The 482,938-nt window shown below is 38.1% G+C and overlaps 21 protein-coding genes, 1 long non-coding RNA gene and 1 pseudogene across 82 annotated transcripts; 12 read left to right on the forward strand and 11 right to left on the reverse strand.

Annotated features, from left to right (window-relative positions):
* Positions 1–3,347: 3,347 nt before the first annotated feature.
* Positions 3,348–19,723, reverse strand: pdcd6ip (programmed cell death 6 interacting protein). Of its 2 annotated transcripts, none has more exons than XM_067425298.1 (18): positions 19,427–19,723; positions 15,957–16,005; positions 15,779–15,848; positions 14,017–14,144; positions 13,771–13,924; positions 13,592–13,692; positions 11,539–11,655; positions 11,195–11,417; positions 10,917–11,040; positions 9,951–10,128; positions 8,851–8,962; positions 8,485–8,654; positions 7,389–7,637; positions 6,531–6,665; positions 6,353–6,447; positions 6,150–6,270; positions 5,170–5,354; positions 3,348–4,075 (listed from the first exon to the last, which is right to left on the reverse strand). In XM_067425298.1, exons 1-18 carry the CDS (start codon positions 19,630–19,632, stop codon positions 3,901–3,903), a joined length of 2,592 nt encoding a protein of 863 aa, XP_067281399.1. In that variant the 5' UTR covers positions 19,633–19,723; the 3' UTR covers positions 3,348–3,900. The 2 variants fall into 2 exon arrangements, with proteins under 2 accessions (XP_067281399.1, XP_067281398.1); XM_067425297.1 differs by having other exon boundaries at positions 11,539–11,670.
* Positions 19,724–21,136: 1,413 nt separating this feature from the next.
* On the reverse strand, positions 21,137–67,290 carry ubp1 (upstream binding protein 1). Its single transcript, XM_067425344.1, has 16 exons — positions 66,564–67,290; positions 47,114–47,265; positions 46,943–47,016; positions 45,065–45,170; positions 44,830–44,936; positions 43,131–43,283; positions 42,823–42,933; positions 41,560–41,673; positions 31,701–31,807; positions 31,556–31,610; positions 27,768–27,861; positions 27,193–27,283; positions 26,975–27,096; positions 24,877–25,019; positions 22,859–22,910; positions 21,137–22,761 (listed from the first exon to the last, which is right to left on the reverse strand). Exons 1-16 carry the CDS (start codon positions 66,677–66,679, stop codon positions 22,724–22,726), a joined length of 1,635 nt encoding a protein of 544 aa, XP_067281445.1. The 5' UTR covers positions 66,680–67,290; the 3' UTR covers positions 21,137–22,723.
* Positions 67,291–72,942: 5,652 nt separating this feature from the next.
* Positions 72,943–134,020, reverse strand: clasp2 (cytoplasmic linker associated protein 2). 48 transcript variants are annotated; one of them, XM_067425139.1, is made up of 43 exons: positions 133,156–134,019; positions 131,136–131,214; positions 127,971–128,074; positions 127,646–127,737; positions 125,953–126,028; positions 123,797–123,894; positions 114,374–114,444; positions 108,306–108,452; positions 106,327–106,403; positions 106,073–106,165; positions 103,893–104,038; positions 103,495–103,630; positions 103,343–103,413; positions 102,187–102,246; positions 102,029–102,106; positions 101,779–101,946; positions 101,652–101,689; positions 100,781–100,945; positions 99,178–99,198; positions 98,479–98,583; positions 97,559–97,585; positions 96,986–97,012; positions 95,030–95,197; positions 94,779–94,820; positions 93,936–94,043; positions 92,438–92,500; positions 91,813–91,919; positions 91,051–91,074; positions 90,671–90,915; positions 90,501–90,564; positions 87,948–88,004; positions 85,575–85,738; positions 85,378–85,456; positions 82,451–82,594; positions 82,184–82,327; positions 81,412–81,521; positions 81,128–81,287; positions 80,215–80,416; positions 79,932–80,125; positions 79,707–79,835; positions 78,729–78,935; positions 74,105–74,221; positions 72,943–74,004 (listed from the first exon to the last, which is right to left on the reverse strand). In XM_067425139.1, exons 1-43 carry the CDS (start codon positions 133,351–133,353, stop codon positions 73,915–73,917), a joined length of 4,695 nt encoding a protein of 1,564 aa, XP_067281240.1. In that variant the 5' UTR covers positions 133,354–134,019; the 3' UTR covers positions 72,943–73,914. The 48 variants fall into 48 exon arrangements, with proteins under 48 accessions (XP_067281240.1, XP_067281239.1, XP_067281242.1 ...); XM_067425138.1 differs by having other exon boundaries at positions 90,671–90,918; XM_067425141.1 differs by having other exon boundaries at positions 81,137–81,287; positions 133,156–134,017.
* A 1,749-nt stretch (positions 134,021–135,769) lies between these two features.
* fbxl2 (F-box and leucine-rich repeat protein 2) lies at positions 135,770–151,790 on the reverse strand. Its single transcript, XM_067426572.1, has 14 exons — positions 151,349–151,790; positions 150,731–150,792; positions 150,263–150,317; positions 150,093–150,167; positions 149,731–149,825; positions 147,674–147,838; positions 145,992–146,118; positions 144,239–144,313; positions 144,012–144,142; positions 143,864–143,924; positions 143,714–143,758; positions 141,347–141,403; positions 140,967–141,179; positions 135,770–137,949 (listed from the first exon to the last, which is right to left on the reverse strand). The coding sequence occupies exons 1-14, from the start codon at positions 151,376–151,378 to the stop codon at positions 137,842–137,844; spliced, it is 1,299 nt and encodes a 432-aa protein (XP_067282673.1). The 5' UTR covers positions 151,379–151,790; the 3' UTR covers positions 135,770–137,841.
* A 6,955-nt stretch (positions 151,791–158,745) lies between these two features.
* On the forward strand, positions 158,746–178,628 carry susd5 (sushi domain containing 5). Its single transcript, XM_067426571.1, has 5 exons — positions 158,746–159,263; positions 164,528–164,726; positions 173,118–173,227; positions 174,217–174,405; positions 174,562–178,628. The coding sequence occupies exons 1-5, from the start codon at positions 159,182–159,184 to the stop codon at positions 175,980–175,982; spliced, it is 2,001 nt and encodes a 666-aa protein (XP_067282672.1). The 5' UTR covers positions 158,746–159,181; the 3' UTR covers positions 175,983–178,628.
* Positions 178,629–180,677: 2,049 nt separating this feature from the next.
* Positions 180,678–198,672, reverse strand: crtap (cartilage associated protein). Its single transcript, XM_067425599.1, has 7 exons — positions 198,155–198,672; positions 196,804–196,953; positions 196,009–196,180; positions 195,793–195,921; positions 182,107–182,252; positions 181,939–182,022; positions 180,678–181,005 (listed from the first exon to the last, which is right to left on the reverse strand). Exons 1-7 carry the CDS (start codon positions 198,611–198,613, stop codon positions 180,958–180,960), a joined length of 1,188 nt encoding a protein of 395 aa, XP_067281700.1. The 5' UTR covers positions 198,614–198,672; the 3' UTR covers positions 180,678–180,957.
* A 915-nt stretch (positions 198,673–199,587) lies between these two features.
* fkbp9 (FKBP prolyl isomerase 9) lies at positions 199,588–211,085 on the forward strand. Of its 2 annotated transcripts, XM_067425597.1 has the most exons (11): positions 199,588–200,151; positions 201,390–201,535; positions 205,039–205,228; positions 206,712–206,857; positions 206,948–207,137; positions 207,211–207,356; positions 208,046–208,232; positions 208,842–208,987; positions 209,246–209,269; positions 210,372–210,535; positions 210,627–211,085. In XM_067425597.1, the coding sequence occupies exons 1-11, from the start codon at positions 199,949–199,951 to the stop codon at positions 210,801–210,803; spliced, it is 1,719 nt and encodes a 572-aa protein (XP_067281698.1). In that variant the 5' UTR covers positions 199,588–199,948; the 3' UTR covers positions 210,804–211,085. The 2 variants fall into 2 exon arrangements, with proteins under 2 accessions (XP_067281698.1, XP_067281699.1); XM_067425598.1 differs by lacking the exon at positions 209,246–209,269 and having other exon boundaries at positions 199,597–200,151.
* A 1,848-nt stretch (positions 211,086–212,933) lies between these two features.
* Positions 212,934–225,199, forward strand: sytl1 (synaptotagmin-like 1). Its single transcript, XM_067426130.1, has 16 exons — positions 212,934–213,097; positions 213,841–213,894; positions 214,056–214,192; positions 214,274–214,416; positions 214,507–214,675; positions 216,242–216,296; positions 216,389–216,419; positions 216,514–216,578; positions 216,665–216,754; positions 216,836–217,002; positions 217,857–217,959; positions 218,086–218,247; positions 219,700–219,778; positions 223,060–223,159; positions 223,242–223,441; positions 224,319–225,199. Exons 3-16 carry the CDS (start codon positions 214,083–214,085, stop codon positions 224,459–224,461), a joined length of 1,617 nt encoding a protein of 538 aa, XP_067282231.1. The 5' UTR covers positions 212,934–213,097; positions 213,841–213,894; positions 214,056–214,082; the 3' UTR covers positions 224,462–225,199.
* Positions 225,200–226,049: 850 nt separating this feature from the next.
* Positions 226,050–227,028, forward strand: LOC137048377 (uncharacterized; annotated as a pseudogene).
* Positions 227,029–228,551: 1,523 nt separating this feature from the next.
* On the forward strand, positions 228,552–230,282 carry LOC137047544 (counting factor associated protein D-like). Its single transcript, XM_067425303.1, has 7 exons — positions 228,552–228,649; positions 228,821–228,880; positions 228,958–229,050; positions 229,127–229,299; positions 229,431–229,680; positions 229,782–229,977; positions 230,078–230,282. Exons 1-7 carry the CDS (start codon positions 228,604–228,606, stop codon positions 230,193–230,195), a joined length of 936 nt encoding a protein of 311 aa, XP_067281404.1. The 5' UTR covers positions 228,552–228,603; the 3' UTR covers positions 230,196–230,282.
* Positions 230,283–235,939: 5,657 nt separating this feature from the next.
* Positions 235,940–245,507, forward strand: zgc:110239 (uncharacterized protein LOC550326 homolog). Its single transcript, XM_067425229.1, has 11 exons — positions 235,940–236,127; positions 237,064–237,120; positions 237,188–237,280; positions 237,367–237,539; positions 237,983–238,232; positions 238,319–238,514; positions 240,107–240,297; positions 240,419–240,510; positions 241,930–242,091; positions 242,169–242,358; positions 243,219–245,507. The coding sequence occupies exons 1-11, from the start codon at positions 236,082–236,084 to the stop codon at positions 243,404–243,406; spliced, it is 1,638 nt and encodes a 545-aa protein (XP_067281330.1). The 5' UTR covers positions 235,940–236,081; the 3' UTR covers positions 243,407–245,507.
* On the reverse strand, positions 243,452–260,195 carry si:dkey-166k12.1 (solute carrier family 22 member 13). Of its 2 annotated transcripts, none has more exons than XM_067425227.1 (11): positions 259,771–260,195; positions 259,195–259,620; positions 258,164–258,267; positions 254,518–254,672; positions 253,859–254,027; positions 251,471–251,585; positions 249,710–249,813; positions 248,355–248,566; positions 248,101–248,209; positions 246,404–246,604; positions 243,452–246,313 (listed from the first exon to the last, which is right to left on the reverse strand). In XM_067425227.1, exons 2-11 carry the CDS (start codon positions 259,582–259,584, stop codon positions 246,211–246,213), a joined length of 1,662 nt encoding a protein of 553 aa, XP_067281328.1. In that variant the 5' UTR covers positions 259,585–259,620; positions 259,771–260,195; the 3' UTR covers positions 243,452–246,210. The 2 variants fall into 2 exon arrangements, with proteins under 2 accessions (XP_067281328.1, XP_067281329.1); XM_067425228.1 differs by having other exon boundaries at positions 259,195–259,452; positions 259,771–260,192.
* Positions 260,196–263,380: 3,185 nt separating this feature from the next.
* On the forward strand, positions 263,381–268,756 carry psmb4 (proteasome 20S subunit beta 4). Its single transcript, XM_067424818.1, has 7 exons — positions 263,381–263,540; positions 264,879–265,085; positions 266,102–266,248; positions 267,577–267,658; positions 267,735–267,851; positions 267,963–268,051; positions 268,604–268,756. The coding sequence occupies exons 1-7, from the start codon at positions 263,422–263,424 to the stop codon at positions 268,614–268,616; spliced, it is 774 nt and encodes a 257-aa protein (XP_067280919.1). The 5' UTR covers positions 263,381–263,421; the 3' UTR covers positions 268,617–268,756.
* A 455-nt stretch (positions 268,757–269,211) lies between these two features.
* On the reverse strand, positions 269,212–288,321 carry pogza (pogo transposable element derived with ZNF domain a). Of its 3 annotated transcripts, none has more exons than XM_067424814.1 (19): positions 288,099–288,321; positions 286,409–286,506; positions 283,875–283,988; positions 283,656–283,738; positions 283,465–283,558; positions 282,651–282,857; positions 282,355–282,567; positions 277,998–278,086; positions 277,529–277,878; positions 277,289–277,443; positions 276,086–276,186; positions 275,848–275,994; positions 274,543–274,677; positions 274,275–274,462; positions 274,023–274,163; positions 272,082–272,141; positions 271,886–271,998; positions 271,756–271,780; positions 269,212–271,611 (listed from the first exon to the last, which is right to left on the reverse strand). In XM_067424814.1, exons 2-19 carry the CDS (start codon positions 286,500–286,502, stop codon positions 269,904–269,906), a joined length of 4,017 nt encoding a protein of 1,338 aa, XP_067280915.1. In that variant the 5' UTR covers positions 286,503–286,506; positions 288,099–288,321; the 3' UTR covers positions 269,212–269,903. The 3 variants fall into 3 exon arrangements, with proteins under 3 accessions (XP_067280915.1, XP_067280916.1, XP_067280914.1); XM_067424815.1 differs by lacking the exon at positions 288,099–288,321 and adding an exon at positions 287,660–287,840 and having other exon boundaries at positions 271,756–271,777; XM_067424813.1 differs by lacking the exon at positions 288,099–288,321 and adding an exon at positions 287,660–287,840.
* zgc:153441 (retinol-DH_like_SDR_c domain-containing protein) lies at positions 287,560–293,161 on the forward strand. 2 transcript variants are annotated; one of them, XM_067424817.1, is made up of 8 exons: positions 287,560–287,649; positions 290,070–290,144; positions 290,640–290,774; positions 291,045–291,236; positions 291,329–291,490; positions 291,931–292,050; positions 292,180–292,384; positions 293,000–293,161. In XM_067424817.1, the coding sequence occupies exons 2-8, from the start codon at positions 290,078–290,080 to the stop codon at positions 293,103–293,105; spliced, it is 987 nt and encodes a 328-aa protein (XP_067280918.1). In that variant the 5' UTR covers positions 287,560–287,649; positions 290,070–290,077; the 3' UTR covers positions 293,106–293,161. The 2 variants fall into 2 exon arrangements, with proteins under 2 accessions (XP_067280918.1, XP_067280917.1); XM_067424816.1 differs by lacking the exon at positions 287,560–287,649 and having other exon boundaries at positions 289,579–290,144.
* Positions 293,162–295,589: 2,428 nt separating this feature from the next.
* On the forward strand, positions 295,590–307,743 carry vps45 (vacuolar protein sorting 45 homolog). The gene is made up of 15 exons (XM_067426106.1): positions 295,590–295,852; positions 296,095–296,229; positions 296,703–296,763; positions 296,886–296,965; positions 297,051–297,119; positions 298,228–298,365; positions 298,505–298,615; positions 298,946–299,080; positions 299,468–299,581; positions 300,180–300,347; positions 301,583–301,741; positions 301,863–301,970; positions 303,041–303,162; positions 305,545–305,676; positions 306,317–307,743. The coding sequence occupies exons 1-15, from the start codon at positions 295,760–295,762 to the stop codon at positions 306,396–306,398; spliced, it is 1,707 nt and encodes a 568-aa protein (XP_067282207.1). The 5' UTR covers positions 295,590–295,759; the 3' UTR covers positions 306,399–307,743.
* Positions 307,744–310,285: 2,542 nt separating this feature from the next.
* Positions 310,286–328,964, forward strand: plekho1a (pleckstrin homology domain containing, family O member 1a). The gene is made up of 6 exons (XM_067425362.1): positions 310,286–310,639; positions 312,142–312,288; positions 319,468–319,608; positions 321,003–321,107; positions 323,412–323,513; positions 325,277–328,964. The coding sequence occupies exons 1-6, from the start codon at positions 310,613–310,615 to the stop codon at positions 326,387–326,389; spliced, it is 1,635 nt and encodes a 544-aa protein (XP_067281463.1). The 5' UTR covers positions 310,286–310,612; the 3' UTR covers positions 326,390–328,964.
* An 11,192-nt stretch (positions 328,965–340,156) lies between these two features.
* On the reverse strand, positions 340,157–345,972 carry anp32e (acidic (leucine-rich) nuclear phosphoprotein 32 family, member E). Of its 2 annotated transcripts, XM_067425509.1 has the most exons (7): positions 345,775–345,965; positions 342,579–342,728; positions 342,088–342,210; positions 341,388–341,550; positions 341,140–341,270; positions 341,000–341,051; positions 340,157–340,910 (listed from the first exon to the last, which is right to left on the reverse strand). In XM_067425509.1, exons 1-7 carry the CDS (start codon positions 345,826–345,828, stop codon positions 340,831–340,833), a joined length of 753 nt encoding a protein of 250 aa, XP_067281610.1. In that variant the 5' UTR covers positions 345,829–345,965; the 3' UTR covers positions 340,157–340,830. The 2 variants fall into 2 exon arrangements, with proteins under 2 accessions (XP_067281610.1, XP_067281609.1); XM_067425508.1 differs by having other exon boundaries at positions 341,140–341,550; positions 345,775–345,972.
* A 6,687-nt stretch (positions 345,973–352,659) lies between these two features.
* Positions 352,660–384,416, reverse strand: LOC137047748 (uncharacterized). 2 transcript variants are annotated; one of them, XR_010899239.1, is made up of 4 exons: positions 384,327–384,416; positions 383,699–383,766; positions 355,957–356,105; positions 352,660–353,519 (listed from the first exon to the last, which is right to left on the reverse strand). It is a non-coding gene; the product is annotated as an uncharacterized lncRNA (long non-coding RNA). The 2 variants fall into 2 exon arrangements; XR_010899238.1 differs by lacking the exon at positions 384,327–384,416 and having other exon boundaries at positions 383,699–383,819.
* si:ch211-191i18.2 (uncharacterized protein LOC564095 homolog) lies at positions 357,808–378,947 on the forward strand. Of its 3 annotated transcripts, XR_010899237.1 has the most exons (6): positions 357,808–357,951; positions 368,086–368,178; positions 373,520–373,662; positions 376,945–377,056; positions 378,108–378,154; positions 378,205–378,947. XR_010899237.1 is itself a non-coding variant. In XM_067425600.1 (5 exons), exons 1-4 carry the CDS (start codon positions 357,873–357,875, stop codon positions 377,017–377,019), a joined length of 390 nt encoding a protein of 129 aa, XP_067281701.1. In that variant the 5' UTR covers positions 357,808–357,872; the 3' UTR covers positions 377,020–377,056; positions 378,108–378,947. The 3 variants fall into 3 exon arrangements, 2 of the variants coding, with proteins under 2 accessions (XP_067281701.1, XP_067281702.1); XM_067425600.1 differs by having other exon boundaries at positions 378,108–378,947; XM_067425601.1 differs by having other exon boundaries at positions 378,111–378,947.
* Positions 384,417–386,986: 2,570 nt separating the features above from the next.
* cart4 (cocaine- and amphetamine-regulated transcript 4) lies at positions 386,987–388,367 on the forward strand. Its single transcript, XM_067426061.1, has 3 exons — positions 386,987–387,253; positions 387,778–387,858; positions 387,954–388,367. Exons 1-3 carry the CDS (start codon positions 387,128–387,130, stop codon positions 388,059–388,061), a joined length of 315 nt encoding a protein of 104 aa, XP_067282162.1. The 5' UTR covers positions 386,987–387,127; the 3' UTR covers positions 388,062–388,367.
* Positions 388,368–391,947: 3,580 nt separating this feature from the next.
* On the reverse strand, positions 391,948–398,376 carry jtb (jumping translocation breakpoint). Of its 3 annotated transcripts, none has more exons than XM_067426043.1 (6): positions 398,180–398,376; positions 396,765–396,955; positions 396,633–396,673; positions 396,450–396,541; positions 394,280–394,356; positions 391,948–393,272 (listed from the first exon to the last, which is right to left on the reverse strand). In XM_067426043.1, the coding sequence occupies exons 2-6, from the start codon at positions 396,866–396,868 to the stop codon at positions 393,116–393,118; spliced, it is 471 nt and encodes a 156-aa protein (XP_067282144.1). In that variant the 5' UTR covers positions 396,869–396,955; positions 398,180–398,376; the 3' UTR covers positions 391,948–393,115. The 3 variants fall into 3 exon arrangements, with proteins under 3 accessions (XP_067282144.1, XP_067282142.1, XP_067282143.1); XM_067426041.1 differs by having other exon boundaries at positions 394,280–394,359; positions 396,420–396,541; XM_067426042.1 differs by having other exon boundaries at positions 394,280–394,359; positions 398,180–398,375.
* A 4,955-nt stretch (positions 398,377–403,331) lies between these two features.
* On the reverse strand, positions 403,332–477,333 carry LOC137047924 (potassium voltage-gated channel subfamily KQT member 4). Of its 2 annotated transcripts, XM_067425856.1 has the most exons (15): positions 476,489–477,333; positions 475,750–476,053; positions 430,058–430,148; positions 423,734–423,860; positions 422,721–422,896; positions 421,914–422,039; positions 420,691–420,801; positions 420,507–420,602; positions 420,300–420,388; positions 419,143–419,268; positions 413,994–414,220; positions 411,260–411,359; positions 405,403–405,534; positions 405,186–405,324; positions 403,332–404,456 (listed from the first exon to the last, which is right to left on the reverse strand). In XM_067425856.1, exons 2-15 carry the CDS (start codon positions 476,049–476,051, stop codon positions 404,253–404,255), a joined length of 2,046 nt encoding a protein of 681 aa, XP_067281957.1. In that variant the 5' UTR covers positions 476,052–476,053; positions 476,489–477,333; the 3' UTR covers positions 403,332–404,252. The 2 variants fall into 2 exon arrangements, with proteins under 2 accessions (XP_067281957.1, XP_067281958.1); XM_067425857.1 differs by lacking the exon at positions 419,143–419,268.
* Between the last annotated feature and the right edge of the window lie 5,605 nt (positions 477,334–482,938).

Consider the following 482,938-nt stretch of genomic DNA (forward strand, 5'->3'; position numbering starts at 1 on the left):
TATTGTATTGTGAATAAAATTTAAGTTTATGAGATTTGTAAATTATTGCATTCCTTTTTATTCACAATTTGTACAGTGTACTAACTTTTTTGGAATTGGGTTTGTAAATGACCCCCTGTTGAAGACCACCGATTAAAAAGCAGGAAAGCAAAAACAATGTTATGACTTAAGTAAATATATTCATCAATCTATCTGAATAATTTAAATCTTATCCAGAAAAGAATATTCAGGCACTGTAAAAAAAAATAAAAAATACGTTCCTTCTCTTTTTATTGATGTATGTTTCACAAGAAAATACCATTCAGTATTTATTTTAATCAAATGCATTACTTGATTTCTTTATAATTGAGACATTTACAAGCAATTTCTGAGTGAAAAACATTTTTTCCCCCAGTGCAATACCTGAGAAAGTATTAATAACTACTTAGTATAAGTTTTAAGAAATACACATGAAGAATAGTGGCCAATGTTAATAACTGACAATGTTGTATGCTTTTTCCTGTATGCATTTGGTTAATGTAGTCAAAAATAACCTGTGGCTGTAGTTTGCCTTTTTTGCCAAACTATTTTGTCAGATAAATACCAAATTTAGTGTTTGATCTTCTCTATATTTAGGAAATCTAAAACATGTTGCTCGTATTTTGATGGTTCAATCGAAATTGCAGAGTCACTGAGTTTCTTGTGCTGTCTCTTCCTCCTTATATGAATAGTCTGCTTTCTAGTATGAGCTATTCTATTACATAAACACAATGTTTAAATAACTCTGCCATATTCACCGCACAGGAATCTTTGAGTCGGGCTCTTAAGGATGAGATGTCCTGCGTGCACCTGCTGGGAAGGGCCCGGGCCGTCATACACTTGTTCATAATGTCCCGGTATGTCTGGCTACAGCACGAGGTCAATCAATGCTGAGGCTCATCAAAGCATTCCGTGTTACTTAACACGAAATACAAAGATTACAGACATACATGCAAACAGAGTGAACCTATGGAGTGAACCACCTCTCGCTCGCTGATGTCTTCAATGACACTTCCTCTTGCGTCATCAGCCATGGATTCATCTCTACTGGTCAAAGGTCAGAAGATCTGGCGGGACGTCAACAATGCAGATACTGTCGACTCTTCTAAATACAACGATATTTATACACTTATATACACACACCTGTCTCGCTCAATACATCTCTCATCGTCGCCCTATAACATTTCTCTTACGGTAAACACTCACAGGGAGAATTTCACACCTGCTTTTTGTCAGGGCTTGATTGGTTGAGGTCAAAAGATTTGAATGAAGCTTCAACAGGAAATGGGCTTTCAGCAGGTTGGTCATGAATACAATGAAAAGCCATGATCCATATTAGGTTATTTTTGTCCCCTACACAAAAACAGCAGCCAGCTAACAATCTGACTAATAGAAAATGCATGCTGAATTAGTTGTAGTTCTCATGTGTGGATTATAAGAAGTAAAATATAGTTTCTTTTGCTGATTAGCCATCCTTATTTGAATGATATATATCTCAGTTTCTATAATTCCAAGATCAATCATATTTTTTCTAATTTCAGCTTTTGACATATCCAGCATTTATTAATCTACAGTCTAACAGCAAAACAAGTTGTATCTGAGACTGCAGTTCGAATTTAATTTGATATAAAAAGTCCAATTCATGAACTAAAGACTAAACTGGTTCTTATTAGTGAATCAGAAACACACATCACAACTAGCGTGATCTGATTCACAAACAGTTGGAGTATTTGTATTTTAATGACTCACAAGATCCGTGTGCTCTCGTGGAGGTTTATAAATAAAGTGTTTATGAGACTGAGTTATAATAATTTTTAATGTACAAAAACACGTTGTGCATTTGTACATCAAAAACACGTTGTATGTCGTAGCACATCACAAAAAAACAAAAACGTCGTAGCATCAAAAACACACGTGTTTTTGTGAGTTGTGGGGACTATAGGCGTAATGTACATCCTATCCCGCTACATTGCCCCTAAACCTACCTATCAAAGAAAACATTCTGCATTTTTACATTTTCAAAAAAACATAATTTAGTATGTTTGTTAATCCATTTACATTTTGGGATCTCTGGCTAGTTCCCACAATGTAGGTGATCTCAGGTTTATATTACATTGTGGTGACATTTTTGGTCCCCACAATGTAATATAATCAAGTATACACACTCCTGAACTGAAACTGATTAGCATTCTTCAGAAAAATCCCACAGCTTCTGCAAACTCTTCAGTTTTCAGCATCTTTTTCATATTTGAATCCTCTCCAGCAGTGACTGTATGATTCTGAGGTCCATCTCTTCACACTGAGGACAATTGAGAGACTCAAACACAACTATTAAAAAAGCTTTAAACATTCACTGATGCCCTAGAAAGTTAATCATACTTAAGTTGTCTTCTAGGGAAAATGTAAGTATCTTCTGAAGAGCAGTACTAAACAAAATCATTTGATATTTAAACAAAATAAGAAAAATGTTCATCCAAGTTTTCACCCCCGGCTCTTAATGCATCGAGTATGTGAACTTTTGAACAGGATAATTTTTTATTATAAAAAAACGGGGTAATTTTTGTCTTGTGTACTATATGTAAATATATCATATAACAACACTAAATAAAAAATAACATGCTATTTTTGTGACCCATTATTTTGCTAAAGTTTTTTTGTCTGCAGATTCTGCAAAAGTAAGATCACATTAAATCAAAATGAGAGCTTTTGATTTGGGATTGAAACAAATAGGGAAATCTCTATCAGTCCCTAGTCCTATTAGCAAGCAAGCATGTATTTCCGGATGTGAAGGGCATCTGAATGCTTGTCAGTAAGAGGCAACAGCTGAGGAGGAATGATGCCCGTGTGTTTAATTACATTATCTAATATGTTTATGAGGATTCTCCAGTTACAATGAAGTTGTTCGTTGTCCTAAAATACAGTGTTGAAGAGATAAGAATGTAAATACAACAATGCACAGCTCCAGCTCTATGTGTTGGTGCTATGGGCAAAAGAAAACATCCTTACATAATCCAAACACTGATACCTCGAGAAACATTCATCTATCTACACCCCCTCCAATAAAAAAATCCTCTTCCCTCTGTATCCATGGAGACAGTCGGTTCAGGCTCTTTCAAGACAAAAATAGCATGGGAATAATTATCGAACAAACACTTGAATTCATGTGTGGTGACACTCAGACGTTGAACTCAATCTGCTCAGCTGTTGGGTTTGGCACTGGATGATCACAAAACAATGCGGAGGAGAGCCACTGACAATGACCAAAAAATGCTGACAGTACGCCCACCGGTTTAGACTAGCATGCACCAAGAGGAAATAAAAACACAGCCTTTAATATCAGACCGTTTTTAATGACATGAAAACAATAGAAACACAAAAATGAATTATTATTAGTGACAAATCCATTCTCTAGCCTGTATAACTGTTACTTTCCCCAGGCGATGATTGTAGACCGAACAGAAGGAGGTATAACAAGGGTTACGCTAAGACCACGGTCTTTCTCCCAGCAATTAAATGATCATCATCATCAAGGTAAGAAATCAACAGCTCTTGCATTAGATTATATGTCAGTATTCATTACAAAAATAAGATATTAGCAGTGGCGTGCAGCCAGCAGCTTCACTTTGGGCTAGAGGGTAAGACAGAGAGAGAGAGAGAGACAGAGAGAGAGAGAGAGAGAGAGACAGAGATCAGATCTTCCCTCGACCAGCACAACAATGGCCTCTAAAGTCCACCCAGAGAGAGGGGAGGGGCCTGTGTTCTAAACCCCGCCCAGATCATGCCAGATGTTAAGCACAGAGCGAGTGTGAGTGCAGGGGTGTTAATAGTTAAGTGCAGTAAGAGGAGTGCTAGTTTACAGGAAGGAGTGTGGCTTGCGGCACTCTACTGTTGGGGGTAATAGGGCTGTTGCTGAGGTGGTTGTTGAGGGTAGGGGTAGGGCTGCTGTGTAGGAGGGGCTCCGGGGTATCCAGCCTGCCCCTGGGCTTGATAGGGCATGTAGGGCATATTATACTGCCCGTATGCATAGGGGTTATAGGCCATTGGCATCTGGTAATACCTAAAAGAGAGGCAAAATAACATTATATTTAAAGCTTCTCTAATATGTGCACATATGAGCCCTGTTCTAAAACCTAATGAGCTTTCTTGCAGCAAATGCACACGCAAACGCAAACTAAGTCATGATGAAGGTGTAACTCCAGCTGTAAAATGGTCCCAAACATAACTACGGCGTGCCTGCTTAATCTTTCCTCGTGTCTGTTTTGTGGTTGAGCGGCATGCACGTGCATTAGAGTCCTGCAACGGGTCGGGTACCTGCATAAAAGTGGCTAAAACGGGTAGATTGTGACATTCCTAAAATTCACGGGCGGAGATGCGGGTGGATAATTAACTCCTTGCGGGTGGGTAGTAGCGTGGATGAAAATATGTGCAATATTTCTATGTCTAAATTATCATAACATATGCAACAATGATATGCCATTTGACCCATCATGTCACCACCACTGCGACAGTGCAACTTTTGTTGATGCCTCTCGTAGACCCAGTTGGAGCGAGTGTTGCAGGAGTAGCAAGTAAAAGTAAAGTTGGTGAGTGGAGTATGTAAAATTGTTGAGTCTTTAAAGGCACTTTAGCCTGTTTCATTAGCCCATTCATGACACTGTTGTGTGATGTTGAGAGAGGTGCAAGATAAAAAATAAAGCATTTTGATTGGAATTATTTTAGTGTGTGTGATTTATCATGGGCACGGATCAGGTAATGGGCCAAATATTAACGTGTTTGGGCAGGTGCGGATTTAATTTTCATATTTTCAGATCTGGTCGGATCTGGTGCTGAATTTTGCAGGTACATGCAGGGCGGGTCTCCAAAAATGGACCCATGTAGGACTTTGACATGCATGACCCAGCTTAATTGATTAAAAGTCCTATCGACAAATAATAAACAAATCCTCGATTAATCGTTAACATCCCAAGTTCGGACCAAACAAACTGAACTACAAGTGAGAACACACCCTTAGTGTCTGGGCAGAATAAGGTACCTCAGAGGGTAGCATAAACAAGCTGCCTACCTTTTAGCACTGGGAACGCATAAAACGCCTAGATAGGCAGCTCACTAGGTTTCTGTCACATGCATGTACTTGAGAAAGTCTTTATTTACCCAGGGTAGCCTTGATAACTGGGGTAGGGTGGTCCTTGAGCCTGTGAGGGTCCAGTGGGTGCAACAGGTGGAGGATTATTGCTGCTGGGAGCCATCGGACTACTGACTGGAACTGAAGCACTGGCGGCCTGAGGAATGCTAGGGGGCGGCGGTCTCGCGGGGGGCTGGGGCTTAGCCTGAGGCTGCTGTTGGGCATTGAACAGAAATGCAAGTAAGACGGTTTCATGCAATCATCAACTGGATCTTTAAGCCTAAAGTATACTTCATTTTTTATGAGTACATTAGCATATGCAAATTCACACAGCTTTTCAAAGTATACTTCATTTTATAGCAAGCACAAACACAGGATTGCAACACGTGCACTAGAAAGATTTATTCTCGTCTAGTGTCTGTGCTTTTTCTCTCCTAAAGTTGTGAGTGATAAAAATGGCTTTGTACTCATAAAAGATTTGCTATAAGCTGTTAATCCCTTAACACAAGTGCTTGTCAACTTGGGTGTCTATTGTGTTTGCCATCTTCCGTAGTTTGTTGTTCTTGTTCAGTCTCCATTTCTTTTCTGACTGTGAAACTACGGCTTGGGCCAGTGTTGCCACCTTGTGGACAAACTAAATGGTGCAAATTCAAAACGCATGTGTACGCGTGGTTACGAAATGATGATATTCTAACATACCTGTAAAAACAAAGTATAATTAAAGGAATAGTTCACCCAAAAATGAAAATGTGATGTTTACCTGCTTACCACCAGTGCATCCAACATGTAGGTGTCTTTGTTTTTTCAGTAGAACACCAAAGAAGATTTTTAACTCCATAGATTTTTAACTTAATTTTTGGGTGAACTATCCCTTTTAGTATACTTCGGTTTTTACACGCATGTTAGATTTTCATAATTTCCTAACCACGTGTGCAACATTGAACATGTAATAGCAAATAGACATCACATTTTCATTTTTGTTAATGAAACTATCCCTTTAAGAACTCACAAACACGGTCCTGGGTGCAGGGGTTGGGCCTCCCGGGACAGGTGCAGGGGTGTTGGACTGGTATGATGGGACGTTGAATGAAGGAGCGCTCGGCTCACGAGCAATGCTCTGCTGCAGCTCCCTGTCAATCAAACGCAATCATAGAGTATAAGCCAATCACAGTCCTCCTAGAAGAAATAAGGTCTAGAAGATTTGTGACATACTTGAGCAGTTCATCCCTCTCAGTTTTGCGAGCGAAGACGATGTCGCTACACTTATTTTGAAACTTCAGCAAGATTTCTGTCAGATCATTGTAGAACTGAAAGAAGAGAGAGACAGCTGAGTGCCACCGTACAGACTGTGCATGTGTACAGAACTAATATTAGTGCATGTGATAGTTACTTTAGTGCCCTCTTTGATATTGGAGCTGATTTCTATGTAGCTATCATGGGCCGCGGCGAGCTTCTTTAACACATCCTCTCTGCTATTAGCCTCAGAGTTGGACTGCTTCAATGCTGAGAACTCCTGGTGAGACACCTGAGACAAGAAGGAAAGCAATTTTAAAATGGATGCAGCAGCAATTTTTTTTTTTTTGATTACATGAAATTTTAATTTAAAGTGCCCCTAGTATGCTAGAGGTCTTCTGGGTTTACATGCATCAAAAGGGGACAACATATTTTCCCTATAATATACATTGCATCATCACCTCTGATATGGTTTCTCTAAACCCCTCTATTCTGAGAGCCTACAATAGTCAGTAAGGATGGTGTTGGTTTTACTGTATCAACCAGAGCGCAAGTCCTCATACTTTGAAAGTGCATGCAAAATGGATTCTCATCACATAAAACAGTTTTTTTCGGCATGTCGACAACTTGAACAAACCAAGCTCTTCCAGGCCTCAGCTACAACTGCAACGTTTGAGGGCGGGTCAAAGACGACGTTACTCGCAGGCAGCCATTAAAGACCATAAGATGGAATTACTGGCAATTCGTTTCAGACAGTATTTTTAATTTATTTTTTCCAAGACGCCGTTTGTCATGCACTTTGATCTTTGAAGCTTTGCAGACCTTTTACACACACTCAAGATAGGTAATATATACGAAAAAGCATAATAGGGGCACTTTAAATGGACTTTAAATTAAATTGAATACACTCATTTTCAGGTCTTATTCCTGATGAAATCCGATAAGAATACCGTGACTATCACTTATGTAATGCCTTGCTGAAATATTGCTCATGCTTGAGTGTGTGTGTGTGTACCTGTATCTGTGACAGCAGTTCCTCCTGTCTGCGTAAATTCTGCTGAACACGTTGTGTGTGAGATCCGTAGCGTGTGTCCAGCTCACTGGTGGTCATGGCCTCCTCGTTAATGGCTCCATCTTGAGCTAGTGCGGTTAGGAACTTTGCTGTCAAGTCAAAGGTCACCGCCTTCACCTCTCCCTCCAGAACTTCCCGTTCTCTCTTCACCTCATCCAGCTGTGCCAGCTGAGCTCTCAGCACATTTACCACCTGCACAGGAGGAGGATAGCATTGGGGTTTGGTCAGGGTTAAGGCCTGTTCACACCAGGAATGCTAACGATACAGATGGTAGATATTAGTGTCCACACCAGCGGATGATATCGTTCTGTTTAATTTAATCGCACTGCAGATGTGTCGTCTGCTGCTTTAAACGCTTGAACTCTTTAAAGCAGGTTGGATTCTGATTGGCTTTTTCAATTGACTGATTTTATCATTCATCAGCTGGAAAAAGATTTGTTCTAAAAGTGATTCCAAACTTTCTCCAAGTTTCTCTGTGCAGTTATCATTATATTATACTACACTGTGGTGTGGACTTTTCTATTCTTTATATTTAGAACAATTTAAAACATGTATGTGTATAGGTGTTTGATGTATATTTCTGTTCACGTTCGTACACACACACACACACACACACACACACACACACACACACGGCTATTCATGGCAATCAGCAGTATTTAAATTTTAAAAAATAATTTGGACTACAATATCACTTCAATACATTGTTTATAATAATTTAACAATTTTGTCTGAAACAATCAATATACAAAAAAAATACATATAAACCAACAACAACAACAACAACAACAGTAATTTAGTATTATTTATAAACTATTCTAATTTTGACTATATTTTTACTACTTTTTGGTGTAAAAAAAAATTCTAAATAGTTAGAAGTACCTTATAGTATAATACCTTAATTTAAATTTATTTCAGTTAGTTTCAAAAGGCAACATTTTAATTTAATTGTCTAATTTTAACCTTTTACCAACCATTTATAACTTAAATAGTTTAAATTAAATATAGTTTTAGTTAATGAGAACGGTCCTGAGCTCACCTCACTGCCCTGCAGAGTCTTAGCAGGGTTGGCAGACGGTATGGCGGCACTGAGCTCATTCTCTGGCTTGCAGAGCAAAGCAATCATCTCACAATGTTCAGTGTAACGGCCTTTGACCACCTGATCAGCCTGCACTGCCTTGTCCAGTATATTGCAAAAATTATTTCCCTCTGCATGGGATGGAAAAAAAAGAGATAGTAAACAATTATGAGCAAAGTGATGGGTTCCTGTAGCTCAACTGGTAGAGCATGACACTCCAAGAGCAGGAAACACAAACTGATAATGTGTTTACCTAGAACGCACTTGTAAGACTCATTTGGTAAAAGCATCTGCTAAATGCATAAATGGGGGTGGAAGTGTATGTACCTGCTCTGAGTGACTTATACAGATCTCCAGAGGGAGTTCTGTTCCAGCGCTGATTGAATTTGCCTCGGAGTTCATTGTCTGTTGTTTCCTCCTCATCTAATATCTTCAAGGACTGTAACACCAAAACACAATGTTTTTGTTCATGATACAAATTGGCATGAAGTGCAAGTCCATACAGTCAGATGGTGTCCTACGCATACAGTGGCTCTACAGTTCAAGAGTTTAAAGCCGGTGCACACTGTACCATTTATTATAGTCCTTTACGGCTGTTGCTTGTCTGACTATCCGAACATGATCCTCGCTGTAAGCCATGTCACACTGAGATCTCAGCTGTCAGGCTGTACAGCAGTCAAGATGCGTTAAAACACAAGAACTCTCATCTGGAGATTTACATCAATTTGTGATAAATTCAGTGATGAGAGCTACATTTACATGCGGGATAGAAATGGTGACTAGCAAACAAATACAATCTCTTGCGCTAATTTAGATCATGGCTTCTCTTGAAAAGAAAACATGAAGGCGATGTGTATGGAGCAAGTGGTGGTGTGTTGTTGTCTCACTAATCGTGTCATCGGGTTCTATGTTCTTATTGGTTTTTGATTTGATGGCTGTCATATAATAAGCCACATTATTTAAATTTTGTCAGCAGTAAAATTATCGCAATGTTCATTAATCAGCTGTCGGTGAACATGTCAAACTAATGATCAAAGACTTCAGATTCTGGCTTAGGATCAGAGGAATCCGTCTGGCAAATTTGTAGTGTGAACCCAGCTTAAGACCACTTTTTTTTCTCCATTTAAACCTGGAAATAAACCATTGTAGGATTTTGAAAAATCAGGATGAAAAATGAAAATGACTGATATTTGCAGGTCACTTGACAAATGTACACAAATTTGTGTCACTGATCATGTGAACTCTTTTGTGTTTTTGCTTTCATCAAAGCCCAATAATCTCTTTGGTAATTTTCACTCAAATTGTTACACTGAAAATGTTAATAGGTATTAATAACATGCATTTAGTATTTTTTACTAGTGGTCTCAATCTCTAGGATCTTGCCATTTATAAAAGGGTATGAAACAAATGGTGAACGCGTGCATCACCTCATCCAGGATCTCACGGTTCCTCTGCAGTAGTTCAGGGAGATCTCTAATCAGCTGCTCGATGCTCTGCAGACCGCCTTGCTGAATTACAGCGCGGCTCTTCTCCAGGATGGACTGAGGGACGGCGTCGCCCGACAGATCTTCTAGTGCGGCCGGCAGGTTCAGAGACGCCAACACCCTAACCAATCAGCAACAACCAATCAATCACCGCTAAAAACCATATTTAGACATCCAAAACACTATCTAAATGTGTATACAAATTATTAATTAACATTTAGATGGCATATTCAAATTTAATCAAATGCGTTATGTGCAATATTTCATTAATGAATAATGAAACAATTAAATACAGACGAGAAGAAAAGACAGGGACTCCATGCACATGGAGAAAAGTCTTTTGACAGGACAAAATGAAAAGTGAAGGAATGTTTGCTTTGACGCATGTCCAGTTGTTTTGTAAACAAGGCACAGTGTAATGGAGTTTTTAACTAACGTAAGTTAGTTAACGATTAAGTAAACGATTTCATAATGCTTTGTCTGTACAGGACAGTTTTATATGGATAATGTTTGTTTTCACAACATGAAATCTCTTTCTTACGCAATGACGTTAGACAATCATAATAGTGGCCGTTTACTGACAAGCCTTAAAAACGGATCACTTCAGAGAAGAGGGTCACAAACAATGAAGGTTGACAAATTGTTATTCCGCATGTTTTTTGTGTGCAAAAAAACTTGATTTACTTTATAAGTGAACCTCAAGGACCATTAATATACTTAACCATGAGCACGTTGAATCAGTTAAACTATGTGACTTTTATTTGGCGGAAAACTGCATGGAAATCACAAATCCCACAAAGGACCTATTTGAGATTTAAGTTTGCATCCTCGAATAGTTCTCAATCTACATGTTAATGGGCTTTTAATGGTGTTTAAATTGACTTGTGTAATATATGCACAAACACTGACCCATTGCAGAGGTTTGTTGCTTCTCTCATGCTGCCAATCAGTCTGTTGACTGTGTCAGCCTTCCTGGAATTGGCTGCACTCACTGACTGCTGCACTGCCATCGGCACCATCTTCTCAAACAGATCTAAACAAAATTATTTGGATTATTATACATGGATTATTTGCATATCGTTTCATTGGATGATTTTTACACATAAGAAAAGGGGAAATACCCCCCCCCAAAAAAAAAATCAAACCAAAGAATTGAAGGTGGAATGAAAGTCATGCATCATTCTGACCTGTGTACTTCTGGCTGAGTGGCGTCTGCACAGCAGTTGCTTTGACCAGAGATGCTTTGCCGATGTGCTCCAGGTCTTTGACCTCCGGCACACGGTCATGGTAAATGAAGTCGTTGTCCTTCTTTGCAGCTGTGAGCGCACGATTGATCTTATCTGACAGATCTTTTACGTTAACATACTCGTCGTATCGGGAAGCCGCCGTCTTTACCAGCTCTGTGGCGTGCTGCAAGACACGCATGAGAAACCTTAACGCCAAAGTCCAATAAATGAAGCTCAAAACTGATTAAACAAATCAAGCAAATGGGCAATCAAAAAGAAACAGTGTGTCTCACAGACAAACACACCTGTAGCCGAGCAATCTCCTCTCCAAATTTTTTCTTCTGATTGGCTAAGGCTGACTGGTGCATCTCCGCAGTGGCCTGCATCATACAGTGCTTCGCGGCGAGGACAGGAAGCACTTCCTGGAAATAAAAATACTGACCAGGGAGAGGCAACCACAGCAATCACAAACGCCACGGCAACCACGAACCAACACCACGGGCAACCACAAACGAGCACAGACACACAGCACAGGGCGCAGGAAGAGAAAACAGAACAGCAAATCAGCACGCATCCTTCAGCGAACCCCAACCAAATCCTCACACAACGCTCATGCAGCGTTCACTCACAGATCATTGGGAGAAGAAAAGGGCTGGAGGCTTTGAATGTGTGTCTGGGTATGCTGGGGTGTGACTAGCAGTCATACGGTAATTCATGTAACACAGATGATTAAGGGTGCTCCGATTGATTGGGTGCCGATTGTTATCGGTTGTAATCCTTTTATTTTGAATCATAAATTGAATCATAAATTTGATTGGTGGCCTCTATAAAATTCTATGCACAGCTAAAATTGCTTCCCATTCACTCGTCTCATCTGACATTTCTACCAGATGTCTGAAAAGACAATACATTTGCAGCAACATTGCAACGACAGCAAGAAACTAGTGATTTTAGAGCATTTCTCTCCTTCCTAGTGCACTTTCATTCCTCCCTAAGAGCTCAAACTTAACATCCAAATCAGTGATTGTCATAAAATGCAGTCTATTTTTGCTAAACTGCAGGGCATACTCGATAATATATTTTTTTTTGAACACTGCATTACGCAGTGAAAGATCAAGACGGAGTTGGACACTGACAAGCAAAGTGAACTTTGAACTTCGGTTTGTGCCTAAACATTTAAATACACACAGAAATGTGTTAAAATGCCCGATTTGTTGAGTATTCACGTAAACATTCGGGAAATAAAAATCGCATGTGTAACAGTATATTGGATCCGTGCATTTAGTTTTAAAGTGACAGCCGTCCGAGGGTGTTTTCACACCTGAATATTTGTTTCGGAACCTGGAGCATTTTCCCCCTTGCTTCGGTTTGTTTAGGCTTATGTGAACACGGCAATCACGATCGGATCCGCACCAAAACAATCGCTCTAAGACCGCTTGAAGGAACTCTGGGACGGTTCGCTTGAGGTGTGAAAGCAATCCGACCCAACGGAACAAATGGTATTATAATTCATAATAGGATAGAGCGTGTATGAATATGCTGCAGTATTAATACAAATGTAGTGTATAATTTAACAGCAGGAATGACGGCTACATTCATATAGTGTTTACGTGTCTTGCCAGTTACAAATCTTGGAGGCAAAACTCTTGATGGATGACGCAGAGGAAACTGACCAATAAGAGGAGAGTTGTATTTGCATGTGACTTCCATGAACACATTTTGGTACGCTTTGAAAGGTTACCTTTTGAAAGCGAACTAAACCAATAAGTAAATGAAACATTGTAACAAATTAAGTGCCTGTTTCAGATCAAAAACGATCTATAGGTGTGAAAACGCCCTAATATACTCGCTGCCGTCTGTGATCCGTAATGTTTATCATACAACAAAAAGACAAAGAGAAAACTACTTACTCTTTAGAAGATTTAACAGGATTAATCTAGATTTCATTTATTCATTGATGACTGTGCATTGTTGCTTTACATTGGATTAGACTACTTTCTGTTGATTATACGCTGTTCCTAATCTCCTCTAAGAGAGGGAATGGAATATGCTGCACGCCAATAAATAAAGAGTTGTTAATTTATGATACTTTCTTTATCTTTTATCATTAGCATACATTGCTTGAATAACTCCCACTGGTCTATTTGAAACCTTCTATTTATCATGAAGTTAGTATTATTTATTTCTGTGATTGGTATCGAATGATACGTCTTTCAGTTATCCTGATCGGAGCACCCTTACAGGGAGTGATTGCTGCATGCAGTTTGTGGGGATCTTTGACTAACTGTCTCTAGTGACTCCTAGTGGACCACCTTAACCGCTTGTGTGTCTCATGTGTGTACTGGCAGCTGCACATACCTTGGGCAGATTCTCTTTGTATTGGCATTGCTTAAAAGCATCGCCGTAGTAATCTGCCGCCTGGTTGGCAAGTTTAGCGACGATGGCATCCTTCATCTTATCTGCGATATGAAGCAGCGGGCAATTAAAATTGTATCAACTACAAGCAGAAAAATGCACAAATATGAACACAGACGCACCAGCAGTGGCCTTGAGAACGAAGACCTCCTGTGCCTGGCTGAGCATGATCTGGCTGAGCGTGCCCACCGTCTCGGGGGAGATGTCCATGGTGGGCTCTCGATTCAGTGCAGACAGCACGGTGTCCTTTATATGAGCAAATGCACCACTCGCCAGCTGGAACGAGACCAACAAAAAGCTCATAAGATTTCTCTCTCTCGCTCTCTCATTTGTCTTTGTTGTTGGAGGATTTAAGGTCAAACTCAAACCTGGTAGTACTTGGCGGCAGTCTTCAATCCCTCGTCATTGTCGAGATTCTGCTCAGAAGCAATCTGACTCGCCAGCGCACCCACATTAAACAGCACGCATGTCTTCTCATAGCCCACACTTGCCAATGCTGAAACACACAAAAACAGGTAAACCACACAATGGATTAGGCGGAACATTCTTAATGCAAACCTTTTCATTATTTTTTATTAAAAGGGTCTTATTATGCTTTTAGTGTGTAATGTTGGTGTTTGAGCATGAAAAACTCTGTATCAGTGTCAGTGTTTCTGAAATCCCTGAAACACCTCCATTATGGAAACTTATGGGAACGAACATGTTACAGTATTCCTCTTTTAAATGAAAGCCCAAAGCATTTGCTAAATAAAGGGACTGGTCGAGTTAGTAGTAAGTTGAAACTGGCGTTTATGGTAAGGGGCGGGACATTTCCCAAACCCTTTTAAAGCACTTGACCAATCACAACGAACTTCACTAAGTTCTTCCCCTCGGGGGAATCCCTGCCACCATTTTGAAGTGCGTTCTACTTTGTGAAGTGGACGAGGGTTGCATATGGACAGACCCTCACTCCCTCAAATTTGACAGAGGGAGTCTACTTCATATGTACACTTCAGGTAGCTTCTTATACAACAATGCAACACGATTGTGATGTCACTGTATATTGTGTTTAATTTACCCCACCACAAACAACACTGATATTTTAATTTTTTTTAAAAAAACATTTAAAACAACCCATAGACAGACCTATATACATACATAGTGCTGCATTAAACAATTTCGTAAGAAAAAAAAAAAAAAAATCAACTCCATAGTGGATTGCAAGTGATCAAGGGCTTAGGACGTTCTAGTTTAGTCCAGGTTCTGCAAGTGAAGGGCATAATAAAAACGAACTGGAACGCACCATGGGAAGAGAGGAGCTGCAACAATGGAGAATATGTGGAGAATAATGTGTTTTTTTGAACATTCAAGCATGAAAACCTGTTCTTGTAGAGCTCAAAAACAAAATCAAGACCGAAGGTTTATCAGGTACTCTTCAACCTTTTGGAGTTAATGGATTGCATTAGCAAAACACTATGAAATGTGTGTGTAATTCTGCTATATAGTACATAAAATTGCCTCGCCAAAGCTTTTCAGTGATATCAGTATTACCACTTTATCAAGTGAATAACAAGTAACATTTTGATTATTAATTTAACAAGGATATACAAGGCATTTCTCATGATTTGTTAACATTTTACAGACCAAAAACACAAAAAAAAATGACCAACAATGTAAATGAAATTGCAAAAAAGAGCACATTTAAAAATTGAGAGGTAACATAGCAAGGAAATATGCAATAAAGTGTGCAATGAGTCATGTGTAGTAAGAGTAAGTAATGTTAGCTCTCGATAGCTGAGATATTATCTATGTGCAAACATCAATAAGCTTTTTATGTTAATAAGGGTTCCCAACCTGTGCTGCCCTCCCTTTTTACTGGATAAGGTGCCTGCCTTTTATTTCTAATGCTCTCCTTGAATATGGATAACAGTTAAATTTATAAATGCATAGTCCAAAGCCACTTAAATATAATTGTTTAAACTCTATATACAATTTCTTTCACGTGATATCTGAATCTGTCAATAGCTTAAATGTCTTATTAAAAATTATTCCTCCATGCAATCGAAAGTAAAGGTATCTAACAACAAACAGCACAAACAATTTAGTTTCACCAGTCATGCATTTGTTTGTGTGATGATCATATCAACTCACCAAGCTTGACTGAGCCTCCAAAAAGTGATCCTTTATCGAAAGCATCTTTCCATGTGAATGTCAGACATAACTGGGAGAAAAAAAACATTATTTAACATGCAAATAACTCCATATATAATCATTAATTAATATAGTAATTTAAAAAAAATATCTGTGATTGTAAATTTATAAATGATACCTCTGGAAAAGGAAATTTGGGTTCGATTGCACAGAGCTGATCGTAATATCTAGAGAGACGACACAATGAGAAAAGAACTGTTAAAATAGAAAGTCTGGAGAAAAACACTAATTTCACTGAAAGAATTTGGTGTAGAAAGCACTTTCATTTAGTAACTTAGTTTCACAAACAGTGAATTAAACATGAAATTCTGAAGTAGAAGGACTGAAATAGTAAACTATATTCTATAACACCCCAATAATCAATGTTTTATGTACAGTGCATAACAACAAAAATAACTGAGCTATGATAGCATTCTCATGTGACAGAGTCAGTCTGAACACAAGAACCGAATGACATAACTGAAGTTACTCAACACTATTGTTACAGAACTAATTAGTGACACTTGTCACAATAAGACTTCCTGGAAGGAAGGAAAGAGGAACGTTTCCCCACATCACTGCTCCATATTTTTATATATGCTATTCTTGCGAGTGTCAAGGAAAAGCTAGATATATAAAATATGTAGCAGTGAAAAAAGACCTATAAAAAGATGTCTGTTGACTCAAGAGGGAATACCGCCGAAGGGTGTCGTCACACAAACCAAACACCAGTCTAACTAGGAGCTACAAAGCAGGCCATTCATCTTGACCATTCAGCATTGCTACGAAGCAGCAAACAAAAAAAGTATTCCTATAGCAACACATGGCTCATTAACTTTCCAGATGGCGTAAGTCGGTCCCAGCTGATACATTAACCCAACTACATTAAAACCCACGAATGACATGCAGAACGTAACCACAGACTGGAAAAACAAGGCCTATTGTTTTAAAGGGATTGTTCACCCAAAAATTCAGATTTTGTCATTAATTACTACCAAGCTCGTACGACTTTCGTTCATCTTCAGAACACAAATGAAGATCTTTTTGATGAAACCTGAAAGCTTTTTGTCCCTCCATTGACAGCTGCACTGATGCTTCAAAAAGTGAATAAAGAGATTGTAAAACTAATCCATATGAATTGAGCGGTCTATCCAAATTTTCTGAAGACTTGATCGCTTTATATGAACAGATTGTAGGCTTTTATTCACACATTGATCAACTCACACATCAGTTGTGGTAAACAGAAGATCAAGCATGTTCAGTTGATGTGCTAGCCTGACAAGCCAGACCCACATCAAGATGTTTGGTCTGGAAACTCACCATGGACAGCTCAATCTGAGGGGCGGATAAACGGTTGTCTTTCAAACTCCCTCTGCACGGGATAGGATAGCGCTACACCAACCAGAGCAACGAAGGTGAAGCAGAGCTAGTTGATAGATTAAACATTCGCCGTATCCGGTCGGCTAAACTCCGAACACATCTTCCCTTTTAAAGAATGACTTCAGTGCCGTTCTTTGATCTTTTCTCAGAGAAAAGCTTAACTCCAAGTCTTCCAGAGTCGCAGTCAAAGCTGATTCGAAAGACCGCCGTTCGCCAGTTTTTGTGTTTACTAGAAGCACGCAAACGCAACTCGGCCGTCGTCATTATGGCTCCGCCCACCGACTCTATACACGATGTGATTGGCCCGGCAAGAGTTAGGCAAATACAGCTCAGAAGGGTATTGAGAGTTGCTAGACCACACTTGCAGGCAGATTAAATTTGCTGCCGCTAGGGTGCGTCTAGATTTCTAGGATATTGATGTGCGAGAACCAATGAGGTTTGTTCTCGTGTTACACATCACATTTGAGCTTCCTCAAGAATCAATGAGGTTTGTTTTATTCAGCTCAGATGGATTAGTTTTAGAATATCTTTATTCACTTTTAAAGCGTCAGTGGTAGTTTTGTATTTGTCAATGGAGGGACAGAAAGCTCTCAGATTTCATCAAAAAGATCTTTGTGTTCTGAAGATGAACTAAAGTCTCACGGGTTTGGAATGACATGAGGGAGAGTCATTAATGCTTAACTTTAATTTTTGGGTGAACTATTCTTTTAATATGAAGGAGGGTCTTCCAGAAAGCAAGGTTACATTATTAAGAACATATCCCATTGAGGAAAAAAATAAATAAAAATCAAACCTTTTGCACTCAGATCCACAATGTGAGGTGAGAATAAAATAAGATTACAAAAAATAAACATTCCTTTGTGTTATAATAGTGATTATATTATATATATATATCTCACTATTTTAACAAAAAGGAATGTTTTCTTTATTGTAATCTTATTTATACATATATATAAATAATTTTTGTTTTATTAGTACTTTTTGAAATGAAATTATCTATTTTTGACAACTTCCAAATTTATCTGCAATAAACATTTCTGTATAGGCCCCAAAAAGTGGATTTAAACGGTTTGGAGATTATATGTGAAATCACGAGGCAGCAAATCTGGTTTTGTTTAACAAATTAGCTCGCCATTTCCTATTCTCTTCCAAATCTCCAATGATCACCTGCTGATTTTCAGATAAAGTAAAAAAATCCTTTAAAAATCCTGTAACCAGGTTATACATATTTTCCAAAAATAAAACATGTACGTCACTCACTCACACACACCTGTATCCGCCCCAAACACTTCAGACGTAATGTAGTCTCGAGGCCGAGGATTACTGACTCGTTTGTCTAAACGATAGACTTAATTGCTTAAAAACCATACGAATATAATATAACCTACCAAAACGCACGTTCTTATTTCAGTTATTTGCGTCGAATTATGCATTATTAATTTGCAACGACAGCTTGACGAGGTCAGTCTGAATGACACACCTGAGTTACGCAGAACCAGGAAGCCGGTGACGTATGATAACTAGGTAGTTGACGCACGAATAACGTGACTTCTTACATTAAACTTGTATGCATTAGTATAAATTCTACACTAAAAATCTTCCATGTATATATAAGATGCTGTAAATCGTCGCCGTTTAAACGTTCCCCCCATATTAATAACCTTTTTTTGGGGGATACCTAGTTCATTTTGAATGGTCATTGGGTGTGACATAAATTAAGACAGTTTTTAGTAGCCTCTCAATTAATATTAGTATGTACACTTAAGCGTGTATACAAGGTGTTTTAAAAAGAGGGTAACGTTAGCATGCCCACACCATGGGAAGTCAACTTCCCCAAATTAATGTATTCTCAGCCCAAAACTGTAAAAGCACATACCGCCCTAAACCCAACATAACAGACGTCAACGCACCAATTTAAGCATCAAACTTGAGCAACACCACAAGTTTACGTTTTAGATGTCTATGAAGCAAATAAAAACAGATGAGGTACATGCTATAAGTCACCAACGGTAGTCATCACTTAGTTCTTGACGAAACTATTTCTGCTATTAAATGACATTAAAAAAATATATTGATTTAGCTAGGTGTAACTCAAGCTTCTTCTATCCGCTAACGTGATAATCAGCACTTCAGCAAATTATATAGATTAATGAACAATCTACGACAAAGGCAGCAAAAAATGAACACCCTGTGAAACTTCGTAATGAAGTTGTCTTGTCATGATCTCACCTCAGCAGGATTTCCAGCGAGCTCTCGTGTTTGTCCAGCGGCCTGCCCAGAGCACTTTTGCGGAGCTTGTTGAGCTCATCCACGGCACGGACATACTCCGCCTGCTCCTCACCGGGAGGATAGGTGGCAGTTACAAATTTCAACAATGGTTTCGCTAAGTCGACCTCTGAGGACTTTTTCAACGGGACAGAAATAAACGTCGCCATTTAGGCCCGCGGAAACGAAACAGTTCTAGTGGAAAATGAGAACACTGCAGACGGACAAAAACAAAGGCAGAGCACTTCCTGGTTCTCTCGCGTGCGTCATCGCGTCAGATGTACTGTCAAAGTCACGCATGCGCATTCCTGCGGGTGGAATCGTTACATAAATTCTGTAACGATTCCTTAAATGTAAAAGTAGCGTTTTTATATCCATGTTCTTGCACAGGTGGCTCTTGTGGAACTATATTTTAGTATTGGATAAATGATATGGATGGAAATTAAAAGGTTTGGATATTTTGCTGGGTCTAATTATTTGGTCTAACAAAAAACTAAACAGGATTTGAGTTCACTTTATTTTAAAGTGTCCATGTTACAGTGTAATATATTTCAGTACTGTGTAGTAATAATTTAAGGTTCAGTGTGTAATATTTAGGATGATCTATTAGCAGAAATGCAACATAATATACATAACTATGTTTTTAGTGGTGTATAAAGACATAATGAACCCATATATTTTTATTACCTTAGAATGAGCCATTTTTATCTACATACACCGCGGATCCCCTTACAGTGAAGTCGCCATTTTGTGCCACGTTTCTACAGTAGCCCTAAACGGACACACTTCTCTACAGAGTGTTAGCTTCTCTCTGCTGTCTCAGACGACGGCATCTTTGTCCCGTGTTGGCCACTGTAGCTTCTCTATGTGCTTCGAAAGTGAGGGGTGAGGGTTTGCAATTTTAAACCTCACTGCTAGTTGCCGCTAAAATTTACACTGTGCACCTTTAGCTACATGTACTTACTATAAGCTATTGAGATTAGGGTGTGGTGTAGGGTTAGTTGAACGTGATTATGCACAATTTATAGTTAACTACAATTTATAGTAACTACATGTAACAAAGACACTGTAATTAAAGTGTTAGCAAGTTGTTGTTTTTTACAGTAAGTACCTATGAATCACTTTTTATAATTTAAAATTTAGTTGAAATTTGACAATGGTCTCAGAATTTAAAGAAATTCAGTTTGATCCATATAGGATTTCACTGGTTCAAGGCTTTAACTATAGGGGGGAGAGTATAAGTTTACTCTGACACATCTTACCCCATGACTCATCAGTTTTAGTGATGTGGCCATATATTTATTACATGTATGTATATTTATTATAATAATAATAATTCCATACAGGTAACTGTAATTTAGAAACACTGCAAAATTGATAAGCATTTTCATTGTAAAACATGTCAGTTTGCACACAAAATGTATTTACCCAACAGGTCTAAAAATACACGTCACATACTCATAAATGTCGGTGAAAAACCACCAGTGTATTAAACCATTATAATTTACAATGGTTTTTGCCAAATTATTAAGCTTGAATTATTAGATGAAGCATTTTTGCCTGACGTTAGCTTTGCCTTTAAAGTTGTGTGCAAAAGAAATTGCAATGGTCTTTTCTTCCCTATTGTGACGTATATCCCTCTCAGTTCAATTATAGTAAACACACCAGAGAAAATATATGAAAATTATTTTTATTTTGGTACAGGCATTAATTGTGTACATCTCGGCACCCCTATGGAAGAGAGGCTTCTTTAGACAGACAGTGACGCGTGAGGTCACCATGATTATCATCACGGAAACGCAGAGGACAGTCCGATGATCCACAGCATTTGATCTGAGGAAGAGAACACACCTCTCCATGTATCTAGACTTTGATTATTTGTTCAACCTGGAAACGTCAAGTACACCAAAAGTCTAAGTGAGCATCCAACGATAGCAAGGTATCAAACGGCGTGACATTTTATTGTGGTTTCGGTTTCAGTGCAGACCTGGCCATTCCTTACAAATTTTTTTTTTGAGAATTATAAGGAGTCAACATTCTTACAACCATGCTCCTCTATAAAGTGGCAATAATAAGCACAGTGCATGCCAAAGCACAGCTGCCCCGTACATGCCTACTGAGATCAACGGTCTCTATTCAAAAAGGCTGGCTGGCGGCAGCCATGACGGCTATGTTTAACTGGAGCAGCTGACAGTAAACCACGTGTGCATTGAGAAAAGCACCGGTTCATGTCATATCCTAGGCCAAAAAGGTACAAGATAAAAGAATGCAAAGGCATTAAGGGAAATATCAATTATGGAGGCTTGTGATTGTGCTCGTTAATCAATAATCGTGTTAAAATCTGTGCCAGGAGCTACTATAAAGGGCAGTTTTAGTTACCAGGCACAGAAAGTATGAAGCACAATCTAAAAACAACAGAAAATCCAATTATTTAATTATAAACATGTGGAAATAGCTGACACTTAATTCATCTGGCTAAGCACAAAATAAACTAACAGAATATATTCAACAGAAGAAATGTTGGCACCAGAAACGATTGGTCTTGAGAGAGGAATTGGAAAAGGATATCAGCACTGACGAGATTAGGATACACGTCTCACAACCTCACAGAATTATTTCATCCAGACAGACATAAAGACGTCCTGCGCATGCCTAAGTCAGGACGCGTTTCCCTACATCTCAAAGAGAGGTCGTCCCTATCTCTCGAGGGGGTGCGATGGCATCTGTGGGCCAGTCCGAAGGGGCAGAAACGGTCGACAACTCACAGACAAAAGGCGAACAAACTCAAGTAAGTACTGTACGTTCATAACTAGCAAAGTGAGGACAGAGTCTGAGCGCGGCCGTAACGCGCCGCCGGATGCTCGGATTCTTCCACGAATTAAGTAAAAGTGGTCACAAATCTCCTCCACTTCCTCACGGTTTCCGCTCACCTCCATCCCCTCCCGATTCAACCATTAAAAACTCACTCTCACACATACTTAAAAGCCCACCGCTTGCACACACTGGCATCAGTTTAAGTGTTTTCAATATGAAACGATTTACACACTGAAGTCAGATTCTAACAGTTAGGAGGCCCTGCCCAACCCCGGCGATCGCTCTCCCTCACTCTCCCCGACGTCTGAGACGTGAAGAACGAGAGAGAGATCAGGAAAGGAAGAGAGAGGAGGATGGAGGGAACACGCTCGATGCTCAAGAGCGGCAGTATGGAGCCTTGTGATGTCGTCGCACTGTTCGTGATGTTCACGTGGTTTGGCAGCAGCTCTACTTCAGAACGAGGTGAAATCCATCACTGGTGTCATCTGAGGAGGAGCAAACGTCACAGAGGTGATGTGGAGAACAAGAGAAGCATCAGGGGTTTGAGCGAAACCTTTTTGGTGTTATTTGAAAATGTCTCACCTTGTATTGTGCTGACCATGAAACAGCTCTCATCGGGGAAGTTATAAACCATCTGTAAGCAGAAAAAGATGATCTTATATACATGAAGAGTTCAGATGCAATAGCTTCTAAAAGACACTTTGTTCAAAATGAGATAATACTGAGTGAATGCTCTCCACATATGGTATAAGTAAAATACTTTCACTTCAAACCCACTAAATCCCAGCCTCAGCCCATTCAGAAGTACTGGTACTTCGGTAGAAACCTGTACATAGAAGCCTGACAAAAATGCTCATTTTAAAGAAACACGTCAGACGGATTTAGAGTCTTTTGCATCTGAAGTCATCATATATATAAATATATATTAGGACTTATTTGAGTTACTAAGGTGATTTGTTTTTTCTTTAGAACTCACTGTCATTTTGTAAGTGATTCATTTACATCAGTTTGTTCAAACAATGTAGTCAATATCATTATTGCTTTATTGCATTATTGCATATAATTTGTAATTACTTTTATATTAAAATATAAAACAGTAGCTGTCAATATATATATATTATAAAAAAAACTATTATATATTATTATATATAACAATATATATATATATATATATATATATATATATATATATATATATATATATAATTTATTTATGTTTTATGGCAAAAATAAATAACTGCCTAAAAAGCTACACTGTGTAACTTTTTTAGTTTATTCTTAGCTAAAAACACTTAGTTCTTTCAAAAATATATGTGCTCATTAATGTATATTTACTTCTTTCAAGTAATAAAGTATTCTCGTAAGTTTATAATATGCCATTGAAAATACATACGGGTGAGGGGTTCGAATGCCGGTCGCCATGTTGCCCCTCCATCTTGAAAGTACATTAGCCAAAGAGGGACATACCCGTAAACTCAAGCTTCGCCTTTCGCGTTTTTACACTTGGCACTCATGGACGAGGTCGAACTAGAAGCCATGTTAATCTTGGACTAAACCGGTTTAAAGCTACACTGTGTGATATTTTCCCCCATCTAGCGGTGTAAAGGTATATGACCATCCAGTGAATAATAGTTTCTGTTCCTCCCAATTCTGATTTCGTTTTAACTCCTACGGTGGCCGATTTAGTCCAAGATTAACATGGCAATCCCCCTCTTCACATTCGACACGGTGCCATCGAGTGTTAAAACGTGAAAGGCGAAGCTTGAGTTTACGGGTATGTCCCTCTTTGGCTAATGTACTTTCAAGATGGAGGGTCAACATGGCGACCAGCATTCGAACCCCTCACCCGTATGTATTTTCAATGGCATATTATAAACTTACGAGAATACTTTATAACTTGAAAGAAGTAAATATACATTAATGAGCACATATATTTTTGAAAGAACTAAGTGATTTTAGCTAAGAATAAACTAAAAAAGTTACACAGTGTAGATTTAAAAGTGACTGTAATGTAATTTATAACAAAAGATTTCCATTTCAAATACCGGTAAATGTTGTTCTTTCGAAAAAGAAAAGAAAATATCACAGTTAGGCATTATTGATAATAATAACTAGAAATATTTCTTGAGGAGAAAATCATCATATTATAATGATTCCTGAAGGATCATGTGACACTGAAGACTGGAGTAATGATGCTGAAAATTTAGCTTTGATCACAGGAATACATTACAGTTTACAATATATTACAATAGAAAACAGAATTGTAATAATATTTTACAATATCGTACTTTTTACTGTGTTTTTGATCAAAGAAATGCAACCTTGAGCAGAAGAATCCTCTACATATTATGCCACTATTGCTTCATTCTGTTCTAACAATACATGATGTTCCCATTCACTAGACAAATCAGTCACATGATCCGGCATCTCACCGGCATGACCCATTTATTGATGGAAAATGATAACAGAACAAAACAAGTCCACAATGAAGTGCTTTTTATCTGTGGAATGATGCAAAACATTATTCAAATGAGCAGCCATGGTTGGCCAACTTATTAGCAGCAGCTGATAACAGGTAAAGAGAAGAGATGTGTGTTTACCTGGTCACTGAGCAGTATGTGTATCCCGGTGGGACCCTGTTTGTAGACTTGGTTGATGTGGACCAGCGGCAGCGCCAAGACACTGGAGATTTTCTTAGTAAGCTCACAAGCGGTCATCTCCTCAAGGTAAAGAGCGTGGTAAACTAAAACACAGACACGTTTAAAACTATTTCACAGGAGAAAACCTAAATTTAAAAAAAAAACACATCTGCAGAACCAAAAGCATACAGGAAGATTTTGACCTTGTTCATAAAAGACAAACAGGATTAACAATTTTGGACTTTATTTTAAGGTGTCCTTGTTACAGTGTAATTATAAAATCGAGTACTGAATAATATTACTCACTATAGAGTAAAGTTTGGTTTAGCTGTTTGTAATTATGCAAAATTAACCGTTATTATACAGACAGGTCCCGTTTTGCCCAGTTTTAGATTAGGCTGTGATGCATTGTGTGATAAAACAGTAGTAATAGTATTTTTCCAATCAACAAAACATTGTTCTGTAGAATTCATACTTTTAGACTTGAGTAACCTGATTATTTTCTTGGTGAATGAGTTCATGGTCTGACCAGAGAGGGTCAACTGTGCGCTGTTAGTCTGTTATTAGAAGTGGCTACAGAGAGAGCGCCGTCGGGTTTGAGTTGTGGTCTTGTTGCCGTCAAGTCACATTTATTTACATAGTACTTTATACAATACATGTCTATTGTATTTACGTGTACGTGTATTCATTTAATAAAAAAAATACAGTGGAACAGTAATATTGTGAAATGAAGAATTTAAGAATTTAAAATTACTTTCGAATAAAATAACTATAATTTTAAAATCTAATTTATTCCTGTGATTAAAGCTGAAATTCCAGCCTCATTACTCCAGTCTTCAGTGTCACATGATTTGATACTCAAGAAACATTTATGATTATTATCAAGGTTGAAAACAGTCGTGCTGCTCAATATTTTTGTGGAAACTGACTAATTTAATACTTAAATAAATGTATTAATTTCTTAATAAGAAAGAATGCTGTCTGATGTCTGTCCAACAATTTTCAAATACTGTAATATAATTATGCTTAAAGGGTTAGTTCACACAAAACTATTTCATGAATTACTCACCCTCATGTCGTTGGACACCCGTAAGACCTTTGTTTATCTTCAGAACACAAATGAAGATATTTTTGTTGAAAGCTGAGAAAGGCTTCAGAAAGGCCTCCATTAGCATTCAGTACATTCCCACTCACAAGACCCATAAAGGCACTAAAGACTTCGTTACAAAGTCCATCTCACTACAGTGACTGTACAATAATGTTACAATGCGACGAAAACAGTTTTTTGTGCGCAAAAAATAAATCAAAATAATGACTTTATCCGGCAAGTTATTGTCTTCCGTGTAGGTCTCTGACGTGAACTCACGTGATAGCGGCGGCTCCTCCTCTTCCGGGTCATGTATTGAACGGCGGATCTGCGTCATATTCTCGCGCATGCGTCGAGTTCACATCAATAACTTGGTGGATATCGTTAAGTCGTTATTTTGATTTTTGTGCACACAATAACCATTTTCGTCGCATTGTAACATTATTGTACAGCCACTGTAGTGAGATGGACTTTGTAATGTCTTCTTTAGTGCCTTTATGGGTCTTGTGAGTGGGAATGAATGCCAATGGAGGCCTTTCTGAAGCCTTTCTCAGCTCTCAACAAAAATATCTTCATTTGTGTTCTGAAGATGAACGAAGGTCTTACGGGTGTCCAACGACATGAGGGTGAGTAATTAATGAAATCATTTTCATTTTTGGGTGAACTAACCTATTTAATTTCCTTACTAAAATTCAGTAATCATTAGAAAAAGGTTCATTAATATGAATGCCATTTTATATCACCAATCATAAAAACAAAACCCTGTGAATTTTATATAGTCATTCACCTTATGATTTTCAGATCATGTGTTATAATAGTGCATCAGGAAAAATGAGAACACTTTTGATAGTACTTTGTTGAAAGTTCATTATTATATATCAATCAGTTTTGTGTTGCTGAATGACGCTGCACTGCATGTTTGGGCTATGTTAGGAACGTATGTGCATGTTTCTACGATTGACATTTACACACCAGGTATGGATGTGGGACTGCGGTGTTCGCCGTTTTTGCTGTGGCCACGTTTCTCCAGCAGAGGGCTCTCGCTCTGAGACGCCTCCAGAGACACATAGACCGTGAGTCGGGGACGCACTGCTCTGTACAGCGACACAAACACACAATCCTTCAGTTCACTCTTTCATTATGGTCAGAAAACAAGTCAATTATATTTAACATCACTTCTGTTATCCTACCGTGATTTAAGTGCATTGTAGAGTCTAATTCCATCAGCCGCACCACAAATTTGGACTAAATCCTCACGAGTTAATTTCAGTAGATCAGAACCTAGGATGGGAAAAGACTTATTATCAAATCGGTCTTATTATTAATTAGTTTAGTTTAATAATGAGTATGTGTTAGGGCTGGGTATCAACACAGATTTCACTATATGATTAGACTCAGAAATTCCCAATTCCCAGTAAATTTTGAATCTGATCCAGTCTGATTGTATAATTCTCTTGTACTGTCCATTTTGCTTACGCTTGAAAGACACTGTTAATTATACACATCTGTTTCAGACTGATTCCAACTGGCAACTCGTCTTTTTGAACCATTCATTTAAAGAGCCAGTTCATAAGAATCATTTCTTTGTGAATCAGAAAACACGGTATGTTTGTTTTAATGAGCAGCTCGTCAGCAGCACAACTGAGAATCGTATGCGGTTAATTCAAATTAAGACTGAGATTAATCAGAAACAGATATTTTTACCCAGCCCTAAAGGAGTAGTTTACATTTTGCACTAAAACTGATCATGTGAATGTTTAAATACCTGAGAAATGGGTGAAAACACGACTGTATGAGTTGAATCTGTTCTTAAGGAGCCACTTCTGTGTATCCTGTATAGAGGTTGTGGGACTCAGAGACTGCAGAGAGTTCATAGATTTAATTATTTTCATTTTCATCAATTTAAACAACACATCTTATTGCAACCATATCAATTCTGCATACGCACCTTAAAAGGTGCGGCTAAAGGTACTGTATGTAAGAATGACTAGTGAGTTAGTGGTTGAAATGGGTACTGCAGTCCAAACTCAAAATATGATTTGACCCGCCCCTCCTCCTCAGACTCGACGCTCACATGGGTTGCCAGTTTAAGGACACGCAATAGGAACGAACGCAATTGACAATGGAAGGCGAGGAGACTCACACACTGTAATGTGCTTCCGTTCATAGAGGTTTTTAGATGGATGCTGAGGCTTTTTAGGTTGGGTAGAATCTGTGATCTCTGACCCAGTTTGTCCGCTGGCAGCAATACACTGTGTTTTCCACCAACTGGCGACTTGTGGTGTCGAAATACTATTGGGTAAATTGGCAACGTGCGCCATCACACAGACCAAAACAAAAACAATCTGACACAGAACACACATTTTTAAAGTAGAATAACTGTAGAAATGCTGTAGCATTGTTTTTCGGAAAACTCAACATATGATGGTATTATTATGTTTTAGTACGGTCAAAAACTTACATACAGCACCTTTAATATCCCCCCACCCCTAAAAAATGTTTCATATACAAAGACATATTTAAAACTTTTTTTTACAATCTTGTAAATTCATGAGATTAAGGGCCAGATTTACTAACAGCTTTTTTTTTAGCCATTTATATAGCGCTTTCAGATGTACTACTGTACACCCAAAGCGCTTTACACTCATGTAGCGACTCAGGCGAATCAAACACACAATCGCCAGTTACCTTTAACAAATATGTTTTGAAAGTGTGCTGATGGACAGACCTTCCCCCAACACAACAGAGAAGGATTCTTCAGCTACCCTGGAAACCATCTGATAAGATCTTTTATGACCGGAAAGAATGTGGCCACATGAAGTCTTATACACAAAGACTTTAAGACACAGAGCTTTTGCCTCAAATTATAGACAAACCATCTATAAATGAACATGCACCCCAGGACATTATATGTAAACACATAACTGTTTTGTAAAATGTTTATTCTGTATGGTATTTTGCATATTTTTATCTTTGTCTTAACAAAGTACTAGTTCAGATAACCTCATATATGTCATGTCTCCTATCAAATTAATGCTCACTTCACGACTTACACTTCCATGTATATCACTTATTCAGAAAATGCAGTGTGTGTTTGTTGCATTAATTATAGTATGAAGACTCAGAGACCCACTGAGTCGAACTTTCAAACAAAGGGCAATAAATTCTGCTGAGGAATTTCCCGCCGGGAAATCCCAACACTCTCATTGGTTAAGTCTAACCCTGGAGGGTGGGACTATTTCCAGACCTTAAAAGACCAGTGAAGACAGGCCCCAACTCTTCTCTTCCTCTCGCTCTTCTCTCTCTGGCTGAACCAACACGTCATCGTGGCTGGCCCTTGAGCCAGGCCACCAATGCAGGCCCTCCAAGCAGGCCTCAGCCCTTCCAAAAATCTTCTCTTCTACAATCCGATCTTCAAGAACACGAAGCCTCGCTAAAGCAAACAGCCGCTTCCCTCCCAACCTCGGAAAGGACCGCCGGACACGCAGAGACACGCAGAGACACATACGCACACAAGTGAGAAGCCAAAACGAAACCAAAAAGAATGCAAGTATTCTTATTCTTACTGCTGTAAAGAGGATGTGTTATTCTCCCGTTGGGATAAATTAACTCCGTGAAGGTCGTATTTGGTTGAACTGAAGGAAAGCTGTTTCTTACCCTCCCCCACTCTCTTTGTCTCTCTCTCTCCCTCTCTCTTTGTCTCTCTCTCTCTCTTTTATCTCTCTCTAACTTCAGTCTATTCATTATTCTCTTTTATGTATTCTTTCGTTAATATCTATACTTCTACTCTCTTGATGCATATTTAGTATGTACTTTCTGTGTGAATTGTAGTGTTATTTTTAGTCTGTGTTTATTAAACCTTCAAAAGACATTTAATGAGTTGAATCTGTTATTCTGCCACATACACAAAGTCAATGAAACGTGCGATCTAAACGTTACCTAACTGCTTATGCTACTATGTTAGTAAAGTAAACTGTATGACCATTTGAAATATTGAACTTATCCTGATCAGTAAAGTTAATGTTTCTTATGCGCTCGTAAAGCAGTAATCCCTTTATTGAGAATTGATTTGAAAAGTCTATAACTAATTTGCAGGACAAACTTAGTAGGATAATTTCAAGCAATTCCGTAAAGGGTTACTTGTATTTAATTAAACAATTTTCCCTATCGGAAAATTTTAATACGTAATGAACAACTGGCAAATTATATTCATAAATTCATGAATATTGAATATTAAATCCCTTTTGAGTTAATTATTCCCCGAGACATTAAACTCATGAGTCGTTGTTGTTACACTCATGTCAGGGGTCTCTCCTCAGCCACCACCAGTGTGTAGCTCCACTCGGATGATGCAACGGCAGCCACAGTACAACGGCGCCAGCACGCTCACCACACACCAGCGATAGGTGGAGAGGAGAGAGGGTGATAGAGCCAATTCAGTGCATGGGGATTATTAGGAGGCCATGATTGGTAGGGGACAATCGAGGGATTTTAGCCAGGACATCAAGGGTTACACCCCTACTCTTTACCAGAAGTGCCATGGGATTTTTAATGACCACATGGAGTCTAGACCTCGGTTTAACGTCTCATCCGAAAGACGGTGCTCTCTGACAGTATAGTGTCCCCATCGCTATACTGGGGCGTTAGGACTCACACAGACCACAGGGTGAGCACCCCCTGCTGGCCTTACTAACACCTCTACCAGCAGCAACCTACTTTTCCCAGTTGGTCTCCCATCCAGGTACTGACCAGGCTCAGCCCTGCTTAGCTTCAGTGGGAAACCAGTCTTGGGCTACAGGGTAATATGGCTGCTGGCAGGGTGATTGAGCTTGCGCCAGCTCAAACCCTCTTTTGGCATTAAAAATCTACTGTCAGGATTTACTAAAGGCATGCAGTGAAAAATAGCACTTAAAAATGTGTGGACACCTCACCTTATTGCATATGCATTTGTAGGAGTTTCCCTTTTAGATGCAAAATTTATGCGAGGAGAGTATTTAAATAATCATGCAAGGTGATTTACTAAGGTTTGCACTCGTCAATTTACTGGTGTTTGCACCACTGGCATTTAACACCCAAAAAGAAAAGAGGAAGAAGGAGGAAAATAATTTTGTCCACTTGTGTTCATTTATTCGGAATGTCTAAGAAAGACATTATTTGAACACACCGCTTGCCAAGCCACATTATTAGTACTCACACATCCTTATCATCGGCTCTGCCTGTTTGTGGCCCTATGCTAGTTTTGTGTTTGTCATAACGGCAATGAGATGCTGCATCTGAATTCTTAATTTTGTGCATTGTAAGTAGATCATCTGCAGAACTATCCACTTCCATCAGTGCTTTTATGGGATTGCGGTCTCATGCTAATTAGCCCAGTTTAGTAAATCTGGCATTTAACCTTCAGTTATATCAGTAGCCTATATGGAGGCCATGACTCTAAATCATCTTGCCAGAGCTAAATCCGCAATAAAAGCTGATTTTGCTCTGGTAAGATGCATCATAATGTGCACCCTTAAAGCAAAATATTAAAAATAAGACATACAAACATATACTAACCTCCACAGATATGAGGCAACCAAGGTCCACTTGATGGTTAGGGGAAGATGACTCACTAAAAACAGAAGTAAAAGCATTAGCCAAAGAATAACTGAGGTTCATGGGACACTGTAAAAGAAACCAAGATCTTTCAGGGGAGCGTCACCTGTCTGGTACTGTGCTGCTAGTGCTGTAGGAGTTTGTGCTGGAGGTGAAGGTGGGTGTAGCTGCTGTATTGGGGTTGACGTATGCATTATCTGGCCATGGAGAGCACTACAATGGGAGAAAGAGAGATATGTCAGAAGTCAGAAGTGATGCTAAATAAAAGTGTTAGTGTGGAGCTCTAAAATATGATCTGACTAGGGCTTCCCCCGACAAAAGAGTTTTCTAGTTGACTGGTAGTCGTACATTTAAGTCACAAGTTTCATGTATATAATATTAATTCATATGCAATAATATATACATTATATGAACCATTGAGCCGTTGAAATATAAATTAAGCACTCAAGCGCACACATAAACTTGCTGCAAGGCACCGGTATTAATGTGTCAGACAAAACAGAAAAGAGACTGTCTGAACATTTTTATTTATTTATTTATTAATAAACTAGTGTCAGCTGCAAAGATGAAGTTAACGATGGTGACTCGTTATCTCCATAGTATATTAAGAGAGAAATGCACGTTAGGTTTAACATCATGCAGTAAGTGTGGTACTAATTTACCTTCCACACTCCGCCTGTGTTGAATATGCACCTAAAAATCAGTAAATAGTGTAGGCGAATTTGAGCACTGGTAAGTACAGTAGGGACCCTGGCTCAATACACATTGTGACACTGATGGTGACATGACAACGTCCTTGTTAAGATTGGACCCGGGGATGGAGGACAGAAGTGACAAGGAAAACCGCTGAGTAAGGTTTGAGGGTGATTTATTGGTGCCACTGCCACATGGTCCCACAACAAATGTGCAAGAAAAATTTAAAGAAACACTAACTGTAAAATATTTCCAATATATAACATGATCAGCTAAATTCAAAAATTGTATCTGCATATACAGTAAACTCAAACACCACTTCCTACTACTACTGTACTGTACCCCTGGACCATACCACTTCAATACACGCATATATATATATATATATATATATATATATATATATATATATATATATATATATATATATATATATATATATATATATATATATATATATATATATAATTAAACATACATACAATACCTTTAATCTGCAGTTCTATATCAGAGCACATAAATAACAAAAATAATTCAAACAAAAATAAATATAATTTACAGATACAGGCACAATCAACATGGAAGAGCTGATCTGACACGGCGAATAGGCTGTATAAATTAACTGGGTTTTTAACTGTACAAGTTTATAATAACAAGTTTGATAAAGACTCTTCAAAAGTGTTAAATGTATTTGTAACATATATGGCGCTGTATGGACCAAACAATATGGACCAGATGGGAATATGGCAATGTGATTGTGGCAAGGGGGGCGTGGTTCAGCGAGGTCTGCAGCGGGAGAGAGAGCCGCGGGACGAGCGGTAAGTGAGTGGGTTGGACGCAGATTAATAACACCTGTCTCTTGTTCCAGTAATGAGCGCGGAGAGGGTATAAAACCTCGGCGGAACCAGAGACCAGAAAGAGAGAGAGACGGACGGTTGATGCTGAAACACGGACTGAGAAACCGGAAGCCGGAAGTACCGACCCGGAAGTGATCGCGAGTGTTTGGAGTTGGAAAGAATCTCCACACTACTAAGTGTGCTTTTGATATTGAGTTGATAAATAAAAGAGCATCAACCGTCCAGCCGACCCCCGTGTCCTCTTCCTTCCTCACATTAAGAACTTTGTTACATTGGTGCCGAAACCCGGGAGGAAGTAGGACAGCGCCGCCGCCATGCAGACGCCCTCCGCCTCGCCATTTGCGGACATTATTACATCCCTCGCGGTCCTCCATCAGGACCAACACCAAGCCATGCTGGACCTTCGGGCAGACCAGGAGCGCCGCTTCGAGGCCATTGTCCGAGGCCAGCAAGAGGACCGCGAGAAGTTCCGGAGCTGGATCGACCGGGAGGCTCGCACCGAAGCCGCCGGGCTCGCCAGCGCACCGGTCCACGTGCCCCTGCACAAAATGGGGCCACAGGATGACCCAGAGGCGTTCGTTGACCTCTTTCAAAAGGCCGCGGAGGCCTGCGGGTGGCCCCGGGCACAGTGGCCGGTGCGCCTGATACCACTGCTGACAGGCGAGGCCCAGGCGGCTGCACAACAGCTACCGGTGGCGAACCTCCTGGACTATGATGACCTAAAGAAGGCCATCCTCCAGCGGGTCGGCCGCTCCCCGGAGCAACACCGACAGAGGTTCCGCTCCCTGGAGTGGGGGGAGGCCGGCCGACCCTTCGCGATGGCCCAATAGCTCCGGGACTCATGCCGCAGATGGCTCCTGGCCGGCGGAAGCGACGTGGACCACATCGTCGATCTGGTGGTACTGGAGCAGTTCATCGCTCGGCTCCCAAGGAAAACTGCCGAGTGGGTCCAGTGCCACCGGCCCACGTCGCTGGAGACGGCCATCCACCTGGCGGAGGACCACCTGGTGGCGTGCCCGGGGGTCGGCGCACCCCTTTTAACCTCTCGCTCTCTCTCTCCCCCCTCTGTGTCTCCCTCTCCTCCTATCCCTCTCCCTAGGTCACGCCCTCCGGGCCCTCCTCGGATTTCCCCCAGAGGCCGGGGTGGGATGGGCCCTGGACCGCTCGGGAGTTCGCGGGCTCCGCCCAGGGGGGCGGGGCTGCTGGGGATGGGGGGTGATAGTGGCTCTGGTTCCGCGCCCTCCCCGCGCTCATTGTCCAACCCACTCCCCGCCGCAGGGGTGGCGGGTAAGCCTGGGCTGGCCTGCTGGCGGTGCGGTGATCTGGATCATTTTGTGGACCGATGTCCGAGGATGGACATCGGGACAATGATCCGGATCCCGGACGTCCAGCGGACCACCCCCGATCAAGCAGGAGAGTACCAAATTCCTGTAAGTATCAAGGGGGGTACATATCAGGCCTTGGTGGATTCAGGATGTAACCAAACCTCGATCCATCAAAGCCTGATGCAGCCTGGGGCATTGGATACAAGCCGCATGGTTAAGGTACGGTGTGTGCACGGGGATGTGGTGGAATATCCGGTTGTCCCAGTCACGATACAATTTCGGGGGCAAAAGCATAGTATACACAAATCCGGCGAAACACGGAAGTAAAGCATCGCCGCCATTACTGCGTGCCTCGCTGCTAAGGACTTAGAGCAGTGCGTACACGAAAACACTTCTCAAATGAGGTTAATAGCTTAACAATGACTGATTCTCCCCTCATGTCATGTTATAATAGCCTACCTTTTTTTCCCTTATAAATTATTTTTATTTTTGTTACGAATGCATACTATTATTATTTTCCCCCCTGTTTGTATTCAGGATATTAAGAGCTGCTCCATCAGGCTATATCTTTTCTGTATCCTATTTCGAATTCGAAGAAGTTGATTTTATGCAGCGATATTTGTTTGTAAATCTTGATACTTTCAATAATAATACAATTAATTGATTAATATATAAATAAATAGCAGCGCGCGGCAGTAACGTTAATGCACGGCGCGCTGTGATGAACGTAAAGAAAACCACTTAAAGACAGAGAATAATTAAAGCATACGTGTCCATTACAAACGGACCTAGTCACAATTAACGTTAGACATATATGAAATGATCAGTTACAAAAAATATGGCCTTATTAAATCAGCACGTAAACTTGCGTGACCTACCGATGTGCTCATGCATATGTTCACAAGCTGCAATAAATAGCCACGACCAGTTGTAGCAATAGAATACATCTTCCTACAGGTATAAGATTATTTTATTAATCATCTGGCATGCGATGAGCGTCAGAACCTAAACTACAGGGCATGAGTTCGGGATGGATTGGCCAGATACTGCATCCTACATCACAGATCAGCCGCTGCGTATGAATCAGTGTCGTGAGGTTTTCAGGCAGTGGACTCGTACCATAATATGTCAGTAACAATAGAGAAAACTACGAAGTTACATTTGTGTAATTGTGACTTAAAGTCCCTTTGTAACAGGCACGTATGTTTTATTTATTTTCTGTTATCATTTACAGCGCGTCGTGCATTACTGCCACGCGCTGCTCTAAGTGCAGCATAAGTCCTCATAACTGTTCGTTATTTCATGTTCTCAAAACGTGTTTGTGTAAAACAATTCCATGATCACGGAAAGCAGGGCCCTAATATTAGCAACACAGCTCACAATGACATTGTTCAGTTTTATTGCTGTCTTATACATTACATTTGGCAGACGCATTTATACATTAATACATCCTGTTGTCAATAAATTACCTTTCTGTAAGTTTTGGCCAATGCCTGACATCATCTACCCAATGTTCCCTTTCACCAGACATTTTATTTAATGTGCAGGATCCGCTTTCATTGAAATGTCATTAGAGGACACCGGCAAGTGTCACACCGTCACGCACTTCGCAGGCACGCAGTAATGGCGGCAGGCAAGATGGCGGCGCCCATAAAGTTCGCGGCGGATTTGTGTATAGAGGTGGCGGTTAGTCCACACCTCCGGCATCCGCTAATTCTGGGGACGAATTGGCCCGCCTTTACGGCTTTATTGGGATCGTTGTGTGCGGATGCCGCTTGGGGGAAAAAGGCAAGGAAGGGGGCGGTGCGAGTACAGCTTGGGGAGACTGAACCGGGACCCTCGGAGACAACTCCAGAGGAACCGAGCGGGATTGAGAGACTAATTCTCTCGGACCGCGATGACTTTCCTCTGGAGCAGTCCCAGGACGACACCCTTAAGAACGCTTTCCAGCAGGTCCGATCGATCGACGGACAGTCTCTCCAACCTGCCTTGCCTGTCTCCTATCCTTATTTTGCCATAATAAAAGATCGGTTGTATCGAGTGACCCAAGACACTCAGACAAAGGTAGATACAACCCAGTTGTTAGTACCAAAGAGCCGCCGGGAAATGCTTTTCCAGGCGGCTCACTCTAACCCGATGGCGGGCCACCTGGGACAGGCGGCCACGCTGAATCGTTTAATGACCCGATTTTTTTGGCCAGGCATTCATGACAATGTGCGCAGGTGGTGCGCGTCTTGTCCTGAATGTCAGTTGGTGAATCCACTGGCCGCCCCAAAAGCGCCATTGCGCCCCCTTCCATTAATGCAGGTCCCCTTCGAGAGAATTGCGATGGACCTCATCGGGCCATTAGAGCGATCCGCACGCGGACATCGTTTTGCGCTAGTTATCGTGGACTACGCAACACGATATCCGGAAGCAGTGGCTCTCCGCAACATCTCTGCGAAGAGTGTTGCGGACGCACTGTTTCGTTTAATCTCCCGAGTGGGGATTCCGAAGGAAATCCTCACTGATCAAGGCACGGCGTTTATGTCACGCACGTTAAGCGAATTGTACGGATTATTGGGCATTAAATCCATTCGAACAAGCGTCTATCACCCACAAACAGACGGCTTGGTCGAACGATTTAATCGCACTCTTAAATCCATGATCCGTAAATTCGTACAGGAAGACGCCAAAAATTGGGATCGGTGGTTAGAACCCCTCTTATTTGCTGTGCGGGAGGTCCCGCAAGCCTCCACGGGGTTTTCCCCCTTCGAGCTTCTCTACGGACGGCAGCCCCGGGGGGTGCTGGACGTCCTACGAGAAACTTGGGAGGAGGGGCCTTCTTTGGCCAAGAACGAAATTCAGTATGTGCTGGACTTGCGAACAAAACTCCACACCTTGGGGCGGCTATCGAGGGAGAATTTGTTGCAAGCCCAGGACCGCCAGAGCCGGTCATGTAACAGGGGTACAAAACTACGCAAATTTACACCGGGAGAGAAAGTGCTCGTTCTACTCCCTACGTCGAGCTCAAAATTAATGTCAAAGTGGCAGGGGCCGTTTGAGGTCGCACGACAGGTAGGAGAGCTCGATTATGAAGTGATACGATCCGATAGGAACGGGGCACGTCAAATATACCACCTCAACCTGCTAAAAAAATGGAATGAGGTGGAATCAGTGTTGTTGGCAACGGTGATCGGGGGAGAGGATGATCTCGGGCCAGAGGCGAGCATTAAAGCACAATCAGTCGCGCTGGCCCCTGGGGGAGATCACCTCTCACCGTTACAACTCACTGATTTATCAAAATTACAGGCGGAGTTCGCTGACGTGTTCTCGCCCCTACCGGGACGTACCGACTTGATTCAGCACCATATCGAGACCGAGCCGGGCGTGGTAGTTCGCAGCCGGCCGTATCGCTTGCCTGAACACAAGAAAAAGGTAGTTCAGGAAGAATTAGGCGCAATGCTCGACATGGGAGTAATCGAGGAGTCCAACAGTGACTGGGCGAGCCCGATAGTTTTGGTCCCCAAAACAGACGGCTCGGTCAGGTTCTGTGTGGACTACCGCAAGGTGAACGCTGTGTCGAAATTCGACGCATATCCAATGCCGCGGGTTGACGAGTTGCTTGATCGGTTGGGCACGGCTCGATTTTATTCGACGCTGGACTTAACAAAGGGCTATTGGCAGATCCCCTTGTCTCCATTGTCCAAAGAAAAGACAGCTTTCACCACGCCGTTTGGATTGCACCAATTTGTCACGCTTCCTTTCGGGTTGTTCGGGGCGCCCGCTACCTTTCAGCGCCTCATGGACAGGATTTTGCGTCCCCATGCCGCATATGCTGCTGCCTATCTGGATGATATCGTGATTTACAGTCACGATTGGCAGCGGCATATGCAGCATGTCAGGGCGGTCTTGAGGTCGCTGAGGGGAGCGGGGCTCACGGCCAACCCAAAGAAGTGTGCGATTGGGCGGGTGGAAGTAAGGTATCTGGGCTTCCACTTGGGTCATGGACAAGTGCGTCCCCAAATTGATAAGACCGCAGCAATTGCAACCTGTCCGAGACCCAAGACCAAAAAGGAGGTTAGGCAGTTCTTGGGGCTGGCGGGATATTATAGACGGTTCATACCAAATTATTCGGACCTCACCAGCCCTTTGACTGACCTTACTAGAAAGGGGCTACCAGATACGGTCCAGTGGACGGAGCCGTGTCAACAGGCTTTTACCCGAGTGAAGGCTGCTCTATGTGGCGGGCCGCTCTTACACTCCCCTGACTTTTCTCTCCCTTTCTTGTTGCAGACTGACGCGTCGGACAGGGGGCTGGGCGCAGTCCTGGCCCAGGAGGTGGAGGGGGGAGAGCGGCCGGTGCTGTACATTAGCCGTAAGCTCTCCAAAAGGGAAGCTAAGTACAGCACCATAGAGAAGGAGTGTCTGGCCATCAGGTGGGCCGTTCTCACCCTCCGCTACTACCTCCTGGGGCGAGAGTTCACCCTCTGTTCGGACCACGCTCCTCTCCAATGGCTCCACCGCATGAAGGATACCAACGCGCGGATCACCCGTTGGTATCTAGCTCTTCAGCCGTTTAAATTCAAGGTGGTCCACAGGCCGGGTGCTCAGATGGCTGTGGCCGATTTCCTCTCCAGAAATGGGGGGGGGGGGCCTGCAGGCCGGACGGCTCCCCGGCCTGAGTCGGGCGGTGGGGGTATGTGGCAAGGGGGGCGTGGTTCAGCGAGGTCTGCAGCGGGAGAGAGAGCCGCGGGACGAGCGGTAAGTGAGTGGGTTGGACGCAGATTAATAACACCTGTCTCTTGTTCCAGTAATGAGCGCGGAGAGGGTATAAAACCTCGGCAGAGACCAGAAAGAGAGAGAGACGGACGGTTGATGCTGAAACACGGACTGAGAAACCGGAAGCCGGAAGTACCGACCCGGAAGTGATCGCGAGTGTTTGGAGTTGGAAAGAATCTCCACACTACTAAGTGTGCTTTTGATATTGAGTTGATAAATAAAAGAGCATCAACCGTCCAGCCGACCCCCGTGTCCTCTTCCTTCCTCACATTAAGAACTTTGTTACAGTGATTATTTCTGTTAGTAATAAAAAGATCAATGATTCAGTTATGATATAATATACGCTTATGTTGATTCATATTCTTAGACACAAAAGACACAAACCACATATCTGTACATAGACATTATAGAACATTATACACAACAACGCTCTGGAATATTAAACACACAATACACTCAAACGCTACACAGACCCGTGTATACATGATTGCTAGTGTCTGCAAACAGACCATGTTTACATGGCATCTGTGTATGTGTGTGTACTCAGACCATGCGTAGTCACAGGCTTACACTGTGACAGAACAGATATTTTTGACATGACTGAACTGAACTGAGTTCTCTTCCGTGTATTTTTGCACAGAAAAGACAAATACATACAAAAAAAGTGTCCAAATATCCCTGTAAACAAAGACGGTTGTCTTAAATAAATGCAAACCGACAAGAAAACGCATGTGTAAGAGTATATTGGATCTGTGCAGCTCTTAAAGTGACAGCAGCCTAATAAACCTGCTGCCTTCTCTATTATAATGTTAATCAAACAACAAAAGACAATGAGAAAATGCACTCGCTGTTCTTGACTGAATAACTTGTGTAATTATATTTGTAATGTATAGTTTATTTATGAAGTGCAGTGTTATTTTACATTTGATTATAGTTCCTGTACATTAATACTATCTTCAATTATAAAATCTTAAAACGCTGTTTATTTCAATCATATCTTTGTTCAGTTGTATTGATTTGTGCGATTGCTAATTTGTTTATTTATTATTTTTGAATGACTAAGGGAGGTTTCACACCTGTAATTTTGGTTCGTACCAAACTGAAAAGTCAGAAAATCCGGACCAAACAAGGTAGGTGTGAAAGCACCCTTAATGAAGTGGTCAAAATTATTTCTGACTCGATGTCTTTGACATATATTGCACATCTGTGCACGTTTCATAATCAATATAGTCTAGATGAAATTTAAAAATAACATTATAATATTTAAACATAACTATAAAATAAAATACATTGTTTGGCTAAAAAGCCTTTATCTTCTAGGAGCTCCTCCTTTTCTGTCGGCGCCGATAAAATGTTTGCACAATGAGGACGTTCATTTGGTGAATTTGCCTCGAGTATAGTTGGTGCTGCAGATAGTAATGCTATAATATTAACAGTATTGGCAACGATGCGTCTGTTCATTCATTCTTGTCAAAGTTAGCCGCTGAATTGACAACGCACTGACGTCAGACGCACGTCCGCCAACAAACCAATCAATGTTAAGATGCAGCCCACATAGATAATGACGACAGGACGCCAGTGCGTCATGTAAAGTTCTTTGGTGCGTTAACATAATTGCAATGTGAAAGCAAACCAAAAAGAACCAAATGTCCAAACACAAACTTTGGTTCGGACCTTGGTGCGGACTTTCAGGTGTGAAAACGCCCTAAGTGTTTACTTGTGTTTAATAATGCCTGAGATTTATATTAGTTAGGCTCGTTGTTTATGCTATTTTTAAACCACAGGCAAAAGTTCCTTGCTTGAGTGTTCTTTAGCCTGTTGATTTTTGTTCATGGTATTCAGCAGCAATTAAATGTTTTGCAAATAAGACTTAGAACAAATGTGAATGATATTGCTTCACTATTCCGAAATCGGAATAGTTATAAATTCAAAAAGATACCCAACCCTAGCCGTGACTACTGAACGAGGGAGCTGATTGAGATGCACCCTAGCTTAACATTAGAGCGAGCGGCCATGTAAAGTGGCGAAAGGTGTTTGCCCGTGACCTTTTTGTGGTCACCCTTTACCCTCTTGAAATAATCCTGCACTTGGAATTTCCTGTCCGACATAATTACCTCATGGACCGGACACAGTAAAAATCTGTCCATTACGGACTGTGTTAGAATCTGCGAACAACCCCAAATCTACCACCTAAATATTGGTCGACTATTAGGGGGCAGCCCTAGACCGGGCACACACTGATGAAGGAGACTGATCTACAAACAAATATGGACAAAGATTTGATGTCTGGAATGAGTGAACTGAACAGCGGAGGTGAGTGGGTGCTTACACTTCCTCTCTTGCTTTTGGCGATGGAATCTCCACAGTCTGCAGGAAGTGTCCGCTTGCTGGATTTCTTTAGCTCATGTTCTACAGCCTCCTCAATCACAGGCTCCAATCGTGTCTACACACACACACACACACACACACACACACACACACACACACACACACACACACACACACACACGAATACATTAGTCAAACAGACATATATTTGAATCAAGTTTAAGGTGCAGAATCTTATTTTTGTATTAAAAACCCAAATAAATTTATGTTTTGGTGTTCTTGCTACTGAAATGGGAAGTTTAGGAAAAACATTTTAAAGAGCTGGTCCTTTTTTTCTTTTATAAAGCCGATTTATGCGCCACAGACATGGTCTGTGATTTGCTTCTAGCTTAAAAAGCTTCAATCCTATAGAAATGAATAGTATTTAAACTATGTTAGAAATGATGTACTTTGACATTATGGATGTCACAGTGAGGACATTTTCACATTGGTAAATAAACCGGTATTACCGATAACACCCGGTGATTGGGGGTTGGGGGGAGGAGCTATTGTATATAATTTGTGTGCATCAGGGAGCCGCTATCAAAAAGCACTGTATTGAAATCGTTTTTGAATGCGCAATCGCTTTCGACTTCGTGATCACACGTGCTCTTGCACATTTTACAAGATAAGAGATTTGTCAATTACGCTCAGGATCTGTTACGCACCAAATCCTCTGTCCATCGTCCTGTCAGTCATCTCTTCATATGATACCTGACTCCTGCTGCACTGTGCTGCGACTCTGCAGCTCGTGCTGTATATGGAGCAGAGCAGACGCTTTCAGTTGATAACTGTAGTGTCGATTGTCCTACTGAACTAAATGATTTTTATTCCCATAAAACAGCAAAACGGCAGTGGGGAAGATGCCGGGGTGGGTAAGTAATGTAATTGGTGTACGAACACTGTGTAACAACAACTACCGCAGCAAGCCTATTTGACATGAGATGAAAACTCCATTCATAGATTATTTTAGGCCTCTGATATTAAATTCGACATAAGGTGATTTCCGCCATATGCTAGAAGTAACATGACCAGCGAATTAACATTCACTTTATATCAGCAACCCCTTATCATCAGACTAAATGAATCGCATACATCTATAAATAGGGCATTTCTAAAATCAGTAGCCAAACACTTTTTGTATGCGATGCTGTAAATCCAAGATCACCGACATATCATGTAAGAAAACAAACAAGCCAACAAAACGTTACTTAAATATTCTTGCCTCTGACAAAATAGTGGTATCATAAGAGGGCTGATATTTCTCCTTCTCCTGCGCAGACCTTTTCTCCATCTTCTCTCTGTCCGTTTTTTGTTTTCTGTCTGCTCCCTTTGGCTGTTCATAGCAAGATATGAGAAACACTTTAGTGCATCCTGAAGACGTACGTCACATTAATGATTGAAAACAAGCTTTTTAACAGCACAAGCATTCAGTATAGTAAAAATAAGGGGGGTATGAATTCAAACCTGAGGTCTTTAACCAAATATATATTTCCTTGCATTTGATGCATGCTTGCATGCATGTGACGTCACCTTAAAGACTTTGATCTGGCAGCTGGCGGAGTGCAGGTGCTCAGTATATTCTCCACTTTCATTTTGTTTAAAGGTGTCGATCTGGATCCGGAACGGAACTCCTTTCTCTCCGCCGTGTTTCCGCGGGGTGAACTCTGTACTGATGCAATGAACCTTCAGCGAGAGAAGGAAGGAAAGAAAGTTAATGAGCGTGGAGCAAATGATCGCTTCCCAGAGCTTCGTGCGTTACACGATTTCTGCACAGATTAAGATATGCCAGATCCATTTAATCAACTGGAATGATATTCATGTTTGAAACTTGATCGGACGCTTTCCTGGTCAAGAGATAATGTCAAAGAGTCAGTGGCCCAAATCAGACACTCTACAACATGTCTGGGACATTAAGATCATCTCAAACATGCCTGACTCTATTGGCACAACATCTGCATAGCTCCTTTGAGAGTGAGAGACAATTTATGGCCAATGAGATTGTGCTCCAGGCATGTAATGTTCATCAACTACACCAGCTGTGAGTATCTTGACAGCGAGCACTAAAATTGACCTGAAACAATATGCAGAGTATATTGCAATATTGTTTTCGTGCAATTTTGCACTATTTATTATGAATGATTTATCTGTGTAAATTTTTTTTTAATCATGTGCCCTCAAAATCTTTCATCAAAATAACTTCCCCTCCCTCTTCCAGCATCCCTTCTCTTCTCTGATGATGTGTTTAAAGGTGTGAGGGTGGGGCAACCTGTCACTCACATGATATCGACCAATAGCAAACCACAACCATCAAATAGACTGCTGCAGGGATGACGTCAAACCCAGAAGACTAATTTGACACCAGTTCCCTTGAGATTTTTCTATGGGGTTTAATAATAAGTATTAGTAGTAAAATGTGGTAAACTTAGCTTGACAATACTTAAACGCAACGGCTAAGTGCAAATAGTGACAGATGATATTTACACTAAGTACAAGTAGCAATAGATTCTATTTACACTAGGAAAAAATAGCAGTATTTCCACAGATACTATTTGCACCTCAGTGTTGTACATTACATGGTATGCAATATAATTATTTGTATTAAAATTATTAAATGGATGCCATCTTACTTGCACAATAAATCCCTCCCTAAACCTACCCATAAACACTTTTTTATTAAACACACGTTTGACACTTTATTTTATTTTATTCATTTTTACTAAAAAACAAAAAAAGGCCTTTCCGATCTGATATGTGATGGAAAAAGTGAGTAGAGTGAGCTCGGCAAATGGTGGCACGCTTTGTGTCAAAGCAGCATCTTCCATAATTTAATCTGGCCTAACCAGATATCAGTAGGCGGAGTTAGTGTAAAATTAGCATTTAAATATATACTTAAATCACACACACCCATATATCGATTTTAATAGGCAAATGAGTCTATGATTGGATCATTATTGCAGTGATTATTATGTTTCTAGCATGCTATGTTAGGCCACAGTTCTTGATGGGGTGTGTGCATCTCAAGGGAACCGGTGGAGAATGAGTCTTCTGGGGTTTGACGTCATACCGGCAGCACTCTATTGCCCACAAACAAAAAGGAAAAAAGAAAAGACTTGCGCAACTTCCGTTTCATGCTGATTTTAACCTTTAAACTACCTCAACATGACAGCGTGTTCATGGTTTGATCTTAAATACAGAGCAGAAGAGAAATCTTGTGAGTGCTAGTGTGTACCTGCACAAAAACAGAGGCTCGCTTGGAAAGATCCCACAGGAACTCTGCGGCGTTTAGCTGTGACGAGTGTGTGTGGGGCTCGGTGATGCCAACTGACATGGGGATATCTGTAACAGACATAACGCACAGTAAAAACTCCCTCTCGAGGCTTTACGCCGCTTGAAACGCTTATCCTGATGAAAGAAACAAAAAAATTATGACGGCAAACTAATATAATCACACGACAAGCTCTCACCGATGTCGAGGAGGCGGTCGCCAGGCCGATTCCATTTCCAACCTTCCAGCTGCTGATGCTCCATGTACTGAAGCCTTCGGTCATGGAAAACCACCCTAACTAAACTCTATAATTCACCCCAAACCAAACACACACAAACACAAAACCATCAGGACAAGCAGCACTCTTAAAGAGCCATACACCACACCAGTCCATCCTGCACCGCTGAATCTACAGCACCGCCGCAAAACAAATTAGATTTTTCCAGAGTTGTGAGCTTGTAGCTGGAATTTGATGACATAAAAACAGTGTAAACGTCCACTGCGTCTTCACTTGCTGCACTCCAGAACAAACATACAGCAGATGTGTGGTTGATTCAGTGAAGGATTCCTCAGGTTGATTCAAAACCATTTGTGATGTGATTCATTTAAAGAACTGACTGAATCAGATTAGACTGTTTAGGCTGTTTGCTTGTTTACATAGGAGGCAAGCAAAGACAACGCAAGAGAAATATTCTGTATTTACTGTTCAAAAGTTTGGGGTGAGTAAGATTTTGGTTCCAAAGAAACTAATACTTGTATTCGGCATTCACGCAATCATTTATGCATAAATGGATTAAAAATTGACAGTGAAGACATGCTACAAAAGATTTCTGCTTCAAGTAAATGCTGAACTTTCAACATTGATAATAATCAGAATTGTTTTTAGCATCAAATCATGATATTAGAATGACTTCTGAAGGATCATGTGACACTGAAGACTGGAGTAATAATGAATAAAGTAATTACATTTCAAAATATATTTAAATAGAAAAAATATATATATTTCACAATATTACTGTATTCTGATCAAATTTTAATTTTTCTAATTATTTTCTTGAGTAGCTTTGGTGAGCAGAAGAGACTTAGAGACAATGTATTCGTTTTTTCAATTCACCTTTTTCACTTAAAGGCACAATATATAATAATTTTTGATTAAAATATCCAAAACCCACTAGAGCAATGTTATAGATTTTGTTGACTTGTGTTCTTACATTATCCCAAATGTTTCCATGAATGTTTAAATCCAGAAAAAGCTATTTTGTCATTTGTCGACTATCAATGACATCATACCCACGTTCCCCTCGATTTCCAGTTTATTTTTATTTTGTAGAAACCATGGAAACACCAAAGACGCTTTAATATATGATGTGTTTTATTAGACAGGTGAGCAACTGTTTGGAGACATTCATCGACAGAAAACTAATTATTGTTATTTAACTTAACAGTCTTGTTTAAATCTTGTTTTCTTAATTTACCGAGAGCAGCATGTTTTACCATGTCTAACATCGATCTAGCTCACTAGCATAACTTTCAACACACTCAAATAATGTATCTAATATGATAAACAGCGCTGCGTTACCTAACATACACATGAGCAGAAGTGGAAGCGCTCGTCTGCGGCAGAATAAAAGCTCTGCGAAATCAAGGTTTCATCAAGCTACGCCTTTGTTTTCAATAAGCGACATCTAGCGGAGGAAAAATTACATGTTGTGGCTTTAATTGTTTAGCAGTTTTAAATGATCATATTTATAGATAAATTGCATCCAACAATGCCACCATGACACAACTGTGCCAGTGAACAATACTGTTCACAAATGAGTATTTTATTAAAATATCATAATCATATTGGTTAATCTTTATTTGCAGTATTCCCCAAAACATAATTTTTTTTACCAAATTCAAGTCGGTCAAAACTCTCAACCTAAGTTAAATATTACGTTGCTGTCCGGCGGAAACCTTGCATCTCGCGTCTTTAGCCACAGCGCTGTAGATTCACTGGTGCAGGAGTCGCCACACCACACCAAACCCCAAGCACACTGCGCTGACAAAACACACACACACACACACAATCTCCCACCTTCACAGTCTTGTTGAGTTCAGGCATCTCCCCTATTTTCCTGTTATCAAGCAATCGGATCTCATAAGACTGGCCTACATGGGAGAGGAAAGTGTGTTATTGAACACATTCTCTGTGTGTTCTTGCAGGCACAGAGAAAGAAACGACAGGTAATGGAAAGTGAAACCATACCTTGGTTTAGGTAGGTGAGCGTCTCCTCGTGTAGCTTCACAGCAGGGGAGGTGGCGGCACACAGCACGTACTGAAATGGAGGATTCTTGGTGTCAGACTCCACGGGAACGCTAACATCTTCCTGCTTAAAGATGGGCAGAGCCAACACATCACTGAGAAACAAAGACAGACACACAGAGAAACAGAAGTTATGAGACTGTGAATAATGTTGGTTAGGACCACAGACCCTCTTCAGTCAGCATGGAAATGGTTGTTATGGAAACAGGTATATGAGGAGCCCGGTTTCACCTATACACTCTTTAAAAACCACACGAGTCACGACACACTTCTGAACCACAAACATAGAGCATGTGTTCTCATCAGACTACTGGGAAATACAAATAAAGAAGGGTGGTCACAAATTAATGGATTTACAAACATATATTAATGCACTACTGTTAAAAAGTTTGGGGTCAGTACAGTTCAGTCAACAAGGTTAAAAAATTACCATATATAACAAAATATTTCTATTTCAGATCAAATGTTGTTCTTTCTATTCTATATCACGGTTCCCACATAAATATTAAGCGGCACAACTGTTTTCAACATTGATAATAATAAGAAAGGTTTCTTGAGCAACAAATTATTATTTCAAAATGATTTCTGAAGGATCATGTGACACTGAAGACTGGAGAAATGATGCTGAAAATTCAGCTTTGATCACAGGAATAAATTACATTTTACTATATTACACTAGAAAACTGTTATTTTTAAATAGTAATAATATAAAAAAATATTGCTGTTTTTATTGTATTTTTAATCAAATAAATGCAGCCACGGTGAGCATTGGAAACTTCTTTCTAAAACATTAAAACATCTTGCCGACCACAAATTTTGTGCATCACGAAACTGATAACATTTAAAGTGCCCCTATTATGCTATTTTAAAGCTTCATAATTTTGTTTTGGAGTCTTCTGGAATGTTTACATGCATTCAAGGTCAAAAAAACATATTCATGTTTCTCATAATATGTGACCCGTGCAGGCAAAATGAGTCGCAATTTGAGCTACCCCTGTTTGAAGTCGATAGTCAGCAAAGTCCATTCTGAGAGAAATCGAGATCAAGTTTTCTGAGGGTTCCCAAAGCAAAATCCAATAACACCAACGCTGACACACACCATGTCAACACCGAATCAAACCCAGAATAACTTTGCTTCATTTAATCCTTATTGGTGCAACTCACCCTATAGTGATTTTCCCGTTAAGCGTTTTAAAAACGCCCTGCTGTTTTTAGTGATTGCATAGCTGTATATGGATCTGTAGCGACTCAGGCGAATCAAACACACAATCGCCAGTTACCTTTAACAAATATGTTTTGAAAGTGTGCTGATGGACAGACCTTCCCCCAACACAACAGAGAAAGATTCTTCAGTCACCCTGGAAACCATCTGATAAGGGTTTTTATGGCCCCGAAAGGAATTTGGCCACATGAAGTTTCAGACACAAAGACACAGAGCTTTTGCCTCAAATTATAGACAAACCATCTATAAATGAACATGCACCCCAGGACATTATATGTAAACACATAACTGTTTTGTAAAATGTTTATTCTGTATGGTATTTTGCATATTTTTATCTTTGTCTTAACAAATTACTAGTTCAGATAACCTCATATATGTCATGTCTCCTATCAAATTAATGCTCACTTCACGACTTACACTTCCATGTATATCACTTATTCAGAAAATGCAGTGTGTGTTTGTTGCATTAATTATAGTATGAAGACTCAGAGACCCACTGAGTCGAACCTTCAAACAAAGAGCTATAAATTCTGCTGAGGAATTTCCCGCCGGGAAATCCCAACACTCTCATTGGTTAAGTCTAACCCTGGAGGGTGGGACTATTTCCAGACCTTAAAAGACCAGTGAAGACTTCCTCCTTCTCTCTCTTCTCTCTCTGGCTGAACCAACACGTTTTTGTGGCTGGCATTGAGCCAGGCCACCAATGCAGGCCCTCCAAGCAGGCCTCAGCTCTTCCAAAAATCTTCTCTTCTACAATCCGATCTTCAAGAACACGAAGCATCGCTAAAGCAAACAGCCGCTTCCCTCCCAACCTCGGAAAGGACCGCCGGACATGCAGGACATTTGAACACGCAGAGACACATACGCACACAAGCGAGAAGCCAAAACGAAACCAAAAAGAATGCAAGTATTCTATTTCTTACTGCTGTAAAGAGGGTGTGTTATTCTCCCGTTGGGATAAATTAACTCCGTGAAGGTCGTATTTGGTTGAACTGAAGGAAAGCATGCCTTGCTTACCCCCCCCCACTCTCTTTGTCTCTCTCTCCCCCTCACTCTCTTTGTCTCTCTCTCTCTCTTTTATCTCTCTCTAACTTCAGTCTATTCATTATTCTCTTTTATGTATTCTTTCGTTAATATCTATACTTCTACTCTCTTGATGCATATTTAGTATGTACTTTCTGTGTGAATTGTAGTGTTATTTTTAGTCTGTGTTTATTAAACCTCCGAAAGACATTTAATGAGTTGAATCTGTTATTCTGCCACATACACAAAGTCAATGAAACTTGCGATCTAAACGTTACCTAACTGCTTATGCTACTATGTTAGTAAAGTAAACTGTATGACCATTTGAAATATTAAACTTATCCTGATCAGTAAAGTTAATGTTTCTCATGCGCTCGTAAAGCAGTAATCCATTATTGAGAATTGATTTGGAAAGTCTATAACTAATTTGCAGGACAAACTTAGTAGGATAATTTCAAGCAATTTCATAAAGGGTTACTTGTATTTAATTAAACAATTTTCCCTATCGGAAAATTTTAATACGTAATGAACAACTGGCAAATCATATTCATAAATTCATGAATATTGAATATTAAATCCCTTTTGAGTTAATTATTCCCCGAGACATTAAACTCATGAGTCGTTGTTGTTACATTTATATGGTGGAGAAATATCGGGCAAGTTTCAAACGTTTGTGTATGTGTGAGTGATATTCATATTCTATTCATTGTGTATTTTTGGAGTATTAATAACCTGCACGCGCGTTTTTGTTTCGTTTTGTTTTGGTGTTGTTTTGTGAATTGAACGGTACGCGCAAGGCGAACCCAAGCATAAACAGATGCTGAGAAATGTTGAAGTAGCCGGATTATATTAATGAAAATATGAACGGTACAAAAATCCAATTTTGAAACGAAAAACTCTGCAGCCCGTAGGCGCAATAGGGTTATCCGCGTGATTTCCAAACGAATGTATTGTAGAAAATCCATACATTTGACTCGAGCAATATATTATGTGTTCCATCAAAATAATGAGATTTTGATGATGTCTGTAGACACGTACGTTGCGTTATCCCGCTTGATCTGAACTACAAAAGTTTCTATCTGTGCGGAAGATTGGGACAGGACGAGACTCTCCTGTACAATATAAGGGGCCTCAGAATAATTATTATATCGTTAAGATAAACGATAACTCCTGGTTTAAGTCTGGCTTAGCTAACCAAAGACCTGAGACCTAAAACATTTGAATCAGAGATGCTGAAAACCGTCAGCCATATTGATAAATGTCTATTGGAGTCCATGTAAAATGCGTGAATAGGCAGAAGATAAATTCCTGTTTTTCACCCGTTTCGTTGAGTCATTTGTAAATGATTTGCAAGAGCCAGTAAAGCGCAGAACGCCAGGGCGACCCAGAAATTGCAACGCCGCTTGCAAACCGCCAGAGGGCGACTCAAGAATTGCAACGCCGCTTGCAAAACGCGAAGGCGACTCAGAAATTGCAACGCCGCTTGCAAACCGCCAGAGGGCGACTCAAGAATTGCAACGCCGCTTGCAACCCGCCAGAGGGCGACTCTAGAACCAGACAAAGCCATCTGGTGAGCATTTCCGCCTAACTAACTCTAGTCTAGGGCGGGTGCAATAGCGCCATCGTGTGGATAAATTCGGATAGTTTCACTCTCCGTCATTTGATTCGGCCTTAACAAAATAAGTTTGAGCCTATAAATTGTTTATTGCTTACTGTTGTACACAGTTTCATTTATACAATTTTTCTAGCAACAACCAAATCTCCTTTCTCGCTGATTAAACACCCTTATTCGAATTTGAAGTTTAAAAAGAAACATAACTTCCTCTAACTCAAAGTGAAATTAGGTTTAAGTCACACAGTCCAATTGGAAGGAAGGACGCCACCGTGTGGTTATACCCTGTTAAGTCAGCGCAACACTAAATCACTACTCCCTTTCTGATTAATTCTTTTATTTGGATAACTCCCACTTAGAGATTAATCGTTATAGGATAAGATTTTTGATTGGCTTTCTTTTATTTGATTTTCCTTACAGGCTTATTTAAATTTCATTTAAACTTGCTTTGAATTTAATTTGAATTAAGTTGAGCTTCTAATTCTTTTATTTTATTTTATTTATAATTTTATTTTAATTTTTAATTTTAATTTTTAATTTTAATTAATTTTTTTTTTATTTATTAAAATTTTTATTTTTATTTTTATTTTTATTTTTCTCTGCAAAAGTTTTTCTGTTCCCCTCCCATTGGGAATAAAGCTCAGTCTGGTAATTACAAACGGTATCAAAAGTGCTTTTTGTTTTATCATTACTTGACAGAAACTTTTGCCTTTTTCTAAATTGCTCTTGATATTTAATCTTCCACGTAAGCGACCTCAATTCACCCCAGGATGAGCTAAATGGGACAACCCATAGTACAAGCCGAATTTTAGTATATCTTGAGCATTTAGCCAATTAATTTCCCTAACGCTCCCGGCGCGCACGCTGACATTCCTTTCATTACAGACCAATTCATCTTGTGTTTGTTTCCACTGTGCTCTTTCCTATCCTCACTGTTGGACTATCACGATTGTGTTTCTTTCAGTTCACCAAGAGACCCCAAGGAGAATTAAATAGTCCCGGGACGACCGAGCAGCAGTTCACCAAGTGACCCCCCAGGGCTACCGCCCACCTAATTGTCTGAATTGTCTAATTATCTAACTGTCTAGATCAGTTAGCCAAAATTCCCAGCTATCCGTACGATAGCTCGTTAGCTTAGAACAAGCTTGCATTGGCTCTCTCTCTGTGTGTGTGTGTGTGCTGTGTTTCTTTCGTCCGCAGTAATGTTCCGTGCACCCAGTTCCGCCGTCCCGTGGGACCGCCTAACGACATGGCTGGAAGCGCTAACGGCCACCAGTCAAGGAAGTCTGGGGCAGCTGAAACAGGAACAACTGGACACAGAGCTAGACCAGCTGATGACACACGACCCCACGCAGAGCTACTCCAACAAGGAAGTGGCCAAGATCCTCGGAAGCCTCGCCCACGTCCTCATCGCACAGGCACGGCTAAGCGAAGGGAGCTACGACAACCTGGAACAGGAGGCAGCAACGCTAAAGCTTCAAGCCAAGGAGGCCCGGAGAGACCAAGCCCTCACCCAGCTTCGTCTAGATCAGCTTCTAGACACAGAGAAAGACGACGAAACAGACAAAGAACAAAGAAAAGAAATAGAAAGACTTCAAAAGACCCTGAAGGAGCTCCGTCGTGACACCGACCGACGAATACAGTCAGAGAAAGACGCCAGGAAACACCTCGACGAAAAGCTTCGGCGTGGCGAATCCCTCCTGGAGAGAGCCACTGATGAACTTAAAAACAGAGACATTAAAGCTAAAGTCTATGCAAAACATTTGCAGTCGGCACAAGCCGAGATCGACGAGCTCATCCAGCAAAGACACGAGCTCAAAGATGAACTTGACATGGTGCAAAAAGAACTGAGACAATCATATATAGTGCAACGTTACCGGAAGGGGGAAACACACAACACACAGTTTCCCCTGACCAGTTACTCCGCACATTTTAGCCACGAAGCAAGAGCTACGAGGGGGGACGACAGCCCCCTGTTTAAAAGATCACCCGCCAGTCTCCACGAATCCCCGTCAGCAGCAAAGGAAAGGACGCCCTTCCAGGAAGTCAAGGTCAACAGCCACGAAGCTTCAAAGAACCTCGACAAGCTGGCCAGAAATATTCCTACCTTCAGCCCAGACCCGGCAGGAGGACACGACGTCCACGCATATTTAAAAGACATAGACTTTTACTTGCAAACTGTCGCTCACGCGAACAACTGGGACAGACTGTACCTGCTCAGGGCCACGTCTAATCGTGACGTACGCAGCTTTCTGGATCGACAACCAGAGGCCATCAAAGCAGACTACTGGCATCTACGACAAGCTCTAATTCGTGAGTACTCCGATCCCGAGTCAGACCAGGGGTTCATCACTGCCATGGACCTCAAGCAAGCTCGACGTGAGACCTCACAGAACTTTTATAACAGACTGCGACGTGCCTACTTCGGGGCACGTAACGACCCAGGCATGGAGGAGGACATCAACTTCAAAACTCTTTTCCTCCGAAACCTGCACCCTACCATCAGTTACCACCTGGGGGTGCTGGCGTGCCCGCGCAGCATGGGCACGCAACAGTTAAGAGACTTGGCTCACAAAGCTTACGTCAAACAGAAAACCATTTCTGAAAAGACTGTAAAACAGCCCACCATCTGCCCTGTCTCTGAGCACCACCCAGAGCTAACCCTAGAGGGCGCCAAACAGAACCACAGTTACCGACCCGTCAACAGAGAGTCCAAACCACTCCAAGCCAGCAGAAGGCAGCGGGGTCATAATGGCGACCGTCCACGGTACCAGAGCGATCGCTCTGAAGGATCCTGGGACCCGCCTCGCCCAGAAAGCCAGCGAAGAGGCCACTCTCGACGGGACAATGGTAGGCCCAGACCTGAACCCACGTCTGGCAAAGAAAGTGTAGCTGCTTCTGAAGTTACAGAGCTCATAAAGATCCTAAAAGAGCTCCTCCGACAGAAACCTCACAAGGAAGACAAGAAGGACGGACCAGGTACAGCACGACTAGACATGATACCTGAAATCAACCTTCCCGCCCTTCCTGCAACTGAATCATCCACCCTGAACACTGTTCCCCAATCACGGACTAGTGTACTAACTGTTGCACCCCCACATGTCAGCAGCACACCCACACGACAGCTGACAGCAACAGCCTCTAATCAAGACAGTATCATGGCGCAGCCCAATGTACCAAAAAGCGCTGTTTTGATTGTTTGCACGCATAATGAGACACTTGACACATATCCAGACGGCTTATCAAGCAACACACAGGTCCCCACACCAAGACTCCTGGGAAACCTAATCGAGAAGGGGATGGCTCGAAAACTCTATCTGACTATCACTATGGAAAGGGCATTTAAGCTCGAAGCCCTAGTGGACACTGGCTCCGACCTCACGCTTATATCCGCCCAACTGTTTGAAAGACTCAGATTTGAAGCACAGAGGAAAAATCGCACCCTTAACCTTCACACTTGTAAGCTAAATGTGCAGTCGTATAGCCAAAACGACATCCAGCTCAAGCACGTAGCTTCCATCCACCTGACAATTGGACCTATGAGGCTGATACACCCAGTCTATATCTCCCCTATGAACACTTATCCGTTTCTCATCGGAAAAGACCTGCTGGACCGCTTCGAACCCGTACTGGACTTCAAACAGCTGAAAGTCTGGGCTCAGGTGCGTGACCCTCTGCCCCTTCAGACACACACACCGTCTGAGCAAGACTGTCAAGTCACAGAGGTCACAGGAACTCCCACAGAGCCAAACTGCCAGGTCACAAAGGCCACGGGACCCCCTGCAGCACACTGTGACAACACAGCCTCAGCCCCAAAGCCAAGTTCAAGTTCGCTACTTTGCACATTTCAGCTATCCAAAGACTCTGATGCCGTCTGCCCCCAGGTCATGAATGACCTACAGCTGAATGACATTATCACAACGAACAGTATCCCTGCACTGTGGGCAGACAACTCAACCAAAAGTCTACCACTGTGCAATACAATCAGTAAAAACACACCACACGGCGACATGTGGGCACCCCCGCACCCCACATCCAGCCCCATTGTTGCAGTGCTAACTAACAGCAAGCGATCGACACCGGCTACAATGCCGGCCTTGCAGCTGCTACCGCTAACTCCGCAAATTTCCAACAACGATATTGCGGATATGCAAACCTCTGACACTGCAATAAAGACAATTCTTGACCACCTCTCAGACCCCTCCAACCACCCTATCACTGACTCTGAGCTCATTGATGACTCTAGCCACAAGCATCTACATAACTCCAGACACATGATGCGTCTTATGGACAACATTCTCTGGTGTGCACCCGATGGCAACACAGCGCCGCAGCTTGTAGTGCCACGGTCGCAAAGGGGGGTGATGCTAATGTACGCCCACAACACACCATGTGCTGGACACCACGGCACCAGAGCCACGTATGACACACTGAAACAGGTGGCATATGGGCCTGGGATGCATCAAGATGCAGCAGAGTATGTTAGAGAAGGGCTAGTTCGCTGCCAGTTCCAACCAGCAAACCCGAGCCACAGAGCCCCACTGCAACACAGAGGGACCACTTTCCCATGGTCAAACCTACAAATCGACCGGATAGAACCCCTGCCCAGGTCCACAAAAGGCAAAAAGTACTTTCTCACAGTGGTGTGCCAGTTTACCAAGTGGTTGGAGTGTCAACCAGCACCCAACGACACCGCCCAGACCACGGCATACCACCTGATGAATCACATCTTTTTCCTGTCAAGATTGCCACTGAGAATCAACTCAGACAGAGGCATCCACTTCACTACTGAGGCCATGCAACAGATCTGGAAATGCCTAAGAAACGCGGCCGTGATCATGCTCCTGTGCCTCCAGACAATCAGAGGCCAGCCATCACCAGACATCATCACACCGGGTCCAGCCTCGGGCATCGTACTGAGAGAGCAACCTGGACTACTGATCACCAACTGCAAATGAATCCTCAAAAGAAAGACGTACTCTCCGGAACTTCACATCAGCAGCGCAAGCTCCTCCAGCCCTGCACACAAACGCAAAAGGGGGGAGGAGCCCAAGCCCTCTGCCTAACCTTACACCAGCTTCAAGAACCTTCTCCTCCAACACCAGGTAGTCACCTTGTAGGCAATACTGCCAAGCCCCACACTATGTCATGCATGTGATTTGAGAAAGAAGGCCTTTAACGAACACAAGGCCGCCTCTGAAGGGATTCTCAAAACCCCAATGACTTTGAACTTTGAAACAGAGAAACCAAAGTGGATCACCAGAAGGCACCCAGCCTGGCCACAATGCGAGGCACCCTCTGGAAAAGTTCACAGTCAGCATAGGACATAAAAGTGTCAAGATGCACAGTCCATCTTCCTAGGCAGGAGACCTAAAGGACTGACTGGCCATTGCGAGGAACATGGTTCCACCCAGGGCTGCAGAAAGCCCACAGCACACCTGCACCACACAAACGGACTTCTGGATGACAGGTGACGCACCGTCAGGGCACCTGCTGCCTCGACACCTGCTGCACAAGCACAGAGACCTGAACTGGGCTACTGTCTGCCTTATCTGCCGTGGAACGACCATCACTTCAGGAGACACAAACAACTGGAGCCTAACATGGCTATGGTGTGTCTGATCTTCCTGAATCTTTGATATCGCTCGTTGTTGTCCATAGGAGGGACAACAACTAGCGAAAGGGGGGATTATGTAGCGACTCAGGCGAATCAAACACACAATCGCCAGTTACCTTTAACAAATATGTTTTGAAAGTGTGCTGATGGACAGACCTTCCCCCAACACAACAGAGAAAGATTCTTCAGTCACCCTGGAAACCATCTGATAAGGGTTTTTATGGCCCCGAAAGGAATTTGGCCACATGAAGTTTCAGACACAAAGACACAGAGCTTTTGCCTCAAATTATAGACAAACCATCTATAAATGAACATGCACCCCAGGACATTATATGTAAACACATAACTGTTTTGTAAAATGTTTATTCTGTATGGTATTTTGCATATTTTTATCTTTGTCTTAACAAATTACTAGTTCAGATAACCTCATATATGTCATGTCTCCTATCAAATTAATGCTCACTTCACGACTTACACTTCCATGTATATCACTTATTCAGAAAATGCAGTGTGTGTTTGTTGCATTAATTATAGTATGAAGACTCAGAGACCCACTGAGTCGAACCTTCAAACAAAGAGCTATAAATTCTGCTGAGGAATTTCCCGCCGGGAAATCCCAACACTCTCATTGGTTAAGTCTAACCCTGGAGGGTGGGACTATTTCCAGACCTTAAAAGACCAGTGAAGACTTCCTCCTTCTCTCTCTTCTCTCTCTGGCTGAACCAACACGTTTTTGTGGCTGGCATTGAGCCAGGCCACCAATGCAGGCCCTCCAAGCAGGCCTCAGCTCTTCCAAAAATCTTCTCTTCTACAATCCGATCTTCAAGAACACGAAGCATCGCTAAAGCAAACAGCCGCTTCCCTCCCAACCTCGGAAAGGACCGCCGGACATGCAGGACATTTGAACACGCAGAGACACATACGCACACAAGCGAGAAGCCAAAACGAAACCAAAAAGAATGCAAGTATTCTATTTCTTACTGCTGTAAAGAGGGTGTGTTATTCTCCCGTTGGGATAAATTAACTCCGTGAAGGTCGTATTTGGTTGAACTGAAGGAAAGCATGCCTTGCTTACCCCCCCCCACTCTCTTTGTCTCTCTCTCCCCCTCACTCTCTTTGTCTCTCTCTCTCTCTTTTATCTCTCTCTAACTTCAGTCTATTCATTATTCTCTTTTATGTATTCTTTCGTTAATATCTATACTTCTACTCTCTTGATGCATATTTAGTATGTACTTTCTGTGTGAATTGTAGTGTTATTTTTAGTCTGTGTTTATTAAACCTCCGAAAGACATTTAATGAGTTGAATCTGTTATTCTGCCACATACACAAAGTCAATGAAACTTGCGATCTAAACGTTACCTAACTGCTTATGCTACTATGTTAGTAAAGTAAACTGTATGACCATTTGAAATATTAAACTTATCCTGATCAGTAAAGTTAATGTTTCTCATGCGCTCGTAAAGCAGTAATCCATTATTGAGAATTGATTTGGAAAGTCTATAACTAATTTGCAGGACAAACTTAGTAGGATAATTTCAAGCAATTTCATAAAGGGTTACTTGTATTTAATTAAACAATTTTCCCTATCGGAAAATTTTAATACGTAATGAACAACTGGCAAATCATATTCATAAATTCATGAATATTGAATATTAAATCCCTTTTGAGTTAATTATTCCCCGAGACATTAAACTCATGAGTCGTTGTTGTTACAGATCATAAACGGCCAAAACGTGCATCTTGTTCACATATTTTTGTATTTTAAGATGGAAATTTGATAGGCTTGTGCTGCAGTTCTATGGAGTTCAATGGCGGTTTTGCTATGAAATACCATATGTTTCCTCAACACTTGATACCCAGTGATATGATATCAACCAGAACGATATAGTCGGTTTTACATGTCAATTCCAGCCCGAGTTCAACTCCTCATGCTTTGGAAGAGCATCAAAGTGGATTTGCAGTGGAAAAGCGCTTCTTCTAAACATGTCTACAACCTGAACCAAACACTTGCGGTCTCAACAACTGCAGTGTTTGAGGGCGGGGGCAAAGCGCAGACGCCGTTCACGAACAGCCAATGAAGACCACAGGCTGGAATTATGCAAATTTGTTAGTTACATTGTTGTGTAGGTATGCAACAGGAAGTGAGAGTGGAGTTGCTGACGACTCGTTTCAGACGGGTCAGATCTATTCTTTCTTTTAGTAGAAAATAACTATTTATCTTTAAAACTACTTTCACATTCACAAACAGCTTTCTTACACACTACACAAAAGGTAATATCCGAAATAGCATAATTGTGTCACTTTAACAACAAACAATTATTTTGCTCTGATATTAGGGGTAAGTGAATACTGCAGTGCCAGCTAAAGCTGCAGAGTCAGTCAGCTGGCAGTATGACGTGACGTTTGTAACAGTGTCGCCCGCAGGATCCCTCCAGCCCGCCAATCTGCAAGTGTTTTCTGAAACATGAGCAGCTCGCTGTAACATTCTGTTCCACAGCTGCTCATTCCACATGATCGCAAGACATGTCAGCAAGATAATCAGCATCTCACACCCTCACTCACCTCAGCACGAAAACATCACATTAGCGCCCTGTCACTGCACTGACCTACAGATACAGTGGGAAAATCATAAACATATCACCATGATATCTGTGTATTGACCCTATCTGACCCTGTTCATTAAAAACACCTGCAAATGTAGACGATGCAGCTGCAACTAACATTCCTGGACATATTTCCTAAACGCTCAATGGCTGATGCTATCAAAAGAAATAATGGCTGCTGACATTAAAAAAGCCATCTCCTGCAGTGGCAAGAGTTCATTTAAAACTCTTTTTGAATTGTGCATGCAGCTTTCAATACCTTATTATAGTGGAAACTAAACTGGATTATTTCTATTTGCTTTGTCATACCTTAGAACCACGTTAAATTTACTAGTGAATGCAAAAAGGTGACACACACACACAAAGTTGCAAGAAAAAGTATGTGAACCACTTGCAGCATAAGAGATGACACCAAATGCATGTTGTTTTTTTATTTATTGCTGTCCTGAATCAGATATTTTACCTACAAAATGTTTGCATATACTCCATCAAGACAAAAAAATAGCAGAATTTATAAAAACAAAAACAAAAAGAAAAAAAAGATTTTGTTTGTGTTTTGTGATGTTCTTGAGTCTCTTGTTTGTCCTGAGCAGTTAAACTGACCAACGTTCTTCAGACAAATCCTCCAGGTCCTGAAGTTCTGAACATTCTTCAGTTTTCAGCATATTTTGCACATTTAAAGTCTCTCCAGCAGTGACTGTATGATTCTGAGATTCATCTTTTCACATCGAGGATGATTGAGGGATTCAAACACAACTATTAAAAGAGCACCTAGAGGATATTTCTGAAGAATGTTAATCAGTTGAACTGCTCAGGACAAACAAGAGACTCAAGAACATCACAAAACACACACACACACACATTCATAAAGTTTTGAATGGGTAATTTTTATAAATTCAGCAATTTCTTGTCTTTTGGACTGCAAAAAAAATTAAATGTGAAGAATTTTAACAAGAGTTTTTTATTTAGTTCTGTCCTGAATGAGATTTTACTTTTTTTCCCCTACAGATTCTGCAAACAGTTCACATACTTTTTCTTGCAACTGTATATAGTTTTGCTCAAAAGTTTACATACCCCTTGTTTTAGCCTTAATTTTAACAAAATAAGCGGGATCATACAAAAGGCATGTTATTTATTTTTTATTTATTTAGTGCTGCCCTGAATTATATATTTACATAAAATAGTTTTAACATATAGTCCACAAGACCCATATTTGAAAGATTTTTAGAAGGGTTTAAAAAAAATCCAATTTAGAACTTTCTCTGTGTCAAACACTAGTGATATTAAGCAGGGCAGTCCCAAAAAATATACTAACAGACAATAAGTGTCTCCAAAATAAATAACAGCCACAGGATACTTTCCCTTATAATAATTGTGTAGGTTTAAACCTATAAGTCTGTTGACAGGCTGTGCCTGCACTAGCCATAAACACTGTCTGGTCGACTCTAATGCCAACAGAGCACAGTGTCAACTGCAGATCTGCAGGGTGCTGGAAGAGCAAGAAACCTGATATGACAGGGGGAGAGCATGTAAACAGCCTTCTCCCTGTCTCACACTACAGCACTCCCACCAACACCCAACAGAACGTCAACTCAAGCACTGACGCTACAGTCTCGCTCTGAGGATTTCAGACACTTGCATACACACACATGCAGAATAACGGAGAGCTCCAGGGAACATGCTGATGTTGCTCTTTCCACCACAACCTCCAGAAGGCCGCCACATCCCAGAGAAACTGTTCCATGGAACCTGACCTCAGGGGCATAATGTGTATTCCTATCACGAACTGACCATAAACTCCTCATGGCTAAATGGGAACAGCGAGAGATGCTAATGATTTGAAAAAGCTAGTTTAAATAAGCTCCAAAATCAGCATTAATAATCCAATGAAACTGACGCATGCAGGGGGATTGTGGTTTGCCTCTTCCAAAGCTGTGGATGCTGAAGCACAGCAAACTTTAATTCATGGAAAAACCAATGCATACCTATAAATAAAATTAACTCACTATGATGGGTTGGACAGCTTGATATTTAGTCGTATTCAACTGAATACCACAAACTTTATTGCTCTGCCATGACATCACGCTTTAAGCTTGGCGTGGACTAGTTGCTGGTCATGGCCTTTAGAGGGCGCAACAGGATAAGAAATCTTTGAAGTCCACTTTGACACTCTGTTTTCAACAGTTAAAATGACACACAAGTGCATACTCGGAGAGTGCTCTACACATAGGCATTTTTTGCGGGTGGGACATGTCCCCACCACTTTTTGAAACATTGAAACATCTTGTTGCACAGATGAACCTAACTAGTACAAACAAAACATCACTGGTTAACTAGAAGAGCATAATTTAATTTGTTTGTTATATAAGAGGCGATCTGGCACTCGTTGCCACTGTTATCAGTGACGCGTGCATGTGCAGTCTACACACAGACGAGCACTTTAATCGCTTAGCGCTGTTGCAGAGAAGAAGAAAAAAATCCAGAAACCACAATATATTATTTTTTAACTATTTATTTGTATGATACAGCTGCAAATAAGTATTTGAACATCTGTCTATCAGCTAGAATTGTGACCCTCAAAGACCTGTTAGTCTGCCTAAAACCTCCACTCCATTTATTATCCTAAATTAGATGCACCTTTTTGAGGTTATTTTTTTTGTTATTACAAAATTGTACACCTCCACAAGGCTGGAAAGGGCTACGGGGAAATTGCCAAGCAGCTTGGTGAAAAAAGGTCCACTGTTGGAGCAATCATTAGAAAATGGAAGAAGCTAAACATGACTGTCAATCTCCCTCGGACTGGGGCTCAATGCAAGATCTCACCTCGTGGGGTCTCAATGATCCTAAGAAAGGTGAGAAATCAGCCCAGAACTACACAGGAGGAGCTGGTCAATGACCTGAAAAGAGCTGGCACCACCGTTTCTAAGGTTACTATTGGTAATAGACTAAGACGTCATGGTTTGAAATCATGCATGGCACGGAAGGTTCCCCTGCTTAAACCAGCTCATGTCCAGGCCTGTCTTAAGTTTGCCAATGACCATTTGGATGATCCAGAGGAGTCATGGGATAGTCATGTGGTAACGAGACCAAAATAGAACTCTTTGGTCATAATTCCACTAAACCTGTTTGGAGGAAGAAGAATGAGCCCACCCTAAGAACACCATCCCTACTGTGAAGCATGGGGGTGGTAGCATCATGCTTTGTTGGTTTTTTTCCTGCACATGGGACAGAGCGACTGCACTGTATTAAGGAGAGGATGACTGGGCCATGTATTGCAAAATTTTGGGGAACAACCTCCTTCCCTCAGTTAGAGCATTGAAGATGGGTCGAGGCTGGGTCTTCCAACATGACAATGACCCGAAGCATAGGATAACCAAGGAGTGGCTCTGTAAGAAGCATATCAAGGTTCTGGCGTGGCCTAGCCCGTCTCCAGACCTAAACCCAATAAAGAATCTTTGGAGGGAGCTCAAACTCTGTGTTTCTCAGCGACAGGCCAGAAGCCTGACTGATCTAGAGAAGATCTGTGTGGAGGAGTGGACCTAAATCCCTCCTGCAGTGTGTGCAAACCCAGTGAAAAACTACAGGAAACGTTTGACTTCTGTTATTGTAAACAAAGGCTACTGTACCAAATATTAACATTGATTTTCTCAGGTGTTCAAATACTTATTTGCAGCTGTATCATACAAATAAATAGTTAAAAAATCATGCATTGTGATTTCTGGATTTTTTTTTTAGATTATGGCAGAAATGTAGTCAACACTGTTCTGTGATCAATAGCTTAGAAACTGAAAAGTTCTAGCACAGTCACTAAATCTTAGTAACTAAAATCCACAGCTTCACTAGTAGAGACGCACGCTGTCAGGTAGAATCAATTCACACACATTAATGCATTTATATAAATGTTATCTTTACTGTTCTGCTTTATCTGTATCTGATTTAAGGCCCGTTCACACCAAGGACGATAACTATAAAGATAACGATAAAGATATAGTTCTAAAAATCATTCTCAATATTAAAGAATAGCAGAGTTCACACCACAGCTAACGATAACGTCACAGAGAAACGATATCATTGGAATCACTTTCAGAATATTTTTTTCCAGGTGATGAACAATCAAAAAAAAATGACAACCAATCAGAATCCTTCTTGCTGTAACAAGCTTGAGCATTTAAAGGTGCCCTAGAATGAAAAATTTAATTAACTTTGCCATAGTGAAATAATAAGAGTTCAGTACATGGACATCACATACTGTGAGTCTCAAACACCATTGCCTCCTACTTCTTATGTATATCTCGTGCATGAAAAACACCACGAAAAATAAGTGATTCTCAACGTAAGGCCAACCGTGACGCAAGCGTTAGGGATCATTTATATGCACGGCACACCCCAACATTTGCATCTGTCCAAACATATTCATTGTCAGGCGGAACTTACGGAGCCGAATCGTCGGGACTGCAGGTAAACAAGCTTCACACGAGGATAGCAAAAACGGCAACTCATGGACACACGTCATTTTCCAGACTGTGCAGGGGACGTGAGGACTTTTCTACCCTTTCCACAGATAAAAAATGTCAACAGTCATGGTTGATGTTTATTATAATCAGATACCACAACAATTTAATTCAAGATCGTTCGTTTGCTCGGCCCATTTCAAGCAAGCTTCGCTCAGCGTTTTAAACTGAAGAAAGTGGCAATTACAACTGTATTCCTGCAAGCAGTAAGTAGCGATTTATCCACTTATTGACTGTTTAAACAATTTCTGATTAAATTGAAAGTTTCTTAGAGAGACTGGATTGTCTAGATAACGCAAGATGCAACTACAGTAACAATAGGAAACTCCAAGTCCCATACAAAACTAACTAGTGCGTATAATGACAAAGGTTAATTATTTTGTATTACAAAATACATTCGTAGATACCTTGCTTACAGATCGTTCACTCGATCCTTCTAGCAAAGGCTATTGATTTTGTAAATATATATATATATATATATATATATTTATATTTTTAAGAACTTAAGTATGATGTTTTATCATGCTTATATTAAGAGTACATCACAGTAATGCGTAGCCTACATTGTGACTAACGTTATATAAATATGCATTATCGTTGATGAAAAAAGACACGTCTCTCTGGATGAACTGAAAACACCAATAAACAAGTAGGCTGTATTTGAGCAATCTCCATTTGAGATGTTCTGCTTAAAGTGTCATTCAGTCTGTCTGTGTTCTGTCAGGACGGTCAGGACTCACGAGCTGAACTGCTGTGAGCTGCTGAAATAAGCCAATCAGAGCAGAGCTCAACATTAATATTCACGACTCTTCCAAATAAGGCAAAAACAGAGCATTACATCCTAGGGACAATTTATAGGGTTGTAAATGGACCTGTAAAACTGTATCTGGACAAGTTTTGCCCTTAAATAAGCCAAATACCCTCTATGTAGATATCAGAGAACAATTTAACATATTGTTTCAACTCATTGTAGTGCACCTTTAAAGCTGCAGACAAGACGATGCTTTGAATGAACAGAAAGATATTGTCCACTGGTTTGGATGCTAATATAGTTATTGTTCTTGATGTGACCGGGCCTTTAGATCAAGTGGAAATCTGTGAGAAATATAATGATCCAAAGATAAAAGTACTGATAATATATCAGTTTGTGGAGCAATTTAAACAAACAAAGATCAAAAAAATAAAATAAAAAACAATAATGTGGCATTTGTTTTGTTCCTCCTGGTGTTTGATGTTCTTTGTACTGTATTGATCTGTTCACCTAAAATGCTGCTGAAGGTGAAATATAATGTGGATAGCACTGAATTAATATATTTTTGTCAGGTTAAATACTAATAATTGATCACTCAAACCTTTATCTAAACCTCTCTACTTAACCGTCTGACTCGCACAACTGTCATGTTTGTAGTTTTTTTTGGATTTGTAGTTCTAATCGAATCCTCGTCCAACTCGCAATGGGTTGTGGGTAATATAAGCTGTTAGAGTGTGCGTCGATCCGCACTTCCAATTCTGATCCGAAATAGTAGACCACCCGGGTATCTTTGGAGTACTCCTTTCAGCATACTATGATTTGGAACATACTAATGCCGTCTTCACGTGCTATCAAAAATTTTATAATTCCCACTTCTGAAGCCGTGACTTCGAGCTCATCCCATTGAAATTTTGAAATGGAAGGGCGTTCATGTGCAATTTTTACCTAGGAAACTCATATTTACGATAATTCCGAGCACGTGAATGCAGCATAATTCTATTTTCGAATACTATTTAGTATGGGTAGTATGCGAACTGGGACGCAGTGTAGGTCCTATAAAGACATTGATTAGCTGGTTCAGGTGTGTTTGATTGGGGTTGGAGCTAAACTCTGCAGGACATCGGCTCTCTAGGACCGAGTTTGGGGACCTCTGCTTTATATCAAACAGGTTTCCTAAACCACTCCCCCATGCACCATTGGCCAGTCAAACAAATAGCCCCGCCCCCAGACTCATGCTATTGGTCAGGCCAGGGTTGTTGATATGGGCTGGTACTGAGCCACGATATTTACATTTTTCAGGGAATCAACTGTTGAATGGCTTACTTCACTGTCGTTGATGGAAATATTACACTTTAATTTACTTATGTTTAAGGCACATAGCAAAGCTGCAAACTATATGGAGAATATGGCCCTCATCCTAAATATTATATCAACTGTTTTAGCGTATCCCTAACCGTTAAGATGACGTAATCATAGACCGTCTGCTTCTATGCAGTATCATATGACGTAAGGGGGTTCAACGGTCGCCTCAATTTCAATTTAAACGTGATTTTCAGTAAACGTGATATTCATTAAACGCTCTTTAAACACACGCGAAGTGAACAAATGTAAACTAATTTCGAGTTTTAAGGATTAATTTCGTATCAGAACAGAGTTCAAAGAACACCCTGTTCCAGGAAGTAACGCTTGTTGTCGTTTCAGCACAACCACGTTATGGCTAGTCGGAGGATAATACTCGTTAATACTCTACAACTACTTTGAAACTAATCTAGTTGGCTCTCAAGATGGTCAGACAGGCATTAGGATGCAACTCGTTGTCTATTGTTTTGAGCTAGCTATGGCTACTCTCACATATAGGCATATTTAATCCACCAAACGACAAAACACTCTCGCGAATTGTCAATTTATAAATATAGGGAATCAAATTATGATTTTCTGCAACCTCTGAACACAAATCCCGAGGTTCGCTACATAAACATTGGGGGCAAGACAGCTAGCCAGCTAGCCGTCATGGGTGCATCGCCCCCCGGTTTAGGGGCTCTTGGAAAGCTAACCTCATGCTGTACGCGCCAGCCCCGAGCTCCTGGCCGATGCCAGACAAACTGGCATCGAAGTCGTGCACTAGCCCGGACTCGATGGTCGCATCGTCCATCTTCAGCACCCACGCCATGGCGCCCAGATCCTTCTCCTCCGACTCTAACCGGAGCGCCGCCAGCTTCGCCTCGTACAGACAGCACCTGCGCGGAGCTCGCGTTGCCGCAGGAGTCAGCTAGTCCTACTAGAGTCGGTTAGGTGGCCACCCGCGGAAGGCTAGCTGTTGAAAGCAGGGCGAACGGCTCTAGCCCTGACTGCCGTGTACCTCGCCATTGCTTCAGTTTCACAGTAACAGAGGCGAGAAATAACAGTCTCGGGATGAGCTGAGGCGTCGCGAATCAACACAAGCCTCCACGCAACGCCGTACGATCCGTTTCCAGCTCCCGTATGTTATCCCGTTTGCATCAGCACATCATATCTGTATGCGATCTTCCATTATATAAAAGCAGGGTGGGAGGACGCTGTTGACTGTCACCGCATTCACACGCAATGTCCGATGGGCTGGCAGAGCTCGCTCGCGCGCGCTCATCTAATCCTGTGTCTTTACGTTCGCTATCCTCCGAAAGCGCTCGCCCAGTTTCATCGCGCTGACCCGGCTGTTTGGTCTCTCGGAAGAAGCCAAAGATCACGACACATCGACACGGCCCTCCGTCTGCCACCATTCAAACCATTCAAACGCAAGATCGACACAGCTGCAGCAGGGATCCGGGTCGGGAATCTGACAGCCAATCACATTGCGCTGCGAGACGCGCTCAGCCAATCGGCTTCCCAGTATCTGTCGTCATAGTTGGCTCGCGCTCCGATACAGCTAAACAAAATGAGACTGTGGCAAAATATATGGATGTTGACAGTTCTTGCTCATTTTGTGGGAATAAGGTTGAAACACTGATCTATTTATTTTTCCAATGTGAAAAAACTCAACACTTTTGGAATTATTTGTATGTTTATTTAGGTAAAGCACTAATTCTTTCAGTTAAAATACTGTATATGTTACTATAAAGGTACAACTTTGCGAAAAATAAATTCTCCAACTCGCAGGCTACTCTTTCACATTTCTTAATTGAAATGTATGTATTTCTCAAATCTTTTAGGGTGGTTAAAAATAATAAAAGTGACAGATTATAATGATTTTTATTTTGTTTATCCATAATCGTTTCAACTATGTGTTTATTTCTATCATGGAAGTCAATGGCTACCGTTAACCGTCTGGTTACCAACATTCTTCAAAAGATCTTCTTCTTGTTCACCAGAAGTAATATCTTTCTTTTCTTTCTTTCTTGTTGTGTTTGTGAAACTTTACGTGATGATTTGATGTAATTTCATTCCTGTAGAAGTTCTATCTGTTCTGTCTTTTATGTCAGTTTTACTGTTTGATGCATTATAATAGTAAAAAAAAGATACAATATGCTGTCTTCATTCTTAAGCGCTAATTATTGATTTTTTGTGTTTATTCTTTACTTCTATTTAAATCGACACAATTGTATACATAGAAAATCTTTTAATTTTGTGTGTGTGTGTGTGTATGTATGTATGTGTATATATATATATATATATATATATATATATATATATGTATATATGTATATATGTATATGTATATATATATATATATATATATATATATATATATATATATATATATATATATATATATATATATATATATATATATATATATATGTATATATATATATATATATGTATATATATATGTATATATATATATATATATATGTATATATGTATATATATATATATATATATATATATATGTATATATATATATATATATATATATATATATATATGTGTATATATATATATATATATATATATATATATATATGTATGTATGTATGTATGTATGTATGTATGTATATGTATATATATATATATATATATATATATATATATATATATATATATATATATATATATATATAGTGGTGGTGGTGGTAAAAAATTGTTGGTACCCCTGGTAAATATGATCAAATATGGCTGTAAAAAATACAGCTACATTGATTATCCATTTTGATCTTTTATTAAAAACAAATCACAAAAATGTAACCTTTCATTGAAGTAAAAGAATTGAAAATGGGGGGTAAATCAAATTATGAAATAAATGCTTTTCTCCAAAACACGTTGGCCACAATTGTTGGTACCCTTTTATTAAATACTTTTTGAAACCTCCTTTTCCTAAGACAACAGCTCTGAGTCTTCTTCTATAATGCCTTATGAGTTTGGAGAACACCTGAGATCAGAGATCATTCCTCCAAACTGAACCTCTCAAGATCCTTCAGATTCCCAGATCCATGCTGAGCTTCTTCTCTTCAGTTCAGCCACACATCTTCTATAGGGTTCAGCTCAGGAAACTGGGATGGTCAAGAAGAAGCTTCATTTTGTGCTCAGTGACACATTTGTGTGTTGTTTTTGATGTTTGTTTTGGATCGTTGTCCTGATGGGAGATCCAACCACGGCCCATTATAAGATCTCTAGTAGAATCCATCAGGTTTTACATTTTTAACTTTTGGTATTTGCTAGAATCCATGATACAATGTATCTGAACAAGATGTCCAGGACCTCCAGCAAAAAAATAGGCCCACAACATTAAAGATCCAGTGGTATTTTTAGCCGTGGGCATGGGGTATTTTTTATCACTGTTTGCACCAAACCCATCTGGTAGATTTGCTGCGAAAAAGCTATTTTATAGTTTCATCTGACCACAGAACCAGGTCCCTTTTGACTTTCCAGTTGTGTCTGATAACTGAATGTGCTGGAGTTTGTTTCTGGATGAGCGAGGATGACTTTTCTTGAATCCCTCCCAAACAACATGTGGTGATGTAGGGGTCGTTTGATTTTTTTTTTTTTTAGGCTTTCTGACCCCAAGACTCAACTAATCTCTGTGATTCTCCATCTGTGATCCTTGGAGAGTCTTTGTGCACTCAAACGTTCCTCCTCACCTTGCGTTTGGAGAATATGCACACACACATCCTCTTTCAGCTTTAGCTACAGCCTCTTTCTATTTTGTAAAGCTCAACAATCTTTTGCTGCGCATCAGAACTATATTCTTTGGTTTCACTCATTGTTGATTAAGGGAATTTGGCTTTTATGCCTCCTTATATTTATACTCCTGTGAAACAAGACATCATAGCTGGACAATTTCTTGTTCCTTGTCACCCTGGTGTTCTAAAAAATGTAAATATACTTCAGAGATATTTTACTCATAATTCTAGGGGTACCAACAATTGTGGCCAACGTGTTTTAGAGAAAATAATTTATTTCATAATGTGATTTACCCCCCATTTTCAATTATTTTACTTAAATGAAAGGTTGGATTTTTGTGATTTTTTTGTTGTTGATAAAAGATCAAAAGGATAAAAAATGCAGTTAATTTTTTTACAGCCATATTTGATCATATTTACCAGGGGAACCAACAATTTTGACCACGACTGTATAAATGTGTGTGTGTGTGTGTGTGTGTGTGTGTGTGTGTGTGTGTGTGTGTGTGTGTGTGTGTGTGTGTATGTATGTATGTATGTATATATGTATATATGTATATATATATATATATATATATATATATATATATATATATATATATATATATATATATATATATATATATATATATATATATATATATATCTTCTAAAAATTCTCCTTTTTTTAAAACTAATAGAACCTAAATGCAAAAAAAGAGAAAAATCCGATCTTTCATTTACTTTGATGGTAAAAAAAAAAAAAAAAAAAATCACACATTAAGGGGAAAAATTAAATAAAATGTGCCTTTAAATCATGTGTCCCACAATTATTGACATCCCTAACATTTCCTCTGAAATTTTTTATTGATTTTTAAAAATATATATTTTTCTGTAGTTGCTAAAGTTGGTCAGGGTATCTAAGAACTTTTACTTAGTAATTCATGACTTCCTGTTTCCCTGGAGTATAAATATGAGTTGAGACACAGAGGACTAATTCTCTTACCCATTTGTCAACATGGCAAAGACAAGAGAACATACCATTCAAGTAAGGCAGATGTGTGTCGACTTTCGGAAGTCAGGCAATGGCTACAAGAAAATAGCCACTCGCCTTAACCAGTCTTCTGAAATGTTATAGGAGGAGATTAAGTGCGGTCTTGTTGGCAAAAGGGGATTGTACAAAGTATTAACATCAGGGGTGCCAATAATTGTGGGACACATGATTTCAAGTGCTTTTTGTTTGTTTGTTTTTTTTACAACCAAAGTAATGTACTTAAATGAAAGGTTGGATTTTTCTCTTTTTTTGCATTTGGGTTCTATGTTGTTTCTTAAAAAGGAGAATTTTTAGAAGTCTACGACCACATCTTAAACAGGGGTGCCCATAATTGTGGAGGGCACTGTATATTAATGTAGTATAAAACCAATATCCTTTTAGTTGAAAATAGGTTGGATGTCTTGTTATAGTTGAAAATGTTTATGCGTGTCTTTGTCCAAAAAATAAAAATTACAGCTAAACAAAATATAACTTCCAGATAATAAATTAAACGACATGGTCATGCATGACTTTGTAATATTAAATACGCTGTGTTTATTTTTCATAATTTTTTTTGATGCATTTTTGAGCAATGAGTAATTAAATTGAAAGGGATATGAAGATTAATATATGAAGATTGTCATCATTTACTCACCCTCAAGTTGTTCCATATCTGTACGAGTTGTTTTTTTTCTCCGTTGAACACAAAATAAAATATTTTGAAGAATGTTGATAATCAGTTGACATGTTAGGAAAAATATCATGGAAGTCAATGGCTACCGTTAACCGTCTGGTTACCAACATTCTTTAAAAGATCTTTTTGTTCAACAGAAGTAAATATTGACACAATTTTCATTTTTGGGTGAATTATCTATCCCTTTAAGTTCAAAACTGGATATGCAGCTGATAGCCGAAGTCCATACCAGCATGACTGTAAAATGACAAAAATATAGAGACAGAGCGATAGCAGTCAGCTGTCTAGAGACCAGCGTGATATATTCAGCTCCAACCCCAATGTTTTCCTGTGAAAATTCATTATGAAACAGGGATTGCCACTCAAGGACACACTCAGGGTGTTTTTACGGTGGTGGTCTGGATAGCAAGGCGCGCACACACACGCACGCACGCACACACACGCACGCACGCACACACGCCTTTGAACATGATTGGGTTCTCTTAAACAGACCACCAACTTATAAAGCAGCTTGGGTTTATGATGGGGATTTATTAGCAGCACAGTGGAAAAGAAACAAGCTCATTCTGCTTGAGAATGGCATTTACATGCAAAGCAAACGATCTCAGGAACTTACGGATGCATAATTCTATGATGGCTATTATGTTGTAAGTTTCTATTTAGCAGGAGAAACAGGACAATATGACACCCAGACCTATTTGTAAGGTTTGCAATGGCCAAATATGATTATTATACTATTTCTCTCATTGCTGTTGACTTTACTACACTTTAATTGTTTGTTATAGACAACTGACTTAAAAGGAGGAAAAACTAAAATTAGTCATTTTAAGCGTGTGCTTACAGCACTTTTACATATTACAAACCCCTCAAGTTGTTACAGTAACTATTCTTCATTGGGCCACTGAATCTGCATTAACAACAACAGTTGGGGCAATAGCCTTAGTCCTAATGGATTTTAATCATGGCTATCAAAATCCAGTGTTCTGTATTTTGCATACGTGAGTTTTTGTTGTAGGTGGCTATTGTAGATGGGTACTGTGCTAATTAATTGAGACGTCTTACAGCTCTTACAGGTTGTTGGCCTTGTTTGTTTCGTTGCTTCTATTGCTCTCCCCTTTTTTTGTAAGTCGCTTTGGATAAAAGCGTCTGCTAAATGATTAAATGTAAATGTAAACTAAAGTCGAGTCAAAAATAAAAATTCCACACGTGTTTTCTGCAGCAGTGTTTGTGTGTGTTGGTTTCAAACACAAAGTTCATCATCATACTTGTACTGTAGCTGTTGGGTAATAAGTGAACACAATAAAAGCACACTGCTATACATTCAGACACGGGTCATAGATATAATGATTTGCTGGTGTAAGCTTTAAGGACCACTGAAATATCTGAAATCATTTGGCGAAGTGCTGAAAACATTTTGTCCATAAAGAAAGTGAATGGGGTCAGGTGTTATTCAGATGGGAACTCAATTTTCTTTCTTCAGTTTAAAATTTCTTCTTTTAATAGAAGAAACCAAATCATACAGGTGAGAAAATGACGAGTTAGCATTTTGGGTTCAAGTTACCCTTTACCTTCATACACGTGTTGCCTTTAGTTTCAAGGGACAGAGAGGAAAAAAGTAATAATGAGACGATTAGTTAATTACTGTACATTTTCTTTATTTTAATTTCATCGTTAGCACAGGTCTAGAAATGCAGCGGGAAGAAAGAGAACTTCCTCACGGGGGAGAAAGACCGACACTACAGGAAAGAAGTGACGAGACAGTTGCGGGATTTAGATGCGTAAATACATTTCTACAAATTTCCCATCAGAGAAGAATGACACTATGCTACTCAAAAGAATCCACACACCCCTCAGGACATCACAAGATCTTCTTGAATATTCCTTTGTAAAGGTATATATACGTAGATACATATTGCCTATGCGGTGTGGCCGCGCCGCGACGAGAATCTCGAGTGTGTGGGTCGACTGATGCGTGGACTGTTGTACGCAACCAGATAAAAAGGTTCAGTTTAATTCATGACATGCATATAGCCAAGCAAAGTATGCCTTATAATAGAGCAAGCTGGACCAACCGCTCATTGTTATGAACTGATATGACCGTTAATAATCGATAGTGAGCAATTAGGAACGTTAATGACACGTCGCTCAGACCAAGAAGTTTTGAACTTCATCTTAAAAATCTGAGTTTCTCAAAAGCTCTTTGATAAAAAGAAATGATCTCCATGTTGCACAAAATGACACCCACGACTCTCTCTGCCGGGTTTCCACCCTCCCCCAATGTTTTGCCCCTGACGCACACACTCGTACACAGGATCTTCTCACTGACAAAGTGACAAAACAACAGCAGACCGCCATCCGGTCTCTCAGACATGAACACGGAGCGATGGTCATCCTAGTTGGGAAGGAGCGTTTCAATACGACGGCACTCCCACTGGGAGGTGATGTGGGGCCGGAGGAGGGTGTCCAGCAGTGGAGGTGGCATGCGGCTTTGCGTATCTGTAGGCAAGCGTATGTAGGTGTTTGTCTGTGTATGCATGTGAGTTAAAAAGCCAGCTAGGGTCCCCTGCACTAAGAGAGTGCTGTAGTTCTGAATAGTGACGGCACGGCTACAGGCCCTGCCCTCCCAGATCTGAAGACTGGTCACTTCCGCTGGAGCCGCTCTGCGCTCGCTTTATGTACAAATTCAACAGTTTCAGCTGGAAAGAGAGAAAAAGTGCATGTTATAGATTATATATAAAGACAGAATGAGGAAAGAGGATAAAAAAAAAAGACATTTAGCAAGAAGAAAGGGCTCACCTTGCTGCCGGACAGCTGGCTGAGGTGAGGTTTCAGATCCTCTCCAATGACAGCATAGATGGCCACGAGGCAAAATACACACGCCTTTCGCACACTGCTCTCAGAGTTATCATAACCCTGTGAATGAGAGGAAATTATAATCAAAACATGCAAAACCATCTTTAAAATGCCCTCATTATGCTGTTTTAAATATTCTCCTACAACAGATTAACATGCATCAAAGATCAAAAACACTAATTTTCTCATAATATATACATTGCAGCATCAGCTCTTTTCTCTCAGCATCTGAAACGGTTCAGTTACAGATTCGGTCTTGTTAAGCCCCTCCTTTCTAAGAGCCTGCTCTGCTCTGATTGGTTAGATGGCAAATTCTAGATATTGTTTATAGTGAGTTTCAGAAACTCACTCATCGCTATATCTGAATTTCAGCTTTGGATCTTCCTCAGCACTTGACACACAGTGATACGAACAGTAGCGATGGCCTCGGTTTTACTGTATCACGAGTCCTCATCCTTTGGAAGTGCATCAAAGAGGATTTGAGTCTTTTCGACATGTCAACAACAAAAAGCAAAATCTTCCAGCCTCAGATACAACTAAAGTGTTTGAGGGTGGGGAAAAGGGCGGCAGCCAATTAAGATCATGAATTACTGACGACTCATTTCAGGCAGTTCAGTATGGCTTCTTTCTTTTGGAATACCGTCACTCTATTTATCATCCAATTTTATCTTTAAAACTCAGTACGTCCATACGTTTAAATAACATATAAAGTGAACTATCAAAGTTTGTTGGCATGTTCTTTAAATCTGCATGTTTGATATTAACAGTGCTAAAAAGTCATTTGAATGATTGATTCTATATCAATAAAAGGAAACAATTAATCATTTGTTCAGAGTTGGATCACACCAGTTTGATTCAATAAAAAGAACCAGTGCATAGAGTCATTCATTCTGGAAACAAACTACACTGATCACGCAGTCCGTTTTGCGCTACAGATTGAACTGCGGAGTTGCTGCATGGTTGAATAAGTGTTTTTTAGTCATAAAAGTATGCACATGATCAAACATTCAACTCCAATATTTTTAAACAACAGTTCTGAAGGCCTGTCCACACCAAGAGTGATAACAATATTAGCATCCAAGCCAGTGCACAATAAAGTTCTGTTTCTTCTGATTGGCTGCCAATGCTTTTATCATTCATCTAATGGTATCTGCAAGGATTTCCAGTGAGGATTTAGACCATATCACATTACTGAGACTGCTCTCATTAGAGTTACAAATGATTTGCTCTTATCATCTGATCGTGGTTGAATCTTCCTATTAGTGTTACTGGATCTTAGTGAACTGCATTTGATACTATCGACCACAACACTCTTTTGAATAGACTTGAAAATTACATTGGCATTAGTGGAATTGCATTGGCAAGGTTCAAATTGTACTTATCTGACCGTTACCAACGTATAGCAGTTAAATTAAGAGTTCAAACAAGTTCAGTATGGAGTAACTCAAGGCTCAGAACTAGGACCGTTGCTTTTCACCTTGTGCATGCTACCCTTAGAAGATATCATTAGGAACCAATGATTAAATTTTGCTGATACTAAAGCTGAGTATTTTCTTCACGCCCTGACAATACATACCAATTTACAAAATTAATGGAATACATAATTGATACAAAAAAATGGGATGACTAGTAATTTCCTACTACTTCATTTGTACTGTACAAGCCACATTTTTACCATCTGTAAATAGTTATTTTACAAGATACTTCTTCTAAAATCGTAAAAATATATCTATATTACGACATATGGTCTCAATGACAAATGCAGAACAGTTAGTTCATGCATTCATGACCTAAAGGCTGGATTATTGTAATGCTCTACTGGGTGGTTGCCCTGCACACTTAATAAACAAACTCCAGCTGGTCCACCGGGAAGTATGACCATATTAGCCCGGTTCTGTCAACACTGCATTGGCTCCCTAATTAAGTATCACATACATTATAAAATGTTGCTAATTACTTACAAAGGATTAAATGGTTTAGCTCCTCTGTACTTGAGCGAGCTCGTAATGCATTATTATCCATCACGTCTGTAGAGGTTTGAAATCTTGAAATATGCAATGGCTTACACTAATAACTGTCTAACATTATTCCAGGCAGCTATTCCCAATCACAGTGTCCATTGTCAGCCCAGCAACACAGTTCAATTAATCCACTTCAGAAACGTTGTTGAAATAAAAGATGAAAATCTCCGGTTTTATTCCTTGGTTTCAGATTTACAAAAGAGAATGTGAGCTGACTAATACACTTCTTCTAGTTACTATAATGAAATAAAAGATTCCTAACAGAGAATTATCTAAAAGTTGGCAGTTATAAGGTAAGAAAACCGTTCGCTTCCACAGTTCTCAAGATCTGAATCACATAAAGAAAATCAACGCAACAAAGCCGGAGTTGATCTGTTCTTAAAGGGGGGGTGAAACACTCAGTTTCAGTCAGTGTCATGTCAATCTTGAGTACCTATAGAGTAGCATTGCATCCTGCATATCTCCGAAAAGTCTTTATTTTTTTTATAATTATATAAGAAAGATGCGCTGTTCCGAGTCTTTCCGAAAAAAGCCGAGCGGGTGGGGGCGTGTCATGTGAGCGGAGCTAAATAATGACGTGTGCAGCAGCGCGCTGCAGTGAGGAAAGTGATTCGCTCTGTGAGGAAAGTGATTCGCCCGCCGCGTGAGGAAAGTGAGTCGCTCTGTGAGGAAAGTGATTCGCTCAGTGAGGAAAGTGATTCGCCCGCCGCGTGAGGAAAGTGAGTCGCTCTGTGAGGAAAGTGAGTCGCTCTGTGAGGAAAGTGAGTCGCTCTGTGAGGAAAGTGATTCGCCCGCCGCGTGAGGAAAGTGAGTCGCTCTGTGAGGAAAGTGAGTCGCTCTGTGAGGAAAGTGATTCGCTCTGTGAGGAAAGTGATTCGCTCAGTGAGGAAAGTGATTCGCCCGCCGCGTGAGGAAAGTGAGTCGCTCTGTGAGGAAAGTGATTCGCCTGCCGCGTGAGGAAAGTGAGTCGCTCTGTGAGGAAAGTGATTCGCCCGTCGCGTGAGGAAAGTGCTAATACAGATCGACCGCCGGCCTATCAGTGGGTAAGTCAGTAGCTACTGGTTATATCACCTGTTTAGCATCCTACAAGCCAGCGCTTTGATGGGCGTAGGCTGTTGCTTTCGCTCTCTCCCTCGCTCTCTCTCACGCGCTTCCGGTAGAATTGTCCGTAAGGCCCATACAAGGAAATTCCGCCCCCACTAACGTCAATGGGGACGCATGATCTCAAAAAACTTGCCGAACCTTATGACTAACCGGAAGTAGTATTTTTGACAAAGAAATACTCCCATCAAACGTCCACCTTAACTTTTGAAACTTTGTCTATGTTTAGTATGGGATTCCAAGTCTTTAACAGTGTAAAAAGATCAGTATGCATGAAACAGCATTTCACCCCCCCTTTAAAGAGGCAGTACACTATTTTACCAATATGTACCAAATCCTAATAAACTCATGAATTTTAGTAAGCTTTTACCTTTTAAGTATCATTTAACATTTTAACCATTACATGAACTTCTAAATGAAATTATTTACCTTTTTAACATTAATTCTCATTCACATTACTATGAATTGTACTTTGGCCTCTACAACGTCTATTGCGGTATCAAAATTTTCGCCAGTTGATTATACCTAGAATATCAAAATCAACTGCAGGTGGTCGATCCTTTTCTTATTTAGCACCTAAACTCTGGACCAGTCTTCCTATCCTTGTTTAGGAAGCAGACACTCTGTCAGTTTAAATCTAGACTAAAAACAGATCTCTTTAACCTGGCATACACAACCCATTATCAATTTCTATTAGTCAAATGATTGTTAGGCTGCATAAATTAGGTCAACCGAAACCCAGATCACTTCCTATTACACCTAATGTACTGGTTACATCGTCTGTCTGTCTCATCCTTATCCTGAGGTTACCGTAGTCAGCCGGATCCAGTCCGTATCCACATCAGATGATGGACCTGCACCTAGACACGACCAAAACGCAGCCCTGAATGTCGGCAGGGACCGTGTCTAAGAGACAATCCCCTGAGAAGGCCTCGACGACATGACAGTCACCAGCACAGATCTTCAACAGAGACCAGACAGGTCCTCCACACAGACCCTATGACCAGTTACGGCTCCATACCGGCGCGATGAATTGATCTTCAAGCAAAAGGAACTGGATGAATATTCGAATGCTACCGATCCTGATCTGAACTCTGACTGGCAAGGTTTTTTTCTTCATTCTGTCACCTGATGGGGTTTGTGTTCCTTGCCACTGTCGACTCTGACTCTCTTAGCTGGGGACACTTAATATTCAACAATATTATTGATCTGACTGCACTGACGCTGTTGCATGAGAATTGAACTGGATGATTAAATTTTTGCAGAACTGCTTTATAGATTAAAAACTAATTTAGTAACTGACGATCTTCACAACAGAACTGAATCAACTCTGAACTGACTTCAGCTGAACAACTGAAATGCATAATTTCCCTGTTATCACTGTATCAGCTGCTTTGAAACAATCTGTACAATAGAAGGTAGAGTATATAAAGCACATTATTTACCTGAATGAGCCCAGGGACGATCTCTGGGAGCATTTGAATGAGCCCCTCTTTGGGCAGCCGGTCGATGACTTTGGTGAGCATCTTGATGGCAGCCAGGTTGATGGGGTAGTCTGCTGACTGGATGATAGGGCACAGCACCTTAATACACTGATCGGGACTTATTGAGGTCGCCAACATAGACGCTGCCTCTTCTGCAGCCCGCACCACCTGATACAGAGAGGAAAGGACATTTTGTTTAGGTTTAGATTTGCGCTTCAGATTGAGTTGTCTGTCTTGCATGCTTCACGTCTTTTTGAACTGTGATCTTGTGCATGTTAAAGGGAAATATCAAAAAATTTAAATGTCCTTACCTTCATGTAATTTCAAACTCACAAGACTTTTTACACTGCTTGTTACATGCAGTTACTGTAGTAATAATTATAAATTATGCATAATTACATGCAACTAACCATAAACCATGCTCTAACCTTAAAGTAAGCTCATGTTGTTAATTATTATTACTCAGTATTTAAAAGTATGATTACACTGTAACATCGACACCTAATAAAGCCTAACCGATTATCGATTAATTGCGTTATCACAAAATAAAACAATTGACTTAAAGCACAACTACGCAACGTGGTTACAAAATCTTTAACAAATTTTAAATATTTGAATAAAGGGTGAAGATGTCAATTTTCATAGGCTGGACATCACTTTTAGCCACTACCATAGGTGAATACAAGCCTAAATTAAATCTTTTCATCATATAAAGCTCAAAAATCGTCTCTTCAGAAGACTTGTACTTTTTTTTCTATCTCTTTAAGAATAATTCGGGGTGATTTTGGAGATGTTCAATGGAGGAAGAGAAAGCTCTTAGATATCATTCAAAAAATGTTTCCTAAGATGCACAAAAATCTTATGGGTTTAAAACAACATGAATGTGAGTAAATGACCATTTTCATTTTCGGGTGACCTATCCCTTTAGGGACGCCTGACCTCTTTGTGTGGGTCTTTATGTGCTTCCAGGGTCTTCATAATGGTGAGTTCCGCATAGTTTTTAAAGCGCCACGGCTGCCTGTTAAGTATTTCCTTCAACACCCGGAGTGCTAATGCCCGAATGACGTGCTAAGAGAGAAAAATAAAGATCAGTGACTAAATTTGGTTGTCCTCATGACTCACATTAGCCTGTGTTTTCAGAAGCAAGTGTGTGTTTGCATTCACCTCTCCATCCCCAAGTGTTTCCAGGAGCAGCAGGAGGATGGTTTTGAAGTGCTCGTCCCAAACATGCAGTTGCGTTTCTCTGATCAGCCGCATTAGCTCACACAGTGCGGCTTTCCTCTCTTCCACTCGTTCGCTGTGATTCGAGAGCTCCTTTAGTAGCTCCGAAACCACCTCAGACTGGTCCACACCACTGTCTGTAACACCATCAGTGGAAAGGAAGTCAGACCCCCACACAGGAGTTTACATGCAATCACTTTACCAAGCAGTTATCGAAGTGCATTACCATCAGTGAGGCATTCGGCATCCTGGTCTGCATCTTTCAGGCTTTTATTAAAAGGGGAGGAGCTGAAGGAGGAGTCAGAGTAGCTCACTGGCTGATATTCCCTTGTTGGGCGGGGACTCGACGAGAGGAGCGGCATAGTATTTAGCAGAGATGTCTTATTATCCAGCGCTGTGCGACCAGAGTCTGTGGTTTGATCACAACCCTGTAAAGAGACACATCCATAACACACTCAAACATCAGTGATATGGTTTTAAATTTCTGTGTATTTTATAATCTTATTACACGGCTGACGGCTCTCTGGATTGATTCTAATTGGTCCGCAGCAAAAAGTCAAACGTGCTTCATACGAGTGCTTATCTGTATTTTTCACCATTGCACATGGAAAAATGCCAGTGCTATCATATTACTCTGCTGTCTTTTTATATCAAGCCATCTCAAGTGTTATTTTAGCATTATTTATATACTATTATAGTATTTATTATAGTTTTATTTTAATTTTAGTTTATGTAATTATGTTGTGCTTTTGTAATTTTTTATTACTTATGTTACTTCTATTTAGATTTTTTTACAACTATAGATTTTAGTTATTACTAAAATAACTGAAATAAATTAAGATTAAGTTATGTTATGTAAGTTTTTCCATCTAATATTTATAATTTATTAAATTTAATCTTTATACAATTAATGAAAACTATTTATTAATGTGTTTTTTGTTAACAATACTGCAAAATGGTAATATTGCAACTGAAACATTATTACGTATGAATAGAAAGCCTATTATGCCTTTTTACAAAGTCTTGATTTTGTTTTTGGGCTCTACTACAATAGGTTTTCATGCTTGAACGTTCAAAAAAACCCCAATGTATTTTAAACTTAATCACCACTGGCTGACAATATCTCCTACTTAACTTGCCTTCCTTACCTCTTCTCCACCATCTCCATCTCTTTTCCGCGCTGGCTCTGTCATGTCCTCTTGGCTGCGGACGCTGAAGTTCTGGATGGCCTGACTGACTCCTCTTAGGGAGCTGTAGATCTCCTCAGAGTTCATGTTCTCGGTATCGTAATCAAATGCACTGTGACATTAAATGGAATGTTTAGTTACGTATAAATGCTGAGCAAACAACTACAAAACACAATTTACAGCATTTATGAAGTAAATCTATGTCAATGTTTGTAGTCTGTGACCCAGTGGCGTGCCTTGGTGAAGGTGTGTTGTGTTGTGATGTGTTGGTAGGGGATGTTAAAGGGCTCGACCAACTAGCTGGTGATCTTGGGGTGTGTCGGGTGAGTGGGCTTCCCATTGTAGCCTGCAAGAAAGAAAGAAAATTATGTCTTAGTGCTGACAAAAAAGTGGTTCAGAAACGGTTCTTACAGGCCCCGTTTACACCTGGTATTAAGATGTGTTTTGGTCTGATCTGACCGTAAGTGGACTGATCTGACTGTGAGTGGACAATGCTAAATACAAGCCTAAACGGGGCCTAAAACGAGTCGAATGTGTTTAAACAGCCACAAAAGACTCTCCGCCTACTGACCTAATTCATAAACATTATAGGAAGCACTCGAACTAGACAAGATTTAAACTTTGTCGTTTAAAGATTAAAGCGTACCAAGCACAATGTTCTCTTCCGATTCCTTATTTCTAACACACACTCACACAGGGTTGGGTGTGATCTTGTGGCTGTCAGAACAGAAATGAAAACTGATGCTCTGTCTCCGTGCACGTTCATATGTAAACTGAGCAAGCTAATTTTGTCCTTTAGATTGAAAGATCTGGAAAAAAAAACTCTTACAGTTACCCGCCCATAGACCCTCCCCTCGAAGAAATCAGTACAGAAGTGGTTGAAAGCAGATACAAGAGACAGATTTAAACAACATGTGTAAATGGGAATGTGACTTTTCTACTTCCGATCGATCAAAAATGCATCTTAATACCAGCTGTAAACGGGGCCAGAAATGTGATGTTAATCACCTGGGCAGCGTTGCCTGTGTTCCGTAGGTGGTTCTGCAACAATTTGGTGGCTCCGTCCTGAAATGTTTTAGGTAGTGCAGCAAGAAGCATTGTGAACTCTGGTGTGTTCAGCTGGAACAGCGAGATCAACACAGACTGCGCTGCCTGTAATCAAAGCACATAATTCAACCAATTAACATCAAACTATAAAAAAGAATGAGAGCTCATGATGTCAAGCAGAAAAAGTAGAAACATTAGAAACATCCTTAATGTAATAAGCAAATCTACCTTTCTGACATCCGAGCTCTTTGGTTCGGTGGTCCATGTAATGATACGGGACACTGCCAGTCGGGTTTCACTCGAGTTGACAAAATCCTGTGGCTCCATTTGTAGTGTCAGTGTTTCTATGTACTTCAATATGGCCACCTTCACCTGAAACATCATTCTTATGTTACATCTCTGCAACAAAATCATCTAAGGCATTTTATGTCATCCAAGACAACAGTAACATTCACTCCAAACATTTTACCTCAATCACAAACCCTCCTCCATTTAATCTTCTCCACATAAAGACCAATCAGAATCAAACATCAACGCTGCAGTCCATCCGTTACAGACAAGCACAAAAAAAAAATCACGTAATCACGGCTATTATTAAATCCGTGAAAAGAAGCAAGACAGCAGGGGGAAGTTGGGGTGAGCATGACGGGTGTGATTGGGCACAGCACAGCGTTTCAAAGGTAAAGGCTTGTGTATTTGTGTTGCGCCCTACTCTCGTTCACTGACGTCCCTCTCTCTCAAACATCAACCAAAGATGCAATAACTAGGCTGCCAAAAACACTTTCTACACAACCTTTCACATGTTTGGTGTTGGTTTTTTAGTCTTTAGTGCTCAGCAGGGCTGCATTTAGTTGATTTGAATTAAAAATACAGTAATACTGTGAAATATTATTACATTTAAAATAGCTGTTTTCTATTTGAATATATGTTGAAATGTAATTTATTTTTTAGTCAAATGAACCTTTAGAAATCATTCTAATATGCTGATGTACTGCTCCAGAAACATTTCTTATTATTATCAGTGTTGAAAACAGTCGTGGTGCTTTTGCTGAAACCATGATACTTTTTTCAAGATTCTTTGATGAAAAGAAATAGAAATCTGTTGCAACATTATACATTTCTATACTGTCAATTTGATCAATTTATCACATCCTTGCAGAATTAAAAGTATTAATCTCTAAACAACTCTAGAAGTTGTGAATTATGGATGTAATTTTGCGTATGAAGATTCTGTGAGTCGTTTATTTCTGAAACTGGATTTGGCGGGATAAAAGTCGAGCTAGCTCAGCTGAGGGGTTTTATTTGTTACAGAATTGCTTCCCCTGTGTCTCACTGACCTGGACTGCTTGGTTCCACAATTGGATATTTTCCTGCAGTGTGCAAGCATGCCGTCGCTTTCTGAGGGGAAGCAATTCTATAGCCCCGCCCCCGTACCAGCAACAGCGCCTTCTCCCCGGCTTCAGAGAGAGAGAGGGAGAGCACGTCAATGAAAGGGAGCCCTGACAGACACGCAGATAAGGGGGAGAAAACTGGACAGGGTGCGGTCATACTGCTGAAAAACGATGCCGAATATGAGGTAGATGAAAGGGAGGTGGTTTGGTTAGAGGGGATTTGGTCAAATGTGGTTATGGGATTGGTGTAGGGCAGTGTTTCCTACAGGATATTATTGTTGCAGCTGGAGATGTCGACATTAAAAGTAATAACATTTTTGGTAGCACGTTATTTTAGTGTCCTTGCAACATGTACTTATAGTAATAATAATTATAAATGATGAATGATTGCATGCAACTAACTAGGGGTGTTGAAATTAATCCTTGCATCGCAATGCGGACATGGGCGATTCTGCATCGATGCAGTAATAGACTAATCGATTATAGTCTACTGCCGTTTCTCTGACATTATTCTATAATATATTTTAATGTATAAAATGGTGGAGGGAGACGAAAAACAAAAGCAAATACTTAAAGAAATGCACCCACTATTTTAACATTTACAGCATGTGAGTGTGCGCGCGAGGCTGTATGCGTGTGCGGGTTATTATAACCTAAGCACACTTCTTGACAGTTTCATGCACTTTTAGTATTTATTTACTAGTGTTTGTTAGTTCTAAATGCACCGGTCATCTGCTGTGCTCATCTGTGTTGATGTTTGCTACATTCAGGAAGTGTTCTTAAAAAAATCATATATCTGACAGCTTATATTCAAAATGTAGCCATGTGCAGTAATAGTGAAAATTGAGGATGCAACGCATAATTGAATATCACGATAATCGTTATTGAATTGAATCGTGAGACCAGTGACGATTCATACCTCTCCAGCCAACCCAAACCCAAATCTCAGCCCAATTATAAGTATATGTAGTCAATTAATCGCACTTACTAATTAAAATGTATAATTACACTGTTAACTTAAGCAATTGTTTTTATTCAAATTAAATTAATTAAACTCTGAAACTCAGGTAGGAGTAAATTTTTAAAGATTTCTTTAACATATATCATTAGATTGTCATGTAATGCTCTCTGTTATTATTGAGAATTAAAACTATGATATTTGTGCCTTGCCAACAAACTGAAATAAATTAAGCTTAAGTTGAATCACTAAAACTACTAAATTAAAACTGAAATAAAAATAAAGCTATATAGAAATTAAAAAAAAACCTACTAAAATAAATGAAAATATAAAAATAAAAACTAATACAAAATGTTATTAACTGCTATTAAAATAACTTACCAATACAACCATATCAATACAACACAAACGTGCATTTATAGTATTGTAAAAAAAAAAAAAAAAAAAGTTCATTCATTAATAAGAATGGTAACAATTGGGTGATTGGTTCACAAATTTGCATTAGCAATGCAACAACTAAAACTCTTCATATTCAGCTGCGGTGCAGGAAACACTGAGGTAGAGGTTGGAGATTCTTATGCAAAACAATCTCCTTGTGGTTTGCATGAGCTTTTATGGAGGGGTACATTAAGCCAAAACATGACATCCTGTAGAAATGCCAAAGCAAGCACTTAAGCAAGACCTGACAGCCACAATCTGGGTTACTTTTACGTTCTCTGACACCAACATGTTGCATAACACTGTCAATCCGATTCACTCATCCATACAGTGAGAACATACAGTGTCACTAAAAAAAAAGCACTTACCTTTAAGTTTGGTGTCTGTGTTTGGTCAACTGTGAATCTCATCAGGATGGTGAACTGCAGATCATTCGGGAAAGATTCTCTGAGGACAGACACAAGAGAAATAAAGCAGTTGCAAAGTTACTTATAGTTGGTAGAATGACTAGAGTGGAATAATCGAAATAAAGTGTAACGGCTTCCAATTTTGTCATGCAACACACCTTGTGACGTCTAGGGCTTTCTGTACTTTGGCTTGTACTGAGCCGAGCAGGTCCGCTCCCATTTTCTTCAGCAGTTGTGTGAGCAGCACAAAGAGCCAGTCCTGCAGATCCTCCTTATGAACCACAATGAAGTCCACAAGTGTCTCCAGAAACATGCTGAACACCTGTGCAAACACCATCAGCAAAATAAACAGCAGAAGTTGTATATAACAAAAGTTAAATCAATAAGTAATTAAAAACACAAACATGTACATTTACACAAGTAATCAGTTTTGATTCATGCATCCATCTTGATCAGTCATTGTTTACTTGATAGAGATGGTTATGGCAAATATTAATGTTGCAATGACGCAAGAAAAAAACTTTTTTTCTCCAAGTTGGAAAATGTATAAGCAGAGCCAATGTCATCTTCATCTGAAACTGTGATAAGCAAGATATATAATTCCCAAAACTTGACAAATTCTAAAAAAAAACATCTCCAAGCATTTACACTTGTTTTCTATCAGATTTGAATGTTGCGTGATTGTACTGAAAGGTTTACTAGACATTGCCAAATCGTTGTCATTTCGGAATAAGTTCACGTGGGTGTTTGAATCAACATTGTGATTTTATCGATTAATTGTGTAGCTCTAATAGTCTTTATGTAATTATTAAAAATGATATTAATGGGGAAGTAATATAAAAATACAGAAATATAGGGAAACAAAGTACATGATCTTAATTAATCAATAAATTTCAATTTGTATGTAAGAGAATCATTTGGTTTTAAACGGCACACTATAATTTAAACATCTGTTTCTTTTAAACGATAAAGGCACTACTAAGTTATTTACCTACTTGAGAATTTGTTTCATAAATAACTAACCAATTTTTTGAAGCATTAATCATTCAGATTACTGATGGGATATTGAGGTTTACAATAGACACTTTTTAGATATACTTGATTAGTTAACAGCAAAGCCATAGATTAATAGCAGGATCAATAGCATTGTCATCTGTTAGACCACATATTCATCATCCTATTTTGTTACTGATTAGTATATTAGTAAAGTGGATTGCCCTGTTAGTGCTCAGTCCCAAACACAGCCAAAAACTGAATGAATGCTTTCCATCTATTTACTAGAGCAGCATCTCAGTTTCTGGATATAGACATGGCACAAAAAACAAGCAGTCAAATAAAATGGGGGAAAAAATGTGCACAAAAGTTAACCAAACTTACTCTCTACAGTTCCACCACAGGGAAAGGCATGAAAAGAAACAAACACACTGGTGAATTTCCATAAAAACATAAAAAGATAAAGATTCACCATCTGTGGGACCATTTTTGGAACATAAAATGTAAAAAATTAAAATGAAAAGGTACACTATGTAACTTTTTTTGTTTAAAAGTCAATACAGCATTAAATGTTTTTGTTTTTGTCTGATCGATTCACTATGGTAAGCCTATATAATAAGTGCTTATATTTTAGACCTGACGAGAGGGTTTTTAATGGGAAAATGCATACTTCACCCGCCCGTGTCTCTTGTCAGATCTGTAAATAGAGAGAAGTTGCTCTGGCTGATTTGACACGTGTCTGGTGTGGGAGTGGTCGAGGTTAGTTGTCACAACGAGCAAGAAATCTTAAACATCCGGGGAATTTAATCAAATGCCAAACAGAGGAGGGTCTGCTGGCAAAAAGAGAACGCGACAGAGCTCGTAATAAAAATAAATAAAAAATCGGCTTGGGCTGTTCGGAGACGGCGAGAACTGAGGGATTTGAAAAAGCGACGCGGAGATGATGTTTTAATTACTCAACAGGTGAGTGAGATATTTTACTAAACAGATAAACTGTCACATATAGCTCATGTAAAGCATCATCTATTGTGTAGGCTCATTTCATTATAGTTGTAGCAGTAACATCTTCAGCAAATCAGCTTTAGATCCTTTACAGCTAAACTGGTTATATCTCTAGTAGTGAATGTTTTATTAGCAGTAGAATAGCCATATTCATCGGCACAGTCTTGCAGAGCCAAAGCAAAACCAAAACAATGTCCTTTCACAAAATGTGTGCAGTTCTGTTGTTAACCGCTAGGGGTCCAAAAGTTACATAGTGTACCTTTAAAATGAGTAAATCATTTCATTTTAAAATTTAAACATGTTACTGCACCATACTATGGAAATAATTTTTGAAAACATAAAATAGAAAGAAAGAAAGAAAGAGAAATAATGCTCCCCAATAAAACAAGACCATAAGACATTTATATCACTTATATATCCATAGATTTACAATATCCACAAAAAAGGATCCAGGGTTTTCCAAACCATTGAAGAACAGATCTGGGGGCTGTAGAATATAATCATGTTGGACAGGATTGCGAGAATGACTTTTGTACCTTAAAAGAGGCAGAACTGATACCGGATTCTGCCGTGCCGAAGCCTCTGGAGTCACGCTGCAAATCAGAAAGAGTGGCGGGCCATGAGCCCTGCAATCAGATATATGGGGGGGAGCTACGGCCTACCCGACAAGATAGAGAATGCCAGAAGGAGGTTCCAGGGAAACGTTATAAGCCAGAGAAAGAGAGACACCTCAAACTCGAGTTAGTCTGTGTGCGTGCGTGTAGGACTGGGCTGTCAAAGTTGTGGTGGTGGCGTTTCTGCAATTTAGACTATCCTATTTAAAAAAAATTTAAAGATATAATTGTTTATATTTATTTAAAAAAAGACACTATGCCAACATGAAATCTGTCTATAACCAAGTGTGCCAAACACGTCCTGAAAAGTGAAGCCAAAGAGTATCGATTGCCCTCATCTGGTTGTTCCCAGTATAGCTTATAAACCCCACTCCTCCATGTATTCTAATGTGATGAAAGACAAACTAAACAATCAAATTACACTTCAAAACAAATTTTTAGGTCATTTTAGGTAGTTTTTATCATGCTAATGTAAGTTCAAGCGTTCGGTTTTTTTTTAAAATAAGTTTGGTTTTAGTTGTTTATTTGATGCTATAAAAACAGGGACTGATTATAAAAACATGATTGACAGCTTCTCTAAGCGAAGTTGTCATTGAAGCACAAACAGAGTTTTTTCCGGGATTTTCAGGAGAAGATTGGAGCTTTAGCTTTAATTTCCACATTTCCACAATTGTTTATTTTACACCAAAGTCATGAATTGCAGCTAACAGATACTGCAGGAGTGTAGGTGGTGTTTTGATATCTACTATACTTCCTCTACTTTTCATACTCCCTGCTCTTTACTGCGCAGACTTGGGTCCTGCGTTTTCTACTGCACAGACTCAGGTCCCAAATCAACGCAAAATGTCAGTGCCATATTCAGGCATTGGCGGCTTCACTTCTCTCCAATAGAAGTTTGTAAAGGGGTGTCGTCCATCCTTTTAACAGTCTATGGTCTATCTGTACTCAAACAATGCTATATTGAACTCATGTGTGAATTCCTCATGTCTTTCCTAATGTCCGATGATTTAAATAAAATTGATAATTAAAAGCGATAGTTCACCCAAAAATGAAAATTCTGTTATTAATTACTCACCCTCATGTCGTTCAAAACTCGTAAGTTTATCTTCGGAAAACATATTAAGACATTTTTGATGAAATCCAAGAGCTCTCTGACCCTTCCATAGACAGCAATTTAGTTAACAATTTCAAGGCACATACATGTAGGGAAGACATTGTTAAAACAGTCCATGTGACTCCACTGTAGTCACATGGACTATTTTAGCATCTTTTCTACCATTCTGGTAGCCTAGAAATCAAGACGCACCCCAGTGGCAGCAAATCTAATTTGCAGGCAGGCTTGTCTAGCAACTCTCCGTTGGCTTGCGAGCTGGAAAAACCCAACTCAGGTCAGGCCAATCACATTGTGTAGAGTTTGTGTTCCACATGCTACTTGAAAACCAAGAAACTGCCGATAAGGCGGTCTTCTGAACAGTCTTTGGCCGCCACTCTGGGAAACTCGGAGTTAAGTTTTTCTTTGAGAAAAGAACGGCACTTAAAGTCATTCTTAAAAAGGGAAGATGTGTTCTGAGTTTTGCCGACCGGATACGGCAAAAGTTTAATCTGTTAACTAGCTAGATTAGTTGGTTGTAGCGCTATCCTATAGCGTGCAGAGGGACTTTGAAAGACAACCGTTTTTCCCGCCCCCTGGATTAAGCCCTTCCAACTTCATCTTGATGTGGGTCTGGCTTGTCAGGCTACTTTTCTGGACCTATGGATGGTTCAGAGAGCTCTCAGATTTCATTAAAAATATCTTAATTTGTGTTGCGAAGATATTCGTAGGTCTTACAGCAGAAGTCTACAGCTGCTACCATGCTCCTGGGGACCCACTGTCCTGCAGAGTTTAGCTCCAACCCTAATTAAAAGACAGGTGAAGCTAATCAAGCTCTTCAGGAGCACATGGTGAAAAAACACAGGCAGGTGTGCTGAAGCAGGTTGGAAATAAACTTTGCAGGAGAGTGGGCCCCTAGGAGCAGGGTTGAAGACTTCTGTCTTACAGGTTTGGAACGACATGGGGTCGATTACTTAATGACAGAATTTAACTTTTTGGGTGAACCAACCCTTTAAATTTTTTCGTGAATTGTGACAGTCCCAGTATGTGTATGCGTGAGTGCAAGCATGAAAGAGAGGAAAGCTACGGAGGAAGTTTGGGCCGGCGTTGCAGTGATTGAAAAAAGACGAGCTTTTAATTTTTCTGTAATCAGAAATCCACTCAAACCAAACCATGCGATTAGCCACGGTTTTCAACCCGAGAGTTAGTGTACACTGCACATGCCCAAGAGTGTGGATCTGTGAGTCTGTGGCGAGAATATGGGCTGTGGGTGAGGCAGAATCCGATACAGTCAAGCAGTTTTGTGTGATGCAAGAGTTCATGCTTGTTTATGTCCGGAGGAGTGTGTGCTTGTGTGTGTGTTTGAAAGCGGCATGCGAAGGTACCTTGCTGTGTGGGTCTGCAAACATCCTGGTGAAAATTTCACATAACCTCTTCAGCTCAACACGGCTGAAATGGATAGAAAGAACAAATGAAACACATACTTGTATTGAACATGGAGTTTATTTACATATGAAACCAAACTCAGCCAATATGAGAAAAATGTGTGTGTTACCTGAGCGTTCGCTGGTTTTTTAACAACGCCTGTAATCCAATCAGCCCCTCTTTTCTCTCAGACCAGTTGGCAGAGGCACAGCGATTAAGCACTTCGGCCACGTCCTCAGTCTGCCGCATATATGTTGGAATGCTGCCATTTCGGGAGCTGTACGAACGCTCTGAACACGCGCTGGAGGCGTCGCTATTTGCATCATCATCCGAGTACATCCCATAGGTGTCATACCGCCGCCGGGCTGGTTTCTTCTGCTTGGAAAACAAAAACAAAAAAATCCAAATGATCATTTTAGGCATTAATTAAACTGAGACAAGACTGGTGAAATGTTAAGTTTAACATCAGCTTTAATGCAGAGAGACAGACAGAAAGCCAGACAGACTTACCTTTCCCCGCATATCTCCTAATAGCTGGCAGCATTGATAAAGCCAAAGGTTGAAGTTAAAGCATGATAGACGAGTTAAACACAGACATTTAGCGCATGATACAATGGTTATGTGAGTACAATGAGAACAGTTCTTTCCATAGATTTGCACAATGTGTTAGATATTTATAGTAAAAACAATTGTATGGATCAGTACTTTTGGACAAGAGCATGCATATACAGTATACAAACTACCATTCAAAAGTTTGGGTTTCAAATTTTATTTGAAAGAAGTTATGCTTATCAAGACTGCATTTATTTGATTAAAATAAAGTAAAACATCACTTTTGTGAAACATTGTGAACAAAATTGAATTTACAGCAGCCATTACTTTATGTCTTCAGTGTTACATGTTTCTTCAGAAATTATAATAATAATAATAAGCTGATTTGGTGGTCAAGAAACATTATTATTATGATCAAGGTAAAAAATTGTTATACTGCTTCACATTTTTGTGGAAACCTTGATCATTTTTTTTTCAGCATTCTTTGATTAATAGAAAGTTCAAAATAACAGCATTTACCAAATAAATGCATCCTTGCTGAACGAAAGTAATTTGTTTTAAAACAAAAAAACTTGCTTGCCTCAAACTTTTGAATGCTATATATAAACAAAACAATAATTGATCTTTTTTAAATGGCTAAGCATACAATTCTGGGCATGTAAACTTATATGTGAGTGTAGTGTAAGCAGAGTTCCTTTGTATGACTGTATGTATATGTACCAGAGCATCGGCCAGGGCTTCCTCTACATCTGATCCAGTGTTCAGCACTCTCATGGCACTGACTGAAGATGAGAGACGACTGGACTGAGACATACCCAAACCAGAACCTACAACACACATCACACATTTCACACACACATCCACAAATACAAATAACACCATGTCCAAAAAAAAACAAAAAAAAAACACATGCAGTGATTTTATCAATACTGAGGAGTCAATTAAAATAATACAACAATAAAACAGACTCCGAGATTAGAGAACTTAAAACAAAAATCAAAATAGAAAACATTTATGAAAAATAACCACAAAATGCCCAAACAGCAACAACAACAATTCCAAAAACAAAGACACATGGAAAAAAACACGTTAAATTCAGGAAAAAAAATCATAAGTGACACAGTGAAAGGTTTTCCACATGAATCTACTTGAATACGGTTGTTATCGAGATAATGGGAGGAACGGTTGTTATGACTAAGCTTAAACTTAAAGCATGCAGGTCCGATGGAGGCTAAACTGAAAGAAGCAGAAGGATGAGATGGAAAATCAAAAAGTGACAATGACTTTAAAAAAAAAAAAAAAAAGGTTTTGAAAAGAGTCCTGTGCCGCTGGGGTGACAGTTCACCTGCTGCCCCGAAGGCATCGGAGGCATGAAGAGCACCAGTTGAGCGCGAATAATGCCGGGATGCTGCAACACACACACAAGAATGCAAACAAGCACACACGCGTAAATAACCAGGCCAGTGTTAGAGCTCACCAGAGAAACTCCCAATTAGCAGTAATGTGAGAGTGTGCCATCACCAAACACACACATGCCCCGCTGTGACACACATTTCACACACTTCAAGTGTCAGTGCTGAAGGATATTAGTCCAGTTCTGCAGAACAGCAGGAATATTTTCACACTTTCATCTGGGCAGTGTTAAATGAGTCATACCTTACATCAAAAATATCACTGGAAATGGACAGTCTCCATCTTAAATGTTCTTATCTTTATTCAACTTTGTGCCACTCAAAATAAATGTGGGACCCACTTTATATTAGGTAGCCTTACCTACTATGTACAAACATTTTAATAAATAATTTGATACAATGCACTTTTTGTGTACATGCATGTTTTTACAATGTACTTGCATTTTTAAAATTACCTGAATGTAATTACACCTGTAATTTCTGTAGTTACATTTATAATTATTCTGTTGACATTTCCTTTACACCTACCCCTACCCTTAAACAGACCCACACCACCACACCTGTCCCTAACTTTACCTGTATCCCACCTCAATGTCAGCAAAAGTGTTTTTCAATACAATATGAACACAATAAGTACATTGTACTTATTTTTTATGTAAGTACATAGTAGTTAAGGCCGCCTAATATGAAGTGGGACCTAAATGTGAACTGAAAATAAAAGTATGTATAAAGTAACTTTACACATTTTTGGTAGACTGAGGAACATACTTGTCAGAAATCTTGCAGATATTTATGTCTGTCAAACGCAGTGCTTTATACTTATGTATTTGTCAATGAGAAATACAGTCACAAAGTATGTTTCTTCCTTATATAACATTTTTGTGCAAAACAGAATATTAAACAAGATAAAAACCAAGTATGGTAGGAATTGATGACGAATGTGCATTTTAAAAAAGCCTTAATTTCATGTTGACTATTAAGGCTATTCCTAATAATTCCTGAGGTTTTTCCTTTACGATAACTTTTCTCTGGTGTGCTGATTTTACAGACCATCTCAGAGAAACACTTGTGTCAGCATCCATCAGTAATGTTCACCATGTAAGATGAGGAGGAAAAAAAAAAAAATCAAGGGAAGAGGAAAACTACTTCCTGACCAAGCTGAACCATGTGAGGGATTTTAACACCACATTTCTTAAAACAATGTGTGCTAGCAGTGCAGTACAAACATTCATGTTTGGCAGCTGCAAAAATTTGAAGCCAACCGAGTCCAGCAAAGAGCAAAATGTGCAAAAGCTTGACTTTCATTTTCAAATGACGCAAAGGAGGACATATCACTTTTCAACATGCCATGATCTTGTCTAAATGTTTAGGCCCCTGCTGTGTTGAAGCTGATTGGTCCCGGTAGATGAAATGGTTGCCGTGGATACTCACCGAGCGGCGTGAAGGAGCGCACAGGGCTGGTGTCTCTGCTGCTCTCTCGACTGGCCTCACGACTGCAGCCCTGACTCACGCTAGGCCGTGGTATACGACTACCCCTCGCTGACCCACCCCCAAGAAAACACCAAGAAAAGAGCAGAGAAAAAAGATAAAGAAGAACAGAGACATTGGAGGGTATAACAGACAGACAACATAGGAGAAATATAGAAGGAATAGCAGTAACAATTACTGGAGTAATTGAATTAATGGAGTATTGTAAGCATTGAAATGACAATGGAGGTTGAACTTTTTGAGGAAAAAAAAAGAGGGCCCAATACAGAGCCATGAGGAACCTCACATAAAATAAGCAGGAAGACAGCATTTATAAAGTCAATATTTGAACTAATGTCTAAAGTCCATGCACAAATTCCACATTAAAGGAATAGAAAAGTAATTAGCAGACATTCACTGACAGGAAGAACAATTAAAAGGTTAGGAATTAAAGGGTGAATGTTATTATATGGGAGGTGGCAAGTCTGGATGTTTGTTTTTATATCCGGTCTCTTAGCCAAACGTTCATCTGCATTCATGAGATGGACTTTATTCAGTTCATTCATTTATTTAGCAAAGATTAGCACCAAGCTGTGGGGTTTAACATCACAGCAGACAAGGTAAGACCCAGCAGGTTAATGAGACGGCACGTCCTGCTTTCCCAAAGCAGTGTGTTACACTCAACACAGCACAACTTCCAGCATGAAACACCATTAGGAAGACAGCCCCAGCTTAGACAGGCAGATGGATTATCATTATGGGATGGCTGGCGGAAACCAAGGCACAAAAAAAAAAAAAAAGTCATACCTCCTTTTGATCCATTGTAGATGTGGGTGATGTTTGAAGGCGCTTTGATTGAAAGAAAATATTTCAGTTTTGGTAAGAACACGGACACCCGTTTATGTTAAGACCTACAGAAGTCTTGGGGCCAATAGCAACACTTTATGATCTTATATGCCAACAGATTCAACGGACACGCACCGATAAAGATTTTATTCATCCAAGAGAAAACATAGCTGAGGAGATTCTGACGGTCACAGACAGTAACCAGAGCTTACCAACAGACAGGCGGGTGGGGCTGGAGTCTCGACTGCAGCCTTGACTGCGCGGGATCCTGCTGCGGCGGTGGGAGCCCGGAGCCGCACTCACACGCTGAGCTCCCGTACTGAGCGTGCTCAGAGCCGTACTGGTCAAAACCCGGCCCGGGGAACCCGATCGAGAACCCGCTGTAAATATACAGAAAATGAAGAGACAAGATCTGTGAGACTGACAGACCACTAAAAATGTACCACATCCTACCAATAACTGTTTATTATATGCATACACAAACTGCTTTATCAACCCTCTACAATGAGAGTAAATCTTCACTCTGGGCAAATAAATAATATCTATCATCATTAGCCATTGGCTAATAAATGCTTAGATTTTAGTGGAGTTCTTTTGGATTATTAAGTGTTTAAGAAGAAGCAGAAGATATGTGGGTTTCCCCCAGTAGAGGGTGGGACTAATGTGCAAACGGCAATCTCATTGGCTGGTGCTCAACTATTACCGTCACTTTTTTGATTTCAGCAAATTAGTTCAAGCGAACACAGACAACGTGATTATTATTCATGAACCCAGCAGCTCATCAATATTATTTAGTAGTATTATCTTCTTAATAATTACTATTATCATTTTTTACAGAAACACAGAATGAGCAACAATATCTTAAGCACCACCACCAGTCCTAAATTGAGTTAAAATATCAAATATGCATTTATACATGCGTGTGCGAGTGTGTATTTATTTGGGCAGTCAAATAATTAATCTCAATATAATATGGATCTCAATATTGATGTATATAAATATAAAAAATTTATTAAATTTAGACATGCATGTGTGTGTATTTTTATACCCATAATACAGTACACAATACACACATATATTATGTAAACAAACTTTTATTTAGGATGTGGTTAATCCGGATTAATCAATTTGAGAGGACTAATATAAATAAAATAGTATCAGTCTGGCAAGGAAACAAAAAATGTACTAGCCAATGGCGATTCTATTGCCAAGGTGTGTGTAGAGGGTTGTTTATACATAATAAACAGCACAAATTACAGTACTGTTTACCAAAGCCAAATTCAAACGTCACCAACAACTAATCCTAATAGCTATGATATTTTGTTTATCCAGACAGCAATAATTCACACTACAGTAACAATCACAGATACAGATGACAGTTTGACATAGAAGTGCTTGTGCTGTGATTGTGTCAACAACACCAAAAGGGAAGAATGAGGTTTACCTAGTGAACAAGTGAAAATGTTTCTATGACTACAAAGACTACACAACCACAAATGAACATGCTCACGCTGAACTTTGACACACCAATTACCAAATCTTTAAGTTTGCTCACACAGTGACACTTAAAGCAGGGATGGGCGATATGACCAAATTCTTACATCACGCTAATGGCATAAATAAGACAATAGTTATTTTTGCTGGAAATTCAAGCAAATATATTTTGTCATTTAGTGACTTAAAAATTCTCTCATAATAACTGCATCACAAACCAAAAAGGTAAGATGATTCATGACAGATGAAAGAACCAATGCTGAAACAGCTTCACATTACATAAAACTTGAGTTTAAACAAAGCCTAATACACTTTGAAGTTTTCTGCTATTTTGTGGATGTTTTCCCCAAAGACATAGAGGATTCTGTGTAGCAGATTCACAGCAAAAGCAGAATCTGTATCAAGGAACGTCTTATACTGTCATACCGCCCAGCCTTATATAAAGTTCAAGTTATTCACACGTTTGAAGAGAGAGAAAGAGAAAAAACACCATCCAAAGTGAGCCAAGCGACACACCCTTCATGCAGTGAAGAGAGTGGGGGCTGATGGCAAAACCCATGTTTTTCCGTAAATCAGGACAAGGGAAGATGTAAGACTAGAGGGTGGAGTCCCACAGGATGGGAGTGACTGGACTAAGTGAATAAATGACAGGTGAAATATGTTGAAAATCTTACCACCAACAGGGGTAGCAGACTGTGATCCTGAGCCAATGAGGGGGGAGGATTAGGAAGCGGGGACGGGTCCAAGAGACCCATTGGGTGGGAGGAGGAACAGCATATTAAACGTATACAAATGCATTATGGGGCAAAAACATGCTGTCAATGTGTTGTTTTGACACACACATCGTACAAATGAATAAAACCATCAGCCTGCAAATGAAAACATCAGTATGAGACGCGCACATAGATTCAAAAAGCCCTGCGACTGACGTTACTCCACCACAACACCATGAAGGCACACAAAAGATGAAAAACATCATGGTTGTGTTGGCCACTGCTTTATTTCCATCAACACTCTTAAGATATGTTTAAGCAGCCTAGACTGCCCAACATACACTGCTAAACCAATGTGTCTGAGAGTTTGTGTTTCTACACGCCTGCAGGCAGAAATGGACTGATACCGTTACACTCAAGTGAAGACCACACAGCATGCAGGCCACGTCAAAACATACAAACGCACGCTCGCTCACGCACGCTCACACGTTTGCATGAACTAAACACACTCGCCCACATGTCAGACGAGGGTACCTGGCGTGCAATCAGAATCGTCCGAACCTAGAGGCACAGAAACAGTTGGAGGAGCTGTGGGTTACATCCTTAGAGCAGGATGACTCCTGATAATCTCTCACATACACACCGGCATGCAGATGACAATGTGTGTTACAGCACGTGGTATGAGGGAAGACTGTTTACGGTCATGTTTACCACATACTTGTTGTGTGTAAAATAAGCACAGGGTCATTTAAAAAAAAAAAAACAATACTTTTATTCAGCAGAGATGCATTAAACTGATCAAAAGCACCAGTACATATTTGTATAACGTTACAAAAGATTTTCCAATAAACTTTAAGCAGCACAACTTTTTTCATCGTTGTTAATGATAAATAATAATTCTTGAAGACCCGAGTATGAATTACAATACATTTCTATGTAAATATATTTTAAAACTGGTAACATTTTCTTTATTTTTGATCAGATAAATGCAGCCTTGATGAGCAATATAATTTAAAATGATATATTTTCGTAGTATGCCTTAAATATTAAAAAGCATGTATAAATACCCAACGTGTCTATATATATTTTATTGAAATAGTCAAAGTGTAAGTATCTAAAATAAAAACCAGCTATACCCTTTCCTCCTTAAATTGTAACTTCAAAAAATGAAATATTTAAAACGTGCTGCATAATAGGAATGAATAAGTATAATGTGTATGGATCATTTCTGGGAGTTTGAAATCAGTACATTCCTCTATTGGAAAATATTTTTCACTTACTGACAACTAAATTTACATGAGAGTCGTGTGATATTGATACAGTTTGTTTATGGTGAGGTGTGTGAGCAAAATAACAACATAAGATGTATGAGTAAATGCATATCATACTCATCTAGAATATTTGTGCTTGTTCACTGCAGGCAAAGAATGTGAATGAACATTGTAGGCACTTACGTTGTGATTGAGATGCCATCTTCGATCTGGTGCGCCCTCTCGAGTCGACTTGACTGCTGCCCATACTAGATGCCGTCGATAAAGCCTGTTTAGTCCGTAGTCGCCCTGGAAAGCAACAAACATGCTTTAAGTCATCAGATCAATCATAACACGCTATCTAAGTCAGAGATTTCCAGAGTGTCTCGCTGGCCCTCCACAACCACCCACTGGCCAGTCCTGTGATTGAGGGAACATATTAATGATTACGTTAAAGGAAAGATGATGGGATAGAATGGACAGAATAAGAGGAGCATGTCAGATCAGGAAAGGAGATTTTTAATGAAGCAATTCAACTTGGCACAACCACAAGCTGAAAGGCAGATGAGATATATATTCTTGCAATACCACACGCCACCAGCAGACCGCAGCAGCACTACATCACACACAATGAGCTTCACCCACTAAGTGTGAGAGGATCTGGTTCCCTATCATTACCTACAAAGCATTGAAATAACAACAAAAAGCAAACAACTTTTCTCCTAGCATAATTCATTTCAGACACATATATAAATCACCAAAATCCTGATCAATGATTCAAAAGACAAACAGTAGGAAAGCATGAGCCACATGAGAAGGAAGGAGAGCCAATAGGAAGGGGGAGGGGGCAAGTAAGAAAAGAGGAAGATGAAGACGGGATGAGCAAACGGCAGATGATCTTACCATCTTTATCAGAGGCATCATCTTAAGCCAAAGAAGAGAGAGAGGAGCACAGCAAACGAGTTAGAACAAAAAACACACACTCTCAACAGAATCACATGTCAACGACCGCATAGACACACACATGTAACCGTGAAGAATTAAAGAATTAATTCACTGATGGCAAAATAGGCTTTCATTAAAACTGGGCTGCCTATGCAGTAGAAAAGTTAAAAAAAAGTAAAATCTGTGATACCTGAAAAAATCTTCAACACCCATAATAACATGCACTGGGCATGTTGCTGTCCAAGGCCACTCCCAGTCTGCTTCTATTTGATAGGCTTGACCAGTCAAATTGAGTATACATGAGGTCAGAAACCGGAAGTCTAATTCGCCGCTGGTTCCTTTAAGATTTTCCTATGGGGTTTTCCGATTTGTGTATAAAATAAAGCCAGTGGTAAACATGACTTTGGCCTTTTGTTCTACAATTTAAATTACACACAGACATATCAAAAATGCTCATTTTGAAACAGTTATGTTTATTTTTGAAAATGTAAGTTTTTAATAAGTAACTAGTAAAGCAAAGTAAAGAACACATGTTGTTAACCCTAATCATTGTTAACAACATGCTCTTTAAGTCAATGAGCCCATTGTTTCTGCCTTGAATTATTACATTGCTTATTAATACATTGTTAGCAAACTGTGAGATTTGCATGTACTTTCTGAAATGCATAACTTGGACAGTCTTCTTTGATAACAAATCTATCTAAATTGTAATGTAGACACAATCATTTTCTGTAAAGCTGCTTTAAAATCATCTGTATTGTGAACAGATGTGACTTGAATTGAACTAGATAAGACAGCTTAGGTGTGAGTGTGTGCAGTGTACAATGTTCAACCAAGTTGTTTACCACAGGCTATATTTTACTTATAAATTGAAAAACCTTATATAAAACCCCATAGGAAAATCTCAAAAGAACCAGCGTCGAATCAGGCTTCGGCTTCTGACGTCACACCTGAACCCCTCTATGCCGCCTTGCATTAGTAGGAAATACTTCTTAGCAAACTTTGACATAATGAACTCGACTTATATATTTTTCCAGGGTGCTAGAATTCAAAGAGTGAAGGATCCAGCAAGTTGTAGAAGTGGCAAAAGGCTGCAAAGAATCATAAACATGAAGGGAACACTGTGATGGAAAATCTATTTGTAGTCAACATTTCAAACTGAATGACTACGAACACAGCGTTTTAGGCCAAACGCAGGGGAAAACTGGAGGAAACTGCCATTCCATCAGTTCTGCCTGAAGCAAAAACGGCGACACATAGAAGTAAGAAAGCCGTTCTATTTTTACCATAATGCTGTTTAAAGAGAAGACAAAAGTAGCGTCCGTGAGCGAAGACACAAAAATGCAGAAGTAAAATCTGTAGTTTCACGAAAGCCCTGGAACTAATAAACGACTCATTTACATATTTGTAACTATCCAAAGAGCTTTGAAAATTGTTGAAGTTACACTTCTAGGTTTCAGTTTCTATTGCGTGTGTTGAGAAGAGCAGAGAGCCTGCATATCTGCACATTCACATGCGGGACCTCTTGAGTTGACAAAACTGTGCAATATGCGAATCCTACCAAGAGATGCGTATGATCCGGGGGTCAGGCCTGCCGTGACTCGGCCGGCCCCTCCAGCCTGTCCGCTGTGTCTGGCTTTAGCACCGGCGGCTGCGTTAACATCCACATCACTGCGAGAACGCTGCAAAGATCCTGGAGAGCCTGATGATTTTGAACCCGCAGGCACTAAAGTAACAAACAAACGAATACAATGTGTAAGCTACATACATAAACATCTTTATAATGAAGCATGGAAGGTCTTTTTTTGTAATGGAAGATTTTTTTTTTTTTTTATATATTATTCAAATGTTTCTTTTTAATGTATTATTAAATTATACATTTTCATAATGCCCTTTTTTCATTTAAACTTTAGTTTACATTTTAGTCATTTTATTATGTTTTAATTATTTCTAATTAGCTTTAATTAATTTTTCTTTAAGTAATTTTAGAAACTTAATTTTTTAATTAATAAGTTTAACATTTTGTTTAAGATTAGAGCTAAAATTTACCATGTAATATTAATTTATTATTTCAGCTTTATTTCAATTAACATAAATTATTTCAATAGTTTTATTATTAATAACAACCCTGCTAAGAAAATGTGACATGGGTACTTTGAAAGTTAACATCCTGCAGTCTCCAGCCAAAATGCATACATCATTTTGATAACTATGCATTGAAGTGTTTAGAAAATATGGAATTTTTTGTACTTTTAAAAGCATTTTGTGTGATCTAGTAAAGGTAAAATGGTGTTTGGCCTATTTGTCACACCCTAAAAATATTCCTAAGGCATTTATACACAAAATAATGAGTTTTAATAGTGTATGAACACAACAGGTGTCAATTACAAATACACATATTCCAACACATGTACACACACTGAGGATCTCACCTCTGCCTGGAGCAGCTGACCACTTTGACAGCGGCCGACTGAAAAAGAAAAGTGGAAAAAATTGAGCTCTTATTCAATTTCATTGTTTACTGGAGAATTCGGATGCAGGCGAGTGAGATATTCTTACTTAAGGCTTTCTTGCGAGCTGGAGGACGAGCGATCCGACTGTGGGAGGGACGCCACGCTGCCCGAGCTCTTTAGATGCGGCTGAAGTGTCTTCTGATAGGACGGTTCTAAAGCGTTATACAGAGACTCCGCCTCCCCGGGGAAATGAGCCCGCAACCCACAGTATGCCCTTGAGAGAGAGCGCAACATAAGAAACAAAACACAACAGGAAACAGCAACACACATAAATGAAATGTGAGGACGGCACTCACTTCCTGGCCTCCACACGAGCCTCTGAGTCTGCATCTCTGATTCCCTTTTTAATACTCTCCACCAACACCGCCGCATGCCTGAGACACAGAAGAAAAAGAGAAAGAGGGGTTATGTAGTGCAGTGATGGCCTTTCAACACCAGTAGGCACTCTAGTTACCTCTCCAGAGAGTGAGTCTGCCATTCCTGCAGCAGAAGATCCAAGAACTCATAACAGCGCCTGACAGATAGAGGGAGGAAGAAAGAATTCAGAAATGAACTCACACAGGTCTGTAAACTTGGTAAGTGCAGGAGTAGCAATGAATTAAGTAAAAGTAAAGTTGTGAGTGGAGTATATGAAATTGTTGACAACGAGTCTTTAAAGGCTCTTTAGCCTCTTTCATTAGCTCATTCATGACGCTGTTGATGTTGAGAGGTGCAAGATAAAAAATAAAGCATTTTAATTTGAATGATTTTAGCGTGATTTATCGTGGGCATGGGTCGGGTAACGGGCCAAATATTAACGGGTCTGGGCGGGTGGGGATTTAATTTTGATATTTTCAAAATCGAATAGTTTTGAATCGAAAATCTTTTTGAATCGAAAATGAATCGAATCGTGGCCTCAATAATCGGAATCGAATTGAATCGTGAGATGGTAAAAGATTCCCACCCCTAGTAAATAGGTGTCTCACTGGTCTACTTGTGAACCGATCAACCAAAATGCATCATAATACCAGATGTAAACAGTGCCTTAAAGACTAAGCTAGCGCACTACATTCCTGACTCGCAAGTATAAACATGTTAAGACAGCTATTTTTAATAGGGTGTCTGGATTAATCCTTATTGGGAAAAGAGTTCCACAATAAATTATCAGATCTTTCAAAATGGCCATATAAATTCATTGAGCCGAAAATTGGTTTAGATATTTGTTTGCCATCACCCTCAAGAGATTTACGCTGTATGGGGACATATTTGTTTGGTTAACACTTGTTTGGTCCAACCTTGATCATTCACACTTAAAATAATTATCAATAGACAGACCAGCTTGTAGTTGGAAACACCTAGAATATAATATTCAGTTCTTTATTTTTAAAAGTGTCCTTGTTAAGGTGTAATTCTGTATTTAAGTACTGAGTAATATTAATTAATTACATGCACTTACTATAGAGCTGAGTTTAGGGGTAGTTGCATGTATTTATGCATAATTTATAGTTATTACAATAACTACATGTAACGTGTAAAAAGGACACTGTAAAATAGAGTGTTACCTAATATTCTTGCTGTATATTCTTTGCAGTGCTCCACTATAGTGTGTAAAAGCTGTTTTAAAATCTCACCTCCGGACTGCCACAGACTTTGATGTGCAGTTACTAGCGATGAGAGGAATTAGTCGAGGGACATGAGTGTGCTGAAAAAAACAAAAACAGTCAAAACATGCAGACACAGTGCAGTAAGACCGAATGAACTCCTGCACGCCACTGCTCCTCACCCGTATGATAATGCGTATGGCTGCTGTGCCAGATGTGGCCATCACTCTGGCACAGTTAGGGATGAGATTGAAGAGCACTGGAACGATGGCCTCCGCTCCATGATCAAACTTATTCCCTAATAGTGTGGAAAGATGCCTGCACAAAAAGAACACAATAAATTAGTGCTCTTTGCAATGAGCATAAAACAATACACAAGAATACACACATTTTTACAAATAAATAATTTAAAATTGCTGTATGCAAGAATACACAAATCAAAATCCAGTAGATTGCAAATTGGAATCACTTTTCTCTAAAAACTTGTAGCCCTTAAATAAGCAGTTGATGGAAAACAGATGCTTTCGGGTGCCAGAGATCTGAGCTAACATTGTTCAAGATGTTATTTAGACACACTTACGCCACAGTGATGCAAGCCTCCCGCACCACCTGAGAACGCAGGTCTTTTGCAGATAACTTAAATGCGCCATCCAATAGGCGCAGGTGCTGGTAGAAACAATCATAGTCTGTTGCCCCGGCAACCAGCAGAGATCGGATTTTCTTCAACTGTGACGGGAGAGGAAAACAAGACCACATCAAAGAGCGTTTTCCAGAAGTGAATGGAAATGCATAGACAAAACTACATAAAAGCCAGGAAACTCCTTATGTTTCCATTAATAAATGTTGAATAGAGATTTATAAAGTGTAAACAAACCCTGTGTATGGTCACAAAGAAAACTCTAGGTCTATTGCATCCATATGTCATCACCTCTTAAATGTGGACAGATTTTCGTGGGAACCACATTTCACCAAATAATTACTCAGCAAACAAGTTCAGCCACTTGTAAACACAATATGGACACAATGGTGACGTGCTTAAAGTCCATCCAATGTATTTTGTGAATGTATTTTATAGATCATATTGTGAACGATTCATCCACCCGTGCATTTTTTTTTTTTTTACTTTGGCCATTTAATCAAAATGTCATAACTTCTAGTAAAACGACTTCTCTGTGGTGATGTATGCAGGACTTCTCCAACCATTTAGTCTGCCTAAACTCCACCCCTCCACTATTGATTGCAAGTATATCAAGTTATGATATATCAGTATATTTTTTAAAAACTATCTAGAGTGAGACAATATCGTTTATTTCATTGCACACTAGACTGATATTATAAGTGCATCTAAAAAAAAAAAATTGCGGCAGTGAGCTGCTGCGGCACAGTGCATAAACCATGCTTTATAATAAGGGCTTCAAGATGCTCTGACAGACACTTGTTCAGTTTAATATGTTTGATATTTGGTGTTTTTCTCAGAGCATAACTAACATTTCACAGGTATATTCTCCATCTGTAAATGTTAGAAGGTCATGCAAATATTTCCATTTTGCTGTAAGGAGTGGACGAGCTTTATGCAAGCAAGTCTCCGCCAACTTCAGAGACTTTAGTGAACGAGCGCAGCCTTGAGCCAAACAGACACAATAGAATAGGAGTGCAATTATTCTGCTTAAAATACACGTCACTCCAGAGAACACATCTCCACTGCTCTAGAGTCCAATGGCGGCGTGCTTTACTCCACTGCATCTGACGCTTTGCATTGCACTTGGTGATGTAAGGCTTGGATGAGCTGCTTGGCCATGGAAAGCCATTTCATGAAGCTCTCTACGCACTGTTCTTGAGCTAATCTGAAGTTTGGAGGTCTGTAGTTACTGGCTCTGCAGAAAGTTTGCGACTGCACACCGTGCACCTCAGCATGCGCTGACCCCGCTCTGTGTATTTATGTGGCTTATCACTTTGTGGCCGAGTTGATGTAGTTCCAATTGCTTCCACTGTTATAATACCACTAACAGTTGAGCCTGGAATATTTAGAAGTGAAGACATTTCTCAAATGGACTCATTGCACAGGTGGCAACCAATCATGGTACCCCGCTAGAGTTCACTGAGCTCCTGAGAGCGACCCATTCTTTCACAAATGTTTGTAGAAGCGTCTGCATGTCTAGTGCTTGATTTATACACCTGTGGCCATGACGTGATTGGAACACCTCAGTTCAATTATTTGGAGGGGTATCCCAATACTTTTGGCAATATATCTGCAAAACATGAATTTCTCGTGCAAATAGGCCTTTTGAGTACAATGCCCACATCTCAAAATCCAATTAAGAAATAGTTTATAACAAGCCCAAGTCCTAAATTTTTTTCTTTGCATAATCTGCATAATCAAAAATCTGTTGCTACTTCCGTATCCAATGGTGAGCAGAAAGTTCTTGAGTTGGTCAGTTATTATTATGTTTTAAATATAAAAAAATTAAAAACAGTTGACTCCAGCACAATCAGTAAACTAATGAAAGCTGTTTTATCATACACGGAGAAGATCCCTTCATGGGGGCCACCATGTCAAAAATGACTTCCTTTATCCCATTGACCACCACACCATATAACTGAACATGTTAGTTCTCTTGATCAATTAATTATGGCTGACTGTAAAGTGAATTTTTTAAGCAGTGGCATTGGTAACTGAAAACATGGTTTGTCAACGATGTCAATTAGCATAACTTAGACAAAAATGCCAGCACATATTTAAATCCCGTATGCTGAACTCACCGCGCTTGTTCTATGGTCCCAGTCGTGTTTATCGTCAGATAGAATCTCACGGATCTTATTCAGATTATCCTCCAGGTCTCGTGTGGAGTAGATCTATGCAAGGAAAGAGACAAGTTTTAGATCAAACACTTCCAAGCCTTTGATCAAGCATCATAATGTGAACGTCATGAAGGCCTCAGGTGGATTTGTAGGTAGGTTCTGAGGGAATTCAGTGACACTTCTCTCACTTACACGCAAATGTGTGTGTGTCTCACCTGAACCGTGGGGACGTCTGTGAAAGCTTTGATAAAATCCTCCTCATCCACAGCTCCTGCCGCTTCCTTAGAGACTCCTGACACACACATGAATGACATCCATTAAAGCACAAACTCAAGACAACTAAGAAGTTTATGAAGGGGCAGATGCATCGGTCTAACACTGTTTAAGACATTTTTAATCTCAAACACACAGACAGGACACAACTGACAGTACCAGACACCACCATAGAAACGGAGCACAATGAGGTGTTACTATGGCAACCGTTGTATTGCTAGGGAAAAGGGAGGTGTTCTTTGTGTACTAAGCATGTGATGTATTATGTTTGTGATAGAAATAGGCAGAGGAGGAACTTGTAAACCACAGTATATTTTAACATGATTTTTTTAACTGCATACCATATTCAGTGAAATAACCCTTTGCAACCTATTATAGGAGGGAGGAAACTCATCCAACACATTAACAGCTCTCAATCCTAATGGACTTCCTGTCTTTCATGATGTCCGCCTGTAATTGAACGATCAATCATTAGGGGGTGTGGCCTGTGAGAACTCCCATCAGAGAGTCAGATCAACACATCACTATCAGTGAGCTGTCAGTCAGCCTTCAGGAAACCCCATTTTAGGGGTGGACCTTTTTTAAATCCCAAAGCTCGATAATGAGCCTCAGCAGAAACATCAATCCACTGTGAACTGCAATACAAGTGTTTGTAAAAAGGTATTTGTGCAAATTTCCAGTTAAGTAAAAGCATCAGTGCAAGTGGCTACAAAAATTACATGAATGAATGTGTGCTACTTGCATTAGAGCTGCACGATTCTCGATCAATTGAGTCACAATTTTGTGTTCACTATTCCCGAAAAGATTCTCAAAGGACAACTAACTAAAAAAAACAATGCAATTCACTGGAGGTTCTGACAAAATGATAACTGCTGCAGACTATTTATAATGTTTAAATCTAAAACGCATTTATATGAGCGATTCAATTGAGTCACTCATAAAGACTTCACTTGTTTCATTACTGGACGAATCAGCATTATTGAACGAATCTCTTGAATGAATGATTCAACAACACACTGTAGAACAGTCAGTCACTTGTTGCCACCCATTGATTAATTGATGAGATTGCGTGGGATTTTGAATTGAGAGAGCAATGTCTTTAATCGTGCAACTCTTACTTTCATTAAAATAATAAACAAACTAAATGCTCATTACTTTGTCTACTTTCCATTTTTGTAACCTTTCCTTGAATGATATTCAAACTTGTAGAACTGGGTGGTAAGAGATATAGTATAGTAATAAAAGAATAAGAGCAGGATGTATCCAAAACAAATCAAGTTATTAATTATGCAAAGCTAAATAAATGTAAGGCTCCCAAGCAATATTGCAACTTGCTGTAGAATTCAACTGATGAACCGGTACAAGCGTTTGTTTTACAACAGCTTTGAATGTGGTTCATCAAACCAGAATTTAGGAGAGGAATGATCTAATTTTTAAAAGTCCTTTGTCCTAACTGTTACATAATGTGAAGTTGCTTTCGCACTGATGCCAGAAATATTTTAGTTTGTGTCCATCAAGCTCCAAATAAAAAGAGAAAACCAAAGGAAATAGACAGTCACTTGAAGGTCTAAAAATAGGATTTACCACAATCTTATAATACTTTCCTGACAGCACAGACTAATTGAGTCAGTCATCAGTGGTTAGTTTGTTTAGTTAGTTTACTACTTCATTAATCCCAAAAGAGGTAATTACAGTAGGGATTCTAAACCACACAACAAACTAATTTCAGACAGAAATCATATTATAAAGCCAGTTACATATTACGCATTACAACATGCTTCAAAAGGTTCACTCATAATGACCTAGAAGTGCACTATTTAGACTTTTTAAAGTGCATAGCACATTCATTTTATCATTAAGGCTAAAGACTAAATTGTACTGGACCCCAAGATATATGAATGCAATCTCTCATGTGTCTCACCTGTCTTGGCAGCTCCAGTGGCACTGGGTCGTCTGGAACTGCTGGCAGAGTCTGCAGGTTTCTTGGGTACTTTGGGTACTTTGAACGCAGCCTGAGCCGATGACGGCCTGCTTCCATCCACAGAGTCATCATCGTCAAAACTACGATCTGAGAGAAACATCAAGAAGATGAATCAATTGGTTGTCAAAGTCAAGACATGCAGGCAGTACACCAATAGACCAGCTAATTTTAAATAGACTTACTGCACAATGACAAGCAAAAATGACTTAATTCTGTGCCAACTTGCTTAGTCTCATATTCTTGTTCCAATGCAGTTGGTTCAATAAAAAGCTAATTTGTCAAAATAATCAACAAACTAATCAATTTCCTCCGAAACCCAATAGGTTTTTGGATTATATCATCAAGTATGGCAAGTAGAAGGTCTGATTTCCTCGCCACCACAATATCATCTTAAGTAATCAATGAGCAGACCAGCCCATAACCAGGAACTATTAGGGGCCTATCAATTACTGAACAGCAAAACACAGGAAGTATAGGTGCCGTTAATCACTCACAAACAAAGAGAAATGCCTTCAAAACTCAAAGAGTCCACAAACCCACCCACACACAAGAACAGATTGGGCGCTTTCAGTTAGAACACAAACAGCGTTTCGTTTCATCTACCAGCTGTTAAAAACACCCCAAATCTCCACGGCACCTGGGCCACATCCAATTTCTGCACGGATTCGGACGTCAACGTTCATTTGAGACACCGGCAACATTTCAAAAAGGTAAATCTCAAGAAGACACTCACAGTCACAGATGCGTTTGCAGATGAGGCGCCTCATGCCTGGAGGCGGGCGTGGCTCTCTCTCGTATCCGAGGCAACGCCCAAGCTGCCGCTCACATGACAGTGGCTCTCACGGTGACAAAATATCCCCAGACGGATCGGCAAGGCACACACCACAGTTCGCAGAAACCACCACCCAAAAGCTGGTCGGCATCTTCCCTCTCTCAATTACTCTCTCGCTCCATCCCCCCTCTTCTCCTGCTCCATCACTCCCTCGCACTTTGCTGCACACCGTCCTCCCTCCTTCCCAGCTCCCGAAGAACCAATCAGGAGAGTGATGACATCATCTTTAAGCAGCCAGTGAGCTTTGAGATTCGAGGATGCTTCTTGCATGTCAATGGGGCTCATTTTGTCTGGAGCTCAAGCTAAGCTAATTAGCATCACGTCGGCGCATTATCACACATTCATGGTCAAACGCGCACAGGGGAATCGGGGTTGAGTAAAATGCATAATACAAATGGGAACGAAGGCCACACCCCTACAGCGGAGACATGGCCTTTGTTTGCATATGAAAGTGTGTGTGAGAGTGTGTGTAGGCAATCTGCATTGTGACCCTGTTACTAAAGCCAAGGGCTGACTGCACTGACACATTATGGATGCTGACCCAACTAGCAAGGCTGAAAGGGCTCTGTGTGCCTGCCTATGTGTGTAGCATTATTAGCATAGTAGCATAACCCGCCCTTTGTTCAGACAGGAGGGCGTAAACAACAATTCAACAAGGACGGGCCAATGACGACCGTAGAGAGAGAGAGATCAATCGAGAATGAGGCTGGCCAAAGGGAACAAAACAGCAACAGGAAGCAAGAGAAAGAGAAAAGTGGGGACAAGCTGATGGGAAAGAGGGGAAAAAGGGAGAAAAGGCAAGGACGAAGCCAGAGAGAGGGGGAGAGCTGGCCGTTTGCGAAAGGCTGTTGCCATGACAACAAGATCCACATCAGTGGATTTAAAAGATTGAAGAAAAGGAAAAAAAGGGCTGATTCACATCGGTCACCCCAAAATGGCTTGCTAAAATCAGAAAAATACTAAAATCAGTAGAAATATTGGTTACACTTTATTTTAAGGTGACTTAGTTACATTGTACTTACATAAGTACTGGAGTAATATTAATTAACTACATGTACTTACTAAAGAGTTAGGGTTAGTTAAATTACTTGATATTAATTTACTATAGTAAGTAAATGTAGTAATGTAACTATGCCACCTTAAAATAAAGCGTTACCTAAATGATTTTTTGGGGGGAAATGCCACCCCATAATAAAAGTCTGATAATTATTGTCCCCACAATTATTTATATTCGATAAAATTCCAATAAATAATATCTTAAAAGAGTTGTAATAATATTTTACTGTGATGTTATTGACAAAGTATTGCCACCATATTGCCAGTTATGAAGAATAGCAGCATTCAACACAGCAGCGGTCATTTAAAAATAAAAGCAACTGGCTACACACTAGTACAGAACACATATCTCAGTCAAAACTGACCTGGAAACACATACTGTCAGTCAGTCTAACACCATATTGCTTATTGCTGGGTGACCAAGTGAGTGTTGATGTCTGAGTCCTCACTGGTCAGTTCGTAACTTAACTGGCTATCTAATCTGGTTATCAGGATTACCAAGAGACGGATGTAAAGCTATTTACCCAGAAACAAACAGACAGGGTATGCCTGTAGTAGGCCCAGGAAAAAGTACAGCGACCAAGTACTTTAGAGTTTCATTTATAGTCAAGCGACACACAGCATCTCATAGAGTACTTCAAATTCAAGGGCAAGAACTGGAGAGTCTAATAATGGGTAGCAGCAGCAACAAAATGCCCTAGAAACCAGGTCACACTTGAACTCCCAAGCGATTAAACCCACTGATGCAGAAACCAGTATAACTAGTATGTCAAAGAGATATAATGCAATAAATTCTGATCAAACTTCCTTGCTTTAAAGACAAGCAGGTACAAACTTATTTCAACAGATAAGTGCAAATTATAAACTGAAAGAATAGCCATAGGAGACCTAACTATAGCATTTTTTATGATTATTCTTTAAGATTCGTACTTTCTTCCATGATCGATATTAATATTTTAATCCTGGCTCATCGACAAGGATGAGGAAAGTTACCTCGCAGCGCGATACGCGTTTTATTGGTGAGTATTACATAACGTCATATCTCTTGCTAGTGAATACGAGAAATTGAAAGAGATATCTACATATATTCAACATGTACCATCATGTGTAAGTGTATCATTCAACTTTCGCCCATGGTCAAGAGTTAAAAAGCAAACAAAAATCGCAATACATGGCAATTCAAATCGCCACTCAAGTATCGTATCGAGAGATCATCCCAGCCCTAGTATTTTCCGGACAATAACTCCTCATTTTTTCAAAGAAACTGACCGACTTGCATCCGATTGCATCCAAAATAAACAGAGAGAATGCATACCTAATGTACACACACAACAACACAACAGCCTACAGTAATTTCTATACTACCTATTAGATAAACGCACACTCACCGTCTCCATCGTCACCCACAGACATGGCTTTAATGCTTCTGAGAAGAGGCAGCTCTTTCACTCTCTCCTTCTCTCGTCCTTCTCTCTCTCTCTGTCACGCTGTGTCAGAGTAATGCCGTGACAGGCACAGCTCTCTCTCTATAACCCTCTCCTCACAGCGGCTCCATTGGCAAAGCCATTGGACAGAAAAAAGCTCTTTGAATGTCGTCCACTTTGTCTTCTGCCAAATTTAAAAAACGACTGGCGAGGATGTTGGCTGCATGGCGATCAAACTACTTCCTGTTCTTATACTGAAATCTGGCAAGATCTCAAGGCACATGGCCAGGTAAAACAAACAGTTTAAAGCTTCTGGAAGTTCACCAACACTTTTGAGGAGACATGTTGAAATGTGTAGTGTCTGAGAGATTAATATGAATCTGATTTTATCCATTTAATTGCCTAAAGCAGCAAAGGAAAAGTCTGAATCTGTTTTCCAGATTATAGGCAATGGGTCTGCTTTAGTGCTGTATTAACAAACAGAAAGTTGAGATATTAAGAAACTCAAGAGTTATTCGACAGATTAATGGGTACTCCATAGACCAAGGTCATGCAATATAGCTAACTGCCTCAAAACACACCAAGCACAATAATAAATAATTCAGGTAAGTCCAAAGCAGACGAGAAAGTAAGTGGTGACTTTGTACAGGCATGAACCAGCAGCTGCATACACTCAACGATTATACTGTAAAACTAAACATGCAACTAAATATTCAAGATCGGCACAACTAAAGGTAAAAATCAGAGATGCACATAGTGAAAATGTGATACATTTGATACAGATAAGCCAACAAATAACCAATAAGTGGCTGTTATAAAAAAATATGTTTTTTAATATTTACTTTCTTATTTATTAATATTATTTTAAAATAAAAATTAAAACCTTTACAGTTAATCTCTTAAATGCTTAAATGCTAAAGTTAATTAAGGTATTACTACATATGAATAACATGGAAAAAGGATATTTTTGAGATTTGCATTTAACTGTTATATATTTATATTATATTTATTAATATTATACTATATTTATTAATATACTAATATTTGTTATTAAATTATTTTTCACTGTTGAATCATTAAGATTTCATTTTAATAACTTGATGACAGCAAACACAACATAATGTGAACATGGGGGGTAAAGAGCACAATTAAGATTATTAAGTTAACATTGACAAGCTGCTTGGCTAAAGCTATAGGACTTTTTTTGGACCATACCTAATCCATTGCATTGATTGAAGACATTGAGTGCATTTCCTTCCACTATGATTATGCTTAAGTCGACAATGTATGTGATTATGTAAATGCATTAATCATTTTAACGTTTGCGTTTATCAGATAAGGTCATCAACAGCTTAGGCTTAATCCAATTGTCACAGCTAGATTTTTGCCCCTTACGCTGATTTCCACCATCATCTATAAGCATTTACCTGCTTTCTCTTGGCTTAATGAAGTGCACATGTATGTGATAGGCTCTCTCTGTCTGGATGTGCTTAAATCCACAGTAAGGATGCGTTTCCTTACTGTGGATTTAAGCACAACCAGACATAGCAAGCATTTTGCAGTAAGGGAGGAGGAAATATATCAAACTCAGACTCTCTCTTGACCCCAAAAAAGTAAAGGTATAGTCAAAATGTTGCATCTGTAACTGCATGACAGGATACTATATGAGCCATAAGCTTCCTATGCTGACATGATGCAAATGCAATAATCTTCTTTGGCTTTTAGTGCTTTATTTAACATCATTAATGAAATACCCAGAGTCAGATACACAAATGATTAAGTTTTGACGTCACTACCGGCAAATAAAATGATTTATCAAGTCTTGTAAACACGGTTTACTTGCATTGTTGGGTTACTGGTTTGCATGTAAACTTGTTGTCCAGGTTATAAGCTGATTTTTGTGAGTTATCAGTGAACTGATTTGCATGTGAACGTGCTAATGAATGCATTTAGGATATGTAACTGTGGTGCGCTTGCTTCATTTATCCTCTCGTCTGCTGCACGCAGTTTGCACATAAGCATTGAGCAACCTCAAAACTTGCTTATTTGAACATAAATAAGTTAACAATTTAATTATTATGGACAATTAAATCAATCATCGATTAAATGTTGGCATCCCCAGTACAGATATATTGTGCATGACTCAAGTCAAAGACACTGCTGAACCCACAAACACATGTTTACCCCCATAAAGTCAACAGCTAACCATGAAAAAGGCAAACATGGAATAGCTTAAGTCTGTAAAACACATTACTGCACCACAACAACTCTATACCACAACCAAATGTGAGCAGCACAGTGATCCGTCTGGAGATCCAGCTCTGCCATCACATGACACATGCCAAATACATCATGGAGATTTCCAAGGCCGTGGAAGTCTGACACCCTCTCCCGTTTTTAGATGCTAGCACTCACGTTAAAACTAACTTACTAGAGACAGAAGGGCAAAGCAGAAATCCAGCATTAAGATGTAGCCAATCGCTTTATGTTGATGTTAACCCTCTAGTAATGCTAATGCTAATGAAAAACATGAGGATTAGCATTTGGATGAAAGCAGCATTGCGATTAAAGCCGGGCTCAGATGTCAAAGGCTTATGTTCAGGACTGTGGTCAAAGACACTGACAAACACTAATATTAGCATTGTAACTGAAGCTAATGTTGCAAACAAAATTCAGCTAGTTAAAAGCTAACTTACCTTGACTCAGGCTGAGAGCCATGTTTCCCGAATTCAGCACTTCATCAAATCGGCTCAAAATGGTCTGTAATCTGAAACACAGAACAGAGGCGATTTGAGATTGAAGTTAAAATGATCTCACATAATTTTAAAGAAATAGCACACAACAATAAATATAAATATATAAACATAAATATTTTTGCTATCCTAACCAAGAAAACAAATCACAAAGTAGGGCATTATGGGGTGTATAGTTGGGTAATATCAAAGAGTCGCAAAAATTTAGCTGGCAACGTACACTACATTCAGCGTTTGGGATTGTTAAGATTTTTTAAAGACGTCTTTTATGCTCAGCAATGCTGCACTTATTTGATCAAAAATACAGTAAAACAGAAACTAAATGCATCCTGAATGCAAAACACACAGAACCCAAATTTATGCTTTTAACGCTTTTTTTGCCGTTAAGTTTCCTAAAACCGTGTCGTTAGTTTTGCAACCTTTCTTTCACCTGCAAGTATGCAAGCATGAAGACGGATGTTTCAGACGGATGTGACGGAAGTTCATTTAAATACACTTAATTTAATATATTTAAGTACACTTAAATATGTTTACAAGTAAATATGCAAATGTATACATTTATTTTAATGTGCAAATGTATACATTTATTTTATGGGATAAATGTTGTGCACATGAATATTCTTCATCGGGTTAATTTACAAAAAAAACAGTCTAGAAAGCAAGCCTATTTTTAATATTTTTAATTCGATTTTTACCATATTTTACTTCTGCATTAAATCATTTTATTCTACTTTGCCTCAATGGCTGTTTGATTGAAATTGAGAATTCACAGAGTAGGAAAGAAATATTGAATATCAACAAAAGGCTGTGTATTTTTTTTTGTAATATTGCACAGCAATAAATTGATGGTATGATGCAATGAAAATGCCATAAACAGCTTTACCGCATAAAAAAAACGCTTTCTGAAGACAGACACATCTTGCATACTTAAAAACTAAATAAAACTTGCAATGGCACCTAAGGCCTTTATCTCTCCATCACAATAAATGCTGCTTCTGACAAATACAGACAAGTCTGCCTTTCTACACGTCCATGCACTGCTGTCAGAACCCAACCAACATCACTCACAGAAAATGTTGAGCTAAGTAGCTTTAAAGGCCTTTACTTTTTAAATAGGGCTGCACGATTAATCGAAATCGAACCGCAATCGCGATTTGGCTTGTGTGCGATTATGAAAGCTCAAAGGCTGCGATTTTAATTAAATAAATAAATGTCCAGTGTTAGCGAAGAGCGGCTCTGTGATCAACGCTGCTCCGTCTTAAAGTAGCTTATAACGTGCGTTTGAAAAAGCAACACGAGTCAAACATCTTCACAAACTAGTGAAGCGTTCATAAACCTGTTCAACAAAAGACGTTTAATAACATGTTTTACCTCAGTTCATATCGTCAGTCGAGTGTGTGTGAGCTGATGTGGCTTCTCATCAGTGTAAGACAGACGATGCGTTCTTTTATAGTATTCTATGCCAATCAGCACTGCATTATAATACACTTTATTATTATGAAAATACCCTTGACGGCTTGAAGAACTCAAATACATCATATTTTGCTGCAGTCGTGTTAATTGTCATCATGCTTAATCAAAGCATCTCTATCTTCTGTTTACACAGCATTAGCTTCACATCTTGTGCTGCGTTCCACTCCACTTTAAGACACGCACTTGCAAACTTCCCTAAGCACTTCCCCTTGGGGGAATCCCTGCCGCCATTTTGAAGTGCGTTCCACTTCGTGAAGTGGACAAGGGAAGTTTGTATGGACAGACCCTTGCTCCCTTGATTTTGACCGAGTGAGCGAGTCTACTTCATATGTACACTTCAGGCAGCTTCATATACCACAATGCAACGCGATTGTGACGTCACCACATATCACGTTTAATTTACCCCACCACAAACAAATATAACTATTTTAAAAAACATTTAAAACAACCCAAACACATCCATATACATATAGAATGCTGCATTAAACAATTTCGTAAAGGTAAAAAATAAATAATATATAAACTCCATATGTGGATTCCAAGTGATCAAGGGCTTAGGGCGTTCCAGTTCAGTCCATTGCAGAGTTTCCGCCAGTAGTGGGCACTCATGCAACGTAGGCATGACGCACATCCGAGTGAACGAGACGGAGGGAAGTTTGCGAGTGAAGGGCATGATTAAAACGAACTGGAACGCAGCAATGGATTTCCTGAAAACTAACGTCAATTACTTCTCTGACGCAAATGTGGCGTTTTCCGCTCGAGGGCGCCCTCTGGCTTTCAGTATGAATTAAAAACGTTTGGCTAATCAATAATAAAAAATAATAATAATATATATATATATATATATATATATATATATATATATATATATATATATATATATATATATATATATATATATATATATATATATATATATTACAATAACTCTTTAGGCTTAGACCTTTCTAATGTTTTTTAGTCATAGGCTGTCTGCATATTAATAGGTAACCCAGCAGTTTTTTTTTTTTGTAAAATAAGTTCTCTTTAAAATATTACAAAATAATAATAATAATTAGCATTATATTGTTATATTTATTCTGACATACTCTTTTTTTATTTGTAATTATGAAAATTTTATTGTAATGGTAATATTTCTTATTTTTACAAATATTTTTAGCAGTAATAATAATCATAATAATTATTATTAGTCACATTAATATAAAAACATAAAATGTTATATACACACGCTTTTCATTTGTAAAAAATAATAATAACAATAATCACATTTTAAATCGCAATTGCAATTTTACCCAGAATAATCGCAATTATATATTTTCCCCAAATCGTGCAGCCCTATTTTTAAACTTAAAAAACGTTTCAGTTCTAAAATATGTATTAAAGGCTATACCACCCAGACAAACCACTATCAAAGTGATAACCACTGTAACTAATAGGAGCATTCATTTTTATCTTTTTTAAACAAATCACATCTGCAGTGTGCACTTACAAGTCAATGCTTAATTACTAGTCTTGAAGTGCCTGCCAAACTCAACAAGTCTATTTTCAGCACAAGGAACAATTAACAAGACACTGCAGCACAATTACTGTCCCTCAATGTATAGCAGATCGAACACAAAAGTGCAGCTACAAAATATCAAGAATGATGCTTAAACCCTGCATGAGACTAAACATTTTGGATAAATTTGCTGGCCCCGCAGGCCTCCAGTCATGAACCAATAACGTGCGCATTTACTTTCTCACATGCCATATGCATGTAAATGCACATTCAAGACCACATGTGAGATGTTGCGTGTGTGTGTGTGTGTGTGTGTGTGTGTGAGTGTGACTAACGCAGTACTTGCAGTCCAGACAAATCAGGTATGTTCTTACACAGGCAGAAACACAGCTCATCAATCCCTATTAACGCAACCGATCAAGGATCTCTGCTCTTTCTAACCAAAATGGTGTCGCTGAAGACGACACAGGGGCTAAAATGCAACGAGAAAGAGAGAAAGTGAATGAACAGCCAAGAACGAGAAGAAAGAGAGACCATGCGACAAGAGGAAGACTGAGAAAAGGGTAAAAGAGGACGGCATGCGAGGTCCCACCCACCTGCTCAGACATACTGCCCTTCATATACTGCCGAGGATTGCTGAAAAGACTCCACTGCCGTGTGTGCGTCTGTCGCAGAAAACTAAGAAACTGTTCACCGGTTTGTGTGTGTGTGTGTGCGCATATATGTGTGAGAGATAGACAGCACAAAGATTCTATTCCCCTTTACATAACCTCCTGTCTGGAACACACACCAGTGGGAGGGGCTAAAGCAGTGGAGCTCAGAGACAGGGCTCCCACCCCTCCCCCTCCAGGCACACACACACACACACACACACACACACACACACACACACACACACACACACACACACACACACACACACACACACACACACACACACACTTAAGCACCACTCGCAGTCCCCCTCTCCTCATTTATGCCCCCCCTGTGTCTTGCCTTGGCTCAGTCGGTTCATACTGTCCTCTTGCTCTCGTCCTTCCTGTTTTGACTGACACTGCCCTTAGCTCACGGCCCTGTCCTTTCAAACCGTATTCATGTCAACAACACACACGTCCTCTCTTATCCCCACTATCTCTTGGTCAGATGAGGGCAGCGAAGCCTCTGAATTACAGTATTTGTATGTACAGTAGCTTAGAGTGATTTTCAGACATGTGTGCCCAACCCTCGAGTGTGAGGGATCAGATCAGATCATATCAATATGAGGTGATGCAACAGGACTCCAAAGGCAAAGCATAAGACACAAACAACATCGACCCTCAAAGTTATACAGAAAAACGGGAGAAAAATGTGAACTCAAATATTCTCTACTAACTGATATACAATGATGTGCCCAGCCCCCCTAAAAAGTCCCTGTTTGGATTTAATTATGCACATTTTTAAGAGTCTATGACTGGATCATTATTGCAGTGATTGTTTTGTTTCTAGCATGTTATATGTTTGGCAACAGTTCTCCTAACCCTAATTGATGGAGTGTGTAGCTTTTCATTTCTTAAACAACTGTAGGAAGACACATCATGGCCATCTTCCAGGATGACAATGTCAAGATTCATCAGCTCACACTGTGAAAGAACGGTTGGGATTAAGCGTGAAGAATCCGTTCCACACATGAGTTGGCTGAGTCCAGAGCTTAAATTCATTGAAAGTCTTTGGGATGTGCTGGAGGAGACTTTACAGAGTGCTGGACTCTGGCATTGTCAATACAACATTTGGACCAAAAATGTATGCACCTTTTGAAGGAAATAAGGGTTGAGATGTTATTTCCATCAAGAGGTGCATACAATTTTTTTATTGGCCGATAATAGTGATTATTTTTAATTTAATTTATCAATACTGGATCCTCTTCAGAATACGATAATTAATAGGGATCAACTGGTCCACTAAAATCTGTCAAAATAATTTAAGAAGTTTACAGTTTCACAGTTTAGTAAATGTCCGTCTTTGGTGATAAATGCAAAATAACGAGATTCAAATTCTATACTAACTTACATGGGGGGGGGGGTCGTCTAATGCGATTTTATGAATTCTAATTTTACAACATTTCAGCAACCGTCAGTTCTTACCACAGTTTTGAAAAAAGCTATAAAAGTGGCCATGGTTAAGCTGCAGAGTAGAGGGGGATGAGGGGAGCAACAGCTTTTGATTCAGAGTTTTATTTCATGCTCAGTAAAAGCAGGAATAACACAAATACATAAAGTATATATTCTGTGACAGCTATCATTTATTCCAGAAAGAAATGCACAGCCATTCGCATGTAGACTGTGAAAAAGATGTAAACGCATTAACCTGCTTTCTGTTGGCTTATTGAAGAGCCCATATAAATGACAAAAATGCAAATTTAGAGCAGATTTAAATGCATCCAGACAGAGCAAGCTAGCGTTTTGCAGGAAATAAGGACATACATCACAAACGCAGACTCTTATACGACCCAGAAAATTGTAAATATGTGTTCTCTTCTCATGCAGCAGAAGTAGAAGAGGTTCATTTAAAACGCTGCATCTGTAACTGCATGTGATAATATGAGCCAGAAATCTCCCGCTGACACGCTGCACGCTTTATTTAACATCACAACTGACGTAACATTTGGAATACACACAGTCAGACACGGACATTATTTTTGAAGTCACTACCAGGAAATAACCCTTTTTATTAATAAAGTCATGAAAACGCTGTTTACTTGCATTGTCTGTTCACTGGTTTGCATGTAAACAGGGAAAACTGGTTATTTCAATAAGCTGATACTTTTGAGTTATCAGCTTACTGGTGTGCATGTAAACGCACCCATTGATAACTTTTGAGGCTTATTTTGCAGCGTTTTAAGAATGGGCCATTAAGAGCGGTTACACAGTGTGGATGAATCGCGTTTGTTTCGAAGACTCAGGATCTACTGAAGAGAACTTATGCCACGCAGAAACTCTTACAAAGCAAAAACAAACACTCATTTTTGATCCAATGCATCTCTCACTTACTGATTGTGATCTCATTCTTCGAAGTGCCTGTCAACCAATGTGTGCTGCTGTGTTAAGCAAGTCATCTTCTCATAGGATAAGGACACGCAGACTCATGAATAATTATGAGACACTAATGAATCATCAATGTACTATAGTACAAGAAAATGTCACATTCTGTGACGTTGATACAAAGATGAATTTAATCCCGGAAGTTGAATATAGAGCAAAAAGGTTTCAAATTAATTAAGTTTCTCCTACCATCAAAATTAACAGATGGTAACATTGACTTCTATGATGCTCAACACTCATAACTCAAGTTGAAATCTCAGAAAATTTGGTTTAAGGTTTCATGACCCTTTAAAGAGTTGATTCTCATGCTAACAGAGCCAACGTTTCAAAAACAAGTTGGACATATGACAGTATTTCTGTGCCAAATACACTTTCAGGATTCAAATAAGTTTCAGAAAGTGTTTTCCAAGTATGGTCCTGTATGAACTGCTTATATGGGATGAGCGTATGCGCACATTAACCGGAGCAGGAGCAAGAGCTGGGCATTTTGTTTTTAGACCACAAAATCACCAATGTCACTAAAGAAGTGTGTTTTTGGTGGAGGGAAAGATAACTTTTTTAAGCTTCCCATCAAATGTCTGTTTATCATTGGCAATTAGCGCGTAAGTGCATATATTATGTGAACAACACGAATGTATAGCGAATCGAACGTTATCCAGGGATAATGCCGTGCGTGCGTGTTTGACTCTTTAGCTCCGCCCACTGCACACCTGCACAAGCTCAGCTTTTTTCGGAAAAAATCGGAAAACATTTTGTGTGTATATATAGTATGATGCATTCCTGCACCGTGTCCTAACCAGACACAATGCCATAAGATTTCAGCGACAAGCAATTAGTCTGTCAACACCAGGCATAACAAAATTGAATCAAAAGAACCCACAGCCAATCAGAAGAGCCTGTGGAAGGAGTCCTTCTACAAGTGCACTGCACCAAAGTCCTTTTAAGGCAAGACATTTCACTCGGAGGCCATCTTTGAAACGCCTCTATCTTTGAAACAGCTCTTATCTCTTTGAATGAGGAAACATCAAACTCTCAAAAGCTAATGAATACATTTCATATTTTAAATCATTAATGAAATCTGACAACGGTCTCATAAGATTAAATAAGAATCTAAATACATACTGAGTGACTAAAACAATCTTTGTCAAAGAATACACTTGAGTAGACAGTTTGCGTTCATGTGTCACCTTCTTAGTATGCCTATAAAGGTCACGAAAATTATATTCAAACTCACAATCAATTCTTTTAACATTACAGCACATCATCAGTACCTAAGATTATCATTATCTTTGCATGTTGTTTTTCCAGCCGCAATGTCTAATAAATAGAAACTTCTCAAAAAAGAATTGTTGTGAATCCCCATCGCAGCTGGTTTGGACAAAAACCCTGATTAACATGGAAAAGGGTCTTAAAGTTGCGTTAGATTAGGACACGTGTGAGAAAAAGCAATGAAATGCACAAAATCCAAACCAATGCAGGCACAAGCACCTCTGTGTTCTTGACCAGCCGTATTGTCCAAGATAGCAATGCGTCAGAGTCATAACCATGTCACACACCAGACAATCCATCTGACACATCACACCATTGCTATTGAAACCAGGCATGTGGGTCATTCCAGACCCCATATAGTTCAGTTTGTAATGAAACATCTGGACTACACTAAACATGAACCACTCTGAACTTTAAATCCAACTCCAGGAAGAATTAATATAGTGCAACAGTGCCAAAATCGAGGACCATGAAACCATAAGAGGGGAAAAAGACAACAACATAGATTCCTCCAGAAATGAATCCATTATGTACAGAAAAAAAATTGATTCAGCAACATTCGCTGATCATGAAATGCTCAAGATGCGGCCAATGGAGTCTGTCCAAGCGCCTGAAGACTCTTACATCAGACTGAGAGGAATGCAGGAGTATTAGACAGTCTTTAAAAACTCAGTTTAATCAAAGATCAACAGCACACACACTGATGCCAGCCTGCAAGATTCTATCCGATTACAAGGAATCCTTTCGTAAACACAATGTAAATATATTTTCACCATTCTGTAACAGGAAACCCATGAAGTAATTTCTTAGTAAGTTTACAGTACACACATCACAAACACCCTTCTTTTGAGTCTCCAGGCTTTAATACAACATGTACTGAAATACTCTGCAATGACAGACTAATAAATAGAGTTCTATGATAATCTAAAGCCGTTTCAAAGCTCGCTGGTTTTTATTAAATAAATAGACTGATCTCAAGAAAAAATGGTCAAGTAATCCAGTCAAGTAAAACTAAAAATGTCCCCAGTGATCTACCGTAGTCTACCAAATTGCAAAATACAATTGAGTTTCGATGCAAACTGAACCCACAAAGTGATTTATCACGTAAAAAGTATTTATGCATTACAAATTAAATATTCAAAGATTTGATTTTCAAAATAATTTGAGCTACGTTTTAAATCCATGTTGGAATTACATAAATTAAAATGCATTTTCTTCTTTATTTGTGAATTCGGTATAGTCCACTTTAGACATTCTACTAATGTAATTAACTTTCAAAGTTCAAGTTGGCTTTGTCATTATGTGGAGACATACAAAGGAACAAAAAGTCCTGACATGTCACTACATGTCAACTTACTCTCATTAATTTGCAACTACAAGTCAACTAACTCATTTAGCGTATGAGTAGACTGCTAGTCAGTAGAATGTCTGTTGGGGAGCATCAAAATAAAGTGTTATCAGATATTAAGCAGACAGTCTAAAAATAATCTAATGACATGTACATGTAGTTGCAAAGTTCCTTTTAGTTAGTCAAATGTATAAAGTGGACTATCAAAATGCAAAGTGCAACCATGAACACAAGTGAAATCACTTTTATTTTGTTAAAATGCACTTATAGATAAATAGGCTATACTCTACATACTGTACATAGGCTATACAGTCATATTCAATGGTCATACCTCAAAATGCTGGTATTTAATAAAAGTCCCAAATGAGCTGCATTTCTAACTTACGCACAATTACCACACGCAAAAGGCTCCTTTAAATATGGGTGTGTCCAACCTATGTGCATGTGCTAATATTTGTACAATTCTTCATAATAAATCACCCACAATACGCCCACAAACAATCTGCTAGACTGAAGTCATTAAAACTGACTCATGTCAGAGTAATTATACCAATCCAGAAACACAACATAACTGTGCTGTGGGCACAACATGTGATTGGGTTTGGGACAGAATGATGCTCGTTGGCTTAGCGCAGTGTCATTAAGTTGGTAAAATAAGTAGTTCTAGAAAGCTTGTGGGTTCAACAGTAAATCACACTAACCGTGCAGATGGTAGATCTCTTTTGCTGAGGTCCACTCTCACTCTCTCTCCAACATGCCGATACACCTCCACTAGAGTTGACATAGAAGCCTCCCGTACCTGTGGAACACATTACACAAAGTTAACCTACAATTTTGCCACAATCAATTCAATTCAATTCAATTCAATCAATAGACATCAATACCATGAGGAAAAACTGCTATATAGATATTTTTAATATCATCTTATAATTTGGCAGCAGGAATATTAGGCTGCTGTCACTTTAAGACCTGATGCATGGATCCATTATACTGTTTTTTTTAATACTGTTTTTTTGTTTGTTTACGCGGGTTGATCCAAAATGAGCGGGGACCCGCGTTTACGAGTCATCCAAAAATATTTTGAAGGATATTCGGGTCGCGGGCGGTCGGGTCATTTGAAATAAAGATGACGCAGGAGAAAATACCAGATTTCCCAACACGTTGAACTGAGCAATTGTACCCATTTAATAGGCTATCCATTTTTTAAATGCATATAGCTAGGTAAGGTCCAACACGTCACATGGTAATGCGTATCAATAGTATGAGTGCAATCTCGTGGAATGTATACGCCAAAATGAGTTTTGGCGTGCATATGCAGTTTTTCACGTGCATATGATACGCACTTTACGGCGTGTATATGACACGCTCTTGGGTAGGATCATGGGGGTGGTTTGTGCATATAAAAACCGTACATAAAGCTCATTTTGGCGTATACATTCCAGTGTGGGATTTTTGTTGGGAAAGTCCGGGAAGAGATGCACTAGATAAAAACATGCAGCATCTTAATTGTTAAGAAAAACAAAAGAAAATAAATGAATAAATCAAGCCTTTATTACACAACACTCGGCTATATTATACAGCATTCAGAAAAAGAACAGTTTGCGACTTTGCGCTCCTAAGGGCTTTCACACTTTACTAGAAGTGAGCTTTCTCTCAGTTGACCTGCTGATGAATTCTCCAAGCAGGGTCGAAACAAAAACATTGCGTTCATCATCATCATTAATATGCATCTAGAGCTGAAACGGACAATGATGGACTGCCTTAAGAACTGCCGTCTCTTGCCGCCACACCTCTAAGCGCAGGTCAGGGCCTGAAACATTTCTCCTCCACAGGCTGGATTAATGGATATTACGCCAGGGAGCATTTGCGGTCCGAGTTGCGGGTGGTTTAGCTGAAAACGTCGGTCAGATGCAGGTTGTTTATACACTGACCCGCGCATCACTGATACTCACCAAGACCGGCATTTTGACATTATTTTGTGTGTATTTTTTGTGTGTGTTTAAGCGCAATAAGCAGCAAAAACAAAGTCAATTTAGTGCTGAGAGGCGGCTTTGTGTGTGCACACTTTAAGTGTGAGCACAAAATCTGCAGGAATGAGCAAAAATATGTGCAATATTCATCCGGAGCACATGAAGTGAGTAAGGCGAGGCGGGTTTGTGCGTCACTCGCTGTCAGAGAGATGAGAGAGAGACATCTAGGCAACTTGTATCATTTGTCTATTCTGTGAAAAATTCGTATTCGAAATATTTCAGATATTTCAGTATATAATTTTAGTTTTTTTTAAATACACCTGCATTGGCTGGTTGGCAGGTGTTAATGTCAAGTCCTGATGATTATTATCAATGTTGAAAACAGTTGCACTGCTAATATATTTTTTTCTGGAAACTGATACAATTTTTCAGGATACTTTGATGAATAGAGATGTCAAAAGAACAGCATTTATTTAAAATATAATTTGCTTTGATTATAAATGTATTTACTCTCATTTTTGAACAATTGAATGCATCTTTGCTGAATAAATATATTTATTTATTTTTCAGTCTATATACTGTATATCTGAATGGGACCATGAGATTGATCAACTCATTTTCTAGACTTCCCTTTTTAAATGTCTAAAAGATCTGTCCTTCTCCCATTTCTTCCATCTCAACCTCCACATCTAATGCTCATCTCTGTGAGTGGTCTATTTGCCCAGCAGGAGCTTGAATTCAGCTGTTCGTGTCTAGAAGCCTAACATTAGCGCGGACTGCCTCCCTCCTTCACACACAAAGGACCGAAACAGAGAGTGTGTCTAACTCACTTTACTTTTTCACACACATTCCGAGCATTACATACATACACAGACAAAGATTCATACCTGGGGGTTTTGGTCTCCTGTTAGCGAACAGAGATGTGGAACAAATTTACTCAAACTCAAGGGCTGAGCGCCAAAACTAAGAGAAAGAGAGAAACAAAGAAATACTGAGTGTGATTCAGTTTAGACTAAACAGTTCACAACAAGTTCAAATTCTACATTTATGTACAATGAAAAAAAAGGTGTAGGATTTACTTTGAAACAATTTTCATTTAGGCCCCGTTTACTCCTGGTATTAAGATGCACTTTGGTTGATTGGATCACAAGTGGATGATGCTAAATACAGGTGTAAACAGGGTCTAAAATGTTTTGAGCTTGTCCACTTTTGAGCACTTCCAGAGGGAGTCGAAAACATATTTAACCGGATTGCTTTCGTAGTGTAAACGCTCATGTGGTCGAATCCGTTCAAGCAGCTAAAAAATGCCATCTACTCTTCGCCAACTGACCTAATGCGGAAACATTACAGGAAGTGCACTAGCCAGATGAGATTTAAACTTTGACGGCTGAAGACCCAAGTTTGGTTTGAAGTTTGGTCTCGCACCATTCCTGATTTCTAACACACACTCACAGCATTCGGCTGGTCTTGCGTTTGTCAGAGCAGAAAGGAAAGCTGTTGCTCTCTGTATGTTTTTCCGTTGTCTCCAGTAGAGTTCATATGGAAATCGTGCGATATTATTTTGTCCATTAGAACAAAAGACCTGAAAACATCATACATTTACCCTCCCATAAGCCCTCCCTGTGAAGAAATCAGGACAGAAGTGTTTGAAAGTGGCCAAAACAGACACATCAAAATACCAGGTGTAAACCGGGCCTTAGAAAATGCTAGTAAAATCCACAATTACTTACAAAGAAACGGCAAATAAGACATTGAATTAAAAGCGAAATTGAGACTGAAATAGTATTTTCCTGTAAAAGCATCCTCCAATAATGTATTAATAGCTTTGAAAAATCATTTTATACAGTGTATACATACACAGTTGGATTCATTTTGCATTTTCCTTCTGTGGAACACAAAAGAAGATATTTTGAAGTATGTTGTCAATGAGCACCATTGACTTTCATTGAATGAAGAGAGAAAAAAAACAGACATTTCTCAAAATAAGTCCAAAAGGACAATGATGACAATGTTCATTTTAGGGTGAACTATCCCTTTAATGTAATACAAAGCCCCAAAACCTTGCTTTTAATTAAAGCAAACTTTATGGTACATAACATATTATTATTATAATAACAGTGTAGTATAAGGCTGAGTGTGTATGCAGTGTGGATAATGTGACAGTTCTTTGTCAACAATGAGGAGTAATTTTACTGAGAAACTAGTTTTGTTTGTGTATGAGCGTTTACGTAGCGCTTCAATGAGAATGTCTGTTAATCTGACCTTCCTGGAATCGATACAGGCAGGTAAGAGGATTACCTCAGTGGGCCAAGTTTGTTTACAGTGTGTGACAGACATGGTGTGAATGTCTGTAGATTACATTTTAATATCTGTGAATTTAGATGTCAACACAGATGGGGAATTCTTGAAGGCTGAACTAATAAAATTCAGTCCTATCTGTGTTAAAGCGAGGGGACATGATCGCATCAAAATACTGCAGTATGGAAGACCGGCGCCACCTGATGGACAGGATTCCCAGTACAAATGTGGAAGTGTTTACAAAGTAAGAATGTATGGGATTGGGAATGTATGAGAACTTACGCATTTAGTGTGGCAACCAAGCACAAGCAGAGGCCCTCTCTACTGCGGAAGTTTTTGTGTTTGAAGCCAGGAATCAGCCTCTCCCAAACGTTCTACAAACAGACAGAGGAAAAGAAAGTTACCGATTTGTTATATATCCATTACTGCAAAAGCAGAAGAAAAGGAGATGATGCGCTCTGAAGGAAAAGATGAATCGCTGGCAGTAATAACTAGCAAAAATGATCCAATGTGGTTCTATTCAGCCAGCAGCTTTATGATTATTTTTTAGTTTTCAGCATGAATGGGTGTAATAGTAATGATCATTTCTGCTGTAAGGTTAGCTCACCATGGGTGTTGTCGTCTGGTCCATCAGCTTCAAAATGAGCCCTTGTGCCTGTTCTCGAACCTGATCTTTTGCATCACCCAGGCGGTCAACTAATGCCGGCACCACTGAGGAAAAAAGGAGAAAGAAGGGTTTAACAGACAACGCAATGATGTAGGGCTGCACAATTTTTCTTATAACAATTAAGATTGCTATTTAAAATTTTGTTTTGTTTTTTACATAAAAGCTCCAGGTTGGCAGGTATGTTTGTAAAGCTGCACAATTTTGTAATTATACATCAATATTACTATAATAATAATCCTCATCATCATTATAAAGTTTCACTGTAAAATAAAATATTGAGTATTTAAGAAAAATATAATTAATAATACATTTTATTTTACAGTACAAATGTAAAATTGCAACACATATTTATGGCTGTCATAATTTCTTTATTTTCAAACATTAAACCAGGAAGCTTTTATTTTGGCGGGAGACCTTAAAGGGATAGTTCACCTAAAAATAAAAATTCTGTCATAATTACTCGCCCTCATGTCGTTCCAAACCCATAAGACTTTCATTCATCTTCTGAACACAAATGCAGATCTTTTTGATGAAATCTGAGAGTTTTCTGTCCCTCCATTGACAGCTGCACAACTACCACTGACACTTCAAAAAGTTCATAAAGAGATCCTAAAACTAATCCATATGAATTGAGCGGTTTAGTACAAAATTTTCGAAGAGACTCGATCGCTTTATGAACTGATTTTAAGCTTTTATTCACATATAAATGTCAAAGTGGTAGTTGTGTATCTGTCAATGGAGGGTCAGAAAGCTCTCAGATTTCATCAAAAAGATCTGCATTTGTGTTCTGAAGATGAACGAAAGTCTTACAGGTTTTGAACGACATGAGGGCAAGTTATTAATGACAAGTTTAATTTTTGGGTGAACTATCATTTATATTCAGTTTGAACCAGAAGTTTCGACCAAATTTTCTTCAGTATTGTGACGTATTTTTTCAAGTGAAACGGAATATTGAATGAGAAAAATAGAGGGAGTGGCTTGTTTTAGCCCTCTGGGATTTGATTGGCTCTAGAAAAATGGGCGTTTATCATTACTTCGACATTAAAATTAAAGAGAAAAAAAAAACTCAATGTTACCAAATAAGAGGAATGTTCTGAAGGAACACACACACATTCACTATTAACCTATTACTGTCATCTCTTTATCCTGTAGAAATGTCTTATTTATATTCAATTGCAAGCGGTTATCCCTTTACAGTTACTACTCTCATAAAATACTTCTATTACGTGTTGACCTTTAAACCTAAATTTAGCATTCAACAGCAGTTATTTCAGCTAAAGGAATGTTTTCACACTGAATATTAATTGTCTCCCTCTCTACTGTAGTGTTGTCAAAAATATCGATATTTCGATATATATCGATACTGGAATATCTGAAACGATACGATTCTCAGTTTTTACAGTATCGATATCAGCTGCGCTCTCCTCTCTGACCGTCAGCGAGTTGACACACACCGGCATATTCTCCCTCAGCCCGGTTAACCTCTGAGCACGGCGAAGCGGGCGAACGCGCGTTCTGCTGGACTTTTTCCTCATGACAGTGTGTTAGTGTTAGTGTGTGATCGGTCTGAATTTCGCGCGGGATTGCACATAAATTAATTCTACTAATCCCCGCAGATTTCGTGCTCCACATCTGAAGCGCACACACACATAGCCTACCGTAATAAAGCCGCCTCTGACATGATACAAGTGCAAACATTTGCTTCCTTTTCCAGCTTATTATTGGTCAAATACACTCAAAGAATTATCAGTGCACATCTGGAAGAGTATTAATGTAAGCACAGTCGCAAACAGTTCAGGAAGAACGAGTAACAGGAACAGTGTTTAGGATCCATGCGTCTGTTAGTCTTAAAGGGACCGCAGTCATTTGCTATTCAAACTACAAAAAGACACGATCAACTGCTCTTGACTGATCAACTTGTGTAACTTTAATAGTTTCATCTGTACGCTATTGAATTTTTTACAAAGAACATTATTCAATGTTGTTTTAAATGTAATTACTATGCATTTTTTTAATTCAGTTTCTTATCTGAATGTTAGACCTACCTGAAAAAATAAAGCAGTCTGTTTAATTTGTATCTTCTATTCTATTGCATTTATTTGTGCTATTGTTTGTAATCTGTTTATTTGTTCTTATTTTATTACTGTTTACTCGTCTTTTTTAATTCAATTTACCATTCGAAATCAAGCTTTCTTGTGCTGTGTGTAAGCTATTGCAACACTATTACCCCATTGTAAAAAATACATTGAGATAGCAAAAATTTGTGAGATAATTTTAATAGTAATTGATCAATTGATCAATAATTGATCAAATCAAAACGATGCCCAACCCTAAGGAACATGCTGGCCACATGAATTTTTAGTAATAAATAACAATGAATAATAACAAGTTCTGTTGTCAAATTAAGCATCTTATCTTATTTATTTATTTTTTTACTGTGGTATCGATTTAGTACCGATATATCGATATTTTAGTCTGATATCGTATCGAAGTCATAATTTTGGTATCGTGACAACACTACTCTACTGTGTCTTCCATGAGCAGAGGGCAGACCTGACTAATTGATAATGAGTATCGTTGATTTTCATTATCGATTAAATCGATTAGTGGTTCCAGCCCTACTCCAAATACATCGGCACAAATAATGGTGTGATTTAGGAGTGGGACTATGTTTGGCAGACAAATGAATGACAACTCCATTTAACAATGCAAGTGGCCCAGAAATGACCCTTCATCTTTAACTTTCAGCATTTTTGTATACCAGGCAGATTAAAACAGACTCTTTGTGTGAAGTCATCTCATTCCTTTCTCTCTACTCTGTTTGTTCCATGTTTTCAGATGAATGAGGTATGAAGAGTGAAGGGGGGGGGGGGGGGGGGGTCATCTGTTACAATCATAACAACCCGTCTCTGTAGTAACAGGAGAAGGCGGGGCTTGAACAGCTGAGAGACAAGCACTGAGTCTGTGGATTGTGTCATATACATGACAAGACGTCCTGGCATTCCCCTTTCTGCTGATTATGCAATGGAGAAGATCTTTAGCCAACGCCGCCTTTCTGATGTTGTGACTTCGGAACAAACAACCAGAATGCGCACACCCGCTTACCTGTGCTGATATAACCTCTGAAGCGATCAGTCAGCCGATCCACGAATGCGCTGACAATATCGATCCCCAGCAATGCAACCTGACACCAAACAAGAAAGAGACAAATCAGCTGAAAACGTCAAACCTCAGATTTCCTTTCATGAAGGCAAACTATAGGACAGCATTTTCAAACACATGATTCTGCAATTTCAGTATCTGACACAGAGCTTTCCATCAATGTGCACCATGTCTTTAAGAGTGACTATTGTTATTGTGTGCGAGTGGGTGAATGAAAATAAGAGATTGTGAGACGGGCTATATTTGAGGATTGCGGTGGGATCGCTGCAGTGTGTTTCTTGGCAGTGCAGGATGGAAGTTCACATTCCAGTGAAACAATCAAATATTCACTACATCCCAAGCTCCAGTTATGACCTATTTTAGGCAAAAGAGCCAGAGAGTCCTGAGTAAAGACGACAATGTGTGTGTGTGTGTGTGTGCACCTGGAAGGATAAACTGGAGAACACCTGGTAATTTCATTTTGGAAATCATTTAAATGTGTGTTTCAGTTGAACAGCATTTCGCTACACTGTCACATCTAGTAATGGGTTCAGCCACACTTTATGAATTAACTTATTTTCTTTAAGTTAATTCAATCAGCAAGTATTTCTGGTTTCTTCCCCTGTGTGACTTAAGGAGAAAACATTTTATGTGTAAATCAAGTTTATTCTTAGATCATTCCTCACTGAACATTGTCAGCACTTCCCTCTTTATGAAGCACTAATTCTCTTGTCTGAAGAGTCAACCTGTTCTTAATAAATAAATAAACCGACACTACTGCTCAAAAAAATACAATACAATCTAAAATGAAATTTCTTTGTGAAATATTTAAAAATGCTATTTATTGCTGTGATGCAAACTTGAATTTACTGCATCAAAAACATTTCATTATTCTTAATGTAGAAAACAGTTGTGCTGCTGTATTTTTTCAGGATGCTTTTATTAGAATGTTTAAAAGAACAGGTTTTATTTGAAAAAATAATGATATGCATGCTTCAATTTAATGCATCCTCCTTGCTAAAACAAAATTATAATTTCCTTCACATTACTAAACTCAAACTTTTGAACCATAGTGTATATTCAGTAGTAAGTTAAAAATAAATATTACAATTTTACACAAAAATATTTTAGCGGAGAGATGAAAACGGTCTACCAGATCTTCAACCAAAAGGCCAAAGAATTTGACACCCTGCATTTATCAAACCACATACATTTCTAGAAGGCAACAGCTGTGTCTCCAATTTATGAATCACCACCATCATTTCTAAAATCCAACCTCAATGAGTCTGATGTCATGGCCGTCCATTAACATCCGTCCCTGAAGACCTGACCCATCAGCTATTTAGATAAATGTCTAATGCTGCTTTTAAAACATCCTTAGATTCCCTACTCAATCATGTTTTGATCCACACAAACAGAAATGGGAAGTAAAGCATAAGTGACCATTTTTGAATATTAGCAGCAGTATGACCCAGCATAAAAGCTTCTGCTTGCATGTCCAGGCCATTTAAACATGACAAGCAAGCATCAAACACTTTTCTAAATATACCACACACAAAATAGCATATATATTTAATATGCATTGCAGTGACATGTGCCTTTACAGTCCCAGTGTATCAGAACAATACCCACGCCACCCTCCCCCATCCTCACAACACCCCCAAGCAGCAAATCCACTCCTAGACACAAATGAATATGTAATGCATGCACATTGACATTAATGTTACCCAAGACTGAATTGAAGCCTCTCACGAAAACAATTACTCTAGTATCAGTCTGATACACACATTAATGCACAACAAGCCTAATGCAATTGGTTATGTAAATGCAATAATAGATTATATGAGGATGAACTTGGGTTTGGCTCGAGACTGTCACTGCTGAACAATAAATGCATCCTTCCTTTATAACAACATACATGCTATATGACTTAAAACACATCTTTACATTTAAATATGCAAATTAAAGCAGGTCATTGCTGTACCTTGTAATTGCTGGAATTGACCCATCCCGTCAGCTCATCTATGGTTTTATCCAGGCGAGGTTTGTCCTGCTCCACGTCCCAGGACCTCTGCGGGTCGCTCAGGTAGTCTATGAGATCCGGGCCGACCTGCAGCCGCCGGGTCACGTCCTTCTGCAAAACCTGCTGGTAAAAATAGTCCATGTTGTCATTATCCTCCATCGGGACGCTTTGTGGTCAGTCCTCAGGTTGCGGCGAAACAATAACAACGGCAGAATGACTGCCAGAGTCGCGTAAACAACGCGAGAAAATGAAATGTGTACAAAGAGGAAGTCAAATACTGCGTTTAAAGACACTCTGGGGTCTGTCGTTAGTGCATTAAAGATGAACTAACGGAAAATAAACAACTTTAACAAAGTTTCCCAGGAACAAAACGGTTGGTCCCTCGAAAAAATTTAACTGTTTTGGCGACCACAGGCGCAAAGCGATGTAAAAGAAACACGAGGCGCGTATAAAAACAGTGGAAATGTATCCGACCGAGTGCAGACGGTCTCGGCTAACACTGTTAGCTTTAACCCTTATGGTCGAGTATCCTGGGGCCTGCCACCGGGGATCTCTTCCCTCCTGGCCACCATTTCAGAAAAGCCCGCTTCAAGCCGCTCGTGGAGATGAATGGACGAGCCACCGGTCCGCGCGCTGCTCTCACAGCTCTCGTGTTTGCACTTAGTCCAAAAATAATCCGCTGTTTGACAGCTGCCTTCTGAGCTCAGGACTCTCCCTTCGACCACGGCTACTGGACCGCCGGTAGCCGCAATACTGGAGTGTTGAATAGCAAACGATGCCGAGGAAGAGTGATTGGGCCGAGGCCTTGAGGTCCTTCAACGCCGCACAGATGTCCAGCATGATGCCTGAATGAAAATATGCTCATTCTGTGCATTATTCATCAGAGACTATGCAGTATGCCATTGTAGTAAAAAGTGCATGTTTAATATATAGTATAAGGATATACACATTACATGTTCATTATTATAATAATTATTATTTATTGGTTGTTGTTGTTCTTGTTGTTAATGTATCCTCCCTACTTCCTACATTTCTGGTAGTTTATAGTTATTCCAGTATATTTACTTATTTCCTTATGGTATTAATGATTGAATAAATAGTTTTAGGTTTGAATATATTACTAAATTAGTGTTATTATTATTATTATTTCTTAATTATAACACACCTCGTATTATTATAACATCTCATAAACGCAAACAGATAGTTTCAAAGAACCATCATTTTGTGCATTCATAAGCACCAAGCAGATTATACTTGCTTTTTGAATAATGTACACGCTTTTATACATACACATTATTTTCAATATACTCGTTCATTGCTCTTTTTCTTTGTCTTAGTCTCCCCCTGGTGGCATTTTACTGTTTTTTAAACTTAACTAAAGAATTAGTTCACCCAAAAAATGAACATTTTGTCATAGCTTACTCACCCCCAAGTTGTTTCAAATATGTATGCGTTTCTTTCTTCTGTTGAACACAAAAGAAGATATTTTAAAGTTGGTAATGAAACAGTTGATGGCAGCCATTGACTTCTAGTAGGGAAATGAATTACTTTGGTTTTCAATCGGTGCCGTCAACTGTTTCATTACCAACATTCTTTAAAATATCTTCTTTTGTTTAAATGTACACGGGTGTACATTAAAAAAAGAAAAAAGCTACTCTATAATAATTAAATTACATTACCATTGGTTACTTTTATTTACATGCCATTATTAAATGTTTTTTTAGGTGTTAACATCAAAATGGTAAATCATGCACTCTAAACCTGAATAAGTTGCCAAATTTTAAAATATTTGAGTAAACTAATTAATAAATTTAACTATTTTTAGTAGTAGAAATTGGCTATCTTTAACTAGCTAATTCAATAAATGATAGTGCTATTTGGTAACATGATAGCTTTAGCATAGCACTTGCTGAATGAGGACAGCAATATAAAACATTTCACATCTATCTGTTCTCAAACGAAGGCTCAGGCTCGACTCGTCACAATGATGGAAACCCTACAAAAACCAATATAACAGAAACTCTTCTAAACTAGCATAACAAAACAGTAAATACTACTAAATCTCCCACTTAACATTAATCTTGCACACACAAAAAAAACATTGGGCCATATTTTAATGGTCTAAAGCGGGTCCGAATCTACTTTTTAAGTTCAACGACGGTTAGCGCATGACATGGCATTGCACCGGGTCTATGATATATAACAATTATAGCATTTACTCTACCTTCTAAGTGCTATGGCAAAGCATGCTGGGAAATATAAATCCCAGCCCAGTTTTCAGTTAAATTTAAGTTTGTCTAAATTTCATGAAGTTCATGAAACTCAAAATTAAACAATTCAGATAACTTATAATGTGTCAGTTTTGTGAACTCAAAAGAAAAAAAGAAAGTTTGAAATACTCAAAAAAGTTCATTTGATTGAACTAATTAAATTTGAGTTGGCTCTACTCAACCCAATTATTTGTTTTGAGCATTAGGGTTTACAGTGACTATTATTATAATGGTTAATTAATAAATGATTCACATAATCAATGAATGGTGTATATGAAACCATAAGAACTAACCAATCCAGAATGTGACACACTGCTCAGATCTTTTATTTAAAGAAATGTCACATTAACAACCAGAACACAAGGACATTCAGGTAACTTGTTTCATCTTTGTCAAAAAAATATGGGAGAGAAGGAGGGGAACCGATTAGCTGTTACAGAACATTTCTAAAAAAAAAAAAAAACCTTCACTTACGCCGACAGGTTTAGCAATGCCTAAAGGTGGTTTCATGGTCGAGATAAAGAATACTGGAATCACTGATGTATGCATTGACAGGAAATTATGACATACTTCATCATCATCATATCCAATGGTAAAAAAAACAACTAAATATGGGGAAATACAAGAGAAAGAAAATGTGATGAACTACATCTCAGCCCTGAGTCGAGCATTTCTCTGGCTTTAACCCGCCCCTCCCTCCAGTCGCAAAATCAAAGGCACTCACACCGACAAAACACTTCCATTGATCAGCTCAGCTTTTTTTAAATATGCAATGTTATGCATCAAACACCCTGTTGAACATCAGTTTTATGCATGAGACAGTAAACTCAGAGAGATAGTTCCCTAAAAAATATAACTCACTTTGTACCAAAACACAAAAGAAGATTTCAGGCAGAATGAAACCTCCGATCATCACTCTTTTCCATCGCATCTTGATCCATACAATGAAAGTGAATGTTGACTAACATTTTGTTTTGCACACATAAAAGAGTCAAATGTACATTTTGGCTGAACTATCCCTTTAAATCATGATTGCATGGGTAAAGTTTGATATATTTGCCTTTTCCATTGTTGATTTTTTCATATTATGCTCAGATCTGATCTAATTTATGAACAAAAAATTAAAATTCTGTCATTTACTCATCCTCATGTTGTATCAAACCTGTATGACTGTGAACTACAACAGATGATGTTTTGAAGAACGGGGTCCAAACAACATTGGATGGACACACAGAGACTTTTTTTATAACTGCTTTTGTGTTCCACAGATCAAAGAAAAAGTCATACAGGTTTGGAACAACACGAGGTGAGTAAATACAGAGAGTGTTTTAATTTGTGGGTGGACTGTCCCTTTAATGATGTGTAATTGACATGATGTGATGAGAATACTTTGAGATATGGAGGAAATGGCTGAATAAGGAGTGCTCTAAATCCTGTCACATGGCCTGGGCTTTCAATATTGCACTGAAACATTGTGAAACTCAAATATTCCTGATGTAATACCCCCCCTCCTCCACCCTTAGCACATGTATGTTGTCTAAATTTGAACATTCACATCAATCGTGACGTACTGTAACTCCAAACTGGAGCAAAATCGACTTTCTCTCGCATGCACAATCTCAGTCCTTCTCTTCCCCTCGCCTGCTCACACTGATTTCAACTGCGATTTTTTTTCATCCTCTCCAAATCAGGGTGAGCACAAACAGAAAACAAAAAACATTTTACTCCAGTTTTAATATGGGTTGATTTGTTGTAGTGTTATATTTCCTTTTCTATATTTAAACATTCTCTCACACACACGTACACACGCAAAACCAGACAGAAACGCTCAAAGCATCCTGCTCTCAGGTTTGAGAAAGTCACATGATCAATCGGCGGTAGGCGTATCCTACAAAACTCCAGCGACTTGCATCCTGCTGCTCATTTTCTGTTTTGTTTTTTTCAATTTGTTCTCAGCATGTGTCCTATTGGATGAGGAAGAGGAGCAGGACGTAAACACTGTGTAGTCGTCGTAATGGCATGAAAATGCCTCAAACAAAGTTCTTTGCGTGTTCCTTCTATATTCAGTAGTTCCATAATGCTTTAAGTACTTTGTTTTCTATATATCCAAATATGAAATATTTTACAATGTAGCTCCTTGATTTTTCTCCTTGTACATATATGTACGTAGTATTTGTCACGTTGCATTGTATTTATTTTGTGTTTCTTGTTCAGGGCCATCCTGCTGCCAGGCAATCGCTCAGCGAACAAGCCATGCCTCCCGTAGCCACAGCCCCACACAGCGCCTCATAGCGGTGTGGAGCAGAGGCAGGGCGGAGTTTAGAGGTTGACTGACAGCTTGACTTTCTATGGCGTCTCCTAGAAGCCCCTCCTTCTGTCAGAGTATGACGCAGCAACGGCAGAGACGCTGGCCTCCTCCGTGGACTGATGGCGGGGGTGTGACAGGGGCAAAGTAAGCGTGGACTTTGATCTCAGGAAGGTGAGCCTGCAGGAGAAACAACAGCAAATCAGCCACAATGCAGAATGTGACATCATAATAACAACTAGTTTAAGCAATTTTTCTCTACAAAATGAAGGGACAAAAAGAAGAAAAAATTATCCAGAGCCAAAAAGTGTTACACAAAAATACACATTTCAGTAGTTCAACGATCACCCGTTTATTTAGCCTTCGTGCTCAGGGAAAAACAACAATAACAACCACACTCCCGGGGACTTCATAATTAGAGTTCCCTTTTCCTTTTGGTAAACGGTCAAGTGCAATCTTAAACAATATTCAGCACAGGGGTATACATATGCATGAATACATTTTTAATGACTTAAACTTAAAGGGTTAGTTCACCCAAAAATGCAATTTCTTTCATTAATGACTCCCCCTAATGTCGTTCCACACCCGTAAAACCTCCGTTCATCTTCAGAAAACAGTTTAAGATATTTTAGATTTAGTCCGAGGCCTTTCTGTCCTTTGAATGTAAGTGTATGCCCACTTGCTGTCCACGTCCAGAAGGTAATGAAAACATCATCAAAGTAGTCCATATGTGACATCTAGGGGTGTAACGATTCGTTTTAACAACGATTCGATTTGTATCATGATTTGAGGTTGTCGATACGATTTAAGGACGATATTGGTTCATTTAGAACGATATGATCCGAAACGATTCAGTGACTTGAAATCGATTCAGTAACTTTTTAGCCAAAAATTTAAATCAGTGTGACTGATCGAATCGTTGTTAAAACGAATCGTTACACCCCTAGTGACATCAGTTGGTTAGTTTGACTCGTTTGAAGCGTCGACAATACATTCTGGTCCAAAAATTACAAAAGCTATGACTTTATTCAGAATTGTCTGGTCCTCAATGAATTGTCCTCAAATAAAGATTCAAACGGTCGTGAATCAGTAGATTGAGTCGTGATTCGTCTCGCCAATGTCACGTGATTTCAGCAGTTTGCCAGTTTGATACGCAATCCGAATCATGATTCATGACCGTTTGAATCTTTATTTAAGGAACACAGAAGAGAAGACAATGCTGAATAAAGTTATTGTTATTTTTGGACCAAAATGTATTGTCGACGCTTTCCTAGGACCACATCCTAGAACAAGAATACATAATTGATGAACATACAACTATAGCCCTATTCGCACAGTAATTGTTTCTCTAGCAGGCGTAAGGTATTTTCATCATTTACAGGGGCTAGTCTGTGATTTTATTGCCGTCCGAATCCAGAATGTCAGTGTTTTTTTCCCACCACCTGCGTAAAAATTCCCGGCCGAATTACCTGCTGTTTTTAGACAAACACCAAGGCCATGTGGTGATTTAATAGCCATCCAAATCCACATCTCTGAGTTTACAAGAAGAGATCGCTTCAAAATTAACTGTTTATATCCTTTTTTAAACCACTGCAGTGCACCGTATTGTTGCGTTTCCCTGTAATTTGGATGCATTTTAAAGATCTAAAGCCTACACTTTTATTACTGCAATGCTGAAAATATTTACAAGAATAATCTTTCATCACTGCTCAAAAGAGAAAGAAAAAACAACAACACGTAAACATTTGAAATGAGGTGTTGTTACGGCAGTAATTAACATTATATAGCTTAAATTTGCAGCACTCTATTAACTTATTTCCGCTCACTTTCACATTTTTTAAATGACATCTTCCTATTTTTGACATTTATATTATATGACTATTATATGACATTCTTTTTTCAGATGAATAAAAGTTGAGTTACATTAAAAAAGTCCTGGCTAATCCAAGCTTTATAATGGCAGGGATTGTTGTTCTGTTAAGTCCATTAAAATGCATCTGTCCGTCATATAACTGGAGAATTCACATGGCTCCGGGAGGTTAATAAAGGCCTTCTGAAGCAAATCGTTGCATTTGTGTGAGAAAAATATCCACATTTAAAATTTTCTGAATTAAAGTTTTGATAAAGTTATGATCGCCATCCGTGGAAAAGTGTTGAAAGTGCCTTCTCGGAGTTTAAGATGCGGACGAGCATACCTGGTCACCCAAGCCTTTGAACTGCCAAAAAACATTCAACACTTTTTTTATAAACTGAATACAGAAGGCGATCGGCTGAAACTCAATAAAGTTTTAAATTTGGATATTTTTCTTACACAAATGCATCAATTCACTTCCAAAGGCATTTATTAACCTCGCGGAGCCGTGTGGAGCACGTTAATTGACAGACAGAAGCACTTTAATGGACTTCAAAAACAGAACAACAATCCCTGCCATTTGAAAGCTTGGGTTAGCCAGGTTTTTTTTTTAAATGTATAACAACTTGAATTCTATTCGTCTGAAAGAAGAATGTCATATACACCTAGGATGACTTGAGGGTGAGTAAATCATGGGCTAATTTTCATTTTTGGGTGAAACTATCCCTTTAATTGAATTAGCCATTCCTCCAGACTTCAGTGTCACATGATCCTTCATGAAAAAAAAAGAAACTAATTTACACACATACACATATATATTTATTTTATTTTATTTTAATGCATATTTCTCAATTAAGAATGAATGGATGTGATAACTTTAGAAAAATTACATTGTATTACTACTAAAGTCATGATTTAGGTAGGCTCAGAATTGAATAACCTCAAGCTGATTTACTAGAAAAATGTGCAAAAAAATATCAGCAAAACTGATTTTCAGTCTATCCTCTAATCTATAGTAAGAAGAATGTGTCCTGTATGAACACACCAAAACCTCTCCAGTATATGACGCTGACCCAGACTACAAGTCACCATGACTGCTAATGACAGGCCAGTTTACCCCTAATGACACTGTAACCAAGGACAAATTAAATGAGGCCCATTTGTAATAAATTGGAGATTGATCATTGCTCAGGGACTCAAGCCCATCCCTAGAATTTATACACTGTCTTTTTGCTGGCACTGTAGACAGACAGTGTACATTTGAGTTCTGCAAATAAATAACTTGAGTCTGTATATGGTTGGTACAGTTAAGACTGTGTGTGGGAGCGATTGTTTTTTGACCGACCCGGATTCGTTTGATGCCTGCGCGGGAGACCTGCTGGCAGTCATAGAGCTCGATGCGTTCCAGACGCTGGCAACTCTTGAGGTGCTCCAGTGTGATGTCTGTGATCAAGGGGCAGTTGTCCAACTCCACCACCTGCAGACGCTCCTGACCACACACACTGCTGCTCAGATGTCTGATTCCATCATCTGTTATCAACTCACAGTGTGACAGGCTCTAGAAAACACACAGACAAAGACACAGACACAGACAAACACACACACACAAGTGAGCAGGCGAAAACAAATGTATGCGCTCTATAATTCCTTTAAAGAATGCCATAAACAACAAGCATGGAAGCAATACTCCCACACATTCTCTCTCCAACACTTCTTGGCACTCACCAGCGCCTGCAGCCGAGGGCAGTGGATTGAGAGCTGAACCAGAGTGTTATCAGTCACCTGGTAGGGGAAAGTAACGGATGTACGGACACACAACATTAATTTTAGCACACCGACTAACCAGGATAAATAGCTTCAAGGAAAACGACACAGCTCAAAAGCAGTAAAAAAAAACACTGAATTTCTTAGAAACTGCACAAGTTAAAATATAATACATCAAAACAGAGGGATGAACAGAATTTTAAAAAAGTGCTACATTTTTTGTGGGTTTTTTTTATACACTACTGTTCAAATATTTAGGAAATTAATACTTTTATTCATCATGGATACATTAAAACTGATCAAAAGTGAAAGACATTTATAATGTTATAAATCAGAATGATTTCTGAAGGATCATGTGACACTGAAGACTGGAGTAATGATGCTGAAAATTCAGCTTTGCCAAAGGAATAAATTACATTTTAATATATACTGAGATTTTAAAGTTTTTAAACTGTAAAAACATTTCACAATATTTAGGGGTGGGGCAATATCTCGATATTTTAAATATATCGAGATATTTTTTAAACTCGATATGGATTTGGACATATCGTATATATCGATATATTGTTTATATTTAATTCTGATTCCGCCACTTTGCTTGTTTGCTTTCTCTGTGCTGTGCTCGCGCGCCTCCTGCCTCCTTGCTTTTGTTCCCCCTCCCCTCGTGTCTTGTCTCATTGAACACGGCGGCGTCCACAACCAGGTGAGGATTAGTTATCATGTTGACAAGCGCGTGCGTTGTTCAAGACTCAGTTTAGAGACCATGATTTTCCTTCTAACACCACTGCTTGCTAAAAGTCATAAAGAAATATTAATGTTCATCATAGTTCAAATCGCAAGTTTCACCCACAGTCAGGTGATTGACACTATTGGTGCGAAACGCAGTCGCAATCATGTCAGTTTATGATATGTGTCTAACTGATCGCATGGTTTTCGGTTAAAATTTCAAAATTTTCGCATTTTATTTAAAAACATTTAAAAATTATTGCAATATCATAATTATTATTATTTTGTCAGCTTTATCACGGGATTATGATGAATAGGTATACATGTTTTAATCAAGAGGGAAAAACGCGACATCCCGGGTGTCCTGAGACACAGTGCAGTACTCTTCTGTAAGTTGTACTGTATCATTTAGCCTACCTTCTGACGTTCATATTTCATTCTGTAACTGGAAAAGAAGGGAAGCTCACCTCACGTGTAGCCTACATGATCCGCATGATGAGGCGTTCACACTTTAGTTCAGAGTGCGACATCTAGCCTACTGTTTGAATTTTGATACAAATTTAACAGGAAGTGGTGTTATGACAAAATCAGTTTATTTATATCTCAGTCATGCTCCCATCTTTCTGCAAAATGCTTACTGTTTACTTTAACTGTAAAAAAGGGAGTCTTTGATTCATCTTTTGAAGGCATGAAATGAATGAAAAGAATTAAGGCTATATGTATTATTTCTTTTATTTTACAGTTAAATTATAATTATTTATGTAATCAGGGAGTATTTTTTTTTAATGTCAAAAGCACATTGTTCCTACATGAACTGACTACCTCTTTGCACTTCAATAAAAACATTATGACTATGATATTTGGCATATTTGTTTTTGCTGTAATTTTTAGGGGGTTATTTTTCCTGTAAAGATATCGAGATATATTTTTTGCTCCATATCGCCCAGCCCTAACAATATTAATATATTTTAATTAAATATTTGTAGCCTTGTTGAGCATAAAAGGCTTCTTTCAAAAACTTCTTAAAAATCTTAATGACCCCAAAACTTTGAACAGTAGTGTATATTTATTGATTTATTATTTTATATTAATATTTATATTATTAGCTATAATAAATATACAGCACATTATATAATATATTAACAGAAATAAATTATATATAGCAAGTTTATATATATTTATTTTTGTTAGTATATTATATAATGTGCTAGAGATTTATTATAGCTAATAATATTATAAGTATTATTATTAAAAAATATTAAATAATAATATTATTCAATATTGTTATTATTAAAATATATTTATTTATTTATTTATTAATTCAAAAAGCAGTTAAAAGAAAAAATTCTTTAAAAATGCATGTTCACTTATTTTAAACAATCATTCAATGACAAACCATACATTCTATTGCATATGTATCACATTTGAGGAAAAAAGTGCAATATTTGATGTGTTTTTTATATAAATACTATTCAAATATTATAGAAATTAATACTTTTATTCAGCATGGATGCATTAAATATTTTACTCTTTTATGTCCGCCCATGACGACTATGCAATATACATCAGCTTTTCTGAATTATGAATTTAATATAAACTCACCAAAATACATTCCTCTAAATCCATCTTCTCCAACTCATGACAATTCTACAACAGAAGCAATAGTTTGTTCAAGACTCCGGTCACATCAGCCCAAAGCATGCTCTCTGAATCCATGCGTTTATGTTTTGGGGTGTTTGTGTGATTACTTACTCTGGCAAGAACAGTAAAACCAGCATCAGTCACATGTGAGCAGCGAGCAGCCTCCAGGATCCTGAGGAAAACACACGCAATGTGAATGAATGACTCCGTGTGGGGTGTGTGTGTGTGCTTATATGCGTACAGATGAAGGAAGCTTTACTTGAGCCATTGGCAGTTGAGGCCGAGGGCGGTCAGAGAAGCGTCTGTGATGTTGCTGCAGCCAGACACACAGACCATCTGCAATTTGTGACAACCCCGGCACAAACTCACAAAGCCGTCATCTGTGATTTGCTGCAAGATGGATAAACCGTCTTAAGAGTTCTGTGTATTGTGCGATGGCTTTTTACATGCAATAATTAACTTCAGTATTGTAACAGTAAGTCTTACTGTGCATGATTGCATGTTGATTGTCATGAGCTCAGGACAGTGCTTTTGAAGGTGCTTCAGTGCAGTATCATCAAGCTGAAATGACATATTTACAGTCACCATGAAATCAAAATTGACCAATCGTGATTTTTATGTAATACAGCAGTAATGATGTATCCATGCACATCTTTTTTATTCATGCACCCTCATAATCTTTAATCAAAATAACTTCCCCCTCCCTCTTGCAGCGACATCTCTATGAGTGCGGGGCAACCTGTCACTCACATAAGATCGACCAATAGCAAACCACAACCATCCAAACAATTCCCCATGGATAAAATCAAGCCCGGCCCTACATTTTCTCCAATCGAGAAGCACTTCACTTGGATATACATCACAATAGGGAAGAAAAGACCATCTCAGCTTCCGTTTCATGCTGACTTCATCGATCATCATGAGCCCTATTTTAACAATCTAAGTGCACGGCACAGGTGCACTTAGGGTGTATCCAAATCCACATTTACAAATTTAAAGACGGGAAAATGGTCAGTGTGCCTCATCTCTTAAAGGATTACTTCAGCGATAAGCATATGGCTTTGTATCAGTAGAAACCCTGGAGTATATTCAAATGATTGTGCTTTCCCCCCTCATATCCCCCTGAGACAAGAGATTTATGCATTTTATTTCTGGAAAAATTCCTCCTATGACGCAAATTGACGATATTTGCATCATAGGAGGAATGTTTGGCCAGAGGCTAAAGACTACAGCCAGCAGAGGGAGCCACTTCCGCATGTTTTGAACCCGGGCATGGGGGATGGAGATCACACTCAGACCTCAGCTCGCAGCTACAGGCACTCATTTAAACGGAGCTATGGTGAACTCGCGTTGTGAATTATGCCGCGAGTGTAGTCGCGATTACCTCAGCTCTCATCATGAGAGCTCATTCAGCTCATTTATCTCACTCCTGCAGTTAGTGCTCAGTGCTGTGATACTCGCGCCCTGACTCACTCATTATATTGAACAGACACGTTCAGTTTTTAATTGTAGTGTCTTCTCCAACTCAGCCACCCAGTAGCGGTGGCTTTGGGAATGGCCTCACAGGGCAGCGAAGCATTCTGGGAATTGTAGTCTTTCATCCCCATGAGACAAAAATACCTTTTCTGTTTTTTCTCAGTCTAGAAGGCACCAAATTCTAAATAAAATTCCCATTTCTACTACATTGATGACCCAGTTTAAATACAGATTCATCTTCCCAGTGCTGAAGTACCCCTTTAATGAGTCATGGATGTATTTTAGGCGCACAATAAACCAATCAGAGTTTTATCTCGCATTCCCTTTAAGAGCCAGTTGCGCTCGCGGAAAGACTGAACGCTTCTCCAGAGAGGAATCCTTTTATTTTTAATATTTAAAAATGTCTGTGTGCTGCTACATGTCCCTGTGTGTGTACGCACATTGTGCACCCGCCTCAAACACGCCCTTTAAATAACACAAAAAATACTGCGCTATTGAGTTTAGAGCAGGTTTTTGTTGATCAATGGTGTTTTCAGTTCCTCAAAATACCAAAGCACCAACAATACATCTGAACACCCCTAGTTTTCAGACCAGCACACCCATGGGCGAAGAGATGGGTGCGAGTGCATTTGCTATTTAAACAACATGGCACTGGACGTGAAAATAACTGCGTCAGGGCGAAACTAGCAAAAAATGTGTCACGCCAGGTGTATGGATATGATAAGTGTTTTGTGTGAGTGTGTGTTTGTATATATGCATGTACCTGTGTGCAACCTCTCAGAAACAGAGCTCTGAGAGCTGTGCAGCCACGGCTGAGAGCCTCGATGCCATCACTCGTGATCTGATCACACCAGGACAGGTTCAGATTCTCCAACATCCGACAGCCCTCACTAGCAGACAGGAGGAGCAAATAAAGAGGGTAAGAAGCAACCAAAACATTTACAAAATTACTCAAACACTACTGCACTATTCAAACCTAAACACACACAAAAAAATGAATATCTTACACTATCGTTCAGGGTTACTAAGAATCTTTTTTTTTTTTTTCAGCAAAGATGCATTCAATTGATCAAAAGGGACAGTAAAGACATTTATAATGTTACGCAAGATTTATATTTAAAATTGATGCTGTTCTTTCTATTAACTTTTAATTAATCAAAGGATCCTGAAAGAAATGTCACAGTTTCAACAAACAAAATTAAGCAGCACAACTGTTTTCAACATTGGTATTAATAAAAACATTTCTAGAGCATCAACTCATCATATTAGATTAATTTGTGAAGGATCATGTGACACTGAAGACTGGAGTAATGATGATGAAAATGCAGCTTTGATCATTACATATAATGATTATTTTAAATTACATTTTAAAATATGTTAAAATAGAAGTTATTTTGAATCTTAATAATATTTCACAATATTACTGTTTTTCCAGTTTGTTTGTTTTTAATCAAAATAATGCAGCCTTGGTGAGCATTAGAGACTTCTTTCAAAAAACATTGAAAAAAATCTTAGTAACCCAAAACTTTTGAACAGTAGTGTAGTAATTTAAAAAACAAATATACTTTTGAACAGCTAACCAATAGAACAAAAACAATAAGTTAACAGGAAATACAATAAAAAGGCTTTTTTTCAGGTAATAAACCCTGTTATGAGGATATGAGTTTTCTTTATTTCAAACCCAGCCGGATCTCAGGAAAATGCATATAAACAGTAAAAAAAAAAAAAACTCATTTTGGCGTGCATAAACTACGCTGTTTTTGGTGTGCATATGATACGCACTTTATGGCGTATTATACGTACGAACCCCCCACCCTAATCCTGCCCAAGAGCATGTCATATACTCACTATAAAATGCGTATCATATGCACGCGAAAAACATCATAAGTTGCGCTGGTTAAGGAGTTTTTGTGTACACATTCCACGACATTGCACTCTCGTACTATTTATACGCATTTACATGTGATCGGGTGCTGTTAAAGCTGTGGGAATATAAACAGCAATTTTCTGAAATGTCCTATGAGTTAATAATTGCTCCTTAGTCACTGTTGAAATATTCCCTCTCAGAATGTCCTGTTTCACCAGCTCATACAGTATAATCCACTGCAACTGTGGAAAAGAATTATTAAGTGACAGACTTTACAATCATTAACAAAGTCAGTCTCTTGACACAATGAAATCCAATCTGAGCTTTAATTTAACACTTCCTGGTTTAGTTTTACAGACTCCATAATGTCAAGCGTTAAGCTTTGAGGTCATCTTCCTTAAAAATGAAAACAGGAAACAGAAGAAACAGGAGTTTACAAATTAACAAGTGTCTTACTCTCAAGGCAAAACATACTGATGTCCTATTTTGCACTTATGCATTTATGGCTTAACAATCAAAACAAAACAAATCACCCCGCTTAAATTTGGGCCCCCCTAGTCCTTATAACTTCCCCCCACCTTAAGGCCTTAAGTGCATGATTGGTGATGGACACGCAGGAGGTCAGGTCAAGGTGACGGAGTTTGGAGCAGAACTTGCTAAGGCTGATGCAGGTGGAGTCCGTGATCTTGGTACAGCCGTTGAGGTTCAGATGTTCAATGTTGCGACAGTTCTGAGCAAAGGTCCTGTCAAATCAAATTAAACCTCTGAAGTTAAACTGAAAAACTACACACTACAAAATGTGGTAAATATCACCATGGACAGTACAAAACAACAAATGATCCTTACAACATGTCCGAATCAGCTACAATATGACAGGTTTCCAGCCATTTGTCACAGCAAAAGCTAAACTGCTGCACAATCCAATCAACAGTTTTGATATATAATGTACAATTACAATAAAAAGGATTTGTAGGACCAATGAGATTTCATAGTGGGCGGGGCCAGTGTGAAATAGAAACCACTAAAATTCCATTCAAAACCAATCGTTCAACAAAATGCCCTATCGCTCTTCACAAATCAGCCAGTGAGAACAAAAACTACGTACTGAAATAATGCACTAATAATAATGCATGATTCATAATGTACATTATAATGCATTATTTCCATAAATAATTGTAGCCAAAGTTAAAATGCATTATAATATTTGCAGTTTTCTGTTCTGGGTTTTAATGCATTATGCTTTCTAAAAATGTATTATAACAGATATTACAATTATTGATGAGACCATACAATGCATTATAAAGTAGGCATAATTAATGCATTAAAATATTTTAAAATGCATGACATATGCATAAAGACTTTAAGTAAAGTGTTGGTGAAATAACTTTTATCACTTGCAACTCTGAGTTGCTTAAAGGTGCCATAGAATGCATTGATAAAATATTTTAAATTGTTCTTTGATATCTACAGAGAAGGTATGTGGCTTAGGTAAGGGGAAAAATTCTCCAGATGTTTTACATGTCCATTTACAACCCTAGGACTTGTCCCTAGAATGAAATGGGTGTTATTACCTTATTTGGAATAGTCATGAATAATAATGTTGAGGTCTGCTCTGATTGGCTGTTTCACAGCCAGGCTCTTTTCAGTAGCTCACACAAGTGCAGTTATTCAGCAAACACAATCGCAAACAGCACAAGCAACTCGTGAGTCGTGACAGAACACAGACCGACTGAATGACACCAAGCAGAACATCTCAAATGGAGATTGCTGAAATACAGCTTACTTGTTTATTTGTTTTTAAGAAAACAGCGGATTGAATGCATGTTCTTTTAACAGAAAAGCTCTTATTGGGGGATTTAAAGGATTGAAATCTGGCAACCACAAGCATGAACGCTCAAATCCTCCTACTTTTCCACCCGAGCAAAACCAAAGAGTGGGTTTTTATTTTTTAAACTACATTTTAATCTTGTTTTTTTCCTCAACGATATTGCATGTTTTTATAGTCACAGTTATCGTTTAAGGACGTTTGTGTCAACTCATCCTGTCTTAGTCATGGAAAAAAAGTCATTGACGAACATTTTTCATCCTATTTTCATTAACGAAATTGACACTAGTCAGAGGAAACTAACAACTTTGAATTAAATTGGTGCAGTATCCTTTTATAGATATATATCAACCATGCCTGTGAGAATGAAAAGTGCTCACATCCCCTACACAGCCTGAAACATAACACTTATATCCATGATCTGCCATTTTGGCTATATTGTCCTCATCTTCATAATACCTACAGAACTTCTGATGATTCGGCTGTGCAGGTGCACGTTAATACTGCCAGGCTTTGAACATGGGCTGGTATATGCAAATTTTGGGGGTGTAAATATTAATGATCCCGACTGTTACGTCACAGTTTTTCATTGGTCTTCTGCACGCACAAAATGTACATATGAAGGAGGAAACGTTCCATGTACATAAGTCTTATTTAACTATGCCAAGGTAAATACAGTTTTCCATTCTATGGCACCTCTAAATGCACCCGTGCTATTTTATATTTTGATTAGACAGGTTCATTAACTGCCTGAACTGTGCAATCCTTAATTTCCTTAATTTAATTAACAAAAAAAGTACTGCGGCTCACTTCATGGAGGCATCTCCCACACTGAGGCAACCCCGAAGACTGAGCTGCCTCAGAAAACCCCCACATCGCTTCGAGATGTTCTCCACCACACGTCCCTAATAGAGAGAGACACAAAGAGAGAGACAGACAGAGAGAGCTCAGGCACAGAGGATCAAGGATGACGTTACAGTCTATGGATTCAGTGGAAAAGCCTACTGACCCAGTGTTAATCCCACACACATTACGCCCACAGACGGACAATTTACAGCACATATAACATATTACAGATGAAACACTGGGACATACAAAGCAAAAACCAATAACACCCAAGATTGTGTCTGCAAACACAAACAAATACATTTACTTTACGCATGCTTTTTCACCTCAATATCTGTCTGAAAGTTGAAGAGATCGATCTTCTGCCAGTTGCTTCCATCTAATGCGAGGACATTCCAAGCCTGTTCATCCGCAGAGAAAAGGAGGAAGCATTGTTAGCAAACTACCTTAGTTCTAGACAGCTTTGTTTCATTTGAACTAAAGCAGTTGAACATACCTTGGATACTTGAGCACACCTGCACAATGTAACTACATCTAGGTAGGAGAAAATCCTGAAAGAGAGAGAGATTTTTGATTACTTGAGATCTTTGCCCTCTCTAGCCACTTCCTGTAATGCTTTGACAGTAGGCTATGTACAATATGTAAAGCCATCTGAATATGAAAAACAACTGACAGACAGACAGGATAGATAGATAGATAGATAGATAGATAGATAGATAGATAGATAGATAGATAGATAGATAGATAGATAGATAGATAGATAGATAGATAGATAGATAGATAGATAGATAGATAGCAGACATAGAGACAGACAAATTACAAATAAACAGAGCAATGATAGAATGACCAACAGAATGACGGATGGATGGATGGATGGATGGATGGATGGATGGATGGATATCCAAACTTATTACAATGTAATAAGCATCTATTGCAATAAAGTCCTTCATTCTGATTGGCTCACCTGAGCAGAAGCTCTTTGGGAAGTTTTTTGTTGATAAGGGCCTCATCACTGTTTGAGAACACCTGGACAACATGACATGAAGCAGATGCATTACATAAGCTCATACAGCTCCAGTTATGCTCATGCACAATCAATATGCCCAAAGACACGCCTCGCCCTGGTGCAACTAAACGCTTAACACTTGCACAAGAAGGACAAATAACATCAGCGAGTGTCTTAGATAACACAGCTGCTTTGTGAGATCTCCTCAAGCCCTCGCATTCAGGGCACGTAAGCAAACCAATCAGCTTGATCTAAACTCCAAGAACAGCAGCCAACTCCAACGTTAAACGGATTCATGCGCAACGCCCGCAGCTGACACGGTCAGCTGGTGCCGTTGTGTTAGAACGGGATTACCCTTGACGAACAAAAGCCTGAACACGGCACGTAAAAATAGAGACCCTGCTCGGTCCAAAACACGCACATACTCTCGCAGACATGCGCGCGCGCCCACCAACACAAACATACGCTTAAACACACTGTCATCGCCCAGACAGCCTGCCACCGCCCGTTTGCGTTTCCTCGGGCAAACTGTCACAGTTCAACGGCCACGTCCACGGTTCGCTCGATATGAGTTACCTCGAATCTGCCCTTGGTGATGCCGTTCATGTCTGTTGCAGTGTCAATAATAAAGACAGTCCTCGGCGAGCGCGTTTGCGCGTTTTGTCAACTCTGGCGATCAAACTATCGAGAGACAGACGCGCAGCTGTAACGTGTGGCCTCTGTTAGCCGTTCGTTTCCGCGCTGGTAACCGGAGAAATCCCGGGCTGGCCGCCGTCCGTGAACCATCACACAGCCAAAATAACAATAATAACATGGACGGAGCAGACTGCTGCTCTAACATCACTTCCGCCTCGCGAGCTGCCTCTCTGACTACATTTCCGCTCGAGTGCAAATTCCTGCCTGAAGTGAGTGCTGCTTAATCTTTAAACGACGCCAATACAATGCAAGACCTGTCTGGGAAAACAAACTTGAGAAATGTGTTTTTTTTTTTATTAGCACAGAAGCTACGTGCGCTCGTGCGCTCTAGGGGTTCAAAAATGCAGCTGCCGTGACGTCATTTTTGCGGGAAAAACACGCGTGGTGGGTTTGTTTTGATAATGATGCATGAGGTCACATAGGTGTGTCGTGGTTAATACACAAGTGAAAGTGTGGAGAATGAAGAACTGGCGTGTTGTTCAGACAGATAGTTCTGTCATAAACACTTTTTTGTTATTTAATCTTGCATCATCTAACCAACACATATACATTAAAGTAATACATTTCCACATTTAAAGGGATAGTTCACCCAATAATTATTTTGTCATCATTTACTATTGTTCCAAACCTGTATGAGTTTCTTTCTTCTGTTGAACATAAAAGAAGATACTCTAAAGCAGGGGTTTTCAAACTTCATGATGCCAGGGACCCCCAAATATGGGGAACCTTTATGGGGGACCCCCTTCTTAAAATACATCTATATTTGTGTATATATATATATATATATATATATATATATATATATATATATATATATATATATATATATACTTTTAAACTGTTAGATAAATAGTAAGTGTGACATTATAAATACAACATATTGTTTCCGAACTTAAATTAGCTATATTTAATGTTGTATGTATTAACCTGAAGAATAACATTTTCAATCAAATATACTTTTTTTTTTAGTTTAAGCAACTTTCATAATGATGGTCTATGTATTCTTAGTTTTTAATAAAGTTGGTCTATGCAAGCAGCTTACGTACCGTGTTAAGAACCCCAGTGAGCAAGATAAAGGGGACTATAGTGAGAAAAACTCACTAAAAAAAGATACGAAGCAAACATACAAATCTTGAAAGTATGTATACGGCAAACAAGGAGATAGTTAGAATTTAAACCATTAGATTGTTCGGTAGACTCCATTTTTGCTTTGTCTTTTAATTTTCTGAAATTTTCTGGGGACCCCTTAGAACCTTCTGGAGGACCCCTGGGGGTCCCCGGACCCCAGTTTGAAAACCCCTGCTCTAAAGGATGTTGGTAATCAAACATTTGATGGCACCCATTGTTTTCCATTGGATTGTTTTCAAAGTGTGCCGTCAACTGTCTGGTTACTGACATTTTTTTATTATCTTCAATTGTGTTCAACAGAAGAAAGAAACTCATACAGGTTTGGAACAACTTAAGGACAACATGTACTTTTTGGGGTGAACGATCCTTTTAAATATAGGCCTACGTACATTTGAAATGTAAAACTTTTTTTATTTTTTTTATTCCTGGTTTATAAGTCTCTATTACCAACATCAGATGTTAAACTGAAACCAGTTAGCTGAGATTGTCAAACATTAAATTCAGCTGCAGCTTTTACAGTTGTTTTGAGATTTGATAGGTTTATAGACAGATTCCTGTCTGTGTTTACACAAGTGTGTCCATCTTCAGCAATGCTGCAGGTCAAAGATCATTTAAATCATGATGACCAACTATGCACTTCAGAGGTCTAAATGCAATTGTAAAAGTAATGCATTGTTTTGTCAGCATAAAATACAACGGAGTAAAAGTACAGGTTCAGTAATACTTCCGTGAGGTACTGCACTATTCCTGCATTACAGCAGCAGAGGGCGAGAGAGAGCCGCATTGCAGGTGAGTTTTCCTCTTGCATGATTTTAAGTGTAAATGTTCTTAGATATTTTCCTTTTACAGTCATTATCCAGTTATCAGAACACGACGTGTTCAGTAGGCCAGACGATACTAAAGAGTACTCAATTAAAACGCTGCCATGCTTGCCAGGCTGGAAATTTTGCAGAAATATCAAAGCTTAAATTCTACCAAAGCTGATGATGTCCAAATGGAAGACATTTAACACCACTGCTACTCTTGCTAGGACCTATGCTATCCAACAAAGTCCCTCCATGATGTTTTCCAAAAGGTTACAAAGAACCTCAGAGTAATCTCAGAATCTACAGCCCGCTCTTGCATTGGCTAAGGTTAGTGTCCACCATCAGGGACTGAACAAGAATTGTGCATGGCAGGACAACAAGATGGAAGCCAAGAACTTTTGCCAAAGGCCATGTGAATGAGCCAGAAGACTATGAAAAGAATGTTTTGTTGAAATAAGTCAGAAATAGAACTGAATAGCAAAAAAAGTTGACAAAAAAAGAACCTCCCAGCTAACGTGGAACTATCATTTGGGCAAGATTCCACTGAAGTTGTGAACAAACATTTTTCCAGTAACATTCGTAGAATGTTCGTTTAATCTGGTCTTTAATAATGTCCACAAAAACGCTATTATTGCATCATTCATAGAATGTTTTTTTCTTTAAAACTATAATTATTTCGAAGTAACATTCCGATACTGTTTGCAAAATGATAAAATGGAACATTCTTAAAGGAACAGTTCATCCAAAAATAAAAATTCTGTAATCATTTACTCACTCCAAACCAGTGTAAATGTTTTGTTCTGTTGAACACAAAAGAAGATGTTTGGAAGAATGTCAGTAACCAAGCAGATCTCGGCCCCAATGACTACATTGTATTTTTCCCCCTACTATGGTAGTCAATGGGGGCCAAGATCTTGATTACTGACATTCTTCCAAACATCTTTTTTTCTTCTTTTTCAAAAGAACAAAGAAATTCATGGTGAGTAAATGGTGACAGAATTTTAATTTTGGGGTGACCTATCCCTTTTAAGCAGCACTTGGCTACTTTTGCTCTCGGGGTCCCCCCACAGTTTGGAAAAAATAATGTCCTCAACTACTGTCGTAAGATCTGTCATCCTACAACAGGGCATGCCATCGCGCGTGCATTTGTTGACATGACAACCCTGATAGCCCTGAACTAGTGATGCACGGGTCGTCTCATAACCCGCGGACCCCGTATGTCTATTTAATGGTCGTGGGTGCGGGGCGGGTTGTAAAAATATATACAGTGGTGCGGTGCGGGCCAAATAACTTCATAAAAGTGTCCCCGTGGGTTGGTGCAGCACTAACAGTTCCCCTGAACACTGCAGGAGGAGTTCAGATGCAGGTGTTCTTCTGGCGTCGCGTGTGAAATGTCTTCATCCCAGGTAACGTTACAGTCAGTGGCATATGCTTCAGCATGTCATATGAATATAATTGCATGGGTTTTATTTTTTTCAAACGTCAAATAATCACGATGCTCACGTTTACAAGCCAGCGTCATTATAGTAGTCTATTGGTTAGCGTTTTACAGAATCTATATGATACTTCAGTTCAATGTTTGAGTGGTAGCTCACCGTAACAAGCATGACAGCATCGGTCGGGCACGCCTCCTTCAGCTCACGCCGACGAGCAAACGCTGGTCACATGTTGATCCTCGTCCTGCCTTTAATCACATCACTTTTTCGTTTCCTCTTATTGCTTTCCTCCAACAAAACCTTTTCTTTCTTATTTGTCTCTGCTGCTTCGGACATGACTATATAATCCGACGAACAAAGTTGGGCTCACACGTCCGAATTTAAGGAAGTGTGTGTGTTGGTGTAAGTGACGTATATGCCGTAAAGCAGTCGAATTTTGTAGTTCTTTTTGTTCTCGGGTTACTACCCGAAACCCTAAGTTTAAAAGTACGATTAAAAACGATACAGACCCCGTCAAGCTATGGCAGACGTGTCATTCAACCTATTGTAAGTCGATTTATCATCGCAAGATTCTTAAAAAATATATTATGAAGGTTGAAAAGTTACCTAGTGCTGCTTTAAAGCCACAATATGTATTTTTTTGCCTCTAGAGGTCGCTTATTCAAAACAAAGGCGTAGCTTTTCACAGACGAGTGCTTCTGCTTCTTCTGCTCATGCCTGTGGGGAAACGCAATACTGTTTATCATATTAGATACATTTGAGTGTGTTGAAAGTTATGTTATAATAAAAACATAACTTTATAATAAAAAGATTTAAACAACAAGACTAACTGTGTTGAGCTATAACAGTGATTCGTTTTCTATTCGTTTTCTCGTTTTTTATTTGAACAGTTGCTTATCTGTGTAATAAAACACATCATATATTAAAGCGTCTTTGGTGTTTTCATAGTTTCTACAAAATAAAAAACAAAACAAAAACGGAAATCAAGGGTAACGCAGGTATGATGTCATCCATAAGAAATTTATAATTTCTCTGGATTTAAACATTCTTGGAAAAATTTTGGATAATGTAAGGACACAAGTCAAAATATATAACATTGTTCTAGTGGTTTTTGGATATTTTAATCATCATATTGTGCCTTTAACGGTTACCATCCCACTAGCAGAACGCTTGGTGCTTTTTATTTATTGGCTTTTTTCATATTGCATATTTTATAATCATAATAAATTAGGTTCTATTTGTTTCAATCATTTGTTGCGTTACCATGGAAACAGTACTTTAAATTATTTTAGCTGGCTCTTCCCCTAGTGGGCGGTTTAAGGTTTCATTTTAAAACATTTATTTCAACTACTTTATAATCAAAACCATTTCTAATTTAGACAAAACACATCTTCGGAAAGATCTGAGTCTCAAGGTTCCATATTTTGTGAAAGAAGTTGACCGAAATGTATTAATTTGCTACAGGAGAATAGACTGGGTAAACCCAGCCTGATCTGCTGGCGATTTGATTTTGCCCGTAGCTCATCCTGGAAACCTGTACATTCATTTCTACTGCTTTTCTGTTACACTTTTGCAAGAACCAATCACAGACCGGCTTTTCCACCTGGCACGCTATTGGCTGGTAGAGAAAGATGGATCAGTGCCCGTTTTTATCACGCCTCTTTTGGTCTGATTGGTTGAAGGACTATCCAATTGCGTACAGAGTCATTTGAATAATGCTTGTTTATCACGCCTCTTGTGCAGTAGAAAATACAGAGCAGACTGTCCAGACCAATGTTCAATCTTAAACGACTGAGCTTGGTCTGGTGATAGCCAGACATGCATCAAAACTAAATTCAACAGAAGCACCCGGTGGCTATTTTCGGTACAGCGCCCAAACAAAATCTCACAGGATCTTCAATCTGTGATATCAACTTCAAATTTGGCTTGTTAGACATATGGCTTTTATTTTATAGTAATTTTAGAGTAAAAAATTGTAAATGTAATCTTTTATAACTTTTTCATACTTGAATTTTTTTATCAGCTGTCTTCTTTAAAACAAGACCACATTTAGGTGTATATCTGCGGTGTCCCTCAAGGCTCAGTGCTCGGCCCCTTCCTGTTAATCCTCTACATGCTCCCTCTTGGCCGTCTCATCAGCCGGCATGGGGTTTCTTTTCACTGCTATGCTGATGACACTCAACTTTACATTAGAACAAGTTCATCTCCCTCTGCTGACCTCACACCATCCACTTCGATCACTTGCCTGGATGAGATAAAGGCGTGGATGAAGCAAAACTTTCTGCAGCTAAACAGCTCCAAGACTGAAGCTATCCTAGTCGGCACTCCACTTCAGGTCCGGAAATCTGTTATCACCAGCATTGCTTTCTCTGGTCAGGTCATTCCACTTCAGTAACCAATATGGGGGTCAGAATGGAATCGCAGCTTACTTTTGAAGCTCACTTCAAACACCTGTGCAAGACATCTTTCTTCCACATCAGAAACATTGCCAAACTTCGTCCCATTCTATCACCGGCAGATGAGGAGAAGCTTGTCCACGCCTTATCTCCTCCAGGCTGGACTACTGCAGTGCGCTCCTTATCGGCATCCCTAGCAAAAATCTCCAGAGGCTGCAGTGTATTCAGAACAGCGCTGCTAGGATCCTCATGAGGGTGGGTGTGCAAATACGACCACATCACCCCCATTCTCAAATCACTCCACTGGCTTCCTGTGACGTTCAGGATCGAGTACAAGATCTCTCTCCTTACCAACCAGTGCATCCATGGTGATGCTCCCTCCTATCTCAAGGAACTCCTCACCACACAAACAGCCACTCGCAACCTCGGCTCTGTTTCTCTATATCGTCTTAAAACTCCCACAACCAATCTCCGTACTATGTGAGATCGGGCCTTCTGCTCTGCAGCCCCCAGTCTGCGGAATGCTCTCCCTGACCACCTGCGGACCCCACAGACTGCAAATGCTGTTAAGCGTGGTCTTAAAACCCACCTTTTTAGCAGAGCATTTAATTGACTTTTTACTTCTTTATTTTTCAGTTTTATTTATTTAATTTTATTTAATTTATTTATTTATTGTTGTTGATTGTTTTTAATTCAGTAGCACTTTAAGATTTTGTTAAATATAAGTATATATAAATTTATATAAATAAAAATTATTATTATTATTATTATTATATTCCAAAGTCTTCTCGAATTACAAGCGTTTAGGTTTGGCTAGTGCATTTTCATGTTCTCAGAAAGGGGATGACATGTTTTCTCTAACATTCGGATAAACAAGAAGTGGACTGGATGTTTAAAATGCTGTGAGCACATTCAGAAAGAACATTCTTGTAGATGAATATGATCATTATCAAAACGTAAAGTAAAGTGGTGGCTTTGTGAGTCTGGACCATCACTGTTGAAGCTGTGATCATTTTGCTTAAGTCAGTGTTTTATTGAACTCTTTCTAGTTATAGGAATTTGTTAAAGGGCCGATCTCAGTGTAGGTCAAATTTATGCAGTTTCACGGTTTTATACGTGTGTGCCGGCTTTAAGCTGTAATTGTTCAGCTAAAGCCTTGACTAAATAATAAGGTAAGGAATTTAGGATCACACACAGCTCTGTTATTGAAGGAAATAACACTAGAAGCTGCTCAGCCTGCGCTGGCCACAATCCTGCCACTTACTCACTAAAAAACAAACATACTTGCTAATTCACACTCACTATCACTTTCTCCAGCATAAAAGCCTTTTCAATTTAATGAATGTGAGTGGGAGTGTGTGAGTGTGTGTGTGTTTGTGGGTGGTGGGCGAAAACACCCATTATGCTTTCACGTCACATATTGCCTGACAGCAGCTTCATCAAAGTTAATGTGTCCTGAGGTTGGCCCCAAGAATTTAGGACACAGGCACAGTTGGTTTTGTCCTGCTCGTTCTGAACTGACATGCAGCCAGGCGCTCTATGGTGACAAGACGCACCAAAATTAAGGGTCCTAAAAAAGAAAAACGCATTACACGGTCGCAAACTTTCCCCTGTGCCAGGGAAGCACAGACTCCCCACGGCACTGGAACAGCCCCAGTGCTTAGAGTCTCTGTTCTCATGCGGTACTGCACAGGTTCTGAGTCATGACGTATTTACTGACAACGCCATGCGAGTTTTCGCACGAGCGCACCAGCAGCTCGGTAATGCACTTCTTGGTCAGATAAACCTCCCCTTGCATCTCTGTCACTGCGTCTATTAGTTCTTTTCTCTCGGCTATCGGAATCATCGGACCTGTCCGTTTGGAGTGCTCAATTCAATTGGGATTTTTCACCTTTTCGGTCACATTTGGAAAAGTTTTGCCTCCGTTTTCCAGCATCTCTGTTCAGAATGGGGCGAGCCTGTCACCGGGAGCTCGCGCTCGCGCTCCTGCCGCTGCTGGGATACCTGGTTTGCCTGACGCGCGCGGAAGGTGAGTTTCTCTTGATGATCTGAACGCGGTAATTTGTTTCACGCGCCTCTGCAATACGCATTTACGCGAGGCGATGAATGGACGCATGCGTGTGTCCAGCTTACAAAGGCTTAAGCAGTGGCGTGAGTGTTATATTTGTTTTTGGCGTGTGTTTAGATGCATGTTTGTGTGTGAATGGGAGGGAAACGCTAAAAGTATAATAGCTAAAGCTGTAACTAATTCCTCTAAACAACAATTTAGTCAAGGTCAACGACGTGACGCACATTTTTGTGTTCGTTCTCTTAAGTTGTTTAAAATACTTGACTTGAATACATTCAAGTTCTTTTAATATTTTCCCAATGCATTTTAGAGTTGAGAAACATCTTAATTTGGTCTGGAAGCTCATTCAAAGAATTACATTTTTGAGTTCACTGTAAGAAAATATATATGATCAATAAGTTATGACAACGTATGTTTTTACATTGCTTTAGCTCATCAAAATAAGTTAGGCAATTTTCATCTTCTTTATCAGTTGAAATGACTTAAACACCCAAGTTGATTGTACTTAATTTAAGGCAGCAACTTTTTTTTTTACAGTAAATAAGTATTATTTATTAAAATAATCACATAAGCATTTGTTTTTAAAATAATAGGCCTATAAAACAAAACAAAAAACAAAAATTCCGCCAATTTCAAAATCAGTCTGGCCTATTCATGCAAGAAGCCATTTTGTTTGGTCATGCTTATCATTTGTGTTTTTTAAGAAAAAAAATAAAACAATGAAAAGTTTAGGTCAGGTCAAATGGTACAAATGTAAGAACTTGCTATATGACTCCAAATTCATGATATTTGAAAAAAAAAAAATCATGAACTTGGAATCATGAGTCATGAATTTGGAATATATATATATATTCATACTTGAATTATATATATATATATATATATATATATATATATATATATATATATATATATATATATATATATATATATATACAAATCTTCTTTAAACTTTTTTTTTAAGTAGTCACACTGCCTTACAATTTTAAGTTAAGTCAACTTGTGTGAAATGGGAATTTGTACTAAGTGATGACTTGGATATTTAAGTTGACTGAACTTAAAATTTTACGACACACTGTAAAAAGTAGCTATCTTTAACATTTGTTTTAATGTTTACATTTTTTATGTACAATCAATTTGGATGTTTAAGTCATTTCAACTTAAATTACATTTAACAGACTTAAAAACTGAGTTAAATATTTTATAACATAAAAAAGTTGAAAATTGCTAAGCTGTTAATGCAAAACATGTGGTCATTGGCTCGAAGTTGAAAACAAATTATTATTATTTTTAAATATATATAACAATCCAAACACAAAATAAATCCTCCACCCTGCCTTGTCCCATGCACTGTAAAAAATTATTTAGAAAAAAAGTTACCTGGTTGCCTTAAAATTTTTAGTTCATTGAAATTATAATTTTGAGTTAATACAATGAACATTTTTTGAGATTCGACAACCTTTATTAAAATATTATTAAAAGATTTTGTAAGCATATTGGGTAATTGAGTGTTTTATTTGTGATGACGCAGCCAAATAGTGCTTTTTCATGATTTATTACATTTTTTATACGGTTCAGATACAATAATATTTTGAGTTTCTATTTATTAAACAAATTTCCTTCATTGTATCAACTCAATTTTTTAATTTCAATAAACTCAAAATTTTAAGGCAACCAGGTTACTTACTTTTTTAAGTTAAACCAACAAAAACCAACACAATTTTTTTTACAGTGTGGTTTTGGAGTGAGAGATGCTCTGTGTAATGTTTGTTCCAAATTTGTTTCCCCTTTCTCACACGGTCTATTCATGTTTGATGTTTGAAGAGTTAAAGTCCTTTAACTAAAGCTCTAATTCACTTAATGAATTTCATTTTCATCCACCACAAAGCCCTGATATCTTCACATCAGCATAACAGACTCATCAATATGACACTAATGAATTTGTAGCAAACGATTGATAGATGGCAGGTTGTTTGTGGTTGGGTCAGCTTGATTAGTCAGACTTCTGAACAGGACTCAGACTGGATTTACCTCACTGACACCATCCTGCTAACCTGAACTCTTCCAGTTCAAATGCATCCCAAAGGATGATGTGTATTTATTAAACATGGACGTATGAAACGCTTCTAAAAAACACTGCACGTTTGGTGATGTGATCATATAACCTCGGTTTAGTTTTTATAGCATATGTCTAATACAATATCTCAAAGCTTGATGGAGACACTGAATCAGAGGCTCTGTGAAAGTTCAGAGAGTTTACATTGACTCACTTATTTCCTCTGTGTGAAACTGTGACAAACTAATGATGTAATGAAGAAGTTTCCTTATGAGAGATTTGTTAGGATGCTGCCTGTGATGCATCTTTACATCATAATATACAATATAGCCAGGGTGAGGCTTGTGGTAAAATATGTGGATATATGTGTGTTCACTTAAAAATAAAGGTCCCAAAATGTTTTTTTTTTGTTTGTTTGTTTTTTTTTGTGAAAAAACACAAAAAAACAAAAACCCCTTCCTTTCAGTGAAACATTTTTCTTTCTGTAAAGAACATTTTAATAATCTAAAACCATTTTTTAAAGAGCCATTTGTGCACTGTAAAGATGACTTTCATTGTAAATGATAGTATAAAGAAATACTACAAAAAAGTGATTTCTGAATAAATTATAAGTAATACGTTCAGGCAAGAATTAAAAAAAACAAAATAAATTAAAATTAATAAACTAAATGCGTAACTGAAAACAAATAATTATGAGGAATCGTCAGCTTTACATAACTTCATTTTTTCAATTACATGTTATTAAGCAGTTATTACTTAATTATTTAAAGGCAGTGGGTTTCCTCGCTTTTTTTAAGTTAAGCCAACTGATCACTTTATTACAGTGATGACAACTTTATCAGATTAAGTAAAACATATACTCAACTTTCTGGTACTGGTGTTCCCATCATGAACTGTCTGGGGCATGCATTTTTTGATAAATAAATAAAACCTAAGCTTAGTTTTGTGACATCTGGAGTTCATTTTCTACTCAAAAGCATACACTTTAAAAGCATGGCATAATGCAATGTTATGTTGTTTGAGTAAAATGTATTTGAAACAGGGTATTGCAAAGTAAACTTCAACTAAGTAGAAATTACTCAACAAACTTTAACTTGCAGTTACATTAACTTATTTTCTTAGTTATTTTACTTAACTTATTGATGTACTTAAAAAAAAAGCTTTTGCAGCTGGCAAAAGAACAATTAAACAACTCTTTTTCTTCTAGAAAATGTCATATTCACCCATTAATCAAAATGTATCATTTATTTAAAAAATGTCACAGATTTTGTATATTTTGTAGTAGGATCACAAAATATATCAGCCACCATATCGGTATCGGCATATGTTTATTTTTAATGTTATCGTTATCGACCAGATAAGAAAATGAGGCCGATATATTAAAGCCGATAAATAATGGATCCTTCAGCTGAGACACTTCAATCAATCAATCAATCAATTAACTTTATTTATATAGCGCTTTTACAATCACGATTGTGTCAAAGCAGCTTCACAGTGTCAAACAGGATAATATTGCGACAAAATTAGATTTAGCTTTACAGTCATATAGCGACAATGTTGGCAGATCAGTATTATAGTTTATAGAATTAAATAAGACCTAATTCATACATTTTATTTGTATAATAAGTTGAATAACTTGAATCATATTTTTAGTGTCCCCAACTGAGCAAGCCAAGCCAAAGGCGACAGTGGCAAGGAACCAAAATTCCATCGGGGCATGATGGAGAAAAATAAACCTTGGGAGAAACCAGACTCAGTCGGGGTGCCAGTTCTCCTCTGGCCTATTAACACACCGTGTAAGATTATTATTCTGGCAACCTTACAGGTCAGAAATCATATTAGATTGGAATATTCAAAATTTCAGGGTATCACGGAAGAGACGGATTTATTTAGGATGGGGCGTCGATTACACAAGAGTATGAATACATGAAAGATCGGAATTATTGCGCCGAAGACGGGTTTTGAGCATGTCGTGCCAGTGAGGCAAATTCGGAGGAGACACCATTTGACACGGCTCAGCAGACACTCCAGGATGAGCTGGTCATGTCCAGGCAGGTCCACCATCCGATCCGGACAGGGCCCAGATCCGGGATAAACCTCGGGATAAACAGAGAGACTAACATTAGCGTAGATGCCACTCTTTTTATGATGTAACGAGTACATCAGGTGTTATGGGAAGTGTTCCCGGTTTCCGGCTGACCTAGTTAATGCAGCCTAACAATCAGTCAATTGATTTGAATAATGAAAGTTAAAAATGTTCTGTGTGTATGCCATAGTAAAGAGATGTGTTTTTAGTCTAGATTTAAACTGACAGAGTGTGTCTGACTTCATATACACACAGTTCACCATGATGGTTTTGAATGGCTTGAAATATGATTGGAATCACTTAAAAAAAAAAGGAAAATACACGTAAATACAGTCATAGGCTACATAAAATTATAATAAGAACATCATAATTGTGTGCTTGGGACATGGCTTTTAATGGTGAGACTTTTCATTTTGTAATCAGGCTTTCAAAAATGAAATGAAAATTTGTATTTAGATTTATAGGCCATTATATATCAGTTATCTGCTTTCAAATATAAAGAATTGTCGTTATATCGCGGTATCGACCATAATATTCATATTGGTGCATCCCTATTGTGTAGTTAGTTTTGCTTGGTTTAATAAATCCTTTTATTTGTGACACAATGAATGCCAAATTGTGCGGATATAATTTGTGGCAGGCTTGTGCGGGCTGTTTTGTTCTTTCCTCATATTTGAAATATTTAAAAAATATAAAATACATTCCTCATATTTTAATAATCAAACTTGCAAAGTCATTAAAACAGATTTTGGCCTACTGTATGTGGATTAGTTTTAAAACTTATTTTTGTTCCTCTAATGCATTTCTTTAACCCTCAGTTGGAATAGCTTTAAACTGCCACAATGCCTAAAATACACCCCTCACTTGACCCTATTCAGGTTGTATCCTGCTCTTTAAAATGGCCTTTTGTCATACTAAGTTCTTTGGTGGTGTTATTCATGCCATTCATGCTTCCTTTGCTCTGGTGATATCCTTGAATTCTCCAAATGTCTTGATGTCCTTCTCATTTCCCCTGTTTGAGGTAATGTATTCTCAAATGTGCATTCTTAGGAGTAACACTTTAAACTGGTTTGTTTGTACCAGTCTCTCCATTAGGACGTGTGTTCTTACTGGAGTTGGAGAGTTTTTCAAAAGCTGGACAGGAGGAAGGGTTCGAGGCAGCGACGCACGCCTGCATTACTCAGGGGGCGCGGGTGGCATCTGGGGCCGACCTGCATCACGCAGTGCTGGAATGTGCCTTCTCGGCCTGCTCGCGGGGTTGGCTCTCCGGACCGAGCGTGGGGTAAGAACTTTCATTATCTGAAGAACTGCAGCTTATGCTGAATTGTTGGGGATAATGCATTATAACGTCAGTTACCTAATCGGATTACTTTTTTCAAGTAACTAACTTTTAAAACTAAATATCTTTTTCAAGTAATGCAAGTTACTTTGTTTCCCATTTAGTGACTGACACCTCTTCTGTCCACATGTTGAGAGAAATCGAGACGTTATGTGCACTTTGTGTGGTTATTGTAGTTCTAGCACTCTCAGAAAAAAAGTGCTGTCACTGGGGCGGTACCCTCTTAAAAACAAAGGTTCTTAAATGGTTCTCTGGCAGCGTGTATGTTCCATGAAGAACCTTTAATATCCAAAGCACAAATTGCACAATTGCACAAAAGTTTTTATGTAGTCCAAAAAAGGTTCTTTAGACTATAAAATAGTTAGATAATGAATAAAAATGAAAATTCTTTACACAACCGTTCACAAAAGTTTTTTTGGGCAACTAAAAATGGTTCTTCTGTGGCATCACTGTGAAAACCCATTTTTGGTTCTTCCTGGCACCTTTATTTTTAAGGGTTTACCCGAAGGTACAAAAGTGAAACCCCTAAATGGTATATATTGGTACCTTTAAAGGTACACATCAGTACTATAAGAGTGCATATTACTACCTTTTCTGTTTTGTACCTCAGGGTACCGCCCCAGTGACAGCAATGTACCTTTTTTTTTTGACAGTGTAGACTCAAAATTGACTCAGTCTTCTTCAAAATGAATAAAAACTGTGAAATACAAATACAAACACAGATTATTAAAAATAATACAAATATACTTTATGCACTTAATCTCACTTTATTAACTTTGTCTTTGACCTTCAATGATCCAATTCAATCGTACTAAGCAACAATTATTAAACATCTCATTTATGTTTCATTTTTTTATTTTATTCCTCAAGTAAGAGTGTTGGGCTGCATCCAAAATGATATACTCTCTAGGTACTTATTTTGAATAAATAATACATTTATGACAGCTAAAAAAGTACACTCTCAGAAAAAAAAAGGTACAGTGCTGTCACTGGGGCAGTACCCTAAGGTACAAAAGTGAAAAGGTACATCTTTGTACCTTACTAACCCCTAAATGGTACATATTAGTACCTTAAAGGGTACATATCAGTACTTTAAGAGTGCGTATAAGTACCGTAAAGGTACATAGTAGTACCTTTTCAGTTTTGTACCTTAGGGGAACCACCCCAGTGACATCAATGTACCTTTTTTTCTGACAGTGTATGTTCTATGAATGTAATCTGGATGTTCTACATTCTCCATGCTGTCAATGTCATGCGACCTGCCAGCATCATTTGCGTTGCTTTACTGTCATTCATAAATCCTCTCCTGTGGCCTCATGGGAGAGTAAAGTGTCCATCATATGCACACTTCAGAACCTCTCCAGAAGTAAAAGGTCATCCGGGGACTTTTTGCCTACTATTTTATGAGTGCTTTGACTTATTTGAACTGCTTTTGTGACATACTATTTTAGGGAAGTATGTGATTTCGGATGCAGCCTGTAACTTTCTTCTTATTCGTCCTATACTTCTGCGATCCAGAATGGCAGCACAGCTGAAAGGTTTGTTTGAGCTGTTGGTGTGTTTTTGATGTAAAAGGGCCTTTACATTTGCCAAAAACAGAACTTTTTTTGTTTACTTTACAAGACCAGCCCTTGAGGTGAGAAAAAGTAACTAAAAAGTAACACAACACATTACTTTCCATAAAAAGTAACTAAGTAACGCAGTTAGTTACTTTTTAGGGTGTAATGCCATATTGTGCCTAGTGATGTCAAAAGTAGTGTGTTAACGCATGCAATTTAGTTAGAAAATAGAAAATATTTAACGCAATTAATGCAGCATCCATTTTTCTGTCATCCTTTGGCTGTATTACATTATATGACCACGCTAAAGCATTCAAGTGCAACAATACAGAAGAGAACGTGCTGTCTGTGAATATCTTCGCAAACACACACAACACTCAGACATCGAAAAATCAAGTTCTCTTTAACGCTCGAACGAACAATAACACACAGAATTATGACAAAATGTACGTTTTGTCGAGTACTCTCATAAGAGCAGTTGAGTTAAATAATGTCCTAAATGAACTAACTGAGTTCTTAAAGTGACAGCAGTCACTAATGTTGTCTGTCATTAATGTTAATCAAAGAACAAAGCTAACAGAGACCATTGTAGCTTTAATAAGGATTAAAGGGGGGGTGAAACACTCAGTTTCAGTCAATCTCATGTCAATCTTGAGTACCTATAGAGTAGTATTGCATCCTTCATATCTCCGAAAAGTCTTTAGTTTTATTATATTTGTAAAAGAAATAAGGGCTGTACCGAGTCTTTCCGGAAAAAAACGAGCGCCTGGAGGCGTATCGTGTGGGCGGAGCTAAAGAATGACAAGCGCGCAAAGCGGTGACGTCCTCAAGCGTGGAGAAACTCTTGCTATCATCTCAGCTAATAGATATGATCCAGAATCTAATTCGGAGGCTGAAATAGAAACAGCAGCAGCAGGACGTCCGTCTCTGTGGTATGTACTGTATTTAGAGGCCTGTCAACATTTGTCTTTACTCTCAGTTTATGAGGACATGATTCGGTTTATGGACTAACAGTTATTGTATGCGACCAAACCTTAGTAGCAAGCAAAACGGTTTTGCACGTCAGACTAGTGTGACGTTATCGAACAGCAATGAAGTCCGTTAGCTCATTTGAATGACGAAGCACGCGATCGTGTCGTTTACTGATGTTTACTCACGCGACGATAGCCAACAGCACAGACATTTGAAGGAGTTTTACTCACCGGCTGCTTCCAAAGCAGGACCGAACCTTTATCGCTGGGACGGCTCCGTCAAAAACACACTTCTTGGAGTTTGGAGATCCACTTTGGGATGCGACTGAAGCATTTCTGCGTTCAAATCGGTTCAAATTCAGCGCTGCCTTCCTGGAATGCTGTGCTGAAGCGTTGAAGTCGCTTAATGTTAAAGTGGAGGAATGAAGTGGAGCGCGGCGCGGACTATAACCGACATTAGTGTTCACGGACGACTGGATCTGCACCTGAGCGAGTGTTTCCGGGCGTGCATTTCCTCTCTCGCTCTAATTGCGCGCGCGCGCACCCTACCGGGAGAAGAGCCCGTACAGCCCATACAAGGACCTTCCGCTCTATTAACGTCAAGCCGACCCATACTCGAAAAAAACTCTCCGAAACTTGTGAGAAACCGGAAGGAGTATTTTTAACACAGAAATACTCCATCAAACGTCCAACATTAGTTTTTGAAACTTTGTCTATGTTTAGGATGGGAATCCAAGTCTTTAACAGTGTAAAAAGCTCAGTATGCATGAAACAGCATTTCACCCCCCTTTAATCTATATTTCATTTATAATTTATGCAGTGCAGAATGTTTGATAACTTGGGTGGGGTAGGAAGACCACAGGTAAACATGACATTTATTATAATGGGTTTATGTGAATGCACCCCTCCTGTTTAAACCGCCCCGCTCCAAGCGGGACTCAAACTCGGGTCCGCCAGCATGAGAGTCGGACGCTCTAAGGAGGCTAAAGGCTGCAACCCCCTAGTGTCAGTATAGCCCCTAGCTGGTCTCCGTTACAAGATTGCTTTAAGTTCACTTATATTAAAAGTAATTTTTAAAAGACTAAGTATAAGTATCAGTGATACTGGCCTTCATTCATAAAAACATGTCATTACAACAAATATATTAAAAATACACTATCTTTAAGATTGCATGTTTGCTCTGTCTTGTGTTTTTGGTTAAGTCTCTGTGACCCAGTTTTCCCCAGTCTGTTATATCATTCACCTAAGCCTCGTCTATCACCCTGTTCTTCTTATTTTGCCTTGTATACTGAAGCCATCAGTTCTCCTTCAGTGTTTGTCGGTTCTCGTCTATGAGTCTATGCTTGTTGATATTTCCGTGAGTTTTATTATAAAGATCCTTTTCCTGTTTATCCTCGTCTTTGTGAGCTTCTATTCACGTTACGTGACAAAGATGTTTCTACATTCATTTGAGGAGTATACAAATAAATTAAAAACTCTGTTTTTAATCCAGATTAATTACAGAAAAAAAATCTATGATTAATTAGTTGTTTTTTTTAATTGATTGAAAACACTAATTGTAACGCATTACTTTTAAAAGTAACTTTCCCCAACTGTGATCGGGCATTTTGCTTTTTTGAGGCATGATAATGAGATGAGTTGCTCGCGTATATATATATATGTGTGTGTGTTTGTGTGTGATTGCATGACAGAGTGAATCCTACCTGTGAATTCAGCTAGAACATTCCTATTTACACCTCAGGGCCTGAGAGAAATGGACCTGAGGAACATATCAGCACCTTCCATGTGTTCACTTTCTGTGCTGCTCCATGTATTACTTTACCACTGAGCACAAATCCCAAAATAATTATCACGTTGAAAATGTGGCTCAAAACGACATATTCTATAGAGAAGAAAAAAAAGAAACATACAGTGGGCCCAAAAAGGACACTTAAGCAGACTGGCATCTGCAATTTCTTTTTTATATTCTATATTGTTAAAATATATTATAATTGGTCATTTAGTTTGATATTTTTTGATACTACATTTACTTCTTAAATATAAGTTTGGGGTCGGTATAATGTTTTCATATTCATATTTAAGTCTCTTATGGTCTCTGTATGCATTATTTAAAATACAGCAGTATTGTGAAATATTGTTGCAATTTAAATGAACAGTATTATTCCTGTGATGCAAAGCTGAATATTCGATATCATCATGATCCTTCAGAAATCACTCTAATATGCTGAACTGCTGCTTCAAGAAACAACTATTATAATCAATGTTCAAAAGTTGCGCTGCTTCATAATTTTGTGGAAACCATGAAAAAACAGCATTCAAAATACATCTTCGCTGATTAAAAGTATAATTGACCCCAACTTTTTTGACAAAATACATAAAGCAAACTATTTAGTTTAATTTTTGCTTACAAGAAAACATGGCGTAAGAAAAAAAAAGCTTGATTTAAGACAATATTGCTTGTTCTGAGCTTTACACATCTTTCTTTTAGGTCTGGACTGCAAAACTCAGAGCATTCTATTGTTATCAAGTATGAATTTATGCATGTCTGAGGCCTTTGTTGAATATCACTTGCATCTGTGAGTTTCGCCAAAAGGAGTGGCCTTCCCTTCAGAGCAACCTATAGATTACACATGGATTTTTTGGACGTGATGCATGCATTTCACGTAAATGACATACACATGGATTATATCTCCTTGCAATTTAACCTCAAGAAAATGTACCTCAGTTCAGCTCAGAGTCTTCATCACTAAACTTTGGCACAGGGTGTTTCCTAGTAACTTAACACTGTCCCAAGAGGGTCTGGTCTCATAAGGACTCGAGCAGTCTGGTTGTGCTTTGAGCCTCCCTCTGCTCTCACTCAGACATACCCACATGCTCATAATTCTGATTAAGACTTCACAGCTGACTGTTAAAAGGTGAGGTAAGCAACTTACTTCCCTCACAAACATTTGGAGGAATGTCTCTAAAAGAATCGGGATAAAACAGACAGACATTCTTGGGTGTATATGCACAGTATATTCATAAACCTTGACTGAACTCTTCGAAATAAGGTTCTCTTTAGGGTTCTTGACTCAATTTTATAGAACCCTTTCTGCCAAAAAGGTTCTATATGAGGAAAATATCACAGGTTATTGAATTTCTTTCTTGTAATGAAGTATGTTTATGAGCTGATAACATTTAAATGAAAAATATATTAATTCATCAGAGTATCATGCTATATTCAAGTTTATTCTGGAGTCTCCTTCAATAGGGTTTACATGTTTTCTAGGCATGGCTTGACATTAACACCCGACAAGTCACTTCTACTAGCCACTTTGGTGGGTTGAGTCTTATAAATAATATATACAATTTTTAATTGTAATCTTTTTAATAAGTACAATGTAGTGTTGTCAAAAAATATATTTTTACCAGGTGCGCTTTCTCACTCTCTCCTTTTTCTTGACAACGAGTGACACAGACAAACCCTCCTCCCCTCATTCACTCGTTTCATTTGCTCCAGATGAATATTCCTGGTGTTACGGGCTTGAATTTAGGCATGGGATTGTACATCATTTTACTCTTTCCCTCAGATTTTGTTCTCACACCAAAATGCACGCACATAAAGACGTCTCTCAGCACTGCTGTTTATTGAACTTCAACAGTCAAATACACACAAAATAATGTCAAAATGCCGGTCTTGGCTAACCTAACAAGCATACCCACATCAAGATGTTTGGTCTGGAAACTCACCATAGACAGGGCTCAATCTGAGAATAAACGGTTGTCTTTCAAACTCCCTCTGCACGCGATACGATAGCGCTACACCAACCAGAGCAACGAAGGTGAAACGGAGTTCGTTGACAGATTAAACATTCGCCGTATCCGGTCGGCAAAACCCAGAACACATCTTCCCTTTTTAAGAATGACTTCAGTGCCGCTCTTTGTTCTTTTCTCAGAGAAAAGCTTAACTCCAAGTCTTCCAGAGTCGCAGTCAAAGCTGATTCGAAAGACCGCCTTTCGCCAGTTTCTGTGTTTACTAGAAGCACGCAAACGCAACTCAGCCGTCATCATTATGGCCCCGCCCACCGACTCTATACACGATGTGATTGGCCCGACCAGAGTTTGCCGTTTACAGCTCAGACGTGTATTGAGAGTTCCTAGATGACACTCGCAGGCAGATTAGATTTGCTGCTGCTAGGGTGCGTCTAGATTTCTAGGCTAGGTCTTGGTGAGTATTCTCATAAAAACAGTCAGTTCTGTTTTAAGTAAAACAAATGATCCATGCGTCAGTTCTTAAAGTGACAGCAGCCTAATATTCCTGCTGCCAAATTATACGATAATATTAAACATATCGATATGGCAGTTTTTCCTCATAGTATTGATGTCAAAATTGTGGCCAGTGGAAATGCAGAGTGGCAAGTATCTTTGGAAAACCTTTCGCCACAGTGACTGCTGAGCAAGAAATATTACTGTCAAGCCCTGATCCTAGGTTAAAAAAACACTGCAATTCTGTCATAACACACATAATGCACATTCCCTCATTTCTCAAGATGTCTAAAAACAGTTTGTTCAAAGATTCAGTCTCTCTAAACCCTCTTCTGCTCTGATTGGTCAGATGGCCCAGTCTGTTGTGATTGGTTTGAACAATCTAGCGGCGAAAATGAAAACACCGAGCTATTAAACATACCTGAATTTGAGCTTTTCCTCACACACACAGACACAGTGATATGAACAATGGCGTTGGTTTTCCGTATTAATTCGAGCTCAATTCCTCATGCTTTGGAAGAGCATCAAAGTGGATTTGCAGCAGTAAAGCGCTTCTTCTCAACATGTCGACAACACGAACCAAACTCTTCCGGCCTCTACAACTGCAGTGTTTGAGGGCGGGGCAAAGCAGACGCTGTTCACGAGCAGCCAATAAAGACCATAGATTGGCATTATGCTAATTTGTTACATTGTTACATAGGTTTGTGCGGGAAGTGAGACTGGAGTTCATGACTCCATACTTTCTTGTAGGAGAAAATAACTTTTTTTGTCATGCAAAACTTTGCAGACTTTTTACATTCACAAACAGCTCTATTTCACACTGGTAATATCCAAAGGAAAACATAATGGGGTACTTTAAAACTAAATCCATAAAAGGATCCCGTGACGGGAACCCATAAAATGTCCTATATATATGAAGCATCAGACAGAACCTTTAAAGTTCGAGAACCTGAGAGTCACATTTTGAAGTCTTTATAAAACTTGATTGTTTTGTTTGGATGCAAACTATTGTAAAATAATCATAAATGCAAATGTCACATTCATTCTATGTTGATGTGTCACGGCACTACTATTTCAGTTTTCCATTTCAAAATTTCACATTTATTTTATTTGTCGTTATTTTTTAATTATTTGTGAAACTTAGAAGCAATTTCTGACTGAAAATAGCTTCAAAGATAATCCTATGCCAATTTCCAAGGGGTTTTCTAACTTTTTAATGCCAAGGACCTCCAAATATTACGAGTCTCTCGTGGCTTATTGCTTTTTTAAATCACTTTTTTTGACAGAAATGGTGGAAGACAAAAGCTTTGAAAACATGCACACATTACAGAAAACAGACCTGTGATGTGAATTTATACACACACTGGAGACATTAGCAATGTGACGGGGATATACTGCATAAAGTGTGTGTGTGTTTGTGTATGCGAGTTGAAGCTGCATATGTAAGCAGAATTTAACAGTGACATCATGTCTGTTGCCTTTATAAGGGAAAAGACCAAAAAAAAGAGAGAGAAAGATTTCTTCTAATTCACTTCCAACTTGCCAACGTGTGCTTTCAGGACCACGGTGTGCAGCGGCGTCCCGGGGAGCTTGAGGCCAGTTGACGTTCAGCTGGAGAATTTTACCGCCGACACTGAGAGACTGGGCGTATTCTGTGTGAAAGATAGCGGTCAGTTTTAAATCACTGGAACTAAGAAACTGGAGAAGGGGGCTGTGTTTTTTCACTTATGAGGGATCATGAGGGAATATTTCATGTAGCACATACCTAATTACTTTGGCCTGTTTCATATACCGCATGTGAAAGAAGCAGAGCAATAGCTTGAGAATAGAGGGGTTTTCAAACTTAATGACAAATGTGATGGTACTCCTCTCCTAAAAAATTAAAACAAAGATATAGGCTACACTAGAGTTCAGAAATTTTGGACCGGTAAGAATTTTTGTTTTTTTTTAAAGTCTCTTTGGCTCACCAAGGGTGCATTTATTTTATTAAAAATACAGCAAAAACAATAAAATTGTGAATGTTTTTATTTTTTATTTTATTTAAAAGAACTGTTTTATATGTGAATATATTTTAAAATGCAATTTATTAATGAAATAGTTTTCAACAGCCAGTATTTATTTGTTAATACGAAGCAGTTATAAACTACTGTTATAAACAGATTATATATTTTCGGTTAATTTCAATTCATATATAATTCTCTATATCTATCTATATACACATACACACACATTATTAAAGGTTTTTTTCTCAAGTTGTTTGAAAACCGCAGGAGCACTGCACTCTTACATATCAACACAAGTTTTCCAATGCATGATTTTAAGAAACAACAAAATCTTGCCTATTGTTTGGAAAAATGAAATCTGACTTAATCCAGATCATTTTAGCACTTTATCCTACAGTTTTACAGATGAGGCTTAAACTAGTCCCAAACTAAAATGCACATTTGAGCTGCTTTAACTGAAAGCAACTTGCTTAAAATGTCAGTATAGTAACCCAGAAATGACTCTTTCTGTATGTATGCTGTTGCATCTAGCTATCAGAGTGAAGGTGCAGTGTAAAACGGCCTTATATGTAATTTATCCTTTTTTTACTTATTACTTTTGATAAGCTCTTCTCCTTCATGACTGACCCTGTTCCACTTCTCCTTCGGCCATCAGATGCTCCATGTGGGCAGCCTCCTTCATTCCCACACTCACATCTGCAGGGGAAAACTGGGCTGGATCTGGGCGATGAACTCCTGTACGCCTGTGACCCGGGATACAAACTGCCCAATGGAGAAACGGCCTTCAGCCTGCTTTGCGACAGCTGTGGAGAATGGTACGGCCTGGTCCAGCACTGCGTCAAAGGTGAGCTGCAAACTCACTGGTGAGGTTTATGAACTAAAAGAGCCGTGCCAAACGTGAGAAAGAGGCTCCAAGATGCTCAATTCTCAAGGTTCAAAGGGTGTGTTTGCCTTTCGGGTGTAGCTGCGTTTAGTCTTCAGTATGTTTTATCTTTTGCAGATGATCCTGAAGGCCACATCGACTATGAGGATAAGTTCACAGATGGCCATCTGAGGGAGGAGCATCATATTTCCTTGATTCCAGGAGGAACGCAGTCAACTGATCGTGAATTAGAAGAATTCACTCCTGCGCCTGATTCAGTTGTGTCAGAAGAGGGGGAGGAGGAGAATGATGAAGATTCAAAAGCATCCGTCACTGAACCTCCAGTGTCTCAGCTCAGTCAGAAACACATGTTCTGGTTCCCTTCAGAGGCCTTCAATGAAGGGAAGGAGCATCCAGGTATCACTATGGATTCCTCCTCTGCTAAAAGCCCCAGTGAAGATGATAATCACATGAAGGTCAAAACATCCGACAGCCAATCGGATCCCGAAACGATCCCAGAGGAACATGACCATCCGACTGATCCTCCCACCAATGAGCCTGCCAGTCCTAGTGCCGGAGGCACAGATGAATCCTGGCTAGATGGATATCCTGTTTCTGAAGGTAAAGATGAAGATAAAGTTGGAGGCGAGTCCACAGGGGAGGCGGGGCCAGAACAGGGGGCGGAGTCAGAGAGCGTGACTGGTCGCTCAGAAGTGGAGGTGTTTGAGGATGAAACCAAAAACCCTGTGGAAGAAGAGACCGGAGGTTTAATTTACAGTCCTGATGAGGAAGAAGATGGAGAAATGAAAAAACCTGAGGAGAAGATCCACAGGAAAGGAGACGAGGAGGAGCTTGGCAAAGAGACAACCCGACTTGAAAAGGAAGAATCTGTTGAAACACAATATGAGGACACGACTGAAGAACCTGCAGAAGATAAAATGGAGAACCCAGAGGAAACAGACTCTAAAACATTGGGGATTGATGGTGTTACAGACAGTCCAAATGGTGTGGAGATGAAAACCACCACCTTCCTTACTCCGATCACACTCAGCCCAGATGATATTGCTCTGCACAAGCGGCCCATGTCGTACACACCGGCGTCCGCTCCTGAAAATGTGAGCACCAGTCAAGGGGGTTTGGGTCCCGAGAACATGTCCACACCTTCAGGGATGGTAAGTCTGGAGGATGAAATTACTAGCATTCCCACACCCGTCATTAAGGATCCATGGAAAACCATTGACAGCGGCCACTTCCTGGACCATATCCCTGATCATGTCCCGACTGAAATCCCTGAAAACCGGAGTGTGATGGAGCGAGGTGGAGATCCCAGCCTGGAGCAGCAGGAGCATGCCGGGGAGGGTTCTTGTGCGGAAGACCCCTGTCGCGGTTCAGGCCGCGGGCCGATGATCGCAGCTATTATAATTGGCGTGGTAGCGGCCGTGGTGGGTGTGGGCTTAGGGGTTTGGTTTTATAAAAAGAGGCAACAGAAGAGCTCGCACTACCAGCTCAATGGGACTAACAGGCAAACGCAGTGCATTGAATTACAACAGACTGTGTGAGAGTCGTACAGATCCTCATGAAGCCGCACAGCTTACACAAGCATCCATACAAAGCCATTCATGTGTGAACATTACAGTCAACATCCACCAGGGCTGAGCCAAATCTACAATCGAAAAATTGGCTCTCTTTTGATTCATAAATGTGAATTTGAAATCTATCTATCTATCTATCTATCTATCTATCTATCTATCTATCTATCTATCTATCTATCTATCTATCTATCTATCTATCTATCTATCTATCTATCTATCTATCTGATCTTCTGTCATCCATCCATCTGTCTGTCTATCCTTCTGTCATCTATCTATCCATCCATCCATCCATCCATCATTCATTCTATCAAACTTCACTTTTCCTCATTATGTAGTAAACTTACAGTTATATGTATTTCTTTGAATTTCAATTCACTTAAATTTGCCTCAAACTCAAGAATTGCATTCAAACTCATAAACCAATTCTCATTTAAATTCTGACACAAAACACAACACAGTCTGTTGGGTTGCATTGTTTAGTCCTTATTTGGGTAGTATTTCTGATTAGCCATGTTATCTTGTCATTGTATTGTGCATAATTGATGTGTCATGAATCCGAGGTCCTCTTACTTTGGACGGACTGCATTGGACTGCGGGTCGGTGCGTGTGTGTACATGGTGCCCATCTGTCCTTGTTAACAGTTTTATTTGTGTTTTATAGCTTTGTCCATTAGTGAGTGAGCGTGTGTGAAAGAATCATTGTTACTGTTTTTGTGTGTGTGTGTGAGAGAGCAGTCAGTCAAAAGAGAGTGTGGTTGAACTTAGCATTCTGTGTGCGCTATTGAAAAAGTTTCCAGCTCACAGACAGGTGAGACATTCTGGTCAGAGGAACTGAGGGTGGATTCTGATTGGCTCAGAATAAATAGCTTTCCTCCTTAAATTTAGAATACAATAAGCATTTGTTCATTTCAAACCCTTTACCTATAAATAAGTTAGTTTCTTGGGGTTGAGCTCGGGACTCAGAAAGAGTCACACTCACAGACAGGTGAGACATTCTGCTTAGAGGAACTGATGGCGGATTCTGATTGGCTTTCGACACATTTACAGCTTGCTGAGTTTCAGTTTCTTTCGGTTTTGTAGTGTTATAAAAGTTCAAGTATAGCAGATAATTTTATTTGTACAATTTCCCAAATGTCTCATTGATGTTCAGTCAAAACTCATTTATCATTTATGAGGCATATTTATATCACGTGTATTATAAATGTAAAAACTTTATTTTAGAAATAGTTAATTAAAACAAAACAAACACAAATCGGAAACAATAACTTTTTATTTCAGTTGTCTTACTGAAGTCAAACATATATATAGTACGCTGTATGCTATTTTTCCTTTTGCCAGTTCTCTTTTAGATGATAATATTAATTAATAAAATGTAGAAACGCCATTTATTTCTAGGTGTTGTTAGAGCAAGCATAGCGTTTTTTACGTTGTTTGATTTGATTATAAATGAAGTGGAGTAAATCTTTCTTTGAACTTTGCAGGATCATTTGCAAGTATCTGTTAATGATCAGATGACGAAATTAACATTATCTAACGGTTTGGGTATTTTTGAATGTTGATTGTTGCTTTTTTACATTTCCTTTCAGCTGATGTTAGCTTTTGTTGTAGAATGTACCCTCTCATTGGGTTCTGTGACATCTCTGTTAAGTACGATATGTACATTTAGTCATTTAGCGGATGTTTTTATCCAAAGATACTTACAAATGATGAACATTGCAGCAATTTCTCATACAGGAGCCAAAACACTTGCAGTACCCTTCTTATCTTTTTCCAGTCCTAATTCAAAGAAAGTTAAATTTTTAAAATCAAGATAAATCAGTTGTAGTTGGCTACTTAAGTTAAACCCAGATACATTTATATCTGTATGGTGGGAAAAGACCTGAACTGCTTACCAAATGTGTGAGGTAAATGCAGCCCTTGGAACTATTTTCTTTGCTCTGATGTTGTTTTTGTAGTGTTGTTTATTGTGATATGGAGCCATGAGATTTGTTCTGTTAATCTGTGATCATTTCAATTCTATATTGAAGCTAGAAACGCTTGGTAACATCAACATTACACTGTAATAATTAGATGTGATACGAGGGTATCTGACTGAACGTATAGCTGTGGAAAACTAACTGAACATTAACCAATAAATTACACTGGGGGGAAATGTCTGCTTTAGTGTCCCTTGGTGTCAACATTGCTGTGGGAGCTTAAAAAACATTTCCTAAAATAAGACTGCAAACATTTGCATAGTGTTGCCAGGTGTCTCTGTATGTGTGTAAGAGTAGAAAATATCACAAAAGAGGTTGTTTTTAGACCACGACGACACACTTAGAAACACTCCTGCATACAAACACTTACACAGCGGGAGAACAGAGACTTGTTTAAATGTGTTTGAACATGGAGTATCTGTGCAGTTTATCACACCATAGTAGGAAAAACCCACAGAGAAAAGAAAAAAAGGGGTGGGGGATGAGGAACGAGAGATGTGGAGGTAGGTTGGATTAAAAAAATAACCATCCAGATGCACTATTTTTTGCTGAAGGTCCAGTGTTTAGTCTTTTGCTATTAAATTTAGTCTGAATGTTTACAACTCTTTAAGGGCAGGCATTACTGGCTCAGCCTTTGAAAACAGGCAAGTCTGTTTGATTTCTTCTACACAACACCATTTTACACATATTTTGAAAAATAGCCAGGTGAACATTTGTGAAGATATCTACTACATATTAGTGTAACATTTGGTAAAGATTGTGTGAGGCTTGGCATAACCTTGCTAAGCTCAAGATCTTAAAGTTAGCTCTTCCAAACTCTTCACTTGAGGCAACAAAACATAACACCATATGTACCTTAATTAGCATTTGAATAAGTTAATACAGCATCAATCCTTCTCCCAAAACGTGTTTGTGTCTTGGCCTGATTCACTATGGTAATAAGTGTTTATATTTTATACCTGTCATGATGGTTTTCACAGTCACTCGCATGTGCGTGTTGTCCCTATGGTGTTGTCACTTCTGTAAACAGAGAAAATTTGCTCCGACTTCTTTGACGCAGTCTGGAGTAGGAGTGGCATATGTTAGTCACAACGAGCGAGAAAGGTTGAAATGGAGCAGGTTTATTCCCCGTTTTAAACCAAGGGTGCGTCTCAATTAGCTCCCCAGTTCAGTTGCCTGTCATTGATCAGGGAGTCAGCCCATTGACTTATGTCCTAATCATTGCCCTGACTAGTGAACTAGGGAGCGGGTTGAGACGCACCCCAAGTGTGCCGCACAACTCCTGAAAAGTGAAGCGCCGCCTAAGCGTCTCGATCGCCCCCGTGTGGTTGGTCTCAGTATAGCTCATAAACCCCACCCTCTCTATGTAGTTGAATGGGACACAAGACAAACAAAACAATCAAATTATACTTAAAATATTTTTTTCCAAAGAAGGATTCAGTCATTTTAGGTCTTTTTTATCATGCTGATGTAAGTTCAAGACTGTTCTTTTTTTCAAATAAGTTTGGTCTTAGTTTACGTTATAAAACCAGGGGTGTGCATCATGATTGAAAACTGAGATTGGCAGCTTCTCTGAGCTAAGAAGTCATCGAGGCACCAACATACTTTTGGGGGGATTTTCAGGAGGAGACTGGAGCTTTAATTTCTACATTTCCATAACTGTTTATTTGACCGAGACATAATGAGTTGTTCTGCAGTAAACTGTACTAACCGATTCTGAGGGAGTGTCGGCAGGACCTTGATATAGCAGCTCCACTTCATGCTCACTACTGCCTAGACTCGGGTCCCAATCAGGGCAAGATTTCAGCGCCATATTGGGACATTGGCTTCCCTTTTCTACAATAGAAGAGAGTGAAGATGTGTCCATCTTTTTACAGTCTATGTTTTAAACAAACTCCAAACAGAGGAGAGTCTGCTGGCAAAAAGAGAACGCAACAGACTCCTAATAAAATGGCCCAAAATTTGAAGCCCAAAAAAGTGCATCTATCCATTATAAAAGTGCTCCACACTGCTCCAGGGGGTTAATAAAAGCCTTCTAAAGTGAATCGATATGGTTATTTAAGATATTTTACATTATAACCTGTTAAATATGAATATATTTTTTACTTTACAAGGCCTTTACAATTCCCCTAGAGCCGTGTGGAGCACTTTTATAATGGATGAATGCACTTTTTTGGGCTTCAACATTTTGGGCTGCCATTATAAAGCTTGTAAGAGCCAGGACATTTCTTTATATATAACTCTGATTGTATTTGTCTGAAAGAAGAAAGTCAAATACAGCTATGGTGTGAGCGATTTTCATTTTTAGGTGAACTATCCCTTTAATGGGTAAAGCTACAGTAACGTCTTCAGCTAGTCAGCTTGAGATCCTTTCCATCTCAACTTATTATATCTCTTAAGCCTAGTACTGAATGTTTTATGAGCTGAAGGATAAACATATTCATCCCCACAGTCACGCAGAGCCAAAGCACAACCAAAAACAATGTTCTTCTGCAAAAATGCATGTAGTTTTCTTTAACCACTAGAAAAGGATTGATAAATGAACCGTTATTGCAAGGCATTACAAAAGTTTTCATTCTAAGCATTTTCTTCCATAACATCTGCATCTGTAATAATCAGTCCAAAAAAAGATTTCAGTGTTTAACTTGTGACTCAAGTCTGTCTTGATATCTTTACTTGATGTAATATTCAGATCAACATAAAACAATTTTTATTAAAACAATCCAACCAACAATATAAAAACAAAACATTCTCTGAGATACAGTAAGATGACAGGAACTGAGATTCAGATTTATTATTTTTTTGGCTTGTGGTGCATGTGTAAAATCTGTGCTTACATATTATTGCTGTAAAAAAATCAATTCCAATCACCAACCCCTAAATAAATACAAGAACCAAAATGCTACCGGATGGAGAATACCGTTATGGCCTTTTCACAATGTTTTTATTCAGTGCAATTACAGTCGTTTATACCTCGGCTTCAAGAAATTCATCAAGAAACTCTAAGACTTCACCCTGAAAGAAAGAAAGAAAAAGGGTTGGAGAAGAGATTAAAATCTAATAGGGTTCTTATTCTGCAATCACTGAACTAGTTTTGAAAGCCATAAACAGATACTTGAAATAAAATAAAATATGAAAAAACTTTGGTAACACTTCATGTATTATGTGTATTCATAATGTACCTTATAATACATTACATCTTTTCATAAATAATTGTAACCAAAGTTACAATGCATTATAATATGTAGCAGACTTCTGAAATAGGTTGTTTGTCATGTGTTTTAATGCATTATACTTCCTAAAAGCATAACAATAAGTATCATAATGTATTATAACAGTGAATACAATATGTATTCTTCACGAGTATGTATTCTCAATATGTATTCTTTATATAATTATTCATGAGATAATGCATTATAAAGTGGATTACAAGGTATAATTAATGCCTTAAAATACATTTATAATGCATTATTTGCAAAAGCCTTAAGTAAAGTGTTGCCAAAACTTTTTATTTTGATTTTAGCTAGTTGCTAAAGCAACATTTTTCATTTTCATTTAGTTCAATTTGATGTACTAAAATAGAATTGAAATAAAAAAGAATAAAATATATTAAAAAGTAACTAATACAAATGTCAAAAATACAAAATAACATTTTTTTAAATGTAACTAAAATGTTAAAAGAAAAAATAATAATTTTAAGTATTAAAAATACCCATAATAGTATCTCAATGACACTAAATAAAAAAACTCAAATTAGATAGGCATTTAAAGCCTTTCAGTGGTCAGCCACTAGAGGGCGGAGTGTCGCTGCTCAGGGTGAACAGTAAGCCTAGTGCGCACCCAAGAGGCCAAAACTAGCACTACACTCGGTCAGAATAATGAATATTTGTAAAACAGCTACATGCAGGTTAATAATCAACAAGCCAACCATATACTCTGAGCTCTCACCTCATCATCCGGCACAAACTTCTGTTTGGCGAATTCCAGCATCTGCAGCTGTAGCGTCGTCTGATTGTGGTACCGTACTGCTTCCTGTCAGGTGAGAGTGCATTATGAGTACAATTTCAGACATTAAAATGCAAATATTTATTAGTTATCGTGATGTGGAACACCTACTGCTCTAGGCAAGAAGTCTTCATCAATAAGGCCAAATTTTTCTCTGTGGTAACGATAATAATCCACATTATTCTTCATCACCTCATCACTAGGGTCAAAGAGCATATAGCTGGCCACACACGGTACAGCGTTCTTCAGATCATTCACTGGATCAGAATCAAGGAGAGAGGTGTTTTAGAGGGACATAAAGTACTGGTCAAAAGTTTGGAAACATTAGTATTTTTATCTTCTGCTCATCAAGCCTGCATTATTTGATCAACCATAAGCTACAGAAAAAAAAAACCCAGTAATATTGTGAAATATTATTACTATTTAAAATAATGGCTTTCTATTTTAATATACTTTAAATTATGATTTATTTCTGTGATCAAAGCTAAATTTTAAGCATCAATACTCCAGTCTTCAGTGTCACATGATCTTTCAGAGATCATTCTAATATGATGATCTATTATCAATGTTGGAAACAGTTGTGCTGCTTAAAATTTAGTTTGGAACCTGTGATAATTTTTAGGATACATTGATGAATAAAAAGTTAAAAAGAAAAGCATTTACTCGAAATAGAAATCTTTTCTAACTATAAAAATCTTTACTATTACCGTTTATCAATTTAACACATCATTGTTGAATAATTTTTTTTTTTTAAAACAGACCCCAAGCTTTTGAACGGTAGTGTATATTGAGTGTATATTGTTATTCATTGTCCAAAAATTGTTGTATTCATGAGTGAATTATGTTGCAACTACTACACTATATTGCCAAAAGTATTGGGACACCCCTCCAAATCACTGAATTGAGCTGTTCTAATCACTTCATGGCCACAGGTGTATAAATCAAGCACTAGGCATGAAGACACTTCTGCAAACATTTGTGAAAGAATGGGTCGCTCTCAGGATCTCAGTGAACTCAAGCGTGGTATCGTGATAGGTTGCCCCCTTCTATGTAAAGCGCTTTGAGTGCCTAGAAAAGCACTATATAAATGTAATTAATTATTAGGGGTTCAAGCATGAAATGCTGAAACCCTATTGTAATTGTACCGATTTTTATTATTATTATTATTATTCTGCCGTAAAACTCATCGTGCAGACCAAACCGTAAGGCCTAGAGACTTGAAACTTTGTCAATAGGTAGTCCAAAAATCGAGGAGAGGTTCTCAAATTATGAGCCAGATTGGCCAATAGGTGGCGCTATAGCGCAAAAAACAAAAAAAAGTCACTATTTTGCTTATATCTCAAAAACCCATTGTCACACAATCAAGTGTCTTACATCATTGGAATCCTTGGCTCAAGCCGAACAAAAAACATAGGAGGTATTTTATTTCCGGTATGCAAATTTTTCCGCCATTTTGAATTTTGTCAAAAACCTACTTTTGCGAACTAGTCCCTGGTTTTTTGACATATCAGAACCAAACCAGTGCCAAAATGTTCTGTCTGGTCTGAATATCAATAATTATCAAAAATATGTTGAAATTTTGACTCATGAACGAAAAGGGGCGTGGAAATGTACATTTAAGGCGGAGCCTATTTTACTAAAGAGGCTATAACTCAAGAAGGAAATGAGATATCTTCACCAAACTTGGTACACATGTGTATGGACTCATTTTGAGGTCAGGATAAAAAAAACGTGAAGATTGACCACTTGGTGGCGCTATAATGTGGAAAAAACATGATAATAGCTATAACCACACGACCGCTAGTCCGATTGACCTGAAAATTGGTATGCCGTGTCTTGGCCCAAGGTACCATGTATGTCTATGAGGACATTGGCGTATCTCAAAAAACATGGCCGCCATCGGCCAATGAAATTTGAGCACCTATTAGACAAGGTTAATGGAGGCTGATCAGAACGAAACTCAGTGGGCATGTTTGACTCCTGGTCCTAGAGGTCTGTAAGAATTTTTAAAGAAATCGGCCACTAGTTGGCGCTAACAAGTTTTATGGCTCTGTAATCACGTGGTGTTGCACATATCCATGAAATATGCATATCATATCATAGATCTCCTCATGATGAACAACTTTGCCTCTGGAACCATTGCTGTCAATCAAATCATTAATTAAATTTTCGTAATTATGTTAAAAACCTACTTTTGCGAACTAGTCCCTGGTTTTTTACCCAATTGGAACCAAACCAGTCTAGGACAATTCTATAGACTCTCTAGGTCAATAATTATTGAAAAAAAGTTGAACTTTTGCATTTGGATGGCTATAACAGGGCCATTTAGAAAAGAGGCGTGGCAAAATACACTCAAAAGCCTATAAATCCTAAGGGAAAACTCAAAACTTCTCGAAAATTGTTGGGTATATGTGGCATAACATGTTGAAGACACATGCAAAGTTTTATGGAGATTGGAGTATAGGGGGCGCTATAAGTGTTAAAAAGCTTTGAAAACCATGTATTCCCTATGGTGAATTGCCTGTTTTGGCTGTAAATGGTATTTTCCATCTCTGTAATCAGGTGGGGTTAAAAACAGCCACATAATATGCATATATTATGATAGATCTTCTCATACTGAACAACTTGGCCTCTATAACCAATACTGTCAATCAAATCTTTATTTAAATATTCACAATTATGTTAAAAACCTCGTTTTGCAAACTAGTCCTTGTTTTTTTTTTTTTTGCCTGATCGGAACCAAACCACTGCAGTATGATTCTCTGGACTCTCCTGATCAATAGTTATCAAAAACATGTTGACTTTTACACTTTGGGGAGCTATAACAGGATCATTTAGAGAATAGGTGTGGTAAAACATGCTCAAAAGCCTATTAATCCTGAACGAAAACTCAAAACTTCACAAAAATAGGTGGTGGTGGTGTGTGTGTGTGTGTGTGTCTCTCTGTCTGTCTGTCATGCTAGCAAACAGCACTTCCAACATGCTACACATGCTAGCAGTGATTAGTTAAGTGTTAAATCAGGCAAAGAACATAGTAAGAACTCTATAAACATTATAGTTAACATCTGTGACAACTAACAACTGCCTAGCAACACCATAACAACCATCAAGAACAACCTAGCAACCACCTAGCAACATGTTAATCATGTTAGCAAAGTAAAATAGTAATTTTGTCATACTATTGATTAATGTTGTTCTATAATTCATATTTAGACTTTATAAAGTCACTACTATAATATTTAAAATCACATTTTGTCAGTTTATCACTTCATTTCACCTGATATCTCTCAAATTCATTCAGTGCTTAAAAACCTTTCATGCAAAAGGTGTCAAATGCTTAAAGACCTTAAATGGCTTGAACCCCGCTAAATGCTGCTCGCAGCTTTAATTAGGGGTTCAAGCACGAAGTGCTGAACACCTATTGTATTTGTGCTGATTTTTATTATTATTATTATTATTATTATTATTATTATTATTCTGCCGTAAAACTCATCGTGCAGACCAAACCGTAAATGCTACAGACTTCAAACTTTGTCAATAGGTAGTCCAAAAATCGAGGAGAGGTTATCAAATTATGAGCCAGATTGGCCAATAGGTGGCGCTACAGCAACCAAAAACGCGAAATGGCTCATAACTCCTAAACCGTTCATCCTAAGGGTCAAGTGTCTTATATCATTGGAAAGCTGAGACCATGACGAACAAAACGTATATCTCCGATTTCATTTCCGGTATGCAAATTTTTCCGCCATTTTGAATTTTGTCAAAAACCTACTTTTGCGAACTAGTCCCTGGTTTTTTGACATATCAGAACCAAACCAGTGCCAAAATGTTCTCTCTAGTCTGAATATCAATAATTATCAAAAAAAGTTGAAATTTTCACTCATGAACGAAAAGGGGCGTGGAAATGTACATTTAAGGCGGAGCCTATTTTACTAAAGAGGCTATAACTACAGCAAGAAATGAGATATCTTCACCAAACTTGGTACACATGTGTATGGGCTCAGTCTTTGGTCATGATAAAAAAATCGCGACGATTGGCCACTTGGTGGCGCTATAACATGTAAAAAACACAAAAAGGGCTATAACCACGCGACCGCTAGTCCGATTGACTGGAAAATTGGTATGCAATGTCTTGGCCCAAGGTACCATGTCTGTCTATGAGAACATTGGCGTATCTCAAAAAACATGGCCGCCATCGGCCAATGAAATTTGAGCACCTATTAGACAGGGTTAACGGAGGTCGATCGGAACAAAACTCAGTGGGCATGTTTAACTCATGGTCCTAGAGGTCTGTAAGAATTTTGAAAGAAATCGGCCACTAGCTGGCGCTAACGAGTTTTATGGCTCTGCAATCACGTGGCGTTGCACACATCTGCAAAATATGCATATCATATGATAGATCTCCTCATGTTGAACAACTTTGCCTCTAGAACCATTGCTGTCAATCAAATCATTAAATAAATATTTGCAATTATGTTAAAAACCTACTTTTGCGAACTAGTCCCTGGTTTTTTGCCCAATCAGAACCAAACCAGTCTAGGACAATTCTCTGGACTCTCTAGATCAATAATTATCAAAAAAAGTTGATTTTTTGCATTTAGATGGCTATAAAAGGGCCATTTAGAAAAGAGGCGTGGCAAAATACACTCAAAAGCCTACAAATCCTAAGGGGAAACTCAAAACTTCACGAAAATTGTTGGGTATATGTGGCAGTTTATCACTTCATTTCACCTGATATCTCTCAAATTCATTCAGTGCTTAAAAGCCTTTCATGCAAAAGGTGTCAAATGCTTAAAAACCTTAAATGGCTTGAACCCCGCTAAATGCTGCTCGCAGCTTTAATTAGGGGTTCAAGCACGAAGTGCTGAACACCTATTGTATTTGTGCTGATTTTTATTATTAGGGGTTCAAGCACGAAGTGCTGAAACACTATTGTAATTGTTAGGGTTTTTATTATTATTATTATTCTCCCCTAAAACGCATCGTGCAGACCAAACCGTAAGGGCTAGAGACTTGACACTTTGCCACATGGTAGCCCAAAAATCGAGGAGAGCTTATCAAATTATGACCCCGATTGGCCTATAGGGGGCGCTACAGCAATCAAAAGCGCGAAATGGCTCATAACTCCTAAACGGTTTAGTCCACACTCAAGTGCCTTATATCATTGGAAAGCTGAGACCATGGCGAACAAAACGTATATCTCCGATTTTATTTCCGTCTGGAAAAATTTTCCGCCATTTTGAATTTTGTCGAAAAACTACTTTTGCGAACTAGTCCCTGGTTTTTTGACCAATCGGAACCAAACCAGTGCCAAAATGTTTTCTGTAGTCTGAAAATCAATATTCATTGAAAAAAAGTTGAAATTTCGATTCACGGAAGATAAGGGGATTCAAAATGGACGCTCAGGGCGGAGCCTATTTTACTAAAAAGACTATAACTCAATAATGAAATGAGATATCTTCACCAAACTTGGTACACATGTGTATGGGGTCAATTTGAGGTCACGATAAAAAAATCGCGACGATTGGCCACTTGGTGGCGCAATAATGTGAAAAAAACCTGCAAATAGCTATAACCATGCTACTGCTACTCCGATTTACCTGAAAATTGGTATGCAGTGTCTTGGCCCAAGGTAGCATGTATGTCTCTGAGGATATTGGCGTATCTCAAAAAACATGGCCGCCATCGGCCAATGAAGTTTGAGCACCTATTAGACAAGGTTATCGGAGGCCGATCGGAACGAAACTCGGTGGGCATGTTTGACTCATGGTCCTAGAGGTCTGTAAGAATTTTGAAAGAAATCGGCCACTAGTTGGCGCTAACGAGTTTTATGGCTCTGTAATCACGTGGTGTTGCACACATCGGCAAAATATGCATATCATTTGATAGATCTCCTCATGCTGAACAACTTTGCCTCTAGAACCAGTGCTGTCAATCAAATCGTTAATTAAATATTTGCAATTATGTTAAAAACCTACTTTTGCGAACTAGTCCCTGGTTTTTTGCCCGACCGGAACAAAACCAGTCTAGTACAATTCTATAGACTCTCTAGATAAATATTCATTGAAAAAAAGTTGAACTTTTGCATTTGAAAGGCTATAACAGGGCCAATTAGAAAAGAGGCGTGGCAAAATATACTCAAAAGCCTATAAATCCTAAGGGAATACTCAAAACTTCACGAAAATTGTTGGGTATGTGTGGCATACCATGCTAATGAAGCATGCAACGTTTTACAAAGATCGGAGTATAGGTGGCGCTATAAGTGTTAAAAAGCTTTAAAAACCATGCATTTCCTATGGTAAATTGCCCATATTGGCTGTAAATGGACTTTTCCATCTATTATTTTAGTGTTTAAAAGCTTGCTAAATAAAACTTAATGTCTTTAATGCCTATGTGCTTAAAAGGCCTTAAAGGCTTGAACCCCGCTAAATGCTGCTTGCAGCTTTAATTATTATTATTATTATTATTATTCTGCCGTAAAACTCATCGTGCAGACCAAACCGTAAATGCTAGAGACTTCAAACTTTGTCAATAGGTAGTCCAAAAATCGAGGAGAGGTTATCAAATTATGAGCCAGATTGGCCAATAGGTGGCGCTACAGCAACCAAAAACGCAAAATGGCGCATAACTCCTAAACCGTTCATCCTAAGGGTCAAGTGTCTTATATCATTGGAAAGCTGAGACCATGACGAACAAAACGTATATCTCCGATTTCATTTCCGGTATGCAAATTTTTCCGCCATTTTGAATTTTGTCAAAAACCTACTTTTGCGAACTAGTCCCTGGTTTTTTGACATATCAGAACCAAACCAGTGCCAAAATGTTCTCTCTAGTCTGAATATCAATAATTATCAAAAAAAAGTTGCAATTTTGACTCATGAACGAAAAGGGGCGTGGAAATGTACATTTAAGGCGGAGCCTATTTTACTAAAGAGGCTATAACTACAGCAAGAAATGAGATATCTTCACCAAACTTGGTACACATGTGTATGGGCTCAGTCTTTGGTCACGATAAAAAAATCGCGACGATTGGCCACTTGGTGGCGCTATAACATGGAAAAAACACAAAAAGAGCTATAACCAAGCGACCGCTAGTCCGATTGACTGGAAAATTGGTATGCAATGTCTTGGCCCAAGGTACCATGTCTGTCTATGAGAACATTGGCGTATCTCAAAAAACATGGCCGCCATCGGCCAATGAAATTTGAGCACCTATTAGACAGGGTTAACGGAGGTCGATCGGAACAAAACTCAGTGGGCATGTTTAACTCATGGTCCTAGAGGTCTGTAATAATTTTGAAAGAAATCGGCCACTAGCTGGCGCTGACGAGTTTTATGGCTCTGCAATCACGTGGCGTTGCACACATCGGCAAAATATGCATATCATATGATAGATCTCCTCATGTTGAACAACTTTGCCTCCAGAACCATTGCTGTCAATCAAATCATTAAATAAATATTTGCAATTATGTTAAAAACCTACTTTTGCGAACTAGTCCCTGGTTATTTGCCCAATCAGAACCAAACCAGTCTAGGACAATTCTCTGGACTCTCTAGATCAATAATTATCAAAAAAAAGTTGATTTTTTGCATTTGGATGGCTATAACAGGGCCATTTAGAAAAGAGGCGTGGCAAAATACACTCAAAAGCCTATAAATCCTAAGGGAAAACTCAAAACTTCACGGAAATTGTTGGGTATATGTGGCATAACATGTTGAAGACACATGCAAAGTTTTATGGAAATCGGAGTATAGGGGGCGCTATAAGTGTTAAAAAGCTTTGAAAACCATGTATTCCCTATGGTGAATCTCTGTAATCAGGTGGGGTTAAAACAGCCACATAATATGCATATGTTATGATAGATCTTCTCATACTGAACAACTTTGCCTCTATAACCAATACTGTCAATCAAATCTTTATTTAAATATTCACAATTATGTTAAAAACCTCGTTTTGCAAACTAGTCCTAGGTTTATTGCCTGATCGGAACCAAACCACAGCAGTATGATTCTCTGCACTCTCCTGATCAATTCATATTTAGACTTTATAAAGTCACTATTATAATATTTAAAATCACATTTTGTCATTTTATCCCTTCATTTCACCTGATATCTCTCAAATTCATTCAGTGCTTAAAAGCCTTTCATGCAAAAGGTGTCAAATGCTTAAAGACCTTAAATGGCTTGAACCCCGCTAAATGCTGCTCGCAGCTTTAATTATTATTATTATTATTATTATTATTATTATTCTGCCGTAAAACTCATCGTGCAGACCAAACCGTAAATGCTAGAGACTTCAAACTTTGTCAATAGGTAGTCCAAAAATCGAGGAGAGGTTATCAAATTATGAGCCAGATTGGCCAATAGGTGGCGCTACAGCAACCAAAAACGCGAAATGGCTCATAACTCCTAAACTGTTCATCCTAAGGGTCAAGTGTCTTATATCATTGGAAAGCTGAGACCATGACGAACAAAACGTATATCTCCGATTTCATTTCCGGTATGCAAATTTTTCCGCAATTTTGAATTTTGTCAAAAACCTACTTTTGCGAACTAGTCCCTGGTTTTTTGACATATCAGAACCAAACCAGTGCCAAAATGTTCTCTCTAGTCTGAATATCAATAATTATCAAAAAAAAGTTGAAATTTTGACTCATGAACGAAAAGGGGCGTGGAAATGTACATTTAAGACGGAGCCTATTTTACTAAAGAGGCTATAACTACAGCAAGAAATGAGATATCTTCACCAAACTTGGTACACATGCGTATGGGCTCAGTCTTTGGTCACGATAAAAAAATTGCGACGATTGGCCACTTGGTGGCGCTATAACATGGAAAAAACACAAAAAGGGCTATAACCACGTGACCGCTAGTCCGATTGACTGGAAAATTGGTATGCAATGTCTTGGCCCAAGGTACCATGTCTGTCTATGAGGACATTGGCGTATCTCAAAAAACATGGCCGCCATCGGCCAATGAAATTTGAGCACCTATTAGACAGGGTTAACGAAGGTCGATCGGAACAAAACTCAGTGGGCATGTTTGACTCATTGTCCTAGAGGTCTGTAAGAATTTTGAAAGAAATCGGCCACTAGTTGGCGCTAACGAGTTTTATGGCTCTGCAATCACGTGGTGTTGCACACATCGGCAAAATATGCATATCATATGATAGATCTCCTCATGCTGAACAACTTTGCCTCTGGAACCATTTTTGGCAATTAAATCGTTAAATAAATATTTGCAATAATGTTAAAAACCTACTTTTGCAAACTAGTCCCTGGTTTTTTGCCCAATCAGAACCAAACCAGTCTAGGACAATTCTCTGGACTCTCTAGATCAATAATTATCAAAAAAAAGTTGATTTTTTGCATTTGGATGGCTATAACAGGGCCATTTAGAAAAGAGGCGTGGCAAAATACACTCAAAAGCCTACAAATCCTAAGGGGAAACTCAAAACTTCACGAAAATTGTTGGGTATATGTGGCATAACATGTTGAAGACACATGCAAAGTTTTATGGCGATCGGAGAATAGGGGGCGCTATAAGTGTTAAAAAGCTTTGAAAACCATGTATTCCCTATGGTGAATCTCTGTAATCAGGTGGGGTTAAAACAGCCACATAATATGCATATATTATGATAGATCTTCTCATACTGAACAACTTTGCCTCTATAACCAATACTGTCAATCAAATCTTTATTTAAATATTCACAATTATGTTAAAAACCTCGTTTTGCAAACTAGTCCTAGGTTTTTTGCCTGATCGGAACCAAACCACAGCAGTATGATTCGCTGCACTCTCCTGATCAATTCATATTTAGACTTTATAAAGTCACTATTATAATATTTAAAATCACATTTTGTCAGTTTATCACTTCATTTCACCTGATATCTCTCAAATTCATTCAGTGCTTAAAAGCCTTTCATGCAAAAGGTGTCAAATGCTTAAAGACCTTAAATGGCTTGAACCCCGCTAAATGCTGCTCGCAGCTTTAATTATTATTATTATTATTAAAGGGGGGGTGAAATGCTGTTTCATGCATACTGATCTTTTTACACTGTTAAAGACTTGGAATCCCATACTAAACATAGACAAAGTTTCAAAAGTTAAGGTGGACGTTTGATGGGAGTATTTCTTTGTCAAAAATACTACTTCCGGTTAGTCATAAGTTTCGGCAAGTTTTTTGAGCTCATGCGTCCCCATTGACGTTAGTGGGGGCGGAATTTCCTTGTATGGGCCTTACGGACAATTCTACCGGAAGCGTGTGAGAGAGAGCGAAAGCAACAGGCTACGCCCATCAAAGCGCTCGTAGGCTGCGCTGCACAGGTAATGTGCACAATTAACAATGACATCAAAAAGTGCGTTTTTGGTTGCCAGACCAAGACAGTCCTGCACAGATTCCCCCAAAACCCCGCGGTAAGGCAACAGTGGATGTAATTTGCTTTTCCGGATCAGCAACTGAGTTGCGCGAATGTTTATATCTGTTCGCTGCATTTCGGTGCCGACTGTTTCATAAACATGGCCCAGCATGACGCCGGATTTTCCAATAGCCTAATGCTGAAGGATGGAGCAGTCCCAACGTTAGAACCGCGGGCGGTGAGTTAGACTGCTTCAGATGTCTGTGTCTATGCTCATCAAGTAGCCCAAACATGATCACGTATAGTTACTATATATATTACTATATATAGAAATTGATCAATGGAGCATGCGATGTGTAGTGCGTGTACATTTGTTTAGCTGGCCACTATATGTGTAACTTTATGTTTGTGTATTGTAAAAGCACTCAACAATACACAAAGAGGGGGGAAATATGTTGAACTAAATAAGCACGCTTCTTCATTCAAATGCGCTACTATTCCGTGTCTATCTATGTAAACACTAACTTAACCTGTCTACACAAACCACGCGTAAACACACAAACACACGTGCACAACTGCACTTCCCACATGTACACCTTCAAAGACAAAAATACGACGATATAATTCAAGTATAAATATGTAAATAACACAAGCCGCTAAGCATATTATATAGTTAGTGTATATCGTACCACATAGAGACGTCCTGCTCTAGTCGTTTTTGCTGCTGCTCCTGTTCAACTGCAGCCTCTGGGTCTGATTCCGGATCATAGATGTATGGCTGTATCTGATTAAAAGCCATATTTTTATTTTGAATAAAGTTTTTTCCCCGCTGTTAGCAGGGATGGGCAGTATTTCAAATACATGTATTTAAAATACGTATTTGAAATACAAAATACTATTTTGTATTTTGTATTTTAAAGCCTTTGGAAAAAGTCGAATTTAATTTGTATTTAAATACATTTAAGATAAGTATTTTTGTATTTTCAAAATACTCAAAATACTTTGAGCCAGGCAACCTCTTTATCAGGAGCTGTTTTCATGCATCTACTAGTTCAGACCAGACACGCCCCTCCCCCCAACATTCATTCAGGTGAGCCGCAGCTGTACAACCCTAGCCTGACAAGCCAGACCCACATCAAGATGTTTGGTCTGGAAACTCCCTCTGCACGCGATAGGATAGCGCTATAACCATCCAGAGCAACGTGAAGTGGAGCTCATTGATAGATTAAACATTCGCTGTATCCGGTCGGCAAAACTCTGAACACATCTTCCCTTTTCAAGAATGACTTCAGTGCCGTTCTTTGTTCTTTTCTCAGAGAAAAGCTTAACTCAAGTCTTCCAGAGTCACAGCCAAAGCTGATTCGAAAGACCGCCGTTCGCCAGCGTCTGTGTTTACTAGAAGCACGCAAACGCAACTCTGCCGTCATTATGTTAAGCCCCGCCCACCGACTCTATACACGATGTGATTGGCCCGACCAGAGTTTGGTTTTTACAGCTCAGAAGTGTATTGAGAGTTGCTAGACGGCACTCGTGGCAGATTAGATTTGCTGCCGCTAGGGTGCGTCTAGATTTCTAGGCTAGTACAACCCAGCCTTGGATCGGCAACTTTACAAAATTGTTGGAATAAGGTGAGGATGTCATGATCAATTCTACTTGTTGATTAAAGTAGCTTGTCAAATGTGTTTAAAGTATTAACGTTACTGCATGTTAGGGATGAGTGATATCATATGACAATACATATCGTAGATTCGTAGCAAAAATATAAAATGTGAATCGATGGAACTTTTTCTAAATCATTTACATAGATAGGCCTATCGGGGTAAGCACATATATCTGTGCAGCTTTTAGTGGGCAGGAATAATTGGAATGTTGGAGTGGAAAAAGAAGTGAGGGCGAATGAGTTATTGACGTAATTTGTGTTATTATAACTGCCGCTAAAGGAAATTCAAATTCAAATTGAAAACGAAAGTTTCTAAGTAGTTGCACACATCTAAATGCTTTTTGGCATTCAGAATAGGCCCAGATAGATTACAGCCTAATATGGATACCTTCACTGAATTGCCAATTTCACATGTATTTGGTGTATTTTCAAAATACAAAATACTGTATTTGTATTTAAATACATTTTTCCACACATTATTTTTTATTTGTATTTAAATACATTTTTCCTCACAGTATTTTGTATTTGTATTTTAAATACATTTCCATGTATTTATGCCCATCTCTGGCTGTTAGGGATGACAGCTTTACGACGCACTCGACGCACTCAACACTATAGCAGCAGCGAGCACACGTCATTATTTAGCTCCGCTCACACGATACGCCCCCACCCGCTCTGCTTTTTTTCGGAAAGACTCGGAACAGCGCATCTTTCTTATATAATTATAAAAAAAATAAAGACTTTTCGGAGATATGCAGGATGCAATGCTACTCTATAGGTACTCAAGATTGACATGACACTGACTGAAACTGAGTGTTTCACCCCCCCTTTAAGATCAGTGCATAGAGAGCTCATCCAAGCCATCATGGGACTTGGTGCATGCACTAAGTCCCATGTGCAATGCACATCACCAAGTGCATTGCAAAGTGTGTGATGCAGTAGAGTAAAGCAGCCGTCACTGGACTCTAGAGCAGTGAGACGTGTTCTCTGGAGTGACCAATCACATTTCTCTGTCTGACAATCCGATGGACAAGTCTGGGTTTGGCTGTTGCCAGGAGAACAGTACTTGCCAGACCTCATTGTGCCAAGTGTAAAATTTGGTGGAGGGGGGATTATGGTGTGGGGTTTTTCTTCAGGGGTTTGGCTTGGCCCCTTAGTTCCAGTAAAAGGAACTCTTAATGCTTAAGCATACCAAGACATTTAGGACAATTTCATGCTCCCAACTTGGTGGGAACAGTTTGAGGATGGCCTCTTCCTATTCCAACATGACTGCTCCAGTGCACAAAGTGCCGTCCATAAAGACATGGATGAGCGACTTTGGTGTGGAGGAAATTGAGTGAGTAATGATCTCAACCTGATAGAGCACCTTTGTGATGATTTAGAGCGGAGACTGAGACCCAGGCCTTCTCATCCAACATCAGTGCCTGATCTCATATGTGATCTCATCTAGAAGAATGCTCCAAAGTATTCCCATAAACACACTCCTAAACCTTGTGGAAAGCCTTCCCAGAAGAGTTGAAGCTGCTATAGCCTGAACAGGTGGGCCAACTCAATATTAAACCCCAAGGAGACCCCATTAAGAGAATGGATGTCATTAAAGTTCTTGTGCATGTAAAGGCAGGCATACCAAAACTTTTGGCAATATAAGTGTATAAAGTGTATAAAGTGTAATGACGTAGTGTGTGAGAACAGGAGTTAAAAATGTACTTTATCGCTGTTTACTAACTCCTGACAGATACCACACATACATAGTCTAAATAGAGGACTTTCCACACTTACATTTATAATAAGCAAACTGGAGATAGTGGTACATGGTCGCCACAAATTTCTCAACAACAAATCCACCTACAACCGGCGTGAGCTCGCTCTCACAGCGAACCTTCCTCTCCAGAACCTCAGTGTAATGATCTAAAGAAAGAGAAACAGGCATGTTAATACGTTTCAGCTGAAGGATGGCAAGGGCAGACATGACAAGAGCCACAGGTTAATGCCAACCTGCGATGGACGGGTAGAAGTCTTTGAAGTCTTTGATCTGTCTGGATCCCTCAGACGCTGCGATACACTCGTCATACACCTTGAAGAAGTCTCTCAATGCCAGCTCCATATCTGACACTGATGTTCTGAAGTTATCGCCGTTATAGGCCCGTACGGCCCGGATGAACAGCGACTGGACAAAAAGAAGCACCATGAACCATTAGTGCAACTGTAAACTACAACACTTATTACATTCAACAGACGTATCACACTTTTATGCATTTTCCTGAGCTTGGATTGCACATATGTAGACATGCATATTACACTATTATAGATATGCATCATATAATGTATACACTGCTGTTTAAAAGTATGGGGTTGGTGAGATGTTTAAATGTTTTTGAAATCTTATGCTCACCAAGACTGCATTTATCTGACATTAATATTGTGAAATATATTTGCAATTTAAAAACTATATATTAATTTGGCAAAATGCCTTTTATTCCTGTGATGCAAAGCTGAATTTTCAGCATTAGTACTCAGTCTGCAGTTTCACATGATCTATCATCTATTGAATTCAAAATGGAGGGTGAGCTGTCACTCACATGAAATCGACCAATAGCAAACCACAACCTTCCAATAAAATCCCCATAGATAAAATCAAGTCCCGCCCTACGATTGTTCCTGTTCGACAAGCCATTTCATTCAAATATATGTAACAATAGAAAAGTCTATCGCTACTTCCGTTTCATGCTGTCTTTAATATGAGGATTTGATCGCCCCTCACACTGCTTTATGTGTGGGATCTCACCTCACCTCATATGATTTGGTCTCCAGGTCTTTCAAATGTTCCTCCGCTCCAGGTAAGCTCTTGTAATAGTTCATGTTCCTCTGCATCATCTCATCATCAGGATGCTTCAGCAGGAACGTGTGCGCTGCAGATACAGCTTTGGCCAAATTATTACTCTGGAATAATTCATAATCAGTTTAGTCAGACAAAGTATATAGACCAAGCTAGCCATGTACTTTAAAAATAAATTTACCATGGTACATATGGTAAACATTCAGTACCATGGTATTACTATGTTATACCATCAATAATATAAAAAGTATTATAAATACAATAGTAATTCCATGTTTTTGCACTTGGTATCATGGTAATATAGATTTTTGCTCATGCACCATGGCAATATTCTTTGAAGTACTTTGAAATGCCATGTATTTTGATATACAGTACCGGTCAAACGTTTGGAAAAAACACTTTTTAATATATTTTTTAAAGAATTCTCTTATGCTCATCAATCCTGCATTATTTGATCAAAAATACAGAAAAAAACTAATGTTGTGAAATTTTATTACAATTTAAAATAAGGGTTTTCTATTTTGATATTCTTTAAAATATGATTTATTTCAGTGGTGCAAAGCTGAATTTTCAGCATCATTACTCCAGTCTTTAGTGTCACATGATCCTTCAGAAATCATTCTAATATGATGATTTATTATCAGTTTTGGAAACTGTAATATTTTGTTTTTAGAACCTGTGATACTTTTTTATGGGTTCAATTTATTAAAAAAAATAGTAATAGTAAAGATTTATATTGTTAGAAAAGATTTATATTTTGAATAAATGCTGTTCTTTTTAACCTTTTATTCATCAGTGAATCCTTAAAAAAGTATCACAGGTTCCAAAAAGATCATATTAAGCAGCGCAACTGTTTCCAACATTGATAAAAACTGATTTCTGAAGGATCATGTGACACAGAAGACTGGAGTAATGATGCTGAAAATTCAGCTTTGTATCACAGAAATAAATTACATTTTAAAGTAGGCTATATTAAAATAGAAAACCATTAGACTTATTTTAAATTGTAGTATTTTTCTGTCTTTTTGATCAAATAAACGCAGTCTTGGAGTGCATAAGAGACTTCTTTCAAGGACATTATAAATAGTCAGGTTTCCAAACTTGGTGCTATATTTAACGTATTACCATCTGATATAACCTACAAAACAAAGAAACTAAAAAAATGCCATGCCATGGTACTACCATGTTATAAATGCCATTGTTAATACCATGGTAGCCTACAGTGTTACAAGGGAAGCACTTACTTTAAACCTTATACTCCCATTAATGAATAGCAGATGCAATGAGCTAAAGTTAATGTCTTACTTTGAAGTAAGCAAACTGCAGGTACTTGTATGGTTCGCGTTTCTCAAACTCCTCGATGGTTTCCCGGCTGGGGAGCGTCTGTCTGAAGGCAGGTAACCCCTGCTTGCATCGCTTCAGACACTGCGCGCGCCTCATCACGTTACCGAACGCGTGCAGCTCGGGGAAGTCGCTGAAGCGCGTCTCGTCGTCGAGCCGGACCATGCTGCAGTTGAGGTTGCAGAAGGCCTCGCTGTCCCTGAGTAGTCGGTACAGCCGGAGACTGACCTCCAGAAACTCCACGCTCTCGGGCCACTTCTCCTCGCTGTACTGGTCTAAAGCGTGTCGGTACGCCGAGTCCAGGGGCATAAGCTCGTGCCGTGGGAAACTGCGAAAGTTGTATTTCTCATACTGCGCAAGAACGCAAAAAGAAAAACAGAATAAGAGAAAGGCGAGCCTCAGGCATTGCGATGAGGAGGCCATGGTCCCGTATGGGAATCCCAAAGTACGCAGGAGTGGAAGAGAACAAGACCCGCCCGCCCGCAGCCTCTCCACGTCCCCAAAGTCCGTCAGCGCGCTCCCTTCCCCCCGGCAGCTAAAAAAACACTACAGTGATTTCTCACAAATATTTACTCATCAAAACCCTTCGGTAACATCTGTGTCCAACATTTACTTTAAGCGCTAAAATAATTTATTTTACACATAGTTCATATATAGCCACACTGTCTTGATTTCATGTGTAAACGTTTTTACATGCATAACCAGAACGTGGTTAAATTCTCATTTGCCCTTCTTAAAGATTTTTCTTAAAGGTTTTATGGGTTACTTAGGTATAATATTTTTGTATAGTGTACAAACTGTATATTCTCCTCCCTACACTTTTTCTTCACACAAGGACAAGAATTCTGGTTTTTGCCATATTTGGGGGGACATTTTGTCCCCATAATGTAGGGTTTGCCAGGACACACACATACACACAGGTTGTGTTTCCATGTTTTATGGGGACTTTCCATAGACATAATGTTTTTTACACTGTACAAACTGTATATTCTCTCCCATTACATCCCTAAACCTATCACACAGCACTTTTTGCAATTTTACATTTTGAACAACAACAACAAATCCCTTATTTATAAGCAGCTTTCCTCATTGGGGCCAAAACATTTCGTCCCCATCATACCAAGCCACACACACACACATAACGTAAACTTTCTATTGGGTCTTATTGAGCAACTATATTGGTGACTGCATTTACCCAGCAGTTGGAGGTAGGAATATAACAATTAATACTTTTGGGAAATATAGGTCATTTTTTGGTACACATTATGACCAGTTAAAAAAAATGGAATTAAATAACTGGAAAACCCCCATAAAAGTAAACTTCCTAAAGTAAATAGAAGCATGATATGTATTGTAAGCTATCTGATATGTTATAACATTGCATTTATCAAACTACTTCACTATAATAATGAGTATCTGATGTGAACCGCCTGTTGCGCAGCATTGTGGCCCCTCTATAATTACACCCTCATAAAGCGCGAGCCGCCCATCTCTCTGCCACGTAGAACGCATTCCAACCTCCGGGCCTGCGCTTCCGCTTTTCCCCTGCAAAACGGAGCCCTTTCCTGCGCGTTCTCAATGTAAAGTGATACCGCAGGCAAAAGAAGAAGAAGTTAGAGGGAGTTTGAGGATCCGTCCAGCGCGTCCACCACGTCTACACACTCCCCGCTTCATCTACAGTGCGTGAGAGGGATCGAGGAAACTCTGCTGCAGCTCACGAACGCAGCAACCAGCCCTTCGCCAAGAAACCAACGGAAGATGATACGATTAACGGTGCAAATGATTCTCCTGGCTGTCCTAGTTACGTTCGTGGCGTGCAACGCGCCGCCGGTACCGTTAGATGACATCGTGATAGAGAAGACGTTCACTCCGGAGCGCTGCGACCGGGTGGTCAAGCCAGGAGACTTTGTTCGCTATCACTACATCGGCACGTTCCCTGATGGAAAAAAGTTTGACTCCAGGTTAGTGCAAAATGCATGTTTGTCCTCCATTGTTCCTCATCTCCTCACCTGGCCTGAGGCCATTTGCGTTTGTAGAGTTTATACAGCCACGCAGGCAGAACAGATCTGTGATTTACTCATTTAGGCCTAACATAGAAAACGTTTACTTCTGCAAAGCACATCCTATACATATACAGTTGATTTAATACAAGTTTACATTTGCAAATTGCAGAATAGAATGAATGCATGAGTGAATGAGTGAATGAATACGTGTCTGAATGGACCAAGGAATGAGTGAGTGAGTGAATGAGTGAATGAATGAATGAATGGAAGTTTACATATTTTTTAAATTTACATGTACAGGAAAAGTTTAAATAAATTGATTATATATATTTATATATATATATATATATATATATATATATATATATATATATATATATATATATATATATATATATATATCACTGTAAAAAAGTTGCTGCCTTAAGTAAAATCAACTTTGATGTTTAAGTAATTTTCACTTAAATTACATTAAACTGACTTTAAAATTAGTTGAATCTCATAACTTAAAAAATAAACTTTACAATGACTTTAATGATTTTTTTTAAAAGTCGAAGTAATGTAAAAAGCATTGCTGCTCATGTACGTTTTTAGAGTGTTACATTAAAAAGGAAATTCATCTTTTGTAACTTATAAAATACTTATTTGATGAGATAAAGCCATGTAAAAACATATTTTGTCATAACTTAGCTATTGATCATATATATATTTTTTCATTCTGTTGTTTGCCCATTGGAAAATAATTACATTAAATAGACTTTTTTAAAGCATAAACCTCATAGATTTTGGGTACATACACATTTCAAGCAAGAAAATACAACTTGATTACAAACTGATTAAAAAATATATATAAATTCTGTAACACTTTGTTTTAGGGTGACGTAGTTATCTTTTCATGTACTTACTATAATAAAAACAGTAAATTATGAATAGTTACAAGTAACTACCCCTAAACCAATCCCTAACCATACATCTGCATGTAGTTAGTTTTTGAGTTTATTTGAGTACAAAGTAATAAAGTATAATGACTAAAGTATGTATTCTCTAAAAACAAGTTATAAAAGGATGCTTCTCAAGAACAATATTCATGTTCTGTCCATATTCTAAGTTAAATGTTTAAAAAAACAACACAAAAATGATTACTAAGAAAATATTTTTCGCTGTATACATGTTTGTGTTTATGTGTGTGTTTGCAGTTATGACCGTGGCACCAGCTATAATGTGTTTGTTGGCCAGAAGAAGCTGATCGCTGGGATGGACAAAGCTTTAGTGGGCATGTGTGTAAATGAACGATGGATGATTAAAATCCCTCCACAGCTTGCCTACGGAAAGAACGGCTATGGTAAACACACTTATTAAAATCTCCACTCTCCGTTTATCACTTCATGCATGGATGTGATTGTTTGCCCTTTAGGGTGTAGCTGCCCTCAGCACATTTGCATGTGAATAGGCACAGACCCTAAGGCCACATGTGAAACTTACTGAGACCTACAATACCCATGATCCTCCTGCACTCCTGCTGAGTCACAGGAGCATGGGATCATGAGGTGGAGAGAGAGAAAGGGGGGAAGTTAAACGGATGGGGGTGTGAATTCCCAAGGGGCGTGATCCGAAGAAGAATGTTGAGCCATGTGCGCTTGTCCAAACTAGTTGTGTACAGGACTTGTCTGCCCAATTCAGCTGCATGAGCAAACAGATGTGTAGAATTAACTGCACTTATACTGGAGTCAGCTGTGCTTTTGTAGTTTTTTTGTGATAACATAATGAAACATGACAAATTGTGCGACCAAATATTTGGCCAGGCTGTCATACAAAATAATTATGAACACATGCTAAACAAGAGAAACAAAAAGTTATTAATACTAGCGAGAAACAGCAATTATCGGGGTTAAGCTTTTAAGGCCTTTAAGGATATGCATTAAAATATATTTTATTTAGCAATTTAGGATCATAGATGGAAAAGACCATTTACAGCCAATACAGACCCTTTACTAGGGAAAAATACGTTTTTTGACATTTATAGCACCACCTCTTGCCTGATCTCCAACACTCAGAGTGTGTCCATACATATGTGTGTCAAATTTGGTGTAAATTTCTCATTTCGTTTTAAAGTTATAGACACATATTTATGGGATCATAAAAATGACCCATACCAAGGACGACTTTGATTGGATTTTTTGCCACATTCTTTCAAAATGTTGACATTTGGGCATTATTGTTTAGCTATTGACCCATATTTTTGATTATCCTGCGGTGGTTTCGTCTCGATCGGACTAACAGTTTTGGAGATATAAAGGACAAAATCCCACAGTTGCACAAACCAAAAGGTGGAACCTGGCATGTTTGGTATTGTTGGACTTGGAAAGTCTAAAGAGATGACTCCCTTACTTCTCAGACTCCTGCAGGGCTTTGTGCCGATGACGCTAGAGAGTTTAATTCTGATTGGCCTTCGTTAACCATGTCTAATAGATACTCAAATTCATAGACATGGCACCCTGGACAAAGACACTGCATGCCAATTATTAAGTCAATCGGACTAACAAGTATCCCCTCCAGACATCCAACTTTTATCCACTACTGTATTTTAACATATAATTGATTATACTTTACAAAAACGTTTTATTAGTTAACATGAACACGAACTAAGAACGAACAACATTTTTAAATCTTAGTTAATATTAATTTCACCATTTACAAATACATGATTAAAATCATTATTAAAAAAGTTGCATTTGTTAACGTTAGTTTATGGATATGAACTAACGTGAACAAACAATGAACGACTATTTTGATTAAATAAAATCAACGAAGATGAATAAATACTGTAATATATTTATTATTCATTGTTAGTTCATAGATAATACATTGATCGACATTGATGAGACCTTATTGTAAAGTGTTAGCATATTATTTATTCCTGTGATGCAGAGATGAATTTGCAGTAGTCTTCAGTGTCACATGATCCTTCAGAAATTCTTCTGATGTAAGACTTCAATGAACACAAAAGCTCTTCCCGTGAAACATAGGCAACACAATACACAGGGTGGCACACTTGCCCTGGCAAACAAACACTAATAATGTGGTCTTTATAGTCAACACAAAGACCGTGGTGTAGCTTCTGGGCATGCAGGGTGTGCACGTGCACGTGCAATGGTCCTGGACCAATAGGGGAACTTAATTAAAATGAGAGAATTCATTTTTAATTCATGGCCACAATAAATATATATGTGTATGTATGCATGTCATGTGTAGTATTTTCTTGTTTCTCCGTAATGACGCTGCATCGCCAATTGTTGGGTAGAGTGTGTGTTTTTACGGTGAGGCGCTGCCACATAGGCTACATATTATTTTTTCCACTCAATTATGTCATAATAACGAAATATTATGTTTTATTTTTATTAATTAGATATACAGGAAATTGGTTGATTAAAAATGGATTATCATCAAAATACAATTTATTCAAAATGAAATTAACTTTAAAGAAAGACTTTCTATAAAACAAAACTAAAGTGTTAAAATCATGCCAGTCTCCCAGACATTTGCGCTTCTGGTGATGTATCATTCTGTTCTGCTCACTGAACAATCAATGTGTGTGTGTGTATATATATATATATATATATATATATATATATATATATATATATATATATATATATATATATATATATATATATATATATATTTATTTAAACAAAGCCTAATCTTGAAACTAAATTGGCTACGTTTTCTTTAACCCATGGCCGACGAAGGCGCTGGCGGATTTTTTCCTTTATGACAGCGAAAACAACTCACAATACTCTGTCATTTTTAGCCATACAGATAAGTTCAAGACATAATTATTTACTACAAACTGTCTACTTTTATTTGTGTACACACTCACAATAACAAAAAAGACCGTGGATTCTGGGAAAAGATTATTTTGCATGTACTCCACTCCAAACAGTCTTCTTTAATTATAATAAATAATAAACAATAAAAAAAAAAATATATATATATATAAAAAAAAAATATATATATATATTGTTAAATTTAAGTTGTTAAATTTTATATTATTTTAAGGTATTATATATATATATATATATATATATATATATATATATATATATATATATATATATATATATATATAATACCTTAAAATAATATAAAATTTAACAACTTAAAATAGCCTATATATAGTGATATCCAAACTTCAGTCTAATCATAATCAAACTAAAAATGCATTCAACCAAATAGAAAAAGTTATACTGTTGTATTCATTGCGATTACCGCTCTTCTGTGCTGTGGTGAAATTATAGCGGTGTTTTTGCTCATGTGACTGTTGTCGTAGACTGGGACAGAGTCACACAAAGCATTGTTATATACCATAATAAATAGTTTACCATTGAAGTGCCAATAAATAAATTAGGTTAGGCTATATCAATTCTCTAATGTGGATGAAGGCATATTTTGTACACATCACTATACAACACGTGTCCTTGTTAGGAGAAAACACATGTTGTTTTAACAATAAAAATATGTAAGTTTAATGACATAACATCTCGTTATTACGACATAATTGAGTGGAAAAAATATATGTGACAGCAATGCGTCACTGTATGTTTTTATGGTATTGTTTGGTATGGTATTTTCTTGACACGCTGAACGTCTATAAATGTCTCTTCGATGTACTTGGGGGCCGGAGTTAGGGGGGTCCGTTCAATTTATTTTGCATATGGGCCCGGGACTGACTAAAGCATTTATTTCTTCTTTTGTTCTACATGTATTGCCTTTCTTTAGAGTTTCATATCTGCGAAGCTGGTTTGATTATATTCCTAAAAGTATTTTTTTGTCATTCCATGTCAGGTGACATCATCCCCCCAGACTCCACCCTTCACTTTGATGTGCTGATGTTAGACATTTGGAATCCAGAGGACAAGGTGCAGATAAAGACCTACCACAAGCCAGAGAGCTGTGAGCGCACTGTGGAAGTGTCTGATTATATCCGTTACCACTACAACGGTACTCTGCTCGATGGCACGCTGTTCGACTCCAGGTGAGTCATGTGGATCTTCAAAAACAACACAAAAAAATACATTTGGGGCAGCACTATTATTGTGGGATATTGCGTGTATAACAGTTCAGTAAACAAGAATAACTTGCATTTTATAATGGTAATGTTCCAGAATGATTTTTTTGAACTAATCAGTTGATGATTCAAAGTAGGAGTGTTTCGCCTGTGCTTCCCCATAATATAGTCGATATCTGCCTAGGGAAATCACCTAGTCTTAATCTGCATCGCTATTTGTACTCGTTGTGAATGCGCAGGCCACAAGAAGTAATAAGGTGTGTTTTTTTACATTAAAGTATCATGAGAGCGATTAGAGAACAAACATGCTTTCAAATTGCTCTCGTGGTAATGCGGTCATACACCGACCGGTCTGCACAGCGCCACAGGCACCACTTCGAGTCAAACTCACCTATTGAATCATAAAATGATTCGAAGCGGTTGAATCAAATGACTCCCTTTTACAGACAATCACCATGTAACATGCAGAAAGAGCCGCTGAAAAATCCCTATCAACAACATTCTGCCTAAAACAAGGGCTTATTTTACATTTACATTTAATCATTTAGCAGACGCTTTTATCCAAAGCGACTTACAAAAAAGGGGAGAGTAATAGAAGCAACGAAACAGACAAGGCCAACAACCTGTAAGAGCTGTAAGAAGTCTCAATTAATTAGCACAGTACACAATGTTTTTTTTTTTTTTTTTTTTTTTTTAATAGACATCTACAACAAAAACTCACGTACGCAAAATGCCGAACACTGGATTTTGATAGCTATGATAACAACCCATTAGGACTAAGGCTGTTGCCCCAGCTGTTGTCGTTAATGCGGATTCAGTGGCCCAATGGGTTGGTTTTGTATGGCATTCTAGCTAAACGCGCAGCAATAGCCATCTACAACAAAAACTCACGTACGCAAAATACAGTACACCGGATTATGATAGTTATGTAACACACCCGCCTGAGGGCACAAATCCGGATGAGAGACGTAGATATGATCCAGGAGTGTGCGCTTTTTGGTCGTTGCTGTGGTGATCAGTAAGTGCTATTCTGTATTGGTCAAGTGCAATTGGAAAAGATGTGTCTTAAGATGTTTTTTTAAAAATGGCTACAGACTCGGCAGCACGAATTGAGATCGGCAGGTCATTCCACCAGGTGGGAACGGTCCAGGAAAATGTCCGTGAGAGCGATTTCATGCCTCTTTGGGATGGAACCACGAGGCTTATTTGTTTATTTAAAGGTGCACTGTGTACATTTTAGTGGCAACTAGGAGTGAGGTTGTGAATTGCAATTTAATTTTACATGTAGTTTTTGGTGTCCAAAAATGACATGGAAATATTTAATTTGTGGACATAAACCGGTAAAACCATCTTCATCCTAATTCTAATTATTGCTTATTTTATGTAATAAAAATCAATTATAGAAAATATTTTTTCCCCTGATTAGTTATTCTGATTGTTTAATTTGCAGTCACACACGTATGCGCACCTATGACACTTACGTGGGGATCGGCTGGCTCATTGCTGGAATGGACCAGGGGCTTCTGGGAATGTGTGTGGGAGAAAAACGCATCGTCACTATACCACCTTTCCTTGGCTATGGAGAGAATGGGGATGGTGAGAGTCATTTTATTAGTGATATATATTTCTAACAGTATTTGTACATGCAAAATAAGGATTAGAGCATCAAGTTATCTCCTCTTACAGGAAGTGACATTCCCGGTCAAGCCTCTCTGGTGTTTGATGTGATTCTGCTGGACCTTCATAACCCCAAAGATGAAATCGCAGTACAGGTGCAAAACCTTCCAGATCCTTGTCCACGCAAGAGCAAGGTCGGAGACTTCATGCGCTATCATTATAACGGATCCCTGCTGGACGGCACATTCTTTGACTCCAGGTAAAAACCATAGGAACGTTTTTTAAAAGTGATAAACAGTGAACATATGTTGACATTTGTGTTTATGTTTCAGTTACTCAAGGAATCGTACATATGACACGTACATCGGTAAAGGCTATGTGATCGCAGGAATGGACCAAGGACTCCTGGGTGTGTGTGTTGGAGAGCGCAGGAAGATTGTTATCCCACCTCACCTGGCATATGGAGAAGAGGGCACAGGTGTGTGTTCATCTGCTTTTTTATACAAAGTGCCCCTATTATGCTTTTTTTGCATATTAACTTTCATGTAGTGTGTGATATAGCTGTTTGTGAACGTAACAGGTCTGCAAAGTTTCACAAAAACCTACGTAGGTTTGTGACAAATTAGCATAATGCCGACGAATGACGTCTACTTTGCCCCGCCCTTAAACACTGTAGTTTTAGCTGAGGCCTGGAAGAGTTTGGTTCGTGTTGTCGACATGTAGAGAAAACAAGTTTTCTGTGCGGTGAAAGCAAATCCACTTTGCATGAACTTCCCAAGGACAAGGACTAAAACCAAAGCCATTGTTAACGTTTGTATCACTGAGGATCAAGTGCTGAGGAAGCGCTGAAATTCAGATATGGCAAGGGTTGTTTAGTTTCTGACGTGCGCTCGAAGCTATTGACCAATCACAACAGACTGGACAGTCTAACCAATCAGAGCAGAGCAGGCTGTCAGAAAGGAGGGGTTTAAAGAGACTGAATCCTTTATTGAACCGTTTCAGAAACTGTGAGAAAAGTGAAGTGTTTATTGATCTTGTATGCATGTAAACCTACACTTGGAGACCTCCAAAAAATGAAGAACCTTTAAAATTGCACAATAAGGGCACTTTAAGACTAGAATAATAAACATTTTATATTGTATAAATGTCTTCTATTCCCTTCTACAGGAACTAAGATCCCTGGCTCAGCTGTGCTGGTGTTTGATGTCCACATTATTGACTTCCACAACCCATCTGATACAGTTGCGATCACCAGTGAGAAGCCAGAGAATTGCACCTACAATGCAAAACGTGGCGACTTTGTCAAATACCACTACAACGCCACTCTCATGGACGGCACTAACATCAGCTCCACGTGCGTTGAAACTATACATTTGCATAGTATTTTGTTTTTAAACCAACATTACAAATATTTGATCATCTTTAGGGATGCACCGATATGAACATTTTTTCCCGATACCAATAACGAACAATTCTTTACATTTGAAAGCCGATAATCAATATATTGGCTGATAAATCTATATCCAAATTTTTGTATAATTTTTGAGAGCCTGATTACAAAAGGAAAAGTCTCACCGTTAAAATCCATGTCTCAAGCACGTAATTATGATGATGTTCTAATTATAATTGTATGTTGCCTATATGACTGTATTTTCCTTTTTTTAAATTATTCCAATCATATTTCAAGCAATTCAAAACCACCATGGTGAACAGTGTGCATCTGAAGTCTCAGCTGAAGGAAATAATTAATTATTTATTAGCTTTAATATCGGGCAACATTTTTTTATCAGGCCGAAAACATTAAAAACGAACATATATCGGTTGATACCGATACGTCGGTCGATATAGCGTGCATCCCTAATCATCATTTTGCATATAAATTGGAATCAAAAAGAATGTTTTATATTTTAAAAATGTTTTTATCTTAACTGATGTTTTCCTCTGTGTCTGTGTGTGAATGCAGGCTCACATTTGGCAAGACATATGATGTGGTTCTGGGGGCCGGACAGGTGGTGTTAGGCATGGAGCAAGGGCTGATAGGAATGTGTGTTGGAGAGAAGCGCAAGCTAGTCATTCCACCTCACCTTGCCTATGGAGAGAGGGGAGTTGGTAAGACACTCATTTATATTATTATTATTATTATTATTATATATTATATTATTATATATTCTGACAAATCCTTCACTGAATGAATTCGGAACTCAGAATGACCTTAGGGGAAATATTTAGACATGTTATGAGAATGCTTAAAGGGATAGTTCACCCAAAAGTGAAGTCAGATTCTAACTCGGTCAGATTCTTAATGCTTCTGGCTTTGTGATTTTTTTTGTTTGTTGCTGTTGTTGCAATTTGTGATGAACCCACCAGAGGGAGCCGACACAGACCAGCAAAGTATGTTATTCTAACAACCTACTCAGCTAAACAAAACTACTTATGTGCTGATTTATATATTTGTTCTTATCAAAAAGCATCAGCTGTCATTCAGTGAGTAAACGAATGTTATTTTAATGTTTTAATTATGTAATGATGAGACCGAAAGGGATACACATGGTCCCTAAAAAACTGCGTCTCTATATGTGTATAAACTAGTGCTGTTAAACGATTAATCGCATCCAAAATAAAATATATATAAAATATAATAATTATACACAGTACACACACATATAATATGGAAACAAAAACTATTATTTTGAATGCAATTAGTCGTTTAACAGCCCTAGTATAAACACAGTTCAAACCTGTATAGTTTCCCAAAATATTAAAAATAGAATATTAAAGATGTTGTGAAACGGAAGATGCGATAGTCATCCAAGGGAGGAAATAATGTAGGGTGGGACTTGATTTTGTCCATGGGGAGTTGATTGGATGGTTGTGGTCTGCTATTGGAGTGACAGGTTGCCCCGCCCTCGCGCCAGTAAACACATCATCAGAGAAGAGATGTTGCTCCAAGAGGAGAGAAAGTTATTTTGATTAAAAATATTTGCACATTAATTAAAAAAGAAAAAAAGATGTGCATGGATAAATCATTCATAATAAATAAGGCCATATTCAATAAAAACAAAAAAAAACAAGAAATGTTGGTTTTGATTTCATGCACGGTAAAAAAATTGTGTTGGTTTAACTTAAAAAAGTAATTAAAGTAGTTTATTGAAATTAAAAATGTGAGTTGATACAATGAAGGAAATTTGTTTAATAAATAGAAACTCAAAATATTACTGTATCTGAACCACATAAAAAACGTGATAAAAAATGAAAATAGCACTATTTGGCATGTTTTACTGCGTCACCAGAAATAAAACACACACAATTACCCAATATGCTTACAAAATCTTTTAATAATCTTTTAATAAAGGTTGTCGAATCTCAAAAAATGTTCATTGTATTAACTAAAAATTTTAATTTCAATGAACTCAAAATTTTAAGGCAACCAGGTAACTTTTTTTCTAAATATTTTTTACAGTGTGGTGACTTTAAGTATCATTTGTTTGCTCAGATGGAGAAGTCCCTGGCAGTGCTGTGCTGGTGTTTGATGTTGAGATGGTGGACATGGAGGAGGGTCTTCCTGACGGCTACATGTTTGTGTGGAACAACGACGTCTCTCCTGACCTTTTCAGCGAGATGGACAAGAACAAAGACGCACATGTGGACTCCACTGAGGTAAGCTGCTTTTTATTTGGCTGTGTATCTCCAATACATCTGCAAAATGTTAATTAAGTTCATTTCATCATTGTCTGTTCCTTCCATACAGTTTTCAGATTACATCCTCCTGCAGGTAGAAGAGGGCAAAGGTCGCCTGGCGCCAGGTTTCGAACCGAAACGCATAATACAGAACATGTACGATAACCAGGACCGCAACAAGGATGGACAAATCACAGAGGATGAGTTTAAACTCAAGGCAGATGAAGTCACTCATGATGAGTTATGAGGATGGACTCAGGGGATGGAGGGTTGTGATTGGGTGTGTGGTTTAATATTTTAATAAGTGGGACGGGTATAAAGATACTGGATTTGCCAGTGAAGTGTCACTGTTGATGACTTAAGGTGTTTGTCTGAGAGGTGTGTGCATGTATGAGTGTGCATAATTCTGTTTATATATGATTTTTGTACATGTCTTTGAATGTTTCTAAGAGTCTTGAGTGTGACTACAAATGTGCAAAATGTTACTTTGTAAAAAAGAAAAGAAAAATCCCTTTAATAAACACATTCCAACCCCTAAAGTGCTATTTAATGGCTATTTTATCGCAGCTTGAGAAATATTACTTCGCATAAGTCACCAACAGAAGTCAAAATAATATTTGTTACACAATTTAAGGGTTTAGCTTGTGGACTGACATGTTGAAATGCAAAATGTGGGTTATCTGAGGCATAATGTTTGCAAGCTTTTTAAACTTTGAATGTTTTCTTCGGGATTGATCATGTCCATTCTGATATGTTCTTGATCATGTTCCTTCAGCCTTAGCAAATAGGAATAGCACAGATGATACACGGCTCAATGAACCATGACCGAGTAGAACATGAGTGTGTGTGTCTGCCCGGTGTGTTTGTAATCCTCTGATCGTGTGTCAGTGTGTGTTTAGTAGGTGTGGGCAGAAAAAGGCTCTAAACCGGAACTGACTGTAACAGACATGAGGACAAGAAAAGAAGGAAATAATCTTTGTAAATTGTTCTATAACTTGGAAAACTTGTATTTACATATTTAATGTATTTGTTTTTATTACAAAAAACTGCTTTCCCCCAATAATGCTGCCATTACCATCATCTCAGGCATTTAAAAAACCCTTCTAAGTTTTCTTTAAAAAATTTGAATTCAGATTTCAGAAACCAACACATTTCCTGATTATTATTCCTAATTTTTAGAAGTTCACAGTAGTGCTGTCAATTGATAAAACAAAACAAACACAATAAAAAAAAAATCGAATTAATCATGATTAAAAAAAATATGGGTTTTAATATTTTATATTGTAATAATTTCACAGTTAGTCTTCAAATTAATGTAGAAACAACTTAAAGATTGTGTTTTTTTTTTTTTTATGAGTTGTAATGGCATTTTTGTGACCAGTTTAACTGATACTAATAAGCTTTGGATGTCTCTAAGTTGATTTATTTAAACATTAATGACAGACATTAAACATTACAGTATAATGTAAATCTGTCAATTTCAACATTTATTAGGCTTTAAAAAATAACTTATTTTCAGTGAACTTAAAACAATCTTCACATAAACTTATTGTAATAAATGTCAGATTCACGAGCGGTTTTCCCTGTCTAACAGAAATACAGAAATGGAATAAAGGTATCAAACACTTTACAGTCAATTTTCAGCTTTTTGTTCAAAATGTTGCATTTTTTTTGTTAAACTTGCCCATATTCATATGTTGATTAAAAAAAAAGAATGCATGAAGCTAGAAAAATGTTTGTTTGTTTTAAAGCAGAGAGTCTTTTTTCTTTTGATATATTCATACACTGTAAAAAATATTTAAAAAATGAGTTACCTGGTTGTCTTAAAATTGTGAGTTTATTGAAATTAAACATTTGAGTTAATACAATGAACATTTTTTTGAAAATTGACAACCTTTATTCAATTATTATTTAAAGATTTTATAAGCATATTTGGTTATTGTGTGTGTTTTATTTGTGATGACGCAGTGAAACAGGCCAAATTGTGCTTTTTCATGATTTATCAATTTTTTATGTGGTAGGCCCATATTTTGAGTTTCTATTTATTAAACCAATTTCCTTCATTGTATCAACTCAAATGCTTTTAAGGCAACCAGGTTAGCCTACTTTTTTAAGTTAAACCAACAATATTTTTTTACAGTGTGCAACAAAATATTCTGGGGGGTGGTTATGAAAGCATGCCGTAAAAAGTAACGTGAAAATAACATGGTAACGTAATTAGTTACTTTTTAGGGTAAAAAACACCCCAACACTGTCAACGAGAGAGAGAGAGAGAGAGAGAGAGAGAGAGAGAGAGAGAGAGAGAGAGAGAGAGAGAGAGAGAGAGAGAGAGAGTGAAGTGATTAGTAAAATAAGTGCATACTCGGTGATGAGTGAGAAGAATCCGGTTCGCATTTTGCTCTGTGCCCGAGGCGGGGTGTGTGTGAGAGTGCCAGTCCTGCCAAACCAGACACAAACGAGTGTGTGTTTAGAAACTATCGACTGCTAAACCTGACAAAGAAAAACCTACGACAATGAAATACTCAGAGGACATCAGATGAGGTAAAGATATTACATTCTGTTGTTTAAATCAACATTAGTTGCCTCTTTTTCACGTTAAAGTTGGGTGCAAGTGGGGGAGTTTGACAGGTGCGACTCCCATCTGTTTATTTCTCCTCGACTGTTGAACATTTTAACTAACCGAAAGTCTTTAGCGGCTTAATCTAGAGTGCATTATACTATTATGCTTGTGTTATATATGGGAAAAAGTCGATAAACACTTGGCCTCAGTGCCGTGGTAAGCAATTGGTATACTTTTGTTTGTTTGTTTGTTTGTTTTGCGCGTGCGCGATTCAAGCATCGCTTTTTATCAGATATTTATAATGGAAATGAGACTGTTTCATTTCCTTTAGCAGGATTTTTATCTCTTTATTTGGCAGGATAGCTTTGGAAAAATCAATTAATTAAATATATTAGGCTACACATTTATGCACTTTTTGCATGCATAGAAATTGAATGTGCGCTTGTGAATTTAGTGGTTTAGAAAAAAGTTTTTTTGGTTAACATTTACCATTGAATGCTACAGAATATTTTTAGGGAGTTATAGTATAATATTTTAAAGAGGACATTTTGAGTTGTTATTGTATATTGTGTAAAAACAAACCAATCAATTTATGAAATGAAATTTTAAAAAAAGCATTGAAAAATCATCTCTGAGAAAGATGTTATTGATGTACCTGTGTATGCATTAAAAACAATAAACATTATAGTGGGATATTCACATGTTTTTTTCTTTCTTGTTTTAGGGAACTAGAAGTCCCTTTATGGCATCTGGAGGACATGAATAAACATTAATGCAGGTTAGCGCTTAAAATGAACTTTAAATGTCTTGAAATTGAAAAATGCTATTTCTGATACAAAAGCCTTTGTTGTTGTTTTTAATCTTTTATTTTTTTTCTCTCATTTGAGCATTCATGATTACCACAACATCAGTTCCCATCTAAATCCTCTTAATAACCAGGTGTGAACACTGCGAAGTGTGCCTGTAATGGAAGGGGAACCTTTATTAGATCACCTGACTGAGGTGGAGCAAACTGTCATCCTCAATGTTCTGCTGAGAGATGCTGAACTACGCAGCAAAGAGGAAGGCAGAGTACGGTCAGTCTGTGTACAATACTGGACTTATGTGGCTCATACTGTACAAGTCATACGAGCAATTAAAGATGTTTGTGTTTTCAGCAAGCTTCAGCAGACGGTGTCAGACCCTGTCCGCCTGCGCTCTCTCTCGGGTGCGTGGTTTCATGAAGAGCGCGCTAAGAGATATCAGAAGGGAGGAGCTGATGTTGTGCATTCCTCCATACGCCAAAAGCGACGTGAAAAAGGTCACAAAATCTCTTACTCATCCCTCTGGGGTAGCATTTTTGTGCTCTGCATTTGTATCTATTGACAATATTCTTTGTTGTTTTATGTAGATATACCTTTGACGGCAGTGTTTGGTGAAGAACAAGGTAATATCTCTTCTCAATTACATGAGCGGCGGGAGGAAGAAAAGAGTACAGAGAGAGAATTACAGGAAAATACAAGTATAAGAGAGGATGACAAGGGTCAGGAAGAGAAGGGAAGAGAAAAAGATGGAGAAAGGTTGGTGCAGCTTTTGGTGTCATCTCAGTCTGTATAATAAACTCTTTTAAAGAGAGAAAAGGGCCATCTGGAGGCGTAAAAAAACTTGTGTAATGTTGTGTAACCACCTGTATAGCTCCCTATCTAAATATATAGAGACGCTATTGGATTCCAGTTGTTTTTTAGACAACATTTCTTAATTTTGTTGGGTTTTGCATTTAGATGTATATTTAGACATTCTAAAAATAATTATCAGGTTTTGCATTATGATAACAATAAAACATTACACTTTTGTTAGAAAGGGAACACATGGAAAGCACTGTTACTCCGTATTTGATCATTAAAAATTATAACAAAATAAGGAATGTATAGTGATAATTTAGAACACTGCATACAAAAAGTTTGCAATTAAATGGTAATTTATTCCATTTAATTCAATAAATGCTAATAAAACTTCATGAGGGAACAGCAAATATGATCAAACGGCAAACACATAAACTAACAACGGCAAATTATCAAACAGTAGAATGAAAAAATAGGAATATAAAGCCTCTTTTCTATTTTTATTTATTGATTTTATTTCACATATATGTAATTTGCACTTTTACTAGTTAATTTGTCTCTCTCTCTCTCTCTCTCTCTCTCTCTCTCTCTCTCTCTGTGTGTGTGTGTGTGTGTGTGTGTGTGTGTGTGTGTGTGTTTGTGTGTTTGTGCGCTTGTTTTTGTGAAATATCAGGACACAAATGTGGACATTACCCATGTCCCCAGTTTTCAAAAGGCTTATAAATCATACAGGATGAGTTTGTTTAAGAAAGTAAAAATGCAGAATGTTTCCTGTGATGGGTAGGTTTAGGAGTATGGTCAGTGTAGGGGGATAGAAAATATGGTTTGTTTGTACAGTATAAAACCATTATGACTATGGAATGTCCCCACATTTCACAAAAACAAACGTGTGTGTGTGTTCGGGGGGTGTCTATTTTGCACTCTTGATATTTTAGAGTGTCATTACTGTGCACTTTTTTCTGCTCAGTGGCTGATTTGTAGTTTGTACCACCAAAAGATTCTCAGAGTTTTCGTATTTCCAGGGTCATTTTCTAATACGAAGGAGCCAGGTGACCAATACATTTAGGTAACGCTTTAGAATAATGGTCATCAGTTAACTTTAGTTAATTTAATAACTAACATGAACTAACCAGCAGTTCATTTGTTACTCAATTTGTCCATCTTTTTTAACTTTAGTTAATATAAATCCAGCTGTTCATGGTTTGTTCATGTTAATTCACATTGCATTAACTAATGTTAACAAGATTTTAAAAATGTATTAGTAAATGGTCAAATTAACATTAACAAAGATAAATAAATGCTTTATAAGTTCATTATTTGTTAATGTTAACTAATTTCGTTAACTAATGACCATTATTCTAAAGTGTTACCGAAATTGTTCTGTCATTTCTGCTCATAGCCCTGAGCGTTAAATGCGTTTTTAATCTTAGCCAGCCAAAGGCGACACATGCAAGAGTGGAGCTATTATTCAATTGGTAGTTTTAATATGATCCACTGTCTTATATTGTGGTTCATCCTTTTTAGTGTCACTCCTAAGGTAACCCCTGAACCACCATCCAGGACAAGACACATCACAAAGGTCAGTTTACATGTAAGCTTAAATCATCTATGAGTGTGAATTATGTGCTACTGCATGTCAGGGATTTCACCTAATGTTCTTGCTTCGAACAGAAGAGCACGGCAGCAGCAAATGTTCTTGAAGGTAAAATACGCTGCTCCGTCAGTCAACTCATGATGCATTTATAAATGCAATAAAGCTCCACTCTGCTCACCTTCTCTTCTCCCTCGTGACTCAGGAAGTCTCGGCGAGTCAGCAGACAAAGAGAGGAGAGTTTTGCCAAGTGCATCACCATCTCTGCAGGTCTGTTCAGCAAGGCCTGTTGTACACATACACACATCTGTGTGAAGCTGTTTTATATGTGTGTGTGTGTGTGTGTGTTTCTGTAGATGGACTCAGAGGGGGACATTGACTCTGGCAGCACTGAATTAGACTATACCAGGTTTGGCTCGGTTTGCAGCTTGACCTCTCATCATATGGTAAGACACACACACGCTCAAGCACAACACATGATCCAACAGAAGCTCTGAAGGTGTAAACCGCAGTGTCTGTGTGAGTAGATGAATGGCAGTTTGATGAGCCTGTACAGTGTGGGTGATTTCGGGGGTGTTGTAGTATCAGGGCGCATCCAGTTCTTGTTGCAGTATGATGTCAAGAAGGAGGAGCTTCACGTGCACATAATGCGCTGCCAAGACCTGGCGTCGGCCCGCAAAAATCGATCAGACCCGTAAGTATACAATGCCCATGATTTTTTTCATTCAGTCATAAATATTAACTATTTATAAAATGGGAAAGTAGTCAAGCTATATGTCTCCCCAATTTCATAAGTATTTATTTTATTTATTTATTTTTATTATTTTGAAGTTCCCAGTTTTAAAAGGGCGTTTCTATTAGAATATATTGTAAAATGTAATTTCTTCCTGTGATCAAAGCATCATTACTCCAGTCTTCGGTGTCACATGATCCTTCAGAAATCATTCTGAAATGATGATTTGCAGCTCAAGAAGCACTTATTATTATTATCAGTGATGAAAACAGTTGTCCTGCTTCATATTTTTGTGGAAACTGTGATCAATTTTTCAAATGTCTTTTTATGAATTGAAAGTTCAAAATAACAGCATTTATTTAATACATTAGGAATGTCTTTACTGTCACTTTTGATCAATATAATGCATCTTTGCTGAATAAATATCTTAATGGTAATACTTTCCTAAAGCCTTTATATATAATGCATTATAAAAGTATTATTAATGCATTAATTATACCTTTTAATGCACCTTATTATGCATATAAGATCTCATGAATAATTGTAACCATTTATAATGCATTATAATATAAACCTTTAGAAAGTGCAATGCATTAAACCGCATGACAAACTAATTTGAGATGTAACAATCTGCAATCTGCAAATGTTATAATGCATTTTAACTTTGGTTACAATTATTTATGAACAGATATAATGCATTGTAACGTACATTATGAATAATGCATTATACATGAAGGCTTTAAGTGTTAACTATATTAAAAAACTTTTGACCGGTAGTGTATAATTGATGATCTCTATCTTTCCCTCACACACAGATATGTTAAAGTTTACCTTCTCCCTGACAACACGTCCCGCAGTAAGAAAAAAACTGCAGTGAAGAGGAAAACATTAAATCCAGTCTATGATGAAACCATGAAAGTCAGTTCTCTTTCAATGATATATTATTATTTACAAATGACTCCTATGGATTTAAAATGCATCACTCAAATTACTATACAATACTATTTATTTCTCCACTCAATTTTAAAATGTTGCCTGTTCCAGTACAAAGTGCGCAGACTGGACCTCCAGGCTCGTGTGTTGAGTATGTCAGTCTGGCACTTGGAGAGAATGAGGAGAAACCTCTTCCTGGGCGAGGTGGAAGTGAGCCTGGGTCAGTGGGACTGGAGCCAGAGCCAACCAGCCTGGCACAACCTCCGGCCAAGAGTGAGTCCAAGTCAGAGATAGAGCGCGTCTGAAAGCTCATGCACTCCTGAGTAGGGACTTATTAGTGGTGCTTGTCATAGTCCTCTTGCATACTTATTCTTCTTTCACAAAAAACGTTTGTCATAGACCCATGAATGAGGTGTTACATCGACTGGATTGTTAAGGAGAGGTGTGCTATATCTTTTCTAAGCGATCGGACTTATGATGTTCACACATCAGATGAAAAAGCGTTCCAAAGAAACCCATCGACTTAAATTGCCGTAATGTTCAGCATTTTGACATTTTTAACTGTCATTTACACACACACACACACACACACACACACACACACACACACACACACACACACGTAGTGTTTCCATGTTTTATGGGGACTTTCCATAGGTGTAATGTATTTTATACTGTACAAACCGCATTTTCTATCCCCCTACACTGCCCCTGCCCCTAAACCTACCCATCACAGGAAACATTCTGCATTTTTACTTTCTCAAAAAAACTCCTTCTGTATGATTTATAAGATGTTTTCCTCATGGGGACCTCAAAATGTCCCTCAAGGACAAGGATTTCAGATATTGCCATCTTTGTGGGGACATTTTGGATTACCACACACACACACACACACACACACACACACACACACACACACACACACACACCTCTCTCTCTCATGTGACTCATCAAACAGCCAATAAGTAATAACGACCTAAAATCTTCATAGCCACACCCTAGCAACCACTCCATTGACTTCCATTGAAAAATAGATGAAAGCGATATAAATGAATAAGAACATCATAGAGACACGTTTTGGCTCTTTTATATTAGACAGACATGCAGTCTATTAGTTAACCCTGCTAACTGTCTGGCCATGCCCTAGCACCTTAGCAACTGTTTAATCTCATGAATAAGCCACATCTCCGCACCAGAACTTTGTACAGACTGGGGGGGTGGGCTCTTTTGTTTCGGTAAATAACAGAAAAAAGTTTCTTTAAATAACACTACGGTAACTGTGTAGCCACACCCTAGCAACCAAGTGCCGAGTTTTGCCACTGCAAGCACCACTCACATTTTCTTCAGGAAATGTACATTCTAGTTTTGAATAACGACCACTAAAAAATACGTTCTATCCAACCGGATGTACTATATTCACCATGTTGTCATTGTCATGTGACCTACCCGTGTCAGTTGCATCCCTTCACTGCCATTCATAAATCCTCTGTGGCCTCATGGGATAGTAAATATCCATCGTATGCACACTTCAGAATCTCTTCAGAAGTAGTAGGTCATCAGGGGCCTATCTGTGTGAATTCAGACTGCCTACTTTTGTCCCGTACTGTTTTTGCCTACTATATAGTAAGGAAGTATGCGATTTCGGATGCAGCCATAGTCTGATGTGTGTAGTGAAATAAACTTGTGATAGTCAGTCTCATCAGGAGACTCTTTCTCTTGATGTAGGTTCAGATAAGTCCAGATGCCATCATCAGCAGAGGAACCATTCTGTTCTCAACTAAGTTTGTACCTCCGGGTTCAGAGGGTGAGTCTGAGCAGACGCTTCATATTTAAAACCTTTATATCCACATTTATATGCAGTGCCATTGCTCACATTCATGTGGCCCTTTACCAGTTTGTTATGGGTGGGCCCACTGTGGGCTATACTGCAGAGCAGGGATTCCAAACTTTTTTGTTAGCTGGATATACGCTTTGTCACCCTTTGATATAAAATATTTTGTTTTTATGTTAATATTCCAATAACTTAACAAAATGCTCGCATGTTAAACGTTCTCTGATATTAGATAATGGGCACGTCTTCCAGGTTAACAAATAAAATAAAGTTAAATTTTTTAATTTCATCATAAACTTATTTTGTAATTTATTTTGTCATGATTTATATAATATTTTATATGATTATTGTTATTAATTTTAACTCTAATTATACAAAATGAAGCCAGAGATATATTACTACTATAATAATACGATTGTAATTTAAAAATATAGCTGCAAGCAGCCATTATCGGGGCCAAGCGCAAAGAAGAAGACAAGACATGCCAGCATGGCTGGAAGTCTCAAGCCAACTGCAACAATGAGCCATTAAGGACCTATTAAGTTGATTTTAGGCAAAATAGCAGTCAAATTTTAAATACAGTCAATAATAATGGTTTAATGGTTTATCACTTTCGACCAATAGGTGTCACTGTTACGAAACTGATGTGGTTTAGTCAGATTGAGATGACAATGACACATGCAAAGTTTGGTGTCAATATGTCAAAGCATTGCAGAGATACAGCCTCAAGAGTAATTTTTGCATCATGGCTCAACTCTGTTGCAGTGGTATATGAAAACTGTTTTGTCTATCAATCCGAAATCCATAAGTATTTGTCAGCATGGTCTGAAGACGATACGGATCAATTTTGGTGAAAATCGGACAAACGGTCTAGGATGAGTTTGAAAAAGTAGATTTTTAACAAATAACAAGATGGAGCACAGATATGTTTGCAAAATATGGCAAAATTGGTATCTATCTTCTCGGCATGAGCCAATGAATGTATTATGACCAGTCTCATTACAATAGGCTAATTTAATCAAAAGTTATTAGCATTTTTGTACATTTTATTACAACTTTTGACCACAAGGTGGCGCTGCCCCGAAACTTTTTGAATATGTTCGGGACATAGAGCGGAAGACACATACCGAGTTTTGTAATGATACACTAGTGCATTCTTAAATCATAGCATTAGCATTTTAAACCGTAATACTGCATTGAAGTCAATGGGAATTTCATGTTTTGTTTTATTATAGCGCCACCAAGAGGCACAATCCCACCAATTTTTTTATGTGTCCTCGTAGTGAGCCCATACATATGTGTGTCAAGTTTGGTGAAAATATTTCATTTTGTTTTGGAGTTATAGACATTTATATGAAAAAACACGTAAAAAATGACTGACACCTGACTTTGATTGGATTTTACTACCCCTTACTATCAATATTTTGAGATTTGGGCATTAGCGTATAGCTATCGACCTATGTTTCCGAACTTCTGAGGCTGGTTTCGTCTCGATCGGACTAGCGGTTTCGAAGATATCAGCAAATGTTTTTTAAGCACTAAATTACAACTCTGCGCAAACCATATGCCGAAACCTGGCAAGTCTGGTATCGTTGGAGTCGGCAAGGATTCAGGAGACCAAAAAACACACTCCCATCAAAATATGTCAACCACACCCAAAGTTATAAGCGTTTGAAAAAAAAAATTCTCCACTAGGTGGCGCTGTTTCGAAACTTGTCAGGCTACTTCAGGGCATCGTGGTGATGACCCATACCAAGTTTCATAACAATCTGTTCATGCGTTCATAAAATACAGCATTTTTGCACATAATTCAAAATGGCCGACATCCAAAATGGCCGACATGGTAAAATTGGATATCAGTCGACTCGGCATGACGCCCTGAATCTAATGAGACCAATTTTATGATTTTTGGATAAACGGTTCAGAAGTTATAAGCCAAAATAGGCATTTTTCGTATCTCCGGACAGGTAGGTGGCGCTGCGCCGAAACGCTGCATGTTGCTTCAAGTCATGCTTGTGATGACATGTACCAAGGTTGGTTTGAATACGATAAAGCGTTGCGGAGATATAGCCTTTAGTGTGTTTTTGCAACCTCCACGTAAAATTTGTTTGTGCGTTTATTGAAAACGATTGGACGAATCAACTTGAATTCCATAACTTTTTGTCAACATGCTCTGAAGATGATCTGTTTCAATTTTCGTGAAAATCGGAGCAACGGCCTAGGAGGAGTTCGAAAAAGTAGGTTTTTCAGAAAATTCAAAATGGCGGGAAAATTTGCATACCGGAAAATGACATCATAGGGTGAAATCGAATCGGCTTGAGCCAAGGAATCCGATGAAAAAAGAATTTTGTTTCTAGCCCTTAGGGGTCAAAAGTTATAAGCATAAATATGAGTGAAACTTTGGACAGGTGGTGGCGCTAGAGGGATTGAGTTAGAGGCACCAAATTTGCTATAGTGACAGCTCAGACTGGCCTCTATGAGTGTGCCAAATTTCACAACTTTTTACCATACGGTTCTATGGGCTGCCAGAGACTCCTATGGCGGAAGAAGAAGAAGAAGCAGAATAATAATAGGAACACTAACGATTTCAATAGGTGCCTCCGCACCTTCGGTGCTTGGCCCCTAATAAAATACAAATTATATTTACTTATTACAAAAGATTGTATTGTACACTACAAGTTGCAATAGTAATGTCTTAAATGATTCAAACCCTCTTCTGGAGATCTGTCCAAACAATCTTTTTTTTTTTTAAATGTATTAAAATAAATGGCTGCCTTTAGTGATTTGATGACACTAAGCCATATTGCAATTTTTTTCAATTAATTGTAAAGCCATATGTATGTTATTGTGTAATACAATTGTACTTTAAAATTTAAAAAAAATTATTATTTTACACTTCAAGTTACATTACTAATATGTTTTAACTTAAATTATTCAAACCCTCAAGCTTTTGTTTGGCAGAAAATTGATTTTGCTGTTTAGTTGACAAGTTTATTACTACTTTTTGTTACAAATCTAATAAAATGTTGAATACTAATTGAATTAACTTAATTGTGCAGCACTATTAATTCATTCATTCATTTTAAATGTCAAGATTTAATAATGATTAGCTTTTAATGGGAAGCTCTGCTGAAGAGGGCTTATTGGGGCCGTCTCATTCCTGGGACAGTGTTGCCCCCCTGTGGTCTGTACAGGTACAGCCTGTTAGGCCTCTTCATGTCACTATCTTGTTTTTGTGTGTTCTGTGGCTGTAGGAAATGGTAATCCACTGACTGGTGAGCTCCATATATGGTTGAAAGAGATTGTTGGTCTACTTCCGACAAAACGCGGCGCACCCAATACATATGTGAAAAGGTGTGTGCACATTCATGACAGAGTGGTTTGTTTATTTTTTTTATTATGTATAAGTGCATTAATATGGTGCATGTTTGTACAGTGTGGTATTACCAGATGAAAGCGGCGTCAGTGGCCAGCAGACTCGGCTGGTGCGAGGATCTGTCTGCCCGGTGTTCAACCACACCATGGTTTATGACGGCTTTCAGTCCAGTGACCTCATTCAGGCATGTGCAGAAATAACGGTCTGGAATCCACATCCCTCCGGCTGTCTGGGTGGAGTACGACTCAGCACAGGCTCAGGTAATACAGATTAAAAAGATAAAGACCTACTCTGCCCTTTTTCAAAGTCTTGGTTTTTCACTAGAACAGGTTTTCATGCTTGAATGTTCAAAAGACATCTTATTTTTCACATATTTACATTGTTGCAGCTCTTCTCTTCCCCGTCTGTAAGTAACACCATTATTGCCAACTCTCACAAGACAAGCAAGCACCCACAGCTTCAGAAACAAGACCAGTATTACTGACATATAACACAAGCCCAAAAAATGCAACTTATATTGTGTATTATATATTTAAACGGATGAGTTATAAAATAATTCACCCCTTCCAATTTAAATCAAAATTAGCTATTTAGACTGAAACCACTTATTGTACTAGGCTGTTAAAAAAAATTATGTTGTATAGTTAGGTACTTTAAAGCTACACTGTGTGATATTTTCCCCCATCTAGCGGTGAAAGGGTATATCCAGTGAATATTAGTTTCTGTTCCTCTCAATTCCGATTTCATTTTAACTCCTACGGTGGCCGATTTAGTCCAAGATTAACATGTTAATCCCCCTCTTCACATTCGACACGGTGCCATCGATTGTTAAAACACGAAAGGCGAGGCTTGAATTTACGGTATGTCCCTCTAACACTACTAACTCAACCAAACCTGGCCTCTTTATTTTGCATATTCCTTGCAGGAATTATTTAAATGTGACGTGTTTGTTCCCCGACGAAGAAAACCCAAGACTACAATAGAGGCGTTTCAGAATCAGTGACACTGATACATAGAATAATTCCCGCTGGAGGGACTTTTAAACTTTGCAAACAGCAACATTACACAATAAAGAAAGTTGAAAATGTAAAAAAGTGTATTAGATCCTCTTTATGACTGTGTGTTTATGTGTTGCAGGGGTGAGTTACGGTCAGTCAGTTTGCTGGATGGATTCTACTGAAGATGAGATCAGTGTGTGGTCAAGAGTGATTGAGAGCCCCAGCAGCTGGGTGGACACGAGTCTGCCAATCAGAACCAACTTACAGCTCTGCTCTGACTGAACTTTGTTTAATCTATGCCCAAATATCATGTGACATTGGTTGCAAAACATTTTGAGTAAAGACTGGAATACACTTCACAGCTTTTGGTCAAATTTTTGACTTGATTTGCAATCTGGATGAGTTGACACTGCCAAAAGTCAGAGCCAGTCTGCAGATTTCAGGCAGTTGGATTTGACAAATTTCATTGCATTGTTTACGATAGGTGCAGACTCACAGATTTTTAGTTTAAGACTAGGATTTCATCCAGTTGGAAGATATCAAACATGTTTCATGTTTTAAACACGTTTTTGTGGGTGCCCTTATCTGATTTATGTAAGCCTCCAAATACTGTAGCAATCTTTACAGGACAGAAATTAGATCACCCTCCTCTACATAAAACCAGGGAATGGAAACAATCAAACATATTTTGCATAGTAGTAGTGGATTTGTTACAAAACAGTCCTTAAGAAGTTGAATTGCAGCATTATGTTGCAAACATGATAGTGTTTTGCAAGGTAAAGTGTTTTGCAAGAGTTTATCATGCAGATGTGAGGGAGAAAATGTTGAATTCATTGTTTTAACATAGTTCAGCTAACAACTGATCTCTTATGAGAATAGTGGTGTTTTGGTTAAATGGAGAATCTAGATATTTCACGAAATGTATCATGTTCGATATGTAATGTGTAGCTGGCCTGTTTATAAAGTGCTCATTGCTGGTCAACCCCCAAATGTAAATAAATACTAATGATTAAAACAAAGATTTTTTTCTTTAAATTAATGTACATTTCAAAATGACTATATTAAATCAAGTTCTAATATTGTACACCCTTTTTTATTTTCTTTTTTTCTTATTTCTCGATTATTTAATAGCGGTTTCTTTTTGCTTGCACTAGGATGAACAAAAACACAGACATTCTGTATATTATGTAAAATTGTATAAACATTTTTTTGTTTTTTTTACTTGTTCTAGTTTTTTTTCCACAGCCAGTGGGAGTAGCACATCTCATGTTTTAAGGATTTCTGCAAAGTTATTATTTCCCATCTCTCATTTCACTTGTGATTTCGCCGCTCATTTCCTTTCTTCGTGTGTCTGCGTCTGCGAACTTCAAACATGGCGGAGGGGAGAACGACTGGGTGACATCATTTAACTACATCGCTTAATTTCTCTTGTGTTGGCAGTTATGTGTATTCGCGTATATATAACAATTCGATAGTTAAAACAGCATTTATTTGACGGAAATTCGGAACGAAAAGTAACTAGGACATTTCCGATGTGCCGTTTTTGATCCATATTAATTTTATTTTATTTTAATTTATATTATTTACATTTGAATCATATAATGTTTTTTTATTCACTTGTCAGCTATTTTTTTTAGGATGTTGTTCTCATTGAGAATTTTGTTAAGGACAATTATGTTCGGGAAGTCTACTACCCCAATGGACCCTCATAACCATAGCTCATATAACGTTAATATGCGTAACGTTAGTTGATCACGTAATAATTGTTTTAACACTAAACCTGCTACGCAACCTGCCAAGTAGAATAAGTTTCTATTATATTATTAAATAATAAATGTTGTTGTTCTATTTTCATCCTCAGATGCAACACCAGTTAGAACTGTCCCTGATTTTGGAAAGATGTATCATGTCAACGGTATATTTCTACCTGATCAGACAGTACATCCCAGTACAGTACACTTCTTTTTCAGTATGTTACATTTGGCTCTTTGTGTAGGTAGATAAAGTCACACTGTGTTAAAATCAAAATAGATTATGTGTGCAGTTTCTCTTCGATGCTCTCTATACAGGTACAGTGCGCACTCGGATAATGGTGCCATTTACATTCATCAGTGAAATGAATGTTATTAAGTATTTCCAGCTTAAAGTTACCAAGGAGGATCCAATCATAGGATCCAATACGTCCACAGGCAGTGCTGCCTGATCTACAGGGCTTTGAAGTATGTACTACTTAAAGAGATAGTTCACCTACAAAGTCTGTAGAGCAAACCAATGCAACAAAGAGGATGTAATGTGTATAAATCGTTGTTTGTTTTGCAGTTTGAGAAGATGGAGGATTTCGCAGGCGTTCAGTGTGAGTTCTGGAAAAAGGTTTCACAGGCTGGTCATAAGAAGAACACGTATCGTCTGTGGGTCAGATGTCCAGAGGGGAAATGATTCCCCAGCCGTCACGTAAAACTTTGAGATGGTGGGCTACAACACTCTCTTGGGGTCCCACAATGACAGATACATGATTGACTACAGTAACTTCAGCTCACAAATTGAATCAGACGTTTTCACACCGCCTGGAGGTAACTGGAGAACACACATTCAGTGACACGCCTTTGTCCGTCTCTTTTACACTTGCAAACCATCTAATCAAATGCTCACTGAGGCATAATGCTTTAATTAGGAATGACCTATGAGGAGTTTACGGATCCTGCCGAGGAGCATCAAATATTGGCCAACCCGCTTCAAGATTATGTCAGCACCTCCCCTGTTGGCCACGCCCACCGTTTGTTTGGCCCCTTTAAGAAGTTTCTGAAAGTGAGAAGGAGCGCGAGAACTACTTTGTACATTCTCTGCGGTGAGGAGAAACAGCAAACAGTAGATATTTAGTGATGTATAATGACATTGTAAAAATAGACACCAGTTTTATTATTTACATAATCTACAGTATGATGAGTGTCTGTGCTAAATTGTGAATATAGTCATGGCTAAAAAACTTTGGAAATGACAACATGAAAACCAAGAAGAAATCACTGCCAAATAAGTAGTAAATGGTAATCCCTCATGTATGCCTTTCAGCAGGTCATAGTAATTAATATGTGCTGATCTGCTGACAAAGATTTTTCAACAACAACAACAAAAAAAGATTTTCTTTAACACAGTTGATTATAGTTGTTATAACAATAGCCACTTTTGTACCATCAAGACGAACGGGTCTAATAATGGTAAGGAACACTTCCAGGTATATTTCCACTTGAGTTGTGTTCTTAACAGCACGATTTCCCAGCGAATCAGCGCAGAATCGGACGGTAAAGCAAAGATAACGATTTGGCCTTACATTTTTCAGTCAATTTATTTTTACAATTAGTTCTAGTATTCGTATTTAAGATATTTATGCTTTCTTTTTTTTACGCCCTCTTCCTCCTCAGGTTTGTGCACTCTTCAAACAGAGCTGGGGTCTCATTTATAAAGCGTGCGTATGCACACATTCTTTAGCAGTTGACTCTTTAAGTAAAGTGTCTTTTTCACATTGCTGATGCCAAAATTGGTTAATTGCTTAATTCCACCACAATACACATTATATGTTGTTTATGACTCCATCTATCATTTCATTGCCTTTAATATCCCAACATGTGCCCATACCCACAAAAATTAGCATTATATTAAGAATAATAACGCTTATGTTGTACTACATTAGTCCCAAAATAAGATCTAGCCCCACAGTGAACTCTCTTTTCCTAATATATGTGAAAACTGAAGAAGAGTCTGAGCAAATAAGCATCCCATTAGGCCTTACATCCTCTATTCATTCTAATGCATATGAAATAACTTATATTTCAGTTGCAAACACAGAACGACCATCATTTAGAAATATACATGACAGAACTAGTCCATTTGAGATCTGGATCTTTAAATGAACGTTGTTTAACAGATAACATAGATTAATGTCATAGATAAGGAATATATAAATAGTTTAATTTCCTGTCAGCTATTGATTTAGGAGATTGCTCAATGTTGTTACTGTTAATCAGTGTTTATCATACTGAACATTAGCCAATTGTAAACAGTGCTTTATTTAACATACACCCTTTCACTTTTTACCTACAAATTCAAAACACTCAAACAACCACTTACACACTGGCTAATCTTTAATATTTTAACCAATAATTTTAGTTTTAAAAACACAACCACATATTTGCAGTGCATTTGCCCAGGGGTGAAAGGTCACAGGTGGCCATCATCGATCACCCTTGCAATCTCTACTGAAGGGTATCAAACAAAGACCTTGTCCCAGTTCAATAAATATTTGTCCACCCCCAATGAAACCTCGTGAACTTCTGTTATCCACATTAGGTCATTGGCATGAACACTTCCGGCCAACGAAGGCTTATAATCCGTCTCTAGTGGAAGTCAGTCTGGTTTCTTCAGATTGCACGATGTGGCGTCTTCTAGCTGGGTTTGTGCTTCTGCTGTGTGCTGCAGGTGAAGAGAAACAACAGACGAAAGAAAACACAAACACGTATAATAGTTGATCTCGTGATTCAATGGTTGCCGTTTTTAAAACTAAATGTGTTGAGCAATGATATATTTTGCTGTTTTTTAATAGAAAAGATGATTTAGTAAATTGTGATCTCTCTGTGTTTTCATCCGTAGATGCCGCACCAGTTGATGGCAGAACAGTCCCTGATTTTGGAAAGATGTATCATGTAGACGGTATATTTCATGTCAACGGTATATCCCAGTACAGTACACTTCTTTTTCAGTATGTTACATGTGGCTCTTTTATGTAGGTGAGCTGTCTTTGCCTCATTCTGAGGTAAAGGAACCGTTTGAAGTTTGGTACGACCTTGAGGGGAACCGAAGTCGCATCGACTATCATAACAGTCAGTAATTTTCTCACGATAAAGTTTAGATTGTAGATTATTATGCAGTTTCTCTACAATAATGCTCTCTATGCAGGTACAGTGCGCACTTTTCTGATTGGAAACGACTTGGATTATGGTGCAATTTACATGATCACACCAGTTACCACTGAGACTGAAATCCAAGCTATTAAGTATTTCCAGCTTAATGGGACCAAGGAGGATCCAATACGTCCACAGGCAGCTCTGCCTGATCTACAGGGCTTTGAAGTATGTCTACTTAAAGAGATAGTTCACCAAAAAATGAAAATCATTTATGCACCCTAAATGACTTCCTTCTGTAGAGCAAACCAATGCAACAAAGAGGATATAATGTGTATAAATCGTTGTTTGTTTTGCAGTTTGAGAAGATGGAGGATTACGCAGGCGTTCAGTGTGAGGTCTGGAAAAAGGTTGCACAGGCTGGTCATAAGAAGAACACGTATCGTCTGTGGGTCAAACGTCCAGAGGAAAATGATTCCCCAGCCATCCCGTACCACTTTGAGATGGTGGGCTACAACACTCTCTTGGGGTCCCACAATGACAGATACATGATTGACTACAGTAACTTCAGCTCACAAATTGAATCAGACGTTTTCACACCGCCTGGAGGTAACTGGAGAACACACATTCAGTGACACGCCTTTGTCCGTCTCTTTTACACTTGCAAACCATCTAATCAAATGCTCACTGAGGCATAATGCTTTAATTAGGAATGACCTATGAGGAGTTTACGGATCCTGCCGAGGAGCATCAAATATTGGCCAACCCGCTTCAAGACTATGTCAGCACCTCCCCTGTTGGCCACGCCCACCGTTTGTTTGGCCCCTTTAAGGAGAAGTTTCAGCGTCAGTATGAAAGTGAGAAGGAGCACGAGGAGCGCGAGAACTACTTTTTACATTCTCTGCGGTGAGGAGAAACAACTAACATTGAATTATAGAAGTAGTAAGCAATCTTACTTTGATTTAAGATGCATGTGCTTTTCATTTAACATCCTCTCCCTCCTCAGGTCTGTGCACTCCACGAACAGAGCCGGTCTTACATTCAGCGTCGGTATCAACCATTTCGCCGATTGGTCGAAGGCAGAGCTGGCCAGGATGACAGGAGGTGTAATAAAAAAGCAATAGATTGGAACAAAATAGTCCTCAAACATTTCTACAAACGAGTCTGTGGCCAACGTATACAATAAAGCATGATAAACTTGGTCAGATTAAGTGTTTTGCACGAGTTTGTCATTAAAATCTAAAGGTGAAAAAATTGCTTAGTTGCAGTTTAAATACTTAAACGGTCCTCAGATGATTATCTCTCAGAATCAGATTATCTGTGATTTTCAGTAAATCCTTTTTTTTATTTATTTTTATTTGGCTGTATTGAAAAAATATGTCTCTCCTTATTATCTTTGTCTGCCTCTTAAAGCAGCACTAGGTAACTTTTCAACCTTCATAATATATTTTCAAGACTCTTGTGATGATAAATCGACTTACAATAGGTTGAATGACACGTCTGCCATAGCTTGACGTGGTCTGTATCGTTTTTAATCGTACTTTTAAACTTCGGGTTTCGGGTAGTAACCCGAGAAAAAAAAGAACTACAAAATTCGACTGCTTTACGGCATATACGTCACTTCCACCAACACACACACTTCCTTACATTCGGACGTGCGAGCCCAACTTTGTTCGTCGGATAATATAGTCATGTCCGAAGCAGCAGAGACAAATAAGAAAGAAAAGGTTTTGTGGGAGGAAAGCAATAAGGGGAAATGAATAAGTGATGGGATTAAAGGCAGAACGAGGATCAACATGTGACCAGCTTTGCTCGTTGGCGTGAGCTGAAGGAGGCGTGCCCGACTGATGCTGTCCTGCTTGTTATGGTGATTACATATGACATGCTGAAACATATGCCACTGACTGTACCTGGGATGAAGACATTTCACACGCGCCGCCGGAAGAACACCTGCATGTGTTCAGGGGAACTGTTAGTGCTGCACCGACCCGCGGGACGCTTTTATGAAGTTATTTGACCCGCACCGCACCACTGTATATATTTTTACAACCCGCCCCGCACCCACGACCATTAAATAGACATACGGGGTCCGCGGGTTATGAGACGACCCGCGCATCACTAGTTCAGGGTTGTCATGTCAACAAATGCACGCGCGATGGCATCCCCTGATGTAGGATGACAGCTCTTACGACAGTAGTTGAGGACATTATTTTTTCCCAACTGTAGGGGGACCCCGAGAGCAAAAGTTGCCAAGTGCTGCTTTAATTGTTCCCTAATCCATGTTCTGCCTAACTGCCCCCTAATATAAATGATTTAATGACTCCTTTTATCTGCCTATTCATAGAGCTTAGGGTATTGCCATATTTCATTTTTACTGATGAAGACAAGACTTAATATCCAATGCCATATTTAGAATCATAAAGTTTATGCATTTTACAAATTTACCAAAATAGCCTTGCAATGGACTTTCTTTTCTACACACCGGTTAAACCTGAAGAAAACTCAAATAACTATCCTATTAGCCCTACCAATTCTTCTAATACCTAGATGTTCCACCTAAGGGGCATGTTGTCACATTTCACTTCCATTCTTTTGGGGTAAATAAAGAAAAAGTATACACTGTGTTAATGGAACAAGACCATATATTTGTACTAGACTTGTGAAATTTATGTGGAAAACAAGATACTTGAGTCTGAACCCTAAGTGGATTTACGCACAAGTCAAAAGTGCCCTTACCCTTTTCAGGGAACCGTGAACATGCAAATATGTCATTACATTTTTGAAATACTCATTTTAAGATATCAGAGGGTACTTCATGGTAATATTTAGCAACTGATAGTCAGTTATTGGCTATCAGATACCCTGAGAGTGGCAGATTCTGCACGCATATTTTGACTTCTAGTTTCACACAGGATTAATTCACGCGGTGTGGGCCTCACCTGCTGAAAATCAATAAGTGACGATTCTGGTAATGTTTAAAGGAACTGTATGTAAGAAATGTCAATTAATTTCAATTAATCATAAAATGGCCCTGATATGTCACTAGACATTAAGAAATCATGTTTATTTCAAATACTTATATGACTGACAGCAGTAGTCCGGCCAGGATATTGTCATTTAAAAGTTGTTGTTGCAGCCCTCAACTGATGTTGATGTTGACATGTTGTGTTTTGGCCTGAAGTTCCGCCCTTCGCCCTCCACCGATCTACCAATCACAGAGTCAGTAGTGTTTCGGCATCCAGGTTGCCAGATCTGCTCTAGTTACCACAGCTGCAGATCAAGCCTGCAGTACCCCTCTCAGAAACAGAAGCTTTCACGCCTCTATCGCCCCCCCGGTGACCGGTCCCAGTATAGTCGCCCCTCTGTGTTTTCTAATGGACGCGAGGCAAACTAAACAATAAAATTACACATCAAATATTTTTTCCCCAAAGTTAGTTTATGTCACTGAAGGCAGTTTAATCATGATGATTTCATTTCAAGTGTTCGGTTTTAAAATAAGTTTAGGTCTAGTTAGTTATCTGATGCTATAAAAACGGGTGTGTGACGTCATGATTGACAGCTGAGATCAACATCTTCTCTGAGTGAAGTTGTCATGAATGACAGCTGAGGCACTAACAGATTTTTTTTGGGAGCAGATTGGAGCTTTAGCTTTAATTTTTACATTTCCATAACTGTTTATTTCACACCAACATAGTTAATTGTTCTGCATCTGTGAGAGTGTGAGCGGGCTTTTGATATCGCAGCAGTACTTCCTGCTCTACTTCCTGCGCTCTACTGCGCAACTCCGGTCCCGAAATCGCTACTAAGCAGACTCGGTCCCAAGATGTCAGTGCTGTGCAGGCCGCCTGAAAGCTTCAAATCTGGCAAGCGGAAACGGATTATGTCGAGTCTTCCATATTTTTTTACGGTCTATGGTGCAGATCTACAAACGCTCCTGCTGATCCTTCAGCCAATCTGGCAACCCCGAGGCAGAGGGGGTGGGGGGTGGGTAGTGATTGCAGTACCCGTTTTGGCCACAATCTTACATACATTTCCATTAATGATGACGAGTAATGTTTAAAATGAATGATGGAATATTGTAAAATGTTAATAAATAACATTGTTAACACTGTTAAACATTGTCGGCTGCCTACATCGCAAAAGTGGAATGGTTTAATCTTGGCCGAATGGCCGTTGATTGGCAGTGTAAAGATCAAAACCATCAGCATTTACGTTTCGTGTCCTGCTTAGACACCGGTCAACTAAATATATAACATTGTTCTAGTGTTTTTTGGATATTTTATTCCAAAAATGGTATATATAGTGCCTTTAAGTAAGCCAAATAATAATAATAAGTAATTACAATTAATAAACTGAGAGGCTGTTTTGTAGTATTACGTAAGTGGGCGGGTTTTTATACCCTGAGCAAATCATTGTTAAACATGAGTGGAATACAAACACCAAAACCAGCTGATAGGAAACCAAAAGATAAGGCAAATGGTTGGTGATCAAGAAGGGGAGAAGTAGGCCTACATTAACCTAATCTCCTCAATGCACATTTAAGCAATAGTGCCTAGATTGTACATTAGGATACTTGAATAACTCTAAAGTACATCACAATTCAGTTTAAGCTGTCAGATGAGACCAAACATGTAGTAACATGTTAGAACACACAATAAACAGTTATTTAGTGGAAAGCACATGTGTCCTGTGAAGCAAATGGTACAGATGTGTCATTGAGGTGTAAATGATTCCACAAAAAGAACCATCCCATCCCTGGAGTGTCCCAACAGTCCTCAATCAGCATATTGATGAATCCATTGCATCACAGGCATTAGAGCACAGTGATAACAAAGGCCATTGTCCATTGTTTAATTCACATGTATAAGCTACCTTTAAAGGGATTCCTGAACTACTAGGGCAGTACAAATTTCAACCCATATTTGCTCAGCCCTACAAAAGTCATTCAGGTTTGGAACGACATGAGGGTGAGAAAATTCTGACAATTTTAATGTCAATATGCACTATAGGTTTTCTACCAAAGCTCTGCCATGGGTAAATTAATTTGACTTAAAATATGAATTTGACGTAAATCCATACAAATAAATCTAATATATAGGCTTATGAGGAAGAGTTCTCAAAAAGAAATGGGAGACCACAATGCATAACGGTTTTCTTGACAATAACAACCTGTGTATATATCCAAAAAGGAGACAGATTAGATTTATTAATAAAGCCCTCTGTTACAGATGGCTTCACTTGATTTATGACAGAAATGCATTTTTTTAAATTCAGTATCCTGCAGCTGTTTCGAGCCTGGTGCTCTTGCACGGACGAGACTCCGACTTTTCCGACTGCTGTAACAAAATAATCAAATTCAGCAAAAAAAACAACTGAATTGCTTAACAGTTGCACCCTACACAGTAGAACAAAAACTTCAGACCACAAGAAAATGAAAATGAACATATTTTAGTTAACAGTGTGGGATGTACAGGGAAGTCTATGACAGCTGAATAAAATAATATAACTGTATGAAAACAAGTAAAATTGCAAAATGTAAACTCTCAATTGTGTGTGAAAAAAAGTCAGAACTGTGAAATAAAGGCCCGGTTTCACAGACAGGGCTTAAATTAAGAAAGGATTAGGTCTTATAGTTAAATTAGGACATTTAAGTAGCTTTTCTTTTAAACGTGCCTTAGAAAAAAAATCAAAAAACAAAACAAAAACAATCTTGAGTGCATCTTGAGACAAAATATAGGCAAGCTGCTTTTAGTTAAACAGCTTAAACCAGTGTTTACTTTCAGTTGCATTATCCATATGTGATGGTTTGTTGTTATTGGTGTACATTTTCCTCCTCGGTGTCAGACAGTGGCTCATCTCATGTTTCAAGCATTTCTGTTACTTCCCATCTCTCATTTCAACACACTTCACTTTCAGTACGCTTCATCGTTTAATGCTTAAAGTGATAGGTCACTCAAAAATGAAAATTCTGTCATTTACTCACCCTTATGTTGTTCCAGACCTGTATGAGTTTCATTTTTCTGCTGAACACAAAAGAAGATATTTTGAACAATAATGGTTAAGCTAACGGCACCCATTGACTTCAATAGTATTTGTTTTTCCTACTATGGAAGACAGTGGAGCAGAGTTTCATTTTTCTGCTGAACACAAAAGAAGATATTATATGAATGGGGAAGTAGTTAAAAGTGCAAATTAATCAACTGATTAGATTCATTTTATGCATACCAATTGTCTTTCTTGCTTATTTTTCACTTGATATAAATGACACAATGACCATTATGCTGCAGTTCTTACTCACCAAACTTCGAATTTAAAATTTGATGTTTTAGTGTTGTTACTTATTAGTCCTTTCCTCGATTATCGAGCATCCTGTGGCATCGTCGTTCCTCATCGTGACGGATTAAAGGGTTCACTCGTTTTGTTCAGAAAGTCAAAATGCAGCAGCTCTGTGCACGGCAAATAGTGTAATACTAATGGACAAATTTTTAATGGACAAGTTTGGGGGGTAAACTGCAGCAGAATGTTTTTTCCTACAATGGAAGACAGTGGCTACTCTCAACTGTCTGGTTACCAACGTTATTCAAAATATCTTCTTTTTTAGTTCAACAAAAGAATAAAATGTGTGGAACTATCCCTTTAAATCTGAAGTACAGTGATTTGTGTAGTGAAAAACTTGTTTAGTTTATATGTAATACACCTTGAACTTAGGAGTTAAAATAGGATATAACTATCTATGTTAAAACTTTATACTTATTATTGAACTAGGTCAGCAATTTTAACCGCCATAAAGAAAATTGCTTCAAGAAAACAGCTGACCACGGTCATGTGACAGCAATAGAGTCTCGTGTCATATGACTTTAATTCAGTCCCTCCTTCGCGCGTGCTTTTATTGGAACTGTCTGTTGTTGTCGCGCCGCGTCATTATTTGTTTCGGGACTGACTGTCAGACGGACGAAGGCTTATTTTCCATCTCCAGTTGATGTCTGTCGTTTCTTTAGGTAGATTGCACGATGTGGCGTCTTCTAGCTGGGTTCGTGCTTCTGCTGTGTGCTGCAGGTAAAGAGAAACAACATGACAACAGGAAGAAAACAAACGCGTATGATAGTTCATCTCGTGATTTAATGGCTGCGCTACATTTCCTGTGCTGTTTTTATCACTAAATGTGTTGAGGTAATATGCAATGGTATATTTAGGCGTAGTATCTGCAGTGTACAGGATTTGGGAGTAGGGAAAGGTAACGTAGTTAAGCATTTAAAATACAAAATTTGAGTATTTCATTACAGTTATATTTTAAATAGGGGGTAATCAAACTACAATTGCATCCGAAAAGTGTTTTAAGTGCAAGATTACCGAAGTGATGACTTAGATTTTTTATGTCATTTATTTAATTTAAACGTTAATGTGAACTGTAACAGGCAACTCTGACAGTCTGCAAAAGCATCCTAAGAATAACTTCTTCACTTAGTTTCATACCCCTTGCAGAATATACACATTTTTAATCATTTTAACAAAATAAGAGTTTGCATTTTACTTTACATGTATCCATAAACACACAAGGCATTAAGAGCAGGGCGTGAAAACTTTTGAACAGAATGATATGTATTTTTTGCTTCAAGAAATCTTTTTTTTTAAATATATATATATATATATATATATATATATATATATATATATATATATATATATATATATATATATATATATATATAATACGCAGAGGAAAACCAAGTCCTGTGTTTGGTGGTCCCTTTGTATTGCATACCTTATAAGTATTCTAAAGTGTTTAGCTTATTCTACCAAACTTGTGTAATCTAACAAAAAACAATACAAATTACTTTTTATAGCATGTATTTTGTAATATGTAGTGAAAGGCAATTTAAAAGTAACCTTCCCAACCCTGGCTGGCAGTGAATATATAGAGTATAAAATGTTTTTGTATAAGGAAAATCTAATGTAAATGACTGTGGTACCTCTCTGTGTTTTCATCCGCAGATGCCACACCAGTTGGCAGGACAGTCCCTGATTTTGGAATGATGTATCATGTCAAAGGTACGTTTCTGCCTGATTACACAGTACATCCCAAATTCAGTATGTCACATGTGCCTTTCTTGTGTAGGTATGCTCTCTTTGCCTTATGCTGAGATAAAGGAACCATTTGAAGCTTGGTATGACCTTAAGGGGAACAGAAGTCGCATCGACTATTATCACGGTCAGTCATCGTCCGTTAAAATCAGGCAGTATTGAAATAGAATAGATTATGTGTGTACTTTCTCCTAATTGTTGCCATCTATACAGGTCAAGTGTGTACCTTTTTTATTGGAAACGACTTGGATTATGGTGCAACTTACAAGATTACACCGGTTACCACTGAGACTGAATTCAATGCTATGAAGTGTTTCCAGCTTAATGGAACCAAGGAGGATCCAATACTTCCACAGGCAGCGCTGCCTGATCTACAGGGCTTTGAAGTATGTACTACTTTCTAAAATTACTAGATTGTACTAAAATTCCCTCATTTACTGATCCTCATGTCCAGGGCTTGACATTAACTTTTTTGCTCAGCAGTCACTGTGGTTAGTGATTTTCCAAAGTTACCTGCCATTCAGCATTTCCACTGGCCACAATTTAAAATCAACACCATAAGGAAAAACTGCCATGCAGCTGGTACTGTGTATCTATTCTGCGAAAATTAATATTAGAAGCGTTTTAGATATTTCAGTGTCAATATAAAATTCAACCAATCAAAGTGGCTGGTAGAAGTGACTGGTTTACACGCTACTCCTGAAATACACCCACACTTGTTAATGTCAAGCTTTGCTCATGTCAGTCAAACCTGAGTGACTTCCTTCTGTAGAGCACACCAATGTAACAATGAGGCTGTAGTGTGTATAAATCGTTGTTTGTTTTGCAGTTTGAGAAGATGGAGTATTACGCAGGCGTTCTGTGTGAGGTCTGGAAAAATGTCACACAAATTGGTAATAAGAAGAACACGTATCGTCTGTGGGTCACACGACCAGAGGGAAAGGATTCCCCAGCCACCCCGTGCCACTATGAGATGATGGGCTACAACACTCTCTTGGGGTCCCACTACGACAAGTACATGATTGACTACAGTGACTTCAGCCCACGAACTGATTCTGACATCTTCAAACTACCTGGAGGTAAAAAAAGATGAAACGCATTCAGTGGCATGGCATGTTTCTGACACTTACAGGCCATCAAATCAAATGCTGTCTCGTTTGTTTAGGCATGACCTGTGGTGGCTTTCCTGGTCCCGGTGCAGAGCATCATTTATTGGCCAACCCTCTTCAAGACCTGGTCCACACCTCCCCTGTCGGGCACGCCCACCGTATGTTTGGCCATTTTAAGGAGACGTTTGAGCGTCAGTATGAAAGTGAGAAGGAGCACGAGGAGCGCGAGCACAACTTTGTACATAATATTCGGTGAGGAAAAAAACTTTACACAAGATTTGGTGATTTGTAATAAAATTGACAATTTTTTTAAATTTTATTGCAAATCTTTTTTTTATTTATTAAACAGCATCGCTTGAAAGACTGCTGTACAATACAGCAGGAAATTGATTGCTTTATTTTTATTTTTATTAAAATAAAAAAAATTATATTTATTTATTTACAAATCAAAAAACAACAAGCTGCAAAATCTGCTGCAAATTTTGCTTGGTTTTGGATGCATTATTATTATTAATTAATTATTATTTCAGCTTTTAATTAGTATATTATATGAGTCCACTTGTGGCAACTAGCCTAAAATGGTCAGTTTATTTTAAAACATCAACTTTTGGAGGGAAAAAATTATTTGTTTTAAAATAAAGAGTACACATCTTTGATGAAATGATAAAAATACTGAATGAAAAATGATGAAAAATTGACTAGGCTGTAGTGTTGTCAAAAATATCGATATTTCGATATGTATCGATACTGGAATATCTGAAACGATACGATTCTCGGTTTTTACAGTATCGATATCAGCTGCGCTCTCTCTGACCGTCAGCGAGTTGACACACACCGGCATATTCTCACTCAGCCCGGTTAACCTCTGAGCACGGCGAACGCGCGTTCTGCTGGACTTTTTCCTCATGACAGTGTGTTAGTGTTAGTGTGTGATCGGTGTGAATTTCGCGCGGGATTGCACATAAATTAATTCTACTAATCCCCGCAGATTTCGTGCTCACATCTGAAGCGCACACACACATAGCCATGCGTCCGTTAGTCTTAAAGGGACCGCAGTCATTTGTTATTCAAACTACAAAAAGACAAACGATCAACTGCTCTTCACTGATCAACTTGTAACTTTAATAGTTTCATCTGTACGCTATTGAATTTTTTACAAAGAACATTATCCAATGTTGTTTTAAATGTAATTACTATGCATTTTTTTTATTCAGTTACTTATCTGAATGTTAGACCTACCTGAAAAAATAAAGCAGTCTGTTTAATTTGTATCTTCTATTCTATTGTATTTATTTGTGCTATTGTTTGTAATCTGTTTATTTGTTCTTATTTTATTACTGTTTACTCGTCTTTTTAAATTCAATTTACCATTCGAAATCAAGCTTTCTTGTGCTGTGTGTAAGCTATTGCAACACATTTACACCATTGTAAAAAATACATTGAGATAGCAAAAATTTGTGAGATAATTTTAATAGTAATTGATCAATTGATCAATAATTGTTCAAATCAAAACGATGCCCAACCCTAAGGAACATGCTGGCCACATGAATTTTTTGTAAAAAAATAACAATGAATAATAACAAGTTCTGTTGTCATATTAAGCATCTTATCTTATCTTTTTTTTTTTTTTTTTTTTTAACTGTGGTATCGATTTAGTATCGATATATCGATATTTTAGTCTGGTATCGTATCGAAGTCATAATTTTGGTATCGTGACAACACTACTAGGCTGTTTTTTTGGTTACAGTACACACAGACATGTCAGCTATATAGAAATATAAGAATATGGAGCAATAATAACCTATACAATTACATCTTGATTTTTACACTGTTTTCTTCTTCAGGTATGTGCACTCTATGAACAGAGCTGGTCTTTCGTTCACCCTCTCTGTCAATCACCTGGCCGACCGGTCACAGGAAGAGCTGGCCATGATGAGAGGACATAAAAGATCTCATGTTCACAGAAAGGCTCAGCCGTTTCCCTCTGAAATCCACTCTATAGCCACGCCTGATTCCATAGACTGGAGGCTGTATGGTGTGTAATTCTTGTTCGTATTTGTTGAGTTGTTAAATGTGAAGTCAGAATCTTTGGACACATGTTTAGTGTTGCAGGAGTGATTCAGATGATACACACACTTACTGTTATGTATGTTCAGGTGCTGTGACGCCAGTGAAAGACCAGGCAGTGTGTGGGTCCTGCTGGAGCTTTGCCTCCACTGGAACACTAGAGGGAGCTCTTTTCCTGAAGGTGAAGCTACACAAATTCACCCCCTGAACCCTCATTCACTATTCCTGACATTACTCCACTAATATAGTCCAGTTGAAGAAGTGAGTGAAATCAAACACAGAGTGGAAGGGTTGGCGCTTTTGCATAGTTTGTGTTTGCTGTTTAATAATTATTTGAAACTTAGAAAACAACCAGTAATAATGAAAAGATGTATCTTGACCTCTGTCATTGAAACTAGCATGTATAAACCATAATTAAACTATTTAATAATCAATTAAAAAGGAATTTATTGCCCCCACCTGCTCTAACCGGTGAGTGTACATCAGTTGTGCACACTCATTATTGCGGTGCATTATGGGATTGAATGAGTGCACTCGATAATGTCCACTATGGTTTCGGACTCCACTACAAATGTCTGTCACCTCAAAAGTGCCCTATTTAAGGGTCTGGGGACGATTTCAGACAGCTCTTATCCACCTTATATTGTAAGTGTGAATGAAAATTCTGTAATTTAATCACCCTTAAGTTGTTCCAAACCTGTATGAATGTCTCTTTTCTGTTGAACAAAAAAAGTAGATATTTTGAAGAATATGGGAAACCAAACAGTACTATGTTGACTTTTATAGTATGGAGAAAACCTAAATTAATTATGAAATGTCTTCTTTTGTCTTTTATTATCTTCGACTTTAGTTTTACATAATGATAATCTTATGTTTTAAAGGAATAGTTCACCCTAAAATGAAGTCATAATTTACTCACCCAGGTGTTGTTCGAATGTCGTTTGCCCTTCTTATGGACCACAAAAGGAGCAAAAAGTATTACAGTATTAAAGTATTTTAAGACGCAAAAGTATTACAGAATGATCCTCTGCGACACATGGCATATAAGTGTTCTAGGGGTATACAAAATAATTTAGTAAAAAACAAACCAATTGACCAAATGTATTATTTAATGAAAACTGAACAAAAATTCTTGACCTTGGCCATTGGGCCAGCACTGCTGCATGACGTGACATCATTTACTGAAGAGCCACTAACAAAGTAATTCATTCACATAATGTTCTCCCTCTTAAAATTGAGGCGAGTGTAAATGTCAGCATTATCATGTATGTCTAAAGGATTGAAATCTGTCACATAAAACAAGAGCTTATTGATGCAGTCCAGTCAACCTGCCTTTTTATTCAAACTGTTACTTCTGGTCTTAGAGGCTTCTGTAAATACAGTATTTAGTTTATGCGTAGAGTTACTTTTCAGCAAATTGTGAAACGCAAAAATATTTAGTATGGCTAAGTTGTGACTTGGTGTCCCTTTACGTCAAAACTAGGCTTAGTTGTAACCAAAGCTAATGCAACCGGCCCCATGTCTGTGCAATGTCCTTCTGAATGGAGTTTTTACCTCACTGATACCGATTTGAACTAGTCCTTGTCTTTCTCTCTTTTAGACAGGACAGCTGACATCATTGTCCCAGCAGATGCTGGTCGACTGCACGTGGGGCTTTGGGAATAATGGTTGTGATGGAGGAGAGGAGTGGAGAGCTTTTGAGTGGATCATGAAGCATGGTGGCATTTCGACCGCAGAGAGCTATGGAGGATATATGGGCATGGTGTGTGTGAATTCATCAGACCTATCAGACACCGGTGGATAAAAGAGTCACTAATCAGATGACTGTGTGTGTTTCAGAATGGTTTGTGTCATTACGATAAGTCCTCAATGGTGGCACAGTTGAGCGGTTACACTAACGTGACCAGTGGAGATATTGAGGCTCTGAAGGTCGCGATCTTTAAATTCGGGCCTGTAGCAGTCAGCATCGACGCTGCTCACCGCTCCTTCTCCTTCTACAGTAACGGAGTCTACTATGAACCGGCCTGCAGTGAGTCTTCTTGAACACTTGAACTGCCCTTTCCTCCATCATTATACCACAGACTGCACTCTATGATTGTGTGACGGTATTACATCATGGTCTGTTAACATATTAGCTTCCAGAACTATCCAATATGTTGCCTATGTATATCAATAATATTATTGATATACATAGTATTTTTCAAAACAGTTCCATCCTCAAAATGGTATTGCAGAGGTTAATAAAGTTATTGTTTTTTTTTACATATGGTGTACCATATAAAGTGTAAATATAAATTATTTTTAAAATTGTTTTGCCGAAATATGTATATAAACTATAATTATTATTTATTAATATTATAATTATACATAAATATAAGCTATAGCAATGTTTTCCCAGCTGTAAAATGGTTTTATATATTATAAAATGTTTCTTATTATTATTTTATTTTATTATATTATTAAATTGTATTGTTATCATTTTATTTTAAAATAAAATAAATTACTAAATTACATTTTTGCAGATGGAAACATTTTGGGGAAATATGTATATTAATGTTTATATTAACTATACATATTAATATTAAATAATTAACAACAATTAACAACAATAAATGTATGATTTCATCTGCAAAATGTTTTTTTTTTAATTATTTTTATTTTTTATAACATTGCAGCTGGAAATGTTGCACTTTGGGAAATGTTCCCTGTATACTGCAGTAATTTTTCTTTAGCTCACTACATCCTAATGTATGAGAATATTATGCACAGTTTATTTTTCATACTCATGCATACTATTCTGAACATAGCAATGTCTTTCAGATGGCTTTAAATCAAGTATATAGTACTCTTTTCTGTAAAAAACAATAATTCATGTTTCTGTATCCACAGAAAATGGGATCGATGACTTGGATCATGCTGTGCTAGCCGTTGGTTATGGGGTAATGGATCGCAAGCCTTACTGGCTAGTGAAGAACTCGTGGTCGTCTTACTGGGGCAATGCTGGTTATGTACTGATGTCTATGAAAGACAATAACTGTGGTGTGGCCACTGATGCCACATACGTTACGTTAGCCTAATACACACACGTCCTTCAAAGAAATTCACACAAAGCCACAGAGGAATTGTTTTCATTGATTTTATTGCAAATCTTGGATGCTGGACAATTCATCACAGTTTTATTGTGCTTCAGTCGGAATATCAATAAATGGAAAGTCTTAATAACCAAATCCTTGATCATTGCAAAGTTACATTTAAGGCTTTCATTCCATCATGCAGCAAAAGTAACACACATACTTGTCCACAGGCAATGGTCAGCAAGCCTATATAACAATTTTATTAGATGTCAATTGTTTTATTCTCATGTCATTCTAGCGTCTTTTCATTTCGTCACATTGCAAGACCTTGCTTTTCAATTAACATCTCATGACCGAGTCCTAATAATCAATCATGCAGCGATATAAAACATGTTTTTGTTAAGGGATAGTTAATAATTTACTCATCATCATGTTGTTCCAAACCCTTTTGAATTCTGTGAAACAAACTAATTATTTTGAAGTATCCTGTGTGATCCTTCTCATTTAAATACAGTACCTGGTGACAGGTGTTGTTAAGCTCTGAATCAGGATGAGATCATTAAATCCAAACCACCTAATAAAAACGATTTGCTCACCGATCATTGAGTGCAACCCACTGACTCGATGTCACAGCAGATATTATTTGGTTTTATCTGTGAAAAGCGACTTAAAATATCAGTCAGTTCCTCATGCAGAAACTCAGGTTTACTCAGAAGACTTGAAATATAGTTTACTTGATAGCGTTTCACAGACAGGGCTTAGACTAAGCCAGGATTAGGTCTTAGTATAATTAGGACATTTAAGTGGCTCTTCTAAACATGCCTTGGAAAAAAAAACATCACTGATGTGCATCTTGAGACAAAACAACGGCACTAACATATTTTAAGATGTATCGGTGCAGTTAAACCAGCTCAAACATTAAGTCTGGGACCAGGTTTAACCCTTAAATGATTAACCCAGGGATATTCTAAACTTTGATTGGATGAGCACAGCGTGAGAAATATTTATATAAAAGCTCTGGCATCACGCAACCCCAAATTATACATCACCAACGGTAATATACATTTTTCCCTAAATTAATCAATTTATCAGTCACTTGACATTTTTCCTCATCAAATGCTGAAACGAGAATGTTGTTTACACTTTGGGGAACACATTCACTCTCAACTACAACTGTTGCCTCAAACTCCTTATTACTACTTATTAATAGTTATATGGTATTTGTTAAGTTTAGGCATTGGGAAGGATTAGGGGTGTAGAATAAGGTCATGCAAAATAAGGCATTAATATGTGCTTTATACATAATAATAAAGTCAATATCCTAGTAATAAGCATGCTAATAATAAACAACTAGTTAGTAACGAGAATTGAAGTCTAAAATTGTGTTAGTTGAGCGCTGTTTCCATGTGACTGTCCAAAGCACGTCAATATGTGGCATGCGTTGGTTGTTAGCTAGTCGTAACATTTTAGCATCGTTTCACACTGCACATGTTTGGCAAAGCAATGTGGGGTTAACTCAGATCTGGACCAGGGTTTCAAACCCTGAAATAAAAAGTGAAGATAACCCAGCCTCTAAGTTAAACGTGTGAAACTTTACCCGTGGTTAAAAGCAGGGCTTAGAATGACGATAACAAGCACTGAGTGAAAGTCCTTTGGAGTATAGTGCAAACCTTTATTTTTTTCTGAGCATAAACGAGAGTGGTGAATGAACTGCTATTGTATGAAAAAGATCTGCATGATGGCTATTCACAAAGTTGAGTAAATAATGACAGATGTTTTATATTAGTGGATCTATCCCTTTAAGATCTGATCTCCTGTAAACATTAGATAAACAGCATTAGGCCTATAATAAAATAGTTAATTTCTATCAAACAATTTCAGGAAGTAAAACAAAAATTTCACAGTTTTAAAAAGGTTGTCAGTATATAAAGTTAAAAACTAGATTGTGTCATTTGGCAGTGTCGGGCTGTGGGTGAAGACTGAAGTCTGCAGTAGTGTATACTATGGAGACTATCATTGGCTCAAGCTAATTTGGAAAGACATGGCATATCAATCCTACACTTACATTAATCCTCTTTAATTGTGCGTATGATTACTTGTTTTCCACAAAAAGCAATAGAAAAACTAAATGCAGACAAATCAGCACTAAACAAGATACTTTTCCCTGTAGCTACTGAGACTATTCAGGATACTAGCATGCTATTAAAACAATTTCAACAAGGCAGAAGCTTTGGGAATTGTCATATCAAGCGAAACCAAATGCAAGCCACTGTCCAAACATGGTGTAATTCCCCATATACATGGACATATACATAAAGGACTACATTTACAAAGAAGGCACTGGTATACTCTCCACTAGACCAAACACTCACAAAAGTTTCTAGTCATTTGCCTGTGGTGTTAGTGGGAGGGACAGTCTCATTCTAAACAGCATCTGATTGGACAAAAATCTCTAGTGCAGGATGAGTCATCAATATTTATGTTCCATTTGACAGACGTAAAAATCACATTTTAAATATGAATATCTGTTCAAACTGAATTAATTTAGTTCAGCTTGTTTCCTTCATGCTTGTTTGGAGCTTTCTGTTTTGCATAAGAGAGGCCAGATAAACAATGAAAAAGTGATGCACCAATTCCATTGCTTTCAGAGCCAGTCATCCATGCTTGAAAATTGACACTTTAGTCTTATTAAATCTTCAGCCATTCCAACATATCTAAATGTTTCAAAACCTGAACTATTCAAATGTTTCACCATTCTTGAAATGCACGACAAAGAGAGACACAGAGTGTGTGTGATCATTTTAAGTCTATCTGGACTCATCTGCTAAACTCTGCAGTTCCTGTCTTTCTGGACTGCTCGGTGATTTGCTGGTATGTACAGGAATTTGTCCGTCGCATTTCAGAGTAGACCTAAATGAGGAAAAAGGGGAGAAATTATTTGAGAGATGTGTTTGCAGTTTGGGCGAACTATCCCTTTGAGTGTATGAGGTGTCACTGTACCTCTCTGTGTCATAAATGCTGTCTGGTAGTGGTTGATTGGCAGTCTCAGGCAATGCTAGGGCAAACACTGCAGCAAGCAGAGGGGTGGAGCCAAATATCACCATTGGCACAACAGGTGTGTGGCGTCCAAGCAGGTTTATTAGTGGCGCTAAAACCCCACCCATCCGTGCGAACATAGAGGAAACACCAATACCTGTTTGCCTGGAGACACAAAATACATATCAGAAATGATTTCCACAGGGAGCTTTGTGATATTTATCTGTTTTGTGCTTTCACAATGCACACTGTTTCAAAGCAGCTTTAGTATGTTTAGAAAGAAACTATAGTTAGCGTAGCTACAGTAGTGTTTACAGCCATAGACAAATGTCGATGTTTACAGTGCCTTAGGCAGCGGATACTCAAGAGTCGTTACATTTCTAAAACACGCTCTAAATTGTTAACCAATAACAACAGACTGGGGCCGGCAGACCAATCAGAGAAGAGTGTGCTTTTCTGAAGGTGGGTTTTAAAGAACCCGAAACTAAGAGCACGTTTACATGACAGTAGCTGTGTGTCGATTAGCCTTCGAGTTGTGCAAATTGAAAATACGCCAAATGGAATCACGTCAATTCTGCAAAATAACTCCTATATAAACACACAAAAAAAAACCTTTTTATGCTCTAATTAGATGTTTTTTCAGGAACTTCTAGAAGTTTTTTTTGCATTTACAGGTCATCAGACTTATGTGTGCGCCTCCTTCAATTGAATGTAATGGCTAGTGTGGTGACTGTGCTATACATAAACCTACCAACATCCATCACCTTGATTTTTGGAAGGACTTTTTTAGTCACATAACATTGGTTAATGGAAACGCCGCTTTTTCGCATTCATTTTTTTAATCGACATTTAGAAAATAGCTCAAACCTTTGCTCAAATTTAGAATAGAAACAAGGTTAATGATGTACTAAAAATGGAAAAGATTTTCCTTTTTCTGAAAATTACAAAAAATGTTGTTTTATATTGCCAGGCCAGAAGATGGCGATGTCACTTTATAAAAAAAACACTGCACACCTATAGAGCGAACACGTAATACGCATGAGCATAATGTCATTATTTTCACAAATTCATATTTTGTTATGAGGATCATAATGGTATCCTTCTCAAAAACTTGCACTTAAAAATCTGTTTTTCAGTTTTTATTTGAAAATAGTGTTGTGTAAATTGGCCCCTAAAACAGAGCATTCGGACTGCTGTAACAATGTAAAATAAAATAATTTGTGAACATTAAATAATGCAAATGTATTCAGTAGTCCCCATGAATAAAAGTATGAACCTGTAAATGAGCATAATATGACCCCTATAAAGAAACAGTTTCATCAAAAACTTGATAGTCATGCCACAATGCAAAATGCATATCCTGTCCGCAATATATATTTTAATATTGCTGTCACTATGTGTACTATTTCACATTTACTAAATGATTAGTTAATTCTGTACACATCCACATACCATTAGGGTCTGCACACTTACGCAGTTAGGTTAGGTTCATTTAAGTTTTATTTTATTTATTTTTCTCTGAAATGTGTCACTTTGGTTTTGGGTGGCATTGCGTAGACTGTATTTTTTTCATTAAAGTCGCAAAAGTTCTGATTACTGTTGTTTTAAACAGGGCTGTGTAGACTTTTAGATCCATGTATATATGATGTGAATGCGAGTACCTGAGAACAGTTGGAAACAGTTCAGCAGAATAAATATAGATGATGGCAAAAGATGCTGTAATTCCAAATTTCCCCACCATGGCCAAAGCAGTTCTGATATGAGCACTGTCTGAGAGAAAGAGTGTGTGACAAGACAATGTTGGAAACGAGAGTAGGAATGGGCAGTCTGGTGTAAAACAATACTACCTTTCAAAAGGAATAAAAAGACAGAAATACATTCTAGAAAAGTGCCTCTGGCCATGTTTGCTGGTCACCTGCTGGAACAGTGAGCGTAAGCAGACATGCACCGCCTCCCACAGCCAGGAACACACTCAGCGGGATTCGTCGACTCCAGGGCAGGAGAACCAACACCAGTGACCTTGCGGGAATTTCTACCAATCCAAACATGAACTGAGTGAGGTAAAGGTCTGACCCGAGGTCAGACACACCCAGAGACAGACCATAATACACCAACACATTAACAAACCTGGAGAAACAGACAAAAGGTCAATTAATGGACATGTTTATGTGTGTGTGAAGGGCATGACTTAAAACACTGAATACTGTACATATACACTGCGCACATTAGAGTTTTTATGGTGCTTTTTCAACTATGAGCATGTGGACTTTTAGAAAATAAAAACTCATAAAAGGCACTTTTCACACTCATAATGGAGCCTGGGGTTGTTTTTTTAATGAAAGTCATGAATTTTCACCACAGTACCATTTACACCACATCTGAGATTATGTATTGTGTTTAATAGCATTTAAAGGGATAGTTCACCCAAACATGACAATCTCTGTCAAATAATCTGTCAAATGTGCTGCGTGAGAATGAACCTCATTGGTTCTTGCTGAAGCTCAAAGTGATGCATAACACGAGAATGAACCTCATTGGTTCTCGCACGTCAAGCGAACATGCTTGAGCTTCTGTTTACCATAACTGATGTTAGTTGATGAATATTTATATGTGAATAAAAGCCTAAATTAAACCTGTTCATCATATAAAGCGATAAAGTTTGGATTAGTTTTACGATCTCTTTATGAACTTTTTGAAGTGTCAGTGGTAGTTGTGTAGCTGTCAATGGAGGGTCAGAAATCTCTCAGATTTCATCAAAAAGATCTGCATTTGTGTTCTGAAGATGAACGAAAGCCTTATGGGTTCGGAACAAAATGAGATTGAGTCATTTATGATAGAGTTTTCATATTTTTGGGTGAACTAAACCCTTTAAATAATAAAATAAATGTCAGATTCCTTCGTCTTGCTAAGGGTACATTCATAACTAGAATTTGATGTATCAAAGTTGCAGAATTGCAAAAAAAAGATACAAAATTACAGCTTGATTGGAAATTATACACAACTAAAATATTCTGATATATTTATAAATATTCAAAATATTTCCCTAGAATATTACTAGTATTAATAGGATGGATTTTCATGTTATGGGACCAGGATAAAACATTAACATAAAGGGCATTTGAAATGTAGCAAGAAAAAAAAAGAAGATATAATAAAAAGTTTCCAAGACCTTCATACAGCAGAAAATACAACACTAAAGTCTCTTAGTTTCAATAAAAAATATAATATAAATATATTAATGGATATAAAAATGCGTCCTTGTAATCTCACCAGATGTAGAAGAGTATGAGCGCTCTCCTCCTCATCTGGGGAGTTCGGAGCAGATCGAAAGCAGTATATTGACTACGTCCTGGCGGGCCCTCGTATTGCTCCACCTGTGATAACAGAAGTGACACTTTAATACATTGAAGCAAATGCTATAAAAACATCCTGTTTTTAAACCAAACACTCAAACACACACATCCGTGGTGACGAGAGAAACCTTGGTAAATGCACTTAAAGGGATAGTTCACCCAAAAATCTAAGTTCTGTCATCATTTACTCGCCCTCATTTTGTTCCAAACCCGTGAGACTTTAGTTCATCTTCAGAACACAAATGAAGATCCTTTTGATGAAATGTGAGAGCTTTCTGACCCTCCATTGACAGATACGCAACTGCCACTGACGCTTCAAAAAGTTTATAAAAAGATCGTAAAACGAATCCATATGCATTGAGCGGTTTTCTGAATTTTCTGAAGAGACTCGATCACTTTATATGATAAACAGACTGAATTTAGGCTTTTATTCACATACAGTATAAACATTTATCATCTCACATCAGTTGTGGCAACGGAAGCTCAGGCATGTTCACTTGACGTGCGACAACCAATGAGGTTCATTCTCGTGTTACGCATCACTTTGAGCTTCAGCAAGAACCAATGAGGTTCATTCTCGTGTTACGCATCACTTTGAGCTTCAGCAAGAACCAATGAGGTTCATTCTCGTGTTACGCATCACTTTGAGCTTCAGCAAGAACCAATGAGGTTCATTCTCGTGTTACGCATCACTTTGAGCTTCAGCAAGAACCAATGAGGTTCATTCTCGTGTTACGCATCACGTTTGAGCTTCACAAGAACCAATGAGTTTCATTCTCGTGTTGCGCATCACGCTTGAGCTTCAGCGAGAACCAATGAGGTTCATTCTCGTGTTACGCATCACTTTGAGCTTCAGCAAGAACCAATGAGGTTCATTCTCGTGTTACGCATCACTTTGAGCTTCAGCAAGAACCAATGAGGTTCATTCTCGTGTTACGCATCACGTTTGAGCTTCACAAGAACCAATGAGTTTCATTCTCGTGTTACGCATCACGTTTGAGCGTCAGCGAGAACCAATGAGGTTCATTCTCGTGTTACGCATCACTTTGAGCTTCAGCAAGAACCAATGAGGTTCATTCTCGTGTTACGCATCACATTTAAACTTCTGCAAGATGAGGTTTGTTCTTGCACGTCAAGCAGGTTTGGTTGAGCTTCTGTTTTTGTTCGCAGATCAATGTTTAAATGTGAATAAAACTCTAAATTAAATCTGTTCTTCATGTGTCTCTTCAGGAATCAATTCATATAGATTAGTTTTATAATATCTTTATGAATTTTTGAATCATCAGTGGTAGCTGCGTAGCTGTCAATGAAGGGACAGAAAGCTCTCAGATTCCATCAAAAAGATCTTCATTTGTGTTCTGAAGAAGAACGAAAGTCTCATGGGTTTGCAACGACATGAGGGAGAGTAAATGATGACAGAATTTTAATTTCTCTTTAATGATCTGATGATGTGAAAGTCATCTCGTTGCCCTGGTGTTGTGATCCAAAGCGTTAGACTATCACTTCCTAAAAGACTATAAACAGAGGCCCCATGGTTTCTCGGGGTGGGGGATGGTTGCTGTCATGGTGATGCTAACAGAGCAATTAGAGATGTTATGGGATTTGAAGATTGTGCCAGAAGCGTGATGAAAAAAAGCCCGAAAGAGTGAAAGCAAGTCCATGAGAAAGTTTGTGGTACCTGAACAGTGGGAGGTAAGGTGCGACCATTGACCGTAGCTGCCTTACGCAGAAGATCAATCGCCTCCTCCTTACGGTTATTCACCAACAGCCAACGGGCTGAATGTGGAAGAACCCTGAGAAAAAGCAGGAGAGAAGAGTGGAAGGAGATTTATGTCGATAGAACGATAAAGGCACAGGAAGAAAGTCAAGCAATAAGAGTGATAGAGAAAGAGAGAGTGAAAGAGAGACTCGGGTACTCCTTTTTATGCTTTTTAGAAACTCTGATCCTTATTGTGTAATATCAGATACTAATAATTATACTTATAAAGTAATTATTTTAGTATTATCAATAATAATAATAAAAATGTAATTGACAAATAAAGCTTCAAAAGAGGTGTTTTTTAAACATCTTTGCTGGACAAACGTGTTTCAATTATCTCAACAGCTTTAAAACTACTTTAAACTAAGATTTAAAAAAAGTGTCCTATTGCATCATTTTTTCACCTAAAATGATGCAATAGTCTTTGGTTTTTAATTTTTTATTACTAAGACACCATTTTAAATAGTTTTCTTAGTCTGTTCATTTGTTCTGACAGTTGCACCACCTGATAGTTTGGGGGTTTAAGATAATAAAACATAATAAATAAAATAATATGTATTATTTAAATGTACTTCAAATTAATTCAAACTAAATAGATTTGATAGAATAAAGTGTTTTGAAAAGAAATAATGCACTTGAACACAAAGACAGATTATGTCATTGACTCATATACACACACATATATTTACAAAAATGTATGTTGCGATTAATCGTATTTGATCGGTTTGACAGCACTAAAATGTAAGGGATAATGTACACCCAGCCGGTTGTTATCGCAGAATAAAGCCCGACAGAGTGATCAGGACCCCGACGCGAAGCGGAGCATCACTCTGAAGGGGTTTATTCTGCGATTAAAACCGGCTGGGTGTACATTATCCCGCTTATTACACGGCTACTAGTCTCAAATAAATCATTATTAGACGCAAAATATTGTCTCGAGATTACATATTTTATTAGCTCTTACGCAAAGCTTCCGCGAAGGAAAACAGTTCCAACCTGCTTTAAGCCTTTATCTATTGCTGAAGATTTGCCCTATGCTAAATGTTGAAAATGAATGCTGAAAGGGTTAGTTCACCCAAAAATTAAACCAAGCCTATGATTTACTCACCCTCAAGTCATTATAGGTGTTTATGACATTCTTCTTTCAGACAAATACAATCAGAGTTATATTTAAAAAGTCCAGGCTAAAGTTAATCCCAGCAGATGTTGTAGTTGTGTTTGAAGTCCTGCAGCTGTCCGTCAAATAACATGCTCCACATGACTCCGCTGGGTTAATAGAGCCTTCTGATTCGAATCGATGCGTTTGTGTAAGAAAAATATCTATATTAAAAACGTTATAAAGGAAACCCGCCTTGAAGTCTTCCATTGTAACCCACGGCTGTTTAAGCCACAAGATGGCGCCAGCGTTAAGCATAGAAGTAGTACCGGTCAAGATAACTCGTAGTACCCGTATGAGCGGGTGTTATCTGGAAATAACGGACCGCTGGAATGCGCGATTGACCAATCAGAATCAAGTATTTCACAGAGCCGTGTAATAATAAAGGGTTAGTTCACGCAAAAAAATTAAATTCTCTCATTAATTACTTACCCTAATGTCATTCGACACCCATTCATCTTTGGAACACAAATGAAGATATTTTTGTTGAAATCTGATGGCTCAGAAAGGCCTTCATTGGCCACAATGTCATTTCCTCTCTCAAGACCCATAAAAGAAAAAAAACTAAAGTGGCTCTACAATAATTTTATGAAGCAACGAGAATAGTTTTTGTGCGCAAAAGAAAATCCTAAAATACGACTTATATTGATGGCCGATTTCAAAACAGTTTTTCCTGAAACATCAGAGCTTAATGTCTCAGTGTATCGAATCATGATTCAGATCGCGTGTAAAACTGCCAAACTGCTGAAATCACGTGACTTTGGCGATCTGAACCGCTGATTCATAACGGTTCGAAGCTTTGGCCCATTATAATACAAGTCATTATTTAGTTTTTTTTTGCGCACAAAAATATTCTCATTGCTTCATAAAATTATTGTAGAGCCACTGTAGTGAGATGGACTTTGTAACGACGTCTTTAGTGCCTTGAGAGAGGAAATAACATTGTGGCCAATGAAGGCCTTTCTGAGCCATCGGTTTTCAACAAAAATATCTTAATTTGTGTTCCGAAGATCTGAACGGAGGTCTTACGGGTGTTGAACGACATTAGGGTGAGTAATTAATGACAGAATTTTCCTTTTTGGGTGAATTAACCCTTTTTAGTTATTCGATAATCACTTATTAACTCAATATATACTTCTATGTTGTCTCACCAGATATAGAATATGAAGAGAAAGCCTGGCGCAGAGATAGCAAGCTGCAGCTTTCTCCAGTCTCTGATGAGATAGGCCACACCCGCCAGCAGCATGTAGCCGAAACCAAAGAAGTAGTCGGTGAAGATGCCGGCCAGCATCCGTCTCTGTGTGCAGGTCCACTCTGTGCCTATAAAAAGGAGGTTAAGTGTTTGGGGTGGTTGGGATTGGGGTTTAAGGGCTCAATTTAGGGCACGGGTCCCCAATCTCGGTCCTGGAGGAACACTGTCCTGCAGAGTTTAGCTCCAACCCCACACCTGAACCAGCTAATCAATGTTATAGGGCCTATAAAGACATTGATTAGCTGGTTTAGGTGTGTTTGGTTGGGGTTGGAGCTAAGGACAGTGGCCCTCCTGGACCAAGATTGGTGACCCATGAACTAGGGTATTAAGTTCTATGGCAAAGAAGAAATGATTTTGTTACTGTTGACATGTGTACGGTTCGGTATGTGAATTTGACTTAAAATATTATATAGTAGCGTTTTCTTAAAATATCATCAGTGTCTTGCTCAAGGGCACAAACTTGCCTTTGGGAAATCAGGCATGATCAGTGCTAACTCATTAGATGGATAAGTTAATATTTTCTTGATTAGAGAGTAACTGCAGTATGCCAAGGCTTACCTAGCACAAACGCATTGATTATCACACCCGACACGGTCAATCCTATGATGAAGCGCAGGGTGACATAAACAGGGAAGTTTGGAGCGAAGGCAGCGGCCACACCAAACACTGTCTGAAGGGCTAAAGACCAGAGCATTGCCAACCTCCTCCCATACCTTACAGAGAGAGAGAAAGAATGAGAAAGATTTCATGAGAAATGTTGGTGGATGGAAGGGTGTTTTTTTAATACAGTAGAGGCTTTGATTAAATTATATACAGGGTGGATTAAGCTGAATTTGGCCACTTTGTTTTTGTGCTCTACAAGAATGTTTTCATGCTTGAATGTTCACATTTGTCACAACACATTTTTCACATATTTCATCTCCTCTCTTCCCAGTCTGTCAGTAATGCTCTGTTAGTTCCTGTGAAGCCCCTCCTTCTGAAAAGCACAATGTGCTCTGATTGGTCAGCTGGATCAGTGAGTGGTGATTGGCCAACCGCTTCAAGTGTGATTCGGAAATTTCACACCCCTTAACCGCCAGTTTCAACCAATGACAACCTCCCGCAGTTTCTGTTGAATTGTAAATTGAAGTAACTTTATCGACTGGCCAAAGGCAAATCTGGCACATCTGGTATGAAGAGTGGTTTTGGTCTATACAGCTAATGTTTCCATTCATGACAACTGTGAAGGGGGTGATTTTTTATAACAAATTCTGTTAAATAATATAACGCCTTAAAGTTTTGCATAATTAAAGGGGGGGTGAAACACTCAGTTTCAGTCAATCTCATGTCAATCTTGAGAACCTATAGAGTAGTATTGCATCCTTCATATCTCCGAAAAGTCTTTAGTTTTATCATATTTATAAAAGAAATATAGGCTGTACCGAGTCTTTCCGGAAAAAACCGAGCGCCTGGAGGCGTATCGTGTGGGCGGAGCTAAAGAATGACAAGCGCGCAAAACGGTGACGTCCTCAAGCGTGGAGGAACCCATGGCTATCTCAGCTAATACAGATAATGATCCACAATCAAATCTGAGGGAGAAATAAATTGAACAGGAGAAACGGCAACATCAGGACGTCCGTCTCTGTGGTATGTAAGTTACTGTATTTAATGGCCTCTCCACATTTCTGTCTTTACTCGCAGTTTATGAGGACATGATTCGGTTTATTGACTATTGTATGCGACTAGACCTTAGAAGTAGCAAGCAAAACGGTTTTGCACGTCAGACTAGTGTAACGTTATACAGAGAACAACAATGGAGTAACCGTTAGCGCATTTGAATGACGAAGCACGCGATCGTGTCGTTTACTGATGTTTACTCATGCGTCCGTAGCCAAAAGCAGAGACATTTGAAGCAGTTTAAGTTAACTCACCGGCTGCTTCCAAAGCAGGACCTTTATCGCTGGGACCGCTCCGTCAAAAACACACTTCTTTGGTCTGATTTGGTGAAGTTCTGTGACAGCAGTGGCGTGTAAATCCATTTTGAGACGGAACTGAAACGATGTTGTGAAGCTTCCCGTCATTTCTGCGTTCAAATCGGTTCAAATGCAGCGCTGCCTTCCCGGAATGCTGTGCTGAAGCGTTGAAGTCGCTCGACGTCACCCATAGGAATAAAGTGGAGCGCGGCGCCACATAAGTGTTCACGGACGACTGGATCTGCATCTGAGAGACTGTTTACAGCGTGCTCTAGTCACGCGCGCGCGCACCCTACCGGGAGAAGAGTCCGTACGGCCCATACAAGGACCTTCCGCTCTTTTTAACGTCAAGTAGACCCATACTCGAAAAAAACTCTCCGAAACTTGTGAGAAACCGGAAGGAGTATTTTTGACACAGAAATACTCCATCAAACGTCCAACATTAGTTTTTGAAACTTTGTCTATGTTTAGGATGGGAATCCAAGTCTTTAACAGTGTAAAAAGCTCAGTATGCATGAAACAGCATTTCACCCCCCCTTTAAGGGCGTGGCCACTTGAGTGACAGGTGGATTGCCACTATGGTTGAGCTAGGCAGATGTGGTTTCAGCAACTAGTCACCTCAGCTCCACCACGTCCCGCATCTATGCCCACTGTCAGTTATCCGGGAGGGATGCACAGTGACGTGCACAGTGACGTGAAGACAAAAATGCTCTTCAGAAACCTATGTGTGACATCACGGACACTACGTCCATTTTTGTTTTTACAGTCTATTAACAGGAATAATTTAAATGAGGAATATTGTCACATGCTCGTTCACAAAAGAAAACTTAAGACTTAAATGGAGGAGTTCAGAAACACTGACACTGATGTAGAGAATTACTCCCGCTGGAGGGACTTTGTGCTTTGTAACTTTTCAGACATTGTTCATGCTCAAACAGCAACATCACACACTAAAAAAAAACATAATAGGTCTTGTTTAATTCACCGTATATCGCAGTGGTTCTCAACCTTTTTGTCCGAAGCTGATATGTACCTCTAGTACTTCTGTTGTAATAAGAACAACTAAAAAATATTGTAATTTAGCTTATGCTAATATAATAACATTTAAATTACAAGGTTTTAGAGGAAGTTTGAGAACCATTGCTATATAATGTAAACAAAATATACAGACTAAGTTGGAAACAGTTAGTTACTTTATAATGCATAAATAACTCTAAGCAACATCCATTTGATATTAAACATGTATTAAATGTGCTGTGTGCATTTTAGGAATTGAATGGAAAGAACAACTAAAAAGAGATAGAGAGTTATGAGCAGGGCATGACTAGGGATGGGCGATACCACTTATTTTGTTTTCGATACGATACCGTTACTTTCAAGGCCAGTATCACTGATATCAATACCGATACAATACTTTTAAACTTATTTTTTTTAATTATTAAATATATTAAATTATTTAAATGACTAAGAGTAAAAATACCCACTTAACATATTTGAAAGGTATTTTAACATTCAATATGCCTTAATTGCAACTTATTAGATCCTAATTTTTTAACACATGGATAAAATGTTTAGTAGAAGTGAAATTAACCATGGAAATCTACAAATACTAGCCTATTTGAACTACGGCTACTGTAGTAAAAAAAAAACATGGTTCAGTTTCACAAGGGACTGCCAGTGACTGAACATTGCACCCATAAAATGCAACCTTTTTATTCTGATAGCGATTTATATTAGCATTAGTTACAGCATAGAACATGATCAATTTCAACTTTTAACATTACATTTAAAGAGTGTGATTGCACTATGTAGGCTCTTTCTTTTGATGAGCATTATTCTGGACTGTGTGTTCAAAATCATTCATTGTTTTCTCATGATAGTTTTGGGAAATGCAGTTCTGTTTGAATAGTGTCATCAGTGAACGAACACTCTCTATGTGATCGATTGGTTCTGTCTTGTAGCGTTTGCAAGCATTCAGATCCTATACTACACAATTAACATAGTTTATTTGTATTGTATGCATTAAATAATCTTTTTAAATAAACAAAATAACTGGTAAAAAAAACACGCCTTAGTATCGATATTTTTATTTGAGTATCGATACTTTCGATGCTCACACCAGTATCGATATATCGATACTTCATATCGATACGCCCATCCCTAGGCATGACTTCTATTTTCCCTCAGGCTGTTTAGGTCTGAGTGAACAAACTGCACATGTGAATTGTGATGGTGCATATGTGTCTGTATACCTGTCTGCCATTGCTCCAAACACAACAGCTCCTACAAGCAGCCCCAGCATATAGACAGACGAGCCCAGACTGTTTAGACCTGCCCTGTCACACACCAGATCCCACTGCATAAATAAACACAAAAAAATCCTAATGTTACAACATAAAAAAATCATTACTGGCATATCATGATTTATTTTTTATTTGTTGGGGGGGGGGGTTCTTCATTGTAAATCTACAGATATAAATACAATTTTGGACATATATATATTGTGGACAGCTTGATGCAATTTTGTTCAGGATCTTTTGTAACAATATAAATGTTCTCACTGCTGAACAATTAACCCCCCCCCCCCCCCCCCAAAAAAAAAAAAAACTTTAGAACGATAATGTATCTATACTTATATTTTAGGGATGCACCGATACATTTTTTTTTGGCTTATACGGATAACAGATTATTCTTTATATTTAAATGCCGATAGCCGATATTTTGGCCTATAAATCTTAATCCAATTTTTTTAAATAATTTTTGAGAGCCTGATTACAAAAACAAAAATCTCACCATTAAAAGCCATGTCCCAAGCACACAATTATGATGCCTATATGACTGTATTTAACTATATATATTTTATATAGCCTATATATATTTTTTTATTATTATTTATTCCAATCATATTTCAAGAAATTCACCATCATGGCGAACACATCTGAAGTGTCTCAGCTGAAGGAAATAATCAAATATTTATCTTCTTTATTATATCGGACATTTTCTTATCTGGCCTATAACGATAACATTAAAAAATAAACATATCGGCCAATACTGATGTGGAGGCCGATATATTGTGCATCCCTCCCTTATTTATATTTTGTTATAGATTATTATGTAACAAAATATTATTAGTCTATATATTTTTAACCACATTTAAAATTGAGATTGTCTGGGACACTTTTCCCCAGTCATCTCAATGGCAAAAAGTGCCCTCATCAACCTGAATTCACCCCACATTAAATTTATAATGGCCAAAAAAACTACAGCGCGTGCCCGTGTTTACCTCAGTGACAGTGGTGCTCTGAAAGATCTCCTGGCTGTACACCCATCCGGTCTCACATCTTGAGCCTACACTACGGTTCTTTCCTGAAACTACCGTGCACGAATCCGCGTGCCCTGGCAGAAGGGAGATGCTCATGTTCACATTTGAAAGATTGGCGGCGGTAAGGGACCAGTCCTCCTCCATCCTCGAACCCCGACAATGGTGGGGTGGCGTGGCGCCCGTGAAGACGCTCGCCATCATGTGGAATGCGAGAAAGATCTGCGGTAGACATATCCACACATACAGAAGCATCTGATATCTCCCGAAGCCACCGACTGAGGCCAGCAGTTGGTCGAAATTCATTCTCGACCTCGGAAAAGTAGCTAAGTCTTGAGGGAAATGAGACTTCATCCAAATACAATGAGCAAGTGTACAGAATTCAAACGTCTATAAAACAAGCACATTTCAAAACCATTCTATTCTGAGGAACGCGCACAGGAATCACTATTCTGTTTACGCAGCACGTGCCATTGTTGTTGTTAATCTAAAACATTATATTTTAGGTTTATAAAGACACTAGGAAGTCATTTCCCCCACCTGTTCAAGACAAAACAGATCATTAAACGCCAGAAATGTCAAAGTGAGTTGATGTCTACTTTCCAGCCGTCTTTTTCCATGGCTCGCGACGGATCTGGTTTGATGTATCGACGAGAATCCCTCACACACTCACACACCCCCCGAGCTGTTACAAAACCTTGAAACAACGAGAAAGGCTGGAGCAGAACCACATCGTATGGAATGGATCGAGAGCAGCTGCTGTTACTTTTTGACCAGAGATCATGAAGAATATAAAGGGTAATAAAAAGCAAACATTATTTGACTAGAGTGAATCTGCTGATTAGTTTGAAAAATCCCTTTGAGTATGTTTAAGCTAAAGCCCGCGGCTGCTGAAGTCTTGCTCTAAATGGGACGCGCATAATGAGACTGTAGATCAAAGCTGTGTGTAAATGAGTCCCACGCGACCCCACTGTACCGTACAGGAGAAAAACAACCTCCGGCTGAAGACAAGACATGAGAGACGGCGACTTGGAGAAACAAAAGCGTGCCTTCAGAAAGAAAGCTGCTTTTCATTCTAAATGCCAGACACGTTTGACTTACATATTGAACGTAAAAACATAAACAAGCAGAACAACAACAGAAAAATTAATAATAGCAGACATGTAGGCTAGCTCTAGACATTTTTAGATCAAGACAACAGCTTTTAACAATCTGGAAAAAACAAAAATGGAAATCAAATTTAAAATAAAGTTTGGTTACAGTTGGGTTAAAATTGACCCAACAGATAACCAATGGTGGGTTAAAATTATTGTAAATGTTATATAATGTTATAACCCAACAAATGTTTGGAATAAACCAACAACCTTAATTTACCCAGATATTGGCCATAAACAACCCAACGTTTTAGAGTGTAATAAGTAAAGTATATAAAAAGTAGCTTGCAGAGAATTAAACATTAATAGAAGTTGTCATAATAAATACATTTAAAAAAAATAAAAAAATTGAGATTTTACTACTTCAAAGATTATCATTTTTTCACAAACTATTTACTAATGATGCATTACCATTACATTGTGGCAACGATGCTGCTACATTCTGTTTTTATTGTTGCAATGATTTGTGTAGGCTACATGTTCATGCAACCAGAGCTTGACAGACATTTTTTATTAATTAACATAACAATTTCACTGACCACAATTTTGACATCAATACCATAAGGAAAAACTTGCATGGTATTTTAATATTATATCATAATTTGTCAGCGGTAATATTAAGCTGCTGTCACTTTAAGATCGAACGCATGGATCCATTACACTGTTACACATGCATTCACTTAAAACAGAACTGGCTGTTTTTACATGAATACTCGCCAAGACTGACATTTTGACTTTATTTTGTGTGTATTTTAAATTTAGTGCTAAGAGTCAGCTTTGTGTGCACACACTTTCTGAGTGTGAGCACAAAATCTCTAAGGAGTCAAATTATGTGGAATGCATGCAATCCCACACTGAGATTCCATCCTTGTAACATCAACAATATTCATCCGGAGCAAATAAAACAAGTGAGTGAGTGGAGGCGGATGTCGTTCGCTGTCGGAGAGATGAGAGAGTATGTACAAATAAATATAATTTTGGCAACACTACATTGCACCTAGTTTATTTTTCAGATGCAGTTTTAAAAGACTACCATTGAAAAATGTATTAAAAATATATGTATATAATATAATGTATTATATATGAAAAATGCTGAAATCCAGCTGCATTTGGCGGATTATACTGTCAAGGGTTGCATGCAAACATGTGACAATGCAGAAACTTAAGATGCAAGAGGGCTGTATGGCAATAATGTTAAGCAACTGTGAGGCAGACATCTTTCTGACATTTGTTGTTTCCTGTTGCCATATTAACACTCTGGAACACACACTTCCTGTTCTTATATTTTTGTGGTAATATTTCTCACTACATTAAAATTGTTATTAAATATTTTAAAAAAAACACTTTAAAATATTACCAGTATTAGATTATCTAAGTTTAATTCATAGTCACATAGTGTCAAAATGTCAGATGAAAAAAGATTATCATTATTAACAAAATGAAATGCACACTGAAAAGCATCTGTATCCAGCTAACTTTTTATTTGTTAGTCTTGCAAAGATGATCTGCTTCCCCAATGATTGTTTGATCATACAGCGTTTACTCAGCTGCTAAAACACACGGCCTTCACTTTCTGATTTGAATAGAAAACAGGGAAGCTGTCCTGGTGGGCTTGTTTTTGAGCCGAATGTCACTGTCCCCACGCTGGGATGCTGATGTGGAAGGGTACAGGTGACTCCCAAAGAGAAATGGCTTTAGTTAACATGACCATTCAGTGCTTTTTTATGAGATTTAAATGGGTCTATTTTAATTTGATACATATTATATGTATTTAACTATTTCTTTCCCCCCACAAGTTCTAACAAATAAAAAGTGTATCATCACCTCATCAAGCTGCGATAGACTTTCCTATTATCCGAGGGAAACAAAGTGCTTCTCTGACAAGAACAAATGTGGGGGTGGAGCTTGATTTTGTCCATGAGGAATTGATTGGATGGCTGTGGTCTGCTATTGGTCGATCTCATGTGAGTGACAGGTTGCCCCGCCCTCACACCCGTATACACATCATCAGAGAAGAGAAGAGATGTTGCTGCAAAAGAAAGAGGATTTCGATTCAAGAAAGATTATTTTTATTCAAGATTATGAATTCACATGAAAAAATAATAACGTGAATGAGTCATTCATAATAAATGCTACGATATTCCATATAAAATAAGATTTGTCCAGTTTGATTTCATGGTGACTTATGGTTAGGGAAGGGTCCTAATGGATTTAAAAAAATTATATATAGGCTATATATATACACTGGTCAGGCATAACATTTTAATCACCTTCCAAATATTGTGTTGGTCCCCCTTTTGCTGCCAAAACAGCCCTGACCCGTCGATGGACTCCTCTAGACCCCTGAAGGTGTGCTGTGGTATTTGGCATCAAGATGTAAGCAGCCGATCCTTTAAGTCCTGTAAATTGCGAGGTGGAGCCTCCATGGATCAGACTTGTTTGTTCAGCACATCCCACAGATGTTCAATTGGACTGAGATCTGGGGAATTTGGAGGCCAAGTCAACACCTCAAACTCGTTGTTGTGCTCCTCAAACCATTCCTGAATGTGCTGAACAACAAGTCTGATCCATGTAAGCCCCACCAAGCAACTTACAGGACTTAAAGGATCTGCTGCTAACATCTTGGTGCCAGATACCACAGCACACCTTCAGGGATCTAGTGGAGTCCATGGCTTGATGGGTCTGTGCTGTATTGGAAGCAAAAGGGGGACAATTTGGTCATAATAATGTCATGCCTGATCAGTGTATATATTATAGGAAATATGAAATTTCACAGGGACCCTATAGTTTGAAATGCTCTTGCAGGTTTATACACTTTAAAATAATTGTAATACTCAGCTTGTTTTTTTTCTTTCATTTTTGCTCATCTAAATAATGTGAAAAGAATTCATTTTTCTCAGCACAACCCATCTTAAACTTAAAGAAATTACATAAACCATATAAAAGAACACAACCCTGCATCCCATAATGCCTAGCGCGCGCGTTGCATGGAGCGCATAGCAGAGGCGTAGCAGCGTCATTTCCGTCAATCTTGAACATGGAGTCGAATGGACTGAGGCTGAATTTCTGGGAGAACGGACCGAAACCCGGCCAGTTTTACTCATTCCCGGGTAACAGCAGTGCGGCTCCAGCATGTGGACCCATCAAACACACACTGTAAGTTCACGACGACTGGACAGTTTGTGCTAAGTTTGTGCTAATTAGCCGTTAAGTTTGTGGTTTCGCTTTGCCTCTTTCTCTGCTGTATCATCATGGAGGAAAGTTGCTGTTTACCCCGGAACATTGTCTCAAATATACATTTTTAAAATCTCTTCATACCTTTTGAATATACTATTACGATAATGTGTACCTGTTTCTTTTCCCATTCTTAATCTAGTGGAAAAGTAAGAGTTGAATGTTCCAGTGATTAGTTAGCTTGTTAGCAACAATGCTAATGAATAGGCAAAACCGGTGTCTTGTACAATATAGTGCAATAATATATAATAATTATTGTATTGACGTAATTGTGGACATAAATGACAATTATAAAAACAATAATTAAACTAAAAACACAATTTAAAAAAATCTATGCAGGCAGTTAATGCAGTGAAATGCACATTATGCAAGAGCACATCAGATAATATAATGTGAAAGTTGTGAACGCTGTCAGTTGGGTTTTAAGTACTAACTAACACCACGTTTGTACATTTTTGATTAAAATATGATGTCCATCTGTACATACAGGTTAAAAATGATAAATAAATAAAACAATAAAAATAATATTTTGTTATTCAGCAAAGACATATTAAATGGATCAAAAGTACAGTTAAAACATGTTCAATCAAAGTTTACTTCAGATAAAGGCTGTTCTTTTTGACTTTCTATTCATCAAATAATGCAAGACATGCATTATGGTTTCCTCAAAAATATGAAAGTTTTCAACACTGATAATGTTAATAGATGTTTCTTGGGCATCCAATAATCATATGAGTGATTTCTGAAGGATCATGTCACACTGAAGACTATTATGTAATGATGCTATTTAGTTTTTTCAGGATTCTTTGATGAATAGAAAGTTCAAAAGAACAGCATTTAAGACACAACCTAATTTTTTAATTAATATAACTTTTTTGTAACTTCGTATCATAAATGTCTTTACTGTCTTTTTTATTTAATGTGCCTTTGTTAAAGGAAAGTATTATTTTCTCTCTTTTTTGATGATTTCTGAAGGATCATGTGACACTGAAGACTGGTGTAATGATGCTAAAAAAATAAATTCAGCTTTGCATCACAGGAATAAATTACATTTTATAATATATTAAAACAGAAACCAGTTAATTTAATGATGTTTCACAGGATTACTGTTTTTACTATATTTTTGATCAAATAAATGCAGCCTCGGTGAGATTAAGAGATTACTTTCAAAAGTATTTGTTTCAAACGTCTGAACGGTAGTGTGTGTATGTTTACGTTCAATTTGTTTTGGCTTAATGTATGAATCTTAAATGTTTTCAGCAACCCCATGGTAACGGGCACGTCAGTGCTGGGTGTGAAGTTCACCGGTGGTGTGATCATCGCTGCTGACATGCTCGGCTCCTACGGGTCTCTGGCGCGCTTCCGCAACATCTCCCGACTCATGAAAGTCAACAACACCACCATCCTGGGAGCCTCAGGAGACTACGCTGACTACCAGTACCTTAAACATATCATTGAGCAGATGGTGTAAGTACACACTCATTTGTTTGATTCTGTTGGATAGTTTAGTAGCCTGACAAGCCAGACCCTCATCAAGATGTTTGGTCTGGAAACTCACCATTGTCAGGGCTTAATCCGAGGGGCGGGATAAACGGTTGTCTTTCAAACTCCCTCTGCACGCGATAGGATAGAGCTACAACCAACCAGAGCAACGAAGGTGAAACAGAGCTATTTTAGATTAAACATTCGCCGCATCCGGTCGGCAAAACTCAGAACACATCTTCCCTTTTTAAGAATGACTTCAGTGCCGCTCTTTGTTTTTTTTTCTCAGAGAAAAGCTTAACTCCAAGTCTTCCAGAGTCACGGTCAAAGCTGATTCGAAAGACCGCTGTGCGCCAGTTTCTGTGTTTACTTGAAGCACGCAAACGCAACTCGGCCGTCGTCATAATGGCCCCGCCCACCGACTCTATACACGATGTGATTGGCCCGGCAAGAGTTAGGGGAATACAGCTCAGAAGGATATTAAGAGTTGCTAGACGACACTTGCGGGCAGATTAAATTTGCTGCCGCTAGGGTGCGTCTAGATTTCTAGGCTAATACTTTAGCCCCGTTTCCACCAAAATTACCCAGAACAGTTTGTCCCAGGAATTCTTTTTTTTTCTATCTCTCTCAGACCTGCTGCTGTCTGCGTTTACATCGTAGTCTAAAGTACTGTGAAGATTAGTCCGGTGACGTAGAACTGTGCGTGACTTTCAGAGCCCACTGGATTCTGTCCTCCGCAAATGAACGTAATAAAGCCTGAACCTTTTCGTCGTTCCATCTGTAATATTTTTTAAACTCCATTGTTGATTTCAATAGCAAACGATTCTTACTGCACGCACCACAACAGACTTTTTAGGTTAAAATGAAATGCTGCGTGTGCACAACCAATCAACATGTTCAGCGGCCAAGTCCCACCCCTGAAAGTTCCTGCACTTTGAAAAAAGTACTACCTTGAATCAGTGTATGTGAATAGGCAATAACTTGATCTGTGTTTGTTTTAGGATTGATGAGGAGCTTCTTGGAGATGGACACAGCTACACGCCTAAAGCCATCCACTCCTGGCTCACACGGGTCATGTACAACCGCCGCAGTAAGATGAACCCCCTGTGGAACACAGTAGTCATTGGTGGATTTTACAATGGAGAGAGGTGAGAGAGTGAGAGTTTTCAGACAACTCAAAGTCAGCATTAAACTACATTCATGACCCATAACACTGATTTAAGAGTGAAACATAAAAAAAGTAGGGAGGGACTTGATTTAATCTTTCTGGAATTGGTCTCCAATGGGTTAAAAAAAATAAGGGATCGGTGATGTTAAGTTTACTTTATTATAAATTACATTTTGATTACATGATATGAAACATTTTTTTACCCTGAATAAAATGCACAATAGCCTATTTTATACCTAGTATTAAGATGTGTTTAGGTCGATCGGATCACAAGTTGTCGGGAGACACATTCCTGTTTAAACCTGTATTTAGCATCATCTGCTTGTGATCTAATCGACTAAAACGCATCTTAATACCAGGATTAAACAGGGCCTCACCAGGGGCGGCGCTAGAGAATTTTGAGCGCAGGTGCTGAGGGGGAGCTAGATCTTTGACGGGAAGCTTCGCAATTATATATTTATAAATAATAATAATAAATATGAGAGAAACTTGGCCTCTCAATTTTTAACTTTCAATTATTTTATTTATCACAATTTAAGTTTTTATTTTATTAAATTGAACCAGCACAAAATTACTTGTTCAATCAAATATTATTTAAGATTTAGTATTGTCCTATTCATTGAACAAAATTTCAGTCAAGGACAATATGCCATTAAAAAGCTCCCATAGCACCGGGGATCATCAGTATGCACCTCTGCGTCAGCGGCCTGCTCCGTGTCAGACTCCGTGCAATCAACATCTGAACCGTTCTCAAACTCTGGCTGAGATAAGTTTATGTTCTCGTTTTTATTAGGAACTAATTTTGAACCATAAGATCGCTTATTTGGCCGAAGGAACCGCTCAATAAAAAAAATGAAATTTATTATTAAGTGCGACAGCGGAGCTACAATTCACATGACGCCACATCATGTTACACCTGCTCAATGAGTTTTTTTTTTTTTTCATTTATTGATTTCCATTATTTACTTGCGTATTAATTAGAATACAGCCTGTATATAATTGCTATCAGCAGAAATGTTTGGAGGTGCTATGGCGGTGCTTTGGTCTTTCTTGGGGATGCTGAAGCACCTGCTAGCGCTGCCCATGCAAGTCACATTTATTTTTATAATTTAATTTAGTTATTCATTCAGTATCTGGTGAAGAATAATGAAACCTGTGAGTTTATAACAATTTGTTGTAGACGTATAGTACTATAAATAGTAATTAGGCTTGTTATATAGTAAAGAGAGACAATTTTGATTTCCTAATGCCTTTAAGTTGTCGATTATTTAACTTTCACTAAACACAATTTTTTGTTGCTCTCTTAAGCTTTCTTGGTTATGTGGACAAGTTAGGAGTTGCATATGAAGCCCCGACAGTAGCAACAGGATTTGGTGCTTATTTGGCTCAGGTAAGTTTTCTTTTCAGATTATCTTGCTTGTAAAATGAAGCTAAAACCCTTATCAAATGAACTTGTGTTTTTGCAGCCCTTAATGAGGGAGGTGCTGGAGAACAAGGTAGAAATCACAAAAGATGAGGCACGAGCTCTGATAGAGCGATGCCTTAAAGTGCTGTACTACCGTGATGCCCGCTCATACAACAGGGTGAGACAGGCTCTTTGTTCTTATAGCTGAAAAGGCCCTTATCTCAGGTACATTTCACTGTATTTGTTTCAAGAAACAGATAATAATACATGTTCTTTGGTGTTGCTCTAGCATGAAATTGCCATTGTGACAGCTGATGGTGTTGAGATTATTGGACCACTGTCTTCTGAGACAAACTGGGACATTGCTCATCTGGTCAGGTAGGCTGAAATTATTCATCATGCATCTAAATATTTGTCTATCATTTAGGGTTTAATAGACATTTTTATATTTATGACAGATCAGTAAAACTCTGATATGAAGTATCATAACTTAGGTTTAGGTTTCTACAAATGTACAAATTTGTATTATACACACTTTAAAGTATGGGGTCAGGAAGATTTGTTACATTTTATTTAAAGAATTCTCTTATTCCCACAATTTTTGATTAAAATACTGTAAACACTGTAATGTGAAATATGACTTTTCAGCATCATGACTCGTTTTCAGTCACATGATCATTCAGAAATCATTTTAATTTGCTGCTCAAAATGTGTCTTATTAATGTTGAAAATACTCCATATTTTGATGGAAACCAACCGTGATGCATAGAATAAAAGCAAAACTGACCTCAACTTTGAATGGTAGTGAATTTAGTGCAAGATTGTTGGATATGTATGATGCTTGTCTTGATGTATATATTTAACATCAGTTAAATCATGATTGTGGATTCTTTTTATTGGTCCACTAACTGCTTTTCGTTTTTATTGCAGTGGTTTTGAATGAGTCCTGTTCTGCTGAGCCCGTTTGGTCACATCATCTTTGGGCATGCTCTTAGCATCACCAGATCACTATTATATTGCCAAGATCACTCTTAGTCTCGTTTCTCGTTCTGTTGTTATTCATAAATAAACGTAATAAAGTTGTCTACTTTGTCCTTTTTTATGTATTATATTGTGGGTAAATCATATCTAGTGCATAATGGGAAAGTTGCTTGCTCTTATGGGTCAGTGCTGACCCATATCATTTTTATATAGATGTTGAAGTGCGAATTAATGTATGCCTTGCAAATGTAAACATTTGAGTTTCTCATGTACTTTACATTTTCAAATTCAGATAATTTGTCACCGTATGCTGAAAATGTGACACTTTTACTACAACTCAAACAATTTTTTGGATTCTATGCCATAGTTTTCCACCCAAAGTGTTCATGAATTTATTACATAGTAGCAGTTAATTACCTTAATTCAAAAAGACATGTAAAGGAAACTTTATTTAATGAACAATCTTTCTAGAAAATATAAAAATGCATTGGTAATAAGTATTTCGTGGGCAGAACAAGTACAAACGGCTAGAAATACTTGCAAAACTGAGCCAGCAGTGGAATAAAACATTCATTTTATTTTTTTAATCACCAGCTTACACACTATACATAATTTGTCTCAAGACTATATACACAAATGCAAAATATGTGATTAAGTGCACATGAAAAAGGCAATTTATGCTAAATATTTAATTTTCTACATGGCAGTTAAAATCAATGTCAAAGCAAACTTGTCTAAATTAATAGCATACATAAACTCACTGTATTGGTCAGATTTTCTTGTGAGACGAATGCCTTAAAAGACAACACTCGATGCTTCTTTAAGGAAAAAAAACAATGTGTTTATTCAATATCATGAATCAAGTATGTTACAGTATAATGCTGAATATAGTAGGTAATGATTTCAAATCATTTCTATTTACATGTATGCACAACAGTTCAAACCTGATGGAAAAAAAACGGTGATGACCTAAACCACAAGGTGTAACAAGTTGCACATTAGTAGTTTAAAAAAACAAAACAATGGAAGCCTTGACTACAGCGGACTCCAAACTAGATATCTTTAGCACCCATTAATGTAGAAAAATATTTACATATGCAAGCAATAAACTACATTTACATTATTCATTTTCAAATAGTAGTTAATTTCATTCTCCAAAAATGAAATCAGTTGTTGGCAGCAGAATGCACACAAAACACCTGCAGGTTTCAAAAAAAAGTTCTTTACTTGTAGAGACGAAAATGCCATTTCATTTAAGAGAAAATGAATGATCTATTTCTGAATCCTCAAAACCATGGAAAGACTCCAAATCACTGTCCTTCTCAAAGATCTTTTTCAATGAAATCATACTGGACTGCGGAGAGGATTCTGCAGAAACGATAACGGAGGTCTCGGCCTTCTTCTCCTCGACTTTACCTGCTTGCAATTTACTGAGGAGGAGAGCTTCAGTCAGACTCCGCACGAGCTCTGACGGTTCGTCAGATGTCACGTCTGGGTTTGAGCTTAAAACACGATCGAAAGAGCGGAAAAGAAGCTTAGGCTCTGCTTTAAGGACATCCAGTAGCTCGACGAGCCAGCGAGAGAGAAGAAGGGCAAGGTCAGCTGGTTTGGCTCCAGCCAGTTCCTGTGGCGCCTTTGTCACATGCTCGCTCCATCGAGCCTGCAGGAACTCACGTAACACAGGCCCCATGCAGGCTTCGATGGGCTGCAGACGGCGAGAGCAACTGCGAGGGATCAGACCTGGAAGAGAGTTAGCACTGTTGAGCGCTGCCAAGAATTCATTAGATGCGTGGCCTTTGTACGTGTCGAGTATCAGCAACCCTTTGCCTCCAGAACTAGGGTTCACATGCCGACTCCACACCTTGTCCAACCAAAGCTGTAGTCTTTCTTCATCCGTGAACCCTTCTGGCCTAGCCTCCAGTATGATGAAATCTGGCAAGGAATGTGCATCTGTCTTGAGAGGTTCGCCTCTGAAGAAAAGCATGGTGGATAATGTGGTCCCATCAGCCAGTGCTGTAAACACAACCTCTATAAGTGGATTTGTGGTGCCCATCAATTTAAAAGCAGACAACATGGACGAGGAATCCGCAGAGGCTTCATCCAGCTGCTCCATATCTATAAATATGGAAAGCTCATCCATGGCGCCCATAGAAGACAGTCTGAAGGTTTGCGAATTGACTTGCTTCTTCAGAAAGCTGCTGAAGGAACGCTCCAGCTCCTGGGATTTATCCGGTAGCAACTTGCTGGATGTGGCGAATGCTTGCAAGCCCAGATCGTGGCGTAGCAAGAAATCAACCACTGTATCGTAAGAGATATTTTGCGCACCATGACTGCTCATAAAGTCGAACAGATTCGCTTCATCGACAGGTAGCTGTTGCTCACGTTGGCACAGCATCCATTCGACTAACCTATCGGTTTCCTGTGGCATCAAGGCTTCTCTGCTTCGTGAGGGCTCGAGCTGACTCTGACGCTTCAAGAGCAACGACTGGACTTCTTCCGGCGGAGTGGCGAAGTGATTAGCGGCCTGAGGGACACCACAGCAGAGGGCGTGCAGCACAACTTTCAGCTGAGCAACGGTAAGCGTGTTTTCCACTGCACGTCCTGTGGCGACTTTGGAAAGCCCTCTGTTTGAAGTTTGCTTCGCAGCATCTGGTTTGACCGCAGATATTTTGTCTGGAATGGTTCTTTGTTCAATAGGTTGAACCTGAATGGGAAAGGTCTGTTGAATAGGTTGAACCTGAATGGGAAAGGTCTGTTGAATAGGTTGAACCTGAATGGGAAAGTTCACTGTGTTAGCGACACTAGCAGGTAGAGTTATTGTGTAGGTGGGTTGAGGAAGGGGTATAGAGGTCAGAGGAAATGCACTCTTGTTCACTTGCTGCACTTGCAATGGCACGAAAAACGCGTTGTTGAGTATCTGACCTCCTCGCAGTAGGTCCGTTGGGATGAAGACAAATCTACAATGACAAAGTTGTTCAACGTTACCTCTTCTGCTAAACAGAGGGTTACATTTCTAGCATTTACAACAGCTTTTGTGAGCTCTACATCAAGTTTCTACAGTGAATTATGCCTTTAAAATTAAAAAGTGGAAATCAGCTTACCTTTTATAGCCACGTGAAAATCCTTCTGAAACATGAGGAATATTATTAATAATATGACACTGATAGGATCATTATTTAGTGCTTGACTTTGTCAAAAAGAGTTTTTTTTAGACATGAATAAATAACTTACCCCGCAAGGTGCACCGGCTTGCTTGATGTTTAGGAAAATCAGCGAGATGTTTGGCCATTGAATCTCCAACCCGAGTTTTGAATCTACACGTAGTACAGCTTAGCCTCCCCTTCCTGCAAACATTTTCATTATTATATATATTATATGATTATATCAATGCAGAGCTAAATGAGGGGGAAAAAACCTTAGTTCTTACTTTGGGCAGGGTTTGTATAGAGTAATGTATTGTCTGGTGTTTTTCCGAGGAACATGTACACTGCAAATAAAGTTGAGGGAGAAATGAGAAAACACTGAACAACTCACAAACTGACATTTAAAGTTTTTCACCTGATTTCACTTTGCCGACTCTATCGACTTCAAACAGGTGTAGCTCAGTCATTTTTCGTTCGATTCAATAGAGAAATGTACAAATAGCGATAGCTAATTTTTGATTAATTATTGCGACTCATTTGGCAAACATTTATACACTCACCTAAAGGATTATTAGGAACACCATACTAATACTGTGTTTGACCCCCTTTCGCCTTCAGAACCGCTTTAGATCTACGTGGCATTGATTCAACAAGGTGCTGAAAGCATTCTTTAGAAATGTTGGCCCATATTGATAGGAGCATCTTGCAGTTGATGGAGATTTGTGGGATGCACATCCAGGGCTCGAAGCTCCCGTTCCACCACATCCCAAAGATGCTCTTTTGGGTTGAGATCTGGTGACTGTGGCGGCCATTTTAGTACAGTCAACTCATTGTCATGTTCAAGAAACCAATTTAAAATGATTTGAGCTTTGTTACATAGTGCATTATCCTGCTGGAAGTAGCCATCAGAGGATGGGGACATGGTGGTCATAAAGGGATGGACATGGTCACAAACAATGCTCAGGTAGGCCGTGGCATTAAAACGATGCCCAATTGGCACTAAGGGGCCTAAGGTGTGCCAAGAAAACATCCCCCACACCATTACACCACCAGCCTGAGATGGGGACTTGACTTGAGACTCGTCCTCGAAAGACTTCATACTCGACTCGCAGGACTCGTGAACAATGTTTATTTTTAGTAGGGCAGTCAAAATTAACGCGCTAATAACGCATTAGCGCAAATTCATTTTAACGGCACTAATTTTATTAATGCAGTGCGCATTTTCTGTTTGATTTATGGCCAGTAATTGGAGAAATTGGGATCAGCCATAGACGTAGGCTAGTAATGCAGCAGTAGCAAACATTAATAGGGGAAGAAAATGGTTAACAATAACATTACTCTGAAACAAGTGCAGTTATAGCCTACATAAGATACCATATTTTCTACTTAACTTTTATTAGACTCCAGATCGAAGTGCGTTTTTTCAAAGAGCGCACTCTCTGCAGTCCGAGCGCGATGCACTGAAGCTCACTCTCGCTCATGTCTGAGGTAAATCATTAACACCATCACCACTTACAGTACATGTGTTTTATTGAACTAGATACATTAAATTGGCTAAAATGAATATGCAGGTTCGTTGTCTGAACAAGAGTGCACCCCGAGTCCGTGTTACTCACACTGTTTGCGTGAATCGCGGCACAGTTCGGCGCACAGACCCACACACTAATACCGGCAGTTCAATGGGGAAACGCGCAGCTCTTAAAGAGGCCACGTTATATTCCTACTCGTGGAATATGGACCTCCTCCAAGCATGTTGTGGTGCTGGTGCTCTCACAGGTCCGCATTATCATTATAATTCAGCCACAGACAAGGGAGTCCTTTTTCTTCAGAACCTGTTGCAATACCCTATTTACAGTTATATAACACAAGCTGATACATATGATAACATATTCCATGCTTTGAATTCCTATAGCCGTAGTAACGAGCAGATTGTGAAATACTCAGACTGGCCCGTCTGGCACCAACAACCATGCCAGGCTCAAAATTGCTTAAATGACCTTTCTTTTCCATTCTGACATTCAGTTTGGAGTTCAGGAGATTGTCTTGACCAGGACCACACCCCTAAATGCATTGAAGCAACTGCCATGTGATTGGTTGATTAGATAACTGCATTAATGAAAAATTGAACAGGTGTTCCTAATAATCCTTTAGGTGAGTGTATATTGTCCATTCCTACAGCAAAACACTTTTTTTTTTTCAAACTGTAAAAATCTAAAGATTTTCACCTGATCATGTGATTGGCATAAGCTCTGGAACAGCATGTGCAGTAGCGGCAGAGGGAACAGCTCACATAGGTGGGAAAATGGTTGGAAAAATATGGAATGTCATATCTGCACTCCATGCAGTAGAATTTTTCTGTTGGCTTGCTGGAAAAACAATATGATGGTCAGAAGATAGATAAGTATTGTTTCTTCAACAACATTTATTATTATTAAGTGAAGAAAAAAAACAGACAAAGAGAGATAGAACATACTAACCATTGACTCTGAAACTTGACCATTAGCTCCATCATGCTTTCCACTGGCTTTTTCTTAACAGGAATGACTTTACTGGTGGCATTTTGAGGTGCTGCAGTTGTTGATGTGGCGTTTGAGCAAGTGTTCAATGGAGGCTCTCCTACAGGATCTTTGTTTTCAGTACTGTCAGCATAAGCTCGGATGATTACCTGAGACAGAGGGGTAAATGTTAATGCCATCAAAAAAGCAACAAACAAACCGGCAATATATATGACTGAGAGTCTCCTACCCTAGTACCAGGTGTGAGGCCCTCCAATTGCTTGGGCTTGACACAGGTACCGTGAAACCTTTGTCTGTGACGCCGCTCATCCTTCTCATGAATGAATTGAAGTCGGCATCTGCTACAATGATGCACTGTTCTTGTCTAGACGAAAAAACACAAATTTTAATAGGCCTGATACAGAAGCCTTCTGCCACATTAACTATGTTTCCATCCAAAGTTGTGAATTTAACTTGTGCATAAAATTAGAATATTGCATAAAACATTTGCAATTGCATTATGCACCGTTTTCCATCCAGTGAGACAAAGGGAACAAAATCATCACTTCCTGCTAAACAAGACTACAAAAAAAAAAATGAAATTGCTGCAGTAGGAGAAGCCACTGTATATAATAATTTTGTATATAATAAATTACTCAGAGCGCTCAGACGAAAATCCAATAACGTTATTATCATGCTTTCGGAGGCAGATGCTGTTTGATATCGCAGTCATGTAACAGTTCTGAAAGGTTATTATACCGAACCACTTCGAAGGCAGATTTTGCTTAGGCATTTCAGAACAACCAAACAGCATTTCAGATGCTGTGCAACGAGATCTGTGCGCAGGTTAGTCCAGTTACACCATCCCATCCCAGTCGCACACTTTTTTTTATGCGCATTGAAGAATTTATATGCATTTCCATCGTAGTTTATGCATGTTTTCTAATTAAATGAGCACACATTTATGCACATTTTTAAAATGTATGTGCATTTTGTGGTTTCCATCCAGCGTTTGTTTATTCGATTTCCCATATGCATAAAAACAGGTGGATGGAAACATCTATTGACAGATAAATGACCTTTTATAATGTTTTGTTTAATTTGAAAAAAAATTTTAAAAAATTGAACACTAAACTCAATCTTTTTAAACGCTACAGATGAAGGTAGACCGCATTATTTTGTACAGTATGCAAAGTAGTTATTCATTATTGTAATATTAAATTATGCGTGTTAAAGCATTGACTTTGAGCTGAAGGCAATCTAAATGTAAAAATAGAGGAAATGATCATGCTCAATTAAATATTAAATAACATTAACCAATAGCAATAAAAAAAAAAAAAAAAAAAAATTATATTATTAAATCAATCAGCAGCTATATAGATTATATGAGCTCTGCAGATGATATCTTGTTCATCCCTATGGGCAAATTGCAGTAAAGTCATAATTTATGACCTGGAAAGGTAAAAAGTCTTTCAATATTAATAAGTGTTGAGATATTAAATAATCATTAAAAACCCCTGAGCTTGAACTGTTGAGTGTTAAGCACGTTCTTTACCTGGTGTCTACCGTAGTGCAACTGGAAGCCAATAAGAGACCTAAATACTTTTAAGCAGTAGGGACACAGTAAGATGCATGTGTCCTTGTGCTGCTCTGTGAAGTGGTTTATAACATCTTGGTAGAAAGAGGATCGGAACTCGCACACCTGAGGAGCAAAAAGTACACACAGGTAGTTGATTTACACAAATATTTTCAAGACAAACTCAATGACATGAGGCACTTGTACAGAAAGTTACCTGACACCTGTAGGGCATCTCGCCAGGCTTGTGCGCATGTTTCATGTGGTTCAGAAAGAGGGGTTCGCTCTCAAAGGACCACTCACAGATCTTGCACACTTCTGTAAAGCAGAATGAAATGTTTTAAAGAGGTTTGCTTTTTTACATATTCAACTTTTCTTTAGCAGATCTTTAATGTTGCTGTTTGAGCATGAAAAAGGTCAGCAAAGTCCCTCCAGCGGGAGTTATTCTCTACATCTGTCACTGTTTCTGAACTCCCTGAAACGTCTCCATTGTATTCTTGTCCAATCAAAGCACACCGCTTCTCAGAAGGAGGGGCTTCATAGAGACCGAAACTAAACAGGGTTTTGTTTCCCGTACAACATAACTCGCTGCTTAACGATTATAGTATGATGTGTCGTTGAAGAAATCAACTAGCTACTCAAAACCATTTCCCGAAACCATATTGTCACAAATTTGTCATTCAACCACTTTGGTTAATGAGGTCACGCACGTGGTGGAGTAATACAAATTAAATTAAATAAACTTCTTTTAATGAATCCGATTGAAATCTAATTAATGCAAGATGTTTTGCTATATGTTTATTTTGCATTATTTCCAGATTCAATATTAGCCTCTTTCTTACACACTAGAGCACGTACACACATACTCACTCTTCAAAAATAGCGCTTTAAATCTCGACAAACTAAAAGACGTAAACAACATTTCTATGTATTCAATATAAAATATATAAATTGTACTGAATAAGCCCACATCATGCAAACAAGAAACTGCTTCAATGCTTTAAACCACAGGTCAAGAGAGCTGTCGTTCCAACCCCACATGGTTTCAGGAAACACAGACTTGTCGAAACTATGCTGACAACAATTGATTTTGCGACACTAGTTGGCCAATGATGCTTTCGGGAAATGCACCCCAGACTGGGAAGAGAGGAGCTGCAACAATGGAGAATGTGAGATATGTGATAGCTATATATGTGAAAAATATGGTGTTTTTTTGAACATTGAAGCATGAAAACCTGTTCTAGTACAGCCCAAAAACAAAATCAAGACATTGTTGAAGGGCATAAATGGCCTTCTTTAAGTAGAAACTAAAGTACTCCCAGACAAATACTACCAACTAATGCATCAACAATGGATTAAAACCTAGCTCTTGACAAACATAGGGTTTTGAAGATATATCATTCTAGGAGTTTAGACTCACTTGAAGACTCTGCTTGGTTATGAACCGTCTCTACGTGGCACTGCAGACTGAAGGGTGTAGAAAAGTTTCTGTAGCAATGCTGGCACATAGTATGATAGTCTACTTCCCCTGTTTGGTTATCCAAATCCATGTGGTGTTTCATGTGGTTCATCATCCTTTAAAATGAGGGTTGAAGAATGAACAAATCTATCGATACTAACAACGCTCCTCAAAAAACGGCAAATCTGAAAACGAACTTACTTGATGTTGCTCTTCACCTTCTTTTCACAGAGTTGGCATTTCATTAAGACGGGCTCTTTATTATATCGTGATGATGAGGACTGGCCAGGGTGCTGCCCATAGAAGAAGTCTTCAACTAGCATGATCATTCTGCCCTGTTCATCCAAATCTCCAGAGTGAGGACTAGGCTCTCCCTCGGGTATCTCAGAAGTGATGACGTCTTTAAGAGACGTTTCTGATGACGCGGAGAAGGAAGCAGGAGTCTCGGATGTGGAAGGTTTTGATTGGGGTTTGTCACTCGGGCGCTTGATCTTTTTTCTAGCTTGGACCTTCAGTTCCTGGACACTCTTGAGAAGCTCTTGATTACATTGCTGGAAAATGGGGAACAAGATGGACGAACCACCATAGCAAAGTGTTCTTAACCAAGAAAGGTTCTGTACAGCATTGTTTGTAGAAATTTAATCTGAATAGTGTACGAGTAAAAACTTACACAGAAGTATCCACGGAGGGACTGATTCTTTTGGTAAACGGCTTTACAGCGAGCACAGAAATTCGCAGAACTGGAGGCTCTTTTCAAAGCTGTAAAACAAAGATACTCCAATCAATCCCTTCTCGAACACCTCTTAAAGGACAACTCCGGTGAGAAATGAACCTAGGGGTAATAAACAGATGGTTACAGAGTAGATTGTTCTCTGGGATGCGTTTTAATGAAAATCGAATGTAAAGAGTTTTATCTTTAAAACAGATTAGCTTATAGCGCTAGTCTATGGGGCACAGGGTAGACACAGGGTGGTAAAATTAAATCTCTAGTTAATACCACTAACAAGGCTCAAAATAGCCCCACACTAACACGGTAGCATAATGAGGGTCCCTACATGCAAACCGAAGCATTGAGAACTTTGTAAGTGTACAAACAGTTTAATAAGAAGATACTTTATAAACACAGCGCACAACGCGTTCACGGACAGGCACCATCTTGGAAAACAGTCTCGACGAATCAATCCACGAGCGTTGTTCTAAGTGAGCTGGTCGATAGGAATTAAGGTTGTGAAATGTAATAACATGGACATTTTTATTTTTAGTTATTTGTCATCTCTGTTGTGTTCAGTGTTTTCTTCCGGAAACAACGGACCATATGAGAGTACAAGTCACAGTTCATCACTTAGCAGAGTGCTCGTGGCTCGATGAGTCGAGACTGTTTTCCAAGATGGTGCCTGTCCGTGAACGCGTAAGGCACTATGTTTATAAAGTATCTTCTTATTAAACTGTTTGTACTCTTACAAAGTTCTCAATGCTTCGGTTTGCATGTAGGGACCCTCATTATGCTTCTGTGTTAGTGTGAGGCTATTTTGAGCCTTGTTAGTGGTATTAACTAGCGATTTAATTTCACTACTCTGTGCCCCATAGACTAGTGTTATAAGCTAATCTGTTTTTAAAGATAAAACTCTTTACATTCGATTTCCATGAAAACGCATCCCAGAGAACGATCTACTCTGTAGCCATCTGTTTATTACCCCTAGGTTCATTTCTCACCGGAGTTGTCCTTTAATCAGCTAGTTCAGTTTTTGGATGAACTATTTTAAAACTGAAAACACATTAGAGCTGCAGGATTCTGGAGAAATTGAGAATCACAATTTTGTTTTTGAACAATTCAATGATTCACTCATTAAGATGAATAAATCGAATTACTGGATGAATCAACATTTTTTAACAAATCTCTTGAATTAATGAATTAATGACAAATACATTCACAGCTCTTCTGGTGTAACAATGTATTTGACAATCTTTATTTGAAGTGTCAAGTTACTTTCACAAGGTAATTTTCTGTGTTTATATACAAACTATTAACTTTTATCCCAGCACTTCTGTGAACATTTGAATTATTGTAACACAGAAATGATACTGTGTGGTTAAAAAGCTATGCCTATATATTAGGGCTGCACGATAATGGTTAAATTGATAATCACGATTATTTTGCATAACATTATAATCAAGATTATTCTATCAAAAAGGGTAATGTAGTTATGACCATTTTGCATGTATGTTACCAACCTACACCACACACACACACACACACACACACACACACACACACACACACACACACACAATGGCCCTCATTTATCAATCTTGCGTAGAAACGGGTGTATATGTTGGCGTAAGATTATGCTTACACTCCTCTCACCGCCTGATTTATGAAACTGTGCGCACCTCTGCAATTCAGGTGTACGCAATACTTGCCCTTGATAAATCCCACGGCTGAAAACGATCGTCATTAGAATAACACGCCCCTATATATTCAAGTCTCTGCCTCCCGCACACCCTCATTTTACGCCATGGACAAACAGAAGACGGCAAAGAAACGAAACTTCTCCGACGTGGAGATCGGGCGCGCTCAATCATCTCTTTAGTCCACTAGTCATGCAGGGCACTGATTAGGACATAAGTCAACGGGCTGACTCCCTGATCAGTGCTCTGACTACTGAACTATTGAGATGATTGAGATGCGCCCATCGAGACCATCACCAGGGAAGTGGAAAAAACCCGAAATTGTTTTATTTGGGAGTTTAAAGAGTGGGATTAAAGGCGCTCACAAAAACAAAATATGGACCCAAATTACGAGTAGGCTACTGTTAATAGTGTGGGGGTTGAGAAGCGCACTCCAGCAGTTTAAATAGCTGTTTGGATGATAAATTACCATCACTGCATTATTTTACAGCACGTTTTGAAACAATTAGCATTTAATTTCGTATCACGGCACATGTATTGGGGTGTACAATAGTGATGATGATGTGATGTGGAGTAAGATTCATTCACATTAATAATTACATGACAATTTGTAAGATTCTTCTTCTTATTATTATGATTCTTATTCTTAATGACGCTTGTTATTTAGAAGAAAATGCCGTTTTTATTGATTTTATTATTATTTAAAAGAAGAAGGCCATTTTTATTATTTTGTCAGTCTGAATTATTTTAGTCCCAGTCCGTGCGCAGCTGCTGGGCCAGGCGCGGGCCTGAAACGTCAGATAAAGCGCACAGGCTCGCGACTGGAGGAATACATATGCCTACAGATCAAACACTTTGGTAAAGTCACACAAATTAAAAATTGACGTTCATGTTACACAAAAATAAACACTGAATGTTGTTGTTGTGGTTTTTAACAGTGGGTCATATAGCATATCTTTGTCAGTGCGTTTTGTGGTGTTAGGAATTGTTTTTCTGCGCATTTTCGCACTAACTCAAACGTGCGTACACCACCTCCTGAGCTGGCGTAGGATTTGAGCGTGCCGTACGCCAACGTCCATATTGATAAATCTCAAAGTCACCGTGGGTTTGGGTGTACGCTGGAAATTTGGTGTACGCACTTTTGATAAATGAGGGCCAATGTCCCTGGCTAGAAAATGTGAAAAATGTGGTTTAATGCAGTAATATTTAATATTACTTGAAGACAGTAATATTAAAAGACTAAACTACGTAAACATAACAATAAACTATACTGTAACATTACAATTTTCCTGATTGAATTGTCACTTTTGCAGAATAAATGCATCTTGGCAACCTATAAGGTGGAGATCTGTGTTGCATTTGTTGAAATTCATCGCTGAAGGTTTGACCATGGCTGATTTAGTCACACGAATAGTACAAGTGGCTTGTGAAGAAACAAACACTGGCTGTATGACACTTTCATTGAAGCAGAATTTCGCTGTGGAGATCGCTAAACTCCAGCGCACGTTTGTTTTCAGATCATCAGCGCTTCTTTATGCATTTAGAGGGAGCACATGCACAGAGTTGCCAGATTGCACAGATCAAGTCAAACACCGGGAAGAAAGTACATCCTTATAAGGGAAAAGCTATATTTGGGGGATTTAAGCTCTTTGCATCTGGCAACCACAAGCATGAAGGCTAGTGGAGGCTCGTTACTAATGCAAGATAACGCAAATACCAAAGAAAAAACATGTTTTAAGGATAAATAATGAGCAGGCCAAAATCGTGACGATTATTTGAAATCAATCGAGAGAGGCAGATATTGTCATCGCGATTAATACACGTTTAATGGCGCAGCCCTACTACATATGAAAACTGCTCTCTCTGGGTCAGAACACAGATCTGAATGTCTGCTCTGATCATACTTGTCAAAGTAGTGTTGTCAAAAGTATCAACCTCGATACCAAATCGATACTGAAATGTTAAAAATGTGACGCTTTGAACGCTGGAATCGTAAACACCTCTGACTGGTCATTGTGCTCACGCGGTCGTCGGATGTGCCTGTGATTGGCTACAATGATCAACACACAGCAGAGGTTTGAAAGAACACGGAAGTGTTTGTAAGCACAAGCAGGCATCGACTAGCGGACCGGTAGGCTGATTCAAACGCTCTGTGAGTGTCTCTACAAGCGCTCCGTGAAAAGCGTCATTGATGTATTTTTACAACATGTTTGTGAAGCCACTGATTGTAGTAGCCAATCATAGACCTATTTGATGAGCTTGTGAGCACAATGACCAGTCAGAGGTGTTTACGATTCCGCTCAACAGCGCTCAAAGCGGCACATTTTTAACATTTCAGGATTTATTTGGTATCGAGGTCGATACTTTTACAACACTATGTCAAAGGTTTAAGTCATTGTCTTTAAGGAATAAGGCAGTGCGAGTGTTTGAATAAGGATCTTTTAACGATGAATTGTGCAGCTCTACAACATATAAATTATGTAAATCAATAAATGTTTAATCAATAAGCTGTTGTCAACATTTAAAACAGCAACACTCAATACAGCAATTAAAAACTAGTTCTGTGAAAAATAGGAGGTTAAAAACAAATCTGTGATTCATCAGAAAAAGGTCCTGACCGTTAGTTGTGGCAGACGGAGGGGCAAAGATCTGCAATTGAGGTCTCACAGTCTGAGACAGCCCACCCGACAGGAGCGGGGCCGGAGCTCTGTTTGTCATATTGTTTTGGAGGGCGACGGTTTTGCTGGGCTGCACCAATGAGCTCAAAACTTGACCAGCAGCTGTAGGTGCTCCAGCAACCTTCGTAAACTTTATAACTTTAATTGTCGCACCTATAAAAGTAAACAAAACATAAATAGAACAGACCTAAGATTTAATGTGCAATGTGAAAAGTATAAACTGCATAAATTGTCACCTTGAGCTGCGGCTGATTGGACGTTGGAAGGCGTCACATTAAGAGTGGACACTCCTGGGGCCGATGAGGTGATGCTTTGTAAGTTTGAGGGGTTATTGATGGTCAAGGTGACTGGGATCTGCAACGCAGACAGTTTTCCAGGCGTCGTTTGCTGTACTGAACTCCCTGGGGTGACCATCCGCTGAGCAATTAACTGGGGTGTCTGAGCTGAAGAGGTCAGAGAAAGTATGAGTAATGCTCCAATAAATAAATAAAAAATTGTTTTTGACCAGCAGTGGTATAAATAACGAAAACTAAATGCATGGCTAGAGATGTCTGGAAGACTGGAGACTCTTGAGCTGGTAGTTATGCCTGATGCATACTAAGGATTAATGTGTATGTGCATGTAAATGCTAAAGTCACAATGAAATGAAAGTAGCGACCGATCTTTTCTTTTGCAAAAATGTAAGGTTTAGTTATAGAATGGATTTTGAGATGTTGGCATTGCACTCAAATGAATGAGAGCTTGCCGTTGACTATAGGAAAGGGGCAGAGTTTAAGAAGACTAAATGGTTGTCTAAAGTCTGGCATACGTCACCATAGAGAAGTCTGTCATTTTCACAGGAAGGGAAAGGATTTTTTTATGGTCTAAAATTGACAAATGAATGCATGCAAATGATGCATTGATGATTGGTTCACAATGAGACTATAGTATATTAGATTAGAGTATATACTATGAATTTTCTTTCATGCAGACTTAAAAGTCGGCAAATGCATAATAAATCTGGGAGGGAGTAACCATGTAATTAAATCACAGGTTTGAGTTATGACTTACCAGCAGTGAGAAAACTAATGGGCTGTCCATTCAAGATGTAATTAAGTGATGTTCCCAAATTCATTGAGCCTGCCAGAGGCTGACCTGGATTAGGCTAAAACACATGATCATTACTTAAATTAGCATCTTTGGCATGTCTATGTAAGCAGAAAGTTAAATGCCTCATTGATAGTGAAAGAGCAAAGGTAAACCTGTGTACTGATGTAGATGGTTTGTGTGCCACCTGCAGCTCCACTTGTCTGGACAGCATTAGACAGACCCGTAACAGGAGGAGCTAAAGGGAAAAACAAATCAAAACACGTTCATTTTTCCATACTTAAGTCCCACAGCTATGATTTTTACAGTGCCATGTTTCGACATAGCATTGGAATATTGTTTAGATCTTTATTGCATGATTGTTGTCTTCTTACCAGAAGCCAAAGGAACAGCTTGATTTATGAGGTCAATAGTAGCTGATGTCGATTCAGAGGTGCCATCAGATTGCACTGGTGTCGGTGCACTATTGCCACTTGGGACTACAGTAACTAAATAAATAAAGAAAACGAAAAGGCAATCAACTTATTTTTATTGACACTTATGTTCCTAATATAGATTAAAAGCTCTTCTCAAAACACTTGAAGGTCTTCTAGAGTGGTTTCCCAACCACTGTGCCGACACGCAGTGAGAAACCGAACAGTAATTGTTATTTTTTCAGTAAAATTATTTTTTACCTCAGATTCTGACAAATCTCATCTAGTTTTCCCATCCATTATTACTTCTGTCTGATAAGGTCAAACTGGTGCGATCATAGATATATATTATGTAGAATCCTCATTTGACCTAATATATATATATATATATATATATATGATCGCCCCAGTTTGACCTTATCAGATGGAAGTAATAGCGTATGGGAAAACTAGATGAGATTTGTCAGAATCTGAGGTAAAAACAAAAAACAAATACTGTTCGGTTTCTCACAGAAACTGATCAGTTCGTATCTTAAGACATCAATGTGTCGTCACAAGCAGCAGGGTTTTTGGGCACGTTGTCCAAGCATGTTTTTCTGTTTGTAAGTTTTGCTCTCACATAATTTTTACCTATTCAGATGCATTATATGACTGGCACATAGCAACGGTTGGAGTTAAAAATCTTAATTTGTGTTCTACTGAAGAAACAAAAGACACCTACATGTTTGATGCACTGGGGGTAAGCAGATAAACATCACATTTTCATTTTTGGGTGAACTATTCCTTTAGGTGTCTCTGGCATGGGCGTCAGAACCATTGTGTGTGTGTGGGACAACAAGACCCACCCACTTTTTAAGACCAATGATATTTGACCCACTCACTTTTATCGTCTCTAATTCAGCATGTCTGTTTACCTTGGCTACCCCTTAACCGAGAAACTTATTAAGAAACGTATTATTAAACACATGTTAAACGATTTATTTCCCCTTTTCTAATATTTTCTCTTTTTTATTGAAAATAAATACCTTTCCGATCTGATATGTGATGGGGAAAGGGAGTAGAGCGAGTGTGGCAAAAGACGGATTCGAACCTCTGATCGATTTGCGTCAATTTTATGCCATTGCGTCTCTTACCCCTAGACTATAGACGCGGTAAGTAATTCAGATTTCTGTCATTTTGTCTGTCCCAATCAATCGTTTATTAAACGGCACTTTTTCTATCTGTGCACGGAGCATAAAAAACATGCAACTTGTTCATTATCTGTGAAACTGTTGATTTATAGGCTATGGCAGTTAAAAGAATATAGCCTTTTTATTAGACTATTGGTATTGACTGGATTGAGGTCTTTTTTGGTATAGGCAAGGGATATGGGACGCACCATAATCCAGGAAATCACATCTACGAAAAAAAAAAATGTTCTGGGGGAGAACCCCCGACCCCCCGCAAAACAATTGCCCCACCTATAATCTTTTTCACCAGCCGCTACTGACCCACACACTTTTTATTTGCTTCCAATGCCCATGCTCTCTGGTGTCATTTTTGCTTTAAAAAAATTATATTGGTCATCATATATGTCTGTATGTGTTTTTTTTTTTTTTTTTTTTTTTTTACAAATATCTAACCAATAAAAAGCATTTTAAAAGAACTTGTGACTAAACCTCTTTAACACTATTGGCTACTCAGACTGTCAGTCAAAGCTCATAACTCCAGGATGTACCGCGCACAGCACTGCAAGTTTGAGTAAGTACAGTGTTTTCTTTACTCAAAAAACACTCTCCATAAGGCTAACGTTTTTTGTATTTAAAGAGCAGACAATAGTCTTGGTCTTTGCTGTCTAGTTGAATCAAATATACTGTTGTAAATGTCCTGTATATAGCGCTTCATCTTTTATATCATAAGATTTTGATCATGAGATTTCAACAACAAGAAAATGAAGCGCCCATGTAGCTACAATAAACTTTATATCCTGTACGTTGATGAAAACATATTTGTATGACATTTGTATTTTTGTAAATGAGTTTGACATGAATATAACCTTAGAAGCGGACATGGCATTACATTAAACATTGTTATAGGATGCATTACTGCCTCAGATGCAGCTGTTCCAGTGAGACAAAATATCCATCATTCGCTGGTCAAAAACCTCGTAACTCCAAGCGAGCTTGACTTGACGGTTTTTAATTACAAATGTGGTTTCCATCTGTTGTTTTATGAGCATTTACATCATATAACTACCTATATGACCTTATTGTATTCTTAGGCTCAAGTTTCACATTAAATGCGAGTAGTACTTTTAATAGTTTTAAAACGCCATTTGAAGCAATGCATGTTTGTGCAACTTTGATACATTTTTTATGTAATAGTGAGCTTTTTTTTTTTAACTTATAAAAACTGCTGTGGCAAAAAAAGGGTTGGGAAACACTTATCTAGATCACATACATTTGGTGAAGACATAATGTGTTGCTTAGTGAAAACAAAATAAAACCATTATTTACCTTTGTTATATTGCTGGTTCCTGTTTTCTGTAATACTCTGGCATGGTTCTAGATCATCTTCATCACATTGCATGTAAAGGTCCGAATCTGCCATGGTTCTGTAAACGAAACGTGTTGCTTATACAGAGTCATCACCTCTGTCTACAAGACTAGTTATATGGCTAATGGGTAGCTGAACATATACTTACTATCTATTTGACTTTATTAGTAATAAATAAAACAGCTAACAGGATATGCAATACAGCTTCTTATCAACAATAACATTTAAAGTCTGGACAATGTGTTAAAATATCTCATTCTTCCCAAAATTATATATAGGCTATGCATTATTATTTTAATTGTCACTTGTCAGTTTTTTTTCCCCGTGGCTCTCCACTGCTACTTTCAAACTCAAAGTTAAAATTATTCGTATATGTGTTGAGTATAATGCATTACTATCTAATTAGTTACTGGAATTTAAGGGATTGCTCTTAATTTTTCTGTAATTTAATTAGCTACTTCTGATGTAATTGCATTTAATACTGTATAGAACAATAGTGGATTTAACATAAAAATGTAACATCTAATGTTAGTAACGGACTCATAATAAGACCTCAGGTTTTCTTTAGTGGTTGTGTTTGATGTTATTTTAAATATGAATTTAAAATAATAATAATCATTATTAATTTGAAATAATTATAGTAATAATAATTATTATTTTCTATTATTTTATTTATGTATCTGTCTTGTTCCTTCTTGATGTGTATAAAAAGGAAAAACAGTTAAAAAATAAAGTAAAATTTTTAACATATAATATTAAAAATGTATGTTTATAATGTAATCTCCCTTTAAATGTTTTCATAATTTTTTTTTGAGAGTAATAAAATGTATAGTTTACTTTTTGAGTAACTTACCCAACAGGTTTATATATTTGTTTAATTTGTCATAATTTAGAGAAAGAAAAAACATTATATGCATAGGTCGCTAAAGCGCTTTCTTGCCACATTATCATTATCCATAAACTGTCATAATAATAAACCTGAGCCCCTTTAACGCCATAACAGGCGCGCGCTCGCCATCCTCCCGTGGAGCTCGCGCAAGGCTAACATTAGCCCGCCCTGCTAACTGCATGTTTGTCCTGCCAATGCGCGACCCCGTGCAGCTGTGTATGCAAAGCTACAGGGGCTAGCCTTTACCTGCCTGCACAACTTTTAACAACTACTTTACAAACCCCGACGCGTTGGTTCCAGACGGAAGAAAGGGTAGTCTTACCTCGTGCGCAGTTTTGCATATGATAGAACACAAATTTATAATGCGTTATTTCCTTTAATTCTTCGCGGCGTTTGCCATGATGGAAAAACAATGATCCCTATTCTGCAGACGTTTTCCCCTCTTTGCTCGCGCTGGTAGGCGAAACATTTAAACACGTCACTTCCACGCGCGTTTCCCTGCACTCTGATTGGCTGCGATCTTTTGTGAGAAACGCGGGATGATCGTGTTTATTTATTATTTAATAAACAAAAGCAAATAAAATGCGTAATGCAAGTGCATGCAAAGGGTCAATGCAATATTACTCGCAAATTATGATATGGAAAGTTTCCTGGAGTATATAATTTCAATAACAAATAATAAAGGCATTTTAAAGCTAATTGCATCTACATTAAATATGTATGGATTATGTTTGCACATTTTGAAACAACTGTCATCCTACCTGCTGCACAGATTTGCTTGTTTTATATATGTTCAATATTTATCACCACTTAACAGTGTGCACCAGCCTAGCCGGCTAATGCAGTGATCCCACACCGCCGCCTCAGAGTTAACGACATTAATATAGACTCGATCACTGAGAAAAAAACATTGGCTTTTTTTAGTCAATGCATGTTAGTCTCGCGCCATAACTAATATTTTCCCGCATAATCGTTTTCGCTCGCATTATGTTTCACTCTGCGTCATTCATTCCAAGATGGCGGCCGGTGTTTAGAAGGCATGGATGCATTGACGTAACAGAAATGTTTCTTCTCAACTCTCAATAAAGCGAATATGTTTCTCCAACAACAACAACAACACTGATTTGGGATTGTTTTGGGTGTTTTGTTGTTATAACGTTATCAGCAGTGAACGCAACATAATCATTAAAAAAGGTTATTGCGACTTATTTCACAGTTCTGACTTCAAGACGCAAAATTGCGAGTTATATCCTGTTTGTCTTTCCCCACAGAATCGGACTTTATAATTGCACATTATCATTGCGAGAAAAAAGTCAGAATTATAGGCTACGTGTTAGTTCAAGATTCTGACTTTATAACTCAATTGCGACTATCTGTACGCGATTCTAACTTTAGGATACGTGAAGTCGACAAAAGTCACTATTTATATAGTCTTTTACTCGCACACTTGACCTTTTTGCGTGAAAAGGCAGAATAGTTAGGCTGTATCCCGCAATTCATCTCAGAATTGCGAGTTTATTTCACGGAATGCTGAGGAAAAAGTGAGAATTTCGAGATGTAAATTGCAATTGTGTGAGAAAAAAAGTCACAAAGCCTATTATACATTGTTTTATTTCGTGGTGGAAATAAGCTTCAATAATTATCCCACAACCAAGAAAGAATAGCCATTTTTATTTTCTATTGGGGTTTTAATTAGTTTTGATTTAAAATAATAGTATCTGTTTCGTTCAATAACAACTCAATTATAGGCTACCTTAGAAGTAAAATGTTAATATTTTGTTGTTTTATAAACATAGGCCTATCATTAGCGCTTCATGTTTCAAAACAAGGCAGCTTCAAAATTCACATTTACAGTTTAACTGTGTATTAAATTTGTTTACAAAACATCTCTTTAAGTGTTTTGTCTAATTTTAACATATCCTATTCATAAACAATAATTCTAAAAGTCTAGAAAAAAATGTCCAATTAGCCTTTTGAGTTGGCTAAGTTGACATCATGGCTGCACACACAGCTCTGGCACTAGTAGTCAAGTGGATAAACTGTTTAACCCTTTTAGCCTGGGACTTTATACAAAAAAGTAGGTCATATGCAAGTGGAGCCTTTTGTTTACATGGCTGTAACAATAGGGTAATATTTTATAGGAAAGCACAATTTAAAACAAGATATTCCAGATCATTCCTTCTTATCTGACTTATCCAAACATTTCCATACTTTTGATCTTGGCAGGTTAATATAATATTACAATAATGCCAAACAACTGAATAAGGCCATAAGAGGGAGGGAGGGCCAAATGACCCGTGCAACACACCCCAAAAAGCTTTTAATAGCTTAAAAGATCAGAGAGCTGTTTTCAAATGCCTCAGACTGCACAAATTAAGTCACATCTTACATCTAGACTAGCTTCTAAGAAAAGCCTTGTGTTACCATTATCTGCCATAAAAGTGGAAATTGTTTTGGTCATTGTTTTTGTTATTCACATTTCTGTCTGACCGTAAGCCATGGAATCTAACATGATCTTGACTTAATCTTCTTATAAAACCTTAACCCAGCCTTTAACACGGGGTGATTAGATGTGTTAGCCGGCACTGAGCTTGATGGTGGCCATGCAGTTGAAACCACAGATTTTTCTATAAACAAAGAAAAGAGTTTAGTAGATAATGTATAACAGAAAATAAAATGAAAGCAGAGCTGACAGCGCACCACAGCAGATGACATGCATCTCTCTATCCCAGCCACACAAATGTGGGAGGAACTGAAGGCAAATCGTCTGGCCAAATACGGCACAGTAACTGCGGTCACAGCTATTAGTAAGTTACGTATTATCATTTCCTCTCATTCTAACTATTGGTGGGTTCTGGTGGGTATTCAGTCAGTTATGGACTACAATTTCTTCCATATGTATTGTAGAATATTAGAAAAAGTTTCACAGTTTTAGCACTGTTCATATTCAGAAGGTACAATGTTGTGGCTCAAGAGGTGTAGATGTCAAGATGTAGATGCAGGGATAACAGAAATATATATAAATATGATTGATGTGATGTCATGATGTGATTAATTGCAATTAATCAATTTGACAACAATATATACATTTGTGTGTGAGGATATATATTTTTACACATGCATGTGTGTGTATTTATATATACATAATAATTATATAGTACACACACATATATTATTTAAACCAGATCTGACCTAAAAGCACTTTATTTAGATCTTTAAAAAAATCTGCATTTACTGCATGAAGAATTTCTTTGGTTTTGAATAGAAGAATGTGATCTATAATGGATCTTTTTCAAAAATAGGTTTGGTTCTCCTGAGAAAATGGATTGCAGGTGGAGTGTGCCGCTGTCACGTGCGACTGGATGGGAAGACAGTCCTCATTACTGGGGCCAACACCGGCATTGGGAAAGAGACGGCACAAGACTTGGCCATGAGAGGTAAACGCTGCAGTCTTGAAAATAAAGGTTCCAAAAGAAGAGGTTCCTCAAAAACATTTCTTAAAGGAACCATTTTTTCTTAATTATGAATAACATTTTATTATATTCTAAAGAACATTTTTCAACTATAAATAACATTTTGAGAATGTCCTTCATAGAACCATCAATGCCAAAAAAGAACCTTTATTTTTAAGAGTGAAGAAAGTCTAGATTTTGGAGCATTTAAGTGCCACTTCGCATGGCAGTATTTTCAGTTTCTTTTTCTTCCAGGGGCTCGGGTTGTAATGGCTTGTCGAGATCTTTCAAAAGCAGAAAAGGCTGCGGCAGAGATTCGCAGATCTACCGGAAATGGCAACATAGTAGTTCGCCACTTAAACCTGGCATCTCTGTTTTCCGTTCGGCAGTTTGCGCATGAATACACTGCCACTGAGGATCGACTGGATATACTTATTAACAATGCTGGTGAGACATTTTTTCTTCATTACTAGTTAATCAAAAATGAATACCATGCTTTTAACTGTATTGTTCACTATATATTGACTTATCTATACTAGGAGTGATGATGTGCCCTAAAAGCCTTACAGAGGATGGCTATGAAACCCAGTTTGCTGTCAATCATTTGGGCCATTTCCTCCTGACTGTTCTGCTCCTGGACATGCTGAAGAAGTCTAGTCCTAGTCGAGTTATCAATGTGTCCAGTATTGCTCACAAAGGAGGTAAAACCCACCTATTAACATAATACCTTTTATATTTTCTTTGAGCTTCACGTCATTTAGTTAAAAGACTATCCATAAAACCTAAAGGTTCCAGAAGAAGGTCTTTTACAGCGATAGATGAATCATTTTTGGTTTCCCTAAAGAACCGGTCAGTGATCAGTTCTTAAAAAAATAACATTTTAATAACCTTTTGTGCAATGGAAAGAGTTTTTTAAGAAGGAACTTTAAGTGAGTGTTAGATGAGAGCAAAATATTGTAAATGCTCATTTGCCCCTTTTTTCACAATTAATGATCTAATTGTTCTTGCATTGACTAATAACTGATTTGGTTACGGTATATTGTACATCTATGCTGAGTCATTTGTAAACACTAATGCAGAGATACATTAGACTGTTCTTATCTATACAACATATTTTAGTCCGATGACCTTTTTCATATAGGTAAGATCAACTTTGATGACCTTAACTTCAACAAGACACCGTATGATTCCTTGGTCAGCTACAGGCAGAGTAAACTCGCCAATCTGCTGTTTACTCGCGAACTAGCACGGAGAATTAAAGGTTTGTGTGCTCATCCCCAGTACATCAGTCACGTTCAAATATAGAAAATGCCGCAAAAAGCTGTTTTACAACTGATTGTTGTATTGTCCCTACATTAGCCATGTTTAATCATGCTCTGTTATTAATCAGGGTCTGGTGTAATGGTGTACTGCCTCCACCCTGGAGTGATCCGCACTGAACTGGGACGTTACGTGCAGACCCGCTACCCTCTGCTCAGTGCCCTGTTGTCGTTTCCTGCTCTTTTACTGATGAAAACCCCAAATCAAGGTGCTCAGACATCAATCTACTGTGCGGTTGCTGAGGGGTTGGAGTCTCACAGTGGCTGCTATTTCAGGTGAGCTGTTAAAGAGTCTTGATTTTGCTTTTGAGCTCTAATAAAATATAGCTTCTAATGCTTGAATGTTAAAAAAACAACAACTTATTTTTCACATATCCCCCATTGTTGCAGCTCCTCTCCTCCCAGTCTGTCAGTAACGCTCTGTTTAGTTCCTGTCTCTATGAAGCCCCTCCTTCTGAAAAGCACAATGTGCTCTGATTGGTCGTCTGGATTAGTAGGCTGGTCAATCGCTTCAAGCATGTTTGGGAAATGTCCTTTAGCATAACCACAGGTTAAAACACACTACTAACTAACTCAACCAGGAAATAGTGGGAAATATTTGAATAAGAAATATTGTGACTACAATGGAGGCGTTTGAGGGAGTTCAGAATCAGTGACATTGATATATAGAATAACTTCCGCTGGAGGGACTTTGTAACTTTGCAGACATTTTTCATGCTAGCATAGCAACATTTTATACGCACTAAAGAAAGCTTAAAAAGAAAGCACAAACGCGTGAGCTAAGCCTTCAACATACGCGTAACAGTTTATATGTAATTTCACTAAAAATGTTACCTTTACTGTTTCTGAAATTTATGCTTGACACTGGATGATTATGAAATCTGTTTACAGTGATTGTAAGCTGAGGGAACCAGCTCCGGAAGGTAAAGATGATCTTGCTGCTCTGCGATTATGGGAAATAAGTGCAAAGCTTGTTGGCTACCATGAAGAGAACTGACAGCACTCCACCAATATCTACTCATAATACCACATGCCTATACAGGATGTTTTGTATGCAGCTATCAACTCTCAGATCATTTTTTCCATCTTTGATTTTTTTTTTCTAATGGAAAACTTTATTTAATTGAATTGGTTATTAGTGGTTTAATCAACTATAGAATAAAAAGCTAGAGTCTGAATGGTGTAGTAATTCATATGTTCCCTGTCCTGCACATGACAGTAGTGTGTTCAAGTCATCACATGCGTGTTTACGACATCACATGCGTTCAAGTCTCTTTGGTCAGAGCAAAATGGTGGCTTCTTTTAATTTATTTCAAGAAAATACAGCAAGGTTTGTTATCTCTGCTTATATAAAATTAAGAACAAAGAATGCGCATCAGGTGAGTTTGAATCTTTTACATTTTTTATTAATCTATGAAGCCACTCTAAACAGTATCGTTACATATTAGGTTAATTGTTATATTACAATATAGCTTACTTCTTTGTCAATGACAAAGCCTGACAGTGTCACTGCTAAATACCCGTTATATAAGTTGCATCCTTTGAATCCGCTATGTTTTTCACTGACACGCCCCAACTCATACAAATTGAGGCTTAAAGAAAATCCCCAACTTCCCACTGGTATTTACGACTTTGTGGAGGTGTTCATGTGCTTTCAACTTGTAAATACGATCTTCACGACATGACTTGAAGGAACCATAATGAAGATAATTGATGTTTGTCTCATCATTTGTTGTTTTGTAGTATCTAATTTGATGTTTAATAAAGGTTTCATTAAATCATATCTTTATTGTAACCTAAATGTCAAAATAAAATTTAAATAGCATAGGCCTAATTTTAGCATTAGACGCTGACAAATACAGTGAGAGTTATTAGGTGCCTGCGATAGGCTATTTGATTCATCACCAAATAGTTTCATAAACTGAATTCATTCATGAATCACTGTATTTCCTTTGATGATATTAACATTTTAATGAAATCATTGTCACAACAATGTTTGGGGGAAAAAATAAAATTATTTTCAGTAAACATTAGCGGCTAGGCCTATGCATTACAAGTAACGCGAGTTACGTAATCAGATTTCTTCAAGTAAAGTAACGTTGCTTTTGAATTTACAACAAAATATTTGAGTTACTTCTCAAATAAGTAACGGATGTTACTTTGATTTCCCATTTATTGAATGACACCTTTCCTTTCCCTATGTTTTGTATGCTGTGTAAATATGATGGTTTGTGGTAACAATGTCTGATTCGTTACGAATCATTATTTAAATTCTGAATAATGGCTGCGTCCGAAAACCTAGGCAGCTGAGTTGTTGCCTCACTGCCTTATGAGACAATGGCTTAAGGCAGTGTTCTGTGCATGAAGGCACTTCACAAAACTAATTTCGGAGAGACCTTTAAGGCAGTGTAACAGTTTAATGATCTACAGCAAAATAGAGAGAGCTTTGGTGAGAACTATACAAATATGTAATTACTATATATGTTAGTAATTTCTCGCTAGAAATTACATCAGAAGTGGAAGATGTTAGTAAAATAGTACATTTAGAAACAAACTGACCCTCAAACGCAACTTTCGGACACCATATTTTTTGCCCCAGCTCAACTGTCACAAAATGGAAAGCACAGGATTGTGGGATATCGAAGGATACATCTATGCTGCTTTCAAAAATTGATCAGATGAAGGTCTCTCAGGAGGCAGGAAGTGAAGTTAACACTAGAATCGGATGTGCCTTGATGCCTTCTTGCCTTGAAATGTGTCCTCCGAAGGCAGCATTTTCTAGGTTTCAGGTGCAGCCAATGAGTCAAATCTTAAAGCTTACTTTCACAAAATCGACTAAATTGATCACACTCACTGAACCAACATTTTAATGATGCTGCCTTACCGAAATATATATATTTTAAATTATTGTTATTTTTATACATTTTTATTATTATTAATAAAATTTGAATGAGACAGGTTAACATAATCACACAAACGTTTGTAAAAAACACAAACGAATAAATAATGCATTAGAAGCAGGTCAAATTCATGTATTTCAGATGTCTTATTGAGATGTCCGATTCGTGACCGAATCATTTTGAGTCAAATCTTCAAAATGAATTCTTTCACGAATCCAGCACTGACTCACTGAACCAACATTTTAATGAGAATATTTTGTTGTATGTATTTTGATAATTACAAGTTTAATAATTACAAGTTTAATAACTTTAAGTGACCATGTTATAAAACGGCGCTGATAGACATTGATAAAGGTCGTCTGATGAGAAAAAAAATAAAAAATAAAAAACTCCATCGACCTCACCAATATGGCGTTTTATTTACTCCGTTTTACGTAGCAGCCTTGAATTATGGGATATTATTCATGCTCTACGAACTGTTACTAGATCAGTTGAACTAGTATATTGAACCTGCATTCTTAACAGATCGACTGAACTACAACAGGTCCCAAATCAGATGTGGACCGAATACTCGGCCATACCGGAAGTAGTAGGAAGCCCAGTGAGTTGTCTGTCTCCTATTGTCAACAGTGTTTTGTATGCGGGAGTTTACTCATGAAAAGAGCATTTTATCAATAGTTAAACTACTTTGAGACGATTTAATAATTTAACCCGTTCTCACTGATAATAAGTACCTATATAAAACGACAAAATGAACGTGACTCTGGCTGTCAAGCAGTACATTTCTAAGATGATAGAGAGCAGCGGACCCGGGATGAAGGTGTTGCTGATGGACAAGGAGACGGTAAGCGAGTTTAAACAGCTTTAACAGTTCAAGCATAAAAGTGTAGATGTGCTTAAACCACTGATAATGCAGTACTGTGTGTAGTGTGAAGGGGCTTTGCTGTCCTGTTACCTGTCATGTGTCTTAACCAAATGCAACTGAACTGAACTCATTTGTTCCTAAATATCTACACAAAACAGTCACAAACAGTGGTCAAAACATTGCTTGCTTATTCTCTTTACTCTTTCTCTGTTTGTTTACAGACCAGTATTGTGAGTGTGGTCTACACTCAGTCAGAGATCCTGCAGAAGGAGGTCTACCTTTTTGAGCGCATTGACTCACAAAACCGAGACAACATGAAGCACCTTAAAGCGATCTGCTTTCTCCGGCCAACCAAGGTTTTATCATTGTATTTTTTAGAATAAATGTGACCATGGACCACAAAATCATACAGCTGAAGAAATTAGTTTTCCATTGATGTATGGTTTGTTAGGATATGACAGTATTTGGCAGAGATACAACTATTTGGAAATCTGGAATCTCAGGGTGCAAAATAATCTTAATATTGAGAAAATAGCCCTTAAGGTTGTTCAAATGAAGTCATTAGAAATATATATTACTACTACTAATCATCTTTTTTAATATATTAACGGTAGGACATTTACAAAATATCTTCATGAAACATGATCTTTATTTAACATCCTAATGATTTTTGGCATAAAAGAAAAATCGATAATTTTGACATACAGTGTATTTTTAACTATTGACACAAATATACTCGTGAGACTTATGACTGGTTTTGTGGTCCAGGGTCACATAGATTTACACTGCATTTCCTGGTGATTTCATACTTGAATGTCTCTTCTTTCAGGAGAATGTAGAGCACTTGATTCAAGAGCTTCGTCGACCCAAGTATAGTGTCTATTTCATCTGTGAGTTCAAGAAATATATGTTTCATCAATTTACCTCTCATTTATATGAGTTTGTAGAATATGTGCTAATAATGGTGGTCAGAAGACAAACTTTCACTGACTTTAGAACTAATTCTGTGTAGATTTCAGTAACGTGATCAGTAAGAGTGAGATAAAGGTCTTGGCTGAGGCAGATGAACAGGAAGTAGTTGCAGAAGTGCAGGTGGGTCTTCTTAATTATGTCTACATAATTCATTCATACTCTCCCAAAATGTGGTGAAATGTAATGAAAAATATTGTTACTCTAGGAGTTCTATGGAGATTTCATTGCTGTGAACCCTCATCTTTTCTCACTCAACCTTCAAGGAGTATCCAGGGTAAGATATTTATTTTTATATATATTTTTTTAATAGGGAACCAGGGCTTGCATTTTGTTGCTCAGTATGTTTTCTAAATTAATAAATAATGTAGAAAACCTATTATGTCCTTTTCCAAAGTCTGGATTTAGTTTTTGGGCTCTACTAGAATAGGTTTTAATGCTTAAATGTTCAAAAAACATATTTTCCCTTTATTCAACATTTTTGCAGCTCCTCTCTTCCCAGTCTGCCAGCAATGCTCTGTTTAGTCTCAATGAAGCCTGAAAAGCACAATGTGCTCTGATTGGTTGGGTGGACCAGTGTGTTGCAATCAACTGCATCAGCATGTTTGGGAAATGTCACACCACTCACCATAACTGAGTTTCCACACTACTAACGTCTGAAGCTGAGACTATAACACTACAACTCAACCAGGCCTGCTCCTTTATTTTGCATACGCCTTGGGCCAGAATGATTTAAATGAGAAATATTGTGATATGTTCATTCCCAGAATAAAACTCAAGACTACTATGGAGGCGTTTCAGGGAGTTCAGAAACACTGATGCAGAGAATAACTCGCTTTATAGGGTCTTTGTCCATTGTAACTTTGCAGAACTTTTTCATGTTCGTGCTGCCAATCACAACAAACGGGGTCAGCTGACCGATCATAGCACATTTAGCATTTCGAAAGCAGCAGCTTCGTCAAAAGCAGCGTATTCAAGTCAGACGAAGGAGTCAGGAGCTATAATAATGTACAATTTGTGTAAAATATGTGAAAAATAATGTGTTTTTTTTTTTAACAGTCAAGCCGAAAATAAAATCAAGACTTGCCAAAAACAAGATCAAGAAAATTTCATAATAGCACCCCTTTAAATATATTTTGTAGTTATTTATTAGGGATTAAGTTCATGTTCTTATACTACTTATGATACCAAAAACTGGTGCAGAACACGTAAATTAGTTTACAAGATCTGATAAACTACTAGTGCAGCTTGGAATTATTTGCTTTCATCTTTTTATTTAATTTATTTAATCAAATTAATCACTATCTTACAACTATTGTCGGCTCTCTTGTGAGCATGATTCATTCTCTTTTAGGCTCTCTGAATATTTCTGTGCATGTTTATAGGGTCGCAGTTGGGAGCCCAGTATACTGCCTCGTGTCACTCAGGGTTTGACATCAGTCCTGCTGGCCCTCAAGAAATGCCCCATGATCCGCTACCAGCTCTCTTCTGACATGTCCAAACGGCTGGCAGAGAGCGTCAAAGTAAGACTTCATTTTGTAATTGTATCAGATCTGTAGTATGTGTAATCTTTGACCTTATGGCGAACAGGTAATAGTTTTATAATTTGATTTACTCTACAGATGTAATTTTTCTCTAATGATGTATTTATGTTTCCCACAGCAAATCATTACTAAGGAGTATGAACTGTTTGACTTCAGAAAAACAGAAGTATCTCCTCTTCTACTGATTTTAGACAGAAGTGATGATGCCATTACTCCCCTTCTTAACCAGGCAAGAAACAATGTCTCTTAATAGTGTTACATCCAAATCTCATATTACAGAACAAGATATGTGTGCAAAATCCTTGACCTGACCACTAGAGGGCAATAGAGTCCATGGCATTATAATGGATTATAATAGAGACTTGTAAAATACTGTGCAATTTTAGTGTTAGACATTAAAAAAAGAGTGATTTTTATTATTTTCTCTCTACTGAGAGATTTAATGGAGCCAGTGAGTTCTGCTCACATTTGCTGAAAAATGGTACTGCAGCAAAAATATATATATTACATAATGATTTAGTATTCTGATATTGCATGTGCATGCATTTGCTTCCTCTAGTGGACTTATCAGGCCATGGTTCATGAGCTACTGGGCCTCAATAACAACCGCATTGACCTGTCGAGAGTGCCTGGAATCAGTAAAGACCTACGGGAGGTGGTTTTGTCTGCAGAAAATGATGAGTTTTATGCAAATGTGAGTAACATATTGTTGAAAATATTGTGTTGTTGTTGTTTGGCTTCATGGTTTGGCCTAATGTTCATGGCTTGTTTAAAGTACATTAACAGATTTCATTAGAGAATGTAATGAATCATGAAATTATTTACCAAGTAGATTTGCATTTCAAATAAACAAATCCAGTGTACACAATGAGGTCTTTATAACATAAAACAAAGTTTTTCAAGAAAATATTGAAATGTGTGTCTTGTCTATGTTTAACTCCTTAGATTATATAATTAAAGCAAAAAGAAGTGCAAATACTAAGAAATTTTGATTTCTTTTATATTATTTCTGATATTTTGTATTTTTTTAGTAATCTCAGACTTTTGGACCCCACACTATATGTTGTTTTCTCTCAATAAGAACTTGTACCTGAATTTCGGTGAGATTGGGACAAACATCAAGAACCTGATGGAGGATTTTCAGAAGAAAAAGCCCAAGGACCAACAGAAATTGGAGTCCATATCTGACATGAAGGTGAGCAGACCAATAATACTGTTCACTGTAGCACATCATCTTATATGAGGAGTGAACCATGAAGACCCCTGATCCAGAACTTTTATTATTGTGTTAAGCCCTGTTTCCACCTAAATTACCCGGAACAATTTGTCCCAGGAACTTTTTTCCCCAGACTTGCTGATGTCTGCGTTTCCATCGCGGCCTAAAGTACCTTGAAGATTGATCCGGTATCGTAGGACTGCGTGCGACTTTCCAGTTCCCATTGGATTTCACATAATAAAGCCTGAATCTCGTCATGAGTCCATCAGTCATAATTTTGTTGATTTTAGTAGCAAACAACTATTAATGCACACACCGCAACTTTTAAAAATGGCAATTGAAATAAAATGCTGCGTAAACTCAACTAATCAGCATGTTTAGCCCCAAGTCCCACCCCAGAGTTCCTGAACTTTGAAAAAGTTTTGAGGGGGAAATTGTTACCCGGAACTTCATGTAGTCCCTGGTTCCTGTGGTCGAAACACACAGAGTACCACGGCAAAGTCCCTAGGTCCTGGGGAAGTTCCTGCGGTGGAAACGCGGCTTTACAGTATTATGACCACTTATGACCCCTTTGTAGGCGTTTGTGGACAACTACCCCCAGTTTAAGAAGATGTCGGGCACCGTCTCAAAACATGTGACTGTGGTTGGGGAGCTGTCCCGCCTGGTCAGTGAAAGACAGCTGATGGAGGTGTCAGAGGTGGAGCAGGAGTTGGCCTGCCAGAGTGACCACTCCAATGCACAACAGGTCAGACCTGCATTTGACAACTCAAGTGCTGATTATTTCACTATATCAATAGTTTTACTGTATTTTTTGATCAAATAAATGACGCTTTAGGGAGCATAAACTTCTTTCAAATACATAAAAAAATCAGACAAGTCAATGTCCTTTTACAAAGTTTTTGTGATCGCCTACAGTAGGGCTATTCAAATCTTACCCTGGAGGGCCAATGCACTGCAGAGTTTAGCTCCAACCCTGATTAAACACACCTGAACATGCTGATCAATGTCTTCAGGATCGTTAGAAAATCACAGGTGAGTGTGTTTGATTAGGGTTGGAGCTAAACTCTGCAGTGCATTGGCCCTTCAGGGTAAGATTTGAATAGCCCTGGCCTACAGTAGGATAATACTGTAATTAATTACAAAGGGTTAGTTCACCCAAAAATGAAAAATCTGTCAATAATTACTTACCCTAATGTCGTTCGACACCCGTAAGACCTCCGTTCATCTTCAGACACAGATGAAGATATTTTTGTTGAAATCCGATGGCTCAGAAAGGCCTTAATTGACACCAATGTCATTTCCTCTCTCAAGACCCATAACAGCACTAAAGACGTCGTTACGAAGTCCATCTCACTACAGTGGCTCTATAATTATTTTATGAAGCAACGAGAATAGTTTTGTGCACAAAAAAACACCTAAATAACGACTTATAGTGATGGGCCGATTTCAAAACAAAGATTTGAATGGTTATGAATCAGCGTATCAATTCATGATGCGGATTGTGTGTCAAACTGCTGAAATCATGTGACATTGACATGTGTCATTGACAGACAATCTGAATCATGAATCGGTATGCTGATTTATAACCGTTTGAAGCTTTGTTTTGAAATCAGCCATCACTATATAAGTCGTTATTTACTTTTTACGTTATTTACTGTGCACAAAACTATTCTCGTTGCTTCATAAATGATTGTAGAGCCACTGTAGTGAGATGGACTTCGTAACGACGTCTTTAGTGCCTTTATGGGTCTTGAGAGAAGAAATGACATTGGTGTCAATGAAGGCCTTTCTGAGCCATTGGATTTCAACAAAAATATCTTAATTTGTGTCTGAAGATGAACGGAGGTCTTACGGGTGTCGAACGACATTAGGGTAAGTAATTAATGACAGAATTTTTATTTTTGGGTGAACCAATAATAATTAATAATAGAAAGTGCTGTAAATCTTGCACCGTTGCTGAAGATTAACATGTTCCTGCAGAGCTTGAGGCGGCTATTGCAGAACCCTCGGCTTTCTGAAATCGACGCTGTGCGGCTGGTGATGCTGTACGCGCTTCGCTACGAGAAACACAGCAGCAGTATTCTGCCCAGCCTTATGGAAGAGCTTAATCGCAAAGGGGTTTCAGAGAGACACCGCAAGGTGAGGACCAGCAGATCTGTCCTATAGCACAGTGTATTGGTATTGATGGATGATCCAGAATAATGCAATAAAGTTTTATTACTAGTACTATTATTAAAAAGGAAAGTAACTTTGCCTGCAGATGGTGCAGGCCGTAGTGGAATATGGTGGAAAACGAGTCAGAGGAAGTGACCTCATCGCTCCTACGGATGCTGTGGCCATTACCAAGCAGTTTTTCAAAGGACTCAAGGTAGATGATCTATTCATGGCCCTCTGACTGCATTATGCTTTACATTTTCAAAGCACACTCCAGCGGGAGTTATTCTCTATATCTGTCCGCACTGTTTCTGAACTCCCTCCATTGTAGTCTTGAGTTTTCTTCCGGGAACAAACACGTCACATTCCTCATTTAAATAATTCCCACCCAAGGCATGCACCAAATAAAAGGTGCAAGGCCTGGTTGAGTTAGTTAGTAGTGTGTTGAAACTCGTGGTTATGGTAAAGGGGCGTGACATTTTCCCAAACAAGCTTAAAGTGCTTGACCAATCACAACACACTGATCCAGCCGACCAATCAGAGCACATTGTCCTTTTCAGATGGAGGGGGTTCATAGAGACAGGAACTAAACAGAGCGTTACTGACAGACTGGGAAGAAAGGAGCTGCAACATGTCTCCACCCAAATTTCAGAATTTAACTTCTGCAATTAACGCAAATGTGGAATATCGCATAAAACCACGTTTCCATTCATGTGTTCGTTGCTGTTCAGTGCTCAAGTGCTGCATCCGAGGTAGAAACTGTGGCTCTTTTTCCTACATCATAAATGACTTGGACCTGTGAATGCAATCATGGGAGATGTTTCTGGGAGGAAATTAATCATATTATTCTGATGACCGACTTTGGCTCAGGCATTTCAGAAGGATCAAACCAATATTTGAGATGCTGTAAAAAAAGAAAAGAAAAGAAAAAGGTTTTTGTTGCTCATGCCATTTATTCGGCAAATGTGTTTCCATCGTATTTTATGCGTGTGTATTCTTATCGGATAAAGTGTTTTGCCTCAGTTCAGTGCATCCGTTTTTTTAATGCGCATTTTGGTGTTCCTTTAAAAAAAAAAAAAAAGGTGACATCCTAAAATGCGCAAAAAAAGGTGTATGGAAACAGCTAATATAAAATGTGAAAAATTATGTGTTAAATAATTTTTAGACATTCAAGCATGAAAACCTATTCTAGTAGAAAACATGATAAAGACATAGAAATGGATCCTCTTTAACATGTCATATTGCCATAGTCACATGCTGTTTAAAACTTGTTTGTTTTCATAGGGAGTTGAAAATGTGTACACACAGCATCAGCCGCTACTACATGACACGCTGGATCAGCTGATCAAGGGTCGTTTGAAGGACAGCCAGTTCCCCTACCTCGGGCCAAGTTCTCTGAGAGACAGGTGATACAGATACATAAATAGACTGCCATTCACAATCATGCCTTCATAATATACAGGCACACTTATAGACATTTAATGTGAGCGTTGTGTTGTTGCTTTAAAGTGTTGTTTCTGTGTCACTATGGAATGCTGTTAACACATCCGACCAGTTTTAATTGAGTTTTAAAGGGGGGGTGAAACACTCAGTTTCAGTCAGTGTCATGTCAATCTTGAGTACCTATAGAGTAGCATTGCATCCTGCATATCTCCGAAAAGTCTTTATTTTTTTTATAATTATATAAGAAAGATGCGCTGTTCCGAGTCTTTCCGAAAAAAGCCGAGCGGGTGGGGGCGTGTCGTGTGAGCGGAGCTAAATAATGACGTGTGCTCGCTGCTGCTATAGTGTTGAGTGCGTCGAGTGCGTCGTAAAGCTGTCATCCCTAACAGCGGGGAAAAAACTTTATTCAAAATAAAAATATGGCTTTTAATCAGATACAGCCATACATCTATGATCCGGAATCAGACCCAGAGGCTGCAGTTGAACAGGAGCAGCAGCAAAAACGACTAGAGCAGGACGTCTCTATGTGGTACGATATACACTAACTATATAATATGCTTAGCGGCTTGTGTTATTTACATATTTATACTTGAATTATATCGTCGTATTTTTGTCTTTGAAGGTGTACATGTGGGAAGTGCAGTTGTGCACGTGTGTTTGTGTGTTTACGCGTGGTTTGTGTAGACAGGTTAAGTTAGTGTTTACATAGATAGACACGGAATAGTAGCGCATTTGAATGAAGAAGCGTGCTTATTTAGTTCAACATATTTCCCCCCTCTTTGTGTATTGTTGAGTGCTTTTACAATACACAAACATAAAGTTACACATATAGTGGCCAGCTAAACAAATGTACACGCACTACACATCGCATGCTCCATTGATCAATTTCTATATATAGTAATATATATAGTAACTATACGTGATCATGTTTGGGCTACTTGATGAGCATAGACACAGACATTTGAAGCAGTCTAACTCACCGCCCGCGGTTCTAACGTTGGGACTGCTCCATCCTTCAGCATTAGGCTATTGGAAAATCCGGCGTCATGCTGGGCCATGTTTATGAAACAGTCGGCACCGAAATGCAGCGAACAGATATAAACATTCGCGCAACTCAGTTGCTGATCCGGAAAAGCAAATTACATCCACTGTTGCCTTACCGCGGGGTTTTGGGGAATCTGTGCAGGACTGTCTTGGTCTGGCAACCAAAAACGCACTTTTTGATGTCATTGTTAATTGTGCACATTACCTGTGCAGCGCAGCCTACGAGCGCTTTGATGGGCATAGCCTGTTGCTTTCGCTCTCTCCCTCTCTCTCTCTCCCTCTCTCTCTCTCACGCTCTTCCAGTAGAATTGTCCGTAAGGCCCATACAAGGAAATTCCGCCCCCACTAACGTCAATGGGGACGCATGATCGCAAAAAACTTGCCGAAACTTATGACTAACCGGAAGTAGTATTTTTGACAAAGAAATACTCCCATCAAACGTCCACCTTAACTTTTGAAACTTTGTCCATGTTTAGTATGGGATTCCAAGTCTTTAACAGTGTAAAAAGATCAGTATGCATGAAACAGCATTTCACCCCCCCTTTAAATAGGCTGTTTCATGTATAATTGAGAAACTTTGTGCTTGTATTGAAAAACATAGATTAGAGCTGCACGATTATGGATAAACTGAGAATCACATTTTTTTTTTTTTTTAAATAATTATTGCGATTCTTCCACAATTATAAATAGACAGCTAAACGAAATAATATGCAATTCACTAGAGGTTGCAATTCCTGCAGTCTATTTAAATAATGTAAATAATTTGAATTAATTAAAAAAATGGCTTTCAATGAATTATTTAATGACTTGTTTGCTGGATAAATCAGTGTTTCTGAACAAATCTCTTGAATGAATGATTCAATGATAAATACATTTTTAACAGTCACTTGTCGCTACGTACTGGTGTAATGATGTAACTGACTATTTGAAGCATCAAGTTACTTTTAAAGGTGATTATTGATCACTAACGTAGACATCAGCATTTATATCCGAACTATAAACTTTATCCCTGTGCTTCTGTGAAAATTTGAATTACTTTAACACAGAATAATGATACTGTGTGGTTAAAAAAAGATTGTTTGTGAAGCTGTTTCATACATAACTGATCTGTCTGGATCAGCGGCAGCACCAACGCAGGTTTGAATGATCGCTGTGATCGTACTTGTCAAAGGTTTACTAGATATTGTGAATCGGTGTCACAACATGGGTGTTTGAATCAAGAGCCGAATTAATCGTGCAGCTCTAACATTAAATGCAGCGCTCTTGAAATGTGCTCCTTCACCCTCTTCCCCGCCCTTTAGACCTCAAGACATTATTGTCTTCATAATTGGCGGGGCCACATACGAGGAGGCATTAACCGTCTACAACCTGAACCGCACAATGCCAGGAGTGCGCATCATACTCGGGGGCACAGCCATTCACAACACTAAGAGGTCAGTGAAATAGTAGTGATAAATGCTGTTCTTTTGAAACATCTATTCATCAAAGAATTTAACACAATGGTTTTTAACTGTGAAAATAATCATACATGTTTCTTGAGAAGCAAATCATCATATTAGAATGATTTCTGAAGGATTGAAGACTGGAGGAATGAAGCAGAAAATTCAGCTTAGATTAAATTATATTGTAAAATATATTACAATAGAAAACGTATATTAGTATAGTCAAATTGTAGTAATAATTTACAATATTACTGTTTTTACTTATTTCTGTATTCACATTTGTTGTCTGCCATATAACTCTGAATGAATATTAATATTTTCAACCAAATTAATTTGGTTTAGCTAAACTTCATAAAGCTTCACTTTATTTCCACCTAATGGTTTTGTACGTAGCCATTAGATACTAGTTAACCTACTTAACTCTTTACCAACATCCTGAATTGTTTTCTTTTGTAATTTGAATGTTTGTGCATGATCATTTTGCTTTCTGTTTGTTTGTAATTTCTCCCATGTATGTACAATATAACTTAAATATTTAGTTACCCACTGAGGATTGTTTAAACCGCACTTCTTAATACAGTGTTGACTCTATGTGTGTCTCTATGTAATATGTTCCCTTTTTCTGCAACAGCTTCCTGGAGGAAGTGATGCTCACAGTGGGTTCAGGTGGAGACAGGACACAAGGACGAGGCCGTCAGCTGAACCGACGTTGAGCTGTTATCATCACTCATATTAATGTGTGCCGTCTGTCTTCTGAACCCTGAGCTGAGCACAATTGCCCTCTTTCTCTCTCCTAACATTCCTTTAAAATGTTTCCATCTTAGGGAGGAAAATGGTGGCACTACACAATAAGGTTCAATTCTTTAACATTAATGAACAATGAACAACAATTTGCACAGCTTTTATTAAAGGGATAGTTCTGTCATCATTTACTCATCCTCATGTTGTTCCAAACCTGTGTGAATGTTTTTAACCAAGCAGATCTCGGCCCCCATTGACTACCATAGTATTTTTCCCCCCACTAGTCAATGGGGGCCGAGATCTGCTTGGTTAAAAACATTCTTCCAAATATCTTCCTTTGTGTTCAGTAGAAGAAAGAAACTCACACAGGTTTGGAACTTGAGCGTGACTAAATGATGACAGAATTTTCATTTTTGGATGAATCATCCCTATCTAGGTTACATATAAATAATATAACAATAAATGTACTATTGTTCATTTTTAATTCATGCTTGTTCATAAGGATAAGCAGAAACCTAAAAATGTGTTAGTGAAAATGTGCAGATATATGTAGTAAACATTGGCCTAGATGAATAAATACTGTAACGTTCTTGTTCATTGTTAGTTCATGAGAGTGTGCTAACTAATGCAAATGAATTGAAACGTGTTGATAATGATATGTGAAACACTGTAAATGTGCATAACTTATATGATCACATGTAAATAATGCCCCAAAAGTGTTCACAATGACAGCTTTTTTATTTATTGGCTTGGTGTGCTGCATTTGATCATTTTTGGATAGATGGCTACTGTATGTTCAGTAAAAAGAGTACATATATTTACTATAATCAAAAAATTAACAGGCTGCTCTGTGTTTATAACTGGGTGACAATGAAATATTGCATCAAAAGTGTCCAACAAAGCTGGAAAAATTATTTTGGAAAAAAATGGTCCACCATAATTGTTATTATTATCATCATCATACAAATCTCTATCCAGCTTAATTAAGGCATGCTGCAAATATCCAGACATTAATAAATGTTTTTTTTAAATATGAAAGAATATGGATATTTGTAGCATTCTCTGCTCATAAGAGAGATCATCTGTTCAACGAGTGAATTGTTACTATAATACTAATGTCCATCAAAGGCTTTTAACAATTATGACAGTTCTTGGTAGACAAAGAGTTGAAATCAGCTAAAGCATTTATTTACGTCTCAGTGTGTCCATGCATGTCTTTTTTGACAAAGCTTTGCCTTTGTATATAGCTTGATAAACCAGACAACATAAGTGACAATATTTTATGTTGCTCTTCATTAAATGAAAGGAACATTTTTATCAATGGATTTGTCTAATATTTTCAGACCAACACATTTTCATGTTTTTTATTACCACCAATGCCTCAGTTCACAAGCTGTGTAACACCTCACAAATGATTTCCTGATGAAATTGAATGAAGTGGACTGAGTTTTGCCCTGACCTCTCAGGTCATCACTTTAACCCCCAGAGCTTAAACCCCCATAGACAAGTTCAGGTTTCTCCACTATAACTCCCCTTCCTCCCTCACTAATCACGTCCATTAATCCCCGCCATCATCCAGAGGACCGGCAGACCTGAACCACTTAATGGATTTACTGCATCAAGCAGAGTTTGTTGTGCGTGGATAAAAAACGTTAAGGGTTGCTTATGATGAGTCAGTAAAGGGCCTGGTAGATTATCTCACACTCAATGTATTGGACCAAAACACACATGCATACGTTGGAAACAAAAATCAGGTCGAAGATGTGTCCGTTTGTCATTTCCAGATTTGGATCAAAGAACCTTTTTCTGTCCTGGGCAGATGTAAGGCACTTTGTCAACCAAACATTTCTTGCTTCGTTTTAGAATAATGTGGTCAATTTAAGTGAACGGAAAAGAAGCTTAGAGCAGTGCAATTATAGTGATGTAATTTGTGTGTGTTTGTGGTTTTCCCAGAGCTTGTCGGAGAAAAAATATTAGGAAATCCCCCTATATACTTGAGTTACATAATAAATGTTTTCTATTTTAAAATGCATGCATTTAGTTTCATTGTATAATTCTAATAACTATGTGCAGTATTCAGATCCCTGCTCTCATTTATTGTCTTTTTAAACTTTTGACACATTTCTTGGTTACACTTTTACAGTGTCGCTGTTACACATTACATGTAGTTTCTATAGTAATTACGCATAATTACATGCAACTTAGTACATGTAGTTAATGAATATTGCTCAGAAAGTATGTACACTGTAATAACTGCTCCTTAAATAACATTTCTTTTTAGATTTAGTAAAACAAAGCTATTACACAAATGTATATCAAAGACAGTATAGTCTTCACTTTTATTCAAGTGAATATCTCTAAAGTTAGTTTTATTTTTGTTTATTAATTTCAGAATACAGTAAAAATTGAATATTTACATTATTACACAGGAAAACACTTTACTAGTGTTTCACACTATGAGGTAAGTTGTCACAATGGAATTATTATTATATACATTTTAGCAAAAAAATAATCAATTATGAAGAAAAGTGCTGCTTTAAAAGTATCTTCCTAAATATGTAGCGGTTTTATTGTGTTCACTTGTTTCCCAACAGCTAACAATATATTGCCATTTTAGTTTGCAGGACAATTTAACAAAAACATGTCGAGTTATGGTCCTTATAGGGCAACTTTCCTGTGACAACTAGCCCCGGTCTCTTCAGTTGTAAATTCAAGTTAATCAGTTCTGGACAGTGTTGCGTAAGTTACTCTAAAAAAGTAATTCATTAGTTAATTTCACCAACAGTGTACTTAGATTAGCCTCCTAATTTTGATTACACTTTATTATAAGGTGTCTGTGTTACAGTGTAATTGCGCATTTATGCATAATTTATAGTTATTACTATAGTAACTACATGTAACGTGTGACAAGGAGACTGTAAAATAAAGTGGGGTACATTTACATTGTAATTATATATTTAGGGACTGAGTAGTAGCCTATAGTTAGTTAAGGTTTAGGGTTTTGGTTTAGAGTTGCATTACTATAATAAGTACATGTAACACGTAACAAGGACACTGTAAAATAAAGTGTTACTTCCTAATTACTCTCTCTAAAAAGTTTTGGATTACTTACTTTCTCAACCTTGACCTTTTAAACAAGGACAGACATAAAACGGCACATTTGATTTTCTGTTTTTAAAAATATACTATACAGTTGCATAAATTATTCTTGAACTAAGGGAGTGTGTAAAAAGAGAAGGTTACATTATTAACACATTTTAAATCCAATATAGAATTGCTCTATACAATATTTAATGCAATTACATCAGATGTAACCGCATGTAACCTTATGATACCTTTTCAAGGGGAAAGTAATTAAATTAAACCTAACACTGGTTCTCTATCTATCTATCTATCTATCTATCTATCTATCTATCTATCTATCTACACTCTAAAAAATTCTGAGTAAAAAACAACCCAATGTTGGGTCAAATATGGACTAACCCAGCAGTTGGGTTGTCTTAAGCAAATATTTAACCCAACCACAGGATTAAAACTACCCAATCGCTGGGTTAAAACAACCCAATTGCTGGGTTGGTCCATATTTGACCCAACATTGGGTTAAAACAACCCAGTATTTTTAGAGTGTATCTATCTATCTATCTATCTATCTATCTATCTATCTATCTATCTATCTATCTATCTATCTATCTATCTATCTATCTATCTATCTATCTATCTAAATAAAATACATATTCTTAAAATCATTGGGTTACACACACAACAAACACACTGCAATAATGATTATCATGTAAAGAACCGTTGCTGTACGCTGATATGCAGTGTGTTCAGGCTGATGAGTGAAGCAGATGAAAGCCTCTGAAGCTCAATATGCAGCGTGACATCACACCGACAGCTGTGCTCGTTCAATAGATGGAGCAGTCGAGCTCTATAAACGGGAAAATCCGTTTCGGTGAGAAGCACAGCAGCTCAGGGACTCTCCCAAGCCAATGGAGAGCCTGTGCCCGCGGTTTGCAAATCATCAATGTAGAGACTGTCAGTCCATCAGTCCTGAGAGCCAGCAGCTCGTGCCATTCACAACACCTGCAAGCGCCAGACTCACATCACAGGAGAAACTACACCTCCGTTTCTTCTCGAAAGGGACAAATCGCGGAATATACGACGGAAAATACATTTTGTGAACAGCATGAAGAAAAGCCATTTGGTCAAAAGGGTGAGATTTTAATAGTGAGACTCTGGTGATGTGTAAAGGCTAATATTAGGCTAATGAATTAAGTTGTATTGAAAAGTGACTGAATTTAAATATAATTTGCTTTTATTGTGTAGGCATAATTTGTGTGGAAATAATTTAACAATGACTCCTTTGTTATGAAGCGCCGAATGTGTTCGTTACGCTAATTCTTCATTATGCTAGTCGCTCGAATAATGAACATGTTTTATTGTCTATTTAACAGAATTTTTAATTGACCACACCCTTAATTGACCAACTGTAAACGTTTTGCGATATATTTTTAGGGTGCAGTGTGTCAGGCTGAAGTAACACTAGTTGGGTTTCATTAGTTTACAAACTAAGAAGCTTCTACAGCATTTCTTAATAATTTCAACAATTACCAATACGTTATTAAAATCAAATATTGTAGGCCTATTTGTTAACAATAGAAAGTAACATGAACAATGAACAGCTATATTTTATTAACCAACATTAACAAAGATGAATAAATACTGTAACAAATAGCCTATTGCTTATTGTTAATTCATGTTAATTAATATGCATTAACTAATGTTAACAAATGACACCTTTATTATTAACGAATGCATTAATAGTAAGTAATCCAATACTGACTAGTAGCCTATATTTTACAAATTACTATTAGGCTACTATCCTTCTTATTCCAGTGGTGACCATCTTATTTAATTAGACATTATGGCTCAGTTACTAGTAATTTAGTTATCGCTTAGATATGACACTTGTGGTCATTCCAATTTAACTAGTAACATTTTACAATAGTTTTACTTGTCATATGACTGCAAAGGGTTAAATTAAAAATCTTTACAATTATATTAAAAATGTTCATAAAATGTTGGTAACTTTATAATAAGGTGTAATTGTTAACTACATTTAACATGAAATAACAATGAAAATGATAAATTTTAGCTGATGTATCATTTACTACCTTTTTTTAAGCTCAAAAGTTATTTGTTAACGTTAGTTATTGCACTGTGAACTAGCATGAACATTTTTACAAACTATCTTTAATAAAGGTTAATAAACGCTGTAAAAGGATTAACCGTAAATATATATTGCCTATTGTTAGCTCATTTTAGTTAATGCATTAACTAATGTTAACAAATGAGACCTTATTGTAAAATGATATATAGCATTTATAACATAAATATAACATAACATTTTTATATATACGTTAGTATCTAATATATAGCTACTACCAAAATTACATCATAACTAATAAACATTTTGAATACTTCAAATAGACACATATACTAGGAGGAATTACTAATACCAATACCAGTAAAAAGATATTAAGTCACTATTGGATAATGTACTAATGGTTATAAAATAAGTACTTGTAAGCGATATGGAATAAACGTTATGATGGGTGGCTTGGCATAGTGTAGTGTGACAGAGATCTGTTTGAACTTAAATACTATTATGTAAGACGGACGACACACTAACCGGGCCACCGTTGACACACTCAGGGTCTTCAGGATGCTAACCAGCCGTCAACCCAACCAGACAAAGTAGGCTGGATCCGCAGGTTCAACGGCAAAGGAATATTCAGGGAACTATGGCGAAACCGCTTTGTGATGCTTAAAGGAGATCATCTGTACATCTTTGAAAAAGAGGTGAGTTATGAAGACAGATTTTTTCCTATGAAAAATACATTTCATGCTCAATTAAAAAACTGCAGGACATTTCCTAATGTATAAATTAACTTTCTAAAGGTATATCATCATGTCATCTACTCATGTATGTAACCAGGGCTTGACTTGAACTCTTTTGCTCATCAGTCACTGTGGCTAAAGGTTTTCCAAAGTTACTAGCCACTCCGCATTTTCACTGGCCACAATTCTGACATTGATACCTCTGGGAAAAACTGCCATAAAGATATTTTTAATATTATCTCATAATTTAGCAGCAGGGATATTAGGCTTCTGTCACTTTAAGACCTGATGCACAGATCCATTATACTGTTACACATGCGGTTTCTTTTTCAACTGTTTACGTTCACTTAAAACCGAACTGCCTGTGTCTACGTGAATACTCACCAAGACCGGCATTGTGACATTATTTTGTATGTATTTGACAGTTTAAGCACAATAAGTGTCAAAAAAGAACAAAGTGTAGTGCTGAGAGGCGGCTTTATGTGCGCGTGTGAGCGCAAAATCTGCGGGAATGAAAAAAATTATGTGAAATACACGCAATTCCCACGTAAAAATTCAAGCTCTGTAACCAACAATATTCATCCGGAGCAAATGAAGCAGACAGGTTTGTGTGACTTGCTGTCGGAGAGATGAGAACGAGAGAAAGCGCAGTTAGTATTGTATATCTGTTCTGCAGAAAATGAGTATTGGAAGCATTTCAGGTAGTGATATGTATCGAAAAATCTATATTTCTGACAACACTACATTGCACTTGGTTTATTATTTCACATGCCTTTATAAAAGACTACAGTTGAAAATATATACATGTTACCCACTCAGATTTTGACAGAGAATATAGTGAGTTATGAATAGGAGTAATGAATGTTTGCCAAAACCTCCTGCCCTTGATATTAAGGACACACTCTTGCAACACCAAAGTAATCCTTTTTGACAAGCTATAATTTTCTAAAGGGTATTATATAAACACTGAAAATTGAAACCCAATTGTGTCCCCAGACAACAAGCAGCATGTGTACCTGGTTAGTGGTGGCTACAATCAATATTTCCCTGTGTCATGGATTTTGTGTCAGTACCACTACCAAAGATCCCTAAAGCTTCTGAAAGTTGCTTACAAATATTCAGTGTAATTCAATTACTGGTTCGATGTAGGAGCAACAAATCTTTACAATTGAATCATTTGCTCACTTGACGCGCGTGTGGAGGCACAGCTGTAATTTTCATGGAAGTGTAGCAGCTTGTTTCTGTCACAGCCTGTAGGCTTTCATCACTTTCACAGAGCCATCAGATAACAGCATATCATCATGAAACTGTACCCTGGCCTGGTTTTTCCTCATTAAAGCGAAGTACATTGTTTTTAGAATTGAGAAAGCCGTTGCACACACTCATTCACACGTTGTTATTTACATGAAAAGAGTCAAAGCCCAGCTGCACATCTCTCGCTCCCTGGAGATATTCAGGCCTTTAAATCCAGCGTCACGCCATCATGATAAGAAACCCTTGTTAACAAACCACATACGGCATCTAAATGAAGTGTTACAGAATTTGCATCAGTGCGTTTGGATATGTCAGTGACACAAATAAAAACCAGATAAGCTTTTCAAGTTCACCATGAACAGAAGCATTAATGGGACTCCTCTAAGATCTTTAGTCTAAACGGTTTAAAAAAAATGTTGTACTGTACTCTGTAGACTTACTTTACTGTAGTCTTTTTGCTTGTTTGTTTGTTAGTAAGTAATCCAGTACTGACTAGTAGCCTATCTTGTACAATTTTCTATTAGGCTGCTATGGTTAAATAATACATTGATTTACATGTAGGTCTCGAGTACACGCACAATGCAGGTGATGTTACAGTGAAGCAGAATGAGTGTGGATGTGTCCTATTTATGTGGTGAATTATTCAAACATGAACTTTACAGAGACCGAACACATGGACATAAAATGGGCCTGCTGACACTGATGTAGATGGCAACATAAAAAATTAAATAATTTATCTTAATATATTACTTATGCATTTTATAAATTTGAAAAATGATTACTTTTATTTTAACCCTCTGGTCCTCTTTGGTCAAAAATGACCGAAACATTTTATGTTTTGAAATTTTAAATTTATTTGGTTCAGCAAAATAGGATGACACTTGGCGACTTTTGTTGCATTAGGTATGTGAACACACAAAAAAATCATGGAGATGTTTCGGTTATGGTAAAGGGTTGTAAAAAAATAGTCACACTTGTCTCCTTCGCAAGGCTGTCAAAAATGGTCGTCATTGGAAATGAATGGGAAATACGCAAAAACTCAAGGAATCTTTTGGCGATACAAACCAAAAATCAGCCATGAACCAGAAAAAAAGTGCATAGCAATGTAGGGGTGACACTCTTAAATATCAAGAGTGCAAAATAGACACAAACATACGGGCAGAAGTCACATCTGCGGTGACTAGCGAGGGTTTATGATGTCACCTACCCGGGAAAAAGCTCATTGTAGTCCAAACCGGCCGCTTTTGTAGGCAATAAACTGTCGTAACTTTAAAAGACAATATGTAAATTTGCATTGAACTTTCAGCGCTGTAACTTTGCAGATACTGTTTATGCTCAAGCAGCGACATTACACACTAACTAAAGTTCAAAAAGTGAAATCACATGCAACCATCCCCTTTAAACCCCTTTATTTTTAGAAAATGAAGAACAAAGAATGTATATCCAGTATACTTTACTTTTTAATTATTTTATGATTTTATAACATTACATATTATATTGTTATATTATAATGCCATTATATTTTGCGCAGGGAATTAGCTTATTTTGCAGTAAACAAAAAACCCTGACAAAGTCACTGCTAAATAAATACCTATAAATATTGAGGTATGCCGCCATGTTTCTCACGGTCACGCCCCCAAAAATGTAAACATCAAGGCTTAAAGAAAATCCAGAGCTTCCCACTCGTATTTACGACTTTGTGGAGACGTTCAAGGTGTACATTTGATCTTTTCAACATGACTGCACCATTATTCTCTATATCAGTGTCAGTGTTTCTGAACTCCCTGAAACGCCTCCATTGTAGTCTTGAGTTTTGGGGTGAGTGTGTTGAACTTCCCAGGTATGGAAAGGACGGTACATTCCCCAATCAAAGAGGTTGACCAATCACAACACTCAAAGTCCAGCCGACCAATCAGAGCACATTGTGCCTTTCAGAAGGTGGAGCTTCATGGAGATAGGAACTAAACAGAGCGTTACTGACAGACTGGGAAGAGAGGAGCTGCAACAATGGAGAATATGTGAAAGATAATGTTTTTTAAACACTGAAACATGAACCTATTCTGGTAGAATCAAAAACAAAATCATTTGTCAAAGGGCATAAAAGCTCCTTGATAATTATACAATCTATGCTCATAGTAATTTAATCTTGAATCGTTAATTTTCCCTTCAACACTGCTTAAATTCCCAAAAATATTTTGGTTTGGCATACATGACATTATTTTCACAAGATTCCCCAGGGACTCACAAATTAAAGTCGTCAATGAATTCGCAAATTTAACATTCTGTGTACCCATCTTCTATCCCTGTGAATCATCTGACCATGCAGTCAGGCAAGAGAAAGGTTATTTTTACATCGGACCACAATGTCAGCAGGTTGCATCAGTCGGAGTATGTGCACTACAGGTCTGTCCTCTGGTGATCGCTGCCTTCAGGCTCGGTGTATAGTTATCTGCGGCTGTCTTAGTACCGATAGCTTTATGCACCGCTGCACTTGACTTTGCTTCAGTGCTCAAGGTAGTCCTGTTCTTGCCAGAATTATGTCACTTGACATAACTATTCAATTGATCTCACTCATGTAACACAGTGAGACACACCTCATGCAACTCTAGGCGTAAAGCCTGCGATCCTTTCTGATTCCCAAGTGGATTATTTGAAGTTTATACATGTAGACAGCTGAGCATCTATAAAGGTGTTCAAAATGCTTCTTTTTGAGCTCCCTCTATACATCTGGTGTAAATAATTGATGTTCTAGTCTAGTATTCACTGTATTTAGGGTGATTGTTCATGGTTGATAGTGCATCATGTGTCCAAACTGATCATATGTAAACATGTATTTAATATTTCCTCATAAACAATGCAGGTTCACAGTGTCTAGTGATAATCAGTTGTGATATTTAACTTTGTATAAAACTCATCTTTTTGGCAGAGGAAACGGCTGTGATGGTGTTTATTTGAATTATGTCTATTTTAGGACAATTGGTCAACCTCTAAATAATGCAGTCAACCAGATTACGGAGCACACTGAACACGTGATTCAAGGGGATTCTGCAAATCTATTTTCTGCCTTTAATTCCAGCCTGTTCGTAGAGGTAAAACTGGGCAAGTAATGGCAGTATTCACATCATGTTTACTACACGCACAGTCCTTACATCTTGAGACGGATTTTACGGTCGTATGGCTCCAAGCAAAGCCAGGTCTAGCTTTATAAACTACCATTTCACGATCCCTTGAAAGCCAGCTCTGTTCTGAAATCCGTGGGATATGTATTATTCATAAGGAGTACTCTTTATGAAGGCCGCGTTTTAGTCCTTACATCTTGTTGTGGATGGAGTTACCTCCATCAGATTGAAGATGGTGGGTTATTTTTGGAGGTGGTTAATCCAGAGATCAGGATGGCCCCCTGCCGGGAACGTGCTGTGCCAACAGTGGGGGAGTGAAATATTGATGTGGTGAAGAGAGGCCAGGCTCTTTTCCTCCAGGGGTCTTTTGCCCCATATTAGCATCACTAGTACGCCCTTTCTCAGAGTGTGTGCTCACTCACATGTAAATGTGTGACCCCAGGAGGCCATCCGGAGGCATCCGGTAACACAGATTACCTTTAGCCATATGTGGCATAGGAGGGATTTTACCTAAATGCTGCTATTTATCGTAAAACTGCTTGTGAGCGGTCTTTGCTGAACGTGACCTAAATTAAGGGTGAATATTGTAGAGTCATAGATGTTATGAGCAGGCTGGTTTGCTTGTGCTCTGTGATCACGGATCACTTTGATCTTTTTTACTTTAATCTCAAACTCACTGACAGATTCCTTTGTTGCGCATGTTGCATGTACGGTAATCATGCAGAACTCTGACCCAAAATGTCTACATTTCTCCTTTTTGGTCTGTGAGACATTACATGCACGTGTTCATCTCAGCAGAAACCCTTGTGACCCTCATTGTGGCCTTCTGGGATTTAATGTCCCCTTGTGGGCTTTTCCCTCACAGGCTCATTGAAATGTACCTCTTTTCCACCACAGTCAGCTATAATGATGACTGACCTGTCTTAAAATTAGGCATTTCTACAGATGGGTCACTGGCTGAATGATTAGGGGAGGGGCTGAACTAACTGAAAACCGTTTGGAACATCTGTCTTGATTTCTGATGGGAAAGAACACTGAACCAGGCTTGGTTATATAATGTGTGAGGTTTGCGCTGTTTCATGTGAAGCATTACCAAAAATGTATGTACTTAAGCCTCATAATTCACATTGTGAGATATAAAGTTACATTTTGAGGTTCAATATAACACTGTGAGATATACACTAGTCACATAAGTCACATTACAAAATGTTAAACCACCATTACATGATATAAATTGGCAGTTATGCACTCAAAAAAAATGTTTAAGGCTTTTTCAAGATTTAGGCATTTCAGGTAACAGTAAAATTCCATCAAATTGAATTGAATAATCTTTACTAGGGCCGGGACTCGATTAAACAAAATTAATCTAATTAATTAATTAGAGGCTTTGTAATTAATTAATCGAAATGAATCGCATTAATTGCATATAAATATTTGACCTGAGAACAATGAGAAGTAATTTTTCACATGGATTTTTAGTATACCATTGAATAAATACTGAATACATAAGCTTAATCAACAAAATATAGTTTATTTATTTCAGTCCAGCAGACCAGTGCAATGTTTGCCATTAAGTGTAGCAAAAGCATATTTGTGATATTTGAGGCTCGATGTGCTGCGATGAAGCAAATTCCTTGTTGTATAGCTTGCACACAACCATGCTCTTGTCGACGCTTCCATCCTTTCGTTTTTTAAAACAAAATTTCCCATCACGGCCAAGCAAAGCGGTCTCATCAGCTTCTGTGCTGATGTTCACTATGGTTTGTTGTTGTCGTGACTCCGGAGCGCTAGTTGGTGCTCCAGTATAATCGGTCCGTTGAAACTCATTCATTGAAAAACGTTCCGCGGTGCAAAAATAAGTGTGGTTAAAATTATGTTGTTGTTTTTTTTTGCGTAATTAATTAACGCGTTAAAGTCCCGTAATTAATTAATCTTAAATAATGCTTTAAAGTCCCGGCCCTAATCTTTACAAATTAAGAGCTTAATAAAAACAAGGAACAATGGAACAAGGAAATTGACTATTTAGTTTATGTTATTCGTATTTATAACTTAAATCTTTTATGTTTAAATTCAAGTTTAAGATTTATACAATTTATACAAGCTCAATTTTTTTTTACTTATTTAAAATTCTAAATTCATAATATGCAAGGACTATTCAACTCAAATTGATGGAATTTTACTATTTAATGAAATGCGTAAATCTTGAGTGTATTCTATGCAAGTAAAAAAATGTATTCCTCATAATTGCTCTTATTTGTAACTAATTTCAATTATATCTGACAATTGCTACTGTCACTAAAAAAGTCTTTTTTCAGGATTTATGCATTTCGATTAATATTAAAATGTAATGAAATTTGATGGGATTTAACTATAAATTGAAATGCATGAATCTTGTAAAAAGGCTTACATTGTTTTGAGTGACTGCAGAATTGAATATTACACAAAATATACTGTATTGTATACAGCTTTATTTTTGATTTGTGTTGTTCATATATCCTTAAAAAGGGTACAGATGTTTTTGTAACTTTTTGTTAAAATAAACACTGGTGATTTTGCTCCATGTTCTGACGGCATGGACTGTGTTCTGTTGAACGTTAATTATCGCTGTCCTTCAAGCTAAGATCAATATGTCCCACCATGAATCACTGTTGTCGGCACAGTTGGCTGCTGATAATTTCAATTAATGTTATTGTATATAGCTTCAGGCCTGTGTGCGTGTGTGTGTGTGTGTGTGTGTGTGTGCTAATGCTGCTGCTCTTGTGTTCAGATGAAGAATGATGGGAAGACTCATGAAGTGTTTGACCTGGCACAGTATGAGCGCTCGGAGGAACTGCGAAAAGCCAAAAGCCACAGCAAGAAGGACCACAGTAAATTTACCCTGCTCCGCTGCCAACACCCTGGGAACAAGGTAAGAATTCAATATTTTGACTTTATGGATAAATTCATATTGTGCCTGTTTTTTCTACAAAGAGGATTGATTTGAATAATTTTTTAGGGTGTGTTCGCGATATGATACGATACATGGCTCGCAATACCGCTAATATCATGATACAGGAATTCTGTGATAATTGATAGACAATCTTATAATGATACATCACGATATCTGTCTAACAATGAGAACAAAATGCCTGTGAAAAAAGGCTTAGTACAGGTTCTCTCTTTATTCAAGGACAAGCTGCTAGAAAACAGCAAAAAAAGTTTATCTGTAAATTAAATGTAACCTTTTATTGCACTTTGTACGATAAATTGTATAAAAGCTGAAGTGGGTCCAGACTGGTCCGTTCACGTTGAGCACCACTTCGAGGAGCCATGACGTAGAGAACTGCTTTAAAACGGCTTATTTTATTAACTAAATATCGATATATAGGAGCCAACATATCGATTCTCGTATTGCATGGAGAAGGACAACAATATAATATGGCCCAATCGCTATATTATCCCACTCCTAGTTCACACTTTGTAGGTTAGGTTCGAATAACCTTTTTTTTTTTTCTGGTTATTTTTATATTTTATTTGTCCCAGAGAAAGAATGACAAGCCCTTGGCTTCGGCTACAGACAGCGCTGTATTCTCCTTTTTTCTTTTTTTTTTATTCGAATCCTAGGTTCGAATAACCTGGACCAAAAGAACCAAGAGAACAGAACTACAAATATGAACACACCCCCTTAATCTTTATTTCTTACTTTATTACACAATAATCAGAAAAACATTCTGTTTTCATCCAATATCAGAGTATTTTTGATGAAAATGTAAAGGGGTTATATCAATCATAGGGCCAGGTTTACAAAGCAGGGCAAATTAAATGGAAGTGGAGAGTTCTGATTAAGTTCAAATTAAAGACACATACACAACCGAATTTCCATTATGACCAACACAATCTACCAAGAGCAGTGATAATTATCGCTAAATAATACCACAAACACCAGTAAATTGACAAGCACAATCCTTAATAAATCATCTTGCGTGATTCATTAAACACTCTCCTCCCAAACATGTCTGAAAGGGAAACTCCTGCAAATGCAATAAGTTCAGCCGCAAAAATAATCCTGTCCACATCTTCTCATTTTTCACTGCCTGCTTTTAGTCAATCCTGACAGTAGTTTTGTAACAATGACAGAGGGTTTGCGCTGGTATAAGCTGTTAATAAATCTGCCCCATAATGTCCCGAACATGAAGATTTTGCAATAAGAAATTGATTTCTTGATTTTAAAAAATTTGGAGAAAATTGTAAAATCTGTGGGGGGTTTTCAAAGACCCTTAAAATGCATGTTTAAAAACTGTAACAGTGCTTTTTCTCCATTAGAGCCCCAATCTTGTATTTCTGGCCGTGAGTCCAGAGGAGAAGGAATCTTGGATCAATGTTTTAAACACAGCGATTACCAGAGCAAAGAATCGTGTGCTGGATGAGGTGAGCACAGACATCTCATGTACTCTTTATTTGTTCCTTGTAATGCTCATCTTTTAGCTTTCCACTCCCACATTCTTTCTGTATATATTTCTTTCTCTTTCAAATTCTAGTGCTAACTTTCTTCCATCTCACTTTTAGATTTTCTATCTTCTAGTCATTTGGTTTTTGAACTTTTAGCATACTGGAAATGCTTTGTGTAATTATTTTACAAAAGCACCCTGAAAAACAATGAATATAGAAATTTTGGTTGACATACCTATGAAAAACATTTAGGCTAAGAACTGGAAAGCCAGCCAACATCACAATATTCCTAATAATAGCATATGCAAAATAAAGAGGCGTGGAGTGAATAACCGGCTCTCTCTTCCACCCTCAATACCACGACTGAGGTGAGACCATTGAGCAAAGCACCAAACCCCCAACTGCTCCCTGGACGCCGCAGCAATATGGCTGCCCACTGCTCTGGGTGTGTGTTCACGGTGTGTGCATTTGGATGTTTTAAATGCAGAGCACAAATTACAAGTATGGGTCACCATACAATGGACAGTGCAATGGACGAAATTATGTTTCAATGTTTTGCTCTCTGCAGAGATCTTTAAAGGGTTAGTTCACCCAAAAATGAAAATTCTCTTATTAATTACTTTCCCTAATGCCATTAGACACCCGTAAGACCTCCTTTCATCTTCGACGGCTCAGAAAGGCCTTCATTGACACCAATGTCATTTTCTCTCTCAAGACCCATAAAGGCACTAAAGACGTCGCTACAAAGCCCATCTCAATACAGCGGCTCTACAATCATTTTATGAAGCGACGAGAATAGTTTTGTGCACAAAAAAAGTAAATAACGACTTATATAGTGATGGGCCGAATTCAAAACAATGTTTCGAATGGTTATGAATCAGCGTATCGATTCATGATTTGGATCGCGTGTCAAACTGCCAAAATGTCACGTGAGATTGGCGATCCGACGTATGAATCGATATGCTAATTCATAATCATGAATTTTTTTAATTCATAAAAAAAAAAAATCTGAATTCTCCCTATCATACAGTGAGGCCAGCAGGGGGTGCTCACCCTGTGGTCTGTGTGGGTCCTAACGCCTCAGTATAGTGATGGGGACACTATACTGTCAAAGAGCACCGTCCTTCGGATGAGACGTTAAAAACCGAGGTCCCGACTCTCTGTGGTCATTAAAAATCCCATGGCACTTCTCGTAAAAGAGTAGGGGTGTACCCCGGTGTCCTGGCCAAATTCCCTTGATTGTCCCCTACCAATCATGGCCTCCTAATAATCCCCATCCACTGAATTGGCTGTATCACCCTCTCTCCTCTCCACCTTTCGCTGGTGTGTGGTGAGCGCACTGGCGCCGTTGTACTGTGGCTGCCGTCGCATCATCCAAGTGGAGCTGCACACTGGTGGTGGTTGAGGAGAGACCCCTGAAATGAGTGTTAAGCGCTTTGGGTACATTTGAGTAGTACATTTGAAAGCGCTATATAAATGCCTCATTCATTCATTCATTCATACAAGTCGTTATTTAGTTTTTTTGCGCACAAAAACTATTCTCGTCCAATCCAATTTGATCGCTTACATGGCAGACACAAATGCACCCATCCAAATCATATCGGATTTATTGCACATATGAGTGAGGCCTGAATCCGATCTGAGGATATTGGAATTTATGCACTTTTTCCCTGCTTACACGTTCACGTCATATCCGAACTGTGCCACATGATAGGGAAAAATCGGAATGGGTCACATGAACCATGCAGTGTAAATGGGGCCTTTGAGTTTGTTATTAGTGTGTTGAAACTCACGGTTATGTTAAGGGGTGGGACATTTCCCAAACATGCTTGAAGCGGTTGACCAATTACAACACATTGGTCCAGCCGACCAATCAGAGCACTATACAGCGTTTTTGTACGTTGAAGAATGAAAACCTATTCTGGACTGGTAGAGCCCCACAACAAAATCAAGACTTGTATCTAATAGCAATTAACAGCAACAACTTTATATGGAGAAAAAGATTTCACACAGTCTTGATTCCACTTGTAAAATAACTGCATTACATGTAACCAGAAACCCACTTGTATGACGTTAACATAATTTGCATAAGACACCTTCTATTTATAAATCTGCAAATTCATTTTCACACTAACAACTTCTGGATTAAACTGAGATGAATGTGAGATTAATTAACGCTTCACGTCATATAGGCATTTTGTGTTTTGTAAATTAGAACCCATATGAGGTTTTTGAAAATGACTGTGCTAATATAATAATGTTGTGTTTGATTTTCCTCTGCAGGTGACGATTGAGGAGGAGAGTCTTCTGGCTCATCCTACACGCGATCGGGCCAAGATCCCACTCGGGCGGCGTTTGCCCACGCGCGGTCATCTCATGGCTGTGGTGGGTGGCATCCTTGTTTTGACTTTGATTTCGAAGACTGTTGTTGTTAGTCTATTCATACTGACTTCATGGCATTTGGTGGTTGTTTGGAGCAATGATGAAACTTATATGCAACTATTTATAATCTGACTGCATAACAGAGAGGTAGTGTTGTCAAGAAAACTTTGTTGAAACTTTGCTGTTTAAAAGCTACACTCAGTATTCTTTCCTCAATTAAAAAGTTTGAGAACACTTTAATATGGTGAACACATTCACTATTAACTATGACCTTTAACTCAAACTCCTAATTACTGCTTATTAATAGTTAGTAAGTTAGTAGTTAAGTTTAGGTATTTGGTAGGGATGTAGAATATTATCAAGCAGAATAAGGCATTAATATGTGCTTTTTGAGTACTAATAAACAGCCAATATCCCTGTAATATGCATGCTAATAAGCAACTAGTTAAAAGCGATTAGCTAGTATTATTTGGACCTTAAAATAAAGGGTTACCAAAAGTTTTACACACAAATAATAGTATAAGATGGGGGCAAGATGTCCCCCTAGTAAAATGTCAACCCCACCTTTTATTTTTCAATCTCATCTAAACATAATTATTGAATGGTTATGCTTTTAATAATTTCCACTTTTTATTTGAACATCAACAATTGTGAGAAGTTTTTCTTCTGAACAGTTTTTAGGTTATCATTTGATAATAGTGATCTTTGAATGTACTTTGAATTTATCTGTCATTTCGCAACTTAAAAGCATGGGGTCAGTAAGATTTTTTTTAAAGAATTTATTTCCACAAAAATTTTCAACATTGATAAAAAATCATCATATTAGAATGACTTCTGAAAGATCATATGACACTGAAGACTGGAGTAATGATGCCATCACATGAATAAAATACATTAAAATGTATTAAAATGTATTTAAAAACTATTTTTGATCAATAAATGCAGCCTGTATGTAGCCTGACAAGCCAGACCCACATCAAGATGTTTGGTCTGGAAACTCACCATTGACAGCGCAATCCGAGGGGCGGGATAAACGCTTGTCTTTCAAACTCCCTCTGCACGCGATAGGATAGCGCTACAACCAACCAGAGCAACGAAGGTGAAGCAGAGCTCCTTGATAGATTAAACATTCGCCGTATCCGGTCGGCTAAACTCCGAACACATCTTCCCTTTTTAAGAATGACTTCAGTGCCGTTCTTTGTTCTTTTCTCAGAGAAAAGCTCAACTCCAAGTCTTTCAGAGTCACGGTCAAAGCTGATTCGAAAGACCGCCGTTCGCCAGTTTCTGTGTTTACTAGAAGCACGCAAACGCAACTCGGCCGTCATCATTATGGCCCCGCCCACCGGCTCTATACACAATGTGATTGGTCCGGCAAGAGTTAGGCGATTACAGTTCAGAAGGGTATTGAGAGTTCCTAGACGACACTCGCAGGCAGATTAGATTTGCTGCTGCTAGGGTGCGTCTAGATTTCTAGGCTAGTCTGTATGAGCAAGTCATTAAAAGCCGTACTGACTTTACAAAAGTAGTGTATTTTTAGAAAAATTTGGTTCAATATTTTCAAGCTTTGGAATAAATAATTAAAATTATATCAGAAGCATTTTACATATTGAGATCACATGACCACCTGAATACTGCTCACTTAACATTGGTGCATTTCTTTGAGGGTGTTGGCAACCGATGATGCTGCATTCATGCTGCCTGGTGTCAAGATACTGGCATATCCAGCAGAAAAACATAAAACGGTATTTAATGTTTTCTTGTTGTAGGGCTCTGCCTCCTCTGATGGAATGCTGATGCTGGACTTGGTGAATGAAGAAGATGTCGGCATGCTCGATGACGATCAGGATGAATGGTTGAAGGACCATCGGGTCAGCCTGGATAAACTGGCTCATGGCCGCCGTCGCGCTGGCACCGATGCGTCCATGCTGCCGTCCTCCATTACAGAGGCCAAGGTGAAAACCAGCAGCTTACCACGCAAGTCCGAGTTCTCCTGGAGCCATGAAAACCAGTCTCGCACACCTCAAAGTGAGAAGAAGTTAGCTCAGGGCCGTAACCGATGTGCTTCCATGGATGACGCTCTGTCTCGAGGAGAGCGAAAACCAAAGAGGAAGAATGGACCCCAGGCGACGCTGGCCCAGAGTCCCACAGGCCACCTGCAGGATCTGATCAGCCAGCGGCTGCAGAGGACTCAAGAGCTGCTCGCTGAGATTCAGGAACAGGAACCCAATCGGAGCAGGATGGGATCTTACGCCTACCTGAAAGGCATCGACTCCCCCCGTCTCCGCCATCTCAAGGGCTCCGACTCGCCACACTCCAAGGGCTCAAGTTCGCATAGTTCCCCTCACAGCAAAGGCGCAAACTCTCCCTCAGTGAGGGCGAAAGATTCACCTGGTTCCAAAAGGAAAGAATCGCCACACGTGAAATCAAAAGACTCGCCTCGTTTTAAGTCGTCCAAATTCCCTGATTCCAAAAACGCACTTCGCTCGAAGAGCGTCGACTCACCTGATTCAAAAGAATCAAGTTCACCCCAGATGAAATGCATCGATCTGACCCACATCAAAGGCTCAGACTCGCCTCTGTCCACTGGCTCAAACTCGCCCCATATGAAGTCGACAGACCCTGCTTTTTTTCGAATCACTTACTCGCCCCATTTCAAAAGCATTAGGGGTAATGATTCTCCTCTCAGTGAGGCTTTGGACTGGGACAGCAGGAGGGCGGCAGCCGAACGGCTCTTACAAGAGGCCATTTCCTCCTGGCGAGAAGCTAGAGAGGTTTTGGCTGAGGTAAAGGAGCTGCAAGCCAGACAGCAGCGGGCAGAGCACAGTAAAACTAGAACACCCACAACACCCTCACAGAACCGCAAACAGAAAAGCCCATGACCAAACCTTTAGTCAGTCATAATGCCTTCTAAGACACGTGAGCTTTTACAATGAATGCAAGGAAGGAGAACAATAGGTGGAACCATCAGTGTTCTGTTTTATCTCACACTCTATTGTTTATATATTACCGTTGTTCCTCTGACACCTCAACCCTTTGTCTTTGCACTTTGAACTTCTGTATTTTTACTTGTGGATCCACTTTAAAGGCTGTAGTACTTCTGTTGGCATTGGTAATGTGTAATGTTTCTCATCATGATTAAAGTGGTGTATGGTTCACTCACTTTTTAAAAAAATAGCTCAGGTGAAAAAACTGTCAAGTCTATCATGCTCCTCAATATCAGGTGGATCAAAATCATAATTTGCATTACAAAAGATATTTGTAGAATCCCCACCACCACCACCAAATGACTAAAGACAAACAATTTTTGAAATAAAATGCTTTTTCATGCTATACCTTAGTTTTTTTTGACAAACTTTGACAGACAAATTTTACAGTTCACACGCTATCGATTCGATAATGTATTTGATTAATTTAGTACATTTGATCTATTCTTAGATATAGAAATAAATAGTTTAAGTAAAATGAACTGGGCAGTATTTCAGAACGAGTCACTTTGTCTTTAACTATTTATTGAGAGAATTGACTCATAATTCCTAATCGATTTAGGAATCGAGCTATAGTCATTTTCTGATTCACAAATGAGCCAGCCCGTTCACACCAAGGGCGAAAACTATAAATAATAATGATAAAAATCTTAAGATCTTTCTCAATATTAAAGAATAGCAGAGTTCACACCGATAACGATAACGGCACAGAGAAACGATAACGAATCACTTCAGAACTATTTCATCCGGCGGATAAACGATAAAAGATAGACAGCCAATCAGAATCCATTCTGCTCTAACAAGCTTGAGCGTTTAAAGTGACAGACAAATAATACACCGAATGATATTGTCTGCTGATGTGGACACTAATAGTTATATTGATCGTTCTTGGTGTGAACGTCCCTTGAGTCACTTGTTCGTGAATCGAATCGGTCCCTGTCTGGGGAGGCGAACTCAATAGAAATGTTTCCCGCCATTATTTAACTCAGCAAAAATATTACATATTTTCAAATTTTAATCTTGTAAACCATTGAACTGCATTTTTTTAGTGAAACCAGAAAAAAATGGAGTGATACAAAACATCAAATTAGTGTTAACTGGAACTAAATGTTCCAACATACCATTTTGATTTAATGATAATATGACAAATTATTAAATATACAGAATTAGTGAAAAAAACAAGACAAAAAAAACAGCATGATAACACTTTCTTTTTACAATCACAAAATGTGTCCACATGCCACGGAAACAGGCTCTGCTTGGAGAATCTAGCCAGTTACTGCTCTTACACTTGAATTGCATCACTCTGAGATTAATTTTTCATAAAGCAGGTTGACCCATTCATTTTAGAGGCCTGGTGTTGTTTTAAATAATTACTGTACTGAATTTAATGAAAGACTACCTATGAATGGGATACATTGTGATTTGAAGAAGCTACTTATTAACATCTTTTGGCTGTTTGGCAGAATAGCAATTATGAGGTCATAATTACAGGCCTGGTCATTGGTTACTGATATGAGCTCAAATCAGGTGGGTGAACAGAGTCAACAAATGCCCCGTCCTCAGTCAGTGCACTGTTTTGTGCCCTGAGAACTACACTAGTCTATTATTGTAGCATAAATTGCTCCACATGATTACAGTTTTTATTAGGAAACACAAGTACCCATTAGATTGTAACTGCTCTGAAAGCCCAGAGTTTTAGCCACATTAAATGACAAAATGAGCATAAATCATAGACCACTAAATTAATTATGACTGTAATCTAGGCCACAGCTATCCAGTTCAGCATGCCAGGCTTAACATGCAAAGCTTATTCACATTGCTAAACGTACGGCTAATTAAATTTGGTTTAAGGCCAAGTGAGGCAGAAATCATAGCGTACAGCTTTTAACATCATTGCTCTACCACCCACCTAGCTCATATTCCTGAACATTACAGACTTTTACTGATCAGTATAACATGATGATTATTCTGATCATGTGACAAAACTAAAATTATCATTTAAAATAACGGTTTCCAATGTAATATATTTGAAAACATTTATTCCCGTGATTGCAATTGCCATCATTTTTCTGCAGCCATTAGTGTCACATGTTTCTTCATAAATTTTTCTAATAATTTGTTGATAATAATAATTTTATAGCCAATGTATGCAGCACATACTTGACAGTAGGGCAGGAAATCTGTTCAGTGATGCATCTAATGCATTCAGATGCATCCGGTCTAAATAACAGCCTGTATACACTACACATGTACGTATTCACAGTGTACTCATATGAAGCATCACTGACACACTTTAGGGTATGATACAAAACTGAGTCATCCTCTCGGCCCAGTTCCAATCCCTGATGAATCCAGTTCTTTGTTTGGAGCTTCAAAATCTTATCATCACGATCTGTGGCATGGTGAATGCAAAAATGTTGTTATTACAGGGAAGCTAATACCATGACCTGCAGTATTCTTAACTTCATGTTGGAATATATTTATTTTCCTAGTTTTTATGCACTGTATGAATTGCATCATATAAAGCAATGCAAATGTGTGCCTCACAGGCAATTAACTGGCTAATCTAATTGAGAACTACTTAAGAAACACATTTTCTAATATGTGTGTGCTGAACTAATTCTGCTGCATGACTAGAATAAATGATTTATATTATATCCCACTCCCCTCTTTTTCTCACTTCTCACCATATTTAAAAAGCTCTTGGGCCGGTGAGGATCAGCACATTTCCTCACACACCAAAAAATAACACGACATGTAGAACGGGTATACATTTTAAGTACCGCTTTGCTTTCGCATTTATTTTTTATCGGGCTAATGCAAACATTCTTGAAGCGTCCTGAAGGGTTATTCTGTATGCAGGACTTGAACTCGAGCGGATGATCAGCAACATCTGATTCACACTGAGGCAACCGATTCATCTGGGCCAATGAGAGTGTATGGCTGTTGCTGTGTGACTCATTAGCCTCGCAGCATCTGGTTTTGCTGTGCTTCTACTGATTCAAATAGATTAATAGAGACATCCCAGAGACGTCATTCGTGGGTTTGAAGCCTGAAGCTAAATGGTATATCCTTGCTCTCCCTAAAATTTTTATTTCTGCATTGGGGGAAGGCTTAGAAAGAATGGCTGTTAAATGTGACCTATATTCACAAATAGATCAGACACAACACAGCACGGCGTGAGATTCATATGGTGTGTGTTTTTACCTTGTGCAGTTGTTAAATAGGTATGTTTGCTCTATCAGTCAAATAATTGAGGTGGCTCTGGTAAATCTAGGTAAATTTACATATTTAGGTATCAAGATAACACTAGAGCAGGGGTTTTCAAACTTTATGATGCCAAGGACCCGCAATTATAATGAACCGTTATAAGGGACCCCCTTCCTAAAATCTATCTCTATATTTTTCTTTATGAAAAAAAACAACAGTAAGTCATAGTAAGTGTAACATTATAAATACAACATTATATATACAGTTTCAAAACTTAAACTGGCTATATTTAATGTTGGATGTATAAACCTAAAGAATATTTTCAATTAAAAAAAAATTGTATTAGCAACTTTCTTAATAAATGCATGTAAACAAGCTTTCATACTGCATTAAGAATTCTCCCTTACAGCCCCAGTGAGTGAGATAAAGGGAGAAAAACTCACTATAAAAGGTACAAGACAAACATATACAATTGTGTAAAGTATACTTATGGGAAGAAAGGAGAGAAACATTTAGAAAATTAAACAGTTTATCCATTTTTGCTTTGCCTTTTTTTCGCCTGAAATTTTCTGGGGACCCCTTAGAACCTTCTGGAGGACCCCTGGGGGTCTCCGGACCCCAGTTTGAAAACTCCTGCATTAGAGGACAAACCAACATTTAACAGGCTACATTGTCATTGCCATTCTCAAAATAATTAACAATTTATAAAAAAAAATGATTTATCTGTCTACCAATTTATTGCCAGGATGAGCCTGTTGCAGATATATCACCGATATGAGCTGTGAAACTAGCGCGAATATTCACACAAAATTATGTCAAAATGCCAGTCTTGTCCAGTATCATAAGTGAAGTTCGTAATATAGGGAGGAGCTAGCACATCTAATCTTCCAATCAACAGCCAGAGTACATAAACATCTGCTTGATTACCTCTCCTCAGTCTCAGATGTTCCAGCATCCCACCACCTCCCCAAACTCCACCTTTATCTCAGGTAACGTTACCTTAATTGCCTTACATAAGCATGCCATTTAGTCACTGTGGGGGTAACATTATATCAGCTCGGGTTGAAGCGGCTCCATCGAGCCCCTCTCAGTAGACAGCCAGCCAAATTAACTTAAAGGTGCACTATGCAGCTTTTGTCCACTGGAGGGCGCCTATGCAAAACAAATGCGTAGTTTGATGACGCAAAGTGTGAGCGCAGCATCTTGGGAGATGTGGTCTTCTCATCACAGCCGGTGAAAAATAGGGCTCGGGCAGAAATCACGTTCATGCATGCGGTTATTAACGTTACTGTAGTCTAAACCAGAGCAGGACCGAGTGTTATGGACCTGAGCAAAGCTGCTGGAGCGATTTTGAGGTAATGGAGCTCTGTTTATCATAGGGCTGGACAATAATTCAATATCAATATATATCGCGATATAATTTTTTTCAATAACGGTGATATGATTTTTAAACACATTTCCGATATTTCGATATGACTGACGTTCAGGGCGCAGCCATCAGAAAGAGCAGAACACGATTGGCTTCTTGCGTGATGACGTACACCACGGACACGCTGCACGCAGCCAGTGCTCAGCAGCAGTAGTAGGCTGATAGATCCAACGCGGCACGTTTTAGCTATAAGTTTCCTCGACCGCAACACAAATGTGACTGAACGAACTTCCACAAGTAAGGAGAAATAAATAGTTGATAAGAGAAGAAAGACTAACTTTATTTAATGGCGTGGAAGTGGTTCGGCTATCTAAAGCTCTATTCGCATGGGATTAGTATTATCTAGACCTCTGTGATTTAGTAATGACTCCCACACATCTGAGTTTTGCGTGGCGCATTCGCACAGGATAAGCAAAGCCTGTGATTTTACTCGAATTTACTGACTTCTCCCGGATATGATGTCAAGACTTCGTTAGCTGTATGAAATCATAAACAGGCATCGATATCGTTTTGATTATTTTACAGTAGCCTATAAATAAATATAATTTCGTTCAGTTAGTGAACAGACGCCATAAACTGAGCTCAGACCGGCGGCAGGAATCAGATTTAATTTATCACGAGTGAGAAGCTGATATACGGCGGAAGATTCAGTTTCAAAACTAAATGTAAAAGCGCCTATTTAAACAAGATTGTCATTGTAGCCTACTATACTGTTCTGTTCTGTTTTTCATTAAGAACAGTATTGATGTTTATATTAAACACACCATTCAATCAGATTACTCCCAAATTGATTATCATTCTAAAGTGAAAGTATAATCCGCGTGGGCGCGGCTGCACGGGAATTCATAACTGTGCGCATTATGAATGCAGACTTTATTCTTCGTGAAAGATAAAGATAGAAATGCTCACAGGAAGAAAAAAAGCTTGCAAAATGATATACAATCCGCCTAATCCTGGCCAAATCACAGAGATGTCGATTCGCACGGGACTAATATTATCACAGGACCTCGGTGTTCGGCGAAATATGGGGTCATTTGCGGGGGAATTTTTACTTTAGCCTACAAATTACAGACGGCCGATTCGCACGGGATTAAGATCACAGACATTCTCTGCAATTATTACAAATCGCCAGAGGTCCCAGATAATACGAATCCCGTGCGAATGGGGCTGATATTAAACTTCAGGTTTCAGTGTGCTGCAAAATGTGCCGGAGAGGTGGGTGTAACAATCGACATAGCTGCATCAATCTAATGTCTAACAATACGATGACAAGCGTTAAAAATAATCCATGTAGACTATTTTTATGTAAGAGGCAAGTGGCACATTTGTTTTAATACTTTCCACATTTGCACACAATGTATTAACACCAATGCATTCATTCTCGTTTAAATTACCTTTCAATGCTTGTGAAAGACGGTCAGACATGGCTTCACGATAATGTATCATTTGCTCGTGTTAAAGCCTTGCAAAAAGCAGCGTGCACTCATCTCAATCAGAGCACAAATAGGCCACTGAATTTAGTCTTTTATTTATTTTTTGTGCATCAGTAGATAAAGGTCTATAGTTTTGCATAAAAGGAGAATATAGCGCTATGAATCGTTCTTCACTGAAATTTAAAACTTAAAAGAAAATGCTCAATAAACTGCGTCTGCGAAGTGAGAGTCTTATGTTTATTTGACGGTGATTTCACATTTCTCGTTCGTATAAAGGCTAAATACAAAAAAAAGGTGAACATTAATTTATTTGTACCGTTTTTATTTCTAAAATATTATATAGTTTTATAGGAGGAGGTTTCATAGACTTGGCAAATTAATTTTTCAGAAGTTTGTATACAGATATATAGTATATAGTATACAGAAATCCCTTGTGGCAGTTCTTGGTAGTTTTTCTAAAGCTTTTATATAGTTCATATCGATATCGAAATTATATCGTATCGACCAAAATTAAGAAATATATCGTGATATACATTTTGGCCATATCGCCCAGCCCTAGTTTATCATATTAGATACATTTAAGTGTGTTTAAAACGATGTTATGACTTTACTCCGTGCGTTCAGTTGTTCACACTGCTAAGAGTAAAGCGCTCCTGCCAAATAAAAGCCGAAACCGAGGGTAACGCAGATATGACGCAATTGACAGGCGACTCTCTCAAATGCAATGCTGCAACGTCCCGGTCCTTAGTGAAAATAGCAATTTTCTCACAATTTACAAATAGTTGGAAACATCTGGGATATTGTAGGTACTCAACTGAACAAAATATATAACACTGGCATAGTGGTTTTTGGATATTTTACTGCAAAAATACTACATAGTTCACCTTTAACCTAAATATCTTAAGATTATATGGGCAAACAAACTCTGTAAACAAGGTAAAGTGAACGTAAACTTAAATGTGAAATTTACCAGTCACCGCCAGCGTTTGTCATTTTCACAAGTTTCATGGCTCACAGAATATCTTGTATGAATATATTGTAATATATCAAAAGAAAGAACATACCCTCTGTTTTTTTCTAGATTCATTCATTCATTCATTTTTTTAGGTAAGTGAATTTTCCAAGTAGAGAAAATTGCGACTAACTTACGTACAGAGAGTGATGATCAAAAAAAGTCCATCAACACTTTCACAGTCCTGTAGCTCGTCCTGGGTCGACACTTCATTCAGTAACATTAGGCAGTTTTGATTTATATGCTGTTTAATGTTGATAATCGCGTTATTTATTTTACATAATGGATCTGCTTATTAAAAGCCCGCTCGTTCCTGCCTCTTCTTCACCTGAGTTTTTGATCAGATTCTGTAGGCCTACTCGTTCAGATGTGTAATAGCGCCCCCTACAGTATACCAGTGAAAACATGCCGAAGTCTTGTCAACGGCAGGGAAGCGGTCTCATAAAAGACGAAATAGCAAAAGAAAAGAAAAAAAAACAAAAAGAAAAATATTGTATTATATAAATATAGGTTTTTCCTTCTTTTCACTCACAGCTCTTGACTGCATAACGTTAATCTATATTTATACACTGAAGATTATGAAGCGATATTTTTCATTTGTTTACTATTTCTGGAGCCTACCTGAAAATCTAGTTTAGACCTAACTTACATGAAAACTTTTTTTTTTTCCAGTAGGCCTACTCATGTTCGCTCGCAAAACCTCTCCTCACATGTTTTTCCTTCATCCATGTCCCTTAGGACCTCCAACATCAACAACGTACATCAACTACGTTAAAGGGGTACTTCAGCGCTGGGAAGATGAATCTGTATTTAAACTGGGTCATCAATGCAGTAGAAATGTGAAATTATTTTTGAATTTGGTGTCTTCTAGACTGAGAAAAGACAGAAAATGTATTTTTGTCCCATGGGGATGAAAGACTACAATTCCCAGAATGCTTCGCTTCCCTGTGAGGCCATTCCCAACGCCAACAACTTCATTACTGTGACTGAGTTAGAGACACTACAATTAAAAACTGAACGTGTCTGTTCAATATAATGAGTGAGTATCACAGCACTGAGCACTAACTGCACGAGTGATGAGAGCTGAGGTAATCGCGACTACATTCGCGGCATACATTCACAACGCGAGTTCAGTCTGGCGCGCTTCAGTTCATGCCTTTGCAAGCTTAACTTTCATAGAAATGAATTTGAGAAGTTAAAAGACTTACATTGCTCACCATAGCTCCGTTTAAATGATCCTGTCTGCAAGCTGAGCTCTCCCTGCAAGCTGAGTGTGATCTCCATCCCCCAATGCCGGATTCAAAACATGCGGAAATGGCTCCCTCTGCTGGCTGTAGTCTTTAGCCTCTGGGCAAACATTCCTCCTATGATGCAAAAATCGTCATTTTGCATCATAGGAGGAATTTTTCCCGAAATAAAATGCATAAATCTCTCGTCTCAGGGAGATATGAGAGGGGAAAGCACAATAATTTGAATATTCTCCAGGGTTTCTACTGATACAAAGCCATATGCTTATCGCTGAAGTAACCCTTTAACGTTAACTTGTATTCCGATGTAGGCTACAACTTGGAACCGATTCACTATAATAAAAAGGAGTTTCCGATGTTGAATATGAAAGAGGACCTTTTAGCATGACCTAATGAATGACTAGAATGAATCAGGCTTTTCAGAGCTACAAATGTGAGAAAAAGAGAGTATGCCGATAATTGGTGAAACCCCAGTTTTTAAACAACGCATCTGTTGCATGTTGGGAATGTTTGCATGCATGGTAGGCCTATTGTCTTCCCAAAATCCAGTTAACAGCAGAAGGGCAGTTGTGGCCTAATGGTTAGAGAGTTAGAGGACTGTTGCTACTTCCTTTAAAAAAATGTGACAGTTTGGGCGTTGCACCGCGACTTTTAAGGTTTGAATTTGTTAGGCTCCCCAACACTGCTGTGATTAAAAACTATGTCCTCACATGAATACATTCTCAAGCACAGGCATGCACCAATATAGCAGATTATCAGTCTGCTAAAAATATACGTCTCGGACACCAGTTTTATTTCCAGTTCCAAATTAAATCTCCGTTTCCACCTTTCAACAATAACATTGCTTCCTCCTTTTGAGAGAGGATTTTCCAGAGTGCGAGCATTGTGCGGATGCTAGCAACAGTGCTAAAAATACATGCAGTTTTACTAATACCACATGATAAAACAAACACTCTATATAGCGCTCTGGGAGAGCAAAGGCTCAAACCTAATGTGTCATTTCTTTCAGACCAGTGCACAGTGCACATGGCCACTTATAAAAATAACATGACAACAGAGAGCTTTTAGAGATGCTGGGCTTTGCATATTTAAAGGATGAGCCACGCCACATGTAAACACTCGGACGATCAACTCTGATGGGGTTAATGCAAAAGTTACTCTTTTCAGGATACTGGTCTAGATCTATACCTGGACATAAAATAGTTTAACATGCTATTTCAAATGTCAGTTTCTTCTTTACTTTTATCTTATTTTGCATTAATGAACTACGTTTGTGCTGTGCATCCTCTTTAATAATTCACTTCCTCAAACTGTCAACCTTTACTAAATAAAAAGTAAAATAAGATTCAGCCATAAATGCAGGTTGTGTTTCTGTCTCGATAGCTTCTTGAACCCTGGGTTCAAAGCAGCTGGTGCTGTGTGCCCTCTCATGTTTAATTCATGAAGCGCACTGACAGTTAGGGTATAGTTAATGAATATGCGTCCTGGTAGTTCAGTGTCTCCATATCCTCTCAGTGTAAAAAGCTCTATAACCTCCATTCAAGTGGTGGGAGTTTGCTATATCAATGAAAATGACTTCAACCCCATGATTTTGATGAAATAATGATCAACTAGCTGCTCTATATAGCTTAACGCTGTGAGGTCTACAGATGCCCTTAAAGGGTATGATGACAGAGTAGCATGGTCACCTGCATTCATCTGGGACATCTAGGCAAAAGTATTTCATAATCAAACTAATAAAAGTCTGCCTCAAATTACACATTACACAGTTCAAAATATGGCGTACATGATGTACTTCTCAAAATACAGATCATCAAATTTCTGTATTCAAAATATCAATATACAAAAATATCAACAACCAAATGATTTTAAAAAAAATATGTTAATTCACACAAACCATCCGATTCACTAGAATAAATCGTTTTTCCAATGTAAAAGAGAGAACCTTTTAGACCGAACCGAGTCACTGAAATGAATCAGATTTTATAACACTGAGCGAGTCCACACAGAGAAATTGTGGACATTTTGAAATCTTATTTTGTGAGTGACTTTTCTTTCTGTTTTAAAGAGGTTTTCTGTTGTTTGACTACTTTTGTTTGTTTGTTTTGAATTACAGATTTTTTTGAATTACAGATTCTAGAATGAATTGGGCTTTTGGCGCCAAAAAAAAGAAAAAAAGGGAAGGCCTACAGTTTATGCAAGTGAGTTTGATTATCCCTTCATCTTTAATGTTTATTTTCTAAATGTAGGCTATGTTATAGATCTAATTGTGAACAATTCATCGTTGTATTTAAAAACAAACAAACAGAACGTTTGACCTAGTAATTTTCAAATATGACAAAACATAACTTGATAGTTCACCCAAAAAAAGTCACAACCTTTGACCTCCATAGTATTTTTTTTTGGAAGTCAATGCATGGGGCCCATCAACTTGTTTACCAAGACATTAAAATAAAAAAAACATACAGGTTTGGAACAACTTCAGGGCGAGTAAATTATGACATCATTCTTTATTTATTTATATTTCAATCTTTGATTGAACTATTTCTTTATCTGTGAAAAGACTTTTCTCTCTTGTTGACGTACCGGCATGTCCAAAATGTCCAAATCAAAGTCTGCCTCAGATTACAGCGGTTTGACATAAATGTCAGCTACTTATCAAAGTACAGATTAGAGGGATTCCAATGTCTGTTTGTTGAGCATATTTTACATGTCAATCGTCTTTTCATTCACTCACCTCGGGCCTCTTTTTGTGGTTGCATTATTTATCTGAATCTGATGTAAGGCACATACTGTATAAAGCATTGTTAAAAGTTCCCCCAGGGAGCAATGAAGATATGAAGCTAAATGGCTACTCATCATAACTGCTGCTCATCCAGCCTCGGTCATTCTACTGCATTGACTTCATATAAGGCTTACAAAGACTCGGGTTGTGTGATTGGACGGCTGGAGCTCATCAGCTGCTGTGGGGGTTGAGGCAGTCTGTACATGGATGAGCTTTTGTGTGTGTGTGTGTGTGTGTGTGTGTGTGTGTTTTTTCATCTAAGCTGTAATGTACATGAGCACAGCTGAAGCTTTCTGTGTTCTGAAATACTCTTTTCATGTGCTGTCTATAAATACAGTGATTGAATCACAAACAGACTCTACATATAGTCATGGAACATGGACATGGATTGCACATGAAATAAAATAAAATGGTTTCCTTAGATTTATAGTCTATAACATATATGTGTACAGGAATATATTAACCTGGATGAGGCTTCTTCTGAGCTATTGGGTCGTGATTGCAATATAGGAATGATTATATTCCTAAAATAAAAACAGGCATTACTAGTAAATTAGCTCCCTCAAGTGGTCTAAAGGCCATGTTACAGTGAGAGGATAAACAAGTTGGGATGTCTGTCAGAATAATACAAATATCGTTCATTGAACACGATTATGTGGCATTGTGTCATATTATGTTGAGCAATATGTCACCATGCCATTAAAGGCCTTTCACAATTATGAAACTGCAATTAATGAAACCAAAACAATTGTGTTGGCCAACAAAATGCAATTAATATTGTATAAATGTATATAACTTAAAGTGTGTATCAACTTGCACAAATGTATTAAACATACTTGTGCCCATTTCTGTGAAAAACAAACATTTAATAAAGTTTTCAGCTGCGTGTAAGCGAGTTTTTCTTCAGAGAAGAGCAGATAATAAAGTCTCGATCACTCATGGTTTGATATGCAACACAATAAAAGAGGATGAGACAACAATGTGGGAAATAAATAATCTTTTGTGAATTGTATGAATTCTTAAACAAGAGATAAACTAAGGACCCTGATCTTTTCATGTTTTTTTTTTATTTTTATTATATCCATCAGCTAATAAATGAGAACAGTTAATTATCCATGCTAACATGTATGCAAGATCATGCTAAACTCTGGTCTCAAATTAAGTGTTTTTCTCAGTAGCCAGTGAAATAGAAGAACACCATGTTTTCAACTATTGATTATTACATGGATTTAAATGAACAAATGAATTGTAAGTTGGATGTGCTGACTCCACCCTTCCAGTGATGCAGGTGTATTTCTATTGGCTGGAGTGTGAGCGCTTCACTCCTGATTAATTGATGATGCTCTTGGTAACTCTGTCTGTTGGTCACATGACACACCCCTTTCCTCTATGCTCCGCTGCTTAAAGTTTGTGTAACTCATGAATGATAAATGGTATAAGTACAAGGCTTTGCAGATGGCAGTGTGGTATACAATTAAAGTTCGTAGGCTGTTTCCATGCTTGTGGAGCTCAATGCCTCAAGCTAAAGGAAGTCAACGAGTTACTCTTGAGCTGGGATTTTTGTAAATATATTAAATCACACTTTTTAATTGCTGATTTCCCCCCTCCTCGAACACAAAACATTTCTAAACCACAACATTATGGTAAAAGGTTTTTCTTTATTTTCCACATCAAACTTACACCAGGTTGCATTAATTGAAAGGGTTTTATAAATCTTTCAAATTTATATATATATATATAAAAAAATGATTGAAACATAATTCATTTTTATCAGGACACTTCCTATCATCAACTCTGGAGACATTAAAACCGGTGCTTCCTCACCTGTGTATGAGGCTTCCAGATGGCTCTCAGTTGGAGAAAATCCAAAATTTTGTAATCAGATTACAGAAAAGGGTCAATCTTTGAACATAACATCCCATGGAGTTATGCCATTTTAATAATCAAAAGGACAAGTCACTCATTCATTACAACTAACTCAAGATGAGCTCAAAATTGGACAAAGGAGCTTGCAAACTTAAAAAGACACACACACAAAAAACCTAAATAACTCATTAAAACAAAACATCAAAATCCAAGAACTAAAATTCTTTAGAGGTTTATAGAACATAAAACCCCAATACAACACTCACACAACAACCAAGAAGTTGAAATTTAAACAGGCGACCTGCGTGTACGGAAGTCCTTTGACGTGATTTGTAATAAAACAACTGACCAAACAGAGTAATTTAAAAAAAGAAAACAAAACCTGTCGAAACATACTATATACATATTGCCATACGAACATTAGATTAAAAGGTATTACTCTGTAAAATACCTCAACGAAAGTGTGTTTCCACAGCAAGACAAAGGTAGAAAGGTACTCAAGGGTGCTGTTTAATCCAACAAAGCTGTTAAACCTGAACATGAGAAATTTCCAGCAATGGCGTTTCTCTTAAAAACGAACAAATCTCGATTTTACCGTCTAAGATGTCAAAAATAGGTGACTTCTGCATAAAACGTGAGAAAAGGGCAAACTGCTCACATAATTGAACTCTTTATTAAAAAAACTACTTGGAGATTAAAACAAATTCAATTTGCCAACCTACAGCTCGACTCCTGATCTTTGCTCAATTTACATCACATTTACATACATCACACTTTAAAATTCAAGAGATCACATACCATCTGGTCTGCCTACATGAGCCTGATCTACCAGAAAAGTTTAATCAAGTGGAGACCATCCCCTATAAAGAGTGTGACAAGATCCTTGGCAGCGATTGGTTGACCCAAGAACAAAGGGGTTGACGGTTGGAGATGATTGGCTTGCTGCTCTGTGGTGGGCTGAGAATGAGACCTGGAGAGGTAGATGAGGAGCAGGAAACACGCTGCCTCCTCACAGAGGTCTTGGGGAGCTGGAGTTTGCCGATTTGCCGTCTCCTCTCAGTGGTGAAAGCCTAGCGCTGCCTTGAACAGGCCGTCCAACAACATATTTGCAATAGGGAAACCCTTGCCAACACCCCAATTTACGTGTTGGGAATTAACTTGGAATGGCTATAAATGAATTGTCAATAAACCCCTTTATAGTGTAATATATAATGTATTTATAAAAGAAAACACTTAGCCTCTACAGTGATTTATCTATGGTTTACAAAGAGAAAAACAATCTGCAAGATCACGGTCTTTTTCAGGGTTGATCTACAGCTTGGATGTTGTTTCCAAGAAGTCAAACAAAGGGTTAGTCGTCGTCTTCATCGTCATCTTCGCCCTCATCTTCTGCGGCCCTCTTTCGTTTCTCTCCTCGAACTTCGGCCTCTTCTTTGGAGCGGAGTACAAATCTCAGTCATTAAACAGTTCAACACAGAAGCAACAATTTCGAGATGTTTGCTGGCATAGTTGATGCTTACCCTCTCCTTCTTCTTCTTCCTCCTCTACGTAATCATCATCATCTTCCTCGTCCTGAGTAACAGAGTAACCTGTTGTTATCAAGAGGTAACGTTTTGGAAAACTGGTTGTGAATGTTGAAAACAGGTGGATGCTACATCACCTGGATGTCCTCTTTCATTAGATAGGACAGGCCAACTTCTCCACCCTCAGAGCCTTCCTCATCCTCCTCCTCCTCTTCCTCATACTCCCCCAGGTGCCCTGCTCCTTCCTCGCCATCCTCATCATCATCATCTGCATAATGGTACAGGAAATAATGACTTAATGAGGTATACTTACATACAATTTCTGTGTCCATTGAAGGATGAGCATAATCAGCAATTAAAGTATGTCCAAACTCATGGCTCTCACCATCATCGTCAGCCTCAGAGTCTGGAGCTTCATTGTCTTCTGCATCAAAGCCGTCCAGGTATGTGACCTGAGGCAGAAGCTCAAAGATGCTTTCCCTGTAGTCCTCCAACGTGGTGATCTCACAGTTGAACAGGTCCAAACTCTTCAGGTTCTTTAGGTTTTGCTGAGAGTTGAAGAGCATGTCATACATCAAACAAGGTTGAATGGGGATTAATTTACATTTAAAACCACAATAACAACTGTATGACTGTACATTAAAGGTGCAGTGTGTAGCATTTATGTGGCTCTATTGACAGAAAGGCCCTATCAGTAGTGTATAAAGACCTTACATGGTGAACCGTTATGTTTTTATTACCTCAGAATGAGCCATTTCTATCTCCATACACCGAAGGTCACCTTACAGTAAAATTGCAATTTTGCGCCACCATGTTTCTACAGTAGCCCTAAACGGTCAAACTTCTCTACAGAGCGTCACTCTCTGGTGTCTCAGAGGACGCCATTTTTGTCTTATGTCAGCAACCAAAGCATCTCTATGTGCTTGGAAAGGGAGGGGTGATCGGTTACAACTCACAACCTCACCACTAGATGCCGCTACAATTTACACACTGCACCTTCAACTGAAGGGCTGATGATATCATCTTCAAAATATATTAATATAATGATTATTGTGAAATATGGTGTAAATGCATCAGTGTTTTACCAGGGCCTCCAGTGTGCTGAGCTCTTTGATCTTGTTGCCACTCAAGTTTAAGTAAGTCAGGTTGGCGCATTTCTCTGCAAGCGTCTCCAGTGCACCCGAGATATTATTATCACTCAGCTCCAACTGTAAAAGAGAATTGCCCTTAAAATTATCTTAACTGGAAAGAAATAAACATAAATTAACAAAAAGCACAATGCACAGAGAAGGTAGTGATTGTTACACTGCAATTACACAAGTATAGACCCAATTATGTGCTTATTAGATGCAATATGTTTAACATGAATATTTTGCAATGTCACACTACTTAAGTTTCCATTAGGCATTCGCCATCCATTTTTTGCACACTTTTAATAATACAACGTGTCTACATTAATATGTAAACTGTGTTACGGTATCGGTTTTCTGCATGGTTAGAACTCTAAACACAACAGATTGTCTTGTTAAGAGAACTTTGCCTGGATTTTTCTGAATTTAACGATCTCTTGACTGACCTTTCTCAGTTTTGGCAGTGAAGGTAATTTGGCCAGGGAGGTGAGACCCACGTTGACCATGCTGAGGAACTCCAGCTCCTTAAACTCATCTGTCAGGCCTTCGATCTCACCATCACTCGAGCGGCAGTTATCCACCACCAGCTCTGCTACCTGCAGGACAGATCAACATGAATAGACCTTTGGTGAGCAAATACAGTTTATTTCATACTACTGCACAAATTGCCACAATGCAACATTCAATAACTACTAATATTACAACTAATTAAAGCTGCACGACTAATCGTTAAAAGATTGCATTCTCGATTCAATGTGGCGCTTAAAAAAAAAAACATTGTATTGATAACATTGTTACACCACTAGGTGGTGGCAAGTGACTGTTAAACACGTGTTTTTTTTATTATTATCAAATCATTCAGTCGACATTTGTACAAAAATGCTGATTCATCCTAGCCTGACAAGCCAGACCCACATCAAGATGTTTGGTCTGGAAACTCACCACTGACGGCTCAATTCGAGGGGCGGATAAACGGTTGTCTTTCAAACTCCCTCTGCACGCGATAGGATAGCGCTACACCAACCAGAGCAACGTGAAGCGGAGCTAAACTTTTGCCGTATCCGGTCGACAACACTGAACACATTTTCCCTTTTTAAGAATGACTTCAGTGCCGTTCTTTGTTCTTTTCTCAAAGAAAACTCCAAGTTTTCCAGAGTCGCGGTCAAAGCTGATTCGAAAGACAGTTGTTCACCGGTTTCTGTGTAGCAGCACGCAAGCGCAACTCTGGTGTCACTATGTTAAGCCCCGCCCACCGACTCTATACACGATGTAATTGGCCTGACCAGAGTTTGGTTTTTACAGCTCAGAAGTGTTGAGAGTTGCTAGACGACACTCGCGGCAGATTAGATTTGCTGCCGCTAGGGTGCATCTAGATTTCTAGGCTAGATTCATCCAGTAAACCAAGCGAGTTATTGAATCATTTATTCAAACCGATTAAAACAAAAATTCATTAAAAGTAATCAATTTTAAACATTGCAGGAATTTACATTTTGTCAGAACCCCTAGTAAAGTGCATGCTATTTTGTTTAGTTATCTGTTCAGAATCGTGATCTCCATTTGAAAGAGAAAAAAATAAAAAGATTCTCCAGAATGGTGCAGCTCTACAACTAATGCTTATGAACATGTTTGTTAAACTCTCTAAATGTTAAGATAAATATCAGTTTTAAAAGTATGTAGTTTTTAAACACTTCAATGCTATTGGCCGAAAAACACAAAGTCCCGCCCCCAAACGCACGCATTTGTTGAGCCAGTATTTGCCATTTTACTGTACATGGTATTTGCTAGATCGTATTGCAGAAACAAACAATACCCCAATAGCACCCCTGTATTTACAGTTTTTGACTAATTAAAAAAAAATCTTAATTTCATGACTAAAGTATTTTAATACACATCATCTTGAGCACGGATGGAAGTTTTTTTGCCTAAACACCACAAACCCAAAAAGGTAATAATAGGCAAACTTTTTTTTTTTTTTTTAAATATTTAAAACAAATGAAAATGTGTTATGGGCGTTTTGGGGGAACGTGCCCATGCTCTTATAACAACAGTGAAATGTGTACGCACTGCAGCCCCAATATTTAAATATTCAATAACTTTTTGTCCTTACGGAAATATACATTTTTAGTACGGTATGTGTGCGTAATTCAACCTTGATCATTATGCTGAATTTACTGCCAGCGTCTTTTCAGAACGCTCGCTAATATTTTAAAAATAATATTTTGCTGGTGACGCAAGATACAGCCTAGTTAAAAGCAACGTATCATATAAAGCATCAACTCAAACTCGTGTAAAAGATCCCATTCATCAGATCCCTCGTTTAAATGAAGCTCCTCTACTTCGGTTCAGATCCTCCTACTACAATAATCTACTAAAATCGGAGGGGAGGAAGGGGGGCTCGCCCCTTTACCATCTGCCACATTCCTTCAATTAATAAAACAGTGACGGATATCCAAAACGGCTCCATAAAGCCGAATACATATGGCATGACTTCGGGAATAAATAACGTTACCGGAGGTTACATAAACACGCCATTAATGTAACCATGGAAGAAAATGGCAACTTGTTTTTTTAAACTGTTCGTAACGATCGAGCGACCCATTCTGTCTCTAAATGCCAATTATTCCGTTCTAGACAACACGTAGCCGTTGTGAATCAAAAATCGCTTAACTCCGATTAATAAAAACGGAGTCAAAGCCGCAAAACACCGTCTCAACTATTGATGCAACAAAATGACTTCCACTCCCCGCCCGTCAACACGGAGACTCGAGCAGCATTTCACACACACCATCCTCGCCACACACACACCGAGGCGCTGCAGAAGCCATGAACGCCTAATTATGCAGTTTGACCTGACATTCGCTCGATATGTGCTTGTGCTCTCAAGCTCTGAACATTTGACAGTCTTAGGAGGAAGACCGAAAGCAAAGTGCCCCTGAATGTCTAAGAGTTGGAGCGTAAGATGTCCGCCTTTTGGAAGACGAAACTGCTCGTTTTACTAGCTTAGAGAAGCTATAGTGAGGTAGGCATCCGTGAAGCTTGCCTACAATAAACTTTTTTTATGTGAGCAGATAAGCCTGAATTGATTCGCGTGATGTTTTGCTAGGTATTTTGCATAAATGGCCGGTACGGCTATAAATCCTATAACAACACTGACGTTTTGTTTTTATTACTACTGTTTCCCGCTGGAAGCGAGAACATTGTCGTATCGAGGACTATAATAACGTCGTAACCGAATTGTACGTCACTTGTTGAGTAATAAACATCTGAACCATTAAATAAAAAAGGGTCTCAAATAAAGCGTATTATTTTGAGGTACTAGTTGGGACGCCCACATCGACAAGTCTAACGTTAATGCAATGGCGAAGAAGACGAGTTCACATGAGTTTTACGCGCTCAAATAACGATTATATTGACTAACGTTACTTGTTAGAAATCATCTTGTACAGGTCTAAATATGCATTATGTGAGGCGTTCATTCATGCCTAAAATTTTAAATCGCATCCTTGAATGTGCCCATGTGGTCTTACAGCCGTGCTGCCATTCAGCGGAGTCTGACTATTCCCTAAGTGCAGGATGGACAGGTTGCGAACTAACATCATATCTCGTTTCCGTGGAAAAAATAAATAATTAATAAGCGCTCACCTCCGCTGGAGTTCTGTTCCTCAGCTCTAAACTGATCCTCTTCTTCATCTCCATTTTGTTGGTGATTGCTGCACTGGGTTAGACCGTTTAAAGAAAAAAAATTGTCAGAAACTCCGGAGCGCGGACCAACGGCTCGGCTATCTTCAATGGCTGCCGTTCTCAAACTGATCCTCCATGATACCTCGCACCCAACCCCCTTTCTGAGATCCCGCCTTCACTGTGCCCTGATTGGTTTGTTGTTATTTTCAATCCTGTGAGTGGTGGATCATCCTGTCACTCAAACGGATCACACTTATCAACATAATCGGTCTTTGTAGACTGACGTGATTGGTTGGAAATACGCGCGCAGTAAATTTTAGACGGGACGGTCAAAACGTCAGTATGAAGCTTTCAAACTGTTAATCCGCCCATTCTTTGTTCTCATTGGCGCCTGGAAGCGATGTCCATGTCCTTTAATACTCCAGTAATTCGAAATCAATTTGGAGAACAGGTTAAAATTGTTCATTTTAAAAAAAGCCTAAAGTGAGCACTAACAAATCAGAGAAAGAACATAAGTCATAGTTTTTCCTCACATACAAGTAAAACGTGTTTTTCACTTCTAGCACAAAATGAACTAATAATACTTTGAATGTAATACTTCCATACAATAATTCCACAAAATGGCTGACCATAAACCCAGACGGTCATGGTGGCTTGAAGGCTGCACGCACGCACGCCACGCCATCTGTCCCATGCAATGTGCTGCTGATCGCCTCACCACAGAACTCCCGAAGGCCCATTTGGTCGTAGAGTAGTGTTAGGTTATCGTTATAAATTAGTAAAAAAAATCTCTTGATTTTCTTCAAAAATAGCTTTATTTAAAATAGCTTAAAAACAATTTGTCCCCACCTATTAGACGAAAATAAGCCCTGGTGTAAAATGAATGTGCATTAGTGCAACACCCCAAGGTGACCACTAGGGCTACATGGCACACTGACCCTGAAGTGGAATGGACACCACAACTGATCTCCTAAGCTGATTTATCTAGGCTGCCAAAGAAGAAGTGAATAATCTTTTGTATAAAACAGTCATTAGGACAGACTACCTATTATATTGTTTGTTTATCTCACAAGAAACACGTGTATATTTCAAACGGTATGAGAAATTACCTTTTTAAATTTTTATTCATTAATTTCTAAGATAGTTACATTTTAAGGGAAACCTTTTTTTGTACATATTTTTTCAAATTATCATGAATTGTACATTATTATTTTCAAAAATTTGCCCTTACAATTTTTTAATACCTTTAATACCATTTTTATTTCCTCTCTCTCTCTCTCTCTCTCTCTCTCTCTCTCTCTCTCTCTCTCTCTCTCTCTCTCTCTCTCTCTCTCTCTCTCTCTCTCTCTCTCTCTCTCTCAAAGTTTTTTATATTAGCTTCTCAGTACAAATTAGATTCCCAACAATTCCCGACCCTCACCACCAAATCCCTGGGATTACATCCACACTAATGATATTTTTTTAAAATAAAATTTCTATTTGTTGCTGTTTTTTGTTTTGTTTTTCATTTGCAGACCTATAACTCATGGTAAAGTCCAGTATTTAGATGTTGGGACACATTTCAAGTCAACAGGCAGGAAACAGGAGAGGGGTCAAAAGCCTGCTCAGAATGACACAAATCATATTTCTGGACTGAAATCACATTTTAGTTTATGTGTATCTTAATCCCTTACATTATTTTGAACACAAATTGACTAGTAAATGCTGAACAACAATGCCATAAAACCCCACTAGATGGCAGGCGGTGAAAGGACACGGCTGAAACCAGTTAGGACTGGTTAGGACTGCTTGTGAACCTTGTGGCCTTATAGGAAGATGTCGCTAGATGGAGCACTAGAGCTTAACACAGACATTTTACTCAAACACTAAAGATTAGGCTAACATATATTTTTGGAACGTTACACTTAAAACCATTCTTCCCATTTTAGCATGTAATCAGACCGTTTTACACTTTGGACAGGCGTAAGACTGACTTGTAGGCCATCGGACCAAGTTAACTAGCATAATGACTGGTAATATTCATTAAGCTTGAACCCTGGATATTCTCTTGGTTGACCTTGATTGAGGGCCATTGTCACGTCTTCTCAATGTTTCCTGCAGCCTTTTGTCCTCCGGCTGCATGGTGGCCCGCTGAGGGGGTCGACAGATGGGGGAGAGGGTTTCACGTTCAGGCAAGAATAATGGGAGACACACACTAGTGTATTCTCATGCAAAAAACACAATGGGCCAACGGCAATCAGACTGCCTTGGGAATCCCTAACAAGTGTTTAATACTGGAGTGATTGAGAGAAATACACCGCCAAGTACAAAAGAGCCCAAGAGGCTCAAGACAGACGTTTTAGGCTATAAGTGTGACGGCTATTTAGAACAATTAGTCAGTCTTTAAAATGGAGAACATTACGTTCTGCTCTAAATGTTGTCTCTTATGAATTTACATATGCAGATTAGAGTTTGTAAACTGTAGTAAGCTGTAGAATTAGTCTGGATTACTTGAAGTCAACCAAGGCACGTGAACTGCGTTGCCCTAATAAAGAGAGCAAAACACAATAGTATGAAGTTCTGGCCTTGGTTAGAAATAACAAGAGGAATGTGAGAGACATTTAATTGGATCCAGGTGTAGCTGCCAACCCACATGAACAAGGTCAAGTGTGCGTGGGTTTGTGGGATTGAGGCTGTAGTGGGATATGTATACTAAATCCTGGGAAAATGCTGTCTTCCTTAGGAAGGCGATGTGTAAATCACAAGCAGAAATTAGAAAAGTGACAAAAAGGGCACTTATAATGAAAACAAGAAACTGATTCAAAACTGCTGTTAGCATAAGCAGCTTAGATTAACTGTAAAATGCACTTTGAGAGCACTGGATTTTGCAAGAGGCAATCAAAGCTTGAGTAATGTCTAAAGCAGAGGGTTGTATTGGTAAACAATATGACATTATACTGTTATTTTCAGACATAAAAGCATGCCAGCAATATTTTTGTTGGATTAGTTGTTGGATCCGACACTGTTCATTCATCATAAGCTACAGCCAAGGAGGAAGACTTATTTCATGTGGTTGTGCAAGACTTTGATGCTTTGTGAATGAACATATTGATCACACACAAGTGGCATCTGTACCGGAGCCTGTTTCTGAAACACACACGTGTTAACAAAGGGTTTATTTGTGCATATGTCTCAGTGCATCACACCCTGCAGTATAACATGTAAAGGCTCGTGAGGGCGTGTTTGTGAGTGTGTCAGGGAGCGTGTTCACGGTGTCAAGGGAGGGTATGAATATAACTTGATCTAAATGGTGTAGCACAATGTCTGACAGTCTGTATTTTGTTCTTAGAGGCTAAATTTAAAGAACTGAAAGACAGGACAAATCAATTCCTATCAGTCACTCAAAGATTTAGATTTCTTTTCACAAAAAGAAATGTTTTTGTTTTGTTTTTGTAAACTGAACCTTTACCCTTACAATAAATAAGTTCATTTCAAATTCAAGTTCATTTTATTAATTATACTTAAGTACAGTTAGTGTATATTTTAAGCATACTTTATATAATAAGTACTTATACTAAATCCTGGAAAAATGCTGTCTTCTATAGGATGGCGATGTGTAAATCTTTATATTGTAAGTACTAATATCAATGTACTAAAAGTATGTTATAAGCACTACTTGGGACTAAATTGGCCCACTTTTTAGTGTTTTAGAAGTACTTCAACACAACTAGTTTACCACTAAGTTTTCTTTAAGTGAACATAACATCATACTTATAGTTAGGTATCCTGCAGATGTTCAATGTTTATTGATCACGTCATTTTATAATGTGTGACATACGACATATGTGTAAGCGATCTTTTAGGGCCACTCGTCCGCAATAACGAGTGTACAGACGATTCTTAGTTTAAAAGTACAACAGCACATCGAATAAACTTTGAAAAAGAGTAGATGTACTGTTGTTAAAATTAGGATTAGTTCGCTTGAAACATTTCAGAGTGGCTTCACTCACACTGGTCTCTATATGAAAAATATGTCCACACTTGCATCATTGTCTTATTCAAAGGCATTTGAATGCCCTGCGGTCACATGGATGAGTCAAATCAGATGATGTAATCATTAAACAGGATTGGGAATTTTCTTGAAGATAAGGCGTCTTTCAGTGACTATAATTGCCTTGAAGCCCCCAGCACAGAAACCCTGAGACAGAGCCGCAGTGAACAGATACAGGCTGTTATCAATGACCGTCCAGTTCAAAAGGAAGAACTCCAGAGATGAACTGAGATACGTGTGAAGGAGATAAATCAACTAAGCCCAATTTATGCACAGATTCATTCCCCACTTCCTGGTCATTTTTCAAAATTCACTGCTCTCCAAGTCCACAAACTTCCTACTATGAGCAAAAGGATTTGGAAAAAATGAAGACATCATCAGTGGACACACACTCGACCTAATTTAGATTATCTGGAGCTGCTTTACTCTGGGAGTGTGAGGTGGAGGTCACTTACAAATCAGTCCCAGAGAAATACAGCCTCTGTTTTCTTAGGCTTCTCGGGATAGCCATTCGGACCATAATCCATGACTGATTTACAAAGGAAAAAGAGCATGAACCTGAACACTGTATAGGTCAAGGACAGAGGTCCTTAACTCCTCCTGTGGGGACAAAAAGAATGCTGACTCGGGACTAAGCTTTTAACCATCCTGAAATACATGAGAACCTATTAGTCATTGTAAACAAGTGCATTTCAATCCTTATGAGAGTAAAATGATCCATCCATTAATCCATCCATCTATCAAACATTCAGCTATTTCTCATTCCACACTTGATCTCAAATCTCTCGAACTGCACTGTTAGGGAATCATTATTTCTGCAAGTTTGACTAACACATGTGGATGTTGTGTAGCGGTGTGGTTAGAATAGCTAACTGTCGATCTTTTCTCCCTGTGCTGTAGTTACAGAGCGTTTTTCTTAGTGAGCTCATTTCCTGCATGTGCTTCCAGGAAGGGGAACGATGAGAACCAGAGATTTTGCAGGTACCCCAAACTTTGGACTCTCTCCCAAAAGCCTTTTTTCCTAAACATCTCCACAGACTGCACTGTGGGTGGGTTTAAAGAAAAAAACCCATAAACTCTAAATACTCAAAATGTATCCATTTGACCTAGCTTTACCTATAAAACATGTGAATGCGTCAGATTACAACAGATGCTCTGCTAAAGAACACAGTTGAGACTCAAAATAATCAAATCATGGCGTTACATAGCCTAGAAATCTAGACGCACCAGAGCAGCAGCAAATCTAATCTAACGCGAGTCTAGCAACTCTCAATACAATTCTGAGCTGTAAAAGCCAAACTCTGGTCAGACCAATCACATCGTGTATAGAGTCGGTGGGCGGGGCTTAACATAGTGACAGCAAAGTTGCGTTTGCGTGCTTCTAGTAAACACAAGCTGGCGAACGGCGGTCTTTTGAATCAGCTTTAAACCGCGACTCTGGAAGACTTGGAGTTAAGCTTTTCTTTGAGAAAAGAACAAAGAACGGCACTGAAGTCATTCTTAAAAAGGGAAGATGTGTTCGGAGTTTAGCCGACCGGATACGGCGAAAGTTTAATCTTTCAACGAGCTCTGCTTCACCTTCGTTGCTCTGGTTGGTGTAGCGCTATCCTATCGCGTGCAGAGGGAGTTTGAAAGACAACCGTTTATCCCGCCCCTCGGATTGAGCTGTCAATGGTGAGTTTCCAGACCAAACATTTTGATGTGGGTCTGGCTTGTCAGGCTAGGCGATATATAAACTCTTAAAATGTTAAACTTAAAAACTTAAATGTTCCTGACACACAAGTAAAGGCTTTAACATCCATGGAACCGTCATAATCCACAAAATATTCTTTATAGTAAAAGGGGGTTCTTTACATTATTAAGAAAGAACTGTTTATTGAAAGGTTCTGTGGGGAACCATACATGGATCTTGCTGTAAAAAAAAAAAAAAAAACTAATTTTGGAACCATTTTTAAGAGTGTAATGTAAAGTTAAGCTATTCCACTTATTGCATTCTTTCCTTTGGAGACTGTAGTAAATATTGAAGAAAATGTTTGAGTCCAGACATGCAGTGATACATCACGTATATAACAGCTTTATGGTGCTCAAGACTTCATGGCAGAGTGGGTTCAGCTCCTCAGCTGTGTCAACTGCTTCTTCTCATTTAAACGTATGTTGGTTGTTCTGCGTTCATGCTGTGGGACTATTCTTATCACTTGAGAACATTTCTCAGTGCCAGCATTAAATGAGATGGTGGGATAAGTGCTAACAGTCTGTTGCTTCCAGACTTTATTCTTGGCTTTCAGCAAGCGGCGCGTTCAAAATAATAGATGTTGGACCAAATATTGCCCATGTTTTTTTACTCGATTATATCAGATTTCATATTCTGGAGCTTTAAAATCATGGAAAGTTTTTTTCAAGTGTTTCAATCAATGCCAGAATTGTTTTTTTCTGTTGTACGATTGGCTATGTTATACCATGGACTGTGTTACAGCATTTTAGTTTAAAAAGGTTCTGTATTGGCATATATGGTTCCATGAAAAACCTTTAACATCTGTTGAACCTTTCCAATCCACAAAAGTAATAATTATTTTATAATTATTCAAATGTTTTTTACACTAAGAAAAAAAGGTTATTTTAAGAACTGTTCATTGAAAGGTTATTTGGGGAAGCAAAAAAATGGTTTGTCAATGGCATCAATGCGAATAAACCCATTTCAAACCTTTATTTTTAAGAGCGTATAACCATCCAGTAAATAGATCAAACCTATCATGACTTACGGCATTGTTTCTGAATTCAGTATAAGTTAAGCTCTTTAAACCGGTATATTGTTAATTGCTGTCTATGGAGGGGCCTGAAAGCGCTCAGATTTCATCAAAAATATCTTAATTGTGTTTCCCGGATGAACAAAAGTCTTATAGGTTTGGAATGACATGAGGGTGATTAATTAATGACAGAATTTTAATTTTTGGGTGAACTACGCCTTTAAAACTTTTATTTACTAAAAAGTTGGACAATTAAGTCCCAAGTAGTTTTGAAGCAGTAGCTACACTTACAAGTATTCTTCTATGGATATTAGTATCCTTACTACATAAAGTATACATAAACTAAACTAGTTCTATACATAAACTATTCTAATTAGACCCCATTGACATGCATTATATGAGCAACGGTTGAAGTTAAAAATCTTCATTGGTGTTCTCCTGAAGAAACAAACACACCTACATCTTGGATGGCCCAGGGGTAAGCAGATAAACATCACATTTTCATTTTTGGGTGAACCTTTAAGTATACTTAATTAAATGAACTTTTTTAAGGGTTGACTGAACCCAGAATATTCCTTTAATCTCTAATCATCGAGAAATTCTCACAGAATAAGAGTGAGTTTTGTGTGTAAGCGGTCCATGATGGAGAATTCCTCACAGGTCTGTTCTTACAGTGTGCATGGAAAACAGCTTCTGGATGAGAGCCCAGATTCCATGCAAATGCTCTCCGCTAAACACTCACAAATGTTTTCTCCCACCGTCTTGTCCATTGTGGGACCTCACAGCCAGAGCGGCAGATCATCCCGCTCCCCCTGGGGTCTCCAGCGACCCCCGAGACTCATCTTCTCTCTGTTCTCACGTACACACATCCCATTCAGTGCGCTGGTCAGCCGTGCCCACGCCGAGAGATCAGTGGGAGTGTGGCTAACATCCTGCTCACATGTAAATCAAGAGAAGAAGCCCATGCTGTAATTCACCCCCATTGGATAATGTTCTCAAGTCTTTCTAAACACTGTGAAAGCTCAATTCAGGATCCAAAAGTGATATTTTATGATTCCCCTTAAACACTTAATCATGAGTGCAATTCGGTTCATAAAATGTTTACAAAAGAAAGTAATGCATTAAATGAGGCCGGGTCTCTCATAGGGGTAGTTAAGATATGAATCTCTAATCCCTTATTTTCCCCTCTGATCCCCCACAAGAGAAATACTATCCTGTTTTTTTTTCTGTCTCACCATGGTGGCTTAGATTCATTTCAAAAGAGCAATTTATAACAAACTATTTTTACTGTTAAAAAGTACACTGTAAAAAAATATTTTAAAAATAAGTTACCTGAAAGTTGAGTTCATTGAAATTAAAAATTTGAGTTAAAGGTGCACTATGTAGTATTTTTGCAGTAAAATATCCAAAAACCACTAGGCCGGTGTTATCTATTTTGTTCAGTTGAGTACCTACAATATCCCAAATGTTTCCAACTATTTGTAAATTGTGAGAAAATTGCTATTTTAACTAAGGACAGGGACGTTTCAGCATAGCGTTTGAGCGAGTCGCCTGTCAATCGCGTCATATCTGCGCTACCCTCGGTTTCGGCTTTTATTTGGCAGGAGCGCTTTACTCTTAGCAGTGTGAACAACTGAACGCACGGAGTAACGTCATAACATCGTTTTTAAACACACTTAAATGTATCTAATATGATAAACAGAGCTGCATTACCCCATAATCATAACCAGAAGAGTGGATCAGTGCAGGCGCCTGGCGACTGTGTCCCGTCCCGTCATAATAAAAGTCCCGGTGTTCATGAGGCGGGTATTTGTTTAACAATCGCTCCAGCAGCCGTGCTCAGGTCCACAACACATTTGGTCCTGCTCTGCTTTACACTACAGTAACGTTAATAACCGCATGCATGAAACATGATTTCTGCCCGAGTCCTATTTCCCACCCGCTGTGAGGTGAAGACCACATCTCCCAAGATGCTGCGCTCAAACTTTGTGTCATCAAACCATGCATTTGTTTTGAATAGGCGTCCTCCAGTGGACGGAAAGTTGCATAGTGCACCTTTAATGCAATGAACATTTTTAAGAATCGACAACCTTTATTAAAATCTTAAAAGATTTTGTAAGCATATTGGGTAATTGTGTGTTTTATTTGTGATGACGCAGTGAAACATGCCAAATAGTACTATTGTAAATGATTTATAAAAAAATGTTATGCAGTTCAGATACAATAATATTTTTAGTTTCTATTTATTTAAACCAATTTCCTTCATTGTATCAACTTATTTTTTTATTTTATTTCAATAAACTCAACATTTTAAGGCAACAATAAAATATTATTTGATAAACGTATGAAACTAAAGTTAGAAGTTTAACACCAAAACTAGAATAACCAAAGCTCAAATGTAAAAAAAAAATTTTTAAATACTAAAATGCCAAAAAAAAAAAAAAAACCCACGTCACGACACATTTTTTTCCCTCGCAAAACATTTATGAGTGAACGCAAAAAGTGGAGTTGCTGACTTACATTTTTAAGTACAATCAACTTAGATGTTTAAGTCATTTCAACTTAAATGTCATTAAACTGACTTAAAAAATAGTTGAAACTTGTATAACATTAAACAAGTTGAACATTGCTCAATTTATTTTGATGAGTTAAAAACATGTTATCAAAACGTATTGATCATATAATTTTTTACAGTGTATGCAATCTGTCCTCCCATCTCGTATTTAATGCAATAAGCTATGTTGGAGGGACAATGAAAAAATTTGCTTTATAAATATTGTATTATTGTTTACCATATATGTATTTATTAATATATTGAGATCAAGCAATAATTGGTCACTTTAGTCCCCAGATTTTCCTGTTGAAAAACCCCTTTCAAAGAGAAAAGACTTCACATGAGAACATCAAAACAAACAAAATACCAGATCGGAAAAAAATCCTCACTAAATGCATTATATATTTTTTAAATGTCCTTCAGCACATGTGTAGAGTAAAGCGGGATCTTAACTCATATCAAACCCACCATGGAAAAATTACACTCAAGTAAAAGATCAACACAAAATGAATATATAGGCACCCAATACAACATAAATCTTCTCCCCAAACTCCTCTGAAGAGCAATAAAACCCAGGGCTTAGTTTGAATTGGCACCTTGCAGTGTAATCTATATAGCAACATGACCGTTCCCCACTCAATGACCCATGTGGGCACCGACAGCCTCCTTGCAGTCAGTCTGAGGTTTTGCTCTCTTTTTAATGGAAGGCATCTCAGATTTCAGCATAAGCCAAGGGTGTGTCTGCAGCCCACGGGCACAGATTAGGATTGAAATAAGAGGACGAGGCTTTTTAAAGCAGGAAAGTTGAACTTAACTGGTCGTAGGAGGCGCTCGTCTTGTCTCACGGATGCGCAGCTCACCCACACACAGTCCCACGGTCCAATTCACACAGCTGGGGGTTGTGAAGAGGGTTTGAAGACTGCCAAGTCTGGCTGACTCAGAGCGAGGACTGATCAGGACACATCTGCAAGACAGGAAAGAAAGGCTGAAAGGCCCAGAATATTCATTCATTTACGTACTTCACTAAGAAACACCCCCTGCGCTCTGTTCTTTCCTGCTACTGAAGTCCATCTCTATGTACCTTGAGCCTCTCCTCAGGCCCCTGCTGAGTAGAAAGGATGGGCAGGTCAAAACCCCCTGCCTCCCAAACAGAACTCAAAAACATCTGGCACTTGGCATAGCAGAGGGTTTCTAATACTGTGGGACCCGCATGAAAAGATATTCAGGCTTTTTTTCCCAAGATATTTGACACTTGAACGTCTTTATGTAAAACTAAAACAACTGTGTTTGAACTTCAACCTGTTGAGAAAAATATATAAAATGTATTTTAACAGTAAGAAATAAAAAGCAAATATGCACATCGGTTGCAACCAAATATGTATTAAAAAATAATATTATAAATGTAAAATAAAAACCTTATAAAATAAATGTTTATATATTTTACAAATATGATAAGGATTATAATTTAAAATTATACATTTAAAAAACCTTTAAATGTGAAAAAATATTGAAAATATTATGATTAATAATTAAATATTTAAAACATTAAACTATTATATCTAAAATAAATGTTTAAATATTTTATAAATAATATAATAATGATTTTTATCATTTAAAAAACAATATAAATCTTTAAATATTAAAAAAATTGTTTAATGTTGTGATTAAATATTTTTTAAAATAAACTAATATATATACAATTATTTGTAATATTTTATAAATATTATAAGGATTATTATAAAATACAAAAAAAAAAATCTTTAAATGTTAATTTAAAAAAGTGATTAATGACTAAATATGTAAGCCATTAAACTAATACACTGTATATAAAATACATTTTTAAATATTTTAATTAATTTAATAAAAAAATTGATTAAGGACTAAATATTTAAATCTCTTTTTCCTTTCTGATTATTTTTTCCTTTATCTGGTTTAAAGCAATATTTATAATGGGGATGATCATATTTAGGGGTCCTTGGCATCAAACAAGGAAAAACTCTGTTGTAAGGTACTTAAAATACTATTGTACAAAAAAAATTATAATTATATTAATTACATAATGGTATCATGAAACCATATCTTTGGGTTGTTTTATAACCCAGCAGTTGGGTTAAAAGTTAGCTGAAAACAACCCATTTAGGGTTTTTTAACCTAACTTTGGTTGTATTTAACCCAGCATTTTTAAGAGTGTATAATAATATGCAGTGTTTTGAAAGCCTTCGCTAACTTATCTTGAAGGATCCTTTCCGAACCATTAACTGCACAGCAGGAACAAGTTATCACTAATCAAGATCAGTTAACAAACAGCAGATACAGCACAGAGTAACACAGCTGCTTGGACGACATTTAGATCTGCTGACCTACCAACAGCTTCACTGAGTTTCTGTGCGCTCTGTGACCCACATCCCAACTCAGGGCCAGTCTTTTCATCTCTCGACTTCTCACCTTAAAATGGCAAATTACTAAAAATAACCTGCCATATGAATGAGAGACATATCAGCTATAGTCCTAATCCACTGTTAGGGTTAAGACAGACACGTCTGTTTAAAGGAGTAGCTATAGTTAACAGATGAATGAGACATCTAAAAGTTTGGAGTTCCCACCCCCTCTTACTCCTTCCTCCCACCCCTTCTCCAGGCAGTTTCCTCTCCTCACACACACTCACACGCTGCAGTCATTCAGAGGCACAGCGTGGAGGCGGCACACACACACACCAACACTTCAGAGCGACATGGCAAGACTACCTCACCGCTGTGTGATGATATCAGTGTGTTTGGCAGGAACTCTCCTACTGCTGCCGCTCTGCTCGGGTGAGTGAGTGTGTGTGAGAGAGCGAGACCGAATGAGGGAACTTGCTGTGTGTGAATGTTTGGAATGAGACGCAGATCTATAGTGCGAGATGAAAAGTTCTAAAAATTGAGCATTTGAAAAGATATGTTGCATTTGAGGCGGAGAAACTTGTACAAAAGTGTTAACTTGGAACTGTTTCCTTAAGTGCTTTTAAAAATGATGTTTTACCAAACCGGCATGACTTTGTTTTCATCTGCGGAACACACACATACACAAAAAATATTTTGATGAATGTTGTCCATGCACTGACAGTTTATGCTGTCCAAAACAACGTTGGACTTTGACATTCACTGTGTTGACAAAACAACCCATTTCAGAATATATCCTTTCAGTTCCACAGAAGAAAGAAAGGCATCATTTTGTTCATTCTTGTTGGTGCAACTTAATGAATTTAGATTGATTCAGATTAGTTAGGTCAGGTGTTCTGAAACTTCTCCATTCCTGAACCCACCTAGACATGTGTAATCTCAAGAACCATCAAAATATTTCAGATGATGGTTCAGAAGCTGCAAGATTTCTATTGAATGTGGACCTAGACTAAACTGTGTGTGTGTCACAAAGATGGAAATATCCAAAATCAGTATCCTTGTGGGGACATTTTTTGGTCCCCAGGAAAACATCTTATACTAAGTGTTCTTTTGAAAATGTAAAAATGGAGAAAGTTTTCTGTGATGGGTATGTTTAGGTTTAGGGGATAGCATATACAGTTTGTATAGTATAAAAATCATTATGTCCCCATAAAACATGGCGCGTGTGTCTCTCTATGTCAGTCACCAAAACGTTTATTTAGCTGTATAACTGAATTTGCGCGACCCATCTTTTCCCACTGTGTCCCTCAAATGGTTTGTGAACCACAGTTTGAAAACTCCTGAATTGAGTTAACAATTTTTTTTTTCTCACTGTATTGACACAAAATATGTTTATGAGCATGCAGAGATCCGCTGACAGGAAAAGTGTGAGTTGTGGGAATCTGGTTTTGATTTATGTCTTTGGAGTGCACAAGAAAACTTCTATATTTTTAGAAAGTTATCACGCTTGGTTACTGATCTGCAGAAACACTGAACACTGAAACTGAGGAAATGTAAAATGATGAATTAATTGACTTGAAATATTCTTTAATCAACCAAAATACATTTGGTTTATCCAAAAAATGAAGAGTTACGGGTTAAATAAGGTAGAAATAGTTCTTTAAAGTAAAAAGTGCCTCAAATAAAAAGTTCATATTTTCAATGATAGCAGACACTGAAGAAGACAAAAGAGGATGTGTCGCCTAAAATATGTTCCGCAATTTTGTCAGAGCAAAGCGAAATTCCTAGGAACAAAAGAAGCGAGAGCGTTAGTCAGCATGGCACTTGTTAAATCAAGTTTACCATTTTTAAACTTAGCTCTCAAAGTCGCACTCGAGATAACTATAGGTTTGGAAACTCCCTGGGGAAAGGATACAAAAGTGCATCCTTATGGAGTTGTGTGACAGTGCAATCCAGTGCAAACCCTCCGGCATGACAGACGGCCCCAGGGGGTCATAACAATCACGAGGGCAAAGTAATCCCAGCGTGTTCCCCGCACAGCTGTTTTCTGTCCACGCACACTCGCAGCTCCGACTTCCTTCTCTTGTTCTGTTCATTGACTACCAGCAGAAACAAGCAGGAATTTGTTCTTTTGTCTTGAGGAAGTGACAGAACATCCATGACATCATTGTGCTGCAGAACTACAATAAGTGATAATTAGGAGCAGAAGACTGAATGATATCCTTAGCAAGAATAAAACCTTCAGAGTAAAGATTTACCACTATTCAAACATTGTGATTTGTTGTTCGCTTGTAGTGCACAAAGAGAATTTACGCTGAAATGTGCCGGAGCGCTTGGCAGGCTAAGCTGGGGAATGTGCCTTTAGCTTAACTATGCCAAGAGCATGGTGATTTTATGAATTAATTACTGGAAAACAGAAGATAATCAGGGAATTCATAAAGCAGATGTCATGAGATGAGTAACATGCATGCTTTGGTTTTACTGTTGGACTGAACCCACCACCTCCTGGGGTTTGGGAAGAGCGATAAGGAGAAACTCTGGCCAAAATCATTATGGGAGTGAGGTCTTACCTTAAGGATATTTACGTAACTTTAAGTTCATGCTTGTTTTGACATTTCCTTAGGATAACATCTTGAAATCACAAGTTTTGGGGGCTTTGAATGACTGATGGTGGTTGGGGGGAGTTGAAGAGTCAAGTTCCACATGACTAAATTTCCCAATGCCTCTCGAGAAACTATGTTTGTCAGTGACTGCTACGAAATGTCAATCACAGCTTAAAACACACTATTCTTAGTTTAAATGGTGTTGTTCCCAGCTTTCATTACTTTTTTGGCTTTCGTGTTCCAGCTTGTTTGCTGTGTTTGGTGTGACCGGCTCGGGTTTTATAGTCTATACTGAAAGCATGAAGTTGGACAAAAGCCAGATAGTATGTTGAACCTCTAAACTCAGGAATTTTGCTCATATCTCAATGGCAATGACACAAGGAGAATAGAAAAGCCATTTAACGGGGTGCACGGTGGGGTAAAACATGAATGTTTAAATGGTAAATTCACAGTTAAACTTCATTAAAGTCCCCCTGTAGTTAATAATTGTATCCCTTAAAACTCATCTTTGATCACCAAAATTACCTATACATTTTTTTTCCTGTGGAAAAAAATGTCTTTGTGCCTTAAATGAGTCCTATAATGTCCATTTTTACAAGATGTAAAATAAGTCTCTGATGTCCCCAAGTGTGTATGTGAACTTTTTAGCTCACAATACCCCACAGATCATTTTTTATAGCATGTTAAAATTGTCACATTTTGAGGGGGAGCAAAAACACACTGTTTTGTGTCTGTCGCTTTAAATGTAAATGAGCTACTCCTCCCGGCCCCCTTTCAAGAAGAGGGCGGAGCTCCAAGAGCTCATGTTAGCAGCTTTGATTACGCAGACACACTGAAAGTGTTTGGTGACAACATGTAGAATGAGACAGGACGTTTCTGAGTGGTTAGCTGATAAATTAATGTAGCTGATGTGGAGTTAACTATCATCAAGTCATTGGTTAGCATATTCTGTCAGGTCAATTTATTTAACAAGGACCATACACAACACAAATGTTTTGCCAGAGTTAGCTAAGATAGCTAATTTGCATCTGCGGTTAATTAGGTCATCTATTAAGCGCTCGTATGGGAACTGTTGTAAAATGCAGTCAGAGTATTTCTGCTGCATGAAGATATAACATGTATAGTTTAGTTTAATTACAGTTATAACTTATTACTGTAGCATCTTGCTTTTATGACATACTGTTGCATTTGTGTTACTGTATTGCAATAAATGTGAAAAGACAGACTCTTGGCCTCACTGCCTTTGTTACATGTTCCTGGGGCAGGGTTTATGTAAAGGTGAGGGTTAGTGATGTCACTAACCTGTGAATAGGCTAGTAGTCCTTAAAAAGTGATTTCTTTAAAAGAAAATATCTCCCTTTGCTTTGAACTTTGTAACTTTGGAGATGTTGTTTATGCTCAAACAGCAACATTACACACTAACTAAAGTTAAAAAAGTGAAACAATAATCAACCACCCCTTTAAAATAGCATGAATGAAACTCTACACCCTTGCTTCATTTAGTATATGCAGATTAAATTAATATGCAAATTAGCCACGCCCCACTCACTCAGAAATACAGTCGGCCAACTTACTGAGGTAAACGCTGCACAATGGCGCTCTTTACAACATCAGACAGATAACGGTAATGAATTTGATTATCCTTTTGCTTGACTGTGTTATTAAACAGTTAAAATGTTGCTAATGTTACACTAACCATGTTCCCGATTGCCATCACAATCTGCCTTCAGTATCCGTCAGCATCCTTAGAAACGCCTTGAACAACGTCTGTGGAGAAAGGCATATAGTTTATCATAACATCGTAATATACATCATATACATAATTCACCAACTATATTGCTAAATCTACCCGATTTTTCAAATCAACAGAAAACAATTTTTCAGGATAACCCAGCTACTCTTGAGATACTACCTGCTTCAGAGCGGGTATAGTTAATGATATGTTAAAGCCCGCCCACACGATGACATGATTGGTTACGTGGTCGTTTGTGATGTCAGAAACACCGGTTCACTGCAAGTTTTAAAGAGAAAATAGTCAACAATAGTATTGACTTATGAATTTGCACATGGTTTGTCTTAAAGCATATTAAAAACATTGCATACACACAGAAAAATAGGGTGTCAAAATTGTCCCTTTAGGGGTACTACAGCTTGTCGCTGGGGCAGTACCCCTAAAAGAACCAACGTTGTACCATTTTTACCACAAAAAGTTTCATAGTAGTACCTTAACGTACACATTTGTACTCAAAGGTACTAATATGCACCTTTTAGGAGTAAAACAGGTACAAATATGTCCTTTTAAGGGTACTGCCCCAGCGACAAGCTAAAGGTACAATTTTGACACCTTATTTTTCTGTGTGTAGACATTTTAACAACATAATTTTTTTTTAAAAGTCTTTAAGTCTCCTCGCCAAAGGAGAACTTGAAAGGAAAACTCATTCAGTGGGGCATGTGAATACCTTCACCCTAAAATCCACCATGTTAACTTGCAGACAAAACACGATACTGTTATTTTTGTTTCTTTATTTGGCAAAGCTATCTGATTAAGGGGGCATGATAATGTTTGGATAAGAACCCGTAGCGTGAGTTGTGGCCTGTAGCGTGGGACTCAATTCGCAGTATTTAGATGGCACTTAATAGACAGTGACTGCTGTACCCTAGGGGTGATGGCTTTAAAACAAACCACACTTCACATGCGGACCACAGACCTGGCCAGACATCCCGCTTGCGCTCGCGGAGGAAGAGCGTTGAGCCTCATGCTGTTTATGGTACCACTTGTTTATTGGTGTTGATCCAGGTATTAACTCGGCCCTGTTTCCCACGAATGTCAAGAGAACGTGAAAAGATTATGCTTGCAGATTATTATTAGTCTGTAGACGACAGTCTCCAAAGAAGTATGACTACATGTACGTTTGATTGTAATTGGTCTGAAAAGTTCATGAAGAACTTTGAGGACAAACCTGAGAAAAATGATTTTTTACTGCTTGTTCCTTCAGCGGTGATTGTAATGATAAAGCAAGGCAAGTCTGGGAAACGGTTTAGAGTCCTTATGGTACTGGCAAACAGCCATGATGCAAAAGCCAAGTGTCATTTCTTGGTCATGTGTGGCAAAACATTCAGACACTCATCTACAATAAGAAATAATGTGAATCTAAAATATGTGCTTTCTATCTAATCTCCAAACTGAGATTAATTAAAAATAAAAAATAAATATAAGTCATACACTTATGCATTCATTTCTTTGTGTAAAATTAACAGGCAAAATCAAATTAATAGTTTCCAAAAGAAAGGACAGGTTCAGGGTCCAATTCTGACTATTAACTATGACTTTTGCCTTAATAAACTCCTAATTACTGCTTATTAATAGTTAGTAGTTGTTAAGTTTAGCTATTGGGTAGGATTAAGGGATGTAGAATATGATCATGAAGAATAAGGCATTAATATGAGCTTAATAAATAGACAATATCCTACTAATAAGCATGCTAATATGCAAGTAGTTAATAGAGAGAATTGGACCCTGAAGTAAAGTGTTACCAAAAACGTAAAGAAATAATTATTTTCCAAAGATAATGGAATAAAATAAGGTATCAAGAGACACTCTCAATGGCGCAAATCCATTACAGTGTACACACCTACTGACAAGACAAACAACGTAACTGTAATATTAATACTGAAGTGGATGTTTACTATATATACGATTACTATAAGAAAGGCCATTTATGAAATCATGCTTCGGTAAATCATAATTATAACACAAAGGCCCGGTTTTACGTTTTACAGACAGGGTTTAGCTTAAACCAGGATTAGGCCTTAGTTCAATTAGGAAAAAACACATTACTGATTTGCATATTGAGACAAAACAATGACACTGACATATTTTAAGATATATTGTTGCAGTTAAAACAGCTCAAACATGCATTTTAGTCTGAGACTAGCTTTTGTCTCATCTGTGAAATCAGGGGGAAATAGTAACATTCAGGATATTCGACTCAAGTCATGAGTCAAAAGTTTTATTTTTGTTCCCCCCCCGGTTTCACAGACAAGGCTAGTCTCAGCCTAAAATGCATGTTTGAGCTGTTTAACTGAAAGCAACTTACACTGACATATCTTAAAATATGTCAAAGCCATTCATAAAACAAGAAAGTGCTGCAACGGGTGTAAAATCCTGGTGCTCTTTGATGACTTTCCTGTAGCTCAACCAGTAGAGCATGGCGCTAGCAACGTCAAGGTCATGGGTTCGATTCCCAGGGAAAGCAAGAACTGACAATAATGTAAAAATGTGTACCTTAAATGCAATGTAAGTCGCTTTGGATAAAAGCGTCTGCCAGATGCATAAATGTAAATGTCTTTGGGTAGGGACAATCTGATCCACTAAAGGTATCAAGCCAAGGCACTCAGGTTTATGAAAAGTATAAAAAGCCTTTATTCCATTGTGGCTTAAGTATTAAAAACATGAAGTAAACCGCAACGCGTTGGTGTGCAGATTTACTTGTTTTTAATGCTTAAGCCATAATGTCAGTGCCATTGTTTTGTCTCAAGATGCAAACCATTTATAAAAGCTACTTAAATGTCCTAATTGAACTAAAGCCTAATCCTGGCTTAATCTAAGCCCTGTCTTTGAAAGCACGCCTTAATGTCACAATTATGATTTATTATTTGTGATTTACCAAAGCATTATTATTTTCTTATGTGGAGGAAATGGGCTTCCATAGATTACTATGATGTTTGTTCGAAACGAGTAAATCATTGGTGTGATACGAGAAATATGAGACGACGCGACTTCAGTCAACTGATATACAGGGTTGCTATTACGACTGAGAATATTGGGAAATAACTGGATGTTGCAAATAACCGATAAGAATCAAGTATTCTCTGAGAGCCATGAATACTATTGAACCTCACAGAATGCATTAGATTGCACCAATAAAACAAAAGGAAAAATTCTCCTTAAGAAAACAATTGCAGGAGACCAATTTTTACAATGTGTCTGGGTGTAAATGACAATGGAAAGGAGCTGTTAACACTCTTTTTCTGCTCTGACATCTGATATTTACCTTTCTTCCTAAAAAGTTCAAAGTAAATGGAGTCAGACAAATCCCAATAAGCCTGAGGCATATGAGGTGGGATTCTTGGGCTCAACTCCCAGGTGTAGTCTGAGTCTCATTCACATTCCCTGAAGAACAATACTGACACTGATCACCTTGGACTCAGTTAACAGCTGTATAAATGAGTAAGATGTAAAAGGAAAAGCCGCACAGATTATTTTTTCAGCTTAAGGAAGTGAATTCGGGGTCAATTCCCATCAAAACTGAGCTCTGAGGAGGATCAGCACTTAAGGGACTCCTGCGCATCCAGGGGCCGTACGTACCATAAATACACGATGACCCAAAGGTTTAGAAGATTTCCATACGACTGAGGAATCATCATTAATAATCCTCAAACTCTGGGTTTTGATGCAATGACAAGCTGATGCTCCATGTTGTCTGATAACACATCCTATGATGCCTTGTCTCTTGGGACTGAATTAAGACAGAACAGCTGTCTTTTTCAAGCACTCATACAGTAGAATAAAATACATTTTGGATCGTATTAACTTCCCTTTTAAAGGGGGGGGTGAAATGCTGTTTCATGCATACTGATCTTTTTACACTGTTAAAGACATGGAATCCCATACTAAACATAGACAAAGTTTCAAAAGTTAAGGTGGACGTTTGATGGAAGTATTTCTTTGTCAAAAATACTACTTCCGGTTAGTCATAAGTTTCGGCAAGTTTTTTGGGATCATGCGTCCCCTTTGACGTTAATGGGGGCGGAATTTCCTTGTATGGGCCTTACGGACAATTCTACCGGAAGAGCGTGAGAGAGAGAGAGGGAGAGAGAGAGAGAGAGAGAGAGAGAGGGAGAGAGCGAAAGTAACAGGCTACGCCCATCAAAGCGCTGGCTCGTAGGCTGCGCTGCACAGGTGATGTGCACAATTAACAATGACATCAAAAAGTGTGTTTTTGGTTGCCAGACCAAGACAGTCCTGCACAGATTCCCCAAAAACCCCGCGGTAAGGCAACAGTGGATGGAATTTGCTTTTCCGGATCAGCAAATGAGTTGCGCGAATGTTTATATCTGTTCGCTGCATTTCGGTGCCGACTGTTTCATAAACAAGGCCCAGCTCGACGCCGGATTTTCCAATCGCCTAATGCTGAATGATGGAGCAGTCCCAACGATAAAGGTCCCAACGTTAGAACCGCAGGCTGTGAGTTAGACTGCTTCAAATCTCTGTGTTTTTGCCTATGCTCATCAAGTAGCCCAAACATGATCACGTATAGTTACTAATATTACTATATATAGAAATTGATCAATGGAGCATGCGATGTGTAGTGCGTGTACATTTGTTTAGCTGGCCATTATATGTGTAACTTTATGTTTGTGTATTGTAAAAGCACTCCAAACAACAATACACAAAGAGTGGGGAAATATGTTGAACTAAATAAGCACGCTTCTTCATTCAAATGCGCTACTATTCCGTGTCTTTCTATGTAAACACTAACTTAGCCTGCCGTGCAAAACCAGTCCGCTTAATAACGTTACAATTTTCTACACAAACCACGCGTAAACACACACACACACGTGCACAACTGCACTTCCCACATGTACACCTTCAAAGACAAAAATACGACGATATAATTCAAGTATAAATATGTAAATAAAACAAGCCGCTAAGCATATTATATAGTTAGTGTATAACTTGTACCACATAGAGACGTCCTGCTCTAGTCGTTTTTGCTGCTGCTCCTGTTCAACTGCAGCCTCTGGGTCTGATTCCGGATCATAGATGTATGGCTGTATCTGATTAAAAGCCATATTTTTATTTTGAATAAAGTTTTTCCCGCTGTTAGGGATGACACAGCTTTACGACGCACTCGACTCAACACAATAACAGCAGCGAGCACACGTCATTATTTAGCTCCGCTCACACGACACGCCCCCACCCGCTCGGCTTTTTTCGGAAAGACTCGGAACAGCGCATCTTTCTTATATAATTATTAAAAAAATAAAGACTTTTCGGAGATATGCAGGATGCAATGCTACTCTATAGGTACTCAAGATTGACATGACACTGACTGAAACTGAGTGTTTCACCCCCCCTTTAAAGATTAGTTATATGAGCGAAAAAATATCAGATTCCAACACTGATAATAATAATAAATGTTTCTTAAGCATCAGATTAACATATGAGAATGATTTCTGAAGGATCATGTGACACTGAAGACGAGTAATGATGCTGAAAATACAGCTTTAAATCACAGGAATATATTAAAATTTAGAATATATTCAAATAATTATTTTAAAACAGTTATTTAATAATACAATTATTAGTGTTTTTATTGTATTTTTGCAGTCCATAGAGCACAAGCAGCTTCTTTCAAAAACATTTTTTAAAAACACTAAACTTCATGACTGTTTATCAGATCTAAATAAATCAAGTGTAAATGTCTTTTCACGATCTCTTGAGCCTGACAGATGTTACTGCTGACTCTTCATTCATTAACATCCCAGTCCCCAGTAATCTCCCAGTATCACATATATCAGGGAAAGACAGGATGCTTGGGAAGAAAGAATGTCACGGAGAGCGGTCTCACATAACTGACAAATGGCAACAGAATGCGAGAAGCAATACAAAGATCTCAAATTACTGACATGCTTCTTTTCAATGGGAAACAATGTCCTCTTGGTTCAGTGAGGTGACTGAGATGTGTTGGCCAGTAAAGATGGCCAGATAAGGTTCAAAGCATTAATTGTTTGTGAGATGAAGTCATAACTGATGGCTGACATGCTATGACAGTCACCGTCTGACCGCTGTGCCTGTGAATGGAAGGACCGGCGTGTTGAGTGATCTATCCAGATGCTTCATGACTTACACATTGTTTTTCACAAATAACAGCTAAATCAAATCTCTTTGTCTTCGCAGGTGTCGATGAGGACCAATATAATTTTGATTATGAAGAATACACTCATACCCCAGAGTACGACTACAATTCAACGTTCGATTTCACGTTCTTCAGTAGGTTTTCAATGGTTTCATACTCTTGAGAAAATGAAAATGAAAAAGAAAATGTTCTATACAGAACTTAAAAAAGTTATTTCAGGTGCTTCAAACACTAGCGGCTGGCATATGAAAACTGATCTCTTCACCCTTCATCCAAATATTACTAAAAAAGGATTGTCTAAGCATATTGTTTAGTTGTGCTTGAGTCAATAGTTTTATTTGTGATATAGGGCCTAATGAAACATGCCAAATTGTGTGACATAATTTTTGGCCAGGCTGTCATACAAAGAAATTATGAACATGCAAAAAGAAGTGAGAACTGAAATATTAATAACTGAACTTTTTCATTCATAAGCTTTTTGTTTTTCTATAGCCTACCCATGGGCGTCGCTAGGCCCTTTTTATATGTCATAAACTTATGCCTCAGCCCCCCTAAATATGCGATTAACCTTTAAAACATATGAAACTGGCAGCAGGCTTAGGCTTCGTCCCGTCTTTAAAGGGGGGGTGAAACACTCAGTTTCAGTCAGTGTCATGTCAATCTTGAGTACCTATAGAGTAGCATTGCATCCTGCATATCTCCGAAAAGTCTTTATTTTTTTAATAATTATATAAGAAAGATGCGCTGTTCCGAGTCTTTCCGAAAAAAGCCGAGCGGGTGGGGGCGTGTCGTGTGAGCGGAGCTAAATAATGACGTGTGCAGCAGCGCGCTGTGTGTTGAGTCGAGTCCGTCATCCCTAACAGCGGGAAAAAAACTTTATTCAAAATAAAAATATGGCTTTTAATCAGATACAGCCATACATCTATGATCCGGAATCAGACCCAGAGGCTGCAGTTGAACAGGAGCAGCAGCAAAAACGACTAGAGCAGGACGTCTGTATGTGGTACAAGTTATACACTAACTATATAATATGCTTAGCGGCTTGTGTTATTTACATATTTATACTTGAATTATATCGTCGTATTTTTGTCTTTGAAGGTGTACATGTGGGAAGTGCGTGTGTTTGTGTGTTTACGCGTGGTTTGTGTAGACAGTAAGCGGACTAAAAAAAACACAGACATTTGAAGCAGTCTCACTCACCGCCCGCGGTTCTAACGTTGGGACTGCTCCATCCTTCAGCATTAGGCGATTGGGAAAATGCGGCGTCGAGCTGGGCCTTGTTTATGAAACAGTCGGCACCGAAATGCAGCGAACAGATATAAACATTCGCGCAACTCAGTTGCTGATCCGGAAAAGCAAATTACATCCACTGTTGCCTTAACGCGGGGTTTTGGAGAATCTGTGCAGGACTGTCTTGGTCTGGCAACCAAAAACGCACTTTTTTGGTGACATTATGTGCTATGTGTAATTGTCACCTGTCCAGTATCCTACAAACCAGCGCTTTGATGGGCGTAGGCTGTTGCTTTCGCTCTCTCCCTCGCTCTCTCTCCCTCTCTCTCTCTCACACGCTTCCGGTAGAATTGTCCGTAAGGCCCATACAAGGAAATTCCGCCCCCACTAACGTCAATGGGGACGCATGATCTCAAAAAACTTGCCGAAACTTATGACTAACCGGAAGTAGTATTTTTGACAAAGAAATACTCCCATCAAACGTCCACCTTAACTTTTGAAACTTTGTCTATGTTTAGTATGGGATTCCAAGTCTTTAACAGTGTAAAAAGATCAGTATGCATGAAACAGCATTTCACCCCCCCTTTAAGTCTGCCTGTGTGTTGAGTTCTTCAATTCGCTGCTGCAGCGGCGCCGAGCAGAGCGCACGTCAGAAGCAGAGGTGTGTGTGTGTAAATCTGAGCCTCATTGGTCTGTCACCGCTCGTCAATGTCAAAATATTTGAGAAAACCAATCAAATCAGAGTAGGCGGGCTTTATGGTCCCAGAAACTGCTGAGGCCATGAGCGCGAACTTTAGCAGCGCAACTCGACAACGCAAAGTGAGAGAAATGTAAGCCGTTGAAATAAACATTTATGTTTGACAGCTGCTGCTTTAAGTTAGAAATGTTAAACAATAGATAAAAATATTCAGGCAAATTAATAATCATTTGTCTAATTTCGTCATTTTGAGTTGAAAATATGCCTATATGATTCATAATGTAGCCTAGGCCTAATTAACGAACAAGAAATATTAAAGCCATTTTCATCAGATTAGGCATATTGATAATGAATGTGTTTATATTGTAAATTAATATAATTCCATTTGTAACCTTCAGTTGCCTAAATTAAAAAAAAAATCTGTTTTTTTTCAGTATTGGGCATATGAGTAATGAAGGTGTTTATATAGTGAATTAATTCAATAAACTTAAACTTTAATAAACAGTACCTAAATTAACATGTCTAAGAAAATTATTCATAAAACATATAAATATCAGTATGTTAATATGTAAACCATATTTTTACTTTCTTCACTGACGAAAATGGAAAAACTAGTCTATATCAGTCAAAGCTCAGCTTTATGAGGGGAAGAGACAGGGGAAGATAAAAACAGAGAAAAAGAGAGATGTGGAGATAAGAAAGACAAATAATCTACTGCCTTCAGAACATCTTGAAATGCACATATGTACAGCCAATATCCTATGGGTATGCACGTTAGTAAGCTACTAGTTAATAGCACAGTTTGGACCCCAAACTAAAGTGTGAATTTTTTTTCCATAGGCTTCCCTCAATGGGGGCTAAGCCCCCCTAAAATGAAAATCCTAAAAACGCCCCTGTCTATACCTTTCTTTGCCTATAGTAAAATAAACCTGTAGCTGATTGTAGTTTGCCCTTTTTTTTTTGCCAAATCATAAAAGTTTAGTGTTTTGGTCTTCCCCCATATTTAAAATAATAAATAAAATAAAATATATATTTTCATCATATTGTAATGGTTTAATTGAACTTGTAGGTTATTTAGAAACAAATATCCCCATCTGGACATCACTTTTGGCCACTACTTTTAAGAGGTTCCCGCCATGGATCATTTTATGAGTTTAGTTTTAAATGGCAAATTTTTTTTTAATTTGAATTACATTTTATAAATCAAACATACACATACTTATTCAGTTGAAAGAAATTGAAACATGTTAAACATGAAAGTATCATGCAATTTTTTTTTAAATGTCTCCTTATATTAGAACCTTTTTGGCATGAATAGTTCTTTAAAGGGATAGTTCACCCCAAATGTTTTTCTTCAGTGGAACAATAAACTTTTTTTTTTTGATCCTATAATGGATGTCAATGGGGCCGTCACTTTGAGATTCAAAAAAACATGCAGACAAAACAAAATGAATACCGCAGCTTTTGGCGATACATTAAGGTCTTATGAAACGAAACAATCAGCCTATGCAAAAAAACAAAAACATTTACAACATTTTTACATGTAATCCACAGCCTCTGCAAACGGTCCTAAACAAGTTCACTACAGTGTTAAAAAAACAGCTCTTATCTGGATCAACAAGTTTATGATATTTACACTCAGTGCTCTTGGCTGAATAACCTTTGTAGATTTATCATGTATCCGTGTATATTTAATTCATATGAAGACTTTTAGTTTTTAGTTCTTATATTAAATAACAAAGATAAATTAAGATAACAAAAATATTCGTCCACCCCTAGTTCAGGTGTCTTTGTTTAACCGGATGTTCTCGATGTTAAGTTTTAGGTTGATATAACTATATTACCAAGTCAAGCAAAGAGTTTTTGGTATTTAAATATCTGCATAAAATGTTTTGTTTGTTTACAATGATGTTAAAATTATATTATCAGATTTATGACATACATTTTTGCTAAAACACAGCTGATCACTTTCAGAAGTTGTTGCAATGCTTTATTTTCTCAGAAAGAATGTGAAACACATAAATGTTTCATTCTCAGTTTTTAAATCACATAATCGCATATCGAATATCACATTATTTAAGAAAATATCCCATATCGCATTTTTCTTCAATATCGCACAGCCCTACCAAACACACTTATGGATCTTCACATTAATGTTGAGTGTGATTTGATAATTTAGTTCCTCGGACATGATCAGACGGTCTGTATGAGCTAAATGCAGTTTGAATACAGTGGGGCAGGAGGGACAGTTCTAGTCAACCCCCCGTTTATCTCTAGAAGGGCTGAGGGGTGACCCAACCGCACCCCAGAGTGCCATTCATTATTACAGCAGGGGGTCGACCTCCGTGACACTGAACTCAGATTCATCCTAAAAGAAATCTTAGGCATAGCCTACACTAATTATGCAATCATTATCTATGGTGTAATTCTAAAGGGATTGTTTCTCATCCAATAGAGAAGTCACAATATACAGTATAAGAATGGATTGAAGGCTATATCAATATACTGTACATTGATCATCATCATCATCAGTTTTATAAATCAGCAACATGACAACATGAAAACCAAAGCTCAATGTACCGTTCAAAAGTTTGGGGTCAGTAGGTTTTTTATATTTATTGAAAGAAAGAAATTAATACCTTTATTCAACCAGGATTGATCAAAATTTAAATATGTATAATGTTACAGAAACTTCAAATCAAATCTGTATTTTCTTTTCATCAAAGGATCCTGGAAAATTTCTCACAAAAATATTTGGCAGCACAATTGTTTTCGACATTGATTTTAAGCGATTCTTGATCACCACATCAGCATTTCTGAAGGATCATCAATACTTTGCATCTCAGGAATTCATTACACTTTAAAATATATTCAAATAGAAAACAGTGATTTTAATAACAATATTGCTGTTTGTACTGTATTACTGATCAAATAAATTAAGCCTTGGTGAGCATTAGAAACTTTGGTAACACTTTATGTATAATGCAAGGTATAATGTATGTTATAGTGCATTTATATCTTTTCATAAATAATTGTGGATTATAATATTTGATGATTTCCAGTTACATCTAAAATTGGTTGTGTGTAATGTGTTTTAATCAATTATACCTTCTAAAGGCATAACGTATTATAATGTATTAATAATTATTCATGAGATCATAAAATGCATTATAAGGTGCATTACAAGGCATAATAATTAATGATTTCAAAATATTTGTATTATGCATTATACATAAAGGCTTTACGAAAAGTGTTACCAATTGGTTACATTTTATTTGGATAGTCCCCTTTAGAGATACTTTTGCCTATAACCAGCTCTCATTGGAGTATTAGTAAACTGACAGGGTTAGGGTCGAGAAGTTCACATGTACCTGCAAACTTACTTATGGAATATCAGTTGAGGAAGAATTGAAATAACTTTACCAAAAATGTACCAACCCAAAACGTTTGAACAGTACTGTATGTGTTTATCGTATACGATATTATATGTACTTGCATGAAGCATAACCATTGTTCAATTTCAAGACCCACTGTATCTGTCTCATTAGGCAATGCCAGCAGTGACGATCTAGAGAAGTTTTTAATGGGAGTGACAGAGAGTGGAAAAAAAACAAGCTTTACAGAAACAGATGGAAGTGTGCATGAAAAAAAGTCCACTACACCCACTGCGCCCATCACTGAAAGTAATCAGGTATTCTACAGCCGCTTCTCTTATACTTCCTAATATGCTGAATACACAAATCACTAACATGTGCCATAATACATTATGAAAGTCCCGAGTAATGTGGTTCATCTCTTCTGAGAAACAAAGGCCTTGTGTCTTTGAGGTGGGATTATGAAAGGGGGATTTCTTTCATTTTTGCGGGCGGACAGAACTCCTCCACACAGAAACGCAGAGGTCAGATGTTCAGCATCTTAAACAGTCATCACAAAATGACAAACAAATGATATATCTGCTCAATAACAGAGAAGTGTTATCTTCTGTGAAAAATGCGGAAATATGTCATGACCTATTCTTAACATTGTGAAACCCAGAGCTTTTTAAACCCAGCAGAATTTTTTTTTTAGAGATCTGGATGATTTCAACAGCACACTGTTTGCATAAAACACACTTATGCTACGTGCAAGGCCATTAGATTTATTGGAGAAAATTAAAAACCCATCTCTATATTTTAAATGCCAGCACTGTATGCTGTGAAAATATCAGTGGGTTGAGATAATATTCATGTTTAATGGGTATATATATATAAACTCTGTTGGGTGAAATGTCATGTTTTATTAGATTAGCCGTGTTTGACGAAACACTACGGACCTGCTGACGAAGCAAACTGGGAGTGAACATGAATGTAAACAGGTGTCCCTGTTATTTTAAGAACATGGATGCTTTTGAAAGCTCCATCTGCTTCTTATCCTCATGCGTTGGAAAGTTAAACAATGGCTCAGCTCCGCATTAAAGGAAGGCATCTGTAAACAGAGGAAATGCGGAGGGGGAGGCGGTCCCATAGTGCACCAATCACCTTATTTAAGCATGCACATTTAATTAAACCAGTTACTAATTATACCAAAGCCATTTGGAGCCATTTGTGAGAAAGCAAATGCATTACATTTGCAACATCTGTTTTTGAACACACAATGGAAATAAACTCTAACAATAAAAACACACAATAAAACACTATGTCACACTGCTCCACAGTGTGGAGAGAACTGTAAAGCACAATGATGCGTTTGAACTAATGAATAAGAACTAAATAGCTGGAGAGAAGCAAAAATCTAAACATTGTTAAAGGCACATGAATAGGTAAGATGTGCAATAAAGCAGTGGTTCCCAACCACGTCCAACAGTGCACATGTTGGATGTGTCCCTTGTCTGACACACCCACCTCAGGTCTTGGAGAAGCTAGTGAGCTGATAACCTGAATCAGGTGTGTTTGATTGAGGAGACATGCAAAATGTGCACTGTTGGGGGTTCTCAAGGAACGTGGTTGGGAACCACTGCAATAAAGTATCATGCTACAAAAGTGGGATCCAACCCCCAAAAATTAAATTTTCAGACAGGCTTGCAGCCGAGTCTGTAGCCATTTTCAAAAAACATCTTAAGACATCTTTTCCAATTGCACCTGATCAATAAAGACTTGCACTTTCTTTTCTTTTTTTTGTCTTTAAAAATAAATAAATATTGTTTGTGCACTGTGCTCGATTAACTGAGAATTCTTACAGCTCTTGCAGGTTATTGCCCTTGTTTGTTTCGTTGCTTTTATTGCTCTCCCCTTTTTGTAAGTTGCTTTGGATAAAAGCGTCTGCTAAATGATTAAATGTAATGTAAATGCCTTAAATGATTGCCAGATATGTTCATGTTTAACAGGATAATAAATGTTTAATAAAAAATGTTAAAAAAGAAATAGAAACAAATACATTTATTAAAAAATTATCCATAAAATGATCCCATGATGGGAACACAAAAGATTATATTTGAAGCGATTGAAGGAACCCTATAAGGTTCGATATGATAAGATTTGATGAGAAAGTGAAGTCTGCGATGACGTAATTCGTTTTAACAGAGACTGTAAAGACTGTAAAGGCTTCAACATACTCCGCAAGAACAGAGAAAAAAGTTCTCGCTTCCAGGGCTGCGAGAAAAAAATGACGTAATTTTGTTCTCGCAGCTCTGGTTTGGAGTTCTCGCAGCTTGTTCTCAACACATCGCCTAAAGCTTGAAACATACTCTGCAAGAACAAAGAAATTTGTTCTTTTTCTCGAGGTGGCAAGAGCAAGAACAAAGTTCGTTCTGGCAGTACATTCCATACTTCACGAGGAAAGCAGGTGCCGATCATCTGCGCTTCTCCGCATTAACCACGCCCACTTTAAATGTCTGACTAATCACACAATAGTTCTCGGACACCCGCAAGAAAAAAGTTCTGCTCAGTTGATGTGTCGAGAACAAGCTGCGAGAACAAAATGACGTCATTTCCTGGTTTGGGAGTTCTCGCAGCTTGTTCTTGAGAACTTTTTTCTCTGTTCTTGCGGAGTATGTTGTAGCCTTAACCAGAATTTTTTTCTTGCGGGTGTCCGAGAACTATTGTGTGATTGGTCAGACATTTAATGTGGGCGTGGTTAATGCGGAGAAATGCGGATGTTTGGCACCTGCTTTTCTCGTGAATGTACTGGGCTGGCCTGAACGAACTTTATTCTTGTTCTTACCACCTCGAGGAAACGAACAAATTTCTTTGTTCTTGCAAAGTATGTTCCAAGCTTAAAGCGTTAGTTCACCCAAAAATGAAATTGATGTCATTGATGACTCTCCCTAATGTCGTTCCTCACCCGTAAGACCTCCGTTCATCATCGGAACACAGTTTAAGATATTTTATATTTTAGTGCCAGAGCATAATGCAGTCAATGCACACTTCACTGTCCATGTCCAGAAAGCTAATAAAAACATCATCAAGTAGTCCATATGAGACATCAGTTGGTTGATTAGAGTCTCCTGAAGCATCGAAAATACATTTTGGTCCAAAAATATCCAAAACTACGATTTTATTCAGCATTGTCTTCTCCTCCATGTGCCTCCAAAAAGAATCAAACGGTTAATGAATCAGTGAATCAATCAATGATTCGGGTCGCCAATGTCACGAGATTTCAGCAGTTCGGTTCGCGTCAAATGACATCAATTTCATTTTTGGGTGAACTAACCCTTTAAGTTTTGAAGGCTTATATCTCCTAAATGCAAATGTTGTCATTGTTTTGGAACATACCAGCTTATTCATAACTTTAAGGCTAACATACTAAAATGCTAAAAGCTAAAAAACTTCCATTTTGATTTCAGTGGACCTTTAAGGGAAAAACGTACGGTGATGCAACCAGACACAGATCTCTAAATGTTGTATATTAACACAATACATGAAACAGAATCTTCTTTTAAGCATCTACTAAATCCCAAGCCTGTTTAGTATACTGACACAACTTTGTATTATGTTAGGCATCTCGGTCCACGCCTGTATGTTTCCTGCTCACTTTGGTTGTTCTGGTTCATCAGCTGCTCAGACTACTATAGCAGCAGACCACAGGAGCCTGTTACACACTCTGAACTGGTGAGTAAAACTCCTGCATCTAACATTAAAGCCACCATGCTGCGTTCATTTTCATAGGGGAAATTCAGGCTATTCATTTATAGATGCATTAATTAGGGATGCACTGATATTAAAATTCTGGCCCAGATAAATGTAATTGATTGGATGGTTATGTTTTGCTATTGGTCAATCACTATTAATTAACTAGTTGCTTATCAGCATGCATATTACTAGGATAGTGGCTGTTTAATAGCACTTATAAAGCACATATTTTAATGCCTTATTCTGCATCCCTTAATCTACCCGATACATAAACTTAACAACTACCTTACTAACTATTAATAAGCAGTAATTAGGGGTTTAAGGAGACTAAAGTAGTAGTTAATGATGAAAATTGGACCCTAAAGTGACCAAACTTAATCTATACTCCATTTAAATTAATGCAATCTAAATATATATATATATATATATATATATATATATATATATATATATATATATATATATATATATATATATAAATAATTAATATCCAACATAATCAGAGATACATTAAAAACTAAGAGTACGTTAAGATACATTAAAAATGTAGTGCGTCCCTAAAATGATATAAAAATTTATGTTATGTATAGAAACATATGGGTGATATATATTTATATCTTTATAGTTTTCTTTTGGTTGTGCAGACTATGTTATTTGGTACTAAAATAGCTTATAGTATATAAATTATAGTATATAAATTTGTTTTAATGGGCTGCTGATACAGGTTGGTGTGTGATACTCTTTGGAGCCTGCAGAGGGCACTCAAATATTGTTGGTGTTGATTGTTTTGTGGCGTGTGTTGGTGTAACAGGACACATGAACCAACATAGAGCACATCAGCAATTCACTGCTATTTGAGAAAAAAGTTACAAGTTTTCAAACTTCTTGACACTCATTACATTGTAGTAAATCCTGCTCTCCACCTAATACAACTGCACTCTTCATGAGATATACATCCAGCCAATAAACAAGTGATAACATCTTTTAATATTTTAGACTCAATGGCTTTCTGTTTCTCCAATTACTCTAGAAGTCCAGGAGGAGGAAGAGCAGATGGACAGATGACCTGAACGGAAGACACACACACACACACACACACACACACACACACACACACACACACACACACACACACACACACACACACACACACACACACACAGAGCTCAAACAAAAACAGCAGTGGATCCATGACAAAACATGACAACACGCGGCGTGCAAGCTGTAAACAAAAAGACGCATTGTTCGTTATTCTTTGTCACCGCAAAACAACAAGTGCACAGAGGTCAGAGGTCTCAAAGGCTGGATAAATGGAATGGAAAATGAATGAGAAATGGTGCTAAACTACCTAACAGGTTCTTTTGTGGATATTCTTTAAGGATGTGACTCAGAGGACATGATTTGAGGAGGCCGAATAACAACGAATTTGAGGGAAAAAACAAGATTTTTCTCGCCCCACTGTCCCATTTTTACCATTTTAACACACGTGTGTCTCTTTACGAGACTGTCTGTTTAAACAAATACTTTTATCTGTAATGTGCACATCATTTGATTCCATGTCAAGAATAGATGTGTCAGAAATCGGTGGTACGTAAATGTACCATTTTATTATGCCAATTTCATCTACAAGCAAATCTTTTTATAAACTGACCGGGAATCATCCGCAGAAGCAGTGGAAAGCTTTTCCAGTCATTTAAGGGTCATGACCTCTTGCAGATATCACATGTAGGCACTTTTCTTCGCCACTGCACTTCTAAGCCTCACTATTTCCTCAGTAATCCTAGATACAAGCACATTTTTATTTTGTAATGGATTTGTTATTAGAATTTTTTTTTTTTTTTTTTACAAATGCACATGAATTTGTGAGCCAGATGAGCAATTTTTGTGTTGTTACAAATTTTGAATAAATATTTTTTCAAGTAATATACCTCTGCCTTACCATCTGTCTACCACCTCAATCCTCAAATAAGTTGTGGCAATCACAATAAGTTATTCAGGATATTAGTTTTCAAAAGCACTCACGCTGTTCTGTATTCAAAGCCACACGTTTCACGTCTTCGTCAACAAGGGGACTGACACAATTCTGGGTCACGTCTTTAGATATAGCCAGTGGTTAGTCAGCATTAGTCAATTAAAGGCACTTGAAAACATGCAGCGATTGTGTCAGAAATAGCCTTTCCGTATCAGTGGCCTCTGCACTTATTAATTTAACAGCTGTCAGCGAGTGCCAATCAGTTCACTAACACAGGAAGAAAAATATCATGCAGCTCGTCACAACAATCAGTAAAATATTCATGATTTTTTGGTGTTACTCTGCAATGAAAGACTTAGTCAATAGGTCAGTGGGAAAAACACAGACAGCGGCGTCTGAGGGTGTTCATAAACAGAGTAAGGTCAGAAACGTTATGACGCGGTTCAGCGCTGATGACGACAGGCCATATCTAAAACGGATCCTTATCAGAGCTCTTCAGACAGTTTATGTTCTGTACCGCTCATTTTAAATGAGATGGGCTTCTGATACAGGGAGCCAGTTCTGCTCCGGAAAATCTCACGGGTTGAATCTGACGTTTTGGTCAGACTGGCTCTTTAAGGATAAGGAATGAGGAATTGAACAGTCTGGCTTTCAGACAGGCATCCAAGACTACATTTGTTCTTTCCCCTGACCTGCTCACCAAATATAACTTTGACCATGCTGAGATCATCATCAGTCGCGTCTTGCAGTTGACCGAGTTATGGGCCGATTACTAGGGGTGTGAACCTGCACGGGTCTCAACGTTCGGTTCAATTACGATTTTCATGTCATCGATTCGGTTCAATTCGATATCACGATGCATTGACGGTTCACTGCATCCTCATGTATACAATTTTGTCAGTCAATTATATGAACTGAAACTTTAACTTTACCTGCACAAAGAAAACACGCTTCTTGAATGTATCAAACAAAATGTAAAACATCCAAAAAAGTCATAAAGGCATTGTAAAAATAAAAAATTGAGTGTCAAATCCAGGTCTTCTGAAGAGACACCAATGGTGGCTTATGATGAACAGATTTACAACGATGCACATTCTGTAATATGTAGATGTAGATGATTGCATGACATGCAGTAAGAACGCGAGTATATGAGTATGACAACAAGTGAGTAAGCGCAGAATTAAAATTGTTGGATGAGCTAAACATTTACAGTTTGACAGCGGTCATTTTGACACACTTTCTTGTGCTTTAAAACTGCCGGACTGCATTGATCATCTGAAGCGCACGCGGTGACGGAATGACACTCCTCAACGTCAAAGCGTATACAACATTTAGTTTTAGTAGTATGATTGTTCAGAGCATCTTAGATGGTTTATTCTTATATGTAGGCTATAGCAGGAAAGGTTGGACGAGATGAGCACCAGGAGATAATGCCTGTATTGGAAGCGCAAGTAATACGTCAGGGGAAAAATGAAAGTTTACGGAGTTTCAGTGACAGTATTACATTTATATCTGTTTTGCGGAGTTACATTTATGTGCCCAAGTGTAAATCAAATCGTTTCAATAAATCATAGCTTTGATTTACACACACGTTCTCCAGGTCATGCTAACCAGGTTGTTAATTAAAGCCGAAATGTGCCCGGATGTCGGCTTTTAAAGTAGTTGGAGCATTTTTAATTACTCTCACTCGCATCTCGCCTCCCTCTGCCATTGTATGGTACCGCGACAAAGCACGGATGTGACAATTAACATACGTGATGTCAGTAACATTATAATCGGTTAAGTTCTATTACTGAACCGATACCGAATCGCCCTCGTCTGCATTGCGATGCATTGAAGAAACGATTCATTTCGACACCCCTACCGTTTAAACACCCTTTTGACGAAAAATACGTCTACAGTGACAACAGACAAACAAACTACTTTTTTGCAAACGAACTTAGCTCCGCCCACAAAATTTTTAGGTCAGGCAGTTCGGTCTAATTATCGATTCGAGTAATTATCTCCGAACAGAAACTATTCGGACCAATGAAATCATCAGGGCGGGCTTTAGACGATGACAGACAGATGATAAAGAGTAACATAATCATCACGTCATCAAAGGGGCTTGGATTATATCTGATCGAATCCTAAACGGAGAGCTTGTTTGTATATGCATTCACCTTCACTATTTCTCTCAGAAATGATGATCATGTTCGGTTAGTACTCTGTGTATCATTATATAATTTTCTTTTTTTACAACACCGGCAAATATAGTGTATTCCAGCCTGATTTCAGCGTGCGTGCAGACAGGGTTGCCAAGTTTTTACAATAAAACCCGCCAACTACTAGCCCTAAACAATAGCTTCTCGGGGGGTTCTCCGGGGAAAAAATGATGTTTGGGGGGTAAAATTTGTTATTTTGGCAAGGTTGCTGCTAAAATGCGCACTCACGGGTCTATATATCACATAATAGTCGCTTCAACCCGCGGACATAGAAAACAATCCGCTGGGAAAAAAACGCAGACTTGGCAACACGGTGCAGTTGAGCTCTGTCTGTTGACATTTGAATGACAATGCATTGCTTCGTTGCTTCGTTGCTCTGATTGGTTGTAGGTCTATCCAATTGAGGTCTTTCCTGGTTCGGTTGAAACACGCCTCAAAATCACAGCCCAATGGAGCATCAGACTCATATTCTGACTAGAATTGAGTATGACCACGTCAGGCTAGAATATTGCAGTATTGATTATAAATGTTTAATCTGTACACATCATTATTATTATTATTTTTTTAAATTAATGTGCCTTCATAATCTTTCATCAAAACTGAAGCAACATTTCTTCTCTTCTCTTATGATGAGGGCGGGGCAACCTGTTGCTCACATGAGATCGACCAATAGCAAACCACAAACATACCCATGGACAAAATCAAGTCCCGCCCTAAATTTTTTCTTGTTCAAGAAGCGTTTCTCTTGGATATACAGCACAACAGGCCAGGGAAGAAAAGACTATCGCAACTTCTGTTTCATGCTGAATTTAATTTTAACTTTACCTTCATTTTATAGCAACCTATTTAAATAAAGTTACATAAAAATATCTAATAAAGTCTTGTTGCTTTCTCTGTCATGTCACTTTTTTTAATGTAATTTGTGAATGAGTGGGTTTATACAGCCAGTCTGGTGTTTTTCATCCAGCATTTAACTGATCGTTCGCACTCAGGGTCATGCTCCAGTAATGCTTCATTTCAGTCGTGTTCTCTGTTGTCCTGCCCCATTGTGTTTCCATATCAACACTTTCATATCAGTTTTAGACATCATAATGTAAGGACCAAAGGAGGATAGAGCAGAAGAGGAGAAATGGGCTGAGTTTTCTCTCACAGCGCACTTTCAGTTTTGTTCTAAACAAAGCCGTCAGGAGCTTTCTTAACAGAATCAGAAACGTGCTTCGCCTCTGAAATTGATCAATGCGAGCAAACGGTTGGCAGGACTGGCCACATGAGGATGATTTCACTATTCATTCATCACATCCTGCCATCAAAAACTAGAATTTGTTGTCTGTTGAATTAATCTAATGGGCTCAGTGGTGTGTTCATTGTGGTCATATTTGATGCCAAATTGCTAATAAATGTTTGCTCCACTGCCTCTACAATGTTCCAGGTTCTGAGAATATGTTCAGTAATTCTCTTTTGCAAATCTTTTTTTAATTCTCTCTTTTTTTTTTAAAGAAATGTATTAATTTCACACAAAACTGCCATTCTTGTGAGTTGGTTAAATATGTAGTCTTGTAGGTTTATTCAAATCTAATTTGAGTTTTTTTTTAGTATGCAACTTTTTAGGTCAACCAAAAAATGAATCCCCCTCATGTTATTCCAAACCCATATGACTCTCTTTCTCCTCTGAAACATTTACTTCTATTGTATGGGCAAAAAATACAACGAAAGTCATGAGAAAGGATTGGTTTATGTTCCAAAGAAGAAAGAAAGTAAATCATTCAGGTCAATCATTTTTGGTTGGACATCTTTCTACCTTATTTACCCCTAAAAGGTACCTAAATGGTACATTTTACTACTCTAAACTACTAGCTTTAGGGGTTAATTAGAAACAGTGACAAGCTGTTGTACTACTAAAAATAAGGCTATCAGTTACAATATTTAACTTACTGACCTTGAAAAATTTACTGTATATATTGTTTTGCCAATGAAAAACAGTTTGAAAGAATTAAAGCGATTTCATTTTTAGTTTGATTACCACAATAATTGTCCTAGACTTTAAATAGCTTTGAAAGAAGAGGTAAAGATTCAGTGATTTTGTAGACAATAGCTCTTGATGACACACAAACCCAAGGATGAATATTTAGGACCCTATCTATGGTTGTAGGCTAACTGCTGCTCATCCAGCCTCGATACACACAAACCCAAGGATGAACATTTAGGACCCTATCTATGGTTGTAACTGAATGGCAAATACGGGTTACACACACACACACACACACACACACACATGCGCACCGAATAGTGGCATTCACATGTTGGAGCACATGTGTCTCCTCTCTAAGGTCTCTCATTTGATTCCAGAGGCATCAGGTTTTGTATAAACCTGATGCATGTGGAATGTTGCATAAATCTTGTATAAACCTGGATCCTCCGTGTGTCGCACAAGGTTACTTTGCTAACCTGGTGACGGGTTGAATAATGGTCTGACACTCCAGAGATGTGGAACTGTGGCAGATCCGGCGCTGGCGCTGATGAATAATGGAAGGAGCAAAGCATCAGCGCACACACATTAACACATGCACGCATACACACACATGTAAATCTCTCACAAGGACCACCCTGCACTCTTAGAAGAAAAGGTAGGTTGAATGCACAGGAACTACCTGTCCATTAAACGGTTTTACTTCACACCTTCCAGCCAATCAGAATAGAAGAATTTGGTTTTAATTAATACTACGTAACTTGTGTCCCTCTAGCGGTTAAAAAACAACACTGCATGCGGAAGAACATTGTTTTCGGTTATGCTTCGATCGTCTTTGTATGATGAATATGGTTATCCTGCTGCTCATAAAACATTCACTAATAAGAGATATAATCAGTTTAGTTGAAAATGATCTCAAGGTGACTATCTTAAGATGTTACCGTAGCTTTACACATTAATAGACACAGGCCTACTTCTTTCCTTGAAAATAAATTCCAGCACAGCCCTTCAGCAACCATAATAAATTAAGCCTTCACAATAGGTGATGTTTTACATGAACTATGTTAGAGAGCTACTACATTTAGTTCAATAAAATACCACACTCACCTGTTGAGTAACAACGCCATCCTCTCCAAGTCTTTTCTCAAATCCCTCAGGAGTGGTAAAAATAGTGTAAATATTTAGTGGTCGTTTTTTTTGGGCGGGATTCCCCTGTTCGCATTCCCGGAGCTAAATATCACATTAACTCGCGGTAAAAAATAATAATAATAAAAAAAAATTAAAAAAAGCACACAAAACAGAGCACGCGGTAAGTGTTTAATGCATGGCTCAAAGTAGCGGTCGAGTGACGTAATTTCCCGCGAGAACCATCCATTGAAGTTTAAAATGTAAACACTTATACTAGGCTTACCACAGTGAATCAAGACAAAACACGTTTAGGAAGAAGAGGATGCATTGACTGTATATTTACATTTAATTTATTTTGTGAATTTAACCTGTTTGAAAGTATTAAGCAATCATTTAAGACAAAACTTTTAAGACCTAACACTTTACAATAAGGTTTCATTAGTTAACATTAGTTAATTACTAACATGAACTAACCATGAGCAGTTCATTTGTTATCAATGTTATAGGCTAGTTAATACAAAAATCCAGCTGTTCACGATTTGTTCATGTTAGTTCACTGTGCATTAACTAATGTTAACAAGATTTTATTAATGCATTAGTAAATGTTGAAATCAACATTAACAAAGATAAATAAATGCTTTATAAGTGAAGCTCATTATCATATGAAACCTTATTGTAAACTGTTATTATACTGACAACTTTTGCTCTCAACTTATTATCTTCACCTATAACAGTCTAATACTCTGAGTTAGTTGAGATGTAGTTGCAAAGTTAGGCTACTTAGTTATTAAAATGTCTAAAATGGGTTATCAAAATAAATAGTAACTGAATGGATATCAGAAGTTTAAAATATCAACTGTAGTTTCCATTATTTAAAATAATATCAGTGTTAACGCGAGGTTACTACTTGGACTGTTTAATTTTCAGTAAGACATTTTTTTTAAACTGATTATATACTTTATAAACAGTTAGATAGTAAGTGAATGGATTTCAGTGTATGATAAATACATTGATTTCTGTACAGGAGGTTAAATATGAAGCATATAAAGCAGTTTTAGCTCTGTGAAGGAGACAGAAATGATAGTCAGAGCTCTTGACTAAGTGAAGATGAATTCCCTATGGACGAGTGGGTGATGTCTTGAGGATCTGGTATGAATGATGTGATATGTTCACACTCACTTCACTTCAATAGCCCCCCGTTCTTCCGTTTTCACACGTGTGTGCGCTGTAGCATTAGAAGAGGAGCTTTAATTACGAGCTGTTGAGAAGATGAGCGAGACAGAGGAGAGAAATGAGACACGGTGAGGCGGCGGAAATGTCAGGGATCTGAACGCACCTAATCAGAATGTAAGATTGTCGAGAAGCTTGTCTTCATCCTGTCATGGTCAGTTCGAGACATTATGGGAAAAACCTCCAAAGTCAAATAATGAGGATGCATTAGGAGAAGTCATAATTATTAGAAATGAATTATACGATAGAAATATGGCGCAGAAATTATAGGCAATTTTTGGTTTCAATGTTATTATTGGCTTGATTCTTTAGTTCTTTGTCAGGTAATAATTTAAAAAAAAATTAAAACACTGACAAAAGGCTAAACTATGTTTAATAAAATAATTACACTGTCAATTTAAGAGATAAATAGTTAAAGAAACACATAAATAAAATATATATTCTTTCAGTTTCTTTTGTGATGTTGCATAATAACTTTGCTGTCATTCTTTTCTGTAGCTTTTTATTGATTTTTCTGTCTATTCATTTGAGATGCCAATATACTCACATACTGCATCCATACACAGTGTTGTCCAACACAGAACATTTCACACACGCTTCAAGTAAAACTTGGCATACAAATGTCAAAACAAGGCAGTGTTGGGTGAAAATTGATCCATTTCTATTCTGAAGAGCATTGACAGATGGGATATAGGTCATAGACGTACAGCAGATATTAGTCCATGAAGAACAACATATCTGATGATATCTTTCTTCCATCAAAAAAGGGGCAGAGCCAAAAAAGGCTAAATATTTAGTGGTCTTTTAATAGTCTTAACCATTTTAATGACAAATCTGGTCAGGAAATTATCAAGACTTGCACAAATACTGTAGATAAAGGTTAGGTTCAGAATAGTCTTTCCCAATTTGGAAACAGCTTTTTACAGGAAGAACTCAGTGTTGTTCAACTCAACCAAAAAAACGCTGTCTCTGGAACAATACACACAGAGAAAAAGAGTGTCAAAATTGTACATTTAGGGGTACAATATCTGGTCGCTGGGGCAGTAACCGTAAAAGTATATCTTTTTGCCTTTTTTTTTTTTACTCCTAAAGGGTGCATATTAGTACCTTAGAGGACAAATATAGAACTATATGAAAAGTTTTGTGGTAAAAAAAAAAAAAAGTAAAGATGTAAAAAAAAAAAAAAAAAAGATTTTTTTTTAAAGAACTGTCCCATTGACTAGCTGTTTAAAGGTACAATTTTGACACCTCGCAAATTCTCTCTGTGGATGCAAAGCGATGTCAGACTTCCAGTTGGTTCTACTTTAAAAAAAAAAAAAAAAAAAATACGGATGTGGTGACGTTTCATGAATACATCAGGTAGCATGAACATGGTATAAATACAGAAAGTTTCCCAGCAACCCAGAGAAGCAGCAAAGCAAGAGCAGAAGAGTCGGGGGGAACTTTCAACGCTTGTATTTGCTGAATCAGAAAGTAGTAATAAAGAGGATTTTTCTTAGCCTACTTTGAAATCCTCCGTTTTGACTTCCCGACCCAAAGCCTCCAGCACCATGGACAGCGTCCGCGCAGCGGTTTACCTGAGCGCGTTCCTCGCGCTGCTCTGCGTCTGCAGGGGTCAGATGGCACTGGACAACCGACTGACCACACAAGACGAGCAGTTCATCAAACGAGATCTGGTAAGAGAATGAACAAAAGTGTCATATAGGCCTAGCTTAACTCAGAAAATACACTTTTAACCTGTTGATGTAAAAAAAAAAATAAAAAAAAAAAAATTGCGAGCAGATAAAAAAATGAGGACTGACTTCTCTATAATAAATGCTCTCTTTAAAATACAGGTTCCAAAGGGTTTTTTTTCCTCGCAGGAATGCCATAAAAGAACCATTTTCGCTTACTCTAAAACCTTTCAGTCAGAAGTTCTTAAAATAATAGCCTATGTCTGTTCCTTATCTAGCTAAAGAACCTTTTGTGGAATGGAAAAGTCTCCATGAATGTTAAAAGTTCAATGAATGGAACCATCAATGCCATTAAAGAACTCTTTTTTAAGAGTGCGGAAAATAATGTTCGATGATGCATTGATTTTCACAATATACTCACTTTTTAACTCGGATGTATCAGACTACCTCAGAAACGCATCTTTAAATTCTTCTTCTAATTTCTAATCTATATCTGCCCCCTGAATGAACGCTTTCTCGCCGTTTAGGCTGAGGCGCTCGGTGAACTTTTGGATGGAGATCAGGACAATAGGATATCTGTGGAGAAAAAAGCTAGCGTCATTCCAAGGGTAAACACATTTCAGATTTCTTAGAAATAGCGTTCATCACCAAGTATCGGATGCTGACCATATAACATCACGTGTGTTGCACTGTCTTTCTTTAGTGTGATGTGGGCGAGCGCTGCGCCATGAAGCACGGACCGCGCATCGGGAGACTCTGCGACTGCCTGCGAGGAACAGCCTGCAATAGCTTCTTCCTGCGCTGCTACTGATGGAGCTGAAGCCTCGAGCAACTCTCTTCTCTCTCAGGCTCTGTGCAGAAGCTCGTGACAGCGACGCTTGGGAAACCTCGTCTGTTTAAGTTTAACCCTATGCGTGAAATGACATGGGTGATGTATTGATACTGGATATTGTTCGTACTATTGACACGTGTAGATAGCTGTTTATTTAAACGTTTATTTTCTGTTAATAAAATGTCTTTAAGGCTCATTCATTCTGTACATTGTCTAAATTAAACGTATGTCTACATTCTCTGTGAACATATCATTTAAATATGTTTAATAAAACCGTAAAACATTGTTAGAACAAGGTCTGAGAAATATTATTACAGGGGTGCGATATGCAATGATCAACAAGTGCCATGATCAACAACTGAAAGCCTGATCCTTTATTTGTGAATCACTGGTCCAACCATTTCATGGGCTTTCAGAGGTTCGTCTGTTTTGTAGAAAATATGGTAGTAATTTTCGAGTCGCAATCTGTTTGGGTTTTTCCCGCACAAAAGTGTCTTCTGATGTGTTTTGGACAACTTTCTTCTTACCTTTGAAAAGCGACAGGTTTTTGTGATTATATTTGTAATATGTACATGTAGGCTGTGTCATTTTTTTTATTTTATTTATTTTTTTGCACTCTAAAAAATGCTGGGTTGTTCAATCCATGTTTAGGTCAAATATGGACAACCCCAACCATTGGTTTACTTTTTTTTAAACCCAATTCACGAGTTCACACTTTTGATATCTTTGATATAGTTCAAGGTTATGCCTATTTGGAGTGCTGTCCAGGGAAGGGCTCCGGGCTTGGATTTTTGCCAGAACCCAGAGTATCATAAATTGATTAGTTTAGTATGCTCCGCTACTTTATCCGACATGCTCAATTGTTTAATTATCTGAACGTGCTCCTCCCGAAATTAGTTAATAAAACTTCACTTAAATCCAAACCGTTTTTCAGTAGGCTATTTGATGGGTTGAAACAACCCAGCCTTTTTAGAGGGATTCTGAGAGGGCTACAGACAAACTTGTAAAGTAACTTGGTTACTGAAACGGTTGAAAACACAGTTGAAACATTTTACATATGTAGGCCTACAAAATGTATTTTAGCCTATACAAAATCTGCGGTTGAAGAGCTTAGTCCTAGTTTCAGACAAAAACAACTCACTCTCTTATTAAATCCTCTTTGAAACAAAGAGGATTAGCCTACTGCGAGATTTGTCCACGGGTTGGTCGTCACCACGAATTCAAGGAAACTTCGCAAACGCGACAGGTGGGTTTCATTAAATGAAATCTATCAATATTTAGCTTGTCTACTGGCCGCGATAATTCCTAGAACATCTCTTCAAACCGCTCTGCTATGTATCTTGAAACGGTCAGCTAATGTTGAGGGGAAAAAAAGAGGGAAAAAAACCCCAACATAAACTGGTATGTTTTGAAGCTGGGCAACTGGTCCTTTTCTGGTCTTGATGGTGTAAGATGGTAGCCTAGAAATCTAGACGCACCCTAGCGGCAGCTAATTTAATCTGCCCACGAGTGTCGTCTAGGAACTCTCAATACCCTTCTGAGCTGTATTCCTCTCAATCTAGACGGGCCAATCACATCGTGTATAGAGTCGGCGGGCGGGGCCATAATGACGACGGCCGAGTTGCGTTTGCGTGCTTCTAGTAAACACAGAAACTGGCAAACGGCGGTCTTTCGAATCAGCTTTGACTGCGATTCTGGAAGACTTGGAGTTAAGCTTTTCTCTGAGAAAAGAACAAAGAACGGCACTGAAGTCATTCTTCCCGCCCCTCAGATTGAGCCCTGTCTATGGTGAGTTTCCAGAACCAAACATCTTGATGTGGGTCTGGCTTGTCAGGCTAGTAAGATGGTCCTTTGCTGGTCATGAGCTGGTTTAAGCTGGTCTTAAAGTGGTCTTAAAGTGCTGGTCCTAAGAAACTAGCTCCAGCTCAGGTCCAGCTTATAACCAGGACTTGACCATCTTAAACCAGCTCATGACCAGCAAAGGACCTGTTAAACCAGCTCATGACCAGCTGTCCAACATACATAACCAGCTGTTTTTTTCTTTCTTTCAACGAGGGTGTGGTCATTCACAATAAGAATCAACTATGCCACAACAATGTGCAGCTTCTGGTTGTGAATCCGCTGAGATTAACATTTCCGAGGAATTGGGATAACTTTTAAAGAATGTTTTGGTTTGTGTTTTTAAAACCTATGTAGGCTATTAACACAATTACCTACAGGTTTTTAAACTATGGTAACTTTTTGATGTTGTGTTAGCCTAAGCCTTTATCTTGTTATGTTGTGTTGGTTTAGCAAAATAATCTTCTGAAGTCTTTTGCAGATAAAGATAATTATATATCTCTCTAACTATGGTTGCAGATGCACAGTGACAAATCAGGTCCTCCCTCAAAATCGGGTCACAGGCCCACACAATACTATTGGCTCAAATTACTTTTAATAGGCACTCTCTTTAGTGCCTGATTACAATTTCCTACAAAATCATGTTACAATAAATGTTGTTTGAACTATAACGACCAATAATGTCTGTATAAGTTATGCAGTTTATCCATGTAGGCCTATTTGTGTTTACCCCAGGGTACATGTATTCACAATTATTGTAATTACTTGTTAAATGTCCAAATATTTCAGTTAAAAAAATAATGTAGGCCTATTATTAATTATTGGTCAATTATTAACTTATTAGGCTATTATTATTTATTTAGTTTTAGTTTCTATTAAGTAGTGAAATACATTATGTTTCTTTTTGTTTTATGCAATATATATAGTAAACATATTTTAAATGAATATCGTATGTACTTAGTACAATCATTAACTGATTGTTAATTATTGTAATAAGAGTCGATTTCGAGGGAGGACCTGATTTGGCGTTGACCGTTCCAATATGGCGGACGGCTTACGTATCAGACGCTAATCGGTCATCTATGTGCTCAACCACCTAATGTGACGTAGAAGCAGGTTAAAACCTTTAAATCCCGCTAGAGCAAGCACACCAACGTGACTATAATAAACAATGACAAATGTATCTACACTTTTCGTAGCACTTTACAGTGTTATATTCATTCATTCTAACATCAGTGGCGTGGATTCAAGACCACCAGAATACGAACCGATTGTTGACGACGCGATTGAAGCGGTGAGTTGAAATAACTTGCGTGCGTGCATTTTTGACCTCGGATAATTAGATAATCGGAAAATGTGCTATTTATTTCAGACGAGAGATGTCACAGAAAAAAACGAATATCTTCAAAGACAGGTGGTGCCCGTTTTGAAGAAAAAGTTCAGCCGTCTTCCAGGCGTATGTAGACGTCTGAAAAGGAGGAGGATAACGATTCTGGTACTTGTCTCTAGTGTATTATAATTCTGTATGTTGTGATAAACACGACTGCCATGTATATTCTGTAGGAAAGTCGCATGCAGTTTAGCTTTTAGAAAGACCTTCCCAACTGTTTTTGTCAACTGAAATTGTTCTTGAAGTACTTGATTTATTGTAATTTTTTCGGTTAATGATGCGGACTTTACTTCCATTTTAATTTTAATCAAATTATACAATTCTATCCCAAGACTCTAGGGTTTGTAAATCACATATTGGGAAAATCTGACTTCAGATCAATGTACATACAAACATTTTGTGTGCAGTTGACAGGACCTTAGCTATTTCATTTATCCTTTTCTTCCTCTCCACAGTGTAACACAGTGAAGTTCTGTTCTGCCATGACATATTCTCAGCATGGCCACATCTGCTCCTGCCCAAAAGGATCAAAGTGCACTCATTTCTTTTTATGGAGTTTGTGATCGCTCTTTTTTTTTTTTACTTCAATCACAAAACACATTATATTCCATCATGACAGAATTATGTGACACCAGACACATTCCTTATTCATATTTATTCCTCAGCTCCGTATCAAGGACAGGAAGCATCACACATCTTTCATGAAAATACCTTTTACATTTTAGGTAAATCATGGGGAACAAAGCCTGATGCAATTCACACAGCTTCCTTAAACTGGAGTTTAAAAAACAATATGCATTACTTTGTCAAACCAAACATAATTATAAATAAAAAATGGGGGGGAAGTCTATACCCAAAACCAGAAGAGTAAAATTTCTCAAGTTCATTGCAGTATCACCTTCAATAAACATGAAGCTGAAACGATGTAATTTTTGCTGTGAAGAGCTTTACAAAAAAAAGTAGGTGTTGTTCTTATCCTTTTCATCCCGACAAGTCAAGCAGCTTCAAAATACACGTTAGTATTGCATATATCAATCAGATGTGAGTACAGGGCTGGTATTTTTGAGAACACTTGTTCACATAATCATATATAAAATATCTGTTTTCACTCAAAAGGGCAAAGAACACAATGACCGGAAATTTTTAAAAAAACCTTTAACAGAGGGGGACCTATACGCCTGATAAAAGTATATATACTGAAAACAAGGATTTAACAAATGACAACTGCACATTTAAGATTAATTCAACTACTTTATGTTCCTGGAAGAAACATGTCAATGTTAATGGATTGACGAGTGTCAGTTTGAAGAAAGTCAGGAAGTGTAGCACTTTCCAAAATTAACACAAAACTAAACTTGAATGTTCACTAAAACTCACCCCGTCCAACATAAACCCATAGTGATGAAAATGATGTCTTCTTTCAAGACTTTCACCATATGGTTCATTCTCAGTTTAACAAAATACTTGATGTGCTTTAGGATTATTTAAAACATGCAACACACACCACCTTCACAGCATTTGAAAGAACAGGTATATGCAGAGCTGTACATCTTCTGTTACAAAATAGGGGCTGTCTTACTCCTGTCTTCCATTCTGTTTGATGATGTTCTTGTGATTTACATCTAGTCCACTTAAGTTAAATCCTGCAGAGAAGCAGCATCCACCAGTAATGTCATTTTGGGCAATAAGGACACACCGTGCCCATTCAGAGCTTTGTGCGTCCAGTAAGAATAAACCAGTGATAAAGTCTCCATGAACTGTTGAGAGTTTATAACACCCTTAACTTTAAGTACAGTCCGGTCAACTAAATAGATTCTATCTGTCTCCGAACCTTGTCTGAGGCTTGGCGGTCAAGTGAGCGTTGCCTCGCGACCACCACTATTGCAAACACAACAGTGAGACCCAGCATTGTGCCTTCAAACTTCCAAAAGAGATGCTCCTCCATTTTGGTTGAGCGACAGCTGAATGGAAAACAATGAGAAAAAGTGAATTCAATTAGCGTGATTTTTCTGCAGTACCAAAGGATGAATTACAGAGAGCCAGAAAAACATTTTGTTGCTGTGGGGTGGAAACCTTATATCTCCATATTTCATTATTCATCATTACTATTGGTCACCCTTTACGCCTGTATGTGAGTTTAGCAAATATTAAATAGTATTAAAAAGAGCTTGTGACCAAACCTCGTAACTCCACCCACCTCTATGGTGAATGTAATGCCGCACACATTCTAGAGCATCACTGTTTGATTGTAATGCAAGTTTAAATGAACGACAAGAACAGCATTTTCTTTACTCAAGAAACACACATATATAAAGGCTGATGTTTTTTGTATTTGAGGAGCAGTGTCTTAGTCTAGCATTTGTTTTTGAGTCAAAGCCAATACTGTCTTAAATAGTTCATCTTTTATAACAAAAAATTTAGGCCAAATGACAGAAAAAACTGAGTGTACACATAGCTACAACAAACTTTATAACCTGTAAGTTGATGGAAATGTAATGCGATGCACTTACTGCATCAGATGTGGCGTTCTAATGATGGAAAAAACATGCATATCCAAAATGTACTGGTCATAACGTCCATTAGAGCGTGATTTTGGTGAAATGTTAATAATATAATGACACATGCAAGTGTCTGACCATATATAAAGCCAGACAGTATCAACTTTGGCAACAGCATTGTTGCAAAAATGTTCGCAAATTAGTTTTTGGGGAAGCTGTGACTTATTAAATGTAATAAATTACTTGTGGTAATGCGCAGAAATGAGAAAAAAGGATACAAATTTGCATTAAAATATATGGAAAGAGAACCAGGTATTGTTAACCGAACTGAGGTGTGTTATCATTAGCTAACTATGTTTGTAAGTTCCATTGAATCGTGTTGGTAATGACGGAACTTGTGACCATAGTTGGCTTCAGTTAACAGCCAAGAAAAGGATATACATTATGGATGGAAGAAGAGAGACACTCACCTCTTGTATTCTTCTCTGTTAGACTTTGTGCAGTTGATCGTTTCTACGAATCCTGTTTGGCTGCAGGCTGGTATTGACTTCTGTAGAGAGGGTTTACAAGGCAAGCAAAGGAAACTTTTCAATTAACTCTCAAAAACAAAAACTGCTCTTCTGCTGGAACAATCATAATTCACAATCTATCTTCACATACATAAATACATACATAAATACCACCTTTACGGGTTAATGTATAAACAACCCGCACCCGACCGACGTTTTCAGCTAACCCGCCCGCAAATCGGACCGCAAAAAAGGAAATATTGTAACGTTACCCGACCCGCTTCCAGACCCCCATTTTTTAAAAGTAGTAAATGCTCCCTGGCGTAATATCCATTAATCCAGCATGTGGAGGAGAAATGTTTCAGGGCCTGACGTGCGCTTAGAGGTGCGGCGGCGAGAGCAGCAGTTCTTAAGGCAGCCCATCATTGTCCGTTTCAGCTCTAGATGCATATCAATGATGAACGCAATGTTTTTGTTTCGACCCTGCTTGGAGAATTCATCAGCAGGTCAACTGAGAGAAAGCTCACTTTTGAAAAAGTGTAAAAGCACAAAGTCGCAAACTGTTCTTTTTCTGAATGCTGTATGATATAGCCGAGTGTTGTGTAATAAAGGCTTGATTTATTCATTTGTTTTGTTTTCTTAACAATTAAGATGCTGCATGTGTTTATACGTGTTGGGAAATCTGGTATTTTGTCCTGCGTCATCTTTATTTCAAACGACCCAACGGACCACGACCTGAATATCATTAAAAATGTTTTTGGATGACTCGCAAACACAGGCACCCGCTTATTTTTGGATCAACCCGCGCATCACTGATACATACATATTTTATGCCTACTGCTGTGAGACTTGTGCCGAGGTATCATTAACCCTTGACCTCAGGAACTAGGTCCCTCCACTCATCTCATAGCTGTACTTAATGCAGAAAATTCTAATTAGTGCAATGCATTATATTTTACTCTGTTCGTTTCTTTTGTTAGTTTTTTTAAACAAATAAATCAAACATAAAAATGTGCAACAATTGCTTTAATCACTTGACTGGACGTTTACTTAGATTTCATTCTCTTTGTCACTCTCAGTACTTCACTATGGTCAATAGTTATTGTTTCTTGGCACATTATATGGTCTTAATACAATTCAAATTTATTTATATAGGTACTTTATTAATTTCTAAATGTTCTTAAATTTGTTTATTTATTACATGTGTATAGTATGCGTTTTTTATCGTGTTTATATTATAGTGCGTTGTCCTGTTTTTATTGTTATACTGTGCAAACTGTGAGTACTGTCTTGTATTGCTGCTGACGTACTTTAAAAGTACCTACCACATTAAAAACACAAATTATACTTTTTTTCAAGCAAGGATGCATTGAATTGATCTACAACAACAGTAAAGGAATTTATAATGTTATTAAAAAATTCTATTTCATATAAAATCTGTTCTTAAGTAGCACAACCGTTTTCAACCTTGATAAGAAGAAATGTTGGTTACACTATTTTAAGGCGTCTTTGTTACAGTGTAATTATACATTTAATTTCTTAGTAATGGTACTTAACTACATGTACTTATGCATAGTTTATAGTTATTATTTAAGTAACCACATGTAACGTGTAACAGTGACGCTGAAAAATAAAAGAGTTATTGAAATGTTTCTTGAACACCAAATCAGCATGTTAAAATGATCAAGGGCTGTTAAACGATTAATCACAACCAAAATAAAAGTTTATGTTTACATAATATACTATTTTTGTGTGCGCTGTGTATAAATAAATACACATTAGAATTTTATATATATATATATAAAATATGCAATTACTTCTTAAATACAAGTGTATTCAAATATACATAATTATGCACACACACACACACACACACACACACACACACACACACACATTTATTTGGGATGCGATTAATTGTTTAACAGCCCTAAAGGAAGGAATCATAATCTCTGAAGGATCATGTTCAAGGATCAAAATTCACTTATTCTATACAGTAATACTGTTTCATGTTACTGTTTTTACTGTATTTGATCAATTAAATGCAACCTTGGTGAGCAGAAGAGACTTCTTTCAAAAACATTAAATAAATCTTACTGACCCTAAACTTCTGTATGTCCCAGAAACTCACCGAATGGAAACCTTCGCACGCACTGCACTCTTTAGCCACCACAAACTCCTCCAGCTGCCAACATGGCGCTGTCACTGGCTTTGTCACTGCAACTGCAAAAGAAAAAACACAAATAGGATTATTACTATACGTACGCTCTAGCAGAACAGTCTGATGAAATCCTGATTTTTGTACAGTAAGTACCTGCTGCCTTCTCATCGCTAAGAAGAGCTGCTCCAAACACTCTAAAGGAAAAAAGTGTGAACGTGGAATGAGTAAACATGATCAAAGCTTTTGTTCTGCATTAGGAGAGAATTAATTTGAAATGTTTCTCACCTGAGAGACACTAAGCCCCAGAATAAAGCATGCAGGGCCAGGATCCGGGGCCTCAGACAGGACATGGGGATCCTACAGTCACTCTCCATCACTCTGGTGCACATGCGGTTATGAAGTGGCACGACTGACGTTCACTGGCAGCTCATAGCTTAACGTTGCTTTTCTTCATAACAGCAAAACATCCGAAGTATCTACAAAGACATGTGAAAAACAGAAGAAGCTGAACATCATGTAAACACTGATCAAGAAACACATTGACAAGCGTTTCCTCGTTATCTGGGCTATCACGTGATGAATCAAGACACAAGCATTGGGTTAAAAAAAAAACTAAAACAGTGATATAAACAAGTATATTATTACTGCATATTAGAATGATTTCTGAAGGAATGCATGACACTAAGACTGAAGTAATGATGCTGAAAATTCAGCTTTGATCACAGGAATACATAAAATTACATTTAAAAATACATTAAAACAGATGATAAATTATAACAATATTTCCCAATATTATTATTATTTTTAAATAAAATAAATGCAACCTTGGTGAGCAGAAGAGACTTAAAAATATTTTTTTAAATCTTAACCCAAACTTTTGGTAGTGTATTTACAGTTTATAGCTATAATTCTGACAGTACCTGCAGTAACCATAGTAATAATTATTATAATAAATCATCAGTGCATTACCAGATTTCCAGTTTGGCACAGTGTCTAAAGATAAAGATTTCCCTCTTAAAAAAATGTATGGAGATCTGTTAAACATGTTTTTCATGAAAAAAACAAAATGTGGATTACATAATACATATTATCGATCAAGTTAGCTCTCACATTAGCAGTTACAAAGCATGTCAATGAGGAGGGAAAAGTATTACTTAATGCCAGACAGGTTTAGAGTTAAACACTAATAAAGACACAATGTACCTTTACCTGCGCTATCACGTGATGAATCAAGACATAAGTGACGTGTTCAAAAACAAAACACAATGAAGTATATCAGAGCTACTACTACAGTGTTAGTAGAACAATTAAAAAGGATAATGGGGGTGTTACTCTGGTGTTTGTCAATCTAACGTACATATAAACATGTAAACCGATAAACTTCAGTGAAGCTTAAACCGTTATTAGCTAACGTAACTTACACTTAAGGTTAACTGTTAGCTAACTAAAAGTAGCAAACTACTCCAAAGCTACTCAAAATGTATATATTTTATCTTTAAATTATATGATTAACTTACATTGAACAATGTGTATCATTCAAAGCAATATTTACATCATCTTCCGCCGCATAACAAACATCTTGCCTTCGCTAAGTTAGCTCTCATTAGGACAAAAGTAGGACGAGTTTCGTAAACACAGAAAGTGTTAAAGCTCCGACCAAACGCGGTCCACATCATCATCAGGGAACGCGCATTACTCACCCGACGTCATGTTATCCGCGGCCACGTCTCTCCATGAGAGGATCTCTAAAACGCCTAACACTCATCGATCACTTTATACACACACAATCGACTGTTAGCTCTGAATACACCGTATTAATACCTTTATTTACAGAGACCTCTAGATAAGGGCCTGTCTGCCATAGTGAAACGGAGAGGATTACGTCACACGAGAATGTAGATTTCAAAACAGATTGAAGTGTATCGCCCTCTAGTGGAGCGGCTCTCAGTTTCCATTAACACACACACACACACACACACACACACACACACACACACACACACACACACACACACACACACACACACACACACACACACACACACACACACACACACACAACCATTTTTTGTCTGATTATTAAGCACTGCACTTATTGTTTTATAAGCCACTTCTCCTATAAAATGATATCTCATATCAGAGTTTTAAACTGACTCTTGTCAAAAAAAAAGAGAGAACAGAAAAAAAGCACAAGCACACATAAACAAAATATGAGCAGAAAAGTTAGAGAGCACAACATACAGAGTAATAAAGCCAAGAAAAACATAAATTTTAAGAACGCATTACATTTATGTTTTATGTAATATCCTTTTTAATGTGTTAAATGTTTTGATTCATGCTGTGTAATTTTTTTAATCTCCTTTTAATTTTTTTGGTTAGGGTTATAGTAATTCGTTCTGTGACCACGTTGTGTTTGCTATTTTGATAATTTTTCTTTTTTCTTCTTTCGTTTTGTGCAATATATTTTTACATGTATTTTTACATTTTGAAATCACACTCTTTTTTTATCCCTGACCCCAATATATATTTGGTGGGCATTTTATCCTTTAATTCTTTCAAACTTTCTATTATTTAAAGAATCCTGAAAAAAAATGATATGTCTTGGTTTCCACTATTAAGCTTTTTTTTTTAACATTGATAATGTTTAAAATCATCACATTAGAATGATTTCTGAAGGATCATGTGACAGAAGTCAGGAGTAATGATGCTGAAAATTCAGCTTTCACATAAATAAATTACATTTAAAAAACATATTACAATAGAAAATAGTCATGCTAAATTATAACAATATTTATTTTACAATAGAGTTTTGCTGTATTTTTGATCAAATAAATGACTTCTTTCAAAAATATTAAAAAATCTTATTGACCAAAACATGTGGTAGTGCATTAACAGTTGTTATAAGTTTACAGGGAGTGCAGAATTATTAGGCAAATTAGTATTTTGACCACATCATCCTCGTTATGCATGTTGTCTTACTCCAAGCTGTATAGGCTGGAAAGCCTACTACCAATGAAGCATATTAGGTGATGTGCATCTCTGTAATGAGAAGGGGTGTGGTCTAATGACATCAACACCCTATATCAGGTGTGCATAATTATTAGGCAACTTCCTTTCCTTTGGCAAAATGGGTCAAAAGAAGGACTTGACAGGCTCAGAAAAGTCAAAAATAGTGAGATATATTGCAGAGGGATGCAGCAGTCTTAAAATAGCCAAGCTTCTAAAGCGTGATCATCGAACAATCAAGCGTTTCATTCAAAATAGTCAACAGGGTCGCAAGAAGCGTGTGGAAAAACCAAGGCGCAAAATAACTGCCCGTGAACTGAGAAAAGTCAAGCGTGCAGCTGCCAAGATGCCACTTGCTGCCAGTTTGGCAATATCTTAGAGCTGCAACATCACTGGAGTGCCCAAAAGCACAAGGTGTGCAATACTCAGAGACATGGCCAAGGTAAGAAAGGCAGAAAGTCGACCACCACTGAACAAGACACACAAGCTGAAACGTCAAGACTGGGCCAAGAAATATCTCAAGACTGATTTTTCTAAGGTTTTATGGACTGATGAAATGAGAGTGAGTCTTGATGGGCCAGATGGATGGGCCCGTGGCTGGATTGGTAAAGGGCAGAGAGCTCCAGTCCGACTCAGACGCCAGCAAGGTGGAGGTGGAGTACTGGTTTGGGCTGCTATCATCAAAGGGGCCTTTTCGGGTTGAGGATGGAGTCAAGCTCAACTCCCAGTCCTACTGCCAGTTTCTGGAAGACACCTTCTTCAAGCAGTGGTACAGGAAGAAGTCTGCATCCTTCAAGAAAAACATGATTTTCATGCAGGACAATGCTCCATCTCACGCGTCCAAGTACTCCACAGCGTGGCTGGCAAGAAAGGGTATAAAAGAAGAAAATCTAATGATATGGCCTCCTTGTTCACCTGATCTGAACCCCATTGAGAACCTGTGGTCCATCATCAAATGTGCGATTTACAAGGAGGGAAAACAGTACACCTCTCTGAACAGTGTCTGGGAGGCTGTGGTTGCTGCTGCACGCAATGTTGATGGTGAACAGATCAAAACACTGACAGAATCCATGGATGGCAGGCTTTTGAGTGTCCTTGCAAAGAAAGGTGGCTATATTGGTCACTGATTTGTTTTTGTTTGGTTTTTGAATGTCAGAAATGTATATTTGTGAATGTTGAGATGTTATATTGGTTTCACTGGTAAAAATAAATAATTGAAATGGGTATAAATTTGTTTTTTAAGTTGCCTAATAATTATGCACAGTAATAGTCACCTGCACACAGAGATATCCCCCTAAAATAGCTAAAACTAAAACTTCCAAAAATATTCAGCTTTGATATTAATGAGTTTGTGTTCATTGAGATCATGGTTGTTGTTCAATAATAAAATTAATCCTCAAAAATACAACTTGCCTAATAATTCTGTACTCCCTGTATAGACATAATTATAGTAATATAGGAAAATAACCCATCATCAGTTTAATACGTTTTATGTTTAAAGATACAGATTTTGCTCTCACAAATTAATAAATATTACCAAAATGTGTATAGAAGAGCATTACATTACTGTAAATTATTTATAGAGAGCTGTAACGCATGATTTTCATAAACAAAATCTGGATTTATTCATTTTTTACAATCATGTCAGAGTTAAACATACATATGATAGATCAAGTTACCTCTCACATTAGCAGTTACCAATCATGTCAATGAGGGAAAAAAGGATTTGCCTGACAGGTTCAGCGTTCTGTTTAAAGGGACAGAAACGTTAGAGAAAGTGTGTGTGTAGGAAACAAGAGCTACTTTATTTATTCTTCTCAAATACAGTCCAGTAGAAACAACTCTGGAGAATGAGATTTTCAAAAAGCATATATTGGAATCTGTGAAGATGCTGGGGAAAAGTAAATGTAGAAAATTCAGCTTAAATTGTGAACTCCAGTTCTGTCCATTAGAATGATGAATTAATGCTATGACAAGTGGCCTAAACAATCTCTTAGGTCCACCGTTGTACCGTAAACACATGGTCAGTGTTCTCTAGCTACAGTATGTCAGTAAGGCAGAGGAGCGCTGTATTCCCTACAGCCCCCTCCATGCTGTCTGTTACCTGAACTGCATGTCATATAAAGCTAGATCCTGTCCCATAACTGCATGCATAGATACTAATGTAAAGATCATGCATCAATGCTCATCTCAAGGACTTCTCCCAGTTTACTCAATTCTTCAAAATAGGGGTGAGTCTGTACGTGGCTGAAGTTAAGGTCACGTGACACGACAGTGATCGAATGATCAGATGAGAAAAATAATGCATCGCGCCAGAAGGATCTTTGACCTATTGATGAAAGGCATTTGTTGTGAAAGATCGTAGTCTTAAAGGGATAGTTCACCCAAAAACATCATCTACTCACCCTCATGTTGTTTCAAACGTGTATGGCTTTAATAAGGTCCTTGTTGCTATTTTTCACCTTGTTGACTTTTATTGCATGGATCACTGAGAAATGAGTGTGTTCCACAAGAAAGTCATGTAGATTTAGAGCAACAAAAACGACAATTATTAAGAGGACCTATTATACCCTTCAGTTTTGTTTTTGGGCTCTACTAGAACAGGTTTTCATGCTTGAATGTTCAAAAAACAACTTATTTTTCACACATTCTCCATTGTTGCAGCTCCTCTCTTGTCAGTCTGTCAGTAACGCTCTGGGGAGCTTCTGCGTAGTTCAATGAGTCTGTGTTTCCCGAAACCATAGTCCCAACAAACATTCGCATCGCAAAGATGTGTGGTTGGAACGACAGCTCTCGAGCTGTTTTCTTGTTTGCATAGAAGCAGAGTTTCTTGTTTGCATGACATTTCTTTCTTATCAGGACTTTCAGGACAGGACTTACATACAGGACTTTCTTATCCTTATCTTGAGAAAAATAAGCAAGCTGTCATTCAGTATCTTGTCAAGAGTGTGCATGCGTGTACGTGCTCTAGTATGTAAGAAGGAGCCGATTGAATTTGTGTAAAAAAGCAAAATAACAGAAATTTTTGAATTAGTCCTCAGATGCCATATCTGTAATTTATAGCACAAAAATCTGCTATTAATTAGATTTTAAACGGATTTATCCCCGGCATGCGTGACATCATTAACCAACGTGGTTGAACGTCAAATGTGTGACACTACGGTTTCGGGAAAGTGACTAGTTAGTTGATTTATTCAACGACACATCGTACTATGATAGTTTAGCAGCGAAGTACTCCGTTGTATGGGAAAAACACCCGTTTAGTTCCTGTCTCTATGAAGCCCCTCCTCCTGAAAAGGTCTGATTGGTCGGCTGGACCACTGTGTTGTGATTGGTCAAACGCTTCAAGCTTTGTGTTTCGGAAATGTCACAGCCCTTACCATAACACACTACTAACTAACTCAACCAGGCATGCTGTGGGCGGGAATTATTTAAATGAGGATTATTGTGTCTTGTTGGTTCCTGGAAGAAAACACGAGACTAATGGAGGCGTTTCAGGGAGTTCAGAAACCGTGACATTGATATAGAGAAGAACTCCCGCTGGAGGGACTTTGTGCTTTAGTTTAGTGTGCAACATTACACACTAAAGAAAGTGAAACATCTAAATAAGTATAATAGGACCTCTTTACATTTTTGAGTGAATTATCCCTTTAAATCTCAACTAATTGAGAGTCATATTTGGGCAGAAGACAGGCTTCTTTTGACCCACTTATTAAACTGATGCTCATGTAGAATAAGGAGATGGGCTGCAAGGCAGAGAGGCTGAGAGAGAAGGCCATAAGAACAGAACTAAATTAAACCAACTTGAACTATTCAAACTATTAACATGCACTTCAATGCTGGCCATTTAATCAAATAATACTTTTATTTATTTAATGTTATTATTTTTTGCATGGTGGGCTTCTGAGAGATGTTGCAGTGGCAGAAGAGAGGGCCCAGCAAGCCAAAGGAAACCTGAACGCCTCACATTTTGAATTTCTTTCCTTCCTGAAATGCCAAGAGGAACCATGCAAGATAAAAACGACAGGAGATGATGCTTTGGTGGGAATACTGTCCATCTGTCCATCCATCATGCTGCTCTTTACAGCAATCCGTGATGCCGTCAATGATAAATAAAGGAAGAGTACTGGATGCAATACATTCATTAGAAGCTCAGCGACTTCTTGTGGCACAAGGAGTCTATTGCATCGGGCCAAAGTTTAAGGCCAAGAAGGAGAGTCCGAAAATCAAATTCAGTTCACAATGCCCTGATTTCGTTAGACAAAAAGACAGAGAGAAAAATAGAACTGCTCTGGGGGCCAATTGATTATCAAAACCTCAACAAAACCAAGAAACAATATTGGCACAGAGGAACTTGTAAAAGGACAGTTTTGCAGCAGTCAAGTGATTCGTCCCCTCCTGTTTTGGAAGACTGATAAAAAGATGGTCTTGGCTAATACTCTGCCATCAAGTGTTCAACACAGAACCTCAATAATGTCTTGTGAGGATGCTTCTTTAAAACTTTCCTCAATCAGTTGAAATGAAACAAAAAGGAGAAAGACTGTTACTACAGGCACGGTCAAATAAAAACACTGCGGACATTGTGAAATATAAGAGCGTGGTGTGCGAGGCGTAGTCTAGAAAAGTAGGCTAGAAGCCACCATCCACTGTGCAAAGGGTGAACCCATGCAAGGATACAGCAGCTGTTTAGAGGGACTGTGCTAGGCTAGTGTAGGGAGGTATTTAGACTCTGGATGATTTGTCTGCGGCTGGGTGGGTCTCTGCGGGTCACTCCATGTTGCCACTGTCCGAGTGGGAGATGTTAAGGGTGTTGGCCGAGGGGAACAGGTCATGTTGGTCAGTCGGACTGTGGTAGTCAGAGGTCAGGTCCGGTTCCAGCAGGGACGACAGGGTGAAGTGGGACGAGCCCTTTTTCAGGCACTGGGAGTAGAAGTTCAGCAGCAGGTCCATCTTGTTTTCGATGGACTGAACCTGAGAAGGGAGAAAAGAGACTGTAGTCAACTTATGACAAGATCTAGCGCTATTATATGATGATTTAATAATGTTTCGGCGATGAGTTCACACTGCTCAATTAGTGCTCAGTTCTGATTTATTGCTCAGATCACATTTTTTTGTTTAAAATGTCAATGCCAATAACAATTTGATAGTGAACTGATTACCGTCTTAAACGGACACGCATGTGCAAAAGAACAATAATAAGATGGTACACAGCATGCCATCATGCGGACGTAAACATGAAATCAGTGTTTAATGCATTCATTTAATAAATCAATGTGCTGCACATTTGGGAGGGAGAACAAAGCTTTTCAAATCTTTGGATTAATTGCTAGAGAAAATGTTTGGAAGCAGTTGAAACACCACACGCTGGTGACGCCTGCTGGTCAAATCAGTGTAAATGCAACAAAAACTCAGGCCAAACGTAATAAAAACAGCTTTTAAAAACACACCGCAAATGTTTTATTGATAATAATTATAATACTTTGCCAACATTGATAAGAAATGTTTCTTCATCATATTAGAATGATTTCTAAAGGACATTTTATGTGACACTGAAGACTAGTGAAAACTCAGTTTTGCCATCACAAGGATTTAATAACATTTTAAAATATATTCAATTAGAAAACAGTAGTTTAATTGTAATAAAAATGCATTGTGTTATTGTATTAAACTTGTATGAAAAGATACGTGATGGATGGATACCTGCTTCTCCACTTTCATCACTCGTCCCATCATGCTTAATTCATCCATCTGTTCCAGTTCAGGAGGAGTTTTCTCTCCTTTTTCAGACCGCACCTTTTTATCTGATGGAATGGCACCGCGGCCCACGATCTGATCCACCCTTTAACGAAAAAGAAATCAGTGTGACTCATTAGGAAATGCTGATTGTTTGTCTGTGTTTAATTTCGACTGCTCAAACCTCATCTGCAGGCTTTTGATTCTGCCCAGCATATCGAGGTGTCCTGCTGAATACTGCTCGATCACATCCTTTACATCATACGGCCGCAGGGTTTCTTTAAACTTCCTCTTGGCCACCAGGAATTTCAGAATCCTACATTTACACAGGAGCACGTTAGAATGACCCAGAATGTAGGCAGGATGATGCAGAAGCCCCCATGGCATTACAGGGGAAAGATAAAACAGGAATACTGCAAACAAAAGCAAACAGCTGTGAAACGGGTCACGAGATTAATACGTCTAACAAGATTAATTACAGAAAGGGGCTTTATCAATTACACGAGTGCCTCATGAACAGTCAGCGCGAGCGAGAGAACTCATCCCCCGCCTCACGGCTGATAATTATTCTGACGATGACTCTTTCTTTACACAGAGCGCACGTGTGTGTGTGCACTATCAGTGTGACCTCCCAGGAACCAGAGAAACACTTCATTATACTGTAGTGTTTGAAGCATAAGACAAAAAAATAGATTTTTGCCTTAATGTGCATACTCTGTAGAAGACTATTATCAGAATCAGAATCAGAAAGAGCTTTATTGCCAAGTGTGCTTTCACACACAAGGAATTTTTTTTTGGTGCTGAACCTTCCAGTGCACATAAACAATACAATACAACACGGTAATAAAAAATTCTAAGAATAAAAATATGAAGAAAAATATGAACAGTATAAGGTCACGGTTACGTTTAGTCAGAAGACATAGATTACGAGCATTTACAGTATTTGGGTGGTAAGAATAAATATAAATAATAAATAATATAAGTAATCACCTGAGTTGAAAATGAAGAAAAAAAATACATTTTTGAAAAAACTATTGTATTTTCACTCCACAAATGTTCAAACTATGAGATTGTGTATTATTTCCAAATGCCCCCCCCCACAAGTCGATTTCAACCTAATTTTTCTTTTCTTTTTCCTCTTCTCTGAAACTCTGATATCATAAAAATGTCATGTTTAAAATAAAAATAATCTGCTTTGTATGCACACTAATTTTCATAAAAAGCCATTGCATTTTGTAGCATAGAAATATCAAATTTCCCAATAAATACATGGATATTGTTACTTACTTTCCATATTGTTATATGGAAGGATATTATTTGATTTATTTCCTGTTTTATTACACAATTTTAAAATGGGTGTTCCCAATCTGATACATACTGTGTTTTTGAAGCAATTTGTAAAACAAAATAAGATATTTTTTATCTATAAATCATGTTATCTATTTTACATATATAGATACTTATATACTTATAATTACTTATATCCATCCATCCCTCCATCCATCCATCCCTCCATCCATCCATCCATCCATCCATCCATCCATCCATCCTATAAAATAAAAGTAAGCATCTCTTTACACTCAGTTGCAGTATTAGTATACTCTTTGAAAAGCCACTGAAATATTCCAAAATACAATAAATAATTTGAAAACCAATGAAGCTCAAATTCCAAACGTTTCCAAAATAATATGTAAGGAGAGTAAGTTGCCATTTTCTTTCAAATGAAACAGGTCAGTGGTGTCTGTGGTCCTCAATTAAAAAATGTTTCTGGATTTAAACACCTTCTGCTTCAGTCTCTGAGAGATCCAGAGGTCTCGAGAGAGAAAACGTACACTTTTCTCTCTAACCTCATTAAACCTCAAAAAAGGTTTAATGAGGTTCTATATATTAATGAGTTCTTGACTCAATTTTAAAGAACCCTTTCCATATAAATGATTGCATAATACTTTAATATTTAACTGGTTATTATATATAGTCATAAAGTATGTTTACGAGCTGTTTAATTTTTGTAATTGAATAAAATGAAATAAATCAATAAAATGATGGGAACCCCTAAAAAGGTTAGAACCTTTTCTTCTAAAAGAGTGTGTGAAAAACCCAGTCAAACACACTTGTGCAACTAATATGATCAATTCTGATTATTTAGGCTTTGTAGTGAATCTCTGACATGGTGTGTATAAGCAGGACAGTGGCTGAAAACACACTAGGCATCACTGTATACACCCGAGCATGAGCGGAGATATGCTTCATTTTTCACCTGAAGTGTTTTCTCAGCACCAGTTGTAAGTCAGAGACAGGTAACCCTCTCTAAATCAGCATTGATCCTTCAGTGCACCATCAAGCCCTGCTGACTCAACAGAAAACTGAACATAGGCAAACATGTCCACTCAAACTCATCACAACAAGAGGATATCCTGTCTTTAGGATAGAGGCATTTTATAACGTTTAAAAGCTTCCGTTCTCAGAATACAACTAGGATAATTGTTCTTCCTCATCCTTTAGATTCATTAGCAACCAGCAGGGGGGAACTGAGCTTTGGAAAAAGTCTATCACGTGTGCTGGTACATTCTACATACAGAGGACTTCTTTTTTTTTTACTATCCATTGTTTCGCAGGAACAGCTTGCGTGTGCAACAGCAAATGTTGAGCTGTGCATCTCTGCGCGGGTGATGGTGCAGATTCAGGCGGAGCTCAGAAGAAGTCCACAGCTGGTCCACAGCTCACGTCAACCTCCCCCACAGAACAAACAAGTTTCTTGATGACTCCAGAGTTTAGGCTTTTTGCTGTCTGTATATATTTTTTCCCAGTCTTTTAGTTTTGCAGGTAGCTGCATATTTTGTCAGGGCGGGTCTCAGGTGTGTATAAAAGAGAGGGTAAGGAAAAAGAGAATGGAAAGGAAAAAAAGAAATCCCATTTATTTCCATCCTCCAAGGGTTTCCTTAGAATGCTGACTCGCTCGCTTGATGGCAATGCATTGTACGGGTGTATGATTATATGGTCAGCTCTAGAATACCCCGGTCCACAGATGCATTGAGATGGAATCTCTAAGAATAGCTGTATGAACAAATATCAGCCTTCATACTTAATCTGAGGCGTCGGGATACATGCAAAAGAACATCCAAGTATGCAGGAATCTTTAAATTAATTATTTAGAGAATTGTAATTATTTTAGTAATCAAGCAGACCTAGTTCAGGGCAGTCCTTTCGAAGTTTTGCAAGGTGTGTGCTCATAAACCAAGTGATAAAGAAATAAACAAACAAATAAATAATACAATTAAATAAACATATTAAGTTTTATATTTTAAACTGTGCGAAAGGTTTATTTGAGGGGAAATCTGGTGTCAGGATCTTTTTAGCGATCAAGCAGACCAAGTTTAGGGCAGTCTTTTAAGAGTTTTGCAAGGTGTGTTCTCATAAACCAGGTGAAAAAAATAAAATGAAATTAAATAATGAAATAATTTGGGAGTTATGTATTCGAGGGGAAATCTGGTTTTAGATTTCTGCTTTTAAAATATTTTTAGTAATCAAGCGGCCATAATTCAGAGCAGTCCTTGAAAGGTGTGCTCTCCCAAAACCAGGAGAATTAAAATAAATAAAATAATGATAATAAAATAATAATAATAATAATAATAAAAAAAAACATTTAAATAAAATAAAATGTGCAAAATGTGTCCAACATGTTCTCTCCCAAAACCAGGCAAAAAAGGTTTATTTGAGGAAATTCTGTTTTTTAGAGCATTGCAGATTGTTCTGTCCTGAGCCTGAATAGCACACACCACACAGCAGAACACTGATAAACTGTGGGCCTTCCACAAAAGTGAAACCTCAGCATTGTGGCGAAGCTAAAATTTGCCTGTTCCTTAAGGACATCAATCTTATCGAAGGGCTCTTATGTAAAACACAGAATCTTCTCACCCAGATAACAGGATATGATGCACCTGTGAGCATGTACACACCTGGAGCTCTGTTGGGCTAATGTGACCCAATCACCCATGGTGAGCTGGTCAGGAGGAAAGGCTTGAAGGTAAGAGTGCTCTCAGTATACGGGTGACATTCACAGGTGCAATATGTGCAAGGTACAAAAATGTACTTTCATGCACATCTACATATGGATGAATCCTCAAATAGATCCACCTTTTCTCTGAAATCCTAAAAAATGAAACCTCTTCAAATTGTGTACAGGAATCTGTAGGACAAATTATATGCAAAATATTGCCAAAAGTTTTGGGACACCTGCCTTTACATGCACATGAACTTTAATGCCATCCCATTGTTAATCCGTAGGGTTTAATATGGTGTCGGCCCACCCTTTGCAGCTATACCCGCTTCAACTCCTCTGGGAAGGCTTTCCACAAGGTTTACGAGTGTGTTAAGCACATTTGTGAGGTCAGGCACTGATATGTTGGACAAGAAGGCCTGGCTCTCAGTCTTTGCTCTATTCATCCAAAAGGTGTTTTATTGAGTTGAGGTCAGGACTCTGTGCAGGCCAGTCAAGTCCCCAAACTGTTCCCACAAAATTGGGAGCATGCAATTTCCCAAAATGTCTTGGTATGCTGAAACAATAAGAGTTTGTGGCAGGGTTGACGCGCGAGAGATGCGTGAGGAGCGAGCGAGACATGTACGTGATTGAGAATGAGCGTCACCTGCGAGGCACACCGGTCTCGAGTCCTCTCATGAGGGAGCTCGGAGCCATATAAGGACGAGCAATACCGGTGAAGGACGAGAGAGGACCTGGCCTGGACTTTATATTGTGTTTTGTTTATGTTTTATTTTGTGCGTGCTCGGCCCAGTCCATGAAGCTCTCTCTACACACTGATCTTGAGCTAATCTGAAGGGCACATGAAGTTTGGAGGTCTGGAGCTATTGACTCTGCAGAAAGTTGGTGACTTCTGCGCACTGTGTGCCACAGCATGCGCTGACCCCACTGAGTTGCTGTTGTTCCCAATTGCTTTCTCTTGGTTATAACACCACTAACAGTTGAGCGTGGAATATTTAGTAGTGAGTCAATTTCACGAATTGCACAGGTGGCAACCTATCACAGTACCACACGAGTTCACTGAGCTCCTGAGAGCGACCCATTCTTTCACAAATGTTTGTAGAAGTGTCTGCATGCCTAGTGCTTGATTTATACACCTGTGGCCATGAAGTGATTGCCACCATTTCAATGAATTAGAGGGATGTCCCAATCCTTGTGGTAATATATATTAGTGCACAGCAGAAATGCTTTAATTCTAACCCATTTAAAAATGCATTACAGAAAGGAATTTGTCATTATGAAATCAAAATGGCCAATTCTTATTTTTTCATGTAACAATGTAGTGTTTTTTTATGAATGATTTATCCGTGCACATCATTATTTTTTTTTAATGCAATGTTTGCACTGGAGTGAGGATGGGACAATGATCCCTCCTCTCCAGCAACCGGTCACTCAGGACATCACAGGAATTTAAAAACCATCCAATCAAGCAACTTTCATTTCACGAAGACAAAACAATTCTAATAGATATTTTAATAAGCAAATTTAACATATGTTACGTATTATTATAATTATACACTTAAAATAAAAAAATGACATTTTTGTTTATTATAATTTTAAAGCAATTTTTATTTAAAATCATCCTAGTGAACAACACTATGTGAAGAATCACCCAATTAACATCCTGCACTGACTGAACAGGGTTGCTCTTGCTGCTCTGACCAATCAGAGAGAGGCCATTCGCTTCTCAGTAAGAATGACAATATTTTTAGAACATCTTGTATTACTTTCTGCTTGTTTAAGCAAGAAGTATGAACTGAAGGTTGCCATGCCCTCTATAAGTCTAACCCCGCTTTGTCTTCGTAACGGTCAACTGATGTAATTGCACCGTGAAAAGGTCATGGCTGACGGAGCAAATTCTATACAGAGGTCCCTTTTGCAAAAGACCAACCGTTCATTCAAAATGAACAGCATGCATGGTGACATTATCTAAGAGTGCTCGGTCTATAAGTGAACTATAGGAGTGTGTAGAGCTGTGTGGTGTTGTATTCATCTCCGGACTCACCTAACGGCTCGAATTAGGGTCTTCACTGCTGGTATCACTTCCTCCATGGCCACGTCGCAGTACGATTTGTCTTCTGTGTGCTCTTCTCCTACACCCTCCACTATGAGAGATCAATGCGTAATGAGAGGAGGAAAACGTACACTGTTCAATGATTTGGGGACAAGGATTTTTTATTTTTTGAAAGAAATTATATCTTTTATTTAGAAAGGATGCATTAAATTGATTAAAAGTGTAATTGAAGAGAATTTTTTTCAAATAAAAGCTTCTTTTTTTTACATTCTGTTCATTAAAGAATCTTGAAAAAAGTTTTCAACATTGAAAATAATCAGAAATGTTTTTCAAGCAGCAAATCACCATATTAAAATAATTTCTGAAGGATCATGTGAACTGAAAACTGCAGTAATGATGCTGAAAATTCAGCTTTACCAACAAAGGAATATATTAAACTTTATAATGTTGTATGTATTCTTGATCAAATGGACCCTTTTCATATTTCCGGGGTTTATAAAGAAGAAGTATGACTATAACTATAACTATAAAGAAGAAGTCTTTATAGTTGGCTAAATTATTACAGCGGTAAATGGGAGACCACATTAAATATATTTTCTACATTTCCATTACTTAACATTTCCACGACTTTCCAAAAGAGGGGAAAAACAGAGAGATCGATTACGGCGGTCAGAAGAGAGAATGACATTTGCGGTCACTCCCTCAGCCTTGTGTTATTATAGTGTGTTCAAGTCCTCCTGGGAAGTTTGTATTTTACGACGTCAGATGTGTTCCAGTCCCTTCCGTCGCAGAAAAATACAGCAAGGTTTTAAAACTGTATTCTGAACTGTATAGAAAATGAAGAACAAAGAATGTGCATCAGGTGCTTAATTTATAAAGCCTAAATTATAAACTTTAAGTTAAAATTAAAAGCTTTATAAACTTTATCCTTACATATTATAATGCTATATTACAATGCTATTTTGTGCGGACGATTAGCTTATTTTGTCTCCACTAAATACCTATAAGTATCGTGGTATTCTGCCATTTTTCTCGCTGACAAGTCTGCCACTCATAAACATGGGCTTTAAGAAAATCCAGAGCTTCCCACTCGTATTTACGACTTTGTGGTGGAGTTCATGTGCGTCCAACTCGTAAATACGATCTTTTTGACATGACTTGAATGTACCATTATAAAAACACATATAGTATTGTTAATTTGTTTTTGTAAAATAACAGCCAGAGTAATATAACACAAGTATAGCATTATAAATATACATTTTGCCCGGCCAAAAGAAAAAGTCGCTGTTTGGATTTTAATTGGTCAATGATTGGATCATTATTTTGTTTCTAGCATGTTATGTTTGGCAACAGTTCTTCTAACCCTAATTGATGGAGTGTGTAGCTTTACATTTCTTAATCAACTGTAGGAAGACACATCATGGCCATATTGACCAAAAATCCACCTCTTGATGAAAATAAATGTAGTGATGTTATTTTCATCAGGAGGTGCATTCATTTTTGATCCAGATCTTGTATGATCAATGCCAGAGTCCAGCACTCTGTAAAGTCTCCTCCAGCACATCCCAAAGACTTTCAATGAATTTAAAGCGTTAGTTCCCCTAAAATGAAATTGATGTCATAAATTACTCACCCTAATGTCGTTCCACACCCGTAAGACCTCCGTTCATCTTCAGAACACAGTTTAAGATATTTTATATTTTAGTCCAAGAGCATATGCAGTCAATGCACACTATACTGTCCATGTCCAGAAAGGGAATAAAAACATCATCAAAGTAGTCCATATGAGACATCAGTTGGTTGATTAGAATCTCTTGAAGCATCGAAAATACATTTTGGTCTAAAAATAACAAAAAACTAAGACTTTATTCTGCACTGTCTTTTCCGTGTTCCTCAAAAAAAGATTCAAATGCCAATGAATCAATGAATCGATCAATGATTCGGATCGCCAATGTCACGCCAATGTAGATTTTGTTATTTTTGGACCAAAATGTATTTTCGATGCTTCAAGAGATTCTAATGAACTAACTGATGTCTCATATGGACTACTTTGATGATGTTTTTATTCCCTTTCTGGACATGGACAGTTTAGTGTGCATAGACTGCATATGCTCTGGGACTAAATATAAAATATCTTAAACTGTGTTCTGATGATGAACGGAGGTCTTACGGGTGTGGAACGACATTAGGGGGAGTCATTAATGACATCAATTTCATTTTTGGGTGAACTAACGCTTTAAGCTCTGGACTCAGAGGTGCCAATTCATGTGTGGAAAGGATTCTTCATGCTCCCTCCCAACCGTTCTTTCACAGTGTGAGCTGATGAATCTTGACATTGTCATCCTGGAATATGGCCATGATGTGTCTTCTTACAGTTGTTTAAGAAATGAAAAGCTACACACTCCATCAATTAGGGTTAGGAGAACTGTTGCAAACAGTTCTCCAAAACACAGTTCTCCAAAACTGTGAAACATATAACATGCTAGAAACAAAATAATGATCCAATCATTGTGTATATCATTTTTTAAAATGAAAATATGAAAAACTTTAATAGATTTGCTACGTTGATAACTGTGGAAACACGTCATGAGAGTCTGTGAAAAGGGTCCATAAATGCAGCCTTGGTGAGACATCTTTCTAAAAATAAAAATAAAAATCACACCGACCCCAAACTTTTGAACAGTATTTGGTAACTGAAGGAAAACATGCCGACAGAGATATCTACCATCTGCAGCGGGTCGTGGTTTTAGGCGGAGAGAGGTACGGAATCGAGTCCGATCATTGAAGCTCCAGCTTTTCTGGACCTTGCCGGGACTTGTGGCTTCAGGAACGTTCTCCGTGCTGGGCGAGCGCCGTACATTACCTGGGGGCAAAGGAGAAGCCTTGCTCCGGATAGCCTGAGAGGAGCGGGAATTGTTCATCCTAATGCGGTCACGGAAGCCCATCTTCCCACTGGCGAGAGAATTAGAGGAATGATCTGAGTTGGTGACAAACAAGGAAATTAATCAATCTTCTCATTAGCACTGCCTTGATTGTCTGTATGAGGTTTTTCCTACACGTTCCATAATGTAAATTAGTTTTGTTTATGTTAGAGGACATATCAATGGAGACAAACAGACAAAAGGGTTAGGAAAAACACACATCGATCTATCTACAGGTGATTCGTTTCATTTACATGATAACACTAACACAGAAGGAAAATGGTTAGTCAAAGACGTATGTTGCCCTGTGTGAGCATCACATCATTTCACAGACATTTGGATTCATATCTAAATAGTTAAGAAATCATAATTTCTTAAGCTGAATGAGGTGTGACAGTGTATAAATCTGTAGCGTGCCATCAAAAGGAGCGACTGGAGAAATGCAAGAGCACTCTTTGAATCCATGGGACCACGCACAAGCATGCCAAAGTAGGTTTTTCTGCAGTCATCATTGAAATACTGTTTCAATCATGCACGTAGAGGTCACAAACCTCATGCACACCTTGTCAAAGAGCATCACTTTGTAGCTCAATCCACATCCGATTACTTCTAGCATGCCAACACATGCTAAAACACATCTAAAGATCTCAGACTAAACGTGACTCGTACATGCAAACTTCCTCTGCAAATTGTCTGACCGTAAGAATTCTGGATATTCTGCATTCAAATGTTACAACATGCCATAAGAGATTTAGCCTCTCAAGAATAACCGTAAAGTAAAACCGACATGCATATCATGATGAAATTGATTGAGGTGTCAGTAAAACTCAAATGCATGTTTTATCTTTGCCCTGTGAGCACATGCAGGCCTCATCTGTGTGCATTCAGCACAGATATACAGTACTCTGTTCTCTGATCAGCCTCTCACAGATAAGATTACTGAGATTATTGAGCTAGTGCAGCCTCGACTTATACTAGGAATATTCTGAATCCAGTCACGATGAATGCCTCATCACAGAAGGCATTTACATATCTCTGAACGAATGGGTCAAGCTGCACTGGATCAGTAAGACTCAGAGAGTTTCAGGCATCAGGAGCGGGACGGATCGTGCCCAGTGTGCACAGGCACATCACACACGGATACCTCTGCTTACTGCCAGTATGAATCCGGAAGAAACCCCTCTTTTTAGATACGAGCTGACTGAAGAGACACACAAGGCAGAGGGAGGGATTTGTGAGGGGTTGTGAGGGTTAGTCGGCTGTGCCGGGACACACGTGTTACACTTGTTTTTAGTGCACATTTTCGGGCAAACATTAACATATCCACATGAAAGTAGTTGCCTATAATACAATCTACATTTTTTGTAAGCGGATTTGGATCCAACTCAGTTTGTGTGACTTAAAAGTACACTATATAACTTTTACGGACAATAAACTGAACTGCATGCATCTTGCGGAAGAACATTGTAGCCTGAGCTACTTCTCTCTGTGTATGTTTATGGCGAGTCACGCAGGGAATGTGCTACTCCGCTGCGGTGGTGACTCGGTCTAAAATAATCTGAATAAGAACCCTTATTGGTCACACTTTACATTAGGGTCCAAATCTCACTTAACTATGACTTTTACCTCAATAAACTCCTAATTACTGCTTATTAATAGCTAGTAAGGTAGTTTTAGATATTGGGTAGATTAAAGGATGTAGAATAAGGCATTAATATGTGCTTTATAAGTACTTATAAACATTTAATATTCTAGTAATATGCATGCTAATAAGCAACTAGTTAATAGTGAGAATTGGACCCTAAATTTAAGTGTTACCCACTTATTATAGGCGTCCCGTAGTAATTAAGACAAAAAATATGCTTTAGAAGACTGATTCATGTACTCGCTTATTATATAAATGTTATACATTTTTGGGGAGTTATATAGTGTGCCTTTAATGCGATAACTTAAATGCTATTTTTTATAAAGGAATAGGTTAATCCAAAAATGCAAATTTGATCCTCATGAATTCAAAACTAGTATGATTTTATTTCTTCTGTGGAACACAAAAGGAGATGTTTTGATGTTTTGTTCCTCTATAAAATGAAAGTCATTGGGGACTGGGGCGAACAAGCTATAAGAATTAAAGTAGTAAAAATAAAAGTAGTCCATGGAGACATCTGTGTTATGTTTCAAGCCATATTACTGTGTGTATTACCATGTTACCATGTTTATATGAGGAACGAGACAATATTTAAGCTGCTATTTGCTTATACTGCATTCAAGGCGACCGCAATTACGAGATGACAACAAAAATACCAAAATTAATTTGCAGTGGTTAGGTGGTGCGAGTTGGAGCTCTCAGAAAATGTTAAGTTTACGTTCTAAGTTTAAAGGGTTAGTTCACCCAAAAATGCAAATGAGCCCATGATTAACTTACCCTCAAACCATCATAGGTGTATATGATATTATTCTTTCAGATGTCCTGGCTCTTCCAAGCTTTATAATTGCAGTGAATGTCTGATATGTCCATAAAAGTGCTCCATATGGCTCCGGGGGTTAATGAAGGCCTTCTGAAGTGAAGCCATGTGTTTTTGTAAGAAAAAGATCCATATCTCATAGTCTATAACTTCCGCTAACTGTCATACGCATTCACGAGAAACTGGCGTTCCAGTGTATGACGTAGGATGATGCTAGTTCTCACGAGAACCAAGTTTTGTTTTGCTCTATCCTCTCTATCCTCTGCGCCTCCTCGTTCGTCACCAGAACTTATGCTATGCCTACGTCATCCACCGGAACGCCGGTCTCTCGTGAACGCACGTTTGACAGTTAGCACTTTAATGGACTTCAAAACAGAAACAGCCATTCACCGCCATTATAAAGCTTGGAAGACCCAGGACATCTTTTAATATAACATAATAAGAATGTCATATACACCTAGTGTGACTTGAGAGTGGGTAATTCATGGGCTATTTTTCATTTTTGGGAGAACTACCCCTTTAAGTTCTATAAGACAAGAACGCTTTTTAAAAGTCGGTATCTCATAATTACGGTAATTCTGAATTTATGACTCATTTCAGTCTATTTCTAAAATAAATTTATCGTATGGCCCCAGAACTCTTTGAATATATTACACAAATTGAATGAACCACTGTTATAGTGCTTTCAGTGTTTTCTTTGGTCATTTTTTGGTCGTTTTTAACAGCTCCAGGCTACTTTTATTGTAAATATTGCTAAATTTCTCTTTCTGTGTTCAACAGATGAATGAAAATAAGGTTTAGAGCGACATCAGGCTCACTATTCCTTTTGGCCAATAACATGCACTTCAAAACAAAGTGTAACTTAGTAATACGTGGAGATTCAGGATCAGCACTTGCAGCCTGTCAGCACATATCTGCTTTTTTTTGTTTCAGGAAAAACTGCCCCAGGATCAGTTGAAAGGGATACAACATGTGCAACTTATGGGAGTGAAAGGTAAATTAGAGAAAGTGGAGTGAGGCAGGCAGGGACGGGGTGGCATGCAGATACTGGCATGTCTGGAGGTCACATCGCGCCCTAGACCTCATTCATTTTATCATCATCACTCGAAACAAAAAGCACCTCAAACTGTAAACACAGCATGGCCAATGACACTCCCCACTGGGCGAAATAGTCGTCTCAAAAGACTACCACAAACCTGCATGGAACGTCAGTCCTCCTGAAAACGTGAATGGATGGAGTGATGGCAGAGAGATGAGGAGGAGAGGAGGAGAATGGAGAAGTTGAACGAAGGGCTATGAAGATGAGGTGTGAGACACTGATATATCAAAGGGTAAAGAGACAATGCTTGCACAATAATGTGCGCAGGCATTTACACACACAAAGACAATTGAACGGCATCAGATATGTGATCGGTTTATGGAGAATTTCTATAGTCTGCACAAGCTTAAACCAACAGGATTTCTTATCCAACTTATCTACCACAAATTAAAGAGTAGAGCAGAGCATCATATATCTGATACATGTGTCAATGTCCTATAGATGTGTAGTATTAGTATCAGCACAAAAACCAGACACAAGCAAACAGAAAGGCACGCTAAAAACACAAACAAGTAAAACTACTGCAACTGATTTAACTGCAGCTGTCAGGTGTTGAACTTCCTGAAAACAATTTACACAATGATGAATGTTTTAAAGTGCCCCTATTATGCTTTTTTGGATATTAGTATCTTTCATGTAGTGTGTGATATGGCTGTTTGTGAATGTAAAGAATGTAAGTTCTCCAAAGTTGCTGAATAAATGGAGTTATTGTATCCTACATTCTGAACTGCCTTTTGCACTGAAAAATATTATTATTGTGTACATAAAGATAAAAATGCTTACATGTCATAATGGATTTCAGTCATTGCATGTATCAGAATTGCCTATTTGCAGTAATGATGAATGAAATTGTCTACTTATTTGACCAATCGTGGCAATACACACATGTATTTAAACGGACTCGTCAGATAGAAAGTGTCTATATTCCTCATGTAAAAAGTGAATCCACCATAGTGCAGCTCAACTAGCTTTGAAAGGGAATGGGAGATGAGACTCTGATTGGTTTATTGCACGTTATGCCCAAAACATGTAATGGGATCTCTGTAACGCACTTTAAGTGGTCGACCAATCACAACAGACTTGCCTATTGGAAAGGAGGGGTTTAGAGAGACCGAATCCTTTATTGAACCGTTTTAGACACTGCGCGAAAAGAGCTGATGTGGCATTATGTACATTATGAGAAGTGTTTTTTGACCTTGAAAGCATGTAAACCTATTGTAGGAGACTCTAAAACTAAATTAAGAGCTTTAAAATAGCATAATAGGGGCAACTTAAGTAGGCCTAATGACCTGAAACTTTACTACACTACAGTATGCTAGTGGTAGTGGTATTACTCAAATTGCAGGGAAGAGTTAGTGTCCTCTAGGAAGATTAAACTGGACAGTGGCGTACCTGTCCCCCGACAGGTAGGGGGAGCTGTACGGCCGGAGCCCCGACAGCAGGGTGTGGTAGGAGTTGTGGAGAACCTTCTTGGCGCTACGCTGCCGTTGGAGGTGACTGAACAGTAATGTCAGTTCTCTGACCCACAAGCAAAAAATGAAAATAATCAAACATGATAAATGAAACCAAAAAAAAGCCAAACAAACACAAATCTAAAAGCAAAACGGTAAACTAACCATCAAAACTATTTAAAAAGACAGGGATAATTCATTTAATAAAACATCTACGGTTTAAAAATGTTATTTTTGTACTGAAATACACACTTCCCTGTCATTTTAAATGAATGATAATTAGTTAAATTAATTCACCCAAAGACGAATGCATGTGGGATAAACAATATTAAGGTAAAATTAGAAATATATCATTAGGAATAAAAAATGTGGCTTAACATGCTTCATGGAAACACTGAGTTTCTTCATAAAAAAATGTAATCACATAATGAATTAAATAGTTTGCTACGAATTTTTATAGGATCTGTCAAATTTCTTCTAATTGAGTTTTTAATTAGTTTTATATACACAAATTTGTAGAAATCATTTAAGCAATCACATTTGCTTAAGAAGCAGACTGTGTATGTTCTCAAAACTTAACTTAAGTTTAACTTAATTTACTTAATAGTTGTTTCAAGAATTTGTTTTATTCATTTTTACACATTATCTAACTTAAAACATTAGGCACATTAGGATTTTTAAATGATTAATTATTAGTTATTATTTTTAATTATTTAATAAATGAACTCATGTCATAATCTTTGCTTTCAGTACATGAAAAAATCAATGTCGCAGATGAATAAAACAAAACAATAAAAGGAACTGCAAAATGGTCAATTAAATCATGATTTCTGGGTCAAAGTACCATTTTGAATTAAAGTGAAACACATTTTGTGTGTCTGTGCAGGGAGGATAATAAAATAAAATATTGTTTTCTCAGAAATCCGTCTGACTAATGCTGAAGTGTTTGGGATATTTTGCACCACTTCTTTTTGAAATCATGACCTCAAACCAGCAAAGCCACCTGTCAGTCATATCAGTCACACACACAAGGCCAGTTGAACTCGCACAGCACAGATAAGCATCTCCACGGAGGGCTCCGCTACGGGCCATACTTACCTGAAGGACGGCAGCATACTGTCATAGAAATACCAGGTGGCTGTGAGATACGAGTGCTGAGCATCTGTAGAGTAGAGACGCCATGCAGCCTGGGGAGACAACACGATACAGCACGCCACATGATGACCAACCCAGATGTACATGCACACAACACACACATATATTATGATGTGGAAATAGAAATCGTGTTGCAGACTGAGCGCTCACCTGTATGAGGTTGGCAGCGGGAGTTCTCCTCTTCTCAAAGTGTTTCTGTCGATGCTGCTCCTGCACTTTCAGAGCAAAACCCGAACCCAGGATGCCCTTACAGAAAGGACAGAGGGCCATTAGCTGGTCTAGGATCGTTGGAAATATAAATGTCAATGGCCTTAAAATCGACAGCAGTACTTACAGCGGGCAAGGCAAAGAAGGACACTCCCAGCAGGGCAAAGCAAGCCGCTAAAAGCCGACCTTGCCAGGTGCGCGGCGTCTTGTCGCCGTAACCGATCGTAGTGAGGGTGATCTGGGTGAAAACATGGGAGTTCAAGACACAACACATCTATCCCTCACAGCCTCCTTTTCATCCGTGTTAACTTCAACATGGAGTCTAACCTGACTGAAGTCTAACCAGTTTGGTCAGTGAAATGCATTGCAAGTTTTACAGCACAAGTCATTATAGTTAAAAAAAACGAGGTTTGATTTACAGTAAGTGCAAGTAGCCTGTCTTGTTGGCAGAAGATATTTACACTAACTCCGCCCACTGACATCTGATTGGGCCAGACTTAAGGAAGATGCTGATTATGTCAACAGTAGCAAAAGTGTAAAGGGGAAGGTGTGTGGCAGAACGTTTTGATGCAAGACGACCCAAATTCAAATCTGCCAAACTTGCTCTACTCCCTTTTCTCATTACATATCAGATCGGAGAGGCATTTATTTTCAAAATATTTTCTGCGTGTAAATAAAGGGTCTAACGTGTTTTTAATAATAAAGTGTTTATCGTTTATAGGGTTCGAGTATGTGTGTCTATGTTATTATTACTTACCATATAATGTACAACAACACAGCGGTGCAAATATCTCTGCCTCTATTTAAAAGTATAAATAGCATCTAACTATTTACACTTTTTGCAAACAAAATACTAAAATTACAATGAAAACTAAAATACAAAATTACAAATTCATTTTAGTTTTCACTTTTAGTACATAGTAGATTGAAACCTTTACAACCTCCCCACACTAAACATAAAAATGCTACTAGATAGCAATAACATTAGACTGAGAACATTAACGCTGGTAAACATTTTTAAACCAGCTAGCGAAAAAATTCTAAAGTAAAAACTGAAACAAAAGTCCTCTGTAATAATACATATATAGAGTGAAATAAATAAAAATCAAATAATAACCCTGGTTCGAGATCACTGTACACACACAGGCATGGCACCTCTGAAATCGACCTTTAACGTTTCTAACTGCAGACTCTGGATATTATTCAACAGTCAGTCTATTAGGGGCAGAACATTTTAATCCCAGTAGAAATAAAACTAAATTGCTTCAACATCAATTCCCACAAAAAATATTCTGAGCCAGGGAACTGACAGCGGCACAGGTTATAAGTTGAGCCAAGGGCAGTACTTACTGTTCCCCACCAGAGGGAGTCAGCATAAGTGGAAAACTCCTGGTTATCTTCCTTCTCAGCCAAATAGACCAAGAAGGAGGCAAAGATCAGAACCAGGAAGCCAATGTACCAGGCTGTGATCAGCTCCTGAAACACAAGTTAAGAAAACATTGTGAGCAACGGAAAGGTAGGAAGTTATTTCAGAGTATTTCATTAATGAAAACACACATATATTGTCTTAATATTATTAAGATATCAGTTTGTTGGTGGATTTTCCTGAAAGGCGTAAACGATGTGGCACTGTTTAAGCATCACGTCTAGCCTGACACATTAACATTGGCCTAAAGATAACTTCCTCTCACTCTTGCAGCGACATCTTTGATGACGTGTTTACTAGCACGAGGGCGGGGCAACCCGTCACTCGCTTGAGATCGACCAATAGCAAACCACAACCATCCAATCAGACAAAACGAAGTCCCACCCTGCACTTTTTCTTGTTTGAGAAGCTTTTTCTCATGGATATAATAGGGAAGACAAGGCTATCACAACATCCATTGCATGCTGACTTTAACCAACAGCAGAATTCTGGGGAGAGGCTATTTGTTTGTTCAACCAGTGGCAGATGGGGATTGAGTTTGGAAGTATATTTGAAAATAATAATTAATTATGCTGTTCTCTATTTTGGTTCTTCAGATTTAAGGTGTGGATACACACAAAAAACGTAAAGGTTTGCATTACGTGTATGTTTCATAGGTTTTCATAAAACATTATACAGTAACATAATATTGAAGCAAACGTCCTCTGACGGATTAGTGTGTGTGCCGTCACCTTGCTGTGAGCGTACACCACAGAGCCCAGCAGCTTCCAGGTTCCTCCCCGGCGGTCCATGCGCACCATGCGCAAGATCTGCAGAAAACGCATGCTGCGCAGAGCAGATGTGGCGAAGATGTTTCCCTGTGTGCCTGCCGCTATCACTGCCAGCGACGCCACAAACACAATGAAGTCTACAAAAGCAGACAAATGTGATGACGAGAACAGAAAAGAGAAACAACCTTTTTAAATGCATTCATTTCACCATGGGGTGGCACTTACCTTCGTTTTTAAGGGGACACCACATTTTGAAAATGTCTTTTTTTTCCCCTTTTTTTTTGTCATTTACATTTAATGTCCAGCGGACTGAAATCTTAACCAGTTGTACATTGATATCCATGTACACAACCATTCAAAAGTTTGGTATTTATTGAAAAGTTTAATTAAATTTCAGCAAAGATGCATTTAACTGATCAATATAAATACATTTATATTGTTACAAAAGATTTGCATTTCAAATAAATGCTGTTCTTTCGAACATTGTAATCATCATCATCATCATCATCATCGTCATCATCATCATCATCATCATCATCATCATCATCATCATCATCATCAAAAAAAAAACTATTAGGGTTTCCACAAAATAATTTTGAACATTGATTATAATACTCAGAAATGTTTCTTGGCCATCAAATCATCATATCAGAATGATTTCTGAAGGATCATGTGACACTGAAGACTGGAGGAATGAAGCTGAAAATTCAGCTGTGCATCACAGGAATAAATAATATTTTAAAATATATTAAAATCAAAAAACAGTTCATTTAAATTGAAATAATATTTCACAATATTACAGTTGTTTCTGTATTTTTGATAAAATAAATGCAGCCTCAGTGAGCATTGGAGACTTATTTAAAAAAAAAATCAAACTTTTGAATAGTAATGTGCATTTAGAAACAGAAATGTGTTCTGCCACAGATCTTTATTCAAACACCTTTGTGCACTGATGTCAGACTCCAGGACTTTACCTATGACGCAGAAAGGCTTTCGGGCAAAGCGTAGCCGACCCTGCCATCCTCTGTACCGGCAGCAGCATCCGGCAGCCCAGACCCTCACAAAATACTCCAGCCCAAAAACCACGATCATCACAAACTCCTGCAGGTACAACCACAGGAAATCATTGTCAAAATCAATCCTCTTAATGATGCCTGCCTTGTACTTTGAATATGGCAATAAAAATATCAAAATAACAATTAAAAAAACTGACGACTGATGTTCTGCCAGTGATCTATAAATATACACTACCTGGCAGTAAAGATTAAAGTACTAGACAGTTAATTTACCTATAATTCATACAATTAAATTAAGATTACTTTACTGTATACAATAGAGCGGTGCAGGAGCACATATTTTTGTAGGCTATCCTTAAGTCTTTGGGCCCTATTTAAACAATCCAAGCACATGGTCTAAAGCGCACGGCGAAGCAAAATCCACTTTTGCCGGGAAAAAACGCTTCTGCAGAGAGGAATCCTTTATTTTTATTGTTTAAAAATTGTCATTAATGTTTAGTTTATGTTTTTTATGTATAAATGTTTTTATTTTATTTATGATGAATGTTTAAAAATTTTAAAACACATTAATGTGTGTTTAATGTTTAAAAATGTGTGTGTGCCCTGTGTGTGTACGCGTGTTGTGCACCACCTATAGGCGTATATTACTAACATGGCCTTTAAATAACACAAAAAATACTGCGCTATTGACTTTAGAGTAGACCAGGTTTCAGCTGGTCAGTGTTACAGTTAATTTAAGTTCCCTTAAAATAGTAACGTGACAACAAATGCACACGAACACACACCTCGTTTTCAGGACAGCACGCCCATGGGGGCACAAATGCGTTTGCTATTTAAACAACGTGGCGCAAGACATCAATCCTCCACTGTGAATAAATCACCATCCGAATGGCATACAAATTTATTTTTATGGACTTCCACATGAGAAACAATTACCGTCCCAATGGGGCTTTAGTCACACATTTTATTTCCTGCAATGGAAAAACCCTATTGGGTTTTTGTCGGGGAAACCAGGCTGATGCAAACTTCCGGGTTGGCCTACAAAAACACATCATCACTGCAGTGCTCTATTGGGAGATTAATCTGCAAGTCCTCATTTTTATGACTGGTGAAGATGCCACAGACGGGCTGGATTCACAGAGGCCTGCACTAAATGCTTGTATTGATTACAGCTCCTGCAGTGGCATCCGTGTTCTCAATGTCAACAAACACATTACAGACTGAGTGTACACTTATTACCAGAACTTGCATGATAGACAACATAGTCCTTTCCCGAATAAGACCATTAAACCAAAAAAAGTGGGAGAGAAAGTCAGTGTGAGGGAGAGGGAAAGCACTTCATACTGAATGAGTGATTATAGAATCGCAGCTAAGATTATTGGATGGAGTCGGCTACTTCTTGCATACTCGACAACACCTGAATCCTGCCGTGTGCTTACACTGCCATTTCCCAGAGCAAAGATCCCAGCGGAAAACAAAATGCACACTTAACGCAGCCACAGGGAGACATGAGACAGTACAAGAATGCTTACAGTGTGCCAATCAGATGAGAAATGAACCTGGCCTGAGATGCTACTAAAACGATAATGAAAATAAGGCCTAATAATTTTCAATATGTGTTTCGTTGCAGTTATAAAGTGAGAAAACGCCCCCTAATGTGTTATAATGACGCCTTATGCTGAACACTGACATTAGTTTATCATGCTTATCCCTTGAAATGGACAGGACGCAGAAACACGCTTTAGCAAAAAGCCTTATAATGAATTTATAATCATTTATAGTTACAATCCTTATAAAACTTCCTACAGCATAACTGTACATGTTTATGCTTACAAAGGATTTTAGAATAATGCCGGCTGGACTAATAAGATAAACCGCTTAGTAACACAATGGACAGCAAAACGGGCTTGCATACACGGCACATTTGATCCATAATGCTGGCAAACAGGAAAAAAAAAATCACCTTTTTTAAAGACACTCCGCCAAAACACCTCAAAAAACGATATATAGACTGTGATTGGACAGACTAAAAGCCACAGAGAAAGCGCTGTGCGATTAATTATTCAGATGATAGGCTATTATGAATGTATTAGAGACGGCACAATGCTGTTTAGTGAAGGTACTTAGATCAGACAGTCTGTGGCTGCCAACTGTGAATTTTCTTTAAACTACATTTTTGGATGTAAAACACAGGAAGGAAGTCAAACCATTTGCTCTACAGGTAAGAGAGGGTGAGTGGGTTCATTTAGATGCAATTTAATAGACATGAAAAAACGGCACACGGTGTCAGATTTAAAAGCCGTTCGGAGATGAGGCTGGGATTCAGTCATTAATTAAAAACTAACAATTCTACATTTCTACTTTTACAGATCTTAAAAATATTTGTGAGGTGCATAAATGAGTAGGCCCTGCTGACTTCTGTTTTGTATTTTCAGTGCATTTCAGTATTAAAAATATGGTAAATTTATAAGTATGTCTTAATTAAGCTGAGAGTACTACATATATATTGGTTTCTGAACGCAAGATCAAATTATATTAAATAAATAAATGAGCATATGAATCTTTATGTAACTTTTTTTGTTCAATTATGTGGAACTTTTTCTCCCTGCTGGTAAATATGGTGATTACATCTAGAGATAAAAAGACTTCTCTATTGACGGCCATTCAGTTATATATTATATTCTATGTAATTATAACTATGTATTTTTTTTACAAGAAACATATACATACCTCATTTAAAGTTAAAATGTAATGTGGCTTTAAATATCATTTAGTGCTCCCAGCTTTGTAACCGTACTAAAAAGCAACAAAGAATAATTCACCTCAGATCTTAAAATTAAACAATAACGTTCACAGTGTGTATTCTATGACAAATATTGTTTTAGTAACTAAATATATGTATATTTAATGTTGTTTAAATGGTGTAATATTTGCAAATTTGATTACTTATCTATTGCCTTGGGAGTGCCGTCAAGATTAATCTCTGGTGCTGCAAGTGGTCACCCAGTATCGAATACCAAAGCTGGCATAATTATAAATAAATAAATAAATATAAAAAGAAATGTAAAAAAAATAAAAAAAATAAAACATTTAGTATTTATACTTTTTATTTCCTTACTTTATTTTATTTCCACATTTATTTATGTATTTATGTGTACATTTATTTATTTCTATATTGATATTCACATTCATTTATTTTTTCATTTCTTTGTCTGTATGCTAATGAGGGGGCGTGTTTTGCCTCAGACATAGCGATGGAGTTCAGAGTGGCAGTGCTGAAGGTTTGAGGCCACAGTGACACCTCGTGCTGTGACCAAAAGAAATGCTAGCCTTTGCAAAAAGTAGCACAGGGAATGAATGACTTATTCATATATCCAAAATCTTATTTCACAGTTTAAGTCATTTAATATCACCTTAACTGTGTGTAGGGTTACCAAACATGTCCTCTTTATTCCAGACATGGCCACAAAACAACTTTTGTGATTTCTAATATATCTTGGCACACATGAACAGAAACCGCATCTTGGATAGACCTACAACCAATCAGAGCAGCGAAGCGACGTCAACAGAACTCAGCTGCACTGTGTTGCCAAGTCCGCGTTTTTTTCCGCAGGTTGTTTTCTATGTCCGCGGATTGAAGCGACTATTATGTGATATATAGACTCATGAGTGCAAATTTTAGCTGGCAACCTTGCCAAAACAACACACATTTTACCCCCCGAACGCCATTTTTTTTCCGGAGAACCCCCCGAGAAGCTATTGTTTAGGGCTAGTAGTTGCCGGATTTTGTTGTAAAAACTTGGCAACCCTGTCTGCACACGCACTGGAATAAACGATCTTTGTCGGTGTTGTAAAAAAATTAAATACTTTAATGATACACAGAGTACTTACCCAACATGATCATCATTTCTGAGAGAAATAGTGAAGGTGAATGCATATACAAACAAGCTCTCCGTTTAGGATTCGAACAAATATAATCCAAGCCCCTTTGATGACGTGCATGATTATGCTACTGTTGATCATCTGTCCGTCATCGTCTAAAGCCCGCCCTGATGATTTCATCGGTCAGAACAGTTTCTGTTTGGAGATAATTACTCCTCTATGGAGCGAGGCCAGACCGAACTGCCTGACCAAAACATTTTGTGGGCGGGGCTAAGTTCGGCTGGCATCCAGGGTACCCACTCTGAGCTTGATTGCTATGTCTGAGGTAAAATACCCCCCCCCCCCGCCATAAGTATACAGACAAAAAAATTGAAAATAAATTAATAAATGTGAAAATAAATAAATGTAGACATAAATACATGTGGAAATAAAAAAAATAAAAAAATGTGGAAAAAATACAATTATGCATAAATCAGGAATTAAAAGTATAAATACATTATATTTATTATACAATTATTTTTGCATTTATTTGTATATTTATTTATGTATTTATTTCTACATAATTTAGTCCACTTTGGAATTCCATAAGCCCACACGCTGTTCTGACTGGCTGTGGATTTTGATTGATTCTGTCTCATCTCGTAGTCGTGTCGTATCCATAGGGTTGTAACATTCAAAAGTAACATTCCCATAATGTTTGCAAAATTATAAAATGGAATGTTCCCATGAATGTTTAGAATTTCACTTCAGAATTAAAATTTCCTGATTTACTCTAATGTACTTAATTTACTCACCACTCTGCCATCCAAGATGTTTATGTCTTTCTTTCTTCAGTTGAAAAGAAATTAAAGGCGGAGTCTAATGCTAGGTCATGCACTTTGACTTACCCTGTTAAACAGTTGGATTCTCATGCTTAACATGGCCAAAATGTAAAAAAAAAAAATGTTGGACATATGATGGAGTATTTCTGTGACAACTACACTCCTTCGGGATTCGAACAGGCTTCGGAAAGTGTTTTCCGAGTATGGCCCTGTGTGACGTCATAAACTGCTTGTATCGGCACTTCTCCCGGATGAGCGTGTGTGCACATCAACCGGAGCGAGAGCAAGAGCATCAGTGTACTTCATTCAGGTTACAGGAGCCATCGGCAGAGCTGGCATTTTGTTTTTAGACAAACAATGATCAACAATATCACTAAAGAAGTGTGTTTCTGGTTGAGAGAAAGATAACCTTAAGGTTAAGAAAGATTAACCTTAAGCTTCCCAAATAACCCAGCGTTAAGGGAACAGTGGATGCAGTTGTTTTTTTTCCCGGAGCAGTAACACAGTTCTGCAAGTGTGTTTGATTTTTCCTGGTCATGAGTGGAAACCACAGGCGGTTAATGAAACTAAATCAAATGTGTGTGTTTTCTTGACAATCGACGCATATATAACGTGACCAATGTGCATAGTGAATTGAAGGTTATCCAGGCATAATGCCATGATGCATTGTGTGTGTGTGTGTGTTTGTGTCTCTTTAGCTCCGCCCAGTGCACATCTGCACAAGCTCGGGTGTTTTCGGAAAGAATAGGTAAAGCGTTTCTGTCTTTTATAAATATGATTAAACTAAAGACTCTTCTGAGATATGAAGGATGCAACACTACTCTATAGGTACTCAAGATTAAAATGAGACTGGCAGAAACTGTGTGTGTTATACCCAGTGCAAGACTAGCATTTGAGGTTAAAAATATATAAATGTTTAGAAAATGGCTGATCGTTTCGCTATAGATAAGACCCTTATTCCTCAGCTGGGTTTGTGTAGAGTCCATTGAAGCTGCATTGAAACTACAATTTGGACCAACCTGTTGGTTCCCGTTGAAGTCCACTATATGAAACGTTTTCCTCAAAAATGTACATTTATTCAACCCAGGCTCATTGGAAATATGTTACTCTGCCTACATTTTTGCATCACCCTAATTATGTACCTCCAGGTACGTTTACCTGCACTTTTTGGGTGAAACGTCCACCGGAGGCGCTAAGTGGTAATATTTTTTCTTCATTTCCAGACTGATCTCATGAAATGGCGTATATATGACACGCCAATTCGTATTCCATTTTGGCGTGCTATCAAGACATGAAAATCCTGGATGACATGGGGGTGAGTAAATCAGGACATTTTAATTCTGAAGTGGAGTAATTCTTTAATGATCCCATAACCAAGAAAAAAACCCTAAAGGTTTTGAACGTATCCAATGTTTTTTGGGAGTCTTAAAAGCATGAAACCATCTCCCGCCTGCTGCCATGACGTCACCGCTAATGATATGCATGTTTTTGTGGTGTCAGCATTATTCTGACGTCATTCTCCTCCAGAGTGATTAGTACTGTTAGCCTGTTTATAGTTTGTATAATTTTAACCCCTTACCAGGATGAAGAGCGCCTCGTTGGCAAATTTATGATGGTCTGGAATGGTGGAGAAAACAGAAAGCACCAGACAGCTGAACACTAGGAGAAAACTGAAACACAAACAAACACACACAAACAAACTAACAGATCAAAATACAAAACACAACTGGCGTGAGTGTCCTAGTCTTTATCAAGTAATATCATAATGTAAAATACAGTTAACCTTATGCAGATTTTATAAGTGTTATTTTATTTTATTTATTTAGTAATCTATACCTGGAGACCTCAGGAAACAATAGAAAAACAACAACAACAAAAACATACACTACGCTTCAAAAGTTTGGGGTCAGTAAGATTTTTGTTTAAAATAAATGATTTTATTCAGTGAGGAAAAGTGAGACTACAAAGACATTGATAATGTTACAAAATATTTTTATTTAAAATAAATGATGTTCTTTTGAACTTTCTATTCATCAAAAATCCTTAAAAAATATATGAAGCAACACAACAATTATTGATAATATTTAATAATCATTTCTGAAGGATCATGTGACACTGAAGACTGGAGAAATTATCATTTGACATTACAGGAATTTATTACACTTTTAAAGTATTTTAAATTGTAATAACATTTTATTGTTTTTTTGAGCAGCCTTGGTGAGCATAAGAGACTTCTTTTTAGAAAACCTTGCTGACCCCAAACTTTTGAACATGTATATCACAGTGACGCAGCAAAGACTGGCCAAAAACAAACACAAATGTGTGATCTACGCGTACTGACGGATATTGGTCTCTGGTGGGCCGAGAAACTTGGGCGCCATGGCAATGACACCCCATAATCCAAGTTGGCGCTTATCTTATACACACAGATGCACTTAATCACTGCTGTCACAGACCCCGCTCGGAAAGCCCAGCATGCCCGCTCAAAATGGAGTGGATAAAAGCAGAGATTACAGCCATACTTCCTGCCATTTCTCGCGAGCACTCAGACTCTTTGGGAAAAGGGGCCCTTTTGCAAGAACTGGGACACCCGGATGGCTCCAGGTGCTCCCAGCTGAAGCGCCGCGAAACAAAAGCTGGATTCGCCCCGCGGTTCTCAGAGAAGTTCTTGGAGTCCGATCAGCTCCGTGCAAGCAGCTGCTGCTGGGGAAGATGCCAAATCCCACAAGGACTCAAACCCGATACATCTGGCCCGCTGGCTCATATACCGCCCCTCGCTTGCCTTACGTCTCAGTTTTGCAATCTAACTACAGGAGGAGAGGTGAAGTTGTTCAGCTGTGCTCTTTGGCATAATGAGAAAGTTAAGAGCAACAGTGACAGGGATGTGAGGAAATGTGAGATGATTCAGAAGGTCACAACAACAGAACCTTGTTGCTTAATTGCAGTACAACTCGAGGCTTTCTCATAGTCACTTATTGATATAAACAGGGTAGATACTAATCGCACAAACTCTAAGAATGAAGATATTACGAGACTGACAGATGGTTTGAGTAACTGTACACCGAGTCACTCAGAAAAGAGGAAGGAGACAAAGATAGGCAGACAATAGTTAACGTCTTCCTCAAAATACATTACTGTTACCTGACATAAGAAGAGGCTGAAAACACCTAGAAAAGGCCATGGATAATAATAAACTACCCAAATTTACTGTTTACCATCCCAAAGATTGTGTCAGGGGAAAAAAACATCAGCAAGGAAGCCATGGAGAAACCTTTAATCGGTTACATTTTTGGGGTCTAATTTTTGGGGGCTGTAATCTGTTTTTGCCTGCGTGTGTGGGATGGGAAAAAAAGCAGAAAACAAATCTATCTCATAAATGATGGGTTCAAACACCTATGGCCGGTTGCATAAAACACCTTAAAAATGTTGTTTAAAGGAAACAAACAGGATTAATAATACATGGTTTTTAGTGCTAATTTAACATGCACAAACACTTTTCGAACGCATTTAATGGACTTGGTTTTTGGAGGCATTTTCCAAAGTTTTTCCACGTTAAAAAAGTTTCTGAAAGGCTGGAATTTTTCCATCTGCGGTATCTGCAGTTTTTCTCCAAATGACTAAGCAAGGTCCAAATATACATATATATATATATATGCAGACCATGTATACCCTTTCATGGAAACGGTATTCCCTGGTGGCAGTGGCTTCTTTCAGCAAGATAATGTGCCCTGCCACAAAGTAAAAATGGTTCAGGAATGGTTTAAAGAGCACAAAAAAACAGTTTGAGATGTGGACTCGGCCTCCAAATTCCCCAGATCTCAGTCCAATCGAGCATCTGTGGGATGTGCTGAACAAACAAGTCCGATCCATGGAGGCCCCAACTCGCAATTTACAGGACTTAAAGGATATGCTGCTAACATCTTGGTACCAGCTACCACAGCACACAATCAGCGGTCTAGTGGAGTCCATGGCTCGACAGGTCAGGGCTGTTTTGGCAGCAAAACGGACATGACACAATATTAGGAGGGTGGTCATTATGTTATGCCTGATCGTGTGTATATTGTGTGTGTGTGTGTATATATATGAAAAATGTGTGTCTGTGTGTGTGTGTGCATGTGTGTTTCTGTGTGTGTGTAAATGTAATTCATTTGAATTCAATGTTTAAATGATTGACAGGTCTTATAAAGATATATCAGAGATTATGGGAACTATTAATGCATTGATCTGAAGATGTCCGTCAAGTCGTTTTAAACGTGCTCCTCAAACATTCTTTATGCATACATAATATTTTGGAAAGCCTCAGAAGTCTAAAAGGTCATTTCATCCCTGAACCGTTTCTGCTGAGTGTGACTCATTAGAGCCAAACTAATGTATTATAGGTAAAGTGATCCCTCATAAAACAAACTGAAAAACTGAAAGCCAAGACCCAGTTTCCCAGTCCTGAATCATCAACAATCTGACTGGATGGACAGACGAATAAAATGCCCAGAAAATGCTTAGCTGCCCCCAAAGGTTTCCATCAAAAAACGATGAACGCAGTAAAAACAGATACATTAGAGCATGCAAAGACCATGTGCGGCTAGCATTTCAGCTGAGAAGCAAGTTTTGAACCCAACCTCCAAGCCCAAAGTCAATCTGCCAAAAGCAGAAATCAAATCCTCAAATCAGCAAAAATGAGTCTCGTGAGGTGAAAACAATGCAGTGCCACGAGTGTTTGTATTTCCCGGCAAGCACATGATCTGGCTGTAAATCATGTCGACACATGATGTAATGTTCGTGCTGACAGTCGGTCCAGGTTGAATTTTGGAGAGGAATAAATTCAGAAGCTTGTATCACATAACCAACAAATTCACAGACAACAAATGGACCTTGTAAATGCAAGAAAAAGAAACCTGACACTCATTATTTGCAGTTCAAACCAAGAAAACAAAAACTCTGCAAATAGACTAATATTACCCAAACACTTTTTTCTTTATAAGAAATATTTGTTGATATTAATATGTGGATCAATCATTCAATCAGTAATATGTCAGTTCAATCATAATACCTCTCTAAATAGTTTTAACGTGTTATTGCCACTCTCAGAACAAAGGTACAAAAGCTGGGACGATACCCTTTAATAAGGTTATAATATGTGATATTTAGGTACTAATATGTGCACTTTCGGTACCAATATGTACCTTTGAGGAACTAATATGCATTCTTTAGGTACAAAGTTGTACCACCCCAGTTGTTTTGTACCTTTTTTTTCCTGAGTGAATATGGCAACGTTTAAGTGGCCCTATTATGTTTTTTGGAATATTCCCTTTCATGTAATAACACTATTTGTGAATGCATAAGGTCTGCAAAGTATATAAAGTTGAAAGTGCACAATAAATATAAAGTTAGTGTCTCCCAAAAGAAAGAATTGACTTTTCTTGTTTGAATGTCACCACGTGTCAGTTCTACGTCACTAGAAATGATATGTGTATAATGGCCATCTATGTTGTCCGTTGTCTGCTTGTCCCGCCCTCAAACACGCCATTTTACTAATGACTGCTTCTCAAATCTTCTGAAAGTTCAACACGGGATTCACAACTGCTTGCCCATGAAAGAGGGGTCAGAACCAATTTATTTGGACTAACTTGGCCTCAGAATCACAACCTGTAAGTATAGATGTATATATATTTTCTAACAGTTGTTCAAAACACGTCGTTTTTTTGTTTTATATTGCTTAGATCTCTGGCTAACTTACATTATTAGTCCTACTGTCTTAAGGAAATACTTCTGCTCATCAGCTGTGGGACACTATTACCTAAAGCTGTCTATTAATGCAGATCGTCAGTCGTTCTTACTATTTTAAATTAAAGGATGGAGCAAGATTTGTTTTACAAACTTTAATGTTACATCAGTCATTGACGTTACTGCTTGGCTAACATATGCATCGCTTTTGACACAGTTCCTGCATGAGCAGCGCAATAAAATAAAATATACACATGGGTTTATTTATGTACATAGTCTTGTAGCTGCAACATCTCATGGTGTACGACAAACTGACTAGCATATCACTGAGAAACGTCCTGCTCAAGTCGTCCTTATGATGGAGGTTCGGGATTAATAATAGTTCTTCCAATGTTTCCTCATCGGACTCGCACTCGGATTGATATTGTAAAACTGACACCATCGTTACTATCTTTACAGTGTGTACAATTACTAAGGACTGAGGAAGCCTCCACACAGAGCTGACATTTTTGGTAATGGGTGTTTGTTTTCAACGTGCGCTGTAATTGGTAGACCAATCAGAATAATTAGAAGAAAAATGTAACAAGACAAACTTTCATAATGTATTATTATTACTATTATTGGTATTAGTTGACTTCAGGACTTGGGAAAATGTACTGGGTAATGCATTTTTAATTTATTAAAAAAAAAAAGATTATACACATAAAATGAGAGTATTGGGGAATGTCCTGCCCCTTCCCATAACTGGGAAATTCAGCACATTCAACTAGCCCTCACCCCCTTTGTTTTGCATATATGAGAAAATGATGACAGAATTTTTGCTGCCCACTATAACCAACAATTTATCCAGCATAATTTCATACAGAATCCAAAACAACAACAACAACAACAATCCATCTAGGTTTGGCAAAATAAAAGGTGAAGTCATAGCTGAATCTTAGAAGGCTTTATGTCTTTTAAGTAACATATTTTTCTCGTTTTCCAAAAATTGAATGTGGGTTATGAAATGAATTTTGCAATAATGATGCATGACCTGCTCCGTTCTCCTCATTCTCTACAGTACATTAAGATGAAGCATGCTGTAAAGGAACCTGCTGTGGTGCTCATTAGACTAAATCTTCACTTATTCATCACTTGGACTGTTAATATGCCATAAAAGCCACAGCGAGATGAAAGCATGAGGACATAGATATGGGCCATGTGGGTAAACAGAAGGGATGATGAATAGTGAGGGCTTTACACATTGCTGAGCTGGACTATCTAGACTGTACGCCACAAAACATCTGCACATAATGCCAGAGTCTCTGACCCTAATTCAATCACGGCAGGCTGATGGACAAGGTATCAGTTACGCAGAGAGAGAGAGAGAGAGAGAGAGAGAGAGAGAGAGAGAGAGAGAGAGAGAGCGAGAGAGCGAGAGAGAGAGAGAGAGAGAGAGAGAGAGAGAGAGAGAGAGAGAGAGAGCGAGAGAGCGAGAGAGAGAGAGAGAGAGAGAGAGAGAGAGAGAGAGAGAGAGAGAGAGAGAGAGAGAGAGAGAGAGAGAGAGAGATTAAACACTACCGGTGCTAAGGGTGGAAGAAACATAAATGTTTGGAAATTGAAGGTGTAATGTGACTTCTTATAGCTGTATTATTATGGAAATATCATGACAATTTTTATTTTTGTGAAAACTGTAATACATACATGTTTTCTTTTTAATGTTTTCTTGGGCACACGTATCATTTTAATATGATTTTAACATCAAAAATTGTCATAATCTAGAAATAAAAGCATTTCCCTACTCTTTTAGCCTCTGATTTGAATGCTCTGTTTGAAGGAGCATGTCTGTGAGATTATATATAATTTAACATGAAATAGCTAATTATTACATGTGGAACTCTCTCGAAAACTCGAAGCATGTTTTTACTATTACAGCTCTCAAGGTTAGCTAATTGTGAAAACTGTTGAATACCGTATATCATTATATTTAGATATATGATATTATATTTAGATTATGTCATGAAAGGTTGCATAGATGAGCATGTAGCTGATCACAGAAATGTTAACCCATGTGTAGTGATCTCATCATTACAACACGATTTCTGCACACTAACGAATGCTTTCATCATAACTAACAGTGCAAACACAATGTGAATGAGAGATTTGTTGATTATAATGGCAGAACTTCTCTAATCATTTGAATTATTGCAAGAAATAATGGCAGTAGCGCTCTCACACTGTAGGACAGAAAACAAGTTATATAATCAGATTTTGTTCTATGTCTAGAGAGTTAGAGATTTCCTATGATTTCTTTATGACAACAAATTAGTAGCCTACATAGATGGATTAAAAAGCTAGAAAACAAACAGTACAGCAAATCAGAGAACGAATAGAAAAAGATTGTATCTCTAAGCAGAGGACAAAGGTGGCAGCAGTGGAAAGCTCTATAAATATCCACGTGCCTTGAATTGTGACAGCCTGCAAATTTGTCCTGTACACACAACCACATTGTTAATGCTGCGTGGTGTCTGTGGGGAATATAAGAAAGGTAAAGAAAGGCTGAAGACGCAAAAAAGATGAATGCCTTGATACTGCACAAGGCTTTATATAGTGCAATTAGGTGTGTATGGTAACCTGAACAAAAGAGAGAACATCTAAACATCTGCCCAAGTCACAATACACTGTTAATGATTCTTACATCCAGCAAATAATACTGATAAAATATCAACAAGTTCATTGATTATTGTAGTTGTCTTGTCTTGCTTATTCATGTGAAGTTCTAACAATGTACCGTGTTCAGGAACACAAGCAATGCATCTTAAATGCAGCTTTACTATTACAATAAACTGTGATTTTAAAAGGATTTTTCAAACAGGACTACATTGAAAAATTGATCTTGTTATTCAGTCCCATTTACTCCTTCCCAGCATACACTGGGCTGTGAATAATTAATACTGTTGCATTGTTTGAACATTTCCCACGGCCCTACAAATGGTTTGGAAAATAGATGGATATTTTATTTACTTTTTAAACTTTATTTTATTTATTTTCATTGTGTATTTATTGGTGAGTATGTAATGCGTTTGTCGGCATATTGTCACATGTTGTGTATCTGTGTATTCATGAGACTGAATGACGACCCAAATGAGTGACCACAGAGTGCAAATGAAAGTTCAAACTGAATGAAACAGACACATAACACTTTGCATGGAATATCAATTGAATACGGTATATTAAATGAATACCCTTAACATTATTAAACTTAATGTAATAATGTAAAATTAAAAATTACTCGATCTAAGCTCTCACAAATATGACAGATTTATGTCATGGAAATTTTCAGTCATTTGAAGTCGACATGAAACGGAAGATGTGATAGTCTTTTCTTCCCTATTGTGATGTACACCTGAGGCAAACAAGAAAAAATGTTGGATGGGAGGGAATGTCTAGCTTTAGTTTAGTATTTTAGTCCTTAGGGAATTGATTGGATGCGTGTGGTTTGCTATTGGTCGATCTCATGCGAGTGACAGGTTGCCCCGCCCTCAAGATGTAAAGATTACGAGAGCACATTAATTAAAAAAAATGTGCATTATAAATCATATTTTTTAAATACTGCAATATTCCCTTAAAAGAACATTTTGATTTCAGGGTAAAAGTCAATGAATTAAACTTAAAAAAGCCATGCAAAATGTTGCCTTCATTTTTAAAATATAAAAACTTTTTCTGAAAAAAATAAAAAATATTGCAAATTGATATTACTGTAAACATATGAAGGGTTATGAGGATTTCTTCACATGCCAAGAATTGAAAATTGGAACTACAAATGGTCTAATGAGGGGAAAACATCTTGCTTAAGCATAACAAGAAAAGACACCGGTTTTGCAATACAAGCTCTGCTGGGAAATACTGTACAAAACCAAACAATACATCCATAACACAGTCCACAGTCTAGAGAGCTGCCTGGTAAGTTCAGTATTTATTTAATTGTAAAGTGTAATTGGAAGTCGATGTTTAATACACTGTAAACAGTTGTGAAAGATGTCAAAAAGAAGAAGCAGGAGCAGACGACACAAGAGCAGGAAGTAAAACGCTTCCATCGCAGTGACCAGTCTGAAAGCACAAAGGTAATGTCAGCGAAACAGGGTTAACACTGATAGCCATCACACAAATAGAAATACTATCAGTGAAAACGAGCACAGACACTTCCCAGAAGAAAGCGCAGACTCCAGCTACTGAAGCACACAAATCTGCCTTGAGGTCATTAAAATATTGTTTAATAAGGACACTTCAGATCTGGAAAGGAAATGCTAGTTATTGCTTTAAGTTCTCAAAGTTGTTTGCTTTAATTTTATGTTTTGTTGGCTTAAAGCAATAATTCGCCAAGAAATTAATATTTATGGATCTATTTATTCATTCTCACGTCGTTCCAAAACTATAATATTCTTTTATTAGAGGAAGTCAGATTCTTTGACTCATTATATAACTATTGCAATGAGATGACAACCTATAAAAAGGGAAGAACACTAAAAGAACCATAAAACAGCCTACAGGACAGCTTTCAGGAACAACACAGAAAAAAGTTGTTATTTACCTTGCTGATGCGAAACTTGCCATAGAGACGACTATTAAGACATGATATGCTGTTGTAGTGTTTTTAGTGCAGATTCAGCTATGAGAAGAGCATCTCTCTGTAGTCTTTATGTAACTGATAGATCATAAATTACTTTAATCAGATCACTGATATACTGTTGTGCCAACTGCTAATGACAAATGACTATCAGTGTTTCCACTAATGTCACCAACACACATGCACGCACGCAGATATATTCTGTCCCCTTGCACTAACCCAACCCATCAAAGAAAACTTCCTACATTTTTACATTTTCAAAAAACATCACTTATGTTTAGTATGATTTATAAGCTTTTTTCCTTATAGGGAGCAAAACAATTCCCCGACATGGACAAGGATTTTGGATATTGCCATCTTTGTAGGGACATGAACTACTTATAATGTTGGGTTTACCAGGACACACACACACACACACACACACACAAGCATACAGTCACCCCGTGGCCTTCTGAATACACTCAGCTATCTGTAGACTCTCATTCACGCTATAGTTTGAAAGGGCACAATCACAGGCCACTGAGTCGCAGTATTGTGAGCGGGATATATGCTGAGCTTGCTGAGTGGAAAGGCAGAAGAGCAGTGAGAGATGTTAATTGGACGGCTGAAGGATGATGAGAGGCTTGACATTTACAGACAATACTGTTACCATGAACAGACAATTAGAGATTCCTCTCCATATCCTGGACAAAAAGGATTTTACACACAAAAACTTCTATCCTTCCATGTTACCACATCTGCAATTTTACATTGATATGTTATAGGTACAGGCATAGGTACATAGATAATCTAACAGTAAAATATTAAAATTCATAAAGCATTATAATAAATTGTCAATCATAAAATAGTAATAAATATTTAAAATCAATCTATGTTAATATTACTTTTGTGAAAACATCACATTTTTACTGAAATTTTGCTTTAAAAACATGCCAAAATACACTAAAGTTAATTTCACATAACTAGACACAAATATGCACAGTCGCAAAAGATTTGTAGCTGTGCTTTCAAACACACACACACACACACACACACACACACACACACACACACACACACACACACACACACACACACACACACACACACACACACACACACACACGTCCAGATTTACAGTATTTATATGCTGACATTTCACTGCTCAGTGCACTGCTTACGTCACTCCTAAAAGCCCAAAACCTTGCAAAATATAATGCCTTTTATTTACACATGAGGTGAAGAGAAGCCGGTGCATGGCCGACACCTCTGTAAAAGAAGCTTTGATTTAAATCAGACTTGTTTCTACCTGCATCCTCTTTTTCTCCAAATGGTAATATTTCAGCAGCATCCACTATCTACGCTTCATCTGTGAATGAATCTAAAACAGCCCCAATGATCAAAATAAAAAGCTCTCACAAAGTATATTTCCTTCATATATCCATTACACTCCAAACTGGGTGCTTTCTGATTCAAGAAATTATTGTGATTAATCTACTCTTTAAATGTTATTAATATTTGATCATATTAGATACACCACTCACAAATATCCATGATCACACAGAGGAAAGAGTATTTGCAGAAATATTATAAAGACATAAACCTATAATGCCCTTTTACAATGTCTTGATTTTGTTTTTGTGCTCTACTAGAACAGGTTTTAATACTTGAATGTTCATAAAACACCTTATCATTCCCATTTTCTCCATTGTTGCAGCTCCTCTCTTCCCAGTCTGTCAGTAACGCTCGGTTTAGTTCCCGTCTCTATGAAGCCCCTCCTTCTGAAAAGTGCAATGTGCTCTGATTGGTTGGCTGGACCAATGTGTTGTGATTGTGAGGCTTTCCTGTAGCTCAAACAGTAGAGCATGGCGCTAGCAACGCTAAGGTCATGGGTTCGATTCCCAGGGAGAGCAAGAATTGACAAAATGTAAAATGTATACCTTGAATGCAATGTAAGTAGCTTTGGATAAAAGCGTCTGCCAAATGCGTAAATGTAAATGTAAATGATTGGTCAACTGATTGGTTGAGTGTGTTTGGGAAATGTCCTGCCCCTTACCATAACCGTGAGTTTACTACTGTTAAGTTTGAGAAGACTGGACGTAAACCAAGCTTTAATCTCAGCTAAGCATTCTGAGAGGATAGATAGAGGAAAAGTAGAAGTTGGTTTGGAGGACAGTTAAAGTTGGGTGTCAACAGCAATGAAATTAAATCTTAATTTCCTAAAAATATTACTACGGAAGAGGATTAGGGCCAAGCAAAAAAAACAAAACAAAAAAAAATCTCGAGATTAAAGTTTATAATTCTAAGTCTCATTATAATGCGAGATTAAACTCGTTAAATTTCGAGAAAAAAAGTCGATATAAAATCTTGAGAATAACGCATTCGATCAGTGTTCATTGCATAGCATACTGATAGAAGACATTAATATAATTTTGTCATAATTAGCTAAAGTTGATAGTATTTCTTTGTTACTTAAAGAAAGTCTGAAATATAGCTTGACTAAGTGATCCAACTCTGCCATGTCCTCTATCAGTATGCTATGCAATGAACACTGATCGAATGCATTATTCTCAAGAGTTTATTTCGACTTTTTTTCTCGAAACACAACGACTTTATTCTCAATATTTAATGAGTTTATTCTCAAGATTTTACTTCGACTTTTTTCTCGAAATATAACGAGTTTTTTCTCGAAACAGAACGACTTTATTCTCGATATTTAATGAGTTTATTCTCGAGATTGTATCTCGACTTTTTTTCTCGAAATTTAACGAGTTTAATCTCGCATTATAATGACTTTAATCTCGAGATGCTTTTTTTTTTTTTTTTTTTTGGCCCTAATCCTCTTCCGTATTTTACCAAGAGGGACTAAATCAATAATAAAAAAGAGAGGGCCCAAGACGGAGCCCTGTGGAACACCAGCGTTCAGACGCATAACCTTCTCATATCGCATCATTTTGAGCTATATTCTAAAGAGAAATATTTCTAACATTTCAACTGAATACAATTATGCATTAAAGGGTTAAAGTTACAACCCGCCAGCAACATAAAGGCTTTGCCGCTGACCACCAAAGATGTGTAACCTTTTCCTTTTTCTCACACCCTGGCCTGAAATTCCTCAACACCTTAATCCAGTCAGTCACAGGTTAAATGTTAAAGCCACTTCTTTCTTTTGTTGTTGTTCAATCCACTGGCCAGTTCCCGTTAATCTCATAATCCACTAAAGGAAATTCTCACTAAATGAACAGAAGTTCTGTCACTTTCAGATCATTTAGTTGCAGTTTCACTTCTCTAACTGAACAAAGACCTCAACTTGACCGCGCACGTATTAAACAATCATCCAAGGTCAATGCCGAACGGCTTTATTTTAATCAAAATAAATGATGATTTGTGTTTTAATTGACTCCAACCACATCTCATGACTGTAAAAGTGTATTGTTAAGATCCGTTTGATCCCATTTTAACCTTTTCCAAATAAGATATGTCATTATTAGATTTGTTTTTCTTTTCTTAAAGATTAGAAAACCTATTATGCTTATTGACATTTTCATCTTTCTTGTAATGTTTTTGTTTGAGCATGAAAAAGGCCTGCATCGTTACAAAGTCCCTCCAGTGTGAATTATTTTTATATCAGTGCCACTGTTTCTGAACTCCCTGAAACGCCTCCATTATAGTCTTGAGTTTTCTTTAACACGTTAACATGTCACAATATTTCTCATTTAAATAATTCCCGCCCAAGACCTACTCTAATTAAAGGGCCAGGGCCTGGTTGAGTTTGTTAATATACGTGTTGAAATCGGAAATTCTTCTTGTAGGTTCAAAACCCAATTTGGCTAAATCTAATTGTTCCTTTGTGAACCTGTGTCTGTGGTAACAAGTTAAATGTTTGGGTGTCTACTTTGACAGTACTTTATCATTTTCAAAAATGTGTGGCACCCTACATTAGTGTTGTCACAATACCGTCCGAATAACTTCGACAAGATAGCTTGAAAAGTATCAATATTCAACACCGTTTTCGATATTATTGGGAAGAATGCTGTATATAGGCTACTGTCATATATTTTTAATATTAGCACATTTTTTTGTCCATCCATTGAAAGTCTAAGCAATCAATAACAGCTTCTGAAGAGATTAATTTCTATGGTGACATTTTATTTCCGGCTATTCATATATTGCACAATTATAACTCCCTCACCTAAATGTTTGCTCACTCAATGTATTTTTGTTTTTACAATGGAGTCATTTGATTGCAGTAGCACAAGATAGCTTGATTTCAAACTTTGAAATTTAACTGAAAAATACAAGTGAACAGACAGTAATAAAATACAAACAAATAAAAAATGACTAACAATAGCACAAATAAATAAAATGGAAAAAGTTGAAGTTTTTCAGGTAGGTCTAACAATAGTAGGGCTATTCAGGTAAGAAATAAAACAGAAATGGTTTTAATTAATTTAGGACACAACTGACAAAAGTAGAAATAAAGTGCCGTACAAACTGTTTAATGATAATAAAACCATTTATTGGGTAGGGTTAGGGGTAGGTGTTGGGAGGGCTTTTATTGTCCCATTAAGGCGGCATCCATAATAATAATTAATAAATATAATAATTTACACTATATGTTATTATTGCATCCTGTTAATGTACAGGGAGTGCAGAATTATTAGGCAAGTTGTATTTTTGAGGATTAATTTTATTATTGAACAACAACCATGTTCTCAATGAACACAAAAAACTCATTAATATCAAAGCTGAATATTTTTGGAAGTTTTAGTTTTTAGTTTTAGCTATTTTAGGGGGATATCTCTGTGTGCAGGTGACTATTACTGTGCATAATTATTAGGCAACTTAACAAAAAACAAATTTATACCCATTTCAATTATTTATTTTTACCAGTGAAACCAATATAACATCTCAATATTCACAAATATACATTTCTGACATTCAAAAACCAAACAAAAACAAATCAGTGACCAATATAGCCACCTTTCTTTGCAAGGACACTCAAAAGCCTGCCATCCATGGATTCTGTCAGTGTTTTGATCTGTTCACCATCAACATTGCGTGCAGCAGCAACCACAGCCTCCCAGACACTGTTCAGAGGTGTACTGTTTTCCCTCCTTGTAAATCGCACATTTGATGATGGACCACAGGTTCTCAATGGGGTTCAGATCAGGTGAACAAGGAGCCCATATCATTAGATTTTCTTCTTTTATACCCTTTCTCGCCGGCCACGCTGTGGAGTACTTGGACGCGTGTGATGGAGCATTGTCCTGCATGAAAATCATGTTTTTCTTGAAGGATGCAGACTTCTTCCTGTACCACTGCTTGAAGAAGGTGTCTTCCAGAAACTGGCAGTAGGACTGGGAGTTGAGCTTGACTCCACCCTTAACCCGAAAAGGCCCCTTTGATGATACCAGCCCAAACCAGTACTCCACCTCCACCTTGCTGGCGTCTGAGTCGGACTGGAGCTCTCTGCCCTTTACCAATCCAGCCACGGGCCCATCCATCTGGCCCATCAAGACTCACTCTCAATTCATCAGTCCATAAAACCTTAGAAAAATCAGTCTTGAGATATTTCTTGGCCCAGTCTTGACGTTTCAGCTTGTGTGTCTTGTTCAGTGGTGGTCGACTTTCTGCCTTTCTTACCTTGGCCATGTCTCTGAGTATTGCACACCTTGTGCTTTTGGGCACTCCAGTGATGTTGCAGCTCTGAAATATTGCCAAACTGGTGGCAAGTGGCATCTTGGCAGCTGTACGCTTGACTTTTCTCAGTTCACGGGCAGTTATTTTGCGCCTTGGTTTTTCCACACGCTTCTTGCGACCCTGTTGACTATTTTGAATGAAACGCTTGATTGTTCGATGATCACGCTTCAGAAGCTTGGCTATTTTAAGACTGCTGCATCCCTCTGCAATATATCTCACTATTTTTGACTTTTCTGAGCCTGTCAAGTCCTACTTTTGACCCATTTTGCCAAAGGAAAGGAAGTTGCCTAATAATTATGCACACCTGATATAGGGTGTTGATGTCATTAGACCACACCCCTTCTCATTATAGAGATGCACATCACCTAATATGCTTAATTGGTAGTAGGCTTTTCAGCCTATACAGCTTGGAGTAAGACAACATTCATAACGAGGATGATGTGGTCAAAATACTCATTTGCCTGATAATACTGCACTCCCTGTATACAACAATACTGAGGTGCAATTATATGTATCTGTCAAAATAAAGTATAAATTGTATGTAATTCCTATTTACACATTGCAAAGAACTGCTACTTTGGTGAATGTATAACTATTTTCACTTAGTATGCAATTTTACATAGTAAATAGCATCTACAGCAACTTGCACTTAGCGTAAAAATCATCTATCCCTAATAAAATTGAATTTTCAAGTGGTTTAAATAACATCTATTGCTACTTGCACTTAGTGTAAATAGTCGCTGCCATGAAAATTTTGCACAAGCGCAGTCCCACACCAAAATTCAGAGATCTCTCTTGAAGCCAATATGGAAGTAATGTAAACTGCAATTTCTCAACTGGCCACTAGGGACAGACTCCATAAGAGAGCAGAATCTCATTGAGCCCCATGTTAAAATGCCCAACTTTACAGCAGAAAAAAAACATGTTTACAGCCTGGTACAAATTGTGGTTTTGGCCTATACGGCTAATTTTGCCCTTCATGACAACTGTGAGGGGGTTAATTTTTTTATTACTCATTCGTTTACATTATATAAAGCCTTAAAGTTCTGCATAATTAAGGGCGTGGTTACTTTGATTGACAGGTGGATAGCCATTTATCCGTCGTCTATAGTCATTGCATCACCTAAGCTTTGCCCACATCCCCACCTTTTTGCCCATGTTCTGGTATCCGAGAGTGACTCGCGATGACTCGCTCGCAAGATGGCGACGGCCAGCTCGCCTCTACTTTACACTTATGAACGGCTCATATTTTCTTATGATTCCTATTTTTACTATGAATGTGCGTGTTTTGTTGTTTTTGAGACATCAGAGATCGACGTTATATAAGAAACTATTTTTTTTTTAGCAATTTAAAAATGTTTGAAGGATTTTTTGACATGGCACTCCTCTCACCAGATGCCAGTGTTGGGAAACACTGGGTTATTCGAGCCGGATCTCACAAAAATGCGAATAAATAGTACGAGTTTGCAATCTCGTGGAATGTATACGCCAAAATGAGTTTTGGCATATGGTACGAGGTTTTTCGCGTGCATATGATACGCACTTTATGGCGTATTATACATACGAACCCCCCACCCCACCACCCTAAACCTACCCAAGTGCGTGTCATATGTACGCCATAAAGTGCGTATAATATGCACGCGAAAAACCGCGTACCATACGCACGCCAAAACTCATTTTAGCGTATCCATTCCACGAGATTGCAAACTCGTACTATTTATACGCATGACCATGAGATCGTGTTGGTTATTCTAAACCTTTTCTACAGCCTACCTTCTAGCCATTTCTACAAACTTCAGTTCGTACAAAATTTTGAAGCACAAATTATTCTTGCAACTGTACATATTACTCCTATAATACAACACTTGCATTGGCTCCCAGGTTAAATACCATATTGATTTTAAAATCCTGCTCCTTACAAGGCACTCAATAATCTTGACTCTTACTTATCTGACCCTCTTCACATCTACACGCCTACTTGTACTTTAAGATCGTCTTTAGCACTCACTCTTTTTCTCCTTGCACAACTTCCATGGGGTCCCGAGCCTTTAGTCATGCAGATCCATATTTATGGAATAACAATAGTAAATATTCCAGAAATACTTGCTATATTACTTTTAACAGGACTGACTGCAGAAAGCGGATGATGGGTGTGCCTCTAAAAAAGTGGGTGGGCTGGAATAATTCACATCACCCCATGTTTAATTTGAGAGAAAAAAATGGATGGACTGATCCCTGCGCAGCACGATAAACTCCCATGACTTTAGCACTGTAAGGTTCTGCAACAGAAATGACCCAGAAGCAAGGCCATAATATCTTGAGCATTGGGGTGGTGGGGGGTCCTACACATTATGTAGGAACAGTAATAGATATTTATTTCAAGAGTCCACCACAAGAAATATACATTATAATAGGAGTTCTGACCTTGGTTCCAAAAAGTCAATGCACACCCTTTTAATAATTGAAACTAAAAAGAAAATAAATTAAAGGATTTAAAGGGAAGGGAGAATGGTAAAAAAAAAAGTCTAATTGTAGCCTAGTTGTTAAAGGGTTAGTTCACCCAAAAATGGAAATGAGCCCATGATTTACTCAACCTCAAGTCATCCTAGGCGTTTATGACACTTCTTTAAGATGAAAGTCGATTCACTTCAGAAGGCCTTTATTAACCCCTGGAGCAGTGTGGAGCACTTTTATGATGGATAGACGCACTTTTATGATGGATAGACGCACTTTTATGATGGATAGACGCACTTTTATGGACTTCAAAAACGAAGCAACATTCCATTATAAAGCTTGGATTATCCAGGACATTTTAAATATAACTCCAATTGTATTCATCTGAAAGAAGAATGTCACATAATAGTATTACTTGAGGGTCAGTAAATCATGGGCTAATTTTAATTTTTGGGTGAACTAACACTTTGAGTAATCAATTTAAACATACAAATAATATTTTTACTTTTAAACCATCCATAAAAAGCAAGTTAAGTGGCCTAGTTTGCAATATCACTGTATTTTACTGTGGGTTGTTGAGCATATCCATCATAAAACAAATATTAAATGTTTAGCTACATATATTTGACTATGCACTCTTACACTTTAAAACCTAAAGCATCACGTTGGAATTCACACTCGTTTTCGGTGAACAGTAAGCCCCATCATTTTGATCTTGACAAGTGACTAAAAATGAAACTTTTGAACAGAGATCTGCGTAAAGAAGAGCAGTACAGCAGCATCAAGAATATCAATTATTGGGGGGTTGATTTATTTCACAAATTCCATTCAAAAAGTGAAACTTGTATATTATATTCATACATTACACACAGACTAATATATTTCAAATGTTTATATCTTAATTTTGATGATTATAACTGACAACTAAGGAAAACACCAGGAAAGGCCTTTAAATGGTCTCTCAGTCTAGTTCTGTAGGCTACACAATCATGGGGAGACTGCTGACTTGACAGTTGTCCAAAAGACGACCATTGACACAAGGAGAGCCAGACACAAAAGGTCATTGCGAAAGAGGTTGGCTGTTCACAAAGCTCTGTGTCCAAGCCCATTAATAGAGAGGCAAAGGGAAGGAAAAAAATGTGGTAGAAAAAACTCCACAAGCAATAGGGATAACCGCACCCTGGAGAGGACTGTGAAAAAAAAACCCATTCAAAAATGTGGAGAAAGTTCACAAAGAGTGGACTGCAGCTGGAGTCAGTGCTTCAAGAACCACTACGCACAGACGTATGCAAGACATGGGAAATATATCAGTATGTGTGTAATGAACTTTTTGATGGTATTCTAATTATATGACAAGCACATGTATACAGCCAAATGATTTATCTGATAAGTTGCACAAGCTTGATCATAAGAGGAGTGTCATTGCCCTGTTCAGCTGAGATGCCGCAGATTCGTCCCTCTGACCCTCTGGTGGGAAGACAGCCTTATTAACAGACAAGTGATGGGAGCATCTGCCAGCAACAAAGAGACGTTTATAGAGCACGCCAAATGCTATCTCACATTACGCTTATCATCCGCAGTCCTATTTACAAGATCAGGGGGCTACCATCTTTGACCAAGACTTCAAACATGGAGCTTCTGGTTCATCTAAAGACTGCTGTGGCACGCGAGAGTGTAATCAAGGGTGCAGCACCTTGTCAACGCTGCTGAAACTGACACAAACACAGTACAGAGACTCATCACCGCTGAGGTTTAACCTGCGTGAGCCTCTCATACAGTTACAGTTTGGACAGCAAACACGTTAGGCCAAAGATATATTCCCCCATCTAACCTCACAGAAATGTCTGAACACACTACCCTTCAAAAGTTTGCGGTGAAAGTTTTTTTATTAAAGAAAAAATACTTTTATTCAGCAAGGATGCATTAAATTGTCTGTAAATTGACAATGAATACTTTTAAATTCTTTTCGAACTTTCTATTTATCAAATACTCAGTATCATGGTTTCTACAATAATATTAAGCAGCACAACTGTTTTCAACTTTGATAATAACCAGAATTTTTTCTTAAGAAGCAAATGCAGCCTTTCTGAGCATGATAACTCTTACCGACCTTGTGAAGGGTTTTGTTAAGGGTTTGCAAACTCCCAGTATACATTGCAGCATGAATAAATCATGCGTTATTGTCACAAGAAGATTATTTTGCTGTTTGAAAAGATTTAAAAATTTAAGTGATGTTAAGGGCCATGTAAAACCATATAAGAATGAAATTTTAATTTTAAATAAATCAAATGATTAAATAATTGGTGATTTGTTAGAACAAAAACTCTGTAATTGTCCTGACGAGATTTTTTTTTTTTTAGTGAGTGAGTGAAGGAATGAATGCATGCATACATACAATTGTGGTCTAGGACAATTGACCCAATCTTCACCCTTTATTCCAATATTAATAAAAAATATGTTAATAATTTTGAAAGCATATTGCGTAGTTGTAGCCTGACAAGCCAGACCCACATCAAGATGTTTGGTCTGGAAACTCACCATTGACAGCTCAATCTGAGGGGCGGATAAACGATTGTCTTTCAAACTCCCTCTGCACGTGATAGGATAGCGGTACACCAACCAGAGCAACGAAGGTGAAACAGAGCTCGTTGATAGATTAAACATTCGCCGTATCCGGTCGGCAAAACTCAAACACATCTTCCCTTTTTAAGAATGACTTCAGTGCCGCTCTTTGTTCTTTTCTCAGAGAAAAGCTCAACTCTAAGTCTTCCAAAGTCGCAGTCAAAGCTGATTTGAAAGACCGCCATACGCCAGTTTCTGTGTTTACTAGAAGCATGCAAACACAACTCGGCCGTCGTCATTATGGCCCCGCCCACCGACTCTATACACGATGTGATTGGCCCAGCAAGAGTTAGGGGAATACAGCTCAGAAGGGTATTGAGAGTTGCTAGACGACACTTGCGGGCAGATTAAATTTGCTGCCGCTAGGGTGCGTCTAGATTTCTAGACTAGCGTAGTTGTGCTTGGAGTCAATAGTTTTATTTGTGATAACACAACATTTTTTTTTGCCATGCTGTCATATAAAGAGATTATAAACACATGCATAAAAAAGGGAGAAAACAGGAGCAGTTTATTTTTCTGTGCATTTTTTTGTAAAATAAAACCTGTAGCTGTAGTTTGCCTTTTTTTTCAGATAATTTTGTCAGATATATACATTAACCAAGTTTAGTGATTTGTTCTTCCTCATATTTAAAACATTCCCTCAAATTTTGATGTTTTAAATGAACTTTTAGGATCATTATAATCAAATATGCCCTCCGGACATCTTTGATGTATGTAGCCTACAGTAGTTGACAAAACGTCAACTACTGTAGGCTACATACGTATTAATTTTTTTATAGTGCAGGGACTTTCTGAAGGTTCAGAGCTTCTCAGTAAGTTAATACAAAGAAATCACACATTTTAACTCCCTGTTTTGTAAAAGTATTATCAATTAAAAGTTTAATAATATATATATATATAAAGAGGAAGCAAGATTATGGCGAAAGAGTGAGGCTGAACTCAGATAATGCTGTTCTGATCTATACTTCTGACTGTCTTAGTAAAACTACTGTGCAATGAGAGAAACAGAAGACACACTAAAATCATCTGTGAATTCTTCTCATTCATCACATGACATCTTGTAGGAAACCGAGCTAAGATAAGACCATCCAGGCCAGCAGAGCGCTAGCAAGCTTTTGTAGATTCACAAAGAAAAACAGGCACATGTGCACAGTATCACACATACACAGATGAACACACACACACACACACATACTGTACACACACCTACTTGGATATGTCAGGCTTTATAAATAACCTGTAAAACATTACCTCATTGTTACGTATCCAAGTATACAGTATACCGAGTGCAGCAGTAGCCATAACTAACAACATGAGCAATATTCCATAACAAAATCTGATTCATCTGTAATATTATAGAACTAAAAAACACTAATAATCATAGTAATATTGCAATGCATTTAATACACTGATTTATTGCATATAAATCACTTATTACAACTTTTATTACAGCACTTGTGAAAAATCCATAAATACACACTCATTCCCATAGCAACATATGTAATGCTAATCATAATATTATTTTGAATTAGGCGATATGATGATTGTTATGCTGCAACTCATAAATAATGTGCATGAGTGTAAAGATACAGTCAATATTACCAAAATGTAGGAGGTTAATGGGGGCAGACTATCAATATTTAGAAATGCAATAAATGCATCACAGATTTTTTCACTAAAAGCATTTTTGTAATGGATGTAGGTACTAGCAACAAAGCTTGCGGTTATTAGTTCCCTATGTTCATTCACAGCAGTCTCATGAACCCCAAGCCACTTTGTGAGAGTCGCCGGGACGCTAGCCCTTATAAATACCGCTCTATATTATGAATTTGTTTTAGTCCTGTTGCTATGGTGAGGTTTCCCGACATGTTTATAGAACCTGCCATTATAAATTAAAGAGCCTTCACAACACTTAAGTGGACTTACAAGAGACATCAGCTGCCGACCGGCAACCAGCAGTGAGGAGGCGGAGGCGAGCTGCCTTCACAGGGGTTCCCTGTTTGCTAAAATCTACATTTCTAACCATTATAATACACAGCATAACAGTACGTGATGTATAAGCGCCAAAGAATTGAGCAATTCATTAGGAATTATAACAGCAGATATGACGCTATAGTGCTGTAGAAGAACAAATTCTGAGAGATTGTCAACATAGGGACGCTTGCACTTGGCCAATATCGAAACAATTGTATATTTCTTTTCTCCAGCAGTGATTTTGTTGATTATGAACACGGAGCTCCTCCTTGGGGCATGTTGTCACGAAAGATGAAAGTGTGATTTGGCAGGTTAGACACCATATTGAATTTAATGCAGATGAAAACGAGACTGAGGGATGGCATACGTGAGGTTCTAGTTCAAACTAACAACTATCAAAACAGCTTTTGTTCATTTAATTTTTTAGGATAGACATTTCAGCAGCTGAACAATGTAAGTTATTAAACAACAGTACAATCCACTGAGCGCACTATACTTCTATCCCTCACAGCCTCGCTTTCATTCCTGTCAAGAAATAAATATGGCGCAACCCTGATTAAGGTCTATAGGGTTTTTGTTGCAGCAAACAGAGAAAATGTAAATGTTACGTCTTTATAGTCGGCATTAAACAGATGTTTATAGTCGATTGTCTCTTCCTCCCTATTGTGACGTATATCCAAGTTCTAGACAAGAAAAATATGGGGGGCGGGACTTGATTTTGTCTATGGGGAATTAATCGGTTGGTTATGGTTTGCTATTGGTCGATCTCATGTGAGTGACAGTTTGCCCAGTTTTTTCTTCTAGACAGTCATTATCGAACTCGGCCATTATCTAATACAGCAAAACTGACACCATAGTTAGTCTTGTTTAAGGAACACCCCAACTTTTTTCATAACTCTGTCACCGCTAGCCAAGCACAAAGACTGGAGGCAAACCGCTCCATCTAGCCTACTGCTCAATAAGTGACAAAATAACGCCAACATTTTCCTATTTACAGGTTGTAATCATAGCATGTACTAAGGCCAACGGAAAATGAAAAGTTGCAATTTTTTCAGGTTTTTTTTTTTTATATTGCTAGGAACTAAACTCTCATTCCTGCGTAATAATCAAGGAACTTTGTGCAGCACCTGAAAATACCCCTAGGACGCTTCCTGTACAAGCAGGTTGTCAGTTGGTTATGCTGGCCGAAGTTAGCCTAGACTCTAAAAAATGCTGGGTTAAAAACAACCCAAGTTGTGTTGAAAATGGAATTTCCGGGTTTGTCCATTTTCAACCCAACTTGGGTTGTTTTTAACCCAGCATTTTTTGAGTGTATTTTATAGTTAAGCCTATATTTTTCAGGTGCTGTGTAATATAATTTACACCCATGGCACGGCACAAAGTTCCTTGATTATTAGGTAAGAAATTAACCAGAGAAGATTTCCATGTCAAAGAAGGCGGAGCCTCAGTGCCACACCTACTTATTACATAATCACCACGAACCAATGGTAGTTTGATGGTGTTTACCAGCCAGAGAGAACTTTTCTGGAAATTCGAATTCCTGAAACAAACATGAAACAAACTTTGTTTTGGCCTGATTTTGTTCTAAATGACGTCACACCATTTTATTCTTTGCTTAAAGTATATCGGGGCCTTCAGGAAGCCTCCGGAGATGATACTCGGGGCTATGGTGAGGGGCGGTACATCTCTGACACACACTTAGCGTAGACCAATCACAACTGGCTTGGGCTGACTGACCAATAAAAGCAGAGAATCAGAAACTAAAATGAACTTGTCCTCGTGCAAACCCACACTCTAAAAAATGTTGGGTTGTTTTAACCCAATGTTGGGTCAAATATGAACTAACCCAGCAATTGAGTTGTTTTAATCCTGCGGTTTGGTTAAAAATTTGCTAAAGACAACTTAATCACTGGGTTAAAACAACCCAATTGCTGGGCTAGCCCATATTTGACCCAACATCGGGTTGTTTTTTACCCATAATTGTTTAGAGTGTATTCTAGTAGACCTCCAGAACAAAACTATGAACCAGCAAATGAGCATAATAAGGGCCTTTAATATTACTATTTGTTAACATTTTAATATTGGCAATAAATATTTCATTCTTATTTCAAATAAATAGCTACTTATGAGTGGTCACTTGAAAAAGATACTTTATGACCCAATGGTGTAGATCATCTTTCCCATAAGGGGCTAAACCTTAAACCCTTGTGACTTAGTTAAGGTTTGGTTCAGATGGCAGAAATGACATGAATAAAGGATGATGCCAGTGCAAAGGAGGAGTGGCTAAGCTTATTTTAACCCCCAAAGTAAATGAAACATCTCAACAATGAAGACTTTGAGTGACTGACACTCACTGTTAAGGTGTTTATGAAAGCAGGATCAGATGTTAGAGACGCCCCTCGGTTATACTCACAAAAGACAATGTTCTAAAGGCTGAACTATTTGAAGCATCCCTATCATGCTTCAATCTCTGGTGATGAACTATAGCTCTGAATATGTTGCCACTTCACACTTTCATGTCTATGTTTGTAAAAACCGCCTGAGTGCAGCAAGATGGTTACCTCCACTTAAAATAAGCCTCGTTCAAAAGCCTGCACCAGAAACGTCAGACTCCGAGTCTAGCCTGGCAAAAATAACATTACATAAACAGAGATTACAGCAGATTAGGGGGTATCAACACTGGTGTGGATCACGTTACACGCTACGCACTTTTGGGCCTTTGGTTTTTCCGTCTCTCGCTGCCTTTAAACCAGTGTTTCTCAAACTTTTTCTGCCATTCCCCACTTTGGAGGTAGGGAAGGGCTCCGAGCCCCACCTGTCACCCCACCTATCACCCCAACAAAATGGTAATTATCTAGGCTTTAAGGTTTCCTGTTAACATTTATTTTATTAACATCACATTTTAACCTTAAATGTGTCAAGTTAGTTTAATATTTTAGAGTTTTTTTAAGGCAACGTTATTTTAGAACTTTTCACCTTTATGTTTCCATGGCAACACGTCATGTTTATCACGTGACTCACCACAACCGAAATAGCGCTGTATGACAGATTTATCGCTTTTAGTACGTTTTTTCTTTTTTATTCAAAATATTGACTTGCTTACCATTTTATCAACTATCTAATAATCAAATTGTTAATGTGTTTTGCCATTTAAAAACCTTTATAAATGATCTTATCTATAATGTAAGATGGGCGCTGCAGCATTTGCTTTGAACAAATGCACTGTCAATCGGATTTACAGCACGTATATTCATCAGTTTCTCCTGGAGTAAGTAAGTGACCGCTGAACTGGGAGAAGAATCGAGTAAACTTTATATAGTTACTTACTTACTCCCACTATGTGTATCTGATATGAATAAATAATGTGGAATTCAAAGCAATTTTTTTCCTACCTTTGTAGCACTTTGAGATTTTCTTTAAACTGTAATAAATAAAATTTATTATTATTTATTATGTCAGCAAGTTATATTTGAATGGATTGTTATTGTTGCTTCCATAGACACCAGTGTGTATTCCACAAACTCTAAATGTATTATTTTACTAGTACTTATGTGTATTTAAATGCTACCTATTAAATTAAACCTAAAATAAACATTATGAGGTTGAAAACACTGCAAGATGTTGTCAAGAGCTGAGCGCGTCCGCATCTGGCTCAGCGCCAGCAAAAGCGCGAAATCTGACAGAAACTGGCAATTATGTCACGTCACTAAAAATTCTAAATCCCATATGTGGTACCGTACTCTCAGGGGCACAGAAATAAAAAATTCATGTGGGACCGCTCAAAAGGTTAATAGAGATGGGCAAAACATTTTTACAAATTTCCTCCCGTTTGTCGCGCCCCACTTGTCATGTCTCTATTCCCCACCAGTGGGGCGCGCCCCACACTTTGAGAAACGCTGCTTTAAACGCAGGTCGCCGACTGATCTCTACGGGAGGGGATGCTGGGAATCACAGCATCAGATGGATACTGAATTACGTCAATAAATCTAGAGTGTTACTGCATTCCTTACTTGATAAACATGATGAAGGTTGCACATGGTTGCTTTACTGTTCACTCGCTCCAGGATATCTGTTAAGCAAGGCCGACTTTGTGAAAGCAGTGATTTGACTGGCATTTATTCACTTGCTAGATTAACATGGCAATTAATCACTGTGATTCATTGGAAAATGAACACTAGCAAATGGCAGAAAGCACACAATCTTAACCCTGAGTCAGCGTTTGTAAATTACAGTGCGAACACTAGCTTATCAGCTGGAGAACGGTCCAAGCTCCTGTTCGTCATTATCCTGGAAACTTAAAACCCACTGCGCCTCATCCTGGGAGAGAGACAGGTCGTCCCGTGGGAAACATTTCTGCCCCGAAAGTAGAAATGAATACACCGCATCAGAACTTCTTCTCCAGTGCTCTGTCACAAGGACGAACCACTGTATCACACTACCTTTTACTGCAATGGCTCTTTCACCTATTTAACAGATTTTCAACTTCATTTTGTTTGAAAATACACATTGATATTTGCATCACAATACATGAAAGACATGATGTTTTGCACTGATGTTAAACCTGGCATGACACCATGCATTTAAACAGGTACACACAGATTAACTATTTTTTATTTTATAAACAATATTTTTTCACTTTCATTGCATGAAGAAAATAAAAATATTGTTTTAAATGGTCATAATTTTGCACAATATTACAGTTTTTGCTATTTTTTTTATTTTTATATTTGGTTATGCTTTATTTTAATAGCCCACTTTAGACTTAACAAAGTAACTTTACAACTACATGTCAACTTACCACTCTCATTTAGTAGACTTAAAGGACAACTCCGGTGAGAAATGAACCTAGGGGTATTTAACAGATGGTTACCTAGTAGATCGTTCTCTGGGATGCGTTTTCATGAAAATCGAATGTAAAGAGTTTCATCTTTAAAAACAGATTAGCTTATAGCGCTTGTCTATGGGGCACAGGGTCGACACAGGGTGGTAAAATTAAATCTCTAGTTAATACCACTAACAAGGCTCAAAACAGCCCCACACTAACACGGTAGCATAATGAGGGTCCCTACATGCAAACCGAAGCATTGAGAACTTTGTAAGAGTACAAACAGTTTAATAAGAAGACACTTTATAAACACAGTGCCTTACGCGTTCACGGACAGGCGCCATCTTGGAAAACAGTCTCGACTCATCGAGCCACGAGCGCTCTGCTAAGTGATGAACTGTGACTTGTAATCTCATATGGTCCGTTGTTTCCGGAAGAAAACACTGAACACAACAGAGATGACAAATAACTAAAAATAAAAATGTCCATGTTATTACATTTCACAACCTTAATTCCTATCGACCAGCTCACTTAGAACAACGCTCGTGGATTGATTCGTCGAGACTGTTTTCCAAGATGGCGCCTGTCCGTGAACGCGTTGTGCGCTGTGTTTATAAAGTATCTTCTTATTAAACTGTTTGTACTCTTACAAAGTTCTCAATGCTTCGGTTTGCATGTTGGGACCCTCATTGTGCTACCGTGTTAGTGTGGGGCTATTTTGAGCCTTGTTAGTGGTATTAACTAGCGATTTAATTTCACTACTCTGTGCCCCATAGACTAGTGTTATAAGCTAATCTGTTTTTAAAGATAAAACTCTTTACATTCGATTTCCATGAAAACGCATCCCAGAGAACGATCTACTCTGTGACCATCTGTTAATTACCCCTAGGTTAATTTCTCACCGGAGTTGTCCTTTAAATTAGGGTTAGCAGAATAAGTTGATATGTAGTCGCAAAGTTACTTCTAGTCAGTAAAATATCTGTTGGGGAGCATCAAAAAAAGTGTTATTAAGCAGACAGTCAAATACTTTAGTTACTTTTTAACAAATAAATGCAGACTTTTAAAAAACGTTTGAATGGAATTTTATGTATAAATTAAAATAAAGATTGTTTTATATTTTAGTTTAAAAACAAGTAATTGTTAACTGTTATTTGAAGTATGTTATTACTGTTCACTGTAACTATTGGATTAACTATATGTTACCATACACAGTCCTTCTGATTGTAAGATTCTGAGGCCCTGTTTACTCCTTGTATAAATATGTGTTTTGGTCAATCCGATCACAAGTGGATGACGCTAAAGGCAGGTGTAAACAGGGTCTAAAAGTTTTTGAGCTTTTGAAAACACATTCGACCGGATTGCTTTCATGTGGTCGAATGCCTTTAAACAGCCACACAAGACCGTCTACTCTCCATCTACTGACCTAATGCAGAAACATTATGGAAAGCGCTCTAGCCAATCAGGATTTAAACTTTGTCAACTGAAGACCCAAGTTTGGTTTGAAGATGAAAAACATACCAAGCCCAATATTCTCGCACCATTCCTGATTTCTAACACACACTCACAGCATTCGGCAGGTCTTGCCGCTGTCAGAGCAGAAGCGAAAGCTGATGCTCTCAGTGTGTTTAACGTCATCTCGAGGCACCTTTAAGTGTAAATTGTGCAAGCTGATTTTGTCCATTAGATTGAAAGATCTGAAAAAAACCATACATTTACCTGCCCATAGACCTTTGAAGTAATCAGGACAGAAGAGGTTAAAAAAAGACAGAAGAGATAGATTTAAACACCAGGTATAAATGGAAATGTGTCTCCCTTGTCCACTTGTTATCCGATCTCAGTAGCAGGTAGGGCCTGAGATCAAATTATTTTTGGTCTGTTTGTCAATCACCCTTAAATATTGGGTGTTGTCAGCCGCCATAGCTTGGATACACAAAATAAAAACACACACACACATGCATAACATTAGCAATGAATAACCTTCCCCTGGTATAAATTTATCAGGAACCTGAGTAAAGCTGGCAGTGCCAACTGGACACGTCACCATGTAGAGAATGTGGCAGGGTGTATTAAGACATCAGTTTAGCACCAGCTTCCCATCATGCAAACACTCCCAAAGATGTGAGGAGTGACTGGAGGAGGCCAGGTCAAATCATTCACAACAAAACTCCCAGGCACGTTTGGTCTTGAGTGGAAATTGCAAACTTCCTCTCACGTTTCCGGAGTGTGTGTACCGGACTACAGTGGCCCACCACCCAGACATACAAAGGCTGTGAGAGTGATTCCTTCATAAATCACCTCCTCTCTTCTAATAAAATCGAATTAGTGTGATGATAATCTCATTTTTTCTTGGAAAAAAAACACATCTTCAATAGGAGCAGTAATCGCTAGCCTCCTCGGGATGTAGTTCCTCTGAAGATGAGACATAATGAAGTCACTCAAAGCCTTAATAAACAGTGTGAACTAATGCAGATAAAGAGAGCATTCCCTGCACACACCTCATTTAACTCAATCTGCTGAGCAACAGCCTGAGAAAATAACCACACCATCGTAAAGAGCCTTGGAGTCAAATGATTCGTAAGAAGATGAAATGAAACAAAAATATAACTTAAGAAACAATAATAAAATGAAAAAAAATCTAAGATCAAATGCAAACAGAAAAAAACTAACAGAAAAAAAAAATCAAAGCAAAACAAACCAAATCAAATGCACAATCAATTAAACTAGATGAAACATGCCAACACAAAACAAATGAAACTAAACTAAACAACCAATTAAACGAAACGAAACATGACAAAAAACAAAAAAATAAAACTAAATAAAAAAAACAATTTAACAAAAAAATTATTACAAAAAAAATAAACGACACTGTGAAACTAAACACTGAACTAAAAGAAACCAAAATAAACAATTAAATGAAACAAAACAAAAAAGAAAAGAAAATTAACCAAAAACCAAATAAAAACAATTAAACCAAAAATTTAACTAATCAAAACAAAATAAAGACAAATGAAACAAAAACAAACCCATTCAAAAATACAAAAAAATTCAACGAAATCTAAAAAATTAAACAAAACATGACAACATTACACTCTAAAAAATTCTGAACAACCCAATGTTGGGTCAAAAATGGACTAACCCAGCAATTGGGTTGTTTTAACCCAGCGATTGGGTTGTCTTAAGCAAATATTTATCCCAACCACAGGATTAAAACAAACCAGTCGCTGGGTTAGTCCATATTTGACCCAACATTAAGTTAAAACAACCCAACATTTTTTAGAGTGTAAAAATGAATCTAAAAAAAACAAAACCATTTGACAATACAAGACAAACCACAGAAATTTACCTCATTAAAATCAAAACAATTCACCGAAAAATGACTAGACAAAAAAAGGCATTGCGAAACACCTAACTAAATATTAGAAAAATCATCCCGGAAGGATTGGACTATCCTGAGTATTGAGACTTAAGTGAGGTCAAACGCTTGAGGCCACTCACAAGTACTTCATAATCAATCATAAATGTGCACCTGGCAGGAAGACTCAAAAGGCATTTCCTCTTCCACCTAATTCACCTTATCACCACTACTCAAATCAAACGAGCGGATAGGCACTGCGGTCTACTGGACTAGAGTATGGGCATGAGAGGGAGTGTAAATTAAAGGTGGTGTGAGAAAAAGAGATAATGCCCTGCTGGAGCATATTATGGAATGGAGAGTGATAAATAAATATTGGGTATTTTTAATAGGGCAGAATTTACACTCCACTGACACTAACCAATAAAGCTGGCTAATGGGAAACAAGCAACACTGCAGTCACGAGCAGGTGGAATGAATATGCTGAGCAGAAAGTTATATTCAATAAACAATTCTGCTACTGTGATGGATCACCACATGATTTAACAATATAAAATATGGGTCCTGAAGCAACACTAGCCTTCATTCAGGTGTCTGGACAACATCCATCTTAGGTAGATTGTAGTTCATTTGATTTGTGTAAAAGAACTGTACTGTAAAAGTTGCATCCATCTCAATCCTTCATCTATAAATAATGAGGACTTAAACGCACACTCATTAGTCCATGTTGTAAAAGTCTGATATTTATCCTGTAAGCTGGAAGTAACCTGGTGAGTGAGAGGAGACGGGGTGGTGAAGAGATTCTGAAGACTGGGAAGAATCCTTAGGTGACTTTAGCCCTATTCGGACGGTTATTGTTTCTCTGTAACTCTGGTCGGGCCAATCACATCGTGTATAGAGTCGGTGGGCGGGGCTTAACATAGTGACAGCCGAGTTGCGTTTGCGTGCTTCTAGTAAACACAGAAGCTGGAGAATGGCGGTCTTTCGAATCAGCTTTGACCGCGACTCTGGAAGACTTGGAGTTGAGCTTTTCTCTGAGAAAAGAACAAAGAGCGGCACTGAAGTCATTCTTAAAAAGGGAAGATGTGTTCGGGGTTTTGCCGACCGGATATGGCGGAAGTTTAATCTATCAACAAGCTCTGTTTCACCTTCGTTGCTCTGGTTGGTTGTAACGCTATCCTATCGCGTGCAGAGGGAGTTTGAAAGACAACCGTTTATCCGCCCCTCGGATTGAGCCCTGTCAGTTTCCAGACCAAACATCTTGATGTGGGTCTGGCTTGTCAGGCTAGTCTGATCCACTACGAGAAGAGAGAACTGTCCGGCTTGCCTGCACTTTTTTCACTCCTCCCCTCACTGCAGCCGCCTAGTCTCACCTATATTTCAGGGCAGGCGAGGCAAGGCGCATCTCAAACAAGCCTAGATTGTTGTAATGGCATGTTTTTATGAATGAAGGCCAGTATACTGATACGGATGTCTCTATGAAACATTAATGATAGACAGCATAACAGTATAACTGAAAGCTATCAAAACGATTAGACTTTAAAAAATAACTTTTAACTTAAAACTGCAGTCCGTAACTTGTTGCACTCCAGTGGTTAATAAACAGAACTGCATGCGTCTTGCTGAAGAACATTACAGCCGGAGCTACTTCTCTCTGTTTATGTCTATGGTGGATCACACAGGGACTGTGATCCTCCGCAGTGGTAGCCTACCTCCCAGTCTGGCCTGAAATAGTCCCAATATTAACACTTATTATAAGTGTATCATAAGGATTCAGGGTAAGACAAAAATACGGTTTGAAAAATGGATCCATGTTGTGCATTCTCATTATATAATTTTTGTAAATCTTGAAAACAAAAAAAGTTACAGACAGCAGCTTTAAGTGAACTTAAAACAATCTTTACATAAACCCATTATAATGTCATATTAACCTGTGGCCTTCATGTGTAAATATACAAAAATTGCACAAATACTTAACTGCACAAATAATAAATTAAATATAGATTAATCCTTATTAAAGCTACAATAGTCTCTTGTTAGCTTTATTCTTTGATTAACTTTAATGACAGAGATCATTAGTGGCTGCTGTCACTTTAAGATCTGCCGCTGCCGAACATGCCGCAGATCTGACATGCTCAACTTACACTGAAAGTGTATAACGTGTTAAAAAATGTTTTTACACAAACGCATTGCTTCGCTTCAGAAGGCCTTTATTAACCCCTGGAGCCGTGTGGAGCACTTTTAGAATGGGCGGATGCACTTTTTTGGGCTGCCATTCACTGCCATTATAAAGCTTGGATTAGCAGGACCTTTTTTTATATATAACTCTGATTGTATTCGTCTGAAAGAAGGATGTCATATACACCTAGGATGGCTTGAGGGTGAGTAAGTAATTTACATTTTTGGGTGAACTATCCCTTTAACTGCATTAAATATTTTTAAACGCGTTAAACTGAAAAATATAATTGCATAAAAATGTTGACAGCACTACACTGTAAAAAAATATTGTTGGTTTAACAAAAAAAGTCAGTAACCTGGTTGCTAATTTTAAGTTTATTAAAATTAAAAATTTGAGTTGATGCAATAAAGGAAATTGGTTTAAAAAATAGAAACTCAAAATATTATTGTATCTGAACCAAAATTTGATAAATCATGAAAACAGCACAATTCTTCATGTTTCACTGCGTCTTCACAAATAAAACACACACAATTACCCAATATGCTTAAAAAATATTTTAATAATTTTTAAATAAAGGCTAATTCTCAAAAATATTCATTGTATTAACTCCAATTTTTCATTTCAATGAACTCAAAATTTTAAGGCAACCAGGTAACTTTTTTTAACTTTTTTTTTTTACAGTGTAGTGTTAAATCATTGCCTTGTCATCCAGAGGTGGACAGAACTATATTTTTTCTGTGGCCCTTTACTACAAATCTGGCATCCTTAATGCTGGGAGCTGCGTATCCCAAAAATCTCAGTGGCTCCTCTAGTCAGCAGCTAGACTTGACAAGGTCACGGCCACCACGGGGGGAAAAAAATCAATGACCTTCCTGGGAGAGGAGGGTCCTATCCCCATTGGACTTATGATCACAGCATTAATTTCTTTAAAAGCACAAAAATGCATTATTGAACAGCGTAACAGCACTACGAGCACAAAAGCATTTCTTACACACGCAGTTCCACTGTGCAAGGCTACGAGTTTGTGCCGAGGGAGTGCAATTTTTATTATATATTTACTAACTCAAACTCAAGCGTACAGCACTTTGAGGGACCGAACACCAATTCTGGACAAGCTGTTATTTCTGGCTGACTGCTTAAAGTTAAAGAAAAGGTAAAATTGCTAAACATACTGAATCCTAAAGGAGATAAAAATGCAGGCCTGTTCACTTTTCCCTCCGGTTCTCTTAGCTTCATATTTTGCTTCTCTTTTGGCTATGTCCATTTTTGTACTAAAACAGCCAACACCATTGAATCTTTTTTATATTAAGCTGCAAAGCTGTTTCCATTAATCCACATGAAAAATACTGAACAAAATCAAGACAGACAGAAAGCGATTGGTATAAAAAGGGAAGTCATCTAACAAAACGAGAGCTCAGTTATAGCTTTGACAGGTTTCCGTCTGAAACCAGTGCGGTTCACTTCTTCAGTTCAAGACTTGTGTTTGACAGTTCAACCTTGTGTTTGCACGGGGCTTGTTGAAAACAGCATGTGATTTTCTATATGTGGTGCTATGGAAAACGGATGCAAAGGTCAGCTTCTGCCTGCAAGAACTCCAGCTGCATCCCAGGCATCCGCCCATGTACACTACGTGTGTTCACCTCTGACCCCCATCTATAACACCGACAAGTCATCTTAATTCGGGCAAGTGCACGAGTGAGAAAAAAGCAGCCTGTCCCATGCATAAACATTTGACGGGGTCCCAGCCCTTTGTGTAGGACTAACAGTGTCAAAGGTTCCTCTGGTGTCCTAGCAATGGCTCAGAGTCACAACAGAGGAGTTTGTTTCAGCAACAGCAGCAGGTGTCCTTTCTGCCTGACTTGCGTGTAAAAGCTCAATTTTCACCAAACTGAGTGGACAGAACAATGCATTTTGTCCTTCAGTATTCCCTGAGGAAAGTGTGGTAAATTTGTTCTGCACAGATGTAAGACAATCCCAGAAAATGTTGCAGAACAATTTACCTATATTTTTCCAACGAATCTAATCCCATCTTTGATAGAAATCTTTTGTGTTTATAGGAAATGTATGCCCGGTTTCACAGTAAAGGCTTAAGCTAGTCTCAGACTAAAATACATGTTTGAGCTGTTTTAACTGAAAGCAACTTGCACTGACTTATCTTCATATATCAGTGCCAGTGTTTTGTCTCAAGATGCGCATTTTAAAAAGATACTTAAATATCCTAATTGAACTAAGGCCTAATTCTGGCCTAATATAAGCACTATGTGACACCAAGCCCTGGTTAGAAAACGATCATATTTTGAGCTTTAAATACAGTAATGTCAATTATTCTCCTTGTTGTGCCACCAGGTAAACCTTTAACTTTCTGTGTAAAATAAGAGTTGGTGGTTGTCACAGATCCCCACAACAGTCATTGTAGTAATATTCATCTTAATTTATTATTATATAATGTTGTTATATTAATATAATATAATATAATATAATATAATATAATATAATATAATATAATATAATATAATATAATAATCGTCTCTGTAAGGCAGAAAACTGTCCTAAAAAACACTTTTTTGTGGCTTTATATGGTCAGATACTTGCACATGTCATTATAATATTAACATTTCACCAAAATCTCATGTTGTAAAAGATGAAGTGCTTCACACAGACTATTTAAAACAGCATTGGCTGTGACTCGGCAAAAACTGCTAGACTAAGACACTGCGCCTCAAATACAATAATATTATCCTTTATATTCACTGTAAACCCTAACGCTCAAAATAATTAATTGATTGGAGTAAAGCCAACTCAAATTAGACAAATTAGTTCAATCAAAGAAGCTTTTATGAGTATTTAGAACTTTTTTGGGAGTTCACAAAACTAAGATAGTTAAAGTAATCTGAACTTGTTTCTTTTAATTCAGACTAACTTAAATTTATCTGAAACTGGGCTGGGATTTCTATTTCTCAGCATGCTTTGCTATGAAACTCAAAAGGGATAGTAAATGCTAAAATTAAGTGTTATATAATGTTTTTTGTGCAAGATTAATTTTAAGTGGTAGATTTAGTAGTTTTAATAGATTTAATGTTTTGCTATGTTAGTTTAGAAAAGTTTCTGTTATGTTTTTTTTTTGGGGGGGGGGGGGTATCATGAGCTTAGTTTGAGAACAGATACAGCTGAAAAAAATTAAGAGATCACTTAAAGGTGCACTATGCAACTTTTCGTCCACTGGAGGGCGCCTATTCTAAACGGCTCGCAAGTAGAGGGACACAGTCACCGGGCGCCTGCACTTCTGCTTTTTCCGGTCAGGTAAAAACAGCTATTTTTATCATATCAGATACATTTAAGGGGCCAAGGGCTTCGGAAATCCGTCCACTCTCTTACCAGAACTGAAATGAAGTAGTGGGCTGTACTTTCCACACGATTGACATCAGGTTCAAGTACGCCAGGTTGGCTGGTGGTTATGTTGTCCGCATACCGCCTCCCATGGCCGAGACTGGTATTACGATACCTGACGGGCCGGGGCTAGTAATGCTACTGCTAATTAAGGTTGATATCTCTGCAGCACTTTAACTTGACATTTTTTTTTATGACATCATCGCCCTTATTTCTTCTCATTCTTTTGATGCGTGTAGGTCATTTTTTGGATATTTTTACCTCAATTTTTACACATGGCACCTTTAACACTGAGAAATCCATGTTAAGTGATCTCTTATTTTCTCTCAGACATACAATGTTTAGTCCCAAGCTGCTTATACTTTTCACTGGTAAAATATTTGCAAAACCCACAGACAGACATAAAGGGTGACCAATAGTAATGATTTATGATGAACATATAATATTTTCTTTATTTTTATTCTCACATTAAGAGTATGACCTTCCATAATGGCCACTTTAAAATAATACATTTCTCCACAGCCTAGTCAAACATCAGTTAGAAAGCTAATCCAGTCATCCATCCCAATTGTCCAACAACTTTTCCACAGCTGAGGATTTAGCTGAAATCATCTTGCATCATTCCCTACTGATGTGCTTTAGACTAGAGAGAGAAATCAGAACAAAAAAAGCTTCTTTGAGCAGCTCTGAACAACAGCTGTGCCAAAAACAAGGTACCACGAGATAAACTCATTGCCTCCAGCGGCCTCACAGAGCAGAGCTAATTAAGCGATCAAGACATTACACCCCGTGCTTAATTGCAGTCTCAATTTAATGATCAACGTGCTACTTGATTTCCCTGAGCCATGCAGTGCGGTTCTGATCTACAGTTAAACACACATTCACAGGATAACTCAGACATTTAAGAGACTCCGGCTAAAGTACTACTACCAACAATTAACTTGAATTTATCACAGGACCGTAAATTACGCGGATTTGTCTAATTGGCACCAAAGGGCATTTCAAATGTAGTTGATCACACATCTGGTATGACAACATCTAGTTAGATTGACACCCATGTCATGTCTGTTCTCGGATGTTTAAATCAAGAACTAATGCCACCCATTGGCAACATTTACATCAGCCACATGCCCAGGCTCTAAGAGAAACTGCTCAGGGTGTCTGAAACATGAGCGTCGTAACCTTGACACGTCAGGTACTGTTAATAACTCCTCTGTATTTCCACTCTATTTCATTCATTGGAAAGTGAGCCAATGTAATTATTATAAGAATGCTCATCTACGTTTTTACTGTGTCACTTCAAAGCGTCCGGTTTCAAGATATCTTATATGCAGATGACCTCTGAGCGCTACAATCTTTTCATAAAGCTATAAATTCACACAATAATAAGTAATCTTTACAAAAAGCAAATGCAGTAAATATGGCAAAACCAAAAGTGAGGTAAGAAAAAGTATGAATTTATCAATTTTCACACTCAAATTTTCTCTGAATTCAAGCAGTTGAGCCAAACCTGTGTCACAGGATAAATATAGTACAAGATATTTTGCAATCTTTTTGATCCCTTGGACCTCCAACTATCCCCTTGAAATATAAAGGCTGCTATTTATTTTCATGTATAAAAGCCCATTTACAGTGATATAATATAATATAATATAACATAATATAACATAATATATCTCGGTCAGACAAACATTTTCATTATTTTAATATTTTTCATTACATTATATTATGTCATGTTTATAGTCATTATATTAGTCATTAAATTATTAACATCTGACAAAACTCAAGCTCATTGTGTTATTGTCACAGTACTTCCCACAAAGGATGGAGACAAGGATGCGGAAGAAGTTCAAATAAAGCTATTTACTTAAGAAAAACAATACATAATCAATACAGCGAACTGACAGCGACAGAAAGCTTAGGTGGAGTGGAGCTGATCAAGGTGAATGATGGCAGGTGTGTATGATTGAGGAGTGTGTGTGTGCAGGTGGGAGCCAGGAGTGATCATGGGAAATGGAAAAACTAAAACATGACAAATGAAACTAAATAAAGCAGAAGAACAACCAAAACAGACAAAACTCGGACAGTTATGAGGTTAATGTAATTTTAGCGAAGCAAAATATATTATTTATATAACTTTGGGAAATATTTATTTGTATATATTATATTTTATAACATTATATTTTAAGTTGACAATGACATCTAGACAGTAAATATCCATCATTAAGAGAGCAGTATGCTGATGTATAAACCTGAAGAAAAACAAACAAATATGACCATTAAATATAGCTGACTAATCCCATGATTCCTCCTGACCATTATTATGAACTGGTAAAATTGTCCAATTTGGTAAATTTCCCTTATACAGTATCTTCTGTATATTAAGCCCTTTTGCAGTCTTGATTTTGTTTTTGTGCTCTACTAGAACAGGTTTTAATGCTTGACTGTTAAAAAAACACCTTATCATTCCCATATTCTCCATTGTTGCAGCTCCTCTCTTCCCAGTCTGTCAGTAACGCTCGGTTTAGTTCCCTTCTCTATGAAGCCCCTCCTTCTGAAAATCGCAATGTGCTCTGATTAGTCGGCAGGACCAGTGTGTTGTGATTGGTCAACAGCTCTGAGTGTGTTTGGGAAATGCCCATAACCAGCCATTTCAACAACAACTTACTCAGCCAGGCCCCGCCCCTTTATTTAGCGTATGCCTTGGGTGGGAATAATTTAAATGAGGAATATTGTGTTCATTCTCATAAGAAAAGTAAATAAAAACCAAGACTAATGGAGGCGTTTCAGGGAGTTCAGAAACAGCGATAGAGAATAATGCTGCGTTCCAGGCAGGTTTTTGAGCCCCTTAAGTTACGACTTCAAACCACGTCTCACGACTTTGTGGCGTTCCAGACAAAGTCACGCCAAACTGCCTAAATGCAAGGTATTGCGGTAGCTAGATGTAAACAAAGCACGGCGGACCATACAGGGCTTACACCCATTTACTGTCATTTCTATAGCCAAAGGTGCTTACTCTTTGTGTATTTGAGGGAAACGGAGGGGGAAAAAACTGCAAAAGGCAACATATAAGGCAAAAGAAGCCGTTATACCTTTCATGTTAATTGTATATTTGGTATTAATTTATTATGGCACTCAATGGACTGAAAACTAGCTAACGGTAGAAAAGCTGCTGATAATGCATAACATAACAGATAAATAACGTATTTTAATAAACACAGGTTACGGGTTGCCTGCACCGCGGCATAACTCTCACTGGAGGATCTTTGTGCTTTGTATCCTTTTTCATGCTCAAACAACAACATTACACACTAAAGGAAGGTGAAATGTGAAAAGCATAATAGGACCCCTTTAAAATGACCGTATATATTTAGCCTCAGTTTGAGTGTGTGGGTGAGAGAGGGAAAGAGAGAGAGGAAGAGGGAGAGAGTGCTCAGCATAAATGGTGTAAACAAATGGTGGCAGTGGCTTAGAGACGGCTATACTTGTATAAACTACACTGGGGTGAAGCACGCCAGACCAGACAGCTTCTCTTCATGGAGAAAGGGTCTTCTATCAGGCTGACCAAAACAGAGACTCGACACATTTAAAGGCTATATGATATGACATGGCCACAAAGGTACTTGACTTAACTCTTACAGAAGCAGTTGTTGAGACTAGACTTAGTAAGGGAAATTTAGTGACCTTCGAACTTTCAAACCAAAAATCTGTCAATTAAAATCAACATGAAATCAGAATTGACCATATTTATGTACTTAAAACATTCCTGAGTCCGGATTCACGAAGCATTCTTAAGAATAAAATCATTCTCAACTTCTATACTTATTTTATAACTGAAATAAAACATTATTTTGTGTTCACACAAATACTTGAAAATTTTCTTAAAGGGATAGTTCACCTAAAAATGACAATTATCACATTTACTCCCCATCAAGCCATCCTCGATGTTTGACTTTCTTCTTTCAGCACAAACCCAATCAGAGTTATATTAAAAAGATCCTGGCTCTTCCAAGCTTAATACTGGGAGTGAATGGTACCTGAGATTTTGAATCCCAAAAAAGTGCATCCATCCATTATCAAAGTTCTCCACACGGCTCCAGAGGGTTAATAAAGGCCTTCTGAAGCGAAGCCATGCGTTTTTGTGAGAAAAATATTCATATTTATAACTTTATAAACTATAATCCCTGGCTTCCAGTAACGGCCGTACGCAAGTCGAGTTTCGGCGAAAGAGTGATGCCTGGGATTTATGGGATCATTTTTAGGGAACTAACCACTCAAGACAGAACTAAAAAGAGCTTCACGTTCTTGAAAAGATTGTTTTTAAAAAATCACAAATAAATAACTTTTTTAAAGTTAGAATAATTCCCTAAAGGTAAGACATTAGGTAAGAACATATGCCATATTCCTATAACAAGATTTTTCTTTTATCATCTTGCATGCAAATTCTCAAATGAAAGTTAATGTCATATGTTACTTTACATACTTTAAAAAATGACTGTCAAGTACTTCCTACATCAAAAAAGGGGGTTAATATTATATGTTAAGATTAACCAGTATAAAGTTTGATTTAGTTTAATTTGACAAGTCAGTCTCATGAGTAGGGTAATATACAAACACACATCATTGAAGCCTTTCATTATATTTTTAAGGGAAAAAAAGATGTTCTTGAGAAAATGTATTCAAAAACTGCACCTAGGAATATTCTTATAGATTTCTCACAATTTATCTTATGAACTTTAAAAAGAAAACAAATTGTTTGTGTGACAAAAAGTGTGACATAGCAAAGATTTTTTTTACCCTCAAACTGTGCTGTATAATAACTTGTTCATCTTTAATATTCTGACCACACTTAAACTGCACTATTTATAAATTTACGCATTGTTTTAGGAAAATCTTTAGTAATAACCATTCTGTCTAATTCTGATATTCAACGCTGCTGTGGTAGCACCAAGATGTTAGCAGCAGATCCTTTAAGTCCTGTAAGTCGCGAAGTGGTTTGAGATCTGGGGATTTTACAGCCAGTACCAATACCAATACCAGTCAACACCTCAAACTCATGGTTGTGCTCCTTTTTGCTTTGTGGCAGGGCACATTATCCGGCTGAAAGAGCCACAGCCACCAGGGAAAACAATTTCCATGAAAAGGTACATGGTCTGCAACAGTGCTTAGGCAGGTCATATGTGTCAAAGTAACATCCACATGGATGGCATGAACCAAGCTTTCCCAGCAGAACATAGCCCAAAGCATCACACTGCCTCCGTCGGCATGCCTTCTTCCCATAGTGCATCCTGGTGCCATGTGTTCCCCAGCGACGCACACACACCCGGCCATCCATGTGATGTAAAAGAAAACGTGATTCATCAGACCAGGCCACCTTCTTCCATTGCTTCATGGCCCAGTTCCACTGTTGGTGCTTTCGGTGGTGGACAGGGGTCAGCATGGGCACCCTGACTGATCATGCCGGCCCATACACAACAAACTTTGATGGACTGTGCATTCTGACACCTTTCTATCAGAACCAGCGTTAACTTCTTGAGCAATCACTGTACTCATGTTACACAGGTTTGGTTGAGCTTCTGTTTATGTTCGCTGATCAATGTTTAAATGTGAATAAAAGCCTAAATTAATTCTGTTTATCATATAAAGCAATCTTGAGCAATCACTGTACGTCCTTTTTCAATAGTAAACGTGGAAAACAAGGTAGCAAATCAGGTAGACTTTAAAGGGGGGGTGAAATGCTGTTTCATGCATACTGAGCTTTTTACACTGTTAAAGACTTGGATTCTCATCCTAAACATAGACAAAGTTTAAAAAACTAATGTTGGACGTTTGATGGAGTATTTCTGTGTTAAAAATACTCCTTCCGGTTTCTCACAAGTTTCGGAGAGTTTTTTTCGAGTATGGGTCTACTTGACGTTAATAGAGCGGAAGGTCCTTGTATGGGCCGTACGGGCTCTTCTCCCGGTAGAGTGCGCGCGCACGCATGACTAGAGTGAGAGAGAGGAAATGCACGCCCGGAAACACTCGCTCAGATGCAGATCCGGTCGACGCGCTCCACTTTATTCCTATGAGTGACATCGAGCGACTTCAACGCTTCAGCACAGCATTCCAGGAAGGCAGCGCTGCATTTGACCCGATTTGAACGCAGAAATGACGGGAAGCTTCACAACATCGTTTCAGTCGCGTTGCAAAAGTGGATCTCCACCGTTCACTGCTGTCAGGACTTAACCAAATCATACCAAAGAAGTGTGTTTTTGACGGAGCGGTCCCAGGGCCAGCGATAAAGGTTCGGTCCTGCTTTGGAAGCAGCCGGTGAGTAAAACTGCTTCAAATGTCTGTGCTGTTGGCTATCGTCGCGTGAGTAAACATCAGTAAATGACACGATCGCGTGCTTCATCATTCAAATGCGCTAACGGTTACTCCATTGTTGTTCTATGTAAGTTATAAGGTTACACTAGTCTGACGTGCAAAACCGTTTTGCTTGCTACTGCTAAGTTTTAGTCACATACAATAGTCCATAAACCAAATCATGTCCTCATAAACTGTGAGTAAAGACAAACTAAATAATTGACAGGCCACTAAATACAGTACATACCACAGAGACGGACGTCCTGATGTTGCCGTTTCCCCTGTTCAATTTATTTCTGCTTCCCAATGATTCTGGATCATTATCTATATTAGCTGAGCTCGATAGCCATAAGTTTCTCCACGCTTGAGGACGTCACCGCTTTGTTCACGATTGTCATTCTTTAGCTCCGCCCACACGATACTCCTCCAGGCGCTCGGTTTTTTCCGGAAAGACTCGGTACAGCCCATATTTCTTTTATAAATATTATAAAACTAAAGACTTTTCGGAGATATGAAGGATGCAATACTACTCTATAGGTACTGAAGATTGACACGAGATTGACTGAAACTGAGTGTTTCACCCCCCCTTTAAAGGGATACTCATCACCCTCAAGTTTTTTCTTGTGCTGAACACAGAAGAGGATATTTTAAAGAATGCTGAAAAGTTGATGGTAGCTATTGACTTCCATAGTATTTTCTTCCACACTATTGAATTCAAGGGTTACTGTAAACGGTTTGGCTACCAACACTCTTCAAAATATCATCTTCTGTGAGTAAACGATAACAGAAATTTCATTTTTGGCTAAACTATACCTTTGAAGTTTTTTTTAAAATCAAGCTTGAATAGTTTTTTCCTGAAACTGTGTGATTACAAGTTATTTTGGAATTTTCAATTAGATTAGGCTTGAATACAACAAGCCCTCATTAGGAGATCAGTGAATTAATTGTGATTTGGCCTGTGTTGTGCTTTTGAGTGAGGGAGATGAATGACAGGCGGAGGTATGAGAGACTCTGATAAGCTCCTTTCTGCTCTCAAACTGTTAGGCAATGGAACTGATGTCTATCTCTCCGCTTTAATGGCTCTCGCTACGGATTTGAGAGGATGAAAACAATGTACTGTAGTGGTCAAAAACGCCTTCTTAAAAAGAAAATCACACTACAGGAAAGAAATACAACTGAATGTCAATATAACCAAAGATACACACTGTTCAAAAAAAGACATCACGCACATGTCTTTTTTTGCAGAGGGCTAAAATTACAATCATAGTCACAGCGGCTTCTGAACAGTCAAATACAATGATATAGTGGATTATCTCAGAGTAGGGTCCAGCCGGGACCCTCAACCAAAGAGAAGTGGGCTAATAACTTACTCTGAATACACAAATGTCAACGTCAGTGTGGTTGAGCACTTGCTCTATATACTCGGCCCTTTTAGTTGGCAACACAATCAGCAACAATGAATAAAACATTTAATAACGTCCTGTATTAGAGCATCCCAAGGCATTTTACAGTTTCAACCAAGTTAAAGTCATATACAACGCATCTGTAAATGTCAAACGGCGCTCTCCTATTCGAGCAAACTTGATTTGTTGAAAGAATGCAGCATGGGAATTTAATCCAATTGTGAGAGATGAAAATCAATCTTGGCTGATGTTGAAATGATATGGTCTATTGGAAGGGTCACCTAATAGGAAAATGCCCCGACTCAGCCTGTTCAGAATTAGAGAGCGTCACTGGCTCCAGGTGAGCGCATGGCAGGTGGGCCATTTGTGTGAACAAATTACGTTGCAGTCATTAACGGTTTCTCTGAGGTCATTTATCAACAAGCTTCTGTCTTTTCTTAAAGGGATAGTTCCCCCAAAAATGAAATTCTGTCATACTTTTTCCAAACCTGTAAGACTTTTGCTCATCTTCAGAACACAAATTAAGATCTTTTTGATGAAATCTGAGAGCTTTCTGTCCCTCCATTGACAGCTACACAATTACCGAGACAGGGGTAGCTGCAGCTTGGAGTAATGGGCGTGGCAAGAGGTAGGGGCGTGGTGAGAGGTTTCTCATTGGTCAAAGGAGCTTCCTCCTGGCGACTGCGTTGGCCAATCAGCAGTAACCTTAGTTTTACTATCGTATGAATCAGTGGAGGAATGAGTTTTGACTTGAACACAAGCCTTTGATGACAAATTCAACTGACTTTTTAAAAAACGTAATTGTAAAAATGACTATTGAATAAATATTTTTTTAGATAAAATGTTGTTTGTTTTGCTTACTTGATTAATGTCACTTAAAAGTAGTTTATTAAACCGGTTTTACTTCATTTTATATTATATGAAGAGTGTTTGATCAAACACGTATATATATATATATATATACCTTTATACAGCAAAAACATTTGCTTTACCATTATTATAAAAATAATATTACTTTTAGTTTGTATGTAGCCTACTTTAAATGAAAGTACAAAATTAGTATGACTTTAATAGTGTCAGGAGACATTTTTATCTTTAAAATAATAATTAGTTTTTTACTTATTTTTTTATTTATTATTTAGTTCAAGTACAGACATTTCAAGTTTAATGCAATAAAAACGATGAATACAAAGCCTTGTAAATACAGCTCAAAGTGTGTAGATCAGAGAATAACAATAACAAGTATAAAATGAACAATACAAATAAATACACAAATATAAGTTTATGAATCAAGGTAGAAAAATTATTGTCTTGCGATCTCATGTTTGAAAGCGTTTCAAAGTATACTGTGAGATCAGTCTTCTAAAAGGTAATATAGGAAGGGTTCTTTCATTTGTGTCATGCTTATAAAACTTCAGCAAAATAATTTAATTATATTAAAAAAAAATCCAGAAAAATACGGGTTTTGGAAACAAAGTAAAATTCCATGAAGTTCTAAAATCTAATACTTGGAATTTCTATTTTAGGAATATCTATTTTAAAGTCAGTCCCAATTTGAAATAGAAAAAGGGCAATACAAAAATAAATGTTTAATATATTTAAGTGATGTGTTAAAAAAGTGCATTTATCACAAACAGTATGAATGTTTTTTTAATGATTGACTAAAAAAGTCGCGGTGGTGATGACGTCATGTAACCCGCGCCATACAGAAGGTTTCGAAGGTAACATACTGCGCCTCAATCAGCTCCCTAGTTCACTAGAGTGAAAGAAATGTATTTTGTCTTGTATAATTATTTGTGTAGTTATAGTGATTCAGTTTATGGCTCGCTTTTATGCGGATCAGGAAGCTTTTCGCGTCCTGGTCATAGACTGTAAAAAGACGAGAAGACCTCGCGGCACGCCCCATACCTCACGGCACGCCCCATTTCTTTCCGACCTCATGGCACGCCCATTGCTCCAGTCTGCAGTTACCTCTACTTGCAATTACCACTGACGCTTCAAAAAGTTCATAAAAAGATTGTAAAATGACTAATCCTTATGAATTTTCTGAAGAGACTCGATCGGGTTATATGATGAATAGATTGATTTTAGGCTCATCAACTCACTCATCAATTGTGGCAAACTGAAGCTCAAGCATGTTCACTTGACGTGCGAGAACCAATGAGATTAACTCTCGCGTAATGCAGAGTTTGAGCTTCAGCAAGGACCAATGAGGTTCATGCTTGTGTTACGCATCACGTTTGAACTTTAGCAAGAACCAATGAGGTTCATGCTTGTGTTACGCATCACGTTTGAGCTTCATCAAGATCCAATAAGGTTTGTTCTCGTGTTACACAGGTTCGGTTGAGCTTCTGTTTATGTTCGATGATCATCGTTTAAATGTGAATAAAAGCCTAAATTAATTCTGTTCATCATATAAACAATCGTTTCTCTTCATATGATTTGTACTAAACCACTCAAGGATTAGTCATTTTACAATCTCTTTATGATCTTTTGAAGCGTCAGTGGTAGTTGTGTAGCTGTCAATGGAGGGTCAGAAAGCGCTCAGATTTCATCAAAAAGATCTTCATTTGTGTTCTGAAGATGAACGAAAGGTTTGGAAAGACATGATGGTGAGTAATTAATGACAGAATTTTTATTTTTGGGTAAACTTTACCTTTAAGACAAAGTGGATTGCAAAACAAAAAAGGACAACAGATTTGATTGTGGGTGACTTACATGAAGGCGTGATAGATGAACGCCCATCCTCTGGGTCTCTCGAGCACGTTGTACAGGCAGTTCTGAAACTTTCTGTAGCGTTTGCTGGATGCGGAAGTGCTCGCCCTCGGGCCCGGTGGCGTCGGCAGCGGGGTGCCCAGTAAGCCGGTGCGGTGAGACGGGTGTCCCCGCTCTGGGGTGGACGGCTCGCTTCTTTCAGTATGAACAGCCGTGAGAGCCACAAACTCAACCCGCCTGTCATCGTTGGGTGCAGGGGGGGCCAGCATCCTAATGCCTCCGTTATTTGAAGGGCTTCCCAACATTACTGTGTTGACACAAGCAAACTAGTGCACCATATACAGCAGAGATCGACCGATACAGTTTGTTTTTATGACCGATAATGATTAGATAATAGATTTGTGTTAAGTGTTATGATATGAACCAATATTTGATTTCTGATTTCTAACACAATAGCTAAATAATTACCATACTACACTTTTTTATTATTGAAAATAGTCAAAATGAATGCTTTGTTAATAATACCACATACTGTGAATTTAGCAATTATATTGTTTGTTAAATAGCCTATTTTGTTGCAAAGACTACCCTTAGCCTACCTCATCATTCTCTCTATAATTCTTCTTTAAATTCAACATTTTTCACTAATCTCGACAAACCATACATCAACACATTTCACTTAGGCCTAAAAGTTTGAATAATTTGAGGAAATAGCAATAAAGAAGTAAATTAATTAATTTACCTGTGGACTCGTTTGTTTCCTGTTCCGGTAATGTCGTCGTTGGAATATGCAAATGTTTTCCTTTAAAATGTTTCGCTAGACAACCGACAACTCGTTAATCAGAAAAGTGTTAAAACATATTGAACAAAGCAACCTCGAATAGGCTATAGCCTGCAGCAAAACTCAATCAAATATTGTTCCAAACGTGAAAAGCGATTGTTGTAATCAGAAAAAATAATACAAAATTAGTATTAGGGCATGTAACCCAATTACTAATTAAACGCAAACACATATCATCCCTTTAAAAGACAGCAAACTCGTTCTAGCGCACAAAAGTGTCTTGTTCAGGTGATGCAGTTGAAAAGCCTCACAGAGCGCGTCTGCATGTTATTAGCCTACAGTTATTTAACTCGCTATTACTAATCCGAACAGCCCTGACTTCACATTAATATGAATATTTCTGCTAAATGCTCATCTTAAATCGTAACAGGACAATGAGCACTTCATGTTGAGACACTAACGTGCGCATTAATTAGGCTCCTCAAAAGTTTTGGAACACACCCTGCAGCACAAAACAATCCGAACGCATTCCATAACTCAAGTTTTCCCGACAAATACTGTCTAAGCACACAGCAGAAATGTTTATAAGTAATAAACGACATGCTCGGTTTTCCCTCTCCGGTGCGCGACGCTCATTTCGGTTCTTTGGGGAGGAGCGGAGCGAGTCCGTGTGAGATGAATTCAAAGTCGTGACTGTAGTTCGGTCATTTCAAGATTGTCCCAAAAGTCCGTGACATATTATAGAGTCCAAGACGCTCAACGGTGTGGACTGAGAGAGTGCGTAACGGGCACGTGCTGCGCGGAGCGCGAAGATGAGGAAAGTGAGAGCAGGTCAGACGCGAGGAGAGGGAGGGATGACTGGCATCGCCACCAAATTTAGCTAAACGGATTCCGTTTTCGGTTTTCCCTCAACAAAATGCTCCCTTAAAAAAAAAAAAAAAAAAAAAAAAAAAAGACTCCCCCGAAGTTAATAATAATTCGCACATGCAATGTGGAATCATCAAACATGTATATACAACTTTATACTGGATCAATGCACTTCTGTGTAAACATGCACTCAGTCATATTAAGAGAATCAATCAAAAGGTCATCTAGTTGATGTCAAGGCCAAGATTAACCCTCCTGAACAGGTGCTGGGGATGTGCTGTACAGTATTCTAAGCTCTGGACATGTGCCTCACTAAATGCCAATATTGTCTGCATGTGTCACCTACCCTTAAGGACAATAGTAAAATAAGAATAGTAGTCTCGAATCGCTCTTTTATAGGCTATCACACTACAAAAGTTTGAGAATTAATGCTTAAGGTATGTGGTGTTGATGGTTGATGATGGAGCAGGGAAGAGGGACATCAACAATCAATACCTTGCATTTAGTTTATGTGATTTTACGCAGACCGTCCTAATGGCTTCGGCTGCGGCTATATGCAATGCTTTAGAGCAACGGTGGAATGCATTAGTCCTTCGCCTCTTAAGCCCTGCTTTATTCCCTTCATGCACTTCTGTGCAACATTCTTTTGCAGTTTGATCTTAAATTTAATGACATTTCAATGCACATTCATTAACCACATGTTTTTAAAGCTGTGGGGTGAACTGAGAACGTGTGCAAAAGAGAGGATAAACAAATAAAAAAACTTGAATATAAACAAATTAATTAAATTAATTACTAATAACTTATCCATCCATTTGTCTGGAAAGAAGCTGAGTAAAAGTCTATGATACTTACAGCTCAGACATTACTCAGAATCTCAGAAGCTTTAAACACCAGATGACACACAACATCAGTGTGTATCAGTCTACACACTTAAACATACAGCATTCCTGCAGCTCAAACGGTAAACATGACGCTTGCAGCGCTAGGGTTTGATTCCAGAAAACGCTTGATCTGATAACAGAATGCAATGTAAGTTGTGTTTGCTAAAAGCATCTACCGAATGTATTAATGTAAAAACTCAATCATATTACTCTAAATAAATGATAGCAATGAAAATGTAATGATTATAAAAAGAGTAGTTATGTTCATGACTGATCATTTTAAAACCTGTACTGATTATATCTTTCCACGCGATTGATGGATTTTCCATCATTTATGGCACAACCCTTCCCGCCAATGCCAATCCGTATTTTCACTGTTAGGTGACGATGTAAAAGATCTTCCGAAATACATAGTACAACATCTCAGCAAACGAAGAATATCTGAGTAAACGATGTGTCCGAAATCGCACATAGGACATTTTTCTTACTTTGTGACCATACTATATAGTATGAATATGGGTCGTATAAATGAAATCCGGATATACATTCACCATATTGTCATTATCATGTGACCAGCATCAGTTGCATCGTTTTACTTCCATAGAGTGGTGACGTCACTTTGTAGGCCAACCGGCAGTTCGTGTCAAGTTTTTGATCAAGACGAAAATGCAAGAGTCCAGCACTGTGTAACGTCTCCTCCAGCACATCCCAAAAACTTTCAATACATTTAAGCTCTGGTGCCAATTCATGTGTGGAAATGATTCTTCACGCTTAATCCCAACCGTTCTTTCACAGTGTGAGCTGATGAATCTTGACATTGTCATCCTGGAATATGGCCATGATGTGTCTTCTTACAGTTGTTTAAGAAATGTAAAGCTACACACTCCATCAATTAGGGTTAGAAGAACTATTGCCAAACATATAACATGCTAGAAACAAAATAATGATCCAATCATTGACTCTTAAGCATTTGCCTATTTAAATCCAAACAGCACCTTTTTGTTGTTGTTGTTGTTGAGCAGTGTACATTATAAATGTTTGCTAGATTATGTTTATTACCTGTCTAACAATGTATGTTTATGCTGAAATAAATAGCTAAAAAAAATTGTATGGTAAAAAAACAAAAATGTGTCATTACATGTAGGAAGTTTGCTCATGTGATTTAAAGGGTTTGTCACCCCAAAATGAAAATTATTTAATTAATTACTCACCCTAATCGTTGGACACCCATAACACCTTCGTTCATCTTCAGAACACAAATGAAGATATTTTTGTTGAAAGCTGAGAAAGGCTTCAGAAAGGCCTCCATTGGCATTCAGTACATTTCCACTCACAAGACCTATAAAGGCACTAAAGACGGCGTTACAAAGTCCAACTCACTACAGTGGCTGTACAATGCGACAAAAATAGTTATTGTGCGCACAAAAATCAAAATAACGACTTTTTCCACCAAGTTATTGACGTGATCTCGATGCATGTGCGAGAAAATGACGCAGCTCCACCGTTCAGATACATGACCCGGAAGAGGAGGAGCCGCTATCGCGTGAGTTCACTTCAGAGACCTACACAGAAGACAATAATTAATGAAATAGTAATTTTCATTTTTGGGTGAACTAACCCTTTAAGTTTTCCGCAGAATTTCTGGTAAAAAAAAATGGTTGACTCCCTGATCAGTGCCCTGATTAATGAACAAGGGAGCTGATTGAGACACCCTTAATTATATGAAGAAGGTTCTTCAAGGGTGTGCTCAAACGTGCATTTTTGGTTCCTCAGCAGGTCTTTGTTTGTGTGTGACGGAGGGATTCCTGTGTCTGTTTTGACTCCTTTACACATTTTATAAGCTCTTCACGAGTTCTCAGCTGGTCAAAATACCATCATATGTAGATGCACACACACAACGAGCGCATTCAGCCCAGCACACAGCATTTGGATGTTTGTAAGTTCCTTTGCAAAACGTAACAGCTGAGCAGTCAGATTGAGAACACATCGATGTGATTTTTTTTTTTTTTTTTGTGGTCCGATCCGGACCAAAAAAAAAAAGCGAACTGAACTACAAGTGTGAACACACTCAATAAAAACAAGAATGGACATCTGCATGTGACACGACAAGACCAAGCTCGGTTTTACTTAATCACATATAATTTCTTAAATCATAATCCATTTAATCTTTATATGTAAGTGCAGGTTACACGATTCACTTCAAACGATTCACAGGAGAAAAATATAGATCATTCAGGGCTCACCTACACATTACTAAAAAAAGTCCCCTCCTAACACCAGATATTAACATGAAAACAGAAGCATCCCAAACCACCAGCCCTGAATTCTGATGACACACGGCAGCTGGGCGAGGGCTCAGAGGACAGACACACCCATTTCTTTGAGGGCCAAATGTCACTGCTGAGACAAATCTACTGAAAGACATAAACACCTTCTCGTCTTCCTTTGGCGCATGGGTGCAAATCGACAACAAACGTGGTGAGGCGAAAACTTTAAGCTCTTTACACTCACAGGACACATTCACTCACGTCTCAAAAAGCACTGTTATCCAAGACTGAACGCCCACTGAGGGACATTAGGAGAATTTAAAAATACACACACATCAGCAGGACTGGTAAGACCTCAGGCCCTCACTTCCGCTGCGCTCTGAAGAACACGACTGCTCAGCAATGTTTCCCACACCGAAAATATTGTTTGGCTTATTAAATTGCTTCTTTTTTCACATTCGTTCACCAATACTTCCTTTTTTACAATGGAACTCAGTCAAAAACAAACAAACAACAACTCTAAGTTGAGTTGTAAATATAGTGAATCCTAGAGCCTTCGTGAGAAATTTGATTTTTGTACATATCCGATTGGAATCCAATCATATTTAGCAACAACAAAAATCACATGAAATCAAATCTGTTTCAAGCTAGTGAACCCAAATGCTTTGCAACACACACACACTGTAAAAAAATGTATGTCTCCAATTGAAAATTTTCTAGTGACTGATGACATCTAAAATTTTCAGTTGGCCAAATTGAATTTAATTTCTGTGAATTGATGCAATTTAATTCAGGAGACCTGAAACAGGAAAGAGTGCAACAGAAAACCAAAAATAACCACGTGGAGTTCAAAACAAGACTCCTTATCAGTTTAAACCTATACTAAAAACACTTCTCTTTAACCTGCCATACACAAAACACATTACCAATTTCTATAATTCAAATAATGTAAAATGATTGTTAGGCTGCATAAATTAGCTCAACCGGAATCAGGAATGTTTCTTATAATGCCTGATGTAAGAATCATAAGAAGAATGGCATAAGCTAATATTAGTCTCTCTGTTTATCCCAAGGTATAGTGAGCCGGATCCAGACCGGATCCACATCAGATGAAGGACCATTGCCCACAACACAGCTCTGAAGTGGGGGGGAAAAATCACATGAAATCAAATCTGTTTCAAGCTAGTGAACTCTTAATGCTTTGCAACATAACAGGAAACCAAAAAAATAAAACACACACATGAAGTTTAAAACTAGACCATGAAACCTTGTCAGTTTAAATCTAGACTAAAAAAACATCTCTTCAACCTGGTGTACACAAAACTCATTACCAATTTTTATAATTAAAATGATTAAAATGATTATTAGGCTGCTTAAATTAGGTAAACCGGACCGGAACACCTCCCATAATGCCTGATGTACTCATTACATCATAAGAAGAATGGCATATATGCTAATATTACATAGTCTCTGTGTTTATTCCTTCATTGAGATCATTTGGACTGTGACTATAATAATTATACTCTATGGGTCAGACAGTGCAGTCTGTGGCTAAAATCTGCCTCTCCTAAACTAACTTTCAAATCCATTACTTCCTTTTCCAAAGTGATGTCATGACTGTGGTGCAGGCCAGAGGCTGGAACAGTAGCACGGTTGTATCTTCTGCTGAGCTGGTGTGTTTCCAGTACCTTGAATGAAAGAGACCTTTTGAAAGACCTGTGAGGGCTGAGACACCTTTTCCTCAGCCAAATACAAGGCCTTTTGTGTCTAAACTCCGAAACCTGCCCTTGTGCGTTCCTTAAAACATCGACCACATATGCAAACAGAAAGTAACAAGAGGATGAATTTGCTCTGCATGTTCATGCCCTCCTTTGTGCCACTCCAACTCAACCTCAATCCTCCAGACACTATGGCTTTTAAAAGCACGGCCTGAACCCATCTGAACAGCTCTGGACTCGGGCCTGTCCACAAGATTCTCCAGATACAGACTCTCAGACCAGTTTTGGGTCTGCTTATGAATTTTCAGACATGAGTGCAACCTTAAAAGAGCCAGATTGCTAAAGCTTTGTCTCAAAACAAATGGGTCAGTCATTCACAGATTCCAGAATTGAACGGAGGGAAAACAAAGGATTATCCTCGAGGTAATTCAGCACTACTGAGATTCCGGTTCAGAGTCCAAATGCTTAATCCAACAGCAACAGCTAACTTTCTTTAGTGTGTAATGTTGCTGTTTGAGAATGGAAAGTTACAAAGCATATTATTCTCTATATTAGTGTCACTGTTTCTGAAATCCCTGAAACGCCTCCACTGTAGTCTTGAGTTTTCTACCGGGAATGAACACGTCACAATATTCCTCATTTAAATAATTCCCACCCAAGGCATTTACAACATAA

This window comes from Pseudorasbora parva, chromosome 19, assembly GCF_024679245.1.
Source record: "Pseudorasbora parva isolate DD20220531a chromosome 19, ASM2467924v1, whole genome shotgun sequence".
Classification (NCBI taxonomy): Eukaryota; Metazoa; Chordata; class Actinopteri; order Cypriniformes; family Gobionidae; genus Pseudorasbora; species Pseudorasbora parva.

What these genes read in the sequence shown, in the direction of transcription:
- zgc:110239 (XM_067425229.1), top strand. Translation starts at nt 236,082, where the DNA reads ATGTGGCGTCTTCTAGCTGGGTTCGTGCTTCTGCTGTGTGCTGCAG. An exon ending in TCGCATCGACTATTATCACG is followed by an intron (nt 237,281 to 237,366) that starts GTCAGTCATCGT and finishes CCATCTATACAG; the next exon opens with GTCAAGTGTGTACCTTTTTT. An exon ending in AGGGAGCTCTTTTCCTGAAG is followed by an intron (nt 240,511 to 241,929) that starts GTGAAGCTACAC and finishes TCTCTCTTTTAG; the next exon opens with ACAGGACAGCTGACATCATT.
- sytl1 (XM_067426130.1), top strand. Translation starts at nt 214,083, where the DNA reads ATGGAAGGGGAACCTTTATTAGATCACCTGACTGAGGTGGAGCAAACT. An exon ending in TCTATGATGAAACCATGAAA is followed by an intron (nt 217,960 to 218,085) that starts GTCAGTTCTCTT and finishes TGCCTGTTCCAG; the next exon opens with TACAAAGTGCGCAGACTGGA. An exon ending in TGTACCTCCGGGTTCAGAGG is followed by an intron (nt 219,779 to 223,059) that starts GTGAGTCTGAGC and finishes CTGTGGCTGTAG; the next exon opens with GAAATGGTAATCCACTGACT.
- plekho1a (XM_067425362.1), top strand. Translation starts at nt 310,613, where the DNA reads ATGAAGAAAAGCCATTTGGTCAAAAGG. An exon ending in AAAGCCATTTGGTCAAAAGG is followed by an intron (nt 310,640 to 312,141) that starts GTGAGATTTTAA and finishes TGACACACTCAG; the next exon opens with GGTCTTCAGGATGCTAACCA. An exon ending in TGTACATCTTTGAAAAAGAG is followed by an intron (nt 312,289 to 319,467) that starts GTGAGTTATGAA and finishes TCTTGTGTTCAG; the next exon opens with ATGAAGAATGATGGGAAGAC.
- si:dkey-166k12.1 (XM_067425227.1), bottom strand. Translation starts at nt 259,584, where the DNA reads ATGAAGTCTCATTTCCCTCAAGACTTAGCTACTTTTCCGAGGTCGAGA. An exon ending in CCTTACCTCCCACTGTTCAG is followed by an intron (nt 249,814 to 251,470) that starts GTACCACAAACT and finishes CTGTTATCACAG; the next exon opens with GTGGAGCAATACGAGGGCCC. An exon ending in AGCATTTATGACACAGAGAG is followed by an intron (nt 246,314 to 246,403) that starts GTACAGTGACAC and finishes TTCCTCATTTAG; the next exon opens with GTCTACTCTGAAATGCGACG.
- pogza (XM_067424814.1), bottom strand. Translation starts at nt 286,502, where the DNA reads ATGGCAGATTCGGACCTTTACATGCAATGTGATGAAGATGATCTAGAA. An exon ending in TAACCAAGCAGAGTCTTCAA is followed by an intron (nt 276,187 to 277,288) that starts GTGAGTCTAAAC and finishes TCTGCTTTACAG; the next exon opens with AAGTGTGCAAGATCTGTGAG. An exon ending in AAGCCGGTGCACCTTGCGGG is followed by an intron (nt 271,781 to 271,885) that starts GTAAGTTATTTA and finishes CTCATGTTTCAG; the next exon opens with AAGGATTTTCACGTGGCTAT.
- ubp1 (XM_067425344.1), bottom strand. Translation starts at nt 66,679, where the DNA reads ATGGCGTGGGTGCTGAAGATGGACGATGCGACCATCGAGTCCGGGCTA. An exon ending in CGACCGCCTCCTCGACATCG is followed by an intron (nt 44,937 to 45,064) that starts GTGAGAGCTTGT and finishes TGTCTGTTACAG; the next exon opens with ATATCCCCATGTCAGTTGGC. An exon ending in GTTGCCTCATATCTGTGGAG is followed by an intron (nt 27,862 to 31,555) that starts GTTAGTATATGT and finishes AACTCTCTGCAG; the next exon opens with TCTCTGAGTCCCACAACCTC.
- anp32e (XM_067425508.1), bottom strand. Translation starts at nt 345,828, where the DNA reads ATGGAGATGAAGAAGAGGATCAGTTTAGAGCTGAGGAACAGAACTCCA. An exon ending in CACTGCCAAAACTGAGAAAG is followed by an intron (nt 342,211 to 342,578) that starts GTCAGTCAAGAG and finishes TCTCTTTTACAG; the next exon opens with TTGGAGCTGAGTGATAATAA. An exon ending in TAATGAAAGAGGACATCCAG is followed by an intron (nt 341,052 to 341,139) that starts GTGATGTAGCAT and finishes TCTGTTACTCAG; the next exon opens with GACGAGGAAGATGATGATGA.
- crtap (XM_067425599.1), bottom strand. Translation starts at nt 198,613, where the DNA reads ATGGCCTCCTCATCGCAATGCCTGAGGCTCGCCTTTCTCTTATTCTGT. An exon ending in TGCAGTTTGCTTACTTCAAA is followed by an intron (nt 196,954 to 198,154) that starts GTAAGACATTAA and finishes GAATTATTCCAG; the next exon opens with AGTAATAATTTGGCCAAAGC. An exon ending in CCAGTTTGCTTATTATAAAT is followed by an intron (nt 182,253 to 195,792) that starts GTAAGTGTGGAA and finishes ATTCTGATCCAG; the next exon opens with TGAATGATCTGAAGAACGCT.
- jtb (XM_067426041.1), bottom strand. Translation starts at nt 396,868, where the DNA reads ATGTGCACCAGAGTGATGGAGAGTGACTGTAGGATCCCCATGTCCTGT. An exon ending in TGGGGCTTAGTGTCTCTCAG is followed by an intron (nt 396,674 to 396,764) that starts GTGAGAAACATT and finishes TTTTTCCTTTAG; the next exon opens with AGTGTTTGGAGCAGCTCTTC. An exon ending in TAGCGATGAGAAGGCAGCAG is followed by an intron (nt 396,542 to 396,632) that starts GTACTTACTGTA and finishes TTTCTTTTGCAG; the next exon opens with TTGCAGTGACAAAGCCAGTG.
- LOC137047544 (XM_067425303.1), top strand. Translation starts at nt 228,604, where the DNA reads ATGTGGCGTCTTCTAGCTGGGTTTGTGCTTCTGCTGTGTGCTGCAG. An exon ending in AAAGATGTATCATGTAGACG is followed by an intron (nt 228,881 to 228,957) that starts GTATATTTCATG and finishes TCTTTTATGTAG; the next exon opens with GTGAGCTGTCTTTGCCTCAT. An exon ending in TACTTTTTACATTCTCTGCG is followed by an intron (nt 229,978 to 230,077) that starts GTGAGGAGAAAC and finishes CTCCCTCCTCAG; the next exon opens with GTCTGTGCACTCCACGAACA.
- fkbp9 (XM_067425597.1), top strand. Translation starts at nt 199,949, where the DNA reads ATGATACGATTAACGGTGCAAATGATTCTCCTGGCTGTCCTAGTTACG. An exon ending in CTACGGAAAGAACGGCTATG is followed by an intron (nt 201,536 to 205,038) that starts GTAAACACACTT and finishes ATTCCATGTCAG; the next exon opens with GTGACATCATCCCCCCAGAC. An exon ending in CACATGTGGACTCCACTGAG is followed by an intron (nt 210,536 to 210,626) that starts GTAAGCTGCTTT and finishes CCTTCCATACAG; the next exon opens with TTTTCAGATTACATCCTCCT.
- LOC137047924 (XM_067425856.1), bottom strand. Translation starts at nt 476,051, where the DNA reads ATGTTGGGAAGCCCTTCAAATAACGGAGGCATTAGGATGCTGGCCCCC. An exon ending in ACCCTAATTCGAGCCGTTAG is followed by an intron (nt 405,535 to 411,259) that starts GTGAGTCCGGAG and finishes GTGTAAATGTAG; the next exon opens with GATTCTGAAATTCCTGGTGG. An exon ending in TGATGAAAGTGGAGAAGCAG is followed by an intron (nt 404,457 to 405,185) that starts GTATCCATCCAT and finishes CTCCCTTCTCAG; the next exon opens with GTTCAGTCCATCGAAAACAA.
- fbxl2 (XM_067426572.1), bottom strand. Translation starts at nt 151,378, where the DNA reads ATGAACGGCATCACCAAGGGCAGATTCGAG. An exon ending in TCAACATGCAATCATGCACA is followed by an intron (nt 144,143 to 144,238) that starts GTAAGACTTACT and finishes TCCATCTTGCAG; the next exon opens with CAAATCACAGATGACGGCTT. An exon ending in CAGGCATCAAACGAATCCGG is followed by an intron (nt 137,950 to 140,966) that starts GTCGGTCAAAAA and finishes TTTCTCCTGCAG; the next exon opens with GCTCACCTTCCTGAGATCAA.
- si:ch211-191i18.2 (XM_067425600.1), top strand. Translation starts at nt 357,873, where the DNA reads ATGGCAAGACTACCTCACCGCTGTGTGATGATATCAGTGTGTTTGGCA. An exon ending in ACTGCTGCCGCTCTGCTCGG is followed by an intron (nt 357,952 to 368,085) that starts GTGAGTGAGTGT and finishes TTGTCTTCGCAG; the next exon opens with GTGTCGATGAGGACCAATAT. An exon ending in CCATCACTGAAAGTAATCAG is followed by an intron (nt 373,663 to 376,944) that starts GTATTCTACAGC and finishes GTATTATGTTAG; the next exon opens with GCATCTCGGTCCACGCCTGT.
- susd5 (XM_067426571.1), top strand. Translation starts at nt 159,182, where the DNA reads ATGGGGCGAGCCTGTCACCGGGAGCTCGCGCTCGCGCTCCTGCCGCTG. An exon ending in TTGCCTGACGCGCGCGGAAG is followed by an intron (nt 159,264 to 164,527) that starts GTGAGTTTCTCT and finishes TGTTTGTACCAG; the next exon opens with TCTCTCCATTAGGACGTGTG. An exon ending in ATTCTGTGTGAAAGATAGCG is followed by an intron (nt 173,228 to 174,216) that starts GTCAGTTTTAAA and finishes TTCGGCCATCAG; the next exon opens with ATGCTCCATGTGGGCAGCCT.
- clasp2 (XM_067425138.1), bottom strand. Translation starts at nt 133,353, where the DNA reads ATGGAGGATAATGACAACATGGACTATTTTTACCAGCAGGTTTTGCAG. An exon ending in GAGGCTTGCATCACTGTGGC is followed by an intron (nt 103,631 to 103,892) that starts GTAAGTGTGTCT and finishes CTTTTTGTGCAG; the next exon opens with GCATCTTTCCACACTATTAG. An exon ending in TGATGCCTCTGATAAAGATG is followed by an intron (nt 98,584 to 99,177) that starts GTAAGATCATCT and finishes GTTGCTTTCCAG; the next exon opens with GGCGACTACGGACTAAACAG.
- pdcd6ip (XM_067425297.1), bottom strand. Translation starts at nt 19,632, where the DNA reads ATGGCGACGTTTATTTCTGTCCCGTTGAAAAAGTCCTCAGAGGTCGAC. An exon ending in ATATCAAAGAGGGCACTAAA is followed by an intron (nt 6,448 to 6,530) that starts GTAACTATCACA and finishes CTCTTCTTTCAG; the next exon opens with TTCTACAATGATCTGACAGA. An exon ending in GAGAGGGATGAACTGCTCAA is followed by an intron (nt 6,271 to 6,352) that starts GTATGTCACAAA and finishes TTTGATTGACAG; the next exon opens with GGAGCTGCAGCAGAGCATTG.
- cart4 (XM_067426061.1), top strand. Translation starts at nt 387,128, where the DNA reads ATGGACAGCGTCCGCGCAGCGGTTTACCTGAGCGCGTTCCTCGCGCTG. An exon ending in AGTTCATCAAACGAGATCTG is followed by an intron (nt 387,254 to 387,777) that starts GTAAGAGAATGA and finishes CTCGCCGTTTAG; the next exon opens with GCTGAGGCGCTCGGTGAACT. An exon ending in AAGCTAGCGTCATTCCAAGG is followed by an intron (nt 387,859 to 387,953) that starts GTAAACACATTT and finishes GTCTTTCTTTAG; the next exon opens with TGTGATGTGGGCGAGCGCTG.
- zgc:153441 (XM_067424816.1), top strand. Translation starts at nt 290,051, where the DNA reads ATGCATCTCTCTATCCCAGCCACACAAATGTGGGAGGAACTGAAGGCA. An exon ending in AACTGCGGTCACAGCTATTA is followed by an intron (nt 290,145 to 290,639) that starts GTAAGTTACGTA and finishes TTTCAAAAATAG; the next exon opens with GTTTGGTTCTCCTGAGAAAA. An exon ending in ACAAGACTTGGCCATGAGAG is followed by an intron (nt 290,775 to 291,044) that starts GTAAACGCTGCA and finishes TTTTTCTTCCAG; the next exon opens with GGGCTCGGGTTGTAATGGCT.
- psmb4 (XM_067424818.1), top strand. Translation starts at nt 263,422, where the DNA reads ATGGAGTCGAATGGACTGAGGCTGAATTTCTGGGAGAACGGACCGAAA. An exon ending in GGATTTTACAATGGAGAGAG is followed by an intron (nt 266,249 to 267,576) that starts GTGAGAGAGTGA and finishes TGCTCTCTTAAG; the next exon opens with CTTTCTTGGTTATGTGGACA. An exon ending in TTGGTGCTTATTTGGCTCAG is followed by an intron (nt 267,659 to 267,734) that starts GTAAGTTTTCTT and finishes GTGTTTTTGCAG; the next exon opens with CCCTTAATGAGGGAGGTGCT.
- vps45 (XM_067426106.1), top strand. Translation starts at nt 295,760, where the DNA reads ATGAACGTGACTCTGGCTGTCAAGCAGTACATTTCTAAGATGATAGAG. An exon ending in AGTCCATATCTGACATGAAG is followed by an intron (nt 299,582 to 300,179) that starts GTGAGCAGACCA and finishes ACCCCTTTGTAG; the next exon opens with GCGTTTGTGGACAACTACCC. An exon ending in TTTCAGAGAGACACCGCAAG is followed by an intron (nt 301,742 to 301,862) that starts GTGAGGACCAGC and finishes CTTTGCCTGCAG; the next exon opens with ATGGTGCAGGCCGTAGTGGA.